Below are 456,241 nucleotides of genomic sequence, written 5' to 3'. Positions count from 1 at the left end.
GCAGGGGCCGATCTTCCTGCTGGAGTCAAGGACAACGCGAGCTGGCTCACAATTGTGGCTTGCTTCTCTGACTGGAGGGAGTGGGATTACTCCCGTCAGTAAACCAAGGAGGAATTGGCCCGGGCCATTGAGAAAACCCTTCTTTGCTATGTATTGAGAGCGTTTATCCAGGGAGCATGGCTGGGCTCTGCTTTCCTAACAGCAGTTGTCAAGTGATCCTTCGTTTCTTAATCCCTTGTCATTTGAAACCCCCTCTGAAAAGAAAAACATGAGTCACTGGCAAGTCGGCCCGATCAGTAATAAACCAGCCGGCACAACAAGAAATCAGGTGTGTCTAATGGTATTGAATAAACAGCAGGCAGAGTAACGAGGGAAAAGGTAAGAACCATCCCCATTGCAAAACAGTTACTGGTGTCTTTCCTGAGGAGATTTTGTCTGTTAAATGGAGGGGGGGGATGCCCGGAGGGCAATAAAACTTTTTGGTGACTTCTTTTTGGCAAAAGCGTGTACAATTATAGTGCTTAAAGGGAGGATAGGCTGATAATTGGAGTAACCCAGGGCCTTAGATGCCGCCAGTATTTGGATAACGTGTGATTTGTAAGTCATTACCCTTTGAAATTTGAAACGGTCTGACTGATGCCAGTGCGATTACAGGAGATGTTTTTCTTTGAGTAATTGCCTTGCAGACTTCAAGAAGCAAATCAGAAATAGCTCTGACAACCACCTAAATGGACTGCAATCCTGCAAGGATGCTCTGGGGGCATCGAAAATAATTCGGGTAATAGTGTTAATCTAGTAACTGGGATCCCTATTTACAATTACTCTTCAAACAATGCTGCCAGGGCTCCAAATACATTTATGCCCTAAATGCAATATGGGGCCAATCCGGCACGTCTTTAATCTGGCAAAACTCCCACCATTTAAGTGGGTGAGATGATTTCTCCCAATACAGCGGACAGGAGCTGCAACCGTTCAAGCCAGTGGGGGTTTCCCATTGACTCCAGAGAAGAAGGATCAGGCCTGTCTTGTGCAGCTATCGTTCCCGCCCCCAGAGCCATCTACTCATTTCCCCCAGTTTAACCAGTTACTGGAGCAGCGAATTGTCTCTGTCCAGGTACTCAGCAGCAAATCAATGCATACTTTAGAGCGAGGGACAGCTTCCCCCAGAAAGAAAAGGCGGACTTGTGGCACCTTAGAGACTAACCAATTTATTTGAGCATGAGCTGACTGCATCCGATGAAGTGAGCTGTAGTCTCTAAGGTGCCCCAAGTACTCCTTTTTCTTTTTGCGAATACAGACTAATACAGCAGCTACTCTGAAACCTCCCCCAAAATGTGTACCATTGCACTTCGGGTGTTATGTGCTCCCTGGGCTGGACTAGAGCTTTTGTGAAAAGTGTGGGACAGTCACACCTGCTCGCAAATGAAGGTGGTTTATCTGTGACATAGAGAAAGAGCACATTCATGGAATACCTGGAGAAAAATTCGAGGTATTAACTGATGAGATGAGGCAATCCATTGACTTTCAGATCCAGGATATTTGAATACGTAAGAAAAAAAGGAGAGAGAACGGGAGAGAGAGAAGCTGAAACAGGATTTCTAATCAAGTAGCATCACAGTCTTAAATCAAACAGAAAATAAATGTTTTTGGAAAAATTTATAGCTATAGCAGGAGACTTATCACACACTGTCTACGCTCACTGTCCTTGCCAAGTTAGAGTAATGCCCACCGCCAGGGTTCAAACTGTAGACGTTTCATATTGCTGCAACCATAAATACTTCCAGAATAAAGCTAAACATAGTAAGGAGCAAATCGGGTGCCTTGAGTAATAATATGTCATGTAATATATCAAAGTACACGCTTATGGTCCTGGCATGTTTGTTTTCCAAAATCACAAAGTTAGCACATTTTCCTGTTACCTTGCTTTAACCTGTGATGATTGAGTTTTTCCCTTCAAGGAGCCTGAAGTCTCCACAGCTAGATAGATTATGCAATAAGAGTCACTTGGTTTTAACCCAGGAAAGCTTATACCTAAATAAATTTGTTAGTCTCTCAGGTGCCACAAGGACTCCTCCTTGTTTTTGCTGATGGAGACTAACAGGGTTACCACTCTGAAACCTGTCTTGGAATTCAGTTTTTCCTTCGCCCTAGAAAAAGAATGGTCTGTCTTGCAAAAAGAAATCTAAAAAGTTTTTTTCGGGGTTTTTTTTCTGTTTACCAATTCTCACTGTAATGTCTGAATCATAAAGGAAAATACATCTAAAACCAATTATTTGGTGCTCACAACAAACGTGATGGGTAAGGGCAACAGGTTAGAGAAGTCCAATTTTAATTATTTTTATTGCACTGTTGTAGTCATACATTAAAAGTCAATAAAAAAATTGAAACACAAAGAGGGTGAGGATGTATCAAAAGAACGCTTGGTAAGTGTTGGTTTTTTTTAATGTTTTTTGGGGGGGATGTCTATTAGAGAATATTCCCCCTACTTATTTAGAAATAAAAGCCAGACGAAACAATGCGAGCACCTTCTATACTATCTAATTAAACTCTTCGAAGGTTTTTCCCTTCAACTCTAGCGTTAACGCGAGCCGCTTTTTCCATGTTCAAATCCATAGCTCTTGACAAATACATTTGGGAGGGCGCCTATAAATTGTTGCACTCTAAACTTTCTATGGATGAACGTCTCAAAAACTGTAAACATTTGGCCTCAGAAGCACATAGGAATTGGCGGTTGCTCGGCTTTTCTTTAAATGCCCCTCAAGACTTATCACGGCCATAAAATATTACTTGTGATCATTAGGGGAGGGTGGGGATAAAGAATTTTTACTTCCGTTTTTGGTCCTTCACATTGATCACAGCTGTTTTAAATTACTTTCAAAGTAGTCCAGAGTTCCCCTCGTTTCCAACAGCATGATTTTTTTTTAGTTTTTTAGTTCGTGATGTCAAAAGTTAATGTCCGTCGGATGCTTGGCGTCACGTGCTTAAATTGCAGGGCTCTGCCATCTCTTCACTTTAAACCTTGTTGGGGGGAAGTGACCCTGGAGGCGCCTCATCCCCTCGGCTCGCAGCTTGGTTGCGAATGCTGGAGCTGAAAGCGGCTGAATGCGTGCGGCGGAGGGAGGACTGGGGAGAAGGGAGGAGATATCTTTCCTGCGCAGGCTGCCTCCCGTCCCCACTCTGGGTCTTTGAGAGAGGCGCTGGACCTCACAGGGCGCTTCAAAGCCGCCCAGAGCGCCGCACGTGCGCCGGGCCCCACCCTGTGCCGCTGATGAGGACTTGGTGAGCGAAAGGGGGCAGCCGACGAGCGGCTTCTTGTCCCGTTCGCAGGAGTCGCGGAGTCCCTGAGCAACTGTCATGTGATAATAAGGCGAGCGGCGGGGGTCTCCGCATCTCCGGGATCGTTACAAAACCGTGCAGGAGAGCTCAGCACAGCCACAGCCGCCGCCTCCTCTCTCCGCCTGGCTCCAGGACAGCGGGGCCGGGGCTCCAGCCGTCTTCGCCACCAGCCGGGCACCGGCGCCCCCCTGGCAGCGGCAGCTTGGCCCCGCGTTAATGGGACACGGCGCCGTTTCCCCCGCTTGCCGCGGCGGCGGGGAGGTGTGCGCTGAAGGCAGCACGGACCACGCGCTCCCGCCGCAGCGCTCCAGAAAAAGCCCCCGCAGCAACTCCCGCAAAGAAAGTCTGAGCGCGCCGGGGGCCGCAGAGGGCCGAGCCGGGAAACTTTCCGGCTCCAAAGAGGCGGCAGCGGCTGTCCGGGGAAGGCGAAAGGTTGGGGCATAAGCGGAGACAAGCAGCGATTCCCCCCGCCGTCTGGGTGACGCTCTCCCCGCGAAATAGCCCCCGGGGCGGGCGGCTGAGGGAGCTGCACGTTTCGGGCAGGACACTGTGCTGGGGGGTGGGCGGGAAAGCGGGGTGCGGAGCGTGTGAGAGACGCTGGTTCTCCCCGCGCGAGCCCCCGCCTCTGGCAGCGCCCCGCGCCTCGCCAGCGGCGCGCGGGTTCCCGGGACCCGGCGCGCGGCCCGTGCGGAGTTCGCGGCGGGACGCTCCGCAGCATGCTGCGAGGCAGCGAGTAGCGGGACGCGGAGCGAGGGGGCGCGATAGGCGGGAGACGCGGGTGTCGGGAGGCGGGAGGGGGAGGGGGCGATTACCGGGAGATAGGGTCGGGGTTAGCGGGCACACAGGGAGCGTGCGGGGGCTGTAGCCGCCGCGGCAGCGGGCGGCGATGCCGAGGCCGGGGAAGAGCTCCTACAGCGACCAGAAGCCCCCCTACTCCTACATCTCGCTGACGGCCATGGCCATCCAGCACTCGGCCGAGAAGATGCTGCCCCTGAGCGACATCTACAAGTTCATCATGGAGCGCTTCCCCTACTACCGGGAGCACACGCAGCGCTGGCAGAACTCCCTGCGCCACAACCTCTCCTTCAACGACTGCTTCATCAAGATCCCGCGGCGGCCCGACCAGCCGGGCAAGGGCAGCTTCTGGGCGCTGCACCCGGACTGCGGCGACATGTTCGAGAACGGCAGCTTCCTGCGGCGCCGCAAGCGCTTCAAGGTGCGGCGCCCCGAGCCGCCGCTGCCCGGCGGGGTGCCCAAGGGCCCCGCGCCCCCGCCGCACGTGGTGCACTACTTCCACCCGCAGCACCCGGGCAAGATGCCGGGCCTGGGCACCTCGGAGGCTGCCGTGGCCGCCGCCGCCGCCGCCGCCGCGGCCGGCGTCGGGAGGCTGCCCCAGTTCCAGCCCTACGGCCTCAATGGGAGCAGCCCGTCGTCCGGCTTCAAACACCCCTTCGCCATCGAGAACATCATCGGGAGAGATTACAAGGGGGTGATCCAGGCCAGCGGGCTGCCCTTGGCTTCAGTGATGCACCATCTCGGGTACCCGGTGTCCAGCCAGCTCAGCAACATGGTCAGCTCGGTGTGGCCTCACGTGGGGGTGATGGACTCGATGGCCAGCATGCCCGTGTCTCACGAGTATGGACCATTTGGGGTGCCCATGAAGGCTCTCTGCCACCCACCGGGCCAGACTATGCCAGCGGTTCCTGTGCCCATCAAACCCACCCCAGCTCTGCCACCTGTGTCTGCCATCCCCGCGCTGACCGTCAACCCTTCGCAGATCTGCCCTTCCACTTCTCCAGCGTCTTCTTCCCTCCTTGAGCAGACCCCGCCAACCCCCTCCGAGGGCAAGAGCGCCTTACACTCTGTGCTAGTACATTCCTAAAGGGCACGGGCAGAGAGAGACACCTAGCCACAAGGGGTGTATTTGTAGGGGCAAGGAATGTATCTGAGAAATGGGCTCTTAAATGGTTTGATAAATATAACTATCTGGTGTCTGTGTTTATATATTGTACAATCAGATTACTGAGAGCCAGGTTTCAGGTAAGAGCTTCTATTGTTGTTAACTATTATAAAACTAAGTGATGAAAAGGTGATGTGAAAAGTCATAGTGGCTGCAGAAGTAGACCCTGGTCCATTTCTGAACAGAGGAAAGTGCTGGGTGGGCAGCACATCGGAGCGGGTCTAAAATCCAGATACATAAGAGCTCACCAGTCAGAGTGCAATCCTTCAGCATTATATATTTTAAACGGAATAATATTTCTGCAGCCGGGATATCAAAAAACAGGTTCTAAGATTCGAGATGAGAATCTGTGCAAAAATAGGGAATTCTCGAATAGTTAGGGTAAAAGGAAATTATTTTTAGAAACTTTTATTTCCTTAACAAGATAAAGAGTTGGATAAAATTGCCATTAAAATCTGATTTTAAAAATATCTCAAAGGGAAACTTGTTTGTGTTTCTCTGCTGGATAGCGAGACTGATCTTGCTCTGAAAGGGACACCAAAGCAATTACCGTTGACAATGGCAAACAACAAGGGATTAAAGTGGGAGGCTCTCAATTGCACAAGTAAATTTCGCAAAACAATAGAGAAATTATTAGTAGGAATTTAAACCGCAACTGCATTAACAGCAAAGGGCTCTTTTAAATATGGGTAAGTAGTCATGACTCTGCATTCTTGTTTGCAGTGTTGTTGCAGCGTATTGGTCCCAGGATATCAGAAACACAAAGTGGATGGAGTAATATATTTTACTGGACCAACTTCTGTTGGTGAAACAAACACGCTTTTGAGCTTCACAGGTCTTCAGGACTTGCAGAAGAGGTCCGTGTAGCTCGAAAGCTTGTCTCTACATAAACAGAAGTTGACCAATAAAAGATATTACCTCACTCACCTCGTTGCTGTATATTCTTTCCATTTTGCAGTGAATGAATATTTAACCGTGGGGAAGGAAACATTTTTACAGAGGACCCTTTAATAAAACAAATGCGTGGAACGTAGCATTGCCTGTGAACTTGTAACATGTCTCTCAATTTTCTGTTGTCTTCTCAAAATAAAAAATCCCCGCAACTTGTGAATTAAGCTTTTCACATCACCTTTTAACAATTCACAGATATAGCTATTTTATGTGTGTTGCTTGGTGTGTATTTCAGCTGAGTTTGAAAACTAAGAACTGCTGAATGAGAAGAATAAAACAAAGATTTTTTTAAAAAAAATCACAGGAAAAGCACTTTACTGAAGGGAAAAAAAAAACTTCCAACAGAAAAGAGGGAAGCTATGAAGCAAACCTCTCAAAAGTCACATTTTGTTTCTTTGACTGATGAATCCCAGTTGGTTTGTGAATGATTGTTACCGTTGTCCGTCTGCCCTGCTGTACAGTACACCAATGTTTTATTAAAGCCGAGCTATTGGTTTGCTTCTGCTGGCGCTGCTGTTTAGGATTTTTCACTTGTTGTCACCCCAGATGGGCATTTTCCTCCGAGAGATTTGTGCGCATAATAGTTTTATGCATTAGGAACCTCCCAAACATACACAAATACATAAACGTTCTGGAGCTGTGTTCTGCTAGGCATAAAAGAAGGAATTCTGTGAAAAATAAGCTTGCTATGTCATAGAGAAATTGTTCATCCACTTCCACGTGATCTGTTTATTTCGTCTAGTTGGAGAGTTTGTGCTGAAGTTTCTACTTTTTTCTCAGCCTTAACCTCCAAGATGCGCCTGCCCTTATACTTCCGCTAATGAAAGAACATTAGCAGGTGTTGTACACTGACCTAAAATCCTGCTCCTTCTCTTCCATAGCGATGCTGTGAGAAGGGTGGAAAGAAGGGAGAAAGTAAATGAAGCTGTGAAAGTAGGGCCGGGGGACACTTAGTCCGATGCTGATTCCATTGAAGCCAGTTGGAATTATGCCATTGATTTCAGTGGGTACAGGCTCGGGTTCGCTGGCTATAGTTTTCTCACCGGATAAGCCTGAAACCTTCTGAGTCATTCGTTTTTAAATTTGTATCGAAGGGATCTGCTCATAGGGTTTGCCGGGATCTCGGATATGCAGATTGCAGTCCAAGTCTTTGCTTTAGAGAAGGATGGCTGGGATCTAAAGCAGTTGCTTTCGCCTTCTTTGGTGATATCGATCTATTCGAAACTTCGTCTGGGAAAGGAAAACCTGTTGCAATCTCCGTGGTCTAGGCTGAAACTGCATCTAGCTTTCCTAAAACACATTGTGGCAGTATCTGTGCACTTTAAATTCCACTGGAATAGTTCCATCCGATCCAGAGGGTGGTTTGACTTTAATTTCCAGAATCAAAATAACTCTTAGAACAGCGAAGAAGAAAAAACCTGCGAATGAAGCACAGATCCGTATCCCGGTTTGGAAATCAGACGGGGGAACGACGCAAGAAAAGTTTTGCATCTCAGACGTGCCGGGCAGGAATTCAGTATAAAAAATTACAAGAAATAGATAGCTTCCCTTAGATTTTACATGTGAACAAACTTCGATAGTCCTATAGCTACATTTAGTTATAAATTAAGCGATTCGCAAAATGTTTTAAATTTAAATTTACTTCCGGCTCTTGAAAGCCCTATCATTGCTTTTAAATACACTAAAAATCGCTCTTGATGTAAAAATGTGCTCTTTTTAGAGTTAGTACATTGTCTAGAGTTTTCTTGTTAAATCCGGACAGCTTTTAAAACAACCCATCTCATTTTTGTATAGTTGATTGCAGCTATTTTGGCACATAACAGAAAGAAAGATGGACGCTTTTCACTGACTTCAATGAAAGTAGGGGCTGACCCTTACATTGATACGGGCACGATTTTCTAATATATTTTAGAAAAGATTTTTCTCCCGAGCAATACACGGGGTAAAGGAGATGAGAAATACAGAGCAGAGGAAGAAATAACCAGACTGCGAATTACTTAGAAGATTAATTTCTGAGTGGAAGCTCCATTTGATTCAATAACAATATTGGTGCTAGAAGCAGGGATGGAATTGTGTAGATGAGATGCTGATCGGGTGTAGACAAACTCTGCCAAGGCAAGTGAAAGGAATTATGCTACTAGAGGGTTCTCTAGTATGTCTACTCTTCCCTCTTGTAGTTGTTTCTCAGAGAAAACTACAGTGTTCGTCTGTCTGTCAAAAAACTTGTATTCGGGAGTCATGGGTTCTTATTCCAAAGTGAATTGATTTTGCCAGCCTTTAACTCATCAAATATGATACAGCAATCATAAAAGGGCTGTGACTAGAGAGGGAGGAAACAATGAGAGAGGCCCAGGTGACAGTTAAGTAGAGTTACTAGACATCCACGATGTTTGACAAATTCCTTCCTTTGACACGCTGTTCTTGTCGATGCAGATCCGGTTCTAACGATGCAGATCCGGCTCCTGCAAAACTCCATCGGACTTCAAGAGGCGGTTAGCCGAGGCAAAAGCGCCCAAAGGAAGCGAACCTGTCAGCAAAGCACGCTGTAGGGATCCGGAGATGTGTAGGCAGAATGCCTTGTAATGAGGATTATCGATCATGATCTTTTCTCAACATACAAAAAATGATAGTGAGGGTGATTGTGAGAGGATCCTTGCCAAATCCTGCTGACCTTACTGACAGAAATTGTCTCACTGAAGTCAATAGGACTGGTGTGTATGAACTGAGCTGGATTTGGCCTGAGGTCAATGACCCTGACTAACATGTTTAGTCCTATTCAGGTATCTCAAGTACAACTACAAACAAGTTTTTAACTGGTGTAATTTGTAATCCATCCGTTTTAATACAACTAATGAATAGCTTTTGGCTTCATCTCTTCCCCAGTACAGAGAATCTAGACCTAAACTAATGGAAGGAGTGAGTAAAAATGCTACCCCTGCAACACCTGGGAGACATTAGCTCACTTACACTTTTGTACAGAGATAGAGTAGATAAATGAGATCAACAACGCCTTTTCTCAGGCTCTGTAAACAAGACATTTCTCAATACTAACATCAAATAAGAGAATGTCCAGTCCCATTCAACCGCCAAGAACCGAATCAGAGACTAGTGCTTTCCCATGGGCGGCGTGACTATCATCCCTAGTTCGGATGGATTTCTAGAAAGTTGCTGTTGCTCCCTGGCACATCGACGGAAGGTATAATACCACCAAGCTTTGTGAAAATGAGCGTTACTAATCTGATTCACTTGGACCACAATTGTACAGGCGAGTTCACATCCCCACTGATTCATATGATATTTCTATTCAGTCAGCCGAAGGAGGTATTGGGCAGGGAGCAAGCAACCTTAAGCCACTTGTGTTTTATTAAAATCAGTGCATTACAAACTGAATAAATTAAAAACCTGATTGCAGCTGTGACCATCAGATGAGAGACGATTCAAGACAAAGGGATCCAGTGCCCACAGAGATACACAGTGCCTGACCGCTAGGGGGCAGGTATGGGCTCGGCGAGGGGCTACAGTTATTAGGTTGCTCTCTCCCAGTAGAGTTCTACAGACCAGGAAAAAGCTGCGTGGTTCATGTCTACGTTCCTGGTCATTTTTTTTCCCCTACCCATGAAAATCTGGAATGAAATCTTGAGTCTCACATATCAAAAGCATGAGAAATTAAAAAGTGCCCTGGGAACTGCAGCAGGACCAGATCCACTTCTAGTCCAGTCCTAAATGCAGCTAGGTGACAGTTTGACACACACACAGGTGGCATTTCCAGACATTGAGAGACAAGTATCCATTGCTGTCTCCTTCAGCAGATTGGCACATCTTTAGCTCCTGCTTTCATGTGTTAACACAGAATCCTGGAGTCACTACTGGACATGTGATCCTGCTTAGTTATGAGTGGTTTAGAGTTTATAGTCTTGGGCGACAGCTGTGTGTGGGTCAACTTTGATAGGCCACAGCTGGCTATTGAAGCTGTTGAGCAGTATGTGAGGGGAAGAAAGGGTGATCACCTGCAGAAATCTCCACACTGTAAATACTGTTCAAAAATAGTTCATCTGCTAAATAACAGTTTATGGAAGAAGTGGAATTACAAAATTTATCTGTCTTTCAATTAGAGGACTAACTTCTTTGGGAATCTAATATTTTCCATTTCAGGCTGACTAAATAAAGGAAGATCTTTATGCATGTAGCTTATAATGAAAAATATTTACACAACTCAGAATGACCTCATAATTTAAGATTAGAAGTGAAAAAAGAGCACAGCCACAACTGGGGACTATTTTTAAAATATAATTTTTTTTTATTTCAAAGCATTTATTTCTGAATACCTCTCTAAAATGTCATATATAATTGATAACTAAGCTTGAACTAAAACTGGTCCCAGTGCTCAGACAATGCCAGCCCTTGGTGTGAACAAAAAGCAGGAAAAATAAAATAATACAAAAAGTGAAAAGCTGATGAAAAACAAGGAACAACATTCTTATAGCTGTACCAATTGAAGAGAGCAACTACTCAGAGCCCTGAGGAGACCACTCAGTATTCTACACGTAGAAGCTGTTGGTCTTCAAATCACAGTGCAGGGTGCATCCTTTCAGGCAAGCCTTTAATGGCTGAATCTAAGGTCCCAATCCTGCAAACACTTATGCATTTGGTTAACTTAACTATCATGGACAGTTGCATTGAAATCTATGACATTGTTCATGGTAATAAAGTTAAACGCATGTGTAAGTGATTGAAGGACTGAGGCCTAAATTAAGACATTGCCTCCATATTGCCATCACACTATTTTTCTGATTTATTTCCTTGTGGGTAATCATTAATTAGGGGAAGGTTAATATTTGTACTCATTGTGGGCTATTCTAAACTGGTAAATTGTTTCTTGTATGATCTGTCCAGAGGCAGTGGTAATGGGTACATTAGAAGTCATTAAAATGAATATAAATAAAATAATAAGACTTTTAGACTTGTAAGGGTTTTTTAATTGGCATTATCCTGAAACCAAATCCATTTGTGGCTCCTTTTCTGCCTAGCACTAATAGTGTATATGACTAATAGTATTTTTCCTCACTAGCACTGCTGCCATTTATGGTAGTGACATGAACTACAGTCTTCAGAGATTGTTCCACAGGATTAACCAAAAACACACACATGATTTCTAGACATTGAAGAGTTAAATGGAAGTTAAAGTACTTCCACTGCTTGGTCCTTGCAGTGGAAGAAAAGGTGTTCTTTCTGGTAAGCAGTCTTTGGGTTTTTTAATCAAAGCTTATAAATAGATGTTGCTGATTTTGGGGGTATGCAATATTGATTATTATAGATCCAGCAATCTGCATATATATTCATTTATCCTTTTAGGATCCCCCATTTTCCCCCTATGGAACCTTTGTAAAATGGCAATAAATGGGATCTTTTTGTGTGCCTTTAGAGGCACATATGAATATTTAGCGACTAATAAGTTTTTACTGCCTTTTACTCCTGTTAGCCAGCAGAGCCAACACAGTTCAGAGTGAATGAAATGGATTCTGTTCCCTCTTGTGCATCATCAAGCATTGTTCAGAACTGAAATTAAAGTTCCATTCAGTTATACCTGTGCAAACTCTATCAAAGTCAATGAGGTTGCAGAGGTGTCAAGGAGGGTCTAATTTGGTTTGTAGAACCTTTATAATTGATGATAATGTGCATGGAGGAGAGAACTCAGCTTAGTTGTCAGAGAACAGGGTGACTTTGCAAGACTGACTATTAGTGGAAAAAACAACCTAATCTTTTTACTTGTACACAGAGTATTTTTGATATGGAAATTCACGGTGCTATGGAGCCCACAATGACATTGCAGTAGTAATTTTTTTAACAGTACTTTAAATACCTGTCGCCTGTTACAAGATGTTGCAATAATTTGGGCTAATAATAATAATAAATAATATGGCTAGGTTTTCAAAAGTTTTACTAGAGAAATAGTACCTGTTTTGTTCATTCAAAATGTCTGACATATCAGAAATTAATTCAAAGTTAATGTTAGCATTTAAGATACTGGTGACTAGATGAATTAAAAAGATTAGGTTGGTACAGTGGACCTTTGACTACCATCAGCCCTGCATGTAAGAGCAGAGCTCTTATAACAGATATATATACTGCAGCAAATCAAATAACTATTGCTCTTTGGAATGAGCCACTAAAGATTTGAACATCTTTCAAATATAGAGCAGCCATGTGTTTGTTTAATTTTAGTTGAGTTTTTGAAACATCAGTATTAAGTTCTGCTTTGAAAATAACTGTCTGCTGTTGTTGAAGCCCTGCTGTTAAACAAGTGACAGTGTCAGTTTTACTAGCCATCTGTATGCCAGTTGTTTCAGTCCACAGGCTCAAAGAGAGGTGCTGGGATGCAAAAGTCATTTGTAGATTTTATCATTGCACTCCTGGCCCCACTGAAGTCAAACAGAGTTTCGCTATTGACTTCAGTGGGGCCACAGTTTCCCCTTATTTTTAGAGGAACCTAAAGGTAGAAAAAATTGGTTTTAAACTGAACTAGCACTGAATTACACAAGGAAGGAGTAGGGTTTATTACCTTTATTAATGATCTGGTAGAGTGAATTAAACCCCACATTTAATGCTATGCGCTGATGACACTACGCTAATAGGAGTATACCAATAAGGACAGAGATATAATACCAAGGGATCCAGAGAGTTTAGAAAAAAAGGCAGAAAATAATAAAATGAATTTCTGCATGGCCAATGTCAAGTTAATACTTTTTCTGAAAATAACTTGAAACACTGATAGAAGGGAGAAATTTGCACAGCAATCATGCAGCTTGAGACCTGTGTGGATAGTGGACAACAAATTGATGTGAGTTTGTAATGTGTTATGGCTGCAAAATAAAAGTTCAATGTAATTTTGGGTTAATAAGCGAAAGTATCATGTCACAGAGCAGAGAGGTACTAACCCTTCTGTGCACAACTCTGCTGTGACTTGAGATACTGTATTCAGGTCTGGGCACTAGCAGAGAGGCACAAAGGCACTAGGGCCTAGATCCTGAAAGCTATTTAGGCCATTGATATCAATGGGAGTTAGGTGCCTAAATACCTTTCAGGATCCGGACCTATGTGCCTCTCTGCCCTATGTGCCTTTGAAAAACTCCCCTCCTTGATCCCCCATAAGAAAAATATTATTAATACATTTGAAGGGCTTTCAGAAAAGAGCAAAAGAAACAATCAAGGGGCTTCTGAGGAAAAATTTCAAGATATATATATATATATGCAAAAAGAAAAGGAGTACTTGTGGCACCTTAGAGACTAAGGTGCCACAAGTACTCCTTTTCTTTTTGCAGATACAGACTAACAGGGCTGCTACTCTGAAACCTGTATATATGTTTAGTTTGCCTCAGTAATTACTGTGAGTAGACATAATAGCCCACAAATATCTAAAGGCTATGAACACACAAGGGGGGGTGGGATGAATTATTTAGTGTGATACATTAAGAAAGGGCAAATTCAGGCTAAACCTCCTAGCAGTGAGATATTCTTGGGTATACCGGGCGGGGGGGAGCCCGACTTTAAAACAAGAGGGGACAAAATACTAGAAAAATTATTGCGGAGAATAATCCTGAATTGGATAATCTAATTGGTCCTTTCAGTATTTAGTATCTAGAATTCTGTGATGCTATGGTGAAGTACATAGGATTATAATTTAGGAAAATATTAAAATCCATCATATGTTTCTGTGTAAATAAGTTTCCTCAAATTCAAAGATTCACACACTTCAAGTTCCGGATATGAAGTGGTTTTTCAGAAAAGAAGTTCCCCTGATCCTGACAACCAGTAATTAAAAAACACCCCCTAAAAACACCATCGAAACAATCTTATCTCCTTGTTCAGAACTCTCAGCATGCTTAAAATCCACAAATTCTCATTTTACACTAAATATTAACCACTTTATGTTCAGTAATATTTGTGTTTTTACAGGCAGTCTCATACATCATGTATTTTCTTTTGCATCTCTCCTGGATGACCTACAGTAGTCTCCATGTTTCTTTTTTAATTCCTCTTAAAGCCTCCTGGACAAAGTCTGCTGCTGTTTCTTAAGCCTCAGTTCTGCAAACATTTACATATGTGAATAGTCCCTCTGACTTAAATGGGAGTGCTCATGTGAATAAAGCTAAGCATGTGAGTAAATATTTGCAGGATCAGAACTTCATTCATTATGGCTGTCTAAATTCTTGACACAGGATTCTCACCACATGTAGCTGAGTTGAGGTAAATATTGCAGCTATACCTGGTGCTGCCATCTGGAATGAGTGCTCTAGTTTCTAAGAAGCCCTTAATTTCCCCAATTCTTTCGCTTTGGTGGTGTCTCTCTTACACTTTTACAGAAGTCTGGTTCATGAGTGAGCTGAGGTACCATTCTGTAATTTTAAAAGGCTTGTAAACAGGTATTATTATTAAAATTCTGGAAGGCCCATGGAGCTCTGGGCAAATCCACCTGATTTCCATTTCACAGGTGTTTACCCTAGTGTAACTTCATTTTACAATGTTGTATCATATTCATATTTGTTTGCCTTTATTCTCATCTTCTCTAATTAAAGAAGGGGCAATTAAATCAATTCCCACTGTAGGCATGATCCTGCAACCTTTACTCAGGCAAAAATTCCACTGTGCCCTCTGTTAGTCAGCTAGCCAAGTAAACAATTACTTTACAGTGCATTTCCTTTGCAGTTCATATACACAGGGAATGATTTACTAGAGGTTTAGAACCTGACAGGGTTAAAAAAAAGTTAAGCATTTGAAGTTACAACCACGCAGTTTATTAATAACTAATTGGCCTTTTTACAAAATGAAAGCAGAGGAAATATTATTGTTTTGCATGTTTGCTACTGAGATTGCTTAGTTTCCTATCATCTGCAGTTAAAAAGAATATGTAGAAGTTAAGGAAATAAAATTGTCTCTAATTTGACAAAAAGGAGGAAACCCCAGTCAAGCATCCCAGAGAGAATAATTATGGCTGAATAAAGCAAAAATGGCCTGTATCACCACATTGCTGTGATCTCTTACATTTGACCCAGCAACTGACCAGATACAAAGGCACTGACTTGAGTCAGGGGGTTCTGTTGTGTTTTGCAAGAGGGTTAAAACATACCTGCTTCAGTACACAGAAGTAGAATAATAAATGACAATGGACCACTTCAGGTGCAGCAGAGCATTGTGTTTTGAAGGAGCGTATTTGAGAGTGGGTCAAACTCTAAGGTAGACTGCAATCTGAGGGAAGGTTATAGATGTGATACAGTTATGTAAACCTGGGGCGAAGGGACAGAAAACAAGGGAAAGGTGTGAAGTCAATCCATCTGGTCTTTAGACACTCTCTCAGTTCTTTCTCAGGGATTACGCACAATAATGAACTCTTTTCTTATGGGTAGAGGATCGGCCAACCAGGTTAGGCACTCCGAGGGCAACAAGTGTCGGTAACAAACTCACCTTAACCTACATTATAAAAAGCTACGAAAATTACTACTGCTCATTCAGAAACAGATTAATCATTGAGAATAATAGGTCATACTGTGGGATCACATGGTGACATCATTGACAGGATCTCAATAAATAACTGTGAATAGGGAAACTTAATCAAATCATCACTAGGGGTGTTTCAAATGTGGTCTCACTGGGATTGATTCTTGGTCTAACACCATTTAATGTTTTTTATAAATGATATAGAATAAAATACAAAATCATTGCTTATAGAGTTTGAAGATGACACAAAGATTGGTAAATAAAGAAGGCACGTCACTTATACATAGTGATCTGGATTGCTTGGTAAACTGGGTGCGAACAAATGTATCCAGGAAATCTGTCACTCAGAAAAAGATTTAGGAGTCATAGTGGGTCATTTAGGAGTCAAATGTATGTAAACTCTGAATGTAACGTGGCTAAAAGAGCTCCTATGTTCCTGGGATGCATAAGTGAGTATACTGAGTAGGAGTAAGGAAGTGGCATTACTTCCACTGTATATGGTGCTGGTAAGGTCATTACTGGAATTCTGTGTCAAGGACTGGTGTACACACTTCAGCCAGGATGTTGAAAAATTGGAAAGGGCTCAAAGAAGAGCTACAAGAATGATTTGAGAATTGGAAAACATGCCTTACACTGAGACTTACGAAACTCAATCCATTTAGCTTGTTAAAGTCAATGTTAAGAGGTGACTTTTCACACTCTGTAAGTACCTACATGGGGAGAACAGAGGGCTCTTTAATGTAGCAGAGAAAAGCATAACAAGATCCACTGACTGTGGCTGGAAGTTTAAGCTAAACAAATTCAAATGGAAAGTGAGGCACACATTTTTAACAGTGAGGGTAATTAACAACTGAAAAAACATACAAAGAAATGTGGTGAATGTTCCATCACTTGATGGATCTCTTTCTAAAAGCACAGCTGTGCCTAATTACCTTTTACAATCTAGGATTTAGCATTGTCCAATTACTGAAATACTTCTTTCCCTGATACATGCTTTCGGAGGATGAGGATATATGGCCCCAATATAGGCTGTTTTGGAGAGAGAGAGCTGGAACATTTTCCATTATAAAATGTACAAAGGGAAGCCTGAAAGATTTATTTCATGATAAAATATAACTGTAGAGAAATCAGTGAGTTTAAAAATGACTATCCTATATACAAATATTCTGGAATAATAAAAGGAAATGAGATTTCCATGGAATTGGGATGGGATGAACATGGCCTACCTGCTAGTAAACTGACAGCAGAAAGAGGTGAATCTTGAAATGTGCCCAGATGACTGAAAGACTCCTGTTCAGCCTGGTCTGTGATGGAGATTACAACTGCATGTCCTTGGCTGAGACTGTTCTGTCTCTATTTTCTACTCGATGCACCCTGGGCTATGTCAAATTGTCTTTTTCTTGCTCCAGGCAGGTGCCACTCTGAAGTGGGGAAGAGAGATAAACATTGAGACAGCTCCACCTAACAACAGACCAACAAGCTCATAACCTCGTGTTAACTTACTGTGTGTATATAGAACGAGGAGTACTTGTGGGCTACCTTGATTAGTCTCGTTAGAGTTGGTATGGCAACACCCATTTTTTCATGTTCTCTGTGTATATATATATATGTGTGTGTGTGTATATATATATATAATCTTCCTACTGTATTTTACACTGCATGCATCCGATGAAGCAGGTTTTAGCCCACAAAAGCTTATGCCCAAATAAATTTGTTAGTCTCTAAGGTGTCACAAGTACTCCTCGTTCTTTTTGCTGATACAGACTAACACGGCTACCACTCTGAAACCTGTGTATATATACTAAATGGATTTGGGGTGGACATTAGACCCTATAATACAGTATATTTTTATGCAGAGGTGTCATGGGGAAAGTTAGACTCCAGGTGCAGACATATGTGCTGATTGATATTGGGTAATGTGCTGTGCCATTTAGACTCATTGAGACCAATTCACCTCTCCGTTGCAGCCTTTACAGAATTCCTCTGATATTGAAAGGTTTCAGAGTAACAGCCGTGTTAGTCTGTATTCGCAAAAAGAAAAGGAGTACTTGTGGCACCTTAGAGACTAACCAATTTATTTGAGCATAAGCTTTCGTGAGCTACAGCTCACTTCATCGGATGCATACTGTGGAAAGTATAGAAGATATTTTTATACACACAAAGCATGAAAAAATGGGTGTTTACCACTACAAAAGGTTTTCTCTCCCCCCACCCCACTCTCCTGCTGGTAATAGCTTATCTAAAGTGATCACTCTCCTTACAATGTGTATGATAATCAAGTTGTGAAGTCTCTCAGACTGCCATTTCCAGGAGCATGGCTAGAATGCTCTGAATTTTAGCTCTTTCTGGCTGCTGCAGTGGCCTCTTGGGGCCATGGACTGCCAGATGCAAGCTTGGGTGGCTCTCAGGTTGCTCTAACATATGCCTGAGGCCAAAACACCCTCCATTCAGTCCAGAATAAGGGAGACACAGATGTGGAATAAAGGCACTTTTGCCTTTCCCCACTACCGCTTAGTTCTGTGCCAAACTCAGTTCCAGTGCAGAGATTAATTAGCTCCTTTATATGCCATAATTTCTGGTGGCCAAATGTCTGTGTAAACATGTGACAACATAATCAGATCACAGACGGATAACAAAATCTATGTGCATACTTGCAAAAGATCTGTGATCTGTGCTGACTGATGATAACTTTAGTGCAACAAATGATCAGTAAAACTCCGATTGACATAGAGGAAGAGAGAATAAGAATTTCAATAGGTATTTTGTCTGAACAAGAACTATGGGTTCACAGTCTCAGCCTACCACTGTAATAATTCTTTATGTTTGTATGAATACATTTTTATTTAAACATGAAAACAGTATCATGCACAGTATTTTTGTCCAGAAGTGTTGCTTATAAGTTCATTATTTTTATTAATATAAATATCTGATGCTTTTCATAGTTTATTCACTTTTGTGCCATGTGTTAGAGCTCTCCACACAGGAGAGAAGTTTCTTATCAACATGGGACTTAACTCTGCAAGCAATCTGCTTATAGAATTAGTCCCATAAACAGCAGTCTCCATAAACTGCCCATTTAAAAATATCTAATGACAAAACTGTGGGCCAAATTCTACTATCAGTTACACCCATGCCACCTCTTTGAAGTTTCATAGGTACAACTGAGAGCAGAATTTGGCCTTTTGCGTCCTCTAGGTTTGGCATAGAGATCTCTTTAGACTTTAATTTAAAAACAAAACACTTATAAAATTATAGCATATTTCACTGTCAAGTGAGTTTATGAAGAAAAATAAAATCAGAAACACCCCCATTTTTGTCGTATTAAAGTTAATCCTTCTTAATAAAAAATATTGAAGACATTAAGGTTGTGTATTGATACTATTACTAAAACACCTGAACTGATCAGTTGCTACCTAGAGGTAGGGGCATAATAGCTGCCTCTTAGATATGTTTTCTTATTAGCAATTAATAATTATATGACCACACATCACATTATGGTCACTTGGGTTCTAAAGAGAATTTGTTTTTAGTGATGATGTTTCACTTATACTAGAAGTTCCATAACAGTTATGTAGTTTCTTGTAATGAGTTATTTCAAAATGATGCTGAAAGAGCAGTGCCAGAATAAAGGAACACATTATCCTGTTGGAGCAAAAAACTGAAAATTTGCAGAGAGTTTTCATAAAATTTGTCAAGTTTTATGAAATGGAAAACTTCAAACGGCAAGAATCTGGAATTTCATTATGGATATTTTGTAAAGCCATAGCTGCTGATATAATGATAAAGGGACCTGAGAGAGGGACCAGACTAGTGAATGACTAATACATGGGGAAGATACCCAAGAGATGAAGAACTAAGCACTGGGACCTAGATACTCAAAGGTATTTAGGTTTATAACTCTTATCAGGTTAGGCACTAAACACCTTTGAGGATCCTGGTCTGGGCTCATGAAATAAAACCTTCAGGAATAAGTTCTGACTCACAAGTCTGGTAGGCTGTCACCCAACAACTAGAGTTATGCTGAAGGTGGTTTTGCTCTGAAGTGTGTTTACAAAAATTGCTCCTGATAATGATGATTTTAGTACATGATGATAATAATCTGTATTTAAAAGCAATTTTGTTTTGATCAGATACTTAATCCAAGATTCTAACATGAGATAGGATAGTCCTCTGTTCCATGATAAAACCTACAGCAGAACTAGGGGGAAAATAAACTTAGTGAGGATTTCTTCACAGAATTTCTCCATGATCTTTCTCATGGAGCTGTGAAACACACCCCAGACTCACAAATCCCAGAAACTCCCAAGAAGATCAGAGCCATTTCTATTGGTGGCCTATGTTTCAACACTGGTTATGTGTCTGCAGGCCCCTTCCCCACCTTCCCACCAACCATTACTAGTTCACTGCAGTGTAGCTCTGATAGATCCAGAGTACAAGAACCCCTCTTGGTCACAGCTGCTCTCAGGAACCCCCTTATTGGGGGGGGAGGCAACCCATCACAGGTAGGTAATGAGAAAATGTGGTGTACTGAGGACTGTGCTGGAATTGCAAGCTATCCCTTTCAGAGGAGGGTTTTGCCTGTAGGCTAAAGGGGTTTGCGGGGAAGCATCACATTTGATCTGGGAGCAACAGTCAGTTTTGCAGATGGACAGACTGCAGCCTGCTGTCTCTCTCACTTTTAGGGCTGTTGTGTGTTAGTATTCTGAATTCTAAGAAATAAAAGTAGTCCTATGTTGCAACCTTCCAGCAAGATTATTTATGTTCTTATCTAATTTCTCTGTGTGTAGGCCATGAAACATTACGGAAAAGTAATACAAACTTATACCATTTCCAGCCCCGCAGAGGTAAAGGCCCAAAACATTCCCCTAGCCCTCTCAGTCCTTCCTCAACCCACCCACTCTGTTATAATAGTGACCAGAGCTCCTAAGTGGGATTAAGATTCAACTGTGCGAGACAGTATCCATGCACATAGTAAGGACAGCCCCTTCTCTGAAGAGCTTACATTCTAAATAGTTTAGACAAAGTGTGGGAAAAACAAGACATTATTTCCCATTTTACAGGTGAGGAACTGAGGCAGATATAATGTGTCTTTTCCCCAGAAATTTGCAGAAGAGCCAGGAATTGCACCCAAATCCTGAGACCCTGTCCAGTGACTTAGTGCTAAGACGATCCTTGCTCTCATGAGTATATCATTTCATCTCAACAATGTTCTTAATCCAGTTTCCACAAAGTTAAATATGAAAACAGCCAAAGGCTAAGAAGGAACAGAGCATTGTCCATAGAAAGCTCTGTGGCTGTTGTAGGTTTGAAAAACGCTTTTTCTGAAGGAGTCATTGCCAGTCTCCGGAAAGTAACTCACTGCACTTCCTTTCTCTCAGAGGCTGTAGTCTCTGGGGTCCAGACCCACAAATTAGGCACCTAAATACCTTTGATGATGCGGGCCTAACTGCTCGTCTGTGCCAGGGACCAATAATAAAAAAGCTACCCTCAATTTCCCAAATTCAGACAAATCCTCAGTTTTTCATATTCCCTTTCAGTTGCCATTTTATCTGCACATTTTTCATTTTACCTGAAATTCTTTATTAAACTAAAATCAGTTCAGCAGGACATTCCGGAGATTTACTGTGCTAAGCTAGCTAATCAGTTTTACTTACTCCTACAGGCTGTGGCTTCTAACTGATATTAGCCCTTTTCTAAGAGCTATACATGTTCAGACCACTTTCAGAACTTGTGTTAGCCGAAATGGAAGTTTCCCTTTTTGGTGAACTGCAGTGTATGGTTCTATGGGATGAAAAATATCTGATTTACAAGTCTCATGCACAATTAAAGTTAGCTCTAGTTGGCACTAACACTAAGCAGCCCTTGTTAATGGTTTCAGAACTTTTTTTTTATATCCAGTAACTCTGCCTACCAACCTGCTCTTCTTCTCCGGTATCTCACAGAGAATGTTTTCAAAGTGTTCTTTCAACTTTTGACAGGTTGGGAATTAAGGAAGCTGTGAGAATGAAAGCAGCAGAGTAGTAGCAAAGGTTATTGAAAGCTTGTTAAATATTCTAATAGTCCCTCTCCCCGAGACGTGCAGAATTTCCAAGAATTGCATTGACTGCAAAATGTTTAGCGAGACCCTAATGGCCACAAAGGATTGGTAGGACCACCCAGAGTTGCAAATACTATAAGGAGCTTCAAGGGCCTCTTGCAGGATTAAAGTTGCTCCCCCCATTAACATCCTGAAAGTCTTCCATGAGGGCCTTCCCACCACCACCAAGTAATGAAAACCTTTCTTTGTAGCCTTCCAAGCACTTCAACATCACCACTGTACCCTGAAACTGGACCAGAAGAAAATATCCCACTTGTAAGACTGACCTGACATAATGGTGTTATATCATACTGCTGAGGCCATCTTAAAACACATTCTTTCCAATTCTCACATTTCATGATTCTTTGGAAAATATAATAAATGAACACACACAGTTAATATTTACTACTAAGTTCTGCATCAGGAAGAAACGTTCAAAAGCACAGTCTACCAATGAATCATTTTGGAAAGGCATTATTGATGGGTCTTCAATGGACTGTACACTAACATCTTCCTCTGTGGGAGGGTATCATACAGCTAGAAGCTCCAATTCTAAATATTCCACAGGATGAAAATTATCAGTATCATTGATAAGATTAACCCAGACAGAAAAGAAACAGAAGATGAAATCATCTTATAGGTAATTAGGTGTGGGTTGGTGGGGGTGCGAGAAGTTATACATTATATGTACCCAGTTATAATAGTACAAAGCAATATAAAATTGTCTTACCTCCCCTATCATATAATTACAAGAAGCATGAAGTATTAAATTGCTGTATGATCAACAACCTGTGGAAAATATTTGTTCCAGACTTATAGAATATAAGCTTCTTTTTCTTAACCACTGGTAACAATGGAGTTTAGAAGTGTATAAACATTTGTATTACCAAGGTAAATGCTCCACTTTAAAGTCAAGACAAGTATACCACTGTATTGGAGGAGAATGGAGTATAATAGCAGACTTGTAGCCCATTCAGCACTGCAGTTGATCTTGTTGAGAATATGAAGATGCTTTGGTGTGTTGGGAAGGTGCACGTTTCTTGTGTTGGCTGTTGAATCTGATTGTCTGTGTTTTGTGATTTAGGAGTTGGTTATCTCTAATCTCTTTGGTTGGGGAAGGTGAACCTAATTCCACAAAGTTAGAGGAAAGACAAGCTAACACAGCCAAATCTCAGTCTTGTGTAGAGAGTAATCATACTTACTAGTGTTTAGTATTTGAAAAAGCTTCTAATATCAGCCTGAGTTATAAACTGCCCAGGAGCACTTATTTTGGCCTTGGGAGATTAACCAACCACTTGAATTCTGATTTACTACTTAAAAAGCGAGAACTCTAAAAGTCAGGGGTTTGTAGTTTGCAAGTGTTAAAACAAAAAGTCTTCCTGTAACCATGTGAGACAGTGAAGCTGTAAAGGTTTGTATTCATCCCAGACGATTCCTTTGAGGCTCAAAGCAGATCATATCACTAGGTACAGATAATTTTCATTTTGATAGATTTCCCTGCAGAAAGAAGCTAACTATTTGAAGTGTAAAAAAGCCTATAATTTTGCCTTATATTCAAATTCCTATATATACACACACACACACACACCCCATGGTATCAAATGTACAAGAGATAAGATATAAGGCATGCAGTACCTTACAAAATATGATCATAGTAAGCTCATTAGTAACCAATATTGTATTTCGGCATTCCCTTCTTCTACTCTAATAACTCCTTAGTAGCCTTCCCTGCAATCATGTGAAATAAGTTAAATTCTCATTAAAGAACCATCCCAACAACATGCATAACAACAGTCTTTGTTTAAAAGAAAAACAACATATTAACTTGTAGAACAAACCCTCCAAAGCCCACAAACAATCCTTTAGCACATTTGGGAAGATTATGGCTTAATGTACAATCCTTTGGCCCGCCTGATATACTCTAGTGCATGATGAAACTACCCCCACCCCTGCACCTGCACCCTGGCTTTTTGTGTTCTAAGGAGGGTTATTTTGTCTTGGAGAGAGGAGGACTTTCATGACTTCAAACATGGACATTAGATCAAGTTTTTATCTTCTCACATAATCCTGTCTTTGATGTCACAAGACCGAAGCCTCTCAGAACAGAAAGAGAAAGCTGTGAAAAGAGGCCCAGTTAATTTATACATTTAAGTGCTGCTGTTCTAATTCGCCTGTGTAGCATTTTCATTGTTTTCTGCTTTGCATCCTAAAGGCAGGCTTACACCAGGCAATTCTGAATGGTCCCTCTGAACAAATAATTGAAATTCACAAGTTGTGGGATATAGTTAAACAATGTCAGGGTTGGAGGTGTGAGGTCAGACATATTCCCAGTGGCATTATTAACGTCACAGGGTACTCTTTTCACTTGTTTTGAAGGATGAGTATTTGTATTACATTAACTTTAATAGCAACTAATCAGGAGAGCTACATGAGCTAAATAACAAGCATGCGGTGATGTTTTGCCTCTTATTCCAAGGCAAAATAACAGTCAGTAGCTAAAATTGGCTTCCGTATCTAGCTTTTAAAAAATATTATTCAGAAAGTCTTATGGAGTATGTGCTGCAATTTGGAAAATATTTGTAAGAGGCAATTATTTTTAACATTTAACTACATGTCAAATTTGCAAAATCCTCTCTTTGCAATGGCAGTGGAGAAACAATAATATGCATCCGATGAAGTGAGCTGTAGCTTACGAAAGCTTATGCTCAAATAAATTGGTTAGTCTCTAAGGTACCACAAGTACTCCTTTTCTTTTTGCAAATACAGACTAACACGGCTGTTACTCTGAAACCAATAAAAAGGTGAGTGACCATATGCTTAAACATGCATCATTGAGCATTATTGCAGAATAAAGGTAGCAGTGGTAGGACTAGCATTTTATTCTATCAGTACTAGAGACAAATACAAGAGAAATAAATTATCCCGAAACATTTTTCTTCAGACATCAGAGAACAAACATCCTTGCCCATCTTGTTTTGTCAACAGGTCATTTAACCTCTGATAAAAACCAACCAACCGAAACGTAAATTATTTACAGATTACTTTCCAGTGGATTATGTAATGGGAAGAGTTTTGTGCCCAAAAGATTCTGTTCTTAGTAACAGCAGATTTTTTTCCACCATAAAAGCAGATGGTGGGGGTGGGAAGGCAGCTGCAGAAGTGTAGAATATATAATCTTGTCAAGGGGAAAGATGCCATCCTAATGTATTAAGGAATCTCTCTGGGTCACAAGAGAGAAAGGTTTCAGAGGAACAGCCGTGTTAGTCTGTATTCGCAAAAAGAAAAGGAGTACTTGTGGCACCTTAGAGACTAACCAATTTATTTGAGCATGAGCTTTCGTGAGCTACAGCTCACTTCATCAGATGTTTACCGTGGAAACTGCAGCAGACTTTATATACACACAGAAATCATGAAACAATACCTCCTCCCACCCCACTGTCCTGCTGGTAATAGCTTAAAGAGAGAAAGAGAGAAAGGCTTAACTGACAGAAAACATGAGTGCTTCCAATAAATGCTTTCCCCCCCTTTTTTTATTTTCCCACTGATTCAGGAATATATACTCACTGAATTTTGCAATTCCAAAAAACAGAATAATTTACTACGCCGCCTTCTTCAAACTGCTGTACACGCAACAAAATTTCCTTTTTTAGCATACTGCCTTACTGATTTACAACATAAAGTTGGCATAGTACTGCCAACTCCAAGCATTCAAAATTCATGAGTGGGGTCCCCCAAAATCAAAAGATTGGCTTAAAAATAATAAATGCTGGTTCCTTTTTATTTGCCTTCTGGGTATTGACTCTTTAGGGCTCAGGTTTTCAAGCTTTTCTCTGCAACCATAGGCCTAGAAGTTTATTTGTCTTTAAAATTAAGGCTGACATTCTCTCATACTCACATTACTTCAGTTGCTGTGTCTTTAACAAAAACACCCAATATTATGAGTCCTGGGATAAAGTCCACAAATGGCATTTTTAAATATATGCCCAATACAATATAGGCCTTGATATGTAAATATGTTCTGCATTTCCTAGCAATAAAAACAGCTTCATATAACACAAAAATAAATGTATCTAACTATTAGTTCAGATTTTCATTCTACAGACAAATCTTTAAAAGTGAAGGAGTAAGGGAAATATATAATAGTAAGATGCTATCAAACAAAATGTTAGTGAGGGCTAAAGTTCCAAAGGTGTTGACTAATAATGAGTGCCCACACAGACAAACCACTACCCCCTCCCCCCCAAGCGCTGCCCCCGCAGTTCCCATTGCCTGGGAACTGCAGCCAATGGGAGCTGCAGGGGTGGTGCCTGCAGACAGGGCAGTGTACAAAGCCACCTGGCCATGCCTGCACATAGAAGCCCAAGGGGGGACATGCCGCTGCTTCTGGGAGCTGCTTAAGGTAAGCGCCGCCCAAAGCTTGCACCCTGGACCCTCTCCTGGGCCCCAAGCCCCCTGCCCCAGCCCTGATCCCCCTCCGAACCTCTTGATCCCAGCCTGGTACACCCTCCTGCACCCCAAATCCCTCATCCCCAGCCCTAACCCAGAGTCTGCACCCCCAGCCAGAGCCCTCACAACCCCCTGCCCCAGCCCTGATATTCCTCCTGCCCTTTGAAACCCTCAGTCCCAGCACAGAGCCCCCTTCTGAACTCAACCCCTCAGCCCCAGCCTGGAGCACCCTCCTGCACCAGAAATCCCTCATCCCTTGACCGCCTCCCTCCTCCCCAAGCCTGCACCCCAACCCCCTGAGCCAGCCCGGTGAAAATAAGCGAGTGAGTGAGGGTGAGGAGAGCGAGCAACAGAGGAAGGTGGGATGGAGTGAGCAGGGGCAGGGCCTCGGAGAAGGGGCAGGGTAGGGGGCAGGGCAAGGGTGTTTGGTTTTGTGCCAGTAGAAAGTTGGAAACCCTAGTTCCCATTGGCCACGAACTGCAGCCAGTGGGAGCTGCGGGGACAGTGCCTACGGGTGCAAGCAGTGCACAGAGCCCCCTGTCTTCCCATGGGCTGCAGGGACATGCCCTTCAGGGGTGTGGGTGTGTGCAGGGACATGTGGGAGTGGCACGTGGCCAGGGCAGGCAGGGACCGCTGACCAGGAGCCGCCTGAGGTAAGCTCCTCCTGGCCGAAGCCTGCACACTGCAGTCCCTCCTGCACCCAAACTCCCTCCCAGAGCCTGCACCCCACAACCCCTTCTGCACTCCAACTCCCTACCCCAACCTGGATCCCCCTCCTGCACCCAAACTCCCTCCCAGAGCCTGCACCCTTCACCCCTCCCGCCCCAGGCCTGAGCCCCCTCCAGAACCTAAACTCCCTCCCAGAGCTTGTGCCCCACACCCCCTCTTCCTACCTAACCCCCTGCCCCAGGCTCAGCCCAGAGCCCCCTACCACACTCCAAACCCCTCGGCCCCAGCCCAGAGCCCACACCCCAACCTCCTGCTCCAGCCCGGTGAAAGTGAGTGTGGGTGGGGGAGAGCAAGTGATGGAGGGGAGGAAGGAATGAGTGGGGCAGGGCCTCAGAGAAGGGGCCAGGCATGGGTGGGGCATTGGGGAAGGGGCAGGGCAGGGCAGGGGTGGGGCAAGGATGTTTGGGTTTGTGTGATTAGACAGTTGGCAACCCTACTCTGAAAGTCACCCATTAAGCAGCCCTAGGAAGGCTGCTGTAAGTTAGTTACACCATAGCTGTATTGTCCCTCACAGTAGCCAGAAAGTTCAAAGGTAAGGCAATGTTTCTTTTGCCCCTTTCTCTTTTGTCTAGTCTGCACTTCTTAGGAGGTACAGTACAGGCTCTTGTTCAGTATCGTATATTGTGCCTTTCACCCAAAAATATCAGACTGATTTGTTATTCATCTGACATGTTCAGTGCTGCACATAAAAATGTAAAGAAACAAAAAGCAAGTGTAAAATATTAATTAATTTAATTAAGCCTGAAAACACCCCTGTGAGATAGGTAAATATTTTTAGTCCCATTTTGTGTATAGGGGGTGAAATACTGACTCTATCAAAATCAATGAGAGTTTTTCTCTTGACGTCAAAGGAGCCAGGATTTCACCCAGGGAACATGAAGCCCTGTGATTTACCCAAGGTAAACCATGAGCAGAGTTGGGAACCTCTCAGAGCCATTGTTTTAGGCCATTTGCAGACCGAAGCAGGTATCACTGCCTCAGTTAACCTTCCAAAAACAAACTGAGTGTTTCTTCACAATCATGAGGTCTAGAAACTTACTTTTTCAATGAAAATTTGGACTCTGCATAACCTGAGTATGTCTTCAGGTCACACGCATACATGAAGTGGATCAGATTGGCCTGTGGGCTGGATATTAGATAATCCTGTTTTTAGCACTATGTTTCATCATCATAAAGGAAACCTAGAATGTTATTCTCTTCTTAAGTACTATTTAAAGTAATGCTATAATTTTACATTTAACAAATGTCACTACATTGAAGAATTTATAGGGAAAAATGTTTCTCACTGAAATAAAAATTATTTTTCTCTCCAGTATACTAAATATAGTTAAAAGTACATATAAATGCTGTCCCCAGCTGCTCTCAGTTACACATCCTTTCTCCTGTTTATGGTCTTTTTTAATGGCTATTAATTTTTAATTTCAGTAGACACATTCACTGTTTTTTCTGCTCTCTGGCGGGAGGTTAACATGATTTAGACCCTAATTTATGTTTATTAGGGGTTGATGGTTCTGACTGTATTCCCACAAGAAATATCGTCGACTTTCACAACTACCTTCTTGCTGATCGTAAAACCAATATTGAACAATGACAGCAGCTAAAGAACTTCCATGTCGAATTACATGATGGCTACCAAAGTATAGGCCCACATTCTGTTCTGCAGCGCACTGCCCATCAGTGTTTTTAACCACTGTGTCCTCCAGATCTGATCAGTACAGACGTCTGGTGACACAGTGGCTAAAAAGTCCGTACACGCTAGCACTCCCAATGTTGCTAGGTCTGGTTATGCTGCATCAATGCTAGAGCAGTAGGAAGAGAATTTCCTAAAATAGTCAATGTAGTCGTACCCTAGGAAAAAAGGCACTGTAAATACGATCCTGCTCCTACTGAAGTTGATAAACAGCCCATTGACTTCTACAGGAACAGGATCAACTGGGGCGGGGGGTACTGGGAGAGCCATAATGTTTCAGAGCCACTTGACATCCCCTTGCACATTGTCCCGCTCCTGATTGTCCTCAGGATCAGTCAGGACAGTGCAGATGCTCTGTAGACAGGATAAAGAGATCAAGTGCCCATTTCTCTTTAGCACTGACATAGATAATTATTTATCTGATTTATTTAACAGCAACTTGCATTACAATACAATTGTCCAGTGAGATTATTGATAGAGTCAAGTGGTTTGGTAGTTTACTTGAGAAGACACTGAAATCAGCAACTAAGGTATATATTTTCTACCAGGGATACAAAAATTTGGCTCAATCTTTTTAAAGGAAATCTCCTCCAGCGATTTTTAATTAGATCTTGAATAGGTAAATAAATATTTTCTGAAAATAATACCTAGACTACGTACCATGTAGTTTAATATTTTAATCATAATACTTTGTGTGACTCACACACTTGCATTGCAGCATTCGATGGTGTAAATAACAGAAGAAACAGTAAGGATACTTAATTCTAAGTTTTGTTTTGGAGCTCTGTGAGTATGATGGCAGAGCAGATTTTCCAGAGCCAGGTGGAGTGATTGTTGGATCCAGAAACTGAGTGTGGCAGGCAGTAGGTATGCTCATTAGCCATTTGAAGCTACTTGAGTAATTTCCACTGTGGGCAAGCAATCTGGCAGGATGCACCCATAGTCACTCTCTGAGAGTGGAACTAATGGAAACTCAAAGAGGAGGTGGGAGAGTTCATAAATAGGAGTGTGAGCCAGAGTACAGGACTGAGCTGTGGAGCAGCTCAGTAATCGGAAGGGTCTGCTGTAAGGATAGTGTTCCAGGGACTTTGCAGTGTTGTTGGATTTAGATTGAAAGCTTGTTCACCCCTGTCATAAATATAAAGGGAAGGGTAACCACCTTTCTGTATACAGTGCTATAAAATCCCTCCTGGCCAGAGGCAAAACCCTTTCACCTGTAAAGGGTTAAGAAGCTAAGGTAACCTCTCTGACACCTGACCCAAAATGACCAATGAGGGGACACGATACTTTCAAATCTGGAGGTGGGGGGGAACAAAGGGTTCTGTCTTTCTGTGTGATGCTTTTGCTGGGAACAGATCAGAAATGAAAGCCTTCCAACTCCTGTTAAGTTAGTAAGTAATCTAGCTAGAAAATGCGTTAGACTTTCTTTTGTTTAATGGCTGGTAAAATAAGCTGTACTGGAGGGAATTTATATTCCTGTTTTTGTGTCTTTTTGTAACTTAAGGTTTTGCCTAGAGGGATTCTCTATGTTTTGAATCTGATTACCCTATCAGATTATCACGGTATTTACCATTGTGATTTTACAGAGGTGATTCTTTTACCTTTTCTTTAATTAAAATTCTTCTTTTAAGAACCTGTTTGGTTTTTTCATTGTTCTTAAGATCCAAGGGTTTGGATCTGTGTTCACCTGTACCAATTGGTGAGGATTGTTATCCAGCCTAGCCCAGGAAAGGGGGTGTAGGGCTTGGGGGGATATTTTGGGGAAAGAGTTCTCCAAGTGGGCTCTTTCCCTGTTCTTTGTTTAAAACGCTTGGTGGTGGCAGCATAGGGTTCAAGGACAAGGCAAAGTTTGTACCTTGGGGAAGTTTTTAACCTAAGCTGGTAAGAGTAAGCTTAGGGGATCTTTCATGTGGGTCCCCACATCTGTACCCTAGAGTTCAGACTGGGGAAGGAACCTTGACAACCCCATTGGTGAAGAAGATTAGAATTTCTGAATGCTGTGCAAGTTGCAGACTGCCCTTGCAAAGACTCACGGGGAGATTGTGGGGCTCTTCCCTCCTCCTCCACACACACTTTAAGGAGCTGGAGTACAGAGGATTTGGATACCATTCCAGAGACACCGAGAAGGATAAATCATGCCAGAGATGAGCCCTGAGGGAGTGTATGTATAAGCACATGCATAATTATATTTTGCGTTTGAACTTGTGATAGTAACAAGTACTAAAACTTGGGGAACTCCTCCCCCTGCAAAGTGTCTGTAAACAAGAGTAGTTGTTGACACTATTCACAGTTGTTTCAAGGGTTATAAGTAAACTGTTATTTATGTGCACAGAGAGAGAGTGAGCATAAATTTTTCCTGTAGAGAGTGTATCACACCCTTATCAGTGATTAACTTTCTATACTATATATATATATAGTCAAAGTCCTGAGAAGACTTAAGTCTGGTCTGTGCCACAGCAGAGAGGTAAGATGAGGTACCGGAAAGGGGAAAGAAACATTATACCTAACATTAGCGTAGTGCTTTTGCCTAAACCCAGATATAAGACTTTTAGTGTGAAAATCAATCTGATCATAATCAAGCCTCTGTTAAGGCTAGATCACTTGGCTGACAGCTCAGATTTATAGGAGGTCTGATTCTCCACTTCTGTATACCTGTGAAAAATGTGAGAAAAGTGGGGTATAAAATGCTATCATCAGTGAAAGTGATTGGAGAACTCAAAATTGGCACCAATTCATGCTCATTTTGCACAAATGTAATTGACTACAAAAAATGCTAGGGAGTGGAGAATCAGATCCAAGGAATTGACTTTTCCTTCTTTATAAGTTAAACAGACATCTCTAGATCTGCATGCGTCCTTTGAGTAGCAAGCACCCAGCTGGCTGACTCTGCTCTCTTTTGCCATTCTGAATTTTCCATGTTTTCAACTAAAACTAGCCCTTTATATGCATTAGGTTATGAAGCAAGAGCCTTCGTATGAAAAAGTAAGCAGTAAACATGTATTTATATAGAACTTGCTCAAATATTTGTTGTCTTTTGCAATTGGTCTTTTTAAATGTTTAATATTTTCATAAATATACGGTTTTAATTGAGGTGATTGGGTTGCCATAACAAAGTTCTTTATTAGTAGTAGTATTTATTTATGCATTAGTGCAACTGAACACTTTCCAGACACTTAAGACAGTCCTGATCTGAGGAGTTCACCATCTAAGGACAGAGGTCAGGAGAATAATAGACAAATTGTATACAATTTATTACAAATCAAAAAGATTCACTTTAGGCAACATGGCAAAAGTAGATCTCTAAGAGAGATTCAAATGTGAACAAGATAAGGGCTTTGTGGATGAGATCATGGAGGTATATCATGCTTAAGGGGCTTCATGAAAGAAGGCACAGAGGTGATTGCTTGAAAATCTGACAAACAGATAAGGTTGGGAGCATTGGCAGAACAGAGGGGAGAAGCTCTGTACAACGAGGATAAGTAAGGTGGGGGAGAGTTCTGTAGAGCTTTGAAGGTGGTGACAAGAATCTTAAATCTGATGATACAATATTCCCTTGGAAACTGATTGAAAGGATTAAAAAGGGGAGTTATATGATCAAATTAATGCATTTTGTATGGACTGAAAGGGGGTAATGTGTGTGCTTGTGAAGCCAGAGAGGAGGAGGAGGATATTGCAGAAATCAAGACAGGAGGTAATGAGGGGCTGAATGAAGGATTTGAGTGTGGCGGTAGAGTGTAAAGGACAGATCTGGGAGGTACTGAGGAGGAAAAAGTGGCAGAATTTAGAAATGTCCTGGATGTAAGTTACCAACTCTCAGAAATGCAAAGCAATTGTTTCTCAAGGACCAACCCCTGAACTGCATTATATGCAGTGACTTCCACAAAAGCAGGATCCAACATTGTGTAGTACAATCCCTAAGTAAGACAGCATCATAAATATGATCTAGGGTGCCTCTCAAAAAAGCAGACCCATTAAGTCAGTAGTGGAGACTGCTGAAAGAAATAACTTGTAAGTACATCACACACTCTTAAACTTATGACCCCATATACCTATGGGAAAATATAATTAAAATGTAGACTATCAAATCTTTCACTGCACACAGAGTATTTACTTTAGATCTGTTGACTTCTACAGTGAGTGCAGTACACTTATCCTGGTTATAATGGGGCTCTGAAGTCAGAGGAAGATAGGCTTCAAATGATGAAGAAAACTAAAATACTTGTATTTTGTGGAGAAATGGACTACCAGTTAATTGTATCAAAATAATGATTTTGTAGATCTCAGTAGGTTTCCTCTCCTTGATTAGCATACATTTGGCCTATGCGAGGTTGAACTCCTGTTTTGCTTTTGCTAAAGTATTCATCAACAAAAGCACAAAGAACACCATAAAGAGTTGTGATTCTGGAAACAGAATTTTCCCTACGGAGGCCCAACATTTGTGTAAATGAGGCTTCAATTTGATATATATAATCTCACGTTTTACAAATATTGAAATCAGTGGGAATTTCTGCTTAAAGACAGATGGTGTGATATGGTCCATTCGTTGCATTCTTTTTGGTAACAACTTATATGTGATTACAGGATAAGAGAAGATGAAGTTCCCAAAAAATAAAAATAAAAAACCCACATTGGATCTGGTTCTCAATTACAACAAGGCTTGGGCAGCTTTAAGGGGCCTTAAAATGGATGTATGCTTTTATTCCTATTACTGCCAGGGCAATGTAAAGGGGCCTTAATGTAAATGAGAACCAGGCTGATGAAATAAGTATTGTAATGCATGTGAAATAGCGTTTGCATTTTACTACTGACCCAAACTTCACTGAAGCGACGCTGTCAGTAAGATGAGGAGTGGAGCAAGGGGCCCCAGAGGCAGTCTAGAGGTTTTTACACAGATAAATATTTTCTGTCATATTCCCCATGATAGATGCACATCTTTGGATATGTGCAGGTTATAAGGTTAACCCCTCTTTTTACCTGGGGGAAATAATCAAAAACATTCTACTTGTGTCTTTTACATATTCACACCCTAGTAATGACCGTGGCTTTTGCCACTCAAGTTTATGGTTTTATGGAAAGTGTGATGTTACTTTGGAGTTGTTGTGTGTGGTGTTTTGTGGGCAGATGGCTCTCCGGGCTGCCCTGCTCCCCAGGGCAGGCAAGTCTAAGCGCTAGTCTACACTAGAAGTACTACATTGGCACAGCTGCACCGATATGCCTCTGTAGCATGCCTTGTGAGGATGCTCTGTGCCGACAGGGGAGAGCTCTCCCATCGACATAGCTACCACTTCTTGAGGAGGTGGATTCATTACGTCAGCATTTTCCACAGCACTCAGGTTGGTGTAACCTACGTCACTCAGGGGGGTGCCTTATTCATACCCCCAAGGGAATGTAAGTTATACCGAAGTAAGCGGTAGACCTGGCCTAAGAAACTGTAAACTGCTGACTTGGGTGAGTGTGTATTGTTCTGGGAGATTTGTATTGACATGTATGTGTAGTGAATGATGGGAGGTGCTGCGGTGAAGGTCTGTGTGTGTGTTGGGTTTCTTGTGTATACTAGTTTGTGGGTGGTTGTGTTGTGTTTTTTTTTCCAGGTGGATGATTTGTGTGGGCAGTGAATGAGAGGTAGTGCTGCAGTGAGTGTCTGTATGTTTGGGGTTATTGTGTGTGTTGGCTGGGTGGATGGTTTTGAAGAGTTAGGAAAAGTCAGACTTCCCATGCAACCTTAATTCGGCTCCCCTGTGCATGTTTTGTGGGGCAGTCTTTAATTAAATGATCACATACTATTTTTTTTCTGCAGGTCCCTTGCTGCCTTCAGTTCACAGGATAGGCAATGCTCATTGAAGGTGTAGCTACTCCAGTATTTCTTTTAATCCTCCTCATTCAATGTATTTTCCCTAAGCCTTATTTGTGACACGCCATTCAAACCCTCCACTAAATGAAATGTTAATTTCCTCCTGGGTGTTTTTATGGATGCTCTTACCAAAACAACAGAGTGCTCACAACAACTCCATGAGAATAAGTAGTGGTATTCCTATTTTATAATAGGGAACTTTGGCACAGAGAAATTAAGTCAAAATTATCAAAGGTGTTCACTAATTTTGAGTTCCCAGTTTGAGACACTTAGGCCCGGATTACTTGGCATTTTTGCAGAATTCAAAGCACAGCTCCAGTTGGCTTAAGTTGCAGTTGTGAGGGCTCAGCACTTCTGCAAATCTGGTCCCAGAGATGTAATGTTGAACACCCAGAAAACGTGGAACTCAGTTAGTGCCCAGCTGTGAACATTTTGGTTTAAGTGACTTGCCTAGCATCAAATAGGAGCACTGCAGCAGAGGCAGGGATACAATCCAATTCTCCAGTCTGGCATTCAACTTTCTTAGCCATGAGACCATCTTTTCTCTTCCTGCAGTTCCCCATCTCATTCACTGCACACCTTCCAACCTCTGACACAAATGAGGCTGGGGTACTATAGACAACAGCCTCCTTTGTTAAACAACTTGGATTCGTTCCCTAGGCAGAGTCTATCCTGTGTAGTAGATAAGTCAAGGACACCATGGGGGAAAAAAAGTGTGTGATCATGTAATTCAAGACTGAGTTTTAAAAGGCTCACAACTTGGCCAAATTTGGGTGGTTTTTCATGGAAACAAGAAAAGGCACATACCTGACACCAGGGTGACCCCTTTGCCAAATTTCAAGTCCTTACTTGAACCCTGCTTCAACCATGGAGTGGCTAGCACTTCTTTAAAAAATAATAATCTTACAATCAATTCATTAATCAACATGTATTTTGCCCTCATTCAGGGAAATGACAGAACCCTCTTTGCTAAACTTTAAAAAACCAAACAGCCTGAGGCAGAGACCGGCATGGAAAATTGAGCCCAATGATGGACATTTTGCAAAGTTATAAGCAACTGAAAACAGTGTCTCATAATGGAAAGTGTTGGGAAAACTTAATTATAGATGTCACTGCAATTTAGTTAAATAAAGTTATATGAATAAATTAAACCTCACAATCTGTGTAGTATATATATATATACACACACAGCAGAAACCTATTATTAATAGACCAAATCTTGAAGTACTTACTAATATATAATTTGCATTGACTTTTATGAGCGTTTTGACTGAGTAAGGTCTGAATAAGACCTGCAACATCTAGTCCAGTGACAGTAAATCTTGAGTTTCAGGGTATTAAAAATGTCATTTATAGTATATGTCACCTTAACCCCTCACCCCCTCACCCCCAATAAAATAGCGGTTAGTATACTTGAAGGAGGGTAATCAAAATGTTGGGATATTTCATTTATCTTGAACACACAACCATGGTTCAGCAGAGCACGAAGGGTTGTACAGCATGTCATGGTTAAAATACATTTCAGAAATTAAAAATAAATACAAGGTTGCTTTTAGTTCTTGCTAAATCTGTTAAATATGAATGTGAAAATGAATAAAGTATAAGGCCAAAAGCAAATCACCTTGTTTTTATGAACCTTGGTCACATAATAGAAGTTACATTTGTTCCTGAGATGTGAATGGAGATGGAATTCAAGATAAGGTATTAATCATAATTAGAGTGACTATGACAGGTCTGTGGTGACAAATTCTTAACAACCAGAAAGAATGCTTATCCATAATGAACTGTTTAATTCATTAATTTCCTCATTAAAAAGGTCGCCACTTAATAAATTCAATATAAGTTGATATAACATTATATTTGTAATCTCTATTTTTAATCAATTTCCTTTTCAGTGGTATATTATTCAGAAAATGAAATAAATCATTTAAAACATATAATTGCTTGTATATATTCATACAGTAATTCCCTAAAGCTATGCTGTGGTTATAAGTTGTCAGTGTGCATATTAATTTATCATACCCAGTAGCCCCGTGTTCATTTATTTGCTACTAGCCGTTGAAAAGCAAATTAAAAAACACATGCTGCCCTTCTTTGAAAGTTTTATTATGGTGCAAGTAGGCCAAGTGGTATATTCCATTTAGAATCCTGATGTTTGTCAGGACTTGAAAACGACTAATTACAGTCATAACTGACACTGTTTGTATGCATGATTATTTATGAATACATGTTATGTGCTGCATAAAACGATACTTTGTAGTTTCAATATTAAAACCTATTAGTTGTTCAGTAGGTGCAGGTTCAACTGAACTTGGTGAATTCCATGAATTTACTGAGACATATTTCATTTCTATTAAATCTGGCAAAGATTTAAAATAAAACAAAAATGAACTAAAATATGATAAATAGCACCCCTCAGCCAGTGGCTATATACAGGTATATTTAAACTACAATTACTTGGGCAGATTCAGACTATCCCCTGGATCAGCTTTCATTTCCCAGACAAACAGTAGTATGTGGTATGCCTGGTGGTACAATAGAATCATACTGCTCCTTTGCTGCCTCCCTCCTTCCTTCAGGATATGTCATGATGTGACCTGAGGAGCCGAAGAGGGGTGTCTGCAGACTCAATGTTCATCTCCCTCCTGTGGCCTATGCTAACAGCAAACGCATAGCTGATAGCAATTATCCCCGTGCTGTGTGGGGCTTGTATCGCTCTGCAGATAAAGAGTTCAGCTTCTGGGTCCAGTGAAGGAGAATCCCAGCTTTCATTTTAAAAAGAGGTTTCTCGTCTTTTTCCTTGCAAAGATGGACTCAAAAACTTAAAGTGGTGTGAACTGAGGCAAAGCAATTGCTAGGAATGAAAAGAACAAATGGATATGTTCAGTGCTGCAGCGAATGCTAGGGGGACTCCAAGATTCCCCGGTCACATTTCTTCCTCACTGTGTATGGAAGTGGAGGCAGTGATGTCTGAAGCGTAACCCACGAATCATTTCATTAAATCTCTCCAACATTCTGAGGGCCAATCCAGTGTGTACAGGGTTGTGTGATCATGGTGTACAGGAGTTGGGTACAAGGGAGTAGGAGTTGGGGAAAAATAGGCCAATCCAAAAATGCAAAGACCAATCTGAAAATGAAAAATGTCAGCCTTCTCTGTGGCTGGCCCTGGGCTGGTTGTTGCTCAGTCAGGTAGCTTGCAGGCCAAAGGCTCAGCCACTGTTGCTGTGCTTCTGGTAGTTGCAGCAATGCAAACTCCCCTCCTGCCTGCCCCAACAGTGACATCTGGAGTGCATGGGGGACAACCTTCATGTGGTCTACACTTTCTGGCCACTACAGAAGTGCATGTGCAGAGGGATGAGAGCCGGGAAAGCTCTTGCGGCATTGAATGGGAGTCCTGCAGCTAAACTCTTTCCCACTGGTGCCACTCTACTCAGTCATAGGTTTGAAGAGCTGAGCCTGGAGCTCTGTTTCTCCCTACCTTTACCCTCCACTACCATACTGAGCAGACCTGCTCTCCCTAACTCCCTCTACCAGCCAAGGGAGACCTTCCCCGGCAACAGCTTGTGGAGACTGCCAGAAGTTAAGGGATACCTGCCTCTCAAACCAGAGGAGCCCCATCACCAAACAAGCATCCAACTTGGCACTAGAGGGGACCAACTCCTCTTCCAGCAAACCATGCCATTGCCACAGGCCCTATTCCAATTGGTTTGCTGCTGTGAGAACAGAGTTGCTAGATAGAGGAGCCACCTAGAAAAGCTTCTCTCAGCTTCTGGGGAGTTGGAAATGAGGTAAGGTGGGTGAGGGTTACATAATGGATTTAGGGGAGAGGAAGAGCATGAAATTGATGGATCTACCAAGAATGCCTCTTTGTGGCTCCAGCTGCAGATAATCTGTGGAGTATGAACTTGGCAGGTTCCCCTGTCAGCCACAGATTCTGAGGTACGCACCTCTGTGGAGGCTGAGACCTGAATATTTAATTGACCAAATTTGGACATAGTTGCACTCTAACACCAAGTCTGAATTTAGCATTCTATGCTCTTTGGTATTCAGCAACTCTCTTTGAATACTTTATTTCTTACTCATAGATAACTTCTGTTAACCATCTAACAAGTAATAGCAGCAGCAGAAACACAGACAATACAGAGAAATAAACAAAAACACATTATAAATAAAGGAGGATTTTGTGTCACAGAGGAGGATCAAAATACAGATTTGGCATGCTGTCTTAACTACATAAAGCAATGCTTAAATCTTTTCTCAGGAACAGTTTTGAGTTCCCCAGGCCAAAATCTGCTTGCAGGTGCCTTGTGTAACTGAAAACAGAATTTAACAATCCCATCCTCCCATCTTCAACAGGTAACTCCTAGAAGTTGATCTGGAAATGACAAATTCACTGTGCTGCAGTTGTAAATAAGAACACACAATTTATAAATGTCTCAGGTATTTTCTGTAAATTGGAGGTCACTGCAAAAAGATGTTAAGATAATAAATCTATCTTATAAACATATTCTCTTGGTACTCAGCAGGGGCTCGCTTGGGATCATTTATCTCCTGTTCATTATCTTGTCTGCATTATTCAGCAGCCCAGCTCATGCTCAATGGGCTTTCAACAGCTTTTAACAGATAGTTGTCTTCAATTTTGACTGAAATTCTCACTTTTCTTTGTAATAAAAAGTTGGAAACTAATAGCTATCTAGATAATTGATGTCAGAGTTCAGTGTACTTACATACCCCCATCAATGTTCAACTTCTAACATCTGGTGTACATCATTTGCATTTAAATATAATAACTGTCTAAACATTTTTAATATATCTATTACAATTTTTTGTTTTAAAAAAGTGGTGCATCTTGTTAGGGACCACGATGAGTCTGGCCTAGTCATCAGAGCAGGCATCAGGCCTACTGGGTGGAGCAGGCATCCAGGTTAGAGACCTAAGGAGGGTCGGAATTAGAGTCGAGTGCCAATTACCAGAGCCACAGGTTGAGCCTGAGTCAGAGCCAGAAATTGAAGCTGAAGGTCAGAGCCCGGGTCAAATATCAAATGCCAGAGTCAAGGCTCAAGCCAGAGTCAAGGGTCCGAGCCAGAACTGGTAACTAATGGTCAGAAATGAGTTGTAAGGGTAGGAACTGAAAGAGAGGCAAGGATCAGGGATGGAACAGGAGTACAGTGGAAACTAGAAGCAAAGCCAGAGGTGGAGCAGAAATGTAGGAAGCAGGCAATCACCTAGTTGCTCAGACATTCTTCTGGTTTAAATAGCATGGTTGGACCAATCAGTGGGGCTGGGCAATCCTCCAGTCAAGACTCCCATGGACGGTGCTTGGGCTGAGGCTGTAGTCTTGCTAGCACCAGGTTTCAGCAGACATCAGGTGGTGGGAAGAATGGCAGTCTGGGAACTCACAGGCCTGGGTTCGAGACCCAGGACATCGCACACCTCTCACCTAAGTATGGTGTTACATAATTTATCACAATTATTTTGATTTCATATATACAAAACTTCTGTGTGAAACCAATAAATCCATAAAAATATCTCAAACCAGCATTATACTGAAGTGAAAATTAGTTTTGAGCAAGTGAAGATTTATTTACATTGCTTAATAATCTAAGGACTCATTATATCCTAGATTATCTATTCCTCTTCCACGAATGGAGTGGATTTAGCAGATCTCAAGATGAGGGCATAGAAGAGGCTCTAAGGCATTGGTTTTTCCATTTCCTCAATCTCAAGGAAACTCCTCCTTGGTTCCTGATAAGGTTTGCAGTAGCAAGGAGTAAGGTGGGGACAGGGATTTGGGACTTCCACTGTTTGGAGGGCTGTTTCCCTGGAAACCAAATGCTAATATGATATTGACCACATCAGCATTGTCTTACATGATGGCCATGTGAGCTGAATGAAATTTTGCCCTTTGAGAGGAGGGTTTGGAAGAAATGATACATGTGGACAGTATGAAGGACCAATACTGCCATTGTGGGCCAGCCGGTATAGGAAGCAGTGCATAAGGTCTACACATGTGTCCTGAGAACCATTGGTTTAGGCAGTAAATCTCTGCCTGTTTCACCAGTTGGTAAACCCTGCTCCCATATAGAATAATTTGAAGGAAACTCCTCAATCTGAAACTCTGGTGTTTTCTTTTCTTGTTCTGTTTTTTTCCTATGTTGGGGGAAATCTATCTCTATGTCTGAAGTAGCTAGATTCCCAGGTTAGAATCCAGGCACAGTCAACTCAACCCTGAATTCTTCTGAGGTACATACATTGCATTCCATGTGGTTCACTGTGTGGGGTGTTTTCAGAAAATATTTAAAAATGCAAAGTCCTCTCTGTTCTGGCTATTAAAGAGCCTATGGCACCTTTAATAAGAATAGGGTGGTTGCCTCAGCATCCTAGACCATAATTTTATTTCTTCATACTGTTATGTATTGTGCTGTCTGGCTGTGCCTCTTTACATCAGAAGTAGCTGAACTTCAACTATGGGTGAAGTGATTTGTATATGTATATCATATTAGGTCCTGGGTCTACTCTTACTGAAAACAATGTTAACATTTTCATTGTTCTTAAATATTTTCAGGACAAAAGGCACTCCATAAGCATCTGATAGTGTTATTGATTCTCTTGTTTCTTCTGTCAATAAGATATAGCATCAAATATTGTATCATGATCACCAGTCACAATTAATGAAATACAATACATTCAGATAATTGAGATTGTGGGAAAACAAGGGAACGTTAAACAAACTGAATGTGGATATTTAAACATACATACATCTATGACTCCATGTTTCACCTATAACGTTTCACTGCTGGGAATAATGTGAACATCCCAAACTCATGCTGATACATTAAGGTGTGGAATAAAGAATTTATTTCTTCTATATATGCTTATCTATAGATACACTGACTGACTTAAGATTTGGATAACTGGAGGATGTGCTGTGTAATAAAGCAAAACAGGGTTGTGTTTTGTTTTTTTTGTTTGTTTGTTTGTTTTTTTTAAGGTAGGTAGCAAAGCAGAAAGGAATATGCACACAATCATGACTTGGCATCCACAGTTACTAGAACTGCCAAGAATAGATACAAACACAGAATGAAGGTAAAAATTAAATCCACAGCAGAGCTAATGAAGGCACTATAGAGACCTATCAAATGCCAATTATTTCATCCTATTTATTTGAAAGTGAGGCATCTATTGAACATCTTCCAGTGCTGAAATCACAATACTGAAACTTAGTGGCACTGATACCCTAAAGTATGAAAAGTCAGCTAGATGTGATGGGAAATAAAATGTCGGAATAATTAAAAAAAAAAAGAATATTCCCATTAACAAATTCTATCACATCATATGTTGTTTAACCATTTGACTGAATCATGATTATCAGAGCCCTTTATTAAGTTAATAACTGAAGTCCCTGTGCTCTCCTCCTTCATGGAGAGGAACAAAGTAATCCAAAAGCGTTGTAGTTTTACAAGTATAAACATTGTCCTGCATGCTTAAACACCTCCACTGAAAGGTGAATTAATGGAGTAGTCAGTTATGCGCTGTCATTCAAATCCTCTCCTTACTCAAGAAGGACAAATATACAATGTAACTACAGATTAGTCAATAGACCTGGGGGAAAGAACCGAACATGAGTTTACTGAAATAACGAGCACTTGAGAGCTGAGAAACAAATAGTAGAAAGAGATGTAGGAGGAAACTTTAGAGAGAGCCATACTGCCAGGTATGGTGACTGGATGAGGAAACTATACTATTATAAATAGTCCTTGCCTACATGAATCTGGGGTAAAGACAAAGTGCTTCTGACCTGTGGACTACAGATATTTTGTTGCATTGGAAGTTGTTAATGTATGCTTAAAATAAAAAGTAGGAAGACTGACCTGGCAAAAGAGGATCAGGTTTCAGGAACTATACATAGCTGTGGGACTGGAAGGTTTGGGGTTTGCACCTCAATGTGGCATGTAGAGAAACAGCAGAATCTGTAAAACTGGTCACATATACAATACATACAGTATAGCACTGTTTCTTAAAACCTGCTTCTGTGTTGCATTACTACTTGCCAATGAGACTGTCTTCTGTAACAGGAAAGACTAGAAGTAGAATTGAACTTTGAAGATGTCAGCACTATTTTTAGAGTCTTCCAAAGTACAGCTCTTTTAAAAATATATATAGAAAAATAGCACTACTATAGATTTCAATCAGTAGTTACAGTGCACGTTCGCAAGGTAAATTTATGAACTACTAGCCAAAATAAGCATTTTTAACCACTCCTGACAGACTTCATATTCTCCAGGAGATAGCACTCTCATACAATGTTCAGGAGAGGCCAGGCCATCTGCTTCTAACAGTAGGAAGCAGACTAGAGCTAAATTAACTATGTTCCATGAATTCTGACTAAAGATAATCAGAAACATGGAAGAATGGCAGACATCTGACACGCTGGCAAAAAGTAAATTGTATCACAAAGGGCAAAACATCCATTGATGTCAGAGATTTATTAAGCTGGACATCAGTATGTTACAATATTCTTTTTAATTAGTTTTCAGAAATACAGAAACCTGCTGCCTCAAGTAATGAGAAAACCCATTTACAGAATAAAGTACAACTTTGAATAAGCATAAGGGGCCTGATTCACACCTGTTTTACTGCAGTTTTATGCCAGTGTGACCCCATTGACTTTATTGGCATTATACCAGCATAAAACTGGAGTAATACAGTGGTGAATCATCCCCAAGACGTTTTATATTCATTACTGTATTGCCAAATAGGTTTAAGGAGCATAAGAAGAGAGGGTGGTGAGAAATGATTAACAGTAATAATAAGGAAGGGAAGAATGATGAAACCTTACTAAAGAAGAGAATTTGTCACTGATATAGTCAGGAAACCAATTCCAGGTGCTCTCATACTTTTCTTCATTGATTTGCAATTATTATGTGATTTTTCCCCCCTCCCTTCCCCCGTGCAGGAGAATAAGATAGAGATAACATGGCTTCAGAGTCAAGGAAGTCTTATTTTAGTTTTGATTTTTTTCCATTTTATATAATTGCTGTAAAGAGGTACCAGTCCTCTGAAACAAATACAAAAACACTAGCTGCTCCTTCAACAGTGCTAGCAATTGGGTAACACATGCCCCTCTGAACAAGGTGGGCAAAGTGAGAGACCACAGCAGCTGTAAAGACACAAATGCAATCACACAAGGAGTTATCAGCTTTATGAATTGAGCAGTCTTGACACTACTTGACATTCATTCTCAATTATCAAGCACAGGTTTCTCTCCTTCATTGAACAGCACTACAGAATACCTCAAGTAAATGAGCGGATTCTGTGCAACCATAATAGTGTAAGTAGCATGCTTCACTTCTTCAAAGAACCTGGGTCAGCTAACAAAGCACTAGGCATTAAATTATATTTGACAGCAGCCACAAGCTATTAGAAATGTAACTTTCCACTATCTTTCAGATGTTTATCTTTGAAGAAAGCACTTACTATTTTATTGCAGCAATAAAGGCTGTTGTAATGATTAAGAAAAGACATTTGACCTATGGTTTTACACAGTAGCAGACCACTAAAAAAGTGTTAATTGCCTTCTTTCACACTTCTTTCAGTTATAACTCCAGGTAGACTTATTCAGAGCACAAAATTAAGGACTGATGATAAATAGTCAGCAGGATCATATGAAATATCAAATAATTTGTCTGCAGGAGAATACAACACTGTACAAAAATGAGTAAAGGAGAAAATAGATGTGTTCAGACCTGTGTGTTTATTTTATGCAAAGTGTTTGTCTTACAATCATTAATTACAATCTACTGCTATTATAAAGAAACCATTGGAAGTTGGTATTTAATTGTTCAGCAAACTGGCCTAACAGAAAACTTTCAAAATGATTTCCATCTAGTTTCTAATTTCTACCTAGTTCTACGTACCTAATCATGTGGGGTGCTTAGCATTCTTCACAGTCAAGCACTCATCCTATAGGACTTTTTGAAATAAAATTGGGAAGATAAAAAGTGCTTTCATATCCTTTCCTATTTTACATGAACAATGAATAACCCTACGGGTTGCAGATGGGTGTTGGATACTAATGGATAATTAGTCCATTGTTGAGATTTTAAAGATAAACAGCTCACCCTGTACGTTCTATTGTCCTGTTATCTGTATAATAATCTGATTCCTGACCAATATTCCCTTCCACCCAACAAAACTCAGGACTCCCCCTCAGCAACCACCACCCAACAAGTTGATCTTTCCTCTTGGCTGGTGCTGTCTTCAGATAAAGGCCTAGAAAGATACTAATCCTTCCCCCATTTCCCCCACTCCCTCCCCCACACTCCAGTGTAAGTTCTTCAGGTGATGTCTATCTGTCCCACCTCCCTGCCTTTTTGTGGGTGAAGCGATAAAACATTGCTGATAGACCTCCCCTACAGAATCCTCATAGCAGTGATCTTTCGGGGGTGTGGACTCCCAGCCATGCTGCATCAGTGGGTGCCAAAACTCTGTTTCAAATTTGCTTCTGGTTCTTCCATTCCTTTAATTCACTGTGTGATGGTGAGTTATCCCAGTGTGCACTGGGCAGAAGAAAAACTAATGGGGTCATAAGCAGCAGTGGCAGACAAAGGAATGATCAAAGAATATTTGGAGGGACAATTGTTACTAGATATAATTAAATAAACATGTGGCTGTCCAAATATTACTAATTTGTTTTGCTGATTGGAATATATAATATTAAATTAACACATTCTGACTTTGAGTAATTTCAGGCTTCATCTCCAACATGTGTCCTTTGTATAGATTTTGTTTGTTTATAAAATGCACTTCATTATAAAATCTCAGGATGTATGTATACCACTAATAAACATTTAGAATGTTTAGTATATTGTTAACTATTATTAACTGTATGTAGATGGAGGATAACATCCAACAGCAATAGCAAGATTTGGGGAAATTGCCCCTCCAAAAATTAATAGTCTTCATATATTAATTATGGTAAATGAATACTTTAATTATGTTCTTGAATATTAACTTTCTCTCTAATCGGTGATTGGGAGCTCAAAAGAAGGAAATCTCAAAGTTTCCTTTCATGGAAATTCTCCCACATTGTTCCATGGGGGCGGGGCAGGACAGGGTTGAGACCTTCCTCCAAACTTCCTGGATCTTCAGTAGGCCAGGGAATCTCCATGGAGGCTCAGTGCCTTTGCAACTCTAACACCTGGCCCAAGGGTATGTCTACACTACGAAATTAGGTCAATTTTATAGAAATCGATTTTGTACAGTCAATTGTATATTGTCCCCACTACGTGCACTAAGTCGGCAGAGTGCGTCCTCACTACCGTGGCTAGCATGGACTCACAGAGCAGTGCACTGTGGAAAGCTATCCCACAGTTCCCGCAGTCTCCACTGCCCATTGGAATTCTGGGTTAATCTCCCAATGCCTAATGGGGCAAAAATATTGTTGCGGGTGGTTTTGGGCATGTCATCAGTCTCCCCTTCCTCCCTCCCTCCCTCGCTCTGTGAAAGCAACTGCAGACAATCATTTCACACTTTTTTTCCTGGGTTACCTGTGCAGATGCCATAGCACAGCAAGCATGGAGCCCGCTCAGCTCACCACTGCTGCCAATTTTGAGACCAATCACCTGGCTGCCAATTTTGAACAGCCAGACACCAGGGCGATTAGGAGAGCACAGGTAAGCGCGCTGCGCATCAGAGAGGCTTTGACTGGCCAGTTGTGTGTGTTTCTCCTTGATGCAAACCCGCCCCCTTTGTTGATTTTAATTCCCTGTAAGCCAACACCCTCCCCCACTTCGATCACAGCTGGCAAAGGAAATTAAGTCATGATTGTTTGAAACCATGCATTCTTTCTTTATTAATTTAAAAAAAAAAGGGAGATAACTGATAAGGTAGCCCAGGTGTGGTAGGGTGGGGTGGGGGAGGAGGGAAGGACAAGGGTACATTGCTTATTGTAGCCACACTACAAATCAAAACTGTTTGAATGACAGCCTTCTGTTGCTTGGGCCATCCTCTGGAGTGGAGTGGCTGGGTGCCCGGAGCCTCCCCCCCTTCCTCCACGTGTTCTTGGGTGTCTGGGTGAGGAAGATATGGAACTTGGGGAGGAGGGCAGGCGGTTGTACAGTGGATGCAGAGGTGGTCTGTGCTCTTGTTGGCTTCCCTGCAGCTCCACCAGACATCTGAGCATGTCCATTTGCTCCCCCATTAGCCTCAGCATTGCATCCTGCCTCTTTTCATCGTGCTCACTTTCATTGTGCTTTCCTGGACTCTGCCACTGAATGCCTCCATGCATTCAGCTGTGCCCTATCAGTGCGGGAGGACTGCAGGAGTGCGGAAAACATGTCATCGCGAGTGCAGTTTTTTTCGCCTTCTAATCTGCGATAACCTCAGGGACAGAGATGATAAGGGGAGCATAGAAACATTTTCACCTGCAGGGGGATAAAAAGGGAGAGTAAAATTTAAGATGATACATTTCTGAGAACAAAAGGGAGACTCTTTTACAGTGAATCAAGCAATTCACAGCAGACAGCACGTGCTTTAGGTACAAGGTTGCATTTTGCCTTTTATATTGAGCATCTGCTGATATGGTGATACATCACACATGACTGAGCAACAGAATTCGGTTTCCAGGCAGCCATGGTAAGCCAAACGTGGGTTTGGCTTCTAACACCTTCAGAACATGTGGGAATGTTTTCAAACTGCAGCGTCCTCCTGTCCCAAGCTATGCCGGTTGGGTTTGCTATTTAACAGGAGGGGCTGTGGTTTTCAGGTGGATGTGCAGCACAAACCTCCCCCAACCCCTCCACGTGGCTATTTGGGATGATCCCTTCACCCCTCCCCCTGTCGCGTGGTTATGGGATGATCCCTTTTAGCCAAGCGCAAACAGCCCAGCATGAACGGAGTCCTTTTACTGTTCCCTTTCAAAAAGTCTCCTATTTCAACCAGGTGACCATGAATGATATCACTCTCCTGAGGCTAACACAGAAAGATAAAGGCCGAATGTTGCTTGAATGCAACCAAAACCCAGGACCATTTGCTGCCATGCTTTGTTCTGCAATGATTCCAGACTACTTCCTATTGGCTTAGCGTGGTAAAGTGTCCTATCATGGAGGACAAAATAAGGCAGCCCTCCCCAGAAACCTTCTGCAAAGGCTTTCAGAGTACTCCAGGAGAGCTTCATGGAGATGTCCTGGGAGGATTCCCACTCCCTCCCCACACACGTTAACAGACTTTTCCAGTAGCTGTACTGGCCGCGAATGCATCCCAAGTCTTCAGAGCAAATCAAACATTAAACAGCCCAGTATGAATGGAGTTGCTTTTATTGCTATTTAAACCCTGTACTGTAGTTACAAATGTGCACTTACCAGAGGTGCCTTCTCCGCTTTCAGGGTCGGGGATCCCTCCTTGGGAGGGTATTGGCTCCAGGGTGATGAAAAGGTCCTGGTTCGCGGGGAGAATGGATTCACCACTTGCCTGCTGCACATTCTCCTCCTACTACTCCTCCTCTTCCTCATCCACAAAATCCTCCTCCGTGTTGCGTGAGACTCCCCCCTTGCAGGTGTCCATGGACAGTGGTGGGGTAGTGGTAGGGTCCCCCCCTAGAATGCCATGCAGCTGTTCATAGAAGTGGCATGTATGGGGCTCTGACCCAGATCGACCATTTGCCTCCTTTGTCTTTTGGTAGGCTTGTCTGAGCTCCTTGACTTTCACGCGGCACTGCTGTGTGTCCCTGTTGTAGCCTCTGTCCATCATGCCCTGTGCGATTTTGGCATATATATTAGCCTGCACAGATTCTTCTCCCCTTACAGCATTCAGATCCAGTGTCTCCCATTCACTCCATGCTGGAGCTCGTTTGCGATTCTGGGGGGATTGCATGTTCACCTGGGCTGCTGAGCTCGCCACGCTGACCAAACAGGAAATGAAATTCAAAAGTTCCCGGAGCTTTTCCTGGGTATCTGGCTAGTGCATCGGAGTTCAAAGTGCTGTCCAGAGCAGTCACATTGGAGCACTCTGGGGTAGCTCCCGGGGGCCAATAGCATTGATTTGCATCTGTACTACCCCAAATTTGACCCAGTCAGGTCAATTTTAGCGCTACTCCCCTGGCCGGGGAGGAGTACAGAAATCGATTTTAAGAGCCCTTTAGGTTGACTGAATGGGGTTGCTTGTGTAGATGCATTCATTGTAAAATCAACCTAACACGGCTAAATTCGACCTAACCCTGTAGTATAGACCAGGGCTAAGACATGGCTGTCTGTGGGTCCCTATTTAAAGATCACAGGGAGAGCAATATGTGTCCCTTTTTCCCCTTCAATATACAGCCACCCTTGATGGAACCCAGATCCACAAAACACTATCCACAGGATTTTTGGAAAGGGAGACCACTGCTGGAGGGGCAGCTGACATGCCTTTCTACACAGCAGAGGTGAGATTATATCTGTGTCTAGATCTTGGGAAGACAATCCTGCCCCCCTCCCCCATTCATTTGATACAGATTATACTGCTGCAGTCATAGGAAGGTGAATCAATTTAAATTTTATTAAATCGCATATGATATGTTTTTTGCCAAATCTAAAATAACATCTATATAATGCAAATAATATTTTTAAAATATCAATCAGAACTTCATAACTCCCTTCTTTGGCATGATGCTAAAAGGGGCAAAAATTGCCACTGATTTAATTACTACCAGAGATTGAAAGAATACTAAAAATGTTATCTTTTGAGGTGGTGATAAAACCTCTTTTTTTAAAAAAAAAAAATACAAAACAGGTAAAATCCAGCATGTTCTCAGAAGCTGGAAAATTCTACATTCCTGAATCTAATGAGGAAGATCCTCCAATGCTCCAGATTTTCATGGGTAAAAACAAAGTTGTGAAGGGACTCTTCCATATCTACCTGTAACGCCTTGGGGTTTAGAGAGCATGGCCCCTTTAAATCTTTTTCCTAAGTGGGGAGAGGGAGAGTGTGATAAAGGAGGGAAACTCCAGGTGGGTCTCTGGAGCTGGAGAGAGACGGGGGTTGCAGCAAGCAGGCCCTCCCAAAGTGAAGCAGCAGAGAACCTGCCTGAAGCCTGGGAAGGACAGGGTGGCTGATCGGGGACATCCCAGGACAGGAGCCAGGAGGAGCACTGTGCCGGGGGGAATTGCCCGAGAAGGACAGGCCGGAGCTGGAGCCAGTATCACTGCTGCCCAGAGCTGCATGCGGCTGTGAGTACTGGGGCTTGTGACTCTGCATTGGGAATAAGGAGGGAGGCTGCTAGCTAGTTAAGTGGGGAGGTGGCTTTGCAGAGAGCGGCGGAAGAGGGCACCAGAGGGGTTTGTTAGGGAAAGTTCACCGGCGCCAAAGACGACCAGGAGCACCCAAGACTCCCCATTGGACTGGAACTTTGCTCAGGACTCCTGAACTCTGTGTGCAGACAGATTGCTCAGTGTCTGCCCTTTCAGATTGTGCTACCACTGGGCCTGTGGGGCCTGGGTTTGGATGCAACCCGGTTCTACTGCTCCCCCTAGATTTCCCCTTGTTGTTTTTCTCCTCTCATCCCTCTGTAAATAAATATTTCCCTTTCTTATATCCATTGTACTTTTCCGGTAGGTGTGTGTGTTCACTCTGGGGGGCTGGAATAGGTGCCCTTGGGGTGAAAGGGATTTTTCCTGCTGCATTCCTGCGCGCACCTTCTCTTGGCCAGAGGAGCCCACAGAGCAGACCCCATCTTAGCCACGAGGGTGCTACAGTTACATACCTTTGAGGACAGCAGTTTCCATGGTTTGGAATCTTAATTGAGTATAAGTCTTACATAAATAAGGGTTTGATAATTCATTCAATTACAGTCCAAAACCATGAGCTGTCTTCAATGTTGAAAACCAGAAGGCACATTTAGACTCAGAGCTATCTTCTTGATGGGTAATATCTGTCACTCTGTACGTCCTTTCCCAGACCTGAAGAAGAACTTTGTGTGGCTCAAAAGCTTGTCTCTCGCACCAACAGAATTTGGTCCAATAAAAGATATTACCTCATCCATCCACTTTGTCACTCTCTGTATGAACAGATTAAAAGACATTGACAATAAGTGACGAATAGAAAAACCCAGTCTAGCTATAATAAATGGGAGGTTCTTATACCATGGAAATAAGGAATATACAGGTCGTTCCTCCATCTCCTAAAGGCAAAGGCGGGACAATCTATAACAGTAGTTCTCAAACTTTTGTACGGGTGACCCCTTTCACATAGAAAGCCTCTGAGTGCAACCCCCCCTTATAAATTAAAAACACTTTTTAAATATATTTAACACCATTATAAATGCTGGATGCAAAGCGGGTTTTGGGTTGGAGGCTGACAGCTTGCGACCCCTCCATGTAATAACCTCGCGACCCCCTGAAGGGTTCTGAACCCCAGTTTGAGAACCCCTGATCTATAATCTGGAAGTGAACAGATCTTAGACCAAAATTTGAGAAAAGTATTACAGGATCTGCTACTTGTAAAAGAACCCCCCTCCTGAAACACACAAAAATGAGGCAGAGGTAAAATTTTGGAGAATTAAGAGTCTCCTCAAAAATTATTTTGAATGATCTCTGAGGCCAAAATTTGCCCCTAGGGGGCAAAACACTACCTTGATCACTTTACTTTTATGTTGTAGCCCTTTCCTGTCTTTCTTTTTAAACTGTACAAGCTCTTTTGGGGGTAGGGATCAAGTTGTCTTTTATGTTTGCGTAGAACTGAATAGCTTGTGAGTGCTTCCAGAAACAAACAACAATAGACAAAATTATGGCATCTGATATTTGTATTATTGAAAACTAGTTAACTTAATTTTAATGCAAATTTAAGAGGAGCATTGCTGAATCCACTTGTGGTAGATATTAAAAACTAAGTTAAGTGGGTGAATTCTTGCTGGATATGAAGAAAAAAATAAGTTTAATCAGCTAGCTTTATTACTTCATTTGTTATAGCAGACATGCTAAAACTAAATAAAATTAGTAAAAAACTAAATGAAGTATACTTGAACAATAAAAATACAATACAAGGATGATATTTCTTATGTTAATAGAACATGGAAGATTTAGCAGGTACAAATTCTTGAATGATTGAGGTGATAGCATTGTTAGTAATGTGTCCAAATATTCACTATGATGCAGATGCAGTTGCAGCTTATTGGCTAGATCCTGAGGTCCTTACTCAAAAAGTGATTTATACATTTTATGTGTAAAGCTCTAATATCACAAAGCAAGCCAAAATGTAATTGTATCTAATGGAGGCAATTGTTTTCTGACTTTTCAGTGATATTATAGTTCTTATTAAAGTAACAAAGTCCCCATAAAATATCTAAATTGCTTCTCTTCAAAGGATGGTGATGTAACAAGAATGGCATTTTATGGCATGTATATGAGTTTTGTTATGAGTCTTTTGGCTCTCCTCTGGTCCACCGTCACTTATGTAAATCAGGAAGCACAGTTCTACCAATGTAATGTTAGTGAAATCTATGGGATTGTCTAGATAGAGTTGGGGGTGGAATGTGACCCAAAATGTGATTTCTGTAAAGGATTTTAAACTAATATTTTTACAAACATGCAGTGGCTGACAGAGTTGGGGGTGGAATGTGACCCAAAATGTGATTTCTGTAAAGGATTTTAAACTAATATTTTTACAAACATGCAGTGGCTGACAGACTTTAGGTAAGTGTAATGTTAAGTTACTCATGAATGGGCAAATACTATAGTCTGTACTCAGTTCTTAGTAAGGTAATACTCTCACTAAAATCAAGGACAGTTTTGCATCAGTAAGGAATGTGGAAGCTATCTTGAAATTAATATATATGTAGGTATAAGAAAAGCTTGTTTTTGTTTTCAAATCTTAGTGTTTCTATTTAAAATATATCTCTTTACAAACTTGCACTAAGGAAAGCTTCAGAGCTTAAATTAAACAGCCCTTGTTTAACATCAAGTATAAAAATACCTATGGCCTTAGTATCTGGAAATATATGAGCCAGCTCCTTACATTATTTGTTTGGCATATGCACACTGACAACCTCTCACAATGTCAGTCTTTTCAAATGGATAAATCTGTTTGAAATGGATTCACCTTCTTACTTCCCTGTGTAAGAATAATGGAACTGATGCAAATGTAAATCAGCTCTTTTTTGTTATGCACAACATTCAAAGCAAATGCTTGTATTACAAAGCTTGTATTGATTTGCTCTGAAGGTGTGAAGTGGCTTGATAAAGTTCTGGTCGACACTTGCTGCCATCTTCTGGTATCACTAAAACCTGCAAACATAAAATATAGATTTCAGAGTAACAGCCGTGTTAGTCTGTATTCGCAAAAAGAAAAGGAGGACTTGTGGCACCTTAGAGACTAACCAATTTATTTGAGCATGAGCTTTCGTGAGCTACAGCTCACTTCATCGGATGCATACCGTGGAAACTGCAGCAGACTTTATATACACACAGAGAATATGAAACAATACCTCCTCCCACCCCACTGTCCAAGTGCACTATTAATTTAGTATGTAGTGTTGTTGTAATTGTTAGTCCCAGGATATGAGACAGACAAGGTGGTTGAGATACTGTAATATCTTTTATTGGACCAATTTCTGTCCAATACAGAGAAAGAGACAAGCTTCCGAGCTTACATAGAGCTGAAGAAGAGCTCTGTGTAAACTCAAAAACTTGTGCCCCTCACCAACAGAAGCTGGTTCAATAAAATATATTACCTCACTCACCTTGTCTATTTAATTTAGTAGCAATTTGTATGCCTTGCAAGTTTTAAGTCTGCATGAACTATTTCAAGGATTTCCCTATCACTGCAGACGCTTATGGTAAAATACCTAATTTGGGATTGTGCTTTATAGCTAATGAAAGTAATGAATTACCAAAGAAATAATTTGTACCAAAAAAAAGTAATGTGACAACTAAGTATTTAAATTACCATGACCTGATAGTATTCCTTAGTGGGTGCTAAAGGAAATGAAGAACGAAATACTATAGTAGAATTCATTTTTTAAAGTTTTAACTAAAAGCAGCTGCCTTTAGAATTTAGAGTTACCAATATTAGAGTAATTTCTAGCCATATTTCAGGCACTATGGATACATTTTTCAGAATTGCCTAAGGGCCAGATTTTTAAGGGTATTTAGGCAGCTAGTGGGATTTATAAAAGTGCCTAGGTACCCAATTCCTTTTGATTATTGGAATTAGGCACCTAAATACCTTTGAGAATCTGAGCCTAAGTGATTAAATCAGTTTTGAACATAGGTCACTTAGGCACTTAAAATAGGTTAAGAGATGGGAAATAAAAAGTAAGAAAAAATGCCCATTACTGGAAAAGCATGGAAAAGGGTTAAAAGTAAGGTGATCCAGAGATCTATACTAGCATTGGTGGTGTTCAACATATTAACATTATTAATGATCTGAATGAGGGAGCAAATCATGAGGTGTCAACATTTGCTGGGGGCACAAATTTGTGTAGTTAGTCAAGACTAGAGAGGATGATAAAGTACTCCAGAATAATCTAAACAAAATGGTTCACCAACTTCTAACTGATTACTTCAAAAGAAAAAAAATCTTCCCTCTCAAAATTCTGATCCTTCATTTCTTGGTTCTCAAAATGTTTCATTGTATGGACCACAAGAAAAAACTTATTAGGCTAATCATACTTTATAACTGGCAATGACCAATGAAATAACCACTTTGGGACATTGGGAGGAACAATTTACTACTCATACACATGAATGGGTTGTGTACCATTTGGAAATGAGTAGATAATAACTTTCTTTTGGTTGAAGGCCATTCCATGTAATGTATCAGTGCCTAGAGACCCCTATATCCCCTTGTGACATGACTTGACATAATTTTTCCCCCCTCTCTCTCACCGCCTCTCTCCTATCTTTTTCAGACTATTCTCTTTTTGTGCTTCTCACTTTTCTATGTGTTTTTCTAGTTTTATTTTCTGGGCTGCTCTACATGAGCAAGCTGCATGTAGAGCATGTAGGCCCTTAAAATAGGTTTTTAATTCTTGTGGTGTTTTTTCCCACTCATTTCCTTCTCCTAATTCTCTTCTCCCATTTCCTGAATTTCACAGATAAGATTCCTTGTGAAATGGTAGAGTGTTTAATGTTATAAACTGCTTTTGATTTAAGGAAAAAATCAGGGACAAATCCACAAAATGTTCAAGATTTTCAGGAAATCATGAGAACTTGATATCTTACTAGTTTCATGACTTTTGGACATAAATTAGTGAATGCTTAATCCAATAAGACTGATCACAACCTTCTCAAAGGCTCGGCATCTTTTTAACATTAAACAAACTCAAGTTGGAGTGGTATTTCTCTTACATTATGTACAAAACCATATTATAGAGTTTATTTGTATTTGGAATTTATTTACTTTAGCATACCTTTCGTGAAATTTGCTATGATTTGAAATAATTTAAGGATGTGTTTGACTGAAACAAAATGATGTGATGACTGGAAGACTCATAAATTTTTGCCTTTTGTGTAGGTTGTAGGTTCAAAGGACAGAATGGGCCTGAATACTGAATTTCCTTTTCATTTATAGTTTTAGACCCTCCAGGGCATGGCACATTGACATGGGAGTGGTCAGTCTCCCAGAGTACTAATTTGCTCTTGGAAAAGCAATAAATAAAAAATAGGTCAAGTGATTTTCCCCAGTTGACAGACTGATTCAATGTGGATTGGTACTCAGGATTCTCTGAGTTCTTAGAGATTTACTCTAACCAATAGAACACACCACAAATCTATCATCAGATATAGATTCAGATGCTCATATTGGCAGTCCTGACATTTGTGTAGAGCAAATATGAATAAGTAAAAAGTAAAATGCTTCTTTTCCATTGAGAGAAATTTATTCTTTGGAGAGAATAATGATTGGGTAAGGGAATAGAGCAGGCTAGCATAAGCACGATTATATTTGGAGGGGCAGGTGGTTTTGGCAGCAAAATCAGGCAGCAAGGGACAAAGCTCAAACAAGCTGTACATCTAATCTTTGCTCTTTGCAGGTGGGTGGGCCTCTGTTCCTCCATTTTGCTTCACTTCATTTCCCATATGACTCTCATGTCTTTGACATATCTCATTCCTCACATCAGCGATGACTGGCATCAGGCCCCTCTGGCTTTTCCTGAAGAGTTTCAGCTGTGTGTGTGTGTGTGTGTGTGTGTGTGTGCGCGCTGCCCTACTGCTTTTTTTGTGTGCTAAAAATCACTATTGACTTTCATTAAGCTACCTAAACTAGAGGTTTTAAAACAAGGTTAGTTTCAGTACCATGTGGTTCTTAATTACAGAGATCTATCATTTGGATGTATTAGAATACAAGTGCCCATATGCTCTGCTCCTGTGCAAAAGCTCATGCAGGGGAATACATTAATGGAAAAACTCCAGTGGAGCTGCAGAGTCCAGGCATTCTCCCTACAGTCTGCAGAAATAGTAAGTGTGCAGAATAGGCAGGGAGCCAGACCAAAAAAGGGAGTGGAAAGCCAACGGTCCTGGCTTCAAACACTATGGAATGTATCCAGTTGTGCAGACTTCCCTCTGAGCTCCACTGCATAACTCCCTCCACAACCAGGGAAGCACAGTAAGGCTAAAACCTGTTCTGCCATTGACTCACTGCCCCACTGTTTACTCTGTGGCCTGGTGTACACTACAGAGTTATGTCGTCGGAAGGCAGCTTATATCGACCTAACTCTGTAAGCATCTACACTAAAATATAGCTCCTACTGATGTAACTCACCCACTATACCAACTTAATAACCCCACCTCTGTGAGAGGAATAGCACTTAAGTCAATGTGTTTAGGTTGATATAGTGTCAGTGTAGACACTCTGTTGTTTACATCGACTGTTGCTGCCTTTCAGAAACCGTCCCCAAATGCCCCACACTGGCAGTTAAGTCGGTGCAAATGCTCCTGGTGAGGACGCACACCATCAACATAAGGAGTGTAGCGTGGACCTGTAAAACCTATTCAGTTATTGCAGTGGCTGTACATTGACGTAACTTAAGTTCATTTAAATTACATAAGAATGGCCATACTGGGTCAGACCAAAGGTCCATCTAGCCCAGTATCCTGTCTTCTGACAGTGGCCAGTGCCAGGTGCCCCAGAGGGAATGAACAGAACAGGTAATCCTCAAGTGATCCATCCCCCTGTTGCCCATTCCCAGCCTCTGGCAAACGGAGGCTAGGGACACCATCCCTGCCCATCCTGACTAATAGCCATTGATGGACCTATACTTCATGTATTTATCTAGTTCTTTTTTTTAACCTGTTATAGACTTGACATTCACAACATTGCAAAAGACCCTCAACAGAGCTTCAATGAAAGTTAAGAGGTGAACAGGCTTTGTGTTTAACTCTGCGATTAAAGTACAAATGCTACTGTAAATATAAGCCTGGAAATCCATTTCAGATATATATCACTTGGCATAATTACAGTAATCCGGAGAGAAAAAGCAGAGCTGGAAGAAGCAATAATTAGTTCTTCAGTTACATAAAGTTACATAAAGTTACTGAATACAATTTTGTAGTGTAGACTTGCCCTGTGATTCCATGGAGATAAGTCCTAAAAGGTAGAGCAGTAGTTAATACTGCTTCAGGCAACTTTATGATGGCTAGGCCCGGTTTTGTGGGAGGGCGCCCAGTGCATCTCCTCCCCTTGATCTGCCCATTTTTTACCAAGTAGCTCTTGGCTGAAGCAAAAAAGGAATATAAGGAGCATAGATCTATTACATGGGTCAACAATGGCCTTCACAGTAGATTTTCTCCCCTCCACACCACATGATATAGAAGGGGAACACAAGGGTCAATGTAAATAATGTAGGGCAAAAGTAGCATTAAGACTCAGAATTGCTCTAATTTATTCTGAGACTGTACATGGTCCCCAATGGACCCCGAAGGGCTAAAAATAGCCGGAAAGACTTGCACTCCAGCAATACACCTTGTCTACCACTGCATGCCCCATATTGGGGCCATAAAGGGGAGGGTGATGTAGAATTGTTCCACTATCTAAGTCAAGAAGAGAACTGGCACTTCTTCTAAGGGTATTTTCCAAGGGCTACTTCCACTTGGCTGTGTAAATATTGCACATGCTTAACTTTACTCCTGTGCATTGTTCCATTGTTTAAAGACATTTATTTTACTTTAAAAAGTGATAGAAAATAATTATCACTAATTATTAATAATAATGTATAATCATACTTCTGTGGAAATAATAGAAAATGTATTAAAATTTTAATATTTGGATTTAAACAATTGAATACTAGTTCCTGAAATCTGATATATGTCCACTAGATGGTGCCATCTCCATCAGCTAAACCAGAAGACTTTCAATTCAGTTAACTCAAAATTTCCTTGAAATTAATAGCTAAATTGTTCAATTACTCTGTTTCCTGAAATCTTGTGAGAAAAACAGGAGCTTCTCTGCTTACTATTTTAGCCCCAGGAGGCTTCACGAAAGTTGAGGTTGTAAAACAGTTTCCATTATAATCTTGTGTTTTGCCATACTCGTAATTTACCATTTTGAGATTAAATTTACCATGCTTCACCCTGCCCAAGGGTGTTTTTTTTAAAATGTTTGAATTATTCTCACCAGCTGTTTATGTTATAAAAGAATTAGAATTATTTTCAAATGTGAAAAGTTTTTTTTCCAAGTACACTTTTTTGAACTAGGATACAAATAGAATGGAAGTTTGAAACTTGGCATGGACATAGCTCTCATTGAGCAAGGGCAAAAGAAAATGCCCTACAGGAGGATAGTGAACACAGTGGTACTATGAATAATATGAAGTTAGTTAATGGGGCTTGTTAGTTGTACAGTGGATAACGATTATGAATTTCCATTAGACAAATGGGGAAAATGTCCTGCTGCATAATTTGCTGGTGAAATGAGAGGAATGGCCCAGGGATTAAGCAATGTGATTGTTAAAAATGGAGGAAAATAGTATTCAGCTATGATCCTTGTTAAAAATTGATTCAGGTTGCACCTACTAGCTGGAATAGGTTCAATTCACTGATCAGTTTTGTTAGTATCTGCGTCACTGTGTTTTAGGGTGACCGTATTTCCCTATGCTGAATACAGGACACCTGGTAAAATTACCAGGCAACCAATCAGAACTATGCAGTACAAACATTCAAATTAACATCAAGTTGATTGAGCTCCTGTTAAAAAGAAATACTGCGTAGTTGGATTCTTCTATTTATCTGCTTATCTTTAAGGCTTTAGGGTTCACATGGGGAGAGGTGACACACCCACTCCTACCACACACACCCATGGGGAGAGGTGACACACACACTCACTCCTGTACACCCCTCTCACACGGTGGGGGGATAGGGAGGAACAACCTACCCGGCCCTCCCTGCCTGGCGCTCTCCACCTAGGGTGACCAGATGTCCTGATTTTATAGGGACAGTCCCAATATTGGGACTTTTTCTTATATAGGTGCCTATTACGCCCCAGTCCCATCCCAATTTCTCACACTCGCTATCTGGACACCCTATCTCCCCCTCCATGCCTGGCTCGGGCCCCTGGGATGGACTCACCTCTCCTGGTACCTGGTGCCGCATCTTCTCGAGGCAACACGGGGGAGTACGCAGGGTCACATCCCCCCTTCCTCCCCCCTCACCCCCCCGCAGATTTGGGCTGTGCTGACAGACCAGCAGGGGGAGTGACTGGCCCTGAGTGCTTCATCTTTGCCCCATCACCAGCCTTGTACACTCACCCCCATCGTGATCCATGGATCATCTACGGTTTGTGGAGCCTTTGGTGATGATCCACAGAATGAAACATTTTGAGAACCAGGCACTGGGATTTTGGAAAGCTGGGACTAATATTGAGACTAGCCCAGGGCAAAACTTTACCTTGTGTGTCAATCTCAACTCAAACAACCACTAAAACTATTATATGTAGATGGATGGAGGCAAAATGATTTTCAGCCTGAAGCAAATTCAGAACTGGTCCTGATCTTGCCTTTCTTGCCTAATGTAGCCTGTACAGCTGCCCAGAGGATGACTGTTCCATTTTGTGGCAACTTCTGAGGTTTCAACATTTTGTTTTTGTTCTGCACTGAAACAAAAATAAAACCTTCAAACCCATTTGTGAAATGGAATTTTGTTGAAACATCCAATTTCAGCTCAAAAAGATCATTTTCAATTTGTGTGTGTGTGTGTGTGTTTTCAAAAGTGTCCAGGCAGCCCTAGACCCAGAAAAACCTTCCAGATGAAAACTTAATTGAAACAGATACAGCTCTGTGAGACGTTTTGACTTGGATGAAATGGCATATTTTGACAAAATAAATTTAACTGAAAATGTTTCAATCAGCTCTAATAGCCAGAGTCTGGTGCAGCCTTTGATTCAAAGCTGTTCTCACTGAAGGAGAGCTTCCATTTTCTTGTGGACTGTTGGTATTATTGACCTTCTCATAAGATAAGAATCTTTATTTTAGTATTGCATTTAAATAACTTTGATGATAGAAGAGGGTCATGATTTTTATTAATAGAGACTTTTTTGGCTAACTTGAACTAGATTTGGACTATTCAGAATTAATGGATCAGCATGAGTTAATCTGCAGTCACACAAATGTGACCTGTGTTGAGTTTTATAGGTATGTGGTAACAAACATAAAAAGAGAGAAGATAAATTGCCTAATCTGAGCAAACATTTTTAATATTCAAGCTTACGAGATATGACACCATGCTAACTGACAGTTACAGAAGATATATCACAAATACAAGTCAAATGTTTAGTTTAAAATAGTTCTATCAACAATATATGTATTATAGAGGTGATATGACTCAAAGAAATCTTGTAAATTGAAACACCATGATTCAAATATTTGTTCAATGTATGCTTGCTAAGTTTAACCATGTTCATGTGCCTTTTCATTTGGTGTTCACAAACATTTGTAGCATAAAACCCATTGATAATGTTTGAAGCATGGCTGTTCTTTGTATAAATACCCATATTTACCCATGAACGAGGGTATTAACATACTAGCAAGAATGTTAAATATATATTCATTATCAGCTATTCATCAGTTGTTGTTCTTCTATTTAAAATGTTTCACTCACTCAGAAGGTAAATACAATACTATATGATTTACATAACCATACAAATTACCATTAACAGTGAACAGTATGCAAACAACTCATTGGCTGATATTTTTGCATATACTTTTAATCAAACAATTACTTTGAATTTTACAATTTGTATTTATGTGGATAGTTAATTTAACTAAAAAATAGGTTATTCACAATGAACTTTATTTAAAGATGAGGAAGAGGTAACAAGAAAAAAAAATGTCCTAAAAATGGCAGGAGAACCAACAAGGTTTTTAGCTGTGTCTATGTTCAAAAGCCTACAGTAGATGTAAACGATAAAATATGACAAAAACCGTCAATTAGTGTGTTTGTTGGTTTGTTTTATGATACAGTAAGCAAAGTTAAAATATTTAGCGTGAAATCCTGCCCCTGTTAAATCAATGGCAAAACTCCCATTGACTTCAATAGGTCCAGAATTTTGCCCTTAGCTTTTCATTCAAAAGATTTTGATAAATTTTAAGGAGATGAAGGGCACCTTTTAATACCAACAATTCTATATTGATTGTAATGGAAACAAAATGGATTTCTCCTATGTTAGGATCCTATCCAATTGTTCATTCGACTACTAAACTCAAAGATATATTTTAAATTCCATGTCTCTCTACTTTCCAGGCTGGTATCAATATAAATTATGTACTATGTGTAGATAGCTTATCAGAAAAACTTTTATTACAGGAAACATATGGGCTTAGCCCTGGTACACCTGTTTGAAATAAAAGAAAGCAATTCCTTAAATATTAAATTTATCAGAGGCACAACTGACTACATATTCCATCCAATATGTACCTTATGATACAAATTAGATGATCACAATGGTCCCTTCTGGCCTTGGAATCTCTGAATAATGTCCTTTTACTAAACTTTATGGACAGGATTTCCTTGGAAAAGTCTATTGTTCTTAATTTAAATGAGAGTTACGATGTTGTTTGATGTCTTGTTATTTGAAGAGTGTTCTCAGTGAGTGATGCAAGAAACAAAGGAGATATATTAAAGCATGTACAATATGCTCTGAATTAATTCTATGAGGGATACCACTACATTATTGCCAGATAGTAATAGGAGTGCATATATACATTTTTATACGAATATAGCATTTCCAATAATCTTTCACTTCTAATGTCATGTTATATTCACTTTTATTAATGACTTACTAAATTTTTAAAAGAAACTTGAATGTTTGAAATCTGGTGAAAATATTGTGATTATTTATATGGGGGTAATAAGAGAGTGCATATACCTGTAATTATAGTACTTTTTAGCCCCCCCCCCTTTTTTTTTTCAATTAACTGAAGGCTATGTTGATCATATAATCAGAGAATGTAGAGAAGGCAAAGACCTATATTGTCTATCCCTTTGTCAGCCCAGGATTTTCTTTCGTATCTTTTCTAATCCCTAGAAGTAGTGCTTTGACTATTCTAGTTTTAAATGTTTGCGGTAATCCAATACTACTTTTGACATTTAACATTTATCTGCTTATCTTGTTGTCCCCAGACTATTACAAATAAGTTTCATATTAACACTGGTAATACTTCAAAGAATTATGTGGCTGATTTTTAAAAAATCATGAAATTATTGAAACAAGCACCTTGGGTGAAGATCAAAGTCTTTCAACTAATTAAGGTTGTAATTCAAAGGACAAGGACACTAGATTGCCAAGAAATGTCTTGACGACAGAAAAGATTCCTGGAATCGTTATGCCTCCAAAACTTTGTACGAGTTCAAAACATTCTGTAAAATCCTGGCCAAAGCATTTCACCCCCAAAGGAGTATTCTGTTAATGAAAATAATAGACAATGCCCCCCCCATCTCAATTTTGAAACCAAAAGCATCAGTAAAAATAAAAGCAATGAGGATCTGGTAGGGTTTCCAAACTCCTGAATGCACTCGGGGTCCGTAGAAGACATAATTACAGAAGACAAATCAGATAATGAACTGTATTTGTTAGGTGCACGTCAAGTTTCAGAGCACGCTCTTTGTGAGTTTCTGGAAAGTCTTTTTATTAAAAGAAAGGAATTTTTATTCTACATAGATGTTAAAAACAGTAAAACAACAAAGGAAAGATACCTTAAAGCGAATGTGTATGAAACCTGTTTCTAGCAACTACTTACATTCCTCTTTAAATCAACATGGAACAACTAAGGCCTGGTCTACACTAGGAAATTAGGTTGGTATAACGTGTGTCGCTCAGAGATGTGAATTTTTTTTATACCCCTAAGCAACTTAGTTAAATTGACTTAACCGCTGGTGTAGACAGTGCTAGATCAATGGTCGGGGAGGTGGATTACCTACATCCACAAGAGAACCCCACCCATTGGCAGCCTCTTGACTGAAGTGCTACAGAGACGCCGGCTGCACCGCTGCAGCATTTCAAATGTAGACAAGCCCTAATGCTTAAAAGATATCCTGAAAATAAAGTATGTCTGATTGTGAAACAATCTCTCTCCAGCTCTCCATTATTGACAAGGTCACTTTTAGGATCTTCATTGTTTAATCAGGATAGATTTTCAAGTGGTATCTCCAAATCAGCAGCCAAGAAATCCTTTGGAAAGAATTCTGCGTCCTCTACAAAAGAACGTCTGGCGACAGACAGCAACACACAATCTTTGATAAAGACTACAATTTCATGCCCTAAACGGTTTTCCCCTCCAGCATTTTCTTTTGATCTTTGGTGTCAGGAAAGATTGCAAAAAGAGAACATAGATAAGAGCTTGACAAAAGAAGCATATTCTTGCCAGCTACTGAATATAATTCAGGTAATGCAACCCTTAGAGTCCGTGTGACTGTAGCTAGGAACCTCTCTGATGAGGCTGTTACCTGAAGTATGGTTATCCCTTATCCTTGGGAATATACAAAATCAGCAAAATACAGTAATCAAAAACAGCACATTTCCTATTTTTAATGAGATTTTTTTTGATGGAGTGATGGAAAGCATTCCAAAGGTTTTGTAACTTAAAATTAAGGTTCTTAACAAAGAAACTACCATTACAGTTGACACAATCTCAGGCAGAAAAATATTGCCTCTTGGAATTAATTAATTTGTAACACCTACAATTAATTTGTGACAGCAAAATTGTAAAATGGGGATTACAAATTAAATATAATGATTTATATGGCAATGGGAATATTAATGAGTAATAATTTAATAAAACCTATAAGGCCTTCAAGATTTAATCTATCTCTCCACAGGTACCGTTGCGGAGAGTGGACCAGATGATATGTCTGGGGTGAGAAAGCAGAAGGAAACTCCGCTGGTTGGAAGGCATGAGATGCGATGTCCTGAGGTTGGGGGTTCCACGACCACCACTCCCAAGAGGAGAAGGTGGGTGGTGGTGGTCGGGGACTCTCTCCTCCGGGGGACTGAGTCATCTATCTGCCGCCCTGACCGGGAAAACCGAGAAGTCTGCTGCTTGCCAGGGGCTAGGATTCGCGATGTGACGGAGAGACTGCCGAGACCCATCAAGCCCTCGGATCGCTACCCCTTCCTGCTTCTCCACGTGGGCACCAATGATACTGCCAAGAATGACCTTGAGCAGATCACTGCGGACTACGTGGCTCTGGGAAGAAGGATAAAAGAGTTGGAGGCGAAAGTGGTGTTCTCGTCCATCCTTCCCGTGGAAGGAAAAGGCCTGGGTAGGGACCGTCGAATTGTCAAAGTCAACGAATGGCTACGCAGGTGGTGTCGGAGAGAAGGCTTTGGATTCTTTGACCATGGGATGGTGTTCCATGAAGGAGGAGTGCTGGGCAGAGACGGGCTCCATCTTACGAAGAGAGGGAAGAGCATCTCTGCCAGCAGGCTGGCTAACCTAGTGAGGAGGGCTTTAAACTAGGTTCACCGGGGAAAGGAGACCAAAGCCCTGAGGTAAGTGGGAAAGCAGGATACCGGGAGGAAGCACAGGCAGGAATGTCTGTGAGGGGAGGGCTCCTGCCTCATAATGGGAATGAGGGGCGATCAACAGGTTATCTCAAGTGCTTATATACGAATGCACAAAGCCTTGGAAACAAGCAGGGAGAACTGGAGGTCCTGGTGATGTCAAGGAACTATGACGTGATTGGAATAACAGAGACTTGGTGGGATAACTCACATGACTGGAGTACTGTCATGGATGGTTATAAACTGTTCAGGAAGGACAGGCAGGGCAGAAAAGGTGGGGGAGTAGCACTGTATGTAAGGGAGCAGTATGACTGCTCAGAGCTCCGGTACGAAACTGTAGAAAAACCTGAGTGTCTCTGGATTAAGTTTAGAAGTGTGTGCATCAAGAGTGATGTAGTGGTGGGAGTCTGCTATAGACCACCGGACCAGGGGGATGAGGTAGATGAGGCTTTCTTCCAGCAGCTCACGGAAGCTACTAGATCGCATGCCCTGATTCTCATGGGTGACTTTAATTTTCCTGATATCTGCTGGGAGAGCAATACAGCAGTGCATAGACAATCCAGGAAGTTTTTGGAAAGCGTAGGGGACAATTTCCTGGCGCAAGTGCTAGAGGAGCCAACTAGGGGGCGCGCTTTTCTTGACCTGCTGCTCACAAACCGGGTAGAATTAGTGGGGGAAGCAAAAGTGGATGGGAATCTGGGAGGCAGTGACCATGAGTTGGTTGAGTTCAGGATCCTGACGCAGGGAAGAAAGGTAAGCAGCAGGATACGGACCCTGGACTTAAGCAGACTTCGACTCCCTCAGGGAACGGATGGCCAGGATCCCCTGGGGGACTAACATGAAGGGGAAAGGAGTCCAGGAGAGCTGGCTGTATTTCAAGGAATCCCTGTTGAGGTTACAGGGACAAACCATCCCGATGAGTCGAAAGAATAGTAAATATGGCAGGCGACCAGCTTGGCTTAATGGTGAAATCCTAGCGGATCTTAAACATAAAAAAGAAGCTTACAAGAAGTGGAAGGTTGGACATATGACCAGGGAAGAGTATAAAAATATTGCTCGGGTATGTAGGAATGATATCAGGAGGGCCAAATCGCACCTGGAGCTGCAGCTAGTAAAAGATGTCAAGAGTAACAAGAAGGGTTTCTTCAGGTATGTTGGCAACAAGAAGAAAGCCAAGGAAAGTGTGGGCCCCTTACTGAATGAGGGAGGCAACCTAGTGACAGAGGATGTGGAAAAAGCTAATGTACTCAATGCTTTTTTTGCCTCTGTCTTCACTAACAAGGTCAGCTCCCAGACTGCTGCGCTGGGCATCACAAAATGGGGAAGAGATGGCCAGCCCTCTGTGGAGATAGAGGTGGTTAGGGACTATTTAGAAAAGCTGGACGTGCACAAGTCCCTGGGGCCGGACGAGTTGCATCCGAGAGTGCTGAAGGAATTGGCGGCTGTGATTGCAGAGCCATTGGCCATTATCTTTGAAAACTCGTGGCGAACGGGGGAAGTCCCGGATGACTGGAAAAAGGCTAATGTAGTGCCAATCTTCAAAAAAGGGAAGGAGGATGATCCTGGGAACTACAGGCCAGTCAGCCTCACCTCAGTCCCTGGAAAAATCATGGAGCAGGTCCTCAAAGAATCAATCCTGAAGCACTTGCATGAGAGGAAAGTGATCAGGAACAGCCAGCATGGATTCACCAAGGGAAGGTCATGCCTGACTAATCTAATCGCCTTTTATGATGAGATTACTGGTTCTGTGGATGAAGGGAAAGCAGTGGATGTATTGTTTCTTGACTTTAGCAAAGCTTTTGACACGGTCTCCCACAGTATTCTTGTCAGCAAGTTAAGGAAGTATGGGCTGGATGAATGCACTATAAGGTGGGTAGAAAGCTGGCTAGATTGTTGGGCTCAACGGGTAGTCATAAATGGCTCCATGTCTAGTTGGCAGCCGGTATCAAGTGGAGTGCCCCAAGGGTTGGTCCTGGGGCCGGTTTTGTTCAATATCTTCATAAATGATCTGGAGGATGGTGTAGATTGCACTCTCAGCAAATTTGTGGATGATACTAAACTGGGAGGAGTGGTAGATACGCTGGAGGGGAGGGATAGGATACAGAAGGACCTAGACAAATTGGAGGATTGGGCCAAAAGAAATCTGATGAGGTTCAATAAGGATAAGTGCAGGGTCCTGCACTTAGGACGGAAGAATCCAATGCACCGCTACAGACTAGGGGCCGAATGGCTAAGCAGCAGTTCTGCGGAAAAGGACCTAGGGGTGACAGTGGATGAGAAGCTGGATATGAGTCAGCAGTGTGCCCTTGTTGCCAAGAAGGCCAATGGCATTTTGGGATGTATAAGTAGGGGCATAGCGAGCAGATTGAGGGACGTGATCGTTCCCCTCTATTCGACATTGGTGAGGCCTCATCTGGAGTACTGTGTCCAGTTTTGGGCCCCACACTACAAGAAGGATGTGGATAAATTGGAGAGAGTCCAGCGAAGGGCAACAAAAATGATTAGGGGTCTAGAACACATGACTTATGAGGAGAGGCTGAGGGAGCTGGGATTGTTTAGTCTGCAGAAGAGAAGAATGAGGGCGGATTTGATAGCTGCTTTCAACTACCTGAAAGGGGGTTCCAAAGAGGATGGCTCTAGACTGTTCTCAATGGTAGCAGATGACAGAACGAAGAGTAATGGTCACAAGTTGCAGTGGAGGAGGTTTAGATTGGATATTAGAAAAAACTTTTTCACTAGGAGGGTGGTGAAACACTGGAATGCGTTACCTAGGGAGGTGGTAGAATCTCCTTCCTTAGAGGTTTTTAAGGTCAGGCTTGACAAAGCCCTGGCTGGGATGATTTAACTGGGAATTGGTCCTGCTTCGAGCAGGAGGTTGGACTAGATGACCTTCTGGGGTCCCTTCCAACCCTGATATTCTATGATTCTATGATTCTATCAAAATAAAGTTAACAAAATAAATTGTTAAACTCATTCTTTATTCCTTCAAATAGTGCAGATATATTTATACAATGATTTAGAAACAGATTTTCCCATAGTTTGTAATACACACAAATGTACATACAGATAATTATGTAAAATCTGAATAACACTTACATCCTATTAAAGCTTTGATCTTGAAAGTCGTTGTGTTGGGCACAGCAGAATGCACAAGGTTCTTGCTTTCCAGAACAAGTTCATCTGTGAATGCAATTAGGTATACTATTCCACTTCAAACAGTTGTAAGTGTAATGTTTCCTGCACATCCACTCCCTTATTTGCAAGTGCACATGGTAAAAAAAAAAAAAAGATCAGGTGTGGAGAGTGGGTGCGTCTGAGGCTATGTCTATATGGTGAGCTAAGGGAGCAAGTCTCCTGCTTATTATACATACTCACGCTAACTCTCATCAAGTTAGCATGAGTATAAATAGCAGCGTAGCTGTCATAGCATGGGTAGTGGCCGCAGAGGCACAGCTGAGCCATGCTGAGTGATGTACACACCTGTTTCAGGTGGATTTGTGCTTGGCACGGCTCAACCGTGCCTCTGTTAACACTACTGTGACTATGGTCCTATTTATATCAGTGCTAGCTAGCTTGAGTATGTGTACATGAGCAGGGGAACCACACCTATAGCTAGGGTTGCCAACCCTTTAGGATTGTCTTGGAGTCTCCAGGAATTAAAGATTAATTAAAGATTGTCATGAGATGAAACCTCCAGGAATACATCCAACCAAAATTGGCAACCCTACCCATAGCTCATAATGTATGCATAGCCTGAGCGTTAACGGAATACACATAGAGAATGCTCTTACTGGAAGGTTGCAATGTAACACGACTTTATTTTTTTAGAATTCAGAATGACAACACACAAGAACCCCAAAACACAGAGAGAGAGTGGGTTGCTCCCTAAAACAGAGAGCCACAACTCTCCTCAACTTACTGTAGGCTCTCTGTATAAATGACTTTGCTAGGCCCAGATCATACACTTCCCTGCAGAGCCCCCTAGCCTGCAAGCTGAACCAGGAATTCTCTCCATCCTCCCCAACATTTAAAGCGATACTTTACAATTCTAATAGTTTTCAGTACACCTGTGAGGAGATGGGCTTAAGAACACTCCTCATTATCAAAGCCAATGAGCTCTGTACTCTACTCTTACTCTTGCTACTAGGCCATACAGCAATGCTGCCATTAATGCAGGAATCCTTTTCCCTTGTGCTCTCTGTTTTGTTAATCACTTGGGACCAGATTTTTAAAGATGTTTAGGCACCTAAAGATGAAGATAGGTACGTAGTGGGATTTTCAAAAGCACCTAAGTAATTTAGGAGCCTAAGTCTCATAGAAAATCAGATGCTTTGCACCTTAGTTTATATGTGTTGAAGAATATGGGAGATATCTGTATTAATTTTATATATTGTGTAATTTATATATTTGATGATTATTGTATTTCTAACTAAAGCATTAAGTCAGTCTTAATTACCTTTGGTCTCCAGGAACCAAACTCAATGATTTTAGACAGCCCCAATTGCTGGTACTCAATGGACAATGTAAGTGGTATTCTTTGAAATTTATCTCCAGTTATGTCGAATCAGGAGTTTGGCTTTTCCCACATGCGGGGGAGAAGGATGAATAAAGTCACAGCTTAGGTCCTCGGGGATTCAGGTGGGAATTCTTAAAGAGCTTGAAAGTTAAAATCTGGGCCTCTGAGGAGATGGAGGATCTGCAGAAAACCAGGTTGTAACTTGATCCCTAGGAGACCTGGAAGGGAGGGGTTCCCAGGCTGCCTAGACATGTAAAGAAACGCTGCGGGTATGTCTACACTACGAAATTAGGTCAAATTTATACAAGTCGGTTTTTTAGAAATCATTTTTATATAGTCGATTGTGTTTGTCCCTACACAAAATGCTCTAAGTGCATTAACTCGGCGGAGTGCTTCCACAGTACCGAGGCTAGCGTTGACTTCCGGAGTGTTGCACTGTAAGTAGCTATCCCACAGTTCCTGCAGTCTCCGCCGCCCATTGGAATTCTGGGTTGAGATCCCAATGCCTGATGGGGCAAAAAACATTGTCGTGGGTGGTTCTGAGTACATGTCGTCAGGCCCTCCCTTCCTCCCTCCGTGAAAGCAACGGCAGACAATCGTTTCGCCTTTTTTCCTGAGTTACCTGTGCTGACGCCATACCACGGCAAGCATGGAGCCTGCTCAGCTCACTGTCACCTTATGTCTCCTGGGTGCTGGCAGACGCGGTACTGCATTGCTACACAGCAGCGGCAACCCATTGCCTTGTAGCAGCAGATGGTGCAATAGGCCTGAAAACCATCGTCATCATGTCCGAGGTGCTCCTGGCTGCCTCGGTAAGGTTGGTCAGGAGCACCTGGGCAGACATGGGTGCAGGGACTAAATTAGGAGTGACTTGACCAGGTCATTCTCTTTAGTCCTGCAGGCAGTCCTATTGTACCATCTTATGATGAGCAGGCAGGAGATGAGGATGGCTCACAGTCCTATTGCACAATCTTCTGCCGAGCAGCTAGGTGATGTGGATGGCTTGCAGTTCTACTACACCATCTGCTGCCAGCCAAAGATGTAAAAGATAGACGGAGTGGATCAAAACAAGAAATAAACCAGATTTGTTTTGTATTCATTTGCTCCGCCCTCCCTCCCTCCCACTGCGAAATCAATGGCCGACAATTGTTGTTGGTGAGGTCTGTCAGGGGCAACTTGAAAACTTTAATGGAGATTCAGTCCTGCCTGAAATACCAGAGGGAGGGATAGCTTAGTAGGTTGAGCATTGGCCTGCTAAACCCAGGGTTTTGAGTTCAATCCTTGAGGGGGCCATTCTGTGTGACAGGTGTTTTTGTTTCTCCTTGATGTAAAGCCACCCCCTTTGTTGATTTTAATTACCTGTAAGCCAACCCTGTAAGCCATGTCGTCAGTCACCCCTCCCTCCATCAGAGCAATGGCAGACAATTGTTCCGCGCCTTTTTTCTGTGCAGACACCGTACCACGGCAAGCATGGAGCCCGCTCAGATCACTTTGGCAATTAGGAGCACATTAAACACCACGTGCATTATCCAGCAGTATATGCAGCACCAGAACCTGGCAAAGCAAAACCGGGTGAGTAGGCAATGTCAGCGCGGTGACAAGAATGACGAGGACATGGACACAGACTTCTCTCAAAGCACGGGTCCTGGCAATGTGGGCATCATGGTGCTAATGGGGCAGGTTCATGCAGTGGAATGCTGATTCTGGGCCAGGGAAACAAGCACAGACTGGTGGGACCATATAGTGTTGCAGGTCTGGGACGATTCCCAGTGGCTGCGAAACTTTCGCATGCATAAGGGAACTTTGTGACTTGCTTTCCCCTGCCCTGAAGCACAGGAATACCAAGATGAGAGCAGCCCTCACAGTTGAGAAGCAAGTGGCAATAACCCTGTGGAAGCTTGCAATGCCAGACAGCTACCGGTCAGTCGGGAATCAATTTGGAGTCGGCAAATCTACTGTGGGGGCTGCTGTGATGCAAGTAGCCCACGCAATCAAAGATCTGCTGATATCAAGGGTAGTGACCTTGGGAAATGTGCAGGTCATAGTGGATGGCTTTGCTGCAATGGAATTCCCTAACTGTGGTGGGGCCATAGACGGAACCCATATCCCTATCTTGGCACCGGAGCACCAAGCTGGCAAGTACATAAACGGCAAGGGGTACTTTTCAATCGCGCTGCAAGCACTGGTGAATCACAAGGGACGTTTCACCAACATCAACATGGGATGGCCAGGAGAGGTACAAGACACTCGCATCTTCAGGAACTCTGGTCTGTTTAAACAGCTGCAGGAAGGGATTTACTTTCCAGGCCAGAAAATAACTGTTGAGGATGTTGAAATGCCTATAGTTATCCTTGGGGACCCAGCTTACCCCTTCATGCCATGGCTCATGAAGCCATACACAGGCAGCCTGGACAGTAGTCAGGAGCTGTTCAACTGACTGGTTGAATGGTGGTAGAATGTGCATTTGGACGTTTAAAAGCGTGCTGGCATAGTTTACTGACTCAGACGGCAGCAAAACTAATATTCCCACTGTTATTACTGCTTGCTGTGCGGTCCACAATATCTGTGAGAGTAAGGGGGAGACGTTTATGGCGGGGTGGGAGGTTGAGGTAAATCGCCTAGCCTCTGGTTTCGCACAGCCAGACACCAGGGCGGTTAGAAGAGTACAGGAGGGCGCAGTGCGCATCAGAAAAGCTTTGAAAACCAGTTGCATGACTGGCCAGCCTACAGTGTGAATGTTCTGTTTGTTTCTCCTTGATGAAACCCCCCGCCCCTTGGTTCACTCTACTTCCCTGTAAGCTAACCACGCTCCTCTCCTCCCTTCGATCACTGCTTGCAGAGGCAATAAAGTCATTGTTTCTTCACATTCATGCATTCTTTATTAATTCATCATAGAAATAGGGGGATAACTGCCAAGGTAGCCCGGGAGGGATGGTGGAGGAGAGAAGCACCGGGAGCGGTGGTGGAGAAGGGAAGGACAAGGCCACGCAGCACTTTAAAAGTTTAAAACTTCTTGAATGCCAGCCTTCTGTTGCTTGGGCAATCCTCTGGGGTGGAATGGCTGCGTGGCCGGAGGCCCCCCTACTGCATTCTTGGGCATCTGGTTGAGGAGGCTATGGAACTTGGGGAGGAGGGCGGTTGGTTACACAGCGGCTGTAGCGGCGGTCTGTGCTCCTGCTGCCTTTCCTGCAGCTCAACCATATGCTGGAGCATATTAGTTTGATCCTCCAGCAGCCTCAGCATTGAATCCTGCCTCCTCTCATCACGCTGCCACCACCTTTCAGCTTCAGCCCTCTCTTCAGCCCGCCACTTACTCTCTTCAGCCCGCCACCTCTCTTCCTGGTCCTTTTGTGCTTTCCTGCACTCTGACATTGTCTACCTCCACGCATTTGTCTGTGCTCTGTCAGTGTGGGAGTACAGCAGGAGCTCAGAGAACATTTCATCGCGAGTGCGTTTTTTCGCCTTCTAATCTTCACTAGCCTCGGGGAAGGAGAAGATCCTGTGATCCTTGAAACACATGCAGCTGGTGGAGAAAAAAAAGGGACAGTGGTATTTAAAAAGACACATTTTATAGAACAATGGGTACACTTGTGCACAGTAAACCTTGCTGTTAACATTACATACATAGCACATGTGCTTTCATTCCAAGGTCGCATTTTGTCTCCCCCCACTGTGTAGCTAGCCCCTCCGCCCTCCCCCCTCCCCGTGGCTAACAGTGGGGAACATTTCTGTTCAGCCACAGGCAAACAGCCCAGCAGGAATGGGTACCTCTGAATGTCCCCTTAAGAAAAGCACCCTATTTCAACCAGGTGACCATGAATGATATCACTCTCCTGAGGATATCACACAAAGATAAAGAACGGATGTTGTTTGAATGCCAGCAAACATACACTGCAATGCTTTGTTCTACAATGATTCCCGAGTACGTGCTAGTGTCCTGGAGTGGTAAAGTGTCCTACCATGGTGGATGGAATAAGGCTGCCCTCCCCAGAAACCTTTTGCAAAGGCTTTGGGAGTACATCCAGGAGAGCTGCAAATGCCAGGGCAAATTAATCATTAAACATGCTTGCTTTTAAACCATGTATACTATTTTAAAAGGTACACTCACCAGAGGTCCCTTCTCCGCCTGCTGGGTCCAGGAGGCAGCCTTGGGTGGGTTCGGGGGGTACTGGCTCCAGGTCCAGGATGAGAAACAGTTCCTGGCTGTCGGGAAAACCAGTTTCTCCGCTTGCTTGATGTGAGCCATCTACAACCTAATCATCATCATCTTCCTTGTCCCCAAAACCTGCTTCCATGTTGCCTCCATCTCCATTGAAGGAATCAAACAACGCAGCTGGGGTAGTGGTGGCTAAACCCCCTAAAATGGCATGCAGCTCATCATAGAAGCGGCATGTTTGGGGCTCTGACCCGGAGCGGCTGTTTGCCTCTCTGATTTTCTGGTAGGCTTGCCTCAGCTCCTTAAGTTTCATGCGGCACTGCTTCGGGTCCCTGTTATGGCCTCTGTCCTTCATGCCCTGGGAGATTTTGACAAATGTTTTGGCATTTCGAAAACTGTTCTGATAGCACAGATTCCTCTCCCCATACAGCAATCAGATCCCGTATCTCCTGTTCGGTCCATGCTGGAGCTCTTTTGCGATTCTGGGACTCCATCATGGTCACCTCTACTGATGAGCTTTGCATGGTCACCTCTGCTAATGAGCTCTGCACTCATCTGCAGCTTGCCATGCTGGCCAAACAGGAAATTGAAATTCGAAAGTTCGCGGGCCTTTTCCTGTCTACCTGGCCAGTGCATCTGAGTTGAGAGTGCTGTCCAGAGTGGTCACAATGGAGCACTCTGGGATAACTCCTAGAGGCCAATACCGTCTAATTGAGTCCACAGTACCCCAAATTCGACCCGGCAAGGCCGATTTCAGTGCTAATTCCCTTGTCGGGGGTGGAGTAAGGGAATTGATTTTAAGAGCCCTTTAAGACGAAAAAAAGGGCTTTGTCGTGTGGACAGGTGCAGGATTAAATCGATTTAATGCTGCTAAATTCGACCTCAACTCCTAGAGTAGACCAGGGCTAAGGGTTTAGTTAAGATAATATGTGAATAGGCCTTTTGTTGTTGTTGTTTATTCTTTTCCTCTGTTGTATTTCAATGGACAAATCATATTTTGTTTTGATCAAGCAGAAGCTGTTCTATGTCACTGCACTTTCATATTGGTCACAAGCCCCCAGGGAGAAGTCTAAGCAGGGACCAAAACCCAGTTGGACATGCTGAGGACAGGGCTGGTGAAGAGGGTGCAGTATCCGAGGGACCTAGTCTAAGAGTTGGGGTAAACTGCAGGATTTCACCCTGAGAGAAGTACAAGTGTGGGCCTCTCACTTGGAAAGTATGCCCCCAGAGAGACTGGGTGAAGGGTCAAAGATACAAGGAACCATAACAACACGAAAAACTCCATACCTGATCTCAGATCCTCCTACTGAACTGAACTGTGTTCAGTGCAAGACCAAAGTATAGATGCAAAGGTTGCTTTAAGCCACTTTTACACCCTTCCAATCAGGGTGGCGATGAGGGACCGGGCTGGTCTCTGATGTAAATGTTCTAATTTATCTTGCAGTCCACAACCCAAGGGGTCTGCAGATGGGATTACTGGGGCACAGGGACACCTCAGTCCTGTACCTTTCTCCCAGGCACACTTTTTGCACTGGAGATCATGTGGGGTTGGTGCAAATTCTGTTCCAGTGGTTCTTTGACACCCAAGGATTCCCCTAAGTAGAAGACCTCTTCAGGAATAAGAATAATCTGCCAGTTTTCTGGCTTCTTTGTGCTCTGCTGTCAGAGAGGGGCCAGGATCTGGCTTCTGTGCTGGGTACAGTCAACAGTGTCAGATTTATACATTTTGAAGAAAACACCTTTGAGAGAGAGAGAGAGAGAGAGAGAGAGAGAGAGTCTATAATTAGAATCAAGGTGTTAGGTGAAACATTAGCTACAAGCTCATAAAGACTATAAAAAACAAAAGTTTTAAAATTATTTGTTGGAAATAACATTTTATCACATCTGTAATGTATAACTGCTTAGTTACCTTCATATATACAGTAGATTTTTGAGACTAATTAAATAGCATCACTGCATCAAAAATTTAGCTGTCAATAAAGTTCCAGTCCTGCAAACATTTGAGTGTGCACTGCACTCTAAGTATGTGAGTAGCCAATGTGACTACTCATGTACTTAAAGTTAAGCAAGTGTTTAAATGCTTGTAGTACCAGGGCCTGTTTTACCGCTGTGAAAATAACTGGAATAATATTTATTCAAGGTTTAATTAAAAAAAACAACGGAGTGCTCTTCTTCCATATATCATTTGGACATAAATCTATTTTCTGCAGAATTTTTTAAAATATCTGAAACAGTAGTTACTACAGTCAGTGCGTACTGACCCTGCTATATGATCCTGATTCACTTGACTATAGCCAGGAAATAAATGTCAGTCTCTTATTAGCACTTCTATGTATCACACTTCTTTTACAAGTACATTTAATTGAAAAGAAGCTTCTTGAATTTTTCCCTCTGGGGGTAGCTGCAGTGTTCCCATATTTTTCTGGGAATAGTACTGTAGAGAAAAACAGAGAGATCAAAATTTTCCAGTGCTCTCTGTGGCATGCTCAGAGGCACTGAAGATTTCAGTACTTTCTAGTGGATGTATGAAAAAGACCGCAAACTGCTAGACAAGGTCATTCATATATCTCAATAAATCAGTTGCCAATGTAAAGACCTGACCAATAAGAGTAAGTCATGTGAATTTGAGCAGTTAATTGATTGACTAATTGTAGATCAAATTATTAGTGGCATACTGATATACGGGTCAAGGCAAGGTTATTGCAAGAAATGGACTTGCTTTGTAAAGAATGGTGGATATTTGGAGGACTAGTGAAAATGTTGCTTCCCAAAAGAGTTGGCAAACAGTGAGAGAACAGAAGTGCATCTATCCAATGGAAGACCTAAATTTGGGGGCAAGCAGGGTGACCACTTCTCTTCTCCCACTCCCCCCCCCAATGGCTTTTAAGTGTATGAGAGGCATCTTATCAAGTGTTTTATCCAATTGACAAAAGGAGGTGTATGACACACATTTTCACACAAGGGTGGAGAGTGAGCCCACCCCTACTCAGCTAGCAGTGGTGGCTCGCTCGTCTTGCAGAGTTGGGCCTGGCTCCCCACTTCAGGGGTTGCGACATGGCACATGACACTGCATGGTACTGCAATCCCATGTGCCATGCAGTGCCATAAATAGGCATTTTAGTGCCCGGGGTGAGCAAGCATATTTGCACCCCCTACTAGAGCCCTACACTACTGGACTATTTTTTAATCCTGCTCCCATCCTGCCTTGCAATACCCACTCTCATCTGCTCCTGTATTGTGTCCTCAGGGGTTGGGGACACAGGCCAGGAGCTGCTCTTGGGCACCCCAGCCGCCCCCACCCAGGGCAATTGGAGGGTCTGGGGCTCCCCACAGTGGCCTGGGCTCCTTGGTTGTGTCTTACCATGGCCCAGATCCAGCTTTCTGTAGAGGGGGAAGAGAAGGAGCAGGGGGTGGCCACTGAGGGGTGGGTGGGCTCATATGTCCTGCTTTTGCATTTTGAAAAGGGTGGTCACCCTACCTCTGGGTGGCCCTGATTGTCGCTGTGGGGTGAGTGCAGCGTGGGCTCAATCAGCCCACCACCAATGACCCATCGCCCTTCCTAGGTGCAAAACCTTGCTGTGCCACTGAGTGTATCTAATTAAAAATTAACCTCAAGGCATATAGATAAAATACAAATCCAAACTAATGGCAGAGAACAGATTTAGAAGCAAACACAACATAACGCAAAGATGCCCAGCACAACAGCTGTGTTAAAGATCTTTTAGTTTGTGCACTGAACACTATATAGACTCACTCATGGTTCAATTAAAATGTTCTAATTAGTACACTAATTGTCAAATTTCAATGTACAATTTCTGAAATCAAATCTATATATTTTTTCAATTTCATAATCTAAAGAATGGGTATTTAGATTAAAAGGTGACTTGTACTCCAGACTCTGAGGTATTTTATCTATAAGTTCTTGTTACAGTGTTCTATAAGATTCAACAGATGTCAGAAAATTGATCTCCCAAGAATCCCAGGGCATTCTAAAAATGGACTATGAATTAATCTTAAAGTTTTGAGCACAGTTTGAAAAATCAATGTTCAAGAACATCATTGACTTCCTACTACTGATCCCCCCCTTTTTTTAACATAGGAGAGGTACAGTGTAGGCCTCGCATAATGATTTTGGCATAATGCCTTCCTTTATTGCCTGTGGATAAATCTCCCTTGAGTCTCCCATTAATTTCATCTAAATTCCAAGTTGTGAGAAGCTGTATCAGTGCAGGAAAAGGCATATGAATTGCCCCACTGTAGACACATCCTACAAGGAAAATACAAGTGCAAAACTTGATCATTTTCTTAGCAAGGACCAACATGAACTTGAATTTAAACCTAAGCCCTTTCAGTTCTTGGGGATTAGTATATAAAAATAAACTCTTTCCAGAAACAGACAACAAAACAATGTTCTTCCTGCCGCTAGCAGAGAAGTGTATTCTGCTGCTTTAGCAAATCATCACTCCTCGGCCTGGTCTACACTAGGAATTTAGTTTGGTATAGCTATGTCTCTCAGGTATGAAAAATCCACACCTCTGAGAGATGTAGCTATACCGTGGTGTAGACAGTGCTAGGCTGACAGAATAATTCTTCTGTTGATCTAGTTACTGCCTCTTGGGGAGGTGAATTAACTTCACCGAGGGGAAAAACAATTGACCCAGGCTCTGAGACTTGGCACCATGGTTTTTTCTATGCAGTGCAGACATACTCTGTGTGTGTGTTAGAGAGCGAGCGATTTGGATGTGTTTGAGATGGTGTTGTGGGGACACATGATGTATAGTGGGTGGAATTTATGGATGTGTGGTGTGGGTGTGATGGATTTGGGGATATAGTGGATATGTGATATAGTGGGGTGGAATTGGGGGATGGAATGCGTTGTGGGTAAATTGGGGATAGGGATTATGGATGTTGGGGTATTTGTAAATGTGATGTATAGTGAGTGGGATTGGGGGTGTATGATGGCATAGGGCATGTGGACATGGTGTGCAGTGGGTGGAATTGGGGGACGAGGAGAGATAGTGAGTCATGGACAGTATTTGGGCATAGGGTATGAGGTGGGTATTTGGGAAGGTGGAGGTGGTGTGCACTGGGTGTAGTTGGAGACTGGGCAGTTGGGGATATGGTGTGTAGTAGGGCGAGTGGACAGAGCACTGGACTAGAATGTGGAAAGCTGGGTTCTGCCTCCCAGGTGAGCTGCAAGAGGGGCTCCCTGGGCCTTTGTCCTTGTCCCCACTTCACACTGTCCCCCACTTTGTACAGCGTGGTGAAGGGACAAAGGATGTATGAGGGCGAAGCACGTGAGGGGACACAGGCTGAGCAGCCCCTCCAACGGGGAAAACGGTCGCGCCTCGGGTAACAGCGCGCGCGCCCCCACCAGGCACCACCCCGCTACTGTTTAGGTAGTAGCGCGCGCCATCGCGTCACGCGCTCTGCTCTCTGTCAGGCGGCGGTAAGACAGAACGACCGCTCCTTGTGCGCCTGCGCGAAGGGAGTCGCCCGTTGGGAGAGTCTGTGGGGGAGGGGGTGAGCCCGTCGCCGTGCTTCGGTTCCTACTTGCGGCTCAGGGTGGGGACCCCGCAGCCTCTAGTCGGGGAGAGGCCCGGGCAGGCGGAGGGGAGCCAGCGCGCGGCCCGAGGCAGCGGCGGCTCCCGGGCCGGGGCAGGATGGTGTTCGAGTCGCTGGTCGTGGACGTTCTGAACCGGTTCCTGGGCGACTACGTGGTGAACCTGGACAGCTCCCAGCTCAGCCTGGGCATCTGGGGAGGTAACGAGAAGCCGGCCGCCGCTCCCCGATACCGCTCCGCGCGGGGCGGCAGGGCACTGCCCGGCCCCCCTTCATACCCCCACCCCGCGGAGCAGGCCCCTTCTCGCCCTCGGGACCGGGCGCCTGCCCCGCTACGGACAGGGTCCGTTCCCCCCCCGGGGCTCTCGGCAGCGCTGATCTCCCGGAAGGGTTTGGGGGCGGGCGGGCCCGGGGCTGCTGCGCAACCCACGCGCTGTTGTCCCGGTGTGTGGCCTGCTCCCCGCGCTGAGCTGGGCCCGCTGCCAGCTGTGCTCGCCTCGGCTCCGTCTCCTTTCGGAGGGTGAAGGGACGCTTCTGTCTGGGGAGGACTACGCTGTTGTTCAACCCAACGCGACTAATGGGAAGAGCCAAGAAAAACGTTCTCGTTTTTGGATTTGACAGCACTTACATAGAGCCTTGTCCCCTGTTCCTGTGTCACGTTACTGCAAAAACAGGAAATTATGACCGCAGAACTAGCGAAATTGGGGTGGGGGGCTTTGGGGAGAAAGGCAATATCTGAAACTACTTCACTTTCTTTAAAAAGATCGTTTAATCTTAGTATTGGTGTCTCAGTTTGGCTGAAAACTTTTGAAAGCAGCTCTTGGCATCCACGACCAATGTACCCTTTAAAAACTCTAAAAGAAAGTTGCATTTTAAACACTCCCCTGCACGGTTTAAAAGCTAAACAGGTGAATTATTCAGAACCTGAAAGTGAAACTGCCTGTGAATAAAAGTGAATTAGACTTGATTGAATTTTCATTATCCAAGGATAGAGAAAAACAGGTAACAGTGTTAAATTTAGTATAGTTTCAAATTTACTTATATAAAGTGAAAAGAGAAAACAGTTTTACTGTAACGGGATGATTTGTTAAGGATCTATAAAAAGTTGTATTATTTTGCTGGTTCAACATATAAACACAATGTGGAAGGTTTTATTAATTTGTTTGGCTTTTATTTCTTTTTACCTAAAATTTATCAGGAATGGCAAGAATGGTCTTCCCTACTTTTTTTTTTTTTTTTTTTGGGAGGACCTAGTGCAGAGGTGGGGGTGTGGTCAGGGATCAGGGGTATGGATAGGGGTCGGGGCAGTCAGAGGGCAGGTAACGGGGGTTGGATGGGGCAGCGGTCCCAGGGGGGGCAGTCAGGACTGGGGGGGTGTTGGATGGGGTGGCAGGGGGCAGTCGGGTGGGGGGTCGGGGGTGGTTAGGGGACAGGGAGCAGGGGGTGGTAGGTGGGGTAGGAGTCCCGGGGGGGCCATCAGGGAACAGGGGGGTTTGGATGGGGCAGGAGTCCCAGGGGAGCTGTCAGGGGGCGAGAAGTGGGGGGGTCGGATAGGAGGCGGGGGCAGGGCCACGGCTACGCCTGGCTGTTTGGGGAGACACCTCCTCCCCTGCCCTCCGTACAGTTTTGGAAACCCGATGTGGCCCTCAGCCAAAAAGTTTGCCCGCCCCTGACCTGGTGGATGTCTGTCTGAAAACACTGTAACCAACTCTCTCTTGTCCAAGGTAGGTTTAAGTCTGTGTGAGCTGTGGTACACAGAAACAGGTAGTGTGAGTAGCAGTGATGACCACGCCACAAGCCCTGAAGGTGTGTACTGTAGTTGCTCCAGCTGCTGGAGCTGTGTAGCCATCTGGGCTCACTCAAATGTCATGCATGCAGGAATCACAAAATAAACAGACCCTTTACTCCCAGTGTAGCTGGGGAAAAGGAGTTCAGTAAAGTAGCAAACAAGTCATATGTATGTGCGCGTGCACACAGATAAGGTGGGTGAGGTAATGTACTTTATTGGACCATCTTCTGTTTTGGTGAAAGAGAAAAGGTTTTGAGTTTAAATAGAGCAAGCTTGAAAACTTGTCACTTTCACAAACAGAAGTTGGTCCAATAAGGATATTACCTCACCCATCTTGTTTCTCTAATGTCCTGGAAGCAGCACGCATGTGTGCACACGCACGCAAAAAAGTCAGTTAATAACATGCTTTGTGGTTCTATATCAGCCTGAATCCACACTGGCCCCATTGTGTCTCTGGAGCATGCACACATTCTGAGACAGTCCTTCTCAGCTAGGGATTTTCATGTCTCTAGGGCCAAGGCTTTCTTCTTGAAGCCCTTCCTTATTCAGAGCCCCATCTGACCCAGGCCTTCACATGTTTGGGCCAGATTACAGGAGCTTTCCTTGGTCCCCTCAGGACCAGGACAGTCCTGCGTCTCTCCAGTTTATCTTGATGGCTTGTGTATCCATTTCCACTCCTGGGATTATTTTACTGGCTGAGGAAAAGGGATTCAGCTCTCATCGGAGAGAGAAGCTTTCAGAGTCCTAAAGTTTCAACAACTCAGTTCCCTGCTGGAGAGAGAGAATGGACCTTGAAAAGACCATTGCTAGCATATTTATTGTGAGTATGTGTACCTTAATTGGAAGGACTGAGTTATTGAATCTTTAGTAAAGATGTCATATTTCCAGAATATTAATTGCTCACATTGTTGTTTCATTAGTTCTCCAGTTGTTGTACAGGAAGACAAGACCTGAATTTCTAATATAAAAAACTTGTAAAAACTTTCAGCTGCCCCTCTGTGTCACAGAGGGTAGAAGCTAATTTTTTTCCCCTTTGTAGGATATCTTTAAGACTTCCCCTAGCTGTTCAATCCAAACAATATTGGGCTGAATCTAATCTAACTAGAATTTTCTGCACTAAATGGCAATTGGTATCTTTCCCTATGGAAGGCAGTTTTGAGATTTGGCTGTAACATAATGGCATGTAAAATCTCACTTACTGACTGGTCTTTTCCCCACTTCCCTTGGGAGGAACACAATTCTACAGTCTAACAATTTAAATTGTAGCTTTTGTTTTGGAATATTCTGTAAAAATCTTCTTTGCTTACTTTCATACTTTTGTAATAAGTTTATCTTTCCTTCTTGATATTTACATGCTTGACAATGCTATACTTTCTCATAGTGGGTTATTTAAGTTTGGTTCTTTTTAATTTTTTAACCAAATCCCTGTGGCCCTTATTCAATTTGGTGCATGGAAAGTGGGTTTTCCCCTGCGGATTCATTTTTCTGATAGCATTGCTCCCAGAACTGTACTGGGTAATCTGTGACACTGTTGAAACAGCATCAGAGAAGGTTGATTTTCCCCGGTCCACAATGTGGTGCAGTTGTGGCATATGCAACCCAAAACATATCTTTCATATTTTGCATTACAGTGGAGTCGAATCTTAGGCGGGGGTTAGGTTCTAAAGTCAGTGCGTAAGGTGAAAATCGTGTATAGTCAAAATTACCCTTGAAAATCCCTTAAATCGCAAACCGGAGTGCCGCAGGGTAGCCAGGGGCATTGTCTACGATCAGCAACACTTTAAAGTCAAGTCCTTTCTCTTTGAGGTACCGCTTGACCAACGGAATGAAACACTTGTGGAACCAATCCAGAAATTGTATTTAAATAATGCTGCTGTCACCCAAGCCTTTTTATTTGATTGCCAGAACACAGGCAGGAGATTTTTTATTCTTGCCTTTTAGAGCACGGGGATTTGCAGCCCTGTAGAGCAAGTTCGGCTTTATTAAATGCCCAGCGGCATTGCCACAAGACAACACAGTCACATGGTCTTTAGCTGCTTTGAAGCCAGGGGCTTGTCTTTCTGATTTCGAAGTGTAAGTGTGATTGGACATTTTTTTCCAGAAGAGCCCAGTCTCATCAGCATTAAAAATTTGTTTTGGAAGATAGCCCTTTCCTTCTATGATTTTCTTTAATTGTTTGGGGTAGGCTTTTGCTGCCTCTTCATTGGCAGATGTGGCTTCACCAGTAGTCTGCACGTTTTTGAGGTTGAAGCGGTTCCTAAAACTGTTAAGCCAACCTTGGCTGGCTTTGAATTCCTTCTCATCAGAAGGCTGTCCCTCTTCGGTGGGAGGTTTCAACAGCACATAGAGGCTGTCTACACTACCCACTGGATCGGCGGACAGCGATCGATCCAGCAGGGATCGATTTATCGCATCTAGTCTAGACACGATAAATTGACCCCCAAGTGCTCTCCCGTCGACTCCTGAACTCCACTGCGGCGAGAGGTGCAGGCAGAGTCGATGGGGGAGCAACCACAGTCAACTCACCATAGTGAAGACACCGCTGTGAGTAGATCTAAGTACGTCGACTTCAGCTCCGTTATTCATGGAGTTGAAGTTGCGTAACTTAGATCGATTCCCCCGGCCCCCCAAGCGCGGATAGTTGAATTCGCGTAAGTTAAATGCACGTATGATGCGACTCACCTGTATATGTTAGCCTTTCATTCCAAAAGATCTCAAAGGCTTTGCAAAATATTTATGCTTTTCCCATTCCGATGTCACCATTTGTATAGCAAAGGGTGGCAGTCAGTCAACAACCCTCCCCCCCACTATCTCATAAAGCCATGGATCTCTAATGACCAATTCACATTAACCAAACTAATGTTATGGAACTCAATTCTTTCACCTTAGAGGAATGAAGGCTTTTTGCCTTAATATTGAAAACAAATAACAAATTTGCTGCTTACAGTCTCTTGTATTACTACTTTCAAAAGTACAGTATCTTAATCCTGATAAATATATTTCCTTTGATATTTGTCAAGTGAACCAGCTTGCATGGTTTTATATGAATTTTAAGTGACACCTAGATAATTGCATAATGATGGAGCAGTGAAATTCTTCTGGTCACGGTAACTATAGTGTCTTTGACCCTTGTATTAGAGCGTTACTTTTGTGAACTTCATGTCCATCCTAAACTTTAAATAAAATTTAGTCTCTGAAAGGTGAAATATGCTAACTTCAATCTTCCAAATGTCGCACTGAGCAAAGTGGTTGCAACTTTTTATATTTTTGTTTAATTATACTCCTTGGTTTAACATAAGAACATAAAACTGGCCATCCTGGATCAGACCAGTGATCCATCTAGCCAAGTATCCTGTCTTCCTGTGGTGGCCAGTGCCATATTCTTCAGAGGTAATGAGCAGATCAGGGCAATTGTCAAGTGATCCATCCCCTGTTGTCCAGTCCCAGCTTCTGGCAGTCAGACCTTCAGGTACACACAGAACATGTGGGTTGCATCCCTGACTGTCTTGGCCAATAGCCATCGATGGACCTATCCTCCATGAAAATGTCTAATTCTTTTTTGAGCTCAGTTACAATTTTGGCCTCCCTAACATCCTCTGGCAATGGGTTCCACAGGTTGACTGTGCATTGTATGAAGAAATACTTCTTTATGTTTGTTTTAAACCTTCTGCTTATTAATTTCATTGGGTTCTTGTGTTATGTGAAAAGGTAAATAACACTTCCGTATTTATTGTCTCCACAAGAATAAGGTTCATAATTTTACAGATCTCTATCATATACCTGCTTAATCATCTCTCTTCTAATCGGAACAGTCCATTTTTTATATGGAAAATTTCTTTATATGGAAGCTGTTCTATACCACAGTCATTTTATTGCCCTTTCTGTACTTTTTCCAATTTTAATATCCTTTTTTGAGATGGGGCGACGGGAACTATATGTAGTATTCAGAATTTTTTTTTTCCAGGTGTCTGGCTCGTGGATTTTGGCCACAAGCTCAGAGTCTAATTGATTGCCATATTTGGGGTTGGGAAGAAATTTTCCCCTAGGGTTAGATTGGTAGAGACCCTAGTGGGTTTTCGCCTTCCTCTGCAGCATGGGTCATGGATCACTTGCAGGTTTAAACTCTTGTAAATGGTGGCTTCTCTGTAACATGAAGTCTTTAAATCAGGATTTGAGGATTTCAGTAACTCAGTCAGAGGTTAGAGCAGAGGTGGGCAAACTGTGGCCCTTGGGCCACATCCGTCCTGCAGGACTGTCCTGCCTGACCCCTGAGCTCCTGGCCCGGGAGGCTAACTCCCGGCCCCTCCCCTACTGTTCCCCCTCCCATGTAGCTGTGCCTGCTGTGAGCTCCTACTGCTCTGAGCGGCATGGTAAGGGAGTGGTGGCGGCGTGCGCAGCGGTGGAGGGGTTGGGTAGGGGGTCCTGGGAGGCAGTCAGGGGACAGGGAGCAGGGCGCAGTTGGATCGGGCGGAGGTTCTGAGGCGGTCAGGGGTTGGGGAACGGGGGGGTTGGGAAGGGAACAAGGTGTGGGAGTCCCAGGGGGCCTGTCAGGGGATGGGGGTGTGGATAGGTCGGGGCAGTCAGAGGACAGGGAGTGGGGGGGGTTAAATAGGGGGTGGGGCGGTTTGGGGCAGGGGTCCCAGGAGGAGGCAGTCAGGGGACAAGGAGCAGGGGAGTTGGATGGGGTGAATAGGGGACGGGGGCCAGGCTGTTTGGGGAGGCACAGCCTTCCCTACCCGGCCCTCCATACAGTTTCGCACTCCAATGTGGCCCTCAGGCCAAAAAGTTTGCCTATCCCTGGGCTAGAGGTATATTATAGGAGTGGCTGTGTCAAGTTCTATGGGCTGTAATGTGCAGAAGATCAGACTTAAATGATCATGTTGGTCTCTCCTGACCGTAAAGTCTATGAGGTCTGGGTGTATCATGGATTTATAGTGGCATTATGCTATTTTTGTCCTATTTTCCAGAGGCGCGGACTCCATGGGTGCTCCAGGGCTGGAGCACCCACAGGGAAAAAGTAGACAAGCTCCCCACTCCTTGTCTCCTCCTCCCCCCCCCCCCTTCCCCGAGCGCGCTGCATCCCTGCTCCTCCCCCTCTCTCCCAGCAATTCTCACCCCCCCCACCGCCTAACACAACTGTTTGGTAGCGCTTAGGACTTTCCAGGAGGGACGGGGAGGAGTGGGGATGCGGTGTTCTCAGGGGAGGAGGTGGAGAAGAGGCAGGGCAGGGGTGGGGACTTGAGGAAAGAGGATGAAATGGGGGTAGGAAGGGGGAGGGGTTGGAGTGGGAAAAGAGGGGGCGGGGACTTTGGGGAAGGGGTGGAAAGGGGGTGGGGCAAGGGCGGTGCAGGGGCAGGGGTCGAACACCCATTGGGCAGAGGGGAAGTCAGCGCCTATGCTATTATCTGTCCCTTTCTTAATGGTTCCTAACATTCTGTTGGCTTTTTTGACTACTGCTCTGCATTGAGCAGATGTTTTCAGAGAACTAGTCACAATGATTCCAAGATTTTCTTGAGTGATAACAGCTAATTTGGACCCCATCATTTTGTATGTATAGCTGGGATTATGTTTTCCAATATGCATTACTTTGCAGTCACCAATATTGAATTTTATCTGTCATTTTGTTGCTCTGTGTAATGGGGTCTACAAACCCCATATTAAGCATAGATCGGGCTGGAGGGAGGGGAAGGAGGAGAGTCTCTTCTGTTTATAAGCAAGCAGCTTTATCACAATCCCGTGCAGCTCCCAGTCATGGAGGGAGGCACCCACAGCTGCCACCAACAGAGGAAACAAGGCCTGCTATAGAGGGGAGAGTACAGAGAAGGAAAGGGAGGCATAAGAGCCTGGGATAGCAATGGGATGACAGCCCTGCACCAGGCTGCCTCCAAGAAAACAGCCAGAAGACTGAAGGAGACTGCAAGCACAAAAAGTAAAGGGCTAGCAGACTTAATTGGAGGTGAGGGTCCAGGAATTGACCGGAGAGCAGACTATGGCGGGTCAGTCAGAAGAAGCTAAGACCCCCTCGAGACCATACTGAGAGATGGTGACACCCAGTCACCCAGTTTTGTGATATCTCTTTGTAACTGTTTGTAGTCAGCTTTGGACTTAACTGTCTTGAGTAATTTTGTATCACCTGCAAACTTTGCCACCTCACTCTTTACCCTCTTTTCCAGATCATTTATGAATATGTTGAACACCATGGGTTCCAGTACAGATTCATTGGGGACCCAGCTGTTTACCCCTCTCCACAGTGAAAATTGACCATTTATTTCTACCCTTTATTTCATATCTCTTAACCAGTTACTGATCCATGAGAGGACCTTCCCTCTGATCCCATGACTGTATAGTTGTCTTAAGAGCCTTTGGTGTGGGACCTTGTTCAATTCTTTCTGAAAGTCCAGGTACACTATATCAACTGGATCACTCTTTCCACGTTTGTTTGATTTTCTCAAAGGATTCTTTTAAATAGATGGACGAGGCACGATTTCCTGTTACAAAAGCCATGTTGACTCTTCTATAACATATTGTGTTCATCTATGTGTTGGATAATTGTTTTCTTTTAACAAGGTCATTTTGAATTCTGATCTTGCCCTCCAAAGTGCTAGCAACCTCTTGCAGCTTCGGGTCATCAGCAGATTCTATTAGCATACACTCCACTTATTTATCCAAGACATTAATGAAAATATTGAATGAGTCCGGACTCAGGGCAGACCCTTTGGGACCCCATTAGATATGTCCTCCCCGGTATGACAGCAAACTACTGATAACTACTTTTTGAGTACAATCTTTCAACTAGTTGTGCACCTACCTTATAGTAATTTTATTTAGCCAACATTTCCCTAGTTTGTTTAAGAGAATGTCATGTGGGACAGTCAAAAGTCTTACTAAAATCAAGATATCCTGGCTACAGGTTTCCCCCATCCACTAGACCAGTAACCCGCTCAAAGAAGGAAATTAGTTCGCATGATTTGTTCTTGACAAATCCAATATTGGCATATATTTATAACTCTGTTATTCTCTAGGCACTTACAGACAGATAGTTTCAACCATATTTTGCCTGGTACAAGTTAGTCTTACTGGCCTGTAATTGCCAGGATTGCCTCTGGAACCTTTTTAAAAATCTGATGTTACCTTAGGTATCCTCCAATCATTTGGTGCAGAGGCTGATTTAAGTGACAGGTTATATACTGCAGTTGTTGGATGACACTGAGAGATGTGGCACCCTCAGTTGACTAGTAAAAATAGACAATAGCCTCATACAGTACAAGACAGACTAAAAGAAAAATGCCTTTTTAACTTTAGGATGCCATTATGCATAGGTGTATATGGAGGAGCATAAATGTAAAACCAACAGATGCTTGAAGTGATGGAAAGTAGATAAATATTCAAATACACTAACAGTTTAAGTCTCTTAAATACACACATTTGAAATGGTGACATCTTTTCAGTGAAGATTTAGCATTTTTACCTGAGCCCTGCAGTGAAGTGTCATTACCCGGTTTTATTATATCTGTAAAATGTTGTTTAGAAGATTTATGGGTGAATTATGAAGCACAAGTACTTCAAATTAAATTTCATGTGTCAAACCAAATAAAAACCTTTTCTGATGGCTTTCTTGTTTACTTGACAATTAACAAAATTCCATAATCTGTCGTGCATCTCCTAGTCACTGGCAAGCTACTGATCTACTTTATATGTATGTAGTTGTGCAGCACAGCAAATTCTTCTTCATGGGGCCTCTGCATAATCCTATTTGTGGGATATAGTGTTCCTGGTGTCGAGCTGTGATATATTTCTAGCCAGCAATGTCCATTTGTGCCACTCGGCGTCCCTCTGTAGAAGATTTCGAGAGCATAAAGGGGGCAGTGGCCTCAACTGCCCTTCAGTTGCTTTTTAGTTGCTGAAGATGCAGTGAGCTTGAGTTGCACAGTGTCCTCAGCGCTTTCCTCATCTGTTTCTTTGTTTTGATTCTGCCCTTTGTGGGCTATTTCCTTTTTAGTTTCACAGATTATTTAAACAGATTATTTAGTACTTTTCCTCAGATTGAAGCGTAAAGAAAAATGAATCGTGCTGAAAGTACAAATTCAGAAGGTATAATAAACTTTGTGTGGAGCTGAATATTGTTCTTTGGACCTGATGGAAATGCTGCTGACACTAAAGTCTATTGGTTGCAAATGGTGTTGCACAGATGTGCAGCTCAGTAAAGACTCTAGTTAACACTCTCATAGTTGCTTTGCCTCTACAGCGTTAACTGGAATGAAAAGCAGGAAAAGCTTACCTAAGTAAGCAGATACAACTTAGTGTATACACGGGCAGCAGATCTGTTGAGTAGCAATGTTCTGTGTTTATTCAGGTAGTCACTTTTCTGAGCACAGTCACACCTAAAGACAGTTAGATTTACCTAATTGCTCTAGTTGGAAACATGAACATTAATTGTAAGCCTATAGAAGTCAGTTAAATGGATGTTTACCCATGTTGTTGTTAACAGATGCAATATCAGACTTCATGACTTTTCTGGATACTAGGGCCTCGTCTAAAACCTACTGAAGTCAGTGAGAGTCTTCCATTTCTTCAGTGTTCTATTGGTCAGCCTCTGAATCAGTAATAGAGGATCCAATAATTTACTCAGTCTTTTTTTTTTAATTTCAGTTCTGGTATGTTAACAAGTGGCACATAATAGTCTGTATAGAAATTTAGAACACCTAGTTCTGTAGGAGCTAATTCTGATACTTTAAAGAATGTCTCAGAGAACTTTTGTGTGCAAATAGTAGGAGCTGGTAAAGACACACGAAACTTGTTTACATGGTCATCTCTGAAAGTCTCCTGATGTTGCTGTAGCACTGGTGCTAGTATTAGTGGCAGTTCTAGTGCAGACTGGCAGCTAATATTTTTGATCATGGCCCCATCTATGCTAGACGTGCTTTGAGACAGCTGGTTTGCAATAGTGCTCTCTGCATTATTGGCAACTGTGTGACATTTTTCAGGGGGAAAATGTCATTAATTGCAACATATGGTCTGTTTTCTCTTCATAAACAACAAACAAATATTAATACTAAACCTCTATCCTAATTGCTGAAAACTCACTGTGAAATAATGGTGCTTCTAGGTTTGCAGTAGTTTAGGAGATACAGAACTGTGTTTTAACTACAATTTTAAATCTTTTCATCTTTTTCCTTTAGGAGCTGTAGCACTTAAGAATCTTGAAATAAAGGAAAATGCACTGGTAAGTTCAAAGCAAGCAAAAATGAGAAACTGTTACTATTGTTCTGAAAATAGTTGTTTGTATAGTATATTGAACATTTAAAGTGCCATATAAGGATGGAGTTGGTTGATTTTTAGCTAGAATAGTAAGCAGACATCTTTCATCTCAAGAAATGAATTGCTTTGGTCTTCTGAAAAACCTTCAAAAGTTATTTGTTCTTTCGTTTTTATGGACTGCTCTGCTACTATTATTTGAGAGACCATTTAAAAAAATGTCATGAGGAAACTGGAATGACAGTTACAAGTCTGATCTAAAATATATTTTTAGCTTTCTGAATAATAAAAAAATTTGCTGGCTAGAACACAGTTTATCAAGCACATAATCTAATAAAACAGTATTTGAGATTAATATTAAAATATAGATAATGGACTCTCTTGAGCACATCAGGAAATATTAAAACATGATGATCTTGACATAGAAACTTTTTTTTAATTATGTAAAATATTGCACAATCACAGCAGAAAATTTTAAAACAGCCCAAAGTCTTAGATTTCCCTAAGCATGTCTTAGAATGGTTAAAGGGAGAAAAATGAGACCTTTTGTATGGACAATGCATGGTCAAAATTTTTAATCCAGCAATTATTCAAATAATTTTGGCAATATACTCAAGAGGGTTATTTCACTTTGCATCACTCTGTTCCAGGCATGTTGGTATTTGTTTGAAGGCGTTGGACTTATTTTCCAGAGCTTCCAACTTGTGTCACAATAAATAACATATAAAATTTTCTCCCAAGCATGACAGAATAGATTTTTCTTGCATGAAAACTGTATTAATTTAACTCAGCCCCATAGGCTTAATTTTCAAAAATTAAGCATTTTGGTTATATTATGTGAAATATTATAAAGTATTAAACTATACTGTTAGCATTTATGTTAAATATTTTGCACTGAATAGTTGCTCCTGATGTTTTTCCCTTTAGGATGAAACTGGTGGAACTTCTGTTTTTTAAAATGCTTTTTGAATCCCCCGAGCCGTGGTGGTGGGGTAGAGCTTGATCCAGACTTGCTGCAGACTATAAGTGTTGTCCTCCGAATATTTGTCAGTTTCTTCTTGAGATACATTTGTGAATGAACTCCATATGGGAAACTGCCTCATTGGCTGTTGCTTCAGCCCTTCACCCAATAATGAATTGGATAACGTTTTTATTGGATGACGTTTTTATTTCTGTAACCTTATCTTTCAGCAGATCTGGTTGATTTAAAAAAAAAAAATCTTAACACCTAAGGAATTTCTAATAGCCTTGCACTAAGGAGCTATTGTGATAATTGGGCTACAAATTTACTCTTAATTATGAGCTCAACTGTAAAAAGAATGTGAAAGTTCTTAATCTGTCACAATAACCTATAATAAAAAATGCCGATGGAAAAAGATACGAAAGGGAGACAGACTGAGTTAATCGAAAGAAAAAGGCGTACAGATATAACTCAAGGGCTGTGTTAAGATCATGCTTGGTAAATAATGAAAAAGAGTGGAACCAGAATTGATGTGTTAGAAACTAGGCCTGAATGGTGGACAATATAATGAGAGGATTGGCTGTTCCACCCAGTATTCCCTTTGCGGGTCCTTAGAGAAAGTGATTTTGGGGAGAAAAACTGGGTAGTGGACAAGTGTCACCATCATGGCCACCATTTCCACTGTCTACTGGGACCCCAGGCCTTGGTCACCCTGAGAGATGTCCTGACCAGACTACTCCAGAGAGGGGTCCCAGAAGACATCACCACCTCTACTGTGTCCAGCTGAATACAGAAGACCACCTGAGAGGAAACGGGATCAGACCTTAACAGCAGCAGCCCCTCTCAACTAGTTACTCTTTTCCCCTAAAGGACAGTTATTACCATCTTTAGATGGTGTCTGAGACTGTCAAACAAGGGTTTTTTCCTCTTCTAAGAACTGTCTCCCACTAAAGGGAAAGGGAACAAGGGATGTTGTTAAGCTGAAAGCCTTACTTAATATTTTACATTTCAATTGCTTTAGTTGTTTTCCTTTCTTTTTCTTTAATAAAAGCTTAAGAGGATTTCTAATGGTTCATTTTCCATGGTATTAAGCAGGCTAAGATCTTTGTAAACCAAACCCCAGACCTTATTTAACACCTTTGACTCTCTGGGCACATATATTCCATCTAAATTAATGCAGAAGAGCTAAAATCCAGGACTGATATCCCGCAGGTGATTTTCACCAGAGAAGATTGACAAGTTAAATTTTCCTTTATGAGCTCAATATCTGACCTTTTTTTAAAAAAACAAAAGAAGTGATCTGATTCATTCTTCATTGTGCCATGGTTCACAGATCTAACATAACAGGTACTTCAGCTTGCAGTTATTGCAGTTGGAAGTAGAACCAGACCTGTCAGTCACTGATAGTAGGAGAATGACCTGCTCCCTGAAGTTTGTTCCCAGTTTTCCTTCAAGTGCATTGGGTGCACATACACCTAGAATGAAATGTAGATGTGTGCCCAATACACTCACCATCTCCATGAAGTGCTGTTTGATTCAGGTAAACTGAAGTGTGTGCAGAGTATGATAGAAGATTTGCCCTTCGAAGGATCCGAGCTTTTCCCCCCTCAAAAGTCAGACAACAGTATGTGCACTGTAAAGGACTCCTGTGTGAATCTCTGTTCACTAGGAGTTTGTACTCCGAACAAAAAGGAGCAGTTAGGCCTCATCTTTGTTATAGATCCTTGATCTGGCAGAGATCAGACGATTCTGCCAAGAGAGGCTCTAGACCTCTCCATTGTTGCCAGCCAGTGTTGTGTATAGGTCTTTCTAACCAGACAGCCTCAACCTCCAAGTTGAGCAGCTCCATGACCAAGTTGAAAACAATGGGACTCAGGGGCCAGCTTTGCTTCACGCTGCTACGGATCGGAATTTCAGGAGTGGGTGGTGGTGGTGCAGCCTTCATACAACATCCCTATTGTGAATATCTGCAAACCAGCAAAATGGTAGTTTGTACAAACTTTTTCCAGACAATGCTGTTACTCAAGCCTCTAGATGCTATGCCAACTTTGGCAAAAGGGTGTTAGTCTGTTCAAGTGATCCAAAGGCCCAGGACCTGTATGGTAATTGCTGATGTGTCACCTACAGTGGAATGCATATGTGCACAATCCCTTGAAGGAGAAATAAAGAGTTACTTACCTGTACAGTAACTGTTGTTCTTTGAGATGTGTTGCTCACATACATTACGTGACCCTCCTTCCTCAATACTTTGGACAGTGTATGCAGTGATGCGAAGGAACAGAGAGGGTGGTGGTGGACACATCCTTTTATGCTCTTGGCTTGACACTCAAGGAGAGCAGGGGTATATTGACCAGCTAGTGGAACTGCTGGCAGAAGTCTTCAACTTGAGTATGATGGGTGCACATACACCTTTAACAGAATGAATATGTGAACACCTCTTGAAGAACAAGCAAATAACAATGTTTTTATCTGTCTCCATGGTCGCATGCTCAGCCTGATCCCCTGTTGCAGAGCTTTTCTGGGGAAATTTCCAAACTTTATTTTAAATTTCTGACTAATAATTCAGCTCACTGTGTCTGTTTAATTCCCAGCTGTGTCCTGGAGCTTGTATTTGCTTTTTGGGAAGATTGTCCCCTTAGCTCTACTTCTCCTTCTGGGGTTCAGTGAGTGGTGCTTCTCTAGGCTTCAGGTAGAGAGCTAGTCCAAGAAAAGCCAGAGGCAAAAGGGATCATTCTCAAACTAAAAATCCTACTGACTAAGGCTGCAGCTTTCAAACTATAGCTTTGGTCACAGTGAGGACACTGGACATTGTACAGAGGGGGGGATACTATGGAGCTGTGGAAGAATCACAGGAACTGCTTTGTCTCATTCCCAATCTTAAGCAACCCATGGAAGGGCCAAAACATGAATGAAATCATCAGTTATCTATATCAGATTGAAGCAACACTCTCTTCTCATCCTCAGCCTTAGATTTGGAACAAACAGAACAGGGCTCCCTCTGAAACATCTGAAAAAGCTCTGAAAAGAGACTTGTCTTCATCCCATAGACATTTTTACTACTTGCATTTAGTTGGCAGCTTTGAGTGTTACCATTTGATCTGGTATGTGTAACACTCTCTTCCAGGATCATATTCGGTTTATTATTGGCATTAAAAGAAGAAGAAAATTCACTTTTATTTCTTCTTGAACATTTTTTCCAATTATGGAGATATACGCAGAGAGAGCTTGAAACAAACACACAGTGATTTCTGTTTCTGGAGTATCTTGGATTCATGATAAATGCTGATATATGGCACTATGGAAGTCAGTCAGAGGCCTTGGCTGAGGATGAATACTATCAGGTGGAAGGTCTCATCTCATACTGTTAACAGTATGGTGTAACAAACACAAAAATTGAACTCTTATTGGAGCCTATTTGAAATGTTGATCTCATACAATGGCATGATTCAGAGAACCAGTGTCCATATGATACCTATCCAGTACTACTTATTTCTTCCACATCTTATCCTGTCACATCTGTTGACAGAATTCAGGGAATAGTCTCAGCTCCCTCAATTGGTGAGTGCAGAGAACCAGATTTTGTTGGAGGTATCCACCCATTAATAAACTAGGCAGAGTAATCCTTATGTTAGATGTCCGCTGGGGTTAATGGAGGGGGCTTTTTCAGGTCCCAGTTCAGTCCAGGGAATGGGTATCAGAAGCAAAAATCATAATATGCACTAGCTGGAACACAAGGATTCAGTAAGGTCTTGAAGGATTCTTTCTTCCCACAGCCCTGCTCTGGTCATTACAGTCAGTGTGGCTGGGGCATTTATAAATAAATTAGGAATAAACACGATCAGTGCTATTCCAGAGAAAAAATCAACTTCTGTTCTGGGAAGAGCATACTTTCCTACCACTAAGGAGAGATGAACCCATCAATGGAGAGGTGAACATCAGAACTTACATGGCAGAAATTGGGTTAAGCAGAGTGGAACCTACATCCAGAAATACACTCACTCCTTGTCAGTATATTTACACATGGAAACACCAAGAAAATATCAAGGGAACATTAAGGGACAGGGTATATCCTTGCTGCTAATGAGTGACAGGGCTGGTTCTGCTCCCAGGCTCCAAGCAGGCTGACTTACATATTCTAATTTGTGGGCCTTATCACTCGAAGAAGGGAAACTTTCAGGTAAGCACAGATACATATTCCTATTCTAGTAGAGTTGCATTCTAGTGTAACAAAAAAACCAATACACATTTTTTACGTTCTGCCTCTATTGTTTTAACAGTCTGAAGAAGATTAAATGTCACATCCCCCTAAAATGGTTTTGTGATCTAATAAACACATGTTCAATCTAATATGGTTGACATCTAATATGGTTAGACATCTAGGAAAAGACTCCCATACTAAGATGTATTAAGAATATATGTTCTCAATTTATGTTTGGTGTTTGGAGCTAAGTGAACAGTAGTGTAATTTTGCCAAGAGAGGAGTTGGGGAAGAAAACATAAAGGTAAATTCAATATGTTGCTTAAATAGGTCTAAATATTTTTTAAAAATACCTTCTCTTTGCAGAGTCAGCTGGATGTACCATTTAAAGTCAAAGCAGGGCATATTGGTAAGTTGCATTTTTGTAGCATGCACTACTTTGTAATAAATGAAGTAAGAGCTTGCAGATGTATTTTCTGTTCTTACAACTGACCTCGGGCATTTCAAGTAGTTAATTTTCTTAAGGGTGTTCTGCAGTGTGTAAATGAATATGAATCAGTTCGCCCATTCTGGAATAAATATCTTCATACCTGTAAAAGACATTCTTATTTTAACTCTGGGGGAGGAATGCTAACATGGAAAATATAAGGAAGATTTTCCTAGTTATCAAATATTTGATAACGTATAAAATAACACTGTATATTAAAACCAAAAAATCCCAACAACTACATAATTTAGATTTTTTTCTTTCCTGCCTCCTGTAGTGTGCGAACACTTCAGCAGGCTTCCCATCACTGGCATGTTGCATGACTTGGGGAAGTTTCCTCAGAACACAAATTGACTGGTAGCATGACAAGAATTAGTGACTGTCATAAGGCAGGGCTTCTCCCTAGCTTGCTCAGGATTCACTGCCATGCTGTGTTTCTTTTAGGCAGGTTTATTGTCCAAACTAAAACAAACAAAACAGTTCCTCAGTGCACCCTTTGCATTTCAGACTGTCACTGTCCCTCCTCCCAGGGGACTCTGTCAAGCCTGCTGCTCCCGCTTCCTGCAGCTTCCTGGCTCTCTCTCAGCCAACTGCCCCTCACTGGGCCTGTCTCTGACCCTTAATAGCCCTGCATGCAACATTGCTCCCTTAATTGGCCCCAACTGGGAGCACCTGTTCTGGAAACTGGGACTGGACCTACTTAAGTTATAGGCAGGCAGCCACCCTGTGACATACTGTACCTCTCTTCCTCCCTCCCCCTTTTTAAAAAAAACAAACGACTCACAGGCAGGTTTTTTCTGACGTGCGAGGCCCTTCTGGACACCTTTCATCCCTGCCCCCTCCCCCAACCAAAACACACAAAACTTGATATAAACTCCTATGTACAAATTCATACACATCAGTATTCCCCAAATACCCCACATTACATAAAGCCAACATTACAATCCATAATCTACCCAGAGTCCTCATAACATTGTCTTCTCCAGAGCTTTGAGAAGGGTATCTTCTCTGCACACTGAGGCTTCAGCATGTCTGCACATAGAGATTCTTAATTCTCCCTCAAGTTCACCAACAGTGAGGTTCAGGCAACTTCTTTCTTCCTGTCTTGAGTGGTCTGGCGTTGTCCAGCCAGCTGCTCTTTTTCTTGCTGAATCAGCTGTAGCTCTCATTCTGCAGCCACCAGTTGCTCCTCTGTCTTCACAACGGAACCCATAAAACAAATGTCCTCTGCCTTTCCTCCTGCGAAGGACCACTGCCTTCACCCCAGCCAAGGAGTCTGTGAGAGGCTGAGATGTAAAGGGGGGGAAATACACTGGGAGTGATAGCCCTGCTTGATCTTGAAGAACTATTTTGCCTATGTTTGAGAAATAAAACTGCCTAAAAGAGACTGTAGGAATAGCAGTGTTTTTTTTGCGGGCGGAGGAGAAGACTTACTTTGTTACAATGTCATTGAATTGAAAAAGCAAATGGTTTATAAGGAAATGTGCTGAATCTCAATCCAGTATTTTTTCCTCTTTCAAATTTATCCCTCAATGCACTTTTTCCATAAAGCTTACAATAAATACTTAAATATTTTGATTGAGCCAGCAAGATGTGTCCATATCTAAAATGTCCAATCCTGTTGCTATTGGCCTTATCTTTCCTCCTCTCATCCTGTCCCCACTTTTATGTGTTTACCCTGCTAGTTGCTATTTCTAAAATATTGTAATGTATCTAAAGATTGTAAACTTGTCACAGACTATTTTTCTGTTTGCTTTGAAAGGTACTTAACATGCATTTGACTGTGTTAGGGAAATTTTAGATTTTTTTTTTTTTAAACCTTGTAACATACTTGTCAATCAAATTTCATTACATATTGTTATAACTTTTCTTTTATATACTGTAGGTCAACTTAATCTACAAATCCCGTGGAAAAACCTTTATACTCAACCAGTTGAGGCTGTTCTGGATGGAGTTTATTTGCTTGTAGTGCCTACAGCCAGTAAGTTGAGTGAGAGGAAAACTGTATATTATTGAGCTTTATTTTATTGTAATACTATTTTAAAAATCACTGGAATAGATCATGTATGCCATTACTCTTATTCCCAGGAGTTGCTGTTGCCTAACCCAAGTTATATTTTTCATATTTGATTTTCTTTTACTGTATTATTAAATCTTTAATATGTTCAAAAAAGATACTTCTTATTTCATCAAAATTATCTTCAAAGATGTTTTCAGAATTTTAACTTAATATATATACTTACTTGTGTCTTAACATTCTCTTCCTTCTTTATGTAGGCATAAAATATGATGCTGAAAAGGAAGACAGACATCTCCTAGAAGCAAAGCAAAGGGAACTGCAAAGAATAGAGGATGCAAAACAGAAAATAGCTGATCAGGGTAAGGAGGAAAAACAAATAACATGGCTGTATGTATTGCTAGATCTTTTAACTCCAAAAGCTGCCTGATGTTAAACTAATTGAATGTGAATTCTATCAGATTAGTTGCTGCCCTTGCAATATTTTTAAAAATGTTTTAGTTATGTGCACTAACATATAGTAAATTCACTAACATCCCTTAACTAGTAGCTGTGAAAACTGGTGGCTACTGGCTACTGTTCATTTTTGTGCAGGATATTTACTTTATTTCCAAAGTTTGTATTACATATAAATATTGACACTAGGGGTAGGCCAGCTATTATAGTTGGTACTTCAGTCACATTATCAAGCTTTCAGGACACATGTACTGCATAAGTTTCAAAAATAAACAGGGCTTTGGAAGTATAATTCACCTTTTTGTACAATTGTCTGCCAAACTCACTTTCTCTCTGTTATGAAGCAAATTTTAATTTTGGCTCCAGCAACGCAGAATCTTCTTGTATCTTTGTGGCAATGCCTCCCTAAAGGCTAATTCTACAACGTATAGAGTGCCTTATTGTTTTCTACTGCAAATTTGTTAGGTGTTGAGGGAGGATATTTAGGACTGGATTTTGAAAGGTATTTAGACACATAAAGTGTAGATAGGTGCTAGCAGCTTTTGAAAGTCCCCCTGGGTGCCTAACCCCCTAGCAGGATTTTGAAAATCCCTCTAGGTGCCTGTCTGCATTTTCAGATACCTTTAAAAATCTGCCCCTTACTACATCACTGGAGGCTTAAGCAGGATGAGGCCGTAGAGGACAGTGATATAAACATTATGAAAGTAAACTGAATGGTAGTGTTTAGTACAACTACAGTACAGTATAGCAGCAAGTACAGCTTCTGATACATGGAATCACTCCAGCATGTGGCTTTTGTAGTTAGGAAGTATTATGCTCCTACCACTGTTAATTCCTGGAGTCTAATCAGTTACAAAATTTATAATATTAAAATTATTTCCCATTCAGTTTTATTTCTCTCTCATACTTAATTTGAGTAAAAATATAACACCTGTGCTTCAATTTAGATAAAGGACAAGAAGAGAAACAAGACAGTTTTGTAGAAAAATTAGTCACTCAGGTCATCAAAAATCTTCAGGTGAAAATTTCCAACATTCATGTTCGATATGAAGATGATGTAAGTACTTCTGTATATGTGGAACATTTGGCTTTTGTGTATTATTTTAAATGATTGTGGATGACCCCCAGCTAGTTTCTTTTCCCCTCCTTATACTTTCCACGTTATGAGGGAACTTCTAATATTCTAGCAGTTTTCAGCTGTGTTTTTTGTGTCTTTCTTAAGGATGTATGCTGTGTAATAAATCAAATAGCATTGATTTATGTATTTCTAAAAAAACCCCAAAATAAATAAATGAGAGATGAGCATTTGATAAATGTAAATATAAATTTGGAGTTCAAAGTACATAAAATAAGGGTGCATAATTGTGCAAGCAGTTATTCACATGTTGCAAACTGTTTATTTCCTTTTCTTCATGTATTCTGATTTTAAGTAATTCTTTTTGTATTTTTTCCTCTTATTAGATCACAAATCAAGAGAACCCCCTGTCATTTGGGGTCTCACTTCAGAATCTCAGTTTGCAGGTAATTTAGTTTTATACTAGAAAGAATCCAGTAGACTCATCATGTTTTATTCCTGGATTAATATTATTAATATTCTTTAAATCAGTACATCTGATAAATGATTGATACAAGCAAGTATGCTCTTATCTAAAACAGCTGTTTGTTAGATAGATATATAGGTAAGTACACACACACCTACCTAATAAGTTAGGATGTCCCAGATACAGTTACCCATAGTCTGAGATGGTTTCTAGTGATCAGTAGCTGGGCTTCCAGGGGCCCTCTTTCCGTCCAGTTGATGGGGAGTTTAGGTGTCAGTTCCTTGCCCAAAGAAAAGCTCCCTTGGATTGTTCCCAGGTATTCATTTTTACCTGTCTCTTATAGTTAACAAACAAAGCACATAACCTATAGTGGCTTCTAGTGGGTCATCATAATAACCTCTGCTTGGTCACCAATTCTCCTAATTTCAACAACTGCTCATTATCTCAAGACATTTCTAGTATTTCTAGCCATAACAACAATATATTGGGGCACCTAAAACCAAGGTCGCTATTCACTCACTCTCTTCCATAACTTTCTAACCATCCTCCCATTCTGATTAACAACCTGCAAATATGCAGCTGTCTGACCTTATCCCACAAAGGCCTAAGATTATTCCTTGCTCTGTGGTATTTAGTTTTCAGCTGGCGGTGGCTGAACAAACAGAATGACTGATTGCAGTGTTGTCAAGTTCTGGGGTACACACAGGAATGTCAAATTCTGGCCAATAGTCACCGCTCTCCACTCTGCTTTCTCACACCTCTGCAGAATACATCTGAGAACATTTGAGAACCTCTGGTATAGACCAGGCTGGTATGCATTGAAAGTTTGCTAGTATATGTTGTGCTGTCTGGATTGGCTCACAACTGAGAGTGCCTACTTCAGGGCAGACTATCAGGAAACAGGACAGATACCCCAAGCTGGTGGTGTATTCTGTAACTATATTTCACCAAGCCAGTGAAAATGTAAACTCCTGAATCACTATACCAGTCTTACCATGGAGTCACAGACACCATAGATTCACCAGTCCATCTTACCACCCAGACAAAGTGGACTTCATGATACAGGGTCACTTAAACCAAAAATCACACCACATTAGGTTGCTCCAAGAGACCAGTCGCTTACTCCTGATCAATTGATACTCTAGATATTACACCAAAGACAATGCTGGTAGCCAATTCTGTAATAAACTAACTAAAGGTTCGTTAGCTAAGAAAAGAAAATGAGAGTTATTGAGAGGTTAAAGCTGATGAAATATATACACAGGTGAGTCACAGTTTGCAATTCCAAATTGTGACAATGATATAATAATCCGCCACTTTCCGAAAAGTCTTTTCAGGGTACCCAGATTGTCTCTGGGGATCTCTACTTTGCATCTGGTACACTTCCTATAAGAGTCCAAACAGTCCAGAAATCTAGGATCTTTCCTTGAACCCATACTTATAGATTCTTCTCACAGAAAACAAAGCGAGTGTGTCACTACCCACATGGACTTTTTCGTTGATGGTGGAGAGTGAGGAATGCATTTTGATTGACCTCTAATCATCACACACAATGACCATTTTCTTTAAAATTAGCACTTTTCTGTTGAAGTTCTTCATTTTCATTCCACAAGGCTTCTTTTGTGTTTGATGGGTTATTTAGTTAAAGGGGTACACACAATGTAAATGTTTGCGACTACATTATAACAGGATATGGTTTAAACTCCAAATACACTCTTATACGTTTAACAATCACTTTGATCTATACTAATACACAAGTACATTGGCCTTGGATTCTGACATGAGCTGGCACATGGTCTGCCAGTGTCACAGTGTGTGTTACTGTTGAATCAGTACTATGTTAATGTGCACTATGGAACTGTGTATGTGTCAGCAGGGTCCACATGCTGGGCTGGACTAGTTAGTGTGCAGCATGTTGGTGCGTTTTAGAATGCCCTTTAGCGTGCATTGCCCCACTGTGTAGGCAAATCCTATTGCCCTCCTGGGCCTGACAGCCAGAGTTAATCGTAGCAATTGCCAGTATCCTAAATACAAAGGCTAACAGCTTCTAGAACTCATTTCTAACTGTCCCAGAAGTTTGCCTTGTATCTATACTCCATTTTAATAGCTGTCCCCCACTAATCTGGGAATGTTTAAACACATCCTTGGACACTTTATACACTGTTCCAATCCTAGACCCAGATTTCAGGACTGAGGAAGAGCTTTTTAATTCACTTCTCACTCAGGACTGCTGTAACACTAAACACAAATTGCGACAATGTGTTGCTAGCATTAAATTGCATACAAAATTGCAACCACCATATCCTAAGTAGATACTGCACTTCTACTTTTTTTTTTTTTTTTACCATAATTGGAATTTAAGTACGATAGTCTGATGTTCAGATTTTAAATGATAGTATTGAAGCTGCCACCATTCGAGAATGTACTCCAGAAGAGGGGAGGTGGTGAAAACAAGTGACTAGATTAACTGTTTTGGAAGGGAAGGGGAAAGGAGGGAGAAAAGGTCCTGAATGGTCTCTTACTTAAGTCAGTGAGTCCAGTGGGAAGTAAGAAAAAAAACTTCGAGCCCTAAAAATGTTCTGGAATGGAAAGATGCAATGATGCAATTATTTGTATCAGGAACAGTCAAAAGCTCTTAGATCATTTTTTTTTTTTTTTTTTTTTTGCCTTTCCATGTATTTAAAGATGCACAATCATGGTAAACCAGTCAAACTTCGGAAAATAGAATTAAAAGTAGTGTCTGGTACCACCCCTGCCCCAGAAATGTTACCATTTTTTGTGCTTTTATGAGTAATGTTTTCTTCTTTTGAAACCCCACACCCAAAAAGCCCAGCTGTTCTCCCCCATTGTTCTGTTGGTGACAGACTAGCAGGACTATCCTTGGGAAAACAGTGAAATGATACATTTAGCAGCTATTTATGTAAACTCCAAACAAGCAAAAAAAAATCCCATTCCTCTCCCCCGATTTCTCAGGATGATGTTCTTAATTTTGAGTTAAAATAGCAGTGAAGACCAGGCATTTTGGATTTTAACTTGGATTAGCAGCTTGAGTTAAACCCCAGGTTCCTCTACAGCAGTGGTCCCCAAACTTCTTCTGTGGTGCCCCTCCTCCCCCTTACTGTAGGAGACCTCATACTTCTTGAAAATAAGCTGAGTCTTCTCTTCAGTCCTGTCTGAGGTAGGAAAGAGCCAAGATCTTTGGATGGTGCTTCTCACAGGTCACATCCCAGAGGATGTGCCAAAAAGGTCTAAGATTTATCACTTACCCAAACCTGCTCCTTCCAGATCTGATTGGTGCTGTGATCTGTATCTGCCATATGAGTTTCCTTGCACTGTCATAGCTGATCACACAAGTTCAAATCAGTCCTCAAGTCACTGCCAGATCATGCCTGCAGCTTTCTGGGTGTGTGGCAGTGTGTACCTGTGTCACGTTTCATTGCGTTGCTTCCAAGTCAGGTTCAAGTCCATTTATACACACCCAACAGACAGTCTAAACAAGTTGCTCTCGATCCCCTGTCTTATTCTAGTTTTCCTTGAGTGGTGGAAGAATCCAGACAAAGTGTGTTTGGGGGGTCTCATTCAGCTATCCTCCAGTAGCTCTCGCAGTAGTTCCTGATGCATCTCTCCTTGGAGCTCATCACCAGAGCTAACTAGGACAGATGGGCTGCCCAAAATTCCTCTTTACACATCCATGTTCTGGAGCTCAGAGCTATCAGGTACACCTGTCTGCGCTTCCTACCCATGATAAAAGGACAGTCTGTCCACATAACGACAGACAACAGGGCCAGTATGTACCTCCATAAATCAACAATGGGGACTGAAATCCCCCTTTCCTCTCCACAGAGGCTATGAAATTATGGAATTGCTGAACAACCCATGATATCCTGCTCTGGATAGTCTACCTACCAAATCAAAACACTGTAGCTGAGGATTTCAGCAGGCGCTTCACTCAAGTTCATGGGTGGAAACTAGAGAAATCCATACTCAGACAGATAGATCTAAACTGGGGATTTCCAGAAACAGATCTCTTTGCCACTGTAGCCAGTGCAATGTTCTGTTAAAAGGGGAGGTTTGCATTGCTGTGCTCAGGAGGATGCCTTTCTCTTCTGGGTGGAGAACCTTGTATACAACTTACCTCTCCTGCTGCTGATCCTCAAGGTCCTAAACAGAATCAAACAGGACAAAGCCATGGTCATCTTGATTGCATCAACCTAGCTGAGATAGGTTTGGTTTCCTTATCTTCATCTCTCCTCCTGAGGAGCCATCAATCTCCTGTTGCTGGCCAGTCTTTTCATGCAGGACTCAGCTGAGGCCTAACCAGTGCCGAATAGAACAGTTCTGTTACGTCCCATGACTTGCATGCTATTCCTCTGTTAATGTAACTTCAAATTGCATTTTGCAACAGCATCGCAGTGCTAACTCAGGTTGACATTGTGATCCACCACAGCTCCTAGATCTTTCTCAGCAGTGCTGTTGCCAAGCCAGTTATAACCCATTCTATATTTGTACATTTAGTTTTCCTTCCCTAAATGTAGCACCTTGCATTTATCTTCGTTGAATTTCATTTTGTTGTATATAATAATCCAGTTCTCCAATTTATCAAGATCCCTCTGAATTTTAGCTCTGTTCTCTAAAGTGTTGGCAGCCCTCCTCCTCCTGCCCCTCCCAGCTTTGTGTCATCTGCAAATTTGATCAGTATGCTGTCATAGAATCATAGAATATCAGGGTTGGACGGGACCTCAGGAGGTCATCTAGTCCAACCCCCTGCTCGAAGCAGGACCAATCCCCAATTAAATCATCCCAGCCAGGGCTTTGTCAAGCCTGACCTTAAAAACCTCGAAGGAAGGAGATTCTACCACCTCCCTAGGTAACGCATTCCAGTGTTTCACCACCCTCCTAGTGAAAAAGTTTTTCCTAATATCCAACCTAAACCTACCCCACTGCAACTTGAGACCATTACTCCTTGTCCTGTCCTCTTCTACCACTGAGAATAGTCTAGAACCATCCTCTCTGGAACCACCTCTCAGGTAGTTGAAAGCAGTTATCAAATCCCCCCTCATTCTTCTCTTCTGCAGACTAAACAATCCTAGTTCCCTCAGCCTCTCCTTATAAGTCATGTGTTCCAGACTCCTAATCATTTTTGTTGCCCTTCGCTGGACTCTCTCCAGTTTCTCCACATCCTTCTTGTAGTGTGGGGCCCAAAACTGGACACAGTACTCCAGATGAGGCCTCACCAATGCCGAATAGAGGGGGACGATCACGTCCCTCGATCTGCTCGCTATGCCCCTACTTATACATCCCAAAATGCCATTGGCCTTCTTGGCAACAAGGGCACACTGTTGACTCATATCCAGCTTCTCATCCACTGTCACCTCGGGTCCTTTTCCGCAGAACTGCTGCCTAGCCATTTGGTCCCTAGTCTGTAGCCGTGCATTGGGTTCTTCCGTCCTAAGTGCAGGACCCTGCACTTATCCTTATTGAACCTCATCAGATTTCTTTTGGCCCAATCCTCCAATTTGTCTAGGTCCCTCTGTATCCTATCCCTACCTTTCAGCGTATCTACCACGCCTCCTAGTTTAGTATCATCCGCAAATTTGCTGAGAGTGCAATCCACACCATCCTCCAGATCATTTATGAAGACATTGAACAAAACCAGCCCCAGGACCGACCCCAGGGGCACTCCACTTGACACCGGCTGCCAACTAGACATGGAGCCATTGATCACTACCCTTTGAGCCCGACAATCTAGCCAACTTTCTACCCACCTGTCTATTAACTACATCTAGGTAATTAATAAAGATGTTAACGTCGGACCCAGAACAGATCCCTGTGGAACCCACTTGAGACCTCTGTCCAATCTGACGACTGTGTCAAAACCCTTGCTGAGGTCTAAGTATATTAGGTCCCCTGCATTCCACAAAAAATGGAAACTAGGTCAGGTTACCAAGGATGAATATGAACAAGTAACACAAGATATAGGGACAAAAAAAGAAAGGCCGAGGCACAAAACAAGATTAAACTAGCTAGAGACATAAAGGGTAACAAGAAAACATTCTATAAATACATTAGAAGCAAGAGGAAAACCAAGAATGGAGAGGGAGAACAATAATAGAAAATGTGGAAATGGCAGAAGTGCTAAATGACCTTTTTGTTTGTTTTCACCAGAAAGGTTAGTATCGGTTGGATGTCTAACATAGTGAATGCCAGTGGAAATGAGGTAGGCTCAGAGGCTCAAATAGGGAAAGAACAATTTAAAAATTACTTAGACAAGTTAGATGTCTTCTAGTCACCAGGACCTGATGAAATACGTCCTAGAATACTCACAGAGCTGACCAAGTTGATATTTGAGCCATTTGCGATTACCTTCAAAAAGTCATGGAAGATGGGAGAGATTCCAAAGGACTGGAAAAGGGCAAATATAGTGCCAAACTATAAAAAGGGAAATAAGGACAACCAGGAGAATTACAGACCAGTCATCTTAACTTCAGTACTCGGAAAGATAATAGAGCAAATAATTAAGCAGTCAATTTACTAACACTTAGAAGTTATACTGTCATAAATAACAGTCAGCATGGATTTGTCAAGAACAAACGGTGTTAAACCAACCTAATAGCTTTCTTTGACAGGGTATCAAGCCTTGTGGATTGGGGAAAGCAGTAGGTGTGGTCTATCTAGATTTTAGTAAGGCTTTTGATACTGTCTCGCATGACCTTCTCATAAACAAACTAGGAAATACAACCTAGATGGAGGTACTATAAGGTGGATGCATAACTGGTTGGAAAACGACAGGTTTCAGAGTAACAGCCGTGTTAGTCTGTATTCGCAAAAAGAAAAGGAGTACTTGTGGCACCTTAGAGACTAACCAGTTTATTTGAGCATAAGCTTTCAAGCCTATCGGTGTTTCACAGTCAAACTGGAAGGGCATATTGAGTGAGGTCCTGCAGGGATCCGTTCTGGTTCCAGTGCTGTTTAATATCTTTATGTTAATCAAATGATTTAGACAATGGCATGGAGAGTACACTTACAAAGTTTGCAGACTATACCCAGCTGGGAGGGGTTGAAAGTGCTTTGGAGCATAGGATTAACATTCAAAATGATCTGGATAAACCGGAGAAATGGTCTGAAGTAAATAGGATGAAATTCAATAAGGAGAAATGCAAAGTACTCTACTTAAGAAGGAACAATCAGTTGCACATATACAAAATGGGGAATGACTGCCTAGGAAGGAGTACTGCAGAAAGGGATCTAGGGGTCATAATGGATCACAAGTTAAATATGAGTCTACAGTGTAACCCTGATGTTTGCTTTTTTATTTTTACAACATGGGATGTATTAGCAGGAGTGTTTGTAAGCAAGACATGAGAAGTAATTCTTCTGCTGTACTGTGTGCTTATTAGATATCAACTGGAGAATTTGTGTCCAGTTCTGGGTACCACATTTCAGGAAAGATGTGGATAAATTGGAGAAAGTCCAGACAAGAGCAACAAAATTAATTAAAAGTTTAGACAACGTGACCCAGGAGGGAAGACTGAAAAATTGGATTTGTTTAGTCTGGTGAGGAGAAGACTGAAAGGGGACATAACAGTTTTCAAGTACAGAAAAGATTGTTACAAGGAGGGACAAAAAATGTTCTCGTTAATTTCTGAGGATAGGACAAGAAGCAATGGGCTTAAATTGCAGCAAGGGTCGTTTAAGTTGGACATTAAGAAAAACTTCCTGTCAGAGTGGTTAAGCGGAATAAATTTTGACCAGGGAGGTTGTGAAATCTCCATCATTGGAGATTTTTAAAGAGCAGGTTAGACAAATGCCCATTGGAGATGATCTAGATCATGCTCAGTCCTGCCATGGATGCAGGGGACTGGACTAGATGACCTCTTGGACTAGATCCAGTCTTACGATTCTGTGATTCCCTCTATCCACCAAACCAGTTACCCTGTCATGGAAGGAAATCAAGCTGGTTTGATGTGATTTGTTCTTATTAAATCCATGCTGGCTGCTAGTGATTATCCCTTCATCTCCCGGTATTTGCAGATTGAATGTTTTATGTATTGCTTTAGTACAGGGGTTCTCAAATTTCATTGCACTGGGACCCCCTTCTGACCAAAAGAAATTACTACATAACCCCAGGAAGGGGGACCAAAACCTAAGCTTGCCTGAGCCCCAGTGCCCCAGGTGGGATGGGCCAAAGCCCAAGGGCTTCAGCCCCAGGCTGGGGGCCTGTAACCTGAGCCCCACCACCCAGGGCTGAAGCCCTTGGGCTTTGGCTTTCGCCATGGGTGGTGGGGCTTAGGCTTTGGCCCCGGGCCCAGACACTTCTAACTCCAGCCTTGGCGACTCAAAATGGGCTTCCAACCCACTTTGGGGTCCCAGCCCAGAGTTTGAGAACTGCTGCTCTAGTAGCTTCCCTGGTATCAAACTCAGGCTGACTGGTCTTCCCCTGCTCCTCCTTTTAAAGATGGGCACTATGTTAGCCCTTCGCCAAGCTTCCGGGACAAAAGAACGGCCATACTGGCTCAGACCAAAGGTCCATCTAGCCTAGTATCCTGTCTTCTGACAGTGGCCAATGCCAAGTGCTCCAGAGGGAATGAACAGAACAGGTAATCATCAACTGATTTATTCCCTGTTGCCCATTCCCAGCTTCTGGCAAATGGAGGCTAGGGACACCATCCTTGCCCTTCCTGGCTAATAGCCACTGAAGGACCTATTCTCCATGAATTTATCTAGTTCTTTTTTGAACCCTGTTGTAGTCTTGGCCTTCACAATATCCTCTGGCAAAGAGTTCCACAGGTTGACTCTGCATTGTGTGAAGAAATATTTCCTTCTTTTTTTTTTTTTTAAACCTGCTGCCTGTTAATTTCATTTGGTGACCCCTAGTTCTTGTGTTATGAGAGGGAGTAAATAACACTTCCTTATTTACTTTCTCCACACCGGTCATGATTTTATAGACCTCTATCATATCCTCCCTTAGTCGTCTCTTTTCCAAGCTGAAAAGTGCCAGTCTTATTCTCTCATATGGAAGCTGTTCCGTACCCCTAATCATTTTTGTTGCCCTTTTCTGAACCTTTTCCAAGTCCAGTATATCTTTTTTTGAGATGGGCAGCCACATTTGCATGCAGTATTCAAGATGCGGGCAAACCATGGATTTATATTGTGGCAATATGATATTTTCTGTTTTATTATCTATCCCTTTCTTAATGATTCCCAACATTCTGTTCGCTTTTTTTGACTGCCGCTGCACATTGAGTGGATGTTTTCAGAGAGCTACCTACATTGAATCCAAGATCTTTCTTGAGTGGTAAAAGCTAATTTAGACCCCATCATTTTATATGTATAATTGGGATTATGTTTTCCAATGTGCATTACTTTGCATATGTTAACATTGAATTTCATTTGCCATTTTGTTGCCCAGTTTTGAGAAATCCTTTTGTAGCTCTTCGCAGTCTGTCTGGGACTTAACTATCTTCAGTAGTTTTGTATCATCTACAAATTTTGCCACCTCACTTTTACCCCTTTTTCCTGATCATTTATGAATATGTTGAATCGGAGTGGTCCCAGTAGAGATGTCTGGGGGACACCACTATTTACCTCTCTCCATTCTGCAAACTGACCATTTATTCCTACCCTTTGATTCCTATCTTTTAACCAGTTACTAATCCACGAGATAACCTTCCCTCTTATCCCATGACTTCTGTTATCCATGATTTTGTAAATCTTATTGCCAGTGGCCTCTCTATATTTGTGGATAGATCCCCTCTTCAGCCTGTCAGGGTGTTTTATTTCATCTCCAGCCTCAGACTCTTGTGATGGACACATTCAAGCAGGACTGGAAGCTCATTTAGACATACTCCAGATAAAGGGCTTGTGGTCTTGGACGGAATCATGATTGCTCATAAATGTATTAAACTCCGAGCTATTTGTTTAGCCTTCAGGACTGTCCTACGCCTTCATTGAGGCATCACTGTCCAGATTCTAACAAACAGTCTGAGGGTGCTACACTATATAAACAGACAAGCGGGGGCAAAAATCTTTCTCTGTCTGGAGAATGGTGCATTTTTCGAGTCAGCCTAATAGGCTTTTTATGCCAGGGGCTGAGAACAATTTGGCAGATCATCTCAGTAGGAATTGCTCAGTAACTTGTGAGTGAGACTTTAAATACTAAATTCTGAATCAGGCATACCTGAAACAGGGGGTAAGTAATTGTCATCTTTGCTACTGATGCAAATAAGAGTTGCCCCTTGTTTTGCTCCCAAGGGGGACTGAGTCCAGGCTCATTAGCAGCTGCTTTTCTTATTTGATAGGGAAAAGTTCTACTGTACTCTTGTTCCCCATTCTGTTAAACCCTGGAATCCTCAAGAAAATACAAGACAAGGCCCAGATAATATTGATAACTCCAGCCTCCAGTTCATGACTTGTGGTTTTCTGACCTGATGCACCTATCAGTCCATCCACCTCTTCCACTTCCAAATGTTCTGGCCATAAATTTTGCAGAACTATACTCTGGTACTCTATGTGTACATCTAACACATGGAGACTAGCTGGTTAAATTCTATTGATAAAAGCTGTTGGGTTTTTGGATTCAGAGCAGAAAGTCCTCTAACAAGGTTAACATACGAAGCTCAGTAAAAAAAAAAATGTTTTTTGTTGTGGGCTATTCAGAGGCATATTCAACACTTAGTCAACTGTTTATTTTATTTTGGATTACTTGTTTCCCTGAAACAGTCTGGACTTTATTGCTATTAGATTGCATTTGACCACAATCTCTGTTTCATCTTTCATCTGGGGGTTATTTGCTCCCCCTGTGTTTCTGTATCAAGATTGCTAAAAGGACTAAGTCATATTTCGTTCAATTAAGGATCCTTTTCCTACATGGGATTTGAATGTGCCACTTCTATTATTATTATTGGATCCTCCCCTTGAGTCGTATGTTACTGTGTCCATTATTCCATTTTCCCATGTAAATGCCTTTTTAATAGCTATAATTTTGTGAATGAAATACAGGCTTTGATAATGGGTCTTCCTTACATAGTAAAGATGGGGTTACTCTCAAATCATACCCAAAATTTTTACCCAGAATGTTTGTTTTTCATATAAATCAATGTATTCATTTGCTGGTATCTTTCCCTTAGCATCGTTTCTCTCTGGGGAGATCAAACTTCATACACTCTCTATTTAAGCAGGGCTATATCCTTTTCTCTCTCTAGAACAGGGGTGGGCAAACTTTTTGGCCCAAGGGCCACATCAAGGTTGCGCAACTGTATGGAGGGCCGGGTAGGGAAGCCTGTGCCTCCGCAAACAGCCTGGCCCCCTGCCCCCTATCCTAACACTTCCTGCCCCCCTAGAACCCCTGACCCATCCAACCCCCCTCCCCCAACCGCCCCCCTGGGACCCCACCCCCTATCCAGTTCCCCCTGTTCCCTGACTGCCTACCCCACCCCCCAGAACCTCTGCCCCATCCAACCGCACCCGGTCCCCTGACTGCCCCTCAGAACCCCTTGCCCCTTATCCAACCCCCTGCCCCCTAACCATGCTGGAGCAAGCCACACTGCTGCGCTGCCTGACAGGAGCGGCGGGCCAGAGCTCTGCCTGCACGGCGGTGTGGCTGCTGGGGAGGGGAGACAGTGGGGGAAAGGCCAGGGGCTGGCTAGTCTCCCTGGCCGGGAGCTCAGGGGCCGGGCAGGACGGTCCCGTGGGCCGGATGTTACCCTTGGGCCGTAGTTTGCCCACCTCTACTCTAGAATGAAGCAATTTCCTGGATCAGTCAGGCTTTTTGTGGCTGTAGGTGGCAAATTTAAGGATCGGGCTGCTGCCTCTTGGAGGCCCTTGAAGTGGGTTTCAGAGTGCATTAAGATATCCTATGCATTGAATAAACTACTCTTTTCTTCAGGAGTTAGGGCACATTCTACTAGGGCTCAGGTGACATTGGCAGCTTGTTGTAGTGGAGCCCCTATTTCTGAGATTGTGTAGGGTAGCTACTTGAAGTTCTGTTCCTAAATTTACCAGTTGCTACTCCATTGTGACCGCTTCCAAATCCAGGTGTTCATTTCAGCAGGTCATTATTTAGGTAGGACTGTCACACAAACACACCTCCTTAAGAGGTAAGTGCTAGCTAAGCACCTGTCATGGGATCTCTAAGGACAAATGCTTGAGAAAGAGAGTTTAATTACCTTACAGTAACTGGAATTCTTGTAGGGTCTTTTCTTCACAGGTATCCCAGGACCCGTCGTCCTTCCCCACTGATAAAGAGTCCTTTACCTGGATGTTCTGTATTGGTGAAGGAACTGAGCAGTAGTTTGTGGCTGATCTACCTGTTCAGGGGCCTGAAGGCATATAGGACATGTGCACAGCCCCAACAGACATTGCTGGCTCAAAGATTGTGAGCTTGTGCACATGGGATGCACGCTTACCTGGGATCTGGGTGGGCAAAAGCATCTCAAAGAACTCCAGTTACTATAAAGGAAATAACCTCTCTTTTGAGTGCCTCTTTGATTTCCCACTTACGGTATTTGGCATCTCTGGTATTAAGCTATGAACCTGCATAGAAAAGATGTGTGTGTTGGGGAATGCAGGATTGCCATCACACTTAAGATGACATCATTTGGCTCTGTCATTGTAAGAGAGCATGTCTCTTGATCGCCTCAGTTTTTTTGCCACCGCAGAGAGGTAAAGGAAGTACCTAGTGTGTCTGCAAATTAGTTATTGCATATTTTCATCCAGTTTCTTGTTATAGTTAGTTACATAGTTTAGAGTTATCTGTGTTGGGTTTCCTCCTGGAGCTACATTGTACCTGAATTGCACAGAAGGTTCAAAAGATGCACGTCTTGTTCAGTTGTATTTCCCAAGACAGATGCCCATGATAGGTTCCTGATGTGCCTGGGAAAGACTCACATCATAGCCCAGTGCATGACTTGCTGCTGCAACTTCTCTCTTCAAATGAGGAGGGACAGACAGTTGAGGCTGCAATTACACTTGGGGCTTGTCTACATGAACATTTAGTTCTCATCAAGGTGCGGTGTAAATCTACCCCACGTTAGTCTGCTGTGCACGTGGATGGACCCTGTTGACATGTACTAATAGTTCCTTTGTGTGCTTTTATCTACTTAGTGTTGAAACAGAACTATAACAAATACTGAAACTTTAAGTACTTAAGAAACCAACACACTCCAGTGGGGTGGAGAGAAGGTATTGTTGCTTCTCTCATGGCAGGTGCTGTCTTTGTTCTGGGAGGCTACTTAATAGGGATGGTAGGCTGTCTGTAGAGCTGTTCTGATTAAGCAGCTTCTGTAGATCATAAATGTGAAGTTTCTATGTAAATAGAATTTAATTTCATGCAGGGCAATGCTTAGTGAAATCAGTATGCTAACATACGTCTTTTGTTTCTAGATACATACTTTTTAAGGATACTTGGTAGAAAAACTTTAGAAAATTGCACTTTATCTGCTGACAAAAATGGTATTTGTGTACTGAGTAAAAGCTGTTCCCCACAGCACTCCTCTCCTGGAGCTAGCATCATATTGTATATAAAAATGGGGAATTATCAACAAACTATGAACTTTTTACTGGTTCAAGCTACTGCATGCAACTACCACTAAAACCACAAACAGGAGCCCTTGAGTACTTTTTCCACAGAAGCTGCCTAAAGAATATCAGGAAAAAAAATTGAGGTCACCCTGCAGAAAACTTCACCTTGCTAATTTCTGGTTCATGAGTGGAGCTTGACAGTCATTGCAGGTGTATAGACCTACAGAAGATGTAGTCTGATAGTTTCAGTTAAGAAATTGAAAGCTTGGTCTAATTAAATCACTGGAAAGACTCCTGTAGTAGTTGTAGTAGTAGCTTTCGTAGTACTGAAGAATCCCAGTGATAGGCAGGTGTCCCATAATACTAGGTGGTGTACAAACAGATCAGAAAGACTGCCCATGCCCATTAACTTCAGTGGGTGTTGAGTTAGGCCCATAGTGTATTTTCTTTTGTTGTGTGATCTGTTTGACTCTGATTTGATTGTACTAAGTCTAGACCTTTTTTCCTTTTCAGACCTCAGATCAAAATTGGAATCCATGTTTACATGATGAAGCTTCCAAGTTGTTCTATAAGGTAAAATATAGGCAGTGAATGCTATCATTATAACAAAACATTACTGGAGTAGGAGCCAGCTCCTGTGGGTTTATGTTTTTGCTAGGTAAAAGAGATCATCTATTTCTGTGTAATCAAAACTGGAGAGAGAGAGTGTGTATGTCTGTTTGTGGAGCATTTGGCCATTTTAATATCCATGAAAAAACTAAAAATAATGGAAAGTACTGAAAGAGATCACAGTGTATTTGACTTCATAAGCATTCGGTTTTATTTTCAGCTTGTACGTCTCGATAACTTTTTTGCTTACTGGAATGTGAAGTCAGTGATGTTCTACCATGGAGGTTACGATGAATCTTTGGTAAGTCAAAGGTGACATAGTGTATCCTGTACTTCCATGTTTCATGATGTGAAATGTTCAATATAGTTCCTATTCATTAGAGATCCAGTTCTGCTCTGATTAAAATCACAGGCAGTTTTGCTATTTGCAGGGTTGGGTTGTATGTTAGTAACTATTCTATTGGAAGAATACTGAATGTTAGATTAGCATACCACAAATATGTTGTGGTATAACTTATTCTTCTGTCTATCCCAAGTCACTCAAAATTACCAGTGCATTCTGTATGATGGAGTGGTGATGGTTGTTCACTCATTACATGGTTGTTAAAATCTTATGTCCTTAATGGAAGGATTTTATAGATTTAAATTGAGGGCAGACAGACTTGTTTTAAAATATATTCTGGTTTCAGAGATACTATTTCTTCTTAACACATTTAAAAAAATATTTTATTCTTTGTTATATAAAAGTGTTTGTCTTGACGTGAAAATGAAGCTCTCAAACTTTATTTTTTTTTAAAATAGAATAATTTAAAGCATGGAGTTGCCTGCCACAACATGATTCCAGAAGGTTATGATTTTGGTAAGTGTTTCTTTCACTTTCTGTACTTTCAATACTTAACAGACTATTTCACTTTTATTTTAAAAGTACTTTATTTTTAAATGAAAGTTTTACTTTTATTTAAGAACTTAAAGAACATATCACACCTCTCTTCCAAAACACTGATTAATTTCTTTCTGCAATAGAGGACTATGTTATATTTGTGTCTTTACATTTGCCATAGGCATTACAGCATGTAAATTTATTCTATAGAAATGTTTTTGCTTAAGAACTAAAATAGATAGCAATTATAAACCATACATTTAATGTTACCATTCCTTGTTGTTCATATAACAGATGAACTGAATTTTAAAATAACAAAAGCTTTAACAGTAATAATAAACACTTAAATGAAGAAAATACAGCTCTGTATGATGCTGGACTAATAGTTTTAGTGTTAACTAAATTGTATTGAGGGTGTTTTATTTTTTTTGAAAAAAGGTACAGTAGCAGCCACCCATAAGTGTCAGTCAGTAAAAATGCATTGTTCTATTATTTGTACTGTGATCTCATGTTCATATTTTTCTTTTGTACTTCATTTTGAGGAGCATCACTAATTGTAAAGGAGTGAATCCCACAGTTAGTCTGTTGCACAAAATTTGCTTTTTCGTACATTGTCTTACTGAGAGGTATGCTCATGGTAAATTTGCGGAAGGAAGAATACAACCAAAGGCAAGGTCTGCCTTTGGAGCCTGCAAATGTGAATTGTCAATTTTTGTAACTTCTAAATGTCAACAATACTTTTGGCTATTTTTAGTATTCAAAACAATTGCAGTTATAATCTTAACTGGTTACAGGGTCATCAAGGTGAAAAGCTTCATTGTGTCTCCCCCACTCTCCACAAAAGTTCCAGTTTGTAGCTTATTCAGTTGTTCCTACACCTTGTTCTTTTACAGTCACCCAGGACTGGTCTGTGAGGCCTGCAACTATGGGTTCCCCTGGGTTCTGAGGCTGGAAGAGGGACTACTCAGGTAGTTTCCAACAGCTTTAAGGCCTGTTGTGAACTTTTTTCAGACTGTTCGCCTCTCTGTGGAATTATCAGGGCAATCCCTAGCAGTAGTGGTGGAGCTCTGAGCTCCCTTGCTGCACATCAGAGAAGCCAAAGGATCAAGGAACCTGACCCCCTTAATCCCCCACACCTTCAGAAGTAGTAAAGCCAGGTAGGGATGGACGGTCATGATGTTGTGGGGACTACTACAGCCAAGTTCCATGTCTTTCTTTGTGGAACTTAGAAGTACCGCAGTACTGGACACTGGGCTTCTGGATGTATCCCTTGCAGATAGCAAATAACTGGGATACTTTACAATAACCCCTCACAAATGGAGGAAGACAGGAGAGACCCTATGAGAGAGAGGAAGGATGAACCCATGTAAGAGTAGAAAGGAGTCATCATGAGAAACCTTGACAATGTGGATAGGGGAAGGAGAAGAAGTTGTGAAATATAGAAGGATCAAAGAGGGCAGAAATCAAGTGTAAAGAGGAGCAAATAGAAAAGGAACAATACAGTATGTGGAAGAGAACAACAGAGGTGAGTCAAAAATAATTTAGTTAGAGGAGAGAAATGGAAGGATTTCAAAAAGGAAGAGGAGAGAAGATTGATGAGCTAAAAGGGAAAGAAGAATAAGGAAAATGGTCAGATGGAAGGGAGGAGGAAGAAAATGATAGAGTTGGAAAACAAGGTAGAGAAAATGAGGGAACAAGAGGAGACAGATACTCATAAACTTTTAGGTTAGTTAATGTTACATATTCTCCTTTATCTTATTGTATTTCCATGGCTGATGTCCTGTATATTTTTAAGTTTGAAAGAAATGTCAGGTGAGTTCAGTAAGTAAGTTCATTTGGTACAGTTCCACGTGGGAGATTATTAGTTAAATTGGAAATGAGGATTAATATGAGAAGTAAAAGGTGGATAAGGAACTGGTTAAAGGGGAGACTACAATGGGTCATACTGAAAGGTGAAAGGTCAAGCTGGTGGGAGGTTACTAGTGGAGTTCCTCGGATTGGTATTGGGGCTGATCTTATTTAACATTTTTATTGTTGATCTTGGCACAAAAAGTCGGTGTACGCTAATAAAATTTGTGGGTGACACAAAGTTGGGAGGTATTGCCAATACAGAGGAGGACTGGAATAACAGACAAGAATCTGGATGACGTTGTAAACTGGAGTAATAGAAAAGGGATGAAAATTAATAGTGCAAAATGCAATGTCATGCATTTAGGGACTAACAACAAGAATTTTTGCTATAAGCTGGAGACTCACCAGTTGGAAGTGACAGAGAAAGAGAGATACCTGGGTATATAGGTTGATCACAGCATGACTATGAGCCTGTGCAAAAGGCTAATACAGTCCTAGGATACATCGAGTGAGGTATTTCCAGTAGAGACAGTGAAGTGTTAGTACCATTATACAAGGCACTGGTGAGACATCTGGAATACTGTGTGCAATGCTGGTTTCCCATGTTTAAGAAGGATTAATTCAAACTGGAACAGGTGCAGAGAGAGGCTACTAGAATGATCTGAGGAATGGAAAACCTATCTTATGAGAGACTCAGAGTTTAGCCTAACCAATAGAAGGCTGAGGGGAGATATGATTACTCTGTATAAATGATAATTATACTCTGTATAAAGGAATAAATACCAGGGAGAGAGACAACAACAACTTTAGGTTTGAAATTAGGTGAAGGTTTCTAACCGTCAGAGGAGTGAAGTTCTGGAGCAGCCTCCCAAGGGGAGCAGCGGGGGCAAAAGCTTAACTGGCTTCAAGACTGAGCTTGATAAGTTTACGGAGGGGATGGGATGACAAAACTGTCTGTAGCAAAAATCCCCAATGGCTGGAGACAGGACACTAGATGGGGAGGGCTCTGAGTAAGACAGAGAATTCTTTTCCAGGTTTCTGCCTGGTGGGTCTTGCCCACATGCTCAGGATCTAACTGATCATCACATTTGGGGTCAGGAAGGAATTTCCCCTCGGGTCAGTTTGGCAGAGACCATGGGCGTTTTTCACCTCCTCCTGCAGCCTGGGGCGTGGGTCACTTGCAGGTTTAAACTAGTGTAAATGATGAATTCTCTGTAACTTGAAGTCTTTAAACCAGGATTTGAGGACTTCAGTAACTCTGCCAGAGGTTACGGGTCTATAATAGGAGTGGGAGGGTGAGGTTCTGTGGCCTGCAATATGCAGGAGGTCAGACTAGATGATCATGATGGTCCCTTCTGACCTTGAAGTCTATGAGGGTATGGGGGTGGCCATTTTGAGTGTTAATATCATTCTTCACTCTGGATTCTGTAGACTTGGAGAGAAGGTAAAGAAAATAACCTAAAATTCACCAGTATGTGCATATACAACCCTCCAACAGATGCTTTTGAAGAATTATCATTTTAAAAAATCTTCAGATGTTGAAAACTACTCAAACAGGTGGGCAGCAATTCTACAGCAGATGAGGCTGGTATTGGTGTTGAAAGTAATCCTAATAATCATCTTGCTTGTCTTCTCCAAAATCTTAAAGCTAGCCCTGACTGTAAATGCTACATTGCGAAGCATTTAGTGCTGTTATGGTCTGTCATGGCAATAATCCTTCGAAAATACAAGTTTACTTTTTGTTTTGGTTGTAGATATTCCAGAGCAGCCATGCAGTCTGTCTTAAAGAATGGCAAATCTTTCAGCTCTCTGCTTAGGTTTCTTTCTTGAAAGTGTTCTCACGGGGTTTTGAAACTTATACTCCATTCATTTAACATTTTGCTATGGTTTAAATTTTTTTGGTGCTTCTTGGCAATCACAACGGCATGACCGTAACAACTATATTTTAACTGTACAGGGATGTTTAGCATATGTTGTTATAGATTATTTGATACTGCCATGAAAGTATATCATTTTGAATGTATAACTACCTTCCAAAAGGAAATAATACACTGTACAAAAATGGAATAATTTTCTGTTGTTATTTATCAATCAAAGTTACTTGTGTTGAGTCCTGGTGCCTTATGCTTATGTCATAGATATCCTCAGAAAACTGCTTGAAACTGTATGATGTATACAATCTCTGCTTACTGTAGGCATTTAGAATAACAAAGGAGATGGTTGTTTCTCTGAATACTCTAAATTCTCTTTTTTGAGTGGCTTCTGCATATTCCCGCTCATGAGCTGCACCAGCTGTGTGCAACTCAGATGTTGGAACCTGACTAGCGGTGCCTGTTGGAATGCTCACGTGCCCCTTCCTGTTGGCTGTAAAAGGGAGCCATCTGTAAAACTCCAGCCATCTCAGTTCCTTCCACTTGCCAACTGTGATGGATTAGGCATCACTCTGGACCTTGGGTCCAGATAGTGCCTTTTAGATAGTGCCAAGGTAGTTTCAAAATTCTGTTTTTTAGATAACTTCCTATTGTTTTTTAAATAGTTACTGTTATGCAGTTACTTAGTATAGGGTTTTAATAGCTTAGTAAATTAGTTTTTATTATAAATTGTGTAGCATTGATAAGCTTCGGCTCTGGACTAAGATCTCATGGTGGATCTGAAGATCAGATAACTAGGCTTCAAATGCTGCGCCTTTTGCTCTTTGCTTTTTCCAGTGTTGGATGCACAAACATGCTCTCTTACCTCCCTCAGAGAAGGACATTCACCCTGCAGCTGTTTCATCTGTAGCACGTTTATCCTGAGAGTACAAATGGAGAGACAGAACAGGTTACAAGCCTTACTCCTTTGGGAGGCACTTGCAGCTTAACCTTGCAATTGGACAGTATGGTTGGCTATGAGAAAGGGCATAGACCAGCTTTGGTGACAAATGAATTTGTGGACAAGACTAAATGTCATAAGTTTATTGGAAAAGACCCAAAACTTATGGATCAGAAATCTGAGCCATTCCACAAACAAGAACTTCCTTGGCTCCTGTTGCATCAGAACAAAGTAGAGGATCATTACCTGGCAGTAGAGCTAAGAAGCACCTGGTTGTGATGACGGATCCAGCTGTAACACCAGTTCCCAGAGACCTGGTTCTTGTATAGAAACCATGGTTAGTCTTTAAGGTGCCACCGGACTTCGTGTTAGTCTGTATCCACAAAAACAAGGCTACCCCCTGATACTTGATACCGATTAAGGGCTCAGTTGTCAAGACACAGAGAAGCAGCAAAGGGTGATATTGGATCTGTGTATCAGTTCTGATCCTTTTACCCCACCTCCTATAATGGGACTAGGGCAAATCCATTGCTCAGATGCCTCTTCCTTGATTAGATCTAGAGAGTGAAGATGTACAGAAGACATCTTCTCCAGAATCAAATGTAGCAGAAATGGCTGTACATGATAGCTTTTTTGGCTTTGGACTCTGTGTAATATAAGCAGTCTTAGAAAAATTCCATTGAAGGGGAGGAAATTATCTTTAGTATACATACAGGTATGTATTATATCTCAGTTTTAGCTGCAAGTAATCAACATCTAAGACTACATACAGGAATGGATAAAAAGTCTTACCCCAAACATGGCTTTTAAAAAGTAACCTACAAATCTTACTGTAAAATGTGTTTGGATGCCCCCAACTGCCAATTTAAATGAGGAGTAGGCAACATGTTATGAAGGAATTTTGTGAAGAGATTTGCAGGTCACTGTCAAATGACAAGATTAATAAATTAATTGGATTCTGTGTACAATAGTTGGATGTTGGCATTCACATTTTTAATGCTGTTATCCTGGAACCTTCATTAAGGTCCCAAGTATGCAATTGTATCCACAAAGGTGCCTCATTCCATCTATGCAGATGCAGCTTGCAGAATCGGGAGCCACGTAATGAATAGAAACCTGCCCTGAATATTTAGACAGCTATTAGTTTTCTACTGCTCCTCCTTAGTACTTCCCTGGATCCTGTGTCAATATGATGTAGATGTTTACTTGTACTCACACCTTAAGCTTCAAATCTAAGTCTATCATGTGTGTTCATCCCTTTAAGTACAGCTGACAGAATATGAAAGAGTTTACCAAAGTTTATTTTCATCAGTTGTCAGTATTTCATTTTCTTCATAATTTGCTGACACTTTCAATTTGCTGAACTGAAGATTTAGTGAAATTAATGTCCGTGCAGATACACCATACTCAAAGCAATGAATAGCTTTGTGTCTATAATATATTGGTGCAAATTGAGATCACGAGTAAAAATTCGAGAGAATAGTACTTGTCATATGGTAATAATTGGTGTAGTGAAATAAATATTATGGTTGAATGATGTTCCTAATGCAATAGAGAACTCGGCATCATAAGAGGCAAATAAAATTTAAGTTTTCCTGCAAATTGAGATTACTTCTTGAAATTCCTGACTTGTGATTCTGTTGAGGAGAATTTTGTAAATAAATTCCCTTTCAAATGTCGACTGGTTTGGGGTTTGGCTCAGTTCAAATTGAGTACAATATATTTAAGTTGCCGTAATACAATCCTTATGTTCTGAAATGTGGTGTTTCAAGTGAGTGGCATGATGTAACTTTCAGTGGAGTCTATCTTGCGTGAATATTAGACTGTATTAAATAACTTACTTGTTTTCACATTTCAGTTTCTTTTAATTCACGTTTTTTTCTAAAATTTTATTTTCTAGTATTCCGTCCAATTTCCGCTAAAGCCAAACTCCGTATGAATCCTCGATCTGATTTTGACTTTTCTTCACCAAAAATGAACTTAGATGTAAATTTACAGGATATAGCCATTGAGTTCAATAAACCACAGGTAACATTTCTTTTGTGAGATTCAGTTGTTTGATTCAATAAAAATATCAGTGGATTTATTAGTCTGGAACTTCTTCTGAGTTTTTCAGAAATAATAAATAGCATAAAAAGTTACTGAAAGGAAATGTTCTATTAAAAGGAACCTACCAAATTAGACCTCTTTGAACCCTATAGTGTACTTGACCTTAAACAATTCTGCTTTGGAGACATTTTGGTTTATATTGTGTTTCTGTCTTTTTGCAAATTATAACATTTTGACTTGGTATATTTTGTATAGTACTTCAGTGTTATGGAGCTCCTTGAGTCTATTGATATGATGACCCGGAATCTGCCATACCGGAAGTACAGACCCGATGTTCCTTTGCACAACAATGCCAAGAAGTGGTAAAATCTCTTAAAAGCTTTTAAATAAATTTTTATAAATTGTTTACTTGAAATAATTTTCTGATGATAGTTTTCCTCTTTAAATGAGTGTGTTGCATAAATTCCCCACAGAAATTTTTGCTTATCTGAGTTTTACTTTATACATTTTGTAGATCTACTTCTCCCCCTACACTCTCTCTATCCTTTCCCCCACCAAGTTAGCTTGTGGCATCTTGGAGTGTATCGTGATTTTAACAGTGCATCACACTACAAGTTTTTATCTGTTACCATTGCAGTTTCCATGAAACTGATAATGCTGACAATACTTCATCGGATGAAGTGAGCTGTAGCTCACGAAAGCTTATGCTCAAATAAATTTGTTAGTTTCTAAGGTGCCACAAGTACTACTTCTCTTTTTGCAGATACAGACTAACATGGCTGCTACTCTGAAACCTGACAATACACTGATTCTTGTCCATTTCAATATATTTTTAGCTTACAAGGGAGGAACTGATCTGAATGGATACCTGATGTTATAATGGACATGTACACATCCACAAACCAAAATGAATTCATGCAAACTGCTTTCCTTGCTATATGTCAAGGCCAACTGTAAACCCCAGGAGACAGAACTCACTTTTAGGTAGCTAGGATATGGTTAAAGAGGATTTACAGTACTGCAGCTGTCATTCTGAGTATACTATCCTGTGTAGATCCACACTCACTCTCTTCTGCCTGTGAGTTTAAGAGTTTGTGCAACTGTGCTCTGGTTTTTAGTACTTTATAGTTTTTTTAAAAAAAGTGAATTGTTGCGAGACTAGGATACAGTAAATACAGCATACTTACTCAAATCTTGCAATTGTTGTCTTGAGCAGCACATTTCTAGAAACTTCTGAATTTGATAGCATTCTGTCTGGTATCTATACTCTGATTGTGGATGAAACTCCAGTGTGGCTGTGGAGGTCATTAGTTGAAGAATACTACCGTTAGCTATAAATACTTAGATCTTTTGCGTGGCGGTGAAGATAAAGTAGCATGCACTTTTTTCAAAAGCTCCCCACAGGTTTGCAGAAAACACTTGTACTTCAAAGGATTAGGACAAAGCAACCTATTAACCTCTGAGAAAAAAACTGTAACCTTTAAGTGATACCCTTCTGATGGACCAGAGTATTGGTATTTGACAAGGTGTTACGCCCTTGAGCAACTTGGTTCTATTTGGAGATGGGTCAGTGTGGAATGTGGAAAGAAGTGCTTTTAACTTTTACTGGTATATAACAAACACTTTAATTTGTTTTTGCATTAGGTGGAAATACATTATTAATGGTATTCTGGAAGTAAATGTTCAACCCAAGCTTAATATGTGGTCATGGGAACACATTCGACACCATAGAAAACAAGTGAAGAACTACAAAGAGATGTATAAAATGAAGATAACATCAAAGAACCCAAGTGAAGAGATCATAAAATTGTTAGAGGTTAGCATTTTCCATTTGATATTGAGCACCAAAACTTAGAAATATCTTAGATATAAATGGTCAGACACAGATGGTCAGAAATTCAGTAGTAAAATTCAGTAAAACTTACTAAAGGCCTGATATTGCAACCTTATTCAAATTGACTAGTAATATGCCTTGTAAGTAGTACAGTGGTACTAATTACATTGAGTAAGGGTTATAGACTGAGTCCTTAATGATTAGAGTGAAGAAAATTAGTGGTGTTTTCCTCTGGTTCTTGCCTTCAAAAATGAAATGCTTGGATTGTGTTGAAAGACCTATGCACTATATAACAAAGCATAAGAGTATAGTTATTAGCATTTTATGTAAGAACTGCCATACTGGGTCAGAGCAGTAGTCCATTTAGCCCAGTATCCTGTCGCCAGAAGTAGTCAATAACAGAGCTCAGGGGAGGTATAGAGAACAGAACAATTTTGGGAAGATCCACCTCTGTCTTCTGGCATTCAGAAGTTTAGAGTCATCTCAAGCATGGGGTTGCATCCCTGACCACGTTAGCTTAGTAGCCATTGATGCACCTGTTTTCCATGAACTGATCTTTTTTCTTTTTTTTTAACCCGTTGCACTATATATATTTATATATAAATAAAATTAAGTAATATATCTTACCTCTTCTCTGCCACTCCTGCTAACTGTGTGTTGCCTCTGTGTGTTTTATTTGTGTAATTTAGATGGTAATTTAGAGAATTTGCCATTTTCTGTATCTGTAAAGCACTATTCGTGCCTATGGTGCAGTATAAATTATGGAGATGCTTGGTGATTCCTAGGTTTTGAGGGGTGGTGGCTAGACCAATTAGTAGGGAAATCCAGTCAATATCTTTGTCCTTTCAATTTTCTGTGTAGTGTTGTCTGGTTTCTCTTATATTTTTGAAATTAGGCTGAAATTAGGCCATAGCAGTGCTACTTTTCATTGTTGACAGTTTTTTTTTTTTAAATGTCTTTACATAAAATTAGTAGAGGAGCTGGGTCGTGAATAGGTCTGTTGTAATGGGTTGTCTTAAAAAACAAAAACTGGAGTTAGTCATATTTAGCTGCTGATTCACATTGTAATTGAAAATTTACAACCATGCATTTAAATGTCTGATTGGGGCTGGATGTGTGCACAGCCTTTATCAGAAGCTACTTTTTTCTGTCATGTTACTTTACAGAGGAGAAGATGCATAATGGTGCATATGCAACTATTGATGTGATACAATATTATGTAAGCAGCACTGCCATCTCTAGCTTGCATAGTCCTCCTGTCCCTTCATAAGCTTTTAGAAAAATATATCGGAAATTAATAAATAATTTAGTTTGGAAGCAGTTAAAGTTACTGTATACTTATGACATACCTGACACAAACCCACACAATTAAACAAATGAAAAGTTAAGTCGCCTACCTGTATGTACTCTACTCCTTTACCCACAGTGATGTTCTGCCTTCTGTTGTGATGTTGCCATAGAGCTTAATTTGAGCTCAGTGCAGTAACTATCTCATGAAGTACATGCACAAACATAAGCATAGTAAAGATCAACATCAGGCAACTGTGCTGTCGCTATGTCCCTTGAAGCTGAATGGATCATTATGCAACCATAAGTCATATTCTGTTAACTTCTTGGAATGAGAGGTGAGAGAACATGAGCTGATACAATTGAGGCACAAAGACAAGTGATTTAGTTACTCTGTTAGTTTTAAAAAGATAATTGACTTAGATAAAAATTTATCTTCTATTTTAGAAAGAGTGTACTATGAAACTTGTTTTGAAGATGATGTTGAAATAGTGCCGTGAGCTGTCTTTCTTCCAGCCAATATTTTCCTCACCTGATGTCAAGTGTAAAAAAGATCTACTTAAAATAACTAGATTTATTAGGTCACTTGTGTGTTAATTTTTAACAGAGTCCATTACAAAGTGTATCCAGCTTTTAATTTGAGTGTTAGGTTAGCTTTCATCTAAAAAAACCCATATAAAAATGGTTCTTTTATTGCATTTCTTGTTAGTAAAATATATCCTTTAAATGACAATTGCATTGTAATGTTAATTCTGTAAGGGTGTGTCAAGAGTAGAAACCAGTTGGAGGCCATGTTCCCCTTAAAATAATCTTATTTTTCCTGACAGTTATATTCATCTTTTTCTCCTTCACTACTCTCCAACCTAGGAGTTCTCTACTTGTCAAATGGTTTCATTCCAAAATACAATTTTTGCACAAACCAGTTTCAAAATTCACCCAGATTTAAATATCTCTTGAGCTCAGTTGAGCTACAAACCCTGTAAATCACATAGTCCTTTTGAATGGGGATTTTCCAGTTTTGTTTTTTTAACCTTTCTTCATGGCTCATGGTAGTCCATACCATTTGGCTGCAATTGCCAGTTGAGAGCTCTATACATCCATTTTTGTCGTTTTGTAATACTTTTGGCTGAAAGACACTATAAAAATGTACACTGTGATTGTTTTCAGAAGGTAGCATCATTAATAGATGAATTTATCGTGTAGGGATCATCTCAAGTATTAGTAGGGGTAGTCAATAGGTAGACCCTGGGTCAAATCTGGACTGCCAGATGCTTTCGAATGGACTCCAAAATCTCTTTATTTACTTATTATTTTTTTATTATTTTCTCTGGATTCTTGACTTACCTTGACCAAGAAATTTGGACCTTGACAAAAATAATTGATTACCCTGGTATTACTATTTATTAGGTTATATAAGTTATTAAAAGTCTAGACCATTTAAAGGTAAGGTGGAATGGAACTAACAGTTGGAGATGACAGTGAAGTATTTATACTAATCATGTCTTCAGAGGGTAATATGTAAGGCATGCAGAAATAACCAGTATGTTGGACTACTATGTCTTGTGCCCTGGAATAGGAATCTAGATAGGATGTATCTTCAAATGACAGTGCTGGTAAGTAAATTAAAAACAGTAAAGATAAAATTATGCAGATAGATCTTACTAAAAATGCTATGTTCGTGAAATAAATATATCGTAAATAAGGAAAAATGCTTCAATTGCTCATTAATTGAGAATATGCTACTTTGCACTACAGATGGTTTGGGGCAAACAGTACAGAAAGTTGGAGCATACAGTCACTGAATAAAACAATAACAGACTTTGTTAAATATATGAATCATGTATCATTTTTATTACCTGAGCAGTTAATATTGTATTTTTTTTCTCTTACTTTCTAGGAATTTGAAAAGTCCCTGGATATATTTAACATCACTCTAGCAAGACAACAGGCAGAAGTTGAGGTAAAATTGCTATCATTAAGCTCAGTGAAAATAAAGCAATATATAAAATGGGATTTTGGATTGAGGAGTTCTTAAGCAGATAAATTCTTGGACTCCTGCCTTTTAATTGTAAAGTTTGCTGAGTTGCTCACTGTCTTCTTGCCTTTGATTGATAGTTACATGGGCGTGATTGGGCTGAGTCTGTCAGCAAGCAGCATCCTGAGTGGACAAGAACTTGGTGGCCCCATAATCTTCTTTAAATCAGCAGCGCAAATTTCTTTCCATTTTTAGCCCATACGACTTGCTCTGAATATGTAATGGGTAAAGAACTGCATAACTTACCTTTTTCTCAGCTGCAGTACACACTTCATTATTTTATTCTTTCTTTTCCTTCCAGACAAATGACTGGAACTGAAACCACTATTTCATGTTGTCAAGGTTCCTTCCCCACTCTGAACTCTAGGGTACAGATGTGGGGACCCGCATGAAAGCCCCCTAAGCTTATTTCTACCAGCTTAGGTTAAAACCTGGTACGCTGCCACCACCCAGCGATTTAACAAAGAATCGGGAAGAGACCACTTGACAAAGAGACGGGAAGAGACGTCTTCCCCAAAATATCCCCCCAAGCCTTACACACCCCCTTTCCTGGGGAGGCTTGAGAATAATATCCTAACCAATTGGTTACAAAATGATCAAAGACCTAAACCCCTGGATCTTGGAACAATGGAAAAATGAGTCAGGTTCTTAAAAGAAGGATTTTATTAAAAAAAAAAAAAAGGGTAAAAATCATCTCTTTAAAATCAGGATGGAAAATACTTTACAGGGTATTCAGATTCAAAACACAGAGGATCCCCCTCTGGGGAAAGCGTTAAAGTTACAGAAAACAGGAATAAACTTCCCTCTTAACACAGGGAAAATTCACATAAAACAAAAGATAACCTAATCTGCCTTGTCTGGCTTACCTATACTTGTTGCAATATTGGAGACTTGGATTCGGATGGGTTGGAGAAGATGGATTTCTGTCTGGCCTCTCTGTCCCAAGAGAGAACAATCACAGAAACAAAGAACCCAAAACAAACCCTCTCTTTCCCCTGCCCAGATTTGAAAATATCTTTTGTCCCCATTGGTTCCTTTGGTCAGGTGCCAACCAGGTTATTTGAGCTTCTTAACCCTTTACAGGTAAGGAGGAATTTTAGGCTACCCTTATGGTTATGACACATGTACAGTACAAAGTTCCTGAAATTCTTGATTAATGTTGGTAGATGTTGTCCCAAATACAAGTAGCACAAAATAACTACACATTTGTAATCACATAAGGTCAGATTCTGCCATCTTTACTTGGTTAGGAGTAAACTTTTATTAGATTTATCTTTCCTAGGGTTTTGTACTGTTCATTCTTAACATAGTACCTGAGCATCTTTCATAGAAAATAGATTGGAAATAGAATAGTGTCTAGTGGACTTCATGGAGTCTTGGCTTTTCTCCCTTAAAACACAACTGAGTGAGTAAGGTGGCAAAAACTACCTCATAGTGAGTTGTTAGATAGACCTCATGAGCCTTATGCTACAGGGATGCTTATGCTTCTGATGTTACATCTAAAACTAGCTTTTTTTATCAGTAGACATTCATAAATGTGAACTATGAATAGACCCTATGAATTCAAACAGCTTTTCAGCCCAATTTATAGGTATTTTTGCTTTAGTTAATCTTTTTGACTCTGTACTATAGCATAAGAGAGCATTTGTATGCCCACTATACAGGTAAAGAATTTATATTGTAACCTGCTTAAGGACAGATTTTTGTGGTAGCATTCCATTTGGTAAATTAAAAAAACAGGAAGGAACAGTTTCTAAGATTGTCAAACCTTGGATAAAAAAATAAAATAGGACAAAAGATTCCATATCAGAGCCAATGCTATTGTTCTGAGCTCCTTCATTTCAACATGAGGATCACATTGGGGGAAAAAAGGTCTGCAGCAGCAGAAGAAAGCCAAACATGTCAGAAAAGCTCAGTCTGTGTGTGCGTCCCACTTCACTGGTTTTATGGAGGCAGTGAGGAAAACTATCCCTCAGCCTCCCTTGAAAAATCTGTTTCAGCTTAGCCTGTTGTAACACACTCCCTTACGTATCTTGTAGCTTCAGTAATGTTCAGGACTTAAAGTAGTAGTATGGGAGAAGCTGGTAGCAACCCTTAAGTTTAGGTTGCCTAACACTTTCCATTATAAGAGATTATTGCATCCTTTTTAGAGGTTCTGTAGTGCCTCAATTGTTTACAATACGTCTTTGAAATTTGGCAGGGAGAAAGCCTTTGGGCTAGAAAAGTGGATTTCTCTTTTGACCCATGAGATTCCATGCATATTTGGCTGCCTTGTAAATTGTTAAATATCTCCTTTTCTCTTCTGTTGCTTGCATTGCTGAGGCAGATTTTGACAGTATATCAGAATAAAAACTAGCAAGATCCTTCTGAAGGGGAAATGCCAAAGCAACAGTAGTCCCACATGCTAATACCTACTGGAACAGCAGGGGTGGGAGGAGCTCGTCTGGGCTCCCTATGCATGGCCACAACACTAGGCCCAGTGCATGGCCACAGTGTCCCATTCTTCTCCTCTGAGCCCCCTTCCCCCGCGCCACCAGGATTGGGATGTATAGAGAGGTGTGTGGTTTCCCCGACCACTCCCTGGTTGCAGTACATGATGCCAGCTGCTCATACTCCATTGGGACAACAGTCTTCTGCTGCCAGCTGCTTTAGTATAGTCCTGTAGCTCAAGTAATGGAAGTCTGTTCTACAATGCCGAAGGTTTAGCGTTCAAACCTTGCTGATGGTGCATGATGGAGCAGTTATAATTTTACATAATAGAATTTTTGTACCTTTTCTTAACCCCCCCAACTCCACCCCCAAAGGTGGATAAAAAATCTGATTTTTGTAATTAAATCAATTCTCTATTTGGTTTAAATTAAATATGAACATGTCACTTCCACTGTAAGTGTGTGCGTGCCCCGTTGGGGTGGCTCAAGTGCCCCCTTTTTCTGTGTGCCACTGTGTGCTGGTATAAGGGTTTAGTCTCCCTCTGTCCTTCTCAGTTCCTTCTTTCTACCAGTGACAGTTGTTGGAGCATCTCAGACTTGTTTACTTAAGTGCCTCTCTCACTCATAAATAGTTGCAGCTAATGTTAGTTTCTCAAGAAAGTTAGTGTTGGGTTTTCTTTTTTGTGTCCTCTGGGACCTTTTTTTTGGTACCAGGCTCAGTACTGGAATGATGCCTCGCTTTCCAGGTTTTAAGTCCTGTGGAACATGTTGAAAGCCTATGCTGATTGGTGATCTTCATCCAGCCTGCCTGAAGTGCTTGGGTGAGGCCAACAGTAGTGACAAATATCACATTTGCAATGGCTTCAAATCCTGCTTGAAAAAGGATAGAGCAGTGAGGCTTATGTGTTTGCTTATGGAAGAAGCACTTTGACTCCCAGCCAAGTCATCGCATGGAGAGAGCGCCCAAGAACTTCAGCGTCATTACATAGTGTTCCACCAGATGTATCTTTGGCCCTGGGACTCCCGGGGCTGCTCTGGGCTCCATGGGGCATCCCTCCTCCAGCCAGGACCTCCCTTCAGCCATCTCAATAGCTGTGGGGAGCACATCAGACACAACGGCACTGGGAACATCATTCCCCGATACCTGACTTTGAGATGGGTACTGGGTGCCTCGAATATTACTTTGTGTCCGCTACCGTGACCAGTCCCAGGTCCTTTTCAGGTAGCTTCTCCCACCACAGATTACAGAGTTGCTGCTACCTTGGATGCCGGTTGCATCCTTATCTTCATCACCAGATGAAGCTATTGATTCAGTGGGAGATTTCCTCCAGAAGACCACAGGGCCCACCAAGACCTTCTGAAAAGAGTGGCCTTGGTGCTTGGCATCCATGCAGAAGAGCTACATGAGAGTTCTCGCAAGTTGGTAGACATCATAGTATCTGCTACCGTGGCTAAATGCTCTGTCAGTTGGTGAGATAGTTGTGGAGCTGGTCAAGACTCTTTGGCAGACACCCTCTTCACTGGCTCCCAAAAGCAAAACAAATTGAGAAGAGATACTTCATCCCCTCTAAGGGTATGAACAGTTTTACATTTACTACTTTCCGGTTTCTCTTGTGGTGGCAGCTGCCAATGAGTGGGAAAGACCGGGACAACAAACCTCCATGCCTAATAGCAAGGACTCAAAAAGATCAGACTTGTTTGGTCAAAGATTCCTTAGGGGACCTGCGGATCAGGATCACAAACCAGCAGGAACTCCTCAGGCAATATGACTGTTATTCTGGGAGAACATTGCAGAACTGAAGGACAAATTACCAGAGGATTGCAAGCAAGAGTTCTCAGTAATGGTGGAGGAGGGTAAACTGGCCACTGGAACAGCCCTTCAGGGTAGTTTTTGGATAGTGCAGATTTGGTGGCCCAAATAAGTGTTATGAGAAGGTGTTCATGATTACAGTCATCTGGACTACCTGTAAGAGCCCAACAGATCTATGGGACCTTCTGTTTGAAGGCCCTACTGTATTCTTCAAGAAAACTGTTGACAGGCTTCACAACCTTAAAGATTCCAGGGAAACACTCAAATCTCCTGGCAACGAAGAGAAAGCATTTTAATCAGCAACAACCTTTTTAACACCATAACTTTGCTACCAGTTTCCAAGATCCACCTAGGGAAAATGGAAGGAATTATAGAAGGTGCTCTCCACCGCCCTCCTCTTCAGCATCTGTGAGCTCATGCAGTTCAGCTGCTTCTTCCAAGCAGGCATTTTGTTGCTTCTCCGGAATTCACAAAATGCATGTTGGTGGTAACAGTTCGTTTTAGAAAATTAGGTGTCTGTGTTCCCATATCTGGATGATTGGTTGAACATACGTTAATCAGAGTCTCAGGTCTTGTCCAGCATATCCACCACTCTGTCCACATTCAGAGCTTTGGGGCTGATAGTGAATTGAGAAAAATCAATACTGAGGCCTGTTGAGACAATAGAATTCATTAGAGCAGTCTTCAAGTCCAAAAATGCCAGGGCTTTTCTGCCACAGACGGGATTCAAAACCATTTGAGATCTAGTACTTCAGATGAAACTTACCAACCACAACAGCATGCAAGTACCGCAGGCTGTTATTTCACATGGCAGCGTATACCTGTGTAGCACAACTCGCCTGACTGTGGCTCAGGAAGTTGTAAATATAGCTAGCATCAGTATATGCCCTGAATTGTCACTACTTGGACAAGGGGGTTCGAGTACCAGAGGTAGTCCTGTTGTCTCTGGATCGGTAGATAGACCCTCTAAAAGTTTGCATGGGAGTTCTATTCCTTCCCTTGCTACCAACGTTCACTTTAGTCATGGAGATATCATTTCTAGGTAGAGGGCTCACATTTGGGTCCCTGAAGACTGAAGGTCTTTGGTTGTCTCAAGACCTAGAGGCTCACATAAATGTCAGGGAGTTAAGAGCAGTAAGTCTACCCTGCTCAAGCTTTCTTACCCACATGGGTGGGGGGATCTATTGATTATGACAGACAGCTCAGAGACCATGTTTTACATAAATGGGCAAGGAAGGAAATGGTCAAACCTACACTGCCAGAAGGCAGTTCATCTCTGGGACTTCTGTATAACCCACTCAATTCACCTTGAAGCTGCTTACTTTCTAGGGAGACAAAACACGCTGGCAGGTCAGCTGAGCAGATCCTTCTGTGACAGGTTGGATCACAGAAACCCCCTTTGGGACTGCCACCTGATGTGCCTAGACTACCTCTGAGCCTGTTTTCCCTGCCAGCTTGGGACTTCAGTCCCTTGCCTGGTTTGAGCCAGACACGCTTGCTTGCTGCAAACACAGATTCAAGTCTGAACCATGTCCCTCACAAGCTGCAGGCTTAACTGAAAACAGCTTAAGAAGTGCTCCTGTCTCCAGCCCTCAGATACCCAACTCCCAATGGGGTCCAAACCCCAAATAAATCCGTTTTACCCTGTATAAAGCTTATACATGGTAAACTCATAAATTGTTGGCCCTCTATAACACTAATAGAGAGAGATGCATAGCTGTTTGCCCCCCCCCCCGGGTATTTATACACACTCTGGGTGGGTTAATAAGTAAAAAGTGATTTTATTAAATGCAAAAAGTCATTTAAGTGGTTCCAAGTAATAATGGACAGAACAAAGTGAGTTACCAAGCAAAATAAAATAAAACACGCAATCTAAGCCTAATACAGTAAGAAAACTGAATACAGGTAAATCTCACCCTCAGATATGTTTGAATAGGCTTTTTTCACAGACAGGACACCTTCCTACTCTGGGCACAATCCTTTCTCCAATACAGTCCTTGTTCCAGCTCAGGTGGAAGCTAGGGGATTTCTCATGACTGCAGCCCCCTTTGTTCTGTTCCACCCCCTTATATATCTTTTGCACAGGCGGGAATCCTTTGTCCCTCTCTGGGTTCCAAACCCCCCCCCCCCCCCCTTCTAAATGGAAAAGAACCAGGTTAAAAATGACAGGTTTCAGAGGATTCCAGTTCAGATGACATGGTCACATGTCCTGTGAGACCCCAAGCCTTCATTCTTCCTGGCCTGACTCACAGGAAGGCTTGCAAGTAAACAGAACCATCTACAGTCAATTGTCCTGGTTAATGGGAGCCATCAAGATTCCATTCCGCCATTAATGGCCCACACTTAGCATAATTACAATAGGACCTCAGAGTTTTATTTCATATTTCTTGTTTCAGATACAGGAATTATACATACATACAAATAGGATGACCACACTCAGTAGCTTATAAGTTTTGTAATGAGATCTTACAAGAGACCTTTTGCATGAAGCATATTCCAGTTACATTATATTCACACTCATTAGCATATTTTCATAAAATCATAGAGTGCAACGTCACACTTCCTGTCTTTCCTACGGCAGTGTGATAATTTGCTCTTGTGCCCTTAATGTCTCTGAAAAGCTGCCAACTCTCTTGAACTGTTTTTCGGCTTTGACACTACCAGCTCTCTGAGTTTGCTAAAGTCTGCCTTCAGTCCACACCTTTATTTCTCATTACGCTGTTGTCCATTTTCAAGTGATTTAAGCGACTAAGCATATTTGACATTTTTCCCCAGACAGATCTGAAATAGTCAGTTTAATTCACTGATTTGGTTAATCCCTCTGTTGAACAAATCATTCAGTTGTAAATGTAAAACATGTTTTGATAAGAGAAGTTTATGTATCCAAAATAGCTAAGGTTTTGTTTAATAAAAATAAAGTTTGTTTAAAATTGTGTTTGTTTAAATTGCAGTTACCATCCTAAAACAACTTAACAAAAATCATGAGCAAAGTTAATTATCTAATAAATAAGCAATTTATAATTCACCATTTTCTAACATGCTAAAAATGTACAGTCAAGAATCTGACAATGTTAAGCTACATAATTGCTTATTATAAATGTTTATAGTTGAAACTAAGGTTTAGTAATGGATATTTTTAGTAAAAGTCATGGACAGGTCAAGGACCATAAATATAAATTTGCAGCCAGTTACCTGTCCATGACTTTTACTATAAATACTCCTGGCTAAACCTTAGCTGCTCTTAGGGTGCTGCTGCTCTGGGGAGCCCTCGGGGCCAACGGCGGCCCCTGCTCCGGCGGTGGGGGCTAACTGCCTCCAGGACTGCTGCTCCGGCCACCTCCAGAGCGGACCCCGGGACTGCTGCTGCTCGGGCAGTCCCTGGGGCCAGCCATACCGGCTGCTGCTCTGGGCCATTTCAGCAGCGGCTGGTGTGGCTGGCCCTGGGATCGCCTGAGTGGCTGGCTCCAGGGCTGCTCCAGCAGCGTCTGATGCAGCTGATCCCAGACTCAGCCGCACTGGCCACTGCAGCTGCGGAAATCATGGAATCCGTGACTTCTACAATCTCCATGACGGGCTTGCAGTTTTAGTTATAATGAACCATCATAGGTAGCAAAAAGATGTACCAAATCTAGAATAAAGGGTCTCTGTTTAGTTGTAAATCAGTGTGTTTTAGCAGTTATATCAATCAGTGAGAGTGCACCTTTATTTAGGAAAAAAACTGAATTACAAATGGAAAAGTGGATTAATTTTAATTATTTAATTCAAGGTTTTCCATTTGGTGATTTAATTCATCTTGATTTAAATCAGCCCACTATTTGGGGAAAAAACTGCAAAACTAGGTACAAACTATATTTAAAAATGTTATTTAGGTAGCGAAGTCAAGCACTTGTAAATTAGGAGGTACTAGCTTTCCAGTTGTGTTAATTTTGGCTCAGTGTATATGAAATATGATGACAATAGTCTTAAAAAACACTATTAGGTGCTTTTTTTTTTTTTTTTTTTTTTTCAGTGTAACTTACTTTATTCAGTGCATACTTTGGATGGCCTGTGAACCAGAATTGAGGTTGTACGAGCAAGCCTGAATGTGGCCTGTCTTGGCTTTGTAGTGCTTGACTTTATATCCTAAATAACTTAATTTTAATGTAACATTTTATATGTTGTATAATAAATGTATTACATTGTCATGGAATATTTTGTGCAGCTGTGTTTGAGAGAGGAATGTCTGGTTTATGTGGAAATCTTATAATAGAGGCTTTCGGTGACTTGAGAGAGATTAATTTCCTTCCACTCTATCACTCATGTCAGTGGGTTGCCTTTATGAAAACTGAGAAATTATTTGATATCAGGCCTACAGTGTGCTTTGAAAAACTGTAGCAAGTATATAAGACAAAAATAAATGTCACTTTTGTCATAAAGTCATTCCTGTTGCTCTGGGGCATTGGAGCATGACTTATATTTATATCTTTTACTTACTGTCTAACTCATGTATAGAATTTAACTGTGAACTTTTTTTTAATCACAGGTAACTAAAGCTGGATTAAAGATTTACAGACCAGGGGTAAAACAAGATGATGAAAATTCTGGTGGTTGGTTCAGTTGGATATGGGGTTGGGCAGGAGAAAGAAACGATGAGAAGAAAAAAGAAATAAAGGGTGCAAGTATGTCAGTTTTATTTTAGTAGTGGAATTAATTTTCTCTGTCCATAAATGGGACTTGATGGAAAAGCTGATCTGTCCCAAAGAGTCTTGAGTTTTTTGTAATGTTGTTCCCATTAGAAGATGCCTGAAAATCTTTATTTTACTTTTCTTCTACCGTTATTGTCAAGGATGTTGTTGCACATTGAGAAGCCTCTAGGTTTCTAATTGTACTTTTTATAAATCTTTCATTTTTTTTCCTTGGGATTTTTCTCCACCCTTTGCCATTCTTGGAATTTCCGTAAGCCTGCTGTACTAAGAATGGGGAATTGGAGAGATGACTCAGATAGAAAACATCAGTTACTGCAAAGTAACTTATCTTATTTTTGTTAACCAGATTATGAAGGAAATTAGAGTGATTTTACATATTTTATTACAATGCAGCTCACTTAAATGATTATCTGGTAGATGACCTGCAAAGACTTTGGGAAGGGGGAAGCTAAGCCAAAAACCTTTTTCTTCTTCGAATGATGTCCCCATGAGTGCTCCCCTGTAGGTACGGCTGCGCCTTTGCATCTGGAGTCAGAGATCTTCAATAGCCATGCCCGTCGGACTGTGCATGCACAACTCCCCTCCCCCGCGCTGCGTGTAGATAGTATAAATAGCACTGTGCGGTCTAACCGCCCTTAGTTTCTTCTCTATCACCTGCAGTCTGGAATGGAACAGTTAGTAGAGCCCACTTCGTTATTTAGATAGTCTCTTACCTGGTTTTCCCTTTCATAGTTAGTTAACTCCTTCATTTGCTTTTCTTTTCCTTCATCCATAGGGAAAAAAAATTTTCATCCACTTCCTTGTCCTTATGCCTCGCTCCTTGGGGTTTAAGCGGTGTGTGTCATACGGGGCCGCCTTCTCTATAATGGACTGCCACACACAGCGTATCCATTGCCTGGGAGAAGGACACGTTTCCCAGAAGTGTTCCCACTGTCTGGTTTTAAAGTCAAGAGCAAGGAAAGACTTGGACCTTAAACTCAAACTATTCCTCATGAAAAAGTCCCTGTGACCAGCATCGGACCCCGGTTCTTACTCCTCACCAGAGAGACCCTCAGGCTCAGCAAGGTCATCTGCCCAACTTCACTCGCCTTGCCCAAGTAAGGGAAGATCATCCTCCCACTGGGCTGACTCTAAGAAGAGAGCAGTCCCTCCCTCAGCTCCTGAGGTGCAAATTGCAGGAATGCCATCCCCAGCTAGATCTATGGTGCTAACAGCTTCTGACAAGGGGCAGTAAGCTGCTCCTAGACCAGGGGTCTCGAACTCAAATGACCACAAGGGCCACATGAGGAGTAGTACATTGGCCCGAGGGCCGAACCACTGACCATCCGCTGCCCTGCCCCCACTCCACGCCTTCCATGAAGCTCCGCCTCTTCCCTTCCCTGAAATCCCCACCCGAACTCTGCTCCCTCCCTGCCCCCAAGGTGTGGCAGGGGGCTCAGGGCAGGGGGTTGGGGTGCAGGAGGGGTGCTGGGTACGGCAGGGGACTCAGGGCAGGGGGTCGGGGTGCAGCAGGGGTGTGTGGTGCAGCAGGGGGTTCGGCTGCAGGAGGGGTTCGGGGGGCGGGTCTGGACTGGCATGCACGGGGGCAGGGCAGGCTCCCTGCCTGCCTGCCCTGCCCCCGTGCTGCTCCGGAAAGCGGCTGGGATTTGGAGGAGGGGGATGGGTGGGCACAGGGGTCTGTGTGTTGCCCTGGCCGCTTCTCCAGGTACCTCCCCCGAAGCTCCCATTATCCGGGAACAGGGAACCGCAGCCAACACAGGGAACCCCTGTGTCCCCTCTCCCCCAGGTCCTGGCCGCTTCCCGGGGCAGGGCAGGCAGGCAGGGAGCCTGCCCTCACCCCATGAGCGCCGGGCCGGAGCTGCTCTAGGTAAATGCTGGGTGAGGGAGGAGGGTGGTGTTGCGGGGAGCTGGCGGGCTTCAGAAAATAACCTGTGGCCCGCAGACTGTGTGTTTGAGACCCCTGTCCTAGACTGACTACCTCAGCCCCTGAGAGTAAGTCTAAGGACGGTCCCTGGGCGAAACAGAAGCTATTGGCACCACCTCCTGTTGTGAACGACCAAAGCGAGCCATTTACCTCCTCTGTGGCTCCAGGTCCATTTCTGGTGCTGAGGACACTGTCGGCACCACCATTGGCACCAGCACTGGCAAAACAGCCGGATCCAGTGAAGCCCTCCGCCCTGATGCTGCACTCGGCACCGAAGCTCTCAGCTCCAAGAAAGAAAAGGAGTACTTGTGGCACCTTAGAGACTAACCAATTTATTTGAGCATAAGCTTTCGTGAGCTACAGCTCACTTCATCGGATGCATACCGTGGAAACTGCAGCAGACTTTATATATACACAGAGAATATGAAACAATACCTCCTCCCACCCCACTGTCCTGCTGGTAATAGCTTATCTAAAGTGATCATCAGGTGGGCCATTTCCAGCACAAATCCAGGTTTTCTCACCCTCCACCCCTCTACACAAACACTCTGGCAGTGTTGCAAACACCTACTAAAGCTATGGCTCCGAAAAGCTCTCTGGTGCCATCTGCTGACTGTCTTACATATCACACCTTGCCACAATGCTCAATGTGGGCACTGAGGAGAGATCACCCACAGGAATTCACACAGCTGTCAGACTTCACTATATCTGACACTCCGGATTCTCCATTCATCAGACAGATGGTGTTTCAAGACTCACCCACTTCTCAATCAACAAACTCTTCGTGCTCTCCCACAGGGACAGCACCTCCTTTCCTTAGTGATGTCGAGGAGGACAAGGGTGTTTGTCAAGACTCTCTTGGTCCATCAGCATCAGGGCAATTGACATCAACTTACCGCAGTTTAGGGCACCCAGCCTTTTCAGGAGCCCCTAAGGATGCAACCATATATTCCCTTACCCCTAATTGGCCATATTGGGATCCCTGGGTCATGTATAGGGCACAATTCAGTAATCCCCCACTCCTGCAAACACAATGGTCTCCATCCATCCCCTACTCAATAATCTCTCGGCCTCCAGAACCACAGCCTCCACAAATACCTCCTCATCTTGCTCTCCTTCCAGTTTCTCCTTCCGTGGTGGTATCTCCTGTCCTCCCATTCTTCTTTGAGTGCTTGCTCATGTCCATTCCATTGTAGGTGTGTGTGCTCGCCACATGCACCAGTGCCGGAAGTTTTTCCCTCAGTGGCATCCATGGGGTACCGGCTCTGGCATCCTCTGCAGTGGCACGCATATGCTCCGTGTAAGGGGCGCTGCCGGCTCCCCCCCCTCACTTGATGCCTTCTTACTGCCAGTGTCGGTGCTGGAATGTCTCCTTGCTTCACAAGCTTTCCTGTCTCTACTGTGTGTAATGGTGAATTTGTTGTATATCGTTTTTTAAAGTTGTATAGTTAATAGTTCCCTTAGTGTTAAGTTAGAAATAGTTAATCCTGTACGAGGCTCAGCCTAGGTATGGAGCATGCCCTGATCCCCGGGCTTCAAACCTTGTGACTGTTGCAAAAAACCCATGCCAGTCAATGATCCACATAGAAGCTGCCTGAAGTGTTTTAAGGGAAACCCATGTGAGCGACAAGCATTGCATGTGCAAGAGCTTCAACTCGTGGACAAAAAGGAGCTGGGCATTAGTCTCCGAGCGCTCCTTATGGAGTTGACCCTCGCACTGGCCTCAGAGCCGATGAGATGAGACTGCTTCAAGCACTGTGGCCTCGGTGTGGAGCACGCCACTGGCACCAATCTCCGACCAGCGCCGATCCCCATCCCTGGTACCAGCTAAAAAGCAAAGAAAGGCCAGGAGTGGGCATTCTCCTACGTTGTCCTATAAAAGGAAAGAGAGCCAGAGGAGAGCAAAGACCCGCGCGGGGCAACTCTTCTCCTCCGGATGGTGACCAAGCTCCAACTTCCACTGTTCTGTCGAGCCCACTTCAAGACCTGCCCCCTACCCCATCCACGTTGGAAGCCTTTCAGGCTGCTACGGACATATTCTTCTTTCTGGTGCCATCCACACTGGCTGGTGAGATGCCCTGTTCAAGGGGTAAACCTGCCTTGGGATCCTTCCAGCGGTCTCCATCAGTGCAGCACCAACCCTTGCCGCAGGGAGTGCCCGTCAGCGCTCGCCTGAACAGCGCCACCAGCCCCCGGACGTGGGTCAGTTTACCTATTCAGTATTGGGCAGTGGCATTAGAAAATGTTTTTCAGATCTCAATGTGGAACGTTAACTATGAAGCCATTATGCTGCCTCCGTGATTCTCTCTTCCATTTTAGAGTCATCAGTACTTTCTTTGACTTGAGGGAGGTTGTCTTCACAATGTCTGACAATAGTCATGTTCTGCACAATAGACAGGTGTTGCCACTATTCTTTTTTCCCCTTAGGGGAATAGGTTGGAATTAGTTTTGAGTCCACAAACCTACTTTAAAATATATTTTAAAGGCTGATTCTACAAACTTACATTGATTAGCACTTCATTTCTCTGGGACTACTTGCAAGAGCAAGATTTATGAAGGGTTGCAGAATCTGACTCCTAGAGAGAGTATTCTTGATAAATCCAGAATAATCTTTCACCCACAATAACAGAGGACCCTATCTGGATTGCCTCCTGGATCACTAAGGACTACAAATCCCAAGAAGGGGAATAGAGTTCTATGTGGTGTTATAAAACATTTTGTTACACATTTTCATGACCATAAGTATTACACAAAAAACTAGGCTGTTATTTTGTAATCCCTTTGCTTTTAGGCTCAATAACTAAGTTATGTGGGGTTGTCCAATTCACTTTTATTAACTGGAGCAACATGCATATAGCTCTGCATGTCAGGGGTAGAATAGACCTTAGTGGTGAGTTCAGAAGAAACCATAAAAGGTCTTTGTCAAAGGTTATGACTTCTGGCAATTTCTTGCATAAAAATATTGTGTGGTTGGAGGTATATAATGTTGTACAAAGACAACTGCATTTTTTTTTAGGAAATGCATACTGCAAATATAATGTTTTATAATGTGGCAGGTCTTGAAGAATTGATGACACTGGAAGAAAAGGCTAAACTCTATGCAGCAATTGGATATAGTGAAACAGCTGCTGATCCAACATTGCCAAAAACAGTAAGTAAGATTTGGCTACTTTTTCTGATCAGCAAATTTACTAATAAACTGCTAATTAGATTTCTATATGGTATATAACACTGGAAAACAATACACACAATTTGGGATCATTTATACATTACTTTGATCTCTTAAATGTCTGTTTTCATTTCTCCTCTCTCTTCTCTTACTTGTTTGAACTATTTTGTGGTTTTTTTGTTAACTTACTTTCTGCTGTGATTTGCTCAAAAAGTTTATTCTTTAACTGGATATTATTAAGTGACATATAAACATTTGGATCTTGAGGATGATATTTTGAGGAATTCAAATCTTATTCTCTGGAGCTCATCTTCAGAAAGTTTTAATATATTTTCAAAGTGTCAAGCTAGAATAAAATCACAGTATTTGCGTATTTAAACAGTGAAATACGTTACCTATTCCTTTGAAAAAAGAGCTTGCATATTTGTGTTCATTAAAATTTAGAAATCATTCAAAATAGGTTATGTTAATAACAGCCAGTGTTCATGCTTTTAGTAGTTTGGTAAAGTTTTATTTTTTTTTTTTGGAAGGCCTCTGTGTATTCCCACTTGTGAAATATGGTGCTCCTGGTGACAAACTGCGGAACTGCCTTGAAAAAGCAATGTCTGTTGGATGATAAGTGAGAGATCTTGTGTAAATGTTGATGTCATTCCTCTGCTTTACATAAGGACATACCCCCCATCCCCTAGCTCATATCTTTTCCCACCACTGCAGGGAGCACCCACAACTTGACGCTTTGTCCTTAGGTTTTTGCCTAGTCTCTCTTATTTGCTAAGTAGTGAGTTTGTATAGAACAGTATAGGATAATTTTGCATACATAACTTGCCTTCATCCCATCATAGCCACCATCTTGGACACCCTAAAGGAGTCCTGACCTAAAACTTGTGAATCCAACTCATGCCCTTCCTGACTTTTGAAAGAAGGTCATGAAGAGCTGGAGTCACTTCTGAACAAAATAGCCAACGCCTCAGTCAGAGAAGGAATCTTTTCTTCCTTCAAATATGCAATAGTCTGCGCAACACTGAAACAACTTTCCTGGATACTTCAGTTCTAGCAACCATCGTTCGCTGTCAATCTACCCATTCCTGAGCAAGAAACTGTCAAAAAGCCAACTACAAGCTCATCTAATTGAAGCTTACATTCTTGACCTGGCACAATCTGGATTCAGGCCACTTCAGAATGGAAACTGCTTTAGTGACACTGAGGGATGATTTCCGCTGTCAGTGAATAGAGGATAGACATCCTTTCTCATCCTCCTGTAAGTCTCTGCAGCCTTTGACACTGCAAAGATCCATGAGTGAGGCCCTTGAGAAAATCATATTTTTTTTAATTCATGGCTGTATCACGGGTAATGTACAGAATTTTGCAGAATGTGCATGTCATCAAATGTCTTCCACTGTCCGCTGAACTACTGCAATTTTTCCAACAACAGGGAGCCAGAAACAGGCATCCATGCACGCTGGTTTCATGCTTGCTGTGGCTCAGAGCATGTGTTTGTGGCAATATCATAATGTCAGAGCAGCGGTTTGAGAGGGGGACTAGGTGGCTGGTTTTATGCCAGGCCAGTAGCTGGTGCTGCTGCCTCTTGGAACACATGCACTGTGAGCCCTGGTGTGTGCACATGCCTGCTTCTACCGCCCTGCTGTTCATATTCCAAATGGTGGCAACACTGGCTACTGTGCCTCAAATAAAAACAGATATTTAGTCCCCCTCTAAACTGCTGTTCCAGCATGAGGCACACTGAGCACGAGACCACTGCGTGAGAATGCCCAATTCTGCCATCCTGCTGTTGGTAAAATCATGGTGTTGGGCTAACTTTGTGATTTTTATGGAGTCCATGAAGTTGAAGACCTAGCCTCAGTTATTAATTGCTTCAGCACCTCTTGAATGTACTATAGCAATGCAATATACCTGGGCATGAAACATTCAGCACTTAAAGTCCAGCTAGTACAAAATGCTGCACTGCATCTCTTCAGAACACAGGCTACTGTGAGTCCATCATACCTGTTCTGTGCCCTGGCTTCCTGTAGGATTTTCAATCAAGTTCAGTTTCTCTCCTTAGGCACAATGGAACTCTCAACAATAAGAGTAACGTTCAGCTGTGTGGGAGACAGAACTTTCTCTGGGGGGGGGGTTGCTTGAGGTTGTGGAATTAACAGGAACTAAAGACCATCCAAATCTCACTACTTTCACCTCCAAGTGTAAGACCCATTTCTTTGACCTTGTCTTCTCTAAAATAAACACATAGCAATTGGTATATTTAACCCCCCCTCCCCCCCAAGTAGATACTCCACTGCACACATTTCTCCTCCTGGGAAGAGGATGAAAGAACAAATGTGACAGGTATGTAATCACATAGCTTAATGTGCTACTGGAAGGTGTTCATATGCTATGGTGATGAGCCCTGTATAAAAACCTATATAAAATTGAACCTGGAGGTTTCCCTTGATCTCAAGGATCCCAGTCATCTTCCTTTGCACCGGGTTCAGACATCATGGAAGTATCTCATGCAGTCCTCTTCATCTCTCCATGTGGCCCTGCATACAACATTCCATGGAAGACCTGCTGGAGACTGATATAATACCCCTTACAGCACCATGACAAGTGCTGTCCCTTAGCACAGATGCTTGTGCAGCCACCTATTTCTAACCCAGCACCTGTGCAACCTTTGATGCTGTCAGGGGACCTCTCAGATCAGCAGGAAGATCTGCCTAAGTCTGAGGATGGGATGAGTGTCCTTCAGAGGAACCATAGGAGTCCCCTCCAGAAGAACATACAGATGGCACCTGACCAGAAGATCAGATTGGTGTGTCATCTGTCTTCCCTTCTGATGAACAGTAACTGTTTTTGAAGAACTACTGGGGAGAATGGCAAACACTCTGCAGCTGCAAACAGGCTACAGCACCAGAGACATCAGATCCCCTGTTGGATGTGTTACAAATGCAGACCAGGGATAAACTAGCTCTACTTACCAGCTCCAGCCTTCTTAACCTGGCCAAGGATGTCTAGCTCACTCCATTCTCATCGTCACCTGTATCCAAGAGAGCTGAAGGATCTCAATTTTTGCTGTGTTGTCCTTTGGCAAACTCCATGGTGGGCTCTGCACCACAGGAAAAAGTTAGAGGCAACAAGACAAGACCTCTCAACTCGTTCCCTTCTGACATAGAGGGACCTAAGGTTTTGCCTAAAGAGCCTATTTGTTTGGCTTACTAGACCTTTGAGTGGCCAACTCTCAAAAAAAATTGTGTTCAGTTGTAATTATGCCCTTGGGAAGCAATGATGCCTTGCCCAAGGAAAAGAAGGAAGCAGTCTGGGCTGTACTCTGAAAGTATCATATGCATAGACACTTCCAAAGAGCAGTATATGGTGCCTTGGACTCCAGTGCCAGAACAGTCTCTAAAGGAGTGCTCTAGAGAGGAAATCCTGTGAATGTCCTATGGGAAGAAATGGATTCCCTTTTCAGAAAGGGAGCCATAGAGGAGGTTCCACAGGAACCCAGAGATAAATTACTTTACTCCTCCTGTTTCCTGATCCCAAGGAAGAGCAACTGTCCAGGACTCATCCTGGACCTTAGAAATGTCAACAGATACATAAGAATATTCAAGTTCAGGATGCTCACTTTAGGAGACATTGTCCGTTCCTTATGCCAGGGAGACTGGTATGTACCTCCCAGTTGAAAGGGCACCACTTCTTTGTGGTTATTAAACTCAGATCAAGTATCCGAGGTTCTGTGTAGGGATGACGCACTACTACTTAAGAGTTCTTCTTTTTGGCTTATTCACAGCCCGAAGAGTCTTCATTGTGATGCTCCCAAGGAGATCCAGGGTTGCGTGGTACCTCAACACCACTCGCTCTTAGTGTGAAGCAGCCTTGTCTGTGCTGGCTATGAATCAGCTTCCTGAATCCATCTGCCTGTGGTAACACAAGCACTACCTTTTCAGGTCTCTAGTAATAGGCACATGCCAATCATCGAGTCCCCTGGAGCATTCCCTGTAGTGGCCGTCCCCGTATCCATTGAACATTCACAGAAGTACCAGGTATGTTATTCGCAAAGGATCAATACACACCAATGTAAGATTCAACCCAGGAGCAGCACTTTGCTTAGCACCATAGCCCTGATGTATATTTAAAGTAAAAACAAGAATAAGTTTATCATCAGAGCCTAGAGATTCAGGAGACCGTGAGTAAAGGATATTGAAAACAATATAAAACAATCATAACACATTTGCCTGGACATGAGTACATGGCCTGTATTGCCCTTGGGAGCCCTGACTCCATAACAGGGGATATGATTGGCTCTCAAGGCCTTTCACCTGACCTGCGGCATCATGCAGTGTAGGTGCTTACAGACAACACTGGCCATGTACTAATCTACAAGCAGAGGGGTTTATATTCTTTTATCAGTAGAGGTAAGAAAATTTTGGATGTGATACTTCAAGAACCAAAAACACTCAGTGGCTCTTCACGTTGGTGGGGATGAAAATGTGAAGGCAGGCTTCCTTAGCAGGTGGTCTCATGATCAACACAAGTGCTCAGTGAAACCAGTGGTGGCCTGTGAACTGTGTCACAGGTGAGTTTACCAGGTAATAAACCTCTTTGAACAAAACATCAAATGCCAACTGTATTGAATGGGAGCACACAGTCAAAAGTGGTCTGATGTGTTTCTGCTGGGCTGGAGACAATTTCTTTACACCTTCCAATTTTTCTTCCTATTATCCAGAGTCATAAGGAAGATCATGGTGGACAGATCACATACTAATAGCCCCAATTTGGCATGTCAGCACTGGTATCTAGATCTCCTGTACCTGGCCAGGGATCCACCATATTTGCTGCCTTTCTCCGCAGACCTGCGTCAATAACAAAGGGAGGATTCTGTATCCCAACCCAAAGACACTTCACTTGGCATTGTGGAGGAGGAACCTGCTAACTAATGTGGACTGTTTACGCTTTCAGTTCAAGGCACTCTCTTGTAATCCAAGAGGAACTTCACCCTGAAATGCTATAGACAAAGGAAACAGTTCACTATCTAGGCCATTGGTAAAGGATTTTTTCCATCTCAAGCTGGGTCCTTGCAGTCCTAGAGTGCCTTGTACACCTGAAGTCTCAGGGCTTAGCTGTAGCCACGCTAATAGTCCATAGGGCAGGAGTTATCTGTTCATTACATTTATGTTCTGGACAAACACATTTTCTCTTACCTTGCAGTCTCCAGATTTCTTAAGGGCATGGTAAGTGTGTTTTCCCCCATTAGGGAGCCTCTACTTTTATGGGACCTAAAACTTGTCCTAACAAAGCCAATGGGCACTCCTTATGAGCCTCTGATGGAAGCCTCTCCCAAACATTTATTGATCAAAACTGCCTTCCTCATTCCAGCTGCTGTGTTTTGATGGCTTCTCCGTCTTCTATTGTAGTACACAAGACAAAGTCACATTGAAATCCTATCCCTGCTGTGTTCTTCTCCAGGCCCCATTTCCATACCCTAGACGTCAAGTGTGCATTCTGTTCTTATCTGGAAATACCAAACCTTTAGAAAATCCAATAGGTTATTTGAAGCATATGGCCAGAGATGCCAGAGAGAACCTGTGACCAAACAGACTTTCTCATGGATTAGGAATTGTATAGAACATTGTTATATCTTAATTAGAAAACTAGTAACCTATGGTTTAAAGATCCATTCCATAAGAACCACCATAACATCATTGGCATGCCTTAGCAGGTTCCCCTGGTAGATGTAGCATCTTGCTCCAGTGCCTGGTTTGGGAGAGCTGTGTTACAGTTTATATTTACCTAAGAACTCCTGGTTCACTGTTCTCCTGGTGGAGTGCTGTTTGGTAATCTTCTCACAAGTGGAATGAACAGGGGCCCTCGAAGAAAAGGGTTCCCTACCAGTAACTGTTCTTCAAGAGTTGCCCCTATACATTCATACTATTTGCCTATTTTCACCTCTACATTGCAGTTTTGTCTACTCTTCAGTTAGTGGGGAGAGAGTTTGGGAGGTTGGAGTGACAACGTGTGCATTCCTACAGAGTATGACAATGACATCACTGTCATGTGAGATCTCTTGTGAAACCCCCAATGACATGACTTTTCATGGTAGTACCACCACTCAATGCCAGGAGCGCAAGTATGAATGTGCCAAGGTGACTCTCAAACTACAACACTTACTGGTAAATAATCTCTTTATTGTACTTTTTCCTGTTTTACATAGTATGAAGCCATGAAGCTTTCTGTAAAGCTATTAAGCATGTCCATATCAATAAGGGAAAACAAGGAGAAACCTGAGCTGATCAAATTTGCAATAATTGACTTGAGCACAATGTTAACGCAACGACCAGGTGCTCAAGCAATAAGGTAAGCCTTTTCCATCAAACTATTTTTATTCCTCATAAAATGGCCAATATATTAATAAAAATGGTGTTTAGCTTCCAGACTTCATTGTGCTAAAGTTCACAGACCCATTACAATAGCTAGTTTAGCCTGCTTGCAGCTTGGGGTAGAACCAGATTGGTCAGTTACTGGCAGTAAGGGAATTCCCCATCCCCAAAGCACCATGGCAGCTTTATCTTCCTCCACAGCTGTTGGCTGGCTTAACTCATCCTCCCTGCTGCAGAACTTTACGAGGAAAATTCTAACCTGTTTCAAATATCTCTCTGGTTCCCAGTTGTGTCCTAGGGGTAGCATTTTTCTTTTGGGGGAGTTTCCCCCAGCTTTGCTTCCTCCTTCGAGTTACTGCTGCAGCTGTTGCCCCTGCAGTCTTCAGGGAGAAATGTAGGCTGAAAAAGCCCCAAAGCTTCACCCCCTTATCAGGTGCATCTGGGGAGCTCAGCAGTTGGGGTGCCATCATTGTGAGGGATGTATATGAGTCCTGATACTGCTTCTATAAGAGTGCCATGGCCAGATATGATGGGTCTGCCTGGGTTTCCTTGTTTGTGTAACTTCGGAAGCATATAGAAGGTCCTTGGGGGGAATTTGTGGGAGGTGAGGTTGTAGAGTTTCTCTTGGAGTTGTTTGGGGACGGATTGGATGATATTCTTAAATTTCTGGGTGAATTGTCATGTGAGGTTGTCTTTGAGTTCTTTATTGTGGGTGGTGTCAGAGAGATCTCAGTTGACCTCGTTATGTATTTCATCCAGTACACTAAATGCCCAATATCAACTATGTGGGTGAAACCAGACAATCCTGACTGGCAGAAAAGATGCTGAAGAAGGAAAAGAATTGGTTAGAAAAAATGTTCTATTTTGATTGCAAGTTGTTAGTGCTGTGGAGAGTTGTTAAGGCTGCTAGGTTAAATTACTGTTGCCCATGTTGCTGTTCTTGGAGCTCGTATGTCAGCTGCACTAGCAGAAAATGTAGCTTACCAATTCAGCAGACCTTGGTGTGATTCATAAGGAAAGGCTCAGGTTGGTGGTGAAGGCACTCAGCCAGGATTATTGTCGACAAAGCACGGTACTAGCACCCTGGTTCAGTGGTTACAGGTACACTAACACATCTATGCCCGTGACAATGATACCTGCTCAGTCAGCACACCAGGATGCTGTTCCCTCAGCAAGTACAAATATGCCCCCCCTATGACTTCTCCTTTTATACATTGATACAAACAAGTTAAGTATTATACTCCAGACATTGTTAGATACCACCCTTATTCTTGTACTTCCTAGTTAAAACAAAACATCCTTATCTATTATTCTGTCATCCCATCCTAATCTTACGAGAGGTTGATATGTTCCTGTACCATCTCTTATGAATGTGTTTATGTAGTTACTTCAGAGATCTGTGTGTCTCTGTACTATCCTCTTGGGTCAGGGATGTGCTTACTTGGTTAGCCAATACCTGTTGTGTTACTATTCTGCCAAGGCAAGGCTTACGCTGGTTCACAGCCATTGGTTCACACTTTTAGTTATGCCTATATTAAATACAGTAACTCCTCACTTAACTTCCTGGTTATGTTCTTGAAAAATGCAACTTTAAGTGAAACAATGTAAAGTGAATACAATTTCCCCATAAGAATTAATGTAAATGGCGGGGAGGAGCGGGGGGTTAGGTTCCAGGGAAATTTTTTTTGCCAGACAAAAGACCTATATATATATATACAGTATAAGTTTTTAAAATAATTTTAAACAATTTAATACTGTACTCACCAATGATGATTATGAAGCTTGGTTGAGGCAGGGGTGTAGCGGGGTGGGGATGTGGGGGCTTGCCCACTCCCTTGCTGCAATGCTGGGTGAGCGGAATGGGGCAAGACCCTGCGCCCCAACCCCACTCCCCAACAGGAGTGCCGGACAGGTGGAACGGGACAAGTCCCTACACCCCCCACCCCACTTCCTGGCCAGTGCACCAGGCTGGTGGAATGGGGCAAGCCCCCTTGCTCCCCAGGAGCACCAAGCGGGGGGAGCCAAACAATGTTATAAGGGAACTTTGCAGGACTTGAAAGGAATAGGTCAGCGACCTAATAACGAAACAACGTTAACTGGGACGACATTAAGGGAGGAGTTACTGTAGAGAGAAAGAGTCCTTCTATGGGCTAACTATTCTTGTGGATCCCGCTGATGCACTGGTAATACGCTTTCATCTAGTCCTTTGTGACCTGGAAGTAGATTAAAGTGCATTGACGAGATGTTAATGCACGTCAGCAGTGTCCACGTAGATAGTCCATTGTGGGCTAGTGCTAGGTAGATTCACTCCACAGCTTGTCGCAAATTAAATGTACATGTAGACAATTCCTTAGACTTGTTTTGATGGAGGAGGAGGTTTGTTCTTTTAACCTGGCACCTGCTACTTATCTTGTAGTCAATAAGACATCTTCTGTTTATTTAAATGTTCCATTTAAATGTAATTTCTTTACTATTTTAACTTTATACAGATTTGAAACAAAAATAAGCACATTTGAAGTTACAGGCATGTCTGAAGAAAAATTCATACCCTGTCTGCTATCTTCTCGAACAATCCATTCGGAAAACAATACCTCACTCTTAACCATAATGTTTGAGACCAATCCTTTAGATGGGAAAGCTGATCAGAAGCTTCGACTAGAATCACAGCCACTGGAAATAATATATGATGCAGTAAGTAAAAGATATGTTAATGAAGCTTCTAAAAATCTTCTAAAATATGATGTAAGCATTCATTTTCTTTTATGTTTATTATATCTGTATTTTAACAGAGGACTGTGAATAGTTTAGTGGATTTCTTCAGGCCTCCAAAAGATGTACATTTAGAGCAACTGACCTCAGCAACTTTGATGAAGCTTGAAGAATTTCGTGAGAAGACATCAACAGGTGAATGTCAATAAACATTTTCAGTGATGCAGTTTTTGATAAATTTTGAAGATTTTTTTTCTTTTAGCTGAATTTTTCAAATACACTTTTGTTGTAAATGTATCATGATTGCTGATTAATGTATTAATGCACAGAAACAAAAATAGGAAATGTTTTCATATAAATACTCAGATACTGGTGGTGGGGGCCATATAAATACTTAGATGGTTTAAAGTTTTCAATAAAGACATGATAAAAAATGAAATTTAAATAAAGAGCAAAATGTCAGTACAATAAAAGGGTAAAACTATCACTGGTTTCAAGAGGTTTTGAGGTATGTGTTGTTTTAAGTTCTATAACATTAAGTACAAGAAATATAATTAATACATACCTAATAAAATTAGTACATGCAAAGTTTTTGTTTGAAAACAGGGTTGCTGCATACCTGACACACACCCACAAAACAAGAAAATGAAAAGTTAAGCAACTTAACAGTACATACCCTCTACTCCACACACATGCAGGTACCTTATGATCAGGGTCCTACCAAATTCACGGTCCATTTTGGTCAATTTCGTGGTCATAGAATTTCAAAAATCATAAATATCATGATTTCATGGTGTTCTAACTGTAGGGGTCCTGACCCAAAAGGGGGTAGTGGGGGCATTGCAAGGTTATTGTAGGGGGGTTGTGGTATTGCCACCCTTACTTCTGCGCTGCTGATGGCATGGTATGGTATTGCTACCCTTACTTCTGTGCTGCTGCCTTCAGAGCTGGGCACCTGGCCAGCAGCCACCACTTTCCAGCCACCCAGCTCTGGAGGCAGCGCAGAAGTAAGGGTGGCAATACCATGACCTCCCTACAATAACCTTGCAACATCCCCCCCCGCAACTTCCTTTTGGGTCAGGACCCCCAGTTTGAGAAACGCTGGTCTCCCCTGTGAAATCTGTATAGTATAGGGTAATAATACAGAAAAGACCAGATTTCACAGTCCATGATGCGTTTTTCACGGCTGTGAATTTGGTAGGGCCCTACTTATGATTGCTACAACTCGCCTATACCATAGACCATGCACTGCACCTTAATTCATTCATCTTTTTACCCTTCTCAACACAGCTCTTTATCAGATTTTCCCAACACAGTAGTACTTGAGGATGTTTGGTATCGCAGTTGATTGTGTTGGGAGAGAGTAGTTAGTTAAAGGATTGTGTGCTAAAGAGTTGTTAAAGGGACTGATGAAAAGTTCTTATGACAGTAAGGCAGATTTGTCCATTGTCTTCCACTTACTGCAAAGTGTGAGGCACTTGCAGGGCCTGATGCTGTGATAATGTTAAATTCTAGAAGTATGACATGCATAATACTCTTATCTTCCAAGACAGACTGGAGAAAAGGCTGCGCATCAGTTCTGGGAGTAACCAGATTGGGGCTTAAGTTTCCATCTTGAGATGGTGAACATTTGATAATCTAAAACAGCGGTTCTCAAACTTTATTGTACCAAGACTCCCTTCTGACAAGAAAAATTACTACAGAATAGTTAAAAGAAAAGGAGTACTTGTGGCATCTTAGAGACTAACCAATTTATTTGAGCATAAGCTTTCATGAGCTACAGCTCACTTCATCAGATGCATCCTATGAAGTGAGCTGTAGCTCACGAAAGCTTATGCGCAAATAAATTGGTTAGTCTCTAAGGTGCCACAAGTACTCCTTTTCTTTTTGCGAATACAGACTAACACGTCTGTTACTCTGAAACCTACAGAATAGTTAGTATTTTAAATTAAAAATGCATTACAAGCTTATATCTATGAAAAGTAGCCACTAAATATTTTAATTCACAATACAGTCACAGGACAATCTTTATATCTAGTAGTAAAAAATAAAAATAAATATGTACCTAATGGGCAGGGTGAGCTTGTATTGATGAACACAAATCCTTGAAGTGGGGCTGTGTGTGGCTGAGGTAAAGATTGAAGTTATCTTCAACAGTGAGGTGGGCCTTGTATTTGTTTTTCAGTAAAGTCAGTGCTGAAAAGCCAGCTTTTCATAGATAGGTGGATGAAAATGGCATGAGTGCTTTCAAAGCTGGAGATGACAGCCCTGGATATTCTTCTTACACAGAAATCCAGAAGTTAGCAAGAGGTCGCTCAGAAAATCTCAGCATCACTGTCTCATCACAGGAAAGGACCATTAATGTTTTTTTCACTGTAAGTGACATAACAGCACTTGCAGTATTAAAGGGATTTCTAATCCACGCCTCTGTTTTCTGATGCTTTTCAGGGCAGTACTCACAAAACTGCAGTTTAAGCCTTTTCAGGTAGCTGCTAGATACTGGGTTGCAAGTCATGCTTTGGCAAGGCATTTTCATCCAGAAAGTCATCCAGTAAGAAAAAGCTTCAAAACTGCCACGGTCCAGATGAACATACCACAAGGAAAGTTTCTTGATCCCACTTTTGATTTTCCCAGTGAGAGAAAAGACAAAAGCGTCTCTCACTTGAAGTGAGGTATTAACACATTTAGGTGTTCAAAAATGACTGCCAGGTAAGATAGCAGAGCAAGCCACTTGTATCTGCAAACCTTTCAGCCAGCGGGGAATCTACGTCTGAAAAATTCTCACTTCCTCACTGAGCTGAAACCTTTCCCCAAGACAGCCACCAAACTTCTGTGTGGTAAAGTAACTGATGGTGTTCAGCTCCCATCTATCATACAAAACTCCAGACAGGTGTACACTTGTGAACAGCTTCATCAACAACTTGTTTTAGAACAGGTGGCATTTTTTGCAACTCGGGCTAGCCTATGTATAATACGGCGAGTCCAAGTGCTTGCCGTGCAACAGCCTGCACTCAGGTGATTATCCTGCTGTTTCTTCCAGTCATTGCATGAGCACCATCACTGCAAATTCCTACACAGCGCTGCCATTCCAAGCCTGAATCAGAGACAAAAGCATCCAAAAGTGTGAAGAGCTGTTCTCCAGTAGCTTGCTATGGTAATAGCCTGCAGAACAGAAATTCCTCTTGGAGTTCTTTGTCATTCTCAAATTTTACGTATAGCGGCATCTGAGTAGCACCTGCCACATCCATTGTTTCATCAAGTTGAATGGGAAAAAAAAGAACTTAGCTAGATTTTGGCAATTGTTCAGTCACATCATTTGCCATACTGTGAATGCGCCTGGAAATAGTGTCATTGAGATGGGAATTGAATCAAGTTGAGTCACAAGTTGCCACACCATCGTCGAAACCACTTTCTTGGAACATGGCAGAACAAAAGTTTCTCCAATACTCTGCAGTTTCCCAGTTTTAGCTATCCAGTATGACACAGCAAAAGATGCTTCAAGGGCTTTCTTTGCCGTAGCTGCCATTCGCAGTATGTTCTCAGTACTCTGAAGAGAACTGTGCCATGTCTGCAAGTGCTGCAACATTTTAGTCGGTTTTAAGCTCTCCTTTGCCAGACCTTCATCACACACTGTGGCTGTGGTTTCTCCTGAAAACAAGTCCATGTAAATTTATATTCCAGATATTTTGGATTGTATTTGTGGTTTCTTGGCTTTTTACTGCTGTTTGGAATCTCATTGTCAGCCCATCTTTTGCTGCAAGTGGCAGTCGACTCCCCTTCAGTACTCCCCTTTCCTCCATTTTTCTTCAGAAAATGGTCCATTACTAAAATTATTTCTACAGGAACTTTTCAAATTGGTTTCAACACAACATGTGCTGAGTGGACTGTCAGATAAACACATGTGCCTGAGTACAGGAAGTGCCTCAGTATAGGAAGTAGTGCACACGGCCTACAGGGGGTGGAAAGCAGGGCAATTGCAGGGCCGCACGCCATAGGTGGGCCTGCCAAACTAAATTGCTCGGGCTTGAAGCCCTGCCCACCTTGAGTTCAGGCTTGGGCTTCAGCCCCCTGCTGCCCACAGAGCTCTGGCTTCAGCCCCACCATCGCCTGCGAAGCTCTGGGCTGGAGTTTCAGCCCCACCACCACCCACAAACCTCTGGGCTGGGGTTAGTCACTTGAGCACAGGCTCAGACAACTCTTTTGGGACTTCTTGGGTGCAAGTAATCCAGTCCTACTGATTTTTTAAAATATTTATCCCTAGTAGAAGCTGTTTAACATCCTCAGTTCCTATGGGATTGCAAAGGACTTTATCATACTCCTATTGTATCAGTATATCATCCTGCTTCTTTACAAATACAGAAGATTTTAGTAAACACTTCTGCCTCTCTGGAATTATTATTAACATTTTTACCAAATCCATCTAGAAATGGTCCTACGCCATTGTTAGGAATTCTTTTGTTCCTAATGACAGGTTTCAGAGTAACAGCCGTGTTAGTCTGTATTCGCAAAAAGAAAAGGAGGACTTGTGGCACCTTAGAGACTAACCAATTTATTAGAGCATAAGCTTTTGTGAGCTACAGCTCACTTCTTCAGATGTGCATCTTGCATCTGAAGAAGTGAGCTGTAGCTCACGAAAGCTTATGCTCTAATAAATTGGTTAGTCTCTAAGGTGCCACAAGTCCTCCTTTTCTTTTTGTTCCTAATATACTTAAAAAAACAAACAAAATGAACAGGATCTCCTCCTTGTCCTCAGCTCTGTCAGCCATGGATTTTTCCTTGTCTTTAGCTTCCATTATCAATTTCCTCCATTTAAATTACTTCTGATGTATATTGATGGCTGTCTGCTTCGCCCCTTTTTCATTTCTAGTTTACAGTCTTCACTTCCCCTCTTAACTAGGTTGGTTAATGATCACAGCTAAATTAGTAGCTGAGGCTTAAAGTTCAAAAAATTAAAAGGCAGTGTGTGTATATTTTAAATCTTGTTATTTTTAAACCCATCTGATTTATTTCTTTATTTTGTCTCATGATTGCTGAATTGTTGGGGCTAGAGATAGTTGACTGACTTTAGGTAATGGAATCTTTTGTAAAAATGATTTGAGAAAATCATTTTATTCTGAACAATGACTCAGAAATTATTAGACTAAGACATTGTTATAATGGATGGGAAATGGAGAAACTATATTGAAGATTTAAACTTTGATTAAAAGCAGATCTCATTGTCACATGAATATTTTGTGTTGTAACTTAATTCCAGTGTATTGAGCCTACAGTGTCACACAATCCTCATGAAATTGGCTATTGTGATTTCTTAGAGAAGGTATCGTATTTGTCATCATTTATGCTACGTTCATTAGGACTGACAAGATGATTGATCATTATTCATGGGTACTTTGCACACTGAAAAGAACTACACTAATATGAAGTACATTTATAAAAGTATAACTGATAGAGAATTGAGATCTATCAAAATAAACCAGCATACTGTACATTTGGGATGGCTGACTAAGTTTTTGATGTGGTTGAACAGTTTCAGCTGTATATTTTAGTAATCTGATTGTAATGAAATTGGTCGTCCGGTTCATACATTATCACCATAATTTATTTAAAATATGTTTAAAGACATGGTTTCATATTGGCTCCTTAACTGTCTCAATGTGATTATTTTCTAGGATTATTATATGTTATTGAAACACAGAAAGTTCTCGATCTAAAAATTAATTTAATGGCTTCATACGTCCTTGTTCCACAAAATGGATTTTATGAATCTACGTCAAATTTACTTCTTCTGGATCTTGGTAACCTACAGGTACAGTTTCCATTCATGAAATGATTTATCATTTTTGATAATTTGGCTTTTATTTATTGTAGTATGTTAAAAATGAACTTAAATTGTGTTGACTATAACGGATTTATTTAAATAGTGGTGATTCATTTTAAACTGCTTTCTAGTCAAGTCTGGATTTCTTTAATCCACTTAGAGTGGCTAGTGTAGGTGACAAAAATGAGGCCACTTGCTTTGTGAACCTTTGAATGCTGTAAAATAATACATGAAAATTGTTCTTAACAGTTTTTCATCCTGGCATTACTTATGCTATATTGGAATACAAAGAAACAGAAACTCTCTTACTCTGACATATGTGGTTAACACAATATTTTTAATTTAATACTGTTTGTCCTTTTGTTCCCAACCGTTGCCAATGCTATTTTCTTGTTCATTATCCACTAAAATGATATGGATTGACTAGAATGATCATTTATGAGTATAGGACTTAATCAAAACTTCAAAATGTTTATCTTCTATATATTAAATTTTATAGATTATATAAATTGTAAGGAAAAAGCAAGCAAAAGGTAAATGTATATCAAATGCTATTAGTGTGCTTAACACCATACCAAACACAGAAAATATTATTCCTGTCCCATGATAATTGCCTTCTTATTGAACTAACAAAATTTAAAATAGCATGTTCCCCTTCTTTGTATGTTGGCAACTGATATTTATCTGTATATCAGTGGTTCTCAAACTTTTGTGGTGACCCCTTTCACATAGCAAGCCTCCGAATGTGACCCTCCTTGTATATTAAAAAGTGTTTTTAATTTACTTGACACCATTATAAATGTTGGAGGCAAAGCGGGATTTGGGGTGGAGGCTGACAGCTCGCGACCCCCTGAGGGGTCCCCCAGTTTGAGAACCCCTGATATATATAGATATATCAGGGGTTCTTAAACTATATATAGTTGATGCTGGCAGCACTGCATATTAAGTTTGCTTGACTCTTCTCATTGTAAGACTGTTTGCTGTTGCTTATAATTTTGCCAAACAATAATCATTTGGGCTGAAATTTTGCATGCTGGGTATCTGTTTCAGGCTGAATTTTTTTCACTCTTTCAGCTAAAATGGTTTACCTGTTTTTGAGAACAAGATTAGGGGAAAATGTTTTGTCCATATTTAAAAAAATCTTAAAATAACTTTGTTGAGAAGCTTTGGCACCTCCGTGTTTTTGGAATAAGGGTTTGATGTTTGACAGTGTGGTCGCCGCAGGATGTTCCTTTTAGCTACCTGCATGAAAACTTTGGCTTAAGCATAAGCCTATGAAAACTCTGTTTGTACATGCTCAGTAGAGACTTGTTAGAGTTTGGAAGTTTAAACTCATTGAATATTCCATATGCATTGGGCATTTACCATACCAGGACTTCTGGGGCTGAGCAGCACTTCCCTTCAGGAGCTTCACCTGGATACTGGGGGATGCTGTGGCACCAGGCACAGGACCTGACAGCTGGCAGAAGATGCACCAAATAAGGCTATGTTTTAGTCACGGGTATTTTTAGTAAAAGTCACAGACAGGTCACAAGCATTAAAGAAAAATTCATGGCCCGTGACCTGTCCATGACTTTTACTAAAAATACGAGTGAATAAAACTTGCAGCGGGGGGAGCCTACCCAAGGGAGCTGGGTGAGGGTGACCCAGCTGCAGTGTGGGAGGGGGTAGGGTGTTGGGGCAGGTTCTGGGTGGAGCTTACCTGGGGGGGGCTCCTGGCCATGCCTCCCACTAGCTGCTGAGCGAGGGGGATGTCGCCACTTCCGGGGAGCCTCCCAGGTAAATGCTGCCCAGAGCTTGCCTCATCCTGTCCTGTGCCCCTACCCCCTCCCATACCCAAACTCTGTTGCTCGGGGGGGGGGGGGGGGCGTGAGGGCGCGGTGGCCCGAGATTGCCCCAGCAGCGGCCGGTGCACCTGGAACGGGCTCCCTGAGTTGCTCCTGAGCCAGGTGCATGGGCTGCTGCAGAAATCACGGAAAGTCATGGAATCTATCACTTCCGTGATCTCTGTGACAAACTCGCAGCATTAATACTAAATGCTCCCTCTGTTGGTTCCTGGCTGAAATGCAGAGGAGTGGGGGCAGCAGGAGCCTGAGAGTGGAAGGAAGCAGAGGGGAAAGGAGCTGGTAAGGAGTGCTTGCAAAGGAGTAGAGAGGGAGAAGGACTGGAGCCCTGGCAGTAGGGTCAGTAACGACTAATGCACATTTCTATCCAGAACCTGATACGTAATCTAGGAGTCCTGAATCTACATTCTTCTGCTGTCAGCAAATAGCTGTGAAATTAATTGGCAAAATATGTGTCCCATCTCTCGCTCCTCCTCTGCTCCTGTGGCTGTTCTACGTAGAAAATAACAGCCTACTACTGATTGCCATTTACATCATTTGCTTAAGTGGCAGAAGTCTGTGCTGTGGATCTAAAGGTCCTAACGCTATTGACAACCCGTGTTGGGGGCAATATAGTTCCACATAGTAGAATCTCATTTTTCAGTGGTTTTTTTTTTTAAACATAGGAAATTACATAAAAAAATACATTAAAAATCATTAAGGTTTCAAAGTCAAGCACTCCAAAGTTCATCTAGAATGAATGAATCAGTTGTGTAGTAAATACGACTGCTGTATGTCGGACCATGGTCTCTTCTGCTATGGATATTGGATAGCGTGTAGTGAATGAGGCAAGGGATTGCAACATATGGGTAAAAAAAGTTATTAACCTGGAGAACTATAGTCTGTTCCTTCCTCTGCCACCAGACTTCCCAGAATCACAAAGGCTTAACCACTTAAGACAAACACTAAAATGAGAATGTTCACAGTTTACTACTGATTGTTTGTTCCTAATTTCTGGTTGCCCCATGTGAGACACCAAGGATCAGATTTACAAAAGTGTTGAGCACTCATAACTGCATCATCATCACGGGAAATCCCAAAGGGATGTGGCCGCCTTGCTAATCAAACGCCACTGGATCGATCTCTAGCAGAATGCTTACGGTGGTCGAACTGTAAGTTCAGGTTATGCTTATCACTGGCAGTCTTATTGCACCACAGACGCTTTGGGAGTTTGTGATCACAGGCATTCCTGGATACACGCACTTCGGAATTAATTGATTTTCCATCCTAATATGTCCATACTTAAGACTGAAACTGAACCAGTGCTGATGGAGCTGGTTGCTGGGTTCTGCTTCAAATAGAAGACATAAGAATTGCTATCCTGGTTCAGACCAGTGGTCCATCTAGCCCAGTATCCTATCTTCCAACAGTGGCTGGTGTCAGATGTGTCAGGGAAGGAACAGAACAGGACAGTTATCGAGTGAACCATCCCCTGTCATCCAGTTCCAGCTTCTGACAGTCAGAGGTTTAGGGACACCCAGAGCATGGGGCTGCTCCCCTGACCATCTCGGCTAATCGCCATTGATGGATTTATCCTCCATGAATGTATGTAATTCTTTTTGAATCCAGTTATGCTTTTTCCCTTCACAATGTCTCCCGGCAATGAGTTCCACAGATTGTGCATTGCGTGAAGTACTTCCTTGTTTTAAACCTGCTGCTTATTAATTTAATTTGGTGACCTCTGGTGTGTTATGTGAAGGGGTAAGTAACACTTCCCTGCTTACTGTCTCCACACCATTCATTATTTTATAGACCTCTATCATATCCCTCCCCACCCTTAATCATCTCTTTTCTAAACTGAACAGTCGGTGTCTTTTTAATCTCTCTTCATATGGAATCTGTTCCATACTCCTGATCATTTTATTGCCCTTTCGGTACCTTTTCCAATTCTAATTTCTAATATATCTTTTTTTGACATAGGGCAACCAGAACTGTACATGTGATGCGTGGTGTGAGCGTACCATGGATTTATATGGTGGCATTATGCTATTTTCGGTCTTATCTATCCCTTTCCTAATGATTCCTAAAATTTTGTTAGCTTATTTGACTGCTGCTGCAGACTGAGTGGATCAGAGAACTATCCATGTTGACTCCAACATCTCTTTCTTGAGTGGTAACCACTAATTTAGAATTCTTTGTATGCATAGTTGGGATTCTTTTCCAAAGTGCTGTACTTCGCATTTATCAACATTGAATTTTAGTTGCCATTTTGTTTCCCAGTCACCCAGTTTTGTGAAATCTCTTTGTAAGTCTTTGCAGTCAGCTTTGGACTTAAGTATCTTGAGTAATTTTGTATCGTTTGCAAACTTTGGCACTTCACTGTTTACCCCCCTTTTTCCAGATCATTTGTGAATATGTTGAACAGCACTGGTCCCAGTACTGATCCTTGTGGTACCCTGTAATTTACCCCTCTCACTGTGAAAACTGACCATTTATTCCTTCCCTTTGTTTCCTACTTTTAAACAGTTAATTTTCCATTAGAGTACCTTCCCTTTTATCTCATGACTGCTTACTTTGCTTAAGAGCTGTTGGTGAGGGACCTTATCAAAGGCATTCTCAAAGTCCAAGTACGCTATATCCACTGGATCACCCTTGTCCGTGTTTGTTGACACCCTCAAAAAATAGATTAGAGAGGCATGATTTCTCTTTACAAAAGCTGTGTTGACTCTTCCCCAACATAGTGTGTTCATCTGTGTCTGATAGTCCTGTTCTTCTGCTATAGTTTCAACCAGTTTTCATGGTACTGAAGTTAGGCTTACTGGCCTGTAATTCCCAGGATTGCCTGTGGAGCCTTTTTAAAAATCTGTGTTATATTAGCTATCTTCCAGTCATCTTGGGCAGAGGCTGATTTAAGTGATAGACTATGTACCACAGTTCATGTACAGCAGTTTCGTATTTTAGTTCCTTCAGAACTGGTCCCGATGACTTATAACTGTTAATCAATTTGTTCCAGAACCACCTCTGCTGATGCCTCAATCTGGGACAGTTCCTCAGATTTGTCTGCTAAAAAGAATGGCATAGGAATCTCAGTCACATCCTCTGCAGTGGAGACCAATGCAAAGAATTTATTTAACTTCTCCACAATGGCCTTGTCTTCCTTGAGTCCTCCTTTAGCCCATGGATTGTCCAGTTGCCCCACTGATAGTTTGGAAGGCTTCTTGCTTCTGGTGTACTTAAAAATTTTGTTGTTAGCTTTTGTGTCTTTTGGTAGTGGCTCTTTCACATTCTTTTCAGCCTGCTTAATTATACTTCTTTAGTTGATCTGCCAGAGTTTATGCTCCTTTCTGTTTTCCTCAGTAGGATTTTACTTGCAGTTTTCAAAGGATGTCTTTTTGTCTCTGCCTCTTTTTCTCTCTTTAGCCATGATGTCATTTTGTTGGGTTTTTTTTTTTTTAATACATTTGGTTTGAGCCTTTTTTTTAACCAACATTTCTGTTTAGCTTGCAAGCATTTTGCTCTTGTGACTGTTCCTTTTAAATTCCATTTATCTAGCTTTCTCATTTTTCTGTAATGATGCTTTTTGAAGTTAAATGCGTCTCTGGTGGATTTCTTTTGTATTTTTCTGCCCTATAAGAATGTTAAATTTAATTACATTACAAATTAAATTTTATCATGAATTTATCATCATTTCTGTTCTTGTCCTGCCACTTGACATGGTTTTTAAAAAAAGTGAGTATGTATGAAGAATGGGTTAGAAAATAATATTGAAAACTTACAATGCTATTACATCAATCTATGGTGGTAGAACTTCATAATTGCATTGTATTTCAAGATTGTTAACCCATCTCAAAGAAGTAGGTAGAAATACAAGGCTTCTAAAAGTAGATGACAAAAATTATTAGAGGAATAGGAGGACTTCTTTATGAGGTGAGATTAAAAAGATGAGGATTACTTAAATTAGCTAGGAGGTGAGTAAGAGGGGATAGCATGAAGATACATAATGGTGCTGAGGGTATTTGGACGTTTCTAAGTTAATCATTTTTTGCAATAAAAGACCAAGAGGATGGCCAATGAGATTGAAGGTCCAGAAATTTAAAACTGATAAAAGGAAATATATTTCCATGGATTAATTACAAATTGTGTAACTCTGCTACATTTTATCATCGAGACTGAGAGTTTATTTTGGCAGGATAAAAAATAGATTAGACAGTCGTATGTTTAACAGTCACAATAACATTAGATAAAATAAGCTATAAAGAGTATGAACCCTCGTGGTTCAGGGAAAAAGTCACCCACTAACTAATAGAAGTTTAGGAAGCAATTTTTCCTATGGGCATCTTATTTCATAGTAGTTCATTATGGGGTTTCTTGAAAAGTATCTAATTCTGGCTATGACTAGAGGCAGGTTTTTGCACTACATAAATTACTGGTCTGATGTGGTATATTTGTCTTAAGGATCCTGTTATTTATTAAAATTATTTGATTTTTGACCTCTAATCATGATAGAAGTTGAATATTTGTGTAACCAGTGCTTTGAAAATTTTTAAACTGATTGTAATTATTTTATTTTTTGTGATTTTTTTAAGATGATGAGTAAAAGTCGTTCTGATGTGTCAGATCTCAAAGTAGGACAAAGCACCATTGAAGATATCATGTCAAGAGCTTATGATAGCTTTGATATTCAACTCAGCAGTATACAGCTACTTTACTGCAAACATCGTAAGTATTCACAACATGAATTGCTTTTTGTTGGAACAACTGAAAAAAACTTTTTGGTAACTAGTATGCCAATTTTTAACAAACAATTGAGTTTCCAGTACATTTTGTTCTTCAATTCCACATATGAGTACATGCTAGGCCCTGATTGCCTTTAGGACAGATATTTTTAAAACTGCAAATTGAGTCCCACACATCTACACACAGTGAATTTCCCAAGTCCTTAATTAAGCCTGACAACCAAGCTGCGCAACCTTAGGGCTGGCCTATAGTACACAGTTAAGTCGACATAAAGTAGCTTATGTTGACCTAATTATGTCCATGTCTACACTACAGCCTTCCTCCCACCGTTGTAAATGCCCTACTGTGCCGACATACTAACTCCACTTCCATAAGAGGCATAAGGCTATGTTGGTGTAGTTAGGGCAAGGAAGTGTCTGTGTAGATACTGTGTCCCAGGAGCTGTGAAATTGACAAGAAAGCCCCTGCTCCCATGGACAGCTGGGCTAGACTCTGCTCCCAGCTGGGAGCTGAAGCCCAGGTGACTTCGATTCATGGGGCGAGAAGCAGGGGTGGCGTTGGACCCCACTCCCAGCTGGGAGCCAGAGTGAGAAACCTGAGCAGCCCCCCACCCGCTCCTGGTGTAGAATGGGGGGCTCAAGAAGCTGGGGCAGCTGAACCCTACTCCCCAGTGGTGAGAAGCCCCAGGCGGCTCACTCCCCAGCTCTCGGCAGGGAATGGGAAGCTGGGTGCGGGAGGAGCATGCCGGGAGTCTGTGGGGCAGCCCGGCTCCTGGCAGGGAGCTGCCAGCAGAGCTGAGAGACCAGGCTCTCTGTTCCCCACACTGCCCTCTTAGGTCTCTGGAGGTGCTCCTGGTGAGGACGGGCACCACCAACCCAAGGATGGTAGTGTGGACATGCACCACTGCAGCAATCTAATATAGGTTGACTTAGGTTTGTAATGTAGACATACTCTTAGTTTTTGATTTCTTACAACTGCATAGACTTTTGAGGCCGAAAGGTCTCAAGATTACCTAGCCTGGTCTGGCTCATATTGTACAGACCATAGAATTTCATTTGTGATTTTGGCATCTAGCCAAGTAACATTGGTTTTCCTCCCTTATCCTTCCTTATTCTATACTTTCCCCAGCTCCAGAACACATTTTCACAATGTATTCAATGTATTGGGGAAATCTGTTGTGGCCTAAAATAAGTAATACAACTGTTTTCCTTTCACTAGATGAAAATTGGAAGGAGGCTCGTAAGCTAAAATATTCTTCACAACATATCTTGCGGCCTATGGATGTGAAAGTGGAATTTAGCAGGGCAATGGTTGTCACTGATGCAAGAATGCCTAAGTATGTTTTTCTTTCTGTTGTGTAAATGTTCATAATAAATGCCTTTTTAAGGGAATAGTCCCTGCAAGGAACAATTATACTATAATTCTTAAAATGAATTATAGGCTAAAGGAAGCGTAGTTTAATATTTATCGTATTTTTTTTTCCTCTAATTTTATTTATTACTTATATTATCATGCAAATGGTCCGGGTCTTATTATGTGAGGCACTGAACAAAAAGACTGTCCCTGCCTCAAAGAATTTACAATTTACAAGTGATCACTCTCATTCCAGTGTGTATGGTAACACCCATTGTTTCATGTTCTCTATGTATATAAATCTCCCCACTGTATTTTCCACTGAATGCATCCGATGAAGTGAGCTGTAGCTCACAAAAGCTTATGCTCAAATAAATTTGTTAGTCTCTAAGGTGCCACAAGTCCTCCTTTTCTTATTACAACTTGAATGGCTCTTTAACAGTTTCAGTGTTGTGCTAATAGGTCTGGCAGGCTGAAAGGCTTTTTCACTTTTAAGTTACTAGATCCCCTCCGGAGTAAGAGTCACCAGGCTGCAGCAGCCAGCTGTGGGAGCCTACAGGAAGAGGCGGGAGGGTGGACACTTAAACCCAGTGGTGCCCCAAATTTTCAGGTGCCTTACGCAGCCTTGTATGCTGCCTATACCTAAGGGCAGCCCTGATTCTGGGTGTGTATTTTCAGGGCAAGATTGCATTTATCAAGGACAGAGGAAAGGATGTTGCAGTAATTGAGATAAGAGCCTGGTTTAGAGTTTCAGCTTTGTGGCTGGACAGGAAAGTCCATTCCTTACAGATGTTACATAGAAAAAAATGTGGAAGACTTAGACAGTCTGGATACGAGGGCCTAGACAGCGGTCCAAGTTGAAGATGATTTCCAGGTTACAGGCCTGAGCGACAGGCAAGATGGTAGTGGTGGCCACAATGACCAAGAAAGGTGGTGGTAGTGGGGAAGATTTGAGAGGTTGGGAGGAAGAGCCATAGTGAGCTTGTGCAGACTGCTAAATATCCGTAAGATGTCAGAGACAGGCTGAGACTTGAATTAGGACAGAAGGAAACAGGAGTAGAAAGGTAATAGTCAGGAGTCATGAGAACAGAGATGATGGTTGAATTTATGTTTGTGAATAAGAATACCCAGAGAATAAGGTGTGGAGGGAGAAGAGAAGAGAGCTGCATTGGGGATGGTGAGGAACCGCCAAAGGACATGCTGAAAGAATGAATAGAGAGGTAGGAGGAGAAACAGAAGCCAAATTGGAGAGGATCCAAGATGGAACTGAAGGAGAGGAATTCTAGACATTCATTGTAAACAGCGCATTCAGTGAGCTTAGAGATGAAAGGGAGAATGGAGATTTGGGATGGTGGTAGTTGGCGAGACAAGTGGGGCCAAGGGTATGTTTTTTTTAAGGTGGGAGAGACAAAAGCATGCTTGTATTGTGAGGGGAAAGAGACAGGATAGTGAGAAACTAAGGAGAAGAGTAAGGGGGCGATGAGAGTGGGCATGAGGGAGATCAGGAGATGGAATGGGATAGGATAGGGTCACTGACTCACTGGGGCAAATTGGAGGGGTTAGAGGAGGACAGCAGACTGGCAACTTCTGTATCTGTGACTACGGAGAAAGAGGAGAGAATTGTGACAGGGAAGAGAAGTCAAGATGAGGGGAGGGGAAAGGTCAAGTTGTATTTTACCAGTTGTCTCTCAGAAGAAATCTGTCTTGTATTTACAAATCTTAGATTTCTGTCCTGTGTAATTGGCATCGTACCTTTAATAGCACATAAGATTTGTCAAGAACAAATTATATTAAACCAACCTACCTCACTTCTTTGACAGGATCACTGGCCAGCTGGATAGGAGACAGCTTTTCATGTGATTTATCTTGATTTTAATAAAGCTTTTGACACAGTCCCCATGATATTCTTATCGGTAAACTACAGAAATGTGGTCTAGATGATAGTACTATTAGGTGGGTGAAGAAGTGGTCAAGAGACCATACTCAGAGAAGTTATCAGAGAAGGCTCCCTGTCCAACTGGGATGATGTATATAGAGGGGGCCTGCAGGGGACTGTCCTTGGTCCAGTACTAGTCAATTTTTTCATTAATGACTTGGGTAATGGAGTGAAGAGTATGACTAAAATCTGCAGATGACACCAAGCTGGAAGGGGTTGCAAGCACTTTGGAGGACAGAATTAAAATCCAAAAGGATCTTGATGAATTGGTTTGAATTCCGTAAGATGAAATTCAATAGACAAGTGTAAAGTGCTACGCTTAGGAAGGGAAAAAATAAATGCACAACTACAAGATGTGAATAACAGGCTTAGGTAGTAGTAGTATTGCTGAAAAGGATCTGTGGGCTATAGCGAATCACAAATTGAATATGATCCAACAGTGTGCAGGTGCGAAAAAGAGGACTGGCGTTCTTGTGTGTATTAATGGGAGTGTTGTACGGGAGGTAATTGTCCTGCTCTGCTCAGTCTTGGGGATATCTCAGATGGAGTGTTGTCTTGTTCTGGGAACCACGCTTTAAGAAAGATGTGGACAAACTGTAGAGAGTCCAGAGGAGAGCAGACAAAATGATAAAAGGTTTAGAAATCTGTCGTATGAGGAAAGGTTGTTTAAAAACTGGGCATGGTGAATCTTGAAGAAAGAAGACTCAGAAGGGACCTGATGATAGTCTTCAAATATGTTAAGGACTGTTATCAATGTAGCCCAGCCCTGAAGTGTGGCTGCAGCCTTCTCCCTTTTCACTTCAGGGTTATGGGTCCTGGGTTCACCTCTAAGGGCGCTGGTACCTGCACCCAAGGAAACCCATCCTAATGCAGAGAACAGAGGGCTTGTCCCTTGGGGAAATATTTAACAAGCAATCTTTTATAGAGGAGTGTCAGTCAGAGCACAAAAAATAAAATAGCTATCACAATTCCCAGACTAATGAAAAAATAACTGGGAATTTATTAGGAACGGGAAACCCAGGACGGGGGATAATGTGATAAGGGATCAAGATAATAAAAGACAAAAACAACAATACATACATCCCTCCCAAATGTACCACCAACCCTGTGCTCCTTCCCAGCACTTGCCAAGGCACATGGTGAGTTTAAGCTCAGTCTTTGATGGGTAGTGCAGCTCTGAAGTCAGTGGAAGACTTAAAACAAAATAGCAAAATTAATACAAAGGGATGTTCTTACAAATTATTTATGCCAAGGATGGTAAGATTTTTCTTGTAGCTCTCTAGTTTGGATTCCAGTGTGCAGTTAGGCTGGCTTTTGGTAGCCTAACCTTGAATCATAGAATATCAGGGTTGGAAGGGACTTCAGGAGGTCATCTAGTCCAACCCCCTGCTCAAAGCAGGACCGATCCCCAATTAAATCATCCCAGCCAGGGCTTTGTCAAGCCTGACCTTAAAAACTTCTAAGGAAGGAGATTCCACCACCTCCCTAGGTAACGCATTCCAGTGTTTTACCACCCTCCTAGTGAAAAAGTTTTTCCTAATATCCAACCTAAATCTCCCCCACTGCAACTTGAGACCATTACTCCTAGTCCTGTCATTCGTTACCACTGAGAATAGTCTAGATCCATTCTCTTTGGAACCCCCTTTCAGGTAGTTGAAAGCAGCTATCAAATCCCCCCTCATTCTTATCTTCCGCAGACTAAACAATCCTAGTTCCCTCAGCCTCTCCTCGTAAGTCATGTGTTCCAGTCCCCTAATCATTTTTGTTGCCCTCCACTGGACACACTCTAATTTTTCCCACATCCTTCTTTAGTGTGGGGCCCCAAAACTGGACACAGTACTGCAGATGAGGCCTCACCAATGTCGAATAGAGGGGAACGATCATGTCCCTCGATCTGCTGGCAATGCCCCTACTTATACATTCCAAAATACCATTGGCCTTCTTGGCTACAAGGGCTCACTGTTGACTTCTCCAACTTCTCGTCCACTGTAACCCCTTGGTCCTTTTCTGCAGAACTGCTGCCTAGCCATTCGGTCCCTAGTCTGTAGCGGTGCATTGGATTCTTCCGTCCTAAGTGCAGGCCGCTGCACTTGTCCTTGTTGAACCTCATCAGATTTCTTTTGGCCTAATCCTCCAATTTGTCTAGGTCCCTCTGTATCCTATCTCTACCCTCCAGCGTTTCTACCACTCCTCCCAGTTTAGTGTCATCTGCAAACTTGCTGAGGGTGCAATCCACACCATCCTCCAGATCATTAATGAAGAGATTGAACAAGAGATTGACTCTTCAGAGCCTTTAGGGTTTCTGGTCTCTGCTGAGATGACACTGTTCAAGGTCTCAGAAATTCCAAAAGGACTGAGTCTTCTCTTGGGTAGGAGTGTGTAGGGTAGACTAATCCTCCCTGGCTGTGATGCTTCTGTTCCTGCTACACTCCCAACACAGCCAAAACCAAACCCTTTGTCTCTGAGTTCTGCTTATGATTGGTTCTTGTAGAACTAGCTAGCAACACTATCTCCACCCTGGATAATAAGCAATATAGGAAATGGAGTTCAGAGCATCTGTAGCCATTGCTGCTGTAGTCCAGGGGTGAGTCCACTAGAGGCTCTGTGTGGTATTTCAAGAGCACCATCTCCAAAAGGGTTACACACAGAGGACAGGGATTGATTGTTCTCCATGTCCACTGAAGGTAGGACAAGAAGTAAGGGGCTTAATCTGCAAAGGAGATCTCTGTTAGAAATTAGGAAATAATTTGTAACTCTAAGGACAGTTAAGCATGGGAATAGGCTTCCAAGGAAGGTTGTTGAATCCCCACTATTGGAGGTTTTTATGACAAATCACTTGTCAGAGATGGTCTAGTGTACGTGGTCCTGCCTCCTGCTTGAGGTCCTATCCAGCTCTACATTTCTGTGCATCTGAAGTGTTGTATATTTGCTATAATACGCTGATCTCTACAGTAAAATGTTTTTTTTTAATCCGGTTATAGTGAATCTGGTTATTTATTATACACATTTAGAAGTCACTTATAACCAAAATATCTGCGTGTAGTTTCCATCTTTATAGATTGAGAAATGTTGTTTCACGAAAGCTTATGCTCAAATAAATTTGTTAGTCTCTCAGGTACCACAAGGTACTCCTGTTCATAATGAAATCATCTTTCCTCACCAGAACTTTGAAATCAAATGTGAAAAGTGTAGGGAGTGGGTTGAATGCTGGAAGTTCCACTGTCTACAGTTAAATAAAAGCTGATATAAAGAGAGGTCTTAGCATTCTTTCTAAATATGGACAGACTTGAATATCTCTGAGATAAGAGTGAAACCAGAGGTAAAAACCTGCTATTAAATATACCCTATCTTTATTTACTTTGAATTTCAACCTGACAAGAAAGAGCTGAAGAGTTCCAGACAAATTCAGGTGGTTGGTAATTCAGAGATGAAGAGACAGTGTCTGAGAACTGAATTATAGGTGTTTTTAATCTTTGTAGATAGGAACCAGCCCATTGAATTTCACCTGGAAGTAGCATAGCAACCACAGTGTATGACTATTACTGTGGGTCAAAGAACAGATGTTCCTCTTTGAGTACTTGTGCATGTCCATTCTAGTGTAGGTGTGTGCGTGTCCTGAGCATAGTTGCTGGAATTTTTTCCCCAGTGATACCTGTTGGGCTGGCTCCAGCACCCTCTGGTGCCATGTACACATAGAGCCGCTATAAAGGGCCCTGCTGACCCACTCCCCTTCAGTTCCTTCTTACTGCCCATTATGGTTACTGGAACTACTTTTATTGCTCAGGCACTTTTCCTAGTGGTTTTCTCTTCTTTATAACTGTATATAGTTATTGTAGTGGAGTGTGTTAGTTTTTAGTAGTTAGATAGTTGTTTGAACATCTCCATGCACAGTGAGGTTCATCCGTTCCCCATTGCTGGGGCATGCCTCAGTCAGTGGGCTTCAAGCCCTGTGCTTCCTGCGTCAAGTCGATGCCATTGTGCAGCTTGGACTCAAGTTGTCTCCAGGGCTTGGGGGAACCTCACAGAAAAGACCCTACCAGATCTGCAGGGACTTCAAATCCTGCACCAGGGAGGACCAGGAAGAGAGGTTGAAGGTCCTTCTCACGGAGGCCAGCCCTAAGATCTGCTTCAGAACCATGTTGAGTCTCAGCACCAAGAACTTCAGCTTTGGTGCACAGCACGTCCCGCACTGGTCGTGAGTGTTGGCACTGATCTTCATCCACAATACCCAAGAAATAACACCAGAAATAGCACAAGAACTGATATCTGATGCCAAAGGCAAGCAGGCATAGGGACCGGGATAGAGTGAGATCCCTGTTGGGCCGCTCTTTCTCTCCAGCACCGCAATAGCCAATACAACTGGCTCTAGTACCTTCACAGGCCCTGCTGACTCTGGCACTAGAGGCATTGCCATTGGCAGACAGTGTGCCGGTTAGTTTGCAGTGTTGTCTACTTCAGGGGCATTTGCAGCAGCCAGAAACCTGTTTTTTTGCTACCAGTTCCTGCATCCCAAGAGGTTCAGGACTCTGCACTGTCTGTACCTCAGAACAGCAGAGAACTATCCCCTAGCCACTGCCTGGTACGAATGCTGTCCTCTAGGGGTAAACCCCCTATAGTAGCTTCATCACAGGTTTTTTTTAGGCTGCTATGACTTTAATATGTGGGAGTCTATGCAAAAATTTAAGGACTTGCTCCTCCAGGATGCCAGATAGGCGTTCTCCTCACCGATTCAGGAGGGGAAAACACTGACGAGGGCCGCCTTGCAGGCAGCCCTGAATGCAGCTGATTCTGCAGCCAGATCCATGGCAATGACAGTGACCATGTGCAGAAGCGTGTGGTTGCAGTCGTCCGGTTTCCCCAGGAGGTACAACAAAACCTCCAGGATCTCCCCTTTTGAAGAGTCTTCACTCTTTTCAGAGTAAAGAGACACCGGACTCCATGGTCTTAAGGACTCCAAGGTGACCCTGAAATCTCTGGGACTATATACCCCAATGATATCCAGGAAACATGACAGGCCCCAACAGACTGGCCATTACTTTGCCCAGCCAGCCAAAAAAGGTCCTGCAAAGGAGGAAGAGCAGGGAGTTCAGGCGTAGACCTCGTCTACTGACCTTAACAGGGCCGATGCAGACCGCACCCAGACACTTGGGGAGCTCAAAGCACTCATTTTGACGAGCTGTTCAAGGTCGAAATCTCAGTCCCCACAATACCAGATCCAGTTACCCCTCTGTTTTCCAACTGACTCTCCCACTTCTTCAATGCCTACACCCACATTACTTTGGATTGTTAGGTACTCAACACAATAGAAGTGGGATACACCTTCCAGTTTTTGTCTATCCCACCTTCCCACCCCTTCACCTCATCCCTCTTCAGGGACCCTTCTGATGAGCAATTATAATAAGAAATCCAATCTCTCCTTCAGGTGGGAGACACAGAAGAGGTTCTGCATCATTTAAGAGGAAAGGGGTTCTATTCCCATTACTTCCTAATCCTGAAAGCCAAAGGTGGTTTCAGACCTATCCTAGACCTGTGTTGTCTCAACTGCTATCTCAAGAACTTAAATCCTGCATGGTTTCTTTGAATTCCATCATTCCCTCACTGGATCCAAGAGATTGGTATGCCCTCCTCGATTTAAAGGAGACATACTTCCACATATCGATTTTCCATAGCCAAAGAAGGTTCCTAAGATTTGTCACGCATTACCAGTTTACAGAGCTTCCATTTGGCCTGTTGGCCGCCCCGTGGGTTTCAACTAAATGTATGGTGGTGGTGGACGCTTTCATCGGAAAAGGGGCAGTAGACTTATTCCCGTACCTCAACGACTGGCTTGTCAGAGGCCAGTCCGGAGCTCAGGTGGAACCCAACATCCATCTTATCCAGTCGACCTTCGGGGCACTAGGCCTACTGATAAATGCCCAGAAATCTACACTTATCCCTGTGCAACAGATGGAGTTCATTGGTGCCAATCTTGATGCCACGCAGGCAAGGGTCCTGCTTCCAGAAGATAGGTTTCAGGCAATCATGGTCCTGATAAGGTCCCTTCAGACACATTCGGTCATGGCAGCTTGGAAGTGTTTGAGTTTTCTGGGCCACACGCTATTGTGCATGTACTTAGTAGAACACACGAAGCTATGTCTCAGACCTCACCAACCCTGGCTGGCCACGGTATACTCACCTTCAAGGCATCATCATTTCCGACTCACTGATGTGGTGGCTGAACCACCGTGAGGTCTGTGCATGAGAACTCTTTTCACAGTCTCAACCATCGATATCTCTAGTCTCCAACGCGTCAGCGCTCGGTTGGGGAGCCCACTTAGGGTCCCTTAGGACTCAAGGTCTATGGCCTCAAGAAGAGCTCTTCTTCAAATCCATGTCAGAGAGCTCAGGGCAGTCTGCCTCACCTGCCAAGCATTCTTGCTCCACTTTACGAACAAGGTTGTTTAGGTTATTATGGACAACACGACTGCCATGTTCTACATGAATAGGCAGGGCAGAGTGCACGCTTCCCCCTTACGTCAGGAAGCAGTCCAACTGTGGGAGTTCTGCATAACACATTCAGTCCATCTAGAAGCATCATACCTTCTGGGAGTGGAGAACCAGCTGGTGGATCACCTCAGCAGGACTTTCTCCTCTGACCAGGAGTAGTCCCTTCATCTGGACATGGTAAGGGACATTCCAATGGTGGGGCATTCCCCTTATAGATGTTTTGGCTACCTGTAACAACAGGAAATTCCACTTGTTCTGCTCCCTGTGAGGCCACAGCCCCATGGTCTCTTGTGGACACCTATTAAGTCTTTCTACCTATTCTGATGAGTCACAAGGTTCTGGTGAAGATCAAGTGGAATCGGGTGCTGATCATTCTCAGGGCCCAGGCAACATTGGTTCACCACCCTCATAGGCCTTTGGGTGGAGACCCCGCTCCTGCTTCCACTACACCCGGACCTGATCTCTCAAAACCATGGTCAGCTGCTCCACCTAAACCTCGGCTCTCTCCATCTGACGGCCTGTAAGCTCCATCTCTGAATCCTGAGGAGCAAGCTTGCTTAGAGTCTGTAGAGTCCTGCTGGGCAGTAGAAAACCCTCTACCAGGACCACTTACTTTGCAAAATGGAAGTGATTCTCCATCTGGTCCTCCCAACATGGAATTCTGCCTATGCAGTCCTCATTACAACACCTTCTGCTTCTGAAATAATATGGTGTGGCTCTTTCTTCAGTAAAGGTACATCTAGCTGCCATTTCAGCCTTCCATGCCAAAGTTGACAGCCGGTCTTCTTTTTGCATGAGATGGTTGTGATGGGTTGGGTCACAGAGACCCACCTTGTGACTGCCACCTGATGTGCTGAGACTACCTGTGAGCCCGTTTTCCCTGGCAACTTGGGACTTCAGAAGCCTGCCTTGTTGAGCCAGACATGCCAGTCTGCTCCAGTACGGACCCAGGGTCTGAACCACGTCCCCCCAAAACTGAAGACTTAATTGAAAATGGTTTAGAAAGTGCTTCTGTCTCCAGCACCCAGATATCCAGTTTCCCAGGGGGTTCCAAACCCCAAATACATCGGTTTTACTCTGTATAAAGCTTATACAGTGTAAACTCATAAATTTGTTCGCCCTCTATAACGCTGATAGAGAGATTTGCACAGCTGTTTGCTCCCCCAAGTATTAATTACTTTGGGTCAATTAATAAGAAAAAGGTGATTTTATTAAGTATAAAAAGTAGGATTTGAGTCGTTCCAAATAATAACAGAACAAAGTAAATTACCAAGCAAAATGCAACAAAAACACGCAAGTCTAAGCCTAATACAGTAGGAAACTAAATGCAGGTAAATCTCACCCTCAGAGATGTTCCAGTAAGCTTCTTTCATAGACTAGATGCCTTCCTAGTCTGGGCCCAATCCTTTCCCTGGTACAATCCTTGTTTCAGCTCAGGTCGTAGCGAGGGGATTTCTCATGACTGCAGCCCCCTTTGTTCTGTTCCACCCCCTTTTATAGCTTTGGCACAAGGCGGGAATCTTGTCTCTCTGGGTCCCCACCCCTCCTTCTAAATGGAAAAGCGACAGGTTTAAGATGGATTCCAGTACCAAGTGGCATGACCCAAGCCTTCATTCTCCCTGGCTTGACTCACAGGAAGTCTTGCAAGTAAACAGAGCCATCTACAGTCAATTGTCCTGGTTAATGGGAGCCATCAAGATTCCAAACCGCCATTAATGGCCCATATGTAATTTGCATAATTACAATAGGACCTCAGAGTTATATTTCATATTTCTAGTTTCAGATACAAGAATGATACATACATACAAATAGGATGACCACACTCAGTAGATTATATGCTTTGTAATGATACCTTACAAGAGACCTTTTGCATGAAGCATATTCCAGTTACATTATATTCACACTTATTAGCCTTTTTTCATAAAATCATATAGAGTGCAATGTCACAATGGTTATCCATTTTCTTAAAGACCCCCGCCCCTCCCAGGTAAGAGAGGGATCTAAACCTCTCTCTCTTCAGGGATGCTGAGATGATGGCATACCTTGAGCAGGGAGTTTACATCTATGAAGTTTGTATCCATGGCAAAGTGCCTGCCAGATGGTATCAGCACATTGCCTCAATTATAAGCCCTAATGCAGAGCTTAGGCAGCTCTGCAACAGTTTTGCTTCATCCACAAGATCCAGGGTCTTTTTATACCCCAGATCTCTTGGCCATTCCCAGTTCTGGTTAACTTGCTTCTGTGGGTATGTCTTCTACTGATTCTTCACTGTAAGGCTGCTGGTCCACTCCCCTTCCTTGTCCCCTTCAATCTGCTGTTCCTACAAGAATTTCTGCTGCAGCTGTTATTCATTGCCTTCTTTTCTGATGCTTCATCAGCTGCTTATCAGTCATTTTACCTTCTGTGTACGAACACTTTGTGAGCAATGTGTCATCTCAAACCTTCAATGTATTCCAAAAACCTATAAAATAAAAGCTGTATATAGTATGCTTGCTGAATACAGACACAGATGGGGGCTCATAGTTAAAGCACGTCACAGTAGCTAATGGTAACAAAGACTACGTCAGTCTTCATTTTCAAGGAAAGGCACAATTTCTTTTTAAGTCAAAAGCTAAAAAGCTTCTGACTGCTTCTGCTATCTTTAAATCCAGGAGCAATGGTAACTATTAAGAATCTTGGATTACAGATCACCTAGGCAATAGGTGGGCAAGTACTTTCAGGTCAGGTAGTGATCATAGACTTCGCCAGTTCCCAAGGGACAAAGCAAAAATAGAAGAGACAAAAAGGCAGTTTGAAATGTCTCTCTAGAAATATTGAACCTATGGACAGTACTGAAGAAGAACTCTTAAAAATTCTTATTACAGAAAGAAATCTATGACTTGGTCAGACCTAGAGACCCGGTGATTCAATTTGAAATTTCAGTATAGTTCAAAGAGATTGGCTTGTCCAAAAATGAAGAGGAATGGTTGTTGCAGTTCTATATTTAATCTGAGAAGCAGATGTAGCTAGATTATAAGAGTCGAAAATCTTGATTGATTTCAAACTGCTTTCTTAGTCTCTGGTTCACACCTAATTATGCTTGTCCTTAATGGTCCTAATCCTGCAAATACTTAGGTATACCACATGACTTCAAATCAGTCTGCTTGCAGTACCTAAAGTTAAATGTGTGTAAGACTTTGCAGGATCAAGGCCTGTGTTTGGAAAAGTCCCATTTCCTGTGTGCCAACATCTCCCTGCTTAACTTTGACTTGTTTTAGAAATTCTTCATACATTCTTTTGTCTCAACTTTTTCTGAACTGTTGCCCCATATACTGTTTTAGGTTTTTTGCCTATATTAGAGCCCCAACCCAACAAAACACTCAAGTGCTTTGTTAGATTGGAGTGCTAGATTGCACACTGCTTGGGATAGAGATAATGTGTTTTACTTCATAAAGTACTGCGTAAGTATAATACTATTTAAGTGATGTGTTATAAATAATACAATAAAACAAGTAAGTAACAGAGAGGATTTCCTGATTGTGGGACATGAGAAATCAGAAGTGGGTAAAGTACCCCTAAAATTGGTATTTGGAGTCTTCCTTTCACAGAACATGGTAGCAGTAGGGAACTTAGAATTGCACAGATATCTGTTGGAAGATGAGTTCAGCAACAGTTTTGTATAGATTAAATAACTTTTCCTCAAATATATCTTACATTTTAGTATTTTTTTCTGTTTTTGTAATTTGCTGCCAAGTAAGTATGGTGTTAGTAATAAGAAAATGAATGCAGCATTTTAATTGATACAGCCATTAGAAATAATGGAAATTATTTATATAACAGATTCAAAATTTTTGGACAACTGCCTTTGCTCTCTGTTCAAATCTCTGATCAAAAGCTGATGGGTATCTTGGAGCTAATTGACAGCATTCCTAAACCAGAAAGTGGTTCTGCTACCATGTCTGCTCCCAAGCCAACTCAGGTAAGCTAAATTTTTTAAATGGTAGAAAAATAGTTTACTAAAATATATATGACTTGGGTTTGGAAAGGCGCTTACAGGAGTTAAATCCCCAACACCCTTTGAAAATCACAGTCAAGTTTCTACTCTGTAGAAAAAATACAAGTTTTGCTCATAGACATTACTATACTGTGTCTGTAGTGTGACTGCCTGGTGAAGTTTAGCTTGATTAACCCCGTAATTATCAAATATTTTCATATAATTTTAAAAATACCCTTACCTAGGTTGCTAGTATATTACTTTGGTAAAAATTAAATAATATTTGAAATCTAGTTTACTTTTCACTACAACAGTTAATTTCTTTGTTTATTGTCTATTGTTTATTCTCACTTCTTCTGTTTAAAATTATTTCCTTAAATTCACATTCAGGTTTTAATGTGCTAGTAGTTACTGCAAAGCTTGGGTTGCAACTCATTTTAAAGAAACAAAACAAACCTTGTTTGTATTTCAGTTAAAACAAAATCATGGAAATAATTCTATTAGTTTTAAGTTATATAAATAGTTAATTTTTAGAAAACAAAAATTCTGACCCAGATTTAACTGGATACTGCCCTCTTAACGAATGAGCAGTTTTTAATCAGCTACCTCAAACTCCATTAACTGAGTTTCCATTCCGCAGAGTCTCTTGTCTTGATTACATATTGTGCTTTAGTCAGTAGAACTTCCGGTTTTACCTTGGCTGTGCAGCTGAAGAGTCAGGAACAAATCTATAATTTACTTTGTTATGGTTTGGGTTCCCCCTTTAGGAACACAACCAAGTGAAAACTGCATCTTGGCAACCAGTGACAAGAAGTTTCGAGATGTCCTGCTTTTCCTAAGCTACAGAGAAAAATAAATCCTTTTAAAAGATTTAAATTTGGGTCCAGGTCAGTTTGTTGTAGATGGGAATCTCTCTGCTTGTCTTCAGGACCCTGCCACTTTGTTACGCAGTTTGCTCCACGGTACACAGTAGTTACTGTTCCCCACTTCCAGAAGAGACCAGAGCTCTGAGCCTCTTGTGCTGCTCCCTTGCAGTCTTTTGCATTTAGAAGCAGTCTCCACCTGCCTATACTAGTTTGCCATCTCAACCATGGGCCCCATTAGAGGGAGAAGGAGGTGACCAGTCTTCGCATGTAAAGCTGTTGAGGTAATAGTAAAGCAAGCAATTTATTCTTGCTATAAGCAGAAGTTTCAGCTCACTTGTCTAGCCACTTTCAGCTGGTGCATTTTTTAGGCAGATACCGACATCTGATTGCAATGTATTTGAGCTGAGGACTTCGTCATTGGAACCTTGGTAGTGTATTTTCACAATAAGGTGATAATTTGCATTGTCCCTGCTTCTGTACCACAGGCTTCAGAAGCTAGTCCTCTCCTCATTCTATACCAATAAAAAAGTCTAGCACATGCTGGATGGGCAATCTTCTGCTTTTCTTCAAGTGATTGCAAATTGCCATTTAACTTTAGGCGTACCCAGTGCACCAAAGCTGAAGATTTTTTTATAGGGGTACCTGTCAGGACAGATGTTACTCCTTTTAGGAGCACGTCTCTTGATTTGTCTGAGTCTCCTTCTCAATTGGAGCATCGAAGGAAATGATATCCCTCCTCTGTGGGTTCCATGAGCAAATGGCAGAAGACTTGGAAGCAGCCTCAGACAACTAGCGCAAAGAATACCTCCTCTGCCACCAAAAAGGTTTCAGAATCTTGTTCCCTGATTTGATACTTTACAGAGTTGCTTGGATATCAAGGTTAGAGTGCGAGACCCAGCTCAGTGTTCACCAATACCGATGGATAGCTGTCGCTGACTCCAGTGCCATCCTTGCTATTGTTGAGACCAGCACTAACTACCCTTTCAATTGTGGAACCTGCCTCCATTTCAGCAGTGCCACACAGTGGAGTGCTGTCAGCCTTGTTGGTGTTGACAATGCCAGAGACCTGTGAGGTGACAAAGGACCTCCTGTGCTTCTTGGTGCTGGACTCTCCACTATTACAAACGGACATGGACCATCCCCTTCAGCTATGCAAATTCTAGGACCACTCTTGGAACCAGTGTGAGTACATACCATTGCAGCCCTGGACTCACCACCATTTTTCACCTTGGCAGTGACTGCGAAAAAGCCACCAATGCGGTTTCCAGGCAGACAGCTGGTACTGATTGCTTGTAAACATTTGTTTGTTTCCTTCGGTACTGATGTCCACACATCAATCCCACATTCAGTCCCCAGTGAGTCTGCCCACAACTGCACCATGTTGTCCAACAGGCTATTCCTCCTCCTACTCAGAGTGAGAGATTGGATTGTATACCACTCACACATTACAGTCCTGGGTTTTCCCTCTTTCTTTAGAAACGCGCTTTCATGTATGCCTTAGGCATGCCTACAAGTACAGGTTTAGAGAGAAAACTTTATGGGGATGTCATATTTGGCCTTATGGTCTTCCACAGTCTTCCTACTGGAATACTTGGGGTATGCCCCCACCCCCTCTCAAGATCAGCCTCCCCCATTGTGGCCCAAGACCATGCTGCCTTGAAGGAATCATTCCTTCTGAAAAGTATGTAACGGGACAGTCAGAATCAACTATCTGACACTGAAGTCACTCCCCTTCCCATGAATTCTACTTTATCTCCAGATGAGTTGTTGGTTCAGAAGTCTTCCTTTCCAATACGCGATGACTATAAAATGTAGCAGGAACTGGTTAAGAGGGTGGCTACATCTTTGGACATACAGGTGGAGCTAGTTCAGGAGAATCCACACAAGTTGGTGTACATCGTCCACACTACTGCACCTGATAGGGTGCCATTGCATATTATTAAAGCTATGTTGGATCCTACAGAGATGCTGTGGCAGACACCCTCATCCTTACCTCCCATAGTTAAAAGAATTGAGTATAGATACCGGGTTCCTTCAAAGAACTTGAACACTTTTACTCCCTTCTGACCCCTGGGTCTTTGGTTATGATAGTTAATGAAAGTGTGCCAGGGCCTCATGAAATCTATCCCCAAGGACAAAAAGTAAAAAGAAAACAGGACTGACTTTGTTGGCAGATTTATTCAACGTTAGGATTGCAAATTCATATAGCCAATAATCAAGGACTTCTGATTATATGTGATTTTTCTTATTTATTGGGACATGATGTCCAAATTCTTGGCTATATTACTGGAGAAATCCAATGAGTTGTTCCAGGTGATACTTGCTGAAGGTCATCTGGTCATGAGAACATCCCTCCAAACTGCACTAGATGTAGCTTGCACAGTGACCAGGATGATGGTGGCAATGGCAGTGACCATGTGTAGTTCCTCTTGGTTGCAGTCTTTCAGCATACCTATGAAAATTCAACAAACTATTGAGGACCTACCCTTTGAGGGATGTAACTCTTGTTTGAAAAAGTGCAGGAGGCTTTACATTCTGTCAAGGATTCCAGATTCAAGGATTCTGGTCCTTGATCATCTACATGCCAGCTCTTAAGAGAAAACAGTATTGTACTCAGTAGAGCAGAGGCAGGCCTTTTATCCCCCAAGACAACTTTATCAGATTAAAAGGAGAAATAAGTCTTGGAGGAGGAGACCACCTCCTGCTGTTGCTTCATGTAAGCAGCCACCCACCTCAAAACAGCCTGTTTGACTTTTTGGATGAGATGAGCGTATCAATCCATTGGGATTTTCCTTGCTGTACTGCTCCCTTAAGGAATAAGCTCTCTCTCTTCCTTGGTGCTTGGAATGCTGTTAAAACAGATCATTTTCTCTCCATTCCTTCTTCCCTTGACCACTGCTTTTCAGTGACCAATCAAACTCAGGAGTCTATTATCAAGTGAGAGATACAGACTCTGCTCAATTTAGGAACTATAGTGGAAGTACTTCCACGGCACTGGGGAAAGGGGGTTTACTCTTACTTCCTCATATTGATGTCCAGAGGGGGCCTGTGGCCTCTCCTAGATCTGTGAAACTTAAACAGATTTATCAAGAAAATAATGTTTTGCATGGTTTCCCTGCTTTCCATTATTCCTTCCCTAGAACCCGATGATTGGTATGCTGCTTTTGACTATGCTTGTTTTCATATAGCTGTCTACCCTATTGTAAGAAATTGCCTGAGACTCCTAGGACAGATAGTAGCTTACTCAGCATACCAGACTACCTGAGGTTCACACAGGGTGGCTGAAGACTATTTATTGTCCAATAAAACATCAACTTGACACGCTGGTTCATGTACCAGCCAGAGTTGTGTCTTCATTAAACTGGTGGATGAACCTGTCCAATGTCTGCAGCGAGGTTCCCTTCTCACCTTCCCTTCCCTCTTGGAACAGACATTGTCCTTAGGCTGGGGAGCACACTTCGGGGATCTCCAAGCCCTGTGGTTGAATCAGGAGCTGGCTGTATACATATATATACTCAAACTTAGCGCAGTCTATGGGTCCTGTCCAAGCTTCCTGTTACATGTTAATGCCAGTATGGTATAAGTTCTCATTGACCACACCATTGCGAATGCTCTGTTTAAATAGGTGGGGTAACCAGATGGGACTGGTTTTGCCAGGAAGCAATAAGTCTTAGGAATTTTTGCATTCAGAACTCAGTGACACTCAAAGCTTCAGACCTTTTGGTGATACAGAACTGCGTCGCACACCACCTCAACAGATGCTTCAGAACGAATCATGAATGGTCTCAAAACTGAAGTGGTCAGTTTGATATTCCATACTTGGTGAACACCTGTAGTAGGTCTGTTTGCTCTAATACAGAACAGGAAATGCTACCAGCTCTGTTCCAGAGTGTGTCACAGTCCACTTTCAATAACGGATATGTTCTTATTACAATGGAAGGGCAGCCTGCTTTATGTTTTCCCTCTCTTTAATTCCCCGGTAGTTCTCAATTCATAGCACCACATCAAATTGCTCTTAAATAGTGCTTGCTTGGCCAAAGCAGCTCTGGTTATCAGACCCTCAAATGCTTTCTGTCCTACCCAGATCAGAGACATATAATCTCAGAATCAGAGATGTTTTCTACATCCAAATCCTCAGAACCCTCTCTTTACTGCGTGGATGCTGAGTGGTTAACCCAAGGGGAAACAGATTGCTCTTTCGTTGTTCGGAATATTTTACTGAACAGGCGAAAGCCATTCACCAGATATATTTATTTTATGGAATGAAAGCTTTTTTTCGGTCTGGTCCAGGCAGTGAAGCATCCCTCTATCATAGATAGGCTAAGGTGCATGACAATCTGGAATACTTGCTCTACCTAAAAGAGCTGGGTTTCTCAATTAGTTCTTAGAGTTCACTTGGTTGCAATCTCAGCTTTCCACCCCTGTTGGAAAGTTGGCCTGTTCTAACCCAGTGACAGTCAGATTTCTAAAGGGTATAAATAGATTGTACCCTCCAGTTAGGGACCCAGCACCACCCTAGGTCTCAAAGCTGATATTGTCAGCTCTGATGGGTCACCTTTGAGCATCTGGCTTCATGGTGATTTTTACATCTCTCAGCTAAAGTGATTTTCCTCATGGTCATCACAGTGGCGCCAATGAGAAGTGAAGACTCCTATTTCCCCACAGTCTTCTGCTCCTCTGTCTCTCTTAGTGACCACATGGTAAAATTCCTTCTAGCTCCCAATTGCTGCTTGGTTCTGCAGAATGTTTTTTTTTTTGGGGGGGGGGGGTATGTCTGTGTCTGAGACTGTCAAATGAACTTCCCCGAGAACTACAGTCCATCACAAATATTACCACTTTCCACTCCAAGTGCAAGACACATTTCTTTGGGTTTACCTTCTCTAATATAAGGGCTCTTTGTGTGTGTGTGTCCGTCCGTCCAGATATATTGCTTAATGTGCTACTAGAAAATGCTCAGACTTCGCGGTGATGACTGTGGTATAAAAACGTATGTAGACTAGAATAGAAATGTATATCCCCAATCAAAAGCTCCATCAGCATCTGCTGCCTCCTGCTTTCTCCAGTACTGTGTGGAAGTCTGAGGAGGACCATCTGTTCTTTGTAGTCTCTGAAGCTTATGGGGAGCGATCAAAGGAAGATGAGGAAGCTTTCTAGTATGTGCTTTCTTCCATTCCCTCCTCCCCCTGGCTTGTGGGGGAGCCTCCAGACCCTGCCTTGCCTTCTAGTTTCTCCCAGCCCTGTGAAGATAGAACTTCCAGGTCCAGCTGTCCTCTTCCTACCTCCCTCCAGGTCCATCTTTTCCATTCTCCCTACCTCTTGAATTTGTGAAATAGAGCTTCCAGCCCTTTCTGCGTACCTCCCATTGTCATCTTATAGCATTTAAAGGAGCTTCTATTAGCTGCTGCTTCCACCTGATTTGTGAGGCCTTGTTTTGCCCCATTTCTCTCTCCCTAAATTTTAATACCCTTAGGCAGAGTGTCCCAAACTTTTTTTTGCTGAGCCCCAATTTGGAGACTGATGTCCCATGAGCATGCGCCTCCCGCCACCCCCATACTAAGAAACAGTATTTTTGCACAGAACAAGAGGATTTTATTTTCTTGGCTAATAATCCATATTGCTTAGACAGAAAGCAACATAAATAGCACAGTACCACAGTTCTTCTACTGAGTAAATATCAACATAAAACAGTGGTTTTCAACCTGTGCTCTGCAGACCACTGGCGGTCCTCAGACTATGTTTAAGATTTCCAAAGGGGTCTGTACCTCCATTTGAAATTTTTTAGGGGTTCACAAATGAAAAAAGATTGAAAACCTCTGACATAAAAGAACGCTTAATGGTTTGCATTTGTCTCAGTGAGTAGGATAAACCTGTTTGCTGGCACAATTATGGAATCTCTGTTAGATTTTGAAGAGTTTCAGTTGCAAATCAGCCTTTACATTGAAGTGGCTTCTACACTTTGTATGTGTGAGTGTGTGTGTGTGTGAGTGAAGAAAAGCCCACTTCACATAGATACCTTGAGGCAAAATGAATAAGTATTTTAATGGTGTTTGGGGAGTTCTTTTTAAACTGAGAGAAAAAACTAATCAAGAGGTGTGATTTAAATTCTCTCTCAAAACAGAGTTATCAGCGAAGTCAATCAAATTCTCTTTTAGACTCATGCCAGTCTTGATCTTTGGTATGAAATCCTCTGAAAACCGCTTTCAGACCCAGGTGAAGTCCTGCAATTCATTTCTCTCTCATTTGGGAAACTATTTGCTGAATTGTGTGCAAAGCTGAGACAAATATTCAAAGATGAATTACATATTTAACTTCTAGAACATTTCACAGTCCATAATGACAGTAGACCATATCGGGAGCACAGTTGCATTGTCTTGCAGCATATAAATACTCCCACCGTAGCAAAAGATTTTGGCAAATCTCTGTTTTTGTGCATAAAGAAACTGTTACAGTTCTTGTCTTTTAATGAAAGGTTAAGTTAATTGAGCTTGTCAGATGTCAGCCACAAAGCCCAGTAAAACCTGGAATTGCTCGTCATGGAAGTAATTGTGAAATGGTGTTTCAGAGTTGCTCAAAAACATGAGACACTCCTTCCTGAGTTTGCAGATTCTTGCCAGAAATTTACTATGTGACAGCCATCTAACTTCTGTATGAAGCAGAAGTTTCTGGTGCAACAATCCCATTTCTTCACATAGCACTGAGAAGAGGCATACGTTTGGTGCTCAAGCTTTTATGAAGTTCACAACTTTGACAGCAGTGATCAGTACATCTGACATCTGCTTTTGCCATTTCATTCATGGCTCCAGTGCCTCTCTGTGCAACTGTATGGTGCAACAGCTTTCATCTGAGCAACAAGTTCATTACTGCATCCAGTCATGACTTTTGCCCCATCCATACAAATCTTGACACAACGATTCCACTAAATGTTTTTATCCATCATGTACTGGTCTAAAATTTTGAACAACTCTTCAGCAGTAGTTCTTGTTGGGACAGAACGGCAAAATAAAGTCTCTTTGATCTGAGATGAGTAGATGTATCTTATGAAAACCATCCTTTGTGCTTCATTGGCAAAGTCAGTGCTCTTGTCAACTTGTAGTGTGAAAAAAGGGCTGCATCTCACTACTTTGATCTCCTTCTTGACATCTCCTGCCAAATCAGCAATTCTGCAGCTAACTGTGTTTTCAGATATTAGCATGAGACTCTGTTGGTCAGCAATCTTTTTTCCCCATATTATCAATGCCATTTCAATCGCTGCTGGCAGCACATGACTGTGACCAATCAAACAAAACTTTCCACTTCTTGGTGTTTGACGAGAGACCGCGTCAGATGCTTAAAGTGCTTAGGGCAGTGTTCTTTGATTCATCTGTCCTTTCAGTTGAAAGAGCTTTTGTTTTAAAAAAAAAAAAAAATCTTGTGGTTTTATCTTTGAGGGCATGATGTTTGGTCTCCAAATGGCGCTTTAGTTTTCTTGGATTTTTGCTATTCTGAGCAAGAACTTCAGCACAAACAACACATTGCAGTCGAGGACTATATGAACCCCAAGTCCAAGCAGGAAGGATATTTACTATTTTTCATGGCTCTATTTATTCCTTCCCCAGAATCAGCATGTCAATTTTTCACTTCACGAAATATTCCATTCACTCAGAATTGTCGAACACCAAAACAATTGATCTCCAATAGAGTACAAAGAACATCTGAGTGAAACCTCACACTCACATCAGCTATATAGATAGCATGTGGGAGTTAGGAGGTGCTGACTTGGCATGAGCACATTGGTTAAGGAAGTTTTGGTACTATGCTCTGGTAATCTTGTGATTTGAGGGACAAAACCCCTGTGTAACAGCAGCAATAGGATCTTTCTGAAGGGGAATTCGTAGTATGGCCCTTATTTTCTCTTATTTTATTTTAATTTAAAAATCTGGAGAAAATTGGTAAAAACCAAAAATGAAGTGCAGCTGGTGGCAGTGCTCAAATTATAGGGGGCTCTGGGGTTTGGGTGGGTTCCCTTACTACTTTTAGGGGCTACTTCACTTCTCCTTATGTGGCTAACAGCAGGGCTAAGAGCTGCAGAGAAAGAAGAATGTAAGGGGTAGTGGCAGGTATAATGGGTGCTGTGCTGGGTATAGAAGGGGAAATTTATGGTGAGGTGGAAGGCAAGGGGTAATAGGTAGGGAAGATGGGGGAGTTAGGGGTAGGGCAGGAGGAACAGTTATGGGGAGGGGAGGCTGGGGCAAAAGACGGGGAGTTGCACAGTAGGAGCAGGCAAGAATCTTTAGGGGTAGGGGAGGAGGCAGGGGCTGGGTTTGAGGGTGAGGTGCACAGTACCCAGGGAGATTGGGGTTGCTAACCGTGTGGCACTTGAGGAAGCCTTCAGCTCCCTGCAGCACTTGGTTTGTCTTGGCTGCTGGGACCCAAGTCCTGCCCATCTCGCTCCCCAGAGCGCTGTGCTGAAAGGCTGGGGTCAGGAGGAGAGTATAAGGCTGTACTTCATGAGTACTGGCCCCTTGCCAGACAGAGCCCCGTATTGACCCTGGCCCTTCAGCATGGCCCCATCTACTTCTCCTACTTCGCTTACTTCTCCAGGCTCTGTCTGGCAGGGGAGGAGGACAGCACTCTGTGCTCTTGGGCTGCGCTGAAGCACTGGAATCAGGAGGGGGCCCTGTCCAGTAGGGGGCTCAGTACTCCTGGTGTTCAGCCTTCCACTCCCCACTTGCAGAGTCTCTGCCGACCTGCCCAGCAGACTGCCAGTTGGTGGCTGCTGCAACTGTAACAGTGAGGGAGTGAGACAGGCAGGGAGCCTGGTCCTGGCAGCCAGGACTGCTGACACAGAGCCCCATCCACTTTCCTTGCTGGACAGAGCCCTGTGCTGACCCTGGCCCTTCATGATCTGCCAGGTCCTCATGCCCAGGAAGGCGTGCCCACAATTTGGAAACTTCTGATTTAAGGTGTTATTTTTAACAGATAATTAAAAATCATTGATACAGAAATGTTTTCTTATTACTGTAAAGTCATAAAATATATACAAATTAGTTGTCTGAAATAGCTGTAGTCAGTCGAAATGGACAGGAAAATTGAATTAAAATATTTTTAAATTAGTTTTTTTTTTTCATGTTGTCTTCTGTTTCAGATTGCAGTCACTCCTCTGCTTGCAACACCGCATGTCTCACAAAATGTACTTCCATTTTTGGAACTTCATTCATTAACTGAGTCAGGTAAAGATAAACTATTTTAGAGCACATTTTCTTAAATAGGTACTATAATATGTCAATAAAAATTATCAAATTAAGTGCAATATTAAGAATACAAAGATGGTGAAAAGTAAACATAAAAAACTACAATATTCTAATGTGGCATTGTGTAGTTATTTTTGTTAGTATTTGGGGGCTCTGATTCATAAGTTCATGTTGAGCATAAAGATATGATCAAGCTTCTGAGTATGTATCATTTTCTTCCCCAGTTGGAAGATTCAGGTGATGTGGAGAGAACTGTTGTGTCATAACTATTTCATTGTATGTCTTCTAACAAACAGGAATGGTGATATTTTTTTTGCTGCCTGTTTCCTTTTTTATGCTTTGAATATGCTGGATGGTCGTATGTTCAAGTGTGAGAGTACCTTTTACTTTCTTTTAAAATCTTTGTGCAAAATTTGTTTTAATGGCCAGAAAACATTCATGAGACTGCATAAATTAAAAATGAGTTCAAAATATACCGTATGTTTATAGGTAGCCACTTGGAAGTTTGTGTGCAGCAGAGTTTTTGCTCTTTTTAAAAAGAGCACTCTCACACAGGAGCACATTTGGGGCAGGGCAAGGAGGAGATGTTCATGCAAAAAAAAAAAAAAGAAAAAAAATCCAGTATTTTATGTTTTTGCTGCTGTTGAAAATACTCTTGCTTAAGGCTTCCCCATTCGAGCTTATGATTTTTTTTCTGAATGATACTGCAGTGAAATAATAACGATCAAATAGAAAATGTGCCATGAGAGACAAATCACGTTTGAATACATATTTTTATAAGGCGGTTATAAAATCCCATTTGTAGATTACATTTAAAAAGTTTAGTTACATAGGTTAATGGTGTTTCTAGTATTAAAGACCTCCTTAAATGTAAAAAAGATAATATAAAAATAACATCTGACCACTTTTTTGCTTACTTTTACATGTAATATATATGATCATTTAAAACAAGATTAGAGAAAAATATAATTCTCCTTTTTTAAAAAAATTTACACTGAGTGCTCTCAATGCAGAGTGTAGTTCACTTCCCCACTTGTTTGTGTGAGTTATTCACATGGCAACAGTGGAGAGTAAAACATTTTCTTAAAATTACAAAAGATGACAGACAGACAGACAGACCAAGGGCAGATGTATCTGTAACCACTTTTAAGTCATTTTTTTAAAAGAAAGACTAGATTTCAAATTGATATATTTCTGATTTTACTTGTATTACATTGTACGTGGAGCTGTTTGATCATTTATTATTTTAATAGTTACTTGGGCATTATTTTAATTTCATTCCTGTGTTTTGCTCTATATGGTGCATTTAGACATTCTGTCACATACATATCTTCTCTATATATCACACATTCAGTCTTTATCAAAGAATGGCGTTTTCAAAATACACTCATTCAAAGAGCCCTTTAAAAGCTTTAACCTTATCGTTGATTGTGTCTAATTATTTACTGGATAATCTTACCATATTCATGTGTAATTGTCCATAGATGATATTTCAAATAAATTCTGTACTATATTACTGCAAAATAACTGTTGGTATGAAATTTAAATAGTCATTAAGTGATCATTAATAAAACTTTAAATTTAGAATCGGAAGAAGAATTTTATGATGCCCCCACCAGTCCTGTGGAGGAGATGCCATTTTTTGAGGCATCTTCTGGCTCTCTGACCAGGGTTAACAGTGCCAGAAGGAAAAGGGTACAGAAGCAAGAATCTTTGAAGAATATGACAGAATTCCAGCTAAGATTTGAAATACCTGAGGTAATGTTACTTTTTTTTTCTTTCTCCTAAATATACTCTAGTCTGCATCTAGCATCTCCACAACGTGGTTCATATATGTTGCTTACGCCTATGTTCAAATCCTCATTAATGCCATTGTTGCCTCTTGGTTTGATGGCTGCAGCTCTTCCGTGTCCTCCAAGTCCCAACTGTCCAAAGTCTAACATGTGCAGGATGCAACTGCCTGCGTTCTTGTCTGCATGAAGAAATACATCCCTTCACTCTATTCTCAAACACCTCCACTATCTTTCCATTTATTTCATTTTTGAGTTTACTTTTACTCTATGCTTTCTTTAAAAATAAAACTACTATGTTCTTGTTCCCTTTTACTTCCCAGCTTTATCTCCCCTTCTCCAAAACTTTCCATGGTCAGTGGGAGAGCCATGTCTGCAGCTCTTTCCATCTGGAACAGCCTTTCTGCCCCATTAATGCTCCATCTTTAAACAGTTACCTTAAAATCTAACAATATTCATTTTGCTAGCTATCTTTGGTTTCTCTTGGCCTCAGTTATTGGTCTCATGACTAAAAATTTGGCACATTTACTGTGCAGGGCTTTGGTTTTATTTGCATTATTTTTCCCTATAAATTATGCTATGCACTATCTTTTTAACTATGTAAAGCTACCTCAGGTCAGTGCTTGTATGAAAGACATTATATGAAATAAAGTTTTGATGAGTTGTCTTGTATTCTCATGCAGAACACTTGGCTCATAAAAATCATGAAAATTATTATTTTTGTTTGGATTATGGTAACACCTTCAATATGGTAGGTCCTCTCCAGATGTAAGATGCAGCTGCTTGCCCACTGTGTTGACAGACTAAGAATAAGTGTAGTTCTGAAAGTCTTATCCGTACATAAAATCTAACACTTTCTGTATTTGAAATTTGCCTATATCGGGGTTCTTAAACTATTTCATAGTGTAGATTATATTGATAGAGGCGTCTATTATGTATGGTGTTCCTTTCCCATTCGTTGGATTTAGTACTTGAGGGGAGCTCCTGTTTCCTCTACTTCGTATGTAGGACCAGCCTCTAGTAGAAAGAGAGAGAGATTTGGTCTCCTTGTTTCGATTGTTCTCTTTGAAGTGAAGAACCGAAGACTTGTAGAAGCAGCTGGAAACAAGGAATGCCTGTGCCATGAGACCAACCTTGTTCTCCATTGAACACGGCTGTGTGACTGTAGTGCAGACTGCGGTGTTAAATGATGTTCAGACAGAGAGACAGATCCTCAGCCAATGTAAATCAGCATAGCTCATTTGAAATCAGTAGAGCTATACTAGATTACGTGAGCTGAGAATCTGGCTCTGAATGAGATTAACTTTCTTGAACTGTTTGTGGAGCTGCTTTTAAGAATGAAGTTTTATTTCATACACATTCTTCTTTTGCTGTTTTGTTTTATAGAAATGGCAGCATCCAGTATTAGCAATTTTAATACTGAATGGATATTCTTCAGAGTTTTTTCAAGGAACATTTTCTGTCTAAAATTATATTTGAATTGGATATTCACTGAATACGAACTCTGATGAAACTATACTTTGTGTGTCACCATTATCACATTATGCCTTATTATGTTGTTTTTTCCCAGGTCTTAATGCAGTTGTGTCGTCTTGCTGATGGTACTGAAAAGCCTGTGCTGCAGCTAGAAGTTGTAGGATTAGGCACTGAACTTAAACTAAGAACATTTGATATGGCTGTAAATGCTTTTCTTAGAGAAGTCTGTTTACTGTGTCCAGAGTATATGGGTAAGAATGTACATGATGCTCTAAAATTGATTAGCAGATCTACAATAGTATGGTGAAGAGTTCATTTCAGAAAGTCTGTTGGGCTCCCTTATGTCAGCTAAAGTTGCAGGATCCATTCCTCAAAAATTAATAGTGGGAGAGAGAAACCAATTATTCCTGGACACTATTTCTTTCACTTTACCCCTTTTGATACCAGGAAAAGTACATCATCCATAAAATCCCCTGTTCCTAGGCCACATGAGACATGTCATCACTTCCATGAACCCTTTTTTTTAATTACAATCATCCTTGTCCCGCAAGACACATGATTGTAACCGCCATGGGAATCACCTGTATATCTCCAACAATTGGATTTTATTTCATAGATAAGACTGTACCAGCATGCACTCTGGTTGCCATGTTTGTGTGTAATATTGTAGGTTTTCATTTAAAAAAATATTTTTGCCCTAATGATTGCAAAGGAAATCTTACAAATCATGAACCAGTGCGCTGCTGTGTTCTTGAAATTGCTTCCTGAGTAAAATCCAACTCAGAGCTGTATACTGCTTTGGTACGTTACAATGGGGAGCTAACTATGCTGCACAATGATCACAGTCCAAATGTCAACATTAACTGTGTTGCTGCTGATCATTTTAGCAGAAACATTCAATAAACATTCAACAGTATGGATGGGTCACTACTGATCCTACGCTACAGTGACAGTCTGTTTTATAATCCCATATGCATTTACATAACTGATTATAAAACACTTGTATATTAAGTTTTAATTATTTGCATTTTCTTGAAAAAATAAGTGTCAACCAAGCTATTTTAACATTAATTTTTTTTAAAAAAAGATGATAAAGACAAACCTGTTTACATCATTACAACTTTGGATAATACAGAGGATGATCTTCTTACACTGGAATATGTAAAGGTAAGAAAACTTTAGAAATGTCATTTCCTTAATCTTTCTGGTGACTTCCTTTAAAATTGTTTGTGTATATGGTATCTAAAAAGTAAAATGCATGGAGCTGTAGTAGGTTTTGCAGTAAACTTTCTGTATGAAGTTTGCAGATTTTTATTTTAATTATTTTTTTCTGGGGGAATAGGCTGATATTAATGGACCCGAATTGAAAACGGCTTACAAGAATGTTCTGCAGCTGTTAAAGGTATGACTATCATTTGTTTTTACGTTTGTGTATTATTCTTATTTTGGAAAAAGCTTTTTGGAAAATATGTTCCGGCTAAAAATGCCTTTTTTTGTAGGTGAATTTCTCCTCTCTAGATGTTCATTTGCATAATGAAGCACTTCTAAATGCCATGAATTACCTAAATAATCTTCTACCAAAACAAGAGACTAAAATAACAGAAGAGCTAGTCCAGGAAAAAGAAGAGAAAAAGGATGTTCTTAAAAAATTAAGTAAGTTGGTTTTTATCTTGGTTCCCCCCGCTTCTTTTTGCTTTGCCCTTTGTCCCCCATCCCCCCACCACATGGGACATGTGACCATGTCCTTAGTTGCAGAGGTGGGGAGAAGTTCTTGATGACAGGGAAAATGTTAACTGTTGGAAGATGGAGAAGTAGAGAGCCCTTCAGTCATATAAGCCTGGAAATGAAGGAAAGGAAGAATAATTATTGAAATCAAACTTTTTTCACTCCACTGGTCAATAGCACTTATGAAAAAGCATGAGAAGAGCAGAAATGGATTGTTTTCAGGCAGAATGCTGTGTAAGAATGTTGACTATTAGTTTTATGCATCTTTGTGGATCCAGGCACTCAATACCAGGGATATACTAGGGGCCTCAACCAGTTCTTTCTTACTGTGTCAGTGGTTAGTACAGATACCCTCATTCAACCTCATTCTCCAAGTTGTTGGCATAGGCTAATTAATGTCAGTTTGGTCCAATATGTAAATTGGAACCTGTCTGGCTATTGGTTGTTCTGCACCTGTTATACAGTTTAATTGGATCCCTGTTCCAGTTTGATTTATGCCCACCTGTTCAAGCCTGCAACTGTGTATCGGATCCCTAATTGTGGATGTTGTGTGCAGATTTTAAATGTTGACTGTGGACTAGTATGCCATTCCACATGCACTTAATGTATTTTGGTATGATTTGAGGCTTCCCTATATACACTGCGGATTCCTTGGTGCCATTTCTGCCCTTGGGGCCATTGGTAGTTGGTATAATGCTCAAAATTATGCCGGGGCATTGGCCAGGTGCAGAGTAGGCTAGGGATAAGAGGAGCACAAAGTCCCCTTTTCACACCCATTTTCCTCACCTCTTGGAATTGCATTTGGTTTTCCTTTTGGAGCTGCACTTTGTTCCGTCTGTACTAGAAAAGGATCGATGTGTGTTTATTTTTAAAAAATTAAATAAAGTTACAAACTAAGCCTACAACTAAACTTGGAATGGGTAATATGTGTCTATCATCACTATGATCTAGGTATTAGCATAATACAAATAATTAATAATAATAGTGTTGGTTTCAATTTTCTCACAGCATCAAAAAAATCCAAGTATGAGGATGTCATAGACCTACATGTCTGTGCAGATTTATCCTGTTTGCGGGTTTATATTAGAGAACAAAAGCGCAGAATATCTGAAATTCACGTAGAAGGTAAGAGTGAAAGTTTGAACATGTAATTACAAAATACTAACAGATATCAGTTAATTTTGTTACTCTTTTTTTTTTTTTTAGGTCTTGATTGCCAAGTGATCATGAGGAAAGCAGCAACTGAAGTGTTTGCAAAATTAAAGAACATAGTTGTTATGGATTCTGATGATATGGCGTTGCATAAAAAGGTATGAATTCTCATATATGCTATTGATTTCTGTTGCCTGGTGGACAGACACTAATTCTGGCTTAATTATTGGGGTCTACCATCTAGCAGTATTTTCTCTATTGCTCTGTGTGGGTGCTGGGATCATTGTTCCCAGTAAGAGGTATGTGCCTGATTGTCCAAGAACCTAAAATGTCAGTCCCCGCACAACTCTGTGACTGCTGTATTAAAAAACAACAACAACAAAACAGCTTTCTGTGACTCATACACTAAGCTGTCCTTTACTACTTACTATACTGACTTCAGTGAGCTGATTTACACCTGCTGAGATTATAGTCCAATACTTAAAATTCTCCCACGGATTTTCAAACTCAATATTTGTAAAATTCTTTACAGTCCATAGATAAAACAGAGCCTAGAAGTATGAAGTGTTACTACTTTTTGTAATAGGCTGTAGTGAAAATATTTTAATAATGAACTTCTTCAGTGTTAGGTTTGAGTTAATTACCCTTTTCTCTGTTTTAAGGCTCTTTATATCACAGGAAAAGAAGTCTTCAGTTTTAAAATGGTGTCGTACGTGGATGCTACAGATGGTGTTGCCTATACAAATATGAATATTGTGGACAGCCAGGTTTATTTAACTGTTGGTTGCATTCAAGTAGTTTTTGTCAACAAGTTTGTTTCAGCTATTTTGGTAAGTCAGATCTTTGTCTCGTCTCCCACCCCACCCCAGCTTCTTTTAGACATGTAGGTAGCTGTGTCCAACCGCAAGTGGAAGGAGGCACATGCAAGATGATATATATTTATATGAGCTCCCTTATTTTTGTACAAGGTTCCATTTAATGTTCGGAAATTGAAAGAGTTTTCTTCCAAAATTACAAAATTCCAACACCTCCACATTCACATGCTGGAACTGAAAAGCTAAAACTTCAGTGCTTCTATAACTCTGCAGTTATTATTATTATTATTATTTATTCATTACTCTCACACTTCTTTTTATGGTACATGACCAGATTTTAAATTCACATACACAGTTTGCTGTCACATGACATTGGAGAATAAAACAATCAGAATGAATGCCTCTTGCATACAATTTTCCAAAGCTAACAAGTATACACAAACTTGGAATAGGTTACATGTAATTCCTCAGAATCATGATGGAAGGTCTTTAGTGTTGGAACTCCATTTTTAATATACAGTATATAAATAATTGTACACACATACTTCATTTCCAGTGGAATTATTCTATGAAAGCATCTCTATAGGCAAATTAGGTGAGTGTATAATATTGCCAGCACTTAAGACACACAATATAGCATTTGAGGTGGAATTTTAAAGGGTAATTAATGATTAATAAATGTAATATTCCCATGATTAATATCATCAGATGTAATGATAGTTTCTAATTATTTTCTAGGCTTTTATAAATAACTTCCAAGCTGCTAAGGAAGCTATTACCGAGGCAACTGTTCAAGCAGCAGGGAAAGCAGCTACAGGTGTAAAAGAATTGGCACAACGGAGTTCCCGAATCGCACTGGATATTAATATTAAAGCACCTGTAATCATAGTGCCACAGTCAGCAGATTCTACTAATGTCCTTGTTGCTGATTTTGGTCTAATTACCATGAATAATCAGTTCTCTGTTAAAACAAAGGCACGATGTAGCCTTCCACCTGTTATTGACTCTATGACAGTGAAGCTGAGTGAACTAAAACTATACAGGTAACCTAATATGTATGTGTGGTTTTTTTAAAGTCAATTTAATTCTTCTGAAATACCTCATATTGACAATTCTGCAAAATGAAGTGCTTTTATCTAAAGACCAGGTTTATGCTTATCACTTACATAGCACCATTAAAAAGAAAAGGAGTACTAGTGACACCTTAGAGACCAACCAATTTATTTGAGCATAAGCTTTCGTGAGCTACAGCTCACTTCATTCGATGCATTCAGTGGAAAATACAGTGGAAATCCTGGACGCCCCATCATCTCAGGCATTGGCACCCTGGCAGAAGGATTGTCTCGCTATGTAGACTCCCTCCTCAGGCCCTACGCTACCAGCACACCCAGCTATCTTCGAGACACAACTGACTTTCTGAGGAAACTACAATCCATTGGTGATCTTCCTGAAAACACCATCCTGGCCACTATGGATGTAGAAGCCCTCTACACCAACATTCCACACTAATATGGACTACGAGCCGTCAGGAACAGTATCCCCGATAATGTCACAGCAAACCTGGTGGCTGAACATCACTACGAAGGTTTTCTCCTCCCCCTCCCCCCGCTCTCCTGGTAATAGCTCATCTAAAGTGATCACTCTCCTTACAGTGTGTATGATAACGCCCATTTTTTCATGTTCTGTGTGTATATAAAACTCCTCACTGTATTTTCCACTGAATGTATCTGATGAAGTGAGCTAGTAGCTCACGAAAGCTTATGCTCAGATAAATTGGTTAGTCTCTAAGGTGCCCCAAGTACTCCTTTTCTTTTTGCGAATACAGACTAACACGGCTGCTACTCTTGAAACATAGCACCACTAGTGTACGTGACACTCTACAAATAAATCACAAACAGAAAAGTTTGTGAGAAAATAATTAAGGTTGTTTAACGAAAATATCCACCTACACCAGCAGTTCTCAATCCACGGGCCACATGCGACCCAATTAGCACACATCCCAGGTCAGCTGTATGCTCAATGCCAGCTCACGTGGCAGAGTCCAGGTTCCTGGCTGCCTGGTGTGGTGTGGTGCGGGCTGTACCACAGCCCAGCGTGGCAGGGTCAGGGTCTTGTTGGGTCTGGCGGCCCACCACGCAGGGTTGGGGGCCCGGGGCAGCCACGTGTTGGTGGTCTGGGCAGCTGTCCGGCTGCCCCTGCATGGCAAGGGTTCGGGGCAGGCAACCCACCAGCCCCACACAACAGGGTTCGGGGTCTGGGCTGCCGCTGCCCTGCCACTCAGCCCCTGTAGCCCAAGTAACACATTGTGACTTGCATATGCAGCCCACAATGATAAATAAGTTGAGAACCACTGACCTCCACAAACCCTTTAATAGAAGAAAATATCCAATTAGGGTATCCTTGTTTGGCATTCCTTAATCCTCACACAGAATTCACTTCTTACAGGGACAAGTTCTATTCCTCTCTATATAGATAGTATTCAAAAGGGTTGGGCAAATGCAAAAATGTTTCATAGTTGTGTTCTTCTGATTATTCAGTGAAGGATATTGAGTTATGAACATCATTTTATTTCTATCCACAGAACACATTTTGAGAGAGGTTCGTTACAAAGTGAAATACAGCTGTTGCAGCCACTAAATTTGGAAGTTACTGTTGAACGAAATTTAGCTGCTGCCTGGTATAGCGAAGTGCCTGATATTAAAATACTTGGACGACTTAAACCTATAAATGTAAGTGTCCAGTACTGGAAATGACTCAGAAATATTTGTGGGAAGCTAATGAATTTTACTTCCCACAAAAGCAAACCTTCTTGACTTGGTGGTTATTTGGTTCAGAGAGGTATAGGTAGAGTGGATTTTCACTGATAAGGCTGAAAAAGGAGGGGGTCGAGGTGATAAGTGAGAGCTTACAATGGCTTTTTCAAGCACTGGACTAGGATAATGTGAAATGCAGGCAGGCATTATGTCTCCTTTATTATTATAATAGCGTAGCTCACGCCTGACCTGCAATATCCTTGATTTACTTGTGTATTGGGTATTTTGTACACCCTTTCAGGTATGGTTTGAAACAAGTTCATGTATTCTTTTTCACAGCCTATTCATGTGGGTTTGAACCTATGTTAATTAAAAATCAGGATTGAACAAATGTGTGTTTTCCACAGTGTACTCTCATTAAAAATATATGGACAAGGTTTGTGTTCTGTGTTTGTACAGATACATTGGTTTGCCAGGCTTAGAAACAAGACTAATGACTTCATGTTGGAAAGTATTATGTGACTGGCCCCATATGACAACTTTCAACAAATATGATTCATGCTCTAAATGCATCTGTTAACAGATGTATACCCACATATAGCCAAATAGTTCATACCCAGCTACCTAGCTTTTAATTAAAAGTTTGCATAGCTGCACTAAATAATATGTGAACCATTGCTGGTGTGCATACACAACCTGAATTCTAGCCAAAGCTAATTTTAAGTACATAGAAGGCTTTATACAACTGTTTTTCATGGTTCTAGTCTTCTGAGCAAAGACTCAAATATGCTAATTTGTGTTATTGGGATATAGCAGCATAAAGAGTCATTACCAACTAATAAATAAATCTCCTATTTTGTTAGTAAATACTTCTCTTTTGAGAACAAATTTTGGAGAGGAGAATATTTGAGAAACGGACTGCAGGGGAGTGAGAAATAGTGCCTTTTAGTTGCCATATTTTTTTTAAAGTGAGTGAGATTGCTATATTCAGAGTAAAATAGGGTTTGTTCTCCAAGGTTAGCCTTTTTTTATTATTATTTTTAAGCTCATTCTCAGTCAGGAGGACTTAACCACTATATTGAGGACACTGAATGAAAATTTAGGGGACAGTTCTGGTGCTCCACCTCCTTTACCAGAACCAAAAGATACAAGTAGCAGCTGCAGCGATGCCCTCAGTACTTCCCAGCATTCTGCAGGTATGTTCTTTAAGCTTAAGTAACAATCCAGAAGCATTATATGGTATTTACAGGTTAACTCTTCCAGTGGATTTACAAGGATGTCTCCTTTAACTGTGTTTAAATGTTATGTTTATATGCAATGGCCTTGTTTAAAGTTTTTTATCTAATTTATTCTTAATATATCCAAAGTGGATGTAGGGTTAGAAAAAAGACAAATAACCTTCTGCAGTAGATCTTGTGACATTAGAATGTTTTACTATAAAAGTTGTATAGCGTCCAGCTTTATTGACAATTTAAGCATCTGCATAAAACATTCAATAAACTGTCAATTAGGGTTGGTAATGTTTATGGAGAGTACTTTGCTTTTTAGTATCAGTTATTTCCCTCTATTTATGATGATCTTTTCTTTCTGTTACTACATTAAAACTGTTTATCCCTCAGAATCACAGTATAACAGGATCACTGAAAATCTTTATTTTTACTACCAGAGCTCCTGTAGGGCTCATTGTGCAATACAGTGTATGGACACATAATAAAAAAGTCTAGATAAGCAGGACAGACAAAAGCACAAAGTAAAAAAAGATAGGCCCTGATAATTACCCTCATCCAACACCTGCCCTCCCCCTGCCCCCATATATCAGATTATATAAACCTCCTAATGCATGAGCATGTAATCCTAAATAGTGTTAACAGGAACTAGGAATGTGTGTTTTTCCTTGTTGTGGAATTCTGATAGTTAGAATGATATTTTTATGTAATTTTCAGTTTAAAATAAGACTTTGCCATACAGAAGAATTGATTTAGTAAAGTCAAATTATCTTTGGGCTGAAGTGGGGGGAGGATGTAGTCATATGAAGACTGCTATGCATTGAGGAATGTGTAATTTTCTGTTTTGCTGTTAGTTTTAGTGCTAATGCATCTTCCATTTTTAAAAGGAACAACTATGGTAACAACTGCTGTGGTGGAATTACATTCACCTGTTAAAGTTAAAACAACACTAAAACTGGACTTCCTATTCGACTCTCTCACTTTGGTATTATATAGTCCAAAGTCTAAACAGGTAAACAAAACTTCATGTTATTAAAGAAAACAAATTAGTAATCTTACTGAAAATGCTGGCAATTCTGAACAGGAAAATGTGAATTAGAGGATATTACACAGGAGTAGCTCAAGGGCAGTGGTTACAAACTGTAGTCACAGATTTATTCACGATACTACAGAAATAGAATAGGGAAACTCTGTCTCTGAAGCTTATTGTGTGATTTGACTCTCATTTTCCAGGAAATTTAACCTTGGATAAAACAAAGTGTGAAACTACAGATGGATTTGCTTTGTTTTTGATTAAATTGTGGCGGTGGGTTGAAAATTGGGGTTGTACTATGAAGCTAGCTTCTATCTTAATGTGGACTCAAAATCATCATACTTAGATTCATAGATATTAAGGTCAGAAGGAACCATTATGATCATTTAGTCTGACCTCCTGCACAATGCAGGCCACAGAATCTAAACCACCCACTTCTGCAATAAACCTTTCACCTATGTCTGAGCTATTGAAGTCCTCAAATCATGGTTTAAAGACTTCAAGGTGCAGAGAATCCTCCAGCAAGTGACCCGTGCCCCATGCTACAGAGGAAGGGCAAAAAAACCCCAGGGCCTCTTCTAATCTGCCCTGGAGGAAAATTCCTTCCCGACCCCAAATATGGCAGTCAGCTGAACCCTGAGCATGTGGGCAAGATTCATCAACCAGATAACCCAGGAAAGAATTCTCTGTAGTAACTCAGTTCCCCCCCATCTAACATCCCATCACAGGCCATTGGGCCTATTTACCATGAATAGTTAAAGATCAATTAACTGCCAATTGATCAATTACTTGTCAGCTAATCTCCACTTAGAAGGTTTAGTTGGGCATGTTTTCCTGTGAGCTTCTGCTTACAGTTTGTCATGAGTTTAACTCTTGATAAGTTAACCAGTTTTGTCTCTAACATTTTAGAACAGAGGTTCTCAAACTGTGGTCCATGGACCATGGTGGTCTGCGAGCTCCATTCAGGTGGTCCACGGATAGATCCCTCTAAGGTGCGTGCCTGGGCGCCCGCACGCAAGAGAATGAAGGGCCACCCACCTAATTAGTGGAGCCGCGCAGGATTGGCTCCACTAATTAGGTGCCTGGACCCTGGAGAAGACTCACATGTAAGGTGAGGTCGTGGCCTTGGGCAGATTAGGGGGGAATGGGGTGAGAAGAGGGAGTGGGAGAAATTTGGGACATGCAGGGCTGCGGCGGCCAGAGAAAGAGGCAACTTTCCTCAGCTCTAGGGCTGCGGCTGCTGGGGAGAGACGGCTCTCCTTCCCAGCCTCAGCTCCGTGGCTGCTGTGGTGAGGGAGAGACCCCCCTCCTTCCCAGCCCCAGCTTGGGGACTGCCATGGCTGGGGGGAGAGGGCACATCCATCACATTAGAAAGGTAAGACTACTGATATTAAAATATGAGTTGTGAGCTTTTATTTGTAGAATAAAAATATTTATTATTATTAAGGTTTTTTTTATATAGTGCTTTTATTCAAAGTGCTTTACAATAGTTATCTAATGATACAAACAGCATTTGGAAAGATCATTAAGTGGTCCACTGAGACCCTCAGCAATTTTCAAGTGGTTCGTGGGAAAAGAAACTTTGAGAACCACTGTTTTAGAACATAGTCATGTGCCTTAACCAACAACAGAGAAATTTGCATATTTGTCTCTGTCATTAGAGTAGCAACCAGGTTTTATACTTTCTCTTTAGAAACCTAGGTTAGCAGTTTTGATAACTGTTGCAGACTATCCTTCTAACATTACCTGGTTGCTACTGGGAACAGTACTAAATCGTAGCATAGGAGAATCATAGAAGATTAGGGTTGGAAGAGACGTCAGGAGGTCATCTAGTCCAACCCCCTGCTCAAAGCAGGACCAACACCAACTAAATCATCCCAGCCAGGGCTTTGTCAAGCCAGGTCTTAAAAACCTCTAAGAATGGAGATTCCACCACCTCCCTAGGTAACCCATTCCAGTGCTTCACCACCCTCTTAGTGAAATAGTGTTTCCTAATATCGAACCTAGACCTCGCCCACCGCTCCTTGTTCTGTCATCTGCCACCACTGAGAACAGCCAAGCTCCATCCTCTTTGGAACCTCCCTTCAGGTAGTTGAAGGCTGCTATCAAATCCCCCCTCACTCTTCTCTTCTGCAGACTAAACAAGCAGAATTTCCTCAGCCTCTCCTCGTAAGTCATGTACCCTAGCCCCCTGATCATTTTCATTGCCCTCCACTGGACTCTCTCCAATTTATCCACATCCCTTCAGTAGTGGGGGGCTCAAAACTGGATACAGTACTCCAGATGTGGCCTTACCAGTGCCGAATAGAGGGGAATAATCACTTCCCTCGATCTGCTGGCAATGCTCCTACTAAAGCAGTCCAATATGCCGTTAGCCTTCTTGGCAACAAGGGCACACTGCTGACTTATATCCAGCTTCTCATCCACTGTAATCCCAGGTCCTTCTCTGCAGAACTGCTGCTTAGCCAGTCGGTCCCCAACCTGTAGCAGGGCATGGGATCCTTCAATCCTAAGTGCAGGACTCTGTACTTGTCCTTGTTGAACCTTATCAGATTTCTTTTGGCCCAATCTTCCAATTTGTCTAGGTCACTCTGAACCCTATCCTTGCCCTCCAGAGTATCTACCTCTACCCCCAGCTAAGTGTAATCTGCGAACTTGCTGAGGGTGCAATCCATCCCATCATCCAGATCATTAATAAAGATGTTGAACAAAACTGGCTCCAGGACCAACCCTTGGGGTACACCGCTTGACAATGGCTGCCAGCTAGACATCGAGTCATTGATCACTACCCTTGGAGCCCGACAATCTAGCCAGCTTTCTGTCTGCCTTGTACACCATTCATCCAATCCATACTTTTTAAACTCGCTGACAAGAATACTGTGGGAGACAGTATCAAAAGCTTTGCTAAAGTCAAGAATATGTCTCCACTGCTTTCCCCATATCCACAGAGCCAGTTATCTCATCATAGAAGGCAGTCAGGTTAGTCAGGCATGACTTGCCCCAGTGAGAGTCCCCAGTGGGATCAGAGCTGGAAAACCGGGTTCCTACATCTTTCTCTATGCAGTCTATGGTGGTGGTCTGGAAAAGCAAAGTGGCTGGATTGCACTGCACTCCAGCTGCGTCCAGTGTGTGGTGTATAGAGGACGGTTTCCAGCTGGTGCAAATTAGAGCAGCCCCCCACCCTCAGCTGCTCTATCCTGAGCTTAGCCAGAGGATCAAGGAGCTTCAACTAGTTGTTGGTTCTCAGACCACAGCTACACTGTGGGATAACTATAGCGCCATATCTATGACAGCATAACCTCAGGGGGTAGACATGTTCTGTGCAATAGAAGTGATTTTTCCTTCGCTGTAGGAACAGCACCTTCCTGAGTAGCTGTAGCTGTGTAGATGGAAGCATTCTTCCATCGACATAGCTATGTCTACGTTGGGAGTTGGGTCAGCATAGCTATGGTCAGGAATGTGAATTTTTCACAGCCCTGAGTGCCACAGCTATGTCGACCTAAATTGTAAATGTAGGCCATGGCCTCAGCTTCTCTTCTTCTTCCTATCCCCTTGGTGGCTGTGTGGAAATGGAAAGGTAAAAGTTTTATTTAAAAAAAATGCACTCTAGTCAAAATTAATAAAAATTAGTTTAAATTTGTTTCAAGTTTTAAAATGAATAAGAAGCTTTCAGTAACTGATGGCTTGAAACCTAGTCAAAATGATGCTTTAAAAAAATCTGATTTCTTGTGTAAAGTGGTGCACATTAGTGGCACCTTATTGTAATGCACTAAAGGTAATACTTAGCCTTCGTGGAGCTCTCTCTGTATATCTGATTTCATGGTACTACAGAGTTTTGATTTAACTATACATTCCCTTTTTTAATCTTACATTTAATATGGTTGCAATTAAAACTGTTGCTAGTCAGACTGAGTCAAACAATGCTTCAAGTATAGTAGTTGTGAACAAATCTAGAAAAATGCTTTCTCTTTTTTATTTTGTGTAAGTTATGTTTCCTTTTTAAAACAGGTTTCTGCTTTGGATCAAAGAGATGATCTTTTGAAACTTGCTGAGTTTAAATTGGTCTTAATATCAGCTGCTGTCAAAATGTTGTCAGATGGTTCAATGAATGCTTCAGTCAAGTTAGCAAACTGCACATTAGATGATAAACGACTGACAGTCCAGAAGACAACTCCAAGGTGTTAATTTTGCATAAAAGATTAAATTGTTGTTCATCAGTGATTGTTGGTTCATCCTAGGGCTGCTAACATTACCTACAAGTTGCTATTTGAGTTTGTTAAATTGTATGTCTTATAAATACAGTTTGGAAAGTAACTAACTAAAATTTGTGTGTATGCACAGATTGGACCTTTATTCTGCGTGCTACTTGCTCTTTCTTATGGATATTACTTGGGGCCTAGCAATATTGGTGGGATGATACTAATTGTATTATCAAGTTGGGGAAAAAAATAGGAACATGTAGAAACCCATTCCACTTTTACTTTTACAAGACAATAGATAAGATATATGGAGAGAATTGTGTCTATATATGTCAGTAGGAAATATTTTGGGGGTTTTTTCAGTACAGCAATAAAATATATTTATATCACTTAAGTGAACATTAAAATGCTGCTGAAAGAGGACATACTCAATAATTCATCTGCAGATTTCATCATGGTTTCTCTGGTGCTAGATTATTATATTTTTAGATACTGTTAAAAGGATTTGAAATGTGAAACACTGTATTTAAAATAGTCACAATGAAATCCCTTAAGATTTGTACATTAGCACAGTTTTAATATTTCAAGTGTTACCTTGATGTGTGAGTGTTTATCTTTTCAAGTAATTGGTCTGTTAGGCATCCATCACTATAGCATGAATACTGTGCCTAACATTGGACGAAGGTGTGTTAATGAAAAGTAACACATACTATTATGTTTTATTAGTTGGTAGCATACATAACATTAGTGTCAATTTATTTTACAACCTACACAATCTTATGTAATACATAACATAGAACTTTAATTATTTGAATACTATTAGATTTTATGAACTATTCATATTTACAAAAATATGAAGTATTAAAGTCATGGGAGAACACAGGAACATTGAACTTTGTCATATTCTGAATGCTGTATTAACAAATTCACAAAGCCACTGTTCTGGAATTCACAAAGCCACTGTTCTAGCTCTTGCAGTGGCCATCAAGGAGATCTATGTTCTTTAGCCTCTAGCAACAAGGAGGCTGAGTTAACTGTTCTGATTATTTCATGTTTCACCTCTGTAACTTTCTTCTATCTTTTTTGAATGGTAAAGTGAGGTCCTACTCAAAAAGCTGCAAATGGCACCTGGTGCTCAGTGTTGTATTTTAGTTATAAATTGAGAACCATTTGGCTATAAGTATAAAGTTGAATTTTTCTATCTGTTGTTCCTACAGAGCAGAGCTTCCCTTTTCATGCATCATCAGCATAATAAAGATCCTTTGGAACAAGTGTTACTCTCTTCTACACCTGTGCAGCACCAATATCTTCAAAATATGCCCACAGTGACACCTGTGTGTATCCATTGCTACCAATGGATTTGAATAGATACATTAGCAGAACTATCTAAGTTGTAATTAGTTATATCAGAAAGACTGGACTACAGCATGCTCTTAGTTTGTTGCCTTTTCATTGCCAACATGACCACAGCAGTAAAAACTTAGTCACCAAAGCCAGTATTTATGATTGACAGTCCAAGAAGAGCAGATCTGTTGAGTAAGAAAGTGCCATTTTACAAAGTTGCTTTTTAGAGTTGTGTGTTATTTTAACATCATTTTTTGGCTAATGCCTATATTGGTGGGTTTTCTAACTTTTTTAAAAAGTGGACAGAATGAGAACTCTCCTCAAGTATGAGAATGAATTGTTCATATTAGAGGCCAGGTCTGCTTTTGAAAGTGTCTTATTGTATACTGTCTTAATTGTCTTTCAGAATGGTGGAAATGAAACATGGATCTGAAAAGAAGGAGATGGTGGATATAAGCTACAAGCAGGGGAGAGATGGCACTGTTCTGGACACAATTGTTCAAGACCTATATCTCTGTGCGAGCATGGAATTTCTACTTACTGTTGCAGATATATTTTTAAAGGCTAGTGCAGAAAGTGCTGCTGCACAGAGGAGTATCAAGCAAACTTCAGCAGTAAAGGGGCAAGGTTGGTAACTTTTTTTTTAATATATATGTTTCTAACTTGAGCATAGAACCATAATACTAAGTTTAGGCTGCTTCCCGGTTTGGCTCCCATGTCTTAAAAAATCTCCCTTCTTCAGTGTGCCAGACAACCTCAGTCTTACCATTCAATTCCAGTCTAACAACTTATTTTTCTGCTAGTCTTTCATGGCTGAGTATTCTCTTGTGCATGATTACCAGACACATGCCAACTACCATCAGTGGATATGTTTTTCTTTGTTATCTGTGTGTTAGTTTAAATAGATTTTTACTGACAACTAACGATTCAAATGGAATCCTTCCAAGCATACTTAGTGACTTTTTACTCAACAACAAAAGGAAATGTGGTGTATATATGTAAACATAGATATCAGTATAGTTGTAGTAATTTCCTGGTGTGTTCAAACAATAGGTTTAACTTAAATGGGTTTTTTTTTTTCAGCATCTGTGCAGCTGGTATCTTCAGTGGAAAGGAACATTGTTGTTAAAAATCCAGAGATTGTGTTTGTGGCTGATTTAACAAGAAGTGATGCTCCTGCATTGGTGGTTACAACACAGTGTGAGATCTTCATTAAGAACAGCCCTCAAATGTATAAAATGACAGCTGCTGTTAAAGATATACAAATGAAAGCCTGCCCCTTTCTTGTAGAAAAGAGAAAAGGGAACATTACTACAGTGAGTTTTCCTATTAAATATAATCTGAGTATCTGAAAAATTACAATATTATTGGTGGTGTAAATCCTTTTCTTTGACTAATTTATATATAAAACAATTAATCTGAGTTTGTGGATTTAATGTTTAAAATGTTGGTGAAAAATTATTCTTGAGTGAATAGCCATCTGGTAGTCTCTGGCTATGCTACAGCATTTTATACTGTTACTATGTTTGTTTTCTCTGAGTTAGTGGAGGGAACATGAAGATCTGGGTTAGTTTTACACGTTTTTCAGAAGTACAGCTGCTAGTGTTTACTGTTAAGCTTTTTTTTTTGAGAATGACTGTTCTTTGTTCTTCTACAGCGTTCATGATTGTACTATTCCAATTTGTGGCTTTTGGGGGTTTTTTATAACTAAAAATTGTGAGTCTAAGGGAAGAAAATGTTATAGTTCCCATATCATCTAAGCATATAGATAACATGTTTCTGGGAATGCACTATTAACATTGTGTCAGCTTCCAAGGCTTTTTGAATAATTTAGAACATTTTTGGTGTGAAAATTTTTCTGAGACACATCAGTGGGAGGAAAAGAAAAGTCATTCTCCAGTTTTTTTCCAATGAGAATTTAGACTGCCAGTGGTACAATTTAAATTTCTTCTTTGTGTTAAGATCCACAGATGTTTTACAATGGCACTTGAGCCTGCTTCTAGCTTGGGGACAGAACCAGGCCTGTCAGTGATTAGGAGGAGGGGAATGTTCACCCTTCTGAAGTTCTGTTCATTTTTTTCTTCCTCTGCAGAAGTTGGTGGCTCAACCAGCCGTCCTAACTGCAGAGCTTTTCTGAGGGAAATTCCAAATTTTGTATCAAATGTTTAAATTAACATTTAGGTTCAATTATGTATGTCTAATTCCCAGGCAGGTGGCATGCTGCATTTGCTTTTTGGGGAGGTATTTGCAGTAGTTCCACTCCCTCTTTGAGGTATTTAAAGTACAGTAACTCCTCGCTTAAACTCGTCCCAGTTAACATTGTTTTGTTGTTACGTTGCTGATCAATTAGGGAACATGCTCATTTAAAATTGTGCAATGCTCCGTTATAATGTTGTTTGGCAGCCGCCTGCTTTGTCCACTGCTTACAGGAAGAGCACTCTGTTGTAGCTGGTGGGGGGCTTGGAACCAGGGTGGACCGACAGCCCTGCATCAGCTTCCCGCTCCCCTAAGTTCCCTGTGTGGCAGCCACCCAGCGGGCAATCAATTGCCAGACAGTTCAGCTATCCCTTCCCCCATTGCCATGTGCTGCTCCTGCCATCTGCTTTGGAGCTGCTCCCGGGAGCCTCCTGCTTGCTGTGCAGGAGGGAGAGAGGGGGGGGCTAATGTCAGGGTGTCCCCCTCCCCCTGCCTACCGCATCCATCGAGCAGGGGGAGACACGACAGGGCTCAGGATGGAAGGACCTTGCTGTCCACAGCTGCTCTCTCAACTTCCTGATTATTTAAAAAGGCAGTGTTCTCAGAGAGGGGTCAGCGTACTTAAAGGGACAATGCAACACACACACACACACACACAGTGTGTATCTGTCTGCCATGCTGTCTCCCCTCCCTCCATTCGTGCTGCCTTGTAGAGTGTGAGGCTACATTAACAACGTGTTAACCCTTGAGGGCTCAGCTGAGTGCTAGTTCATCATTTAACAGTAAGGCATTCCCTGGGAAATATCCCACCCTCTTCTACCCTCTGACTTCACCACCTCAACCAAGTTTCACAATCATCATTGCTGTGTACAGTATTAAATTGTTTAAAACTTACACTGTGTGTGTATATATATACACTCTCTCTCTCTCTCTCTCTCTCTCCAAATTTCCAGGGAAATTTTTTTTCCACCAGATAAAAAAACTATATATATATATATATATATATACACATACACACACGGTGAAAAAAAATTCCCTGGAACCTAACCCTCCCATTTACATTAATTCTTATGGGGAAATTGGATTTGCTTAACATTGTTCCGCTTAAAGTCACGTTTTTCAGGAACATAACTACAATGTTAAGCGAGAAGTTACTTTAGCTGGTACCTTTTCAGGTTTCAGGGAGTGAGCTAGGACAAGAAAAGCCAGAGACAAAAGGAGCGGCCTGTGTCTCCTGATTCCCGCTCTCCCTCTAGACTGTCTTGTGGAGGACCTAGACCAGCTCAGTAGGCAGAGTGCAGTTTCCTTCACAGTCCAAAGGGCAGCATGACAGATTTGTGTGTGTTGGGGTAGGGGGGTCATGCCTGAGTTCCTGTGGCCCACATAATCAGTGATGCCTCCAACTGAGGAGCTCAGCTGTCCCCTCCACTTTCCCACAGGTCCCACATTGAAAGCACTAGATACAGCATGGACACTGCCAGCTCCAAAAAGTGTAATTAGAAGCCTTCAGGCCCAGCTTCCTCTTCCTACTGCCACCTCTATAATAGCCTCCTCAAGAATCCCTACTCATATCCTGGACTGAGACCTTCAGGAGAAAAACAGACTTGTCTGGTCCATATACATCCCATGCAGTAGAGAGGGGTATTGCTTTTTGGGAACCCATCCTTGAGCCTCGGGCTTCTACCTTCCTTGAGAGAGCCAAAATGGGGTCTGTATGTGAGAGGAGAGACAAATAAACCCAACCTCCTTCAGTATGTCTACATTGCAAAATAAAACCCCATGGCAGCAAGTCTGATCCTATGTCTGTAGACTCTAGTTTGCTGGGCTCGTGATGTGGCACTAAAAATAGAAGTGTAGATTCCCTCTTAGGCAGGATCTATGGATCTAAATCCTGGCAAGGGGGTGGGTCTCACAGCCTGAGTGCCAGCCCTTGTTGAAACGTCTACAAATTTATTTTTAGCACCATTGCATGAGTCTGAGTCTGTAGACCTGGGGTCTAAGTCTCACAGCTGCATTTTTCTGTGTGTACAGTTTAGACATATCTTTTGAGAACAAGGGAAATAGCTAGTGTGACGAAGTTCCTCCTCTACCTTGGTGGGTCTTGTGCTTATTGGTGGATTTGCTCGCCTTGGAGCTTCATGGCAGTCCTCAGCTTGGCCGTTTTTTCTGAATCCACAGTCCAGTTCGACAACTCCTGTGTCTGACCAGGAGTTGGGAGGTTTGGGGGGAACCCGGGCCCACCCTCTACTCCGGGTTCCAGCCCAGAGCCCCGTGGAATGCAGCTGTCTAGAGTGCCTCCTGGAACAGCTGTGCGACAGCTACAACTCCCTGGGCTACTTCCCCATGGCCTCCTCCCAACACCTTCTTTATCCTCACCATAGGACCTTCCTCCTGGTGTCTGATAATGCTTCTACTCCTCAGTCCTACAACAGTATGCTTTCTCACTCTCAGCTCCTAGCGCCTCTTGCTCCCAGCTCCTCACAGGCACACCACAAACTGAAGTGAGCTCCTTTTTAAACCCAGGTGCCATGATTAGCCTGCCTTAATTGATTCTAGCAGCTTCTTGATTGGCTGCAGGTGTTCTAATCAGCCTGTCTTAATTGTCTCCAGAAGGTTCCAGATTGTTCTGGAACCTTCCCTGTTACTTTACCCAGGGATAAGGGACCTACTTAGCCTGGGGCTAATATATCTGCCTTATATTACTCTCTTGTAGCCATCTGGCCTGACCCTGTCACACTAGCCATTTGAAATATTTTGGAGCAATCTCTGAGCCCAGTTTCACTTCCTACTAAAGCAAGATTCTTCTTTGAGGGGTTGCAGTTGTATGTTCCACTCAGGTGCATGCTCACCCAATGCACCGAAGCAGTAACTGTTGGGGCAGTGCTTGTGCCCTCTAGCCCTTCCCATGGCTACATAACGGCTATGCTACCCCTGATCCACCTCATTTCCACCCGCACCTTGAGTCAGAGCATTCAGTATGGTGTCTCCCTTCGTGTTCTTTATCATGGTGTTTGTGTTTTTTCCTGTAAATAGGTAAGTTTAGTAATACCTTAGGGTTTAGTTTAGATTAGTGTAGTTAGTAACGTTTTAGCCCAACCTGATGCATTTTCTGGGTTTTAAACATTTAACCATCATGTGAGGATGCTATCCCTACTAGTGACCCCCCCACATCTGAAGTTTATTGTGCCTTGGAGAAGGGCATATTAAGGAAAGGTGCTCCATCTGTAAGTTGTTTAAGAGAAGGTGACGAGGAACTTGCATTTGAAGTCACACCTTATGGAGAAAGGGCCTGCTTAGAGACCACCACAGATTCAGACTCTCCAGAGAGTGCCTGAGCCGATACAGATGGGGACTTCACATCCGATCTCCTTTCCTTCTCCCAGAAGGAAGAGGGATCATTCCCCTTCCCACAGAACAGACGGGGCTGCTTTAGAGTTGAAATAGATTCCTCCTCCCTGTTTAGCAGGAGTGCAGACTGGCACTGTGAGTCTTCCAGTATGTGGGATAGAACTGTCCTGTCCTGCTATCTAGTATCAATGCCTCATCAATGAAACTCTGTACTGTCAACTCTGGTACTGCCCCAGGGGTTTCTGTTTAGTCTGGTACCGACAACTGTAGTCTCCAAATCATCGATGAATCAGGCACAAGTTTACTTGTTGTTGTAAGTCAAGAACAGACAGGAAGTTTCTCAAGAACATTTAGACAATGGTGGCTTTGTCTTCTGTATCCTTGGCACCTCTTGGCTTGATTGCTGACTTGTCCACACCACCTCAGACCCAGGGCACTGGGTTACAGTCAGCTTCCTGATTGGTACTGGAGGACTGCCAGCACAAATGCTGTCTTTGGTACCAACAACAATTCCAACAGAGTCTACATCTTCAGTTCCAATGCCTGCTTTGGTACCGAGTATGAGTGTGAGGCCTTTACTGGTACTAAAGGTGTCTTCGACTGTACCGTCATTGGATCTGATGAGACCAGCATGTTGGACTGTGGATGGTGCAGATCATTTATTGGCTTCACCTGGAGCGGCTCCTCCATTACCACCAGACTACTTAGAAGGGTCTTCTGGTTCAAGTGTTGGAAATTGTCAAGACCCGGGCATCAACATTGGTGATGGGATCATTATGGCTTCTGTAATAGGGATGAAGCTTCCTGGCCTAGCTCCTACTGGCCACCAATGCTGTGCCTCTATGCAGAGTAGCCTCTTTGAAATTCCGGGGAGGTTCCTCGTTTAGCAAGGTCTCAATCATCTGCTCAGTCTAAGGCTAGATCACCTTTTCCTCCGGTAGTCTCTCTGCCTGGGTCACCTTTGCTATAGTCACAGGTCAAGGGGGTGCAACATGATCCCTTGGTACAGTCAAATGTATTACCATAAGAGAGTCCAGTAGTTCTGCTTCCCTCTTCTTCCTCTTCATCAGATGATCCTATATTGCCTGTGTTCTCTTGTACAGTACCAGAGGATTTTAAATCCTATCAAGACCTTTTGAGACAAACAGAATTGTTGTTGGGTGTTGAGGCTGGGTATGTTCAGAAGGACACCCTTAAGTTAGAGATGTTCTTCAATTCGCAGTTCCTGGGAGACTTGCTTTCCCTCTAAATGAAGCAATATTGGAGCCTGAAAAATCTGTGTGCAATATCCCAGCATCTATAACACCCAGAGCTAAACATAGCAACAAGAGTTATGTTTCCATGCAAGGTTTTGAGTGTTTTTTCTCGCATCACCTCATAGTACATAAGAACATACAAATGGCCATACTGGGTCAATGCCAATGCCAGGAGCCCCAGAGGGAATGAACAGAACAGGTAATCATCAAGTTCCCTGAGTCTGACTGCAGCAAGTGAGAGACCAGCAGACCATAAAGGACTTATTGTTCAATTGTCGTTTTTTGTTTTCTGAGAAAACTGACAAGACTTTACATGTTTTAAGGACTTCCAAGCTACTGTATAGTCAATAGGGTTTAAACTGAGGCTACAAAGAGTGTCACTTTGAGGGTCACATCACCAGCAATATCACTCTTAGCGATACTTTTGCCATCATCCTATCCTGCTAAGCAGCAAGACTTTTCTAGAAGAGGACATAAATCACAGAGGAGATCATCTTCTGAGTCTAGTTTTAGTCAACCATACTTCTATAATGAGAGCAGTGTACCAGTTGTGAATGTTTCAACCCTGGCTCCTCAGTTTGGGAACAGGCTGTCTCAATTCTACAGAACTTGGGGAAGCAATAACTACAGACAGATAAGTGCTGAGCACTGTGGGATTGGGTTATGCAGTATTTCTGTCCGTCCCATTCCTCCCAACCTGAGTCTTTTCAGGGACCCTTCTCATGATTTGCTGCTTCTTCAGCACGCCCAGACTTTGTGTGCTCTGAGTGCTATGCATGAGGTTCTTCCGTTTCTTCAGGGAAAGGAATTCTATTCCTGTACTTCCTGATCCCCAAGTTCAAGGAAAGGTGAGACCTATCTTTAATCTCCCTGGTTTCAACAAATACATCAAGTATTTGAGATTCCACATGGTTACCCGGCTTACTATTCTTCCTGCATTCAATCACAATGTCTCGTTTGTTGCTCTCAATCTTCAGGATGCCTAATTTCCTGTGCCAATTTTCCCAGGCCACAGAAAGTTCCTGAGATTCATTGTTGCCTGCCAACAGTATCAGTACATGGTTCTCCCATTTGTCCCATCATGAGCCCCAGGCATATTTACCAAATGCATGATGGTGGTAACAACTTATCTCAGAAGGAGGGGAATTCATGTCTTCTCATACCTAGGGTATGGCTAGCGAGAGGGAGATCCGAGGAACAAATCCTCAATCGTGTCCAGTTCACACTGAACCTCTTTGATTGACTGTGGTTGATTTTGAACAAAGCAGTGTCGAGTTGACTGCAACTCAAAAAGTCAAGCTCATTGGAGCCTTACTATACTTCATGAATTTGAGGCACTTTCTCTCATATGAGCGATTCCAGGCAATTTGTTGCCTTTGTCTGGATCTGCAGTCTCATCCTTTGACCACGGTCCATATGTACCTGAAGTTACTAGGACGTATGGCCACATTCACTTGTATAGTTCAGCAGGTGAGATTGCTTCTTCATCCTTTTCAGTTATGACTGAAGCTGGTCTATCACCCGAGCTGCCAGTCATTGTACAGGCTTGTCTGAGTGCCTCCAGAGATGCTGGATTCTCTACAGCATTAAGCCAAAATGGAACAATGTTGCCAGGGTGTTCCCTTTGCGTGTCCTCTGCCAACCAGAAATATAATCACTGTTGCCCCCATAATAGTTTGGGGAGCACATTTAGGAACGTTAAAGGTTTAGGGTTTGTGCTTGGAATGGGAATTGCTGTTCTGTATCAATGTCCGACGTTTACAGTGCATGGGATTGTGCCTTCTGGTGTCTGATCAAGGGAGCAATGGTTCACATACTCAGCAACAATATTACCATAACATATTATGTGAGCAAGCAAGGAGCAGCCCACTCCAGGGAGCTTTGTCAGGAAATAAAGTTTTGGGACTTCTGTGTCAAGGAAGACATCATACCCACAGTGACACACTTACCAAGTCTCAAAACCGGTTGGCTGATCATCTCACAGGACTTTCTCTGACAACCGCAAGTGGTCTCTAAAGAGCTGTGTGGTAAAGTCCATGTTCAGGGAATTGGGCATTCCGTAGGTTGCCCTTTTTGCAACAAAGCATAACAAGTGCTGTCAGGTTTGTTCCCGAGCAGGACTTAGTTTAGGGTCTCTAGCTGATGCCTTCCATCTGAACTGGGGAACAGACCTGATGTATGCCTTTTTTCCATCCCGCTTGCTTCTTAGGTTATTCTCAGACTTGAAGTTGGACCATGCCAGGCTGATATTTATTGTGCCAGCTTGGCCAGGACGATATTGGTTCTCCGACCTTCTCAGTCTGTCTGTTTGACCTCCCAGATCTTACTCCCCTTTCTCACCTGCTGACTCAGTACCATGCCCAGGTTGTTCATCCAGTACTTCACGCTGTGGATGGTATGTTGTTCAGTGAGGAAGAACAACAATGCATGGAAGCAGTACATAGGATCCTGCTTAATAGTAGGAAACCATCTACTAGGTCTACTTATTTGGCTAAATGGAAACATTTTTCAGTTTGGTCAATATTAAAGGGAGCTCAACTCATGTCAGCTCATGTTCAGGACATTGTGGGCTACCTGTTACATTTGAAGTCCTCTGGTGTGGCTCTTAACTCATTGAGGGTTCACTTGGCAGCAGTCTCAGTTGTTTCATCCTCCAAGAAAAGTCAATTTTCTTAAACTCCATGGTAGTGAGATTTCTAAAAGGTATTGTCCACCTCTTTCCACCTGTGAAGGAAATGATCCTGTTGTGGGACCTAAATACTGTGCTGGCTGCCCTGATGGGTCCTCCGTTTGATCTGATGGCAGCCTGCTCATGGTTTCTCTGTTCCCAAAAGACAGCTTTTCTTATGGCTATAATGTCCACAAGAAGCGTTAGCGAATTACAAGCCATAATGGCAGAATTTCCATTTATTCAGTTCTTGAAAGACAAAGTGTCCTTAAGACTACATTCAAAGATTTTGTCCAAGATGGTTTCACACTTTCACCTTAATCAAGTTATTTACTTGCCTTTATTCTTTCCTAAGCTGCATGGAAATGTGGGTGATCAGAATCTCCATACATTAGATCTGAGGCAATGCTTGAAATTTTATCTCGAAAGGACTAAACCATTTTGTTCATCACCTTGACTTTTGTCTGCTGTGCAGATCAGATGAAAGATCAGATGCTTTCTGCACAGACTATTTCCAGGTAGATAACTTCCTGTATTACCACAGCGTATGGAGTAGCTTAAACTATGCCCTTGCGGACATTATAGGTTCATTCAACGAGAATCCAAGGGACATTGATCATATTTGTCAATGATGTTTCGGTGTTAGATATTTGCAGGGCTGCTACATGGTCTTCAGTGCGTACGTTAACCAAAAATTATGCTATGACTGCAGCATATAGGTCACATGCAAACTTTGGGGAGGCAGTTATGCAGTCATTGTTTAAGTAGACTCTGAACCCTACCATCTGTCGGAACTGCTTATGAGTCACCTGAGTGGAATATACGTCTTCAACCACTGGAAGAAAACAATTACTTACCTGTCTTGTCATTCTTGTTGGGGGAGGGATAGCTCAGTAGTTTGAGCATTGGCCTGCTAGACCCAGGGTTGTGAGTTGAATCCTTGAGGGGGGCCATTTAGGGATCTGGGGCAAAAATTGGGGATTGGTCCTGCTTTGAGCAGGGGGTTAGACTAGATGACCTCCTGAGGTCCCTTCCAACCCTGATATTCTATGGTTCTATGCTTTTTCAAGATGTGGGTGCAGACCTGCCTTCATGACTCGCCCTCTGTCCACTCTGCATTGGAGTCTCCAGCCTTGGATTCTAGTGTGAAGGAACTGGGGGCGAGTCGGGGCAGTGCTGCCCTTATATAGCCATGGGTCTGAGGGTGCAAGCACTTCCCCAGTGGGTGCTGCCACGCCACGTTCTCTGGCTTTAGTGTACTGGGTGTGTATGCACACACACACACCCGCCCACCCCGAGTGGTTTGCAACTGTGTCTTAAAGATGGTAAGTAACCATTTTTTGCAGGGATAATCACCAATGTCAGATTCTCCTACTCACAGTCTGAGTGCAGCATGACAAATCAATGCAAAAAGACCAGGTCATAGACTTCTATACATGCACAAACTACAAAGGGAATTCTTGGTCCTTAGAGGAGAAGGCCAGCAGTTCAAATCAAGATATAGAATCAAGTAGTTATATAATATAGAGTAGTGTCTGTTGATCCACACATGCTCCTTCACTCTCCTCCTGCTGCCAACCAAAGAGATAAAGGACCGGGCAGACCGACTGACAAGTCTGATTCTGACCCCAAGTGGAAAGCAGGCTGAAGGACCATTGTAATAGCTCTTTGGCTCTTACTACTTGAAGAATGGACATTTTCTGTTAAGAATGGGTACTTTTTTCCCTATCATTCACTTTTGATATTGAGTGAGTAACAGTCTAGTAAGGCTGAAATATTGTTTGTTCCATTCATTTTTGTTTCTTTTCTCTCATGTCAGAAGGGATGCTAATATTAAGTAGTCAGTTTAATATTTTTAAAGAACCAACAGAATTATCACTAGTAACTCTTTCCCTTAAATCTTCCTAATGGCATTTTAGAGGAGATCTTTTTCTAGCTAAGCATGTATATTTACTCCAATTACTATACATTTTTAGAGTTGACCATGAATTCTTTCTTCAGGTATTGCAGCCTTGTGATTTCTTCTTCAAAATGGTGCAGTCTGGTACTAATCCACAAATGGCTGACCTATCAATTAAATCTTTAACAATAAAGGTAAGTTGAATTGTAGTTTTTGTTTCCTGTCTTCTTCCTCCTCCTCCCCCACTGGCTTTTAAAGTTACTGTTTTTGTTTTAAAATTTTGATTTAACTAAAACTAAACACAATCTAAACACGTTTCGTAGTCTTGCATCTCATATTGCTTATTATATTGAAACAAAAGAAGAAAAAGCCTTTCACATGTACTGCAGTCATGTCACCTCATTTTTATATGGAATATGGTGTCATATGATAGGTTTGGACAAAAATCATCCTATTTCCACAAGGTATAGTTGCTTGTGAAAAGAAAGATTTAGCCATGCCTCCAAGTTATTAGAAATTACATTTTTTCCTGCTCTTGTTTTAAGTATGCTATGGTCGTGCCCCACTCAGATTTGGTTCCTGTGTATGTACTTTAGAGAGCCATGTTGATCACCCGTGCATCAGTGTGAGAATTTTCTGTATTGACAAGTGGTGTGCTGCCGTTGTGTTAATTTTCAATGATGCAGTACCATTGTGGAGTGCAATCACTAGATGTAACCTTGGCTATGCAAATAATCCTGCAATCACCATTGCATAATACACTGGTCACCGTTTAGGTGGCCTGTCTGGTTTGCTTTCTGCACTTCATCCCCATTTCCATACACTTTGGAAACTTGTGCACAGAGGACTTCTGGTTTGGGCAGCATGATGGTTGTAAGCTGTGTTAAAATAAATAACAAGAAATATTCTAGATAATGTCTCAGAATTTCAGGAATCAACTGGTGGATCTGTTCACATCCAGAAAAAAATGCCATAGCAAAGCTTTTTCACATGGGAAACAAACCAGAGGGCACTTGGAATGAATGATCTTACACAAATGTTGGCCAAACTGAGTATATTTATCTCCCTCATTATGCAACTACTACCCCTTACCACATCTGGGAAGGAAAAAATAAGTGGAGGAAACAATAATCACAGTTGTCAGATGGTGAAGATAGCCACAATTCTCCAACTTAGTGAAACTCGCACAGTGCCTATCACATCATCCATTAAAAGGTGGGACCTCTTGTAACAGGAAGCACTGCTTTAGCCTGATTACTGAAAGGGGAGTATTAACAAAAAGGGGGATATTCCAAGTTGGGCAATGTACTTCTTTCCTCACTCTAACCATTCTCACCCTCACTCCATCTTAAAAAAAAATTTCAAGACTTCTGTTAGAGCAGTGGTTACCAAACTTCATTGCTTCATGGACCACCTTTTTTAAAAAAATGACGTTTGAGGTAAACATCTGCAAATAAATCTGCAAATTTATCCTTTTTGTACACATTTGTTTTAGGCCTTACTAGACTTAAATATTTCTGGACTCAAATGCCTAAGGAAGCCTAAAATGTTAGATTATAACATCTATTTTAATATCTGAGGTTTTGAGACAGTGAATCAAAAAGCACAATGAAGAAGTGATGACCATTTGTCTTCATGTTACTTAGATTATAAGAAAAAATATGTTAAATGACATCTTGATATATTTTGGTATGTCACGGAAGCAAATCAGTGATGTGACTTTTTAATTTATCAAATTTCAGTTCAGAGTTCCTGCTAATTCTTATCTGGACTATAGTTGAACACAAGCCAAACTTCACTATGCTCACCTTTTTACAAAATGTAAATGAAGAAAATACAAAACATTTTGAAAAAAAGAAAAGGAGTACTTGTGGCACCTTAGAGACTAACAAATTTATTTGAGCATAAGCTTTCGTGAGCTAAAGCTCAGTAGCTCTGAGACAATTTTAAGGGTATTCTTGCTTCATAGAACATAGTTGCTTTATGTCAGGTAAGATGTTGGGGCGCTTCAACTGAAGGTCCAGTCCTATACTGAGATTCATCCCTTGTTTTTAATGGCAACCAGAGCAAAAAATTTAGTCTGGCAGAGCTACGTAGTGCTGAAGGACATCAAAAATTGCAAATCTCTGTCCAGGCTAAACTCCTTTCTTCTTTTCATCCAAAAGTCTCTGAGCTGCATTTTATTGAGTTTGAGTCCACCAACACATGACAGTTCAATCAACTTTTCCTTTTCTTTTGGCAGGCTGCCTTGTATTGAAAATGAATCCCTGATCTAATTCTCATTTGTTACACTGTCAGGAAAATATTCATTAAACTTGGTAGCCAAATTAAGGCAGTGTTTTCTTACGCTCAGCAGTGAGATCAGGATGAATTTTCAAGTAATTTTCAGTGAGGAAACTTTCCAAAGCTGGGAGTCATTGGCAGGTTCTCTTTTCTTCTTTTCATGCTGCATTTTCTTTATCATTGCTCTTGATTTGTTGTGAACATTAAAAAGTATAATTTTCATTCCCTGTAAGCTGGCATTCAGTTTGACACACACGAGTCAGCTCAATAGGCTAGTCTTGAAAGCTATAATTCATCCAAAAGCAATCAGCACATTCGAAACTTAAATCACTGAGGAAAATTTGTGCCTTTGAATGGAGTTCAGAGAGACAGGTCAGCACCTTCCCGTGCATTAGCACTTCCCATTTCATTGCACATAATTGAAAAGCAAATGTGAATTCAGTGCTCCTTGTTGAATAAAAATAACCGCCTTTACAGTAGGATTCTGAACAACTTTCTGATTGACAGGGATGTTTTGGCAACTAGTGCCTTGCAGTGAATATTTCAGTGAGTAAGTTTAGCATTGGATACCACTTATTTAATTTTTGTCAAAACACTGCCAGATTTTCTGGTCACTTCTCATGCTCCATCAGAGCACACACTTGAGACTGTTTTCTCACTCCACACCACTTCCTGAAATAAACTCAGTTTAAAAATTTTTTCTGCTGTTGTACGTCTTGACAAATCTTCGCAAAACAAGAACTATTCTTTAACTGTAATTTGAGTCAAACCATGTAAGAAAATGAGCAAAATTAGTGATATTACTCCTTACATCTAATTTCAATTAAAAGAATTTATTTTGTTTTCACATTCTATGAATTTTTCCTTTAGTTGAAAAGCCATCTCTTGAATTCTTCCTGATATTATATTATTAGATAAACAATATCAAGCTGCAAAACAGCTTGATCCTCTGGAATCAATAACAGTGTCTTTTGCTGCAGGTACACAAGTGTCTCACCAATAGTGTGCAATTTCCATTTTGATCAATCCTTAAATTTACCTGATATTATGCTATCAGGGCCTTTACATTAATATTGCATAAAGAGGTAATTTGTTTTGTTTCTTGAGCTGTCTTTCAAATCACTTAGCTTTCTTTAAAAAAAACCATAAACAATCCACGATGTTTGTTTTCTAAAGAGTTGTGCTTTCTATTGAGGTAACATTGAGCAGGGAAGGTTTAATTGAATATTGGATAATAGTTGATAGCAAATGATGCACTAAGCCCATGGCTCACTTTTTTCAGCATTCAAGGTCAATCCAAATGATAGGTACTTGGGTTCATACTTTTTAACAACCTTATATTTTCATTGCTTTGTAGCAGGAAGCCAACAAGCATTGCCTGAAATTTTTTCAGTTTTTTCAGTCAGGTTTTGATTCATACCACTGCCCATTTCATCAACAGACCTTTGTGTTACAGTATAATTTCTTTTGAAACTACTGCTAGTTAGCCACTTATCCATAGTTGAGGATCACATATATTCCCAAATACATAAATTTCACTACCACATGGACTAATGTAAGTGATGCCAAAGCATTCAGATGAGAGGGTCTCAGACGGATGGGATTTTAAAACTTGTGCTGAACTAAGGCTTGGGCCATGTCCCTGGAGAGAGAGAGAGTGTGTGTGCGCGCGCCTGTGAAGATGATTTGGCTGGTGGGGATATGCTCAAGGAAATTAGAAAAGAAAGGAGTCTGGGTGGGGGAGTTAGAGGACATGACGTTTAGACTGAGGGGTAGGGGTTGTGGCTGGAGTGCTGGGAACTCTGGTGGTGTGGGTGGGTGCATGTTAAAAGGACAGTGTTGGCTCAGAGCGGGGGATAGAGAGATGGGGTAAACCATCACTGGAAGTAAGGGGCTGAACCTGGGCAGTAGGCAGCTTCTGCTCCAATTCACCCATGTTCCAAGGCTTCAGATTCACAGTTCCCCCTGAGTCAGGGGTTTTTGTCAGTCTCATTGCAGGCCTTGGCCCTGTTGGAGAGTCTTTTCCACTCGCCACCTGCTCTGTTCCCTGGACGCTCAGCTTCTTCTTTATGTTTATGGGATTCCACAGCCATACTGCTTGAAGCTGGGCAGTGGTTCGGGGCGGCCTCTCTAGCCCATCACTCTCCCTTCTGGTTCCCATTCCAGGGGCCGGTCCTCCTGAATCTATGCTTTTCTGTAATTCTCTTCTCCCAGCTCTCTGCTCTTTCTCCCCCCTGAGTTTTATCATATTAAGGAGGTAGCAAGCTAATTTAACACCTGGCCTCCATTCTTCTGATAGTCTGCTGTTCCCCTGAATATCTGTGTGTTTTGTTTTGAAAAGGCCATTCCATGGATTTAGGGGTTGGCTAGGCCCAGGTTCCACTACCGTTTGAAAAAGAGAGATCACCCTGTTACAACACAGTACTTCCAAGTGAACATATCACAGTTTGAGAATATCTGTAGTAGTGGCAAAAACCTCAATTCTGTGAAAGCAGGCATAAGAACATTATTGTAATCCTAAGTGGACAGCTGTAGTCTGAGCTTAAAACCCTGTTGCCAAATCACGATGTGTTGTAAAGCTGCTTGAAATTTCATTTTGAAACATGCCAAAAGTTCTTTTCAGAATTGAGTTTGACACTGTTTCATGACATCACAAACAAGAAGATGTTCTTATCTAGAAAAGATGATAAAATGTTTCAATCAATTCTAAGTAGCAGCTTCCTTTAATGAGTTGTAAAATAAAATAAAAATAGAAAATAATAACATCAGTAGTTGAAATAATGACATGTCAGTGGTACTAGTTCATATTAGGTAAAACTAATGTAAAAATGAAATAAAACATTCTGAAACAATTTCGGAATTCAGAAACATGCTTGTTTTCAAATTTTTTTGGTATTCATCAAAACAGACTCACTTTTCTGAAATATTTCAGTTTGAACAAAAATGGTATTTTTAATAATAAAAAATGTCCATTTTTTGTGAAAATATGTTCTAAGACCTTGTTATTACAGTACCATAAACACAGGGTCCTCTAAATCACTCTTGGGTCATCATCTGGTTTCTTGGTGTTACTTACCTGACAAAACAAGCAAACTGACTCATTTGTCCAACCTGGAACATTTCAGTGGTTTCTAAGGCCCTTGAATCTCCTCTTTGGACTTCCATTTCACTCTAGTATCTATCAGTCAAAACCCTGTTTTCTACTGGTCGTTATTTCACCTCAAAGAGCCACTGAGATCTCCGTCTTAGACAAGCCCTACTCTGTTTTCCACAGTGTTTGTCATCCTCATTCCCGTACTTTTCTTGACAAATGTAAATGTAACTTTCCACGCTTCCCAAGAGATTGTTGTCTTCCTTTTGTCTGAGTTCTCAATGCCATAAGAAAAAAATGGTGGAATAAAAGGGACGCTAGAAAAGTGATTGAGACTTACTTGAATCAAATTTAGAAAATCATGTTTTTCTTAACTTGGATATCTGAAATGTTTCTTTTATTAAGCTATCTGTAATAGTGCAAAAATGCTAGTAAATGCAGCAACTTACATGGCATTGTGAGGGCCAATTTCAGAGGGGATAAAAACTCATTCAAAATGTTCCACTCCAGTTTTATTGGATGGGCAGTACTGGCCAGCACAAAAGAAATATGCAAGGCTCTACTTAGTCTTTGTTCAAAGCCTTTTTTAAGTACTACGGGTATGATCTGTTTTTTCTTCTACAGAAGTATCTCTTTGCAGGAAATAATAGTCCCAAAGTAAACTACATAAGCATTGTCATTCAGAAAGGGGAAACTCATTTTCTGTCATCTATAACTGTTTTTTTCCCTCTTGATTATTTCTCCATAGTGCTCACTACGTTCCATTTAGAAATGGGAAAAAGGTATGGAAGATTTGTTACTTGTTTAATTATTTTCTGGATTTGAACTCTCCTCCAGTCTGCCACATCTCTGAAGCTTGTACACAGTCATGTTGTTTTGAAGTTACTAGCTAGAGATTCAAGTCTTACACAGATTTGAAAGCTGTTCTGGAAGGCAGACAGAAGGGGCATGGCTTAACCCCAGAGCAAGTCTAAACTGTCTCTAGTGTATGCAGAGAGAGAAATAAAGCATATGAATGCTAAAATGAGTGGGAGTCAGTCCCAAAAAGGAAACAACCAGGTGCTGTAACAAATATTCATTATAATTTTGAAACTGAAAGCAGTAACTAGTCAGTTCAAGAGATTACTTGAAAAAGTGGTTATTGATACTCCGTATACCCAGTTCCACATTTTTTCCATATACCCAACAGCACTGAATAATCAATTTTTTTCCCCTCGTAGGTTTCACCCATTATCATAAATACAGTGATTACGATTACATCGGCACTTTCTCCAACTACAGAGACTTCGGAAGAAGAGATTACTCCAATTCCTCCAGACCTGTGGGATAAGAAAGATATAAAAAATTTAAAAATGTGGTTTCTTGAAAAGTCAAATGGAAATGAAAATAAAAATACAGCAACTGAGTTGGTTCTCACGGGGGAGACATTAAATATGAGAATTGAATCAGTCATTGTAACTCTTGAAGCTGGAGTTGGTCACAGAACGGTACCTATGCTTTTAGCAAAGTCGTCGTTTTCCGGAGAAGTCAAAAATTGGAGTACGCTCATCAACCTCCGTTCCCAGCTTGAACTGGAGGTAAGGCTATAATATAATGCCACTTTTCCCAAAAGCAGTTGCAATAAAGATTATGAAACTGACTTGTTACATAGACAAGACTTATGAAAGAAACTTTTGACAAGTAAAGGTGATACTTCTATCTAACCGTTAAACTTCGGGGGGAGAGGGGGAAGAGTGCCTTGTGGAGCACAACCTTCCATTGTTCGCTGTGTGCAGGGTCCCTTGTACTTCACTGTGACAGCCCTAAGTTATGGAGCCACAATCCCTAAATTACCTGACAATGTTAGTTTAGTCTATCACAAAGTTACTACCCTTCATTCCCAACTTCCTTACACTACACGCAATTGTGACACATAATTTAAAATACTTATTGACATAAAATTCATCAGTTATTTTAGATAGTAACTATATTTGAGCATGGATTTTTTTGTTATGTGTGTTTGCTTTCCTGCAATTCCTATAGATCCAACCAAGATCAGTTCCCTATTCTGCCATGCACTGTACAAACATAGATGATCCATACCTTGAAAAGTTTATAATATAATGCCCCACTCTGGCAAATAATGCCCATGCTGAACTTCATAATTGTGAGTAGTCCCACTAAAGTCAAGTTAGTGTTTGTGGGATGGGGACATGCATAGACAGGATAGACATATAATGGGAGAAAGAGATGTAGAGTACAATTTTCTAAAGTTCCTAAGTCTCACTGAAAATCAGTGGGACTTGATTTAGTGTCCTAATTCACTTTTAAAAATGGGATTTAGGACCAGAATGTTAAAGATATTTAGGCACCTAAAAATTCAGATAGATGTGTTTGGGATTTTCAGAAGTGCTTAGATATGTAACTCCCATTAATTTCAGCAGGAGGTAACCACCAGTGCTTTTTTGAAAACCCCACTGGGTGCCTGTGTCCATCTGTAGGCATGTAAATACTTAAAAATATCTGACCCTTAGTATTTTGAAAAACTTTACTCATGACCTACAAGCAGAGTAGTTTGCAAATGCTACATTAGTACGGTAGATGCTTGTTGGCAGCAACATCTTGAAAGAGCACCTGCTGCTTATGAGCAACTTTTCCCCTGTAAACATTTTCCTTACTGTGAATCGTCAACACTCCCCATAATAGCAACAACCACTTATGAGCAACCAAAAGAAAACTGATATGTTGCTGCCAGCCAATCTGCAGTGTGGGGGAGAATCCAGAGTAAAAAGTGTAGAAAACAGTCTCTCATCATTATCTCAAGGTCCCTGTTGAAATAGCTTATGTAGCTGCTTCAGTCTCTGACCCCCAAGCTGGCTCTGCCCTCCACTTTCTGCAGCCTAGCATCTCCCACAATTCTGGATCTCTGGGCTGCTCGTGGAGATAGGTCAGTGTTTTGGTGCTGCACACACTGGCCATGTGCCCTCTGCTTCTCCTTGCCACCAGATTCTCTGTGTTCACAGCAGTGGACGGTGGTTTCTGTTGCTCCCACTCTTCTCCTTTTTTAGTTTTTCTGACCAATTTTTGGGCAAGGAGAGCAGTGTTGTGCCTTTTCAGCATTCCTACTCCTACCTGGGTCATTTAACTCTTTGGGACTGTAACTTACCCTAAGTGTTGGCAGCAGTGTCTCTCTGCCAGATGCTCTGTCTCTATACAGTCGTGGCAGAGCAGCCAAGAAAGCACTGGGTCAAATCACTGCTCTATTTGTGAGGCAGCCTTCCCAGGCTTGGCAGATGGTGAGTTGTGCCCAGCCTTCTGTCCCTAACTCTGCTATATCCCAAGGCTGTGAGTTGGATAGGCAGGTGGAGTCCCCTACCCACCATGGCAGCCATGACTCCAACAGAAAAAATGGACAGGGTCCCCAGTGCAGAGCAGGGAGAGGCTCTAAAAGTGAGGAAGACTCTGACTACTTGACTGAGGGGATAAGTCCCAGAGGACCCCTGCAGAACAAAGAGGGGAGATTTGTGAGGCCCACAAGTCTCCCCTCCCCTCTTCTAAAGTCTTAAAGTGGGTCTTGAGCATCCTGGGGAAAGAAGCCGGGCTTCTAATCAGCCCCCTCCCAAAGGGAATGGGACCTAGTGGGTGAGAGTTCAGAGACACACATCTTTCAGTCCCAGAAATCCTGGAATTCCAACCATTCTGGACTTTCTCCAAGAAGACATAGACAAAGGCTTCAGCCAGTACCATTGTGCATCAGGTCTCTGCTCGTACTCGTTGGCTTTTGGCAGAATCTTCTGGCTTCCTGGCACAGGTAACAAGATTCCTTCCAACTCTTCCCACTTCCAACTCAGGCCACTCTTCCCAAAACGGGACCTTTGGCTCGTTTTGAGGGCTCTGACAAGCCATCTCTTCAAGCCTCTGACTTTAGTGTTGGCCTTTTATTTATCCATTAAGACTTGTTTCTTAGTAGTTGTCATGTCTGTCAAGTGAGTGTCAGAGCTGGCAGCCTTTTCTATTCAGGAGCCTTACAGCACATTCTATGAGGACAAGGTGATGTTCAAGGCACCGGAATCCTTTCTTCCTAAGTTAAATTTCTCCTTTCATAATTCTTGAGTGGTTGTGCTTTCTTCATTCTGTCTAAATCCATAACATCCAACTGAAAATATGAGGCATGTCTTTAAATGTCAGAAGAGTGCTGAAAATCTTAGACATACAGGATCTACAAGATCAGACTCCTTATTTGTGTCTTTCCACCCAAAATGCCAGGGATTCAGAACTTTCACATTCTTCATTGCTAGGCATATTAAACTATGTATTGTGTAAGCCAACAAGGCATCAGGGTGTCCTTTACCATAAGAGATCAAGACGTTCCATGAGATCCCTTGAAATTTTGTGGGTAAAATGAGCAGGTGTGTCCATCTCAGAAAGTTGCAAAGCGACTAGGTAGTCAACAGCTAACTGACATACCAAGATACAATCCAGATTAATGGGTAGCTGTGTCACTCCTCCCCTGTAACATGGGGTGTCCTTTATTATGCTTTGCTTCAGCCTCCAACCTGGACTGCTCACAAACAGCCTCTAGGATGTTAGTCATTCCCAGCTATGTCTGTGTGTGTGTGTGCTGCGGCCATCTGGCTAACCCGGGGCTCTTACCAGCCTTGATCATGATGCAGGGTAAGCCCAACACGCTTCCAGTCCCAAATTTCCCCCCCAGAAAAATGTCTTTTGCTGCTCAGCCCTCTACTGGACAGTACAAATACAAAGTCCATTATTCCTTTAAGGAAATAATATGCACACAACTTGTTACTCCAAATGAAGTTACCCAGACACTTCAGTTTGAACACATGGGATTAAATAAAACAAGTTGAACTACAAAGAGGGAGATTTTAAGTGAGTACAAGCAATGAGGCATAACCCAGAAATGGTTACAAGAAAAAGTATTTACTGATGCCTAACTTAACAAACTACATTAGTTTCAAAGCAGAGTTTCCTCACCACATGCTTTCAGCAGTTTTAGTGATCAAACTTCTTAGGTCAGGACCCCTTCTCTTAGTATCCCAACTATTGCTTTCTTTGTCGCTGTCAATGCGATGGGTGGGGGGGGGGTGCCTTACGTGTTAGTCTATCCTTTTTATATTTTCAGTCCCCCTCTTGAAAAACATATCCCTCTGAGAATCAGGAGCAGAGAGACTGTGTGGAAGGATATTCCTGATGTTTTTTTTCACCTGTTTGAGCTTCCTTTGTCTTCACTTCCTGCTTGATGACTCCATTTGCTGCTTAAATGCAAACTAAGCAAAGCACACATGCCTTTGTTTAGGACAAATCTGTTTGCCAGTTTCTGTTTGGGTAGGGCTGTGGGGTTTGGAACTTGTTGTTATCATCATACAGGATAATCTTATAATTTCACACACAATGTTGCCACAGATACTTGGCCAGAACAATATTGACCAGCAAATTGAGTTTTCAAAGGACACCTTACAAGGCATACTTTTTACAGAAATTATTACATTAGGGCTTAGGGTGTGTATTCAGGGGTGTATTCCATCACCCGAACCCTTTGTTAAGCACTATAAGATGGCCTCCTTTGTCAGAAAGGCACTGTAGGTAGTGGCCCAGAACTAATAGACTTTTCAGCAAGCTCACAAAAAGGAGGATGTTACTTTTGTTTCATAACTCTCCCTACATCTGTTCACTGCTCACCACTTCACAGATATCCAGAACTGTGGGAGACTCTGGGCTGCAGACCAGAAAATTTCTCACTGATAGTTTCCTTTCAGCTAGCAACTCCTACAATTCTACCCACCCTTAGTGGCTTAGAAGCCAAGGATGAGATCTGAAGTAGATTTGTTAACATATGACTGTCTACTTTGGTCTAATGTATGTAGTTATTTCGTTATCTTGAGTTATTCTCAAACTGTACAACTTGCATAACATCATCCGGCAGCAAACTGGATTGTAAGGGGAATGGCCAGATCATGTGTTGCCCAAATGCTGATCTGCCTCGTGAGCTGCAGAAAGAGGAGGGCATCCCAGACATCCAGAAATTTGGGAGATGTTATTAGCAGAAAGGAAATTAGTAAGAATTTTCCATTCTGCTTTCTAGGGGAGCAGTGGGGGTACATGTGGCCACATTCCCTTTCAGAGGGATTGATGGGGGTTCCCCTGCTCTGTTCTTGATCTAGAATGTATTGGATGTGGGGTAGCCTGGCTGCATCTCATCACTAAGGCTATGATTTTGTCACGGGATCACGGAATCCATGACTTCCAGAGACTTCTGTGACTTCAACCCACGGTGGCTGGGAGCTGCAGGGTACACCCACCTCCTGAGGCAGTGGGGGCCCATGGCGCTCCGGGCAGCAGAGAGCCCCGCAGCTCCTGGCCGTGGTGGGGGGCCTCACCATTCCCGGCCGCCACTGGTGGCCCCAAAGCTCCGAGCTGCCTCTGGGAGGCACTGGGAGCTCCGAGCAGCAGTAGAGGACCCCATAGCTCCAGGCTGCCTCTGTCTCCGGTGGTGGGGGCCCTGGGAGCACCAAGCAGCAGTGGGTGGCCCCGCAACTCCTGGCCACCATAGGCAGTGGAGACCCCGCACAGCGGGCCCCTGTCATCTGCCAGTGGCTGTGGGCGGCAGAGGAACCCCACTGCTCCGAACTGTGGGCGGCGGGGGCCCCAAGAGCTCCAAGCCCTCACAGATGGTGGGGGCCCCCAGAGCTCTGAGCCTGGGTCCCTGCAGCTGCCCAGCCACCGCAGGTGGTGTGGGGACTCCACAGCTCCCCAGTTTGTCATGGATACTTTTAGTAAAAGTCATGGACAGGTCATGGGCTTCTGTGAATTTTTCTTTATTGCCCATGACCTGTCTGTGACTTTTACTAAAAATATCCGTGACAAAATCTTAGCCTTACTCATCACATCCCCTTATCACCATTATATGGCGCTTCTGAAGGTTGACCAGGTAATGTGGTATCAATTTAAACTTAATTCATGTTTTCAGGTTTATCTTCACAACCATAAGGGCTGGAAACATGTTAGTCTGCTTGCGTCAAATGTTTTTTTATCAGGAGTATAATGTAAAACACTTATACAATTATCTCCTGTATGTTTACATTAGACATTGACATTTTGGTATAATATTCGTTCTTGAGATTTGTACCTATGTCTTATAACACTTTCATTCACCTTTCTTTCCTCAATCATTAGCCCACATGGATAGACTTCCTTTGAGACTTAAGGGGAAACTTGGACTAATGTGGGCTGCTAATAGATTAAATAGGGAGTACTGTCTATAGTCTATAGCGACTAGAGCAGGAAACTGGATACCAGAGCTGGGGACTAGGCTTTGTCATTGACTTGCTAAGTAAATATAGCTAAATATCTCTGTCTGTGAGAGTCGATTTACCTAAATGTAAGCTTGGGATGATGCTACTAATCTGACTCACAGGATGGTTGTGAGAATTAATGTTTAATGGGGTGTTTTGAGATCGTCAGATGAGAGCAGATATATATTCAAAGTACTGTGTGTAGTTTACTGTTGCATCCTAAGCTATAAATGAAATGTGTATTTACTAGGCAGAATTTTCTGCTGCATGAATCGTTCCTCTTCTGGGTGTATGGGGAGGGCATGTGAATGCCTGCAAAATTGCATAAATCCAAGTGGCTAAAATATATTCCACAAACTGGATCAATCGTCTGGAGAAGAAGAGCCCTTGCTCCATGTACCCAGTATTCAGCCCTGCTAATTGTGTTGTGCACTGAGCTCAAGATTTGGCCCTATACAAAGAATAAAAGTGGAAAGTATGACCAACTTTTTCCAAAAACACAAAACACTTCTTGCATTAAAGACAGATAATGAATGTTTTCCCAGTGTTATAATTCCACATAAGCAATTATAATAGTTGCCAGATGAATGTAGCATAATTATGACTAGGATAGGAAATGGTCCCTAAGACAATATCTCTTAAGACATTACACATTATGAAAGACTGTGAGAACCCCTGACTTAGAGAATTGCTAATGGGATACAGAACTTTTCACTCTAGGCCACTTATTCATATTTAGAATTGGAAAAGTAAGTAGAAAATAAAATCTGTTGCCATAAGGTGGTGGTTTAATAACCTGTATGAAATAGGTTGGTAATTTTAGTCCAGCTTATACTGGACGTGTATCCACATCCCAGTGGTTCTATTGGCATGCTTCTCAAAGACACCAAAGGTAGAAACGGCTATGTAGAGAGAACTTACCCCGATGGTTCTTATTGATTAAAATTGACACACATTTATGTGGAATTGGGTCATGGGGAAGTTTGTGCTGCTGCCTTATGGGCCGTGCTTGCTTTAAGTTGTATAAGTAAAAGATTTTTGTCTCTAGTTCCCTTTATAGTCAGATTCTAGTATCCTGGCCTCCATGAAATCAGTGACAAAACTCCTATTGACTCCACTGAGGCCAGGATGTCGGTCCCATTGTTTTTTCGTGTTTTATTTTAGTTTTACTTAAAGATTTTTTATATTCTAATATAATGAAAACAAGCAACGTGTTATAATGTCTTATTTTGAAGTTTCTGTTTGAGTCTATAGAGCATCTTTTATTATTTGCTGTTGGTTCTAAGGTGTATCTTTTCTTAATTCAGTACTCTGATGATTTTATATTTTTTTAGGTGCATTATTATAATGAGATGTTTGGTGTGTGGGAACCTTTGCTTGAACCACTAGAAATTGAAAAGAGTGATGAATTCAAACCATGGACTCTTGGAATCAAGGTATATTTTCAGAAGTGTAAACTGAAACTATTAACATACAAATCTACATTTTAAATAACTTTTGGGTTGAAACATGAACCGGTAGAGCAAGGCTATTTGAACTTAAAGTTAATACTCTGTTCAGTCATGTATGCCAAGGGAATAGAATGCAGGGTAGGCCACAAGGCTCATATAACTCTAACTATTGTGACAGGGTCAGGCCAGATGGCTATAGGAGAGTAATAGAAGGCAGATATATTAGCCCCGGGCTAAGTAGGTCCCTTTTCCCTGGGTAAGGTAACAGGGAAGGTTCCAGAACAATCCGGAACCTTCTGGAGACGATTAAGACAGGTTGATTAGAACACCTGCAGCCAATCAAGAAGCCGCTAGAATCAATTAAGGCAGGCTAATCAGGGCTCCTGGGTTTTAAAAAGGAGCTCACTTCAGTTTGTGGTGTGCCTGTGAGGAGCTGGGAGCAAGAGGCACTAGGAGCTGAGAGTGAGAAAGCATACTGTTGTAGGACTGAGGAGTAGAAGCATTATCAGACACCAGGAGGAAGGTCCTATGGTGAGGATAAAGAAGGTGTTGGGAGGAGGCCATGGGGAAGTAGCCCAGGGCGTTGTAGCTGTCGCACAGCTGTTCCAGGAGGCACTCTAGACACGGGGCTCTGGGCTGGAACCCAGAGTAGAGGGTAGGCCCGGGTTCCCCCTAAACCTCCCAACTCCTGGTCAGACACAAGAGGAGTTGACCTGGACTATGGGTTCACGAAAACGGCCAAACTAAGGGCTGCTGTGAAGCTCCAAGGTGAGCAAATCCACCAATAAGCGCAAGACCCACCGAGGTAGAGGAGGAACTTTGTCACACTATGTATATTGGCTAAAAGTGAGTGCGGTTAGAAGTTGATTGACCACACTTTTTTCCCCTCTTTGCATTCTTATATCTAGAGCATGTACAAACATGATTAACTTAGAGACAGAAACTGTTCACGGAATGCAGCATAGTGATTAGTCTACAGTGACTACTCACTTGCCAAAGTATATATTTAAAACTTCATTTTTAAATTGAATACAAAAACTGAAATTGAAAAAGAAAAGATATTTTCTTCTTCACATTGATTAAACCAACCGTTGTTCTTTGAGTAGATGCAGCCTCATATTTCATTTAGGTGTGTGTGCCCAGAGTGCCGGAGCCAGAGAATTTGCCTAGCAGTATCCATAGAGGGGCGGAGCTTGTGCCTTGTGACCGCAGCCCTTCCCCTGGCTCTGAGGTGGCACCGCCCTGACCCCTCCTCGGTTCCTTCTTATCACCTGTGGCTGGAGTTGGAGATCTGTGTGGTTTTCAACCTCACAATCGTCTATTCAGTGAGGTTTTTTTCTAGTTCTACATAGTTCATGAGTACCCCAGTATAGTGGTAGTTGTAGTTTGTCTCCTAATGATGCCCTCACCCAGATTTAAACATTGTCTGTGGTGTGGGTGGGGCGAACCCTACTAACTATCCCTACACACGGTGCTTGTTGTGTCTAGCTGAAGCCCACGTTAAGAAGCAGGGTTCGATTTGCAGATTGTTCACAAAACAGACTCAAGTGGCCAGGAATCTCCATCTGAAGCAGCACCTGCTCAAATACGCCATGTGGACTGTTTCAGTATTGAGGCCCTCATCAGATCATAGGTCGCCCTTGGATTGGAAAGTGCTGCCGCTTCGCTTCCTGGAGCTGGCACCTCTCCTAAGAGATTGAGGAGTTGTTCCCCACCATGTGTGCTGAGGAAAAGGTCACATAAGACCAAGGGATGCCACTCCAGGTACTGTGGGGACTTGTCTCCCTCCTTTAGAAGGAACATGGATCAACACGTCATGAATTCTGGTGCATGGGATGGAGCAGGTCCTGTCAGCTACTCCCTGACACTATGCCAGGAGGTTAGAAACCCTGTACCATTGACTCTGGTTCTGGCCCGAGGGTGTCCTTTCAGTCAGGTACCAGTGAGGGCGATGCTGGCACTGGCTGCTTCAGCGCTGGCAGTGTATCAGACAACAGGGACTTCCTTTGCCTTTCTGTCTTGACCTCTCCCTTGGTCCAGAACTTTGCCAGGGCTGTGTCCTTTATAGCTCTGTTGGCTGGACAGGCTGCTGAACCTATGGGTCTGCTGATGCTGCGCCCTGGTGTTTCCCTCAGGAGAAACAGGGCTGGTGCCAGACTTCTTATAAGCAACCTCCTCGGTACCAGGAACTACTTCAGTTTCTATGTGGCCAGCACTGCCAGTGTTGCTGAGGCAGCAGTCACTGCCTTCCACCTTGGAACTCTTAGTTATGTCAGTGCCAATGTTGACTTTGGGATCAACACCATTCCCAGCATCGGAGACTGAGGAGGCGTACTAGCTGCCAGCCGTACCATTTCCACCATTGGTATCAGCACCCTAATCATTCTGGGCTATGGATGAGTCAGACCGGCTACTTGCGCCCTCAGAACTGCCCTTACTGTTATGCCCTGAAGCTCAGCTTCCACAGCTCTTCACCATGTTGTTTTTGGGCGGCCTCGTTTTCACTTGCCTTCAGGTGTCCATCTTATTGCTGTTCTGGTGATGGAATCAGTTTCCATCCAAAGCACATGACCGATCCATCTCCAACACCTCCTGGCAATGATGGTACTCAGATCCTCTTGGCTGCGCTGTGTCAATAGATCTTGGTTTGAGATTGTCCTGGCTGATGGTGCTGCCCAAGTATGTGAATGTTTCTACATTGGTGAGAACATAATCCTCTAGCCATATTGGCAATGGTGAGGCAATATTAAAGGTCATGATATCTGTCTTATTGCTGTTGATTTTCAGTCCAATTTGCTGGCTGAATGTGTTGAGTCAAGTTGTTTTTTCTTGTATATGGTGTTGGGAGTGTGATAGGAGAGTGACATCGTCTGTGAAGTCCAGGTCCTCAAAGGATGAGAATAGTGCCTCTTGGCATGTCTTCTATTGTATGCCGCATTACCCAGTCGATGGCAATGTTGAAGAGGATTGCAGACATGACACACCACTGCAAAACTGAAATCACTGTGATCAACACTGCGTGTAAAGTTGAAATAGAAGCTTTTGATGACATTGATTATATGAAAAGGAATTCCATATGCCCGCAGAATGTGCCATAGGCTGGTCTTGAGAATGCTATCAAAAGCATTCTTAAAGTCTATGAAATTTATGCAGAGTTTCACTGAACTAAGCACTGTTCTATTACGTTTTGTAGAGTGAAGATCTGGTCTCTGCATCCATGCTTGTTCCAAAAACCAGCTTGCTCTTTTCTGAGAATGCTATCAACTGCCTCTGATATATGCTGGACTACGATCTTACACAATACTTTGCTTAGCACAGATAAAAGTGTGATACCATGCCAGTTATTACAATCACTGAGAGTTCCTTTCTTTGGTATCTTCACTATAACCACATTGGTCCACTCATCTGGTACTTTTTTCCTTTCCCAGACTGATGTAAATAGAGGGGCTAGGATAGATGCTGCTAATTTAGGATTTACTTGAACAATTCTGCATTCAAGTTACCCTTGCCAGGAGCATTCCCATTTTTTAAAGATTTGGTGGCTTGAATGATCACTTCCTTAGTTGGGGTGTCTGTGTTGATATCAAGATCTTCTGCCTCCTGGATGTTTGCTTCCTCTTTAGGTAGCTCTCTGTTCAGCAATTCTTTGAAATGCTCTGTCCAGTGCATTTCTTGTTCTTTTTCGGTTGTTAGTAGGTGTCATTGTTTGTTCCTGATGAGAGTGTTTGTTGCTGTCTGCCTTTTACCACTGATAAGCCGCGTCATTTTGTAGATGGTTCCTTGTTCATCACGAGCAGCTGCGTCCTCTGCTTGTGTTGCCAGATTATCCATATAATGCCGTTTGTCTTCTCACACAAGGCATTTGACCTCCTGGTGTGCCTTGCTATACTGCTCATGGTATTTGTCCTTTAGCTTCTGGGATTTTGTGACTAAAACTTTTTTCTTCAGGGCTTGTCTGGTTTCTGTGGAGTTCCATGTGCTGGGTGTAATCCACTCCTTCCTTCTCTTCTGCCTGTAGCCTAGACAGGCTTCACTGCTCTGTTTATAAATTGCTGTTACTTTGTTCCACTTCTTGTTCATCTCCTCATCTGCATTCCCCTCCTCTTCATCAAGGTCTGCAAGTGCTTGCAACCTGTTCTTTAACTGAAGAACGAAGGCTTTCTATATTTCAAGGGACTTTAGCTTGTCGATATAACGTCTATGTCCCTTGTTTGGTGGACTCACACATCTCAGTTTTAGCTTGATGGAGGCTGTCACAAGATGGTGGTTACTGCCAACATCTACACCTGTTCTCACTTTCACATCTGTCAGTGAGCGTCGCCATTGATCATAATATGGTCAATCTGGTTCTTATCTCTGCCATTTGGAGAACAGCATGTCAGCTTGTGAATTTCACAATGTTCAAATAGGGTTCCACCGATGACTAGGTCATTCATATTACAGAAATCAACACGCCTTTCTCCGTTTTCAGCATGCCACACCCATGTCTTCCAATTGCTTTGTCATTGTTTGTGTTGTCCTTACTGACCTTGACATTCAGGTCTCCCATGACGATAATTAGGTTGTGGCATGATACTCTCTCTTACTCCGCCTGTAGTGTAAGGTAGAATTTGTCCTTTACTTCCTCATCGCTGTCATTTATCAGAGCATAACACTGAATCAGGGTGATATTATTATGTTTCCCTTTCAGTCTGGCTCTCATAAGTCTGCTACTGATGGATTTCCATTCAAGGAGGGAATGCTCCACTCCCTTCTTCAAAAGGATGGCAACAACCTCATGGTGTTGTCCATCATCCCATCCAGAAAACAGCAAAGTTTCTCTCCAGGCTGTTGTTAATCTTCCTGATCGCATCCATCTGCTCTCACTGACACCTAGGATGTGTAAGCTGTGGCGTCTCTGCTTCCCTGCTTCGTACATTGTCCGTATGTTCAAAAAACCAAGTTTGGTTTTTGTCTTGGTGTTGAGCACTTCAGTCTTCATGCCAGTGGCTTCCTTTTAGCTTTCACCACTGGCAGTCATATGGGTCATTGACTCCTGAAGGCCATCACACACGGTAATGGTCAATTTCTCCATCGCTGTTTCTGTAACTTATTTTGTTTTTTACGGGACAGGGTTGTTAGCCCTGTGCCTAACCCCGAACCTGGAGGACCAAGGTGTCTGTTTTGTCTGGCCCCTACCCCACAGACCAATCCAGCATGGTTGAACTTATCAGGAGCAAAAAGCCCCCCGCCGACACAGACTCTGGGGATCATTAGAGCATGCAAGCTGTCCTGCCATGATAAGGCACAGAAACCAGAGCACAGCACGGCTGCTGCATGGCTGAATGAGGAGGAAGAGCGGTGTTCCGCGGCTGTTTAGAAGGTTCTACTCAACATTAGAAATCCCTCTACCAGGATGGCTTGTTGGGCAAATGGAAATGACTTTTCCTATGGTCATTAGCCCGTAGAATTTAACCGATGCTGGCTTCCATTCATGGCATCTTGGAGTACCTGCTGCACCTTCAGTCACTGGAGTTTGTTCTTAGTTCATTGAAAGTGCATCCGGCAGTGATATCTGCATTTCGTCCCCCTATTCAGGGAAGATCAGTCTTCTCCAGTCCCATGGTGACAAGATACTTAAAAGGGCTTCTTTGTCTACTCCTCCTGTCCAAGAGCCAGTTCATCTGTGGAACCTTCTCTGTCCCAGCAGCCTGATAGGACCTCAGTTTTAGCTCTTAGCATCTTGTCCCTTTCTGTTTTTGTCTCAGAAAACTACATTCCTGGTAGTGATGACATCCATGAGGAGTATGTGAGAGTAGCAGGCCCTGATGGCAGGGCCTCCTTATACACAATTCTCCAAAGACAAGGTGACTTTACGACCATATCTAAAATTTTTGTCTAAAGCAGTTTCTCAGTTTCATTTGAACCACATGGTATACTTACCTGTATTCCTTTTAAGCTGCATTCATCTCTGGAGGAGCAGCATCTCCATAAATTATATGTCAGGTGATGTCTATCCTTCTGTCTGGACAGGACTAAACAGTTCTGTGCTTTGCCTTGCCTGTTTGTGTCATATGCAGATTGTATGAAGGGTCAGGTGACCTCTTCACGGATGATCTCTAGATTTATACCATTCTGTATCAAGACTGCATATGAAATAAGTAAGTGGGTGTGAGCTCATTCGACGAGAGTGCAAGCAATGTCAGTAGCGTTCCTCAGTGACTTTTCCATATTGAACATTGGTATGACTGGCATGTGGTCTTCCATAGGTACATTTACAAACCGCTATGCCATCACCGCATCTGCCAGGGTGGATGCAACTTTCAGAAGGGTTGTCCTGCAATCCTTGTTTAGGTAGACTCTGAGCCCCTCCTCTGGGGGCAGGGAAGGGTACTGCTTGTGAATCATCTAAATGGATTTACACAGCTGCATCTACTCACAGTAAGTAATCTTTTTTTTTTTCTTCTTTAACTGTGGTTCTTCGAGATGTGATGCAGATGTGTATTCCTCGACCCACCTTCTGTCCCCCTGCGTTGGAGTCTATCTCTGGGCATTCGGTGCAAGGGAACTGAGGGAGGGTCTATGGTGAGGGTCTGAGGCCATGAGGTGCAAGTGTTACGCCTCCATGCATACTGCTAAGCAAATTCTCCTGCTCCAGCGCACCAGATGTGCACACGCCTAGGTGGAATACATATCTGCGTTACATCTCAAAGAACCACTGTTACAGTTACTCTCTCTGGAAGAAAAATCTGTCTGATTATGCCAGGTTTCAGCTATCATAGAACTTTAACATTTTGAAACAGGTATTTTGAATGGAAACGATCAGAACCTTAACTATCAGAATCCTTGTCAGTGGTGTAAGTTTTTCAATAGAGTGCAGCTTTCGGGTGCTGCTGAATTACAGCCTGCTTTTTTTAAGGATAGTTGCCCTCTGCTCAAGGAATGCTGTGTTAGTTGTGTGTGTTCCCTTAATAATTGGTTATATTTATGGGATAGTAATTAATCATATTTTATACTAAAAATAGCTTTTTATAGAGAAGGTTGGATTTAAATTTTCAGATTAGAAAAAATGCGGTAAACCTAAAACAAATGTGGATCCTGACCTCTTTCCAGTCTGAGACTTTGAGCAATACCTCTCTTCCTATAAATAGTAGAGAGAATAGTCCATAAAAGCTCTGGGGCTTGGTGTCAGCCTTTTCATTCTTATTTCATCTTCTGGATGCTGCTCTGATTTTTACCAGATGGTTATTATTCTCAGGGGACTATATCCCAGCTTTGAATAGTCAAAGTGCAGCTACTTTTCCTTCCTGCCCCCGACATACCCCCAGCAGTGGCGGGAATTCTGTCATCAGTATTTTCAGGCTGAGAAGTGCAGTCCAAATATCTCGGATTGATGCAGAGATTATTCCTACAAAGAAAATCATTGGACAATTAATTTCCCCTTTTCTTTTTTGGTAAAATTCATTTTTGGCTTTTTTAGATGAAAAAGAAGGCTAAAGGAGCATTAGAATCAGATGCTGAAGAAGAACGCTATAAGGTACCAGAATATAAAACAGTAATAAACATCTCCTCGAAAGACCAGCTGAACATTACACTATCCAAATGTGGACTACAAATGTTGAGTAACCTGGGCATGGTAAGAAATATCACCTATCTGTTTAAATGGGACTTTTTCACAGTCAAGAAATTCAGTGTTAGTTTAGATGACTTTTTATACAGGTAATCTAGATTTAAATAACACTTTGGTATTTAGTACCTCTTGGGGTTATTTGTGTTTTTAAATATATATTTTAACAAATTTATTTTGTTCTTTAGGCATTTGCTGAAGCAGCTAGCAAAACTTCAGACATCTTCAAAAAAGATCAAGCACCATTTGTAATAATGAATTCCTTAGGACTTCCCATCACTGTCTCACCGAGTGATTCCTTTAAAGTCCTTAATGTTGAGTCTGGAGCAAAAACATTTCATTTAAAAGATGGGGAAAGTCTAAACATGGAGTTTCTCAGAACTAAAAGTGAGAGTGACCAGTTCGCAGCAATGACCACCCTAAGCAGCAAAATGTTTTACATTCAGCTCAGTAAGTTGCATAATAAATCTTCTGCTTTTGTATACATCAGTAGTGCATCTTCCCAGTGAAGAAGATAATGCTTGCGTTTAATATGATTTTTATTACTTGAAAGGAACAATTTCTGGCTTTCCAGTGACATAGCAATATCTTAAATCTTACTTTAGAGTCACATCAGATTTGTTTTGTGTGTATGTAAATATTTTTCAAATTTACATATGATACATTTGAGCATAATTATTGTGGTCTGCTGGTTTATTCTATGCCATAATAATGTAGGCCCCAGTTTTTGGACAGGCCTTGTCTCAGTTTCTGATTTTTGTGCCCAGAAACAAGTAGTTCAGACTTCATTTGCATACACAACTTTGAGTGCAAAATTGTGCCACCAAAATTTGAGTCTGTTTCTAGATAGTTTAAGCATTTATGTATTGTGGTCCTGGAAAAGGAGATTTTTAATAAAGATTTTAAATAAAATTAGCATGGTTTATTAATTCAAAAAATAATGAACCTATTTTAATACTGTATAGCTTGCAATTGAATAACGTTGATAATGCTAGTTTATTAATTATGAATTTGGGACTTTTCAAAACTAGTTTGTCAGAGTACCTTCAACCACTTATTTCATTATTACTGTGAAACATTAATGAGTGAAGCTATTGCGCCACAGCAATAAACATTTTTTTTAAAAGATGCAAAACTTAATGTAAATTATCAGTCTTTGCAAAACAATGTTGATGATTTGTAGTGGTAAAAGACACATTAAAAATATTAGAGATTAACTCATCCTTTCTAAAAACAATTTTGTAGTATTAGCCAAACTACTGAGAAATTTTACTTCTAAGAGAGTGACATTCAGATCAGAAATAGCATAATTCCATATTATATTTTGTAAACCGGTGAATATTCTTCATGTTTCCAGATTTATTGTTACAGTAAAAATTCTTGAACACAGATTTTTTTTGTATAAATTGTTGGTTTTTCAAATGTATGTACATGCTGCTTTGATTGTTTCATTAATTTATAACTGTGTATTTTTTCAACTTTGAGGTCCTCATAAACACTCCACTGCTGACAAGATTCCGTTGACAAAAGTGGGTCGATGTCTTTATAGAGTAAGACATGAGGAGTCGGGTGTTGAAAGATCCATTGTTTGTCAAATTGATACGGCAGAAGGGAGTAAGATGATAACTGTACGTTCTCCTGTACAGGTACTACAGTTTTCTTCCAATACCTTTTTATAAAACTGTTAATCTGGGTGATTTTATTGACTATAATTCCACATCACCCATGTTTACAACCATGTTTTAAGAACAGTTATTTAGAGAACTTTTCTAGCACAGATTCTCTTACCAGTGTGGACTGGAATTGTCTTAGCACTGTTACAGATAATCGTTAGAGAGATTAGTACATTAGTACAGCACTTGCTTTATATAATACATTTCACAACAGAAAAAGCCCATTCACACCAACCAGGGAAACAGCTATAGCACAGTTTCAGATATTGTGGGGACAAGAACATGGGGTTCTGTTTGCCCATCCCCATGTGTGAATGTGAGTCTCTATTCCCCAACAAGTTGTGGACTAGTCATGGAAACCTATTCCATAGTTGGGAATGTTTTACCTTAAGTCTTGTGGCATTAAGGAATGGTCTGAAAGAGCTTAAATGTATTCTGCAGTCCAGCGTATCCCACAATGCCGGACAACTGGGACCCTCCCCTCCACTGAGCAGCTCATGGAGGTGGATCAAAGTTTTGGCCCTGTGCCCTCTGACCATATCCCCTCTGCTCCTGCTTGCTGCCAGTTCTTCTGCTCTGCATTAGCAGTCAGTTGATGGTATGATTGCTCCTGCCCCCATTTATTTGTTAGTTTAATTTTTACCCTGTTTTTGAGCAGTGGCAGGCAGTTATTTCTTTCTGGCTTCCTCTTCCTCCTTGGGTCATTAACATTTCGGTGGTTTAACGCATCTTATCCTCTGCCAAAGCTGTTTCCTGCTGGCTCCTCTGTCACCATATAGGTAGGGCAGAGCAGTCAAAAAGCACCAGGTTAAATCCAAGCAGTGTTCCATTTGTGAGGTAGTCTTCCCAGGAGTGACAGACAATGAGTTGTGCCTAGCCTGCACCCAGCTGACTTCAAAAGGCTCAACATATAGATGAATAAAACGAAGTTTCATTTGGGGAATCTGGCCTATATGGTGTCATCCTTTTCTTGGGGTGCTTCCTGACTTCAGTGGATCTAGCAGATGCATACTTCTGTATTCTCTTCAGACTGTGTCACTGCAGGCTTCTGAGGTTTGCCTATGGCAGGAAACATCAGTATCAAACAGTCTGGTTCAGCCTGTCCTCGGCCCCCAGGTTTACAAAGATGGTGGTGGTGATAGTTGCCAGACTCTGGTCACAGGGAACATGCCAGTACCCATTCCTGAGCCACATTCCAATGAGAGCTCCATCACAGTCAGCAGCACACAGAGCCATGTCCTGGACATTGATCTCCTACAGGTGCATGGCTTTATCAATTTCAAGAAAAGTTCCCTGACTCCGTCCACCAACATAATTCATCTGGGAGCAGAAACAGATGTGTTGATAGCAAAGATCTATCCATCACTAAAAACATTTCAGAAAAATCTTGGATCTTAGCTTGCTCTGGAGCTGCAGGAGGCCTACTATACCACTGTGCCTTCAACTGCTAGGCCTTCTGGTGTCATATAAAGAGATCATTGCATCAGCACAATCACACATCAGAAGCCTTCATGCTAAAGATGTGGAACTGCTCCCTGGAATACATGACAGATTAAGTACAGATTCCAACACAAGTACTCCACTCCCTACAGTGGTGGTTGGACCATGACAGTGTCTGCAAAGTCATGCCCATCTGCCTTCAGGATTCTCTTTCTCACAACTGACTAGCACACTTGGAGACTCAAGCATCTCAGGGCCCCTGGAGCCTGGAGGAAAATGCTCACGGCATAATCACCATAGAGCTGAGAGAGTGGTCAAGCTGGCTCTGCGAAGGTTCCATTCTGGTATAGAGTGGAACTATGTCCTGGTTCAATCAGACAACACAACTGTGGTCACATATTTAAACAACCAAGGGGGAACAAGGAGTCCAGTGCTACATGCAGAGATAATGGAAATAATGAAGGTGAGTGGAACAGTTTCTTTCCCTCCAAGCGATCCCCATAAAAGGGGATCTGAAACAAAAAGCTGACTGGCTCAGCAAACAGAGTCAGTAACTCCAAGTGGTGATTGAATCAGAAGGTTTTCAATCTTAGTGTTCAGACTTTCTGCGTCCATTCAGGCGACTTCTTCATAAATCATACAAATGCAAAGAGGCCAAAATACTTCACCACGAAGACAGACTCCAGATCCAAGGGGACGGATGCCTTATCACACAGTTGGTCACAGGACCTTTTCTGTGTATTTCCACTAGTGGGGAAAGTGGTCCAAACAAAGTGAGAACAGGCATCCACACTGGCTGAGGAAACACCTTGGTTTCTGACCTGATAGAGCTGAACCAGGGGCCTCCACTACAGTTTCCATGGAGACTGGAAATTCTCTTGAAGTCCTTTTCTTCATCTATATCTGAAATGATTTCAACTAACAGTTTGTCTTTTGAGAGAGAAGCACTAGAACATCTGGGCCAGCCCTCCAGAGTCTTTAAGGCCTTTACTTTCATTTTGGCCAGTACTGATACTAAAAGCAGAGATTAATAAGACTGGGACTTTTCAGCTTGGAAAGGAGATGACATGGGGGGGATATGATAGAGGTCTACAAAATTATGACTGGTGTGGAGAAAGTAAATAAGGAAGTGTTATTTACTTCTTCTCATAACACAGTAACTAGGGGCCACCAACTGAAATTAATAGGCAGCAGGTTTAAAACGAACAAAAGGAAGTATTTTTTTCACATGCCGCACAGCCAACCTGTGGAACTCCTTGCCAGAGGATGAGACAGCCAAGACTATAACAGCGTTCAAAAAAGAACTAGATAAATTCATGGAGAATAGGTCCATCTATGGCTTCTAGCCAGGATGGGCAGGGATGGTGTCCCTAACCTCTGTTTGCCAGAAGCTGGGAGTGGGCGACAGGGTATGGATCACTTGATGATTATCTGTTCTGTTCATTCCCTCTGGGGAACCTGTCATTGGCCACTGTCGGAAGACAGGATCCTGGGCTAGATGGACCTTTGGTCTGACCCAGTATGGCCACTGATATGTTCTTATACTCCATTATAATGTCCAGATTCATTTGCTGGTGCCAAGAGCACAGTGCAAATCCCATAAAACTAGGAATTCCAATCATTTTGGACTTTCTCCAAGAAGGCAGAAACAGAGGTCTCCAACCCAGCACCACTGTTTGTAAAATATCTGCTCATAGATAGTAGTGTGCTTTACACAGGGACCTCAGGCTCACTTGCAGAAAATCCCCAGGTAGCCAAATTTCTTAGAGTAGTACAATCTGACAGACCAGCATTCAGGCCCCTCATCCAAAATGGAACCTACCTGTCCAGTGGTGTTACCTTTAAAATTATATCATCTTGATCATCTTGTGTCCCTAACCCAAAAAAATGCTTGCTTTATGAACTGGGAATTATTAAAAATAAAGGGAATCCTGATGCCTATTTATTACTTGCTCCCAAGTAATCAGCAATCTCCTGGAAGCATCCTTTAGATTCAACAGGACATACTTCATATTTAAATTTCTTTCAGTTTTTGTGCAGTGAGACACAGGTTTAATTGTAGAAAGTCAGGGAATTTTTAGTCCTGGAAAGCCCACAATGCACCAATACTTACAGGAAGGCATAAGCTTTATTTTATTTATTTTTTCACTTTGTTCTTTGACATCCTGACTCATTCAGGCCCTCTTAATCTTCCTAGCTTCACTGGGTCAGACTACAGGAAGGGTCATATCTGTGACTTAATTGACAAATAGCTGACTTGAGATGTTCTGAACATTCTCATCTTTGAAGATGCCATATCCCTCACTGTAAATATCTGTAGCCCTTTCAATCTTTGGTGTTGGAAACAAAGGGCTGCTCTTTGAGTGACTGTCCACGAGTTTCCCACTCTTTGTAAGCATGCTCTCACAAGCATGAGATTGTATTCTTTTGAATAGCAGTGTCCATTGAGCTGCACCTGCTTCTTTAGTGCCCTCTTGTTTCCTGTAGCCATGGACATAAAGGGCCTCGTGGCTGCAAACCACATTCAGTTCCTTCTTGCCCCCTATGATTGCGAGGTGGAACCCTGTAGTATCCATGTTCCTCGCTCTTAGCAAGTTAGCGAGCATAATTTGTATTAGTTCAGAATAGTTGTTAGTTATTGTACTCCAGATGAGGGTTTTTTGGGGTTTTTTTTTTTGTTCCTTCCCCTACCCCCTGTTGGTTTAAAAGAAGTGATAGACTTAAGAATAGAGTTGTGATATGTTTTCTTCCTGCCTATATAACCTCTGTATAAGGGCCTTATCCCTTCTCCCCAACCACTATATAGCAGTTCTGAAACGGCCAACCATAAATTGCTGGTGTTCACTCTGCCTCTCCTGCAGTGTACTGATGCCTAGGAATGACAGGCACTTCAGATGTCTGTTATGCCTGGAAGACAGACATGCTCCAGAATGCTGCTCTGTTTACAAGAGGACCCAGAAGGCAAGAGGTGCAAAACTGAAACACTTTCTCCCAGAGAGGCCCATGCAAGTCTCATTGGATCTTGGCAGACTTTCAGAGAATCTCCAGATATCAGGTTAATCCAGTGCCCAGGTGAGCTGAGATGCCAAGCTGAGTTACTGAGCCGTTTTGCATAAGCCCCTCTCGTTGTCCATTTCGGTGGTGTGCTCATCAAGTGGCCAGAAGGAGCATCACTTCCAGGACCAAGGCAGATGTTGATTTCCTTCTTCAAATAGGGATCACAGGGATTTCCCCCTAATGTTCACTTCTATAGAAGCCTAAAAGTGATGTCCAACACTAAAACTCAACCCAGCACCGATGGTCTCTGTCCATATCGTAGACCATAGTGCCTCCAATGCCAACCTCTCACCGAATACTCTGGCACTGAGCATTATGCCGCTGAGTGTCTCTATCCTGAGATGTCTCTCTTTAGCACAAATTACATTTTTCGGAAGCAATGGAGACTGCCGCTCCAGTGGCTCAAGGACTGTGTGTATCAGCACCCATGTACTACTTGGTGTGAACAGACCTTTCTCATCGAGAGGCTACAGAAGGTCGTTACCAAATAACCCATAGGACATGTGTAACAGAAGTGCCCCTCAACCTCAGAGGCACATAGCAGGGATTCCTCTCCTGAGCATGCCCCCTCTTCTCTGTGTGCGGCACAGTGAGAGTTCGGCAGAGAATTGAGGGATGAATCCTTGAGGGGTACCAGAAAAATTGGGAACGAATAGGGAGCACCCTTTGAGTATCCACCAATGTCATCCTAACTACTGCTACCAATCGCATCTGTGCTCATTCCCCTGGGAAGTAAATCCATACTCAAGCAATTGGCATAATCCTTGATCTTTACAGACAGATTCACTTTGCCAAGTATACAGCCTCATTTGTATCAGGCTTCTCTCCTGTCCTATTTTCAACTTGTAAAGGGCAAGGAAGAATAGAGTAGGAATGGCCATTCTCCCAAACCTTATCAGCCTCTGGCCATCTTATTGCTTTTTCCAGGTAAAGCTGTTAGGGTCCGTCTCTCCCCTCCACCCCCCCCCCCCATTCACAGCTTCTATGGATGAGCTGAAAGTCTTCCAGGACTTATTGAAAAGAATTATGGAGATTCTGGACATTCCACTGGGAATTTATACAGGAGAAAACACCTGTATAAGCTTCTGGATATTCTCTAGTCTTCCTTTATGGGGCAACTGGCTAATGTTAATGGCCTTTAATGATGGGCTGCTCAGACTGGCCAAAATGATTTGGCATTGCCTGTCTCAATGACAGCAGCCTCTGAAAGCAGTCAATCAGTACACGTGACTGCTAAATGGTTTGAATATATTTACCAGTATACTACCTCTAATGGTCTTGTGGTGGAGTCAGGTCAAGAAAAATCAAATCAGCGAGGTCAGCCCACATACACTCCTTTGGAGAAAGACCCAAAGAAATTAGACGTCTTTGGGAGGAAGACATCTCTTCAGCAAGCTCTCAGACCAGCAAATTATTGGGCATTACTCTCAAAATACAGCTTTCTGCTTTGGGACAGACTTTCCATCTGCATAGAGTCCTGAAAGACTAGCATAAGTAATTAAAATCCCTCATGACTGGCCCTTGAAGCAGCCCTCAATGCGCCTGACCCAGCAGCCAGAACAATAGTCACCACCATGTTGAAGAGATCTTCCTGGTTGCAGGCATTGGAATTCTCAGGTAAGCCTTGAGGGACCTCCCACTTGAGGGCAATAAGCTCTCCTGTGAGGTATGGATGAAGCACTCCATAATCTAAAGGGCTCAAGAACATTCCTAAGATCTTTGGGTGTGTACGTCCCAACCCCAAAAGAGGAAGTATCCAACACAACCATTTTATAGACAGAGACCACAAACTCAGTCCTATCCACAGCAATGGTCTTCAGAACTCTTGAGGAGGTACTTTCACCAGAGGTGGTGATCTGCCTCTTCCCCAGCTGCCCCACAGTCTGAGGCATCAGGTAAGAAAAGGTTTTGACACACATCAAGACACTAGCTGGACCACTTTCAGATCCACTTTCCTCCACCACCCCTTTTTCCAACTGCTTTTCTTATTTCAAAGAAGCTTGGACTGAGGGTCCTCAAACTAATCAGCAAGGGGATGGCCCATATAGTTTTAAAATAGTCAAGCTCCTTTCCTGTCCCTCTTCAGGGACACTTCTTATGAGACTGTTGAAGCAAGAGGTACATTGCCCTCATTCAAGTGGGAACAGTAAGAGAAAGGTCTCCAGAGTTCAGGGATAGGTGATTTCAATCATATTGCTACTTAATGCCAAAGAAGAAAGGGGATTGGAGGCCTGTCCTTGATCTTCATAGTAATCTCAACACTTTCATCTGTTGCTTCAAAATTCTGTATAGTTCCCTTGCTTCTGTTATCTCCTCTTTGGATCCAATGGACTGCTTTGTGGCTCTTGACATACAAGAGCACCTATGTCTACATTTCATGGGACTCCCACTCCTTCCTAGAATGTGAGCAGTTATCAGAGAAAGCTAATGCTGAGCTGCTCAAATAGAAAATCTTTTCCATTTGGCTTTAAATATCTGTCTGTTCTCAGATTTTCTGTTTTGGAGAAAGAAGTCTTGAACCAGAGCCAATCAGCTTTTCTGTAGTCAGCCAGCATCCAAGCTGTCAGATGCAATGTGCAGGGTCTGGATAGACATCTCCAAGCAAGTATCAATCCTCCAAGGACAAGAAATCAAACCGTTTTCCTATTGCTAAGACCTTTGCTTCCTCAGAGCTGATCTCAACTGACTGTTCAGTAATAGAGGAGGAAGACTTCAGTGTCCAAGCTGGAAAGCCCACGTCCATCCTTGTCTTCTACAGATAATTCTGTAGTCTCCCTATTGTCTTCAATCTTGAAACAGGTAAACTTTGCTACCAAGTCCCCCAGAAGACTTTTCTGGATCTTGATCCATCTCTGAGGTATTTGCATTGCATCTCTACCTGCAAATACCAGAGGTGGTTCAGCTATCTCCACTAATCTCTGGGATTTAGCCATTCCCTTTCTGCCTTCTGAAGCAGAATCTTGGCCTCTAGAGCTGTAAATAAATTGGCTGTTTAGGGCTCCTACTTTGTCCATTGCAATCATAGTTCTAAAGCTGATTTTGAGATGGCAGTAAGCAAAATCATTTCACTTTTTTTATCCCTTAAGGGACCAGATTTCCAGAGCTGTGTCCCTTGAATGATACCATCTGCTGAGCTAATTTTTCCTTACTGCTTACTCGTCCATAGTGTCTCACTGTGGGATAGGTTGTTATCCAGTAGAAAAAGCTAAGCTGCCACCAGTATTTCCACATTTGTAAGAGAAGCACAGCACAGATGTTTCACACTGGAGAGGAGGTTATTCATAAAAAAGGAGTAATCAGATAAATACTTGATTGATACTTCATATATCAGAATTCTCTATAAGAGGATGCAGAGTCTGTTTGCTTAGTCTAATCTCAGATACATGGGTTTATTGTGTAACTTCTACAGTTGATGATTTTATGAAATATATCAAATGAAGGCATTGCCAAAACAAATCAGAATCAATATCTGATAGAAAAGTGAATACTTTCACATTTCCTTGCAGAAAATTCAGTTTTTTTTAATTTCATGCTTTTTATATTATTATCTTAATAATCAATTTGTATACACGTCTACATATTTCAGGGCACCTAAATAGTATCAGACATCTCTCCCAAGCAGAAACATTATTAAGAAGATTAAAAAAGGATTTTTTTAAACAAACTAAACTGATTTAGCAATATTCATTACCTGTTTGTTGCCAAGACTGAATCACACTAAGACATAAAAAAGTGTGTGTACATGAGCAACATTAATCGTGTGCAGTTTTGATTATAACAGATGTGATGGCTGAAGAACTTTTTTTTTAAACAGTTGCTATAATTTTGTAGTACTGTCTTCTGTAAGTTTCTTGACCTGCAAACAGTTAACTTCATGTTTTGATACAAGGAAGATCTTTTGAAAGGTATCGTTTATTATAGAGGTATACTTGCCTTTCCTCGAAAGCTAACTTCTTTTAAGTTTATTTTCTTGAAAAGGAGCTTACAGCTGAAGTCTAATTCTACTTCATTCTCACTCATGGTAGGATGGTTTTAGGCTAAAATATTTGTCTAAATATGAGTCAGTTCTTTAAAACACATGACATAGGATGCCATATGTACAGGAACAAGGTGGTTAAGGTAGTATCTTTTATTGGACCCACTTCTGTTGGTGAAAGAGACAAGCTTTCGAGCTTACAGACACCTCTTCTTCAGGTCTGGGAAGCATAATCAGAGTGCCACTGCTAAATACATGGAGGAATATATCCTTTAACACGAGTAGTTAACACATATTTCAAGGGACCGTTAAAGGTAAAGTGGCCCGTTAAAACCCTTCCAGTCATAGGGGACGAAGGAAGTGGGGGAAGTCAGCTGGGGGGTGGGGGAGGGACATTGTTAGCGGGTTATAGATTATTGTATAGTAACTCCTCACTTAACATCATCCCAGTTAACATTGTTCAGTTATGTTGCTGATCAATTAGAGAACGTGCTTGTTTAAAGTAGCACAATGCTCCCTTATAACGTTGTTTGGCGTGTGTGTCTCTGCCATGCTGTCTCTTCTCCCTCCATTTGTGCTGCCTTGTAGAGTGTGAGGCTACATTAGCAATGTGTTAACCCTTGAGGGCTCAGATGAGTGCTAGTTCATCATTTAACAGTAAGGCATTCCCTGGGAAATATCCACCCTCTTCCACCCTCTGACTTCACCACCTCAACCAAGCTTCACAATCATCATTGTTGTGTACAGTATTAAATTGTTTATTTAAAACTTAGAGTGTGTGTGTCAAAAAAATAATTCCCTGGAACCTAACCCCTCTCCCGCCCATTTACATGAATTCTTATGGGGAAATTGGATTTGCTTAACATCATTTCGCTTAATCAACAGAGTTACTGTATTATGTTATAAATCCAGTGTGTCTATTCAGTCAGTGATATTTAGTGTTTAGCAAAGTTATGAATTTAGGCTCCCTGGGTCATCTTTTGAAATTATTGTGCAGGTTTCCTGTGACGATGAGGATAGATAGGTCAGATATAGTGATTGTGAAAAGTGAGATAGTATTTTGAAAAGCATTCACTCAAGGGTGATATGGTGTTTTTGTCTTTTATCATGTTTCTGTGTGAGTTCATTTGAGAGTGTAGTGATGTTCTGTTTTCACCCATGTAGTTGTTGAGGCATGAAATGCACTGGATGAAGTACAGCACATGTGATAGGCATGTGTAGGACGCATGGATCTTGAAACGTGTGTTGTGGGAGGTATTGATCATTGTAGCAGTGGAGATATGGCTACATGTTTTGCGTCTGTTGTTTGCCATGGTGTGATGCTGCTTTGTGTTAGTGTGTCCTGATCTGTGGAGAGCTTGCTTCTGATGATGAGCTTGAAGAGTTTGGGGGATTGTTTGAAGGCCAGAAGAGGTGGTTCAAGTAAGATTTCTTTCAGGATGGGGTCCCCATTAAGTATGGGTTGTAGTTTGATGATACCCCATATGGGTTCCAGTGTGAGGTGGTAGGTGACAACTTAGGGGTGTGCGGTTGGAGGGGGTTTTATATTTGTATTGAAGCAGGTTCTCTTGAGGTATTTGGGTTGCCCATTCCATGATGTGATCTGCTTCTCTGGTGGAGTGTCCTTGTTTCATGAAAGCACTGCTGAGTGTGTTAAAATGTATATCCTGGACCAGGGGTGGCCAACTTGTGGCTCCGGAGCCACATGCGGCTCTTCAGAAGTTAATATGCAGCTCCTCGTATAGGCACTGGCTCCGGGGCTGGAGCTACAGGCACCAACTTTCCAATGTGCCGGGGGGTGGTCACTGCTCAACCCCTGGCTTTGCCACAGACCCTGCCCCCATTTCACCCCTTCTCACCCCCTTCCCTGAGCCTGCCATGCTCTCGCTCCTCCATCCCCCGCCCCCCAGAGCCTCCTGCACACTACAAAACAGCTCATCAGGAGGGAGGGGGAGGCACAGGTCGTCAGGGCTGCCAGTGGGTGGGAGGCACTGGGAGCAGGGGGTGGAGTTGATGGGGGGCTGCTGACGTATTACTGTGGATCTTTGGCAATGTATATTTGTAAATTCTGGCTCCTTCTCAGGCTCAGGTTGGCCACACCGTCCTGGTCTTTCTCCTCAGAGCATATTCTGTAGTATCTGAGGACCTGACAGTAGATAACAGATTCCTTCATGTGTTTGGGGTGGTTACTGGAAATCTGCAGGATTGGTTATAAGGAATTTCTCATTCTGCACTTTACCATAATTGAAATATTTTAGATCTTTAAGGCTTTTATTAATGTAATTTATGCAGACTTTTATTTTTCACAGATAAGAAATCATTTTTCAATTCCACTGAGTCTTTTTGAAGATGGAACATGTCTAGGAACTGCTTCACCAATAAATGAATTTAACATACCACTGACCTCTTACAGGTGATTATTTACATTCTTCTTTTAATACAGAATATATTGTATAAGTAATGATGGCTAATCTAGTAAATACAAAGACAAGTTATACGTATTTTTTTGATTGAAAATTAAGCAAGTTTTCCAGAATTGTTCTTTTCATTATTGAAAGTTTTTAGAACTGTTGATGTAGAAGCAGCCATACCATGTCATACTAAGATTTTCTCAGGGCCTCAAAGTTAAATAGGATAAATATTGGGCAGGGAGACTTTGAGCTGCTCCAAGTCTGAGATTTTTAAAGGAGTTTAGGGTAGTGGGCACCGGATTCCCATTGACTCCTTTGAAAATTCCAGCCCAAGTGCTGCAGGAAATGATTATGGTCATCCAATAAAGAGCAGTCTCTACACTTGATTGAATGATTAGGGGCGCAAAGATTGAAATTACTTCTGCCCCTCCCATTGTCACTTTTGTTAAACATTTTTTGCTACATTTTATTATAAATACTGTAGTTAAATTATATTTCTGGTTTTACTATTTTTTTCAAAACGATTTAGTGGTGTTAGTAACATCAGATTCATTGCACAGGTAGTTTCGTCAGTCTGGCTGTAGGAGCATACTACTAATAGGTTTAATCAGCTGGATACATGTGTACTCTAATACAGTGGCTGAATCCAGGAAGCAAATTAGATTAAATTGGTGCTGTACTTAAAAAAGCAAGATATCTGTCATTATCCCTCATATTTTATGCGCCTCAAAGAAGGGCAGTATCTGAGATTTGTATTAGCTTGACACCCCACAACAGAAAAAAACAGGAATCTTGGCTCCTACTCTTCCTAATACACAGAAAGGTTTCAAAGTCCCTTATGTGTCTCCAGTAGTCACTGCTTTCCAGTAAGTTCTGAAAAGGGGTGCACATACCACTCAAAGAACCCTTTGGTTAGAAGCATTTTTTTTGCTTCCTCTTTTAATAGCTATGTTCTGTTTTAATTTTATATTGAGAAACAGTTGTTTGAAACCAACAAATTAGGTAAATATATGTTTGAATTTTGTTACTAAAATTTCTATTTTTAGAAGTTTGTTACTGAGAGATTAGATGTTATCAGACGTGTTTAAAAATGTTTTCATCTGCAGATCACTACTTTGTTTGCAACCAGTAACTGATGAAACTGGAATTGGTGGAGAATATGAAATGTGTGAAGGAATTAGCTTTGATGAAATTATGAAAAATTTTGGCAACTTAATACAGAGGAAATGCCAGTCCATAAAATCAACTAATCATTCACTTATCATTAATGTTGTGCCAGTAAAAGATACCTTGACATCTTCAGTATGTGCAGAAGATCGATGGGATTTACCATATGTTATTCATTTATGGCCCTCTCTCCTCCTCCACAATCTTCTTCCTTATCCAATTACTTATTCTCTACAGGTAATCTTCACAGTTATTATTTTTGTATTGTTCCAGTATATGCTATGTAATTTGGTTGAGAGTAAACATTCTTTTACGGGCAGGCCTAAATAAGCACAGAAATGTTTCTGCTGCATTATCAGTTAAACACAACTATAGATGTTATAGGAGTGATGTTTGGTCTATTGGAGGAGAAACAGATACCATAGTATGAAAGATGCTATCCTGAATTATAAATACATCAAATATATGAAATGTAGGCAAAGAGAAACTTCAACACTTCCACTATAGGTAAGTTTAGTACAGTACATATTAACTTTGCCATATGAGACTCCATTTTTGACTGTCAAGTAGAACTGGATCCTAGTAACTCTCTGCAGCGTAAATGTGCAGGATCCTTTTTCATGTGGACTGTGACTGCCTCAAGAAACAGTGGCATCAATAAGTCTGTGTCCTAGTATATTACCAAAAGAAGGGCAATGGAAATTTAGAAGGGAGACACCAAAAATAAACATCCATTTTGATGTAAGTGCTCTTTATATTCAGCAAACAGACATACAAATAATAAACAAGTCCTGTTCTGAGCTGTGTTGTTAAAACTCACCCAAGTGACTCTCTCAAATAGAGACTATTACTTCTAATACAAATAAGAGCAACAGATAGACTGTTTTCCACATTTGTCATTAAATAAAACAACTTCCAGAAACAGATGCAGTTAAAAAAATTACTTTTGCCTACCTCAGGCTGATAACAGGTCCTTCAGTTGAACTCTGCAATGATTTTAGATTCCCTATAGATAATGGGTAAAATATTTTAACATTGATTTAGGAGCCCAAATCCCATTGAAAGTCATTGTATTAATGGGTACTTAATTCACCCTTTTTCATCTTCGTTTAAAAAAAGTGGGATGGTTATAGATTGGTTATTGACAGATATTATTTACATAATGATTGTTAAAAATGCAGAGGTTTTCCCCTTCTTCAAGCGAAACAATCTTTTGACACAGAAGTGCTTCTTAGACTAATGTGAAATTTTCCTCTTTGGGGGAAGGCATGGAATGTGCTATATATGGCTTTTCAATACCAAGTGCACTTGGTAATTAAACAGATAAATTATAGCTTCCAGTGTGGGTTCCAGTCTTCTTTCAGATTTGAGATGCGTGTCATGGTGGTGAGTGATGTACTGTTTTTAGTTCCAAATGATTTTGGCCATGCTAGAACCCTCAGTAACTTTTGATACAGTTTATCACAAATTGCTGTTTTGAATAACTAAGGTATGTTGCTGGTCTTCCTTGAATTACTGTCCAGTGGTTCAACTAATACCTTGAAGACAGAAGTTGGCTGGTAGTAAGGGGCAATTTTATGTCATCACCAAAGGATTTTAACAATTGTGTTCAAGTATCCACTGTATTTCTAGAGTTGCTTGATATATATATGAGGTCAATCAGTGATGATTATTTTTTAATTTCATATCAAACGTATGGGATTTTCATATGAATACAAATAAAAGTTAATCCAAAATGAAGTTCACTATAATTTAAAAAATGTGTAATTGAGTGATGACTACTAGAGTTTTTTTCCAGTGATTTCAGTAAAAGATGCTAAATCTCAAAATACTGTTTAATAAGTTTTTCATAATCATTTATTAATTTATTAAATTATCATTTATTACTGTTGAGTGACTAAAAATGTGCTAAGGATTTCATAAACAAATAAGAGACATTCCCTGCCCCCCAAAAAATTATATAATCAAGTCAAAGAAAACAATATGGAGAGAATTGAGGGAAGAGAGGACAGAGAGGGTACAGTAATAAGATTAAAGGATTGTTTATGGCACAAAACTTAGTAATTAAGTGACATACGTACATGCTTTTTAAAATTTTGTCTATTCTGTACATCTAAAATAATAAACGTTTTTAAAAGGCGCATAAAGTTAAACCAAGATGATGTTACAACTGTATATCTTGTCCCATGTGAATGTAAAAAAAATTTTTTTTTCCAAGGGAAATGGTAACAAATGGGACACTCTAGAGGATGGATGTTCAACTCAGATTCATAATGCAGTATTGGATCAAACCATGCTGGAATTGCAGTTACTTAATTATCTTGATCAAAATTGGAAAAGCGAGTACCATATAAGAACTAATCAGCAAGAAATTGGCTTCATCACATTCTCTTGTATCACTGAAATGGATAAGACTGAACTAGATATTGCTGTTCATGTGACCTATACAACTGGACAAATGATCATAGCAATTCACAGTCCGTATTGGATGGTAAACAAAACTGGCCGAATGTTGCAATACAAAGCTGATGGCATTCACCGCAAGCATCCTCCTGATTACAAAAAGCCACTTCTTTTTTCTTTCCAGCCAAAAAATTTCTTCCAAAATAACAAGGTACTGTAAGTGAATATTATTAATAAACTGACAGCTAAGTAAAATTAGCTGTCATCCTTCCTTTACCAATTGAAAGTTTTTCAGAACTTTGAAAACTGGCAGCTGTAAATGTATCAGTAAAGTTTATTGTATTTACTAGATAGCATGAAATTAGTAAATTTGTGCACCAAGGTTTTTTTAATACAGCATTTTATGAGATTTCTTAAAGAGGTGAGAAATTTACCTATTTTTGGCTTGTAAATGAAGCAGTAAAATAAGAACTGAAAAATCCTTTAAGGTGTGATGTATTACAATGGTCACCATTTAAAAAAAAAAAAAAAAAGGGCACGTTCACCAACAATTTCCATCATGGTACAGGTGATACTGCAGGTATTTCTGTATTCTTGCAATAGGACATAGGAGCCAGATCTCACCTTGAGCACTTGCAATTTCCACTGACAATGAAAACTGAAGGAGATCAGTACTTTATATGATTTGTCCCTAACTGTGTCTCTTGGATATTAAATTAAGAAAGCAACCATTGGTAAATGGTATTTATTACTTTAATAATGGGAGTGCCCAGATGCCCGAATCAGAAATAAGGAGTCCCATTGTGCTCAGTGCTGTATATGCAAACATATAGAAAGGCATGGTCTCTGCCCCAAACAACTTTTAGTCTTAAGGCCCTCATCCAACAAGCTGATCTCTATGAGCACAATCATTTCCCCACGCAGATCTCCTTGGAGATCCAGGTCTAACTGAAGATAAGACATGCTGTGTAAAGGTCTAGATTCTAAATGGTCCAGAGTGGGTGAAAGATGATTAAAAAAACAGCTCAGCCTGTATCAACTTGGTTGAAAAAGAAACAAAAGTTGGAAAGCAAGACACTGGTACAAACTAAATATGTGCAAACTGAAAAACTGTGCTTAGGCTTCTAAGGCTACTAGTGAGGTCAAAGATGGGTGTAACAAGGAATTAATGGATTCTAGAAATGGTAGGAAATGTGTTTTTATTGCATGGTGATAATGGGATGAGATTGACACCATTTTTTTGGATGTTGGGTTTTGTTTTTGTTTTTTTTTTTTGGAGGGATTACTTAGCAACTTGCTTAAGCATGGAACGCACCATTAAAATGATTAGGCCATGATTAGAACAGGCCAGAGAGAAAAAGAGAACCACATTGCATTACCACTTCCATCTGCCTCAACTAAATGCTCAGCAAAACCTTTGATGTTAATCTGTAGTTTTTGCCTTTGTCTCTCCTTATTTCTCCTTTTTTTGTCTTCCTCTTTCTCCTTCTATCCGACTTAGTCACCCAAGACAAATCTGCCTTTTACAACACTGGTATGAGCCTGTGACCAAAAAGCAAGCAGTCTGATCCTAGTAGAAGTTTGTGTCTTGGAATGCCTGTTAAGATAATGGTGTATGAATGTAATTTCCCAGGAACTAGGTTGAAAGTGAGGAAGTATGGGAGATAGAAGACATTTTCTGGTTTTACTATTTTTTTTTTCTTTCTCCCTTTGTGCTTTTAGAGTTTTTTAAAGAAATAAGATGGGTCTAAACTACTACTCAAGACCATTTAAACTGACTCTTTCTTTTTCGCCAAAATAAAAAGACAGTTAACATCACGTTTAATACTAAGAACTATCAAACAGTTTTAACATGTATAGTCAGAGGAAAGGGGAATATGGGAAATCGTTAAAATGAGTTTTACTTAACCTTTCAGACCCCAAATCAGGGCATATCCCTACTCAGGGCAAAGCTTTAGCAAATGCTTAAAGTAAAGTGGCATAATGATGTTGCTTAAAAGGTTAGCGTATTTTTAGTAGTGGTTGTTACAGTGGGAGTAAGCTGGTGATAAGTTCACATAAAGCTGCAATTTACTGGTTAATGTTGTAATAGTTAAATAAGAATTTTAATCACCTTTAAATCACCTTGTTGAGACAACCATATTATTAATAAAATAGATAGCACAAGAATGAGTGTGTGTGTGTGTTTAAAAGAAATGATGGTAGAAAGAAGGCAAGGATAACAGAGAGGATCAGAAGACGGGTTGTTTGTCGATTTGGCTATTTTAAATGTTTTCCATTAGTTTTCATACTCTAACAAAAATGAATTTACTTTTTATAGGTGCAGCTTATGGTGACTGACAGTGAACTGTCTGATCAGTTTTCTCTTGATACTGTTGGTAGTCATGGTTCTGTTAAATGTAAGAGTCACAAAAAGGAGTACCAAGTGAGTACAATATGTGTCTATCAAACTTCTATATGTTAAAAAATATAAAAAATTAAGTGAGACTAACAAATTTTCAACAATTTCCTTCATTCACAGGTTGGTGTTACCATAGATAACAGCAGTTTTAATATTACAAGAATCGTCACTTTCACCCCCTTTTTTATGATCACAAACAGAAGCAAATATACTTTAGAGGTAGCTGAAGAAGGCAAGGAAAAATGGATTCCTATCACTTTTCATCAGGTAGATTTTTAAAACTCAAACCCATAGCATTTGAATTGTACATAATTTCTTGAGCGTCTCAGGAAATTTTGACTTTTCATTTCTCACACAAAGATTGTCTTAATATTTCATATGCGATACTGTTTAGTTACCAGAAATCGGAGGGCCTGATTCTGGTACCCTTACTTCCACTGAATAGTACCTTACTGTAAACTAAATTGTAGCCTACCTTGCATGGCAGTGCAAGATTGGTAGGAGGCTTAAGGCACTTCCTACTTGCCTCACAGGTAGCAGCACTTGAGGAGAAGCAGGCTCCACAGAATCACTACATTCTCCCCCTGTCCCCTACAGAGGTGGGTGGGGAGTGGGTGCAGCCTTTTTTCTGTTCCTCTCATAGTATGTGGTGGTATAGTTGTGCTGACATGTTGGGCACTGTGCAGTTTACTCCCTTTGCAAAGCAGCAGAAGACCTGGAGTCACGTTTTCTTATGTATTGCTCTAGGACCAACATAATAATGTATTGCCCCTAGCACGTGGCAGATCATATAGTGATAATGTAGCCTCTGTGAGTAGTCCTACTAATTTCAAAGAATTGCTTGCAGAGTAAGGTTTTACTTAAATAAGAGTATCAGAAACTGGCTATAAATGAATAGAAACCATATCTTACTGTTCTACTTTTAGTAGTTACTATGGTTAAATGTAGAGTTTATACTTAATGATTATGGAAGAAAAAATACAATTGAATATAAAATTGTTAAATCACCATTCCTCATACACAACATAGGAAATGCCACACTGGATCAAGCTGGAGGTCCATCTTTTTAAGTAACCTTTTCCTGGCAGTGGCCAGAACCAGATGCCTCAAAGGAAGTTGCTCAAAAGGAAAAAAAATACCTGACATCCATCAATTAAAGATTGGCTTTTGCCTTGAAGTATGATGGTGTATTTCCATTCTAAGTTTTTTAAAACTCCTGTCTAATGTAACAGTTAATTTTTCCTCATTATCCGTACAAATGTCCTTTTATGAATACTAAGCTCTTCCATCAGTGACATCTAGTGACAGTAAGTTACATAGGGTAATTATACATGGAAAAAATTGGGTTTGTCGGGTTTGTCAGTGTGGAAAAGAGAAGACTGAGAGGCGACATAACAATTTTTTCAAGTATGTAAAAGGTTGTTACGAGGAGGATGAAGAAAAACTGTTTTTCTTAACCTCCGAGGATAGTACAAGAAGCAATGGGCTTAAATTGCAGCAAAGGAGGTTTAGGGTTGGACATTAAGAAAAACTTCCTAACTGTCAGGGTGGTTAAGCACTGGAATAAATTGCCTAGGGAGGTTGTGGAATCTCCATTATTGGAGATTTTTAACAGCAGGTTAGACAAACACTTCTGAGGGATTGTGTAGACAATACTTAGTCCTGCCATGAGTGCAGGGGACTGGTCTAGATGACCTCTCAGGTTCTGTGATTCTATGATTGTGTGAAAGATATTTTCTATTAGTTTTAAATTTGCTGCCTTTCGTTTCGTTGAATGTCCCCTTGTTGTTGTCATGAGAGAATAAATAGGTTTATTTACCTTTTTGTGTTTCTTCAGAATTCATTATTCTGTATATTATTATTTTGTATACATGTGTAACATATCCTCTCTTATTGTCATCTCCCTAAACTCAACAGTCCCAGTCTTTTCAAATAAGGGGTTCTCAAACTGGGGGTCGTGACCCCTCGGGGGGGTCGTTCAGTTATTGCACGGGGGGGTTGCGAGCTGTCAGCCTCCTCTCCCAAACCCGGCTTCACCTCCAGCACTTATAATAGTGTTAAATATTTTAAAAGAATGTTTTTAATTGACAAGGGGAGCACATTCAGAGGCTTCCTCTGTGAAAACAGTCACCAATACAAAAGTTTCAAGACTTTTGTCATTTTCACTATGTCTGTTTCTTTTTGAGAAAGAGAAACTAGAACTGAACACAGTGTGCCAAGTGTAAAGGCATACCATTGATTTATTTAATGGCACTGTAATACTTTATGTTCATTTTACATCCCATTCCTTGTGAATGATAATGTTTTGTTTGCTTTTTTTACTGCTACTGCTGAACATTGAGAAGAGATTTTTGTTGAGCTACATTTCTTTCCTGAGTAGTTAGTTACTTTCATCTGCCATTGTTCTAGCCATTCACCCAACTTTCTCAAGTCATTCTGAAGTTCCTCAAAGTTTCTAGTTTTGATTAAGCTAAATGATTTTGTACATCTGAAAATTTTTCCACCTCATTGATTATCCCTTGTAATAGAACATTAATAAATATATTTAATGACACCAATCCTGGGGAACCTTTGAGCATGCCACTGTTAATCTTTTTGCCATATTGAAAATTGACCATTTAGTCCGACTCCGTGTTTTCTCTTAGCCATTTTCTGATGCCTGATTATACTTACGTATTCTTGCCCAATGTCTACCTTGTTTCCAGTTTGAGGGACCATGTCAAAGGCTCTTTCAAAGTCCAGATAAAGTGGCTCTCATTCATAGGCTGTTTGTTGACATGCCACAAAATTCTAAAAGATTACAGAAGTACATTTTTCCTTTACTTGATGCTATTACTGGCTTGGCCAGATCATATTGTGCTCACCAGGGTGTTTTATAATTGTATTTTTATCAAGTATCAGAGAAACACAGGGCTGGAATGGACCTTGAGTCGTCATCTAGTCAGTCCTGAGGCAGGACCAAGTATACCTAGATCCTCCCTTGACAGGTGTTTGTCCATCCTGTTTTTAAAAACTTCCAGTGATGGGGATTCCACAGTTTCCCTTGGTAACCTATTCCGTTGCTTAACTATCCCTACAGTTCGAAAGTTTTTCCTAGCATCTAACCTATCTCTTCCTTGCTGTAAGTTAAGCTGATTATTCAGTGGACGTGGACAACAATTGATCACCTTCCTCTATATAACAGCTCTTAACATATTTGAAGATCTATTATCCGGTCCTCCCTGTCATCTTTTCTCAAAACTAAACATACCCAGTTTTTTTAACCTTTCCTCATAACTCAAGTTATCTAAACCTTTTATCATTTTTTTTTGCTCTCCTTTGGACTCTCCCCAGTTGGTCCACATCTTTCTTAAAGTGTGGCATCCAAAACTGGGCACAGTTCTCCAACTGAAGCCTCACTGATGCTGAGTAGTGTCGGATAATTATGTCCCATGTCTTACATACAGCACTCCTGTTAATACATCCAGGAATATTAGCTTTTTTCACTACTGCATCACATTGCTGTCTCATATACAATTTGTTGCTTGACAAAGTCCATCTAATAAAGAAAGTGTAATCCTCTGTCTTGCAGACACCACTAATATATCAAATATAGCGTGTACCATCTTTCTCTATGGACACTGAAAAATATTAAATGTTTTTGTCATTCTAGCCATTCTGTCTAATTCATAATATAATATAGCATCTTCTGAAGATGATGAAGCTTATGACATCCTGAACACTTTCTTCTGGAGATGTTATGTCTCCAGAGTCCAGGTTCAGCACTCCTGCACCTGTTCTATTTGCTTTTCCTCGTCTGATAAAGCATCCTGCAAAATCATAGGAAACCTGTCTCTCTCTCTATTGTACAATTGGATCCATGCTCTTCAGATCCAAAGACTGAAATCCTTCCTGGATCCATGTAGCGATCCCAGGATGGAGTTTGCCAATCAAGACAAAAGCCTATATTTAGATCAAATGGGTAAAATCATGGGCGATACAGATCCTGTCCCAAATCCTTGTGTAGAAGAGTATCTTTCCTTCTGATAAAGGATCTAATCTGGTTCCATGTCTAGATGCAAATCTGAATGATGCAAATGCAAACAGTGAAAGGAGGGGCAGGAGAAGTGCATGAATACTCCAATGGGCACTGCTATTGTCCAGCCTGCACCAGTCAGAGTGTCTCAGGAGTCGGAACATACAGAGGACATTCAGTGAAAAATCTGTTACTATACTGGAGAACGGAAGGGCAACAAATGTACCTTTTTAAAAAAATGATCTTAGGGATGATCCTGAGATCTAGAAAGCCTCACTTTGGTATCTGGAAAACCAGTGAGTCCAGTGCTGTTCATTATTTTCATTAATGACTTGGATGATGGAGTGGAGAGTATGCTTATAACATCTGTGGATGACACCAAGCTGGGAGGGGCAGTAAGGACTTTGGAGCACAGAATTAGAATTCAAAGTAACCTTGACAAATTGGCAAATTGGTCTGAAATCAACCAGATGAAATTCAGTAAAAATGAGTGCAAAGTACTACACTTAGGAAGGAAAAATCAAATGCACAAATACATGTGGAGTTACTGCTTAGATAGGGTACTGCAGTAAAGGATCTAGGGGATACAGAAATAGAAAGAGAAACCTTTTAAGCCCTGCAGTAAAGGGATACTATCGGTAACACCATCTTCTGGAACTCAACCTCAGTCTTTTTTTACATGAGGACAGAGGACCTGCACATCAGTCGTATCCAGTACCTGCCCTACCTCATTTGGAGACTACCCGTCCCAATTCTACCGCCAATGGCAGTCAATAACATCAGACAGGAGAAATCTAGAAATTATTTTCAGCAGATACTTTATCAAATTCAAAACCCTGTCACATGAGAGCCTGCTGAGAGTCGAGGTTCTCTTCCTTCTAAAAAGCAGGAGCTATAGAGGAGGTGCTGCATGTAAGTACAGAGGAAAGGGTTTTTATTCGAGATACTTCCTTATTTTAAAACAGGGTGGGGAAGTCTTTGTCCCATTTTATATATCAGGACGCTGAATGTATTTTATTGAAGATTTTGGTTCTGCGTGTTTGTAATTTCATAATTTCCTTCCTTTCTATACAGAACTGGTTTACTGCTCTTAATCTAAAGGATATGTATTTTCATACTTCAATAGCCCATCCATCAGAAATGCCTGCATTTTATTTAAGAAAGGACCACTTCCACTACAAGTTCCTTCCCTTTTGTCTTTCTGCTGTACCAAGTGTTTTCAAACAGTGTCCTTCCATAGTGGCTACATATCTGAGAAAGCAAGGGATTTTCGTCTCTCCTTATCTAGACAATTGGCTAGTCACAGCATCATCAAGAAAGTAGTTGCTATTGGATATAACACAGATTTGCTAATATAGATCCTTATACAGCACCTGTTCGGTATATTTTAGAGTATTTGCTACATCTTCAAATGTCTAGTCTCTTGCTGTCTTTTGTTGGGGTCCATCTCTTCGCAGTTTCAATACATCTTGTTCCTATGGATAATAAATCTGTGTATGTTCATTATCTGGTTAAAAGATTTCTAAAAGGACTTAATTTATATCTACCAGTTTGAGATGCTGTCTCATCTTGAGATCTAAATATAGTACTTGCTCATCTCATGCAACACCCTTTTGAACCTATGGGGGAATATATATTTTGCCATTTATCCTTTAAAATAGCTTCTATAATAGTTATTACTTCAACAAGGAGAAAAAGTGAACTTCAAGAATTGATGGCTGGGCCACCATTTCCTGTCTTTCATTAGGACAACTACTGCTATGTCCCCACTCTAGGTTTTTACTTAAGGTGATTTCTGAGGTTCATATAAATCAAGCAAGTAATTTACTGATTTTTTTTCTTAACTTCTTGGTCATGAAAAGAAGCCTAGACTACACACTCTGGATGTTAAAAGAGCTTTAGTATACTATTTGGACAGAAATAAACATTTTAAACCAATTCCCAACCTGTTCATCTCTTACACAGATGGGTCAAACTATCACTACTCAAATTTTATCTAAATGGGTTAAACATTGTATACAAGAAGAGTATGTCAGCATCTGTTCTGCTCCACAAAGGGGTTTTAGCACATTCTGCTAAAGTGAAAGTAGCCCACATGACTTTTACTAAAAACTTGTAGGAAGTTGCAGGATAGCTATGTGGAGCCTCATTCATACTTTTACTACAAACTATGTTCTAGACTTGGTGTCTAGCTGAGATGCAGAGTTTGGTGAAGCACTTTTCAAATCCTTATTCAATTGTGACTCCGTGGTGCACCTTACAAGGATTAGTATACTGCTAAGCAATCTATCCCAGGTAGGAATATGCAGAGGGCACACAGAAAGGAAAAGAAAGTTACTCACCTGTTGCCAGAGTTCTCCAAGCTGGACGACACATGCATATTCCTCTCCATCCTTTCTCTCTTCCTTGGGGTCATACTTAACAAAGGACCTGGGGTCACAGGGGAAGGAACTGAGGCAGCCGGAACATAGTGCCCCCTTTTGTGCCCTCGTCCTCCAAATATTCACAAATACTGAGAGGAGCGGCATGTGAGTGTTCCAAATGTGCAATAGTAGTGAAGGTTCTGTTCAAGTTGCACTGGTGGAAGCATCCCAAGAGTGGGAGTATGCAGAGTCCATGTTGAAGAACCCTAGTTACAGGTAAGTAAGCTTCAATTTTCATGAAAAAATGTCAAAATTGGTAGCAGCGCAGCCACTTCATTCTCAAGTTCCTCCAAATGTCTTGGGTATTTACTACCTAGTCCTGAGCTCACTTGTTGCTCTCGAACTTACCCATTTTTGCCAGCTCTTCCTCTTTTGACACCTTTGCTCTGACAGTGCCTCATTTTCTTTGTCACAGCCTGGCCCAGTCCCCCTCTAGATGGTCACCAGTCTGTAAGTGGACCCAATCTCTGGACTCCACATGCTTCTAGCTCTGGGTTTCTAGGGTGTGTTCACAGGCACAGACTTCTTGTCTGAACCCTTCTTTGGGATGTGGGACTCTGCAGTCCAGTTGCTCAAGTTCATTAAACCAGTGCCTCTGACTTCCTGAGCCCCCAGTTGCTTACACATGCTTCCAAAGTATTTCCCACCTAGTTGTGGGCACTCTGTCTTCTAATTTAGAGACAACATGGCAGGCAAGCAAGGAACATAAGTTTAACAAAGGAATTTCTTAACCAGTCGCTTTATTGTTATAAAGCACTGGAGTTAGAGATACTTGTAAAATAAAAGTCCTGAGACACTCTCCCTCTCCACCACAGTCAGAACTCACCCCTTCATTGATTCTCAGGTTCTGTCAGCATTTCAGGGTGGGCAGAGTTTGTCCTGCCTTCTCTGTCTCCAGCCAGTTCTTCTTAAATGTGGTGATGAATGACCTCCCGTCTCACAGAAGTTACCCCCTCTTAAATAGTCTCTCTCCCTTTCACTGTGTGCTCAGGCTGAGAAGCTGCAGATTCCCTAGACATGCTGGTGCCCCTGGGTAGAAAATCCAGTGTGCTGCTGGGATTAGGCCAGCAGTTGAAATACAATCCAAGTTAATGGCTCCACATTACTCTATGATGGGATGGATGGATTCAGTACATCACAATAGCAAGGTTAGACATGCCTTCAGAACATAGAAGAAAATGGAGTTCCTTGTATAAAATGAAGATTGCAGTTTGACACAGTCATATCCCACACTGTCACATTTATTATCATGTAAAGAGGAGTTTTGGCATAAGCTTGACCTCAGCATGCTCTGTGGCTAAGACAAGCGCAAAAAAAAATTGCCTAGTTTTTCTCCAAGTCTTCCTTATCCTTAATTGCCACCATTACTCCATTTTGCAATTTTCCTGCTTCTGATATATGAAACAACTGTCTATCAACTTCTTTGTTTTGGGCTATTTAATCTTCAGATTTCCTCTTAGCTTTCCTAATTTCCATTTTATAGTTTACCTTTCCATCTTTACATTTTACTTTTCGTAGTTTTTCTTTTTGTTTGCTTCATGAGTATGAATTTCCATTGTCTGTAGCATACCTTTTTGACTTGAATAACCAAGTCAGTCTTGCTATTTAACTAATTTTTTTCTTGTCTTCCTGCTTCCTGGGGTCTGAGAATCTATGGGAGAAGGAACTTGATGGCATGGTAAGTTAGTGAACTAGCCCTTGACCGTTGGAAATTTGAGTTCAGATTGTTGTAGGGTCACACAAAATGTCAGATTGTTGTAGGGTCTCATCCTAGTACTACAGTTCATATTATTTTCCTTTTGAGAGGCACATTACTGAGATATCAGATGTTGCAGGTATGTATTCAAAGAGGAAGCATTTTCTGGGCAAGCTTGTTTAATATCTGTCCAAACAATCCCTGGCTCTTGTTCGGTCTCCCTTCCATAAGAACTAAACTCACCGTAAAATTTAAAGGTATGCTTTTTAAAAGTCTAAATGTGCACGGGACTCGAGACCTCACTACTATTCCCAGCTTTGTCAGTGACCTTCTGTAAGATCCCGGTCAAGTCATTATACCTTTCAGTGCCTCTCTTTCCCCTCTCCCTCTTTGCCTGTATTTTCTATTTGAAAATAAGCTCTTTGTCTCTCTTATGTGATTGTAGTATCTAGTACAATGGGGCTGTGATCTTGACTGGGACCTTTATGTATTACTGAAATATTAATAATTATAATGAATTGCAACTTCAACAAATGACCAAAAAAATTTCAGTTGACTATTTGACAAACAGTGAAAGAAAGGAATTAATTACACTGGTAACAAAACATGCTGTACATACTTAAGGAAAAAGCAAGTCTAATTTTAAGTGGCCTTATTATACACTATATAAAATTGGAAAATATTAAAAAAGACAGTGGGCGAGATATTGCTAATAAAGAACAATGTGCAGGGTTGGATATAATTACACAGTCCTTCAACAGGAAAGGTAAGTATGAAAATTCACTAACATACTGATACCTGACTTAATTTGCTTATTTAGAGATTTGAACATATAATAGGTTTTACCGCTATACTAAAGTGAGATTTTTGTCTTTGAATGTCACTGTTGAAGCTGATAATTAATTCATAATTTTTGGTAAAAGAGATACCGAAGTTCTTAAATTAGAATATGTCTTTTGCATACTGATAAGGCATAACCAGTCCATCAGAATTTAGATGTCACACCTATGCACCAGCTTTCAAGAATATATAGCTGGGACTTCCTCAGCAACAAGGAGAAAGAAATACCTGACCCCATACATGTTAAATGGACGAAACAGAAAATTGATGGTTAAAAGCCAGAGCTTTCTTAATGTACTCTAAATTTTAATTCTGTTTTCCATTACAGGTGCTGTTCTCTTTTGAAATGCTATATGCATTGGCCTCCTTTCCTTTTTTACCATTAGCTCCTGACTCCTCCTAATTTCCACTCCCTTGCTCTAGCATAAATGTTCTGGGTTCCTCTCAGTTTATCCTTTTTAGATTAGGTAACATTTAGAAAATCCTAACAGAGCTCCATATTCATTTTACAGCAGTTAAGATGAAAGTGTTTTGAAAAATCAGTTTTTTTTATTGCAGCCGAGCACTGTAGGGGGCTGAGACTACAGCCTATCACATCGACCGATATTGTCTCATTGTTTCCTTGTATTCCCCCATTGGTCTGTCCGTATCCATCAGCTCTCTCTTGTCTGGTACTTGCATTGTAAACTCCTTGGGGCAGGGACTGCCTTTTGACCTGTGCTTGTACAGCATTTAGCACAATGGGGTCTTGGTCCTTGACTGGGGCTCCTTGATGCTGTAATATAAATTACAGAAATAAGAAACGTGCCATATGAGGGCTGCATAGTAGTTTTCCATTATGATTTGTATTATTTGAATATAAAATTGATTATTTTATTCTAGTGCATTCCCTTTTGGCCTGAAAATGATTCAAATAAACTGCTGATTAGAGTTGAAAATTCCAACATTCCCCCCAAGATGATCTGTTTTAATAAGCAAGAAAACTGTACATTGCTGTATTTGGACAATAAGGTAAGTGATTTTTTTATGGAATTATAGAAGACAACATAAATCTGTACTCTACCTCCTCCCATATGAAACTCTTCTCCCCTTCCAAAAACAATGGGGTATTCCAAATATATATATAAAACCTTCAGATAAAAAAAGAACCTGTCAAAATTGAAACGTTGGCTATTTTGAATATTGATGGGGCTTCATGCCTATCTCATTTGCATTAGTTTTACACTGGTAGAACTGTATTGACTTCAGTGGAATTACTCCTGATTTAGACATTAAATCCTATTTAAATGAAATCAGAATCAGGCCTATTGTATTTGCTGTTAGAGTTTATTCCTTTAATTATCTCTCATGTTAAAGTTTTCACTTGCTAACTGAAAGCAGGTAGGTAAGACTCTAAATTTTATATGTCTGCATTTTTGCAATTTACGAGTTCACTTTTGGCCCAGGTGTGAGTGATTTTGTTATCTTGATGTCAGGTGAAGGTGGAGGAAGAAGGATTGTAAGCTAGATACTCAACTGATGTAAAAGGCAAGGAGCGCCGTTTAAGTCAGTGGAGCTATGCTCGTATATCTGAGCTGAGGATCTAGACCACAGTGTACAGTACATTGTTAGGATCCTGTAAAATTAACTATAACTTTTACCACTTTGTTTACTGTATCTGAATAGAAAAGTTATAGAACTCAGGGTGTGCTGCAGGACTGCTACCTGTACTACAGTTAATGATTAAGAGTGGGTTTGATTCTTATTACTGAATATTTATTTGAAGAACTTTTTTCACATACAGCTAAAAATTTTAAACTCAGTACAGTGGCTTTAGGAAACATGAATACAGCTAGAGATAAGTGGAAAATAAAGGCCATATGCTTCTAAATTAATTTCCGATATTAAAAGTGATCTTTTGGGGACAGGCTACATTTCAGTTTAGCACTGGCTTATGTTAATTGAAAATATATAAAATGTTAGAAGTAGCCAGTTTATAACAGCAGTTGTAGTCAGTTGCCTTATTTGTAGATCTATTCATTGCTTTTTCATTTTGTATGTGGGGGGACATTACTGATGTTATGGTGGCTTTTTAAACTTTATATATTTTGAACTTCCTACAGTGCATGTTTTATTATCTTCAGGTTGCACAACAGAGTCAAATGAAATTAAGCGTCACAAGAGCTGTGTTCACAGGCTTAAGGATATATGTTTGTTTACCACTGGTTAGTTTGTCTGGTAGAGTCAATCTTATTTCTGCCTAAACAGATTGCTATAGGGTTGTGTTCTCCAGCTTTGTGGGGGAGAAGGTTAGGCATGGCCTTAACAAAAGCATATTGTTGAGGTCAGAATGTACAAACTCGTCAAACATGCCCTAGAGTTTAAATGATCCAGGAAAGGATTGCTCTACCAGCAAATAATTTAATTATTTGAGGGTGTAGAATGCCTGTGTAGTCTTGAAACACTAAATGCAGCCTCTCTTTCCTGAATTCCCATAAATGATGGAAAATATAATAAAAGTAGATTAAAACAGATGTTTGTGGTTTAGCTTATGGGGATAAACTTTTTTATATCGTAAAAAGTAAATGGTATTTTATACGTAAGGTTTATCACAACACAGATACTTACTCTTATTTCATATCTGATAGCTTGGTGGCATTATAGTGGATGTTAACCTGACCGAACATTCTACAGTAATTACTTTATCAGATTACCATGATGGTGCAGCTCCATTCCTGTTAATTAATCATACCAAGGAGGAGATGATTGAGTATGGGCAGAGGTACGTATGTAATGTTATAAAACTCTCCATAGCATAGAGGTGCAGACTATATATATAAACTTACATGTGCATATATGCTTACAGTGTATGGGTTACAGGGTCACATACATGTGCGTGTGCACATATATAATTGTGTGTTTGCGAGAGAGCAAGAACATGCAATTTGTACACTGTACGTATATATATACCTGCAAGTTTTCTCTAGTGCTGTGTACTGTCTCTCAAAGAGCTGTGAAAAATGAGATTAAAAGATCCCAAAATATTCAGCATGTTTCATGAGGTGGAGATGTACTTGAGGTGCGTAACATAGATGGTATCCTGTTGTTGGATGGGATGGATTGTTAATGAAGTAGTGTTGTGTTGTCCATGAGGCATGGGGCTATAAGAAGAAGAAGAAAAAAGAGATAGTGGTGTGAATAGGACACTTACCTGCAACCAAGGAGAACTGGGTTCTACCCTGGCTTTACACAGACTTGCCACATGATGCTGGGCAAGTCAGTAAAACCAAATTGTTACCCATAGCCACTCATTCATGTACCTCATTTTCTGGGTGCACAACTTGCAACATGTTGGGCCTGATATTCGTAGGCAGTGAGCACTCACAACCCTAGCTGAAGTCAGTAGGGCTGTGAATACTCAGCATCTCTACAAAATGGCACCTTTTGGTGTTTCAGTGGAGGCACTCAAAATTAATGGACTGTGTTGAAAATTGTAGTTTGCTGTTTAGAAGTGTGCAGTTAAGAGGGAGGATAGCTGTTAGTAGGACCCAGTGGCTATAGGCACCCTTTGCTGCAAAAACTACATGAATCCTGCTTCTTTTTGTTTGTTTATATTTTTGTTGCTTGTTGAAATAAGTTGTGGCATTTGAACATATTATTTCTAGCTTGTTGAGGTGTCTTTCAGGAATCCCCCATGCAATTTTAAAGCTATAATAGATAAAGTTCTTTACCCAAGAAACAAACAAAACAGTATATTATAGTGGGGAAAGACCAGTTCCTGATAGTATTACAAAATACTGCACCAGACATACCCCTAGCTGTGTCAAGGCTGAATAGATCTGTAAAGCTCCTACGTTTTTGCAGATATCCATAATACTGAGACACTACAGACTAAACCTTCGTGCCTCAGCCAGCAAATTCTGTGGTAGAGTGTGCTCCAGGTAGTTCCATCTATAAATACATTGTTCTTCTCAAGAAAATATTGTGTGATAGTACTCAGCCTAGATTTCCTTTATGATTTCTAAGCTCTGCTGTCTGCCTTCTTGTTACTTATTTGCCATTAGTAACCAATAAGTGGAGATACTATGAAACAGAACGGAAATTTTACTAATTAATATCAAGTAGATTTCATACCATTTTCGGAATTTGAATAAAATAGATACACAGGTTGACCAAACACAATTGAGGCTTTAAAAGGAAGCAAATATAGGCTATGGATAAGATTTACTAATACCTGTACGAGAAGTTCATTTATGTTGTTAATAAAATATTTTTTAAAATTATAATTCCACTAAGCTGAACTATCCCACACTTCATAAAATTATAAACATGTAATATTGCTTGAATTACTCTCCTCTAAAGTGTGTGTGTGTGTGTGTGTGTGTATGTATGTATTATTTACACACTGTATATTGCCTTAAAGTTCACACTTCTATAGTTTAAAAAAACAAAGTGAAAACCTTTATTAATGTATTCCAAGTGGAATATTGCCAAGAAACAGGAAACCCACGAATGATAGATTGATATTATGAAAGTGAGAATAAATTAACAGGTAAGAAATGTTGCAATTCTTTGATTGGTGTGTTAGATTTTGAGTTTGTTGTTTAAAAGATTGTTGAATATATATTGTTAATCATTATTTTGCAGTTCTCTCAATGTGATGGAAGACTGTCTTATGCCAAATAAAGCAGTACTGTACACCTGGGCTGATCCAGTAGGCTCGAGAAAGTTGAAATGGAAATGTGGAAAGTGCAATGGGGAAGTAACGCAAAAAGATGTATGTGTACTGTTTAACATAATAGAACTCTTACCAGTGCTATCGGTTGATATTGTATTTCTGTATGTTAATTTTAGGCCCCAGTATTGCCCTTCTGATGCCCATAATTATGAAAGCAGCTTTTTGGCACAGACACTAGCAGGCTGGCTGTACTTTATTTACAGACATATTTTTCTAAAAATTGGTACTTGATTAAAATACCTGTTAAAATGTGGTTTATATTTATATGGCTAAGTATTCAAAAGTCAGAAATGTTGATATTAAGGTTGTCTGCCAACCTAAGTTCTTTCCCTTGTGTTATGCACTGCAATAGCCTTTAAATACATGATCTCAACAAATAGAAAAAAAAACAACTGGGTTTGCTTTTTACAGTCTTAGATGCGCACTATTAGAAGGTGGTATACGTGCGTATTATTCTGCAGGTATCAGACAGTCCACGAAAGTCATTCAGTCTTGCATAACCCTGTTGCATTTAGGGCATGATGCAGAGCCTACTGAAGTTGATAGACTCCCATTCACTTCAGTAGGCTTTAGATTATCCTACAACCTGTAAGGTGCATCTTCAAAAGCGTGCAGGAAGAACCTAAAGTATAATACATATTGTATTATTTGAAAAATAGCATGCAATCTTTTGAATTTAAGTGCTTCAGAGTATACAGGAGCAGCATTTAAGCTTATTCATGCAATCTTAACTTTGACATTTTCTTTATTTTAATTGCTTACAGTGTAACTGTAATGTCCTCCTAGCATGGTGGTTGTTCAATGGAATTTTTTAGTTTGTTCTTATTTTAAGAATAAATTCCAGGAAAGTTTGTTAGACACCACTGGACCACTCTATTTTGCGGAGGAGCGCTGATTCACTGAGTTCAGTATCAATAGTTTTTTTTTAGTTGTTCTTGTAGTATCGTAGGGTATGTCTACACTATGAAATTAGGTCGAACTTATAGAAGTCGAATTTTTAGGAAGTGATTTTATACAGTTGATTGTGTGTCTCCCCACTAAGCGCATTAAGTCGGCGGAGTGCGTCCACAGTACCGTGGCTAGCGTCGACTTTCAGAGCATTTCACTGTGGGTAGCTATCCCATGGTTCCCACAGTCTCTGCTGCCCATTGGAATTCTGGGTTGAGCTCCCAATTCCTGATGGTGCAAAAACATAGTCGCGGGTGGTTTTGGGTACATGTCATCAGTCGCCCCTCCCTCCGTGAAAGCAATGGCAGACAATTGTTCTGCGCCTTTTTTCCGTGCGGACGTCATACTGCTTTCAGCAGATGGTGCAGCAGGACTGCCAACCGTCGTCATCGAATGACCGCTTCCGTTGTAATTCTGCTCTGCTGCTTTTGTCTCGATAGCGAATTTCTCCATGTTGGCTGTCATGGGCTCCCGCTTCTGCTGCAACTCTGCTCTCCAGCTCTCATGAATCCACCTCGCAGGTCCTCTAGACATTCTCTATAAATATCTATTTCCATGGCATCTGTCGTCAGCCACCGCTTCCGCTGCAATTCTGCTTTGCTGCAGATTCCATACCACGGCAAGCATGGAGCCTGCTCAGATAACCGTGGCAGTTATGAACGTAAACACCTCGCGCATTATCCTGCAGTATCTTCAGAACCAGAACCTGCAAATGCAGGCGAGGAGGCGACAACAGTGCGGTGACGAGACTGATGAGGACATGGACACAGACTTCTCTCAAAGTACAGGCCCCGGCAATTTGGACATCCTGGTGGCAATGGGGCAGGCTCATGCCATGGAACGCCGATTCTGGGCCTGGGAAACAAGAACAGTCTGGTGGGACCGCATAATGTTGCAGGTCTGGGATGATTCCCAGTGGCTATGAAACTTTCGCACGTGTAAGGGCACTTCCATGGAACTTTGAGACTTGCTTTCCCCTGCCCTGAAGCGCAGGAATACCAAGATGAGAGCAGCCCTTACAGTTCACAAGTGAGTGGCGATAGCCCTCTGGAAGCTTGTAAAGTCAGACAGCTATCGGTCAGTTGTGAATCCATTTGGAGTGGGCAATTCTACTGTGGGAGCTGCTGTGATCCATGTAACCAACGCAATCACTGAGCTGCTGCTATCAAGGGTAGTGACTCTGGGAAATGTGCAGGTCATAGTGGATGGCTTTGCTGCAATGGGATTCCCTGACTGTGGTGGGGCAATAGACAGAACGCATATCCCTGTCTTGGGACTGGACCACCTTGGCAGCCAGTACATAAACCGAAAGGGGTACTTTTCAATGGTGCTGCAAGCACTGGTGGATCACAAGGGATGTTTCACCAACATCACCATGGGATGGCTGGGAAAGGTACATGACGCTCGCATCTTCAGGAACTCTGGACTGTTTGAACGGCTGCAGGAAGGGACTTACTTTCCAGACCAGAAAATAACCATTGGGGATGTTGAAATGCCTATAGTTATCCTTGGGGACCCAGTCTACCCCTTAATGCCATGGCTCATGAAGCCGTACACAGGCACCCTGAACAGTAGTCAGGAGCAGTTCAGCTATAGGCTGAGCAAGCACAGAATGATGGTAGAATGTGCATTTGGACGTTTAAAAGTGCGCTGGCAGAGTTTACTGACTCGGTTAGACCTCAGCGCAACCAATATTCCCATTGTTATTACTATTTGCTGTGTGCTCCACAATATCTGTGAGAGTGTAAGGGGGGAACATTTATGGTGGGGTGGGTGGTTGAGGCAAATTGCCTCGCCACTGGTTATACGCAGCCAGACACCAGGGCGGTTAGAAGAGCATAGCAGGGTGTGCTGCACATCAGAGAAGCTTTGAAAACCAGTTTCATGACTGGCCAAACTACAGAGCGAAAGTTCCGTTCGTTTCTCCTTGACAAAAACCCACCCCCCTCCTTGGTTCACTCTACTTCCCTTTAAGCCAACAGTCCTCCCCCCCTTCAATCACCACTTGCAGAGGCAATAAAGTCATTGTTGTTTCAGATTTATTCATTCTTTATTAATTCATCACACAAACAGGGGGATAACTGCCAAGGTAGCCTGGGAGGGGTGAGGGAGAAGGGGAGCACTGGGTGGGGTGGTGGATGAGGGGAGGAGGGCAGGACAAGGTCACACTGCACTTAAGAACTTTTTGAATGCCAGCCTTCTGTTGCTTGGACAGTCCTCTAGGGTGGAGTGGTTGGATGCCCGGAGGGCACCTCTCCACCCCCAACCATCCCCCAGGTGTTCTTGGGCGTCTGGGTGAGGATGCTATGGAACTTGGAGAGGAGGGAGGTTGGTTACACAGGGGCTGCAGTGGTGGTCTGTACTCCTGCTGCCTTTCCTGCAGCTCAACCATACGCTGGAGCATATCAGTTTGATCCTCCAGTAGCCTCAGCATTGCATCCTGCCTCCTCTCATCACGCTGCCACCATCTATCATCTTGATCCTGCCGCCTCTCCTCTCGCATGTCCCTCCTGTCCTCATGTTCATTTTGTGCTTTCCTGGACTCTGACATTGCTTGCCTCCATGCATTCTGCTGAGCTCTTTCAGTGTGGGAAGACTGCATGAGCTCAGAGAACATTTCATTGCAATTGTGTTTTTTTCACCTTATCTGTGCTAACCTCTGGGACGGAGATGATAGTTGAAACATTTGCAGCTGCTGGAGGAAAAAAGGGGAGAGTATTATTTAAGAAGACACACTTTAGAGAACAGTGGGTAGACTCTTTCACAGTGAACCGAGCTGTTAACATTACATAGCACATGTTCTTTCGGTACAAGGTCGCCCCCCACACACACACCCAATTCTCTGGGATAATCGGTTCACCGCTCCCCCCACTGCGTGGCTAACACCGGGGATGTTTTCTTTTCAGCCACAGGCAAACAGCCCAGCAGGAACGGCCACCTCTGAATGTCCCCTTAATAAAATTCCCCTATTTCAACCAGGTGACCATGAATGAGATCACTCTCCTGAGGATAACACAGAGAGATAAAGAACGGATGTTGCTTGAATGCCAGCAAACACCGGGATCATAAGCTGCCATGCTTTGTTATGCAGTGATTCCAGACTACGTGCTACTGGCCTGCCGTGGTAACGTGGCCTGCCGTGGAAGAGGCAATAAGGCTGCCCTCCCCAGAAACCTTTTGCAAAGGCTTTGGGAGTACCTCCAGGACAACTTCATGGAGATGTCCCTGGAGGATTTCCGCTCCATCCCCAGACACGTTAACAGACTTTTCCAGTAGCTGTACTGGCTGCGAATACATCTCAAGTCTTCAGGGCAAATTAATCATTAACACGTTTGCTTTTAAACCCTGCATTATATTTGCAAAGGTACACTCACCAGAGGTGCCTTCTCCACCTTCAAGGTCTGGGAGCCCTCCTTGGGAGGGTTGGGAGGGTATTGGCTCCAGGGTGATAAACAGTTCCTGGCTGTCAGGGAGAACAGTTTCATCCTCCTCCTCATCATCATCTTCCTCGTCCCCAGAATCCTCATCCCTGTTGTGTGAGACTCCCCCCTTGCAGGAGTCCATGTACAGGGGTGGGGTAGTGGTAGGGGCACCACCTAGAATTTGTATGCAGCTCGTCATAGAAGCAGCATGTCTGGAGGTCTGACCTGGAACGGCCATTTGCCTCTTTGGATTTTTGGTAGGCTTGCCTGAGCTCCTTCAGTTTCACTCGGCACTGCTGTGGGTCCCTGTTCTACCCTCTGTCCTTCATGCCCTTGGAGATTTTTTTCAAATATTTTTGGCATTTCGTCTTTTGGGACGGAGTTCTGATAGCACGGATTCGTCTCCCTGTACAGCAATCCGATCCAGTATCTCCCGTTCTGTCTATGCTGGAGCTTTTTTGCGATTCTGGGACTGCATGGTCACCTGTACTGATGAGCTCTTCGTGGTCACCTCTGCTGATGACCTTACCACGCCGGCCAAACAGGAAATGAAATTCAAAAGTTCCCGGTGTCTTTCCTGTGTAAGTGCATCTGAGGTGAAAGTGCTGTCCAGAACAGTCACAATGGAGCACTCTGGGTTAGCTCCCGGAGGCCAATACTGTCAAATTGCGCCCACACTACCCCAAATCTGACCTGGCGATGTTGATTTCAGCGCTAATCCCCTCTTCGGGGAGGAGTACAGAAATCGATTTTAAGAGCCCTTTAAGTTTAAAAAAAAAAAAAAAAAGTGTAGACCAGGGCCTAGAGACTTCATCCTTGTTAAGTTCTTTAGGACTTTTCCATAAGGGAAGAACCAGAATATCAATTGTTGAAGACTTAGCAGGTGACAAAGAAAGGAAAGAAGCAAAGAGAGACAAAGCAAAACAATTTAATGACACAGGTTTTCAAAGTATGCAATATTGGAGACATAAGGGCCAATTGTTGTTTTCTGAATAAATGGGTAGTGCTACGGGAATTGTGAAACAATTGTATTGCCATTTTCCTTTATTCAGGTAACTTAGTATTGCTAGTTTTGTTATACTGGGGACTTGCCTATGAGAACAGGGTAATTTTTAGTGTGTGGCAGCAAGGTCCACATGGATAGTTAGTGCATGATAGACTAGTGCAAGGTAGATTTACAACCCAGCTTGCAGCACACTGACTGTATAGACAAACCCTGATTTCACAATAGCACAGTTTGTGTTAGTAGAGTTTTTGGATTTAATAGTATTATTTTCTAACATTTCTCCAAGAATTCGAAACCTGGTTCTAAAATTCTAAAACTACAAATTTCAGCTTATTTTTTGCACGTTAAAACCAGTCTGTTATAGGAATTATCCTTTAAACTACTGAGACAAATAATAAACCACATATTTAAAACACAGAACCATGTTACACTCAATTTTAAGTGCAGAACTCCTGTTGAAAACAATAGGAGTTTGTACAAGAATGGAGACTAGATTGTCTGTAAGATCCTTACTTATAAAAACCGTGACAGATTCTTAGTTATGGAGACCTAAGACAGTTGCCAAAAAGCTCTTTTATATCCAGAGCAACCAATCATAATTTAAGATATTATTCCATTTCACTTTTTGAAGATATGGAAATAATTTAATGTATAAGAATATTTTACACATTCTGGTACATAAATATAATGAAAACGGATTTTTTTTATTTTAATCACCTGAACAGAAATGGTTTGTGTTATCGAGGCTATACTTAACAGTACTAATGTATAGTTCACTTTTTATTTCTCTTATGCTAACTGTTCTCTTGGTTTCAGTTTTATGCTTCTCCAGTGGGTAAATATAGATTTCCTCTTCTTTTCATTGTTTCTAATAAAGCAGAAACAAATATTAACTTCTGATGTGTTTGCCTTAGTTTAGTCAATGATCAACATGTGCATAGCTCGCATGGGGGAATAATATTTGCACTTATGCATATTTTGAACTTTATTCCCATTTGTCCCCTTGTCTTAATGAGTGCTTGCACAATTGAGATCTCGCTTCACAATTCAAAATTTTACTATTTTTGAATTTCATATAATGTACTTCTTACGAATATAACCTAATTTCTTCCATTCTTACCCTCTCCAGTGTCCTACCTTCCCAATATAGCTTTTATTTGTCAGTGTCCATGTTGCTACAAAATTTACATTTGTTTGTCAAAGTAGAATGAACAAGAGTTGCAAACTTTTGGGTTTTTTTTCTCCTCATGTAGGACATGATGGACTCTCTCCTCCTGGATAAAAAAAAGAGAGTTTATTTAGTTTCATTTTTTGAAGGCTTGCAACGTATTATCCTATTCACTGAAGATGAGAGTGTATTTAAAGCAACATATGAAAGTGAAAAAGTAGAACTAGCAGAACAAGAAATTGTTCTATCGTTACAAGATGTTGGAATTTCTTTAGTCAACAATTATACAAAGCAAGAAGTGTCCTACATTGGAATTACAAGGTAAAGTAATCTATTAGGTAGGGAGTCACTGTAAGCATTATTTCAAGCATTTTAAACTCAGCTAGTTTTATTTTTAGTTTTATACTTTTTGGTCTGATCTAGTCGTCTTGTTGTTGGTACTAAATCATTGTGTGTTTGTAGGTTGTACTCGGAATTCCATTTCCATTTAGTTTTATGCTTCAAATTGGTATGTGCTTTTTATGGGTATGTGTGTACAGTATGTTATATTAAACTTTCTGCTGCACAGCTTCTCTCCTCATTCATCACTAATGGGTAATACCTCCCACCTGTGGAATTTGGAAGGAGTCCACACTAGTGTAGACTCCAAGTCTAAGCCCTACCCTTCAGCTTAGGCAACCAGATTGTCGTCTTCCACTAGGGGAACAAGTTAGCAGTTCAGTTTCTCCCAGCCAGTGTTTTATAACTAATTTTTATGTTTTTGTGCAGTAGCAACTTCATTTTAGCTTCTAGCTCTTCTCTCCCTCTGCTGAGTTGCGGAATTACCATAGTGTTAAGGCTATAACCCTCTATTTTCTCCTGTGTAACACTTCATGAGCAGCTCCCTCTGACCCCATCACAACAGAGAAGCCCTACTAGCATCTAACCAAGTCTGAGATGTGCTATATATTTATAAGGACTCTCAGAGGGCAAGCGATGGCGACACAAGTCACAAATCCTTACTCATCCAGAAGGGTGAGCTATTCCTCCTCTTTTTGATCAATACTCTGCATCCAGATTCTTTAAAAAACAGCTGGTGGTAACTACAGCAACGCTCAGGTTGCAAGTTATGCATCTGTATCCATTCAGGGACAAAATCCTAATCAGTGCCCACTCATATTTGCCAGGTGCTGGAAATGGTTCAAAATCAGGAGGAAGTTTTTGATCCCAATACAGAGAGCTGCTTTACCAGGGTCAAAATAGGGATGGCTCTACAAATGTTTGCCATAGTGGTAAAATTATGGTCAAAGAACCAAAACTTCATTGAATCACTATTTTTCTCACAGCAATCTCCCATAGCCAGTTGCCAACTAGGATTGCTGGTGGCATGCACAGGTGTTATCGCCTGAGTGGGATTTCTCAAAATGTGTCTCCAGAAATTCCTTCAAAGTATGTAGAACTGCACAGTAGACACAATGCAAAAATAAGCATCATTTCCACATAAAATGACCTCACTTGTGGGCAGGTAAGGACATAGAACATCCTAAAAAAACAACCTGCTTTTCACTTTAGATCCGTGCATACTCACTACAGAAGCAAGCCTGTCAGAGAGGGGAACATACCTTGGATACAAAACAAGTATGGGTCCCTCATTTTGGAAAAAGGAAGACATTAGTTCTCTCAAGCTTACATATTGTTCTGTACCATTTTTCAAAATCTCAGCACATTCATCCTTTTAGTTAACTTGGACAGCTCTGTCAGTGACGTGTCTGAACAAAAACGTAGGAATGACTCTATGGGATCAGACTAGTGGGTTCATCATGTCCAGTATTCTGTTTGTATCTGACTGGGGCCAGCGTCAGATGCTTCAGGGAAAGGTGCAAAAAACCCTGTAGTGGGCAATTCTGGAATAATTGCTTGAAAAGGAAAAGAAAATTTCCTACATCTGGTTGCTAGAGGTTGGCATGTGCTGTGAAGCATGAATGTTCACATGCTTTCCAAAACTGCAGAATAGCTAGGAGTGAAAGCTTCTTCCAGAAGCAATGTTGTGGGCAGAGAAGAATCTGATGCCATTCTGAACTGTTCATGTAAAGGATACGAAAAGAGGAGGAAAAAGAACTGAGGTCATTTTCTTAGTCTTGCACTGGCTTGGTTTGGACCTGATAGAGACAGCCAAGGAATTTCCATTGTACCTGCAGAAGAAACCAGACTTCTTCAGCCAGGGTCTCTATCTGGATATGGACCACCTACAGTTAACAGCCTGGGGTATCTAAAGAGGAGTGGGTTCTCATTTAGCCTTGTAGATGCATTTTGACATCCCAGCGGAACTCAGCCAGAACTCAATTCATTCATTGATCCGTTCAAGTTTCATTTTTGGTCTGAGGGTAAACAAGTATCCTGAAGTTCTGGTGACCTCAGCTACACTGGAATTTCTCCATGATGTTTGGTTCTTGTCCTAAAATTAACCACTATAGAACAGTAGGTACCAATTCTAATGGCAACAGGCTCTTTGACTGAAGATCCTCAGATGTCAGGGTTCATCAGGATGGCCAGAGGAGACAAGCCTGCAACCAGCTATTCTAGTTGCATTTAGAAAGAGACATTTCAGAATTAGTGCCCAAATGTTGTGGTGTGAGAAAAAGATTATTCTTATACTACCAGCAATCTTTCTGGTAAATTCTTCTTACCATACTTGTTGGGAAATGGTTCTCCCATCAATTTTTTTCATTCCTTAGCATTCCTTTAGAAAGATTTGCCATAAATGGACATTTATAAAGCTCTAAAGATGTCTCTCAAGTGTATGCAGTACACATAATAAGTGTATCCTGTTATCTCGTTTTATCCAAAATACCAGGGGTGAAATCCTGGCTCAGTTGAAGCCTGTGGAGTTTTGTATTGGCATCAGTGACAAGCACTTTAGGCCTCAAAGATGCTGCAGGCAAGATGTTAAAATCCTGCACCATTTAGCATGCTAGACATGAGTGAAACCATTCCTGGAGGAAGTTAAGCATGCTAGTGGCATTGTGGGTAGAAAATAGGGTCTGAATATCTTCTGAGGAAACTAGCAAGGTAGGTTTCTTTCCATTAAAAATATTTTGCTTCATATGGGAGGAACAGGCTATTATTCTACTGTAATATAAATTGTTCCTTATTCCTTCCCCTGCCCCACACACACACTTCTGTGATTCATGGCTCACTTCTTGCCATTTTTGCGGATGAGGTGAGAATGCTGGACAGCACAATGTGAAATTTCAGCAAATTTTCTTTTGGTTATCAGCTTCTCTCCTCATTCAGCCCACCCCGGTAGTCTGGTAAATGACCAAAATATAGTTTGTAACCAATTGAAAATTTTCCACAAAGAGAGACGTAAACATAGAATTGCCTGAAGGTTAATTAATGTAATTACAAGTTGTTGATTTAATGCTTATGATTTGTTGTTTCGCATTCATATACAATTCTGGCAAAACTCTTCTGTTGGCCTCAAATGAAGGGAGGGGCTTACTCCTAAGCCTCCAGAACAGTTCTGGGTTATTTCTGAATTCCACAGGTGAGATGCATTACTTGTTCATTAGGAATGAGGAGAGAAACTAAGATATTCAGGTAAGAAATTTTTCATTTTGTATCTTGAACAACTCTGGTAGGGGGAACTGTGTGTAGTTTTTTTTTAAACCCTCTTGGATAGATATGCAGCAGCAATCAAAATTAAATACTACCTAGTACTAATACTAAGTTGCCAATAAATAAATAAAATAACCAGAAAGAGTACTCCATGAAATTTGGTATTTTTTGTTTTTGTCTGTCATATGTTTTATATGTATTGAGGATCCACGTCCAGCAAAATATTTAAAATGATAAAATTGTCAAAATAAACTTGAAACTCCTAATCTTTCATTCTTTTATGTTTACCATTTGTTTTGTTTTCATTTACAAGTTCTGATGTAGTTTGGGAGACAAAACCCAAGAAGAAATCAAGGTGGAGGCCAATGAGCATTAAGCAAACTGAAAAGTTAGAGAGAGAATTTAAAGAATACAGTGAGCTGTCCCCTTCAGAAAACAAGATTGTTGAGCTGGAAACAAATGTTATGGTAATATTTGATAGAACTCTTTACTCTTAGATATTAATTTGTATATAGAGATATACATACATACGTACATACAGGGCAAGAGAAGAAGGAAAATTCTATACATAGCATCAAATTTGGACAAAATTCCAGTAGAGTCCATTTGAAAACCTTTCTATATATATCTCCAGAAAGGATACATTAAGACCTTGAAAGCTACTGTGTCTAGTTTGTTTTTAGCCTTTACCTTATTTAAGGAGGCATAACCGATTGCAGGTTGTGTGTTCATAAAATCTGCACACACATACACAGTCAAGGAGCATTACACTTCTTCACATGATGTTTAATACAAACTTTTTGACACTACAGCTTTTTCTGCTTACATATTTTGTTATGGAATTCTTTAAACAATTATAAATATTATCACTGCTAACATACAAGCAAATAATAAATGTATAGCTTTACTGTGGTAATATACAGCAAAGGTAACAGTATAATTAAATATGTGGTTGATAAAGTGCTATTGGTAAGATAGCATAATAGAATAGCTATGCATGTTTCATTTCTAGGCAAGGTGAATCACTTAAAGCAGTGTTTCATATCATACTGTAACTACCAAGCAGAACATTATAAATGATTTTTTTAAAAATTAAAAAGATTTGAATCTGATCTAAATAGGATCTGAATCTTCCTTTTTCTGTATGTAGTAGGTTTATACTTAAATAATTTGTGCAGGAAACTGAGTCCAGGCTCCTGCCACCTGCAAGTTTATATCTTAGGATGACATTGTTCACCATACTATTGTACATCAACTTTAGATAGCTACATGTAAATAGATGAATAAACCCTCAAAATAAGTGTACAAACTTAGGTCCTAGTCTTGCTTCCGTTGAAGTTAATGACTATCCCCGTTAACTTGAATTGGAGAACATTCTAACATTTGAGCAGTAACACTTTTTAATATTAGTTTTAAAGTTGACTTTCAAAAATGTACACTTTAAAATTAGAGTTTCTGGCTACTGAAGCACACAGCACACCTATGGGTTTTTTTATATATATTAATATTACAGGTTTGTTTAACTCCTAATGGTGGTAACATGAAAATCCAACAACCAAACGAAATTCCTGTAAGAAGAAATTATTTGCCAGCTTTAAATGTAGAATATAGTACATCTGCGCATCAAAAGTCCGTCAGAGTCCAAGTTTACTGGATACAGGTGAGTCTTCCAAAGAACTAAAATGTATGATGACAGACTTAGTAAAGTTACTGTTCAAGAATTGTTTACAATGTTAGGGCTACAGAAATTAGTTTTTCTAAGTTTTGTAACCCAAATGATCTTTTTCAGGAATATATTGAACGCTTTTTGGATCAGTCACTTTTGTGTTTGGCGTGTGTAAAGGATATTTTAGTGTTTCTGTATGTTGCTTACCTAGAGTTTCTTTTTTAATTTTTAATAAACAGTTGCTACTTGAACAGCTAACATACATCATCTTATCCTGTCCTTACCCTTGTCAGATACAAAACCAGATTCCTGGAGCCATATTTCCTTCTGTGTTTTATCCTATTAAACCTCCAAAGTCCATCACCCTGGATTCAGGTTTGTGGATATAGTATAATATATTTCACAGTTCTTACAGAAATATAAATATATATGTTATGTGCATTTGTAAGTGGTTTAGGTTGTCACTATAAGCAGAATAGAAGTTGGTCTCTTTAAAACAGAAAGATGTGCATGAAAAAGAGAGAGGCCACTATCAGTTAAATGACCATAAAACTTGATAACTACAGAGAAAACAAATATTAATATTAAGGAATGAATGATCCAGCCCATCCACCTAAAACCAAATGTACTATGACTGGAAGGCATATTTGGGTGAAATTCTCGTAATTTTAACCAAAAAAAAACCAAACCCCTCTTTCATGCCACCAACATTAGATGTTTCATCCACTATACATAATACTTATTTGACACACACTTTTAATACTCTGAGAATGCACACACTTCCCCAAATTTACAACTGGTGCAAGTTGAATCATTTAAATCAATAGAGTTGCACCTTGCTTACACCAGGTTTGAATTTTGTCCTCAATCTTTGTTGTCATAGCACAGAAAAAGAAGATATGAAGTTTAAAAAAAACACTGCTGGCCAGTGGTTCTCAACCTGCGGCCCGTGTGATATCCTCAGGGCCATACAGATAGTACTGGATGCAGCCCACAATGGTATTTAGGTTAAGAACCACTGCTATAGACCATAAGAGTAAGGATACACTCCAGAGCTATTTCAAAGCCTCAGTTGTAGCCATTCAACCCATAGTTTTTTTTATATATATTTAGTAAGGAAAGGCAACTAGAAGGCAAGCAAGTGGCTCATCATCTAGGGGTCCGATCCTTAATTGGAGTGAGAGTTTCTGGTTCTGTTCTAGTTGCATCCTTGATGTGATTTGTGATGAGCAGTGGGGGTTCTAACTTTGTGGTTACAAGGAAGTTATATTATATCCATGAAAAGCAAATGTACAGGTGAGGAACTCCTTGGGGAAACGTTAGAGAAATTAGTAGCTGAGAATAGAGAAAGGACTCAACCTTCACTATCAAAGCCAGCATAGAAGTCAGTTGGTTGCTCCCAACACCAACTTTATCTGAGAAGGGACTATTACCTTAGCTGAAGGGAAAATGTGGGGCAGGAGTTCCCAATAAAACCTAGATAAATTTTCCTCCAAGCCTTCAAAATCTTCAGCATGACAAAGAAAAAAAATAGAGCATTTGTGTAGGAGAACTCACAATTCATGTACAAGCCTTTTTTTCCCATATTCTCCTCTCCCAGAGTCTTAGGAAATTGTAGGTAGAAGTCTCGGCAAGGCACTGGTTGCAATTTACGCATCTATACCCATATATAGACAACATGCCAATCAGTGCTCTGTCCAGAGAAACAGACCAATTCCTAATGGGAAAGAATTCATACCTACCAGTTATTGAATAGCTCATCTTGATTTTGAACTCCAGTGCAAAGAGTTACTCACCCAGTGGTCAAAACAGGCAGGGGTCTGGACATAAGTTTACTATCATGGTAAAGATTTTTTAGAGATGCAAAATTCCATTCCATTTTCTGGGAGTTGTCATCTATAGACAATTATGTCCAGTGGCTAGGATGTGTGGTGCCATGCATTGGCATCATTCCCTGAATGGGTTTCTCAGAACGCACCTACAGAAATTCCTTCTGAGGACATGGAAACATGCACCTGATAAAATGCAAAATTAGGTATCCTTTTTGGATCGCAACCAGATGTCCCTTTCTGGGGCAGGTAAATACAAAAAACATTCTGAAAGCCAACCCAATATTTGCTCTAAACACTTGTATACTCATTTTGGAAGCAAGTTTCATAGGATGAAGAACATACTTGGAAGACAAATTTCCAAAATCTTAATACACATCGACAGCAATACTATGTCTCAGCCAGAACAAGCACATCCCACAAAAAAATTGACATAGGAGATTGGGCCAGTTGTCGATTGAGTCCAATATCTTGTCTATGACTGTGGCTAGCATCAGCTGCTTCAGAAGAAGGTACAAGAAGCCACATTAGTGGACTATTATGATGCTCACAAAGGAAGTTTCCTCCTACTTTCTGTTACGGATTGGCTTCTGATCTGAGCATGAACGTAGATAGCTCTTCCCAAACCAGGGAGTAACCAGAGGTTAAAGCTTCTCTGCAGCAATGGAAGTAATGTCCTGGGCAGAGGGCATTTTCTGAGTTTTCAAGACAACTTACTTAAAGGATATAGAAAAGGAAAGGGGAAGATTGAAGGCATCCTCCTAGTCTTCCATTGCAGAAGGCCCTTTGGACTTGTTGGGCGGTCAAGGGACTGACAGTGCACCTGCAGAGAAGACCAGGACTCTTGAAGCATCAGGATTGGGAATACCTACAGTTAACAGCATAGTTATTGAAAAAGACGTATAGTTCAGCAGGATTTCTCTGATCGTCTCTCATACATTTTTGGAGTCCAGATAGAACTCAACCAGGAAATCTCATTAATTAATTTGGTCCAATTATATTGCTAGTGTCAGGGGAAACAAAGCTCTTTGGGGGGCAGGGACTGCCTCTTTGTACAGTACCCAGGCCATTGAGGCCCCAATCTCTAGATGCTACAATACAAATATAATAATAATCACAAAGTTCTGGTGATCTCAGCTACTTTAGAGTTTCTTCAGAATGATTTGATTGGATTCCTATAAACAAGCATCCTAGAAATGTGGTATCAGCCCTTGTGGCATTCTATAGGTAGGCACTTTGGGCTGTCCCTTTGAGTATCATCAGATGCCAAGATTAATTAGAATGACATTACCTCCAAAAGGTAATTAATTATATCAAAAGTTAGGTTTTGGAATTAATTCCCCTATCTGTACAAGACCCATATTGCTGTTGCCATATGAATAAGGTTATTTTTGTAGCTCCAGAAATGTTTCTGCTCAAGATGAATTCCTTTTTCCACAATTCCTGGAAAATGGTTCTCCCATCATTTTGTTCTGACCCTTAGCATTGCTTTGGAAGGTTGTGGCATAAATGGGCATTCGTAGTCTATGACTACAGTAGCCTAAACACTACAGTAATAAAAATAATACTTAAAACTAATGGCTGAAGCATGTGGAGTATATACACCAGTTGTCCCAGTTCATCTCATTCTATCCAAATTGCCAAGGCCTGGGTGCATCAAAGTGGCTGCAAGCTGGATTTTAAATCCTGCACCAGTTGGCATCCTTTTGTGATTCACTGTTTATTACTTCCCACTGAGGGATGAGGAGAAAAGCTATATAATTGAATGAGAAATTTCCTAGCTGATAATTTTCATTATGTTAGCAGCTTCTCTCCTCATTAAGCCTATCCTAGTAGCCTGGAAAATTAGCATATAAATGGTTTGTAGGTTGTTGTAGCCGTGCTGGTCCCTGGATATTAGAGAGATATGAAGTAGGTGAATTAATTATTTTTATTGGACCAACTTCTGTTGGTGAAAGAGACAAGCTTTTGAGGTTAAACAAAGCTTATCACTTTTACCAACAGAAGTTGGTTCAGTATTACCTCACCCATGGTGTGTCTCAGAATACAAATAGAAATTTTTCTTGAAAGGGAGACATAGACATATTACAATCTTAACTTGATATTCATTAATCAGTCTTACCTTAATGCTAATAATTGGTTTCTGGAGTGTTCCTACAGCTTTAGAAGACCTCTTCCAGAGTTGTAGGGTGGGGCTTAGTGCTGGAGCCTCCATCAACAGTATTAGACTTGGAATCTTCTCTCCTGGTATACTCTGAGCCAGTTTGTGGACTGGAAGCATTAAAGGCATAGCTCTCGATCGCCTCTGTCTTGCAGCGGTTCCTTACAAATGAAATACCGTGCTTGGTCTTCTGCTTTTCCCCCTGCTTTGCCATTTGGGGTGGGATGGAGGTTGAAGAAAGAGGCCAAGAGTGGGTGCTGTGTACATATTCCTTTCACATAAAAAGTGTGTGTGATGGGAAGGAGGTGATCCCTGTCTGAAAAAGGGCTGGGGAGGAGAAAGAGAAGCTCAGGAAAATAAGAAAGGAATGGACTATTTGCAGGGTGAATAAAAATCAGTGGTGTTTTTTTTTTAATTTAAAAGGTTAAATTGTTTTTAAATTAAATACAGGTTTATTTTTAAACACATGATTTAACATATTTGAAATTGACAACTGAAGTTAAGGCCTAAACTTCTTATAGTATATTAAAATTAATGCAAAGTAAAATATTAAGCAGCACGTTTGCTGCCAATTTTTAAAGAAATTCAAGCCACTGAACTGCTGGAAGTCCATGGCTAAAACCTGGTACCAGAGTTTGCTGAAATGCTAAACCAGCTTTTGACATCCGAAGCCTCTTCTGTAAGTTTATAGATAATATTTTCTTCCTTTGTTTGTTCAGCTATGTCAGTGCAGTGACTAAAGTTTATTCGAAGTTAAGAAACAATTTGGGAGTTTGGAAAACAAACTTTCCTGCTTTTTTTAATCTGTGAACAAAAACTAGGTCTGAGAAGGTTAGAGCTACTAATTCTAAAATCTTGAAGGACATAGTGACTAAAAACAATCAGTTCAGTTCACTAACTACAGATAATACTTCCTTTGTTTAATGAATAAGCCAATATTTAATGCAAAACGTATTGTGGTAAACTTTTTTTAATGTATCCAGCACTTTTCAGGTTGGGGTTTTGTTTTTGTTTTTTTTCAAAAAACCTTGCTGTCTTTGTGCAAGTTTAATTGTATTTGAATGTCCATCCAAATAGATCTTGACACAAATCGCAAGTAAAAAAATTAATGTAGTAAATAAGAAGTGCACTGTTCACCATTTTGCAACATACAAAAAATACAAATTTCAGTAAATGTGGGTTAAGACACACAGTTGCTTTAAATAAGTGTATAGATATGGTATATCCTCCTGGCTAGCAAAAAGAAACACCAAAGTTAGTATAAATTGTATATTTAGTTTAGTTTATTAACGAATGAGAATCAGCCTTTCTTTATGAAAATAACTGAAAAGCACAAATGCAAAACATGATTAAAATCATTTATTTAAATCAAGGTTCCCTGCTTGCTGATTTAAATTATGATTAAAATCAGTTATTTATATAGCTTTGATGTAAGTCATTCCACCCCCGCTATTTGTTGATATTCAGTAGCTTTGAATGTTGATAAGTTAGGGTGAAGGCACTGGACTGCTCTTACATTTATATCACCAGCCAGTGTTTTTAGTGGGAAGAATGGGCATGTCTTAGCTCCAGACATGAGCTGGTGTTGCCACTGATATTTGTGTGATGAAAGGTATACCCCATTAGTGGGGGGAAAGGTCTGGAGCCAGAATAGATCATTTTTAGCTATAAGTCTCTGTATGCAATACAAAAAAGTGTTGATTTTTTGTTTAATTTGAGTGAATGTATTGCTTATGCAAGGCTTAGATCAGTAGCCTTGGAAATTGGATAGGTATGGTTCAGGCATCTGCAGTGCAAATTTGACAGGTCAATGCTGTAGATCCATGGTTCTCAACCAGAGGTACTTATACCCTCGGGGTATTCAGAGGTCCTTCAGGGGGTACATCAACTCATCTAGATATTTGCCTAGTATTACAACAGGCTACATAAAAAGCCCTATCAAAATCAGTACAAACTAAAATTTCATACAGTGACTTACTTATACTGAAATTTATGTACAATATTTACATTCCAATTGATATATTTTATAATTATATGGTAAAATGAGAAAGTAGGCAGTTTTTCGGTAATGGTGTGCTGAGACACTTTTGTATTTTTATGTCTGATTTCATAAGCAAGTAGTTCTTAAGTGAGGTGAAACTTTAAGGGTACACAAGACATATCAGACTCTCAAAAAGGGTACAATAGGCAGGAAAGGCTGCTGTAAATGTTGACTGCTGCAGAGATTATCTGCAGAAATTAGAGAGCTCATTTCCCATGTGTATAATCTTCCTACTGTATTTGCCACTCCATGCATCTGATGAAGTGGGTTTTAGCCCACAAAAGCTTAGGCCCAAATAAATTTGTTAGTCTCTAAGGTGCCACAAGTACTCCTTGTTCTTTTTGCTGATACAGTCTAACACGACTACCACTCTGAAACCTGTCTCCATTACTGGCCATTTTAAAATCAAGATTGGATGTTTTGTAAAGATAAGCCCTAGCTCAAACAAGAATTAATTCAGGAAAGTCTTTGTTATGTGGGAAGTTAAACTAGATAATCACAATGGTCCTTTCTGACCTTAGAATATATGAATAAAAGATTAAATTATAGCATTAGCTATATTATATATAGCTAAAATAACCTCCAAAGCATTCATTTGCTATCAAGTGAAAATGCTATGTTTCTAATAGTTGGTAGGCTGGAGCAGAGTTTTTTGATGTTCCATTTCCGTCTCCTCTTCCCCCCTGCCTGCTCCTCTTACTTCTCCTTCATTTGAATCACATGAGTGCCCATTCCTTCCATTGTATTCTATTTTATGGGATTTAAATACTGCAGATAATCAGGATCATAAATGGCATTTTTATATCAGGAAAATTTAGTTCATACATATTTCTTATAAAACCTATACTGACCTCTTGGTTTTACCTCTTTATAGCACCAAAGCCGTTTATTGATGTGAGTGTTGTCATGAGGACTGCAGGGCATTCTCAAATATCGCGTATTAAGTAAGTATATTTTACATATTCCATTATGGTGGAACGTTTAAACTTTCCAAAACCATTATCTTTTCTTCTAGCAGACGTACTCTTTCAATTAATAGAAAACTCCTTGTTGTGTGCTATTTTCCTTATGTGCTATTTTCCAAAAATTTTTGGAGTCCTGTCTGTATTACATTTCTGATTGTAACATATAGGAAGATGTGTATTTTTATGTACTTGCAATGAAAAATAGCTAAACTGATTTTGCTCACACTTTTGGAAATAAACTTCACTTGTGGACTGAGACAAAGCAAGGTAAATTTCAACCCAAAAGAAATTAATTTCAGAAAGATAGCAGTTGGGGGAAAAATGGAATGTGGAACTCAGGCTTATTTGACCTGTTAGTTACCTGTGTGAGCACTAACAGTTCTGCATTAGAGCAAGCATTTGTTAACAGTGTCACATATACAGCATTTGTTTAAGTTAAAAGGTGTTATATAGTGAAATTATTTCTGGTTATAGCAAATGTGGAGTTCAAATGTTACACTTCTGTTGTTGTTGTTCATATTGCCATAGCACCTTGGAACCCTGGTCAGAGATCAGGACCTCATTGTGCTAGATGCTGTTCAAACACAGAAGAAAGAGATGATCCCTGCCCCAAGGGGCTTGCAGTCTAAAGTATAAGACAAGAGAGATCAGTGATAGATATAAGACCGATGTGGAGTACAAGTAAACAAAGAGTACTGGTCAGTATGATAAGCAGTGAGTGGTCTCTACACACAAGCAGCCTAACTGTTGTCAAATTTTTAATAGTATTCATGGCAAAGAAGAGTCTTGAGGAGAAGGATAAGGTTTTTTTGGATGCTCACTGGGAGCACCTCCAAACCTTCTTTGACAAATGGCAGTGGATTGTTTAAGGAATTATTTTGTATCTATAGTTCATAAATAGCTAGTTTTAATACAATTTGAAGCTTTGCTTTTACAAACAATAAATTGCTGCTGTTTAATAGTTTATTGTTTTACTGTCATATCTAGGTACTTTAAGGTGCTGATTCAGGAAATGGATCTCAAATTAGATCTTGGATTCCTGTATGCATTGGCTGAACTCTTTACACAGGCTGAGGTGCCCAAAGACCAAGAGGTAGAAGTCTTTTTCATAAACAGAGAGTGTATTTTTAATTTGTAAAACATTACACAGATGTATGCAGCTTGGGCTTCTGCTGCTGTAGGCAGTGTAACAAAGTTCCTCTTCTACCTCGGTGGGTCCTGCGCTTTTTGGCAGATTTGCTTACCTCAGAGATTCACGGCAGCTCTCAGTTTGGCCACTTTTGTGGCTCAGATCCTCTGTTCACTCAGATGACCTCATCACTGGCCAGCATGGGGAAAAGGAAAGAGAATAATCCCCGCAGTCTCTTCTGATCCACCATGTGGGTCGGGGAACAACCCAGAGACCTTCCCCTCTGGTGGAACCCACAGTCCAGGTCAACTCCTCCTGTGTCTGATCAGGAGTTGGGAGGTTTGGAGGGAACCCCGGGCCCGCCCTCTACTCCAGGTTCCAGCCCAGGGCCCTATGGACTAGAGCTGTCTAGAGTGCCTCTGGAACAGCTGTGCCACAGCTATAACTCCCTGGGCTACTTCCCCATGGCCTCCTCCCAACACCTTGGTTTATCCTCACCACAGGATCTTCCTCCTAGTGTCTGATAATCCTTGTACTCCTCAGTCCTCCACCAGTACGCCTTCTCATTCTCAGCTCCTAGTGCCTCTTGCTCCCAGCTCCTCGCACTCACACCACAAACTGAAGTGAGCTCCTTTTTAAACTCAGGTGCCCTGATTAGCCAGCCTGCCCTAATGGATTCTGGTAGCTTTTTAATTGGCTCTAGGTATCCTAATTAGCCTGCCTGTCTGAATTTGTTCCAGCAAGTTCCTTCTTGTTCTGGAACTGCCCCTGTTACCTTACCCAGGGAAGATGGACCTGCTTAATCTGGGACTAATATATTCGCTACCATGGCCGAGGCATGTTTGGCATCATGGAGAAAGTCAAATGACATTTCTTTGTGAAGCTTGTAGAAGGCCCACCTACCCCTCTGGAAGCTAAGGAATATGTGCAGCAGCTCCAAAACAGAACCATTATTCATACACTATGACACCCTAATCCAGCTGTATATATATTCTTCATAGTTTGAAAATGTGTAAATAAAAATAAGATTGTAAGACCAAAAAAGCCCCTACTCTCCTGTAGCCATCTGGCCTGACCCTGTCACAGCAGTAACAGCTGACAATGATGCCCATGGTACAGATTGAGCAAGATTCACAGGATTGCTGTTGAGCTACAGTTTTTAGTAGCTGTTTACTGTCCCATGTAGACAGCAGGTTTTCTGCTTCTCCTTTCCCCTCATTTTGGCATAACATACAGGGAAGGAATACAGGCCTCAGAATAGAAAATGAGACGGACATTGTGCAGGAGCCAGGATCCAGCTCCCTCTTCCTAGTAGCAGGCTGATCCTTTGCACTATGGGCAAAGTAAGGAAAAGAGGGACAACAGTCATCCTTCCCTGAGCCTTCCAGGAGGACTAGGAGAAGCGAGACCCTCAGAGAGGAAAGTAGGGGAACAGATTCAACCACGACAAGCTTTCCCCTCTCCTCCCTGGAGAGGAAGGGAAAAAAGATCCTGGCATGTGGGAAGAGGATTCCAACGTCTAAGTGAGGTGCCACTGGATTGAGTATGTGGAAGGAGAACGGAAGACAAGTGATTGTGGAGTGTTATAGCGTGAGGGATAATGATCAGGTCTGCTGCAGTTGTAAGAGTGCATTGTGTGTTTGGGGATGAGAGATAGTGGTGCTGCACAAATGAAAGGGAAATCGTAAGAATTTGGATTGAGAGAGTACGTGAATGGATTGGGGAAGTGATAGACTGGAACTGTAGCCATTTCAGCAACTATAACAGTTACACTTGGATCCTATATAGGACTGCACATCTGTTGATCTCAAAGAGCTTAGCAGAAAGGAAGTATCATCCTTCTCTTGAGACAAAGAGAGGTGAAGTGACTGCCCAAAGTCTCTCAGCAGGGAAGTGGAAGAGGCAGTAAGTAGTATGTTCTCTAGGGACTTTTGCTACAACAAAAAGAAAACATAGACAGTCTCAACCATACCATACACAAAGGACAAATTCACCTATTTTTTACCATCAATAGCTTTCAGAACCCCCCAGGAAATGTCAAAAAATGCAGAAGAAAAGACCACCTGGCTGCTTCTACTTTTTCATCAAATCAACGTCAATCAACAAGCATCCCTTTTGACAGGATTCATAATAGCTACAGACCAAACATTACTTCAGATCTAGTGATCTCTCCTTTTTTCTCTACTGCCTTTGGACGTGGTCTTTTCTGGTTTTGGAGAGCATGGAATATTAGTATATCAGACAAATGGGTGTTGGAAATTATTTCAACAGGTTATACCGTCAAGTTTCATGCCATACCCATCTCCCTGTCCCTTTTCAGGGACCGCAACACATGAGAGGCTTCTAATTTAAAAGGTAGATTCTTTCATTCAGCCGGGGGCGATAGAAACTGTTTCCTCCTTAGCACAGAGCGTAAGTTTTTTATTCCAAATATTTCCTCATATTCAAAAAGAAGGCAGAATGGAAGCTCATCCTAGATCTCAGAATGTTCAGTGTCTTCATTCACAGTTGAATATTCATAGTGGTTACACTGGCCTTCATAATACTGATGCTAGATGAGAGTGATTGGTTTCTAGCTCTTGACCTGAAGAATGCTGCTGCTTGGAGTAGTGTCCCTATGGTTGCTCCACTGTTGATGTGTTTGTGTCCCTGTGTTGCTGATTGGAGAACTTCAGTAGCAGTGTCCTTTAGGCTCACACATGTGCTGCCTCTCCTCCTGCTGTGCCATGAGGCTAGTCAGTGCGCGCGAGCTAACACCCCTCAGTTCCTTTCTCAACTGCCCCTGGCTAGAGATGGGGCCATTCATAGTCCGTTAGGACCATTATTTTTGATTTACGTTTCTGTAGTTAGCCTCCTAGTTCTTAGTTGTAGTTCTAGTTGTACTTTTTTTCCCATTTAAAAAAAAGACTTTAGTTCCTTTTCCCGCTCCTTTCATTAACAGGGTTTGCCCAGCTCACTGGGCAAGACAAGCACTCCCAATGCCTTTGCCTGTCGCAGACAAGCACTCCCAGTGCATTTGCTGTCTTGGGGAAGGCCACATTCAAAAAAAGTGTGTTCTTTGCAGCAATTCAAGCCCTAATCTACTAAAGATAGAGAACTCAGGCAGCAGATTATCTTCATGAAGGCAGCTCTCTGACCCTCTCTGGATCCTACCACGAGTCACCTGGCAGATGTGAGTCTTCCCCACAGCCCTCAATATCAAAAGGCTATGGGTTGAAGAAACACTGATACCTCATACAAATCCTCAAAAAAGAGATCGGGAAGTCCTCACCATGAGCTCTGAGATAGCCATAAACGTTCTTTGGCACGCTTGGTATCCTCGCTACAGCTGGCTCCAAGACCTTCTCAGTCCAGTACCTGTGGCTCACGGAAGTCCTTAGTGGCAGGTACCGTTGAGAACCCAATGGACGCAATGAGCATGGACATTGAATCAACAGCACCAAGGGGCAAAGACAGAATTAAGCACTCCTCTAAGAAGGTTCCAGTATTGGTACAACCCTCAACACTTCACCCGGCACCAAAATGACTGGTACAGGCAAGAGCCCCAACTCCCCCGGCACTGAGTCAGTCAACACCACGGGAATTCCAACACTCCAGGGACCCCTGCATAACAGACGTACCAGGGTCTTCTCTTCTTGGTGCTGGGACTTCCGCATCAAGTCTTCCCTCAGCACAGGAGTCTTCCCCGCTGCTGTTCCATGCTCCCAGTGAAGGCTCGGACAGTGAACCTGACGAGGTGGCATCTCAATACTCCTCACAGACTCCTTACAATGCCCAATACCAGCAGAGCCCTTGAGGATATCCTCAGATGGCCCCACCACCACCATCTTGGTATGGTTATCCATGGGCACCACCACCACTGACCTCTGTGCCACCACCCAAGTGGCCATAATGGGATCATTGGGCTGCATATCGCCACCATGCCTCTCGAGCCTCTAGCCCCAGTTGAGAGCACCCTTTCGGCCACAGCATCCTGAGTTTCAGAACTTCTGAAAGAAATTGTGGAGAAACAGGAGGATGGTGTTGAGGAAGATATGACCCCAAGGACCATTTCCTCCTCCTCCTCAGATGAGGTCATTAAGGCTTCCCTGTCCTCTCTGGCCGATGATTTTTGCCTCTTCCAGGACCTAGCAATGAGAGTGAGGACATTCTCCATATGCCACTAGAAGCAGTCAAAGACACCCACTGTCATCTCCTTGACATACTCCCCTCATCCTCTTCCTTAAAAATCACCTACCTACTAACGAGGCCGCTCTAGACGCAGCAAGAACCATCTGGAAGACCCCAGCATCAGTGGCACCTACCTACAAGTGGGCGGATAGAAAAAATTGTCCCAGCAAAGGAGACTGAATTCCTCTTCTCCCATCCTCCACCCCACTCCATCGTGGTGGATACCGTTCACTCCCGCAGCCATCAATATCAAATGAGGTCCACTCGCTAGGACTGGGACTGGAAATGTTTGGACCTTCTTGGGAGAAAAGTACTCGGCCACACTTCAGTTTCGAATTGCCAATTACCAAGCGCTCTCAGTGAAATAAGACTCTGTAAATTGTTTGAAACTGAACAATTGTATTAAATAGCTCCCTGAGTCTCATTGAGACTTTGAGGGCACTAAGCTCTTAGTGAAAAAGACCAGTGCCTCTCTTCACACCCTGAAGGATTCTCAGGCCACTCTGTGTTTTCGGGGCATCTGCATGCCAGGACAGAAGAGAAAATTTGAATCCACAGAACCCGCATAAAGCCACGCGCCTCACAATACCAGGTCAATGCTACTACAAGCCACAGAGGAAGAAAACTAAGTTTTAGAGGCATAAACCATCTGGCCCGCAATCATCCTCATTCCAGCCATCCACGTCCAAGCACCAATTTTGACATGTTGGTTGAGATGCCAAAAGACTACTCCCCCACAACTGCTACAAGTGCTACATCACTGCTACCCACCCATTTGGCCACTGGTTAGCAGCATTCTGCAGCACCTGGGAATGCATAACATCAGACCGATGGGTCCTAGCAATCATTCACAATGGGTACTCTATCCATTTTACCTCCCTATCCCCTCCACAACACCCTTCGCTGTCCCTCTTCAGGGACCCTTCTCACAAGAATTTACTATGACAAGAGGTAGATCGTCTCCTCCAATTAGGAGCCTTAGGAACCACTACCTCAACATCTACAAGGCAAAGGGTTCTACTCTAATTATTTCCTAATATCCAAGAGAAAGGGAGGGTGGAGACCCATACTTGACCTCAGTGCTCTCAACAAGTTTGTCGAGGCTCAAAAATTCAAGATGGTCACTTTAGCAATGATCATTCCAACATTTGAACAGGGAGACTGGTTTTCAGCCCTCAACCTTTAGCATGCCTATAGTAGTGCCTACAGGCCTTTTTCATATTTCAATCCTATCGACTCTGGGATAATTTCTCAGACCACTACCAGAAGAGGATGCTCCGCTTTGGACTATTCAATGGCCCTGAAAGCATTTTCCAAGGCTGTCAGTAGTGGCCGCCCACTTACGCTCCCAAGGGATCATGATTTATCTTTATCTGGATGATTACCTCCTCAGAGCCCAGTCTCTTCAAGAGTCTCACCGAGTCACCAAAGCTGCAATGCACTTGTTTACAGAAGTGGGTCTACAGATCAACTCCCAGAAATAAACCGTCACTTCAGAGCTACACCTGGAATTCATAAGTGCCAACCTCAACTCTTTGCAGGCCAGAGCTCTCCTACCTCAATAAAGCTTCCTCTCTTTGGCCACAATCATAGAGCCCGTTCAAAACAGCCCACAAATATCAGCCAGACACTGCCTACAACTCTTGGGGCACGTGGCAGTGGGCACAGCAGTAATACCACATGGCAGATTTCACATGCAGTGCCTCCAGATGTGGTTCAGCTTGGTTTACAGACCAAACAGGGACAGGATAGACAAACCCTTGTCACTGCCCACCAGGGTCAAAATCTTCTTAGATTGGTGGAAAGACCCAACCAACATTTGCAAAGAGATCCCCCTCTCACAAATCATTCATCATTCCTTCTCACCACCGACACATCCCTTGTAATGTGGAGTGTGCATCTAAACAGCCTTACAACACAAGGCAAATGGTAACCCAAGGAGATATCCCTTCACATCAACCTCCTCAAACTAAGGGCAGTCAGGAATGCGTGTGCCTGTTTCCTCCTGCTAATCAAAGGATCACACACGAGAGTCACGCAGCCTGCAGGTACCATATATATTGACAAGGGGGAGCCCGATCACCCTCCCTTTGCTTGGAGATGAGACTATGGAACTGGTGTATTTCCCACAGTGTCACACTGTCAGCAGCCTACCTCCTGACCACCCAGCTCAATAGTGGACAGCCTCATTCACAAATTCCCACTTGACTACGAGTGGCAGCTAGGCCCAGTAGTACTCCACGTTCTATTGAGGCAGTGTGGCAGACTGACCACAGACTTGTTCCAGAGCTGCTTCATTTATCCACTTGTCCTCTAATCTGTTTATCTTTAAAGATAAGATCTGTTGACTTACAATGAGGGAATGATTCACCATCCAAAACCAGCTCTCTCTTTCCTTTCACTGCTTGGTCCTTCGATAGTTCTCAGAAATAGAAAAAATTGTGTTCGTCAGATGTACAAACCATCTTGAGCAACAGTTGAAAAGATTCTAAAAGAAAAACACTCTGCAGAGTGTAAAAGATGTGTTGTCTGGTGTGATCAGCAGAATGTTGTCCCAATTACCTTATGTATTATTCTTTCTCTGAAGTTCTCAGGTCTCACTTAGCTCTCTAAGGGCACATCTCGTGGACATGAGTGCCTTCCATTCCCCAGCCCCCATAGGTTTTCCCGTCCTATGACATCTAGATTCCTGAGAGGTTTAGTGAAGTATTTCCAATCATAGTCAGACCTGCTCAGATATGGACCTTAATGTCATTTTGAAAGGTCTTATGGGATCATCCTTTGAACCTTTGGCTTTGTGCTCCTTTCTACACCTGTCCATGAAGACCTCCTTTTTTTCGTAATCCTATCATCAGCCAGAAGGATGGGAGAGTTAAGGGCTCTCTCTCTCTCTCTCTCTCTTCCACCACACCCAAAATTTGTTCCCAAGATTGTGTCTGAGTTGCATATCAGACAAGTCATACATTTGCTAGTTTTTAATCCTAAACCTCACTCTAACAATGAGATTAGATAACATACTTTAAATGTTAGGTACTAGCCTTCTACCTGCAGAGACTGAAACTGTTCCAGTCATCTCCAAAACTGTTCATTTCATTTGCAGAAAGAACAAAAGGTACTCCAGTATCTCTCAAATATTGTCAAAGTGAATTTCAAGATGTATTACACTATGCTATGAATTAGCTCCCCCAACCAGTATTAAGACTTATTTGACCAGGGCCCAGGCAACTTCGGTGGCCTCTCTGAAAAATGTTCCCTTAAAAAACATCTGTAAATTGTCACATGTAGCCCTATGTGTACCTTTGCAAGACCATGTACTTTAGTGGAGGTATCTTCGTCAGATGCCTCTTTTGGTAAGGCTGTTCTTCACGCTATCATAGATAGGATTCAGTGCACCCACCACTGTAGTTAGAGTATTGCTTGAGAGTCAACTAGAGTGAAATACCAACTGGGACAAGCTTTGCTTTGGATTTTTCATTCACTATATGGGATTTGAGGTAGAGACAGAACTGGAGTGGCAGTTGGTTTTGCACCACTGTTTGTACCTTCAGTAGGGAGCACAAGGATAGTTAGTGCATGTGCGGACCAAACTGATACTGCTAACAAAAATCTTCCATGGGGCGTATGCGTATCAAGAGTAGTACACACAGCAACTACACATCTCCAGTTACTGTACAGGTAAATAATCTCTTTACCTGTCCACTTGTCTACAGCTCTGCATCTATATCTTTCACTTCATTTGGTGTATCTTCTGGCAAGATAAATATGAATTCTAGAAGAGGTTTTTAAAGATTTGTATCAATTACAGAATAACATTTATTTATTTGACCCAGGCTCTGTATTTATCTATTATTTGAATTTTAAAATAAGATTTTACATTGAGAGAGATCTTTAGAAATTTGCTTGTAGTTTATTGCACCAAATAATACAGTAGAAATTCTATTTTGAAGTAATATCAGCAGAATGTAGATCATACAGTGTTTCTGGCAATTAGTTTATTACATCTCCCTGAAAACTATTTGTATTGTGGAGTTTAATGCTTTAACAAGTATTGTAATTCTAAAACTAATTTTTCAAATATTTTGACAGGTTGAACTTTTCAAAAAGGATATAGAATCTGTCCAAAAAGAATTGATGAGTATGTCATCAACAGATACATCACAAATCAGCTTGTATGAATATTTTCATATCTCTCCAATCAAGGTATGTAGATTACAGAAAATGATTAAAATTTCTGTTTTTTAGTAAAGGAAGGGGGGAAATTTCCTTTTCATGCCACATTCTGAGAACAGAGAAATAAGAGAGGGAAGAAGGGTAGAGCTAGAGAACAATGCCAAAGGAAGTTAACTTGGCATTTCTACCAATATGTATAAGGAGGGTTTCCCCTGATGCTGTGTGGACATTTCAGCATATCAGAAGGTTCAGTTCTAACAAACAGCGCTACTGTCATCCTTTACAATTCCCTGACATTTTCTTTTTCATAGGATTGTCTGTATCTCAACTTTCGTTAACATATAACAGCCTCCCCCAACCTACAGTTCCCTCTATCTTCTAAGAATTTTGTGAGATTAAATTTGTCTTCCAGGTTTTTCTCTTGCTTCCCAAATGTTGGTGCATTTCAGACTTGCAATGTAAAGTTTATGTAGCCAGACACATTGCAGGCTGGGGAAAGAAATCTTTCTTTTAAGAACCCATACACACAGGATTCTCAATACTTGGGCTAGCACTCCTTAGCATGACACTTGCAGAATTCCCTTAGATCTGAGGTGTAAGACTCTATGGGGCAGCAGTAGTGGATGGTAGAGTACCAGTTATGATCCTTTCTGGCACTCTCTCTGACTACATCCTTAGGTATTCAGTTGCAATGACAGATATTTCAAACCAGTTCTTTCATCACCATGGTTAGAGAAGGAATTGCTTGCTGCAGTCTGCTGTGTATGGATCTAATTCATACATCTTTTTACTTGCTAGTTTTGTACCTTGTCAGTCTCTACTTCTAAATTGTTTGTCCAGTCCTGATGTCTACAATTCAAGGTTATTGAAAAATTGGAGATGATTCAGAGAAGAACCACAAGAATGACTAAAGGATTAGAGAATGTGCCTTATGGTGATAGATTCAAGGAGCTCAATCTATTTAGCTTATCAAAGAGAAGTGCTAACCACATTGTAGTTTACAAATACCTGCATGGGGAATAAATGAAAGGAGGCATGAGTCCACTGCCACTCAGTTCCTTCTCAACCCCAATAGCTAGAGACAGAGCATTCTGCTGCCCACTGTATTCAGCTCCCAACATTTCGCCTTTGACTTTTTATCTTATTTTCTTATTTACTTCATTTATTATAATTTCTCTCTATTTTCATTTCTCTGTGCCTTTTATTTTATTTAACACGGTTGTACTTCTGGGAAAGATGGTTTTCTCTCCTCTCTTCTTCTTGGACGTGTCATTTATGCTGAAGCACAGCTTGTTATGCCCCAGGATTTAAGCCCTGTCAGACCTGCCACAGTGATGGACATTCCAGTTGCCTTCTCTGTTTGGGGGACTCCTACAACCTTTTTAATGCAAGGTTTATCTGGGTTTCAAGGGCCGATCTAATGTCACAGGCTGCCTTGGTCCCTGTTACTCCCTTGTCTATGGCCCTGGAGAATAAATCTCTAAAGAAGAGGAAACATACCTCTCCAGGCAAGGAAATGAAGAAGAGCAGTGGGTCACCCCATAAAACCCAGGGAAGGTTTCATCAGATTCGGAGATCTCTGTACCGAGACCGATCCCGATACTGTAATATCCTACTCTCCTGAGTCCCTTTCATTAAGAGGAACCTAGGAAACCTATCAAACATCACAGGCACAGTGACTATGATTTTCCCTTCCCTTATTCCTCCTCCCCAGTGGGATTACTGGGACCCAGGGGTTCACTGCAGGGACCAATTCTATTCGATACCTAAGAAAAAACCCTGGCATCCACTGGTGGTGTATCAGCCAGTGACTCTTGCAGATAGTCCTGGTACTGCACACCTCATACTGCACACTTGTCCAGTACCCGATGATGAACAGGAAGAGTAAGAGTCTTATACTGAGGAGATCTTTCCTCCCTCTATAAAGTCCTCTTCATCTCCAAATGAGGCAGTAATGCCATCACCACCCTCCTATACTGATGATTTCAAAACCTTCCAGGACTTCATTAAGTGGCAAGCAGACTCTCTTCAAATCCCACTAGTGTAAATCCATGGCCATGGTGGTGGTCATGAGAACAGCATCCTGGCTCCACTGCTCTGGTCTTCCAAAAGATGTGCAAACCACGTTTGATGACCTGCCATTTGAAGGGCCTAAGCTCTTCAGTGGGCACACAGACTCTGCTCTACACCCAGAACAATGTTGCACTCATTGGGGATGTATGTGCCTGCAAAAAAAAAGGTGGTGTGCTGGAGCCCAAACTTCTCAAAGATTGAGACTATTTCAGTACCATCAGTATACTTTCTCTATGCCCCAGGAGCCCTTCCATTGAAAGCCCAAACTACAAAAACTGGGGCCGCCCACCCCTACTTCTGCCCAATCAGCCCCTCCCTGTAAGAGGCACTTTTGATGCCTGGATCATGAGCGTCAGGCAACCCACTTCAGTGAATCAGTTGCTATGCCACTTAAACCCATTCTGAAGACCGACTATCTCACTACTTACCTGCCTAGGAATCTCTTACCTCAGACAAGTGGATATTGGAGATAGTCAAAATGAGTTACTCTGTACACTTCCATTCCATTCCTCCTTTCACCCCACACCATCCCACTTCAGGGACCCTTCTCATGGGGAACTCCTAAAATAAGAAGTTCATTCCCTCCTCCTTTTGGAAGCAATAGAGCCAGTCCCACTAGAGGTTCATTGTTCTAATCAAATTACTTTCATGTTCCCAAGAAAGACAGAGGGTGGATACCTCAGGAACTTGAACAACTGTGTCTTAGTACAATACTTCAGAATTCATGTATCCATCCATCCCTCCCACAAGTGCTTTCTATGCTTTGTAATAGGGGCAGAGTGCTATCAATATTGATTTCTGTCCTTCAGATTCTCCACAGGTCCAAGGGAGTTGGCAAACCGTGGTAACAGCTCAGATCCGCCAGTGGGAAATATCGGTATTCCCATACTTGGACAACTGGATTCTCAGAGGTTGAATGCCTCGAGGTCCATTCAGCAAAGTCCAGGGAAATTAACACTAACACTATTCCAATCTCTGGGCCTTTGTATCAACCACAAGAAATCCATGCTCACTCCAGTACAGAGAGTAGACTTTATAGAATCTACTCTAGACTCCACAACAGCAACCGTCTACCCACCCAAGGAGAGATTCTCCACCCTGTTCTACCTGATATCAGAGTGACAGTTCAGTCCATAAACAATCATAAGGACTTGCCTACAGATGTTGGGCCACATGTCGGCCTCCAAGTAGGTAACTTCCCATGTGAGAATGCACCTCAGATACCTTCAGACATAGATAAGAGTAGTGTATCCTCCAGACACAGCCACTCCGTCACCATGCCTGGGGAAGTGTTGGACTCTCTTACATGGTGGAAAAACCCACCATCTTACAACCAGCACCTTCGAAGACCCTCACAACAGATGCATCTCTGTTAGAATGGGAATTCACCTGCAGGGAGACACAGCACAATGCAAATGGTTGGGACGGGTATTGGCCCTCCATAGCAATATCCTGGAATTAAGAGCAGTATGATATGCTCGCCAACACTTCCTTCAAGCCATACGAGGTCACTCCATCAGACTAACTCTGGACAACAGGGCAGCAATGTATTACATCAACCACCAGGGCATTATGTGCATTATTCCAGTCATTATGCACAGAGTCGCTAGGATTGTGCAATTGGCGCATCTACCATCAGATCAAAATATCAGTAGTCTATTTACCATTCTTCCAGAATACAATTGCTGGCTCCTTTTAGCAGACACTTTTGGCAAGGTGGAAGCTCAACGACCCTGTCTTCTGCAGCATCTGCCAGATCTGGGCCATACCACGAGTTGACCTCTTTGCCACTGTGAACAACACAAGATGTTGTCTGTTCTACTCCAAGGGAGATTATGGCCCCAGCTCTCTTGGGGATTCCCTGATTATGCCATGGCCCCATACCCTGCTGTATGCTTACCCACCTATACCACTGATCCTCAAGACCCTTCTCAAGCTGCGCTGAGAAGGAGCAAGAGCTATCCTCATAATACCTGTTTGGCCAAGGCAGGTGTGGTACTGAAACCTTTATTCACCTTTCAGAAGTGACACTCCTCAGACTTCCTATCATGAAGGTCCTCTTGACATAGAACTCAGGGATATTCATCCTTCCTAATTCCTCCTCCCTCAATCTGAGAGCATGGCTGCTCAGTGACTCCCAAGCATGGAATTGACCTTCTTGGGTACAGTTGAGTCAGTTGTCTTATCCAGTAGACAGTGGCTCTCAACCTTTCCAGACTCTGTACTCCTTTCAGGAGTCTGATTTGTCTTGCATACCTCAGGTTTTACCTCACTTAAAAACTACTTGCTTACAAAATCAGACATAAAAATACAAAAGCACACTGTTACTGAAAAATTGCTTATTTTCACCATATAATTATAAAATCAATTGGAATATAAATATTTGTACTTACATTTCATTGTATAATATATACAACAATATGAACAAGTCATATGAAATTTTAGTTTGCACTGACTTTGCTAGGGCTTTTTATATAGTGTGTTGTAAAACTAGGCAAGAATCTAGTTGAGTTAATGTACCCTTGGAAGACCTCTGCGTACCCCCAGGGGTATGCGTACCCCTGGTTGAGTACCACTCAAGTGCTCTAGAAGTGCTGTATGTAAGCTCAAAAGCTGGTCTCTTTCACCAATAGAAGTTGATATTAAAGATATTACATCACCCACCTTGTGTCTCTAACGACGTAATGTGTCAATCATGCATATGTAGCCTGGGATTATTTAAGAGTGCAAAGTGCACCTGTCGCAAGTAACAGTTTCTTTATTCAGGCAGCTATTTAGAGTTCAGAAGATGAGATTGGTAAAACACACTCAAATTTTATTAATGCACACAAATATAATAGAAATAATAGAAAAATCAACATACATAACTATAAGATTAGTACAGTTAAGTGGTTTCCTGAATTGTGCATACTTACAACCTTATGGAGATGGTTAGAAAAAAAAAAGATGGAAGAAACAGCTAGGGAAGCTCACCCTAACAGCAAGACACTGGGCCAGGCTTGCTACCTGGTTGCCCCATGTCATCATCTGAGTGGATCTAGGGATTGGTTTGTGACAACCTTTTATACATTGTTCTCCATTCCACTCACAATTGTCGAGGATCATGTCTGATTACAATCTCAGTTCCTATTCATATTTGGAATTCTAAGAGGCTAATTTTAGGGTTCTGGTTGTCCATATGTGGTATTTGGGTTGATAGTACATTACATTTCCGAAAGTTAACCCAATGATTTGAATCAGTCTCTTTCCCAATAGTTTCAATACATTGGTGTGGTTAGCAAAAAGCCCCTAAGGTGCTACCATATGTTTGTAGTTGTCATAAATATAAAGGGAAGGGTAAACCCCTTTGAAATCCCTCCTGGCCAGGGGAAAACTCCTCTCACCTGTAAAGGGTTAAGAAGCTAAAGGTAACCTTGCTGGCACCTGACCAAAATGACCAATGAGGAGACAAGATACTTTCAAAAGCTGGGAGGAGGGAGAGAAACAAAGGGTCTCTGTCAGTCTATGTGCTGTTTCTGCCGGGGATAGACCAGGAATGGAGTCTTAGAACTTTTAGTAAGTAATCTAGCTAGGTATGCGTTAGATTATGATTTCTTTAAATGGCTGAGAAAAGAATTGTGCTGAATAGAATAACTATTTCTGTCTGTGTATCTTTTTTGTAACTTAAGGTTTTGCCTAGAGGGGTTCTCTGTGTTTTGAATCTAATTACCCTGTAAGGTATCTACCATCCTGATTTTACAGAGGTGATTTCTTTACTTCTTTTTACTTCTATTTCTATTAAAAGTCGTCTTGTAAGAAAACTGAATGCTTTTTCATTGCTCTCAGATCCAAGGGTTTGGGTCTGTAGTCACCTATGCAAATTGGTGAGGCTTTTTATCCAACATTTCCCAGGAAAGGGAGGGGGTGCAAGTGTTGGGAGGATTGTTCATTGTTCTTAAGATCCAAGGGTCTGGGTCTGTAGTCACCTAGGCAAATTGGTGAGGCTTTTTACCAAACCTTGTCCAGGAAGTGGGGTGCAAGGTTTTGGGAAGTATTTTGGAGGGAAAGACGTTTCCAAACAGCTCTTCCCCAGTAACCAGTATTTGTTTGGTGGTGGTAGCGGCCAATCCAAGGACAAAGGGTGGAATATTTTGTACCTTGGGGAAGTTTTGACCTAAGCTGGTAAAGATAAGCTTAGGAGGTTTTTCATGCAGGTCCCCACATCTGTACCCTAGAGTTCAGAGTGGGGGAGGAACCTTGACAGTAGTTTACCTGTTTTTCATACAATGCCTTGCTAAACTACCACATGATACATATTGCTAAATTTTATATTCTTAGGTCAAGCATGTATTATTTTATAATCTTTGATCAAGTGCGTAATACTCATGCTGATTTATTACAACTGCCAACTTCTGCTAGGCCTCACTCCTAAACTCTTAACACTTAAAGCTTAACCAAGCCTATTTTTAATACATATATTTTGATTCTACTTGCTGATACAGCTTCACTAACTTCTATTATTATTTCTGTAAGCCTGTTTAGCAGATTATATATTACCCAACACTGTTGATGTTGCAAGATCAGGTCAAACATCAACACATGGGAGCCTCTCCGGGACAAGCATAGGTTTGATATCCTTTTGATGTAGGAGATAGGGTGGCAAAGGCAACTGCCCCTGCATCCAGCTCGCACTAGGAGGCCCAGGGGAATCTCAAGGTCATACCAAACACCAAAGAGAATCTTTTTGAGGAGTAGGGGGAGGGAAAATCTCTTCATAAGCCAGCCTACTTGTTCACAATTGGCTTCAAGGAAATAGTTCAGTACTCCCAATCCCTAGGATCTTGGTCTTGCCAGCACCAGAGGCCAAAGGGACCGACGCCCCATTTCCATAAGCAGTAAAAACATAAGCGTTTTTGAAGGGTTTCTAAACATGGCAGTCTGCCTGCCACTTTCAGTGGCTGCCACTTTCTCCCAATTAGAGGCAGACTTGCTGCCTTTTGCCCACCCAATCCTGCACCCTGAGGTCTCAGCAGGTGTGTGATTTTTTTTAACATTCAGGTTTTAGAAGCACATCCAGATGGTGCTAAATAAGCCCTGCCCTCCATACATGTACGCACATATACACACGCTACTTGTCTAAGAATTCTCTTAGGATCCTCAATATCAAGATATTCAGAAGAAATTGCAATCCCTTCTCTGAAAGGGAACCTATGAGTTCTTGCGACCAGTCAAAATTGAATCATCTGAATTTTGTTTATTTAAAATATAAAAGTTAAGATGATCAGCCTGGGTACCATCATGCCTTTTAAAGGAAGGTGACTAACTATATATATGTATGGTTTTTTGCCTTTAACCTTTGCAGATACCTACATATACAATGAGATACTGTCCAAGCACCTGAAATATCTCAAATTTGTCATAGACAATAGCACTCTCAATTTCATGTCTTGCCATTTGGGCTATCATTGGTAAATAAATGCTTGATGGTAGTCATGTCCTGTCTACACAGGCAGGAAGATACCTATGTCCCGTCTTGGATGATTGGTTTATCAAGAACTTCACTCTAAAATGTGTCAAAAGGTGAATCTGTGTCACCAGTGACATCGCTAGGGTTCATAATAAAACTCAAAGACCTAGCTTGCACCAAGCAGACAATTGGAGTACACAGGATCCTGCTAGACACAGCACAACTCAAATCCATCTGCTCCAGGACAAGATCCAGGGCAATTACCAGACTGTCAAAAGAACCAGTAATTGACAGCTCAGACCATTGTATGAATGTTTCATGTGGTAAAACTGCAACAGTATTTGTAGTCCCTGTGGTATTTCTCCACAAGACCCTGAGATCCCAATGGAAGTAAGCGAACCCATGGACTCCTGTGTTGCATGTACATGACAGACTACCATTGGGCCTTTCTGGCCTGGTGAAAGTTTGGGAACAATCTACAATTAAAAGTGAACTTCCAGGTCATACTGGCTAGGAATGCATCCAGCTTACCTAGACTAACTCCAGGTATATTTGGTATCCATTTCAGCATATGATAACTAAATTGAAGGTAGGCCAGTGTCACTTCAGACCATTATCATCAGGTCCATGTGTGACTTGACACTTTCAAAAAAACTGCATTTAAAAGCTTCTTGTGTCATAACATAGTAATATGGTTCTTACAAAGCTGATGAAAGCTTATCTTGAAACAGTTAGTTTCTATTATATTAAATTTCTTACATGAAAAATCATTTTGCTAGTGTCAGTGGCTTCATAGAGTGATTGGGCTTCAGGTTCCAGTGGCTGATCCAAGTGTATATCAGAATTTACAAAGATGGGAAGGTGCTACATACTAACTGGATGCTACTCTCCAAGGTGGTATCTGTGTCTACCTTAGTGAGACTATCATCCATTCTTCTCATGCCACTTGCCCATCCCAGTGAGGCTTTTCTCCATTAATTCAAGGTTAATGGGTCCTTAGGGCTCTGTTGGAAGCAGGCTAATGGTAAATTTCCATGTACCACTAAGGAGTATTAAACCCAATTAGAATCCTGCAGAGAATCAGAATGCCAAGAAGTCAGTTTCTCTTGTGCATTGGTGGGTACAGTCTTGAGGTGCAGAGTGCTTGGAGCAGTTTTTTCTTTTAAAATCTCTTTTGTGAGCAGGGGACAGGACTGCTATAAGTATGCAACTTTCTTGTAAACTGGATTTCATAAGTCAAAGAACAGAATGTTTTGTCAATGTGTTTGTGGTTTTTTGCGTGATTGACTCAAGTCTACACACATGTTCACTGTGTTTTACTGTGTGATTTACTCAGTTTGCTGCTATTATTTCTAAAAAATGTATTAGGTCATTTTCTTTATCTTCATTCTTACCCTTTAATTTGCTGTTTGTCAGAATGTTGCTGAACACTAGATATGAATTCATTTTTTTGAATGTCACTCTTATGAAATAGGAGTCAGTCAATTCCTAAATCAGATGCCATGTTGATGAATTCCTTTTCTCTTTTTAGAAAATATTTGATTCAAAGTGCAAACGTTTTAGTGAGAGAGGGGGCAGATTCTGCTCTTCCAGAAAAATTCTGCTTTGGGCTTTCTGATCTTGTTTGCTGTGTGATAATAGCGGGAAACTTTCTGATTAGGATGAAGTCAGTCAAGATTAGGAAATAACGTATGCTAATGACACCTAATGACTTTTTGTTAAAACGTTAAGATACTATCCAATCAAATGTGGAGTTCTACATTCTCTTTCTCTTTCTTATTCTTTCAGTTACATTTAAGTTTCTCACTGAGCACGGGTGGAGAAGATAGTAACAAAGAAGAAAGACAGCATGAACTGATTCCAGTTCAATCCGTGAACCTTCTGCTGAAGAGTATTGGTGCCACACTCACAGATGTACAAGATGTTGTCTTTAAGTATGTTGAATATATAGTTTTATAATGTATAAGTATTAAATTCACACTTTCAACACAGGGAAATTCATTTTGTTCTGCTCTAAATAATGTGGACTTCTTTTAGGTTGGCTTTCTTCGAACTCCACTATCACTTCTGTACTACACAACAACTACAATCAGCAGTTATTAGGCATTATTCAAAACAGGTTAGTCTAAATTAATTTGTGTACTTCTTTATTTAAATACATTATATTATATGCTGGAGCTACATGTCAATGTACTGTATTCTTTTCTGGTTTGTATGTTTATATGCACACTTGTTAAAGAAGCAAAGTGAAATGAAAATATTTGGTTGGAAACAGGCTAGTAACCTAGATTATGACTCGTATTTTTAGAATACTATTCTTAAAATAAGGCTAAATATCACCTCATCTTAATAGGATACCAATTTTCAATCTAGTCAAATTTAATAAAAAATAGTTTAAAGGTACTATATTTGCCCTGAGCTATGCTGCCATTTTTTTAGTTTACAATTCCATTTTTCTATGACTTAAGTGTTGAGCCACCAAAACTGATAAACAGACTGTACAGGGAAACAGATATTGGTTTTTGTGAAGCAGATTCTGGGACGTTTATGTTGAATGCAACAGTCCCACTGATTGCAAAGGTACTACTCAAGATATTTCTTGACGTGAGTAAGGGTGGCAGAATCAGCTGTATAGAGTATCGGTGGGTAAAGAGTGCAGTGAGTAACAGGGTATCACACTGAAATGGATAGTATGAACTAAAACAGAAGTAACACCAGGCTCTGAGTGTTTTATCTCAAATTCAGTAACTTCTGAATTCTGATTTCTCCCCAGTCCAATGGTTTTGTTAAAGTCTCTGCATTTCCCAGATGAGATGCCTCCAGAGACTGCCACAGGAATGAGTCAGTGCTGTTCAGCACTTGAGACTCAACAAGCTGGTTCATCCTTGCTAATCAGACACTCCTCAGAGGCAAATCTAAAAATTCCCCAGCTTGGCCAGCCTCTAAAAAGAAGAGCACCAGTGTGCTTAACTCTGAAACTAAGTGACATGGCAAGAAATCTGACATCCTTTCTGACTCTCCCTGTCCCCAACGGGAAGGTTTGAATTCTGCTGGGTAACTTGCCCGACATTTTTTATCCAATTACATATCAGAGTGATACAGCAGTGATATTCCTGACAAAGGACATGATAGTTCCTGCCAAGGGAGAAACAACCTTTACTCAACTTTCCTGCCAAGGCACCCAAACCATCTTAACTCTGCCTTGTAGTGATACAATGAGAAAAAGAAATATGCAAATTGGAGAGAGTCCAGCAGAGGGAATGAAAATGATTAGGAGGCTGGGGCACATGACTTATGAGGAGAGGCTGAGAGAACTGGGGTTATTTAGTCTGCAGAAGGGAAAAGTGAAGGGGGATTTGAGAGCAGCCTTCAATTACCTGAAGGGGGGTTCCAAAGAAGATGAAGCTAGGCTGTTCTCAGTGGTGGTAAATGACAGAACAAGAAGCAATGGTCTCAAGTTGCAGTGGAGGAGGTCTAGGTTGGATATTAGGAAACACTCTTTCACTAGGAGGGTGGTGAAGCACTGGAATGGGTTACCTAGGGAGGTGGTGGAATCTCCATCCTTAGAGATTTTTAAGGCCCGGCTTGATAAAGCCTTGGCTGGGATGATTTAGTTGTTGTTGGTCCTGCTTTGAGCAGGGGATTGGACTAGCTGACCTCCTGAGGTCTCTTCCAACCCTAGTATTCTATGATTTTCTGTCTTTTTCATCTAATCTGGGACGACAAACACTAATATGCATTAGTCATAATTGTGTGGTTACTTCATGGTGTCACTACAGGGCAGAGTTAAGGTTGTTTGGCTGCCATAACAGTGTATTTCCAATTTGGATTTCTTTTTAAATTTAACAATAACCCTGAATTATGTGAGTTCTGTTTGTTTGTTTTGGGGGATAATTTTAACATACCTGAAATATTTTTATCCTGAATCACTGATATGTACTCTCAACCTTTAACTCCATCTTAGCATAGTTTTTGTTTGGAAGCCCTATATGTAATTCTGAGTATATTACTATATTCCAGCTAGAAACCACTCATCTAGTATTGAATGAAAAATATACCTTCCTTGTTATAGTAAAATTTCTATGCAAACCATATATTTTTGTAATGTTTTTACTTCAAAATTATTTTCATTTTAGGCCATTAAACAAATGTATGTTCTTATTCTTGGCCTTGATGTTTTGGGCAATCCATTTGGATTCATAAGAGACTTGTCTGAAGGAGTAGAAGCATTCTTCTATGAACCTTACCAGGTAAAACTGCCATTTAGCATCTTACGAAACATAATACAGTTGGTAAGCTACTTAGATGTTGTTTGAAATGTAGATATATTGTAAGGAGCTTTCATTTTAAAATTGGGTTTAAACTTTTAAATGCCATTTCTAGGAGATGCATTCAGTTCTGCCAAATCCTAGTATAATACTAATTATCAGGAAAAATTATAGCAAAAATTTGTGTAAATGCAAGAAGGGAACAGCCTTTTCATACAGTACTTCTGACAAGAGACTATTCTTTACACTAATTTACTCTAAAGAATATCAAGCACATAACAATTGGAAGAATCCAGTGGCTGAATTTTGTTCTGTTAAAGTATACTTTTTATATAAAAATATGAATTTATTTATTATTTATTTATTTGGTATTTATTCAGATAAATTACTCTTTTTCAAATAGGATTATTTCCTTTTTCTATTAACCTTTTCCCCCCTTAGGGAGCCATCCAGGGTCCTGAAGAATTTGTAGAGGGAATGGCACTTGGTGTTAAAGCACTAGTAGGGGGAGCTGTAGGTAAGCTGTAATGTTTATTCTTTTATCTTTTGATTAATAGTGACCATGTAATCTTGTGTAATGTGATCATGTTAAGTAGTTTGTGTCACTTTTACATAATCTTTAATTTTTCCATAGGAGGATTAGCGGGTGCTGCATCAAGAATCACTAGTGCTATGGCTAAAGGAGTAGCAGCAATAACTATGGATGAAGACTACCAGCAGAAGAGAAGGGAAGCCATGAATAAACAACCAACTGGCCTTAAAGAGGGCATCACTCGTGGAGGGAAAGGCTTAGTGTCTGTAAGAAATATCACTTTAGAAAAAATAAGCAACTTCATCCAATTTATCTATATAGACTACATTTTAATCATGCTGTTGCAAACTTATTGCCAAAGTAGGGTTTTAATTGTAAACTGAAAATATACTGAAATTATAAAGGAGGTATAGAAGCAGTAAAGAGCGTCAGTTGTTTCATTAATTTTCCATGGACCTTAGTGTACTACCTCCAGCAGAACCCATGTTTTGAATCACATTAAATCACAATTAGAATTTTTATAAAGTAATAAAAATACATTCTGAAAACATGTGAGTGAGAATTGTCTATTTCTCCCCATAGGGTTTTGTTAGTGGCATAACAGGAATAGTGACAAAACCAATAAGAGGTAAGTATAGTTCTTGCAGTGTGTTAGCAGTGCATACGTTCTTGATTCTAATATTTGTTGAGAGAGGTTGAAAAACTCATATCTGGTATACAGTGCATCTTATTGTTTTATACTTCAAACTTGATTGACTAATTTTTGGATGGACCATCTTAGGTAATGACAACATTGTGTAATTATTAGGGTAAATTAAATTGTGCTTTTTATAACTCAGTGAAAGTAGAAAATGTGATAGTGATTGTTCATAGTTTTCAAGTATTTGGGAAAGAAGGTTTATGAATATTACTACATAAAGATGTTTTTCTTTTAATTATTTCTAGGAGCCCAGAAAGAAGGAGCAGCTGGTTTCTTCAAAGGTGTTGGGAAAGGTTTAGTGGGAGCAGTAGCAAGGCCCACTGGAGGAATCATAGACATGGCAAGCAGCACATTTCAGGGTATTAAAAGGTACAGTATAAAATAGAATAAAGACAGAATAACAAATAGCATGAAAGACCGGTACTGATGCTAGAAATGAATATATTCTGGTAGTTGTGCCTTGGTACTTTTTCAGGAGCTTTCAACTAATCATTTGTCTCCAGTGGCACAAATGCTTCAGATAAATAGTTCATAATCGGTTTATTATTTATATTGATAACAAACATCTTTCCAAATTGTTAAGGGTACTTTACAATAACTAAAACCAGAGTATCAAATCACAACTATAATTTAATACAATTACTTGCCTACTTCAGCTGTTGTTGGCTTAAAATAACTCTACCTAAAGCCTCATAATCGAAACTCCTTCTGTGAACCCCAGTCTCTCAGCCTGACCCTAAATGCCCCAAAGAAAACATGAACTTTGCAGGTTGATCAGAAGGTTAATGTATACAGAAGCCATGAAAGGGAATTCCAGGACTGACTGGCATTGTCAAGTTCCTCTCCCTTCCTGTTTACAGGGAGAGAGTTCCAGCACTTCTGCCGAACACAGCTGTGGATTGAATATTGTGAAACTCACACTCAGTAATATCAAGCCCTATAAAAACTGAATCTAAATTACCTTGTACTGCAATGGACAAAGAAGTAGGAGAAAATATTTTAAATGTTAATTATTTTATATTTAAATATATTAAATATTTATATTTTAAATAGCTTAGTCCCCAGATGTAACTGAGCTAGAGCAGTTTAATCTGTGGTTGCATATCCCTACTTTTAAAATTAACTGTTATGAATAAAGTACACCACTTCTTGTGCTGTAATCACTGTATGTTAAAAAAAAAACTGATTTTTCATCCAGTGCAAAGGAGAAACTTGCAGCTTCCTAAAATTGTTCTGTTAAGTCATAAAAAAAAAAACAAAAAAACTATTTTAGAAGGAGAGAGGCTCCCTAAGAGATGTCTACTGTTTAGATTTATGGTAACTAAACGCATCTGGTATTACAAGAGGAAGAATGCAAAAGTAGTCTGAATAATATTTTTGAAGTGTCTAAAACATTCCATATGTATAAATTATATACTTAAAATATATGGATATATCATATACCTTTTTTTAAAAGAAATTATATTAATGCAAGATTTAGTTCATAAACTTCAGTGCACAAAAGTAAGGGAATAAAGGACTAAACAATTGATATAACATAAAACAATATCATTGTAATATACACTTGTTTATATTTGCATGTTTGGCACTAAATTTTCAAAAATTGCTTGGCACAAATTTGTGCATGCCAGGCAGTGCCCTTAGGGGGGAGACAGGTTAGAAGTTATTACCTATCAGTCCAGCTAGTAAGTTTGATCCATCTTTCCTTCTCTAGACCTCCTCAATTATAAGTGAAAGCTTATAAAGTTGACCATATTTATGTACTGTACATAAAGCTCATGCTGTTGACCATATTTATGTACTGTACTGTACTGGCCTTGCTGCTCTCCAGGATCTGGACCATTGTTTTTTCCTCATACCACTACCCTCCCCACTGCCTCTTGCTCTTTTTTTAAAGTTCCTTTGTGGAGAAAACACGGAATATGGAGCAAAGTTGAAGGAAGAACATTAGCACAGGGTTCTTTTACATGTAAATTTCAATGAGAGGAATTTTGTAGACATTAATTTACCATATAATTTTCTACAGAGTCCTGGTTGTAAATAAATACATACTTGTTCAGCCTTGTGTTCCATAAATCAGTAAATAGGCACGCACATTTATACGCAGTATTTTTGTTGTCCCATTGACTTAACAATAAGCATGTGCATAAGTCTTTGCCATTGAAGCCATAGTATGTGTAATGTGAATGTATCGCATAAATAATAATCACCCTGACTAGTCAGTGAAGATTACAGTTGTCCAATTACTATAGCTATGTGTGCCTCAACAGTCAAACTGAAAATTGCATGTAAATTACATATAGAGAAAGCAAATACGTCATTTTACCAGTATTTTAAAAATTTACGTAGGATAACTTTAGGAGCTTTTTGAAAATATGGTATTTTAAAAGTATGCCAACATCTGTGTTAAATATGTAACATATTTTGAATTTGCTGCTTTGTTTTCAGAGCTACAGATTCATCTGATGATGTGACAAGTCTGCGCCCACCTCGTTTCTTTTGTGAGGATGGAGTTATTAGACCTTACAGGTTAAGGGATGGGACCGGAAGTCAGATGTTACAGGTGAAGGAACTGAAACATAATTTGGTGTAAACTTGCATATGGGAGAGGAAAAAGCCTAACTCAGTTTTTCCAGAATTTTTACTCTTATTTTGTGTCCCCTGCCAGTATATTTTTGATATTTAGTAACCTGTAGTCTCATTTGTATCTTCATTGCATGGGTTTTATGGCCAGTCTGGCAGGATTTTATAAAAAGACAGCTAATACTGACCTTTCAGAGAGAACTTACGGTATAATTTATATCACAGTGTCCTTAATTATGCACACATTCCCAGAGTGGCTTAAATAGGAGAAACTTGCATGTGTGAGTTTTAGGCTTTTTAGTTTTGTTACAACAGCTGCAGGAAACATAGTTTTTCTTTTAATAACTTTTTTTATATTGTGTATTTAGGTAAAGTTAAAGCACAGTGATATTTTTGACTGAATTTTAATTGGTTAAACTCTTCTGCAACCACAGTGTGTTTTTAATTAAAAATGTGAAAGTAATGTTTTTGCAGAAATTTGTATTTGAGATACATGGACAGTAACTATATTTATATCACACTGCTTCAATTAAAAGCATTTCACTAATTTTTAACTGTAGCATTGTTCGTATACATCATTTTATGATATGAGCTGAACTGCTGTGAATAGATTGATTCAAGATGTGTAATTCTGCTTTTTATGCTGTCTGGATGTGTACAATCCCATCACAATTTTTCAAATGGAAAAAAGATAGGGAAATAGAATATTTTTTTCCTCTAATGGTTCTGTTTTTTAATTAAACAGTAAGATAAAATGAGGAGTGTATTTAGATTTCATAAATTTTTAAATAGTGTGATATTTTAATCATTGAGATGCTTCCTATTTTTACCTTAACCACCTTTAATGGAAAGTTAATATGTAATTCTAACATTACAGTTGAAGTACTTCGAACTGATTTTACAGTATGTCCATAAATAAGATGGAAAATTCCTGTCATCTAATTGTCTTTCATTATCATAGAAACTGAATGTTAAAAATATCCACACCTGGGAAATGACAGAATCAATAGCTGCTAGTTGAATGCAAATTGAAGAGGACAGATAGGATGTTCTAATATATATGAAAGCCTTATATTAGAGATTTCCCTTCAGTACCCTAGCAGTGTGTGTTGGAATTCCTGAGATCCAGAGATGAATTTGAGAAAGAGTAGGTGGCCTTCTAGAGGATGGATGGGAAGTTGCATAGCCAAACATTTTCAAAAATATTTGTTACCTGGATAGGGTTTTTGTTTCATTTAGAACATATTTTGAGATGCTGCACTGTGCATCATTTGAGATGCTGCACTGTGTGTCATTTATATAAAATTAGGATCTGTCTGTTTCTGTGTATTCTGCTATATCTTCTCTACTGCCTCCTGCTAAAGGGGTGCTTTTCTGAATCAAACTATTCTAAAATTAAAATTGCTAAACTGAGTTAATATTATACCTTACTAACGAGTTCCTCTTCAACATTCTTTGAAGATCCTATGACACTAACAGCTATAATCTTGCTTTTTTCTCTCATGGTGCAGTTTATATTTCCTGTGCTATTATCTTGCAAAACACATACTACCCAACAACATGGCCTTAACTGGCAAACAGTTAAAAATTGCTACTGATAAACAGCACAAAAAGGCCTAGTCACTATACTTCCTCTTTCTGATAAGACAGTAGGGTTCTTGATGTATTTCCCCTTTAATCTTTCATGCCATGCTAGTGAAGCAGAATGCTAACAAGACCATAAGTCCAACTCCTTGAATACAAATTATATAATTATTTTGTATAGTTTATGCTCCATCTTAATTTTGCAAGTGTTTGGATTAGATAACACATTCATTTGTGAGCAAATGAGTAGTTTTGAGAGGACCTCGAAGGCACCGGCTGATAGATTGATTCAAGATGTTTAATTCTACTTTTTATGCTGTATAGAAGGCTACAATCCCATCACAATTTTTCAAATGGAAAAATGATACGGAAATAGAAGATTTTTTTTCTCTAATGGTTCTGTTTTTTAATTAAACAATAAGATAAAATGAGGAGTGTATTTAGATTATCATCCTATACCTTGGAGAATATTCTGATGCCCACTGACGTTCAAGTGACTTTAATCTTCAGAGAAATGCAATAGTCACCTTAAGCATGTCCCTTTCATGAAATAGGATTTATACATTAAAGCTCTGATATTGCAATAAGATGTATGGTGGCAGATCCCTATGCTTACACAGAACCCTACTGAAATCATCGGGTCTTTGTGTAAGAGCAGTATTCTGCCTGTGCCCAACAAGTTTCAGGTTTAGGTGAATCTTTGGTGATTCATTTGCTGATTATTATAGACAGGTGTATGACTCTATTAACAGGGGATTGGAAGGGTTCTGTTGTATCCTGAATTCAGAAACCATTTCAGAATTTGTCTGCTTTTTAAAAACTGACTAACTAACTTGCCAGCTTAAACTAACACTTCTGCTTTTTTTTCTTCCCTTATCATGCTTGCAGAAAAGACAGGCCTACAGGGAATGGACTAAGACTCACAATAATAGTGATGATGATGATAATGATAGCTAGGAAAATATGCACCATTACAAATGCATGAGTTTTTGTCACGTTAGTTGGACTCTTAGTTTATACTATTAAATGTTGTTGCTGCCATTACTGCCATAAAAGTAACTTTGATTTTAATTTTTGTCTTTTAAAAGTTGTACAAAAATATAGGTAAACAAAATATATGATAGTATTTAAGCAGAGAATTTAAGAATATAGTAAATATATTTATGTACTAAGTTGACAGTCAGGAGCTAATGTTATACTCTGATTTAATGATATTTTTGCAGGTAAATTTCCATAAATTATAATCTGTTTTTTCCATTTTCATCAGAGTTTTAATATTTTTTTTATTTTAAATCATCATTTGTTAGCTAAGATGCCTTTATAATATACATGCGTTCAGTGTAATCTTTTTGAGCTGTACTATGCTTATTGATATTAAAAATGCTGTTGAATATTTTGAATTCTGTTTATTTGATATTTCCAAAATATTTTGTCTGACTTTCTTTTAATAACAATAAACTTGTTTAAAGTTTATCTAAAAAAATCGATTCATCTGTTCTGTTCCAACATCATCACTCATATTTCCCAGAATTAGATTATGTAAAAAAATAAGATTATGGAATATGATTGTCCTAGAAAGGTTAGTTTAAAAAAACTTATTAAAATTCAGGTAATCATTTTGATTTTTCATCCATCATTTCATTTTCAAGATAACTGGTTCTTAAACATTCGTTTTAGTTTACACATGTTGAATTTTTCAGTTAAATGTGGATCCCCTTAAAATCCTTTGTTGCCAGCTTAGAAGATTTGGTTCTTCATATAATGTGAAACATTCTTTTTAGAATGCATTTATACTGTCATTTACTCCAAAAATTATTGTTTAAATGCATTTTGGAAATGTGGCCTTTTTTGTTTTAGTCTTGTATGTTATTCTGTACAGTAACAGGTATAAAACATACAGGTCCTCATTAAACTAGGTGGAAAATGCAGAACGCAAAATAACAAAATAACAAAAGGCTTACACAGTACAGTATTAGATGTAAACTTTCAATTGTCACTGTAAATGTTCTTTGTTTCTTTGACAAGTAAGTGCTTTATTTACATTTCTTTATTTACTAGTAGACGTGCATATTTTTCTCTAAACCAGTTGATCTTTTATACATCTAAATTTAGGTATTGGGGGCAAAGGGGCATTATAAAAGCATTTACAGTATGTTTGTCTAGTAGTATGTGTTGTGCAAACCAACTCTTTATTCAAATATCAGCAAAAAGATTGTCCAAAAAAAACTTCACTCGTTTGTGCCAACTAAAACCTTATCATATTTATCAAAAGAGTCAGCCTCCTCTAGTGCATCCAGTTATTTCCTTACAGCTTTTGATGGGAGAACTACCTTACAGTGCAGACTGCTCATCCTGATTTGTGCTGTTGCTACTTCATATGCTTTAGAAGCAGTTGCCCAGTTTGCATTCTTGGGCAGTGGGTGGAGGGATGAACATTGACAGTCCAGATAATAGGGTGAGGAAACTTGATTTGAAAACTCATTTCAAAGGGAACTGCTGGTGCAGAAGATAATTATGTACCTTACACTACTGTTTGTTTCTACAATATTGGACTCTTCAAGAGAAATACCACAAAAACGGTTTAGAGAAAATATTGCATTTCATTACTGCCTTGAGATTCTGCTGGAAAAATATGGGAGTATATCAGACATAAAGTTATATTATAATATACTGTATTTGAAGAAAGTAGAGGAAAAAGTGTGTATTCTTTAACCTGAAAAAATTCATGCTATGCCTAAAAGGGGAAATAGTTTTAAGTTCATCCTTCTGAAAAGGTCAACTACAGTATTTAATGTTCCCATTATGCTTTATTAGATTTATTGCTAGCAAACTAACTTTAAATTCAGCATCTGACATTTCCCTTTTCTTTTTGTGCATTTTTAACATGTATAATTGGCTTTTTTAGTATAGTTCCTTCTATTTGTGCTTTACGTCCAACTTCCACTTCACTCTATAGTGGTATACTTGCTAAATCAGGAAGTCTCAATTTTATTTCCTTCATAATGAGGGACACCTTTAAGTAAATGGAAACAAGTAATTGCTTTTAGTTCAACCATGCAAATTAACTGTAAAAATGGCATTGAGTTCCATGTTTCTTTTGACTCAGTGATTTCATATCAAATTGGCTCAGTTTATAAGTATAGGAACTAAGTCAGGTTCTTTTCTTTTTTGAGTAGATTCAGCCACATATTCCACATTTAGATGTGTGCACACCCAGCACCCCGAAGCTGGAGAATTTTGCCTAGCAGTACTGTACAAAGCAGCACTCATGTTTCATGCTCATTGTCCCTCTCCCGGCTATCTGAAGCAGCACCACCTTGACACCCATCAGTTCCTTCTTACTGCCCATGGCTGGAGTTGTAACTCGGTGTGGTTCTTAAGCTCACAATCTCTCTCTAACTCTTAGTGACTTTTTCTAGTTGTATGTAGTTAGTTAGTTAGTTAGTCCCCTTCGTGTTAGTGAGATTTAGTTAACTATTTCCCTAGCGATGCCCTCACTAGGATTCAATTTGTAAATTGTTTACAAAATGGACTAAGGTGGCTAGGGACCTTCACCTAAAGCTGCACCTACTCAAACAGGTCCTGTGGCCTACCTTGGCACCGAGGCTTGTGTCAGATCGGAGGCTATCATCGGGTTCTGAGAGTGCTGCCATTTTGTGCTGTGGAACCAGATTCTGGCTGACACAATGGAAGGAGCCGCTCCCCGTGTGCACTGAGGAAAAGGCCTCGTGTGCACTGAGGAAAAGGCCTCATAAAACCAATCGTGATCACTCCAGGTCTCGTGGAGACACTTTTGCCGCCTCTAGAACTGGCACGGTGTTAATTCTGGCGTGCGGGATGGAGCAGGACCCTCTAACTGCTCCCCACTACCACTCAGGGAGGTCAGAGTCCCTATACCGTCAACTCATGTCCTCTGAGTCCAGTACCAATGAGGGTGATGCTGGCACTGGCTGTTTCCACGCCAGCAGCATATCAGGCAGCAATGGACTTCTTCCACCTTTCTATCCCAATTTCTCCCTTGGTCCAGGACTTTGCTGGGGCTACGTTGTTTATAACCTTGCTGGCTGGGTGAGCTGCTGAACCTTTGGGTCTGTCAGCACCACACCTTGATGTTTTCCTTCCTCAGTCCATGGAAGTGGGTCTGGGAAACTCCCTGATACTCTTGCATCCTGCACCGCTGATGTTACTATGGCGACACTCGCCACCCTTCACTTCAACACTGTCAGCTACTTAGGTATTGCCGCTGACTTCAGGGTTGATGTTGCTCTTGGCACTGGGAACAACAGAGGCATATTCAATGCCAGAGGTACCATTTCAACCATCTGTGCCAGTCCGTGCCTCTTTCTGGGTGACGTGAGTCGGACCGATTACTCACACCCTCAAGACTGCCTCCACTTTTGTCCCTCGAAACCCAACACTCCTTGGTGTTGAGGTTGGGTTCTTCCTTCTCTCACTCTCCATCACCTGGTCCACATCGGGGGCAGTCCATGGTGAGCCAGGGGTACCAAGATTGTCGTTTGTCTGTGTTCTTTTCTAAGCTGCATTCACGTCTGGAGCAGCAGCGTCTCCATATATTAGATGTGAGAAGATGTCTAGCCTTCTGTCTGGACAGAACTAAACCATTTTTTGCTTCACCTCACCTATTGGTGTCATGTGGATTGTAACATCTTGTATCAATAGTGCATATGAAATAGCTTTGACTAAGCCTTCTTAGCAGGAGCGAACTCATTATGTGAGAGTGCAACTAAATCAATAGCATTCCTAGGTGACATCCCAATATTGGACATTCGCAGGGCTGCCCTGTAGTTGTCGATACATACAATTAGGAACTATTATGGCATCATCCAGAGCTGATGCAAACTTTTGGAGGGCAGTCCTGGAATCCCTGTTTAGATCGACTACAAGCCCCATCTTCTGTGAATACTTCTTGTGAGTCACCAAAGTGGAATACATGGCTGCATCTACTTGAAGAAGAAAAAAAAGAAACGGTTACTTACTGTATCTGTGCTTCTCCGAGATGTTATTCGGGCATATATTCCATGACCCATCCTCCACCCCCTTTGCATCGGAAAGGAACTGAGGACTGTCGAAACAACACTGCCTTATATAGCCAAAGGAGGGGCTATGAGCACAAGTCACCACCACCACCTCCTACAGGTACTGCAAGACAAAATTCACTGCCTCTGGTGCTCTGGGTGTTCACACACCTAAGTGAAATACAAATCTGCATCACATCTTAAAGAAGCACAGTTAAAGTAAGTAACCGTTTCTTCTAAACTGTGGTGGTTCTGGCTCATATGTTCATGGTATGGCCGCTTCTTGAATCCTGTATGCAGTTCTGGTTGCCTCGTCTCAAAAAATATATATTAGAATTGGAAAGATGCTGAGAGGAGCAACAATGATGAGTGGTATGGAACAGCTTCCATACAAGGGAGAGTCAAAAGCCTGGGACTTTTCAGTTTAGAAAAGAAACGAGTAAGGGGGATATGATAGAAGTCTATAAAATCATGAATGGTGTGCTGAAACTGAATAGGGAAGTCTTATTTGCCCCTTCACATACACAAAAACTTGGGGTCACCCGATGAAATTAATATGATTTTAAACAAAAAAAAAAAAAAAAAAAAGGAAGTACTTCTTCACACAATGCACAGTCTATCTGTGGAACTCGTTGCCATGGGACATTGTGAAGACCAAAATATAACTGGGTTCAAAAAAATAATTAGAGAAGTTCATGGAGGATAGGTCCATCAATGGCTATTAGCTGAAATGGTCAGGGACACAACTCCATGTTCTGAGTGTCCCTAAACCTCTAACTGCCAGAAGCTGGGACTGGACAACAGGATGGATCACTCAATAATTGCTGTGCTCTGTTCATCTCCTGTGAAGCATCTGGCACCAGCCACTGTCAGAGACAGGATACTGGGCTAGATGGACCATTCGTCTTCCCAGTATAGCATTGTGTATGTTCTTCTTTACCACTAGTATTCCTGATGCAGTCAAAGTATTAGAGGTGTATAGTTAATGTGCATTTGAGACATAAATCCACTTGACATCTTGAAGCAAAGATTCTGAATTTGGATCTTAATCAGTATTAGCTGATCCTGAAAAGAATTCTGCTCAGTCTCCTATAGTTCTATTGGTTCTGCAGTACTAAGAGTAGTAAAAAGCAGAGTGTGTGTGTGTGTTTTATATGCAGTGTTGTTGTAGCCATGTTGGTTTTCTAGACCAACTTCTGTTGGTGAGAGAGACCAGCTTTTGAGCTACACAGAGCTGTTTCTCAGGTCATTTGTAACTCGAAAGCTTCTCTCTCTCACCAACAGAAGTTGGTCCAGTAAAAGATACTACCTTTCCTACCTTGTCTCTCTCTCTCTAAATACAAATATGGAGCCATTTTTATAATGTCACTTTTTCTGACCAAAATTGCACTTTTTAAAGCACTGGTTTTATCAAATCAGGAAAAAATGTATTTGAGTTTGGATGGTTCACCTGCTTCCACCACAAATAGCCTGTTTTGAGTAGGGTTGTAGACGGAAAAGTACTCCGTGCTGAGAGCAATTAACCGATTGACATAGCCTGACGCTACCAGAGGTACCATTTTTCTCCAAAGCCTCAGAAACAAACAGTATGAGAGATAATTAACAATATCAAATATAAATACAGTTATGCCCTGATCTCTATTCTTTATACACCCAAAAACTCTTACTGAAGTTAGCAGTTTTGTTTGCACAAATAAAGCAGGAACAGAAACATGCTGCTATTGTTATAATTTAGCTTGGAGTAGCAAATTCTATTCACCAATTTTTATTTGTTTTGTGTATTAAAGTTTTAGGAACACTTGTTGACCTTACAATATCATGCACAGTTCGTACACTTAAACTGATGCCATCAGGGATTTCTGATTGTGTTAAACAGGGTATCTATATTCTAGTTGTTCTAACAGCTTGATAGGAGTGTGGTGAAGGATTTGTACTTGGTACTATTAAGACTTATTTTAGACAGTTAAAGTTACCAGACTACATAAACATGGAATAGGCCTTGCTGTGCATTTAATTAACTTGTTTACTATATTGTAACTATTTACTATTACACAGCTTCTTTCATTCATCACTAAAATACTTTCACCTGTGGAATTCAGAGGCGGTCCTTTGTTGTTGTGGGGGTCTCCAGGACTAAGCGCTGCCTAGCCACCAGATTTTCTGTCTCCAGCTGCAGGACAAGTTGTCAGTTCAGTTTCTCATGAGCATTTTGTTTTATACGTTTAATTTTTTCATTAGTTTTTGTGCAATAACTTCATTTCAGCTTCTAGCTCCTCTCTCTCTTTTATGAGGTGAGGAATTAGGCCTCTGGTTTCTCTGGAATAGCACCTTTTGAATGAGCTCCTCTCTCCTTCATTGCGGCAGCAGAGAAGCCGTACAAGCATCAAGCGAACTCTGAGATGTTTAGGTGGCATTTTCAGAATGCTTAGAGGGCAAGCTATGACCTGCTGCCAGAAACCACCTACCCTGGCTCTGCCAGGATATGGGCTTGAGGAGGAGAGCTGCTGCTGTCCTGCTGCCACAAGCTGCTAACCCTCGCTCTGTCAGGTCCTTGGGTTTTGAGTGGGAGAAGTGTGTAGGTCCTTGACCGCGGCCTGAAGCCATGACTCGACCATGGGAGGCTCAACAAAGAGCATGAAGATTTCCACAGAGAGAAGAACCCCTGAACAAACAATGAGGGTAAGTCTTGTAAATTCCAAAGACTTCAGGTCCCAAAAAAGCAGAAGCAAGTGTCTCCTTCGTAAACTACCAATATGTATTGTTAATGAGTAAACCATGTAAAAATTGTGGTTTAAAGCCTTTCTCCTTTGCCTTCTAACCCTCAGGGTGGGAGGGAATCTTTCACAGTGCCTCTCTGTCAAGTTCACTGCCCCTTTCCCACCCTGCAGTATGTGTGGGCAGAGAAGCATGTTTCTCCTGTGAAGCCCTGCTTCAGGTTGCAGCCTAATGGGACTTTTGCCTGTCTGGCTTTCAGCCCACAGATCCTCACTCTGCCAGGGAAAGGTGCTTAGTCTAATGAGTGGGAAGGGGTCCCTCTCTCCACCCTTACCACTTTCCATTGGCTAGCTTACGTTAAACATCACAAGCATTCCACACACTGATTAGAAGGGAGGCGCATGAGTATTTCATGTTCTTGACAGCTGCACTATAATGGGAATACAGGGAGGCTAGTGAGAAATGCCTTTCCGTGTTCAAAATGACCCCTGCTTTACTCAGTAAAGCTCTGAGTGATACTAAGTCAGTCTGAAAGTGGAGCTCGCCAGCCTGGGAGAGCAGGCAGGCATCCTTTCAGGTGCTTGGGGAGGTGTAGCAGGCTTTTCCCAAAATCAGGATATCTGTACCAGTTGATGGGTTCCCACACCAGGATATATAGCATGCTACTTCTCCCCATACACAGCCAGGGGAAGTACCACAAACACACCATCAAAAAAAAAAAAAGTTAAACATAAAGGAATTTCATAAGTTCTGTGAACCTGAGGTTGTTGCAGCAGGATTCCCACCAGCGGAAGACACAGTTCCATTCTGAAGGTGTGACTTTCTTCCAAAAGACCCCATGGAGAACAAGAGTGAAGACATACTGCACAGCAATTTTAATACCTCAGCTGTAACCATTCAGACAAAGATTTGGAATGACGGGCTTTTGATTCTATTCTGGTCAAATCACTTGATGTGACCTGTCACAAGAGCAATGGTTCCTAATTCAGTAGCTATAAAGAAATAATGTTAGCAATAGGGTCATCCTAAACAGATATCTTGGGCATGCAAATTAACAGATGAGGAACTGTTCAGGGAAACAGAAAAATCAGTGGAGTAACTGAATTAGCAGAGAGGTCTCTACCCTCACTATCAAAGCCAGCATAGTCAACACCAAGACTATTCAAGAAGGGACTGTTCCCCATTCAGAGTTAAAATTCTGGAGAAGAAGCTCCCAAGAAAATCTATATATATATATTTTTTTTTTCTTCCCAAGCTAACTAAATTCTCACCATGACAAAGACAAAAGGAGCATTTGTGTATGAGAGCTCATAATTCTTGTACAAAACTCTTACTTTTGATCTACCCTCTGCACCCAGAGTCATAAGAAATGACTGTTAATCACAGCAAGACTCATATCGCAAGTTATGAATTTATATCTGTTCATGGACAATATGCCAATCAGTACCCTGTCCAAAGATACAGACCCTCTCATAACTTGCCAACTGCAATAGAATATCTGGAAGATGTGTTTCTAAAATCTCTGAGTATACATCCTTTTAGTTCACTTCAAGAGCCCTGTCAGTGGCACATCTGAACAAACACACACAAACTTGGCCACACAGATTTAGACCCAGTAGTCCATCAAGTCCAGTATCCTGTCTGATAGTTGCCAGAACCAGTTACTTCAGAAGAAGGCTCAAGAAACTATGTAGTGGGTAGATACATGGTGATCACGGGAGAATTTGCCTCCTGCTTCCCACTGGGGGTTTATGATTGAAACATGACTTTACTTCCTGGTTTTGGAAGGTCTATACCCAGAGGTCAAACTTCTTTTTGAAAATGGAAATCGATCCCTGGGCTCAGAAGAATCTGCTGATTCTAAGAGAGTTCACACAAAGGACATGGAAAAGAGGGAAAAGAGAGAGCCAACGTCATCCTCCTAGTCCCCTGTTGGCCCAGGATGCGCTTCAGACTTGACAGACAGCCATAGAACCTCCATTCCACCTGAAGAAAGCACCAGACTTCTTGAAGCAGGGTAGTCTTCTTCATCCAGACCTGGATAACCTACAGTTAACAGTCTGGGCATCAGAAGAGAGGTGTGTAGTTCAGCAGGGTTTCTCTTTTAGCCTCATCGATCAGTACTTTTTAATAGTCAAACAGAACTGAATCAGGAAATTCCATTCATTGGTATGGTCAAAATGATTTCTGGTGTAAGGGGAGAATAGAAACTCTCTGGGACACAAACTGTCTCTTTATTTGTATAGTATCCTGCACAGTAGGGCCTTGACCTCTAGATGCTATCCAATACAAATAGTAATAATAACTAGTGATCTGTGCTACACTAGAATTTTTACAGAATGGTTGCTTGGAGTCCTACAATCAAGCACCTTACAAGAGGTGGTAACAGCCCTAGCACCATACTGTAGGCTGGCACATCAGACTTCCCATCTGAGTATCATCAAGTTTCAGGATTATTCAGAATGACAGATTAAACAAATCTGTTGCAGGCCTTTCTAGTTGGTATTCCCTCTGAAAGATAGGGTATAGAATTGGTTTCTGTATCCATACAAGAACCAAATTACTATTGTTATGTATAAAATGTTCTTACAGCCCCGGAAACCTTTCTGTTCGATGTAAATTCTTTTCACAATTCCTGGGAAATGGTTCTCCCATTATTTTGTTCCAATCACTAGCACCCCCTTTGGAATGTTGTGGTATAAATTGGCATTCCTAGCACTGTCAAAATATATCTCAAGCATATTGAGTACACACATCAACTGTACTCAGTTCATCTCATTCCATCCAAAATGCCAGGGCATTTAGGGTCTCAACATTGCTGCAAGTAATATGTTAAAATCCTGCACCACTTAGCATGCTGCATATCTCGGAAGCTATTCACAAAGGAAGAATCAAGTCTCCCTCTACAAGATCCTTGGTGGTATTATCTGGGAAAAGTTTGAGCCTCAAGGGAGATTTGCAAAGTAGGTAAGAAGGTATTATTGGATGAGGTCCCAAGTAACGTTAAATTACAAAGCTCTTGCTTTGTTGGGTGAACTTCTCTTTGCCTGTTGTTCTACTATAATAATAATAATAATAAAGACTCTGTTCATCCTCTCTCCTATTTCTGTGATTCATTGCTTGCTATTTCCCATTCCTGATGTATGAGGAGGGAAAGCTGTGCAGCAGAATGATAAATTTCTTACCTAGTAATTTTCTTTCTGTTAACAACTTCTCTCCTCATTCAGTCCACCCTAGTAGTTGGTAAATGACCAGAATTCAATTTTTTACAATTGAATTTTTTCTCTAAAGGGAGACTCGGACATATATATATAAATAACCTTAAGATAATTAGGATACCAAGTTATCTTAATGCTAATAATCTGTTGGTGGGGTATTTCTGCAGCTTTGGAAGAACTCTTCTGGTGGTCTGAGCTGAAGACTGGGCTTAGTTCTGGAGTTTCCAGCAACAACACTGGACCACTTCCAAATTCTGCAAGTGGAAGGCATTACCCATTAGTGATGAATGCGACGAGAAACTGAGAAGATTGTCAGGTAGTATATTTTTCAGTATGTTCAGATCGCATGGCTGGTTAGCTGAGTGCAAAGAAGTGTGGCCTAACAGATTCACAATTGCTATTTAATCTCTAGCAGTTTTCTGGTTCTTGCATCCTCCCCCGCCCCCATTTTGCCTCACCTAATTAAGATGGCCCTTAAATCGTTCAAATGTATGTGGGCCAGTTCTGAGTGGGCATCACCCATACTGTTGGCAATTGCCAGATGCCAATCCCTACATTGTGGAGAGATGGTAAAGTGCAGTTCTGCTGCCTCTGTTCTTACTCCATCTCCTACTTTCAGAACTATGAGAAGCTCCACGCTCTCCAAAAGAGTGTCTGTGTGTATATCTCCCCCATTACCCATCAAGGGTACCATATATGCCAGGAACTTCGTATGCATGGGTAATCTGTACTGCTAGTAAGAATAAGCTGCACAGAGTGGGAAGTAGACCTGTGCTTCAATTTTTACAGATACTTGTTTTGGGGGTCCAGTTTCACAGATAATTTTTGTCCTCTTTTTACATCTAATCAGTGAAACATTTGCTCAAATCGGCTGGTTCTTCGAGTACTAGTCTGTGTGTATTCCACTGTGTACTCCATGTGCCTGAGAAGAGAGAATTCTAGCAAGTAATGTCCATTGGTCCGCTCCTGCACAGTTTGTTTCCTTGTCCTCTATACCTAAAGTATAAGAGGCAGTGCAGACCAACGCCTCTCCCATTCCTTCTTGCTACGCATTACCTGAGTTGAACTCCTCTGGTGTCCAAAACTGATTCTCTTCAGTGTTCTTTCCTGTAAATATTTAAGTTACTGTTAGTAGTTTTTGTAGTTAGATAAGTAGTTAGAATCTTCGCCCCAGGGGATCCCCCAGACTCTCAGAGCAGGGCTTAAATTATGCCCAGGCTCCTGGGTTTTAAGAATTAAATCTCTTGCCCCCACTATTTTTCAGTCAGCAACAACCACCAGTGCTGCCTGTACTGCCTCGGAGAAGCTCATATCTCATAGAATCATAGGACTGGAAGGGACCTGAGAAGGTCATCTAGTCCAGTCCCCTGCACTCCAGTGATGGAAATTCCACAACCTCCCTTGAAAGCCTATTGCAGAACTTAACTACACTTTACAGTTAGAAAAAAAAATGTCCTGACATCTAAACTAAATTTCCCATGCTGCAGATTAAGCCTACCTTCAGTGGAGATGGAGAACAATTGATCACATCCTCTTTATAGTAGCTCTTCACATCTTTGAAGACTGATATCAGGTCCCTCCTCAGTCTTCTTGTCTCAAAACTAAACGTGCCAAGTACATTTTAACCTTTCCTCATAGTACTGTAAACATTTTATCATTTTTGTTGCTCTCCTCTGGACTCTCTCTAGTCTATCCACAATTTTCCTAAAATGTGTTCCCCCCAAAATTGGACACAGTACTCCAGCTGAGACTTCACCAGTGCCAAGTAGAGTGGGATAATTGTGTCTTACATCTGACACTTCTGTAATGAGCCCCAGAATATTAGCTTTTTTTTTGCGCAACTGTATCACATTGGTGACTCTCATTTAATTTGTGATGTGTAACCCTCAGATCCTTTTCAGCAGTACAACCACCTTGCCCTTTATTCCACATTTTGTAGCTGTTCATTTGATTTTTCCTTCCCAACTATAGTTCTTTATACTTGTCTTTATTGAATTTCATCTTGTTGATTTCTGACCAATTTTCCAATGTGTCAGGGTTGGTTTGAATTCTAATTCTGTCCTCCAAAGTGCCTGCAACCGCTCCCAGCCTGCTGTAATCTGCAAATTTTATAAGCATACTCTCCACTTCATTCTTCATGTCATTAATGAAAATATTGAATAGTATCAGACTCGGAGCTACAGAAAGTTTCTTTCACATTAGCAAATGTTTCTTCAGTGTTTGTTTCACAGCTTTAAAGAAACAATCATTGAGAGTTCTTATCCTTCCACCACTAAGAGTTTTACTTTATCATGGTGTTCTGGGATACAATCGTCCTCCAAACTATTTATAGCTGAATAATGCAGAACACACCTTTAAATAAATATTTGTTACATCACTCAATAGGTACAGTTCAATTTATTTCAGGAGCCTTCCTCTGTTAATACTTTAACATGCACCCATAGAATCTCTCATATGTAGTTTGAATCAAAATGGTAAATTAGGATTTTTTTTAAATGTTGTAATGTCCCTTTGTTGTTCTTAATACATATATGCATGTAGGTATTGGAAGTTAAACCTTCCCACATATTTAAATATGGCATTCTCACCAGTAAATTGTTAATCACAGCAGTTTTGTAAAAGTAAGTGAAATTATAAGATACTAGGCATAAAGATAGAAATGGAAAAGACCAATAGCTGTTATCTCATCTATCCTCTTCAAGTATAGATTGTTTCCTACATATTTTCTGTTCCTTCACCAAAAATAGGTTTCAATGTAAAGTGATGTTGCTTTTGATGTATCTGTGTCAGTACTCTTCTAAAAAAACAAAAACAAAAAAAACCCCTACCAACTGGAAGAGGAAGACTGATAATGAAGCGTTTGAGGCAATGGTTTAATTTTAAGTGGGGTCAGTGGAGATAAGTTGACATCTTCTGATGGCTTTTTGATCTACTCTTGAAACAAATTGGTTGCCTCAGTTCAGTTTCCAGTGGATAGACATCCATGTCACACAAATCATCACCTTAGTAGGTACTGATTATGACAAAACTGTCCAATTATGACAGTCTTATGCCTTGTCTACACTACAGTTTTGTTTTGTTGACAAAACTCAGCTGATGTAACTCCCCTGCTATGCTCACATAAAACGAGAGGCATAGGGCTTATGTCAGTGTAGTTAGGGTGACAGTGTCTCTGTAGACACTGCATTCCTTACATCAGCTATTGGCTGTCATAATTCTCAGTTTCACAGCTCTGCTGCTGCCCCCGTCTCTGCTCCAAGCTTGGCTGCCTCCCAGGCTCCTGACTTGGGCTGCCTCCCGGGCTCCCTGCTGGGAGACCTGCTGTCCCCTGGGGTCCTGGCTCCGTGCTGGACTCCTAGTCCAGATCTCCCCACCGGATGCAAGAAGCCTGGGCTTTTCCCCCGCTCGCAGCTAGGAGCATGGAAGTGAGAAGCCCCCAAGGGGGCAGCTGGGCTTCTGGTGGGGAACAGCATGGAGCTCAGAGCTCTGGCTGTCAGTCCCCCACATTGCCCTTCTTCAGTAGGTGGAAGCACTCCTGGTGAGGACGTGCACCACCGACAGAAGGAGGATAATTACTGTGGTGGCTGTAAGTCAACCTAACATAAGTTAACTTATCTTTGTAGTGTAGACATAACCTTAGTGGAAAGACCAGCAACTACGTCCACATTAGATAAAAAGATGTACATTTAACATGTTAGCTGGTTGAGGTAAACCTTACAGTCCCCCATAGAGTTTACCTCAGCAAACTAATGTGTTAACGCTGTAACTGCTTTGTTTACATAGGGATTTTAATATGTCAGTAAACGCGTGTTTGAAAAATACTCATTTTTTCCTAAAAGAAGTCAATGCCCAAATGCACATGAAAAATCCTCTGCCCTCTTACTTCAGTAATTCACCCACATTAGGATATAGGCTAAGCTCACTCAGAAATGTGTTTAAAGTCTCTTGTTTCTAACAAGTTTATAGAACGGTTTCTTTGACCAACATGGCCAAGGCTTTTTTTTTTTTTAGAAATGTATAATGAAACTGTACTGTAGATAACTAAGGTATGTAAGATTCAAATCTTTATGAAGGAATAATTTAGTTTATTTAGAAAAACAATAAGGATGAAATCCTGTCTCTATTAAAATCAGTGTGAGTTTTGCCATTGACTTCAGTGAGCCCGGATTTCACCACAGGATTTGAAGAGTTGTTGACTGAGTGTGCTCAATTTTCAATTCTTTAATTTAAATTATATTTTAAATGTTTCCTTTGTCCAGTCCTTAGGTGTAGCTATGGAAGATTGTTGAATAAAATAATACCTGGTATAAACTTAAGACCTTGACAAGGATAAGCAAATGTTAATGAAGGCATTTTTTTTTATTTTGGAGATCATCTTTTCATTTTTCTGGTGTGATTTTTGTAACAAATGTATTAGTCACTAAAATTCTAAACCAGTGTAATAACTGATAAGTTAATGGAAACTTCTAAATGTTTCTTGTGCATAGAATTGTATATTGTCCATATGTATTTTTCTCCTTGTCATTGCATTGCATGAATTTTGTCTGTAAACCAAAAACATTTTATATTGGGTAATATCCCAGTTGTTAAATTACTGTATACAAAGGAAAACATAATTTTTAAAAACTGTTAGGTCAAGTGGTTTTCGCAGCAGTTTGCTTATAATAGAAATCTCCAGTTTCACTGTAGGACTTCCTAATTTGTTTTTATTATATTAACAGTGGTTTCAAGTGGTGATCAATAGTCGCCACATGGCTCTATTCTTTTAACTTGAGAGAGGACTTGACCTCTGAATCTTAGAAATGATTTTGGAAACTTTTAGGTCTACAGTATTTCAAGGACTATTTTTTGGTTATCTGTTCTATTTTCCATTTTAAAAAACCCAGTAATACAAAGGGGATGTTTGTGTGCGCTCTAATGGAAAAAAGAGAAAGTAAACAGCTCTTGTCCTTATTTCCCAGCAACACAGGATCCAAATTAGAACAAATTTCTTAGGCTAAGCAGAATACTTTTGGAACATCGTCACTGCAAGCAAAGGAGCTGTGCCAGAGTTGAAGCTGAAGGAGAAACCTGCTTTACATTTTTATATAGTTGTTCATTCCTCTGAAATCCAGGCTTCCAGAAGCTGCCAAGTTGTACTAAGTTTACAGAGCCTTAGCATTTAAAACTGTAGAGTCTGATATCATGGATTCGCCATTTTAAATACAATTCCCTCATGAACAGTGAGAAGATTCAGCTACTTTATTCACAAACTACTGTACATGATTAAACTCGATAAGTTCATGGTATGATGGGATAACATGGTTTTGGTAATTAAATATTATTGGTAAATGGGCCCAATGGCCTGTGATGGGATATTAGATGGGGTGGGATCTGAGTTACCCAGGAAAGAATTTTCTGTAGTATCTGGCTGATAAATGTTGCCCATATGCTCAGGGTTTAGCTGATGGCCATATTTGGGGTCGGGAAGGAATTTTCCTCCAGAGCAGATTGGAAGAGGCCCTGGAGGTTTTTCACCTTCCTCTGTAGCATGGGGCACGGGTCACTTGCTGGAGGATTCTCTGTTCCTTGAAGTCTTTAAACTACGATTTGAGGACTTCAATAGCACAGATAGAGGTGTGAGGTTTTTTGCAGGAGTGGTGGGTGAAATTCTGTGGCCTGTGTTGTGCAGGAGGTCAGACTAGATGATTATAGTGGTCCCTTCTGACCTAAATATCTATGAATCTATGAAATGAGTATGTATGTGTGTTATGGAAAATGCACAGAGAATGCAGAAGCATGCTGCCCATCATGTGATTTCCAGTACCAAAGAAGTGTCCTGTAGTTAATCTGATCCTATGTCTGGAATTCTTGTATGGAGTTGAATTCAGTTCTGTTAGCAGTGATAGTGATTCTAATGTGTTCATGGTAGTCAGGTTGATTCTAATTTAAAGAGTCCAAGAGTCATACCATAGTTATGTTGGGAATCCATTTATTTTTTCATATACATTTTAATTATATTGCAGTGCACTGTAAGTATGGGAAAATTTGAGTTCAAAATCCTTCTGTGTAGCTGTTTTGGAATCAAGACCTTGATGATGCAGCCAGCTTTGGACAGGGCTGATCCCAATGGATCATTTATTTGCCCATCTGTATTAACAGAAATCAATTTCACATACAGTTGTCTAAAGATTATATCTTCATGGCAAATGCAAAATGTCACAAAAATTTTGGTTGTGTTCTGATTTTTTTTTGAGTAGGTAGCTCTTTATTGGATAGAAGGTACAATGTTTTGTTCAGTTATAGTAAGTTGCTTTTATTCAGATTAGAAATTGAGATATAAGCAAGAAATAAATAAATGAATTAATGTATTTTATGGGATGCTATAACACTTTTTCTCTTTTTCTTCTAGAAAATTGAAAATGGAAGATTTGCACAACTCAAATATGTTACACATGCCATGGTCAATAATACAGATTTGTTAATGATAACAAAAAGGTAGAGGCTTTTCTCTTTGAATAGTAAATAATTTAAAATGTACCACCAAAGTGTTGGAGTGATAATTATTTTAGATAAACAACTATTTTTTATCGTTTTGTTAAGTAGGTGTTTACACATGTGGATATATGGAGATATACATTATACATATATGTTCACACGTGTGGCTATATGGAGATTGTGTCTTTTATTTATATATATATATATATATATATATATATATATATATATATATATATATATATATATATATATATATATATATATATAAAATACACACAAAATCTCCATATAGCCACACGTGTGAACATATATGTATAGAAAATGTATATATGTATGTACATATATGTGTGTATATATATATAAAATGGAGGAAAAAGTGCATCTGGCATCCTGTTATCTATGACTCTTTCGTTGCCAGTTTGGCAAAGAATATATTATCCTATGTCTCACGTGTGTAGCTTCTATAATCCAAGGATGACTAACTTGCTTTCATGTTTTCTCTAACTGAGACAGATAAACTGAATATTTAGTCAGGATGAAGTCAGTGGGATTCTATATGGACTCAGGGATCCACCTGTGTAAAGCACATTGCAAGACTGGAATCTAAGTAAAGATACTCAGTAATAAAGGAATGGAATTTCCTCTAAGACTCAAACATATTTAATAGTGGAACATAAGTCAATTTTTCTGTCTGGGGACTATTTTTCCTCTGAGAATATCAGGTTAGAAATAGAGTAGCTGCTTAGCTTAAAAGAAAGATGCTGATAGATGCTATTGTAAATAAGCACAGGAACCTGCAGAATCTAGGCGTTGTCTACACTGGGATATCCAGGAAAATTAATCCGAATTAACTAAAGGTCTGAATTTGCAGTGCATTAGTTAAACCACATTAAACCCCTATGTGGATGCTATTGGTCAGAATTAAAGTAGCCTTAATGTGTTTTACCTTAATTTACCTCCAAAGTAAATTATGCTAAACCGAATTAAGACCATTTTAATTTTGAATAACAGTATCCAGAAAGGGGTTTAATGTAATTTAACTAATGCACTTTAAAAGTTAATTTGGATTAACTTTCCTGAGTGTCCGTATGTGTCTTTTCAAAAGTTGTGCTATGTGGTTGTTGCATGTAGCTTGTGGGAAACTATCTGAAATAATAAGACAACTTCACTGTACCTAACATTTAGTTCCTAATTTCTTTGGTGCGGGGAGGGGAAGTATTTCATACCCTGTTTTATTTTCTGCTTTCATTTTTGAACTGTTTATTATATTTTACTCTTTCTAGTGGTATTTTGTTTGTGACAAAAGGAACATTTGGACAGCTGACATGTGAGTGGCAGTACACTTATGATGAGTTTACCAAAGAGCCATTCATTGTTGATGGAAGAAGATTACGCATTGAAGCCAAGGTAGGGTAGATGCCTGGCTAGTAGTAGAATTAAATGTGAAAGTACCACTTAATTTTTTTTCTTTTGACACATTTACAGGAGGCAGCTCAGACTTGTCTGTGAGGGCTTAATCATATCCCAAACTAACTTTCCTCTAGCAAGTGGATCAGAATGGCAACTCAACTTTCCCAATTTAATTTTTCAGTTCCTGGCTTTTAAAGTCAATTTTGGGTGATAACAAGGGGAGTTTCCTTCTCCCCATTCACCTTTTTTTTCCCACCTTCCACCCAGACACTTTTCTCCTCTGGGGAAAATATTTATTAAAATAAATAAATAAATAAACATACATTTTCCCAGGTACGATTGTACCCTAAACAGATCACCTGCAGATCTCTTTTTCTGTATTTGCTGCCCTAGCTCTCAGTGCAGTAGAACCAGCCATATCTGTCAAGATATCCTCTCAAGAATTACAGATCCACAGTTAGCCAGAGGAAAGAGGCTTAGGATATGTCTACATTCCAATATGAGCTCAGGGTTACAGAGACTCAAGGCAGCTGACCACATCTGTTTTCCTGGAGTTGATTGAAGATTCTTGGGTTAGAGAGGACAAAGAAAGATTATGGCAGTATAGGATACTTTTGGTGGACTCCCAGGGCCGGAGTCAGAGGTGGGTGGGAGGCTGTATCTACACTGTAAAGCAATAGGTCCTGGCTTGACTCTGGCTCAAACCCTCCACCACTGCAGGGTTCTAGAACCCGAGGTCTGAGTCCGAGTCTCAGAGATTTGTTTGTAGACGGAAGGAGGTTTTGGGCTCAAGCCTGAATCTAAGCTTCATCTTATATTGCAGTGTAGACATACTTGTAGAGTCTTGAGAGCTTCTTGCAGGTCCTACATCCCCCTTCTATACACGCTAACACTCCTTTGGAGACAGTAGTAAGAGAGCGTCACTACTCTTCAACTCCTGGGACACAACAGGAAGGGCTGTCTTCCCAGATCAGGGTTTTATCTGGGTAAGTCCAAATACCCTCCCTAAAGCCCCTGGCACAAGAGTTACTTGGCAAAGGGTCTGGTATCCTCTTTCTTAGAAGAGTGGAATTTGGGAGAAGATTTGGACTCAGGAAAACCTTTTCTATTCAGCTGAGTGTCTGACAATAAGGATAATGTAATGTCCTCTCCATGGACTATGCTCCTAAAGGGAGTGTAATGTCCTCTCCATGGACTATGCTCCTAAAGGGAGCAGCAGCCAGGAAGAGGGATTGATCCTAAAATGGAATTCACTAACGAAGTGATTCTGTACATGAAAAATTGTGTACATACATGAGAGAACTGTCAAGAAACAGTTAAATTTAGCCACAGTACACATAGGTTCTCACATAGTTTACTTCAGACCATTATTACACAGAAAATTTAGCACATCACATTTTGCTTTTATTAACCCGCTTTTCCCAGGTAGACTAGATTATTTTATAGATATAAATGTTTAAAGTGATCTACAGTGTATTAAACAGAGTGATATGTTGTAAAGTAAGATTTTTGATTAAAAATCAGTTTATTATGTAGACTGCACTTTGAAGGTCGCTTTTGTAGAGCAAATCAGAGTATAAAAGCATTATACATTCATTAACTTTAGAAAAATTGAGGTCATAACTTAACTTAAAATTGCTTGCTTTGTAGGAACGAGTTAAGTCCGTATTTCATGCCAAAGAGTTTGGAAAAATAATTAATTTTAGGACTCCAGAAGACGCCAAGGTAAATACCAGCCACTGCTATTTAAATTATAGTAATACAGTACTATACTTTTGTTAAAAAGCCTGACTTCATTGGAGCATTGACATGGTAAGGAAGAAATGTTCCATACTTAGTGTTTATTGGGGGGAACTACCCTGAGGACTGCAGGTTCAGCTTCTATGTTTTCTCAGGGCAGATGATTAAATAAGTGCTGTTACTCATTTTGGAGAGTAAACTTATTTTGTGAAAAGTAAGTTGGTTTTCCACTTATAAATACATTCTATAAATAATATTTAGCATTTGTATAACATATCAAAGTCTTTTGCAAAAAATATTAACTTATCAATCGTGACAACATTCCTCCAGTTATAATTAATATTCTGAAATGTGAAATTTTCTTAAATAGTTGAAGTCTTAGTGGGCAGGGGTAGAAAATTTGTAGGGTTGTTTTTTTTAATTGTTTTTTTTAAATGTATTGTGCAATGAATTACAGTATTTCAGCACACAAAATAAAAAGCTCCTCTACAGATCGTTACACACGATTACTTATAGTAGTTTTTACAGTAAACTTCTTTGGGGATCACATTTGCAATGAAACTCCTTTATTTGGGCACAATTCAATAATTCTACATGGCCACTAAACAAACAGAAACCAACAATAAACTAGTGAGTATTTAGTTTTCAAAAATGCACAGATCTAATGCAAAATATCTCCTTGCTTAGGCCCATGTAAGACTTTATTTTATGTAAGACTATTGATTTGACTGTGTGAGTGGTAAGCAACGAGTAATATAGCAGAGCCAGTTAAAATACTGGGTTTCAGTGTATTAGTCTTTCAATGATAGAAATCAAAATGCAGTGTAGCTTTGGTGAAAAGTGAAAATTAGACTGGAGGATTCATCCCAGTTCCTAGAGGGCATTTATTTGCATCACAGAACCATTCTCCTAGTTTGGTTTAAATAGCACTATTTGTTCAAGACACACGTGGAAGAGAAGGTTTGCAGGTCAGATTTGAAATACTGGTAAGATTAATCTTTTAGTGCTTCTGTGTATTCACACTTGTGAGATAGGGTCCTCCTAGTGTCGAGCTGTAAAAAAAAAGCCATGTTCATTGAGTGCATGAGTGATCTCACATAAGCTTTTTGTCGTCACTATGTGTGCGTGCCTTAATTCTTCGCTCCCACCACAGACAGTGAACAGAACTCACTTTCATATCCCTAGGCTAGGTCTTCTCTGTTTAGCTTATTATTTTTCTTGTGGTTAGTTTGTGTGGAGTAGTATAGAGTGTTTCTCAAATGCATCCACCAGGGACTTTTCTTGTGGCCACAGCCTCCTGGGAGGTGATTGCGGGGGGGTAAAGCAGCGGCCCCTCCCCCAAGGCCACCAGCAGGGGTCACGCCTTGCCCCTCTGCAGGGACACAGATGCTGGAGTTGAAGCTCCAGGTGCGGGGCTTAGGTCTCCATCTCTGCCCCGGAGTCCACCCCGAAGTGCTCCGCTCCCCATACTAGAAGGGAGAGATGCTTGGGGCTCTAGGCTCAGTTGACTTCTCAATTCCTGCAGCCTCCAAGGTGCTAGGGACTGACCCTCTGTGCTGAGGTGCTCTTACACAGGGCTCAAGATACATTGTGCTGCTCCAGCCTCAGCTTCACCATCTGTCTTAGGCCCAAGACCAGATCTTAGGTCTTGTATTGGGAATAATCCCTTATTTGGCACCACCAAAACTGGCTAAATCAAAAGCAACACCACAGACGGAACAGGCACTGCTAAGTAAGTCCTCAGTGGCCTTCACAAAACATAGAAAGCGGCCATTTCTGTGTGTACTCCTCATTTGGCACCAATGCCCTCAGAACCAACTTCAGAACTATCCTCTGGTGCCAATGCCTCTGCCTTGGCATCACAAGTCAATGCAGATATCTGTTAGGGTAAAACAAAGGAGAAGAGGAAACATCTCCTCACAAGAGAGGTAAAAACAACAGAAAAAGGAAATGCCAGCCCTCTTCTTCCTTGTACCCTCCAACCCAGGAGGGCCTCTGAGACACAGAAATGGCACCATGGTCACTTTTTCTCCCCACTCCTCCAGAGCCACACATCGTGGCAACAACCAGCTTGGACTTCTCACCAGTTCAGATCCTGATAACACCTTTGAAGTCTCCATACCTGCCTGGGATCCACCACTGAAGCTACTCACTATCCCACCTCATGCATTTCTGCTGCTTGGCTCTGTGCCTGCACCAACTTCTCCAAATTTCACCTGAAACCGCTTCAGGGTATCTTTGACCCCATTAAAAGATGAGTCTATAGGGTTTCTGACTCTGCCTTGAGACCCTGGTCATCTTCTCATCTCAGATCCAGACATCATGGAAAGGGAAGGGCCCTCTTTAGCTCCTCATGTTACCCTAAATATAGAACTCCATGAAAGCCCTCTGGAGACTACAAGGCCAGCTCCAGCTTTCAGACTGGAAAAAAGATGTAAATTTGTAACAGTGAGAGTAGTTAACCTTTGGAACCAGTTACCCAGGGTCATGGTGGATTCTCCGTCAGTGATCATTTTTAAATCAAGACTGGATGTTTTTCTAAAATGTAGGCTCTAGGAATTATTTTGGGGAAGGTCTTTGGTCTATGTCATGCGGAAAGTCAGACTAGATTATCACAATGATGCCTTATGGCCTCTGAATTTGATTGTCTGCAATTTACAGATGGGGAAACTGAGGCACAGAGCAGCACATAACTCCAGTCATATTTATTTATCAAACCTGGCCTCTTATCAGCCTTGATACACTGTTTGTTTCTTTCTTCCAGGAGACTTCATCTCCTTTTTTTCATACTCATCATGATACAGGGAATGCCTTTCCCACTCCGATCTGCCATGCCAATATCCTCTTATTTAAATCCCTTCTGAAAACTAATTTCTCTGTACTGTGTTCATTGACTTACTAGTATATTTATTTTTCTAATTTTAAATACATAGTTAAGAAAAACCTTAACAGAACCAACAACATGTTTGAGCCTAAACTGACTTACCATATGATCATATTGCAGCAAGATTCAGTTTTGCTGGTTCCACCCTCTGCCAACTCTTTGTCATCCTCATTCTTTTTGTCACCTCTAAAATTTAATTATAATTGTTTGGTGGCAGGAACCATGTCATTCTCTGTTCTGTGACTTGCCTAGAATGCTTGGATAATATAAATGAATAATAATGTCTTTCCAGTATATGTGCAACACACTGATGATTATTACTTTTCTAAAATATTATTGTTAATATATGGCACCTGGACACAGAAGCCAAAAACTGGACTGTCCAGGTAAAAACCAGACAGGTGGCAACCCTAACTGCAGATTAAGAAATTGGAATCTTGGCCTAGCCAGATGTCTTAGCAGTAGTCCCATATGTTCTCATGTGGGAGATTGAAATTTGAACTTCAAAAGACAGGATTAAGACAGGAAAGACAGAGAAATACTATTGTAGATTTTGAACTTTGCATAATGTTAAGATTTGATTAGGACCAGGTATTAAGTGGTGACATGTCTGGCCATCCCAGCCAAATTTTCTACTGCACGGCATAGTTTTTACTAAGGGAACTTTTTTTTTCCTTAACTCCCACAGTGGATCCTTTCTAAACTGGACGAAGTGAGAGAAAGTCATCCAATGTTGTAATCACTGGAGAAGCTCCAAGACACAGAGAACATGGAATGCACAGTTCTGGCTATTGCATTTTAATTGCTGTTTAACATGTGAAACTGCTTGATTATCAGCCCCCCTCCCCCCCCCAAAAAAAAAGAGAGGAGAGTTTGTAATAGCTTCGTTCTGCCTGTATGATATATAATCATAGTCAAATTTTAATTGAGTAATCAGTCAGTCAGGTAAAATAATCTGGTGATTAAAAAAAAAAATTCTACCAATTTTTGGCTTGCTGGGTTTTTTACTTATGAAATTACAGAGACCTAAATCTAGATACCTGATTCCTTACAAATACAGTATAAAGATGAAGTTGTCTGATGTCTGATTCTTTCACGTCTGCTACAGAAACTAAGCTTGAGAATAATCTGTGTGATTTTAGATGGAGCACATCTTGAGGTGGTGATCAAATACTCAAACTCTAAGTTCTCCCATCAGTTTTTACATAGATGTCAGTCACTATGTTATATTGAAATTCAAATGAACTTAGAACTTCTCCTGCAGCTTGAAGAAAATTCAGAATGACTGCTGACCAGAAATGTCTAACTTAGATATTTAATTTTAGAAGGGCTTTTTATTGATAAATATCATGGAATTGTTTCCTTTATTTTTTATATAAATGAACAGTTCATGATCAATTTAAAATATAGTAATATCACTTTTAGTGTAAACTCTTTTATATGCCACTCAGATTTAGCAAAAGCTTCATGACACATGTACTGGTATTCATAAAAAAAGAACAGGTCAGTTTATCAGAGGAAGTGATAATCTGGGGAGAGGAGAAACAGATAAATCTTTGGAATAATGCTGTGAGTAGTCAGACCTTATTTTAACTATGTGAGTGGAGTTGGAAAACTTGCATAATGAAGCATATCCTGAGGTTTTAAGAGTACTGCTTTATACAGTAGTATTCCTAGGGTTACATAGTATTGCATGCAAAGCAAACTAATAAATTCTAGAAGACTGCTGAACTAATCAAATTTTATATAAAAATCATGTTCATATTAAAGTAATTTAACAAAAGTAATATTGGCTTCATTCACATTTGCCTTTACTCACCTAATGAAACGATTTTAAAAAAAAGTTTAATATCCAGTTGGAATAAATGTAAGTGGCAGCTGGACTTCAGTAAAGAAACGCCTGCTGTGATGTCATATTGGGTTTTTTTTTTTCAATTTGCTGTTATGATGTGTGGATAGTAATATATGAGGATGTCTTGAAAAATAAAATCTATAGATTAGTGGACATAAAAGGTGAAGGGGAACTGCACAGTGGTATATGAACATATTGTCTACTCCAGATTTTGAAGACTATGGAAGGTCTGATGCATGTAGTATCTGCTGCCAAGATGTTATTTCCAAACCACTGTTTGGAATGTGCATAGTTAGGGAATTTAATCCTCCTGAAATTGCTGGTGCTGTTTGAGCTATCCAAAATGTTGCTTTGTTGTAAAAGCTAAAGTAAATGGCTTGCCAAACTACAATTCATTTCATTTATACCAAGTCTTTCCTGCTGTGTTGTTTAACCTTTCAGCCGGTTACAAAATATATTGTAATATTATTGTAATTTCCCCCAGAACATTTTATTCTTTGCTATATTGAATGTAAATTGAATCAAAAGAATATAAACAAGTTCCAAACTATGACAATGATTGTTTGTTACTCCTCTCATGTGTACCCTTCATAGTAGAGAAAACATGAAACATGCACCAAGAGTATTTATTCAAGTTACATTCACACCAAAATAATAGTGAATATATTGTCTTGTTTGATTGTTGGTAATGTCTTAGGTGAATACCAGATAATACAAACTTTCTCAATCCCTGCTTTTTACCACTACTACTTCTAAACTTATACAATACAACTGGATCAAGAGCCTTATCGTGATCCTCTCTTGAATACCATCTTACTCTTTCTTCCTATATTTGCTACAAATCCGCTCCTCGAATTTCTGCTTTTGGCCTCTCTCACAACTCATGGCTTCTTTGTACATACTCATTTGTATATAGCCTTTTTGTTCTCTTATTTTGAAATCATTCCTCTCTGTTTGAAGCTTTCTTTTGTTTGATGGGTTTGATTATCACCATCTTTTATTTTCCTGATGTACTCTGCCAATAAAATAATTTTGTGCAAATCCTGTCTTCATCCTGATCACCTAATAAGTTCCTAGAGTACTTCAAAATTTTCTCTATTTCCGGTGCCCAATTCTTAAACTAGATCTTCAAAGACTATGTATAGCTGTGCTCAAGCTCCTGTTTAAATAGATTGTAGTTTTTTCTATTCTTTATGCCAGCGGTGGCCAACCTGTGGCTCTTCAGAAGTTAATATGCGGCTCCTTGTATAGGCACCGACTACAGGTGCCAACTTTCCAATGTGCAGGGGGGTGCTCACTGCTCAACCCCTGGCTCTGCCACAGGCCCTGCCCCCACTGACCCCCAGAGCCTCCTGTACGCCACAAAACACCTGATTGGGAGGTGCGGGGAGGGAGGGGGAGGCACTGATCATCAAGGCTGCTGGTGAGCGGGAGGCGCTGGGAGCTGCAGGGGAACTGATGGGGGGCTGCTGACGTATTACTGTGGCTCTTCGGCAATGTACATTGGTAAATTCTGGCTCCTGCTCAGGTTGGCCACACCTATTTTATGCTATATTTCTCTAAATTATCAACTATTTTAATATTATAAACCATCAAAGATCCTTACTCAGAGAGCTTAAAAGAACCTGGAAAGAGTCTCAATTCCATAATATTCCAGAACTTTTGAAAAAGACACTTGTAGACTTCCTCCTGCTTTCCCAGTTTCCAGGATCCTACCTTGCCCTGATTTTCTCAGGCTCCTCTCTTGACCAACAGGCTGCATATTCCCCCATATCATCTTTCTTCTGGACTCCTATTACTACACCTTGCTACCAGTCTTGACTGCATTGCTACACTTCAGCCATTCTGTATTCAGTGGAAAAGAATATATTAATTTTATTAACAAATTATATTAAATTTAAGACATATTTTAATGTCTGCCTTTTGATTTTGTCTACTGTAGTGTTAAAATAGTAGTTAAGTATACTATAAACATTTATTGAAGCACATTATCTTCCCTGTATGAACATAAAGTTTCTTCTTTTGAGAAAATAGCGAGTTTGATGTCTCAGAAAAACCGTTTTATGTTTTTTAACTTGATTAAAAATAGTAGTATTAGTAATAATCATTGACAAACCAAAACGTGGAATTAAGAGCAGCAAATTTGATAGGTTTTTTTTAAAAATAGTAATATTGTGTCCAAATAACTAAGCTCTATAAAAAGTGGGGTACTGTAGTCATAAAATATGCAAGAGACATTATTGAAATATATTCATAAGTCAAAAGATCTAACATCCGTTCTACACAACTATGGTATTGCATACAATTAAGGGCTCTATAAAGTCTTTTCCAGGCCTTAAGGTTAAAAAATATATATATAAATGTTAATATAGCTCAGAATGTTTTCCTCATAAGTTATATAGTTTAACTATTTCCATTTTCACTAGTCTTGTGGATTTTGTTACCATGATTGAGGAGAATAGGACCACTTTGTAAGTGTTATTACCCAGAACCTTTAGGCTATATGCAACTAAAGCCAAATTATCTGTCTGGATATACAAGCACCACTCCAGTTATCTTCAAAGAGAGTTGTTTGCACCTGAGAGTGGCATGCAGCCCTGAGTTTTAAGTTTTCCTTGATAAAAAGTTGAGATTTGTAACTGGATTTTTTATTAAAACTGCAGAGTGTATACAATATGCATGCATGATACATAGTCTCTCTCCCTCTAAATGAATCAGGAATCAGATGTAAGATTTAAAAGTTGCCATAAGTCCTGGAAAAAGAATTTTTTAAAATTCCTTCCCTTGTTTTCTAATATTTTTATAAAAATAACAGTAGTAGTTTATGCTTCTTTGTAACCTTTCATAAAAAACATACGTATATTAGTTAGTGCTGGTTAGCAGTTCAAAAAATTCTATTTCTACATCTGAGCAGTACTTTGCAGTTCTATCTGGTCTTTGTTTCTCTTACATGGACTCTCTTAGCCCATGTGTCTATGAAAATAGTAAATTAAGTGTTACACTCTGGTCCATCCAAGTTCTTGAGCTTGAACTGTAAACATGCAGTTTTCATAAGAAATTAGTCTGCTAATGTTAAATGATGATTTTTATAAATACAGTGTTCACATATCTTTATATGATTGCTAAATCTTGTATAATTTGCAATCTGACAATATAATCACACAATGGAAATATTTATGCCTGCTATAGATAAATACATTTATTAAAAATTTTAACTTTAAAACCTGTATGTTTGTTTCTTTGTATGGTGTTAGTTTAGAGGAAACAGTAGTATATTCCTTTTAAACAGCATGGAATGTTTCTCCTCTTTCTTGTTGCTTTGCATTTGAGCTCCAGAAAATGATGATTATTTTTTCATTAATTATTGATTTATATTTAATGATACCACCATCGCACAAAGAGGCGAAAGTGAGTCTGCTGTATTGTATTTTCAGCAAGCAACCAGTAAGTCCATAATTAAACATATTTTCCAGTGATAAATTACATTTTTCTAATTTCTCAATCTGTATTGGTTAATTCTTACTAAAGATTTGACTTTTCCTATTATCCAGGACAGTTCAGTTCTATAAGAAGATATCCCAGATGTCTCACCCATCTAGCAAACCACTGAAAAATCTGTCTCCGGGGGATAAACAGAATGCAGCGATTCACCATTTTCATTTTTAAACATCTGTGATGCTTTTTGGGAAATAGGGAGACCTTCTTTTTACTTTACCTCATGTGTTCTCAGCATTCATCTTTGAAGCTATTTTTTTGAAGAAAATACAGGGACCATTCTTTAAAATGCTGCTTTCAGGCTTCTTTCTCTTCTCCTCAGTGCTGGGTTTTCTTCTTTGAGTAGATGTAGCTGCGCATTCCACTTACGTGTCTGCGCACCCAGGGCACCGGAGCTGGAGAAATTTGCCTATCCATACCCATAAAGGAGCGGTGCCCATGCCTCATGGCTGTAGCCCCTCTTCTGGCTATTTGAGGCGGCACCACCCCAACCCTCCCACAGTTCCTTCTTACCCCTCCCCTGTGTCTGGAGTTGGGGCTCTGTGTGGTCTTAACCTAACAACTTCTCTAGTGTAATTTTGTGTTGTTGTATATAGTTAGTAGTACCTTTAGTTAGATTAGTGTTAGTTTAGTTTTCCTTGGTGATGCCCTCATGGTTTAAACATTATCCTTCATGTTGGGGAGTGATCTTCAACAGTGGTTCCCATGGACAGTGCGTGCTCTGTCTCAGCCAGGCCCACGTGAAAGACTGTTGTGCAATCTGCAGATTGTTCACAAAACAGACCCAAGTGGCTCCAGACCGTCACTGAAGCAGCGCCTGCTTTGGTACCAGGGCTCTCGTCAGGTCGAAGATTGCCTTTGGCTTCCAAAAGTGCTGCCGCTTCGCATTCCAGAGCTGGCGCCTCTCCAAAGAAATGGAGGAGCCATTCTCTGGCAACTGCGCCAAGGAAAAGCACAGGGACTGTGGTCAGAGCTGGAGGCCTCGCTCCATATCAATGCGCAGGAGCTTTGGGCCATTTAGAACGTCTGTTGCACATTTTGTGACTGTATCAGAGACTCAGTGGCTCACATACTTACCAACAATACCACCACGGTGTACTACGTGACCAAACAAGGGGGAGCAGACACCAGATTCCTCTGTCTAAAGGAGATCAGCCTGTGGCAGTTCTGCATCAAGGAGAACATTACTCTGATAGCCAATCACTTGCCCAGAGTTTGGAATCATCTCGTGGACCATTTCAGCAGATATTTTTTCCTGAATCACAAGTGGTCCCTGAAGGCAAATGTCCTCCAGGTCATCTTCACAACTTTGAGCATCCTGACAATTGACCTGTTTGCTACAAGGGACAACAGGAAATGTCTGTTCTGCCCTCAAAGGCTTAGTTCAGGCTCCCTGTCATGCTTTTCACCTCAGCTGCAAGTCGTCTCCACTGTACGCCTTTCCCCTGATGCCAGTCATCCCTCAGGTCATCCTCAAGCTCAAGGCAGATTGGGCCAAGCTCATTCTCATTTTCCCAGTGTGGCCAAAACAGTGCTGGTTCTCCGACCTTCTTATGCTGTCAATTCAGCCTCCCATCCCAACTTACTCATTCAGAACCAAGGCCACACCTTGAATCCTGCGCTCAGCTCCCTGCATCTTATGGTGTGGCTACTGCATGGTTGAACAAGGAGGGAAGAGTAGTGTTTGGTGGCTATCCCATGAGTCTTCCTTAACAGTGGGGGGAACCCGCTCAGGCTGGCCTATTGAGTGAATTGGAAACTATTTTCAGTGTGGTTATTAGTCCACTGAATCCAACCACCGCTGGCCTCTATCCAGGACATTTTAGAGTACTTGCTGCACCTTCAGTTGTTAGGGCTTGCATTTAGTTCATTTAAAGTGTATCTGGCAGAAATATCTGCATTTAATCCCCCCATTCTGGGGGATCTGTCTTCTCTAATGCCATGGGAGCAAGATTCTTAACAGGACTCCTTCATCTATATCCTCCGCTCTGAGAGCCAGTTCCTCTGTCAGGCCTTAATGGGACATCTGTTCGAGCCACTGACCTCTTGTCCCTTTCCACTTTTGTGTCAGAAAACTGCATTTCTGGTAGTGATAACATCCTCAAGGAGAGTGTGATAGTTGCACACTCTGATGGCAGAGCCTCCTTATATGCAATTCTCTAAAGAAAAAGTGACTAGACAAAAAAAAATGGATGTGGTCATAGAGTGGTTTCTCAGTTTCATTTAAACCAGGTGTTATGTTTTACCTTTGTTCTTTCCTAAGCCTCATTCATCTCCTGAGGAGCAGCATCTCCACATGTTAGATGTCAGGCAATGTCTGACCTTTTATCTGGACAGGACTGAACCTTTTCATGTTTTGCCTCATTCACTTGTTATATGCAGATCATATAAAGCAGGGGTTGGCAAACTTTTTGGCCTGAGGGCCACATCTGGGTATGGAAATTGTATGGCAGGCCATGAATGCTCATGAAATTGGGGGCTGGGGTGGGGTGAGGGCTCTAGCTCAGGGTGCAGGCTCTGGGGTGGGGCTGGGGATGAGGGGTTGGGGGTGCAGGAGGGTGCTCTGGACTGGGACCAAAGGGTTTGAGGGTGGGAGGGGGATCAGGGCTGGGGCAGGTGGTTGGGATGCATGTGGGGGTCAAGGGTGCAGGCTCCGGGCAGCGCTTACCTCAAGCAGCTCCCAGAAGCAGCAGCCTGTCCTCCCTCCGGCTCCTATGCAGAAGCGTGGCCAGGCAGCTCTGCACGCTGCCCCATCTGTAGGCACTGCCCCTGCAGCTCCCATTGGTCAGGGATCCCTGCCAATGGGAGCTGCAGGGGTGGCGCTTGGGGTGGGTGCAGCTTGCAAAGCCCCTTGGCTGTCCTTACGCATAAGAGCCAGAGGGGGGACATGCCACTGCTTCCAGGAGCCGTGCGGCGTGGGGCAAGCCACTGACCCCGCTCCTCGGCTGGAGTGTCAGAGCAGGAAAAGCCCTGCACCCTGCTCCCCAGCAGGAGCTCAAGGGCTGATTAAAATGTCTGGAGGGCCGGATGCAACCCCCAGGCCATAGTTTGCCCACCCTTGGTATAAAGGGTCAAGCACTCTTCTCAGAGACTATCTCTAAATGGGTAACATACTGCATCAAGACTACATATGAAACAGCTTTGGCTAAGCCCTGTCGGTGGGTGTGAGCTCACTCTACAAGGGCACAATCAAAGTCCATAGCATTCCTCGTGGTGTTCCCATATTGGACATTTGCAGTGCTGCTACGTGGTCGTTGATACATATATTCACGAACCGTTGTGCCATAACCTTGACTTATGAGGAGAGGCTGAGGGAACTGGGATTGTTTAGTCTGCAGAAGAGAAGAAAGAGGGGGGATTTGATAGCTGCTTTCAACTACCTGAGAGGTAGTTCCAGAGAGGATGGTTCCAGACTATTCTCAGTGGTGGAAGAGGACAGGACAAGGAGTAATGGTCTCAAGTTGCAGTGGGGGAGGTTTAGGTGGGATATTAGGAAAAACTTTTTCACTAGGAAGGTGGTGAAACACTGGAATGCGTTGCCTAGGGAGGTGGTGGAATCTCCTTCCTTAGAAGTTTTTAAGGTCAGGCTTGACAAAGCCCTGGCTGGGATGATTTAATTGGGGATTGGTCCTCCTTTTGAGCAGGGGGTTGGACTAGATGACCTCCTGAGGTCCCTTCCAACCCTGATATTCTATGATTCTATTTTCCAGGGCAGATGCAAGCTTTCATAAAACAGTCCTGCAGTCCTTGTTTAGGCAGACTCTGAGCCTCACCTCCTGGCAGAAGGGCCTACATGACAGAAACAAGTGATCCCTTCTTCAGGATTTTGTTTTTTAAACATTAATATGACAAAAATCAGAGTTTTAAACTTTTTCTTCATTGCTTTCCCACATTAGGAACATGTTTGCAGGGTACAACCTGAATGAAGGGAATGCATGGTGCTGTTTATGCTCAGACGCAGGCATAAAAGGCTTCTATTTCCAAGGCGGCTGTTCCACCACTGGATTACAGGGTCATAAGTGAGAAACCATTTTTTTTTGTCTGCAAAATTCCAAATGACTTGAGAAAGCAGGTTGTTAGTGTTTTATGGACCACAATTGCTCAAAATATTTCAGATTCTGAATTGTTTTGATGGAAAAACAGGCCGACATTTTTGTGACAACTTTTTCTGGTTTTAGACCAACTCTGTTTTAGACTCTCAGGACTATTTCGTGGACATTTCACACAACTGGGAACAATTGCCCCACTGCCTGTCCCTGTGAGAGATGTCTCCAGCTCAGAGTGAGAACAGTCTGCTACTTCCTTTTTGAAAATAAAGGGGAAAAACTATGATGTGTTTAGCGTTCAAGACCCCTTTCGTCAGACCAGCTGGTAATTGCTGTTGAGAAACTCACAAAAAAGTAAATAGGCTAAGCCAACTTACAGCGCACCCCTTGCATCCCAAAAAAATAAATGTTATTACTTCTCTGCCAGTAGTTCTTCTTGTGATGAGGGTGAGCTTTCTCATTCTGACCATGGCCAACCACAGTCAAATACTCAGAGGTTTTCTCCACCTGAATACTTTTGATACTATAACTTGAAAACCAGTGGTTACCCTGATATTCATAAAGACAAAATGGAAGAAGGTTAGAGAACTAAGGGGAAAATATTTTCCCACCAAAACAAATTTAGAAACCAGGTTTCTCTTACACTTTTTCTACAAGAGCATCACGGTTTTAAATAAATAAAAATGAAATTTTCTATGTTCAATTATCCAAAAGTCTCTTGGTTGTGTAAACTGAAAGCTAACAACAGTAGTAGCTTTATTGGTAAAAGATCTGGTTTTCCTCTTGGAGAAGGACGTCTTTCCACAAGATTGCATATATTGACAAAAGAGGTACAGCAGGCAATGCCGGCATCATTAACTTCATACTTTGCCAGAGCAACAAGTCATGGTGTGACATCCTACAGGCAACTGACTTTTTCCACTAAGAGTGATTTTTACTTTAAATTTACTTGGTGGCATAATTCAAAGCTCTTGCATTGATCTGGTGTGATTTATGGCAAGAGCATTTTGGGACAACATCACGAATCCAAAGGAACTATATACCTGATCCTAAATCTATTATAGTTGCAGGGCTATGTGACAAAACTCCAGAAAAGTCTTCTGCAACCAGACAATCAGATTAACAAACCTATATTTAGCAAATGAGTCAGCCCAAGACAGGACCTTCTCAACTCGCTCCCACCCTCACCCACAAAGTACAGGAAGTAAATCACAGCAAAACATCTCCAATTCAACACTACCTGCAACTATTAAGGATGATTGTATCATGCATAGGAATTGCTCCATGGGCTAGGTTTCACATCTAGTCACACCGATTCCTAGTGAAGCCATTCTCCAGCCATCTTGGCAAACAGAATCTTAGCTCCAAGATGTAAGGAGAGCTCTCCATGATTACATAGAAATGAACAAGGGGAGATGGTTTACTTATCAAATCACAGGAACAAAGTAATTGCTATGGACGTATCTGCTTCAGAAGTTAGTGGCACAGAGAAAATGGCCACAACAGGAAAGAAAGCAATGCACAAATGCTGTGGAGTTAAGCAACCAAACAGGCTCTGCTCACCTTTCAGAGGCTAAATGCTAATACAGACGCACAATATGACATTGTACCTAAAACACACACAATTATGACATCTTAACTGGAGTCCCAACACCTGAAGAGCTTGGGGCTTATTCATCTAGAGCCAGGGCAGCACCCATGGCCTGCCTTTGAAATATTTCCATCCCAACTGTCGGGAATATTCAGAGACAATACTCCCAAAGAATCAACTCTTCGAGTGGCTCTGTATGTTCCCACTTATGGGATATTGCATCACCTTATGGTGCCTTGCCATAGAACCATCTATCAGTCTCAAAGCACTCTCACATTCTGCTCCTCCCTTCAGCATTACTAGATGGGGAGAATTCTGAGTTACTACAGAGAATTCTTTCCCAGGTGTCTGCCTGGCAGGTCTTGCCCACATGTTCAGAGTCTAACTAATCACCATATTGGGATCAGGAAGGAATTTTCCCTCAGGTTAGATTGGGCAGAGACCCTGGGGGGGTTTCGCCTTCCTCTGCAGCGTGGGTCACTTTTAGGTTTAAACTAGTTTAAATGGTGAATTCTCTCTAGCTTGAAGTCTTTAAACCATAATTTGAGGTCATCAGTATCTCAGTCAGAGGTTGAGGCCTATTTCAGGAGTGAGTGGGTGAGGTTCTGTGGCCTGCAATGTGCAGGAGGTCAGACTAGATGATCATGATGGTCCCTTCATGAGTCTATGTTCTGAGGGTGAGGCTACATAGGAGCAGAGCACCTTCACCACTTCAGTTCCTTTCAGCCACGTGCCTGGCCAGATGTGAACCTCTCCAGTCTCTTCAGAGCCAGAGTTTGTCTTTCTTAGATCGTTATCGTTAGCAGTTAGTAAGTGATTCTCTTTTGGCTCCATGTTATGACAGAATTGAGGAAGCAGAAGAAGTGGGGATTAAGAGGTGCACCTCATGCTCAGCTGTCTTCTTGGCATCTGATGACCACATGCAGTGCCTCCAGTGCCTGGGAGAAGGACCTTCTGGATGTTTGATCTGCCAGACCTTTACTCCCAGAGCCCTCAAGGATAGGGAGACTTGCCTGCAATTCGTCCTCCTGAAGGAAACCATCAAAGCCAGACCCTCTTGATCTGAGCAGTCCTCTGATCCAGAGTCTGTAAAGCCAGATTTGGCCCCTGTGGCTCCCAGCAGCAAAAGACTGAAGTGTTCTAAGAAACCACACCAGCTGCCAGGATCCCATCCCTCCCTCTTTCAGTTAAGCCTTCAAAGCTACATATAGCCAAATCAGAGGCCATGTGCTGTCCTGATTGCATTAGAGAGGTCAAGAGACAGTTCAAACACTCTCACCAATGCCCTACCTCATACCTTACAGCTTTCCAATCCTGATGGAATTCCAGCAGTTGCAGGACCAGCATTGGCTTTGATCTTCACTTCCAGTTCCAGGAAGATCAGTTTGTCAGGGCATATGGACAAGGCAGCCACTGTTGGCAGTGCTGGTTCCCAGGCATCAGAGTTGTTGGATCTACCTGAATCTGACAAGAAATGGCTCCAAAGCGCAAACCTGTTCCATCCTCAGCTTTAATAGCAAGGGAGATGGACTTGTGTATAACACCGGTTCTGATATGGTCTGGATCTGATATAATCTTTAGATCTGCTTTTGGTTCGTGTGTCAGTTCTGATTATGTCCTCAGAGAGTTTCATCAGTGTGGCAGCCCAAGTTCTCCTCTTGACACTGTTGCACGTGTCAGGAAATGCAAGAGTTCTAAGAAGAGGCTTATTTCCCCAGCTCCAAGATCATCTTTGTCTCCTGGCAGGAAGAAGAGGCCAGAAGGCATTGAAGGACCTTTCATTGATCCTCCAATGCCACCTCCTCCCAGGAGCTTTACAGAGTTTCCATGAAGAGCCGGTTCCCCATATCTTGTGCTGGATCCACTATTGTCCCCAGTGCACTCTATCTCTGATCTGGACTTTTACCAGGAGGGAGATAGAGGAAGAGTGCGGAGACCGGTGGCACAATTCAGACCACCCCTTGATGCGCCTGCAGTCAGCATGTTCCCAAACCCCACCTCAGGAATTTTTCAACTACCTTCCACATGGATGGAGACGTCATGTCTCATCTACTAAAGTTCAGGCAGCCCAGAGGTCCCTGGATTCGACTCCTCCAGATTTCCTGACATTACAGACAGTGATGCCTGAAGTATTGTACAAGGGGAGGATGAGGAGGTAACTTTCCTTTTTAAACAAGAGTAGATGGATACAGATTATGAACCAGATGAATATGTGGGGGTGTCTTCAGCCTCCTCTCCTTCTGAGGATGCTGCACAGTTCTATTCTATGGTATATCACATGGTATCTACCTTGAACCTACCTGTGGTGTCTGTGGAAAAGACTTCCCACCTTATTCAATAGCCAAAATCTTTGGTGCCACAGCTAAGAGTAGCCTCTTTCTACCCATGTTCAATGGGTTGTTACAGCCGGCTCAATCAGTGTGGTCCACTTCTCCATCTTGTCAACTGGTCTCCAAATAAGGCAGACAAATTATTACCAGATCCCTTCTGAAGGTTTTTCTTATTTTTATACCCACCCTGTGCCTAACTCATTGGTGGTGACTGCTGCCAGCAGCAGGATGAGATCTGGGCAGAGAACCTATGGTCCATTACCAATCCATTTATGGGAAAGGACTTTTTATTTTTACAAGAGTTGCCTGATGACAGAAGACGATTGGCTGATGCCTCTTAGTAGAAGATCAAAGTGTAGCTAAACATTCCCTTAAGGCCTCCTGTCATGCTTCAGACACTGCCACAAGAGCATTTGTGCCTGCCATGACGATTAAGAGGCATGCATGGCTCCATTCCTCATCTCTAGCTACAGACACTATAGGACACTTAAGCTAGTGGTTCTCCCTTTTGAGAAGGGAAGGTCGTGTTAGCACAAAGATGGAAAAACTGAAGGACATGAGATTAAAGGCTCATTCTCTGGCTCTAGCTCCATCTGCTAGGATGCCATCACCCTCTGCTCCTGCTTCCTGGTATCCAAGGCAGTCTGACCCACAGTCTTTGCCATCGTATTCTTCAGTGAATCAAGATGTCATCAATATCAGCAGGTTGCAACCTCCCAGCATCAATCTAGAAAATGGCCTTTTATGCTAAGGTCTAAACCTAAACAACCCACTTCCTCACCAGTGTCCACATCATGAATCCTCAAACTCCAGTTTTGACGAAATGATCAAGAGTCAAGAATCAGCCAGACAAGACTTTTTTTTTTTGGAAACAGATTAGCGCACTATATCAGACCAATGGGTTCTACAGATTGTGGAAAGAGTCTGTGCCATACAATTCAAAAGATTGCCTCCTACCAATACCCTTTTTCCTTCCCCTTTCAATGACCCCTCTTATGAAGCAAATCTGACCACAGAAATGGAAAAATTGCTTCTAATGGAAGCAGTCAAGGAGGTTCCTGAATACCTGAGGGTCTGGGGTTTTTATTCCCACTATTTTCTGGTGCAGAAGCAGGATGGTGGGTTTTGGTCAATACTAGACTTAAAGGCTTGAACAAGTTCATTCAGATGTTTCGGCTCCATATGTTGACTCTGGCCACCATAATCCGTTTGCTTTTGTTCATGGAGTTGTTCATGACTCTTGATCTATAGGATGCGTATTTTCATACTTGAGTTAACTGAAATCATAGCAAGTACCTTTGATTCGTGGTGGCTGGTCACCACTTTCGGTACATGGTGCTCCCATTTGGCCTCTCAACAGCATCCGGAGTTTGTACAAAATGTCACTCTGTAGTAGCAGCTCACCTGAGGAATGAGGGTATTTTTGTTTACCCCTGTTTAGATACCTGGCTACTGAAGGCTGTGTGTGTGAGAACCGGCTAAACCATATCTTCACAACCAGTCTCTTCGACCTTGAGCTCTCTCTCAACCTCCCAAAGTTAATCCTTTGCCCTTCACAAAGGATTCCCTTTAGAGACTCCATACTGGATTCAGTGGAGGGGGAGCGCTTTCGGCCCAAAGGAGAGACTTATCAAAATGAAAGACTGTTAAAGACTCAATGATGTGCCACCCAAAGAATAAAAATCTCTTGGGTCCTATGGACCTGTGTGACTCCATTTCTTATCTGAGAATGTGCAGCATTGGATGTCGCAGGTCTACAGATCAAGTCATAACCATCTTCACTTGTTGAACATCATAGTTTCTCTAGACTGGTGGTTAGTCAGAACGACTGTGCTCAGGATATACAATTCAATCCCCTAGGTCCAGCCCTGACAGTGACTTCAGACGCAAATAATAATTGGAGGGTGTGGGGGCATCTGAATAATTTAACAGTTTGTGAACACTTGTCTTCTCAGGAGAGAACCCTGCACATCAGTGTATTTTAATTAAGAGCTCTTCATCTGGTTCCTAGGTGGTTCTGCGGGGGGAGGATTGTGCAGGCGGTGATGGCCAATACATCGGCAATGTATTACATCAGTGTGCGGGAGATGGGGCATACTCTACGGTCCTGTGTGCAGAGGCAGTAAGTCTATGGAACTGGTATATTTGTCATAACTTATCCTATGGCCGTGCATCTAGCAGGGGAAAACAACATAGTTGCTGATCATCTGAGTAGAGACAGCTCCCAGATGCACGAATGGTTCCCTAAAGGATCAATTGGTTCAGACCATATATGTTCTCCAGCTGCAGTCAATGAGATGTGGGCCTGTTCAAAGAAGATCAACAAAAAGTGTTGCCTTTTCTGTTCCAGAGTGGTCAGGGACAGTCAATCCCTATCGGATGCCTGTCTTCTGCACTGGCGGAAGGGCCTGATGTACACCTTTCATCCCTTTCCCTTGATTCAGAAAGTAGTGAGGAAGATAGGACAGGAGTGATTCTTATCACTCCAGTTTGGCCATATCAACAGTGGTTTACCAATCTCCTGCAACTCTCCTGCGGAGTCTTTGTGCAACTTCTGTGTCAAGGGGAGGGCAGGATCTTTCATCCGGGCCCACAGTCTCTTCACTTGGCTGTGTGAGTGATCAGACTGTGACTTCGTTTGCTGTTGAGAGGTCATGTTCTTCATTAATGCAGGACATGCTAACTAACTCTAGAAAGCAGTCAACTAGAAACTGCTACCTTTTAGAATGGTCCAGATTTCAGGCATGGATGAAGAGAAATTCTGATTCATCTGTATCGGCTCACATTCCTTATGTTCTGGAATATTTCATGCATTTAAAAATCATCGAGTTCATTTGGCAGCCATCTCCACGTATGATACACTTGTGGATGATAGCTCACTATTCATGGTTCAGCTAAGAAGTTTGTGAAATGTTTATCAAATGTGTATCTTCCATTAGAAATCCTATTCGCTCTTGGGACCTTAATCTGGTTTTGGTCATGCTGGTGAATTCACCCTTTGAACACTTGGCTGCCTGTTCACTCTATCATTTATCTATCAAAACAGTCTTCATTATCGCCATCACATTGGCCAGGAGAGTGAACGAACTTATATCTGATCCACCTTTCACTTCTTTTCATAAGGACAAGGTAGGTCTCAGACCTGATCCCAGTTTTTTACCTAAGCAAATAAATTGCTATGGTATTGTCTGATTTTTCACATTAACCAGACAATTAATTTGCTCTTTTTGCCCCTAAACTACACTCTAATAAGTTTCAGTATGATAGCCGTGCACGCATCTGATGAAGTGGGTTTTAGCCCACGAAAGCTTATACCCAAATAAATGTGTTAGTCTCTAAGATGCCACAAGGACTCCTTGTTGTTTTTACTCTAATAAGTGGGGAATTTGTTCTATACTTTGGTTGCCAGAGGGCTCTTCCCTATTTGGATAGAACTAAGAATTTTTGTAAATTGTCTAGATTGTTCGTATCTTATGCTAATAACCTCATGGGTTGTACAGTCTCTTCCTAGACTATTTGTGTATTAAACTATGTATTGCTGCATGTTACACATTTGCAGCAGATACAAGAACTTTTGCTAGTCAACCACGTGAGCTGCAACTACATCCTTCATTTGTCTTCAACAGGTGCTAGTTGCTGGAATTTGGAGGGCTACAACCTGGGCTTTGGTGCACACCTTCACTGAGCATTATGCTCTGGACTTGGCCTCCGGAGGGGTCACTGGGTTTAGCAAGGCAGTGCTTCAGTCTATTCAACAAGGACTTTGTTCCTGCCTCCAGGTTAGTTTTTAGCACTGCTTATCTGTCTGTCCCGTAAGTAGGAATATGCAGAGCCACTTGAAGAAATGAAGGTTACCTGCCTGTAACCAGAGTTCTTGGAGATAGCTCTGTGTTCACACTTCTGACCCGCCTAACCCTCTCTGTCACAGTCCTTGTCTCTGGGTTTGTGGTGGAAAGAACTGAGGAGTTGGGGGCATTCCATCTCTGTATAGCTTCTCCCTCAGAACACTGGTGATGCTAAGGGGAGGGGTGCCACAAGGCACCACAAGGTGGTGCAATAACCCATACATGAAATATGCAGAACCATCTTGAAGACCTCTGTTTACAGGTAAGTAAACTTCATTTACTGGTAAGTAACCCCTTTTTCCTATGTAAATTTATTTCAGACATGTGCCATCAGTGTGTTACTTTGACCTATTTATTTCAGTTGTGTTATTTTTATATAGAACTACATAAAAGGCACATATGAAGGTGTTAAGAAAAGGCTTACAGCAATATATAAAAGTAATGTTGTGGTTTTTCTCACCAACTTCACTGAGTTACAATGATCCCTGTATTCTTGTCACACAGTAGAATGTTGTAAAGTGTTGTCAGAAACAGTTGTACAAAACCTTACTGCTGTCTCCGATTGCAGTGTTTCCAGAATTGAACACAGCAGCAAATAAATTGCTGTTACACTTTGAGACATTGTAAGATCATACATGGTTGCAGAAATTAGTGAGAACATGAGGTCTTTATGACTTCATGACTTGGTGTTTGAACATGAGGTCCTATGACTTCAAGTTGTTGGAAGTTGTGCCCAACAGGGCCCTGTGAGCTAAAAAGTTCTTATACCTTTGAGTTTCCCAAACTTCCATAAATCAGATTATTTCTAAAAACCGGATTGTTCTAGTAACACCTGGATGACACATTCAGAGCTGTTGTGCACACTTCATGCTGTTCAACAAGATTGACACTTGGCCATTGTTAAACTACAGGCTGGAGCACAACATTCTCTCCCCTGCTGATAAACTGCAACACTTAATGGAGAGGACACTTAGGAACTGGGCTGGGATGAGGAGCTGATTGTCCCATTATGGTACACAGACTCTGGAGACAAAACGGAAAGAGGCAAATCAGAGGATAATCTCAGGTATGTTGCAGTTTTCTGTAACCTAGTTCACCAATATTGAAGGATAAATCTTTTCTTTTTTTTAAGGTTTTCCTTTTTTGGAAAAAATACACAGAATTAAACTTCAGTTTTCAATGTGATAATTGTAGGTGAAAATGCAAATAAGGTTTGTTGATAAGAAGAGAGTTGTATATTTGTGACTGATTCAAAGGCACAATGCAAAGTCTAGTTCTGACAGTCTACTATCTGACACTTCGTTTCATTTTTTGGTATTACATTTTTCATGTATAGGACAGTTATTTGTCCTAAAAAACAGATACATTTTTTGCAAAAGATGGTTATGCTTACATATAGAATGAATATATTTATATGTACCTTTATCCTCTCTCAAAGCCACCTTTTCCATGTATTGGTTACATGACAGTCTCATAGTTTGGTTTTTAATGTTATGTTGGCATTTCAGTATTTGAATTAATTAGCTAATAACTCACTAACACCTCTTTCCACTTAAGCATGTTACATATTTAAAAATCTGTTGCTATTAATGCACAATCTTGTGGGTGTTTAAAATATTGGTGTTTTTTTTTAAAATGCAGAGCCTGAGATTTGTTGGGGTCAGTACAAGTACCCATGGAGGTCATCCAGCAGCCTGATTTATACTGCTGGGCTGAGAGGTACACAGGCAGAGTTTGGGACAGAGGCCTGGCTTTGTGGCACAAACCAGTAAAGAGCACAAGGATATTAGGGATAGCTAATGGTGGTAGCTGGCCTGTGAACTTCACACTTAAGACTCTGCCTTCTCAGGACCTGCTGGTTTGGTTGTGATAGGCTCACCATGTGGGTGACACAAGAAGCCATGAAAGTGCTAAATAAATAAAATACTAGTGCTCCTGGGACAGCATTATATATATACTGGTGAAGATCTGAAGATTATTTTTTAGGATTTTCTAATTAAATCTAGGCAAATAATCCAAAATCTGTATCAAACATGTTCCACTCAGATTTTTGGGAGACAGGGAGAAGTTGCAACTCTCAAACTTCCTCTTTTGGAGGCACTGCCCACATTTGAAGTTTTTGCCAGTAGGAGTCTATCTAAAAATACTCAGGGTGAATTTTGGCTAATCCACTAGCTATCCTAATTGCAAATAAATCAGCGATCGAAATGTTTTGTACCCTCTTTTAAAGTGAACAAGTTACAGGCATGTGATGCTGGGGCACTACTCAGTAAAATATAAAGTCTGCATTCCTTTCCTTGCTGGTTCACACTAGCTGTAGAATTTCACCCTGTAATTCCTGCATCTATCTTATAACTTCTGGTTGAGCTAGAGCATCTTTTTTAGAAAGACATCCAATCTTGAATTAAAAATTTAAGTGATGGAGTATCTACTACATCCCTAGGTAAGTTGTTCCAATAGGTTTGAACTGGACTAGGTTTTCTTAGAAGTCTGTAGGTGGATGTCCCTTGGATTGATTGCTTCCAGGGCCTTGGCATTCTATGTGTTTTCTCCCATCGTGTATTGCTAGATGAAGCTGTAAACAGGCTGAAGGATGTTAGTGGTGATTCTTTCAAATCTTGGGTACAGTAATAATGTGATGCCCTAGTAAGAGCAGATCTTATTTTGGTCCAGCAAACAATTGGGTTTCCACATTTTTGCTTTCAGCTCCTTACGGTTGTGAATTAGTGAGATTTGGTTTATGTTGAACGCTTTGATGATGATGAATGTGCATGCTCTTTGTGGTCAACTGGGGTGCAGTTTTAACAAAGAAAAGGTTGCTGTAGTCATTAAAATTCACTTAGCTTATGGTGTTAGTGATAGTTGGAAGCAAATGGCATTGGTATGTACACTTCATGGCAAGATATTTCATGTGTTATGTTACTGAATATCCAAGTGGCCAGGCTGTGAACACTGGTGCCCAGAGCTGACAAGGATCTGTTAACAATGCCAGGCCTTGGCATTTTTTTCAGGAGTGTTGAAGATGGCAGTACTACCTGTGACCTGGAAGACATTGACTTTTTCACTGATTAACCCATTGAAACAAAATACATGATTTGTAGCTACTCGATCTGTCATCTCTTCTACACTGTCATGTTTGTCAATTTGCTGAACTGTCCAAGGGTCTGCGGTCTCGGCCACTGTAATTATTCACAACTCCAACTCATACTTGCTGTGCATGAATGACTGGAGTACCGGCTGTTAAGAGCAACGTTGTTTTTGTCCTTGTCCTTGATGGATTCAGCCCCAGGCATGTTTGCTGCTGATTAATTACTTCACCTACATGGGCAGGGAGGCATGTGTACAGCTGAATGTTTGTTTTTCCAACACGTGATTATGGAGTCAAGTCTTTTGTGTCTTTAAAGGAGCATGGAGATGCTGCACTGGGTTTTGCTCTAACATTAAAGAAACAAACTATTCTGATCCACTCATTAGGGTCTCTTGGCCTTTCATAGTATGAGTATTCCTCTCATGACCATGTGTCAGTTCTTACTTATAAAGAAACCTATAGTACTCGTTCCTTTGGGAATGGGGTGATCATACCTGCTGCAGAGGGAGACCTTGGCCAATGGAAATTTTACAGCTTTCCATGTTATGGCAGCATTCCCCAGAAATAATGTTCCACCTTAGGTTTGTGGGTATTGGCACTGGCATTGTTCAGGGAGCATTCTACTATGCACTGAGAAGTTGGTTATGACTCTTAGCTGGAGTTGAGCAGAGAGTAGGCTTCTCCCCACTGACTCGAAATTACTTATTTATATTATGTTAGCATCCAAGAGGCTAAATTAGGATGAGGGTGTCACTGTGCTAATACACAGCCCCAAAGAGCAGCTGATCCTCTCATGGGCTGGTGGAAGGTGGTGTTTTGAGGGTTGGATTAATCCTAAAAAATCAATATGAATGTTTTATTAAGGAGTATTTGCTAGACATAACAGTGGTATTGCTGGATCTATTTCAAGGTACACTTCAGTGACTAGCAAGATTGTTCATCCCTGATAAAACTGACTATCAGACATTAGTGCATATATCTTAAATGGATACTGGTGAGAATGTTCTAGTGGTCTGAAAATCTTCTGGAAGTAATATGGTGTGACTAAGGTGTTAAGTATGCTTCCTACACCGGCTTGTAAAGCCTAAATGCAGGGGCTGTGGTAAGGAATACAGTTTTTTTTAATATATATATACACACACATACACAAATGGAAATGAGCAATTTAGTGGCCAGTTCAGTACATGCAACTGCATCCTCAAGGATGGCAGTTTTATTCTTCCTATGGCAAAGGGCTTTTGGAGGAACTACCTGGGGCCTAGAAACCTCAGTGACTGAATGCCCTTTCTAGCCACAAAGGTCTGTTAGTGAATTGCAAGTGCTGGGTACTGGTGTTACACTGTCATTTTAATAGAAGTGACAGCTATGTGCTTTATAACTATACACTTGGCTCTTGTGTATTATTGCCAAATGACATCAAAGACATGTTAAGACTTTGGCATATCAGCCGACGAAAGACACTTCCAACATAAAAATCTAAATGAGTAAATTCAATATATGGCCCCCAAATTCATTAAAATGCTAACAGCTCATTCTAACTTAAATGATAAATATTACAGTATCTAACATTCTAAAATAGCATCACTTTATCATTTCTAAGGCATCTGAGGTTAAAATTTCCTACAATAATTTTCATGATTATGAAATGCAATAAAAAACCCTAAGAAAATAACATGAATGGCAATGGATTTATATATAGTTCTATAAAAAAAATTTCTTAAATACCCTTTGAACCACAGTTGTCACACAAAATCTCACAGCCTAAATTAAGGGAAATATAAAAACAATATTTAAAATGTATAGTTTAAAAAATTGTAAACATTGGAAGTTCTCCCTTAAAGTTCTATTAATCCACTTCTCTTCCGTAAATATTTCAAGATCAGCAAATGTACAGGAACAACCTCTGTTTCTGTAAGTAAATTGTTTCAAAGAACAACTCTATTTGTATCTGTGTCAATCTGTCTTTTGTGGAATTTTTTAGAATGCACTAATGTTTTTATTAGTCTATGGTGGGTGGGTAGATGACGATAGGTGGATCCAAGCCGTGGTTCTCTCTTTACACCAGGTTGAACTCCCTCAGGTTTAGCTGTAGGATAGTGTCTTTGACAGCAGCAAAGACAAAGCGGATATTCTCTGTGTCTGTGGCACAAGTGAAGTGGGAATAGATTACTTTCTCTTTGTCTGGATTCTGGTCCTGGTACAGCTTCAAAATGAATTCTCTGGCAGCTTTCACATCTTGTTTAGGTCCTGTTTATAGAGGCATAATGGATAATATTTTTAAAGGATATAAAATATTTAGTTCAAACAAAATATCAGCCAGCCCATTCAAATAAATACTTAGCTATATATAATTTACTGCAGTGACTATTTTTGAGCATGGGATAACTACTGGGAGATAACATTATGCAAGCATATCAACAAAAAGCTATATATCTAGTGGGGCTAAACTTGTTAATATGTAGAAGTGGTACGGTTACGATTAAACTTTCAGATAAACTTCTATGGTAAAACACTGTCATCAGTACAACGTTCACTCAAAAGTGTTCCTACAAATTACTTTGAGGATGTATGTTTGTTTTAGGCTGCTATCATACAGAAGTGCCAACAATGTTTAATGTATAAGACTAAATTGTCAGACTGATACATAACACACGGTATATTTATTAGCTTATTGAATTCTTAGTTTTCCCTCTTTTTGAATATTTGATATAGCTCTGCATACTATAAGATGTTTCTATGGCAGTCTGCATCCTGGGATTTTATTTTAAGAGGGAGGTAGACTTTCTTTAAGTAAGTATTTTAATCAAAGGAATTTTCTCAACTTAAATTTAGGATTCAATAGGATTTAATTAGCAAGCTAATGCATTTTACTATGACAGACAGTTCTGCACCTAAAATGCTGATTTAAATCACAGTCTTAATCCATCATCAGTGTAGGTCCGTCATTCTTTTGGGATTATTGAATAGATACTGAATTTCAGTATCCAACTGAACCCACTTTAAAGCAAGTTTTATAGGTAACAGCAATGTTAAGTTAAAATGCACCAAAGGTTTTTCTTTAGACTATTTTGTTTTATCCAGTTATTTGTGAAATGCCTAGACAGTATGAGAATGACTATAAAGTAGAGAATAAAGTAACTATACCACAATATATTCAGCAAACACCTAGAAAATGTACTAGAAACTTTTAGAGTATGTAGTACAAGGGAACAAGAGATATATATTTCCCTAAGTTTACCTATATTATAGGTAAAACCAATTATCTTCCTCTGTATCAAAATGCACAGTTTTCAACTTTGCATTCAAAAGCTGTAATATTTAAAATCAGACTCCAGTCTCCTCCTAGCTCTAGCAATAAATATTCAGGGTGATATGCCACAGTTGTGCCCAGGTACCTCAAAGAGGAGAAATGTGTGTGTTATCAGAGGTCAGGCTAAATGAAAGTGGGTTTCCTGTGTTCTGGCATCTTAAGTCTAACACTATGGCTGCATGAAATCAGCGCTTTTAAAAGCCTCTGGCCCTGATCTTGCTATTTACAATACAGCCTCACAGATTGCCCTAGCTGCTATTGGGCTGTCTGTGGCTCAGCAATCTGCCCACATGTTGCAGGATCGAGGCCTAGGTTTTCAAAACAACAAAACTGCGTTTTATTATATACTATGACCTAGGTCTAGATTTTAACAGGCAGAATTTTAAAAAAATTAGTTGCCAAATTACCTCAAATATATTACACAATCTCATTTATAAAGCGGGCAGGGAAATTGGAACTAATAACGGGAAAAGGTAAGGCGATTAACACTCACGTTTAGAGTTTAAATTTCATTTTAAGTCACTATTGTGAACATAGTCTAGCATAAAAGCTCACCTGTGTATTCTGGGAAATAGCTGATTAGATGGGAGTACATGATTTTCTCTTCTAGAAGATCTTTTTTGTTTAAGAACAGAATGACTGAAGAGTTCAGAAACCATGGGTATGTGATGATCGTTTTAAATAAGGCCTTGCTTTCTTCCATTCGATTCTACAAGGAGACAAATGAATTTGAAATTCAATTGTTTAAAGCATTACCATATACGTGATCAGGACACACAAAAAATCAAATCACTCACACCTCAACCATCAATCCAAAATAAAGTTCTCCATAAAACCAGTGCGTTTTCAAGTTCTCTTACCAGACTCTCTCAGCCCAGCAGAGTTGTAGCAAAAGTATTAACTACCCTACTTAATATTTTTATACACACACACGGCTTTGGATCCGGCCTGCCTGAAGCGAAGTGAACGGGCAGCATGACGACGCACAAAATTTAATGGAAGGTAATGCACATCAGAAGTCATCTGAACTACTCATGTGTATTACTGGACATCACTGTGGCCAGCCCAATTAAAGCCTCTGCTAAAATGTGCAGTGGCAGTCCAAAGAGCAGAGGGAGAATTCATAAGGGATGGATTAGCAAACACTGGCAGTATTATAATTAGAGCTGGTTGAACCTACAGATTTCTGATTAGCAGGAAATTTTCCACAAACTGAAAATTCATTTCAGAAACCATGACACAGTGTTTCTGAAACAAAACATGCTCCATGGGGAGCATGACAAGCATTTTAGTTCACAGCTGCCAGGGCTCCCAAACATCTGCAGCTGCCAGGGCAGCTCCACCATGCAGTCATCCCCAGGCTGGGGATGCAGGGCTTCCAGATTCTCAGGCCAGCTCACTCCTAGGACTTCCCACTCAGGAGTCTGGAAGCCAGGGGATCCCCAGCGTGGCACGGTCTGCAGCTTCCCTGCAGATGAGGCTTTCAGGGCAGGGAGCATGAAAGCCCTAAGTGTCCTCCATAGGAAGAAGTTTGGAGTTCCCAGCAGCTTACCAGGAGAGCTAGCAGAGAACCAGAGAGGTTTCCATCAGAACTCTGCCTCTGATTTGACCAAAATTTGAACCTGAACTGTTTTCGTGAAACAGTTCAGATTCAACTTAACTGGCATTTTCCACCTAAACTTTTATTAGCAATTTTCAGACCAGTTCTAATGATAAGATAGTTCTATAAATCCAAGCCTTATAGCCTTACTTAGGATATTGTGTTCAGTCGTGGTCACGCGCTCTCAAAAAAAGATGTGGGAAAAAATAAGGATTCGGAGATTGGTTGTGAAAGGACTTCATATGATGAGATGAAAAATAAGAGGTACGATTGAAGTATACAAAATAATGAATGGTAGATTAGAAAGAAACTATTTACCTTCTTTGTTCTGTGAAACAAAGTCAGAAAATCTAAAACTGATTGCAGGAAATAGTTTCTCACAACACACATTTAACCTATAGAACAAATTGCCGCAAGATATTGATGCCTAGAGGCTAATAAAAGTCAGAAGAGGATTAGGAAATGTATATATTTAAAGAGAACATCCACTTACTTGATAGTAATTATCTTTAAAATACTTCAGAAGGTAATGGATGCAAAGGCACTCAATCTCTATTTTGTAAAGAGAGGAGTACTTATGGTGGTATATTAACAACAACCTTAGCTGCTTTCCTTTCAACTGCCTTCTCTTCTCCTTTTGGTGGGAGACTGTTGCCCTACTCTCAGCTGGCAAATGGAAGCATAGGCAGGATCAGGTCTCCAGCCCATAATTAGTGGCAGCTATGCACAGTATGTGCAGCTTCCTTTTGGACTGTGGTGGTCTGTGGCCCATAGTTGAAAGACAGCTGAGGAACAGTGTTCAGAGTTGAGGAGGATTGGTATTTATACTTTGTGAGTACTGTCTTTCTAGACTTTCAGATGTTTAGGGTTTTTGAATTGCACAGTATAAACTTCCTGATTTTCAAATACTTGGGTTTCTTTCAATAACTAGACTGTTCTATTAATGACGTGGTTGTAACTCAATAGTCTAATAGCCTTTACTTTAGATATTCTGTTTCTATATTAGACATTTCATTAGGCTGTTTTGTTTTTTTAATATTATGTGAAAAGCTGTTATCACTGAAAGAGCGAGGCAAAACAGATTCCTGCAGCAGTTAGAAGCTCCTCAGGAGGTCCTTCTGGGTTGTGTAGAAGCTGTAAGGCCCGCAAGTCTGTAGCTCAAGAGCCAGTTTTGTCCCACAGTATACATTAAAATAGAGCCACAGTCACTATGACTCAATGTCAAATAACTTTATGGATGGATAATGCTGCACTTCCAACTTTGTAGGGACAAACTGTTAGTAATACATGCATTTATAAAGAACTAGTGGGTTTTATTGTTCTTACAGAAATACAAGCCTCTTTTTTCTATGCCTAATCGAGATCCGCTCATTCCTTACCTCATTGTCACATTCAGCCAGGACCTGGTCGTATTCACTTAGTGCAACTAAGAAAATGATAGAGGTAACACTTTCAAAACAGTGAATCCATTTCCTTCTTTCAGACCTCTGGCCACCTACATCCACCATTCTGTTAAACAGAAACAAACAGCACAATGATTGTTTTGTGTCATCATTTGACTATATGTAGTTAATATGTATAGAGAAGCGGTCAACCAGCAGAACCCAAGACACTTTGTAGACCATTTTTTCCAAGAATCACTTGACCCATAAAAAGTGTAGCTACTTCTAACATGGAAGCTATTTAACATATTTTAAGTTAATTCACTTGCTGAAGGATCACAAATATCAGCATAGGTCAGAATGAATTGAGCAAGCCATTATATATGAAAGCTACCATCATGATCTGCTTCAGCTTTCTGAATGCAGCTCTTGAGGAGGGGATGTAGAATTATGCAGGTTCTTTCTATATGAAAGTAGCAGTAAAGTTAAGTGAGTAAAACTAAATGTTTATCTCCCATAACTGCATATTTAATGCCATCAGGGATAAAATGTTCCAGATCCAATACTCAGAATTGCTCAAGTGCATTTCCGCTCAACACAATCACTTAAAAAAAAAAATCAAGAAAATTACAAGTTACGCCAACATTTACATTCATAGCAATCTCTGCTCACATATTACTACCAAAATAACAACCAAACATGCACACAGACGTCTCAGCTCCACATCAAACTTAGTTCTGACAGAGAAAATCTGATAATGCATACTTCCAGTTTCTCCTAATCACATGCAACTTTAATTCTCTCCAACTTCAGTTAGATCAAAATTAGGGCTGTCAAGCGATTAAAAACATTAATCGCTCTGTTAAATAATAATATAATACCATTTAAATATTTTTGAACGTTTTCTAAGTTTTCAAATATTGATTTCTATTACAACACAGAATACAAAGTGTACAGTGCTCACTTTATATTTTGATTACAAATATTTGCACTGTAAAAAACAAAAGAAATAGTATTTTTCAATTCACCTAATACAAGTACTGTAGTGCAGTCTCTTTATCATGAAAGTTGAACTTACAAATGAAGAATTAGGTACAAAAAACCTCCATTCAAAAATAAAAATGTAAAACTTTAGAGCCTACAAGTCCACTCAGTCAGATTTCAACCAGTCGCTCAGACAAACAAGTTTGGGTTACAATTTGAAGGAGATAATGCTCCCCACTTCTTGTTTACAATGTCACCTGAAAGTGAGAACAGAAGTTCACATGGTACTGTTGTAGCCGGCACCACAAGATATTTACATGCCAAATGTCCTAAAGATTCATTTGTCCCTTCATGCTTCAACCACAACCCAAAGCAGTGCGGAACCAATGCATGTTCACTTTTATCATCTGCGCCAGATGCCACCAGCAGAAGGTTGATTTTCTTTTTTGTTCTGTAGTTTCCACATCTGAGTGTTGTTCTTCTAAGATTTCTGAAAGTATGCTCCACGCACCACTCCTCTCAGATTTTGCAAGGCACTTCAGATTTTTAAACCTTGGGTTGAGTGCTATTCTGCTGTGAAAATGTTCTTAAAACAAACATGTACTGGGTCATCATCCGAGACTGTTATAACATGAAATATATGGCAGAATGTAGGAAAAACAGAACAGGAAACATACAATTCTCCCCCAAAAGAGTTCAGTCACAAATTTAATTAACACATTTTTTTTTTTAACAAGCAACATCAGCATGGAAGCATGTCTTCTGGAATGGTGGCTGAAGCATGAAGGGGCATACAAATGTTTTGCATAAATACCTTGCAACGCTGGCTACAAAAGTGCCATATGAATGCCTGTTATCGCTTTCAGGTGATATTGTAAATAAGAAGAGGCAGCATTATCTCCCATAAATGTAAACAAACTTGTTTGTCTTAGCGATTGGGTGGACAAGAAGTAGGACTGAGTGATTTGTAGGCTCTAAAGTTCTACATGGTTTTGTTTTTGAGTGCAGTTATGTAACAAAAAAATTCTACATTTGTAAGTTACTTTCATGATAAAGAAATTGCACTACAGTACTTGTATGAGGTGAACTGAAAAACTCTTGATTACAAATATTTGCACTGTAAAAATGATAATCAAAAATATAAAGTGAGCACTGTAATTGTTGTATTCTGTATTGTAATAGAAATCACTATTTGAAAATGTAGAAAAATATCCAAAAATGTAAAATTTCAATTGGTATTCTATTGTTTAACAGTGAGATTAATTGTGATTAATTTTTTTGAGTTAATAGTGTGAGTTAACTGTGATTAATTGACAGCCCTAATCAAAATATTTCCCTATAGACACACGGGCAGTGATAAAGACTGTTTGTTGTTTGTAGATGAAAAGGTATGATGTTGGAGTTGAGTGTTGTGCATCAGAGTGCCCTGTGTGCTCTGTAGTTGGTTCTGTGTTGAAAATAAGGGTTTTTTTGTAAAGCTAAAGAGCCAGCGTATGTTTGGCTATGATGATGCTTTTGGTGGAAGGACAAATGCACTGATGCTGATGTGCATGTTATAAAGGAACATAAGAATTGATATACATTAGCAGACCTGTGGCCCATCTAATCCTGTTTCTTGCCATAATTAGTACCTGATGGTGCACGAACCACTAAATCATACCAACAATAAATACTAATAACGATTTTTTCTTCTATTGTTCTTAGAAACATAGCTGACCTTAAAAACCGCTAAGGAAGGAGATTCCACCACCTCCCTAGGTAACACATTCCAGTGCTGCACCACTCTCCTAGTGAAAAAGTTTTTCCTGATATCCAACCTAAACCTCCCCCACTGCAACTTGTAGGCCATTACTCCTTGTTCTGACGTCTGGTACCACTGAAAACAGTCTAGATCCATCCTCTTTGGAACCCCCTTTCAGGTATCTGAAAGGGGCTATCAAATCCCCCTCATTCTTCTCTTCTGCAGACTAAATAATCCCAATTCCCTCAGCCTCTCCTCAAATTATGTGCTCAAGCCCCCTAATCATTTTTGTTGCCCTCCGCTGGACTCTTTCCCATTTTTCCACATCCTTCTTGTAGTGTGGGGCCCAAAACTGGACACACTACTCCAGATGAGGCCGCACCAATGCCGAATAGAGGGGAATGATCTCGTCCCTTGATCGGCTAGCAATGCTCCCACTTACACAGCCCAAAATGCCATTAGCCTTCTCGGCAACAAGGGCACACTGCTGCAAACTTGCTGAGGGTGCAATCCACGACATCCTCCACATCATTAATGAAGATATTGAACAAAACCAGCCCCAGGACCAACCACTGGGGCACTCCACTTGATACCGGCTGCCAACTAGACATGGAGCCATTGATCACTACTCGTTGAGCCCAATGATAAATTCAATGCGGCAGTGTAATCTTTAATTTGACTTGCTAGCTCATTTGACAATTGAACACTGCCTTGTTGTTGCTAGGATCTTACTTCAAGTAGCTACCTCAAGTTCAGATCACATCTTTATTTTCTAGTGATGATGAGGGCTAAGTTTGACTAACCAAAAGAGTTTTATGCCATCTTCAAAATTAGCCACCTTGCTCTTCCCTCCTTTTTTCAGGTGATTAATAGCATGTCATAGTACGGAACCTTGGGCATCCCAGTTAACTTTTTGCTACGCTGACCATGTATCGTCCTATAGTTTTCTCTCTCAAATGTCTAATTCATAAGAGTGTTTTACTGATGATCTCTTTGGGCTCTAGTTTGAGAGTCATGACACCTGAGCTCTGTTACACCCAGATAGCTGTAGGACCTCAAGCAACTCGCTGCACTTGAGTTTCCTTAACTCTAAACTAGAGCTAATTATTCATATTCTCCTTTTTAAAGTGTTTTGAGAGTTACAGATGAGAAAACACACTGTATAAAAGCTAAATACTATTATTATTTAGTGGATGCGTTTACAGAAAATGCTGTTGTGCAACTTTAAGTTAATTTTTTGTGGGCATTTCCGATATTAAAATAAGACAGAGGGCAATAGGAGATATTGGGACGGGGCTGGGGGAAGAAGAAGAGAGGACAACAGGGGAAGGTATGGGGTAGCAGATGGCTGTAGATCTGTCTGCGTGGACTGGGGATATGGGAAAAGCAAGCCTATCCAAGGAGGAGTGAAGCAGGGTTTGGCAGGTGGGCAGAAAAAACAGTACAGCAAGACAACCCAAACTCTTCAGCCCTACTGCTCAGCTCATTTCCCAATACCATGGGGATTGCTGGCATATTTGAATTTGAATAGAAGAGAATGCCTAGTCTTGCTCTCTGCTGCTTTCCCCCATCCTCTGTGGCCTAACTGCACACAGCATTTTAAATATTTTTCATTGACATTCATTATAAACCACAGGACAGGTCACTCCATAGAGAAGCTGCATGGCTTGCAGAATTTCAAACTCTACTTCCCATGTAGCTCTGGGTGCAAGGTTCCCCTCTCATTGCCCCTTTCATGCTTGCAGTTGGTAACAAGGGAGAGGACACACTGATGGGGACAGCCTGTAGTCAAATATGCTGAAGAAACAGAGCTTGCATGTTAGCTAGGGAGGTAGCGTCTCAGTCAGATTAGCTTCTTGTGGTTAGTCAGATGGATCTTACTCGAGTCCTTCTCCCTATGACTCGTGTCATTAAGTTGGGATCAAGCATGAAGGGCGAGCAGAGAGGCAGGGAAAGTGACGATCTGGTGATGGGGAGGAGATCTCCGGAGGCTGGAAAAGCGTGCCAGAGAACTGAGTAACTGCTGGATCTGGACCATTCTGTCAGCGTCTCTTAAGTTGCTTATTGTCAAATCAGAGAAATAACTCTTAGGTTGTTGGTAATATCTTCAAGCTAAAAGTTTGAAAAGAGGCCTTTGACATTCTATGTGGTGTGTGTGTGAGCAGTTTGGAATACATGGTAACTGGGCTTGTTTGGATATAGGAAGGCAAAAGTTTTTTAAAAAATTAAATTGGCCCAGTCTCAAAGATGAATGGATTTTAAATATCCTCTGGAAAAGTTAGAAAATGTCATTTAAAAAAACCATAGACAATTTAATTCTCTAAAGAGTTACTTATTGAATTTGGAGACTAAATTCAATCACTGAAGTGTAAGAAACTGATATTAATCCTGTTTTGAGTGTAAGGCTCACTGTAATCTTAAGGGCAGAGTCTCTGCAGACAATTTCATAAAGTCATATCTTTTAATTTATTTCATACATTGCCAGAATACAGTCAATCTTACCTAAAAATAATGTTTTCTAAATCAAAAGGATACTCAATAATTCCCGTAGTTGGTACTCTGACTCTGAGAATATCTTGCTGAGTTGGCACAAATGAGGGCAAGGCAATACGATCAATGTCAGTAAGGTAACTGCAAAATAAGATACAAGTATATATTGCTAAGTAAATGTTTTGATGTAATGAATCAAAATATGGAGCAGTAAGCATAATAGTTTACCCACAAACCAAATGGAAGAACTATATACTTAACATAAGAGAAATAATTTATACCAGGTTCTTTTAAGTACAGTACCTGCAAGTATATGCCTTGAATTTACAGATACCCACTTATTTATTCCATACCAGAGGCGTTTCCTAGGCATCCCCAACTTCCTCACAGAGTTGATTTGGTTTATATGCAAAGTTATTGAGTTCTCCCTCCAGTCGCCAAAGACTACCATGGCCCAGCATAACACCACAGAAGGATGCAAAATAATTGTAAACTCTTATCTCAAAAGTTTGATAACTAAAACTTTCATGAATGTTCTAGCCTTGCTCACCATCCAGTCACTTCATGTCCATGTATTAGACTCCTTGCAGTGGGACTGACAATACTATTAAGCAACTTTATTTGTTTAGACAAAAGCTTCATAATCTATAACAAACTTGTCATCCACATTCTTTTCTGGAGTAAAATAATCCTGCCATGCAGGCAACACATTGTTTCAGTATATACAAAGTGTGGTATCATCTTCCCCTCTCCAGATTCTCATGCAGATGGGACCCTTCAGCTCTTCAATTTACACAACTGTGTATAAAAAGTGATATTTAAGGGAATCTCTACACTGCAATTAAAATCTGCAGCTGACTTGGGCTTGCAAGGCTCTGGCTATGGAACTGCAGTGTAGATATTCTGGTTACAACTGCAGCCCAAGTTCTAAGACCCTCCCAATTTACAGGGTCCTAGCATGGGCCAGCTGCAGGTGTCTAATTGAAGCGTACACATATGCTAAGGCAGCGGTAGTCAATAGGTGGACCGCAAGCCAAATCTGGACTGCCAGACACTTTTGAATGGACCCCGGAAATCTTTTTATTTACTTATTCTTTTATTGTCGTCTCTGGAGTCTGGACCTTGACAAAAAATAATTGATTTCCCCGCCCTAAGGATTGGAAGTGTTTTCCAGAAGATGCTTGGTGGTGTTTGACAGGAGTTTTCTTACTTCTCTTTAATATTAAAGAGATTTGTCTACTTTCTGTGCTTTACATTAATAACAAATGGATTGATTAGTCACATATAGATAAATTCATTTATAGATAAAGGAAATCGGTAAGAGTTTTCTGCCTTCAATGCAGTTAGTCTAGAAATCTAATTTAACCTCTTTGATTGCACAAGATTTGTGGTTTATAAAGCCAGGGTTTAGTCAGACTATTGCATTCTTGTGCTTAGATAAATAAGTGTTACTTGAGGAAGTCAGAAACCACTCAAAAGAGCGCTACAGGTACAGAGTATTAATATCTGCAACTTTTCTTCTCAGCACTACACAGCAACAGCAGATGGGCCAGAATCCTGTTGTGAAATACAGGACAAGACAGATCCCCAAAACACATTAACGGTTACATTTTCATAATCAGGAACTCTTTAGAATAGATGTTTAGCACAGACCATGAATGTGAAGAGCACTTTTTTCTCCGAGGAGCTATAGCAAATCACCAGATTACTTCTGTGACCTCAGAACTATAATTTAGACCACACTAGACAAAGGAAGATTTACTTCACAGTGAAGTTTGAGAACTTTCAAATATGGCTAATTTGTACACCAAATTTCATTCCCTAATTTACGTACTTTTAAAACTATTATTACATAATTGTGAAACTCACTGCCCTGCCTGCTTGACGTTGATGTATTTTGTGCAGCTGTTTTCAAGCTCTTCCCAAAAGGAAATTTAATTATGTACCAGCTGTGCTGACCTCCGCATGGGGGGGTAACTGCACAGAAAGAAGAAGATTGGAAACAAATATTTTACACAGAATTATTTTAAATTTTAGCATAAATCTCAGACTAATTTAAAAGGTGGATGAAATTTTCAGGCCAAGGGATATACAGGAGTAGATTGACTTAAGCAGGGTGAGTCCACCACTCTTTGTAGCTCTGGGAGAAGCCTGGGGTCAACCTTGTGCTAGCACTGTGTACTTACTATTTAGCAGAGTCTGAGAGCTGGTATTCTCTCCGTCTATCATAGCACTCCTGGATTCCTGGATCTGCCCAGAGCTTCTTGATTGCTTCCACTTGTTTTCTTTCTAGAGCTGTTACTCTGTCCACCTCCACTTCTCTGATCAGCTGAGCATTTTCCTAATTAAATGAAAAAATGAAACCTGTATGACTAAAATTTGTTACAGGATGATAGGTTCACTGGCTGTGAAGGAATGGAGTGTATCTTCCGCTTTAAATGGTGTTAGCAGTACATTAGAAGGAGAACTTCAACAAGGAGCATGGGGGAAGACAAGCAGCAAAAAGGTAAAATCACCTGAAAAAACAAACAGCCATAAGGAATGCATCAGCACTGAGTGTCTTGTCGGCACCAAACAAAGAAATTAGTTACCCTAACGTGGCCATTATTTGCAATTCACCACTACTGTATCCTATTGACGGAAGGAGATTTTTGTGGTAAAGGAAAGCATTCCAAAATGGCTGAAGCTAACATAAAAGATAGAAAATCTCATCAACCTGATCACTTATCTCTGTAAATTTAATTAATCCTAATTTCTAAGTGTACTAACTTAGAAATTATTATGGGTGTTTTAATTTCAGTACAAACAAAGCTTTCCAATTGAAGATTAGATATCTTCTTTAATGTTTGCTAAATGGGGGCCATAGTGCTGTAGGCCTTTAAGATTTCTGTAAGGCATGAATGGAGCACAGGTTTCACTGAGAAAAAGCCATGATCATCTGCAGTAAGAGCGATTCTAAGTTTTTTTTACCATGTATTGTGGTACCCTGAATCTCTGCTTTGGCCATTGAACCCCTTGTAGTTAAACAGAAGAGGTGACAAAAAACACCCCTACTGCTGCCCTCTAGGACAGGATGTATGATAAATAAAGGTATGTACTAGGAGAATTATAAAATTTTTTACTGTGCTTATAAATTGATGGAAGAAATTACATTTCTCCCCTTCTACAAAAATGTAGTCGCAAAAAACCTTCTGTATACTTAATACTAGAAGAAAGCCCCATTTATTCACTTGTTTAAGAGATGAAAGATGTTTAAGTGTTTGCCGAGTATTGTTATTTGTGGCTCTCCTTGAAATATAACAGGACTGTGAACTGGCAATAGGAGAACTAGGAATATCTGGTTTGCTCAGACTTCTGCTAGTACATTATTAGCTAGATTTATACTGTTCTTTATGATCTATAATCTCAGATTATTTTTTCTCCCCAGGAGTATTGTTATGCTGGGTTCCAACCTGGAATTGGGCAATTTTGTTTCAGGAAGCAATGAAATCTTTCAAGTATTTGAGGCACTAGATGCTCCTGACAGGATGTCTAGAACTTGCTGTAAAAGCCATTCTGGTCCTACAGGTTTGCTATTTGAACTTCATTTGCTGATATTTTTGCTTTAATTATACTTTTTTCATACAATAATTTCAAGAGCTATGTGAATTTGCACTAGTTGAGAATCTGACCTACATATCTGTGTTGCATAAACATCTTTACAGAACTTTAAAATGTGGCTTTTTTTAATAAACAGTTTTTATTAAAATAGCAAGTATAACGGTCAGCGAACTAATGGGATGGCACATTTCTGAAAGCATATGATTGGCATTATTTCCAAATGCAAAAAACTATTGATTATGCCTTTGTAATGATATTGTCGAGTTACAGCTGAATTTATTCAGTTTGACCTTTTATTTCTTGGGAAGTACCAATTATGAGTTTTTGAAGAGATTTTAGCTTCTCTTCCAAAATAAACTGCTCTGCTAAAATGGCCCTGGTATAATTATTATGATCACTTCTTTAACTTAACTTTCCCTTATGTTTTGTGAGAGGCATTTGTCTCACTGACATTTTTTTCAAAAGTGTTGCACATCTTCATTAATACACTGGAGAAAGGTATCTTTTTAAAAAAACAAAAAGGAGAGAGGAATCTGTCTCATCTTTGTCATCCCATACTTCTAGCCAAGTGTACACTGATGCTGTCACAGTTTCAGGGTACCTGTGTTCCCTCTCCCCACACATCCCCCCATGGTCCCTTGAGGGTACCCACTTATGGTTTCCAACTCCAGTCATCACCTCTGTCCCTTTCCCCTCTGACCAGGGGGCTTTAAGGTTGCTCAGTTTCCCCGCCTTACACTGTGGTATCCCCATTGAGCCAGTCTGCCTACAGGCCAGCATCTGTGTTTTGCTTTCTTGCTTTGAACAGGGTGTTACTGGAAGTTACATGTTTCCACACAGCTCTTTCTAAGCAAGCACATTTATTCTTAAGGTAACAGAGCTCTAGCAGGCCAAAGTCTTTCCAACCAAGCGTTGGGGCCCTCTTTGGACAGAAGATCCTTTCCCTTTGCTGGATCAGAAAAAGGCCTTAAGTCAGTTTACAATTTTATGCTAAAAGCCCTCTCTTTGGCTGTTCTCTAAAAACCCAGTCTGAACCACTATATGCAAGTCTCTCTGGGGGTGTTTACAACCTAAGTGATACACCTTAATTCTTTCTGGCTCTTGGAGGAGCTGCGATAACCCTTCCCCCCTGGAGTTGTATACAATCCCTGGCCCACAGTGATACATAAATGTATGTCAGTATGGTCCCCAAATCTATTCCATGAGGTTGCAATATTTGTCACAGATGCATCATCTGAACCCATTTTAGATGCTAAATGTTTTGAGGCTGTTTCAACTTTAGCTAAAAATCAAATCTATTCTAGATAAGGAATCAGAAACTTTGGAATGAAAATGAAATCAAAGTTTTGCCACTGACTTAATGTTACCAGGATTTAATCCAGAATAAATGTCCAGCCATTAAATTTATGGCATCTGGCTAATTGACAGGGATAAAAGAATACAGAAAGCAATTATATTGTAACACATGCAGAAGTTAATCCCTGTTCAGCCAAACATTTAAGCAAGTGCTGTCAACATCACTTCAATGTGTCTTAATTGCTTTGCTGAATCATGGGTCTAAGTACAAACTACAAACTTCCTAGGTGGACAGTATTAAGTACTAAAATACACAAACAACATTTAAATATCATACATTTTTATACACACACTTCAGTGAGTATTCCAGATCTCTACAGAAGCATCTGATTTTTCCAAGACAGAAGAAGAGTCATAGAGTGCATGCTGTACTAGACTGCAGGATGAGCCCTTGAAATCTCCAGGATAGGAGTTAAGGATTGAAAAGTTTAAGTAAATAAGAGCAAAGCCAGAAAAAAAGTGCTTGCATTTGATGGAGTGGGAGTACTCAAAATCCTTAAACTATTGTCACAGATTTCTTTTAAACAACTCTGTTTCTCTGGGGAACACCAAGTTGCTCTTATTCATACAGGATGAAATTCACCCCATGCAGCAGGCTAGACAACTCTTAACCACCACTTAAGTTCCACTTTAGCCATATTTTGAGGGTTTAAGTGGGATGCAAGTAGTGCACAGGCTACTACTTGGTCCTCTGCCCAGGAGCAAATGTTACCCATAGATTCTTATTACGAAGCTCTTGTTCGAGATTATTCAAGGTTTCAAATACTTCAAGCAAACTTCCATACTTTTTTTTTTTAAGACCTATTACTATTTTCTAGAGATCAGTGAGGGAAATCGTAGTTTCTTCTCACCACTCTGATGTATATTTCTTTTTATTGTTAAGCACAGCATGAGATTTCCACACACAGAGATAGTACCACTTTCAAATGCAACAAATGTTAGGGCTATGCACAGATTATTATTATTATTATTATTCATATTTTGGGGAATGGGGAGGAAGTTTCCGATTCTGAAGTGGAAAGACCTGAATATTGACCACTTACATGTCTTCAATTATGTCTGTTTTTCAGGCACCAATAAGGGCAGGTATCACAAAGACCTGTCAGGACTTTGTCTTGTATTTATTGTAGTACTGCAGTGCCTACATAATTTTTGGCCTGAAAACACTCAATTCCATACCCACATTTAATTCATAATCTGCTCTTAAAAGTGCTAACATCAAATGTAAACTCTGATTTTACTAAAATATTCCCTATTTATTTTTCAAATGTAAAGGATATGCTCTAACTGATATTGCAGAACTTTTTGTATCTAAAGATGCTGTACACTGTAAAAAGTCTGAGCATCATTTCTTCTGGATCCTTCACAAAGAAGGCTGAATGTAAGAAGCTTTAAGGAACTAGCTATTTGTCTTAAACAGGATAAAATATTTAGCCAGACAGGCAGTGTGTCAGCCTCCTAAAAGGAGTATTTCTAGTCCTTATGTGTGTCATTCCCATCCACACTGATCCACTGCAGCAGAAGAAAAGTGCTGCCCACTACTTTACATTGTATTTAGGTATTGGTACTGGAGAGGAGCGTATGCCAGGACACAAACTCTCTAGCATAAGCTCCCACACCCATCCTGAAGTACAATTATTCTTGCAAAATGATTCCACATACTACAAATCTGCTGTCAGGCAACGAACTTCACAGTTTCCCAGATCCTATAACCTTGCTTTCATTCATACACCTATTAATCTGTAAAACAGCATCTACCTCTAGGACTTCAACTTCCTTAAATGGATATCGGAGTTACACTGCTTGTAATTTCAACAGCCTTGTTTTATTTTGGGTGCTGAAAAATTGGACAGCCTTACAGATACAGCAAAGCATGTTACAGTTCTGTAACTGAAAGAAGTTTTCCTGAAAAATCTACTTTTTTCTAAAACAGATTAGCACAAAACTACTGAATTTGTCTGCAACATTTTAATATTTTACAGACAGTTGAAAATTTTTAATCATTTTCAAAAAAATGTTGTTTACCATAACTACCAGTAAGGAAGTGTGTGTTTTGGTAAACACATTTTAAATAATGATTAAAAAAATATTTCTACTACAATTTAGGTAAATATTAATGAAAATGTTTCAAAACAATTGCAAATGGATTTTGAATACTGCTTTCTTGTTTTTCAGCCTGCTCCAAGATGGAGCCAATCCTACAAAGAGAATGAGATGGCCAGCAGCTTCCCCAAGGGGAAAGTTTGCTCCTCATGGATATGGTCATGTTGGAGTATTGCACAAGTGTAAGTTAGTGGGGTCTGGGAACCAAAAAAGCAAGGGGAGCTCCAGGTACTCCGACGAAGGATTTATTTCACAATTGTCTAAACTGTCAAAGCTCAGGTAGATAACTCGTCAGGTGCCATTGTGGGAACCAAGCAATCACTTTGTCCAGTTACTGTTTCACTTCAGGTGTAGGACAGCCTAGGCAGCATCGTTCTTCCCAGTGTAACCAAAGGTGGAGACCATCCCTGTAGCAAAAATCTTAACCCGGAGAGACCAGTGACTGAATCAGTACGAGTCCATTGCATTTTTCCTTCTTCCTCCCTCCGTAAAAGTGTTGCTGCCTTTGAAGCAGTACTGTCTCTAAAGAGGCAACTATAGTCCAAAGAAAACAGAACATCTAGACTGACTGCCTGACTCACGCATGTTCCAAAATAAAAAGGAAAGGGTACATCGGTAATGGTGTCAGAGGGGAAGGGACAGGGCTGACCAGGTGGTGCTTACCTCTGACCGGCTCCAGCACTTACGCAGCGCCTCCTGCCCGTGCAGTAGGCTTGCCCTGAATTAGAGAGAGAGGCAGGCGGGCGGCGGCGGCGGGGCCCTCTCCTCTCACGGGGCCTGGGTCGGGTCCCGCCGCCGCGGCCATTTAAAGGCCCCGGCCCCGCCCCCTCCCAGCTGGGAGGGGGCGGGGCTCGGCGCACAAAGCCGGAAGCGGCCCACGCGCGAGTGGCGGAGGCGGCTGCAGCACCCGGAGCTCCGGAAGGGGAGGGGAGGGGAGTGAGCGGAGCGCGTCCCGCGGCGGCCGGCCGGCCTGGAGGGGCAGAGACCGCCGCCGCCGCCTCTCCGGTTACCCGGCCTTTTACTCTCTTCCAGGCGCGCCTCCGCCCCCGGTGCGGCGGACGCGAAATGTGACTTTGATTTCACGGCGTGAGTAAACACAGTCAGCGCCTGCTGCCTTTCATCTCCGCTACGAGCTGGTCAATCACACTGTAGAAGGCTGCTTTTAAAAAAATGTAGCGCACTTGGGTGAGGTTTGTTTGATTTTTAACTGAGCTAAAAAACTCCCACAGCAGAACTGAATTCCTTCCTCAGGCGCGCCTCCGGACCAGTTATGTAATGAAGCGAAAAGGGAGACTTTTCTTACCTTGTTTTGCTCAGATGTGTACTGTATTTTTAGAGTCTCCATAGCTCTGATCATAGCTTGTATGGCGGTAAATATGTTTTGATAAACCAGTTTTGTGAAGCTTTTCTTATCTTCATCTGTGTAACCTGACCCATGAATAATCCTCATCTGTTTAATAAAGGTACTCTTTCCACTTTCTCCTGTGCCTGCAAGAAAACACAGTATGAACACAACATGAGTAATGCTTGCAAACATTACAGAGGTTAATGTTTTAATAGCAATACAGAGGAATACAAAAAAATGATGAATCAAGGTAAGTGTCTTTTAATTCATAATCAGTGACAAAACATGGAAAAATATAAAGTCAAGCTCTAACTCTTTGGATAAAATTTGCATACTGGGAAATTTATAGGAAATGAGAAAAGAAACATGCACAAAGATTAAGCCAAGCAAAGTGTATAGGATTTACATAGGAGGCTGCACCTAATTTACGTTAAAAGAAATGAGAACACTAGGTTTTTGAGGGTTGGAGATGCATTTAACTTTTAAGCAACTACTGGCATCAGGTGGAAAAGCATGTCTGTCTGGTAGTTAAGGAGTGTTCTACCCTGGATTCTCTGTGCCTCTAGTAAAAATTCTCTCTAAACAATTTCTCTTTCATTTGAGTTTGGCCCGAGGGGAGATGAGTTGTGGCCTTGATGCACTTCAGCTTAGTTCTCCTTAAAAGAGAGAGCAAGAGAACTCCCCAGCCAGAAGCAACAGTTCCTGCTGCTCCTGTGAGGATAAAAACAGAGCTAAGGAGGACTACATATGAAAAAAAGTCTGGCCTAAGCATGACACATAAAACAGGAATACTCTAAACAGATTACTAATGCTTGCCAGAACTTTAAGATGCTTCTTGCTGTTTGGTAGAGAGCAGGGGGCCCTCTGTGGTAACCAAAAGATTCTAAATGCCATCCGTTACCGAAGAGCTTAAAAGATGTACAAGCAAAGATAAATATGCTATAGTTTATATGTAAAGGTTTACACAGGAAGACTGAGATGTGCATTATATTTTCACCTTTCTGCCTTGCAGTTTAAAAAATAAGTATATATTTTTCTCTTTTAAAACAAACCTTTCTTGGGTAGTAATAGCTAATTTAGAATCTAGTGCTTATATGTATACAACATTGAATTATCCCCCTATTCTTTATTCCTACCCTTTGAAATCCAGGTACACTATAAATGCAGCTTCTCTGCAATGGCCTTGTTTTTCTTGAATTTTGTCTGAGCCTCTATTTTGGTTCCTAGTTTTTAATCTCTGCATTATGCTCTTTCTGGTTTATGTAGTCTCTTTAACAGAAAGAAACAGAAAAAAGGTCAGAGGGCATTTCTTTCTCCTGACTTTTTTTTAAATTTCATTAAAAAATGCTTTGCTGGGATGTTCAACAAGAAACTAATAAAAGCTTGATCAAGGCTGACATGGTCCATCTATTAGTGGGCAATCTGTAACATACACCTTTGTCTATACTAAATTAGAGGAGTATTTCTTATGCTAACGAGAAAAGCCTAAGAAATGCTTTCTCCACCCTTTTCCTTCCCCACAACTTTGAAGAAAAAAAAAAAACAACCAACCATTACCCTGAGGAATTTCAGCTTTAGTAAGAACAAAGAAAAACTCACTGGTATTAATGCATGCCTGAAATCTGCCCAAGACTGCAGTTCGTTCACATTTGACTTCTAAATCTGACATATGCAAAACACTATAGAACACGATGGACAACTTTGATTATGGAAATTAGGCTCCTTCAAATGCTTAAATGGTCTGAAAAAAGCACAAGGTCTATCATTTTCTCCAGTCATGAAAACAACCCTGCAGCTTCTGCTCCCTCCCATCCTGTGAGAATGGTATTGCTCCATCTAAGCAGCATTATTATTCAGCACTTTTTTTTTTTTAAAGGCTTTTAAGGAAACTTGGTAACTACATAGTAGAACACGATGGACAACTTTGATTATGGAAATTAGGCTCCTTCAAATGCTTAAATGGTCTGAAAAAAGCACAAGGTCTATCATTTTCTCCAGTCATGAAAACAACCCTGCAGCTTCTGCTCCCTCCCATCCTGTGAGAATGGTATTGCTCCATCTAAGCAGCATTATTATTCAGCACTTTTTTTTTTTTTAAAGGCTTTTAAGGAAACTTGGTAACTACATAGTAAAAGGTAAACTCCTAGTGTAGTTATGGCATGTTTCAGAGTAGCAGCTGTGTTAGTGTGTATTCGCAAAAAGAAGAGGAGGACTTGTGGCACAATCTCTAAGGTGCCACGGAACTGCAATAGACAAGATCATGCAGAAGTTACCAATCCAAGCCCTTGTTCTCACCATTCTGTGAACACTTTCTAAAAATTACCCTACAAAATGCACACTTGTTTGTCTTACCTTACTCAACTAATCTAATGATTTTCTCAACTATTTTCCCGCCAGGATCAACCGTAGCTCTTTCACAAAAGATGGAAAGTAAAATAGTTAAAGCACCTAAGTGATTTAGGAACTTAAGTCCAATTGACTTTGTGAGATGTAGGCCTCTATGTCCCTAAATCACTTTTGAAAATTTTAGCAGGAAGCAACTCATCTGTAAATCACATCTTGTATGATCCATAATAAATTGTTCAAACACAGACTATTCACATTATTGATTTTACTCTTATAATTGCAGTAGGTTTTGTTGCTTTACTGGTTTCTTGTTATTCTGTGACTGTACAATCACTTACTTGTGAATCCAGTTGTCACCTTCCTCTTTCTCCCTCAGTCCACTCAAATCTAAGGATATCACCTCTGATTCTTAAGCACAGGAGTCCAGGGATCAAAACAATTCCCTTTATATGGGTATTGTGCTGCAGGACCTATGAGGTAAGTGTGTGAAAAGGGCCAGATTTAGCCACTGCTGTGGTTGAGCTTTCTTCCACGGCTGGAAAAAAAGAGGAAAAATAGACCCCTCTCCCAGTATGCCATTGCTTTAGGGAACATTGGACTATTTGTCATAGATCATTAAGTATAGTTTTGAGGAATCACAGAACAGTATTTCAGCAAGAGGATACAGAAGTACACACAGAAGCTACAGCAATTTGTCAGCTCATTTATCAAACTTCTGATGACATAATTATAAATATGGAATCAGGAATGTTACTCTTTAACCAATGCAGATTAATTAAAAAAAGTTTTAGTTGTGTTAAACAGGGAAATCAGTTGGACAGCCAGCATAAGGATGACTTGCAAATATTTTTTATGAGTTAAATAAATGTCCATCTGCCAAGTACTCCAAATAGCAAAGGAAAATCATAATTCCCCTTCCCTGCCGTGGTCCCACTCAGTGTTGATTCAGTACACACTATGCTGTGACATCACAACACCAGCAACCCTGTTGGAACATGAGCCATCCCATGCAGAATTAGCTAAATCACCTTCTATCTCACACAGTGTTGAACCATTATTTATATCTCACATTTTATATATAATTTGGAATAGGTGAACAGAACCATTCAGATTACCTTCAAACTACAAACTGACAAGTCCCTGCTACATCATCCTGCATCTCTGAGAACAGAGTCAGTTCCTCTCTCCCGCCAATTCACACATACAGTATAGAAGCCATAATAAAACAAACCAAGTTTGTATTAAGAAGGTACTATTTCAAAATCGTGTAGTATTCACAGGGAGCTTTTACAGCCTGGATTCTGTATATACTGTAACAGCACACTCTGTCTTTGCTCTCAGTGTTTACTTTGCTTTTAAAACATCTACTCCTTAGCCAGGAAAGAATAATGTATAAACCACAGATAAACAGAATTGCACATTAACAAGTAAAAAAGCATAGGCAGGTTGAAGTATACTTTATATATACTGCAATTAGTATAGACTGTCTCCTATCACTAAAGGACAAGAGCTTATGTAATAGCATCAAACCTAACAGTGTTGTGGCACTGTTTGAATACTAAGTCAGAGGGGAGAGAAAAACCACCTACAGAATTAGTAGCATAACTTCCTGGAGCAACCAGATTTTCCTTGGGAAGTTTCCCATCTACATTCTAACCAGGTCAGGCTGTACTTTGCTGGAGAGATCTGATAAGATCACAGGCCAACTTGTATAGCTGCATGTAATTATAAACTCTATCCTCTATGCCTTCTATATTTCTGTTGGATACGGGCCAAAAAACGTAAAACCATTTTTTTCCTGTATGTTTGCCTTATAAAATGCCAAACACAAAACCAATGCATATACCACTCCTGATGTATGAATAATAAAGCAATGAAAAGAAGGGATTATAAAGATATCTGTACTGCAAGTGTGCAAAAATATTACATTTTTAAATTCAGGTGCACTTGAAATATTTGAGTTTTCACAAAAATTTGTCAAACTCATGATGCAGTCAAGAACACTTATTATGAGGCCTGGCTGAATTCAATTTTATTTTTTTAATGTTTATATATAATATCAATGTTCACTTAAACTTTTTTTAAATTTTTCACAGTTGTGCAAAATTATGGGGGAGGAATCATTGTCAACATCACATACATATCCAAATATCCTTAAACCAAACTCTAATAAATTCTCAAGCAATATTTTTGTTACTTTGCCTATCTGTATATTTTGATCATGATCAAGGGGGGAAAAAAAAATTCATGGGTTTGTGTGTATACAATAAAACATTTACCAGTAAAACTCTAATCCTTCCAAGCCTACTTATAACTATGTAAAATGGCTTCTCCTGTTCCACCTCTTCCTTTAGCACTGCATTATCATTTGGCATAAGAACCACTAGCTAGATATTTATTCATCTAATTTCTGCTGAACCTTTAGCAGTTCACTTAACTTGCAGCAAGTAAGTTAAAAACAAATGTATTACCCCAACAAAATCAAAAGGAGTGGAGAGATCCTTGCACAGCAAGATAGTGAATAAACAAGAAAGGTTCTGCAGTTACTGTTCAACTCAGATCAAATGTGTTTTACTACAACAAAAAAAGACTGAGTAAATGATTAACTATGAACAGGCATTAACTATTAGTGCTTTTAAACATAATTACCCTTTGCAATTTTTAATGAAATCTTTTGTAAGTTGAACTTTCTTCTAAAACATGTATATTTTAGCCTAAGAAGTGCCAAAACTCAAACAGTAAATAAGGAAAGAAAGATGTTATCTACAGGATGTCAAATTAATATATTGGCAGGTTACAGTGAAAGAAAGTTCACCTTCTAACCTAGTTTTAGTCAATACTTTACAGTAAGAGATTATTATACTTTATATTTGAGCTAGAGGATCCACTCCCTCAGGGAGTTTTACATTTACAGGCCCAGATCAATATTGGATTTTTGTTATTGAGCATTTTTTTTTTATAATGTTTTCTCAGTAGAGTATTACAACGTCCTAATCGTTAACACCCTTGACTCCAGTGAGGTCACCAAATGCTAAATTTGTCTGGCAGGAAATCATCCACATGCTACAAACCAGACTACAGGCACTATGTAAGGAACTAAAACAAGCTCCTACAATGCAAGGAAAAGTTTAATGAAACCAAAAAGATGATAGCTGTGGGCGTGGCCTAACCGTAATATCTGCTTTCTAGGTACATGACCTCTTCAAAGGAAAACAGGAAAGCAAATTATGAAAGAAAAATCTCTGTAACCATGGAACATGGTATTCTAATAGATCCTAACTTTAAAAGTGAATGACAGAACAGCAAAGCTTTTGTTCTTTGTTTTAACTGAAAGTCAGCTAAATATAGAGATGATTGCTCTTGTTTTAAGATGTTCCTTAGAGCAATGTAATTAAAAAGCTATGTGCAAAATACTTTTAATGCCAAATACTCTAAAATACATTTACCAATGAGGGAACACCTGGTCAACTGTAGGCTGCCCTACTGGTGAACTCATGAGAGCGAGCTTTACATGAGCCCAACTGGTATTTCTACATTTTCAGCCTATGGGGATTTTCAGCAACTAGCTTTTCTCCACTCCTTTCCTCCTCAGAGCAAATACCAGAATGGTTAACATTCAAAAGTCCCTAGCTCAGTGCTTGCACCACAAAAAATTTACTTTACTCTTCTAAGCAGTCTAATAGCAAGTATATTGACAGACATATCTCTATGCAGCCCTGCTCTATTCCCTGTCAATTTTAATGCAAGAATAAAACTGTTGGCCCTGGTACACTGGCCAAATTCCATTCTAGGTAATTGCATTTAGCACGCCCAAAGTCTTCCTGTAATTTCAGTTCAATTGTTTTTGAAATTTTTAATCAAAAATTGAAAGCTTCAGAAACTCTAACTCATTGAGAACTCACCTTCTAAATTCAACCCTCGTATAGAGGGTGCAATAGATTCTGTGCCCACTTACACCAATAAAGTATTGAGTCCCTAAAAGGTTGGGAATTGTGCTGCTGTAAACTGGAAGGAGAGGTGCTTACATTACATATTCCTGTTTAGTTCCTCCCGCTTTATTTTAAACCCTCCAGCTAGTTACTTTCCCTGCCATAGCTCCTTTCCATCCTCTTGGTGGGTAAGTTACTGTGAAGGATGTGGGAGATGCCTGTAATAGTTGATGAATATGTGTGATTACGTTGCTTGCTATATGATTACCAGTGGTTAATTTCAGGAGGACTTACTGGCATGTCTTCAGGAAAGGGGACAATGCCTGCAGATTGCCCCATTCACCTATGCTTACTAGGTCAATGAAGGTGGCATTCCCTTTGAAGTTTACTCTAACCATACAGGAATCAACTGTTTGACTGGTAAGCCGCATCTTGTATCCTCAGGGGGTCTTCAGGTGAGAACTGGAACAAAATTTGGGACTGGATAATATCACAGTCCCTGAAGCACAAGGGAGAAGCAAGGATTGTGGGAATCAGCCTGAACCCCAGTCCCCAGAGGCAAGGATGTCTGCAACAACGTAGGCTTACCTAAACTATCGGTAAAACAGCTATGGATGTAGGCTGTTTGTGCTGTAAAGAACCCTAGTCTTTGTTCTGCTTTGTTCCCACTGCTGAGATTAAACAATATTTTGTTTCGAAAAGGCTGCTTTGGGTCACAGTATTCATCTATTGGTCACCCCTGAACCAGAGGTTTTCAAACTGGGGGGGGGGAAATCCCCTTGGGGGGGACCCAGAATGTATTCTAGGGAGTGTGAGAAGCTTTGAGGGGCTGGGAGGGAGGAAACTTACTGTGCAATATTTAGAAGGGTGGTGGTATGGTATTGCCATCCTTCCTTCTGCACTACTGATTGCAGCAACACTGCCTTCAGACCTGGGCACCTGACCAGCAGCCACAGCTCGCTGCTCTGCCTTCAGCGCTGCGTTACCCAATACGCCTGTTACTTTGGGGTATGCTCATTTATTAGGGTTACTCTTCTGGGAGGGGGGGTTCTGTAATTCTATTAATGTGCTGCTTATGTCACTTGTGTGTTCATATGGAGCGCTACTCCTTTCTGAAAGTCATCTCCCAAGGGAGCTATCCTTCAGGACTTAGGTTCCCCCAGCCCTAGAACTAGATGAACACGGAGACACACACACACACAGAGAAAGTCTGAGCAGATCGGGTCAATCAGCACTCTCAAGCCCATCCCCTCATATGTTCCTGGTCTCCATGGGCTGGGCCAAGCAGCTCCTTCAAGCTATCCCCCCTATGTGCCCCTGGTCTCAACAGGCTGGGCCGAGCAGCACTTTCAGCTGCCCCTGCCCTTATATGCCACAGGTTTAACACGTCCCTATCCCACTTTCATGTCACAATTGTACTGGCAGTAACCCCCTTGATGAGCAAACCCCACCGCATTTTTGGGCGCTACAGGGATCTTTAGCTTAGGTAAAAGAAGCGTTGCTGCAGAGTAAATGGGAAAAACTAAGAACACAAGAGAGAGAGAGAAGCAACCAGCTTAACCATAAAAGTTATTTATTGAATAATAATGATAACTACACAAGGAGAGCCTAAATCAACATAACAGTTCATTATAAAAGGTTAACTGAGGTAGAGAGAGAGAGAAAAAGAGGGGGATCTCACCCACTCCAGGAGGCTTGAACTGGTTAGGGTTCCCAGATGATAGTGGTAGCTCAGGGTCCTGAGGGCAGGAGACAGGCAGAGCCCCCAGCATGATCAGTCAGGTGAAGATGGAGTCCCAGTGGAATGATGCATAGTTTGGATCTAAGCATCAGAACACTGATTGGAAGGTGAGTAGGGATTTTTGTAGAGGAAATTACAATGGTTCAAGGGAGAACACTAGATTTGTTTACAGATAAACTGATGACTCAAGGGTTTTCTTTAGGCTAGACAATAGGAGCTGATCACTCTTGGCTCTGAGTGGTCTTTTCTTCCAGGGAGCTCACAATGCAACTAGGCTGCTTCAGTATTTTGGATATCAATCACGGATTTATTACTAGAATTGGTCTGATAATTGCTGAGCTGGGTGTGTGCAGGCATAGGTTCGTTAACATCTGGAGCAGAGATTACCATGATGAAGTGCGTCCCAGAGTTCTGTTTCAGAGTAACAGCCGTGTTAGTCTGTATTCACAAAAAGAAAAGGAGTACTTGTGGCACCTTAGAGACTAACCAATTTATTTGAGCATAAGCTTTCGTGAGCTACAGCTCAAATAAATTGGTTAGTCTCTAAGGTGCCATAAGTACTCCTTTTCTTTTTCTAGAGTTCTGTGCGGTTCTCCATTCTGTATGCAAATTGAGATGTCTCCCTGTCTCATCTTTCATGCAGATGAAGCTAGGGGAGTTCTCTGTTCTTCATTCTGCATGCTAATGGAGATGTTTTAATCTTGTCACCCTTGTCAGGAGGGGTCTAGGTGTGTCTCCCAACGCCCTTCACTGCTCTCTGCAAGTTTTTTCTCTGATGGGTTTTGGTTTAAGGGTGGGGTGGGGGGTGTCTTTCAGACAGGCTGGATACTGCACCCTGGTTCCCCAAGAACACAGAGCTGAGCACCTGGGGGGTGGGGTGTACACTACTACAGACACAAAGAAGGGGAACACGATCAAGTAAATTTGAGAACCACTGCCCTGAATCATTACTGATACACTCATTTTGCACATTTCCTGAATGTTAATTCAGTTATTTGCCACTTGCATCCAATATGTAAATTTAAGCTGCTGCTGAACTTGATCAATAATCCACAGTGCAACATTTTTACTTGCATTTCTGACATCTTAGTTAAAAATCTACAATATATACACATACAGGTGTGCATAGGGCCCACCTCCTCAACCACAGATTATTGATCTGTTCAGAATGTTGCAAAAAAAAATCCTTTAGTTACAAATTGATTGACAAAAATAGCTGTAAATATGAGTTTATACATAAACTGGGCTGTAAATAGGATTCAGAAATCTATCAAGGAGATTTTGAATTGGCAGGATATTAAGCACTCTGATGAGTACAAAAAGAAGTCACAAAAATCTTTTCCTTGAACTCACAGTGATCTGGCCCATGACTGATTTTTCCCTTGTGTTAGCTTTGTAGTATGCTGGCTTCTACTGAACCATATTCCATTTCTCTTGGAAAGAGGCAACACTTTTCAGTGCTCCTTTTGTGCTTTTAATCTACCCTAGTCTGATACTAAATCCACATTACCTTGTGTCTATATCATTTCACTTATGAAAGGAAAAAAGAAAAAAAAAAAACTTTAATTGATTGCTTTTCCCACTACAAGGATTCACATTTCTAGAAAAGAAACACCTTTATTAAAATGGCATTTCATAAGCACCTGATTAATTGAGGTATCAGCAAGTACTGCAGGTTACAATTCATGATTCTGCAACCTTTAACTTCACAAGGCAACTGTCAGATTACTTGATACACTAATACTTGGTTTATACACCATTACAGTTTTGCATTGTTAAAACATATAGGCTGGTACATTCCTTGTATTAAATGTCTTATTTAAGGATTTAAACACCTGTGATGATAAGTGCTACAAAAACTGCTGGCGAAAGGATTAGTAAACCAAAAATAAAACAAAACAACCATTCTATATCCAAACCTGTAAAATCTGTGAAGCTGCATGAAGACGGTGCTGTTAGAGGTATTCATCCTCTAACTGCTGCCTCTGTGTAGACAAATCCCCTTGGGGAAAGATTCTGATTCCAGTTGCACCAGTCTATCAGAGTTGATTTTAGCCCCAAGCGTCTATTATTTCAAGAAGAAAATGAGGACTTGTGGCACCTTAGAGACTAACAAATTTATTTGAGCATAAGGTGCCACAAGTACTCCTTTTCTTTTTGCGGATACAGACTAACACGGCTGCTACTCTGAAATCTATTATTTCAAGGGTATACGTTAGCTGCGCTCTCCTGCTAGAGCCTCCAAACAAGCTCAAGGTTATGAGAGGTTATACCCGAGGCAGTACTGCCATCCCCAAATGTTCAAAAATTGTGAGTCAGGCTCACCAAAAATCATGAGATTGGCTTTAACAATCATGAGATTATGTAAAAAATAATAGATTTGGTGTTTTTTTAAATTTGCCTTCTGTTCGTTTGTTTTGAGCCTTTAGGGTGCACTTTACATTTTGAAGCTTTCTCCACAGCCATGAGGACTAGAAACTTACTTTTTCTTTAATAAAAAAAGGCTGAAATCATCACCTATCCACTTGACTCCAGAAGCTGGGGCTTTAAGGAAAACAATAATTGTCATTAGGCTTTTGATAAAATCATGAGAGTTGGCAACACTGGTCATAGTCTCACATCAAAACCTCTTTTCTTCCATGCTGCAGAGATTTTGGAACTTTGTTGATTCTTTAGCCAGTGAGAGTTTTTAAATGACTGGGAGAGAGAGATGGGACAAATGGCTCCTCATTAGCCACCAACTGTGCACACAGTATTATTTTGGTTACTCCATCTCCCTCAGCCCCTCCCCAGCCTGCTTGTTTGTCTCATCCATCTATAATGTAGCGCATAGTAGTTAAAAGGTAAAACTAAGGGACCTCACTTCAATCTTAATAGTGATAACTAGACAGGTGAACCAACTTGGAGACAGTTTAGAAAGAACAGAAGGAATTCAAACATTGTTTTCTCCACAATTATTTCCAAAGGAAGTAGAAATGGTTTGAATAAGATCCATTATAATACAGCTATAAGAAGTGGAGAAAGCGGTCGATTAATATACAAAAAGAACCAGCAAAACTGCTCTTCAGGAAATGGGATAAATCCTATTGTACGAGACAAGATTTTCTGTAATTTTTCAGTGGGCAAAATGCTAAATCTCCTGTTTAGTTGAAACTCCCCTCACCAGAATTTCTCCAGCATATCTCCAGCCTTGCTTATATTCACAACTGTAAATATTTATAGCACAAGCTTGCTAATCACTTTGTTGCTAAAGGATCTTTTTTGTTTAAAACTTGTGAGGAGTTCATGAGGTAAACACTTGTAATATATGGGCCAGGAAACAGCCTACACATGTCTCTATCCAGACTGTACATGTGTATTACAGACAGACATTTTAAACACTAACTGCTGTCCATGAGAGTTTGACCAGGATAAAGGTGACTTGTACCTAGGGTGACCAGATGGTTCGATTTTATAGGGACAGTCCCGATATTTGGGGCTCTCCTATATAGGTTCCTATTACCCCTGTGGCAGAGCGCCAACTTTGTCCCCATGAGTCCCGCACTTCCAGGCGGTTTATGCCAGCTTCAGAGGCTCACTGTAACCCTCCACATAGCCCTTCTCTCTCTAGGGCCAGAGATAGAGTCTACTGAGCCCTTTTCATCATAAGCCAGCAAGGAGGTTTGTGAGAACTCCCACAGTCTGTGTTGCTCCTGCGGCCTCATACCAAAACAGTTTAGCCTCCTGTCCTGACAGGGGCCTGTTTTCCCCTCCCAGGAGGTGTTTCTGTAGTGGTGGGTTGGGGGGAACCTGGGCCTGCCCTCTACTCTGGGTTCCGGCCCAGGGACCCTAACGATAGCAGCTGTTGGCAGCCAACCTTTCACTGCCAAAGTTGCTACATTTCCCTGGGCCACTTCCCCACAGCTCTCCTGCTTCTCCCTTCTTCACCCTTACCTTAGGGCTCCCTTACCAATGACTTGAGGGTGTCTTCATTAACCAGCCCTTCAGCCACACTTCCTCTCCTCTGCCAGGCTGGAGTGAGGAGCCCTTTTATAGTATCAGAGGGGCCTTAATTAGAGTCAAGTGGTCACCTTAGCATAATGGCCTCACCTGGCTCTTTGCAGGTTAATTGGAGTCAGGTATTCTCATTAGCCTGGAGCAGCCCCTGCTCTGGTCAGTCAGGAAACAGAAAACTGTTAATCCAGTGGCCAGTATATCTGCCTTCAGCTACTCTGCTGTACCCAACTGGCCTAGGTCTATCACACCCCGCACGCTCTGTTCCGATTTTTCACACTTGCTGCTGGTCACCCTACTTGTACCACAAGCAGCCTTGCATACAGTAACTACTCTCTACCCATCTCCATTGCTGCAGTAGGCAAGATCAGGGCAGGAACCTAACAGAGGGGTGAATCCCCTGTTTTTCTGCTGTGACAAAGAGAATAAGGAAAGTGGTGGTAAAGCTTCAGGGAGCAGACACTAATGTTTACGGCCCCAATCCAGAGCCCACTGAAGCCAACAGGAACCTCTGAATTGCTTCAGTGTATGCTGGAAGATGTCTTATATGAAATTCAGTTCTGTACACTGGGCTATTATAAAGGCTGCACTCCAGTTACGACCCACTTAACTCTTCAAAATATGGCTTTCATGGGGTTAATATGGTGCATAGGCTTATGCTGGCCTTCTGCTCACCACTCATTCCTTTCAACTGCTTAGGAAAGTGCCCATATGTGATTCAATGTGAACTGTGGTATAATTGCTATTTCATAGTCACATACAACCACAGCCCCAGAGTTGCGGTAAGCTAAGCCGCTGTCTTCACCTTACATAGGAAGGTAAAGATTGGCTATATGGATCCATGTTCCTGTCATACATTTGAAAATCTGAGAAAGGCAACAGAAAAAAAAATTATTATTTCGAAGTGGCAACCATAGTGACTCATCTGAACAAGAACTAGAGCCTAAACGTACAAAATGAAAAGGAATATGGACAAATTAGATTCTACTGTCTGAGATAAATATATTTTCTGATGAATTCAAGCAAGGTTGATTCTAGAATAAATAATTCCTCTCTGATAATAGCCCATTTCATTTATGATCACTCTCTAAAAAGTGCTTTAAAATCGGAATTAGAGCGGGCAGGGCCTACTCAATAGAACAAGCAGTGGGAGTCAGAAGCTCTGGGCTCTTTCGCCTGCTCTGCCACTGATCTGTTGTGTGACCTTGGGCAAATCATTTCCCCTCCTCTGTTTACACGCTCACCTTTTTCTTTTCTATTTAGACTGTAAACTCTCCGGGGATTGTCTCATGTGTAAGTGCAGTGCCCAGGCTACTGGGGACCCAATCTTAACTGGAGCCTCTAGGTGCCACTGTAATACAAATTAACAACAAACAATTGGCAAGTAGTTGTGAGTACACACCACACATTTAAATTGGACTATTTGACCTCTAATCTAAATTTTCAGAAAAAAATCAGATACTTTTTATAGGATTTAGCAGAGAAAATGTCAGTACACAGTAATTTCAGGATTCAGTTTGATAGCTAACATTAAATTACTGTATGACTATTACAAGGTATTAGGAAAACACTTATAATCTGCAGCCCCTTTAATTCAGTAAACCTTCATGAAGAATAACCTGATAAGGTCTTCCGTTATGCAGAATACCTACAAAGCTCAGCTCTGTTAGGAGGTATGTGACTTAAGTGGTATCAGCCACCCAAGAAGTGTGAGTAGCTGGCTCCTTCGGAAGTGGTGCTGCTTTATAAAAACATTTGTTACCTTTTTACGATAACTCATTAATGAATTCTGAACAATGGAATGGTGCTAGATAGCTGCATACACAGACAATCCACCTCTTTCATAATGTGTTTTATAACACTCTCTCTCTCTCTTTCAAATATGGAAAGTCAGGTTGAGAGCCTGGCTAGAATAGCTCATAATCCTTCCTTTGCCACCACTAAAAATAAAACAAGAAATGCAGCTACACATACACTTATGAATTTATTTAGGGACAATGCTGCCTTTAGCAGGGGGATATGGACTGGATGATATCAAGGTCTTACCGTTCTAGGACTCTGAATCCTCCATACTTGACACCAACCCTGCTCAAAATTGCCCATGTAATCAAAAACACAGTGATGTTGTTGCAACATTTCTGCTACAACTCTCTGCTGAGTTCCAAATACAAAATCTATCAGTGTATCTTAGCCCTGGTCTACACTAGGACTTTAGGTCGAATTTAGCAGCATTAAATCGATGTAAACCTGCACCCGTCCACACGATGAAGCCCTTTATTTCGACTTAAAGGGCTCTTAAAATCGATTTCCTTACTCCACCCCTGACAAGTGGATTAGCGCTTAAATCGGCCTTGCTGGCTCGAATTTGGGGTACTGTGGACACAATTCGACCGTATTGGCCTCCGGGAGCTATCCCAGAGTGCTCCATTGTGACCGCTCTGGACAGCACTCTCAACTCAGATGCACTGGCCAGGTAGACAGGAAAAGAACCGCGAACTTTTGAATCTCATTTCCTGTTTGGCCAGCGTGGCAAGCTGCAGGTGACCATGCAGAGCTCATCAGCACAGGTGACCATGATGGAGTCCCAGAATCGCAAAAGAGCTCCAGCATGGACCGAACGGGAGGTACGGGATCTGATCGCTGTTTGGGGAGAGGAATCTGTGCTATCAGAACTCTGTTCCAGTTTTCGAAATGCCAAAACCTTTGTCAAAATCTCCCAGGGCATGAAGGACAGAGGCCATAACAGGGACCCGAAGCAGTGCCGCGTGAAACTTAAGGAGCTGAGGCTAGTGAAGATTAGAAAGAAAAAATAAATAAAAAAATGCACTCGTGATGAAATGTTCTCTGACCTCATGCTGTCCTCCCACACTGACAGAGCACAGACGAATGCGTGGAGGCAAATAATGTCAGAGTGCAGAAAAGTACAAAATGACCGGGAGGAGAGGTGGCAGGCTGAAGAGAGGGCTGAAGCTCAAATGTGGCGGCAGCGTGATGAGAGGAGGCAGGATTCAATGCTGAGACTGCTGGAGGACCAAACCAGTATGCTCCAGTGCATGGTTGAGCTGCAGCAAAGGCAGCTGGAGCACAGACTGCCACTACAGCCCCTGTGTAACTAACCGCCCTCCTCCCCAAGTTCCATAGCCTCCACACCCAGACGCCCAAGAACGCGGTGGGGGGCCTCCGGCCAACCAGCCACTCCACCACAGAGGATTGCCCAAAAAAAAGAAGGCTGTCATTCAATAAATTTTAAAGTTGTAAACTTTTAAAGTGCTGTGTGGCATTTTCCTTCCCTCCTCCACCACCCCTCCTGGGCTACCTTGGTAGTCATCCCCCTATTTGTGTGATGAATGAATAAAGAATGCATGAATGTGAAGCAACAATGACTTTATTGCCTCTGCAAGTGGTGATTGAAGGGAGGAGGGGCGGGTGGTTAGCTTACAGGGAAGTAGAGTGAACCAAGGGGCGGGGGGTTTCATCAAGGAGAAACAAACAGATCTTTCACACCGTAGCCTGGCCAGTCATGAAACTGGTTTTCAAAGCTTCTCTGATGCGTACCGCACCCTCCTGTGATCTTCTAACCGCCCTGGTGTCTGGCTGCGTGTAACCAGCAGCCAGGCGATTTGCCTCAACCTCCCACCCCGCCATAAATGTCTCCCCCTTACTCTCACAGATATTGTGGAGCACACAGCAAGCAGTAATAACAGTGGGAATATTGGTTTCGCTGAGGTCTAAGCGAGTCAGTAAACTGCGCCAGCGCGCCTTTAAACGTCCAAATGCACATTCTACCACCATTCTGCACTTGCTCAGCCTGTAGTTGAACAGCTCCTGACTACTGTCCAGGCTGCCTGTGTACGGCTTCATGAGCCAGGGCATTAAGGGGTAGCCTGGGTCCCAAAGGATACATATAGGCATTTCAACATCCCCAATGGTTATTTTCTGGTCTGGGAATAAAGTCCCTTCCTGCAGCTTTTGAAACAGACCAGAGTTCCTGAAGATGCGAGCGTCATGTACCTTTCCCAGCCATCCCACGTTGATGTTGGTGAAACGTCCCTTGTGATCCACCAGAGCTTGCAGCACTATCAAAAAGTACCCCTTGCGGTTTATGTACTCGGCGGCTTGGTGCTCCGGTGCCAAGATAGGGATATGGGTTCCGTCTATGGCCCCACCACAGTTAGGGAATCCCATTGCAGCGAAGCCATCCACTATGACCTGCACATTTCCCAGGGTCACTACCCTTGATATCAGCAGATCTTTGATTGCGTGGGCTACTTGCATCACAGCTGCCCCCACAGTAGATTTGCCCACTCCAAATTGATTCCCAACTGACCGGTAGCTGTCTGGCGTTGCAAGCTTCCACAGGGCTATCGCCACTCGCTTCTCAACTGTGAGGGCTGCTCTCATCTTGGTATTCATGCGCCTCAGGGCAGGGGAAAGCAAGTCATAAAGTTCCATGAAAGTGTCCTTACGCATGCGAAAGTTTCACAGCCACTGGGAATCGTCCCAGACCCGCAACACTATGCGGTCCCACCAGTCTGTGCTTGTTTCCCGAGCCCAGAATCGGCGTTCCACAGCATGAACCTGCCCCATTAGCACCATGATGCATGCATTGGCAGGGCCCATGCTTTCAGAGAAATCTGTGTCCATATCCTGATCACTCACGTGACCGCGCTGACGTCGCCTCCTCGCCCGGTATCGCTTTGCCAGGTTCCGGTGCTGCATATACTGCTGGATAATGCGTGTGGTGTTTAATGTGCTTCTAATTGCCAAAGTGAGCTGAGCGGCCTCCATGCTTGTCTTGGTATGGCGTCCGCACAGAAAAAAGGCGCGGAACGATTGTCTGCCGTTGCTCTGATGGAGGGAGGGGCGACTGATGACACGGCTTACAGGGTTGGCTTCAGGGAGCTAAAATCAACAAAGGGGGTGTCTTTACATCAAGGAGTATTTCAGGCAGGACTTCACGGAGGGTTCCAATAAGAAATGGTGCACCTACGTTATTGTTCTTATTGGAACAAGAAGGTTAGCCTGGCCTCTGATTGATACATGGCTAGATTTACTTCGCTGCACCTTCTCTGTGAGTGACTGCAGTGTGACCTAGAAGAATGAGTCCCCTAGACGGGGGAGGAGGGGAAGCAAATGAATACAGAACAGATCTGGTCTATTTCTTGTTTTGATCCACTCCATCTATCTTTTACATCTTTGGCTGGCAGCAGACGGTGCAGAAGGACTGCATGCCATCCACATCTCATGGCTGCTCGGCAGAAGATGGTACAGTACGACTGCTAGCCATCCTCATCTCTTGCTTGCCCGGCAGAAGATGTTACAGTACGACTAATAGCAATCCATATCGCCTGCCTGCTCATCATAAAACGGTTCAATAGGACTGACTGCAGGACTAAAGAGAATGACCTGGTCAAGTCACTCCAAATTAAGTCCCTGCGCCCATGTCTGTTCAGGCGCTCCCAGCCGACCAGGAGCACCTCGGACATGACGATGATGGCTACCAGTCGTACTGTACGTCTGCTGCCACAAGGCAAGGGGTTGCTGCTACTGTGTAGCAAAGCCGTACCGCGTCTGCCAGCACCCAGGAGACATAGGGTGACGGTTACCTGAGCAGGCTCCATGCTTGCCGTGGTATGGCGTCTGCACAGGTAACTCAGGAAAAAAGGCGCGAAATGATTGTCTGCCCTTGCTTTCACGGAGGGAGGGAGGGAACGGGGGCCTGACGATATGTACCCAGAACCACCCGCGACAATGTTTTAGCCCCATCAGGCATTGGGATCTCAACCCAGAATTCCAATGGGCAGCGGAGACTGCGGGAACTGTGGGATAGCTATCCACAGTGCAACGCTCCAGAAGTCGACTCTAGCCTCGGTACTGTGGAAGCACTCCGCCGAATTAATGCACTTAATGCACTTAGAGCATTTTCTGTGGGGACACACACACTCGAATATATAAAACCGATTTCTAAAAAAACGACTTCTATAAATTCGACCTTATTCCGTAGTGTAGACATACCCTTAAACATAACTCTGGAAAAGTCAAGAAAGAAAAAGCAGCACTGTGTGGTTGGATTAAATAACTTCCCCTAACTCAGTGGTTCTCAACCTGCAGCCCATAGGCCACTTGCGGCCAGTCAGCACACAGCTGAGGCTCATATGACATCGTCAGGGCCATATAGGTAGTACTGGATGCAGCCCACATAACACATTGTGGGATGCAAATGTGGCCCACAATGGTAAAAAGGTTGAGAACCACTGCTAACTGATGCACAGGTATGTAGCTTCCTGATCAATTCTGATGCAGTATGTTAACTGCCCTCTGTAATATGCTTTCCATGTTGGGTTTCACCTACGTTAACGTGTGTTCTTACAAATCAACAACACAAAAATATATAGGGTGACCAGAGAGCAAGTGTGAAAAATTGGGACAGTGGATGGGGGGGGGGGAAAAACGGGAGGACGGGACGACTAATAGGCACCTATAAAAAGACAAAGCCCCAAATATCGGGACTGTCTCTACAAAATCGGGACAACTGGTCACCCTAAAAATATGGTTCATAGCTGGACAATTTTTTGCTAGATGCTTGAAATTGACGGGATATGTAATGGAATGCTAAGCCGTATTTTATTATTCAGCCACTAGACAGTACTGTGCAGAAAATACCTTATTTAAACGAACCTCAGCCATACCTGGCAGAGCATTACAGGATGTTATGATGAACACATCTGGTGTGTATAAACAAGTTTTGTAGCAAGTCCATATCTGGCACAGGAACATGACAGGATGTCCATGAAATACAAACTGAGCAAAGGAATACCAAGACTAGTGCTTGTTTGAGAATGATCTTAACACTGAAACCTTCCTCTTTCAAAGAAGAATTGTAACTGGAACTTGGATAGTATCGACTTCTTTATTAAATGCATCCTAATGTTGCCCCACTGTTGCCCCGCATTTACCATAACAAATCATAAATATACTAAATATCTAGAGGACTCTTTTAAAACACACAAATTAAGAACGGCTGCTGCTTCATAATCATCATGCAACTTTGATTTAAGACAACAGATTGAAAATCTTAGTAGTGTTTTTTAGTACTTGCAGTGGAAAGGCTGCAAATAGTAAATGATCTTCTCTGTTTAAGTCTTCATTTAGTTGGGTACCAGGTGTCTCTACACACAGGGTAAAATAAAAAACTACATGCAGTAGCTTGCAGACAAATTGCAACTAAAGGTCCTATCCTGAATGCTTATATGGTACATTTGGAAACAGCTGGATGTTGAAAACAACTTGATGATGGAGATCTGCATTTGCTACTTGCTATACAAAGTTCAGGGGTGGGGAGTAAGGGGAGGAGGAGGGAGGTTGGGATGGGGAGGACAATATACAAAAGGAGTAAAAACTAATTCCAAATCTGAACAATACAGACAGACAGAGACAGGTTCTGAGAAGATTAAGTAACAATGAAACAAATAGTTTATCACAACAGCTGAAGTCTCAGTACTAACCTAACCAGTGCCAATTTTTGATTTGGAACATTCTTTTCATTTCAAATACAAGAGACAATAATTATGAAATGGATATATCCTAAGGGCAGTATGAATTGTTGGCCTTTGCTAATAAAAAGTTTAATCAAGGCTGCCTTTATTGTTGGATGTTTATTTGCCTTAATACATCTATGAACAGAGATTAATACTTTGCATAATATACATTAGAAAAAAAGTAAGTCTGATCATTATTTTCTTTTTAAGTGTTAGCCCAACTATGAAAACGGGTCAGGGGAGGGGAAGGAATGATGATGTGTTGCATGCTAATAAATTCAAGAGATGTAGTATTTTAATTTGTAGCAGTTCTTTCATATATCTCCCAGACAGCATGTACAGGGTGTTATTTCGTAAATGGATTTTGTGTGTGTGTGTGTGTGTGTGTGTGTGTGTGTGTATCAAAAGTTCTTCAGCAGAAGATGGGCACAAGCAAATCATATCCTAACCAAGGGGGGGGGGGAAATCAGACTTAAAAAGGGACATTAACTAGAGGAGCTCTTGAGTTGGTATTTAAACCACAGAAATGTAAGAAATATGCATGGAAAATTTCTCTATTAAGGTTAACTTCATTTTACAAAATGTTCTCACACATACTTCTAAAGAATTGTACTGGCTCAATTTTTAATGAGGAATAGAGGCTCTCTATATAAATTAGATCAGATAAACTATGCCTGCTTAAATTCGCCAATGAAACCACTCCAGTTTTTTATTTAAAACACAACATGAACCTAATACTGTTAGAGTAGAAGCATTTCAATAAATTTGGAATTCCTCAGTATAAAACATCTGTTCCTGGGATTTAATTAAATACAGTTTCATATTTAAGAATCAGCTGCTGGGTTCATCACAGAACTTTCAGACACAATTTTTTGGTAGAAAGACACAGTACTGTCTTAAAAGCAAATATAGTTCTCTAAATGTATTCATCCTTCCTAAAATATTGGGGTTCAAATATCGCGCAGGGTTGAAACAAGGGAAAAACAATGATGAAAGCAAAGCTAAAAAAGTCCACTGTCACAGATCCTTTTTTTTTTTTTTTTGGGGGGGGGGGGGAAATCTTAAAATTGAATGAGCATTATTGACTTAAATATGGTCTCAAAATTTAAATTTTCTAAAAATAAGGTTTCATAAAATCTAAGACACTTGGAAATTGTTCCACAGGTTTTTTCCCCCCTGAATTCCAACAGAAACAGACTGTTTATTTTTAGATAAAATAATATTGTGTTGAAGTGTTTGAAATCCAAGCATTGTAGCAGTAAGAACCTGAAAGTGAAACTGACTAAACAAAAGTGAAATTAATTTAAGTGAATTTCCAGTGTTAAAGTTAAAAAAAAACCCACACAAATTAAACAAAGAGCTTAACTCATTACAAACAAACTAGATTTTTAAAGTTCTCATGTTTAATATACAACATATTAGTAACATAAGAGAAGAAACCTATTTGCATTTAACATATGATCTTAAGCGACTGTCTCAGCCAAATGTCCTTGTTCCTTCTTTGCACCTTATGTAAGTGAAAATCTAGCAGATGGAAATGTTACAAGAAGTTATTTCAATATTTTTGATTCTCTAACTATCACTATCATCTTCACTGCATGGAAACAATTGGTAGATACAATCAAATATTGTTTTGATGTGCACTGTTCTATAACTTTCATCAAAATAAACTTATTGCTGAGGATTTCAGACATTTTCATATCAGGCTGTCACAGGCAAACACTCATAATGGGCCTTCAAATGTGTCCCAGAATCTTTCGCACTTACAGCCCCCACACTTCAAAAACATTTCCACAGGAATCAGTGGAATGGTGCATAGGTCACTCTTGGTGTCAGAGAAAGGACAGTTAGTTACAAATGATTCAACAAATCAGATTCAACAGAAAATAGGATGTAGGGAATTGGAGTTAGTTTGAAAATCCCCAGCAACTGTAGGGACTTCCCCTCTGGGGCTAGACACCCCAAAACAGGAACTGCTGGGCTCACATAAAAGTGACAGTTTATTCTTTTAAAAACTACTTCCAGATAAAATATTTATACATTTATCCACATTTTACATGACTGTAAAGACAGAATTAACAGGTGTGTGGCAAGATTTGCATTCACACACACTTCTGGGCTGAGAACAAGTGTGAGGAATGTCAGCACAAAAATTGTTTTGAAGAAGTCATTAAGCAATTGAAAATAGTGGTACATGGCTGTCATCTCACCTATAAACATACTGTGATATTATCTGTAATTATATCTTGCATTTTAGCAAAACTATTCTACAAACTAAGAACTTAACATGGGGAATATGATGCACTCTTTGTTATATTGTCACACTTCAAGCAATACATTAAAAACAAAAATAGACAGCTGCTTAAAAAATTAACAGAGCACCCAAGAACATATATTAAAAGATACCTTGTCCCAAAAAGCATGGTAAGTAATAATATACGCCAATGCCAACATCGGCTACTAAATATCACTATACAGAATGTTAGAGAGACAAGGGGGGTGAGATAATATCTTTTATTGCACCAGCTTCTGTTGGTCAGAGATACAGGCTTTTGAGCTTACACAGAGCTCTTCTTCTGATCTGGGAAACATACTTCAAGTGTCACAGGTAAATATAAGGTGGAACAGATCATTTAGCATAAGTAGTGAACACATATTTCAAGGGACCATTTAAGGTGAAGTGGCCTATTAACACCCCTCCAGTCATAGGGGGCAAAGGGGAGGGGCAAAAATACAGTTGGGGAGATTATACATTGTTATAATAAGCCATAAAGCCAGTGTCTCTATTCAGCCCATGATTTTTTAGAATCCTAGCAAAGTTATGAATTTAAGCTCTGAGGCTTGTCTTGTGAAAGCACTGTGCAAGTTTCTTTTGAGGATGAGGACTGATCAGTCAGATATAGTGATCACTTTGTGAAAAGTGTTCAGGGTGTATTTGTGTTTTATCGGTTTTCCTGTGTGAGTTCATTCGAGAGCATAGTTTTACCCACATAGTTGCTATTGGGGCATTTAGTGCACTGGATGAGTTACACCACACAGATCTTGAAAAGTGTACTGTAGTGTAGCGGGATGTTGATCATTGTAGCAGTGGAGATATGTCTGCAGGTTTTGCATCTGTTGTTCTGACAGGGTCTCATGCCATTTTCAGTTGGTGTGTCCTGGTCTTGGGGTTGGGGAGCTTGCTTCTGATAAGCTAGAAGAGGTTGGGGGGTTGTTTGAAGGAAGAGTCGTCTCCGGAGTCTTGGTTGTAGTTGTTTGACGATAGCCCGTATGGGTTCTGGTGTGTGGTGACACGTGACAACTAGGGGTGTGCGTCAGAGGGAGGTTTTATTTCTGTATTGTCGTAGGTTCTTTGAGGGTATTTGGGTGGCCTATTCCATAATGCAATTTAGCTGTGCACTCTGAATAAATTTCCCCAGACCTGAAGAAGAGCTCTAGCTAAGCTCAAAAGCCGGTCTCCCACACCAACAAAAGCTGGCCCAATAAAAGATATAACTTCACCCACATTGTCTCTCTAATATCCTGGGAGTGTCACGGCTACACCAACACTGCACACTATACAGTGGAGAAATGTAGGTGAGGAGAGGAGTCAATGGGACCTAGATTTTCCATGTAGTTTTTTCCACATGTTAAACAGAGAAATCAAGACCGCAAACTGCAAGCTGATAGATCAATTATGTGACTGCTGAAGATATGACAGTACTTAAGTAAGAATATATTGCTTCTTGTTTACTATTCTTTCATCAAATTTCCTATAATCATTATTATTACAGTATACCATATTTTGATTTATACTAGACATAATTTTTCAGTGTTGTGAGTGGCAGTTTACCTGTCTCACTCTCATTAACATTATCACCTAAAAAAAATCATTTTGTACACAACCTAAAAATGTGTTTCAATTGAAAAGCTCAATCCTTTTAATTACTCGCTGTATAAAAGCACAGATATTACAGATTCAGCTTTCTTCATTCCTCCTAAAAAATAAATAGACTGGAAATAGGTATAGTTGATATCTCATCTTAAATATAAGGCATTGGTAACAATTTTATATTTTTTCTTTCTAAAGTCAAAGATTTTCCTATTTAAATATTATTGACAGCAAACCTCAGACCTATTTTGCAAAAAGTATTCATGAGAGTCTCACCTTACAATCCTAAGTGTTGCTAAGCAAACTAAATTTAAATGAGTTAAATAAATTTAAATGAAGTAATATACAAATATATTAAAACAAAACTAAAGCTGAAAGTAAAATAGCCAACTGAAGCTACAGCATAGCAAACAATTTACTATGTATCCTGAATGCAAAAAAAAATCCACATCCTTTGTAAAACAGATTCAAAATTACTATCAATCTATTTTTTGATTTGTGCAAATGAAGCTGATCCCTTCGCGTGAGTATCCATGTTATAGAGATAAAATAATTAAACAGGATATTTACTATGTTAGGAAATGGCAAATTGAATGTCAAGTGTTACTCTTTGTTTTTTTGTTTAGAAAGTATATTTAAGTGCAACACTGAGGCAACAAGTAATTTGTATAATCAAATAAGAAATTGTTTAACCTGTTTTCCTTAGTGAGAAATCATTCCTGGAATTGATTTCTAATTAAATAAACCTTCTTGGAGAACAAAAGAGAAAATAAAGTACAAAATATTATCTTTGATGATTATCTTTAAATTACAGCCAAATGGGCTCCCATACAATATTTCAGTTTTAATGTGCTATCTTTTTAAATGGACATGCTGTTTGATAGACATTTGTTTGTTCACATTCATCATCTGCACTCCTCTGGTTTTAAGTACAAGATTAATATTTTCTTATGAGGCTCCCTTATTCAAAGGGAAACCAAGTATTGATCTGTCATGGATCAGATCCTGGATCACTTATTTGACTTTGAAATTGCGTGAACTAGTTAGTAATTCTTTTTTCTGCATATTTGATGAAGGAAAAAGCACACTCAGTGAGACAGGGCAGCCTCTCATTTATCTACTCCAAGTTCAGCAAATACTAACAGATATAAAAATTAGGTTTAATGACAACTAAGGATGCATGAGGCCCCCCAAATCTATCCAAATCCTTGAAAGCATGGAAACAATTTAAAGGAAGTCTCCAGCATTCCTTGCCACCTTCAACATCACCTAGAATACTGTTGAATTTCTTATGGACCATTGCAGAGTATCATCATCATCATCTCCATTTCCAACACATACCAAAAAGAAATATATAACAGACTGAATTGGATGAAGTTAGGTATGTTTAAAAAAAAAAAAACACAAAACAAAAAACCACCTTACTCTGTTATGCTCATACTCTCTTATTTCCACAAACTTGACTGTCACATAGTCCATTCATTTGGAAAGTTATTCTGATTTAACACCATTAAGGTGTTGTGTGTGAAAGAGTTGGATTAAGTTGGGACACGTGTTATTGCTTTTTGGAGCAATTTTGCTGGCGATCAAAATGAGACCGCTGCCATTGTACAGCTTGCACAGCAAGGGTTCGTTACTCAGTGAAAGCGAAACTTAGGCAATCCTTACACCAAGAGCTTAACACCATTTTTTGAAAGCAGGCCCAGAGGATGCCTGTTGCTTCAAAATTCAGGTCTCCAGTGCGGCAGCCCTCATATTTAAATCAGATTTTAACGTTGCTCAGTACCCAGCAGCACCCACTGTAAAAGCAAAGATATGCAATGCAACATTCTTAAGAACAATGGGAGTTGCTGCATGCAGAGTGAGTACTTTTAAAAATCTGGCCCTTAAATTTTAGTTTGGCATTAGCAAGAAATATATTCTCAATTTAATTATTCTACTGTTAATATTATTAGATCCACAGGACAGTACATACCAAGAAACAAGAACATTTAGTTAAGCATTAGCGTGAAGACAAGCAAAAGAGAATAAACTTTAAAGTTTGACAATAAGATTCATATTTTTATATACCCAATTATTATAATCCCCCATTTCTCAGGTTCTCTGCCTTTCAAAGTAATAAGATGCCAATTAAGCTATGGAACACTCACAACTAGTGAACACATTGTCAAGCAAAGCCATATTAGCATATTCTGCAACTTCAAATTTTATACTGACACATGAAGCTGGTATGGAACTTGCATTTCTTGGTAAGAGGGTGGGATAAGGTAGAGACAAATTTCTTACATACCATCTTTTGATTACAACAGCCGTACAAAATAATCTCCCTCACACTGTTAAACGAGTGGGCACATAAAAGATACCGTGGAAATACAGTGGGGCACAAAGAGCTGCCAGCAGGAACAACAACAAAAGTACAATATTATCTTAAAGGAAAATTGAAGTGATATGATTTAAATCGCTTGTTGTTAGAGGTGTTTACTAATAATCCAATCCTGAGAGGTGCCAAATGTCTTCAACAAGTCATGCTCTCTTTCTCCCTACTTCATTCCCTCCCCTACCTCCCACCCCAAAAATTATTTGGGTCTTCCACATTCAAGGACAGTTTCAAATAGCTCAAGAATTAAAATTTCCTCCCTGCCCTCCTATATCACTTTTAGTTATATCCTACAATCTTTGGCAAATGTCATCATTGCTTAACTTTTCAGACTGATTCTTCCATGTTTTGATTGGAGTGGTATCTCCCAGAAACCTGCCAGTTTAACCCTAATAAGGCAACAAATGACACTGGATATGCTAGATGTGGGGAATAACCTTGAATTTTCAACCACAGGCCAGTGAGAACAAAGAAAGGTTATTGGTGCAGTGCATTGTGATTTAACACCATGCAGCTGAACTGCCATACATCACACTGGAAATTATCAGAACTTTGTTTATTCCTTATATTATCTTTAAAATACTTTAAACAGTATGTCTTAAAAATCTCAAGACCAAGATTTAAGATATGCTATTTATAGAGTTGCTCTTTTAGAAAACAAATTGCATATAAGTCAGAATCAATTGATGGATTCTCCAAAATCTGAAGTCTTTAAATTGAGATTGCACATCTTATGTTCTAGTTTAATGAGAAGTTACGGGGTTGATGAAGGTATTACTGGGTGAAAAATCTATGACCTGAGTTATGCAGAAAGGCAGAAGAGACTGTCATAATTGTCCCTCCTGGGCTTTAAATCTATGAATTAATGAAAATTCTTAATATGATCCAGGAATCATTCCACAGACAGCCATGAAAAAAATCAGTCCCTCAGTGTTAAATGTAGCTAGTTTTACACTTTCCAAAAGAACAAACAAACAATCTCCTGTCTAGTTCAACAATAACCCACATGAAGGTGTGCATTAGTAGACTATAATTCAATTCTTGGATAGTTGCAATCACTTGTGCTCATTCCTCACAATGCACCTTAAGCATGTAGTAGCCAGGAAAAACATTAACAGCTTACTAATGCACAGTTCTGGGGTAGTTTACTGTTTTTAGAATTGGTTTGTAACAACATAAGTGAATTCATGTAGGGCTAAAAGATTATCTTGTGGTTAAAAAAATAGGACTAGGAGTCAAGAAACCTAGGATTAATTTCCAGAATGGATGAGAATTCAAAATGGGTGTGCAAGTTAGAGTTCTACAGGGGATGGGTTGTTGACATTCTAAGAAATAGCACACTGCAGCCCCTAAACAGTGGAAAGAGACAGCATTCACCCATCCCACCAGGATCTTCTCTAGAGAACTCAGCATCAAGGATCCCTCCATTCATAGTTTCTTTTTTTTTTAAAAAATGAAAAGATTATTATTCCTTGTATTTTGGTGCCCTACAGAGCTGCCTACCTAAATTATGTCCAAATTGAGATTAGTGCATATTGAGGCCTTTTAGAATTACATTTTGCACAGCTAGGGAAGAAAAAGAACAATGCCACTGGCCAGAAAAGTAGCTGTATTTGTTAGCATTCTTACAATTTGCTCCTAAAAAAAATTTACAGAAGAAATGCAGTCAATATATTGATAACATCACACTTTAAGCTTTGCATTTTTTTGTTTTGTTTTGTTAAGTGAGGAGCCATTGCTCATTCATGGGACGGGGGAGTACGATCCACAGAATATCACCAAGCTAAGCTACAAGAAAGGGAGCAAACTCTCTCTCTCAAAAAAAAAAAAGGTATCTATCCCAAATACATTAAGAAATAAAGAGAGAAAAAGAGAGAAGATATTACTTGAAGAAAGCAAGCGAGTGATCCTACAAGTAACAGTCAGGTTCTCTCCAGAGACATATCTCTAGGATGTTGTGGAAAGGCCAAAGCATTTTGTTTCCTTCCTGGTTTTGGAGTTGGTACTTTGGGCTCCACCCCATAAGCACTTATGTATATGAATAACTGCACATAACTCAGTAGCCTTAATGTCTTCAAAATGACTACTCACTTGTACAGGATTACTCACGTACTTTAAGATTTTGCAGAATCTGCCTGCAGTTTGTAGCTAATATTCTTGATGGTAGTAAAACAGGCTATTTACCTCCAGGCTGGCTATTGCCAAACAGGCACAAATTATTCCTTTCAATTTTATCCATTTATCACCCTTTGGGGGGCGGGTATTTTTAAAACTGTCCTTTCATCATCTTTAACATGTACAAAAAGTTACCTACTGTTACAGCCAATTTAAAATTGTTGGATACATGCCCAACAGTAATAGTACGAAGAAATAAAACTCCAGTCCTAAAGCAACAACATTTACAACCCCACTTTCCCATAACTTCTGGTTCTGTAGTATGTCTGCTTGGGAAACACTATCAAATGTAGGAACACAATAAAATAAAGTCTGTTAAGATAAAAACAGTTTTGGGCACCTCCATGTGTGTACCTTTATTCCCTTGTTTGCATGTTGTAATTCTCCTATTCATTCAGTCCTATTTCCTCTTTTTTTTTTTCTTCCCCTCCCCTCTTCACTTAAAGACAAAAAGAAAGAATATTATTCCTTTTTTACTTTACGGTACCATCTTCTTCATCTTTTACCCCCGTTTTCAACATCTCTGACCTTCCTGTTTCTCTCATTCCGATCTCTCCCCTTACTGTTTTTTTTTATCTGTTTCTAATGTCCCGTCCCTCTCCTCCTTATCCACATAGGACATGAACCTGCAATCTGATCCATATGGGTGGACTCCTGAAGAGCCTCACTGACTTCTATGGGCGTCTGTTCCTCTGTATGAGGAATATTCCCACAAGGAGCAAATTGCCGGATTAAGGCCATAGTCGACTCCAGGGAGATCAGTCTCCATGCTTGTACACACCTTGGCCTCTCTGCTGAGATCATTAAAGGTACAAATTAGTGCCAGTTGGAGTGATGGACTGTTTTGCAATATAGACACTTATCCCTGAGAAATTGGATTGGGACTGCCAAACTATTGAAGAAAAGTTTTAGTCATTATTCAAGTATCTACTGATCACCAGTCGGTTAATGGCTGTGTATTGCATTAGCAATCCTCTAAACCAGCAATTATCCCTCAATAATTATTATTAATATGTATTACCTCTGTGTGTGTGTGTATTTGTATTTCAAGTGTATAAAAGGTTGTTACAAAGAGGAGGGAGAAGAATTATTCTTCTTAGCCTCTGAGGATAGGACAAGAAGCAATGGGCTTAAATTGCAGCAAAGGAGGTTTAGGTTGGACATCAGGAAAAACCTTCCTGTCAGGGTGGTTAAGCACTGGAATGAATTGCCTAGGGAGGTGGTGGAATCTCCACCATTGAAGAAATTTAAGAGCAGGTTAGACAAACACCTGTCAGGGCTGGTCTAGATCAGGGGTGGGCAAACATTTTGGTCTTAGGGCCACATCTGGGAAGAGAAATTGTATGGTGGGCCATGCATGCTCACAAAATTTGGATTTGGGTGCGAGTGGCGGTGAGGCTCTGGTTGTGGGTATCGGCTCCAGGGTGGGGTCAGAAATAAGGAGTTTGGGGTATGGGAGGGGGTTCCAGGCTGGGGCAGGGGACTGGCATGCCGGGGGTGGGAGGGGAAGGGCTCTGGGGATGAGGTGTTTGGGGTGTAGGTGGGTGCTCTGGGATGGAATTGAGGGGTTTGGAGGGCAGGAGGGGGTCCAGACTGGGGTAGGGGATTGGGGTGCGGGAAGGCATTCAGGCTCCGGCTGGGGGTGCAGGCTCTGGGGTGGGGCTGGTGAGGGTTTGTGGTGCAGGAGGGTGCTCCAGGCTGGGATCAAGGGGTTGGAGGGCAGGAGGGGGATCAGGGCTGGGGCACGGGGGGTTGCAGTGCAGGGAGAGTCTCAGAGGTGCAGGCTCAGGGCGGCGCTTACCTCAAGCGGCTCTCGGAAGCAGCAGAATGTCCCTCAAAGGCACAGCCAGGTGGCTCTGCATGCTGCCCCATCCGCACGCAATGCCCTTGCAGTTCCCACTGGAGCGCCAGAGGGGACCATTGGAGTGGGGCCATTGGAGCACGGATAAACCGGAGGGGGGCCATGCCACTGCTTCCAGGAGCAGCCCCCAACTCTGCTCCCCAGCTGGAGCACTGGAGGGGGGCCAGGCCCCAGACCCCGCTCCTCAGTGGGAGCTCAAGGGCTGGCTTAAAACAGCTGGAAGGCCAGATCTGGCCTGCAGTTTGCCCACCCCTGGTCTAGATAATACTTAGTCCTGCCATGGGTGCAGGGGACTAGACTAGATGACCTCTCAAGGTCCCTTCCAGTCCTATGATTCTATATAAAATCTTTTAATGTTCCCACAAACGTTGATTAAGCACTCAAATATTGTGTATATAAAATACTTATATGGCTCTATCGTTGTAGCATCTTAGCATCTCACAGTCTTCAATGTGTTTATCCTCACAACAGCACTGTAAGGCAAGAAAGTACGATTACTGAAGCACAGGGTAACTAAGGCCTGGATTTGCAAAGGGCTCAGTGTTGCAATGCCTAACTTTTAAGCATCTAGAAAATAACTGGACCAACAATGAGATCCACAAAGCCTGAGTTAAATTCCTTGGCTCCCTATACAATGAATAGGGAGAGATAGGCACTTAAGAATAGGATCCTGAAAAGCCGACATGCAAGGCGGGGAGTCACCTAAACAGGGCAATGGGAGATGCCAACTAGAGGGCATGCCCTAAGCCCTAGCCCTCTCACAGAGTTTGATACCTAAGGCTGGGCTGCAGGGAGGTGCTTATCTCTGCTTGCAATCCACAGCTAAGAACCCCTCTCGGGGTCAGGTGATTTAGGCTCCTAAGTTGTTTCTTCCAAAAATGAGTGGGGTGTCTGCTTAACTCCATGTCCAAGGGCCAGGTGGAGGGATTGAAAGTGCCCTTGGAATTTGGGATATTCTGATGTGGGTCTCGCACAATCTCTCTTAGTGGAGTTGTTCCACTTTAATTAAATAACTGATTAAGTAAATAACAATTGGGCAAGAGAAAGACTCATTCTACAGTTCAGTGGTCACCTGAGAGGTGGGGTACCCCTGTTCAAATCTTATCGTCTCATCAGGGGGATATTGAACAGGGGTCTCCCACATCTCAGGTGAATGCCCTAACTACTGTGCTAAAAATCATAAGGGAGGGTCTCTCACGCCCTATCCACTGGCCATTTTTGTGGAGTTAGGCATGCTCTTAGAATACCCACTAATTTGGCCCCACAGACAAAACAGGCAAGGAAACACCCGTCATCCCCCAGTTTGTGGATCATACTAGTTAGGTGGGAGGCAGAAGTGCACACAACTAGAATAAGGCAGCCGTGCACATGTTAGGAGGTGGAAATATAGGCGATAGGAGATTTTTACAATGGAAATTTAGTCACCAGCTAAGTGTGGGTTTGTAGAATGCAGTGGTGGTCCCTGTATGGAGCTGGACCTTAGTGACGTGCCCAACGTCACAATGAAAGGCTGTCACCGAGCCTGGAATGGAACCCAGGTCTCCCCCAAAAAAACTAGGCTACTACTCTAATCAATGGACCACCATCCTCCATAGGGTAGCTATACTATTTTCATGACTGGTGTAGGGTGACTCTTTCACTGTGCCTATTGATTTACTGATTTTATAAATCAAGATACAGACATTTCATTTGGGTTATCTGACAGATCTGATGACAGAGTAGTAAAAATTATACACAATAAAAACCCCAAGACAGGATAACAGTTTCTGATAAACACAACTCCTAGTCACAGCTGCTGTGGAAATATGAACAAACTGTCCGCACTACCTTATTTGTTTTAAATGTTGGATGTTCCTACTGTAAGTCATACAAATCAATAAAGGAGAGGAACTCTACTTTTTCTGTGGGGATTGCTGCAGTATTCATTTACACACTCTTCTTTGATATTTGTAGTACTGAGTAACTGAACCCACCTCGGTAAGTGCAAATTGGCAAAGATACAACTTGGACAACTGAAGCTGCTGAGTCCAGATTCCTAGAGCAACGGAGGGTTAGGACTGCAACTTTATAAGGGACGTGTTGTGTCACCCTTTTTCCAATATGGCTTGCGGCCTTGGGGTCGGGTTGGACCCACTGCTGCTTCAAGATATACTGACAGTAGCTTTAACTCATATTGGATTTTCGATCATTACTTTTGTTATGTATTGTGGATCAGGGTCCTAGTGTGCTACATATTATACAAACACACAGTAAGACACAGCACCTGCTATCTGTGGATCACCAGGAAGCTCACCAGAGCTATTCATGCCTTTGTCTCCTCCCGGATTATTATAATGCAATTTACTTGAGATGGCCCTTGGTAAGCCTATAGAAAAGTCAGTTCCCTGTATGCTAAGGGAGGAGGGTCAACATTACCACATTAAACCTGTACTCACATCCCCTATTGGCTACTACTTGGTTCTTGGTCATTTCAAGGCATTTTCATAAGGAATACTATTTTCTCCATGAGACCAGAAGCCTTATGTTGATATTCTTCTCATAGTGGTAGTCAAAACAAGAAAAAGGTGTGTTGTTATCTATATACTTTGTCCTCTTCTAGATTAACAGGAAAACATAACAGAATCATATTTTCAAGAGTGGTCAGCATCGATAATGGGGACCAGATTTTGAACAGAGCTCAGCACCCAGCAGCTTCTGCTGAGAACAATTTGATCTATTTCATATATTCAAACTTGTGTTGTTTGTTTACATTCAACCTATAAAGGACAAATATAAAAAAAAAAAAAACCACACACAAGTCTGTAGGGATAAAATTAGAAACGCCAAGGCACAAAACGAGATTAAACTAGCTAGAGACATAAAGGATAACAAGAAAAGATTCTCGGAATACATTAGAAGCAAGAGGAAGACCAAGGACAGGGTTGGCTCATTAGTCAATGAGGGGGGAAAAATAATACCTGAAAATGTGGAAATGGCAGAAGAGCTAAGTGACTTCTTCATTTCGGTTTTCACCAAAAAGGTTAGTAGCAATTGGATGTCTAACATAGTAAATGCCAGTGAAAATGAGGTAGGATCGTAGGCTAAAATTGAGAAACAAGAAGTTAAAAATTACTTAGATAAATTAGATGTCTTCAAGTTACCAGGGCCTGATGAAATACATCCTAGAATACTCAAGGAGCTGAATGAGGAGATATCTGAGCCATTAGCGATTATCTTCAAAAAGTCATGGAAGATGGGAGAGATTCCAGAGAACTGGAAAAAGCTAAATATAGTGTCCATCCATAAAAAGTGAAATAAAGGATAACCAGGAAATTATAGACCAGTCAGCTTAATTTCAGTACCCGGAGAGATAATGGAGCAAATAATTAAGCCATCAATTTGCTAACCCTAGAAGATAATAAGGTGGTAAGTAAAGGTCAGCATGGATTAGTCAATAACACATCATGTCAAACCAACCTAATAGCTTTCTTTCATAGGGTAACAAGCCTTATGGATGGGGCGGGAAAGCAATAGATGTGGTATATCTTAACTTTAATAAGGCTTATGATACTGTCTCTCATGACTTCTCATAAACTAACTAGGGAAATAGAACCTAGATGGAGCTACAAAAAGGTGGGTGCATAACTGGTTGGAAAACTGTTCCCAGAGAGTAGTTATCAGTGGTTCACAGCCAAGCTGGAAGGGCATACTGAGTAGGGTCCTGCAGGGATCAGTTCTGGGTCTGGTTCTGTTCAATATCTTAATCAATGATTTAGATAATGGCATAGAGATCACACTTACAAAGTTTGCGGACGATACCAAGCTGGGAGGGGTGGCGAGTGCCTTGGAGAATAGGATTAACATTCAAAATGATCTGGAGAAACTGAAGAAATGGTCTGAAGTAAATAGGATGAAATTCAATAAGGACAAATGCAAAGTACTCCACTTAGGAAGGAACAATCAGTTGCACATATACAAAATGGGAAATGACTGCCGAGGAAGGAGTACTGCAGAAAGGGATCTGGGTCATAGTGGATCACAACTAAGTATGAGTCAACAGTGTAACACTGCTGCAAAAAAAGTAAACATCATTCTGGGATGTATTAGCAAGAGTGTTGTAAATGAGACACGAGAAGTAATTCTTCCGCTCTACTCCACGATGATTAGGCCTCAACTGAATTATTGTGTCCAGTTCTGGGCACCACATTTCAGGAAAGATGTGGACAAATTGGAGAAAGTCCAGAGAAGAGCAACAAAAATGATTAAAGGTCTAGAAAACATGACCTATGACGGAAGATTGAAAAAAAAAATGGGTTTGTTTAGTCTGGAGAAGAGAACACTAAGTGAGGACATAACAGTTTTCCGGTACATAAAAGGTTGTGTGACAAAGTTCCTCCTCTGCCTTGGTGGGTCCTGCTCTTCTTGGCGGATTTTGCTTGCCTCAGAGATTTACAGCACCCCTCAGTTTGGCCACTTTTGCTAGTGGCTCAAACCTGCCATTCACTCAGCTAGCCTCATCACTGGCCAGCATGGGAAACAGGAAGAAGAACAATCCCCACAGTTTCTGCTGATCCACCATGTGGGTTGGGGAACAGACCAGAAACCTTCCCCTCTGGTGAAACCCACAGTCCAGGTCAACTCCTCCTGCGTCTGATCAGGAGTTGGGAGGTTTGGGGGGACCCCAGGCCCGCCCTCTACTCTGGGTTCCAGCCCAGGGCCCTGTGGACTGCAGCTGTCTAGAGTGCCTCCTAGAACAGCTGTGTGACAGCTACAAATCCCTGGGCTACTGCCCCATGGCCTCCTCCCAACACCTTCTTTATCCTCACCATAGGACCTTCCTCCTGGTGTCTGAAAATGCTTGTACTCCTCAGTCCTCCAACAGTCTGCGTTCTCACTCTCAGCTCCTAGTGCCTCTTGCTCCCAGCTCCTCACATGCACACCACAAACTGAAGTGAGCTCCTTTTTAAACTCAAATGCCCTGATTAGCCAGCCTGCCCTAATTGATTCTGGCAGCTTCTTAATAGGCTCCAAGTGTCCTAATTAGCCTGCCTGCCTCAATTTGTTTCAGCAAGTTTCTTCTTGTTCTGGAACTGCCCCTATTACCTTACCCAAGGAAAATGGACCTGCTTAATCTGGGACTAATATATCCACCTTCTAACACTCTCCTGTAGCCATCCGGCCTGACCCTGTCACAGTTGTTACAAGGAGGAAGGAGAAAAATTGTTCTCTTTAACCTCTGAGGAGAGGATAGGGTGACCAGATATTCCGATTTTATAGGGACAGTCCCAATATTTTGGGCTTTTTCTTATATAGGCTCCTATTACCCTCCCACCCCCGTCCTGATTTTTCACACTTGCTATATGGTCAGCCTAGGATAGGACAAGAAGCAATGGGCTCAAATGGCAGCAAAGGAGGTTTAGGTTGGACATTAAGCACTGGAATAAATTGCACAGGGAGGTTGTGGAATCTCCATCATTGGAGATTTTTAAGGGCATCTTAAAAAAAAAAAAAAACCACCTATCAGGGATGGTCTAGATAATACTTAGTCCTGCTGTGAGTGTAGGGGACTGGACTAGATGACCTCTCGAGGTCCCTTCCAGTCATATGATCCTATGATTTTGAAAATCTGGCCACTTAGGTGCCTAAATGGGAGCTATTGATGTTGAGCTCTGTTAAAAATCTGATCCTTAGCTAATATAACAAGAGAAACAGGGTAGAATGATTTTTTTGTTCTTTTTAAACTTTTACAGTGCAGTAAATTCTTAAGCAAGAAGCTCCAATATTTTAGAATTTATGGTTGCTTTAACCTGAAAATAAACTATCCCTTCTTATTTCACAAATTTGAAATAGGACCATGACAAAACAGATCATGCGCACACAGATATTCTACATGGTTAACAACACAGGCCATGATTTAAAGTCATATGGTTATCAATACATATACCTCCCCTATACAAATCCAATCGCTTCCAGGGGTCAGCCTCCACCCCAAACCCCATTTCACCGCCAGCATTTATAATGGTGTTAAATATTTAAGAACTGTTTTTCATTTATAGGACTCAGAGACTTGCTGCGTGAAAGGGGTCACTAGTACAAAAGTTTGAGAACCACTGCCTTAAATTATATGCAAGACAGACTCAGCTGTGATTGTAGCTTTTCGTAACAAAAAGTATGTATGTTTTTATACTGAACTCTGTGGGACAAATCACATGTTTAAAGTTAAGCATGCATGTAAGTTTGCAGTGTCAGGGCCTGTGATGCTGGCAGACCAGGTGCCAGCTCATGCCAAGGTCCCCGTGACTCAACTGAACACTTGACAAATACATAGCTGGAATCAGTCTGACTCTCTTGTGTTAGTAAGGTTAAAATAGGTATTAGAATTACAAGAATGTGTTCAGTGTTTAGACTTTATTGAATGCTTGTGGGTTGTTGCATACATTAATCTCACTTATAGCATCTGTATCCCATACTGTAAGATAATATTTAAGCATTTGCATTGCAAGCCTCTGTTATATTATAAATCACGAGACAGGAGACAGATATTAACTAATGTAAAATACTGGTCTCCAAGATAAGGTGTTATGTCCTGCCCAACAAGGAAGGCACATGGACACCAGACAGACTATTGTGGAACATTGAAAAGGACAAAATACTTTGTTGTTCTGCTTCCCTCTTCCCACCCCCCCACCAAAGAAGATGAATCATGGAAGTGGATTCCTCCCATCAGCTGAGTTTGCAGCTCAGAACACATGGGGGGGAAGGGAATGAAAACCCCTAACAAGAAAGAACTGTAACTGCTTGGACTCTGGGGGGCAAGGTTTTCTAGGCATAAGCAAGACAACCCCAGTGGTTAGCCTGGGTTAGCCCTAAAGGATATATAGAGCTTGCTTATTATAGATGCTACTATTGCTTTTTGAAACTTAGGATTGTAACTCATTTGTGTATGTAGGTTTACCTGCTTTAACCTTGTAAATAACTCATTTCCTTTTTAATACATCTGTATATAGTTTATTAGAGGATGGCTACAGCATTATTTTTGGTGTGCGATCTAAGGTGCAATTGACCTGGGGTAAATCACTGGTCCTTAGGGACTGCGAGTAACTTGAATATTGCTGTGATTCTTGATGTAAGGGACCATCTGCCATAAATGTAGGCTTACCTGAGTTGCGAGACAGAATTTGGAGTACCCAAAGGGACTGACTGTGATTCCGCATTAAGGCTGTTATCGTGCACAAGGAGTTTACACTTGCTACTTGGTTGGTGAAATTTAGGTATAGAATTCACAACTAATTTGGGGATTGTGCTCTGCATCTCAGGTTGGTACTCATGCTGCTGAGCCACTGCAGGACATCTTGACTAGGCCTACATAGTAAAAATATGTATACAGTGCTTATGTTCTTCTGAAAATAGAGACATATCTTGACTATTACAGTCAACTAAAAATTGCATCTTTTGTATTTGTCTGAAAATGTTTACCCTATTGTTACATGTAAGTCTAAGATTACAATAACCAAGGCTACAATAACATTTCCATTTTTTCAGTTTTACATTACATGGGATTTTCAAAAGCACTTGATGTTAGTCTACTCAAAACCTCCTCTATTCCCATTGAAGTCAAGCCAATGGTGAGCACTTTTAAAAATCACACCCTTTGTATTTTGACACTATTTTCCCTGTATACTCCATTTTGTTTTTGTAAAGGGTCTTTCACAGGAACAGATGAGAAAAGTGGAAAAATTTTATCTTAAAACAGCGGGGTAACTTGGGGACAGGTGTAATTGTCCAAAACCGAATTCATTTTTAAAAATTAAATTTCTAGTTGACAAAGTCAACTAAATTGAAAACCTGAACAGTTTAATAGATTTGTGGATTTTAAGGCCAGAAAGCACCATTATGATAAATTAGTCCAACTTCCTGCATAACTCAGGCCCATAGAATTTCATTCAGTGACTCCTGCTTCAAGCCTGTAGCATCAGGCTGAGCTAAAGCATATATTTTAGAGAAATATTTAAAAAGTCTTGATCTGAACACTAAGCGATGAAACACCAGGTTTCTAAATAAGTTGTTACAATGACAAAATTACCTGCCATTAAAATTTGCATCTTATTTACAGTCTGAATTTCTCTAGCTTCAACCTCCATCCATTGGATCTTGTTACGCCTTTGTCTTCTAGACTGAAGAGATTCTACCATCAGATATATTCCATAAGATACCAGGAAACTGCAACTACTATGTCTGGTGTTCTCTAAAAATTAAGTTTGGCCCTAACGTAGTCAATATATTTCATTTTCTTTTACATTTAAACAACTAACCAAATATGCCTGTGCAGCATTTCCAGTTGAAACATGGCAATATCATGAAAGTGGATAAAAACATGAAACTGGACTAGCCTAGGAACAACAGTGAAGCTTGTCAATTTGCCTTAGCTAAGAAAATATAAACAAACAACACAAAGTAAATTCGATGTTTAGACTATTCCATAATCATCTGTATCGGAGATGTTGTTTGGAACATAGATATGGACTTTTATTAAAATCTGTGTTTTTTAATCTCTCTCTCTCTCTCTCACACACACACACTATGGAGGATATTTTTTCTCCTTTCCTTGTCTGAGTACCTATAATACAGACACATAAACTAAACTTTTGGCTGCCCCAAGCAATAAATTTTTACATGAGAGATCAAGGATATCTTTGTGTAAAGAAAGGACAGGTAACATCTCCCCAGGAGGAAGCAGAGGTAGTGGAAAACCTGCCAAGCCTCACTCACTGAAAAGGCAGACTCACGCATTTTTTATAAATTTTATATCAGATGAAAGAGTTTGCTCTGTTTAAATTTCCCTCATTTAGTGGCAGTGGAGGCAGAGGCAGTAGCAACAGAGGTCAGATTCTGGAAGAAGTACTAACTTTACTCTGTCCTATCTCATTGCACTAAACTCAGACTGTGTCTATGGTGAGCTTTATTTTTCATAGATCCATAGAGCTGAACACCAGAAGAGATATTTAGATCAGTCAGACCTCCTATATACCACAGGCCATTACATTTCACCCACTTACCCCTGCATTCAATCGAATAAACTTGTTTTGCTAAAGCCTATTGTCCAGAAAGGCATCCAGTGTTTATCTGAAGTCTTCAAAAAATGGAGAATCCACCATTTCTCTTGGTAGTTTGTTTTAATGATTAATCACCCTTACTGTTCTTAAAAGCTTCCCACTGTTATACTACCAGCCGTGTGACCCCTGATACATTACCGCCAGGGCAGTGGGAGCTCGAATGAAGACAAAATGCCAGTGTTTCATTTGCCCCTGTTCAGAGCAAATCTAAACAAGTTGGTAAAAAGGCTTGCAGCTGTCAGCACCTTGTCTCTACTAGAAAGTCCCACCAACACTACCACCCAGTAGAGCTGCACCACTCCTAATGCAGCCATGACAAATTTTAAGAAAAAAGCTCAGTGTAGACACACCGAAATGGGCCCAGAATTGTGTCAGGGAGAACTCTTCACCCCCACACAGAGTCATGTGTCCTTGAAGGAAAACTGCAGAGAAGACCCAGCCAGAGACTCCAACCACTATGAGCAAAAGCTGACAAAAGCCAGGACCTCAAAACTTCCTACAGTTTTGACTGGACTTTGTGACTCCCTAATGACTGGCTGTTTGTGAGGGAGAGGGAAGGCAAGGCTGGAGAAATCTTTTCAGCTTCACTACACATCTCCCCTCTTACCCTCTTCTCCCCACCCTGTCCTCCTTCTTCTTCTTCCTTTTCCCTTTCTTTCTATTTAGCTGATCCTCCCCTAACTGTCCTCCCCCCAGAAAAACCCATAGAACTAACATGTTTGTCAGAGCATCACATTGTTCACTGTGCTTGTGTGTTCTACCTCTTCCCCACCCGCTGTCCATCTTGTCTGTTTAGATTGTAAGTTTTTTGGAGAAAGAAGACCATCTACTTCTCTGTGCAGTGCCCTGCACAACATAGCCCCATTCTTGTTTGGCCTTAGGCATGACTGTAGTAAACAGGATTTCAACAGTAAAGCTGCTCCAGGCATCTCTCCAGGGCAACGTTTACATACAGATTGGACTAGGCAACCACTCACTCCCTGCTCTTCACAGATAGTTTATTGACATGATAATATTCAAGTGTGTGCGAAGTGCAAGAATGACTGAAATCTCAAGTGTACGTGAGAAGCAATGGGTCATTTATCTGCCCAGGGTTGAGTTTCATACTGCGTTGCGGGATTCTATTTCCTGTAGACGCACATCTTAAAAAAGAGTTGGAGCGTAATCGTCCCAACACTACATTGTACAATAGTGTTACTGGGGTAGTCAAGGCCTTTCCTGATTTTTTTCCCAACTTCTGTTTTACAAAAGGGACACCCGTGGCCCTGTAGGCACAAGGAAACTCAGTCCTGTCATCCACCTCTGGAGAAGTGCCACAGGGGGGAAGCTATAGGTTAGGCTTAGCCTGCACTAGTATTTTTTCTCTACAACTCCACAGGCGTTGCTGTGACCAAGGCCATTTCTCCAGTGGCTGCACCAGTACAGAAAAAGTGCAAGCAGCTCCGGTCATTTTATCTAGAGCTCCTCCCAGTAGCAAACAGGGTGTTAACTAGAAAAGGAGGACTTGTGGCACCTTAGAGACTAACCAATTTATTTGAGCATAAGCTTTCGTGAGCTACAGCTCACTTCACCGGATGGTAACTGAAATACCAGTGCTTCTTCCACACCAGCACTCCCACCCAGTGTCCTTCCGACCACCAGCAGGGCTGTACTGGTGGGCAGGGACGGGTCTCAGTTTTGCTGCTGTAGATGCAGCCAGAAGCTGCCTTGCTTACCGTGCGTTCCACTGCCAGGTTACCAGACCAAAGGAAACCCTCAAAAACACCCAAAGGGAGAATGTCACTGGCAAAGAATGGCGCTGCTCCAGACAAAATGTGAGGAAGGGCTGACACACAGGCACAAACACCGAATCAAAAATAACTGGTCAAAGTTTGACATTTTGACTAAAAATGCCGCTGAAAAATAGAATTTCGGGAAACGCTGACAAGTTTTGTTATTAGCAGGAGCCAGCTCCCGCCTCCCCCTCAGCCCAGGGAGCTCCTCTCTCTCTCCCAACAAGAAGGGCTCTGGACGGGTACTATTAGGCAACCATGCGAGGGCATCAGCAGAGGAGGGAGATGACTAGAGAGCCGCGCACCAACTGGGCCCTCAGCTTCCCCATCCCGGCACGGTCCCGGAGGCCTGGTGCGGAGTCACCGAGCGAGGCTGTCGAGAGGAGAGGAGAGGAGAGGAGAGGAGGCAGCCACTCCCTCCCTCACTCACTCACCCAGCAGCAGCAGCTTGAGCTCCCGGCGCGCGTCCCGCTTATCCCGGCGCAGCTGCCGCTCAATCTCCGCGCTGATCCGCTGCGACTCCTTCTCCTCGGCGGATAAGCAACATCCGGCCATGGTCAGCGCGGCAGGGTGCGGGCGAGGAGCGCTCCCCTCCCGGCTCTGCGCGCCAGGGAAAACGACACCCGCCCGCACCTGGTCCTCTGCGAGCCACGGGCGGGCTTGAGCCTCTCGCCAGCCCCGGATCCCCGCGGCACCAGCCGCCGGCTGGCCGGCAAGGGCAGCGCGTCCGCAGGGCTCCGGAGCAGACGAGTCCCCACGCAGGGAGGCGGCAAAGCCAACGGGGATGCGAGCGCCGCGGCCGCGTCCCCACGGGGTGTCTCGCGGCCGCGCTGAGCCGCGCTCGGTGGGTTGGGCTCGCCTCTTCCCCCAGGCACTGGGCTCACGGGCAGGTGCTTTTATATCTCGTTGTCCCTCCTCTCGTGGGTTAATATTTGCAAATGCGTCTCGGAGTGTCACGAGAGACCGGCGGCAATGGGGGGGGGGGCGGAGGAGGAAGAAGAAGGAGGAGGAAATTCCCGCCCGCGGCCAGTTGGAGGCAGTGGGACAAATGAAACCTCCAGGCTGCGGCTCCTTGTCCGGAGAGGGAGCCAGGCGGAGAGGGAGGAGCAGCCGGGACTGCTCTCGGCTGTGCCTGCTGCCGCTGGAGACGTGGGGGAGGCGGGGCGTCTTGCGAGCTCAGTCCGACTGGCGGCGGGACTCCGGCAGGGCGCTGGAGCAAATGGCGCCTGGTGTTGAATAATAATAAATTAATCATTTTTAAAAGGCTGGAGTCAGGAGCGGGGGAGGGGAGGCAGTGCCTTAAACTCCTTCAGCCCCTCTGGAAACCCCTTTCCCGGGGGAGAAGTCTGTCCGTACGTAACGCGGCCCCGGCTGCTCATCTGCAGGCGAACAGCCCCGGGCGCCCAGTCTGCCTCCGTAATTGAAATATCCCTGCTCCGACAGGTGAGCGGCTGCTGTCTCCAGCTCCCCAGCAGCGAGGCTGAGGAGGCGCTGCTGCCGGGCAGGGATAGCAAACCGGGCGCGAGCTGCTGAGCTCTAGGGGGCTCGCCTCCCGGGAACAAAACTTGTTTCGCTTAGCAGCCTCTTTCTGCGCACACTTCCCTCGTCTGGCATCTGCAGCCTTGATGCATAACCTAGAGGTTAATCGGTTCCCGGGATCTCACTGGAATGAGTGCAGACCTGTTTGTTGAAGCTGAGACAATCCGAGATGCATACTGTCATTCTGCCAATTTACATGGGGGGTGCTGGTCTTTAAACTACATGGCAAGCTGACTCACTGAGGGACGCACCATTAAGTAGAAGAAGACAAAAAGCTCAAGTGGATGAGGCATTCGTTTATTTCAGAAGTCTAAAACTTTCACTAACCTTAGGAGAATGATTCCACATTTCTAGTGTTAAGAATTGATAGTACATTAATGAAGTCAGCTAACCCCAGTTTGGTGTGGGAAGAGATTTGACACCCAAACGGAGTGATGTACTTTGTAATCTTGTGCAATTGTTGGGAGCGAGGTGGAGAGAAAGTTTTGTAGCAAAGTAGGTCTGATAGGTCAGGTTTCACATATGTTATTCTCTCATTTAAAAATGACACTTGTATAAAAACGTATAGTATTAGGGAGGTTTATCCCTGTTTTTTGTAATTTTAAAGTTTTGCCTAGATGGGAATCCTCTGTGTTTTGAATCTGATTACCCTGTAAAATTACCTTCCATCCTGATTTTACAGAGGTGCTGCTTTTATTTTTTTTCCTTTATAATGAAGTTCTGGTTTTTTTAAAGAATCTGATTGGTTTTTAGTGTCCTAAAAGCCCAGAGATTTGGTCCGTGCTCACCTGTACCAATTGGTGAGGATATTATTCTCAAGCCTCCCCAGGAAAGGGGGTGAAGGGGATTTGGGGGAATATTTTGGGGAACAGGAACTCCAAGTGGTTCTTTTCCTTGAATCTTTGTCAAACTCACTTGATGGTGGCAGCGATACCGTCCAGGGACAAGAAGGGATACCGGCAGTACCAGGTTGAGTAACCAAGAACACTGACCAGGGAAATAACCCATTTCCTTCCCTGATGAACTGAGGGATGCACCCTACCTATGTACTTATTCTCTACACCAATACTGACTTGGACTCTTAATACATTCCATGGGTGGCGCACCTGAGCCCACTTATACACTGACGCTTTAAAAACTCCCACACCCCAATCTGGATCTATGCTGGTTATGTGATATGTGTGTACCTCATGAACCTTGCAACTGATACTTGCAATCCCGCATAACCCAAGCCTGATCCCAGATGTAAAGTACCTTCCCTCTTAACTTGTGTAAATTTGATTTTAAACATTAACTTTAATAAAATGTTTATATCTCCCAACATTGTGTGACTCCCTCCCCCCATCTTTCTTTCTCCAATAGAAAAATCACAATAAGTGAAACTATTTGACCCTTTGGTTGCAGCTCTTCATTTCTGAGTCACTAATTGTACAATTAGTCACATTTCTCTCTTTGGCTTACATACTTATCTTGTATTTAGCTGTACAAATATTACTTTCCATGTTGTGAGGTATGAAACACAATTTTACAGTTAAGCCTTGTCTGCACTAGTAAAATTAGAGCCATATTCCACCGACTGTCAGCAGTGGTGTAAACTGCTAGTAAAACAGGATTCAGGTGTTTTTACTACTGTTATGTAAACCTATTTTAACAACAGTGTTAGACACCTGAATCTTATATGTTCTAGTAGCTTAGCACAGGTGAGTTCTCATTTGGGGTCTCCAGTTGCTACTGTTAATAAGTAAAAATGAGCAGCTTTGTTATGTTAAATAGTCTGCTTGCTATTGCGTAACATACAACAGTGACAAATTGTACTCCTGGGGGAATTCTGCACCACTACGCAATGCAGAATTTTGCAGAAATTAATGTGCAGACAGAATTTCCTTTCCCCTCCCACTACCCCCATCTAATACCCCATCTAAAATATCATTTTAAGAAAAAGTGAACCCCAACCCATCTCACCAGGGACTCACCAATAATACAAAGATGGCCCCAACACCACAGTGGTGATCAAGAGAAGAAAGAAAGTGGGTCGGAGAAAGGAAACCCTTAAACCTTCCTGCCTCAGTGAAATTAAGGCTGAGATTAGCCCTCTTGTGATTTTGATTCTGATTTGTTTGGAAAAGTCTCAAGTTCTGCACAATGATAATGTCCCTAAGGACTTCTCAGCCATTAGGAAGAGTGTGTTCCTTACCCCTAAAGGATTACAGTGATCGGGGCAAGAATGCCTCTCACTTCCAGATATGCTTACATTCTTAAAAATCCCAGTCTGATCCCCTTTACAACCTGGAGTTATGAGGAGTGACTCCAGCTCAGTCTGTAGAAGGTCAATTAGGCAATATGGCTTTGTATCGCAAACCAATTATTTCTGGGATTTGGCAGTTATGGAATATGGCCATGTGCTGGAGCTCTCCTTCCTAAATACTGCAATTTTTTTAACTTGTTGCCCAGATAAACTGTTCTTCCCTTGGGATTGATCAGCCTGCAGCTGAGCAACACCTGTTGCTCTCTAAGGTTTATGCAGCTCAGAAGGCTGTGGATATTTTATGCCAGAATGGGCCCTTAAGGCTTTATGTAAATACAAAGACTTCCTATTGATATAAAGTTTCTATGTGCAGATCAAGACCAGGGGGGAGGGATAGCTCAGTGGTTTGAGCATTGGCTCAAACCCAGGATTGTGAGCTCAATGCTTGAGGGGGGCCATTTACGGATCTGGGCCAAAAATTGGGGATTGGTCCTGCTGTGAGCAGGGGGTTGGACTACATGATCTCCTGAGATAACCCTTCCAACCCTGATATTCTATGATTCTATACACACGACTCCTGAACAACCTGGCAGCATGACTCAAACTGTACTACCAGGGCCACCTCTGGCTGCCCCAGACCTTCTTAAAGAATGATGCTCCAGCATGAGGGGGCTCTGGGAAAGGCCACTTCCTACTAATCTTCATAGAATTACAGAGTACAGATAGGAATATCACACCTCCTACCACTACTAAACTAGGTCTGCTCATTTCCCCGCTCCCTCTGGGTGAATATCCAGACCACATGGAGAACTCTCAAGAAGGTCCCAAGAGAGGTAAAGTAAAAAAAGGGTGATGATCCCACATTCTGTTTAGGGCAAGCAAAATCTTGGGACTGTGATCTGGTCCTGAGTTAATTATATTTGAACTATCCAACTGGGAGTGAAATTCTGCCCTTAGTTCAGGGGAGGTCTGTGTATCTAAGCAAAGTTGTATGTGTATTTTTGAGAGCAGACTCTAGATCTGTTCCCCACCCTTCGCTAGTTGCAGGGTACTTAAATATAATCACATATCATCATCAGAACTTGAACATCTCTTTATTGTCCCTTTTAGAAAGCATCTCCAAGTTGTGTGGGGGGAAAAATGTTTATATATCACTGTGTAAAGAGGTGGACCATCTTAGGCAACCTTTTGTGGCCAGGTGTTGCACAGCAGGTGAACCCTACCTTTCTTTCCGCACCCCCCACTCAGCATCAATAAATCTTCTTGCACAGATTTTGAGAAACAAAAGCAAATTAATCAAATTAAGACTGTCTTCTTTAATGGAAGTCTAAGGAAGGAGCACCTGGAATACAAGTTCCAAGGTCCTTATTTCAGGACCCTGATTAAAATCCAAACCAAAGTCTCTGGTCAGGCTACCCTCCATGGAGAGAGATTACCCCCCTTGCAGACTATTCAGGTTCTCTTCTCCCCGCCCCGCTTGCTCACTTTCCTTTTACTGCTTAAGCAGGTCACCAAAGTGAAGCAGGGAGTGTCCATAACTGCACCCAAGCTGTTCTGTTTGTGAGCCCCAGGATGGTCCTTAAAGGGCTAGTATACTCCTTACATACTAGCACTGGGGTTTGCTGATTGACAGTGTTTCTCAACTGGTGGGTTGTGGCACCCGAAAAGTCACAAAAGGCAATCAAAGGATCATGAGGTGTTGAACATTTTATTCCAATCTAAGGAAAAGATAACCTCTCTCCCTCACTACCTACAGACCCATAGCCTTCAAGGTCAAATATTCTTTATCAGCCTCGTGCAACCCACACAAAGTAAAAAAAAATCCTGTAAATTTATCATTGATACTTTGATAGTAGATATATGGAGATCACGAATACTTTTTCTTTGAATAAGGGGTCACTAACCTGAAAGGCTACTCTATAGCAACCAGGAAAGAATGAAATATGAAAGCTGTATTGCAATTCACTTCCAGTTACTTTGTAATTCTCTAACTTCTTAAACAACTTCCCTACAGAAAGGTAATTGATGGAATAAAAAAGCAAACAAAAACCTCATGCCTAACAGAATGAAGAAACATGACAATTCACAGTCTGGAATAAATATAATGCATTGCTCTCTGAAGGTGTGAAAGTCTCGGAACAGGAGTCTAAACTAAGTTGAACTTGCTGTAAGAGCTCATGGTGACAGATTGCTGGAGCCAGATGGCCCAGTCTCAGAGCCATTGAGCCTGGAAAAAGTGTGAACTGTTGGGGCCTGGCATTCTAAAAGGGGTACTCTTAAGAGGCTGGATAAAGGCTGGATAAAGCACAGACCCTATAAATCCATGACACACAATCTTGCTATACACTGTTCCCTCTTTATAAAATTCTGAAAATACACCTATTCAGCTTCGTCTCCAGAGTCCATTATTAATTCCTTCTTTTGAAAATATGCTCCTTATAACACCAAACACTTGTGTACCAATAGCAAAGGCAGCAGTAGAATGGTATTAGAAATTACTGTTGTGGACACAGCGGAAAAATGAGGACAGACGCATGCATGGAATTAAACTGCAGGCCACAATTTTTATTAAAGTTTAACACAAGGGAGAGGCATTACCTGCCCATCATCCATATTTCCTATTCTGGCATTTAACTGGTTCCAGGAGGGGAAGAGGGGGTTACAGGGTTCCTTACCATATAACCAATGGTGTGGGATAGGCTGGCTCTCCTCAGCCTACACTTCCAGGACTCAGCTCTCTCTGAGGGCTTGTCAACACTACAGCCTAAATCAATATAACTTAGACCACACAGAGATGTGAAAAAGCCTCCCTCCCCGCGCAATGCACGTTTTGCTCCATCCCCACAGGCACTATGTCAGCAGGAGATGATCTCCCATTGATGTAGCTTCTGCTTCTCGCTGAGGTGGAACAATTATGCTGACTGGAGAGCGCTCTCCTGTCGGCATAGCGTGTCTTCACCAGATGCGGTGCAGCTGGACTGATGTAGCGCTGTAGTGTAGACTTGCCCTGAGTCCTAGCCCCCTCCTCCCTGCGAAGAGGACAGAGGGTGAAGCAGGATGGGCTGTTGGAACAGAGCCAAATGGGCTCCACATGGTCCCCATGCTGGGCTAAATCCTGGGAGCTCAGAAATGCTGGCCAATCAGCATCTCTCTCCCTCAGCTGGCGAATGTGTCAGGGACTCCCAAGGAAGGGGCTACCTATTTTCCCTTGGCAAGTGTCTCCTTCCCTTGCCACTGAGACTGTCCCCTTTCACTGCTGGCCCCATCAAGTTCCCCCACCTGTTGATGTGGGTGGGTGGCATTTTTATGATTCAGACAGAAAACAAGGAACATTTTGAAAACTAGGGCTCTGATTCTCCACTGCATTCAGTGTCAGTCATATATATCTGAGAATAATAGGTATAAACTATTATCACTGCTCTAAGTGAAGAAATTCCAGTTTGGTAGCATTTTACATCCACTTTCTACAGGATTAATTATTATGGCTACAAGGCAAGTGGAGAACCAGACTCTTAAATGTTATGTGTACTTCCAAATCAGGATATTAAAGTGAATTATGCTCTACAGTAACTCAATATCTTGTTTGACTAAATGGCTTTTCTTCAGGATGGGTGTTTTAGTTTCTGTTTGTATTGTTATTTTACACAGTGATAAAGTTTCACTCCAGCTGACTTCTTTATTGTCTTTGGCAGTCTGTGTATTTTGTGAATTTCACTGCTCAGTAACTCCCAGTAGCTACACTCCTTAAAAGGAATTGGCTCAGAGAAACTTTCTTACTGGCCCAAACAAGTTTGACAGGTTTAATGACCCCACAATTTTGGTGCAGCGAAAAATAGCCTAGATTCAGTCATCTTCAAAGTACACGTTACATCCAGCTTTATCCCTGAGTTGAACAGAAGAATTTGGATAAGAGGGTGCCAGTCAAACTACAGTAATATTAAAATAATATAGTCAAATGAAAAATCAGTAGAACAAAATGATGTTTGAAATAAATTAATCATAATTCAATAGATATTAGTGGCTACTGGTAATAGAATTACCTTGGAAATGCGCAACAGCAGTACATATTTAATTTTGGCAGAGTTATTTCTGAGACTTTTATTATCACAATCAAATATGATCAATTTTATTGTGTGTTAGGAGAAATCTAATCTTTACAAATAGAGTAATCCTCCTCCTTGTCCATAAATAAATTACAAAAAATAAAAATAGTATTGAGATCCAAGAGAAATTGCTGGTAGCCCATCTCATTAGAGGAATAGGAAAGCAGAGATAAGGATGACTAACAAATGATGAAATAATGAAGGTTAGGAAAATATCAAATGATCTGCTCTTGTAAAGGTGAAAAGGAGATAAGCCTCTCCTTAACGCCCTCACTGCTAGAGGCTTGTCCACACATGGATTTATTTAGGAACAGCTATTCCGCAATAACTCCATGTGCAATCACTTTAAGTGCCTTGTTCCCATTAAGAGTCACTGAAGTGCATCTCACAAATTGTTACAAAGAGTGCAGGAATGAAGGAATTAAAGCACCATGTGTGCTCCATTCAGTAAAACCCAAGTCATTTTGTTTGCAGGGGAAAAAACATTCTTTATTATTAGTGACTAATCGTTAATATTATGTAAGTATGTTCAACAACTGTGGAAGAATGGAAACCACAGCCAGCTACAGTCATCTCTTGTAATAATGGTGGGTCCAAAGGTCTGTCTTTAAGGTGTCTCAATTCCAGTTTTATTTTTAGGCTTTATTACTCTTACACAGTAATTGTAATCCTTGGGCACCTCCTCAGGAAGGTAATTGCTGATCTGATCGTGTCCCATCTTTTGACTGACAGAAAGATTTTGTGGGCCGGCATGTCTATCAAGGTGACCTAGGTGCTTAGATAGTTGAAGATGATTCTTTCAGAAATGTACTATAAATCCATGCTGTTCCAATGTTTGGACTGTTAACTGAGTCACTTGACTGGATCCTTCATTGGGTGGGACTCTGAGTACAATGTAATCCAGGAAAGGGTATACTTCTATCCCCTTCTGCTTCAGACAAGCCACAAGAACAATAAGGCCTTTTGTGAACACTGGAGTCATGGATGAAACAAGATTGAGCAATGGCCTGAGAATGTCTTCTCCTCAGAGACTCTATCATGTCTATTTGCAAAAGATGATCTATGACCTTTGTCATTTTTTGGGGGGGTGGGGTGTCTCTTTTGCAGATTTGAGTATACTGGAGAAGGGAGAAAACAACAATTTGGAATCATTGAAAATTCTATAATGTATCCTTGTCAAACCACACATGCAGGACCCATCTCTCCAATGTGGAGAGAGATCATTGGTCCTTGAATTGTAATAGTTTTCCCTCTAGGTGTTGCTTGTCAGAACTTTCCTGACTGTAGTCAGGCATTGTTTCTAATATTGGAATTTGCATTGCAGGAAGATTGGTCTCTGCTCTTTCTGGGTTTAGACTGGTTCCATTTGCTTTTGCTGTAATCTCACCTTCTGTATGTAGGGAAGTAGCCATGAAATGATATTTAGACCTGTAATAAGTAGGCTATCCCTTTTTCCTGGATTTAGAGGTATTCTCTAAGGTCTTTTTTGATTTATCTGAGTATTCTGTCACCACCTGTGTAATGGCGCCATAGATAGCCAAACTCCTGGATATTTCAAAACTGATAACATGAGTTTGGCCTGCATATTGCCTATCCAGGCTCATAACCAGAGGTGCCATCTAGTCACCACTTTGGAGACCATAGCATGTGCTGAAAACATCAAAACATCCCTTGTTGTAGCAGCTATGAATGGTGAAGCCATTGAGATTTTCTTTAACTCCAAAACTACCTGTAATGATTTCTAAGCCTTTTTTTTTTTTTTTTTTTTGCAATCTGTTTGCCAAACTGTCAGCCCAGGCCTGTATTACTCTTGCAAAACATGTTGCCATAGCAGATACCCCCAGAGAGGAAGATGCAGCCTCAAACAGAGTGCAATGATATTTCTACTCTGTGCGTTCTTTTGGGAAAAAACTGCCCTTCCACTGGGATAGCAGTGTCTTTGACTAATACTGAAACAGCCACATCCACTTTGGGAAGAGACAAAATCTGCTCTGCTACGGTACACATTGTAGAATTTTTTTGGCATGCCTCACAGACCAGTGGTTCACAAAATGGGAACCTTGGATGAGTCTGTTGTGGGTTATGTGGGGGCCCATCCCTTGAGCCAGAGCCAGAATGCACACAGTGCATGGGTCACACTGGAAGGAGCATTCCCAAGCTAGTGTGGGCATTCCAGTAGTACTGGAAATGAAAGGGGTCCGGGACACTTAATAAGGTGCCAAACGGGTCCTTGGGGGGAAAAGTTTGGAAACCACTGTCATAGACTTTGCTGGTGTTCCCTTTTTGACCTTAATTATTTTTCCCAAAATGATGTGAAGGGAATGTGTGGTTCAGATTTTGAAGCAGTTGGAAAATACTGTTGGGTAATTTCTGTACCAATCATCTCTTCTCAGAATCTTTTCTCATGGGCTCATCTGATGGAACAACCAAGTCTCTAATCACCTTTCATAACATCTTCACATATGATTCAGTTGGGAAAAGAGTCTCTTGCTTTACTTCATTCTGCGATTCACACTGAGGTTGAGAGTTCACCTTCCTCCTATGAAGATGATCCTGACTTTCCTCTTGACTTCCTTTTTCCTCATTTGGACTTAGATTGAGCAGATTTCCTATCCTTCTTCCTTTGGTGATACCCTAGATGAGGATGAAAATGAATTAAATGATGATGAAGAAGAAGAAGAAGAACCAAACACATACAGAACTTTGTTCCTTTTGTAGTACTTTTTCTTTCCATGGATGAAACCCTTGGGAGCAGAGCCTTTAGCTCTGGCGCCCTCTGGTGATGAGTCAGAGGAATAGCTATCCCTAAAAGAACAGGCCAGTTTTCTCCTAAATTTTTAAGGTAATTTCTTGAACCCCTTGCTCATTTTTTAGTTTTACTCCTTCGGGTATGTGGGGATTGGGAACCTGGGTCAGATGAGGAGTCCTTAGAACCTCTTTGACTAGCAGGCCTTTATCTCTTAATCTTTGCCCTTTAGAGAGTGGACTGCTGTGCTGCCTGGGGCTCATAAGATGGTGGACTCTGAGGTAAAGGCACTTTTTGTGCCAAATCCAAGAGATCCCTAGCCAAAGAGGGAATTTCTTCCTGAAGGGAGATTCCCTTCTTCTGCCCTCATTTCAGAATTCCTTCAGACTTCCCCAGGGTCTAAGGTAGGAAAATGAATTACCCAACAAGGGACGGGAAGGAACCTGTGCTGCAGGAGGGTGCATGCCCCAAATGGTCTAACCATCCACCCCTTGCTCTGTCTATGGTGGATTCAACCCCTGTGGTAGGCCGCTGCCCTTTGATGTGACCGCCTCTAATGGCTGAAGGGCTCTCTTCATTTTTACACCATCCTTTGAGGCATTTGCATCCCAGCTGTCACTCCCCACTGGTGGGGAACTCCTGCGGAACCATCTCCTGGGTTGAGGTCAGGAGGCCAAAGCTAAACCTTTCTGACCCAGCAGATGAGGAGTCTGGAATGCACAAGGCACAAACCTCTCCCCTTCTGCACTATTGGGTGGGGATACGGAGCAGGAGGAAGACAGCTTCGGTCTCCTGCTTGGATTCTTCTCCTCCATCTTCTTAGCCTTTATCTGAGCAGTCAGGGGATGTGGGGGAGGCATTGTGGTAATTCCAGGAAGGAGACAAACTACCTCTTCAGGTTTATTTGGTTTTTTTGGTGAATTCTCTCTCTCACAGGTGATTCCCCCATCCAGCCAGTAACTACAGGAGGCAGAATAAAAGTGAGGGAGTCTCCAGAAGGTGGGGACTAGTCCTTCATCCAATCAACTTTGATTCTGCCCCCTGCAGCTACAGAGAGGGGACAACTAGGGTTCCCAACAGTCCCATATTACAAGGGACGTCCCTTATTTAAATAGAAAATTGCCTATCCCTTACTAAATCAGTATGGGACTCCTTTTATCCCATATTTCAACGTATTAAAAATAATGCCATTATGCAAAGCCAGTTTTATTATTACCTCACCTTCCAGTTATATTAAGTTTGAAAAATAATGCAATGTAGTAATGCAGAATCGGTCCCATGATTTACTGAACCAATGTTCCTATTGCGCAGAGGTTCCCAAACTATGGGACATAAGGTTATCAGGGGGCACAAGACCTGATGGGGTCATGCTAAAAGGCTAGAAAGAATCAGGACGGGGCTCTCTCCAGCAGGGGAAGCGGACAGGGCTCTGTGCAGGTGGTCTTGGCTGCCAGGACTAGGCTCCCTGCCTGCCTTGCTCCTCCACTGCTGCAGCTGCCACAAACCAGTAGTTATGCTCCTCTGCTGGGGACATTGGCAGAGACTCTGTCAGAGGGAAATGAAAGGCTATACCCCGTGAGTGCTGACCCCCTTGCCAGGCAGAGCCCTTTCCTGATCCTGGCCCTTCAGTGCAGCTCCAAGGCACACAGCCCCATTCACTTGCCCTGACAGACAGGCAGCCTGCACACAGAAAGCAGACAGGAACATGCTTACGGGCTGGAGTCAGCACAGAGCCCTGTCCAGCAGGGCGCCAGTACTCACAGGTGCCTCTTTCCACTCCCTTCCAGACCCTGTTCATTTCTGGAGCTGCGTCTCCGCAGCCAAGACTGACTGCAGCGAGCAGAAGATTTCCTCAACTATCACATGGTTAATACCTCTACTCCTGAGAGCATTCTGCACCAAAAAAATTCTGTGCCAAAAAAATTAAAATTCTGCACACAATATTTTAAAATTCTGCAAAGTTTATTTGTCAAATAAATGTGGAGGCTCCAGCATGGCATCGGGGAGCACAGGCCACTGGCTGCACAGAGGTGGGAGATCACTGTGTAGCTCCCTCCACCCCTCCCACGGACATGGACTCAGCGGTGAGGCCTGACACAACGCAAGGACTCAGCCTGCCTTAGAAACACCCCAGGGCCCAGCCCCTCTGTGCGGGCAGGCAGGCTCAGCAAGGCAGGATCCAAGTATGGAGTGGTTTAATGTGGGGGAAATCCAGATATGGGTTGAGAGGGTTTTGTGTGGGGCAATCTGGGTGTGGGTGACTCAGTGGGGGATCTGGATCACAGGGGCTTGTTGGGGGGGTTCTGGGTGCAACAGTAATGGGATTCTGTATGAATGGGATTCTGCAGGGGGCTCCAGGTGAAGGTGGTTGAGGCTCAGTGGCGGGGTCTGCGTGTCCGGGGATACAGCTCAGCGGGGGGTCTGGGTGTTGGGGGCTCAGTGAGCTGTCCAGATGCTGAGGGAATGGGGCTCAGTGCGGTGGGAATCCAGGTTGGGGCTTGGTGGGGCAGTGATCTGGGTGCGGGTGGCTCTTCGCGGTGGTCCAGGTGCAGGGAAAGTGGGGCTCATCGGGGAGGTTCTGAGTGCAGGGGGGATGAGGGTTAGCAGGAGGGTCTGGGTATGAAGGGGTCTGGATGCTCGGGGGTTGGGTAGATGGGGAAGCAGCTCCCTGTACAGGAATCCTTCCCTCTGCAGCTGAGGAGCAATGGGTGCAGGAAGCTGGAGGCAGGGGGAGTTTGCAGAGCTTCCTGCAGCCAGGGTAGAAATGTGGGGGGTGGTCTGACCTGGCCCCAGATGGCATGCAGGGGAAGAAGAAGTCCCGTCTCGTCCAGGCCAGTCAGGACTAACAGCTGAGCCCAGCGCAGGGTAGGAGCCACCAGCCGGGTCTTCCCGAGTCCCGCCTTCTGCCCCACAGTGATTTACCTCTCTGCCGGTTGTCCTGGGCACCCGAATGCTGGGAAGGGTCACATGACCGCTTTTGTAACTTCCTTTTGCTTCCCTGTCAGAAAGTCATTTTTCTGTGAGGAAGCAAAGAAATCTGCAGGGGACATAAATTTTGCACAAGTGCAGTGGCGCAGAATTCCTCCAGGAGTATAACTCCCACCCTCTGTGGTACTGGGCACCCCACCATTGACCCCTGTGGGTACAGTGTACTCCTCCCTCTGAGGGGTGCTAAGAAAACAATCCTGTATTTTTTAAATACGTTGGCAACCCTAGGGGCAACCCACACAGAAAATGTGTGGACCTAGCCCTGAGGGAGACTCTAACAATACATTTGTGGATACAGAAATATGTAGACAAGGAAAGCACTTAAATAGGGATTGTGTGGGGGTGGTCAGCTGGCGATATCTGAAGCAACAACAACAACAAAAAAATCAGATGAGCCAAGTGTTTGTAAACCAGCTGTGACATGGATTGACCAGTGCAAAGAGGGCCATACAACAGTTGAACCATAAAAGAATGCTCATGCTAAAATTTTGCATTAGTGTTTTAAAATGTATGTATTTTAAATATGTAGTAAAAGTCTTGTGCAATTACAAGGTGTAATGACAGCTTCAGTCTAAGGATGAAATGACAGAAACGGGAATACCAATGGAGTTTTAGCTCAAAATACTGTATGCTAACTCAATAGTGAATAAGTTAGCGACAGAGCCAAAAACCAGAATGTCAGTATTTATGTCCAGAAATGAAGTTAATCTAATCAGAGGTATTACCCAAGCAGCAGGAGAAATACGAATGCAGAGACTCAGAAAATACAAGAAAACAAACATAAATATTTGTGTCATCATCATACAAGAAATAAGGAAAGCAAGAAAAATTTAAAAGGGCACCATGTGGTTGACAGTATAAAGAGAAAAGCAGTAGGCCTAAAACCTAGAAGAACAGCCACCCACAGATTATGCCAAGAAGATTGCTTCCTTGTGACTATAAAGCTACAAGACTAGCAAGAAAATACTGCTGTAGATACCAGCTATTAATGAGTTCAGATAAAGTCATCATATCATCAAGTGTGTCAAATGCTGCAAAAAAATCCAATAGAACCAGGACAGATGTCAGTCTACCCAATTTAGTCACAATAAAAGCGAAGACACTTTAACAATAGCAGTTTACATTGAGTGTCCAGATTTGAACCTCAACCCAACCAGATTAAATGGAGGAAGGAGATGTTTCAAGAAGGAACGGAGCACCAAGCATTCTAAAGATTTTGAGATAAACAGTCACAGAATTAAAACAGTAATAATTCATTATCGGTGGAAGAAAATTTGATTAAAAAAATAAAACCAACATCAAATGTTTAAAATTCATAGAGACTCCTTGGGAAAACATGATATACACTAAAACTAAGTTAATAAAAGAAGCAATGGCAGAAACAACAGCTGGCATATTTGTTAGAAAAGAAAGGAATTTAAAATAGGATCATTTAAAACGAGTGGTCACTTTAACAAAAGAAAGCTGTGTATCAATCTGCAGACAAAACTGGAGAAAATGCATCAGATAAGATGGTAATGGAGGGTGGGGTGGATTTCCTGGGGAGAGAACAGCAATACAGGTGATCTTAAGTTCCACCCACAATCCCAAGTACCACTTAAAATGTCAGAGTAGCTGGATATCTCTGCTAAAATGATCAGCAGAGAAAGTTATTGTAGAAATTTAAATAGTTTCGCTTCAGAGTTAACACAGGATAAACCTAGAATCACTAGTGGCTGACACACCATGGGTGAGCCAATTATTGAAAAAAACAAATCAGGAGCAGCCACCTCCATAAAAACTAAGATTAAAAGCCCCTGAACAAGATGTCAATGTATCACAGTCTAACACAAACAACTCCCTCTACTTCCATTTTGTTGGGGGGAAGGGAGAAATAAAGCCCCCCATCTTTAGAGCCCTGCAAATCTGCGGATGTCCGCAGACCATGTTTGCGGTTCACAGATCAGATGTGGATGCACATTTTGTATCCACACAGGGGGCTGCCCATCTTACTTGTGATGAGCTGCCAGCTAAGTGAGGAAGAGAAACAAAGGACATCAAGCAGGTATCTGCCACCTCACCAAAGGTCTCAGGCAAAAATAACTAGGGGTAACAATCAGTACCAGAAGAAAAAAAAATCATATAGTTGTCCCTATCCACAGACTTAAATGGAGCTACACCGGAGATTAATTTGGCCCAGTTAGACTGTCAACACACAGGACACATGTAAGTGAAATGTATATCCAAAACAACAAAATTAAGGACACACACCTAGGAGATGCAAACCAAAGGACATAATATCTTTCCTAGAGTTCTCCATGCCATCCTAAGGCACAAGATCAAGGGAAGTAAAAGTTCTGGAGTTAAAGTGATTGGTCTAGTTATTGGTGACTTTAGACCTCCAGAAAATATGCCTCAAAATAGGAATCCATTCCAAACAGACACCCTATAGACAACTATTTCCAACATTGTGCACCAATTGCTCACTTCAGACAACATCAACTCCTAGTTATCACAGACATCAGTCTCAGTTTGTTCACTGCTGTACACTTTAGCCTGCAGCTGTACATCAGAGCCCAAATCCATTGCTTCTCAAGGATTAACATCAGCAAGGTATCCCGAGGGTACGCTATGGTTGCAATGCAGATCTGCTCCAGAGAACATAAAGTAGAAAGCTCTAGCTACAGCCAAACAATGCTTAAATATGGAGAAAATATTGCATTACAGCTATGTTATGGGTCTCCAACAGGCTCTGAGTATTACTGACAGAAAGACTAAGCAGTTGAATTGTACCACCACAGTAATTTCCTTTCACTAGTGTAGGAAATCTCACCGGTGAACCACCTCCTAACAGAACTAGCAAAATGGCAAGTCTGGAGAATGCACTGGTTTTTTGAACTTCTCTGAGTGGAAAGAAGAGAACAAACTAAAGTGCTACAAAGAGTAGAGCACTCCATTATGAAGATCCCTCACCCAGTCTCCAGTACTTTCTAGTGTGTAATACTGCACCATTTAGGTCAACTGGAGTTTTGTGATTGACTTCACAAGGAGTTGGGCCCTAAGCAAGTGTTCTTTGGACTGATCTACCAGAACACACAGTTTGAGCAGATTTTTTTTTTACTGATTTAAGCTACATTGAAATAGGATAATCTCCCCAGGATAAGTGTCCACACAAAAAGCTTGCATCAATTTAACTAAAATAGTCTGTGTGTAAACAAGCCCTTTGAGTCTCTGTAATGTTCTTCATTTCATGTTCTTTGAACAAACTACAAAATCATATTAACCCATTTTAAGGCCAGAAGGGACCATTAGATCATCTGGTCTGACCTCCAATATAATAGTGACCATAGATTTTCACCTAGTTACTCCTGGCTTGAGCCCAGTAAGTTCTGTTGACTATAACTAGAAGCTATCATATTAGAAAGGAGAGATATTTATAACAAATAAAATCCTCCATATAGTTGGGAATAAAGTCATCTTCCTCATGTATTCTTAAATTTAAATACCTTGAACTGCACTTCATTAGAATGATTCCAGCTGCTGTCTTCTCTTGCATTAACCCGACTAACCTGTAGTTACAACTACTCCTTTAAATTAAATAGAAGTTTAAAAAAATAACAGACTCAGAGACAGATGCTGTCTTTCCTCTCGTGTCTCCTTGGAACGAGAAGGTTAAAAAAACCAGACCTGTAACCAAGTCTGTCAATTTTGCTATTTTGAGTACCAGTATTTCAGTTTCTGGAAGGTTTTCATATGTGAAGTAAGCCTTTCACTGGCTTTTTATAGCAGCAATCTTAATTTCTGTAAAGTCAACAAACCAAAACCATTGTGAATTCAGTTTATGTGACTTTCTCCCTACATGCATGTGCTTGCTCCTGACAGTCTAACTCTGCAACAACAGCCCTCCTCGGTCTCAGTAGGCAAAACAGAGTGGACAGGATAGCATTCAGGAATTGAAGTATATTTTAAAAGTTGTGTGAGACTTTCAAAGAGGCAGATGGCAGGAAAGCAACAGACATGTCTGACAAAGGCAGCAGAGGGCCCTCTAATAGGAAATGAACATGACAGATGAAGATTAAAATGATATACAAGAATTAGAAGTGGTCAATGATTGTAACCATTCTCTTTATTGCAGCTCCTAAGGCCTGGGGGTATGAGGCAATTTGGCACATTTGTGCTGAAGCCATAATGATCCCACTGGCACTCTGCCTCTATTTTACATAATGAACGTTTCGGGCAGGACTCATTTAGTTTCCTACCTCTTTCCCTTATCATTCTCAGACACATTTCCTTGTGAGTGTGACTTTTTGAAAATATTGTGGATGGATTTAGCACACAGATGGCATCTGGCTACTCTAAAGAGTACAGTTAAAGAGCCCCATATTAAAGCTCCTGGTCTCTAATATAAAAGAAGAAGAAGAGGCTGTCATAAATATAAAGTGAAGGGTAAACCCCTTTGAAATCCCTCCTGGCCAGAAGAAAGCTCCTCTCACCTGTAAAGGGTTAAGAAGCTAAAGGTAACCTCGCTGGCACCTGACCAAAATGACCAATGAGGAGACAAGATACTTTCAAAAGCTGGGAGGAGGGAGAGAAACAAAGGGTCTGTGGGTCTGTCTATAGTCTGTCTTTGTCGGGGATAGACCAGGAATGGAGTCTTAGAACTTTTAGTAAGTAATCTAGCTAGGTATGTGTTAGATTATGATTTCTTTAAATGGCTGAGAAAAGAATTGTGCTGAATAGAATAACTATTTCTGTCTGTGTATCTTTTTTGTAACTTAAGGTTTTGCCTAGAGGGGTTCTCTATGTTTTTGAATCTAATTACCCTGTAAGATATCTACCATCCTGATTTTACAGGGGGGATTTCTTTATTTTTATTTACTTCTATTTTTATTAAAAGTCTTCTTGTAAGAAAACTGAATGCTTTTTCATTGTTCTCAGATCCAAGGGTTTGGGTCTGTGGTCACCTATGCAAATTGGTGAGGCTTTTTATCCAACATTTCCCAGGAAAGGGGGAGTGCAAGTGTTGGGAGGATTGTTCATTGTTCTTAAGATCCAAGGGTCTGGGTCTGTAGTCACCTAGGCAAATTGGTGAGGCTTTTTACCAAACCTTGTCCAGGAAGTGGGGTGCAAGGGTTTGGGAAGTATTTTTGGGGGAAAGACGCGTCCAAACAGCTCTTCCCCAGTAACCAGTATTAGTTTGGTGGTGGTAGTGGCCAATCCAAGGACAACGGGTGGAATATTTTGTACCTTGGGGAAGTTTTGACTTAAGCTGGTAAAGATAAGCTTAGGAGGTTTTTCATGCAGGTCCCCACATCTGTACCCAAGAGTTCAGAGTGGGGGAGGAACCTTGACAGAGGCCTTCTCACTTTAAATGATGAAGTAATTTACAACAGAGAACAGGAGAGGTGTTCATATAAAGCTCCTGAACTGGCTTTTCCACATGCCTTTTACTTGTAAATCGCAAACATTCGAACAACCTACAGTGAATTCAAGCAGAAATGAGTGTTCATCCATAGAATTAAAAAAGGTATAAAATTCTATCATGATATTTTAAATAATCTGAAATAAAGCAAATGAGTTTAATGATTATACCTGTATCCCTTTTAAGAACATCAGCAACAGGGTAGATAGAAGGTGCTTGTTCCAGAAACCATAAATTACATCATCAAAAATGGGAGGGTATCTTGTGAGAAAATGTTACATATATAAAAGGAGATAAAGAGGAAGATAAAACTAAGACTGTAAGAGAAAAAGTAGAATGAAGACAGGGAAGTGTGTCAGCAGCCAGATGGCAACTGGTATAGGCACAAGGAAGTAGAGCTTGCAGCCAAGAAAAAGAATGGCTCCAAGTGAATTAAATGTTTGTGAAACACTGATGTGCTGGGAGACCGCAGTTTTATACTCCCTCCTAGGACAGACACAGTAAGTATAAGAGTGTGAAAACTCGCTTAACCTCACCAGTGTGTCTCACCAGGATTCACTGCCCTATATGGGGTGAGGTATTTGCTGAGACTGACAACAAGGCATGCCAATTGCGTTCTCCACTGAGAGTGTCCATTAACATAATGATCAGAGCATTTGCCCTGTAGAAATGGGTTGACAACACCCACTCATATCATATCATATACCATACATCACTAAGCCCCCATACAGAGCGTATTCTAACCTTTGGTTCTGTGCAGAGGAAGGCTGGATTTGAAATAATGATATTAAGTTGAAGGGTCCATACCCCATTACTAATTCTCTGTATTAGTTAGACCAACAAAATAACTTGGTTATGTGAATGTAGTTGCGTGACTAAAAGACAGTAAAGTAACAGCAGTTTATGAAAATGTTGGCAGACAATCTTTATATATTTAAAAAGGGGGAAAAAAATGACCAGGCATAACTGCAACCTGGTTGAGGTCTCAGGCTACAAAATATATAGGAATGACAAAGTAGGTCGTGCTCGTGGAGGAGTAGCACAATGTGACAAAGAAAGCACTGAGTCAAATACACCTCTACCCCGATATAACGCGGTCCTTGGGAGACAAAAAAGCTCACCGTGTTATAGGTGAGACCGCGTTATATCGAACTTGCTTTGCCCCCCTCCGTTTCTTGTTCCCTGACTACCCCCTCCAGAGACCCCCGTCCCTGATCACCCCCAGGACCCCACCCCCTACCCAACCCCCCCTTCTCCCTGTCCCCTGACTGCTCCAACCCCTATCCACACCCCCCGCCCCATGACAGGCACTCACCAGCAGCGGCAGGAAGCAGAGCAATGTGGCCCCAGCCCGCTCCACTCTGCCACCTCCCAGCCGTGGCGCTCTGCTTCCTGCCACTGGTGAGTGCGGGAAGGTTGGGGAAAGGATGTCCTCCGCACTCACCGGCAGCAGGAAGCAGAGCGACACGGCCCCAGCCCACTCTGCTTTCCTTGCCCCGGCCCCAGCCGTGTCGCTGGGAGGGAGGGGGGTTTGCGGAAAGGTCCCGCACTCACCTGTGGTGGGAAGTGGAGCGCCGCGGCTGGGAGCTGGTGGAGTGGGCTGGGGCTGCACTGCTCTGCTTCCGCCGCTGCCGGTGAATGTGGGGGGATCCCTTCCCCCGGGGCCGTGTCGAGGGAAGCGGAGCAGGGTGCTCCCGGCCCCCGGATAATCCCCGGGCCACTCTGGGACTGCGGGGCCCCCAGAAGTGCTCCTCCAGCTTCTGCCTCCCAGACCCCAGGGAGAGGGGGAGCCCCTGACCACCCCCGAGACCCTCTGCCCCTTATCCAACCCCTTGGCCCTGGCCCGGCCCGACACCCTTAACACGTTGCTCAGAGCAGCATGTCGAAGCTTTACTGCATTGTATGTGAACCCGTGTTATATCGTGTAGCATTATATCGGGGTAGAGATGTATAGTAAAAATCTTAAATGAATCAAACTGTACCATACAAGTTCTATGGATAGAAATTCCATGCTTGAATAATAAGAATATAGCAGTAGGAATATGCTACTGACCACCTAACTAAGATAGTGATTGTGAAACGTTCAGCGAGACTAGAAATGCTACAAAAGGAGAAAACCCAATAATAATAGGAGATTTCCAACTATCCCCATATTGACTGGTTATCTCACCTCAGGATGGGAGGCAGAGATAAAATTTCTAGCCACCATTAATGACTGCTTCTTGGAGCAGCTAGTCCCGGAACCCACAAAGGGAGAGTCAATTCTTGATTTAGTCCCAAGTGCAGCACAGGACCTGGTGCAGGAAGTTATAAAGAGACCGTAATGTAATTAAATTAACATCTATGCAGTGGAAAAAACAACAAAGAAATCCGCCACAGTAACATTTAACTTCAAAAAGATGAACTACACAAAAATGAGGAAGCTAGTTAAATGGAAATTAAAAGGAATAGTCACCAGGGTGAAATGCCTGCAACATGCACGGAAACTATTTTAAAAGACCATAAGAGAGGTTCAAACTAAATGCATACCCCAAATAAAAAACAACAAAACAGTAAGAGGACAAAAATATGTCACCATAGCTGAACAGCAGAGTAAAAGAGGGAGTCAGAGGCAAAAAGGCATCTTTTAAAAATTAGAAGTCAAATCCTACTGAGGAAAACAGAAAAGAGCGTACACTCCGGTAAGTTAAGTGTAAAAATATAATTAGGCAGCCCAAAAAAGAATTTTAAGAGCAACTAACAAAAGACACAAATATTAACAGCAAATATATTTTTAAGTACATCAGAAACAGGAAGCCTACCAAACAATGAGTGGGGCCCCTGGAAGAAAGATCAAGGTGCTACAGAAAAACTCAAGGAAGACAAGGCCACTGCAGAGAAGCTGAATGTCTTCAGTGCAGACAACGTGTGCCCACACCCGAGCCATTCTTTTTAGGTAACAATCTGAGGAACTGTCCCTGGCTGAGGTGTCAATAGAGGTGGTTTTGGAACAAACTGATAAATGAAACAGTAATAAGTTACCAGATGGCATTCATGCAAGAGTTCTGAAGGAACTGAAATATGAAATTGCAGAACTACTAACTGTGGTATGTAACCTATCACTTAAATAAGCCTCTGTACCAGATGACTTAGAGGTTAGATAATGCAATGCCGATTTTTTAAAAAGGCTCCAGAGGTGATCCTGGCAATTACTGGCAGGTAAACTTAACTTCAGGATCAGGCAAATGGGTTGAAACTATTGTAAACAACAAAATGATCAGACACACAGATGAACATAATATGTTGGGGAAGAGTCAGTGTGACTTTTGTAAAGGGAAACATGACTCACCAGTCTATTAGAATTCTTTGAGGAGGTCAGGAAGCAAGTGGACAAGGGTGATCCAGCAACTATAGTATCAAAGGCTTTCTGAAAGTCCAAGTGCAAGGTCCATCACCAAAGGCTCTTAAGCAAAGTAAGGAGTCATGGGATAAGAGGGAAGGTCCTTTCATGGATCAGTAACTTGTTAAAAGACAGGAAACAAAGGGTAGGAATAAACGGTCAGTTTTCAGAATGGTGAGACATAAATAGTGGGATCCCCCAGGGAACTGTACTGGGACCAGTGCTGTACAACATATTCATAAATTAACTGGAAAAAGAAGTAAACAGTGAGGTGGTGAAGTTTGCAAATGATTCTAAATTACTCAAGATAGTTAAGTCCAGAGTTGACTACAAAGAGTTACAACGGGATCTCACAAAACTGAGTGACTGGGCAACAAAATGGCAGTTGAAATTCAGTGTTGTTAAGCGCAAAGTAATGCACATTGGAAAACATAATTCCAACTACACATACAAAGAGTTCTAAATTAGCTGTTACCATTCAAAGAAGAGACGAGATCTTGGAGTCATCATGCATAATTCTCTGAAAACATCTGCTCAATGTGCAGCAACAGTCAAAAATATAACACTATGTTAGGAACCATTAGGAAAGGGATAGACAATAAGACAAAAATATATGTAAATCCATGGCACACCCGTACCTTGAATACTGAGTGCAGTTCTGGTTGCCCCATCTCAAAAAAGATATATTAGAATTGGAAACGGTACAGAGAAGGCTAACAGAAATTATTAGAAGTATGGAACAACTTCCATACGAGGAGAGTTTAAAATGACACCTTGAAGTCTTTAAACCACGATTTGAGGACTTCAATAGCTCAGATATAAATTAGGGATTTGTTACAGGAGTTGGTGGGTGAGATTCCGTGGCCTGCGTTGTGCAGGAGGTCAGACTAGACAATCATAATGGTCCCTTCTAAACTTAAAGTCTATGATTCTATGATTCTATGATTTTAGAAAAGAGATGACTAGGGGAGGATATGTCAGAGGTCTATAAAATCATAAATGGTGTAGAGAAAGTGAATAGGGCATTGTTATTTACCCCTTCACATAACACAAGAACCAGGAGTCACCCAATGAAATTAATACGCACAAGGTTTAAAAACAGACCTAAGGAAGTACTTATCCTGTGGAACTCATTACCAGGGGATGTTGTGAAGGCCAAAAGTGTAACTGGTTCAAAAAAAGAATTAGATAAATTCATGGGGCTTAGGTCCATCAGTAGCTATTAGCCCAAGCTGGTCAGGGATGCCACCACATGGTCCTCGTGTCCCTAAACCTCCGACTGTCGAAAGCTGGGACTGGACAACAGGGGATGGATCATTTGATGAATGTTCTCTTCTGTTCATTCCCTCTGAAGCATCTGGCACTGGCCACTGTCAGCCAGATGGACTATTGATCTGACTCAGCATGGCCATTCTTATGTTCTTACCATCTCTAGGAGATACTACAATAGAAATGTTAAATAGTAATAGTTATAATAATATGTTGAATACCTTGATTAATGATAAATTATCTATAAATGCCTCTAATGGCTCAAAATTTCTAAAGCAATTATTAACCAGTTCATGGCTTTTTTGGGACTTGGTGGGGGATTATGTGGCGGAATAGAGAGGTATGAAGAAAGTGCATCAGAAGGCATGAAGTTTTGTTCATCTAATCCACCAATCAGATACAATCCGTCATATTCTGCACAGACTGACATGCCTGTCCTGCACCATTGCATCAATATGCCTGCTACAAAAGTTAAGATATCTATGTTCCTTAGGGAACAATCTAATGGAATACATTGGTTCCATGAGCTAGTAAAGAGGTTATAACTTTTTGGAAACAAGGAAACAAGAAACAGGTAAAAGCCAGTCAAACAAGAAAAGCCCTTCTTGTTTAAACCAAAACCAACCAACTTTAGCAGGCAAGCAGGAAATCCTGATGGAAAACAATAGACAAGGGAATAGGAGTGATTAATCCATCTGTGAAATGTATGCATTTCCAGAGGAGGAGTCTAACGATAGAAGGATAGTTAGGAGTTTCAGCCAGTGCTTCAAGTAGGGCCAAAGTCTCTTACAAAAGTCATACTCTTAGTGTGAGATAATCAGCAGGGTGCACACTCTTTTAGTATGATGTTACTGTTACAATAAACTAAAGAAGGTATGTGCTTCTCGCAACTTGCCCATCATTTTATCAAAATATATATTTAGCTTATGGTGAGATTGCATGGCCTCTGATTTCCTCATGAATAAATGCTAAACTACTTTATTAGTTAAATAAACCATTTGCTATGCTAAAGTTCTAGGAGTTAGTTGTTACACCATTGAAACAACCTGCTTAGTATTCCTGGTGTATATTGTGGCACCTAACTTGAAGCATATTAAGTGCCTTTCTTACATGTTTAGGGAGAACCTAAATGCTACTTTCCATTTAGTTTGGAAAACTCTCTCATGGGTGGTTAACCTGTAAACTAGTAAATTAGCAATCAATATACTAAGATTTCAAACTGTGGCTAAAGGTATTACTCATGTCGCATTGAGATACTGTACTTGAAAAAACATGAGAATCAGGAGAAAGGTTTGGCAGAACCTCCACATAAGCATAAACCTTTTATTTTTCATGGGTAACCAATCATCCAAATAATAAAATGTTCCTATATTAACATTAATAAAAATAAGTCTATGTAAATTTAATTCCCCCCCCCCACAAATAGGTGATTTTTATGTTCAAAAGTTTGTCATAAATGTATGATGTTGATGAGCTGCATCTGCACTGATGGCTGGCTTCTAAAGAAAGATACATTGTAAAATTGTAAACTGCACATTGCCTATAAATGCAAGGTAGGGGCAAGTTTTAATTGCTGGTGACTTCAAACAAGAAATTTCTATTCATCCATCAAGGCTAGAAGTGCTTCAAATATTACAATTGTTTTAACAGATTTCTGAGTTTGTACTTTGGACTTGATTTGCACAAATGCTGAGCATGTGTAACTACCATTGAAGTCAATGGGACTGCAGGTAGCACCTCTAACAATCAGTCCATTTGCATAAATATAATGACCAAATTACAGAGGGATCATTGTGTCCCTCCATGGTACTGATGCAGCCTTCAGTAACAATATATGGCATCCCTGTACTAACATATATTTAAAAAGGAGAGTCATCTTCTACCTCAAACCCCATTGATGATACTATGATCTGGACCTTTTTTTTTTTTTTAATGTAAACAAGCAATCACCAGGCAGGCAGGATAGTTTGCTGGAAGGGAGAAGTAGGAGGTTGATAAAAAATGTCTCTAAACTCATCCAAAAGCCCAATATAGTTTCATATTATAAAAGGTTTCTTATATACAATTGTCCAAGGTAAATGTTAATACATCAGTTTCAATAACTAAAAGGGGGGAAAGTGCATGGGGGGTGGGTGGGGCACCTAGAAGATCTGAGGTCCCAAATTAAGCCAAAAGAAAAAAAGTGATACTATATAATAAAAGTTTGGGATATACAGATGCTTAATTGCTCCATTCTCTTGATATTTTCAACCTTGAAAATACCCTTTAGTTCTATTTCTTGAGAGGATAATAGCTTAGCATCCAGGAATCTCTTGGCAGCATCATAGTTTATAAAATGCATGTAATTCTCTCCAGAGAAACGCAGACCTTCACTGGGTAGAACATTGCTACTTTAACTCCAGGGAGAGATAATTCAATTATTAATAATTGAAATTTCCATCTCTATGGTTACACACAAGACATTGCAGAACATAGGAACCCAGCCATCCAAATGAAATGGAGTTTAAAAAAAGAAACTTCGGCTTTATTTAAAACAATACCTTAAGAACAAAATGCATTCTCTATTCCTTATCAGAAATGAAAGAAACTATGAAGTTTTGATACCGCTCTAGAGACACATTAAGTAGATTAGTATTATCTGTATGGATATATTTAGTATGCAAAATACAAAATGCTTTATCTATCTGATTTTTTCCCTCTAGACTGGTTATTCGAATGTGTGTATATGTGCACACACACATATTTTAGAATATTTTTGCCATTTTTTGCTAAAACATTTAAAAATATAAAGGCTTGAAGTGGCAAGAGTTGGGCTTATCAGCCACTTCATGTCCTAGGAAGGAGTACATTTGACCTCAAGGCTTGTCTGTATTAAATTCTTTATGCCATTACCCATATTCACCCATTTTCAAGGGGTTGTTTTCTAATATTGCAAGATCTTTTGTGCATGTGTGTTTTCTTCAGTGAGACCTCCAAGTTTACAACCTCTATTTGTAAAACCCGTTAGTTTTGTTAACAGATTGGACTTGCCCCTGAGTATTTTCAAAAGAACTAGGATTCAGTGGTTAAAAGAGGTATGATGGTACCCATTTTGCCTTGCACTGCTTACTCTATATATTCTTGGCTTAAGAATCAGTAGTTTCAAAGTTAGTTTTCCACAAAAACAAAGTTCCCCTTGCCCTCAGTTCTTGTACTGCATGACTGAGAGTCTGAAGCTAGAACTGAGGCAGGCCGGAGTACACAGCCTGTTCTCCTGATTGCATGGGCTTGTTCTTAAGTAGTCCTCCACTGGTCATCATTGTGTCTTCGTCAATTGTTTCTTTCTTGACTGTTTTAGAAGCACTAAATCTGAAAACCCTCTGTATAGAGAAGCAAACTGCTGAGCAATCAGAAAAGATACTGAGTCAACTAGGCTCTCCTTAGGATTTATGGGGCCCTAAGCAGTATTATTAAACTGGTGCCCCTATGCCTGGCTTGCTCTTAGCAACACAAACATAAGCTTACAGTATTGGAAAACTTGCCACATGCACTTTATTAAAAACAGTTTCATTGTGCCTTCTTCACCCCTAGCCCCTGCACTTCTCTCCCACCTGTGCCTCCAAACCGGCCCTGCGCTGCCAGCATGCCCCGCCACATGGCCCCCTGCCCAGTACCCCGCACCCCCTTATGCCCAGCAACTCCCATGCCCAGTGGCGCCTCACCCAGAGATCTCCACCACAGATCCCGATGCCCAGCAATCTCCTACCCATAGCCCCCACCCACTGCCCCTCTCACAGCCCCCCTCAACTGCCCAGCACCCCATATTCCTGACAGAATTCAGCACCAAATAATTAAATTCTGTGCACAACATTTTAAAATTCTGCATAATTTGTCAATAAATAAATGTGGAGGCTCCAGCATGGCAGTGGCAAGCACAGGCCACTGTCTGCATGGAGGTGGGAGATCACCCTGCAGCCTTCCCCTTCCCTTCCCCTCTACTCCCCTCCTAGAATAGGGACTTGGCAGTGAGATACCTCTGTGTGCACGTCAAAAGGCCCCAGGGAAGCGTTTTACATGATGGCTGGGATGTCAGCCATGACCCAAAATCCATTTGAATGACTAAAAAGAAATGGGTTTCAGAGTAGCAGCCTTGTTAGTATGTATCCACAAAAATAACAGGAGTACTTGTGGCACCTTAGAGATGAACAAATTTATTAGAGCATAAGCTTTCGTGGGCTACATATATCTTCTTACTATATGTTCCATTCTATGCATCTGATGAAGTGGGCTGTAGCCCACAAAAGCTTATGCTCTAATAAATTTGTTAGTCTCTAAGGTGCCACAAGTCCTCCTGTTCTTTTTTAAAAAAGAAATAGCAGAGACCAATGGCTGAGTCCAGCCCTCATCCAGGCCCTTGCCTGCCACCGCTGTGACTGCTTTTAGGGTCTTTCATTCTCCCTAAAATAGAGCTTTTCCCTCTAATTCTGAAAAGTAAAGAGGTGCTTGGGATGTGCAGTTTAATAAGAAAGGAACTATATTCAGGCACCAGTCTTTTTTTTCTGCCGTGATTTACACACCTGGTTGCCACACCCGGCTCAGTGGGATTGTACTGGGTATAACTCGGCTTGCGGTTTCAACAATGCTTCAACAGTGGGGCTGGAGCCATAACCAGCTAAGTCTCATTTGAATGGTGGCTCTTGTTTTGGATTATTTGAGGCAGTTTTAAAGGTTTTTCCCATGTGTGAGGAAGGTGCTGCATTCCTGAAGGGACCTTTAAAATCCCACCAACTCTGCACTGTTTAGAACTCTCCCTCCTTCAAAATGCTACCAGCTTGAGAGACAGCTCAGGAGATACTTGGATCCACAAGAAAAAAAATCATGTCCCTTTCCCCTAAATACATTTTTTCAGCTACTCCAACCTTATCAAAGGTGAGTCCATCTTCCTCCCCAGCCAAGAGATCACTCCCTCCCTTGCATTCTGCAGCCCTGATTGCTGCTTTTCTGCTCCAGGTGCATTCCCCTCCTCCCATTGTTTTAATGTCAGTTTCCTCCGGTTGACCCCGGAATATTGAGAATGGGCAGGCAAAGCAAACGCCACCGTCTTTATCTTCCTTTAACTTTCCCTCCTCCCCAGCCAGGTTGTGTGTGTGCCTCTCCCTCCTCCCAGCCCTTGCCCGCGGCAGATCCCGGCTGGGGAAGGGAGGAGAGGAAAAGGTGACGGTCCAAAGGGGATCCTCGGCATTTGGGCTTAAACTTCAGAGAAGAGGGAGGCGGAGCGAAAAGGAGACTAGGAGAGCGATTGCAGGGCCGTGCCGGCGCGGCAGGGCACGTGGGCTGCAGCGGGGAGAGGGCCGGGCTGCTCGGAGCAGCTGCTCTCCCCCGGGGCCACCAGCCTGCTCCTCCGGACGCCCGAGCGCGGTCACTGCTCGCTCCCTGAGCCAGACAAAGAACCCCGGCTCTTTTCCCTTCCCAGCCCGGCTCCTCCTCTGACCCCCCCGCCCCGAAATCCCGGGCCCAGCTCTACCCCCGGGCTCGGCTCCCCCCGCTCTCTTCCCAGCCTCCGGGTATGCCCCCAGCTCTGTTCCCAGCCCCCCCTGCTCACTCACACGCACCCTCTTGCTCCTGGCCCTGGGAGGTCCCGCCCGAGAGTGGGCGGAGGGGAGGGGCCGGGGGGAACCCTGCCGGCCCAGCACGGGCGGGGGGGTACCTGGCGCAGCCAGCAAGGGGGGTGCCCCAAATTTTCGGTGCCCTACGTATGCCTAAACACGGCCCTGTGAGGCAGTAAAGACAACTGCCAACAGAGCAGAGAGGCGCAGCACATCACTCTCACACGAAGCTACAGGATTGTGCCCTAGATTTTTTTTGACAAAATTTACCACCATTGAGAGCGTGGGTTCAGTGGCACAGGAGGCAGCGATGATGGGAGTGCTAGCCTAAATGAGGGTCCTAGGAGTTGCTGGCATTTTAGGCCACAGTCATCTAACCCTGAGCCAGTTTACACAAGACAGTACTTTAATCACTGGTGGCTACCAGCACCATCTACATATGCTCCAACCTTTATTACCACTCATGAAGCTGAACCAACAGTTGCAATTTTGCGAAATTTTAGGAATAAAGTCCGAGCATAAACAAAGCCTTGCCCACCAGCCTATTGGAAGCTAGTGTCACTGACTTCAAAGGAGCCAGGACTTCACCCCGGGGACTTTTGTGGGAGGTGGGGAAATGGACTCCATTTTCACTCCATTCAAATGCATTGGGCACAGAGTTTATGGGAGGGACAGTGTGAAAATCAATAAATATATTGCTAAAAACTAATAGGGCACTTGGCTCTATGCTATTTCAGTAAGGGACTGCTGGTAGGTATCTGTCTTTTTACTTGTTCTGCAAAGCACTGTGCAATCATGAGGCACTGTGTAAATAATAAACCATACAATTAATAAATACAGAGGTGCGCATCATCCAAGCAGGGCCATTTAGTTTCCATTTTCTTACTAAGGCATTACACTGTCACTGGGAAAAATAATATTACAATAGAAAGCAGAGGATTATCAGAATCATTGATTATTGAGAGTGAAGGCTGGAGGTTGAGTTAAAAATCTGTTTAAACTGCCAGAACTCACACTTATATGTTCTGATCTTAAGCCATACCAAAATTCTCTAAGGTGCCACAAGTCCTCCTTTTCTTTTTGCATATTTTGAAGGTTATCCAGAAAGGATTCAGATGCACTTGCTTGACCAAGAATACAAGATCAATCAATCATACTTTTCTGACTATTGTTTTTCCTTTGCAGAATTCTGAAGCTCTGATTCTGCAAAAAGTTGCATTACCATTTGCACCGCTGCAGGATCAGAACCTAAGTAAAATGAGCTTTTAGCACTACCTTTTCATTTTGTTGTGAACTAATCGTGCAAGAATATTTAATGGACTCAATTTTTTGCTGTCAAGCAGTCTATATTTAAATGTGAATATACTTTTCATTAAACTCAAATTGTTACATACATACTACTCTAAAATAATGGGAAAGAAAGTGTATGTATAATCTTCTCTCTAGCTATGCTGTTCATTTAAGAAAGAAGACATAAGATTCACTATGCTAACTTAGGCCAAAATCATATTTTAGGATCTGAGCTAGAGATGAGAGTCTAACAATTATTATTTACCTGCAAACATATTTTGTTTACTATCTCTGGGCTAGATTCTGATCTCATTAGTGTAAAACTGAAATTATACTTTGTCTTCAGTGGAGTTGCTTTTGTTTTAGACTGGCATAAGTGAAACCAGCATTTGGTCCTGCACATTTGCAACAGTGTGGTATATATCAAAATGCAGTTAATTTCATCTGCACCCAAATAATCCTCTCCCTTCCACCACCATCTCTGCAAGAGATGCAAAGGACTTCATGACCATGCTTCAGCCCCACTCTAGACAGTGTTTGTCTTCCTCCTCTGTATTCTCTTATCAGTACTTTCAAGGTAGGCCTCAAGGCAGGCCCAAGGACGGTTCCTCCTCCAAACAAAAATAAACCAATTTACAAACACAAAAAGAGAATACCTTCCCCGCCCCACCCCCTTTTGCTGGGGTGGTATTGTCCCGCTGTTGGCCCCAGGGCACATCAGTCCATCCCCTAATCAGGGGCTCCACTTTGGGGGTTTTGGGGAGCAGCTTCTCTCTCTGGAGAAGCCTGTCTCCCTGCTGCCATCAGCCCTGCAGCATTTTGTTTCTCCTCCCCTCTAACCAGAGTTAATCCCTTCTCAGTTTATAGGAAAAAGGGCTTTTACTATTCCACCACTCTCTCACAGCAGCCCAGCCTGACTTTGTCACAGTGGCTTCTGCTCCACAATAATAATTACTCAAGGCTGCTGAACCATCTGATAAGCTAGGTAGGTTAAAAGTTAAAAATTTATCTGACAAAACAGCATAATCATGGCTCCTACATTGCACCTTGCAGAAGCAGATTATTCTTTTTTACTAAACCAAATCAGGCTATGCTAAGAAACTTGGATTTTGCCATATTTTAGTATAATAAAGAACCACTTAGAAGGGTAACAATCAGAATATTGATATAAATCCTGAGTAGCTGACCATTAATCTAATTTTCCATAATATACATTTAAAAATACTCAAAAATCTGATAAGCGGTTGATTTTGACCTTTAGCCTATAAACTAAGCATTAACAGTACGTACATGCAATTTTATGAATACATGTTCATTTAATAATTTTTAAGAGAATTCAAATCAGAGCCGGCCCTAGATCAAATGGCACGCCAGATGAGGAGCATTTTCGGCACCTCCTCCATTTGTTAAACTTTTGAATTCCTTATTTTTTATTGCATTTGTAGCCTATTTCATGACTTTGATTCACATTTTGCATGCATGATTTATCCCGGTCATATAAGACGATAAATGTGCACACTAGGATCTGTAAATCTGTATTTATTAATGTTGTATATAGGCAAATTAAAAAAAAATGTCCTTTAAGCTTATAGAAACCTTTTAATTTTATGAATAACTGAAATGTACTAACATCAAGAAATTGAACTTTGCACCAACACTGTGTGGACCAGTATTAAATAGTGTTACAGTACAGTAAATAGTGTTAGGGTAAATAGTATTACAGTAAGTGACAACCTTAGAATGTTAATTTTAGTCCTTTAGTTCAAAAGGTCGCTTTTCTTGCCTTTGCCCTTGCAAACTGAAGCACAGTGTCAGAGAGATCCAAAGACTGGCAAAATGGCATTTTCAAGTGATAAAATAGCAAGCGATGTCAGTCTCTCATTAGCCATCATCGATCAAAGATATTTTTTGAGAAGCCTGAGTCTTGAAAATCTGCATTCACCACTCACCACTGTGACTGGCAGCATTAACAGAATTCTCAAATCTATCCACATATTAGGAAAAGTATCCTTCAGCTCTGTATCATGAATGAATTGGAGAACTTGGAGTGACGAGTGCTTCCCGTGTCGCAAAACACGATGGATGTTGTCCAATTCAACATAGAGGTCTTTATCATTGACATCCGAACATTCCCCATGTGTCAGCGTCCGGTGAAGGTCCATACAATTGTTCAAGAGTTTTTTCCTGTCTCCTGGCAACTCACTAAGGTCATACAACCCCCTGCCCCCACGTCTTGTCATGGTGTTTCATTTGCCTAAACCTTTCTTTGCTGGACATTCGAGCAGTGTCAAAAAGCAAGCAAAAAACCTCCCTCTTGAATTTTTCTTCCAAGCTTCTCATCACCTCATCTCTGCCCTCATAACCAAACTGTCTTTTCTGCCAAAGCATACAAGTTTCCTTGAGGACAGGCTCAACTCTTAAGTTTCCCACCATTTCTTTGGCAGCAGTGATGGCATCTTCAAATCCGTTGTCTCTGTAGGCCACAATGAAATCAAGGCAGCTTCTCATCAAAGTAGTAGTTGTCGCGCTGTCTATCGACTGAGTTTGTAATACCTTGCTTACAATGTTTACTTGGGACAGGATATTGTTCCAAACTACAACTGCTATCAATCAATTCATTTTGAATTGTTTTGCTGTAGCAATGGTCCATAGCTTTATAAACTACTTGACATAGGTGCTTATGCATGACATCATCATATTTCCCAAATAGCTCTACCAAACCAAGGAAATTACCATTATGTTCAGTGAACAACTTATCCGACGAGCCCCTAGAAAGCCAAATTATTCTTTGCAAGGAAGAGGGTAATTGAGATCAGACGCTCAAGTATGTTTCTCCAATGCTGAATTTCTACATTAATAATGCACTGGTCTTCTGCATCTATGCATTTATTCAGCTTGAGCCTGGACTCGACCTCCATCCATTTGGAGTAGGCCTAAAATGGCTGGGTGACTTTTCATGTTGCTTCAGAGCATCAGCTTAGTTATGCCAGTAATTGTACCCAGAAAGTGCAAGCAATAATTTGGCATTCTTGTCAAATATTTTGCAACAAAAGCAGTTGATTTTGAATAAACTAGCCAATGCTGATTCAGTTTCTCACCGTTCTTGAGTGTGTCTGTGACTTTGACAAGTGTCGCTTCCGCTCATTAACTGGAAACGTCATATGCTCGATTTTGCCTGGCCCATTCAAAATTGTACAATCAATATCAACACTGTTTAGGATTGCTGGCCATAAAGTAGGATCTGATATATCGATTTGTGGCATGCAATTTTTCTCACTGCTGTTTCTGTCATCATGCGAGCTTGATTCTTCTTTATCATTTCTCTCCTTTTCATGTAAACCATATTTTTCTTTGTCATTACTCTCTTTTTCATGTAAACCACATTCTTCTTTATCATCACTCTTCCTATGCTGCCAGGAAAACTGGATGATTCTCCATCACTTTCCTCACATTTCCATTCCTTATCTTTAGGTAAATCTGCTAATGCCTTAGTAATAGGACTTCCGTCATTTAAACTTCGCTCCTCAATTTCTTCTGTCCTGGGACGATTGCTACTGCCTATAGCCTGATCTATGTTGTTATGTTTCAGATATTTTCCCATCAAATTTGCCCCTTGCTGCAGACTAGATTTCAGTTGAGCTTTTTGCTTCCTATACTGAGCTCTTGAAAACAGACAGTAATAGGGAAAGCAAAAATCTATGTTCTGCAGTCTTAGAAAGTCATAAAACATTATGTGTTAAATATGGCAAAAGAAGTAACAGTATTTCTTTTATATTCGTGTGCAGAGAGGGGTCTGATAGATATTTCTCGCATCTCATTAAATATGTCCTTTATTAGTTGCTACTTACAGTCTTCAAGTCTTAAAACACAAAGTACACTTTCACAATTACAGGGTTCACAATATTGCAGCTGGGCTATCACTTTGTTCTTATATCTCACTGACTGATTGGAGACACCCCGCTCCTTATGCCCTCTGTGAGGGCATGGCGGACAACATTCTGGAGGTTCAAGGAAAATGTAGTTCTCAGAAAGTCGGGAAGGTTCCACGAGATTCTACAAAAGTCCAGAACATTCTAGGACGTTAGTGAAAAATGAATCCAGATATGGAATACTTGAAACATTTTACTTCAAACCATCTATTTTCCCTTTTGTCACTAACAACAAAAACAGCACCCTTAGCCTGGCGCACTCCAAGCCCTAAATCCGGTTCTGATTCAAATACTGCATTCTGAGGTAAATGAACTTTATTTTTATGATAGAATGACTTATTTGCTTTATAATAAATGTATACAAGTGCAATATCTGTAAACATTTACTGCATGCAATTCTTCTTTTGTGAGTAGCACTTTAAAAGGTAATTAGTTATTTATGTCAGTGGGAATACATTTAACTTATTGTCAATTTAATACTTCTCTCAATTTCATCATCAATCTTTAACCAACTGGTTGCCTACTATCGAGGCTATGAAACATTTAGGTAAGAGGACTATAGAAGAAAAGTAAATTTTCAATAACATTGTGGCAAATATACTCCTCCATTGAAATTGTGCTCTCACTGGGGTTGCATATGACAATGGTTAGGCACAATTTGACCCATTGTATCTTTTGGTGACTTATATCGTAACTAAACTGTTGCTATAAGATTTTGTCTTTCTGAGATATTTGCCCACAAAATTTAATTAGGGCAACCCCCTACTGAGAGGAACTTTCTGATCCTGTCTTATCCCTTGTTTTAAACCCATACCTAGTTTTTTAAGTCCTTTCACTTTTGTAACCACTGCTGGAACTGATTTGACCTCTGCAAGACAGCCCTTCCTGATAACAATAGGAAAAGAAAAAGGAGGAAATCAAGATGAAGAAAAAAGGATCAGAGAAATGCAGAAATGGCTTCACCAACCACACACATAGAGCACCACTGTAAAAATGTTTCCTCGGGGGTGCAAGGAGGCAGCTAATCAATATATTACACAAAAGAGTGGGGGAAAGGAAATTTTGGAGAAGGACACAGGAACAAACTCTTACAGTTTATGAAAAGTGCCATAGATTCTTTAATGTGCCTAGGGAGGACAGGCAAGCCCTCCGTTTTTAAGGTCTGACCTAAAAAGCACAGGAATTCAATATCATCTACCTCAGAAGGATGAAAAGTCTGATTTGCAAGTACCAGGATTTCAGTCTGGGGTTCCAGAGTACCTAGTTTTTTCAAAGCTGACACTTTCATGGCTAAGCTATTTCCTCTGACATACCTTAGCATTTATAGGAATTTATTTAACATTCTTACCGTGTTAGTATGCTACATATAGAGAATACATGCAGGATGTTGTGTGTTGATAGAGGCTTTGTTGTATGTGTTTTGGATGGTCGTATTACTCAGAAGTGACAAGACCATGAGTGAGCTGTCCAGATCATCCCAAATGAGTGCAGATAAAACCTTTATACAGCACCATCATGCATTCTATATACGTCATATATAAAGTTTCTTAGAAATGTTTTAGCATTCTAAAAACTCTATTAGGATACTTGTTCTTTTTACTCCACCTCTAAAACCAAGTGCCTTAGCTGTCATCAGTCCAACTGATAACGTATTTCCAAAAATAGCCTAGCATACTTTTTCTGTATATATATTTGTCACCCTTTAAAATCTGATATCTCAGGCACTCGCAGGACTAGAAATAATGTCTGGATCCTATTGGGAATTTCCCCCTCCCAATAAAGTTTTCATTTTTAGCCCTGCAGGGCCACAGACAAAGTCATGACATTCTGATTATAGAAAGGCTGACAATAGCCCATCCTGGGCCTCTTAATAGATGCAATTTTTGGTGAAATTCCGTATTTCTGTGGAAGACTGAGTTTTAAAATAATGGCATTTGTTTGAAGCTCCCTAAGCGTTTCGAATGTTAGACTAAGTTCGGGGGGATGGATTAGTGATCAGGTAATATGGTCATAAGTATGTGATAAACTGCACTGATGAGTGCTAAATTTATCAGATGGATATCACTTCTGCATGTACTGTATCCAGTATAATTAAATATCACAAATTACAGGGCTCTTCTTGCTGAACTTATCTTTATAAGGGTGATATAAATGAATATTACATTATTCTTCATACTTTCCCATCTCCTTACATTCCACTACAGAAAATAAACAAATAAATAATAATAATTAGAAAAATTAGTGGCAATTCACTGAATACTTCAGTCAGGCAGACTATTGGAATTCTAAGAATCAGATTTAAACAGCCACATATTAGAGCAAAACTGATTTCTACAAATGGCCTGGAACTCCACTTCCTCTGTGATAGAAGTGTGAGTTATTGGTCACTGTTTAAGTATTAACCAGAGAAGTTGAAAAGCAAAATGTCACTCTGTTATGCTTGTCATCCCATAGACAATCAAAAAGATTATGAGAAACATAACAAGGAGTCATAAGGGTGGCATCTTAAAGACTAAAAGATTTACTTGGGTATAAGCTTTCGTGAGTAAAAAACCCCACTTCTTCAGATGCATGGAGTGAAAATTACAGATAGGGGCATAAATATCATTGGCACATGAAGAGAAGGGAGTTACTTTACAAGTGGAGAACCAGTGCTGACAAGGCCAATTCAGTTAGGGTTAGGGTGACCAGATACCAAGTGTGAAAAACTAGGACAGGGGATGGGGGGGGGGGGGTAATAGGTGGCTATGTAAGAGAAAGCCCCAAATATAAATAAAAAGTCCCTATAAAATCGGGACACCTGGTCACCCTAGTCAGGGTGGATGTGGTCCACTCCCAATAACTGATGAGGAGGTGTCAATACCAAGAGAGGGAAAATTGCTTTTGTAGTGAGCCAGCCACTCCCAATCCCTATTCAAGCCCAAATTAATGGTGTAACGTTTACAAATGAATTGTAGCTCTGCAGTTTCTGTTTGAAGTCTATTTTTGAAATTTTTTTGTTGAAGTATGGCTACTTTTAAATCTGTTATAGAATGTCCAGGGACATTGAAGTGTTCTCCTACTGGCTTTTGTATGTTACTGTTCCTGATGTCTGATTTGTATCCACTTATTCTTTTACATAGAGACTGTCTAGTTTGGCCAATGTATATGGCAGAGGGGCATTGCTGGCACATGATGGCATATATCAAGTTAGTAGATGTGCAGGTGAATAAGCCCCTGATGGTGTGGCTGATATGGCTGGGTCCTCTGATGGTGTCGCTAGAGTAGATATGGGGACAGAGTAGGCAATGGGATTTATTACAGGGTTTGGCTCCTGGGTTAGTGTTTCTGTGGTGTGGTGTGTAGTTGCTGGTGAGTATTTGCTTCTGGTTGGGGGGCTGTCTGTAAGCGAGGACTGGTCTGCCTCCCAAGGTCTGTGAGAGTGAGGGATCATTATCCAGGATAGTCTGTAGATAGTTGATGGTGTGCTGGAGAGGTTTTAGCTGGGGGCTGTATGTGATGGCCCGTGGCGTTCTGTTATTTTCCTTGTT

General features: G+C 41.2%; 3 protein-coding genes and 2 long non-coding RNA genes across 16 annotated transcripts; 3 read left to right on the top strand and 2 right to left on the bottom strand.

Moving 5' to 3' along the window:
* Positions 1 to 4,222: 4,222 nt before the first annotated feature.
* FOXB2 (forkhead box B2) lies at positions 4,223 to 5,218 on the top strand. Its single transcript, XM_073346241.1, has one exon. It carries the CDS (start codon positions 4,223 to 4,225, stop codon positions 5,216 to 5,218), a length of 996 nt encoding a protein of 331 aa, XP_073202342.1.
* Positions 5,219 to 71,883: 66,665 nt separating this feature from the next.
* On the bottom strand, positions 71,884 to 79,102 carry LOC140911651 (uncharacterized). 2 transcript variants are annotated; one of them, XR_012159072.1, is made up of 4 exons: positions 78,715 to 79,102; positions 74,449 to 74,900; positions 73,114 to 73,519; positions 71,884 to 72,528 (listed from the first exon to the last, which is right to left on the bottom strand). It is a non-coding gene; the product is annotated as an uncharacterized lncRNA (long non-coding RNA). The 2 variants fall into 2 exon arrangements; XR_012159071.1 differs by having other exon boundaries at positions 73,114 to 74,900.
* Positions 78,624 to 338,542, top strand: VPS13A (vacuolar protein sorting 13 homolog A). Of its 5 annotated transcripts, XM_073345107.1 has the most exons (74): positions 78,639 to 78,924; positions 89,692 to 89,735; positions 95,293 to 95,335; positions 97,299 to 97,394; positions 97,691 to 97,792; positions 98,834 to 98,943; positions 99,348 to 99,407; positions 113,459 to 113,518; positions 113,775 to 113,855; positions 114,356 to 114,413; positions 120,997 to 121,124; positions 121,401 to 121,507; positions 122,790 to 122,961; positions 126,164 to 126,226; positions 135,063 to 135,198; positions 140,206 to 140,300; positions 146,524 to 146,666; positions 149,179 to 149,380; positions 149,479 to 149,593; positions 155,068 to 155,204; positions 161,626 to 161,758; positions 162,995 to 163,112; positions 175,371 to 175,509; positions 185,515 to 185,599; positions 187,206 to 187,378; positions 188,981 to 189,137; positions 189,974 to 190,053; positions 190,229 to 190,288; positions 190,386 to 190,539; positions 191,620 to 191,736; positions 191,818 to 191,921; positions 192,426 to 192,593; positions 193,317 to 193,621; positions 195,160 to 195,307; positions 196,377 to 196,527; positions 197,445 to 197,569; positions 201,599 to 201,768; positions 203,540 to 203,760; positions 204,217 to 204,449; positions 214,603 to 214,695; positions 221,096 to 221,452; positions 228,502 to 228,603; positions 236,078 to 236,233; positions 236,413 to 236,674; positions 237,710 to 237,870; positions 248,680 to 248,783; positions 249,888 to 250,185; positions 252,167 to 252,562; positions 253,853 to 253,885; positions 254,672 to 254,776; positions 254,873 to 255,020; positions 262,831 to 262,868; positions 264,609 to 264,737; positions 266,354 to 266,487; positions 268,353 to 268,482; positions 275,073 to 275,308; positions 278,898 to 279,051; positions 280,098 to 280,244; positions 280,544 to 280,625; positions 287,156 to 287,225; positions 288,234 to 288,339; positions 296,632 to 296,745; positions 306,023 to 306,168; positions 306,272 to 306,353; positions 308,371 to 308,484; positions 308,944 to 309,019; positions 309,137 to 309,300; positions 309,617 to 309,662; positions 309,980 to 310,103; positions 312,183 to 312,297; positions 331,262 to 331,347; positions 332,634 to 332,757; positions 334,411 to 334,485; positions 338,073 to 338,542. In XM_073345107.1, exons 1-74 carry the CDS (start codon positions 78,825 to 78,827, stop codon positions 338,121 to 338,123), a joined length of 9,651 nt encoding a protein of 3,216 aa, XP_073201208.1. In that variant the 5' UTR covers positions 78,639 to 78,824; the 3' UTR covers positions 338,124 to 338,542. The 5 variants fall into 5 exon arrangements, with proteins under 5 accessions (XP_073201204.1, XP_073201205.1, XP_073201206.1 ...); XM_073345103.1 differs by lacking the exon at positions 253,853 to 253,885 and having other exon boundaries at positions 78,624 to 78,924; XM_073345104.1 differs by lacking the exon at positions 262,831 to 262,868 and having other exon boundaries at positions 78,624 to 78,924; positions 254,873 to 255,019.
* Positions 338,543 to 354,222: 15,680 nt separating this feature from the next.
* Positions 354,223 to 384,554, top strand: LOC140911647 (uncharacterized). 5 transcript variants are annotated; one of them, XR_012159070.1, is made up of 5 exons: positions 354,223 to 355,609; positions 371,527 to 372,705; positions 376,270 to 376,379; positions 377,230 to 380,365; positions 384,262 to 384,554. It is a non-coding gene; the product is annotated as an uncharacterized lncRNA (long non-coding RNA). The 5 variants fall into 5 exon arrangements; XR_012159067.1 differs by lacking the exon at positions 384,262 to 384,554 and having other exon boundaries at positions 354,223 to 354,477; positions 355,455 to 355,609; positions 377,230 to 380,538; XR_012159068.1 differs by lacking the exon at positions 384,262 to 384,554 and having other exon boundaries at positions 371,527 to 371,644; positions 372,566 to 372,705; positions 377,230 to 380,538.
* On the bottom strand, positions 358,735 to 419,358 carry LOC140911646 (guanine nucleotide-binding protein subunit alpha-14). 3 transcript variants are annotated; one of them, XM_073345101.1, is made up of 8 exons: positions 418,672 to 418,748; positions 380,227 to 380,358; positions 377,501 to 377,685; positions 371,325 to 371,479; positions 369,151 to 369,279; positions 363,921 to 364,050; positions 361,497 to 361,650; positions 358,735 to 359,878 (listed from the first exon to the last, which is right to left on the bottom strand). In XM_073345101.1, exons 3-8 carry the CDS (start codon positions 377,645 to 377,647, stop codon positions 359,688 to 359,690), a joined length of 906 nt encoding a protein of 301 aa, XP_073201202.1. In that variant the 5' UTR covers positions 377,648 to 377,685; positions 380,227 to 380,358; positions 418,672 to 418,748; the 3' UTR covers positions 358,735 to 359,687. The 3 variants fall into 3 exon arrangements, with proteins under 3 accessions (XP_073201202.1, XP_073201201.1, XP_073201203.1); XM_073345100.1 differs by lacking the exon at positions 380,227 to 380,358 and having other exon boundaries at positions 418,672 to 419,358; XM_073345102.1 differs by lacking the exons at positions 380,227 to 380,358; positions 418,672 to 418,748 and adding an exon at positions 418,181 to 418,616.
* Between the last annotated feature and the right edge of the window lie 36,883 nt (positions 419,359 to 456,241).

This window comes from Lepidochelys kempii, chromosome 5, assembly GCF_965140265.1.
Source record: "Lepidochelys kempii isolate rLepKem1 chromosome 5, rLepKem1.hap2, whole genome shotgun sequence".
Taxonomy (NCBI): domain Eukaryota; kingdom Metazoa; phylum Chordata; order Testudines; family Cheloniidae; genus Lepidochelys; species Lepidochelys kempii.
This window is presented reverse-complemented; position numbering and strand designations above follow the sequence as displayed.

Coding starts and splice junctions, on each gene's coding strand:
- FOXB2 (XM_073346241.1), top strand. CDS start 4,223: ATGCCGAGGCCGGGGAAGAGCTCCTACAGCGACCAGAAGCCCCCCTAC.
- VPS13A (XM_073345107.1), top strand. CDS start 78,825: ATGGTGTTCGAGTCGCTGGTCGTGGACGTTCTGAACCGGTTCCTGGGC. Junction 214,696..221,095: donor TTAAATCTTTAACAATAAAG/GTAAGTTGAATT, acceptor TTCCCCTCGTAG/GTTTCACCCATTATCATAAA. Junction 250,186..252,166: donor CAATTACTTATTCTCTACAG/GTAATCTTCACA, acceptor TTTTTTTCCAAG/GGAAATGGTAACAAATGGGA.
- LOC140911646 (XM_073345100.1), bottom strand. CDS start 418,792: ATGGCCGGATGTTGCTTATCCGCCGAGGAGAAGGAGTCGCAGCGGATC. Junction 364,051..369,150: donor TTAGAAAACATTATTTTTAG/GTAAGATTGACT, acceptor TCTGTTTAACAG/AATGGTGGATGTAGGTGGCC. Junction 359,879..361,496: donor CTATTTCCCAGAATACACAG/GTGAGCTTTTAT, acceptor CTCTATAAACAG/GACCTAAACAAGATGTGAAA.